Here is a 430,487-nt window from a genome sequence, read left to right as displayed (position 1 = left end):
TTGCGCTTTTATTTGGTTTGTGTGTGGGCAGAGCTCAGTGGTAATTATGTTTGTCCTTTAATTGTGCTCATTATGCGTGTGCTGATTAGGCTATGCCCCAAGTGGCTCAATTAATGTGCATGCCACTATGCAAAAAGTAGTCCACCGAATGCCAGGATTCACGGGTGTGCACTCAGCAAAATCGGTATCCATGTTATGTATCTTAATGCCAAAATATCAGTAATTGGTGAGTCTATTTTAAACATTTTTAGCAATCCCTCAACTTCCTGAAATGTTGTTTGCCCGGAAAATTATTGTTTACCTGCGACTAAACAATACCTCGTCTGCTGCTCACTTTGCCAGCGGGGAAATTCGTTGGGCAAACAGAATAAGACATGGCGAAACCCTTTTGACACACAAAAGTGGCAAAATAATTGGAAATATGCTCAATGGAAATATTTGCCCGACATGAGCTGTCCGAAATGTGAAAAGCAAATGAACAAAATCAACTCAATTATTAACTGAGCAGAGAAAAGGTGAAAAGCATTGGTAAATTGGGGTCAGGGGTCATTATATTTTCCTTTGCCATTGTGAGCAATTGCGTTGTGAAAAGGGTTCCTTTGTCACTGACAATCCTGCTGTTCGAAATAAAAGAAGCAATATTTTATAAAGGTCATGAGGAACTTAATCAGATTTTATATATATTTTATAGTATATCCGCAGCACGTTACATTTGAATTTATTCTCCGAATATGTAGAGTGTATATCCTTGTGAGCTGTCTACTATTTCGTCCAAATAGGCGGCCAATAAAAAATCTGGTCTGCTAATCAAATATTCAGAGTACAACAGTCAGCCAGAAGGAGTATGAATAATGAGGTTATCGGCCTTCCGCCATTTCGGCATTGAACATCATTCTGGCAGACAAAGGCCGACTGCCGGCAGTTAACTTATATATATGAGTAGAAGTAGGAGTATGTATTTTGGGAAATTGCCGGCAAATATGTGTACAACATAAATAAGTTCTGGTCCGACTTTTGGCCAGTCCCGCCGGGTAAGGCAGTTCAAGTGCGCCGGCCAATGTATGCAACAATAAAAATTTGGCTCGATTGTAATGAGCATTTTTATGCGAGTGGCCGGCCATCTCGGGGTCGAAGTTGAGGCCGGCCAACGGGGCGTATGAATAAACGAAACAGGCATTTAGCATGCCAATGACGTCGGACCTTTGGTCTAGCGTGGGTATTAATATTTTGCTCTGAATTTCCGAAGTTTTCCTGGCAGCAGGATAAGGCGATAAGCTGGCCAAAAGATTTCAGTTTTTTACCTTCGCATTTAAAACTCATTCGGGGAAACTTTTAAACGCAAGCCGCCCTTGAAAAGAGGATCAAAAGTCCCATTCAATCGGCTTAATTTGTCACCACCGACCAGGAATATTTCACAAAATATTAAAAGCAAAAATGGAAAGCAGGGGAAAAAAATCAAACGATGGCTTTCTGGCGTCTGCCAATAATGATTAAGTATTTTTAATTGCAACGCCAACGCAGACACAGACGCAGGTCCTAGGATTATGTCAGCTCATTAGCGTCACTTCTCATGGCAGATTGTCTGACATTTTAGTGCCACTGGCATCGGCATGATTAGCTGGCACGGCACATGGGTTTTTCGAGCTACTGGCAATGGTGGGGCATGCAAATTAGCATGTGACTGGCTGCCATTCACGCGTTTTTAAGCACCGCCTAAGTCGCACCACTCCAGGCACAAGACCAAAAAAAAAGGGAAAAATTAAAACGGAGCAGGGAGACGAGTCAGCTGTCATGTCGCATTTGGCTGATGCCCGTTCCAATTTGACTGCTGACACCACCAGCCATGAATGCACTTTCCCAGTCAACCCAGCATTCCGACAGAAAGCCAGACCGCCGTCCATGGCAGGGCGACAGGTCACAGCCAGGACAACCAGGACCAGCTCAGGTCCAGCGACATTTGGATGCTCTTTAGATGACCTTCTGTTTGTACATTAACTGTTGGTAATTCCTGGGACGTTATAACTTCTATTGTTCTACTAAATTTAAACTAATTTTCTCCATTTTATAAAATAAATATAAATGCCATATTAAGCCAGCTTTACAAGTTCGCAGGTTAGTTAACTTAAATTATATAGAAAGGGCATTGAAAGGGGAACCGGATCTTTACCTCTATTTACTTTGCATTTACCTCAATGGCTTTCCCCTTCTGGTTTGGTTTTTTCCCTTTGAGCAGTGTGCCTAACTTAATTTGCTTTTAAACGGAAAAGCGAGAGAAAACCGGTGACATTGCCAAATGTATTTCACCGCTAATTTGTACGAATGCCACAGCTATCGCAGGCGACTTCTTCTCATAAAAAGTAGAATAAATAAATAAAATCGTCCGGCGTTCACCTGTCCTCTCTAATAGCCCTTGTTTATGTAGTTGCCGTCTGACCCATTCCCCTGTGGAATTTTTATGCCTATAATTAAGTATCTTGTCGGTCACCAAATTAGACAGTCGAGCGATTTAATGACTTAAAGCTGAAAGCTTCGATAAATATGGTAATAAAGGGGACTATGGGGTGGTTTTCAATTATTCGAAATTATTTTAATGCAAAAATCGGAGAGAGCTGTATTACAACTGCCGAGGGAAAAAATTAGGTATAATATGGCATATGGAATCTAATGGAGTCTAATGGTTCAGATTGGTTTTTTGTATTACCGGCCAGTAGAAATATTTGAATATTAAACAGTCTACATATCTACAAGTTCTGTTCCTTTTTATACATTCGTTTTCTACACAGATTTTTGCTTGACATTTACTAAAAGCAAAGCAAGTCTCAAAACTCGAATAAGCTTTCGAGGCGTCTTGAAACATAGGTGGCGCCACAAATATTTGCGCGGAAATACAAAGCCCACTTTAGGGAGACTATGTGTATTCTAAGTCTGGCTTAATATATGTAAAATAAAGCCAGCTTAACATGCACAAATCAGAAGCGAGGAATGCTTAAAATATATTTAAAAACGTGGCTTTCTAATCCAAAGAAAAATAATAAACTAATTTGGATTCCTGACTATGATTTTACTGACATAAAACACATGGCGTTTATTATAATTTAAAAGAAAATCTTAGTTTTATGAAGGATGTAAGTTTCGACGAATGGCCAAATTCATAAAGTAATTAAAACCCTTTCTCTTTTCGCGGAATCATAAAGCCATATTAGCCAGCAGCAGAGAAGCAAATAGATTGCCAGCATCTCATTAAAGGCTTACAGCCTTTTCAGCCAACCAGCCGGCAAGGAGAGATCTAATATGCCATCGCAGGCTGTTGCCCCAACCAATTGGCCGTGGAAGGCAGATGCGGCAGGGTGACACGTGTTAAGAAATTCCGCACATGGCAACTGGCCGGCAGTTGAAATGCCACACAGCGGCAGCAAAATGGACACTGGACGGGATGGGGTCTCATGCATATGCACAACATGGGAGATCCTCGGACCAGAGACCCTTTTACTTGTTTCATAACAAATGACTAACAACATGGCCAAGTGACTGGGCAGCGACAATCGCAGCTAGATAAACAGCCACAGCTGCAGATGTGCATGTGAATGTGGAAGCATGAGATGCACTCGAACTCGTATTCGTACATGTATCTGCATCTACATCTGGATCTGCATCTGCATCTGTATCTGGAGCTGAAGCTGGAGCTGGGGATCTGCACAGCGGGCCGATTAGTCGAAATAATGATCAAAGTGCTGAAGCATGGGATCGGGTCCAAGGGGCATCTATATCCCCAACCCCATCCAATCCCTAACCACATCCACATCCACATCCATTGATTGCGTGTGGCAAACAAACGCCACAGCGGGCCACTTTGGTTCGGCAGGAAGCGCCTTCTGCGGCGCTTATCGCGATCAATGTTATCTGCTGGCGAATCGCCCAGTGGTCAGCAGTCCGAATCGAGATTTCCGATTCGCGATCCTCGGATCCACTGGCTTAATATTCAATTTGTGGCAGCGTTTGTTGAGCATGCCCACGCCAAGCAGGATGCCATGTATTTGTATATTGAAAATCTACTATCCCCTCTACTACTCCCTCTGCCGCTGGTGCCTAGATGCTGCATCTCGGTCTGCACTCGTCAGCCGTTGCAGAGAGAAAAATACACAAATTATGGCTTTAATTAGGGAGATTAACTTGCAATCAAGCAGATTTAAATTCAGTCTTTATCATGAGATTTTGTGACTCTCAGTTGGGATTCTTATTCTAGAAACAATTTAAGATATAAAGGAACCCACTATGCAAGCCTTTTTAGAATTCTCGTAGTATTAACTTCCCATACAGCTTTATGAAGTTCCAGTAGCTCCAGTTCGTAGCCCCTTTTTGTGACAGTGTGGCCAAGCAATCAGCGGCCAGAGGCAGGCACGTAGCTCAGCTTCCGCGCCGCGCAACTTGTTGCTGTAACACTTCATTTATTTTGATAACCATAAGATTGCCAATAAAATTGCATGGCCAGCCGATGCTCTAGTCCGCTATCCTCCATCCTCCTCCGCCCTGCATCCCAGCATCCTGCAACCGGGATCCTCTTGCCTCCGGACAACCCTTAGCCTGTAGCTGCTTGATTGAAATTGCAACTGACTGGCGGGGGGCAAGGAGGAGATGCCGCCTGTCTTGCGGCCAGATTTGTAACGCATTTCCATTTTGGCGGTCAGTGTCAGTGGAGGAGCGCTCCTCCGAAGGTGACAACCGATACCATGTGGTTCATGGCCAGTGCCGTGGCATTGAAGCGGGGATTAGGTCGCTCACTTCCACTGGAAGTCCACTTAAGAATAATCAGATTGGTTAAGTAAGTTCATACTCATCTCTAGAGTGCTTGCTGTTAACTATGTATCTACATGAACGTGATGCGTTAAACACATTTTTGGTAATGCTCTTCGACGGCATATGAAGGTGGTCGAAAGTTGGCAATACCACGGACATTTTGGGCCCATTGTCATGGCTTGGGACATGGTCATAAGATAGCCCAGCCTTCGGTTTCGATACCGCTCCCTAAATGGCCAAAAGCTTATCTGGGGGCCTGGCCAAAAGGCAGTACATGGCCTGCAGCTGTGTCAATGCCTTGGCAATGTTTTCTTTCTGATTGTTTTTGTTTTGTTTTTTCGTATTTTGCTGGTTTCTTTGTGGGCATGGACACCCCTTTTACCCAGTGACTTGGGCTGAGATCATCGTCATGCCATCCGCCACATTTTGTTGGCAATTTTTCAGTCACTGATTCGTTGGTCGTTCACTTCGTGTGACTTAGTTTTCCGCACGAGGTCATCATTTTCCCCCGCCTTTGGCCGGAAAAGCGGGTAAGAGGTGAAGTCTCTGCGGTTGGTGGTCCGCCCGCAACTTCAACTCTACGTATCTATCTATCTGACTATCCAACTATCCGACTGTCTCTGAAATGTTTGTCTTGCCTCGTTTTGTGCCTTTTTGTCTCTTTTTTTGTTTTTTTCTATCTTTTTCTTGGCTGGGCATTTTTATCTGTTGCCGCGCACGTCGGGTCACATTAACGGGACTTTCTCAACGCTCGAGTTCTGCGATTTGATTTCCCTAACTCAACTCGCCTTCCAGCTGAAGTACGAGATTCTCGGCCGTGATCCGATCTTCATCGGGTTCTCCGTCATGCCAGGAAGGCAAACAATTAAAGTCATAAAAATTGTGGCCAAAGATTTGCAATTGTTAATGCGGTAAGCACTTGCTCTTCCATCCGCCAGTTGAGCAAAAAAACCCGACTATCCGCGCTTTTGTAATTTCATTGTGCGGTTATACAATCGCGAATCGCGATGGATGGCTGTGACAGCATGCGAAAGAAGATCGGTTCGGGGTTCTATAAATAATGGTTAACAATTGCCGACTGGCTGGGATACAAATTTGGCTGAGCTATGAGAAATGTTATTCATTTATCATGTTTGCGGAGTACCGGGAAATGCCGCCTCAGGCCCTCTGCTTTGGGTAATTTTAAATACCTTCAATAAATTGCACTCTTTTAGATCTCTCTGTAATTATAAAATGACTCGTTTGCGCCCCCTTTTTCGATTTAAGCTGAGCTCTATAATATATGGTAATTAATTTAAGTTGCCTAGTCCATTTCGTGATTAAAGTTTATGGGGTTTAGGGAAAACGCTTCAAATATAATGTACTTTAAAGTACCAATTTTGCGTAAAATGTTGCTGGGTGAACTGAGTAACCCAGTTCCTAGAACGTATTTGTAGTACTCACCTCGTGCCACATTTTGCAATTTCCATTTGGGCAACTGCTGAGCATAATAAACGAATAAAAAATGTAAATCAATGTGAGTTGGCCACAAATTATCGAAATTCCCCCCGGATTTTCGCTTTCGAAACCAGCAGGCTTTTAGTGAAGCTCTTGAGATGGGCAGAATCACCGAGTGTAACTTGTTATTTGCAGTAATTAATTTTGAGCCAAGAGTGCTAATTAATTCCGAGAGCAGAGCGGAGCGGCACAAATGCGCAGATGAAGGCGTTGGAAGTATAGCGCAAATTGTAGGCCAACATCCGTCGGTTTTCAAGTCGGCAATTAAGTGCCAGTTGTGGCCGAAACTGTGGCTAAGGCAATTTCCTACGAATTTAGAAGAAGATCGGGGCTGCAGAAAAAGCTTACATAACTGTTTGCAACGCTGCGGCGGCGGCGAGTCTTTTGTAGATTTCTTCTCGGACTCCAACTGATGCAATGTCCACCTAGACAAGACCATCTGCTTCCAGCTCCAGTTCCAGTTCCTTCAGCCACATAGCTGTCCCTTTCGGTGGACTGAGCCAATAGTAACGCCTACCAATACCTTTAATTATAGTGCCCGGACACGCCAAGAGTCGCGACCAGGGACGTCCAAACATGACGCACGTATAGAAAACATATTTCAAACTAAACAAACTCATCAGAATGGACACAAAATAAGAACGGCCAGAAAACAGAAAAAACAACCAGAGCAGCAAGCAACCTTCCAAAGGAAACCCGCTGGGACGCGTGCAAATTTAAAAGTAAAGCGAGAAAAATGTAGACAACGCGTCAGACCTGGCCAGCCCAGCGAATTCTAGGGCCAAGCTGGCAGATCCGAAGGTGTCTGGACGCACTGATTAGCTCCAGTCGCACACACTCCGCTGCCCCAAGGTCACCGCGGTGACGTCATCGTGGGGCAAGACCATCAATTCGATGGGGAAAACAAAGCTTTCTTAGAATGGCTCGCAGAGAAATTACTGAAGCGTTGTGGGCCTAACAAGCTGTGGCTCCAAAAATATTGTATTAGATGCCAAAAGAGGAAGCAAGTTGTTCTCGACTACACTCAGGAAAATCATTCTTCACTTAGCACTTTTATTTAAAAAACATATTCTTCATTTCCTTAATCTTATTTAAGATGTATACATAACTTGAAATTAAAGTTAAGTATTTTAGACACTTTATTTACAGCTAAGCTGATTTTCTCTGTGTACCGAAACTCATGGCTAATTTGTCAAGATTTTCCTATATGGCTTGGGCCCAAAAGAAGTGACTATCCAGCGAGAAGCTGATACTTCAGAAGCCCACGCTGGCCATTTGTTAATGCATATTCTATTCTGGCTAAGCGCCTCATCAAATTTCTAATTTATGATCCGGAGTTTCTCAGGCTTTGTGGGCAATTGAATGGCCGCCGGCAATTTAGCAATTATAAAATGATTAATTTTTGTGCATTTTCTCAACACCTTCCACTTAGCGGCCGCTAACCAAACCGGAGCCCAGCGGCTTGGCTCCAACCTGGAGCCCAAAATGAGTTGGGATCTGGCAGCTGGGTGCTGGGAGTTGTGAGCTGGGAGCTGCAAGTCGCTATCTGCGGGCTGAGGGCCGGGCGTTAAAGTCCAACTACTGTCGATTAAGGTGCCGCTGCCCCGTTGCCGTGTAGGGTATCATTAGGCCGGACAAAACAATTTAAAATAACTACGGCAACTAGCATAATAATGTTAAGAAGCAGCGGCCATCGCAGCCAAGAAACGGGCGATGGCGATGGCGATGCCATAGACAATTTTCATAATGGACAGAAATAAATCTGCAAAGCAGAAGCTCCAGCTGAAGCTGAAAAAGCAGCAGAAGCAACAGAACCAGCTGCAGCCTGGGAAACTGATCGACGAGCACAACTTAATTAATAAACTAATGAGCAGTTTGCAACCAAGTTCATCCCCTCCCCCGCAGCCAGTGGAGTTCATCTGGGAGATTATCTACATAAAGTAGTCCCCGACGCGGACGTGCATCGTGCTCGGATGTGGCTAAAAAGCCCAGCCTATTTGCTAAGAGATCGGCCAGAAATTAAAATAAATGTGCAACGTGCAAAAATGCCAAAGACCCCAACCGAAAGTAAAACTGGAACGTGTTCAGCGCCAAAATACGGCGAAACGAAACGAAAAGTAAGGCCGGCACAAAAGTGATTTATGCATATGGCAACGGGACGGACTGTACGTGGAAATCCCGATGAGGCGCACTTCTGAAAATTACTTATGCACATTATAATTGTGTTCAAATGATTGCAAAATTGGTTTTTCCCAAAGGTAATAGTTAAGCATCTTAAATAATATCTAAGCCTTGGGAAAGTAAATTAGAAAATTATAAGTGGTTAAGGCACATCATAATTGACTTTCTGCGGAGAAGCGCAGGCATTAAAAAATCAAATTAACATAAAATATTTAGCATCTTCAGCACGTAGTAAAAATTTTATTTTCCACTCAAATGTTTTACAACTGCCGGGTTGCACTTAACTTTTACAAAATAATCTAACGTTTTCAAGGCTCTTCCCTACTTGCTATAAACTGTTTTTCTTTTTTTTTGTTTTAAGAGGCTTTTCACACTTCTTCTTTCGGGTTGTAAAGCGAAAAGCACCCACCAAACATACATCAAAAGGGGTTTCATTTAAGTGAGCGATCTTCTAATGGACTTGGCGAAGGACTTGGCATTGTCGCCATTTCGTCGAAATGAACGCCAACCCATAAAGATCGGCTAATGAAGTTGATTTTTTAATGCACATCTTTGCCACTAAGCTGACTAAACAGCCGTAGTTACGGAGTCATTATTTAGCCAATAATACAAATACAAAGGCCAAAAATAAAAGTGAGCTCTGACACGACTGCAGTGGGAGTAAGTGGGAGTGAAGTGCAAGTAAAGGTCTTCGGGTGCCACCAGTAAATCATTTTGCTTTCACACTGGACGCTGCCGCAGTTTAATTATCACGAGCCAAGATTCGCTCTGTCCTCCAGCTCGTAAATTATGGCCAGAACAAGAGGCGGCTGACGGCCGCTGCTGGCGCAACATATTTCTGCATCGGCGTGTAAATTGAAAAAGCGTTGGAAAACTATTCAAATCAATGAAAACTGATAGCCCCGGGCCGTGGTGGCCCAGTCATGATGAGCATGGGCTTAGCCCGCTCCGTGCTAACCCTATCCTAAGTACCATGAAGGTACTTGCCGCTGCACTGGAAACAATCAATGCTCATCAATTGGAATCTTCGCTGAACAAGCTTCGGAAATCAATAATAAAATATTTTAAATATAAGATATATTAAAGCTCAGAATAAAATAGGTTTATGAACCTTTAAATATCAATAGAATACACCTGTTCAGCTCCCCACTTTTCTCGCTGTGCGCTGCTCCAAAGATGGCACCATGTACCATTTAAGCGACATGCCAACACTTGACCAGGCCCAGGGCCAGCGAGGCTGAAACCCAGAACTGGGCACTGGGCACTGGGAACTTGGAACTAGCAGCCTGGCGAAATGTATCATTAACAAGTCACGACAAATTCGCAGGCCAGTCCCGAGTCGGACCGGACGTTTGAGAGCCAAATTTGGTAAGACCTCGACATCGGTTGGGCATTAGATAAACTGTGATCCCTGTACCCCTCCTCCTGACTCCAGTGACTGCAGTGACTCCCTTGACTGCAGCATCAAGTGCCAGGAACGCGGACAGGTTCAGCATTTCCTTGGTTGTGTCGGTCGCCGGCGGCGGCTGCTTTGAACGAGGACCCACCGCCACGTTCAGGTGTGAAGAAATCTAAAATGCAAACACCAAATGGCCAACAATGTGGCTTCTATCCGCAGTCCATTTGAAGTTGCTCCCCTGGGCGCTGCCAAAAAGCAACTGAAGGCCCAAGATTGAAACGGAAAGCGGATCCGCGGCGCGGCGAGGAGGAGGATGTGCGTCCATGTCCAGCTAACCCAGGCGATACCCACTTCCACACCCATTCTCCCATTCCCATTCGCAATCGCAGTCGCATGAATTATTTATTTCGATTGTCTGTGCGCTGCATTATTTTTAGCGTGGCCATAAAGCCGCGCGATTTATGATCGGCGGTCAGGAGCCGTTCAAATTATCGCAGGGCATGCAAAATTTATTAACAAACATAAAATTGGCCCGAGAATTTATTTCATCTTAATTCAATTTAACAACTTAAACAGCCATAAAGTGTTCACATAGTAAATCAAAGCCAACTCTATGCAGATGGGCTGCTGCCCAGTCCTGTCCACATGCATCATCATCATAATCATAATCGAGGTGCCGGCTAGGGACTCTGTACTCCAAGCTCCAAGCTTCTAGCTCCATGCTCCAAGTTCCATGCTCCATGCTCCGTACTGCATCTCTAGTTCCCCATTCCCTGGCGGAATTTATGAGCTGCGCATGAAAATGAGTCAAAACAAATTATGCCGCTCGCAGGTTTTTAGCCAACTTGCGCCTGATTGACAGCGACTGCAGTTCGACTTTCGACTGGACCAGCAACAGCACCAGCAGTGGGGATCGGTGGATGGGGTTCTGGCTGAGCGATTATGATGTGAACGCTGCCAAAAAGATTTCCATCAGCGGCAACAATTTCGAGGCATTAATCATGGCCGTCAAGTACGAGGGTGGGTCCCATGGAGTTCTACCCAAAAGCTGCCACAAGGTGGAGCAGTGCCGCCGAAGGAATGCTCCTCGATTCCTCGATTCCGCGATTGCGATCTCCGCCGGATGCGACAGGCATTTAAATCGTACGCAGAAAGGATTATGAAGAGGTTATTCTGGGTAGCTCTTCATTCATAAATCAAATGTCTTTGACTCGTCAGCTAAATATTTTACTACTTTCAGTAATATTATATTTTAAGTAAAACAGAAAGATGTAAAGCATTTGATGGTTTTAATTGATGTGAACTTCTTTTCAATAATTTAGAATAACTTAGGAATGAGGCAAGCAAATGAGTTCCATTAGCGAAATGATCTAGCTCTGGCAGTAGCAGCCGTCGACGGTGTTCTTCTGGATCCAGTCCAGGAACTTGCTGACCCTGGCGTAGACACCCGGCGCATTCTTCTGGGCACAGCCGAAGCCGAAGGACACCACGCCGGCCAGCTTGTAGCGACCCTCGTTGACGATCAGTGGGCCACCACTGTCGCCCTGGCAGGCGTCCTTGCCACCCTGCTGCACCAGTCCTGCGCAGAGCATCACCTCGGCGATCTTGTCCTTGTAGCGCGTCTGGCGACACTGCGCGTTGGTGATGACCGGCACATTGACCTCCTGCAGGTAGTTGGAGGTGACACCGCCCTCCTTGATCAGGCCCCAACCAGCGACCACAGCCTGCCAGGGATTTAAAAGTCAGTAACTTGGTTTAAATTTGTACTATATCCTAAGTACTCACGGTCTTGCCATCAAAGTTGTGATTTGCCTCGGGCAGGCAGACGGGACGCATGTTGCCAGTCAGCGGCACAGGAGACTCCAGCTTGAGCAGAGCCACGTCGTTGACAATGCGGTTGGGATCGTAGTTGGGATGCACAGTGGTCTGGACCACCTTGCGCACAATGCCAGGATCCCGGGAGGATCTGTCGATCTGGAGCAGGCGAATGGTGATCTGATCCCTGTTACCGTGCACACAATGGGCGGCGGTCAGCACATAGCGATCGTTGATCAGCGAGCCTCCGCAGAAGAGACGGGGATAATGACGACCCTTGACCAACTGGGCGGTCCAAGGATACTTGTTGGAGCGCACCTGCTGGCCGCCCACAATTCGGTTGACATTCGGAGTGCCGCAGACTGGAAAATGACATATTATTGGGATTAAAAATTATCCAATTTTTTTAATGGAGTTCCTGGTACTCACAGCAGTTCTGCTTGGTGTTGCACTGGTTGCGGCTCTTGGGTGGTCGCACAGCTTTGAGGGATTGCTCTGCAGGATCGACCACGTCCACCACGTCGGCGAACTGCTGGGCCAGGGTTTGGTGGGGATCCTGGTACTGGTACTGGGCCAAGCTGAGGCCGATGCCCAGCAGCAGGAGCGGCAGGGCCAGGTAGATGCGCATCTTGTCCGGAGTTGACTTCTGAGGAAAGTGACAGAGTGGTTTGCCAAACGCCGGCTACTTATAGGGCCCAAACGCTTGAGACGGCGATCATTTCGAATCGGTTTTTTAATAAAACTAAAAATATGAATGTTTCGCTGCTTGTATAAGCCGCGTGCTCATCTTTCTTTCTTCTTTCTCCCCGTGCTTTTCTTTCTTTCTCCGCTTTCTTTGTTTGGCAGCACCTTATTTGCATAACACTTTATAGCGCCGCACACACGCACACCTCGCGGTTCTCGAGTGCGGAGGGTTTTGTATTTTTGGCTCTGTACCAATCATCGTTCTCATCCAGAACAACTTGCCGAATGGCCAAATAAACTTTTAATACCAATTAAGGCTTTCAAGCGAGTGATGATGAACCATATGGGTTATGGGGAAGGGTCAATCGGAAGATCTGAATTGTACGTTTAAAAGCCAAACATTAGGAAATAGCAAGATCATCCAATGACTTGACTCGATTGTATATTTCTAATATTATGTTGTATAGAAAGTATAGGTTTGGCAATTTGTAATAGAAATATATACAAAACACACTTTTTAAAATGTTAAGAAATATTTGAAACTAATAAAATATAATAAAATAATATTATTTTGCTTGCATAGTATAAAGTTATTTTTAATTTTTACAGAGTATATTAAGTTCGCCACACCTGCGTCAGATTTTCCATCACAACTTTGCATATTCATGAAAGTGGAGCAAACTCAAACGCGAGTTCACCACTTCCACCTCCCGTCGGTTTTTTTAATGGACTTTTAATGCGCATCTGGAGCGGCTTAGGCATCGTCATCGACGGCAGCGCCTCTGACCCGCCGGACCTGGCCAAAATAAACTCGGCCGCTGAATTGGCGGATTCCTGCTGGCCCACTCGAGAATCTCTTTCTCCGCGCCACTCGATCGATTCGAATGGTGAATACCGAATACTTAATAACGAATGCGAATGGCAAATTGCCATCTGAGCGATCGGCAGTGCAGCATAAATATCCTTTAAGTGCCGGTTATCCGGTATCATCATTAACCGGAGGCAAACGCCCGCTTTCACGCTGCCGCAGATGGGGAATAATTTATAAGGCTTTGCGATGGGGTTTGCTTTTCGGCATAATTTACAAAACGCAACCAGAACCAGGGACAAGTTATGCCCCCAGCTCCTTCTGCTGGCTCCTCGATCATATTTCTTTGTATGGAATGTCGTCGTCGTCGTCGTCGTCGCCCTCCACTTTATTCCTGGTCTTGGATTGGCATCGAAATTGATTCGCCTGGGGCTCAGTGTCGTCCATCCAAACGCCCAAAAAATATAAATTAATAAATGCAGCGCGTTGAAAAATTGCGTGCAGTTTGAAATTATGCAACATGTGGCACTTACATGCATGCCTTCACCAAATGAATTATGCAAGCACACAAATTGCCAGGGAATATTTAGGGTTACAATTTAGGCTGCTCTGGCTGACCCACTATAAGCATAATAAATCTGCCAAAAACCCATTAAAAATGATATATCTAATACATTTCAAATATAGTGTGTGCTACACAGCATCAACATCGCCAAAAGCGAATAGGCTAATATTTACATTTGGGCTTGTTTGGCTTGGCTTCCCAACATAAATAACTTTTACTCTTATGCAAACCTTAAACGCATGCAAATGTGGAGGCAGCTTTAGAAATTTGTTTCTTTTCGCAAAATTAGCATAATGTATAAGAGCAGATATCAAAATGCCTTAATCTTGGCCCAGACTCATTAGTTAAAGGCACAACTTAATCATGGAAAGCATCAGAGCACAAGAGATATGCAAATTGAACTCACGTCTAATTGTTGCAATTGTAATTGCCAGAAAGAGAACAATGAAAAGATCGCAGATTTCAGCATGGTCATTATGTTTTCAGCATGAATAAATACCACAACCTTCCCCTCCTCTTTGGTGGGCGTGGCTGAGTGACAAACACGCAGCAGGAATCACTTATGACCACATACTCGTATATGGGATGCAGATCATTGAACCAGACTGCCACACGGACTAAGAGACCGAGGATGCCAAACTATAAGCCAAGTTAGAAAGGTTGAATGGCATGCCATTCACTTGCCTCTTGCTCTTTGCTTTTCGCCCGGTGGCAGTTGCCCGTCAGAGTCACTCAGTCAGTCACTCATAAATTTGCATAAGAACACTGAATTGCATTGCATTATCTAAGTTGCAGCTTGCAGTTGCAGTTTCCAGTTGCAGTTGCAGTTGCAGTTCCAGATGCAGTTGCTGCCGCACTTATCTCGGCGGTGGAAACAATCATGGCAAAGGCAAAGATTTTAATTATTGTGTGTGACGGCGACGACGACTCCAGCTGGGAAGAAATCGGAGAAAGATGTCGAGTGAGAACACGAGAGAGAGCCCAGAATTGCCTGTGCACTGCAAGAAAAAGCTTAAGTATTCAAAAAATCAACAATTAGTAGACCAGCTTGCAGCATTATAAATAATTTCTACTAAAGGAACCCGGTATACACGTGTAATGCCTAAGTTGATATATTATAGAATATTTATAGTTTTGTAATTTAAAAGTTATTTGAAAAAATGACAAAATGATGAATATATTAGATATTATTTAATATTTATAATTAAATTATTTATTTATTAACAATTCTTTTAAGTGCAGTCTGGCAGACATCTGTCTTTGAATTCTCAGACTGACTCGGAGTCTGCAGTGTGGCTTCGCCTGATGTGCTGCATTTGATAACTGCCAGCAATGAAGTCTTAGACCCTTAGATAATGAAAAGGAAGCTCGTCTCGAGTCTGGTGCACTGTAATTCAAATTAGTAACAGGCCGGCACGAAGAAAAGCAGAAAAAGTGAGTAGAAGAATGGAAGGGAAGGGAAGAGCGGTCTGGAAGACTCGTCTTCGGCTACCGGAGAATCGTCCCCTGCAGTGCCAACTGGCAACATCTTCTTCCTCAATGACATTAATTCATTTCGTATGCAAAGCAATCAGTGAACTCTTCTCCTCCAGAAACCCGCTCGTCGTCTCGCTCTTGGTCTTGGCAATTAGAAAAGAGTTGGAAAATTGTAATTGTGGCTGCAGATCGGACTGCTGCTCCGACTTTGACTCCAACTCCGACTCCAACTTCGACTTCAACTTGGACTGACTTTTCCGGCTGGCACTGCGCACTGATTTGCATTGCACGATTCTCAACTTAATTTAACATAAAGTAAACAAGCGCAGTTAACAAACCAAATACAAGCCATGAGCGTGCGGGTGCCGGCGCAGCTTCCAGCCATCCAGCCATCTAGCCATCCAGTCATCCAGCCATCCAGCTATCCAAGTTCAGGTTCAGATTGCGACCCTCCATCTACATACATTTCCCAATCCCTCAGCCTGCCAAGGGCCTTCGGTCCGAGACCATCCACGTATGCCCGTCTTCTGCTGGGCCTGCTGTCCTGTCGTGTGACGTGTTGTGAAAATTCTAAAATATTTCGCCCAGCTTTCTCACAAGTCAACGCCAAACGCGAGACACTCTAGGATCGCACTGTGGTCTTGGAACACTCAAAAAACTAAAGAGCACGTGGTTGCACCATTTTTAATATTCCAGAAATGTCCGAAACGAATAAATCTGCTGTAATGTTAATAGCAAACTCTGCTATCAAATAACTAATTATCCTTTAAAATGTTTGATGTCTTTGTTTTAATTGTAAAAATGTATCTTTTTGTAAAGCTAATATTATATTAAGGAAATTTTAGTTTAAGATACTATCTTCTTCGTCTGAGTTAGTTGTGCCTTGTGTGGAAGTAGGATCCACAAAATTCGGACGTATAGTAGTTTTGAGAGTTGAAGGTGTAGTTTTAGGCGAAGTAGTAGTAGATTTGATGGGTTTAGTAGCCGTAGTAGTAGTCGATTTAATGGTAGTAGTAGTAGTAGGCACAGCAGTAGTAGTAGTAGGCATTGTAGTAGTAGGCATTGCAGTAGTAGTAGGAATAGTAGTAGTAGGAGTAGTAGTAGTAGGCATTGCGGTAGTAGGAGTAGGAATAGTAGTAGGCATTGCAGTAGTAGTTGGTGGTGGAGGTGGTGGAGGTGGAGGAGGTGGAGGAGGTGGAGGAGGTGGAGGAGGTGGAGGAGGTGGAGGTGGTGGCGGAGTGGGAGGACGACTAGTAGGATGGCCTAATCCCTGGCAAGGTGGGTTTGTTGGAGGACAACGGTCAAAAGGTCCCTCTTCTGGTATATAGGCAAAATGAACTGGCTTATACTCGTATGGCGAGCGGGCTTTCGAAATATTCCGATGATATTCATTTGGACAGCCAGTTTTAAAGAGTAGTATCAAGGATTCTAACTGCTTTTCTGTGCTCTTCAATAAAGAGGTACCAGTGGCCAGACCATTTACTTCAATTAAGCTGTAAGGTATTGCAAAAATAAATATTTTTATAGGCGAACAAAAAATGTTTAATATTTTACCTGTTGTTACATGACTGCCGATGAATGCGGAGCGCCCTATGGTTTGATTCTATCTCCGATAGTAGACTATCGATTTCATCAAGAAGCATTGAATGTAACTCCTAATCCAGTTAATCCAAGTGTAATATTAAAAACTATACAGTTTTTTATATGACAGTCTTACCAATGATTCCCGTCTTTGAAGTCCCTGTGTGCGTGGCACTAAGTAAAACAATATAAAGATATGCTGCCATTTGCACATTTAGAGAAGTTTCTAACGAGTCATATACGTGAATGGCCCGAATTTCTTTTTGAAAATCTCTTCAGTAATCGAGTTTGTATGGTTTGTACTAAATCGAATCGGCTTGTAAATTTTTATTAAGCTATTTTACGTACAACCAATATGTCAAATATTAACTTTAATTTGTGATTATATATTTTCTTAGTAAATTAAAATTTTTTATATTTTTAAAAACATTTTAATTACAATTTTTACAAAGTATCTTCTGCACTTTTATGCTCGATGCACATTCGACAGAGCTGCGGGATTTTCAGGATATTGGCTCGGAGGATATCTGCGTATGGGATGATAGGGTCTTCTTTGATCTGTACTTCATTTATATTTATGTTGGCCCCAGGTGGAGAATTATCTGGTTTTTTGGGCACCCAATTAGGTTCTTGTGGTCCTGAAGGTCCTTGGGGGGGTAACTTTGAATTGGGAGGCTTCTGAGATCCTGATGGACGTCCACCTTGACTTGGTGGCCCAGGAGGCGGAATCCCACCGGCTGGGGGAAGTGGTAATTTTGGAATAGGAGGCTTCAGTGATCCTGATGGACGTTCACCTTGGCTTGGTGGCCCAGGAGGCGGAATCCCACCGGCTGGGGGAAGGGGTAATTTTGAATTAGGAGGCATCTTTGGTCCTGGTGGATGTCCACCTAGATTTGGTGGCGCAGGAAGCGGATTCCAGCCCGGTAATGAAGGGTTTATTCCTGAACCAGAAGGCATCTTTGATCCTGGTGGCGCAGGAAGCGGATTCCAGCCCGGTAATGAAGGGTTTATTCCTGAACCAGAAGGCATCTTTGATCCTGGTGGCGCAGGAAGCGGATTCCAGCCCGGTAATGAAGGGTTTATTCCTGAACCAGAAGGCATCTTTGATCCTGGTGGCGCAGGAAGCGGATTCCAGCCCGGTAATGAAGGGTTTATTCCTGAACCAGAAGGCATCTTTGATCCTGGTGGCGCAGGAAGCGGATTCCAGCCCGGTAATGAAGGGTTTATTCCTGAACCAGAAGGCATCTTTGATCCTGGTGGCGCAGGAAGCGGAATCCAGCCCGGTAGTGGAGGGTTTATTCCTGAACCAGCAGGCATCTTTGATCCTGGTGGCGCAGGAAGCGGATTCCAGCCCGGTAATGAAGGGTTTATTCCTGTACCAGAAGGCATCTTTGATCCTGGTGGCGCAGGAAGCGGATTCCAGCCCGGTAATGAAGGGTTTATTCCTGAACCAGAAGGCATCTTTGATCCTGGTGGCGCAGGAAGCGGATTCCAGCCCGGTAATGAAGGGTTTATTCCTGAACCAGAAGGCATCTTTGATCCTGGTGGCGCAGGAAGCGGAATCCAGCCCGGTAGTGGAGGGTTTATTCCAGAACCAGCAGGCATCTTCGATCCTGGTGGCGCAGGAAGCGGATTCCAGCCCGGTAATGAAGGGTTTATTCCTGAACCAGAAGGCATCTTTGATCCTGGTGGCGCAGGAAGCGGAATCCAGCCCGGTAGTGGAGGGTTTATTCCTGAACCAGCAGGCATCTTTGATCCTGGTGGCGCAGGAAGCGGATTCCAGCCCGGTAATGAAGGGTTTATTCCTGAACCAGAAGGCATCTTTGATCCTGGTGGCGCAGGAAGCGGAATCCAGCCCGGTAGTGGAGGGTTTATTCCTGAACCAGCAGGCATCTTTGATCCTGGTGGCGCAGGAAGCGGATTCCAGCCCGGTAATGAAGGGTTTATTCCTGAACCAGAAGGCATCTTTGATCCTGGTGGCGCAGGAAGCGGAATCCAGCCCGGTAGTGGAGGGTTTATTCCTGAACCAGGAGGCATCAGTGATCCTGGTGGCGCAGGAAGCGGATTCCAGCCCGGTAGTGGAGGGTTTATTCCTGAACCAGGAGGCATCGGTGATCCTGGTGGATATCTTTGATTTGGTGGCGCAGGAAGCGGATTCCAGCCCGGTAATGAAGGGTTTATTCCTGAACCAGGAGGCATCTTTGATCCTGGTGGCGCAGGAAGCGGATTCCAGCCCGGTAGTGGAGGGTTTATTCCTGAACCAGAAGGCATCAGTGATCCTGGTGGATATCCTTGATTTGGTGGCGCAGGAAGCGGATTCCAGCCCGGTAGTGGAGGGTTTATTCCTGAACCAGGAGGCATCAGTGATCCTGGTGGCGCAGGAAGCGGATTCCAGCCCGGTAGTGGAGGGTTTATTCCTGAACCAGGAGGCATCGGTGATCCTGGTGGATATCTTTGATTTGGTGGCGCAGGAAGCGGATTCCAGCCCGGTAATGAAGGGTTTATTCCTGAACCAGGAGGCATCTTTGATCCTGGTGGCGCAGGAAGCGAAATCCAGCCCGGTAGTGGAGGGTTTATTCCTGAACCAGAAGGCATCAGTGATCCTGGTGGATATCCTTGATTTGGTGGCGCAGGAAGCGGATTCCAGCCCGGTAGTGGAGGGTTTATTCCTGAACCAGAAGGCATCAGTGATCCTGGTGGATATCCTTGATTTGGTGGCGCAGGAAGCGGATTCCAGCCCGGTAGTGGAGGGTTTATTCCTGAACCAGAAGGCATCAGTGATCCTGGTGGATATCCTTGATTTGGTGGCGCAGGAAGCAGCACCCAGCCCGGCCGTGAAGGGTGTGATCCAGAATCTGGAGGCATCTGTGGTCCAGGTGGATATACGCCTCGATTTGGTGGCCCAAGGGGCAGAATCCAGCCCGGTAGTGGAGGGCTTAATCCTGAACTAGGAGGCATCTGTGAATTTGATGGGTGTTCATTTTGATTTGGTGCCACAGGAAGCGGAATCCAGCCTGGTTGTGAAGGGTGTAACCCATAATCAGGAGGTACCTGGTATCCAGGTGGATATCCACCTTGAATTGATGGTTCAAAGGGCGGAATCCATTTCTGTTTTGAGGGGGGTATTCCCGAATCCTCACCAGGAAGTATTGGTACAGAGGGTGGTGGTGGAGGTGTTGTGGGTGTTGGAGTTGGCGGCGGTGGTTTCGGTTTTGGTGGAGGTGGTGGCGGTGGTTTCGGTTTAGGTTTTGGTGCAGGTGCTGGTTTAGGTGGAGGTGGGGGCGGTGGTTTCGGTTTAGGTTCTGGTGCAGGTGCTGGTGGAGGTGGAAGTGGATTGTCAACATAGGCAAAATGGGGAAATGGTGACCCATCGCATCGATTGCATGGCGCCCGGAATTTTAGTCGCTCGACATTGATTTCCTTATCCACCTTAAATTGAATTCAATTAACTTGACTTTCTATAGGAACTGAGTCGGGCTTACCGAGGAATTATTATTTTCAACACTGTGCCTATGTGGCACAAAAAGGAATATAACAAATACCACATAATTCCATTTGGACATTTGGTGTAGTTTCTGATATGGCAAACTTTAAAATGAACCGAAAAATAATAAGTTACTCTGTTTTGATATTAACGTAAAACAATTTCATAAGTGGATTCATTAGCAACGCCTTAAAAAGAAATAAGTAACAGTTACGCTTTAAGTCCTACAAAAAATGACTACGTAGCAAATGAATTTAATAAAAAGATTAAAATGAATTCCGTTTTAGGAATTATATAAATATAAAGTTTCATTCCTATCTAAAAAACGCAAATCTAGTTTTTTTAATTTGCAGGTTTTATTAGTTATAGTTATATATAGTTATTATGAATGACAAAAATACAGCTTGCTGCCAGACTTTTCGAATGTCAATTACATTTTTTACCAAAATGTTATATTGCCATTTGTTTATTTTGGTTTTTCATTGGTGGCATTCTTATGATCCGATTTTGGATTATTTCCATTTACAGGTGCTCGCCAGCCTACATTCCAGCTTGGTTGTGCCGGTAATCTTGGAGGTTGTATGGGCCATCCTGGAGGCTGAAGGGGAGAATTAGGTCCCGATGGACTCCAAGTTTGTTGGGGCGGAAATTCTGGAGGCTGGACAGGAGCACCTAAAGATCCCGACCAATTCCAACTCGGTGGTATGGACTGAAGGGTAGAATTCACAGATACAGATCCTGGACGTTGGCCAAGGAGGGCGGGTCCAAGAGTTCCCAATGGTGTTCCTTGTAATGCTGGATGTTGGCGGGAAGAAATCGAAGATCCAGGTGAACTCCAACCTGGTGGTACGGGATGCGCCGGAGGATGGACGGCACGATTCTCAGACCCCCATGTATTCAAATCCGATGTTCCCGGTTGTCCTGATAGTGGAGAGGGAGGAAAAGGTGATCCGGGTTGAATCCAACCTGGCGTTGCAGATGATCCTGGAGATTGGTTGAGAGGATATGGTGGTCCCAATGGACTGGAGCCAGGTGGTCCTTGAATTCCTGGATGTTGTGCGGAACCCCAACCTTGCGGTGGACTTGAGCCTGGTGGCTGTTGTAGTCCTGGATGTGGATAGGAAGGAATCGAAGCTCCAGGAGAACTCCAACCTGGATATTGGTGGAAAGGAATCGGAAACGTAGGTGGTGCGGGTAGTGTAAGAAGTTGAACTGGCGGAGTTTGAAGTTCAGGATAAGGGACAGGTACCCCATTTCCTGTCGGATATACTTGTGATACCCATTGGCCCCACGGTGGATACCAGAGGTATTTACTAAATTCATTTTGTGGATAACAAAGGAATCCCGGGTTTGGATAATTCTGGGAATGTTGGGGTATGTAGTTTGAAACTGGACTATAACACGGATACGGCAGAAATATTTTTTGGGGTGTGGCTGTCTGTGGATGTTGGTACAGAGTATTAGATATGTCTCCATTACTCGCTGCAAAATTTCTTACCGGTGGTATTTGTCCATCTACTTTTTCGTTGGCCTGCACCACGGATAATAATATAATATTAACCATCCACTTCCACATTTTGTGTGGGTTTTTCGATTGCCAGAACTGAAATGATTTCAGAAAATGTATTTGGGTCTTAAGCTTGGCATTTAAAAGTAGAACAAATGGATTACGGGGAATATATTAACTAATTTGTCATATTTGACGGAAAATTGTTTAGATTACATAGTTACGGTGTCAACTCAGTGGCATTTATCTTGGTAATATTTAAGCTGAGTGATGTACTTAGATTTGAATATTTGTACCACTGTGCGGCGATCTTGGCACCGTGAAGAGTTTATTAAATGCCACGACAACAGCGGCTGTTCTCAGCCGTCCCCTTCACAAAATCCTTTGTAAGGTAATTGCTCATTTGAGTTATAAGCACGCACACAGCCCCGGCTGGAGCTCCAGAACCACCTGGAATCCTCCCAGTTCCCCGGTCCACAGATGGCAATCGGAGCTGCCTGGAAAGGGCTGTGCCGTGGATTGTGGCCAACGTCCCCGCTTTGCATGTCTAACAATTGTTCTTCTAATTGCGTTTATGGCCAGTCGAGAGAGCTGGCCGGACGCAGTCCACCCGAGGCCTCCGAGGCCTCCGATGCCTTGTAAACGCAATCGGACAAGATAATCTCCGCATCGCAGCGTGCGCAATGATTTGCCGGGACCCCAAAAAGGGCTTACCCCATGCTCATGTCCGATCCTCTCCAGCTTCCACTCCCACCCCATCTATGTTCCAATGCATGGCATGGCATAGCATGGCATGGCATGGCATGCCCTGGTGCTTGCATTTGGGTGCAACAAATTGGCACAACGCATCTGCCAGACGCTGAATTGAGTGGAGCTCCTCAAATTGGCACTGGCGTTGGGGGAGAAATGCGTTACATATCGCATTTATGGGCTGCTGATTAAGTGGTGCAACAAATTGACAGCTCCAAGCAGCCTGCAGAGCTCCATCAACATCAATTACCCACGGCGCGATTCGCAGAAGGAACCGCATGGTGACTGCCGACCAACACTTCATTAAAAGTAAATAAGGTGTCCATGAGATATTGAGATAAGTCGGTGAACGTGGGTGTTGTTCTGATTTCCCCACTTTTGCGCTGATCATTGAAAACTGAAATCTTGGAGGATTTCTTGGCAATGATAATAATGTGAGCATATACAAGATGCTATTACATATCAATAACTTTTGTGCTGCGACTATTAAATACTACAGTCTCATGCTCACTTATGAAAGCCCTCGTCCGAGGAAAAAGGCAGCAAATAGTTCGTGCAATTGCCAGTTATGGCCAAAAGTGGAAAAGAAGCGCGCGTCAAATGCTGCAATTCCAGGCGAGTAGCCTGCAGATGTGGACCGCAGGTTACAATAACAATCTGCCAGGAAGGAATAAGGTTTGAAATGGGTATGGGTATGGTACATATGTACATATGTGTTTGTGTGGAAAATTGAAGCCCAGCTCGCTCGCTAATGATAACTGCTGGAACTTTAAAGGCGCGAGATTGCGGAAACTTGGCAGCTGCGGCCCTGCAACTGTGCCTGCTGCAGCAACGACAACGAATACGACGACAAGTGTCAAGTGAAGCTTAGATAAATTTCAAAAAGGCAACAACATGGTCGGGTCCGTGAGGATGGAGCAGGCGACGATTGCCCGCCAGCTGGCGAAGATCAGGTACACGTTAAAAACCGTTTTGAGTATGCAATTGAACTTATATTATATCTCATTTACTATAGAATTGGTTATCCAAACAAAACTGATTAAATATTTAAAAATTAGGTGCCTGTATGAATATAATATTATTCAGTGAAGTTACAGATATTTATGGAATGCTTTTTCGTTGAGTGTTAGCTGAAGTGTCTTGGAATGAAATGAAATGGCTGGAGAGGAAGGCCAGGCCTCACCTTGCCATGCCGCACAAGTAGCCAGCAGGCAGGCAGAGCTGCATCCTCTGGGCCTCATCCTCATCCACTCATCTCCATCTCCATCCCGATCCCGATACCCATCCTCGACCTCATCCTCATCTTCTTCCAAATCGACTGAGTGGCATGCCATGACTGCCTCCGCTTCCTGCTTGTTCTGCTCGTATTTGAACTTCCAGACACGCTTTTGGCCCTTAACATTTTTGACCGTCATTTTGCCGATATAAATTCTTCAGCATCTCTTTGCTGCTGCTGATGCTGATGCAGTTGGCTCTGCTCTGTTCTGGTCTGGTCTTTCTTTCTCTGGTGGAGAGGGAAACCGCTTCGAGTTGCACTTTCTTCGTCGTGCCAGCAAAAGTGTAGATCAGCGCGAAATCTAATTTATGCAACGTACAAGAACATACAACATGTTGCACGATGATGAAAATGCGGCAGCCAGCCAGCAATATTTTTTAATAAAAAAAAAAAAGAAGTGAAGAGACCAAAAGCGAGCGGCAAGACAATCGAGCAACGACAACAACGACGCATGTTTTATGACTCTCATTGTCATTTATGCAAATTAGGAAATACGGCCATGGCTCTCGAGGAGCTGCTGCTGCAGCAGAACCAAAGGCCGTGGAGCCACAAAAGCCGATCATCGATGGCTACTTCTAAGCAGCGGCGCAAATTTCCCACCAGACCAAGAGACCAGCCTCGTTGCCTCGTGGCCTGAACTTTTTGTGTCACGGCCTAGAAGATCCTGCCTCCCCAAGACCCCCCCCTTCTGCCAGCAAACCCTTCAACTCCGATGATTATGAGCAACATGTTTTATGATATCTGGCGGTGATTTATTATCATTTGATTTAAAAAGCAGTGGACAGGACACACATCAATACATGTGGCTGGTCATAGTCTCGCGGAGACATGGCGTTATTTATAGTTTTGGCCGGGACCTTCGCCGGGCACTGGGCGCTGGGCACTTCGATGGGATTGGGGCATGGGTTGGGGTCCCAGGTTCCTTGGGATTCCTTCGGTTCTAGCTCCATTTCATGCTTATTAAAGAAATGTGCGCTTTTATGAGCGCACACAGCATGTTTAAGGAGGAGACAGCCTTTTGGCGATTTTAATTAGCCAACCGAGGCAGCTGGCTGATCTTATTCCGCCATGAGAACCGCCCGTCGGATAATTAGTTTCAAGCTGCGATCGCATTTGGAACAGTTACAGTTGGATAGTGGACTCCTCTAATTAGCTGCAGGGCAGTTCATAAATCTCATGTCTAGTCTAGACTGAAAGCCATTATTCCCAGCCTGCAGCTGGCTCTTAAAGCGGGCTGCTAATGTTTTGGAAAGTGCGCCTTTCAGCCTTTCAGAAAGATTTCAGCTTAATAGCTTGTGTACTGGAAAGGGTACAACAAGTGTCTGACTATATTCCTTCATTTTTGTTACATATTAGTCACAGATTCAGAAACCTACAAAATATTCTGCATACTTTCAGGATTAAGGGGAATAAGGAGAGCTTCGTTAGAACTGCGATTAAAGTAATATCGTATTGCCTGATTAGTTGTTTTACATCACCAACGTAATAAAAGGCGTGTTCAATTAAATATATTTACATTTAACGATGACTCCCTGGTCTTCCTATGTTTAATGCTCTCTAAATGAAGAAATCGTGTAGGAGTAGCTATTCAAATGAGGGTTCTCAAATCGATGAGACAACTAAATCAACTGCGATCTACATTCCAGTCCTCATTTTGTGCCCTTCGTGTTGGCGATTCTCGAATGTAACGATCTGTTCAGTGTTTGTCGGCCTTTTGTTCCGATTTTAATAGCCCTAACATAAAAATTAACGCCAAGGGCGATTAACATTTACAAAGGGGCTGATTAGCCAGGATGCCCATCACAGGAAGTTATGGAGCAGCCGGAGGACGGCACCAGTTAGTAGTATTATCAAGGGTAAAGTTTTTATTATCCAGAGCAGATGCGCTATGTAAATCTGACTTGAATATACATCCGTTTGCATAAATAGACTGTTAGCCGTATTTCACAATTAACGACGTCATCGATTGCCTACGTGCGCCAGGTTATCTATGCATCATCGTTTCACTCCAAAGTTGATGTGCTCATCTGCGTGGCGCTGATACATGCCACTAAAAATAGATTCCCTTGATGTTGTGCCCGCTAAAGTTGCTTTAATAATTTATTACCTACCTGCACACACAAGCTCTAACGATGCACTTGCCACATGTGATATGATACACCAATCTAAGACTTACTAAAATAAATATTTGAAATATTAATTATTTAAATATATATCCCTTAGGATCTCATGATCCGGCTTAAACTGGCACAAACATTTTAAAAAACAAACTACACTTTTCATATTTTTGTTTTCCCAATTGCTGTTGCTTATTTTCGAGCAGTGTGTGGCGGGGGTAAAACTTAATAAGCCAATGTGTTTTCTATTCCTCCAATCAATCTAGCCATTTGCATTTACATGCAATTAAATGCCCATTCACGTGCCAGCGAGGGAACATAAGCAACATCAATTGCCGGCTCGGTATGACATCACCAGTAAATCCTCCTCCCAGCGACCATTGCATCATCGATGCCATGGGCCTGAGCCTTCCCAGACCAGCAACGTTCCCATCTCTATTGCCTTTTGTCCGTTAGCCACCAAAGCGGCTTAACTGCCGCCCACTGCCGGGCCAAGAACCCGAACTGGCATTGCCCGTGGCCGGGCTCTTTTCAATTGCAAATTTAATTCAATCATTGACTATAATTTGGCACACTCAAGGCAGCAACAACAGGAAGGTGGCACTGCAGTCTGGCTGGAGTCTCGGCTCCGGAGTGCGCGTTTAACAGTTAAATGTTGCAGCGGCGTTTGCATTTAACACGCGCAAATTGCTGGTGCAACAACTTCTAGGGCCTGGTAAGGCAATGGTATGGGTAAGTGCAGACCCAAGACATGGCCACCATTAGAAATTCTAATTTTCGCAACAACAACTGCCGCAATCCTGGCCCGGGTAACTGCAATCATCCAAACTTTGGAGTCACCCACAATCGAAGTGGAGGGAGGAAAGCCGATTGCCGCAGAAGAAGATGCAGATGAAGGTGGCAAATATGTAAGTCACGTTGCCCATTCCGAGTTGTTTTGGGTCGGGCTTTGTTTGGTGTTGCTATTGACAACGAAGTAGCAGCAGCCGCAGCCGCAGCAGCAACACCAGCAGCAGCAACAACAACTGCAAGAGCAACAGCAATGCTGTATGTTGCTGATGCCGCCGTAAACAATTGCGATAAAAAAGCGTTCGAATTTCTCACGAACATTTTGTGTATAGACCCGGTGGAGTACCTAGGCTTCTTCATTGGCCCCAACCCAGCCACCTATATCGCCATGGCCAATGCCAAAGACAGAGACTCGTCTCCAATTCCGACTCCGATTCGCATGGCGCATGTTCTGGCGACGGCGGTACTTGTGCTTTGATTGCCCAAATCCAAAACAGCCAAGGCATCAACTGCAGCGATGGGCAACTACAGTCGGGGAAAAATATAAGAAACAAACATTAATTTGTACAAACTATACAAGATACGTAAAACTAGTGATTACATGTGATTGATATTCATTTAAAACAAAGTTATTAACATATGATTTATTGTTGAAGATCTTCAATAGATTCTCGAGATTACTTTGTACTTAAACATTTGTCTCCCAGTGCAGCTACATTCTTTGGCTTTGGCCTCAACAAGTTTTGCCTTAAGTGGGCTGTGGGTCAAGCCATGGCCGGAATTTTTGTGTGGCACTAATGATTTTGGCTTGGTACAATTGATTGATTGCTTGATTGAGTCCATTGAACCGCGTCGTTTCGGGGCAAAGGTCAATTGGTTTGTCAGCGGCAGCGGTGACAACTTGGCCATGTTTCGCCTTCATAACAAACAGAACACAGCAAACGGCAGGGCTCTGTGGCTGTGGCTTTGGCCATTTGGCTGGCTGAGCCTCACGTCTAGGAAATTGTCCAACAGTTGGGTTTATTATTTCGATTGCAGAATCCACATACACATCACATACTACATAGTGGTCTGCGATTCTTGGGCACGTAGCAGCACTTTGGTTTCGCAGACTGCAGACTACAGACTGTAGACTGCTGAAGACTTGCAGCTTCTTCCCAGTGTTGTTGTGTCTGCACCGCAGCACCACTTCTAATGATCCGATCCCAGCGAGGTCGTTCGTTCAGCCAGCCAACTAACAACAGCAACAACTAAGCAACAACAGCAACAACTAAGCAACAGCAACAACGGAGATCTGCTGCTTTTTGCAGACTCTGCCTGACTGCCAGCAATTCTTCTACGTTTTCTTTTCTTTTCTCTGCTGCTTTTTTGCCCCCATGCCTTGTCCATGCTTATTTTCTATTACTGCTTTTTCCACTTAAGGCCATTGCACTTTTTACGTGCATGCCATGGAGGGCCATTGCCGTTGATGTTGCTATTGCTGTTGCTGTTGCCAATGTTGCAGTTGCTGCCGCCACCGATGTTGCAGTTGCTGGCTGTACGTGCAAAGGTTGTGAAAATGCTGAGACTCTGCGGCTGTGTGTGGAAAAGCTGGCAACAAATTTTGCGTCATGCCTGGAAAAAATGAAATGGAGCGAAAAAATGTTGAGCTGGACACAGTCAAAGCCTCCACTTGGACTGTGGATTGCTGCTGATGCTGCTGCTGCTGATGTTGCAGCTTCTGCTGCAGCTTCTGTTGCCGCTGCTGTGCCAGGGAAATATGGGACTTTTTAGGTTCGTTGACTTTGAACATTGTATTGGCATTGTTCTTCTCACTTTATTATTTGCTTTGGCCAGTTCGCGTGCAGTAGCCAACAGAACAGAAGTGCAGAGCACAGCAGAGCAGCCAGAACAAAGCGCATATAATTCATAGCAGCCGGCAGCAGAGGCAAAAGCAGAAGCAAAAGCACCAGGCTGACCCTTTCATTAGACGCAGACTGGCCAACTTTATGCATCCTGCGCGTTGATTTCCATTTAAACGACAGCGTTAGAGAAACAGAAGCCAGGCCAAACTGGCTTCCTTGATGCTATCCACCGATGCTGGATGCTTGCGAGTCGAAGCGAAAAGCGAAAGAACCCATTAAAATAGCTCCAACTGTAGCAAATGCAGTTCCCCGTCTCTTCTCCTCCTCGCCTGCAGCAACGCGGTAGGTTGTTGTCACACGGCTTTGGCCACTTTGATTTGTAGTGCCGACCCAGGCGGACACGACCGGTGACAACTTTGACCACCAGGCCAGGAACCGAGATACTAAGCAGATCGGGACGCGGACTTTGCCTTCGAGTTGGCAATCCTGCTGCGCTTAAGTCGATATGGACTTTCAATTATTTGTAAGTTACCAAGTATTATTTTTAAAATATACGATTTCTCTTTCCCAACGTAGCTATATTTCTTACTTCACACAGAATTTACTATATTAAGCATTTGACTGCCAGCTACAGTCTATAGGATTTTGCAGAAGCCCATAAGGCTTTCCCAGCCGATTCGATGCAGGCAAGCGACCAGAATTGGGACATGAAAGTCTTGGGCCGGGCACGTAATATGGTCACTTGCTTCGTGCTGGGCGCAAGAAGGAAGGCAGATTCGGGCATAAGAAGCTTCCACTTGCAGTACAGGGTTTGCGTGCAGCAATTAGTGGCAAATTGCATGGGAAAATTCTATCGGGAAATATGCAAAGATGTACGCGGGCGGGCCCCCAAGGCCTTCGAAATCAAAAGACTTAGGACACGAACTTGCTCGCCAGCCAACGCATTGGGCCGAATTCTTAACAGTAAACTTTAAGCTGAAACTGAAGCTAAGGCAAAATCCAACTCCACTTGCCAGCTCAGTCAGCGGAAAATTTCAATAACGAATCACTATGATTACCATTTAGGCGGCGATCGCCGAGAAGACGGACAACTTTTTGGTAAATGGCAGATGCAAGACGAAAGGTGATCAACTCAACAGTACTTGCTAATATTTTCTATCGTGAAAATTGATTTTTTTATATACGATCCACATAACATAATAATTAAAATTCCGGCGCATTTACTATACGATTTTAGTGCCATTCCCATGAAATTTGAATTTAGTGTAATGCCTAGACGTTGCACCAAACTGATCCACCTCTGCTTTTCTTTAAAGCAATGGGTGTTTCCAACGGTGGGCGACTAGTTTACTTCCTTGTTTTCGGCTGCTTGGCCAAAACAAAAACAAAAACAAAATCGAAACCTTAACCTTAAACTTGCAATCAGAGGCCGGGCAACCCGCTGATGGCCCCTCAGCTGGCCTGTTGCATTTGTAAATTTGTTGAAAATCAGAGGAGCAGAGGGCGGCAAGGCGGTCAAACAAGAGTTGCATGCATGCAGCGCATTTGACGTAATGGCCAGGAACAACATCGCGAACCAAGAGTTCATTACTCCACTTAGGGGAGTCGCGGCCACAGCTGCACAAAGTTGAACATTTCGCTGGTCGTCGGATGGGCCAACACGAATGCAGAGGTCGCTGAGCCATCATCGTCATCATCATCTTGGACTTGGACTTGGACTTGGACTTGGTCTTTGTTGTCGTCCCTACCCTTCTATTCAGCTCTGCTGTTTTCCGAGGAAGCTCGAAAGTCAGAGTCAGATGAATGTGCCTAGCTGCTTGGTTGGTTGACTGAAGTGGGCGGTCAAGGAAGTTGTCGGTTTTCGTAAATACTAAACATTTGCCAATATGCTAAACGGGTTTATTTTTCTAAAGTTTTTTTGTTTTTCTGTTTTTATTCGGGCTCTTCTGTTTCTATAGTTGGCCTTAAGGTTAAGGGGAAGTCGTTTCGAAGGAAGATGTTCATCGGGCAGCAACGGCAACGGCAACCTGTGCTGCGAAATTGCTGTGCCCGTGGCCATGGTAATTGGTCGGGCTTTTGGGCAATTGTTATGAACATGTCAAAGCTAACGACTTTGACTGTCAGCTGGTCAAAGTGTTAAGTGGCCAGGCAGAAGGAGGTGTTGCTGCCATCAATGACTCTCTCTCTCTCACTCTATCTATCTCTCTGTGTGGAAAGTGGCTGGCATCTGGCATCTGGCGAGCTGCATCTTTGCAGCTTTGTAAATAACAATTTATCTTCTTAATAGCATTAAATTGCAAACATCAAAAGCATGTGGGCACGACGTTGGCTGGCCTCTAGAATAATGCCAGACTTTGATATGCCCTGCGGGCTGTTCCACTTAATCGCTAGATGGGCAGAAAGTCCGGATAATTGAAAGGATTTGATGGGCTGAATTTAGCTAGATGGCTGATTGAAATGTTGCTGCAGCGCCGAGGAGCACAAAGATGTGCAGTATTATAGTTTAAGTTTCCATAGCTTAAGTTTTCTAATGGCAAGTAATCATTAATTTTTTTATGTTCTACGGTACGTCTTCAAGTAATGAACAGCTAATAAACGTTAATGATAAAGATCTTACGAGCGGTAAAGCTGTTTGATTTATTTCACCATCAAAAGCTTAACTTGATTTATCTTTATCCAAATCTAATCAATCTTAAAGTGAAGCTATGCTTTCCATTTTCAGATCCATGCCAAAGTCAAATCCTGTGTACCATTTACAGAAATAACCAATGCAGTTGCATAAAAACCCGTGATTGATACATCATAAAAAGCGTGAGGTCATTCAATTAATGCAAATGCTGATCGACCGATCGGTGGAAACAACCTTAGACGTGTACTTAAGGAGTAAAACGAGTTGATGTTGATCTTTGGCGCCTGGGACGGGTATTTTATGGCATTACAATACATAATTCATTGTTTGGTTTGCATTTATTGCTTTGATTTGCGATTAGATGCTTCATACGATTATGACAATGCCGTCATTATGCACATCATACGATTCTCAGCCAGCAAACGTGACATGCTCTTCGTTTTTGGACTTGCTTGTTTTATTTTCTGGCCAAGTACTCAATTAAATAAAATAGGTAAAGCCACTGAATACTGCAAAAAAAGTTAGTATGCCTTGTGTCGGGCGTTGTGTTTGGCCCGCCCATCCATTTTCATGTGTGCGGAACGAAATGGAAGAGTGGCAAGGGGCGGCACTGGGTCCGCTGCATCATGATGCATGTTCCATGCCACGTTCTACCAATGCCCCATGCCGATTGTGAAGTGTGCAAAACTTTCAAACACCTCTCGCTATTAATAGCCGCAAATATTATTAATGACTGGGCAGCCAACGGCTGCAATGCACTGTGGTGATCAGCTTTATTCAACTAAAAGTATATTGCAAACTTTAAATCTATATAAAATAACGTATGGTTGTAGCTAATATTTTAATTAATATTAACTGCCTAATTAAGGACCTGTATTTTAGAGGATGAATTAATACGAATTTTGAAACTATTTCTTGGATTAGCTCGATTTTGGTACATATAATATAGATGAAGATGCTACATATAATATAGATGAAGATGCTAACTTGATGCATATAATATAGATGAAGATGCTATATTGATACATATAATATAGATGAAAATGTTGGTAAATTTAGAGATTTTCCTATGAACTGAAATGAGTAGCTTTTCCAACTCTGATTCCACAGTGCCTTGGGACAATTGAAATGCAAACTAGCTGGCTGCCAACTGGTAGCTGGCCAAGAGACAGCAGCAGGTGCATCGGCGACCAGGCCATGTGGGCACCATGAGCTCATCATCAGCGGCACGCACCCGGCGAACGGACGACCTTGGAAAGGGGGTGGGAGGAGTAAGCGAGGGAGGGGGCGGTGCATTGCAATAAATGACACGCGTCCCAGCATCAGATCGGCATATTAAATTGCAATTAACAGGTAATTACGATTGAGTGTTATTGCGCAGGCAGAGTGCGGGATCACACTGGCTGGAGTTGATGATGATAGTCCATCTGCGCATTTGTGCATTTTCCACGGCTTTTCCGATGCCACCAAATTAACCCAAATGCATTCGACTCGCTGCCCAAGGTATTGGCTATTGGGGCACATGTCAAATTGATTTGCTGCGGCTTTTTGTCCCAGCAGGCATTCAATGAGCTGTGACGGGAAAACCTTTTCAACTCAACCGAGCTGTGCAAGATTCGTGTACAAATGTCGTATGCAAATCAGCGCAAATTCTCAAATCCGCCTAGGGTTGGCTCCGAAAATTTATGACCAACGCTCAAACCGAAGTCGTAGGTGCATAAAATGCATAGTTATATGTTTTACTTTGTTTCTAAGCAAATACTAGCTATTCAAACATACAAGTACAACAATGTAGAGAATAAGTTCACATTTTAATGAGTTGTATTAAAATAATTAAATACAATTAGTAACATTAAATACATACATATATGTAATTTTGCAAGTTCGTAGCTTCATTGTCGCCCGAAACTTTGCCAAGCACATTTGATGGTCACAGTTTGCTAACTCAACTGCTCTAGTTACACTTGCACCTAAATGCCCTGAAAATGTTTTCGCTTTTTGAGCAATTCCATTAAATATTTCCACCCATCCCCAGCATGCAATGTTAATTTCTCAATTGTCGCGTGCAATGGCAATACCCTGTAACTAAGAGCTTATAGGGCTAAGTCTTTTCAAAAGTAATATTATATAAAAAATGTTTTATAAGTATATGTAAAAACGGTTAATCTATAAAATATAAGATTATTTATCGACTTAAAGCATTAAAAGGTATGTTAGAGTGCCTCACCCTACACATCAATTTCATTTGCAGCTTTTAACTGCACTTGGCTGGGGAAAAACGTGAAAATTATCTACGCTAAATTATCGCAGCTTTTGCCGCTTGCTGTTGTTCTTGCTTTCATTTGTCGGGCTTATTCTGTAAGATCTACAGATCCACAGTTCCCCATTGTTTCTAGACCCGACACTTTTCTCGCCACTTGGCCGTAACATCTCATCGCCTTTTGCCGACACAACGGCGCTTTCTGATGCACCTGAGTGCGTTTAGAGAAATATTTTCGCTATGACAGGAAGTGAGCAGTGAGACAAGCATCAAGCGGCAAGAAAAATGTCGGAAAAAATCATCTTAGGCACCATGACATGTTTGAGGGCGGTGATTTATTCCCAATAAAAGTATTAACAACATTTTTATGGCTGCAGCAATGACCGAAACAACAGCGAGAAATCAGCGAGCATAATAAAAAGTGCAAATAATTATATAAATTGTACAGAGACATGGTCAAGCGAAAATTTCATGCACTGTTGACCGTTGGCTTTTTGTTGGCCCAGCGACCTTGAAAATATTTTGCAAACAAAATATTGTTTTTGGCAAATTAGCAAATGCAAATAGTGGTTAACAACGAGCATTTGTCATTGATATGCGTGTCACTTTAGGTAAGGAGGGTATTAAAATGGGGGAATCCACTTATTTGTAATTCCCAATTTGATATTTTTAAAGTAGTCATTTTGCATAAATCAATACCTAAAAGGTATGCAATATGTATGTCCATTCTAACTTGTTTAATATTCTCCGAATTCGGCAACAATCGAGGTTGCATGATTCTATTTGTCAAACACACTTGTAGTAGGTATCTTCCAGTGCTGGGATTTATGCAAAATAAAACGCACTTACTTAGCTTTAAAAGGCATTTAATTTTCATTTAGCCATGTTAGCATTGTACTCACTGCTGATGGCATTTTTAATTAGACACTTGCCAAACGTTTGCCACCTGTCGCCCGTCGATTAGTAGTCGTAGTTTCGCATAAGCATAGCTATAGAATCTATCACTCCAACTTGCCTGGATGCCCAAGACCAAGACCCCACATTGGGCGGAAGGCTAGCCGGTTGCCTGTGGATGGGCAGTTTCATTGCTTCATTAGCATCGAGATTTGCCTTATGGAATGGCGCTCACATAAACATTGATTGCCCCCAACAAAAGCGACACAGATTGCACATTATATGATGTGGGAATCCAGATATATATGGCCAGATATTTAATGGTTGGCAACAATGTACAAGCCCCTACTAATCTTGCCGACAGCAAAACAGCGGGTGTGGAAACGTAATACATGTTGATCTCATGTCCTTAGTATTTGTTTGTTTTAAACTACAATTACTTACGAGCTTAAAAAAGATGTCAGAAACAAACTTTTAAAATTGTTAACAAATTGATGTTGCTGCCAACTAATAAGCAGATTAATGTGACAGTCAAAGTACACAGATAACTCTAGTTAACTATACCTCTCAGTTGTTCGAGTAGGAAATATTATACCTAATCTAGCAATTAAAATAGGATAATTGAAGAGTACTTTGCCGAAATAACCGTCAATATCCGCTAACAGTAATTTATTTTTATTTTGTTTTAAGGAGTATGTTGAACATATTCCAAAGATACTTTTCCACCTCCGGCTTAAAGTTCATTGTGCCCAATCCGAAGGAAATTTTCGGCTATCCGACGATCACGTGCTGAAAGTCGGCGTTGCGCAATCGAAATGGCAATGTACTATATAAATAAGGCCTACTGATCCGTTGATTGACGGATCTGTGCTACACGATCTCCGATTGTTCAGTCTGGTCCAATCCACGCCCATGTCCAAGTAGCCATGTAAAGCAAAGCTGAGATCACTGGCAAAAGCTCATGTCGAAACGGCCGCTGAGCAAACTCGCTAAACGGTCGTATGTGAGCGGAATATTGAGTCCGCAACTCGGTAGCGGACACTTTTACGATGATTTAATGAGCTGGGACCGGGAGCGGGACTGGGACTGAGACCACGTCCGATCCCCACCAGAAACTCCGACGCGTAACACGGGTTTGGCGAGCGGACCAGAAGCGGCACAGTTTCTACTTAAATGTATTTTATTGGCGCTCGGGGCGCTGCCGAGAGCACAAATCAAAACTAACTGGAGTGCTTGGAGTGCCATAGAGAAACAAACAACATTATTCACCGCTCTGATTTGGCCAAACAAATCCGAACCAATCGATAATCAAGAGACCAATTCAAGTGCCTCCATTGATGGCTTGTGGTTCTTAACGTATTTCCTTGCTCTAAACCCATACCCTTACTGAGGTCAATCGATTTTTGTGAAAAGAGAAAAAGATAAAAATAGATAAGTTGAAATATCTACTAGCTTTGTACCTAATTGTACGTACTGTATTGTATATATACAATTTCTAACTTATTTTAAAAACTTCATATAGTGTATACTACGGTAGACTATTGTGTCTAGCCTTCAGCAGATTGCTTCGTTTTGTTCGATTTTTAACTGGGCAAATGAATAATGATTCATAACTGTGGCCCGTTCTCTGCACCGCTCCCTTTTGGTCTGCTGTTCGATTCTTGAATTCAATGTACATGTCGTTGCTATCTTGTTCTTACAAATCGCGTGCTGATCGAGCACTTGCTACCCTTGCTACCCCGCACTCCTGGCATTTTGTTCCTGCTCTGCCCTGTGTTTGACAAGAGCGCTACACACGATTTTAATGATTCCCCGCGGTCTGTGGCCGTAGCTCCAATAAGAATTATGATTTCTTCAATGTGGTTTCATTAATTCTGCTTGCCCCCCGTACTCCTGCGTGTTCTGAGCCACCGCACTGTTGGTGTTGATGGCGACTTTTACTTGGTGCCCCTCTGGCCATCTCTTTGGGATTTCTAATTCTGACTCTGCTTCGATGGTAAGCGTGTGCCAGTTCCTTGAACTCGCGCCAACAACAGGGCAACTTAATTAACTTTCAATCACTTTTCAAGTTCTGGAAAAGGTATTTCGCTGCTCTTAGTTGAAGGGTCGTTGCATAATGGTGGCTTCAAAGAGACAGGCCTGAGGGAATGAGGTGTTAATTTGGTTTTCACATCAGAACACGAGTAGTGTTTGAAAAATGTATGAAAATATACAAAATAATCTTTGCTAAGCTAATTTAAACTAAGTGATAGTCGTTTTCTTGATGATGGTTAGATCTAGATTAGATCTGAGTCAGATTTGCTGCTTTTGGTTAAGCAAATTCCAGTTGAATCCGACAAAGATCTGTGAGTGGCACTTGAATGCCCGCCCAGTGACTGCCAAACTGTGTCGCCGATTAGGCAGGTGATCTCATTGTTGGCCAAAAGAGTCAGGCGTGCAGAGATCCGCTCAAGACTCGAGTTCTTCGACTTCCCCTTAAAGGAAGCACGCAGATTGGCCTCGCTTTGTTCTAATTGCGCTTGACTGAGTTTTATAGCCGACTTGGTATAGGTTATTAATCAAAGAGGTAACACACATCGTTCCCTTTATTGTATTTTAATTGCCTGGAATCGTGGCCATGTTCGGTATGATGTCACCCCATCCAGCCGGGTAATTTGTCACTCATCACAGCAACCAAGCAAATCAATGCCAATGACCACAATCCGTCTAAACACCTACTCTTCTACTGGCTGCTTGACTCGCGCCATTCTTCATTGCCGCCTTCATCATCAGCATCATCTTCATATCCATCTCCATGTCCATTTCTATCGCAGGCTGGGATGGGAGTACACTCCAGTTGATGCCACGTCCATAAACTGGGCGCTTGTTTGTTGGTTTTTAATTGGCAGCACCATAATCTATCATTAATTTTGCCATAAATTGTTTCCATCAATGCGAGGGCTGCCGATCCGGTTGCCTTGCCCGGATCGTATTATTTATTTTTATTTTTCTATAAAGCGTTCTTTTTATCTGCGTTTGCAAGATTTATGCGAGCGGCTATAAAATAATATGCTGCCATGGCAACGCCATTCGCAGACAATTCGCAGCCGGGGTGCGGATGTGGATAAGGTAAGGTGCTCTCCTCGGATCCTCGCAGCCTCGCATCCTTTGGGCCCATGGCAATGGCAACTATTTAGCCGGCTAAAAATAGCGCCCTCCACACACATACCGCAGCAATTGCAATCACTCAGTTTGTTGCTTAAGTCTTTTGTTTTATTTCTGTTTGCATTTTTCAGTGTCAGCCTGCTGCTGCTGCTGCTGGAAAGGATCGGAAGAGCCCAATCGGCTGGGGATCGCCTCCTCTCCGCCCCGCTGCAAGTGAGTTATGCAGTCAACAGTTCATAGAATATATCTACCCAGTCGACGGATCTGTTCCCAAAGATCGGCCAGAGAAACCCAGTGCGCCTTGTTATATATATTTCATCACAATGCAAACTATTTTCCACAGTGCCGCGTGATTGGGCTTTGATTAATCATATGAAAATAATTCCTACCTTTAATGATCTGCTCTCCAAATAAGGTAAGGAATTCTTTGTTTCAAAATATTTATATATTCTTTTTTTTCCTAGTGTGATATACGACAGGACGCTTCGATCGATTGCAGTTAGAATCCCCAACTCCTGGCTTTCACCGGCACGCCTGGCCATCAAACGCGGAAGACCGGCAGTCTGGCGAAGATTTCAATGAACCAACGCCAATGGGCTAAATGGAGTATTGGGTATTCATGACGGTCCTGGTCGCTGCGCCGCCTGCACCGCCGAACCCACTGGCCGTACCATTCACATACACATTTTGTAATAAAATTAATGACACGTCATTACCTTAATATTGTTGTTACAATGTGAGCCGCAAGTACTCTCGCACTCACATCGTGTTCGGCCATGGACATGGCTATGGACTTGCTGCGGGTATCGCGGACCTGGCGATGGCCACTTGGGTGATGGGTGAACCTGAACCTGGACCTGGACTCGGACCTGAACCGTTACCAGTCGGTCCAGAGCTGGAGGGTGAAAAAATTTCTTCATTCTTTTGGGGCCGAAGCACCCGTCATTAGTTCTAAAGCATTTAGCGTTTAAATTGATAAACAACATTTACATGCAAATTGCGGTAATTTAACGATAACATCTTTCTGAGTGGCCGAGAGGGTAAGAACGGTTCTCAGGCCTGCTAATGAGCCTGCACTTAGTGCCAGCCCTGGGTGGTTAAGACGTGAATGGTAATTGAATATTAACCCACAATCCGAGCGAAGATCAGCGCAATCTCTTGACAAATTTGCGGGTCAATGGGCTGCCATCGTAGGCATTGTAGGATTGTGGGATTTATGCGAGATCGGCACGCCATGTTGTCGCTGTGATGTGGCGGCTTGAATGCCAATAGTCGCTCCTCATTGATGCCCTGGCATTCGTGTAATTGCCCTTTGAGTGGAAGAGGCGGGTCGGCAGGAATCCGCCTTTGTGACAAGGACTGTGACAGCCAGATAAACGTTAATTGATGGTGCGTGATTCCAGTGCGTTTGTGTCTTTGGATCTGTCTATGGAAGTCAATGCCCGGATTCCTTTTGCTAAGATGGCACAAAACTGGCCAAAAGACCACATCAACTCCCACCCACTCGCCAGTCGCCACTCACTACTGTTTGAGAATCAGCGGGGCACTTCCTGGTTGCGCTGTGCTCGCAAAATTGCACAATTGCAATGCGCATTTACTTATGCAAATTGCACATACATGTATTTGCCCGGACGATGCGCAAAATATTAAAATATTTTTATGACTTAATAAAACATTTTTTATTAAATTCGAGCAGCCAGCGCGCATGGGCATTTCGAATGCAAATCGCATGCAGCAACTGCAGCAACTGCAGAGCAATCGCCTGCGGGCCAAGGCTTTGGCTTTAGAATTTGAAATATCTTTGAATTGCAACTGCCAATCGTGCATGAAGTCGGACTGTGAGCCGCAGCCCCGCCCCCTTTGCAGCCCCCTTTTGTGCGGCTGAGGTAGCAAAAGTTAATGTTTTAAACATAGTGCCGTGCACTTTTCTCTCAAGGCAAGCGTATAATTTAAATTTAAAATAAATAATAAGAGTACGATGATGCAACGGGAATCGGCTGCTCAGCACTAGAAATCCCCTATAATTGATTTGTACTGGCAATGGATTATACTGCAACATTTGTTGTGAAAGCATTTATTTTTAATCCTTTTTTTGGGTTTCCCCAACCAACATATCATCATAAATCGTATTCCAATTATTATGTGAATTCAAATTTGGTGTGCTAAAGCGACCTGCTGTTGAGATCATATATCACAAACGGATGTACTGAGCCCCAAGCGCGAGACTTCAATTTCCTCGATGCTCCCTCTTGCCAAGCGAAACCCATATGCCCGAATTTAAAAAATCGCAATGGAGGCCACATAAATTCAGAACGATTGCTCGCTCGCCTGCTGCTGCTTTTATTTCAACAGGAAGAGCGATCCAGAATCGAATGCAATTCGGAGTCAATCCGCGATGATCCCGCTGAGCGATTCGTGGATGCGGTGGGTAGCTCATAAATCTGGCCAACATGTGCGTGTGACGGAACCACCAACAAGGCGATGCTTGCTGTTTGCCTGCCCGCCTATAAGGCGTGGCATCCACCGATCCGAGAATTTCAGCGGGCTTCGAGGTATTTCTATCTAATTAGACGAAATGCCATAGATGCTCAATTGGCGCCTAAGTGTTTGTGACCAAACGGAGCGACTTTTGATCTGATTAGGCGAGATCGAATCCCGATCGATTGCCGTTCTAATGCCTCTCGTCCTACTTGGGCATGGTAAACAAGATTCAACAATTTGTAGCCAGTTCGTTCGCCCATAAATGGCATCTGCTGTAACGGTAACACTTTGCCGGCCTGGCCAAGTGCGATTTTCATTTCGATTGAGTTATCTGCGCAACTGGTCCAACCAGAGCGGCTAATTTGCGGTTGGTGTTAATGAAAACAGTGGAAAAAGCGCAGAACAGCTGGCCACCCACTCGCCGATAAACAACTTACCCTGACACTGGCCGCCAAAAGCGGGCAAGAGCATTTTTTGGCCATGTCGGCAGCAGCTGGCTAATATATATGTACCGGCTAACTGTACTTGAAGCGACAATATATCTATGCCATCATTCAGGTCGCGAAAAAACAAAAAAAAAAAAGAGAATCGAGTTCGTTGGTACCTCTACAAAGAGTAGAATAACAAGTCGGTATCTAAAAGCTTCAAGGAAATGATGAACTTAAAATCTTTTCCAATTTACGTTATATGGAACGTCAGCACTTTAAATGGGAAATGATTCCTTGGAAAGCGGAGGAAAAGCATTCATGCCTGGCCTTCGGGAAGATCACCATTAGATTCCCTGCCGAATCATACACATCAGAGCAATTTTCGAATTCTTCACACTAGTGCCGGGGCGTCCAACTTATCCAAAGTTCATTATACCCAATGTATCCTCCAGATATCGGGCAACGAAGAAGCCGCCGGCCGATTGTGATAGCAGCAGCAGCCGTTGTTTATTTACCTGGATGCCGGGAGTTGGTAGTCGGGAGTTGGAGTCGGGAGTTGGTAGTTGGGAGTCGGGAGTCGGAGGAGGAGGCACCGAGTGCAGCCAGATAAAATCATTGACGACTGGCAGCCGCCGCGTATCCGTATCACGATCGCCCAGAAATGCACTCACAATGCGGATGGTACACAGGAAAAATGGTGGCTACTACAAGATAAGTAACCTGAAAGTTTGGTTAACTAAAAAGAAGAGCTTTGTGCTCGATAACTACCATGAAATCCTAGTAAATCCCGACTAAAAATGTAGCATCAATGATCGATTCTGGCATTTTAGTAAGTTCCCTATTGTTTTCAGTGCAGTGCACTTGACTTGGACTCCAGTTTGCTTGGCGGGATGCGCTGGGAGCGGTGGCCTGTCCACACATTGCACTAATTATGTGCCTGCCGTGGAATCTAGCGGTTCTGCTGTAATTTTTTCGCGTAGTTTTCAACCATTTCCGTGGGCGATCCGCTGGTGAACTGGCGGCATTTTTCGGTGGCGGTGGAGATTCGCAGCTGCGTGATCTCCGCGAGATGGAGATCAGCCGTGGCCATAAATTAGAAGTATGTCATTTGGCGGCTACTGCGACTCCAGAGACTCCAGAGACTCTAAAGATCCAGAATCGGCATTCGGCGGCTGTAATTTCATGCCCAACTCGGGGGACGTCGACGACCCACTCTATGGATATCCAATTTCGTAATAAAGCATAACGAATTATATGCACTCGACTTGCTTTATTTCAACCGACTGGCTCTTTTTCAGTTCTCAGTTAACGGTTTTGGCCGGCTGCCCGTTTGGGAGTCGAGCGCCAAGCCGGTGCTACCAAGAGGTAGAAATTGCATGCCTGCTAACATTGGTTTGTTTCTCTTCTTTGCATTTTATGCATTTCTACAGCGGCAGCGGGCAGCAGCCCAGGAACTCTCATCGAATATGCGATTTATGCGGCAATTTGTAAACGAAAATGGCTCTTGCCAAGAATTATTATTGTCCATCATGAAAGGGGAGAGCCTAAAGAGCTAAGCCGCAAAAAGGCATTCGGCGGTGGGTAGAATGTGAGTTAAGGAGGAGGCACTTTGCGGCATTTAGCGAATATTACGAATTTATACCCATTGCATACCGTAAAAACAAAACTATGTGGTCGTTTTCCCCCCAAACCCATCTGAACAGCGTTCTGTCAATTGATCGAAGAACGACAAGAGATATCAGGTTGACTTGACTTATAGCAAGAGGAAATGCCTAGAACGAGGTATTCAAGATTCTACTGAGCAAATAGTTTATATTATAAATGAAGTATAAAGGGTAGTTCAATTTGCATGTTAAAAGTTCTTTGGAATATTATTAGATAATACACATAAAGCCCGTATCCAAGACACTACTATCATTTTGATTGCCTTGTGATACTCCCCGATTCTTGTCATAACTATTTATCCCTACTGCCAAAGCACACATAACTTAGATTTCTTAACTGAAAATCACCTCACAGCCCAAGGCAGATCCTCGTTTCTGCCGGCTGATAGTCGTGTGCCGAGTCTAGGGCGCTTGTGTATTGCCAGAGCGGCAAAAAACGCATAAAATTCGCAAAATGGGAAGCCTTGAACTTGACCCGGCCCAAAGGCAGAAGCGGCAGCTCCGGCAGCACCGGCGGCAATAACAATAACCAGTGAGAGTTGCCAACGAAATCGAAGCTCTGACATTGACGCCCTGGCCCGTGGATGTGGATGTGGGATCTGAAATCTGGGCTGCCTTTGAGGTCTGTGAGCAGGGCAGTCGGCCGTGTAAGAGGTTCAAGTTGAAGAGCAAAGAGCACTGCTTGAAATGTTATTACATGCGGGAGCGGGGGGGTATCCGAACCCATAACCCGCAAAAATCAAAACAAAAAAAAACACAAAAAAATCCAACACAAAATGAAAAAGGGTAAAAAATTAAACCTTTTGACACAAGCGACGCTCGGATGGGCACAAAGCGAAGTTGGGCTGTGGTTGTTGCGGCCAACATGTGGATGCTGCCAATTACTTGTTGTAAGCCATCAACATCAAGCGATTTTGCCAGGCCATCCCGGCCAGAAGTGAACTGAGCTGAGCTGAAGTGAAGTGAAGTGAACTGAAGCCACCAACTCGTTGGCGGTGTTGGTGGTGTTGATAGCCATCTTCTTCAGCTTAATTTAGCATGTCTGCGCGGCTCAACACTTTTCGCAGCCAGTCGCCCTCGATCGCCCATGCCCATGCCCATGCCCATATTACTAGGGAGTCCAAGTCCAAGTGCAAGTTCCAATCCCAATCCCATTCCCATTCGCGTTCCCATTCCCTCGACGGACGTGCCCATTTGGCAACTTGATAATCTCTTTCTTAAGCGCTGCGGCCAGCGCCAATCACTCAGAGCCCAGCGGAATCCGCAACCCTTGGCGAACACTCTATTCCAGCTCCATGCCTCATCATCAAACGTGAGCGCTGTGTTCCTCTTTTCTGTAATTGTCTTAAATCAATCACAGAAAAGTGTTATTATGACAGCGTTATTAATCGTGACAGCGCACTCTGCAAATTGCCCAGGACCATCACATCAGACCAGTGGACCATTCAACCATTCAACCATTCGACCATCCAGCCCATCAGAGCGCGATGGTCAAGTCGCTGCCGAAAGACACACCATGCCATACCTAATGATTTGAACTTGGACCGACATTAGTGCATAATGCATAGGGATTGAGGATTGGGGTAACCACCTCCTGGGGCCCACCTCCTCCATGGCTCCATGGCCATATGCGGCCCACGCGGCGATCGTCATTAAATGCAAATTATTTCCATTTCTGTGCCAATTGCTGTGCTACTTTTCGGCTTTCATCGTCTCGGGTTGCCACAATATTCCCAGTTCTATTTTGTATTCCTATTTCTCTGCCGAGTTGGTTCTCTTCGACGAACCGTTCCTGTGTTCGTGCGCATCATCAAAAGCAAATCATCGGCCAAAATAGAAATGCCATTCCACGTACACACCGCTACCTCCAGCCAACAGAAATTTCTCCATAGTTTTATTGATTTTTCATGTCTTACAATTGGCCCGAGCAAAGTCACAGTGGTAATGGAATATGAAAAAAGTTTACACTTTTCTTCATTTGAAGTCGAAACTTTAACATTATTTAGAAAAAACGCATATCTCACAGGTACTTTCTTTTCAAATAATTCTGTAAATAAGTTTCCATAATTTATTGCACTTTAAGTTAACAATCCCACTGTACCTTCGCATAGAACGTCCATCATAATTGCGGCGCTGCTCGTTCTGTGCATCTGATTAGAATTACAGAGCCAGGAGAACTGGCTAGGAAATGTGATTGCGGCTGGCAGGAAATTGAGGTCAGTGTTATGATTGTTTTGCGGATGAGTTTTCTGCCTTTGTTTCTTCGGCATATTTCTGCAATTTGCGCTAAATTGGACGAGGCCGACAAACCGAACTCTGCACGGGCATTCTTTCTATGGGGAGATGGCAACTAAGGTAATCCCAGTTGAGGCACTCAACCCGCCTCAATGTCCATTGACACCAGTCGCCACTTGAGTCCAGATCAAACAAACTGGTCCCATTAGAAATGGCATGGCCAAAGAGTTTTTAGCACCACAGCCGTGGTGCGAGCGTAAAAGATGTGTGGGCGTGGCAGATGAGGTAAGACAGGCGCTTAAGCATTCGCGCCTCTGGGCAGTAAAAAAAGAAAAAGTAGAATGGCAGGAAAAATGTTTTCTAACCACCGCCAAGATTCTGCTGCAGACCTGGCCAAAAGCCGCTGCTGATTTATTATTTGCGTGTGTTATTTGGCTCACACACAACAACGCCCCAGCCGTAGATCATGCTTGAGCTGCTCCACCAACTGGGCTCCACCAAGACCATGGCCATGACCGAAAGGTCTTGGCCAACTTGGGGCACACACATTCCAGTTGACAGTTCATTTGCCTATGTGATTTGCTGCCCGGAGCCTGCGCCCTTCCAAAGGGGGAAGCGGAAAAAGAAAGGCTGGCATACGCAATTTATGACTGGCACTGAAACTGCAACTGCAACTGCAACTGCCAATGCAACTCCCAGTGGCAGTGGCAACTTGCATTTCTAATTAGCATTTACAAATGGCTGCCGCCTGGAGAGCCCTTTGCCGGCTTTAGTGGCTCATTAGGAACTCGAGTGCTGACAGTCGGCCAAGTGGAGTTGCTAATTTGTCACCCAAAGGTATTTGCCGAGGCTCAGCAAAATGTTTGCACGTCCCAAGGCCCAGGAATTTATGGTAATAGAGTGCGTAGCTGGCAGGTTTTAAATGCGCTTACTGTCAAACTGTGGGGTAAATGGCCATTTAATTATTTCTAAAAGATGTTAGTATCGGTAAGAAGTAGAACTAAATTAAATATTTCATTGGAAATGCTTACAAATTACTTACAAATCACTTAAGCTATGAAGTAGCACTTAAATTGACTTATAGTTCTGTTTCTTATTGAATCTTTATAAAAGCATGGCTCATTTGAACAAATATAAGCCCTCAACTGTTGACTTATCGTATCACAGTCTAGCTCAAGTACTTAAAGACACCACATTTCTTGGCCCTTTATGCAGCACCATTTAATGGTCTTAGCCACTCAAAGCTGGGCCATCAAGCGCAAATTAACCAATCACTTAACATTCAAATGCCAGTCCAGAGCACACGTGCGCCAAGGACTCTTCACTCGTGGGCAGGGGGACTGAGATCTGAGCTGTCATCCCTGGCGACTCGCAGTCGTCTGCCTAATCAGCATCTCGGGAACGGAGCCGTTCTAGGATGGGTGCGGTTTTTAGCAGCTGCTCCTCCTCTCTGGTCGAGTGTGTGCTTGCAATTTTTAATGGCTCTCAGATCGCTGTGCTCCGTTCTGAGCGGCAAGTCGGCAATTCACTTGCCTTCTTGGCAATCGGCCAAAACTGAGACGACACTTAAGCAGTCAAATGACCGATGAGCAAACAGCGCAACTGGTTCTATGAGTTCTCCAATTTAATATTCGGTCATGAATTTGCAGTTATGTGTGAACGAGCGGTTGCCCGCAGACATCTTCAGCGATTGGTAATTGCTTGGCTGCACTCGGATTGATCTGACAGCAGGAGATGAAAGTGTGTCAATGGCTTAATTGGCCGTCTCTGGTGGGTGTCCGATCAATCATTTCGCTGAGCTACCGTTATCCCAGTCGCAGCTCACCTGACAGATGGACCGATCAAGCTCCATTGTACCGGTCTTAAATCGAAGCTTACTTCGGAGAAGTACCCCAAATAACACACAATCGAAGCTGTAGGCAAAATCAAAATCTTTTTTGGTAATTGGATGTTATTGAACCGGTTCACCACTGTGAATAGCGATAGAAAGTACACTTGCATTAAGTTATTAAAGCAGCAAAGAAGTCTAGGAAACTGTAACATTTAATGCATATTGTTTCAAGTGTAATCCCGATCGAGAGCCAAACAGCAATTTGTCTGTTTCTTTGTTTAGGCCAGAGTGCAATCCTGGCCGAAGGCCTTGCGGCAGCTTAGCCGGTGCAGACCCTTCATTAAAGCTACTTAAACTGCGGCTACCTAGGAATGGGGGGATTTAAGGGACGACTCATCTTTAATTGGCAGTCGACATGCAACAGTTTCATTTTTCAATGTTAACTGTAAAAACAAACACGTTATCCCCCGGCCGTTGTAAACAAATCAATTTGGCATCGCATCGCCGCATCGAAGGGACCACACTGGGCCAGTGGAGTCAGGAACTTGGAGAGCCTAGAAGATGGCAACTTACCTGGAATTCAATTAGGCCGCCCCAAATGGATCCTGCGTGAATCGAACCAGCCCCCAGCTCGGCCACGAACCGATCTCAGTATCGCAGTGTAACTGCGAACCCATAATTAAAAAATTTTAGCTCTGGTTGAAATTAATTTTGAATATATGCTGGCACTTGACTTGGACATGGACGCTTTTGATGCCGAGCCGCCGCGCAAATTGCCTAGCCGAGGCATCAACTCCCGGCCATGGGAACGGGGCTCACAATCCGAATAAGAATCAGAATCAGAACCAGAATCCTAGAGATGGCATGAGATGAGATGAGATGAGTTGGCCTGACGCGCGGATTAAGTTGAGCATTCAAATTGAAACTGACATCCTCGCCAGGGCACAGTGATCTCCACTGCCACGACGCACCACTTCCACATCCACATCCACTTGCACTTCACACCGCCAGTCGCTTGTCAACGCACCACCTCGCACCACCGCTCATCAGCAGCCGGCCAGTGGATTCTTGGCTGGCCACTTGGATGGTCGTAAAGAAGGTTGGGAAAGAAACAGAAACCCTGGAAATTAGTTACATTGTCTTGGCTAATAAAACACAGTGCCAAAGTCATAAAAATGCGTTCTGCAGAACGCGATCTGTTCTCTGCATTTAATTCCATTCCTGCCTGCCCAACTTCAATGCCAAATCCATAATTAAATGCACATAAAAAGGGGGAGACCCCTTGATGGTTGCAAAATATTTGCAAACGGCGCTAATTCAATTAGACAAAGGCACTCAACAGGCGCAAATGAGAGCCAAGTGCTGTGTGTTGTTCAGTGGCTTCTGTTTGGTCGGTGCTTGCGCTTGCATTTGACTAATGCCTACGTGGTGGTGTAGGAGGAAGTGGTCCGGTGGTTATGCAACCAGGTCAACAGTGGCACGATTCGCCAAGCTCTGACTATGATGAACACCTTGTCCGAACGCCCAAACAATCCATCAACTGACTCCGCATAAGAGCTGCGAAAATAGTTACCTTTGGCGTAGCACTTAGTGGGTTGCGAAATGTGTTTCTCAAAGTTCCGAGAAGGATTTCACGTTTCCTCAGCTTGAAATTGGTGCACTCAAATTAGTGCACAATTATATTTAATATTTGAAATAGCGCTGTTCCGCCTTTTGTGCGAATATCTTCTTTTCAGTTCAACAGGTTTCGTTTCCTCACCACTCAGTCTTCTTTTGAGACGATTGCTGACCTCATAGTCGGTTCTAGGTGCTCATTAAAAAAATAACCAACCGTGGGCTTTTTATTTGAATTAATAATAAATAAAGACTTCGTTAATTTTTCATTAGTCTTGGTTAGGTTAAAATGGTGACTCATTCAATACAAGTAAAGTTTAAACAAAATACGAAATACAGCACATTTAACTGGGTGCGTCAAGTTCACGTAGAGTAACCTTCAGAAATGTACTTTTTATACTTACAAGTTTCCCCACCTCAAATTAATCATGTAATGACAAATCACATTTTCCAAAATTATTTATATTTGGTGACCACCCGCTGATGGTTCTTGACAGTCATTAAAACTTCTCCATAAGTAAAAACTACTTACTGAGTCATATTGTGTAGCTCATATAAAAGTAAAACCGCAGCAACTTAACTCGCTGCAGTTTCTTTTACTTGCGAATTTGCACTGTCTAATGCAATTTAATGATCTGCCAGTCAAGTGTGATGTCATGGCATCGATTGTAAATACCACGAATGAAATCGAATGCCGAATTTTGCCACAGACACGGTCCGTAAGCAGATGGTTATTTATGTTGTCGGCATCTCTGTGGCGGTGGATGGACACCCACGTAGGCGTTGATTTTAAGCTGATTTCAAAGCCAGACAAATGTGCGGCTTAACGAAAGAACGGAGTTTTGCACGCCCAGCGACTTAAAGCGAAATTCAATATGATTTTTTGCTAAACATTTTTTTGGTCACTTTTGTTGTGTCAGCGCGCCAGAGTCAAGTTCGTTGCTCAAGTCTTTCGTCTGGGTGGGGTAAAGTGTGTGAAATTCTCGAACCACTGATTTTATTTAAGAGGTTTCTACATTACTTTTTTTGTTAAGCAAATGTTCACTTTTTTTACGTTTTTTAATAAACCGTCCTTTTTTTGCAAATTTCATATTTTTTTTTACAAACACTTATTCGTTGCGTCAGCGCGCACAAGTCAAGTTCGTTGCCTAAGTCTTTCGTTTGAGGCCGGGCAAACTCACCACAAAGGAGAGTGAGAGAGAGAGCGAGAGCGTAACGCCAATTGGAATTGTCAAAACAGTGACGTCACGGCTGTAAACAACACTCGAGAAACCAAAACAAACCGATGCCGGCCACGTGATTATGGCCAAGTGAAACCTGTTTTGGCGAGCGCAGCTTTCCAGCTGGAAGTGTTTGTTTACCTGGGAGAGCGGATCGCTGGCTCTCCGGCGACTCACGTGCTGCGGAGGCCGCCTCTGCAATTTGTGCATTTGGTCAAGTTCAAGTGTGGTGGCTGTGTGGTGTCTGTGTGGTGGGTTTCCTTCGCCGGTTTGGGCCAACTTATAATCTCGGCTTAGAGGCGCGCGCGCTTCAGTTTGGCTGCGAACTTCAACGTGCGAGGAGTGACCGTCGCTAGCGATCTGTGTTCCTTTTGTGGATTCTGTGAGTGGACAGCTCCCCTCGACTTACTCAGGGCATCTCGCTCCCACCCGCTTACGTCGTCCGTCGTTCGTTGACCGCCGCTTACGTCATTTGCTCGCTTACGTTTCGGGCTCTTTGGGGGTTTCGCTGGGTTTGTTGGGTTTGTTGGGGCAGTGCCTGGACAACTTGCCGCATTCCGAGTCGCGCTTAATAACCAGCCAAGTCGTCTGCGCGCATCGTCGCACGGAAAAAAATTCAAAGGAAAATCTCGTCTTGCAAGAAAATAATTTCTCGTGTGCGCGCTTTACTGAAAGTTTTCCAAATACCACAACTGATATTCAATTAAAATAATTAAATCTAAACGTTTTTAAACAACTGAATGTTATAGCCGTCTGTTTAATTGCTTTTAAAAAATTAAAGTTCTGCAGCGCTTTTAACATTCAAATGAATTTTATTTTAAGTAAAGTGAAGATTATTTGGTTGCAAACATTCATGAAATAATAATAATAATATTACATAGTAATTGTGATTTTAAATAATGATAATAATACTTAAGTGGTGAACTGCTACTTTTTTTAAACTTTTTAATTCAATATTAAAGTGATCAAATCAAGGATTGCCCTTTTTCTTAAACGTAAACCTACAAATTTATGTGATTTAATAATCTTTCAAATGTTGTAGAAGTGACGATTTAACACACAATTTAAATATTTTCGCAATAAGCGAGTCCAAAAAATGTATAAACAATAAAATTAGTTTCAAATTACTTAAATAATGAACTTCAGCCAAATCGTTTAAGACAATATTTTGTCGCTACCTATATACAATTAGCCAAATTGGCAGCAATAAAACAAATGTGCAACAGCAAGGGAACATGCAAAACCTGCAGTATCGAAACACAACGCCAACGCAATCAAAAGCCAACAACTCTATAAAAGAAACGAAAACAGAATAAAAACGCGAGCCAGCCAGACAGAGCACGAGCCTTTTGGCATGAGCCTCCTCCAAGTCTGAATCTGAGTCTGAATCTCAGTCTGAGGCTGAGGCTGAGTCAGGGGCTCGAGCTCTGACATGGGTTGTTCTTTGGACTCCCTGCCACCTTGGAATAGGCAAAATTAACTAAATTACAACATCAACATCAACGGCAGCAACTGCAGCAACAGCAGCGAAAACGAAGCTGCAGCAAATTTGTTGGGCATGCAAATTTATGTGTAAGTGAACAGCAGCAAAGAGGGCTCTTTGCTCTTGGCCTGGCCCAGCAAATAATTGTGTTTAAATAAAGTTAAGCGCTGCTGCTGTTGCTGCTGCTGTTGGTGCTGCTGCTGCTGATGCTTATGCTGATGCTGACTACAAAAATCTCGACTGGTGGACAGTGGCCAGATCTTGGATATCGGTGTTCCCTCGGCATTAAGCCATATCCGGTTCGAGGGCTCCGCGAATACTACTCTTCTGCTCGACCTGTCTAAATTTAGCACTTAATGAAGCTGCTGCTGCTGCCGAGCTGAGCTGAGCTGAATTTGCCAATGCAAACAGATCAGCGCAATTCTGGCACTGGCAATAACTCATCACAATTGGCAAATTAAACGCCAACACAACAAATGATCGTGGCAACGGGCCAGTGCAATTTGTAGGGGCTTTAGATCTCTGAGGGCCAGAAAACTCAAATGATAAATGTTCGCCCCTCGCTTATTTATGGCCACTCCAATTGAGTGCAATTGATTTTTGCCTGCGTTGGCGTTGCATAACCACAACCAACAACTCATCCTATTTGCAGATCTCTGACACACAGAGAACGTGAAGTGGAGAAAACTGCCTGAAACCAATATCAGAGTTGCCACAGTACTTGGGTTTTCTCGTGTGTGTGTGTTCTTCCCCAAGTGCCTTGTGCACTCAAAGTACAACGAATAGATATATATATATATCATATATATAGTGCATATCGTGTAGTGACAAATAATACAAAAATAATTGAATAGCTACGAAAACCCCATCTCAACCAGGCCAACACCTTTTGCTTTGCGGAGAAATGAGTAACAACAAATTTTTGGTAAGTAAATCACGGAATCATTAGCCAAAAGTTAACCACAAACAAGTTTCAAATGCCTTGAAATACGTGTACTTTGATTGCCAATATATTTATGGCTTTTCCATTTACCTAATTCAGTTTTGATTGGTTTTGTGGTATTTTCAGCACTGTGGTTTTAGCCAATAAACTTAGCAAACACTTGTAATTAATAATACTCGTAGACAATAATTATTATCGCTCCATTTACGGCTTATTTGGGTTCTTAGAATTAAATGATTTCAGTTACTACCGATTAAGAAGAATTCATATTATTTACAAAAAGAACATTCTAAAGTATTAAGTTGTACATAAGCAATTGCCTGTACAAAAACCAAATCTTATGAAGAATCTGATCTCATTGATTAACAGACTCATTTATTTAATTACCGAGGCAATTATTTTCAATCAAGATATATTCAAGTTTTTTTCTCTGCTCATCAGCTGTGCTGTAGTCTAACAATTTTAGTCAGATTCACATGCTTCCGAAGTCCATATATTTATGGATATATGTATTTTTTGTTTTAGCTTTTGCTGCTCATTGATGTGAGACGGTAATGTCTACCGCCCATCGAAGGTCGCACAGTAACAGCGAAATACTTGAGGGCGGCAAATGAGATACAAAGTTGCATGTTTTTTCAGCACCATTATTATTTATACATTTTCGACAAAACAATTATTTTCGTTGTTGAGTGGGGATTTAATATGAATAGGAAGGGAACAAGCTCCTGGGTCAAGATATTTATCTTTTAACGATTGGTTTCTCAGCAACAGCAAACTTTAATTTATTTTGCTCATGACTGCCTTTGTTTACTATTTAGTTTTATTTAACATAAAATATTTCAAGGCGTGTTGATATTTGTTAAACTCGCTTGGACAGCATTCGAAATTTGCAATCGGTTTTTGCTTTTGACGCTTTACGGTTTTCCACTTATTTGAAAAAAATTATTTCACACAAATTTATTTGTGCCCTGAAGTCATGTCCGCATTCGTTTAATTTTCGGTAAATCTTTTCAAAGAGCTAGCGAAATTCTGCGTCGCAGAAAATTGCAAACAAATGTTTGCCGTGACGCCTGAATGGCCACAGCCTTGAATATAAATCACAAAAAAAAGATATATATAAATATAGCTAATCGGGGCTCGGCACGATACGGCAATAGCCACAGCAGCCGTGTGGAAGGTTCGAACCAATATTAAGTAATTTTATTATGAGAGGCAGAGGCCTCAAAAGTAAGTGTATTAAAATAAATTACAGCGGCTGCCAACTAATTGAATTCAGCGCAGCCTCCTGCTAGGTCACGAAGGAAGAGAGACATCACTTTCAACACCTCGAAGGGCCCAGTCCCAGACCTGGGTACTCTATACATGCACTCGCATATATATATATTGTAAAGTTCGCTGAACATAATCATTAAGCGCAATTTACCTACAAAGTCGCATGCCGCCAACATGGCCCGTGCAAAATTATTATTACCATACGCCCCGGCAGCAACTGCAGCCTGAACCCGAGGCACAGACACAACAAAGGGTATACTATTCCAATCCATTCCATACCATATCGTATCGGTTCGGAATCGGGTTCGGGATCGGGATCGGGGCAACGGGCCACCAGGCAAGCGAAACGAAAGACTCGAGGCACGAACTTGACGTGCTCAAATCCAAAGTGTGGCAAATCAGCTGGCTTAAATCGACCTGCATGCCCGCAAATACAACTAAGCAAATAAATACTTAACATTGGCGCAACAAAGGGGGAGAAAAATACACGGTATTCGAAATATAAATCGTGTGGCTTACATGGAGACAAGCCAAGTGAAAGCTGTTGGGCTGGGCTCTTTACGAAACCGTCTGTAGTCCGGGTTTTTTTACTTCTTCGCCACATTTCTGTTTTCTTGAGCACATAACAGGCAACTGTCAATAAATAATCAAAATAAACCCGCACCGCAACTCGAAATCATTTGCTAATTGACTATTTTTGGTAACTTGTCGCTTGTAAAAATATTTCAAAGGAAGTCCACGCGTTTCACAGCCAAATGCAGTGGGTATCTCAAGTATTTCATGAATTTGTGAAATGGTTCGGTGGCTGAACAGTGATGCAATAATTTGGCTAGGTACCCAGCCCAAAATGCAATTGATATGAGTTTGCCAGCTGTGTACAGTCTGCTCCGAATAATGCCATATTATAAATAGATTAAGGAGATTATAGCTTAATGATCTGCATCTGGTCTTAGGGCTAGCGCGAAAACAAATTAAATTAATTCCCTAGCAATTAAACTCCCTCGACTTAGTTGAGGGTCCAATAAAAAATTTACTGCTGTGGACTACCCTAACATAAAAACTTTGTCCCAGGCTGTAAACATTTTACAGCCAAACTCCCTTTTTCAAGAGCAGTGTTCTTGGGCTCCTCATTTCAATGCGAGTTTGCTTTCTCACAGGAATTTTTATGTCACCTTAAGTGTTTCTACTTCAAAAAAAAGCGACATGAGATCATCAAATTTATTCCGCTCGCATCATGGCAATCGGATCTTAACTGCCCGATCTGAGCCCATTCACGTACTCGAGGAGCTACGAAACATATGTAAAATACGCAATCCTATTAAAAGCTTTCGATAAGTTGGCGATGCGAACAATACGAAAAATAATACGTAGACATTTTGTTAATGGAAAATGAATGACAGGCCTAAGAATCTTTCTTTGTGCGTGTCTTTGAACTTTCGCTTGGATCGATTTCGGCGAAATTCGTGCAATTCATCATGGCCAAAGTAGAAATGCTATTGACAGTAATTGCGTTTAATAACACCAGCAATTTACAGTTATGTGTGAGAGGGTCCACAATGCCGAAAGGGCAACGGGCAATAAGCATTAATCATTGGCCAGCCAAAGCAAACTATTAAAGCAGCTTAAACAGCCACAGCGAACCTCACCGGACCAGCCCGATTCGATCGCATCGTTGCTAGGTAACTTATGCAACAATTAAGTTTTATGCTTTCCATAAATATCCAAGTAGGCAGTCCAGTGACCAGTGTCCAGCTGGAGCCACTGCCTGGCTCACCCGCCGTTTGTGTCTCATCGCATCGATTAAACTAATTAAATTGTCATAAAGTTTTATGCTCCCTGCCGCCCCGAGGAAAGTTCTTTCAACAAGTTTGTGTCTTAAGTCTTTTGTATGTCTGCAAAATCAACCTCGAACTTCGCGCGGCTGGGAGATCTGCCATCTGGGCATAATTAAGGTCACCGAAAGTGTGATTAAATCACTTATGGCCAGCTCAACCTGTTTGCATTTGTTTAATTATCTGGGCAGATGCGTCAGTAACCTGGTCAGCTGTTTCTGAGCTGGCTTCTAATATGCGAACGGATTTCTCGTCGCTCTGTGTGCACTCTCGATTTATAAAATCCACTCAAGGCAAACAACTTTGGGGGTCTGTCTCGGGCCAATGTGTGTGTGCATTGATTTCATTCGTTTCTTATATGCAAATGTTTGTTTTTTGGCCAAAACCAGTTTGGCATTTGGCCAGTTACTCTTGCCCTGCTGTTCTGACATTTGCGAACGGAACAAAGCCTTCATTGGCACCGTTTTAATAGCGATCATTTTTCATGTATACAGTGAATATGGTGCTTATTTTATCCACCCACTTCATATCGGAATCGTAACTGTAAAGTTTTTGCTGGACGTGGGGAATAAGGAATATATACACTTCAATTTCTTGATATTTCCAAATTTGAAATGTAGGTGATGATTTCACAATTCACAATCATTCTAAAGAAATTATAATATATATGTACACACATATAAACGGAAATAAAATCATTTAAAATCTTTATATATAAGAGACTCTGGAAAGCTGTCATTGCTTTTTTAAAGAATAAAATGAAATATTTAAATTATTAAACTCATTAAAGCCTTTTTATACCCTTGTAGTATTTATTAAACCTCTTAACATTTTACACGGCATTCGCATAAACTTATATTGCTATCTGGAAACCTATCGATGTTACTGGAATTTTTATGGGAATTTCCTGCTTTCAATATCAAGATTTCCAAAGCCCATAAAAATATGGCAAAGAGTTTATGGATTTTTCTAGCAGATGCCCGATGCAGTGTTGATCAGCTAAACCAAATCTGACGCCCACGTCAACAGACTGCGACTTGGACCTGTTGGCTTAAAAGCAAAAATGTATTAAAATCCAGGATAGGGCTTTTTATGGAGACATCAGCTGGGGAGCGGAGTCGTGGGAAGGAATCTTACCATAAGCACACCATTATCACGATGATTAAAACTTATTATTGGCCGTGTATTACTATTATTAGTAGACAGACAGTCAGGGCGGTTACACGCACGCCGAGCCTGTGGGATCGCATCGAAATCCTTTCATATTTCCAAGCCAACAGCAGGGCAACCAGCACCACACTGTATGCATATTTTTAAAACAGGCAGCGCGCGATTGCGGCCCGAACATGTTATTAATACGTAGAAACAAATAAGCAAAAACAATAAGAGTGGCGAGTGCCGGGTTCGGCAAATACTTGGCCAAAACGCGTTACAATTCTGCGGGCAGTATTGCGGCTACACCCAGAAGAGGGTGGAGAATGTAGCTGTGGGACGGCGGATGGCGGAGTGCTGTTGGCGGATGGAGGGCAGGAACTGGGTTCAGCCGCACATTCACCTGGAGCTGGGCACGACGTGCCGCTTTGGCCATTGTTTGTTGCAGTCTTACCTTGATGGTCGTTCACTCCTCGGCCTCAGCTGGATGTGCAACAACTTTTACTACTAACACACATGTAGGGGAGATATCGCCTCGACTTTCAGCGCGCCATCAAAAAAAATATGAGCGCAGTGCTGCTGCTGCTGCTGCTGTACGAGAGAGAGAAGCACTAAAAATCGCTCAATAATATGTACACTGGCCATAGCAATTGAGCCAACTAGTTGGCCCGCACTGAGCTGGGGATCTGGGCATCTGGGGATCGGGGAACCCACCAATATACCCAGGCACCCTGGTACCCAGGCCACCCCCCCAGCACCCGGCCTCCTCAATCTGATAAATAGAGTGGTTCACAAAATGCTGCCGCCGTTGTGCCTGCCGTCCTGGGCCATTTGATTGTTGTTGTTGCTGCTCTTGGCCGGGCCAAGCCTGTTTTTGTTGCTGTCGGTTGTTGGCAATGTTTGCCAATAAGTTTTTGCCCCGGCATTGCTTATCACGATTTGTGGCCATATTATTTCAGTACTTTTTCAGATTTTTTGTTGTGGTTTTTTTTTTTTGTGTTTGTAGCCTGCCTACGTTGTCCGTGGTCGTCGTGTTCGATTCAGGCGGCCCTGCATTTTTAACGCATATTTTGTAATTGTTGCCGCCGTCGACTGTTGTCCCGCGTTGACCTTTTTGGCCGATCCATTTGCATACGCACCATCATAGCAAAAGCCGTGGAGCAAATCAAGTTCGTTGGACACCGCAGTTCATTGGCCCATTGCAAAGGATTGCCGCTGGCTGGCTGTCTAATTACAAAATGGGCTTTTCTACGCCTTTTCTGCCTTTCAGCCTTTTGTGCGCCTTCACTCCGCGCTCATAATTACCAGCAAATGAATGTTATAACCATAAAAATTAACTTTGCCCGACGCTCGAGTTATGCTTCAGTTAAATTCCTTTTTGTTTCTAAGCGAAGGCCAGCGAGAAGAACGCACAGTGATGATAGAAGACGAGATACCCAAAGTATTAAGAGGGAAATAAATGCTTCTTTGATGTGCGGTCATTTCATTCCAGGCCTACTTGGGAAAAATGTTAAATAGCTATAAATGGGAAATAATTTTTCCACAAACCATGAAATACTTTATTTAATTGAAAACTACGGCATTAACGTATATATCTTTTTAAGAACAGTAAATTTATGATTATTCTAATATTTCACAATTTATGATCCAATGTCATAGAATATGTGTTATTAACTTTTTTGACCGTCCGAATTTAAGGCGTTTAGGGTTTTGGGAAATCTAGCGTATAATTATCTTTTGTTCGTAGAACATTTGAAGAACATTCTAGTGCCTATTCTCTATTACAACCTCAGCTGAACCACACTGTAAAAACTTCTTAATCATGCTGCGGTTTTTGTCTCTTGGGGAGCTCTTCTGCTTGGCTGGAAGAGCTCGGTTCTAATTATTTACACGCTCTGCGCATGCATATCACTTACCAGTTTCTCGTTACCAGTTTTAGTTTTCCCAAAACCAAGTGGCTCGCTGCCCTCGAGGCAAGTGTTTGAAATGTTGTACAGTTTAGTGGCGTCAAACGCTTCGCTGAAGATGCTTACCAGCAGAAGGCGTGGCCCCGGGGGCGTCGCGGGGCCAGGGCGCAGTTACTGCATTAGTTACATAATTCGTTTACCGTTTCTCTAGCCGTTTGATTAATTGGTTAGAAGCCAAGAATGCTGCACGCTGTCGCCGTCTCTTTCTGATAATTGTGCAGTCGTCTGTAAATTTATTCAAGTTTGTTGCCTAAGTCTTTTGTTCTCTAACTGTTCTGAGAGCAGTTTTGCGCCGAGTCATTTAAGCAATTTAAATCTATTTAATCGGAAGTGGAGAGTATTCTTTTACCAAGGTAATACCTTGTGTGCAGATGGGTTTTATGTTTGCAAAGTTGGAAGGGAACCTATACATACTCCTGTTAAAAATCGTATTTGCTCTTTGATTAACAAACCGTTTTATAGCCCCCGCTCATACTTTTCACATACAACTCTCATTTCACAAGTTCGCTGGCCAAGTCTTTGCATTGTTTTGGCCATAAGGAAATGCGCCGTATTTAGCTGGTAATTACATGATCCACATAATCACTGGCGTGCATTCCCGATCCCACAACAAAGTGGGCATTTATATTCTAATTATGCAGGCACTTCCATCGAAAGTCACGCTACTTTTTCTCACTCTCCGCTTGTTAGAGTCGCCCATCAGTAGCAGGGCCACTATACTCGTAACAATAAAACGCTGATTAGGCATTTTTCAACTGGGAAACAAACCAATTCTAACCGAATTTCTATTGGCAAGAAGTGAATGTAGCGGAGGACTGTGGAAAAACCGGCAATGTCATGCCTTAAGTTGCTACCAGACAAACACGATCCCGAATACCGAATCCCAATCCCGATCCCGATGCCGATCCCAATGATGAGGTTGATGATACCCCGAGGAGCAAGTGTTGTATCTATGCCAGCAAAACGGCCAATTTTCCATGGCCATAGCCAAGTGCCAAAAGCAACAACACTACGGGAGATCCTCATTGTTTGGGCCTTCGTTCCCTCATACTTCCTCACATCCTTTGTTGGCCATGATTTTATGTATATATATCGGTGTGTGCGTGCTTCAAAGGAATTTCCATAACCGCTAGCATTCCCTGCGTGTGTGTGTGTGTGTTTTCCCCTCTAATGGCCAAAACACCACAACATCCAGCTCGTAGATACTTCTTTTAGTATGTTCTTGCCATGCCTTTTGCTTTCCGTACGTAACGAAATTGAGCGCAAACAACAAACAACGAAGGGGGAAAAGCGGCGACAGGAAAATAGACAACACGCGAAACCAGTTTTTCCTTGATTCTCTTAGCTAACCGAACACACAGAGGAAGGTGCGTGCACGGGAAAATCAGTGGAAAATGCAAAGAGTTCTGGCTCTGGCACCACCGCGACGTGACCCGCTCAACCCCTTTCGTCCGGTTGACATCAGGGTCTAACTTACGCATTTTTCAATTATCTCATAGACGGCAACATCATCGGCCGCTGTTGCAGTTGCAGTTGCAATTGCATTCCGCGTCTTTGGAGCGCTGGCATGTGCTGTGTGCTATGTGCCTGCTGCTTGGTGCTTGGTGCCATGTGCTATGTAGGTTGGTGTGGCAAGCAACGGTACTCCGCCTGGCGGCGATCTTTTCGGCCCCAACCGAACCCAGCCAATTTGCAAAAGCTGGCAAGCAACGCGCTCAACAGGCTCATCACTTAGCCATCTAATGTCTAACTGCGCTGTCAGCCGCCAACTTGTTTACGCTCGCTGCTCTCGGCAGTTGGTCCACCCTAACTGCAAGTGGTGCCATCAACTAGGGCATATATCTAAAAAATCAATAAACCTATTAAAAGTTAGTAAATGGAATAGGGTATTTATTATCACTTATCTAACAAGTGGTTTTTACATAACAATAAATTATAAACTAATAACGTATGTTATGTTTCTAAAAGAAGATAAATAATATGTTCTTTCATATGTAGACCAAACCATATGGATAATACACTTAATGATTTCCTCTCACATGCTTAACAAATAAAAAGAGTATAGATCATCCTACTATCTACCAGCTTATGGCTTCATGTTGCAGTTTCAACTTTTGCGTTTCGTACTTTGCATTCTATTTAAGCCAAATGTCGCCTCGTCCGCGTTGGCGTCAAACTACCGTAGTGGCTTTCTGCTTTTTGGGTCAGTTGCCGCAGCACGCGCTTCGCATAACGTCATCGCTCTTGACGTGTGCAACTTATGCAACGCCGGGGCAGCATAAATCATATTTAATACTGAATAGGGCAAATAGAGGCTTATGTATGCGCACCTTGGCCCGGCCAATTGCTTGTACTTTTGTGAATCTCCCCCCGTGGCCCCAAAAACACAGCTTTTTACTGCCAAAAACTGAGTAAAGCGGCTAACAAGGCGGCTGCAACAATATTTTAAGCAGTGCAAAAACATAAATAAACAAGCCAGCAAATAACATAAACATTAAACTGCGACTGTGACTGACTTCGCGACTGTTACTGCGTACGTGGCGTCTATGGGCGCAACGTGACTTTGGTACTGGCCAAAAGTGAACTCTACATAAGACTCGTACATATTCAAAAAGATCATGGACAAAATAAGAAACGTGAGCAGTCACTTAAATTGAGTGAGGCGAATTTGCTGCACATTTTACATTTTGCAGGCGAATACGCTATAAACATTTGAAATTATTGCAAGTAAAAGACAGAAGAAGTAAAGTAAAAAGCTGTATAATAAACTAATTCAAAGTTAAGCGGCAAATGAAACTCGATTTGAAAATAAAATTGTGGGTGACTCATAGTTTTAATAAATAAAAATAAAAGGGAATACTAATTGGGCATTTTATTTTATCATTTATAACCATAAGAAAATAAAGCATAGATGCATGTAGATAAATATGTCTTCTACATCAAGGGCATCATTAATTATCTCGCAGTGCCTGTTTACCACAAGTGGTCTACTTCTTTCATATCACATAAGATAAGATTTTGCCTTCATTTATAAGGGAGCTCATGGCTAATGATTTTCTTTTCAACCGAGGAAGAATAGAAAAAGAACATAAAATAAATGCATAGCAAATAGGCAAAACCCAAATTGAAATATTGTTGAAATCAATTAGATACTCGTAACTTGTTTCAATTTGCAACAATTTGTCTTGCGCTCAGAATTGATGTGTGACTCATTGCAGCTGAAATTAAAAAAAAAACAAGATAAATCGGGTTATCTATATCAATAAAAAATATCTATATTTTATTATGAAAACCTCCCATGACGCATGCTGTGACCTCATTTTTATTATTCAAGTACTATAATTTCATACATATTTTTTGCAAGTACAGATCCGCTTGAATTTTCTGCCAGCTTCGGTGATTGCCTAATCCCACGAAAGCCAACTTCGAGTTGTTCCATTTTTCGAAGATATAATTAATTTATTTTCAATATCAAGTCAATTTATCAGTTGACTTGACAAATACAATAACAATAACAAATTAGACGATGCCAGCCCGCTGTGATTCTCGTTTCGCCCATGCTTCTCTGTAAATCTCTCGGATTCTCTCAGTTTTTCTCTGTTTCTCAGCGGGTAGCACAGTTACGCTGGCCAACTGTTATACGGCCAAACAGATTTTCAAATGCCAGGCCGGGCCACAATTAAACGAAACTAGTTTTGGTCGTTAGACGGAGAGAGAGAGAGCCAGTCCGTCAGCTGTTTGCCAACTAACTTGGCCAACAAATGCAGCGAGGAGCGCCGTAGTTTTTGCCTCTCACATTCAGTCAGCCGGCGCACCGCGTTGTGTGCACTTCGCTCAATAGTTTTATCCGTCGATCGGTTGCGTTTCGATTGTGGCTAAGGTGCGCGATCCTCCCCTAACCCCCTCCAGATCCAGATCTCCCCGCCTATCCAAATCATATTTGTGCAATGCTCCGGCATTTGAACAGCTGTGTGTGGGCGCTGGGTGAAAACTGTGCCGGCAAAAAGTGCAAAAATAAATAAAACTCGCTTTTGAATTAACAGCAATTTCTATCGCTATTTGCTTAATTCGTTGACGCCATGCAACTTTTTTCATTTTTTCATCACGAAAACTGAAGCAGAAATGAGATGTTTAAGCGATTACGTAATGCTTGAATTATTTACGGCGTTTGCAAATTTTTTTCCCTCGTTTTTCGCCATTTTCCTGCAATTATATTTTTGCACATTTTCGCACAAATGAGCAAATAATTTGAGTGTACTTAGTGATTTGACACAGTTTCAGGGGCTATCACGCGGCCAATCGGCCACGTCTGAATTGTTTTCTGGCGCACTGTTGGTCAGGCGTTGGTCAGGTGCAAAGTGCATCACAACGAAAGACTTAGGCAACAAACTTTCGCCCCCTGCTAACCAAATAGGTAAACTCAGCGAAAATCAGATTAGTGGTTGCTAGAGCAATAAAAAACTGAATATAGCCATAAACACTTACATCACTGCAACCTGTTGCATGTCTCTTGCAGTGGCACACTTTTTCAACAGCAACCATAATAATAATCAAAACAGCAAGCCAGCCGAGTTGCATTTAATTAATCACAAAATGAGCTTCGCTTTTCGAGCTTTTTGCCTTAAAGTTTATGAATGAATGAATGGCCGGGCAAGCGAGTGAATGACTTATGAATAAGCCCACGTATGAATGTGGGAGCCGCTGGCTCCAGTTGCCCTTGGTCCAACAGCTTCATCTGCAACTTTTGTCATCCCGCTCGGAGCATCGCAAACAACATAAATTATCAAGTTGCTGCTTCTGTTGCTCCCCGGCTGAACCATATAAAAATATGACTTATTAATAAAAACAGACAACAACAGCAACTTAATAAAGCCACAACCTGCCGCTGGACAGGGCCTCCTGGCGCCTGGCGAGCTGGCCCTAGATCACCCGGCTGCATCATAAATACTGATGTTTTGTTGGTTTTCCATTAAATGTGTTAAATATGCCAAGTGTAGACGACGACGCGTGTGGGTTTTTCGCCGCTGCTGTTGCACTGCTGTTGCTGTTGCTGCTGCCTTTGCTGCATCAAATTAGCCGCACTTGTTGCAGCTGTTGCGGTATTGCTTGTTTTAGCCATTCAGGAATGCACGTCTCTTGAACGGGTAACCCAACTTGAACGCCAAGTTTGTTTAGGCTGCGAAAATAGGTAACAGAATGCACTTTAGAGTTGCACTCGGAATTTTCCTTCACTCAAGTGGCTGTTTAGACAGGGAACTTTACTCATCTTCAAATGGGTATAATTAACATAGCCAAACACTTAAGTCAAAACCACCAGCTTTCCTATTAGCTGTTCAGGTTGTTTAGCGTTGACTTATTATATTTCAGTTACATTGTACTTACAAAATTAAATGCAATTACTCACTTGTTATTAATAAATGCTATTAATATTTATAGTTACTGTTATAGAATGTAGGAAGTTTTACATCTTAGCTTTCAAAACGTAATAAAATTTGTATGTACGCAGCACTTTTAATCTGCAGTAATCCCGTATTTTACATAATATTTCACGACTTATGTTCTTGGTGACTGACTTTATGTCTTTCGTTTTGACCAAATATTTACGTTTTACCATAAAGTTTTTAGTGCACTTTACTCTTCGGATCGTGTATTTTCGGAAACTAAAACGCCCGCAATTTGCGAGCCTAAGGCGAAAAGATTCAGCCTCTGCGGTCCACAGGTCCCATCCTTTTTTTGATATTTTTCCTGTTGCCATTTCCAACGTGTGTGTTTTTAATTATGCTGGTTAATTTTTATTGTTTTCAGTGGCCTGCTTCTTTTTGCTTTAACCTATCTTAGTATGTGGGACACGTTTTTCGTTTATGTTTCTTCATACTTCATTTGCTGCATGAAATAATTGCGGGGCGTAGAAATTAATGTGCAAGCAGGGCGTTTCCAAAAGGTAATGTTGGTAAAAAAAAAAAACGGTTACCGTAAGATGAGAGAACTTTTTTCGATCTCCCCATTACATGCGGAAATTACTTCATTGCAATAAAGATTCCTTAACGATAAGGACCTCATTTCGGAGGTATAACACAAGGTCAGCTGTGTACCACAAAAGTTTTTCAGCGATTTGGGACGAGTTCGTTGCTTAAGTCTTTAGTTTCTGGGGAAACGCTTGAATACCAAAGTTTAAGCAGGTTAATTAACATAAGCAAGCCAGCCAAGCAAATCGAGTGAGTCAAGCACTATATAGCCTATATAGGGTCGGTTCAGCACTCCCACATGTTCCATTCAGTTCCGTGGCGAGCGAAAGTTCACGAAACTCCTGATGAAACAAAACGTATGAAATAAATTTAAATGTTTTCCAGAAATGAAACGCCCACATGGGAGGTGTGTGTACATATGTACATATGTGTGTGTGTGAGTGCGGGTGTGGTGGGCGTGTAATGTGCGCCCGACACCAAAACAGTTAAAGGTGGAAATACAAGAAATTCAAGTGAATATCAAGCGCAGAAATTACGTCAATCAAAAGTCAAAGCACAACTGGCAACTTGGAAGCCACAAATCGAATAGGTTATACCTCTACATCTATTTTTTCTTTTTCACATTTCTGCAAAGGCGTCTTGGTTATAACAAAATAACAAAAAAGACAGAAAAAAAAGGAGAGAAAAAAATTATTGCTGAGCGGTCCAGACCAAAAATGGACCAGCAGAGCGGCGACTTTTGCCGAGCAAAGTGTGGGCAGCAAAGTTGCCTAACAGCCAGTGGTGCCGCACTCACACCAAAATCCGGGCTCATACACACACTCTCTCGGGTTTAGAGCCAGGTAACTCTTGGTAATACAGGTAACCAGCATTGGGGCTCGCGATCGGCGGCTCAAGCTCCGCACATTCAGTTCGTTTTCAGCGCGCGTGCGGTGCGGTTCTCTGCCAAGTGGTCTTCTCTCTGGACAGTGTGTTAAGTGTTAAGTTGCTGAGCTCCAGCACTCCGGATAGATCATCTGAGCGGAGATCGTTGCCTTATTTGAATAGGCGGGGAATCTAACATCCATCGCCTAATTGCAGTGAAAGTTGCCGGGCATTTTTCAGCTATTTTACCCTGTGAAAATTCCGAAAAACCAAACGCGCGCAAAGCAATCCAAAGTGTTTAAAAAGAAAAGCGTTTAATATTGTTAAGTACAACAATACGTTTTAATACAACAAATATTCCAGTGTCTGTGAGTCTGCCAAAGCCGTCGCGCATTGTGTGTGTGTGTGTATTTCTGCGCTTTTGACGGCAAATCGCTTTTGGCAGCTGCTTTGGCAGCAGCCAAGTAAGAAACAAGGCTTTTTTGCTGGCATCGATCTTCGTTGGCAGCTGTTGGCAGTATGAACTGATTTTGGCCGAAAGTTGATGAATAAAATGGTGAGCACATTTTTTTTCACTTCTACTAAGTGCAAATTTTAAGTGGTATATAAAACATTTTTATTATAATAGAAATTTAATGGATTTTCGGGCGGAAAAAGCCAAGTGGTTAAAACAGCAAATAGCGAAATTACATTGCAAATGGCAAGAAACCAAAAAAATTTAAAATATCATAAAATTTATAACCATTAAAAGGAGCAAACTAAAATTGAATACATTTAGAAACATCCATCAAATTGAAATATAAAATTATATAATTTTCGTCGTTTTACTTGAAGAGCTTTTTATGGCTCCTTGATATAATTTATAATTTTGTGTTTTGTCCGTTTGTAGTTCCATTAAAGTTGCAAGCACAAATAAAAGTTACAATTAATCTCCTTTTAAATGGTCTGAAATCAGCGAGCATAAAAACAGTTGGCACACAAAATTTACATGACAAATTTCCGTTTTTTCCACCCAAGTGCAGATATGCAGACATAAGCGTAAAATACCAACTGTTAGTGTGGCAAAGAAATAATAATAACAAACAGTGCCGACACAAAGAAACGTTCACTTTCGTTGGTGCAAAAATCTCAGGCCAAAGTCATTGTGCGATGAGATTTGATGAGTTGGAAGGCGAAGATGATGAGTACGCAGATGGAAACGGGTCCAAAGACGCCTTGTCACTGAGTCTTTGGTCAGGGCCTCTTCGCTAATGCTGTTTATTTTCTCTGCATCTCATTTCGGATATAACGAAACCGAAACGCAAATAGAAAATATGACAAATAATTGCTTCAAATACCCGCTTGACACACTTCGCTTCGTCGGCGCGAAGAAAGAGTTTGTCAAGCAATCACAAGTGTACCAAAGCAAAGATGAGGTCAAAAAAATATCTGCCTGCGATTGTTTGATATTTTGGGAGATTTCGCAGGCGGATTTGGCGAAATTTGTGGGTTCGTTGATGGAGATGGGAAATCTCTGGCTGCATCTTCTCCTCTGGTCAAACGCAAGACACAAGTGAAGCTACCGGCGCCATCTCATTTGTCAGCCAGTTTCGGTTTGAACTAGCTGGCAGTCATTTGTAAACCATTGTTTTTCTGCTCGTCGTGGGTTTTGGTACTTTGGTTGAAGTGGTTTTTTTTTGTCTTTCCCGAACGGTTCGTGGCTCATCTTATCCCATCTCACCGACCGACTGACTGACTGACTATTTTTGTGTTGCTTAGCTGTTTATGCTGATGCGTTCGCCGCTTGTTTGTTGTCTGCGCGGCAAAAGGTGCAAAACTTTCACTTTATGTATTATTGTTTTGCGTGCGAGCTGCTGCGTTTGTCTGCCGGGAGAAATTACAATAATAATGCCTATAAATTATGAGCCAAAGCGCTTGACTCACTCACTGCGTGGGCGAAAGAAATTGCCGCAATTAAATGAGTCAAGGGACCCAAAGTGAATGCTCTGCTTCGCGATTCTTCTGCAAAGATAAATGGCGTAAGTGTAAGGAGACATGTCTTTCACATTTTGCACAAGAGAAATTTCAGTTATTTTTATTGCAAAATTCATGAGCCAAATCTAAAGACTTAAGACACAAACTAGCTGTTTTCGATGTTCCACGGTACATGAGGTTGATTAAAAGTCTTAAGTCACGCACTTGATATTATTTTTAATGTTTGAAAACTCCGTTAAATAAATAGGTTTGTGCAAATTTCTTCAACGGAATCGGAAGACTTAGGAAACAAACTTGTTTCTGCCGATAATGAGATCGACGAACTACTTTTTTTAAAACCTGGCACTGATAAATTGCATGGCAAAAACAAAAGACTGCAGACACAAACCTAACGTCAGCTAATGAAACCTTTATTGAATGCAAATAAAACGCGAGTTTTATTATTGCCTAATGACCAGAGAAACTCGTGGGAAAGAGATGTAGCTACTTTCGTCGAACTTCAAAGCAACTGGCGAAATCGGGAGATTGATTCCATAGATTTTACGGGTAATTCGTAAGTCATGCTGTGCGTCTTCAGTGCCATTTGCCTGCAGACAGATTTATTATGGGCAAATTCCAAAGACTGGTCGCGATTTGGATGCTCTTTTGGAGCTTCAAGATTGTGACTCAGTTGCCTCCACTAGTTTGCAGCCCCCCACACAGACTGTTGAACCGCCGCTCAAGGTCTTTTCCCAGCCACCAACGGCGGTGCTGCCACTCAAAGCCACAAAATTCTAATTAAATTCGCGCTCGCAAAACTTTTTGCATTGATCTCTTCCAACTGCCGTAAAAATCCCAAAAGAGCTACAGTGTGTGGGCAACGCATACAAATCGATACACAGATGAACAGATGAAGACGAAACCGAGACCGAAGCCAAGACCAAAGCGGAGCAGTCTTGGAGCAGTCAGTGCCAACCTGTGCCCGTCGTCTAACATCATTAGTTTCGGCCATTGGAGGCTTTTTTGAGTAGGCCTCGTGGGCGAACGACCCACGCTCCATGACACAATCGATCCGCCAAGGCCCGACCATGTGGTCCACGGATCTCGAGAGCCGTGCACTTGTTATGCGTTTTCGATTTCCATTCGGTGATGGGCAGCCCACTTTCACCAGAACTCGGTTTCATTTTCATTGCCATATACGAGCGTACTTCTTCGGGATGACCCAAAAAATAATGAAGCATCGCTGCCAAAAAAAAACTGAAAACACAGGCCGAAAGGAAATAAGAAATACTTCGGGGAATAAAGCGAAAGTAAAACAGCGACCAGTTTTTGTGTTTTTTTTGTGGCTGCAGGGCTGCTGCAGCTAAAAGAGCGGTTCGAACTCCGATTCGCAGTAACTCAAAATGATGTCATGCTGAGCGTTGCCAAAAAAAACCCGGCCAGACTTTAGTTTTTTTCCGTTTGGTGGACCCGAATTTGCTGTATGTGTATCAATAAAATGGCTTCGTCTCGTGCAGAATGGAGACCGTGCTGCAAATGCAAAAGTAACCGGACGACTTGGGCCCAGCCCAGTTAAGTTCACATTCAGTTCAACTTTCAGCTTCCACGCCGCCAACACTCCGTGGCACAGTTGTTTTTTTTTCCGTTTTTGGTTTTTTTGTCGTCGTGCTTTATGCCGCTCAAGACCCTGATCGCTGCATATAACTAGCCGTAATGCCGTTTATTTATTTCACTTTAAAAGTCCCTGTCAGCGGCACAGCTCCAGGTTCGGTTGCAGTTGCACTCGCCTTAGCCTCGAGTTAAGCCTTTAAATTTATGACTCATATTAGTTGCAGACTCCGACGCCGACGTTGACGCCGGAAAAAAAACCAACACGGAAACTTTTTAAACTGCAATTTGCAACAATTTCTGCCGCAACTGTAAAGCAGACTTAGCCAAAAACAAAATTGCAAAACTGGCATCCAGAAGGCGAGGTTGCTGGGGCGCAACGAAGTTTTATTACACTCTCCGAAAACGGCAGGAAAATGGGTTGAGTTGTGAGCTTCACGGTTTACAAAATCTAGTTCAGGTTTCTTTCGCCTAACTGCCAAGTAGGAAAAGCCAAGTTAAGTGAATTAAGTGACTAGGAAACGAATAAATTAGACATAACACTTGACGCTCTAAGGCTAGGGCAGTAATTCTAGCAAGTAACTAATATTTTACCACACAGCTTTATTAAGCCATTAACATCATCGACTATAGAAAGTTCCAAAAGCTGCTGAACGAAGTATTCGATTAGCCTGAATGTTCTTTTGGTCATTACCAGGCTCCACAAGCAGATAGAGTATGCAAAACCAAAGCGTCAGCTCGATCTCAAGTTGTGCGGCCAATTAACGGAATGTCTGCTCCGATATCGCTACCGTAATTTAACTTTCAAATGCAGCCCGCAAGAGCAGTTAAAACGGAAAACCCGTTGGAGCCTGCTAACTCTCCAGTGGACCATGTAGTGTATCCCCATATCAGGGCACTTGAAGTCAGCAGGAGTGGGAGCTACATGGTCTTTTGTCTTTGGCTGCTTTTCTGCGCCCTGTCAGTGAGCTATCTGGCTGGCTAATAACTTCATTTAAATTAATCTGGCCAACAGGAGCAGCACGTAGAGCACAACACGTAGAGCACACAACCACTACAATTTAAAATTCAATTACCGCTGCATTTGAAGTTGCCACCGCAGGCGAGCACAAAGCCATAAACATTTCCCTGTCGCCGCCATGTGAGAAGTAGTGGCTCTGTGCCGCACATTGATGCATCCTGTCATTGTCATAGTGCCAGCTCATATCCTGCGGATCGCCGCTGGTCGTAAATTGCAAAAACCGCACATGCTAATCAACATGGGCAACCGCAATTATTAAATTACATTTGCGCGGCCTAATCGAATTGGCAAGGGGTCTTGGTAGCCGGTCGATATGACCAGTGTTTCTAGGCAAATGGCTAGGTAATATGGCCAACAGTAGCCACTGCTAATTTGGCTTGACAGTCGGTTCTCGCCAGCTAAAAGGGGCGTAACTATCGGTATTTGATTTGTCTGCGGAACGAGGAGGCAGGATGATTATCGGCGTGCAAAGGAAGCTTTAACCAAGTGTGGACACTTTGATGGCATCAGATTCAGGAAGAAATACACTGATCTAATCACCCATATAATGTTATTCCCATGCTTGTTGAGGATTCTCTAAAAGTTGAGTATCTTAATTGGTTCTCAGAGTGTTAAGGAGTAGAAGTGGTTGTTACTTTATGTAGGACACACTGTATATAAAACTTGGCTTTAACATGAATATAAAGTGCGCTTTGCATCCGGGATATCTTAGCACTCCCAGCATCTCTACACAATTTCACCATCGATTCGCCGTCCACAAAGTTGTCGGTTATGGCCAAAAGCATAAGCCATGACTCAACTCGACAACGCCTCGAAGGTCGACAGCTGGCGACACTTTGGATGCCGAGTGCGAGTCTCGCAGCGCCGACGGGGAACATATTTGGCTTTGATGGTGCGTGGGCTTTACAGCTCAGTTGGCTTGATTAAAATGTAGTATGGCCTGGCCGACGCCAATTGGCTTATTACCCATGATCCGAGCTAAGACAGGCAAACAGACCCGGTTTGCATGCGATTCTAACGAATGCGAGTTGGCAACAAACATCGCGCAGAGGCGTTTTGAAATGACCGTGGGCGGGGACATGGGAGGCCTTCAACTGCGTCGACTTCTGAGTCCCACACACAAAGAGCTTTTGTAATTAAAAGCTGAGCTGTTTTCACACTCAAATGGTGCGTTGATTGATATTCCCGGCTAATTGCCACAGGCTTGGCTCCAAGTTGTTCCGACTCCGACTCCGACCATCCCAAGGCACTTCCTTAATGGTCACTTACACCAAATGTCAAGTTCAAGTGGCGGCCCTTGGTTAAATAAAAAGAAAAAATACATAAGAAGACGGGAACCGTGTACAATGAGGCATTTGATTGATGTGAGCCCCCCTTGCCGGTCATAATCGTCATGAGGAGGATGAGCATGATGTTGATGGTGGTGCGTCAGCAAGAAAATCGAGGTAGTTCTTTGACTTCTTCGAGTTCCCGGTGCCCAGAGCCAAGTTGCAGGCAATAGAAGTGGATTAGGACCGTGGAAAGTACGTGACAAAAGCCCTCGGCGGCAGTAATCTTCCGCACTCAGAACGTACGGCAGTCGAGTCAAGTTCGTGGTCGCAGTCTTTCGTTTGGCCGACTGCAGCTAATTGGTGAGCAAAACAGCGAACAAGAGCAATAATGTACCGCAGACAACAAATAACAACGTGTAATGAACGCAGCTTACAGTTTTTTCCAGCGATTTTTTCTCTTATTTTCCTCTCCACTCCCGCCCGACATACATGAATGAAAACTAAAGTAAATTGGCCCCCAGTCGTTGGAGTCATCGTCGTTGTTGTCGGTTCGGGACATGAACATCAAGGTGGTCGTGGCCGCTGTCGACTTCAGACAAAATGCAACTACAGAAAAAATGAAAATAAAACGAAAAAATGTATATACATAGTATAAATGCGGTTATATGTATACAGACAATAAATTGCTAAATAGCCGCAGACTCCGGAATCCAGAGACGCAGAATGGGTCGGGGCATGGCTTAAAAATTTATGCCATTTTAAAGCGAGAAATGAAACACGCCCCAAGTGCATTACAATAAATTATAGAAATATGAGTACGGCAACAAAAAAGAGTCTCAAAAACAAAAACACCACTCCACTCCACTCAGCAACGGAAACCGAGAAGCGGGCAGCTCTTTTGGGCCATGATCGCCGCCATCTCTATTATAAAGCAATTAATGCCGGCGATGCTGATTTTAATAATTCATAAAAGCGAGGAGAAATGAACGCATAATTAGGACACCCGGGTGGCCCTACGGATTCCTAGCTCTTCTCGGACTCCCCCTGCAGCATGGGCACGACTTTGGACAGGGCTCATTAAAAATTGCCTGCTAAAAATAGCAGCAAACATTTCTGCGCTGCGGAGTGGAGTTGTCCTGCGCCATCCTCACATATTTTCATATTAATTATCGTGGCCACTTGTACAGCTGTCCGAGTGCAACCTGCTGCTGCTCCGCCACTCGAATCCCCAATACCCAATCCCAGCTCCAACTTCGGATGCAGCTCTAAGTATTCTCCAGGGGCAGATGCAAAGCACGATGCGATGCCCCTGCGCAGATTTCGCCGATTGGCCGCCATTGACTTTTAGCGATAATTAACACCTAGGTACTAAACCAAATTGCAACCGCAGCATCGGCGTCTGCCAGATGCGACAAAAGACAAAAACTGGCCAACTCAACTGGTACCCAATACCCAGTACTCCTTGTGGACGTTTTTAATGGCTGGCTTCTTACATTTATTTTATTGCAGGCAGGCAAACTGGACCTTTTGCTTATTGATTTGCATTTTTACAAGACTTCTTGTTTGCGACACTGTTGTCGCTTTTTATGTCTAGATTTAGTTATTTTCGTATATTTAAATCGCTTGTAGTTGCTGTAGATGCTTCAAGGTTCCCTCGTTGTAACCAGCCACTGGATCAGAAGTACAGGCGGCGATAATTTAAACAGGAATGCTGCGGCCAGGATTAGTTGGAAATATCGCTTTGAAGTCGAGTCATAAATTAAAGCAAACTAAATAAATCAAGATGAAGTGGGGATAGGAAAGCCTCGATTGCTACACAAAGTAGCTTTAACTTTTTTAAATATGTTATGGGATAAGAAACCGGAGTTCTGCAAATTCACTCCTAATGACTGGAAAGAAACCACAATTTCTCGGGGAAAAAAGCTTTAAATGGAAACGGAAGCATAAGAAATTGCTGTCTCGAATCCAAGAGTTGATGATTTCATGATGACACTATTTCCTAACATTTTCCACCGACAGCTTCTCGTCCCACTTTATTATTATAAAGATTTTCGACCATTTTCGAAACTTCCACAAGAGTCGGATAAACTAGCAGTTACGAGCCGCTCTTTAAAAAAAAACCTAGTCACATGCCAAATTTGGCTAAATTGGCAACACTGAATGGCAGCTACCGACCTGTCCGGCCATTTACAATTACCAACGACCATCGACTATCCACCATCCACCATCCGCGGCTCATCCGTCGCGACATTCCGATTGCGATTCCAGTCACATAGTCGCACATCTCCGCCTGACTCACGCTGAGCCATTGTGGCTCGACTTTGGCCCTTTTGGCCCAAGAGCTTCGGTTGGGGCCAAATTGTGCTGCGTTAAATTCAATCAATGCATCAAATCCACATGCACATGCACATGCACTCCATCGCCCACGCGTCCTCCGAGGGAAACCAAAAAAAAAGAAAAAAACAAAAAAAAAAAGGCCTCGAGTGGAAATCGCCAATGGACATGGCTTTTCGAGTTGGCCCGCGTTGCAGGAACTGTCGGACGAATCATAAAATTATGCAGAGCACATACCGCACACGCACACACATGGGGCTATTATACAATAGGCAAACACAACCACATCACATCACATTCGGGCCAAAACCAAAGCGGCAATTGCATAAAACTCTTTTTACGATGCGTGGTTGTCGTCTTTGTCAGTGGTAAACCCAAAGAAACCATCCACATTCGATGGCGATGGCTGCACAGAAAGAAACTTGGTGTGCGTTTTGAGGTCATTTTGGGGAATAGAGATTTTTCTTGGATTTTTAGGATATACAGCTTGCCTAGACTGCTCGTTCAATGCTTGAGGTTCTTTGATTTAAATTTATGCTGTAAGGCATATAAGATTATTGAAGATTTCTTGGTTTTATCCCATTAAATGAGTATTTTTTCCGGTGCATGAAAATGGCGACGCCGGGTCCGGGAACGTACGCAATGCCAGAGGCAACTAATGCCCAAGTATATATAGTTGTTGTGGCTGTTGTGGTGTTCCTCCTGTTGTTTATTGAAGTGCACGACTGCGCGTTATGTTTTCCCCGCTTTCGTTGTCGTTGTTGTTGCTGTGGGGCGCATTCGCAATTTACAACACAAATAAACACGGCCAAGAAGTGGCAGCAGCAGTCGAAGTGGCAAGACGGCAACACCGGCTGAGGTTTACTTCCGCCGGATAGCTACGTACAAATCATATAAATTAGAATGGTAAGAACCCGAACTTGGAGTGGTGGTGACTACTCCAAAAAGTAAAATGAAGAACCAGTCACCTTCTTGAATTTACATTATTTCTGGGTATTTCCGTTAGGCACTGCCCTTATATGATTGATTGCCTTTGCAGCGGATCCCATGCACGGGTCTTCATAGTCATTATGTAACCTCAAGAACTTGAGAGCCGAGGGTGTCCGAGGCACTTAGTCAAATCATCGAAGCGTCCAAAAGGTCACCAGCACTTGTAATTAGAGTTGACTGACTGGCTCTCCTGCATTGAATTAAATCGACTGCAATTTACCTTTCTAATGGCCAGCTCCATTTATGGCCACATGGGGTTTTCAACTGCCACAGTCTGTACTGCACTCCCCAGATCGTGTGTGTCCATTTATGGTCTGGCCAGCCCAACTCCTGCTCACTCCTACTCCTACTCCGTGCTCTCCATCTCGGCCAGACTCTTTCACCCGGCGTAGGCGAAATGTGTGCATTTTGGAAAGCCATCAAAGGCGCCACGGACTCTGTCGATTGGAGGTCAGGTCTGCATGCCACGAAAACACACAAAAACCCCAAAAAAAAAACCCACAAAAACGGGCACATGTGGGCCGTGGTCGCCACACTCTACACTCCAAGAAAGTGTGTCAGTTAGGAATCAGTGCAGCAGGCATTGCAATTGGAAATGGGAAATACATAACAGATTATCTGCTATTTTATGACTGCCATTTCTTCAATTTGTTTAATAGCAATGCTTTTATCACGTTGTGCCATTTTATATGATAAAATTACTTCTTGCTAATCTCAAAGGTAATTGCTAATCCTTTTTTATTGTAAGGCATTAAAAAGAAAAATAGGCGTAAATAAAGCTTGATTAAATTACATGCTCATTTCATCGGTGTACTTTATCACCGCTTGGCAAAAGCATTTACAAGTAAGTGGAATGGATGGGTCATCACTTTCAAAAGCCAAAATATTGACTCCTCCTTGGTGTAATAGAAAAACCAGTTTGCAGACCTCTGCTCCCACAACAAAGGGCATGTCCTTGGCATATATACACTTTGTAGCCGATATTCGCCACAGTGTGGGCCAAAATTTACGGCGACCTGGACATTTACGAGGCTCAGCTTAGACACATTGTGCAGCAAATTGTGGCCGCAATCCAGTATCCCCGTCGGAGGCCAGCCTTTTCAATTAAAAACTGGAAATAAATTGCGACCGCAGCAGCGTAAATAAATATTGACATTTATGTTTAGCAAGGGGCCCCCGAAGATTGCTTTGCCAATAATGTGGCACACAGATTCGTAGACTATAAAAAACCTAATTAACACCTCTGTCCCTCCACCGATCTGCGGATCTTCGGAACTTCTTCCGATCAACCTCGTCAGCTCCTTAGCTTTTAGCCTTTGAAGTTGCATGAAAGAGTTGCCACCAGATCGTCGGGTTGGGTTGGGTTAGCGGCTAATTTCTGGGTTAAATGTGGGGGAAAAAACGAAAAGAACACCGTCATGGCCGGCAATGAAAGCGAAATTTTAGAGTCCGCCGAAAGAGGAGCTCTGCAGACTGGGGGGAAATAAGAGAACAAAATGGGAGGAAAATAAGAAAACATGCGTCGCCCGGAGTCGACATTCTTTTTAACAAGTTGCCCGCAGAGACCAGAAAAGGGCCTAGAGCTGCAGTTGGAGCCAGTCAAAGTCAAGTTAAATACGCCCGCCGTGCGTCGTAGTCGTAGTCGTAGTCGGGAATCGGGAATGGGGGACTGGTCATTTTGGCATGTCCGCTGGGCTCACTGGTTCTCTGGGCACCGGGCACCGGGAGACCAGGCCAGGGCCAAGAAATATCAGAAGATCAAAGGCATTTTAACAGCCTGCGTCCAACGCAAACAATCAACACGGCCCAAACAGCCAGAAGACAACCAGAAGACCTAAAAGGCCTAGATGGGGATGAGGATGCGGATGAGGAGGAGATGGAGATGGAGCTGGAGCTGGGGATGGAGGAGGGTCAGCGCGCAGCGGTAACGTGCCGGCTTAAGGCCCAAAACCTGTGCACTTAGTTGGAGGACACGTACAGGATAAATTAGCAAATATTTGTTTCTTCTCCTTTTTTTTTTATTTTTGGTTTGCAACTCTGCAGATGTTTGCCTTGCTGGGGATTTTATTTCTTATTTAAGCAAAAATTGCATTTAAATTGCTTCGTGCTTGGCCAAAGGTCGGCAATGTAACCTTGACATTTCCAGCCGATCATCGCTGGACATTTCTCCCCTTGGCTGGCTGCAAATAGAGTCCGCCAATGAGGCCATCGATAATGTCTCAATTATGTCAATGCAACACCAGTGACCAGTGACCAGTGACCATCGTCTTGGCCGCCGCTTAGGTGCCATCTCTTAACAAATCGAAACGTATCGACTTGATCTCATTGGGTGCATGTGCATAAACAAAACAGTACAGCAGCACACCATAAACAAGGGGACTGAACTACAAAAAAAAAATGTAAAAAAAAAATAAAAAGAGGGGATAAGCCTTATAAAAACAATACATCAGGCATACGGTGCGTAGTGGCTGTGGCTACTACAAATAAGTCGGCGTCTCCAGTTCAGTTCCCCCATTGTGTTGCCACTATGTAGGCAATAAAGAGATTTAGTAGCTCGTACCATCCAGCCATCTAGCCTCCTGCTGCTCCAGCTCCAGCTCCAGCTTCAGCTTCCTCCAGAATTCCTCATCCTTTCCCTGGCCAGCAGTGCATGTCCTTCTGAGCGGTCAATGCTTCCCGCTGGACTACTGCCACCGCCATCGCCATCTCCTGATTTGCATGCTTAACCTTTAAGCTCGTGCGGCATATTAATCTTATCAGAAACTTGTCAACAGTCAGCTAAAGTCAATCCGATCTGGACGCTTCCCTGCTGACAAGATATATACATTGTTCTCGGATATCGCTTGTAATGTCTCACTCGCCTGGTCGCATATATATCAATATACCATTGAAGTGAAGATCTGCGAAATAAGCGGATAATATGGAGATTTTGTTTAAAGGGCTAAGCTATTTTTTTTTCATATTTTAACATGCCCATGCGAAACCTTACCTTCTTAGAAACCACAACGAACATTTTGTTCTACAAATAGTGTCCAACAGCTCTGTTAATATATATATTTATATCTACAAAAACAAGAAACTTTCGCAAGATTAGAACACAGTGGTATGATCTTTTATCATCGCTGGCAGAAGGACACATCATAAATGTGAGGAATTTGTCATGGGTTCTTGTTGCCCAGTCACGCGATGATCTCCGCTTGAAGACTTAGAAACTGACCTTCAGGCAGAGCCAACATCTACAAATAAAATTCCCAAGAAATACACGAACGTATGTATGTATGAGCCAAACCCCTGCGGATTCCTTGGATCGCGCTCTAATGATTTCCTGCTTAGGATACTGGGGCTCACCCAAAGACCCAAATATGCTGCCGCTTCCCGAGAGCTGTCCCCCTGCCAATGATTAATGTGCAGATCCTTGTCCGTTGTCGATGAGGCGGGAATGGGAATTATGTATTTGGGTTAATGTTACACCGCAGCAGCACTGCTGGCATTGCTTTAATTTTGTTTTAACACAAAAATTGCCAAGTACCAACAGTCTCAGTATTTATTTGATGTGCGCAATGCAGCGATCGGAGCTGCCACTTCGCCTCGGACGGCAATTTCCTTCCGTCGCCGTGGAGCGGCGCATCTTGATCGCCGGGTTCTCAGGCCGTGGCCAGAAAACTGGAATCCCAGAGAACCGATACCAATGCCGATGCAGAAGCCAGTGCTGTTGGCTATTTCAAAATCTAACTGTTAACTGCAAAAGTTGAACGTACGGGCAGCATGCAACATTCAACGGCTGCACCCACGGCAGCAGCAGCATGAACGGCAGTACACTTGAAAAATATATTTTACGAGCAGGATAATTATTCTCGATTAACAATAATATATTTTAGTATATATTATAAAATAAATGGGTTACAATTAGCTTTGCAAATATCAATTTCCTTGGATTGAATTTTCTTGTAAAGTTTACAGTTTATTCTCGGTAAACAATAATATATTTTAGTAAATATTATAAAATAAATTGGTTGCAATTAGCTGTGCAAATATCAATTTCCTTGGATTGAATTTTCTTGTAAAGTTTATAAAAAGTGCAGTCTGCTTACTTTAGAAAGATTTTGTTGTATATAGAAGATGCATCTGAAATGAAATGTTTTTCTAGCTTATAAACACACTAAGACTTATTAAGACAAAATGATATCATACACAAAAACTTGATTTAGTTGGAGAACCATCTTCATTTTGCCCAGTGTTTGCAACTGCAACTGAGCGGGCAGCGAAACGAGTTGAAAGCCGTTTTCCCTGTTTGCCAGCCAGCTCTTGAAAGTGGTTTGTTGTCTAACTGCGTTAGTTGCTGCTTTAAATTGTGCGCCCAAGCAGCTCCAGCGGCGTTTAATGGCACCAACTGGCGACCGGAGACCTCGGCTCTAACTGGCCACCCCACCACCGACTTCTGTTTCTGTTTCTGATTCTGTTTCTGATTCCGAATCGGATTCTTTTTGTTGCTGAAGCGGGTTCTCAGGCGGCGTTGGCTAAATGTCATAGCGGCGGATGCACCGAGCAGATTAATCATTAATCACAGGCCCATCCGAGAGTACGAGACTTCTCCAATATGCGGAAATTACTGGCATCTAGCTGTACTCTCAATATGCCCCATTCCCACCGTCACCCGAGATCGCCTGATGGCCGATCATTTCCGCCGACGAGTTGAGTTCCTTTTATTTGCCTTTATTTTGACACTGGGCCAGCAACGGCAATTACTGGTGGTGCCACCGAAAACCCTCCTCCCTTCCGCCCTGATTTATGAGTTTTTAATGAGCGGCCACTTTACACGAATTCCAGTTAACAAGTGGAGCCGCGTAAGGCCAATATCGCAAGTAATATCGCCGGCAATCGCGCCTTGACATTCGAGTCGTGCGAAATGTCAGATGAAGATGCACCAATGATACGCTCAATGGGCGTTGGAATGCACAATACCCTAACTTAATGCTAAAGAATATGGCTAGTCATGTGGAAATGTAACATTTTGTTTGCAATTTCCCCTAAGCCTATTTTAAGGGTTGCCACTCCAACAGGATTTCAAATACAAATCGATCGTAACAGTTATCGAAACTGAAGCATGTTAAGTGTGTACGCACTTACCGAAACGTGACAATTGGCAACTCATCATCAAACATCTAAGCAAGCTGCCTATTCAAGTATATGAAGCTCCGAAGAAAACAAGAATACATTTAAATGGATCCTTCGATGTCTACGGCTGAAAGGAAGTTGCGCAGCTCCAATTCGACGTCCACTACTCTTTCCATGGAGGAGCAACCAGTTGGATTCGAGCGTGGACTCCAGCCATTGCGGATCATTGGAGTCTGCGACTGGTCCGGCGAGCTGACGTTTTTGATGCAGTGGAAGGGTTGCGACCAAGCGGATTTGGTGCCCGCCAAGGTAGCCAACGTTCGATGCCCCCAACTGGTCATCTCGTTCTACGAGGAGCGCATTCAGTTCATGGATGTCAGCGACCACGAAGACTCCATGGACGTGGACTCCGACAATGGGTATGAAACCACTTCGAGCCCCGCGAAGGAACGTTCATCAAATGAATAGGTCATTAAACATATTCACAAATTACTGTTATGTACCGAAGACATTGCGGATCTATGGATGCCGCCTATAAAGAGTATTGAATCTTCTGCCACGAGCTTTTCACTTTTTCTGGTCACCGTTGTCGCTGGTGATTGATTATGCATTTTCATGCGAACTGGTTGCTGCTGATGCTGCAGTTTGTTGGCATGCGGGCAGGTGAATAAGTGACTTTAGCTCGGCCCAGCCACGCCCTCCGCCTCCTGGCCACAGCTTGATGTTGGAGACAGGCCGGCGGCATCAACTGCCGGGCGCGAAATTATACATGTATGTATACACTGAGCGAAAGGACTTGGTGGGATTTTGCAATTTGAAAAAAATATGCAGTTTATCTTGTATATTATCAATCAGTAACAGTTAGCTCAGCCAAACTTTTGCCAGTGCACTTAATGCTGTCAGTGACCTTCACATCGGGGCGTTGGAAAACCTGCAATTAGAAAAGAAGGCTAAGCCGCAGGATCAGACCCAGCTCACAGGCTCCCTTTCGCCGGCGCCTCATCATTCGTGCAGGCAACTAAGTAATACATAAAAAAAAGGATTTAACAGGCGGCGCGCCTTCCTTGCAGCGACATTTTGACATTGAAAAAGTATAATTAATTGATGGGCCCACCAGCAGGTGGGCGTGGCCAGGGGCAGATTAAATCGATTTATGCAGAGATTTATGGCAAGAGGGCACATGGAAAGAGAAATAAAATGGGGCGCCGCCTGCCATTACGAAATCAATCAAAGCCCAATTGCCACTCACATGCAAAACGCACGAATTAACATGAGAAATTCCCAACTACTGTCGATTGCATCGATGACGCGTCAGCATCCGGTCGCAATCTTTTTGGGTGTGTTCACACTAGCCCCCTCCACATTTCAGTCGATGCGCGCTGCACAAAATGTTTGCTTTGCGAGAAACCCATTTTTCAAGCTATCAGCATTTATTTTTAATAAAGATGCCATCATTAATTTTACGTCTGTGTGTTTTGGTGTAGAATGCTGTTGTATTTGTTTTTCGGACGATCGGGCAAAAATGTGTCACTGGCTTCTTTGACTTTGATTTAGTGGCTAGACAGGTTAAAGCAAGATGAGATCATCCCCCGGCGAGGAAAAGAGACGGGGATGGCGGCAGTGACGTTGATAGCGTTGACAGCCGCCGCATCAGAGCGAGATAGCAACCGAGGAGATCGGGGCAAGGGAGCAGCCAGTTTCTCGTTTCGCAGATCAAGAGATTCAACGATTTTTCGGTCTTTACCTACTAGTCTTATAAATCTCAAGTGACCGGTGGCTGTTTGGCCTTCATTCAAAAATGATTTGACATTGTACAAATATTTTGATAAGATCTACGATCTGTGTAGATTTGAAGTCGATGGTGCCGTTAGCTTGAGTAGAATTGAGCTTTGTTTTTTGGGTGAAGAGTTCGTTTTAGTTTGCTTAATAGCTTAAATTACTCGCAATTCTGCTTGCAAAAAACGCTTCCTGTTTCATTCCGCTTGTTCCACGGCTTCACTTGTTGAATGCATCACTCTTGGATTTATCGCACTTTGCTGAGCGTTATCGAGCAATTACCATCACTGCTCAATTAAGCTCTGCTGTGCAACTGTTCAATTGTAAAGCGTAAAAAGCCGACAATTACAATTAACAGCAGAAAGAAAGCCATTAAGAGCATCTGAGATAGGAGTTCCTTCGATTTGCCGTGGCTGCCGATAATTTGGAAATTTGAAATACGTGCTGCAGATGGAGGCGCCGCGTTTCCTTCGCTGCCGCATTGCACTTCGTGATTTGCAATCGGTGGAGAAACAAGAAACCACATTTGCCACATTTATCACGCACATATATCAGCTTGTCAGCCAAAGGGAGCTGCCCAGGAAACCCCAATACCGGCCAGTTAATCCGAACCCAAACCCAAACCCACCAAATTACGCTCATTTCGCGGCCACATAAATTTATCGGACATCAGAGAACACAGTACTTTCCGCAGCCCCAGCCACAATAAACATAAGCCCGAGTTGGAGAACTACCACTGGGGGCCCCAGCTTTAATTAAGTGATCATGAACATGGGCAAACACAAATGGCCAGGGGCCGCGGACTTGGATCTGGAAACGGCCAAAACAAGATTAGAAGACGCCCGACTGCCCGGGCTTCAAATGTCGTTAGAATGGAGCAAATCTCTGCGCCCGGATCCCGGGCCACAATGCCCTTTATGGCCAAGTCAGCAAACAAGACGCAAAACCCCGGCTGCCAGAGTAAGCCACTTCCTTCTGCTAACTTGGCGAACTGCAAAGCGCATGTAATTTGGCTCAGAGTGTGTATTTTATTTAAGCGTTTATTAGCTGATAAACTGAAATAGATAAATCGTGGTCCAAAAGGGAAACACAATCCTTGGCCTGCCTTTTACCTTTAGCCCGTTGAAGGCTTTATGGCCAACCCAAGGCGCTGTTTTCCAGTTTACGCCACTCGCAGATAGTGGCAAATACTTTAACACACGTTAAAGCATTCATGCCGGGCTAAGAAAGTTGTTTTTTCACGCCCGTCTGCAGTTACAGTGGGCTCTCGATAGGGCGGAATGGCTGATGTTCCTCAGGCAATTAGTTAAACATAACAACTGAACTGGAAACAACATCACAATTCTAATACTCTTACAATATTATATTCTGTTTAATAATAGGACATTTCTGTATAATCTTGTACACTGTTTCGTTGAGAAAACTCAATTGTATATTTGTGACCTGCAGACTAACGCCTTCTTCCCACACACTTCCGTCTCCAGCTGTCTCATGTCATAATCACGAAAACTCCCACCTACCATATAAAGATGCTATCGGACTTCGCACAAAAATGATTACGTTATCCCAAAAACCCGGGCGTCGCCAGGGGAAAACAATTTTCTGTCATTCTACCCAATTAACACGCGGAGGGAGTCCATGCCCATTTGACGTTTTTCTCGTTGCAAAGACCAAAGTCTAATGAAAATCAGTCGCCGGACTGAAAACACAAAACTGAAAGTGGAAAACGAATGCGTGAGAAAATCGCCAACAGGTAGCAAACAATGAATATTGCGGCCATTAAACATTTTCTGTTTCGCCAAAGGTGTTCGGGCATTACTATATTTTTTCATGCCGGTCCCGTTGTTGGATAAGTTTTCAGGGAAAGGCGAAGGAAGCGATAAGCCTGGGACTCCAGACCCAGACTCGTGTTTGCGCATAAATTTCAAGTGTCATTTACCCGACTGGGCATTTGTCTTTGGTCCCTCCTTCATTGTTATTTTTTGGCACCTGTTCGAGATGACCAGGCCAATTGTGTTTTGTTTGTGCGTGCTCAACATTTTTAAGTTAATTATTTTTATTTGTTTTACTTTCGGCCAGAGCCGAAAAGCGTCTTATGCCTGAAGTGGTTATTCCCGGGTGGCCTTAATTGTATTTATATTTTGTTACCCAACATGCTATAATTGATTTTTCAATGGTTATTAATGTGCGATTTTTTCTCTTTGATCTCTTTACAGCAAAAATGAAAATATTTTTGCCACTAGTCACGTGGATAGTGCTACTACTCTCGAGTGCAGTAAGTACCCCATAAACAATATTCGTTATTAAGCTAATTAGTGTTAAGTTGACGGGGTTAAACCTGAATATCGATGGGATTAGATCAGAGGCTGCCAGCGGCAGTTAGCGCAGGGGTCATAATTAATTTATGAGTTCTCGAAAGGCTCAGACAAAAGGCTTTACGCCTCGCCGGTCGAGAGGAAAGAAAAATATGATTAAATTTACGAGCTGCCACCTCATTATGAAACAAATGTCTGAACAAATAACCCAAGAGAGAGATCCCAGAAGTGAAAGAACTCCAATGATTAACAAATGTTATTTTGAAGCGATATAATATAGAATCCGAAAGCGAAGTGGAGGAAACAAATTATAACGATGCTGGAACCTTTGATGACCTAACGGTATTCGGACTGGTCTCATGCAAATGAGCCATAAAAAAAAAATTACTGCAAAATGACTTGGGCATAGCGAGAACATATCTATTTATTAAAACTAACAGCTAGCTGTGAACTGTGCAAGAGATTGAGAGGAAGCGATGATGCTGGGCAAACAATTTGGCAGCCAGAGATGAATTTCAAGGTATAACGCAGAAAACCAGGCTAGAAAGACTGACTAGTAATGATAGGGCCAGCGGAAGAGCAGAATCACAGCGTCTGCGGTCAACGACTGGCCGAGGAACCCAACGAACCAAACGGAGCCAATCGATGGAAGAAAGCCGAGAAAACGTAATGAATAAAAATAGCCGCATTAGCTGTAAAAACGCTTTGATAGTCATCGATTTATGCAGTCGGCGAGAGGGGAAAGGGTGTCCGGTGTGAATGAGGGAACTTCGAGGGGCTTTGAGAAATTGGCCAAAGAGAATTCCCTAAGCCGAAAGCCAAGTTCATTGACTCCTCTCTCTGCCGTTTGTGGTTTTCTTTGCGACACTCTGTCAATGGTTCCATGGCGAGATTCTTTTACGGATATTTGCTTTCCTTTGTGCGTTGAAACTTGATTTATGCGAGGCAGTCATAATTCATTTGATTAGCTAGATGGGATCATAATTAATTGTGGATTTCGAGAATGCCTTATTTTTTCTCAAACAAAAGACTCAGGCAACGAACTTGCCGGTTGACGGATACTTTGTTGTTTTGAGGACAATATTTGCAAATGGCTTGTATGAACTTACCACTCCCTACTTACAAATAAAAAGGTTAAGCTGCTAAGTAAACACATTTTTTAAAATTATTTATTTTAGTGGAATGTTAGCCTTAGAGATTTATTATTACTAAATTTCAGTCCAGTTAGGATGTGTTGGATTGAAAAAGAAAAGAATTCTGAAATAAAATATATAGTAGTAGTTTGGTTTTTCCAAATACAGCCGAGTTAATACCCATTGACAGTTATAACGGATGTGCACTTGAGCGTTGACGTGCAACGTCGTCATCTGTCTGCCGTTGTCATTGCGCCTGTTAACAAGCCAGGCAACGAAAAATTGCGCATTGTAGTCGCTGGCATATGCCGCTCAATGTCATGGGAGCTTTTGGCGTTCAGCAGCCGCATCATCATCATCATCGTCATCGTCATTTTCAGTAGAGGAGGCATCAGTTGGATCAGTGTGTAGCATCAGCATCCCCATCGGCTTTGCACATCTTTGCTCGCACGCCTTTAATTGTTGCAGCACACTGCGAGTATTGCTGCCTCAGTTGAGTGCATGTGGTGCTCATTGTGCCGCCTGTCAATTGATAAAAGTCGCAGAGTCGGCGGTATCTATTGTTTAGCAAGGCCGTTAGCGTTGCATGGCGTGAAGTGAAGTGGGTACAAAGCAATTGAAAAGCCACAGCCACAGCCACATAGAGTTCTACAAGAGAGCCCGCCTCCATCGTCTTCCTCCCGATAAGAATCTGCCTAAAACAATTCGCGGCTAAACTTGAACTTGACAGCCAGTGCCTCATGTTCACACCTTCCATGGCGGGGTCGTAGAGCAATTTAAGCTGCCTTTTTATGGCCTCCCTGGGCTCATTAGGCGCCCACAAACAAAGGCAGAGAAAATTGGCCTTAAATAAGGAAACTGGGGAAAAAGGCAGCAGAAAAGAACCTTATACTTAATTGAGACACTGAACTCGGCATTTAATGGCTTAGAAAGGAAAAGATTTTAAGGCAACGGAAAAAAGCCATATTTGTAGTACAAATATTTATAGTGTACTATAAATCAATATAAACGTACAACATCTAAATGAGCAAGCCTTAACCAGAACTCGTTACCAATGGTTAAATCATTAAGATACTCACTTCTAAGAGTAAATCATAAAGTTTTGTTGCTCAATAGTAATCACTAAAAGAGACGTGCATGAACTCTGGTTATTTATTGAAGAAATCTCAACCAATCTTGTTTTACAAATATTTAAGTTGCTTCCAAATCTGATCTAACCACTTAATAACTATATTTGAGCGTAGGAAGTCGAACTGAACAGGCTACAAAAATAGAAGTACGATCACATATGTATCACAACGGCTAATGCGACAATAGGTACATGTATAGAAACTAGTTTTAATTCATTTTTGCTGGAGCACAAAAAGGTCTTAAGTGACAAACTTGTTTTGCAGCCAGCTATCTAATACTGCCAGCAGAAATGCCACAAAAACAAACCAGCCAGTCGCCAGAGTTTCGGCCAAGAAAATATGGCAAGCGGCGAACAACTTTTGTTTTGCTAAAAGTAAAATCAGCCAAGTGTAACAATTAAGTGGCGGCGGAACAACACAGTATAGTGGAGAATGGACCGGTGTATCTACATATAATACCTCGTACCTGTACGATCGGGTCGTGCCCATATGGACCACATCGGGTTGAGAAATCTGAAGAAGCGCTGCCGGTGCTACGCCTGCTAAGCTCGCTGTATCTAATTTGAATCTAAATTAGTTTAGCGAACCAGCGCTGGGGAACCCTAAATACTATCATCAACGAAATGAGGTTGCAGCGAAGGTTGGCATTAGGAAAAGGTTTAACCCTTGGTTGCGCGAGTTGGGGATCGCTACTATGTTTCATTCTAGAAAATCAGTATTATGATCTGTTTGTAGATGTAGATTGTTCTTTGTTATACCGAATATTATCATATATTTCCAGAACTTTTTCATATTAGTTTAAAAGCTGTTTAGAGAAGGTCATTGCGATATATTTTAGCTCAATTAGCTAAATATAAATATTAAAATAAGCATTACGTTTAAATTGGGTTACTAGCAGTGACCGTCCACAACTCTTCGTTTTATTGCCGGCCATTACCTAATTTATTTGTATCCTGTGCTTACAGGTACATTCACAATATTCACAACAACCGCAACCATTCAAGACGAACTTGAGGGCGAATAGTCGGTTTCGCGGCGAGGTCTTCTACCTGAACCTCGAGAATGGCTACTTTGGCTGCCAAGTCAACGAGTCCACCGAATATTTGCAGCTATTCAACCTATCGAAACTATGCGACGGTACCCAAGATTGCTTCCTGGGTGCCGATGAGTTGAGCAAAGAGCTCAAATGCACAAGTGAGTATCTATCTAAGCGGGAATCGCTTGAACGCCTAATGGGTTTGCCTAACCCCGGATCGTGTATTTTCCGCAGATGACTGTGATAAGGATGGCACCAAGTGCACACATGGCGCGTGTTTGAACGGCGTCTGCCATTGCAATGACGGCTACGGCGGTTGCAATTGCGTGGACAAAGGTGAGTCTGATTGTGTCTGTTCTGGTCTTAACTTACACAACCGTTAAAATCCCCTGCTAACTCCCCAATTTCTGCCCCCCCCTCCCCAGATGAGAACGAATGCAAACAGCGGCCGTGCGACGTGTTCGCCCATTGCACAAACACACTGGGCAGCTTCACGTGTACCTGCTTTCCGGGCTATCGCGGCAATGGCTTCCATTGTGAAGGTAAGTTGTACACTGCGATATTTGAATAGTGTATAAATATTATACAACATAAATTAGGCAAGGATCAAAATACCATAAGAACTACCCCTCCATCTGTGTAGATTGCGTTCTGTTTTATCAAATTCAATTTTCTAATTCAATTCAATTTCTATTCATCCCCTTCATCCGAGTATTTTCTTTATATCAAACGAAAGACTCATCTGGTGATTTTCTCCGTGTAACCTTAGTACACAGCCTCAGTCTTAGTTTCATTGTATTTGTTAGCATAATGACTGACCAGCCAACGAAGCATCGTACAGATGATTGTTGTTTGCCGTTTTGTACTTCCGTCAACGTCTCTTTTTAGCCCAGACTAAAGGCTTTTTGTAGTTTGGCCTAACGGTTTGTGCCATTCCCAGCACAAAGTCGTCTCGAGTGCCCAGCCCCCAAAGCTGAAAATGTAACAAAAGACGCGCCAGACAATAATATGAAAGCTTTCTCAGCCAGAATAGAGTAATACTTATCTGCGAGGTAATAATAATGACCGTGTAGCGATTACACTCGAGTGCTTTGTGGCAAGGCTGGAGCGGATTTGAGAGCCACAGGCGGCCAAACTAATCCCAGACTGGAGCAATCTGGATGTTAGTTGGATCTCTTGGCCAAACGAATTCCGAAATATCTCAATCAGTTTCCGTCGATCTGTGCTACAGTTTTAATCCCAGGGTCGGTTCCATTTGCTCGTTAGACTAAGTGCCGCACAGCAGGGGCATAAAAAGCCAGAAGATATAGAACTCTCCGTGGGCTGGCGCACCTGTTGCTCCATGTGAGCGAGTGCGAGTGCGATTACGACTTGGAGAGTATATGACAGTGAGAAACCGGCGTTCGTAATTGGACTTCGGTTAATGTTACGTAATAAAAGCAGATTACGGCATCGCTAAAACCAAAGAAGAACGAATCGAAAACAAGAACAACAGCGAGAGCAGCAATAATAACTAGGAAAGTCCACACCGACCTCCTCCAACTCCTTTTGAACCCATCGCAAGTAGTTCAGTTCCAATAGGAGATGATGATGGCGGTGATAATGATGCGGATGGATCGGAGGAAACCGAACAATAAAAGCCACAGCATTTGTGGCAATGCTTTCGCGCCATGCAGCACACACAGCCACATCGTGGCTGTCTTTTAGACGGGGAATCAGTGTCATGTAATCTGACCCCGTACATGGACACGCCAGAACTTTCAACACTCCCAGTGGAGGAGGATGAAGAGGGGTGCAATGACGCAGGGAGGAGTCCATGCCACGCCCCACCTGCATTCGATGCAATGCGATAACGAGCGCAAATTTCACAGACACTCTGACATTACCCCGCAACGTATGAAGACGTTGCCAAGATTCTAGATTACATGTGACGAGTGATGTGGAGGAGACGGGACGATCCGGGAGGAGAGTTCCAGTCGCAAAATGGCAAGATCCCATCCAGCGGCAGGCATGCATAAATTCTGAGCAGCGGCGTGTAACGCCGGCATCGCATTTCAGTCGCATTATCTAATTCTTTTCTATAGAACTTTTTCTCGCATATTATTCACGATGGCATGATTGCGCTCGCCATGTTGCATTGGGGACAGGGCCCTTCTCGAGAGACCCAGAACCCGAACCCGAACCCGTAGCAACCAGCACTTCCAATTGTCTGTAATCATCTGAATTAGTTTTAAATGCGCTGAGAAAGTTTTACTCGCCATCCGTCCATTTGCGTGGAATAGTTGCATCTTCATCAGGGGCACGCACTCCCTTTCCCAAGGCGAATGCTCTTAAATACACAATTAAATGTAGGCAGCACCAGTAGCTGATTGCATAATTCTACATATGATATAGATTGAGTATCAGATTGCGCCAGCATGTGTTTTGATACTTGACAGGAATATTATAGACCGTATATTGTAGTTTTTAATTTGTTTGCGTATGAAATGCCCAGAAAAGTACACGAAGCGAAAGAATTGTGAAGGCATTATTTACGATCCCATTACCAGTGGTATGATAATGGAAGTCTTAAATCTTCCTGAACAGGAACGTCTTGCCGCCATCCTGCAACGCCCAGATTTGCCATGGGATTCGAGGTGTCCCCTGGCGTTATGTAAATCCAGTTTCAGCATGAAGTTCACCCAATAAACTTAGCAACAAATCACACTGCTCTTGGCCTGACAAACCCACTCTTTGCCGGCTCAGAGACACATTTTGCGTGTTGCAGTGGTGTGCGAGTGTTTGGCTACAGGTGGATCTACCTGTTTTCCTGTTTCGCATTTGGCCATTTCTTTCCTTTTTCATGCATCTAACGGTGGTTTGTGGCAACACCTGTTTTAGACTCTGTGGCGCATTATTTCATGTTCATAACTCAAACGCGTTCGATGGCGATGGCGGTGGCGATGGCTTCGTTAACGCATCGCAAAAGTCCAGTTATGCAATGACTATTGAAAAATGAAATATACACACGCGGCGAGAGAGAGTGGGTCTGGGGGTGCACTGTGCACATATAACCATCGATCCTTCTAATGCATTTGTCTCGCAATAAAAATGGAGTGAACCTCTCGAGCCGAGTGCTAAAATTTATATCCACTTGGCCAGCGCCAAAAGACAACAAGAAGGCGCAAATACAGCAATGACTTGGATCGACTGGTGCTTGTTGGTCCGCTGCAGCTTAGCCAGGCACGTTCACCAGCGGCGGCTGCTCCCTTTCGTTTCGCTAACTGGGGCAGATCATTAAAACGGATAAAATGGATTGTGCCCACGTAGCAACGCCGTCACAGTCTCAGCTCGGGGTTTGGGGTTTGGGATACGAGGCGGTAGCGTTGTCGGCGCTTAATGCCGCCTGTCCTCAAAAGCCCCAAACGGCACTGCCTCCATCTCCAGCTGCAGCTCCGACAACAGCTCCATCTCCATCTCCATGGCCGCCTCCTTGTCCCGCTGCCACTGCCAGGCCGAAACCAAAGCCAAAAACCGACACCAACTTCAATCTGCCGACTTGGGTCGGGCGACGCACCAGTTGGAGATCAGCGTCAGTTGATAAGCGTTGCCAGTTTTTCGTTCCGTTTTTTTTTTAATACTCTTCAAGGAGGGTATTAGAGTTTCAACAAGAATGAGCTTTATACTTTGGACCTAAACAATAATGCTCCAGTTGAAGATCATAAAGTTAGATATCTTAAATCTTTATTTCGATTGAATATGACATAGATTGCCTTTGATATTATATCGGTAATTTGAAATAGTTTTTAGAGTAATCTCAAAATCGGCCTTCACAGTTGACTTGTTCCTTGGTTGTTTTGTTTTGTTGCTGTGGCTCCCTATTTTAGGCCTCTTTGTAGTGCAATTTTTTTTGTTTCGCCAGGTACTTTGCACTTTTTGCATATCAAAATGGCAGCAATTAATTCTCATGTCGAAGCCGGCGCTGATAAGGCATGAAAATGGCTTTAAGCGTCGGCATTGACACGCCTAATTATACGCGCGTGTGTTGCCACATTTACGCACAAATGAGGGGCGGCTCCCTGGAGGAAAGCCACCCATGGCTTTGGATTTCGGATTTACCAGTGGTCCGTATCCGGATCCGGATCCGGGTGACTTCACTTGCGGGCCGACCTTGATCTTAGAGTATACTTAGTGGCACGGAAAAACTTTGGCGCATAATTGTGTAACAAATTGTTAACTAATTTGCGTTTTCTTTATAACTATCTATGTTGGTTTATGTTCATTGTGTTGGTTTTTGCTCGAGTTCAAGTTCAACTGCTGGTCCGACATAGTTGTTTATTTGTTTATTCGGGCTGCTCGTCAACTTTGCCTGGCAGTGGAGCATGAAAGTCATGTCCGCTCGTAAATTTTATCTCTTCTATATGGCACGAATGTCATAACTCAAAATGTTTTGCACACAAATGCAACAAATGCAGCAAATGCTAATTAGTGGCACAATTACACAATTTATTAGATAGACGCCAACCAGACCAGACTGCTGCCCATGTATAGAGATTAGGTTTAGCTTTGTGTCTGATTGATAATTAGTTTTAATTGAAGCAGAGCTGCACTTTGATTGGCCAACAAACAGTTGAGTATTATTCAAATCAGCACAGCATTATATATCATGTTTCTGCAGACAGGAAGTATGAAATCCATCAGGCGAAACTGAAATTAACTTAGAAGCTAGAAGTTTCTTACACATCAAATGGAAAGAAATATATAGATATAATAATGTTCTAAGCATTTCCCTTATTCTGCATTCGTGCGTGTGTGTGGTTTTAATGACCAGATCACCGCCTTTTAAAATGCCACTTGGAACTTGAAGCAAGTCTCGTTCTTACGATTATGGTTAGCAGTTAGAGACGAACAGGAAACCCAAGAAGACGACCCTGCTTAAGGCAGCCAACGAGAATTATGTCAGCATCATTTCAGGCAATCATTCGGCTTAATCACATCGAGTCACGCATATTTGATTGCTTTTAAAGCGGTCAAATCCGATGGCTAGAACATCTACTGAAAAAAGAGCTTTGCCAAAAACTGATTCTATTTTGCAAGAGCTAAAAAAAATTAATCTGAGTGGAAGCAAAATTAGATCCACACATCGCAGCCGAGATTCAAGGTTTAACGGGCTGTGAGAATATCATTCCTGGCAGGAGATGCAATGGGCGTGCTAAGTTCATTAGACAGCCTTTGGTCAATGGCCCGATGGCTGGATGCGAGATGCGAGATGCCTGGCCTGCTGTCGTCTTGCAGTCGGATTGCATAAAGTAATTAAACTGACATTGAAACTTAGAGGAACACAGAATGCTTCCTGCTTCTGGAAGAGAACTCCTGGTTTGGACTGCCATTTGGCAGAGACCAAGAGTGGCATGGGACCAAGTCGACTCGACGAGGATGATGACATTGAGTAATCAGAGTTTGCAATTGCAACACACTGCGCGGCGATGTCGGGCAAACATGGAATGCTGTCATATCAGTCGGTTGTTAAGAGCAAATACCAGTTTCGGCCCCGCCGCAACCGAGTGATGATCCTCTTAATTTATAAGCTAAAAACTAGTAATTATAACTGAACGGCAGACTCGTTCTGCTTGTAATTATAAGGCCCTCGATCGCCCTTTTTCTCCCTTTGTCCCACTCTGGGATCCTTGTCTTTGGCTTTTGCCAACTTTTGTACTTATGTCATATTAGCTATAAATGTACAACTTTTGCCTGTTCGCCGGCCCAATGATTAATGGGCCCAGATTGCGATGGAGCGGCTGCCCATGCCCATGATTCCGCCTGCCCTCTGGTTCTGTTCCCTTCCTACCATTCTACCATCCTACTATCCCATCCAGCCGAATTGCCGCTTCATTGGCTACGACCGTCTGCGATATTGAATTCTCAATGCGCTGCGCGCTATTGGAGCAGAAAGTTTTAATCACCAGCTCATCCTAAGCCAGTCTTCCGACTGAGTTGAGCTTTGGATTCAATTCCAGACTCAGGGAATGCGGCTGAGCTGGGCTTAGCTGAAAGGTTAGATGGCTTGCCGACTGCCGGTTTATGCAATTCGAGAATTCTTGTGAATGTATTAAACTTAATGCCGATATGGCTACTTATACAAAATGGTTAGATTATTCTATAGGAATATTATTACCATAGGAGGAAACCGATATGCTACTACTATTTGCATGGACCTTATTAGTTGCCATCTCTTTTTTTTAAATTTTGATATACTTTGGTTAAAGCTGTGCTGTAGCGCTTATACCTTCTGTTAGAGTATAAAAGAAAGGAACGAATTTAAGAATTCCCCAAACTAGAGATGTATACGGCTTGAACATTCCAAACGAAAATGGCCCGTCCCATTAACATTGACCACACAGCCAATTGGCATGCAAAGCGTATGCAACTGGTGCATCCTGTGCTGTGACATTGCAACCAGTGGCTGCCACGCCGCTGAAACGACACTGAAATGTCATGCGTAACATGCAAATCTCGGATGCATCCACTGGAGTTCCAGCCACAGCAGCGAATCCAACTCCAAGTGCGGCTGCAAAGCGAGCAAAGCGCATTGAAGCGGCAAAATGCGTAGAGCACTAGAATGAGGCTGAGATTGGAGTCTGTCCGACTGTCAGCGGGGGGTAACTACACTTGGAGATGCAATAGAACTCTTGAATATGTTCCTATACTTTGAAATTTAGAATCCTTGTACTGCAAGAATTTTAAATTTGTAGGATAAAGCAAATAAATCCTATACATTTTTATAGATCATAGACTTTTAACTACGTATTTGTAAGATGTTTAAGGTTTAAAAACTAGATTGCTTAATACTAGAAGTTTCTTTACTAACCGATTCACTTTAAAGCCCCTAGTGAGTAAGCTTCCACTTCAGTGTATTCTCGGAGGTGGAGATAAATGGCCTGCGTTCGGATTTTAATTACTTGTCATTTGTTGCGTGGCACATTCGATTAATCAAAGCTCCGCTCTCCGCTCTCTTTCCCCCATAGACATTGACGAATGCCAAGATCCCGCGATAGCAGCGCGATGCGTGGATAACGCCGAGTGCTGCAACCTGCCGGCGCACTTCCTCTGCAAGTGCAAGGATGGATATGAGGGTGACGGCGAGGTTCTGTGCACGGATGTGGACGAGTGCCGCAATCCGGAGAACTGCGGTCCCAACGCCCTGTGCACCAACACGCCGGGCAATTACACATGCTCCTGCCCGGAGGGCTATGTGGGCAACAATCCGTATCGGGAGGGTTGCCAGGATGTGGACGAGTGCTCGTACCCGAATGTCTGCGGACCCGGTGCCATATGTACGAATCTCGAGGGCAGTTATCGCTGCGACTGCCCGCCGGGATACGACGGCGATGGACGCTCGGAGTCCGGTTGCGTGGACCAGGATGAGTGCGCACGGACGCCCTGCGGCCGGAACGCGGATTGTTTGAACACGGACGGCAGCTTCCGCTGCTTGTGTCCGGACGGCTACAGTGGGGATCCCATGCACGGCTGCGAGGGTAAGTAGAGTAGCTATACAGCTATACAGTATGGAAATTAAATTAGCTCATTGTTCCATTTTGGTTGTTTTTTGCACTCTTGTTTTTTGAACTTGAATTGGCGGCACCTTCAACATACGAACAAACACCTACACACACATTATTATTACTATAATCGTACATTAATGCACCGCAACATGCAACATTAATACAACAATTAATGCCTAACGCCGGCAGATGTCGATGAATGCGCCACTAACAATCCATGCGGTTTGGGTGCTGAATGCGTGAACCTGGGCGGTAGCTTCCAGTGCCGCTGTCCCTCCGGTTTTGTGCTGGAGCACGATCCGCATGCGGATCAGTTGCCCCAGCCGCAGAACACCCAACAATTGGGCTACGGGCCGGGGGCGACGGACGTGGTGCCCTATCAGAGGACCTCGGGCGCCGGTCTGGCCTGCCTGGACATCGATGAGTGCAATCAGCCGGACGGAGTGGCCAAGTGCGGCACTAATGCCAAGTGCATTAACTTCCCCGGCTCCTACCGCTGCCTGTGTCCCAGTGGATTCCAAGGACAAGGCTATTTGCACTGCGAGAGTTAGTATCCTGCCTGCTTTTTGCCTTTGCCTGGGTTCTATAAACATTGCTTTGAAAGAAAAGAATTTAGAAAAAAAGTAGGAAGCCATTAAACATATTATATAAAATGTTACATATGTAATGTAAAATATATTCATTTTTAAAATTTGAAGAAAGTAGAAAACCTGCTGTTTATAGAGCCCTTGCATTTTAGTAGCTCACAAAGCTGGCAAATCCCCAAGTTTCTTTAAGTACTTTTGCCAGCCTTGTTTCTTGCTTCCTCCCCTGCTTTCCAACACCTAGCTGTTTTGCAAGCTTCAAGCTTGGCTTATTTGCTTTTCCGGCAGATGCATGCTTTTCAGACAGCTTCCTTTTGTATTTCCGTAGTCCCATCTTCCCGTACTCTTCTCTATATCTGTGTACCCCGCCCGATCCCGCTCCCCCACTTCACGCTGTGCTCCCTCGCCTATCATCCGATTCTGTATTGTTTTGCATACTAATTAAATTAATTATAATATATTTAACTCACCCCAAAACCCGCAAACGAACACGCGCGCCCCTTCTCCAATCAACCATCACCCCTGTCCCTGCACCAACTGGAAATCGCGTAGACATCAACGAGTGTCAGGATAATCCGTGTGGGAAGAATGCGATCTGCACGGACACCGTTGGCAGCTTCGTGTGCACATGCAACCCGGACTATACCGGTGATCCGTTCCGTGGTTGTGTGGATATCGATGAGTGTACCGCGTTGGATAAGCCCTGTGGACAGCATGCGGTATGCGAAAATACTGTTCCTGGCTACAATTGCAAGTGCCCGCAGGGATATGATGGCAAACCCGATCCCAAGGTGGCCTGCGAGCAGGTGGATGTCAATATACTGTGCAGCAGTAACTTCGATTGTACCAATAATGCGGAGTGCATTGAGAATCAGTGCTTCTGCTTGGACGGATTCGAACCCATTGGATCCAGTTGTGTGGACATCGATGAGTGTCGCACCCACGCCGAGGTGTGTGGTCCCCATGCCCAGTGCCTGAATACGCCCGGATCGTACGGCTGTGAATGCGAGGCGGGATATGTGGGCAGTCCGCCAAGAATGGCGTGCAAGCAGCCTTGCGAGGATGTGCGGTGTGGAGCCCATGCCTACTGCAAACCGGATCAGAATGAAGCCTACTGTGTGTGCGAGGATGGATGGACCTACAACCCGAGCGATGTCGCTGCGGGATGTGTGGACATTGATGAGTGCGATGCGATGCATGGACCTTTCGGAAGCTGTGGTCAGAATGCCACGTGTACAAACAGTGCTGGAGGATTTACATGTGCCTGCCCTCCTGGATTCTCGGGAGATCCGCACTCCAAATGCGTCGATGTCGATGAGTGCCGAACAGGAGCCAGCAAGTGTGGCACCGGAGCTGAATGTGTGAACGTACCAGGTGGTGGATACACCTGTCGCTGCCCCGAGAACACCATTGCCGATCCGGATCCTAGTGTAAGGTGTGTACCTATTGTCAGCTGCTCCGCTAACGAAGACTGCCCGGGTAACTCCATCTGTGATGCTACAAAGCGCTGCCTGTGTCCCGAACCAAATATTGGCAATGACTGCCGTCATCCCTGCGAAGCCCTCAATTGTGGAGCACATGCCCAGTGCATGCTGGCCAATGGACAGGCTCAGTGCATGTGTGCTCCAGGATACACAGGAAACTCTGCTCTTGCAGGAGGATGTAATGACATCGATGAATGTCGCGCGAATCCCTGCGCAGAGAAGGCAATCTGTTCGAATACAGCCGGAGGCTATCTGTGCCAGTGTCCAGGTGGATCCAGTGGAGATCCATACCGCGAGGGATGCATTACCTCAAAGACGGTGGGCTGCTCTGATGCCAATCCTTGCGCGACTGGTGAGACCTGCGTTCAAGACTCATACACGGGCAACAGCGTGTGCATTTGTCGACAGGGTTATGAGCGAAATCCCGAGAACGGCCAGTGCCAGGATGTGGATGAGTGCTCGGTGCAAAGAGGAAAACCCGCTTGTGGACTGAATGCTCTCTGTAAGAATTTGCCTGGTAGCTACGAGTGCCGCTGCCCACAGGGCCATAACGGAAATCCCTTCATCATGTGCGAGATCTGCAATACGGCGGAGTGCCAGTGTCAGTCGCCGTACAAGCTTGTTGGAAATAGTTGTGTTCTGTCAGGTTGCTCCAGTGGACAGGCCTGTCCCAGCGGAGCTGAGTGCATCTCCATAGCTGGAGGTGTTAGTTACTGTGCCTGTCCCAAGGGATACCAAACCCAACCGGATGGAAGCTGTGTAGATATCGACGAGTGCGAAGAACGCGGCGCTCAATTGTGTGCCTTTGGAGCTCAGTGCGTAAACAAGCCAGGAAGCTATAGTTGCCACTGCCCCGAGGGCTATCAGGGAGATGCCTACAACGGACTATGTGCCCTTGCACAAAGGAAATGCGCTGCCGATAGGGAGTGCGCTAGCAACGAAAAATGCATCCAGCCAGGAGAGTGTGTTTGCCCTCCTCCTTATTTCCTGGATCCGCAGGACAACAACAAGTGCAAGAGCCCTTGCGAACGCTTCCCATGTGGCATCAATGCCAAGTGTACGCCCTCAGATCCTCCGCAGTGTATGTGTGAGGCTGGATTCAAGGGAGATCCACTGCTGGGATGCACCGACGAAGACGAGTGCTCCCATCTCCCTTGTGCCTATGGAGCCTACTGTGTAAACAAGAAGGGCGGATACCAGTGCGTGTGCCCCAAGGATTATACAGGAGATCCGTACAAGAGTGGCTGCATCTTTGAGAGCGGCACACCAAAGAGCAAGTGTCTGAGCAACGATGATTGCGCCAGTAATCTAGCCTGCTTGGAAGGTAGCTGCGTCAGCCCATGCAGCAGTCTTCTGTGTGGATCGAATGCCTACTGTGAGACGGAGCAACATGCTGGCTGGTGTCGCTGCCGTGTGGGATACGTTAAAAATGGCGATGGAGATTGTGTGTCTCAGTGTCAGGACGTGATCTGCGGCGATGGAGCTCTCTGCATTCCAACCAGCGAGGGACCCACCTGCAAGTGCCCGCAAGGACAGCTCGGCAATCCCTTCCCAGGCGGCAGCTGCAGCACGGATCAGTGCTCAGCCGCCAGACCTTGTGGTGAGCGGCAGATCTGCATCAATGGAAGATGCAAAGAGCGCTGCGAGGGTGTGGTCTGTGGTATTGGAGCCACCTGCGATAGAAACAATGGAAAGTGCATCTGCGAGCCAAACTTTGTGGGTAATCCCGACTTGATCTGTATGCCACCTATCGAGCAGGCCAAGTGCTCTCCAGGATGTGGAGAGAACGCACACTGCGAATACGGTTTAGGTCAGAGCCGATGTGCCTGTAACCCAGGAACCTTTGGTAATCCCTATGAAGGCTGTGGAGCGCAAAGCAAGAACGTATGCCAGCCGAATAGCTGTGGACCCAATGCCGAGTGCCGTGCTGTGGGCAACCACATCTCCTGTGTTTGTCCACAGGGTTTCAGTGGTAATCCCTACATTGGCTGCCAGGATGTGGATGAGTGTGCCAACAAACCATGTGGTCTAAATGCCGCCTGTTTGAATAGAGCCGGAGGATTCGAGTGCTTGTGTCTTTCTGGACATGCCGGAAATCCCTACAGTAGTTGTCAACCCATTGAGAGCAAATTCTGCCAAGATGCGAATAAGTGCCAGTGCAATGACCGAGTGGAATGTCCGGATGGCTACAGTTGCCAGAAAGGACAATGCAAGAACCTCTGCTCCCAGGCTTCATGTGGTCCAAGAGCCATCTGCGATGCCGGAAATTGCATCTGCCCCATGGGTTACATTGGAGATCCCCACGACCAAGTGCAGGGTTGCAGCGTTCGCGGTCAGTGTGGCAACGACGCCGACTGCCTGCACTCTGAGATCTGCTTCCAGTTAGGTAAGGGTCTGCGCAAATGTGTGGACGCGTGCTCCAAGATTCAGTGTGGACCCAATGCCCTCTGCGTGTCCGAGGATCATAGATCTTCTTGTATATGCTCTGACGGATTCTTCGGAAATCCAAGCAACCTACAGGTGGGTTGCCAGCCGGAAAGAACAGTGCCCGAGGAAAAGGATAAATGTAAATCGGATCAGGACTGTACTCGAGGATACGGTTGTCAAGCCAGCGTTCACGGCATCAAGGAGTGCATTAACCTGTGCTCTAATGTCGTCTGCGGACCCAACGAGCTGTGCAAGATTAACCCAGCTGGGCATGCGATTTGCAATTGCGCCGAGAGCTATGTCTGGAACCCAGTGGTCTCTTCCTGCGAAAAGCCTTCACTGCCGGACTGCACCAGTGACGCTAATTGCCCTGATGCATCTGCCTGTCGACCGGATGTCTTGGGAGTCCTTAAGTGCGTCGCCATTTGTGATGCCTTCACGTGCCCAGCCAACTCGGTTTGCCTAGCCCGTCAGCACCAGGGACGCTGTGATTGTCTGAACGGTTTCGTGGGTAACCCCAACGACAGGAATGGCTGCCAGCCGGCCCAGAAACATCACTGCAAAAACCACGCCGAGTGCCAGGAGTCCGAGGCCTGTATTAAGGATGAATCTACCCAAACCCTCGGATGTCGTCCAGCGTGTGATACGGTGAAGTGTGGACCCCGTGCCGTTTGTGTCACCAACAATCATCAGGCGCAGTGTCAGTGCCCACCTGGACCATTCGCCGGAGATCCATACGATCCATTTAATGGCTGCCAGAGTGTTCCTTGTGTTTACAACCATGACTGTCCACCCAGCCAGATGTGCAACCGGATGACACACACATGCTTCGATGTGTGCGACGAGGAGTCGTGCGGTGATAATGCCATTTGCTTAGCTGAGGATCATCGGGCTGTCTGCCAGTGTCCACCTGGATTTAAGGGAGATCCGTTACCGGAAGTGGCCTGCACCAAACAGGGCGGTTGTGCCGCTGGAACTTGCCACCCCTCGGCAATTTGCGAAGTCACTCCGGAAGGACCTTTCTGCAAGTGTCCGCCGCTTTTTGTGGGCGACCCGAAGTCGGGTGGCTGTCGTCCAGATGGTCAGTGCCCGAATGGAGACGCCGACTGCCCAGCCAACACCATCTGCGCCGGAGGAAGATGCCAGAATCCCTGCGACAACGCTTGTGGATCGAATGCTGATTGCAAGGTTGTCAATAGGAAACCCGTCTGCAGTTGTCCCCTGCGATTCCAGCCTATCTCGGATACTGCCAAGGACGGATGTGCCCGCACCATATCTAAATGTCTCACAGACGTCGACTGCGGAGGAGCGCTGTGCTACAATGGACAATGCCGTATTGCATGCAGGAACAGCCAAGATTGCTCCGATGGCGAAAGCTGCTTAAAGAACGTCTGTGTGGTTGCCTGTCTGGATCACAGTCAGTGCGCCAGTGGACTGGCCTGTGTCGAGGGCCACTGCACCATCGGCTGTCGCAGCAACAAGGAGTGCAAGCAGGATCAGTCTTGCATTGAGAACAAGTGCCTGAATCCTTGCCAGTCTGCCAACAGTTGTGGTCCAAATGCCCTGTGCAGCATTGATCAGCACCATAGCCAGTGCAGCTGCCCGGAAGGTTTCGAGGGCAACCCCACACCGGAACAGGGATGCGTTCGTGTTCCAGCTCCCTGCTTAGCCAGTAATCAATGTCCCAGCGGACACATGTGCATTGGAAATCAATGTAATCTTCCCTGCACCAAGACCGCTTCCTGTGCAGTTGGAGAACGTTGCTATCAACAAGTCTGTCGCAAGGTGTGCTATACCAGCAACAACTGTTTGGCTGGAGAAATCTGTAATTCGGACAGGACGTGCCAGCCAGGATGTGATTCAGATGCCGATTGTCCACCCACCGAACTGTGTCTGACCGGAAAGTGCAAGTGCGCCACCGGATTTATAGGCACACCTTTTGGATGCTCGGATATTGATGAGTGCACGGAACAGCCCTGCCATGCCAGTGCTCGATGCGAGAACCTTCCGGGAACCTATCGTTGTGTATGTCCCGAAGGAACAGTCGGCGATGGGTACTCCCAACCGGGTTGCTCGCAGCCCAGGCAATGCCACAAACCAGACGATTGTGCCAATAATCTGGCCTGTATACATGGAATGTGCACGGATCCTTGCCTACATACTGTTTGCGGCATTAATGCCAATTGCCAGTCGGAAGGACACGAAGCTCTATGCAGCTGTCCAGCTGGATTCTTGGGAGACCCCAACGACACTGGAGTCGGATGCTTCAAGGTGGAGTGCATCGACCATGTGGACTGTGCTGAAGATCGTGCCTGCGATGCGGAAACCAATCGATGCATTAAACCATGTGACCTAACTAGTTGCGGAAAGGGCAGTTGCCAGGTGAAGGATCACAAGGCGACATGTGCCTGTCACGAAGGATATCAATTAGTCAACGGAGTATGTGAGGACGTCAACGAGTGTCTATCGCAGCCATGCCATAGCACAGCTTTTTGCAACAATCTTCCAGGAACCTACACTTGCCAGTGCCCGGAGGGATTGATCGGAGATCCCCTGCAGGCCGGTTGTCGGGATCCCAATGAGTGTTTGAGTGATGCGGACTGTCCTGCCTCAGCTAGTTGCCAAAACTCCCGATGCCGTAGTCCTTGTGAGCGGCAGAATGCTTGTGGATTAAATGCTAACTGCCAGGCGCAGTCCCATCAAGCCATTTGCACTTGTCCTCTGAATTCCCGTGGAGATCCCACCATCGAGTGCGTACACATTGAGTGCGCGGACAATGACGATTGCTCCGGAGAGAAAGCATGCCTGGACTCGAAGTGCATAGATCCCTGTTCACTGCCCAATGCCTGTGGAGCTTTGGCTCGCTGCTCGGTGCAGAATCACATCGGAGTCTGCTCCTGCGAAGCGGGCAGCACCGGAGATGCCAAATTGGGCTGTGTGCAGCTGCAATACTGCCAGCAGGACGGACAATGTGCCCAAGGAAGCATATGCTCCCATGGAATTTGCAGTCCGCTGTGCAGCACCAACCGAGATTGTATTTCGGAACAATTGTGTTTGCAGGGCGTCTGTCAGGGAACCTGCAAGTCAAACTCAACCTGTCCCCAGTTCCAGTTCTGTTCGAATAACATTTGCACCAAGGAGCTGGAGTGCCGATCCGATAGCGAGTGTGGCGAAGACGAAACCTGTCTGAGTGATGCCTATGGGCGTGCAAAGTGTGAGTCCGTGTGTCTTGGTCGCGCTGCCTGTGGTAGGAATGCAGAATGCGTTGCCCGTTCCCATGCTCCCGATTGCCTCTGCAAGGAGGGATTCTTCGGGGACGCCAAGTCAGGATGCCGAAAGATCGAGTGCACTACCGACGATGACTGCTCTAATGACAAGAGCTGCGACAACCACATGTGCAAGATTGCCTGCCTTATTGGACAGCCGTGCGGAGAGAATGCCCTCTGCACCACAGAACACCACCAGCAGGTTTGCCACTGCCAGCCAGGATTTTCCGGAGATCCGCGGGTTCGTTGCGATGTTATAGACTTTTGCCGAGATGCTCCGTGCGGTCCCGGAGCCCGTTGCCGAAACGCGAGGGGGTCGTACAAATGCACCTGTCCCCCGGGACTCGTTGGTGATCCGTACAACGAGGGCTGTCGCAGCTCCGTTGAGTGCGAGACCAACGAGGACTGTCCCCCGCATGCCGCATGCACCAAAACCAATGGGGTGGCCAAGTGCCGCGATGTCTGTGCCCAGCTGCAATGTGGCCCCAATGCGGAATGTGTTCCGAAGGGCCATGTGGCGCAGTGTGCATGCCGCAGCGGCTACGATGGCCAACCCGCCGACCGGGTGGCCGGCTGTAAGCCGCTGCCCTCTCCCTGTCAGGTCACCGGCGACTGTCCGACCAACACATACTGCTCGGATAGCGTCTGCAAACGTAAGTATTAACACCCACCCAGCACCGGGCCTAAACCGACTACCAGACAACGTGAATTGGCTAATCAACCTTGTAACAACCTTTTAGTACTACTACTTACTCAAAAACTAGCACTGATGTACTTACCTGAGCTGTTATGGCACTAAACAGGAGCTTATCCTTTAAACAATAATAATTTACAGATCCTGATGATCTGATGAATACACATAATAGTTCGATAAGCGCAATACTTGCTAATTTATAACTTGTGATATTAAATATCAAAAAATCCTTACAATTTATATTTACTGAAGTTCCTTTATAAGGAACTGCAATGTCCTATTTCTACCTAAAAGACTGTATTAGATAGCATTACTACCACTACAACACAACCTTTGACTGGCTTAAAGCCTACGAACTTAACCAAATGCTATTATATAACTAAGACTAACGGCAAACTAAAATGAAAATACAACAAATTACACATTTGACTACACGCCACGAACAAATCGAGACCGTAACGCCAACCGAGATAAATACTCATTCCCTTGAAAGCGAGTTATTAATTTATGATCTTTATCCAAACAGCTGCGTGTGTTCTGGACACCGAATGTGGAGCATTCGAAGTGTGTCAAGGTGGCCAATGCTTCAATCCCTGCCTTCAACCGCAGGCCTGTGGCCAGAATGCCGAGTGCGTGATGCAGAATCATCTGAAACAGTGCCATTGCCCGGAGGGCTTCACCGGCGACTCTGCGAAGGAGTGTGTGCGTGTGCCGGTGGCCTGCGATGGCGAGTGCGCTCCTGGATATACCTGCCGCGACTCCATGTGCCTGCCTGAGTGCCACAACGATCTGGAGTGCGCCTCCAACGAGAAGTGCCTGAAGGGCAGCTGTATGCGTAAGTAGTCTAGCCATATATCATAATGCACCAACGAATATTATGAGCGGGCCCACCAATAAATCGATTCATATTCTGCCAACTTTCCCTAATTCCACTTTACTCTATGCACAACCCAATCTAATCATAATCTTTATTTTCTAGTGACCTGTCGGGTGGACAACGATTGCTTCCTGGGTCACGTTTGCCTGCACAACAAGTGCGTGTATGGCTGCCATGTGGACGATGACTGCAGTGCCTCAGAGTCTTGTCGCAACGATAAGTGCGTAAACCCTTGTCTGGAGAATCCCTGTGGTCCCAATGCTGCCTGTTCGGTGTCCAACCACCGTGCTAGCTGCAGTTGTCTGGAGAGTATGGTGCCCAATCCCACACCCCAGGTGGGCTGCGTCCGTTCTCCCCCCTTGGAATGCCGCGAGAATCGCGACTGTGGAAATGGATTGGCTTGCTTCGAGTCGGTATGCCGACCTCTATGCGCCGACGATGCCGGCTGCTTGACCAACGAGCGTTGTCAGCAGGGAGTTTGCAAACCCCTCTGCCGCCACGACAATGAGTGCGGTCATGGAGAGCTCTGCCTGGGCCTGAATTGCGTACCTGGATGCCGTTCCGATCAGGGTTGCCCCCAGGACTTGTCCTGCGTGGGTCAGCAGTGCGTGGATCCATGTGCAGATCCCACTGCCTGCGGCACTAATGCCCACTGTCAAACGATCGATCATAGGAAACAGTGCTTATGTCCAGAGGGTCTTGATGGCAATGCCAATGTGGCCTGCAAGGTGCCTCGCATTGCTTGTGGCAGGAACGAGGATTGCCAATCGAATCAGCTATGTTACGCTGGCAGCTGCCAAGGAAAGTGCAGGAACGACCAGAACTGCCTGGCGGATGAGCGTTGCATGAGAGGAACTTGTAGAACCGTATGCAACACCGATGAGGCCTGTGCTCAGGGACAGATTTGCGAAAACCGAATGTGCCAGACTGGATGTCGTACCGATTTGAGTTGTGCCACCGACGAGGCCTGCGTGAACAAGAAGTGCCAGAATCCGTGTCGCACACCCGGCCAATGTGGCCAGTGTGCCGACTGCCTTGTAGTCAACCATGGAGTCCAATGCCAGTGCCCCGCCGCCTTCATGGGAGACGGATTGACTGGCTGTCAACTTCCGCCGGAACGCTGCCATCCTGGCTGTGAATGCGACGAAAATGGAGCCTACTGTGCCGCCAAATGCTCAAGAACCGAGGATTGCGCCTGTGGACAACAGTGTGCCAGAGGAAAGTGCCGGAATAAGTGCGGACCCAAGCGCCAGTGTACAGTGGGTCAGCTTTGCGAGAGAGGCGCTTGCATTGCCGGGTGCAAGTCGAAGGGTGATTGTGCCGCCGACCAGAGCTGTGTCAATGGAAAGTGCTCCGATCCTTGTGCGAACGAGAAGGCTTGCGGACGGAATGCTCTTTGCACTGTGTCCGAGCACAGGATGCTCTGCTACTGTCCGGATGGATATGAAGGCGAGCCCAGTAAGGAGTGCGTGCAGTTCGAGTGCCGTGTGGACACCGATTGCGACAGCAATAAGCGCTGCGACCAAGGAAAGTGCCGCAATCCTTGTCTGGAGTATGGAGCTTGTGGCACCAATGCTCAGTGTCGGGTTGTGGGTCGCAAGGCCCAATGTTCATGTCCACCGGACTTTTTCGGCAATCCGGCGAGTGAGTGCCGACCCCTGGAAGGAGGATGCTCAAGCAAACCCTGTGGTGAAAACTCCAAGTGCACTGAGGTGCCCGGAGGCTATGAATGCGCTTGCATGGATGGCTGCATTGGTGACGCCCACCAGGGATGCCTTTGCGGCGGACCTCTAGTGAATGCCTGTCGGGATCAGCCGTGCGGACTAAATGCCGCCTGTCACGTATTGGAAAACAATCAAGCCGAATGCTACTGCCCGGAGGACTTCCCCAATGGTGATGCCTATGTGCAATGTAAGTGTATTAGATATTCGAGAATATTTCAGTTAGATTAAGAATTATCCTTTTAACAAAGGTTACTTGACCACGCCGAAGCAGGATTGTCGTACCCTAGGATGCGAAGTCGGCGGCTGTGTACGCCAGGGCTATGAATACGTTTGCCAACAGGGTAAGTCCCCAGTTTATGTACAGGTTTTGAGTGTTTTAGACCATACCGTACCGTTAATGCTAATCATGTTAACCAGCGTTTTTAAAAGTTATCGTTATTGTAATGAGTAAGCGTTATATCGTTGAAGTTTTTACCCTTACCAATATAACTGGAAGTTTGTTAGTAACTGATTGACATTGACTTTATATTGTTATAATATTCTTGGTTTAATTACATAGTTTTGAGTTGTTTAAACACAAAAACTTAAACCAGCTAATTAGCTAATTCCACTAATTTATCGGCCTTCGCGGCTGATTAGAACATTTGCCAAAAAAAAAAAAAACAAATCTGAATTCAGTGTAGTGTGTGTTTAAAAATACAAATGCTAATACATTTTGAGTTTTTTCTTAACAACTTATACACATGTGCGAAGTTTCAGGTATTAGTCTAATATCGACATTCCCCGCACGTACAAAAAACACGCTAAGAAACCAAAAAACCACCTACACAACCAACTCCTAATAGGCAACTATGTTGCTTTTCAAGCAACAGACATGCCGATGAATATATTCCAGTGCACAGTTCTTATTTGCAATTTTGTTTTATTTTTATTTGAGTTTTATTAGTTTTTAAGCACTTTAGTTTACAATACCATCAACGCATATGGAGATTCGTGAAATGTTGCTGTCGCTATCGCGGTTACCCAATCTGTGCCTACAATTCATTTTTGAAACATACATTACCTAAAGAAATACGCAACAAAATTAAGTTTAGTCATAAGCAAGTTAAAATTACCTTACTAAAATTACATTCACAATCAGTGCATTCCTTAAAAAAATATCAATAATTGTCCTTAGTTCCCATTAAGCTTCAAGCTTGCCATTTCATATCATTCGGCTTTCATGAAGCTAAGTTCTCATAGAAATCCTTTCCTAGTTACCATACAATTGGCTTTGAATAACCATCTGTATTGGCACTTAATAATGCGGCATTCATTATAACTGGGAAACAATTAACGCACAGAACAGTAAACAAGTTAATTCATCCCAATAAACATTTAGTCTAATGACAAATGCCGCGATAGCGATATGTAGTCTATAAAATTTGTAGTGAAACAACTGGTAAATCAGGAAACGTGCAAAGAAGGCACACTATTTAGAACTAAACAAATATTAAAAAAACAAAAAAAGAAAACAACACATAATGCCACGCTTATCATATAGACAACAATCCTCAACACATCCTTGATACTGAAAACAAAAAAAAAGAACGAAATCCCGACCCAAAATAATCCCATCCTTTCTCCGATTCCGCTGTGTCCACCCCCCTTGAACCTGAAATGATATTTTCCTATCGCTCTGTCGTTTCCTTTTGCTAATACCCTTTTGTCACATTTCTTAAATGAACAAAGTCTCAGATTGGGAACTGTGGACGGGACAATTCTCACACATAGTTCACATATGCTTGAAACAATTTCAAACCAATTGAGGAACATAGTTATCAAGTTAAGATCCATTACAACTGTGTACAGAACGATTACCAAAACAAAAGCAACATCAACAGCTACTACTACTTTTCAATGCATCCTTAAAGCAAGTCTACTGAATAACCGAAATTAAACCAACCGTTTATTATGTAAAAAGCTCCTTCTAAAATACGTATTAAGAAAGTTCCTTCCTATCTACCACTCTCTGCATAGATCGTCTATTGGTAAAACTCTATATAAACAACAACCCGAATTGATATAAATTGTAACTAAATTTAACTAACATTTCAATTATATTTTGGTACGTTTGACTAGTGATTAAGTTGTATATACAGCAAGTTGTACATACCTGTACATATATTCGTAAACGAATAGGTCGCACCTTGGTGGCCAATCAAACTAACCTCACCAAATACAATCTGTAAATATAAACCAAATTTGAAAGCTGTGAATTATAAATAACCCGAATAAATTTAGTTTGACACGTATATTTGTAACGAACTTTTCCAAATTGTATTTACCCATCGATTTTCAACTACTACTTATTTTTCACGTTCTTACTAAAGCACCCTTCTACAAAGCTAAACTTGCTATTGCCAGACTTGTACCTACACATCCTCCTCTTCCAATAGATCTTTCTATATCTCTCCTCTGAATCAATCACTCACTCACAAATCCAATCGCCAATAACGTGTCTCTCGTGAGGGCAGAGCGCATGTGTTGGATGTCGTGTAATTTTCGCCATTATTCAAACTGAACAAACAATAAACCAAAATATATATTAGCTCGAACTCGCATTAATCCCGAGATAATTCATTGCTCAACTAAGCCTGCCTTTAGTACAGCATCAAATTAATTGGGCGAATTGGGAAAGTGACAGGCTCTATGCTCGCTCGCAAAATGGTAATACATCAAGAATTGTAACTATGCTCACCCGATTTTACTGCTACCCCACTCGCTCACTTGTACGCTGATCGATAACCTCGGTCGAACTCATACCTACCAATGACAAAAACTAAAAAGCAGCCAATTTTATTGATAAGCATTGTTTTGGCCTGCCTATAGATACAAACAACCCTAGTTATTGTGAGATGTTCCCTTCACAGTTCTACAATTTGATTAAGACAAACCAAATAATAATCAGCCTTCGCTATAGTTGTCTGCCTAAACTAACTGCACCAATTGACTAAAGTTAGCCACTTAAGAGAAACTTTTCAAATTTTTAGTTTCCTCAGTTTTATTTTCTTTTAGTTACCTTATGATTTCTGATCGCACCGTCCCCTTATTTTAACTCGTTAAAAATCCCCGCTGAAATTTTCATTTACTTTAACAAACCCCAAGCACAAAACCCGCAACCCCAAAATCGAGTCCACAACAATCCCACTTACACTTAATTGAACACAGAAGCCGACCCACAGCAACACACACAACCCAACCCAAACACCCAAAAAAAAACACACAACACTCAAGCAATAAAGGCCCAATCCCAAATCAACCATAATACAAAAGAACTGAAAAATACTTTTTATATATTTTGTCGTTTAAGTTTTCGCCTTTTGTTTTTAGAAACGTTTAGCCTTAAGTCTTATCCGAGTCACCTTTACTCCATGTTTCCAAAATTTTGTGTATTACACTGTCTAATGCAATATCCCAACCAGCCCTGAATCTGAATCTTCCGCCAGACTATTGACTATAGACTTTGTCCATCAAGCTCAGTCCAAACTATGACTCGACGTTTTCAATGGCGCACTTTCGTTTCTATGTGTTTCCATACCCACAAAAAGATATATCTATTTAGTAGCGTACTGTACCGTTTATGCCACCGAATAGTTGAATGCACCCACCAACGATTAACATTTAAACAACCAAACAACTCCTGTCTATCTCTCTCTCGTTCTTCCCTGCCCTGGATATAATGTTATAGACACCGAACAATGCTACTCAGATACGGATTGTCCCAGTGAAAAATCATGCCTCCAAGGACACTGCAGCGATCCTTGTACAATGCGTGGCGTGTGTGGTTTGAATGCTCTCTGCAAAACCGTACTGCATCGACCGCGCTGCTCCTGCCCCAGTTGCCACACCGGTCGGCCAGAGATCGAGTGCAAGTCTGATCCGAAGTGCCTGGCCGAGGACACAGACCCAAAACCAAGAGCAGATCCCATGCTCCAGTGACTCCGAGTGCCCAGAGACGTTGCAGTGCGGCCAGTACGGTCAATGCACAGATCCGTGCAACAATCCGCTCTTCATCTGCGAGAGCAACAAGAAGTGCGAGACGAGACGTCACCAGCCCGTTTGTATCTGCAAGTCGGGCTTCATAGTGAATGAGTTCGGAGAACTGACGTGCGCCCCCGACAAGCGGGAGTGCTATCGCGACGATGACTGCGCCTCGAACATGGCCTGCGCCGATGGCAAGTGCCGCAATCCCTGCATCGTGCCCCTGGGCCGAGCCGCAATTTGTGCCGAGAACAAGTCCTGCGAGGTGCAGAACCACAAGCCAGTGTGCATTTGCATGCGCGACTGCCAGCCATCCATATCCATTTGCCTGCGCGACGCCGGTTGTCCGGCTAGCCAGGCTTGCCGGAAGCTCAAGTGCGTCGATCCGTGCGAGTTTGCCACATGCGCACCCAACTCGCCATGCATTGTCGAGGATCACAAGCCGATATGTAAATTCTGCCCAGCTGGATTTATAGCCGATGCCAAGAATGGATGTCAAAAAGGTAAAGCACCAAAAGTACTCTCTGTCACTCAGCTCTCTGTCGAGTGAAAGTGTCTTATGTTTCCGTCTCGAATATCTCTGTTTCCTGCTCTTTCTCACACACGCTCTCACCTTTTGCTAGCTCTGTCTTATTGTCTGTCCCCTTACCAAAAAATATAACAGCGATAAAGCACACAAACCAATTTGCCCGACGAAATGTATTGACCAAAGCCGCGTACTCCTGATTAGTCCTTTGGGCCTTGTCAATCTGTTTCCTTGCAATGTTTGTGGAAGTGTACATAGGTCTGAGAAATTAACAGCCTGTAGCCGTATCAAGCTTTCGCCTATTGATATGGTCAACTTTTCTTCCCAAAGCTTAGTTACAAGCCAAATTCAAGTCCAGCGACTTTAACCTTATGATCAGATGCTTTACGCTACAAGCACAGAGACTGGGCGAAAGCACTTAAATAAAAAGAGTTGTGCAAACATTGATCTGAATGATCGTTTGAAGCCACAAAAATACCAATAACATGAAGACACAATTACAAGAAAACTCTTCTGAACATTCACACACGCTCATGCTCACAGTTATAATAATCAATTTATTAATCAAATGCCTCTTGAATATTTGTACTATGAAATTTTAACCTATGAACCTAAAAAAACGGTAAAAAGATTTAATACTAATTAATACCAATCCAACACCAAAATGTAGCTAACTAATAGTAAGGGCGTTCGTTTCTAATTTGAAATTGATTAACCGTAAAATAGTTTATGAAGCTTCCGATATTTGTTTACAGTTGCAGTCGTACGCAAGAGAGTTAGATCCACACCTCCAAAAGTATATCCCTAGGTACACCCTTCTGTATATATAGTGCACCTTCCTTATTGTTGTAGCTTTACACTTTCTATCCTATTTTTGGTATATATTTGTAAATATTTTAACGTATTTTTTTATTTTTTAAATCTTACACTTTTATTTTGAAATATGTACAAAATACTCCACTCGTATATCCCAAAATTATGTAAAAAAAAAAATCCCAAAACCGTGAAATTTTGAAGCAGCTAAGCCAGGTGGCAACTGTACCTCAAACGAAGATTGCAGTGAAGCGCACCAATGTGGATCGTCGGGTAAATGTATCGACCCCTGCCTCACTTCCTGTGCAGGCGCGGTAAAGTGTGTTGTATCAGCTCATAGGGTTACGATATGTACGTGTCCATCCACCTTAACGAACAACACAGATTCGAACTGCACTTCGACAGATATAACACTAGAGACTACAACTCAAACAATTGAAACGACAACGGACTTTATTAACGTAAAATACACTGTAATGCAATTGGCAAATCAAACTGAAATGAGAACCCGGTTTACCGATATAGAAGCCGAAAACGAAACAACAGTTTCATACACAAGTACAACCGAGTCTTATAAGACGACTAAGCTACTTTCTACTAACCCAGTATCAGAGACTACGACACCTGGTACCGAAGTCAGAACCACATTGACCCTTGAAGAATCCACACTTCCTGCAGGATCAACAGACACTCCCATACCTTCAGACACAACTACTCGACCTTACTCACAACAAACGCCTGAATCTACCAGAGAAGTTCCAACCCTCCGGCCATATGAGGCATCTACTCCCAGTTCAGTATCTTTGGAAACTACTGTTCCACCAATCCCTCCAGTATCTTTGGAAACGACAGTTCCATCAATGACTTCAGAAACCACCACAACGGTTCCGATTGGTACAACACGTGGTCCAGTAACAGAACAGACTACCAGATCTCCGAGCGAAGTCAGAACCACAAAGACCCCTGAAGAATCCACACTTCCCGCAGGGTCAACAGCTAGAACTACTCCATCTGACAATTCTGAGTCGCCCACAACTTTACCTTCAGACTCAACTACTCGACCTTACCCACAACAAACGACTGAATCTACCAGTGAAGTTCCAACCCTCCGGCCATATGAGGCATCTACTCCCAGTTCAGTATCTTTGGAAACTACTGTTCCACCAATCCCTCCAGTATCTTTGGAAACGACAGTTCCATCAATCACTTCAGAAACCACCACAACGGTTCCGATTGGTACAACACGTGGTCCAGTAACAGAACAGACTACAAGATCTCCGAGCGAAGTCAGAACCACAAAGACTCCTGAAGAATCCACACTTCCTGCAGGGTCAACGGAGACACCCACAACATTACCTTCAGACAGAACTACTCGACCTTACCCACAACAAACGACTGAATCTACCAAAGTTCCAACCATCCGGCCCTTTGAGGCATCTACTCCCAGTCCAGTATCTTTGGAAACTACTGTTCCACCAATCCCTCCAGTATCTTTGGAAACGACAGTTCCATCAATGACTTCAGAAACCACCACAACGGTTCCGATTGGTACAACACGTGGTCCAGTAACTGAACAGACTACCAGATCTCCGAGCGAAGTCAGAACCACAAAGACCCCTGAAGAATCCACACTTCCTGCAGGGTCAACGGAGACACCCACAACATTACCTTCAGACAGAACTACTCGACCTTACCCACAACAAACGACTGAATCTACCAGAGAAGTTCCAACCCTCCGGCCATATGAGGCATCTACTTCCAGTTCAGTATCTTTGGAAACTACTGTTCCACCAATCCCTCCCCAATCCCTCCAGTATCTTTGGAAACGACAGTTCCATCAATGACTTCAGAAACCACCACAACGGTTCCGATTGGTACAACACGTGGTCCAGTAACAGAACAGACTACCAGATCTCCGAGCGAAGTCAGAACCACAAAGACCCTGAAGAATCCACACTTCCTGCAGGATCAACGGAGACACCCACAACATTACCTTCAGACAGAACTACTCGACCTTACCCACAACAAACGACTGAATCTACCAAAGTTCCAACCATCCGGCCTTTGAGGCATCTACTCCCAGTCCAGTATCTTTGGAAACTACTGTTCCACCAATCCCTCCAGTATCTTTGGAAACGACAGTTCCATCAATGACTTCAGAAACCACCACAACGGTTCCGATTGGTACAACACGTGGTCCAGTAACAGAACAGACTACAGATTCCGAGCGAAGTCAGAACCACAAAGACCCTGAAGAATCCACACTTCCTGCAGGATCAACGGAGACACCCACTACATTACCTTCAGACAGAACTACTCGACCTTACCCACAACAAACGACTGAATCTACCAGAGAAGTTCCAACCTCCGGCCATTGAGGCATCTACTTCCAGTTCAGTATCTTTGGAAACTACTGTTCCACCAATCCCTCCAGTATCTTTGGAAACGACAGTTCCATCAAAGACTTCAGAAACCACCACAACGGTTCCGATTGGTACAACACGTGGTCCAGTAACTGAACAGACTACCATATCTCCGAGCGAAGTCAGAACCACAAAGACCCCTGAAGAATCCACACTGCCTGCAGGATCAACGGAGACACCCACAACATTACCTTCAGACAGAACTACTCGAACTTACCCACAACAAACGACTGAATCTACCAGAGAAGTTCCAACCTCCGGCCATTGAGGCATCTACTCCAGTTCAGTATCTTTGGAAACTACTGTTCCACCAATCCTCCAGTATCTTTGGAAACTACCACCTCCAGTATCTTTGGAAACGACAGTTCCATCAAGCTTCAGAAACCACCACAACGGTACCGATTGGTACAACACGTGGTCCAGTAACAGAACAGACTACCAGATCTCCGAGCGAAGTCAGAACCACAAAGACTCCTGAAGAATCCACACTTCCTGCAGGATCAACGGAGACACCCACAACATTACCTTCAGACAGAACTACTCGACCTTACCCACAACAAACGACTGAATCTACCAGAGAAGTTCCAACCATCCGGCCATTTGAGGCATCTACTCCCAGTCCAGTATCTTTGAAAACTACTGTTCCACCAATCCCTCCAGTATCTTTGGAAACGACAGTTCCATCAATGACTTCAGAAACCACCACAACGGTTCCGATTGGTACAACACGTGGTCCAGTAACAGAACAGACTACCAGATCTCCGAGCGAAGTCAGAACCACAAAGACTCCTGAAGAATCCACACTTCCTGCAGGATCAACGGAGACACCCACAACATTACCTTCAGAACCAACTACTCGACCTTACTCACAACAAACGACTGAATCTACCAGAGAAGTTCCAACCCTCCGGCCATATGAGGCATCTACTTCCAGTTCAGTATCTTTGGAAACTACTGTTCCACCAATCCCTCCAGTATCTTTGGAAACGACAGTTCCATCAATGACTTCAGAAACCACCACAACGGTTCCGATTGGTACAACACGTGGTCCAGTAACAGAACAGACTACCAGATCTCCGAGCGAAGTCAGAACCACAAAGACCCCTGAAGAATCCACACTTCCTGCAGGATCAACGGAGACACCCACAACATTACCTTCAGACAGAACTACTCGACCTTACCCACAACAAACGACTGAATCTACCAGAGAAGTTCCAACCATCCGGCCATTTGAGGCATCTACTTCCAGTTCAGTATCTTTGGAAACTACTGTTCCACCAATCCCTCCAGTACCTTTGGAAACGACAGTTCCATCAAAGACTTCAGAAACCACCACAACGGTTCCGATTGGTACAACACGTGGTCCAGTAACAGAACAGACTACCAGATTTCCGAACGAAGTTAAAACCACAAAGACCCCTGAAGAATCCACACTTCCTGCAGGATCAACGGAGACACCCACAACATTACCTTCAGACACAACTACTCGACCTTACCCACAACAAACGACTGAATCTACCAGAGAAGTTCCAACCCTCCGGCCATATGAGGCATCTACTCCCAGTTCAGTATCTTTGGAAACTACTGTTCCACCAATCCCTCCAGTATCTTTGGAAACGACAGTTCCATCAATGACTTCAGAAACCACCACAACGGTTCCGATTGGTACAACACGTGGTCCAGTAACAGAACAGACTACCAGATCTCCGAGCGAAGTCAGAACCACAAAGACTCCTGAAGAATCCACACTTCCTGCAGGATCAACGGAGACACCCACAACATTACCTTCAGACACAACTACTCGACCTTACCCACAACAAACGACTGAATCTACCAGAGAAGTTCCAACCATCCGGCCGTTTGAGGCATCTACTCCCAGTTCAGTATCTTTGGAAACTACTGTTCCACCAATCCCTCCAGTATCTTTGGAAACGACAGTTCCATCAATCGCTTCAGAAACCACCACAACGGTTCCGATTGGTACAACACGTGGTCCAGTAACAGAACAGACTACCAGATCTCCGAGCGAAGTCAGAACCACAAAGACCCCTGAAGAATCCACACTTCCTGCAGGATCAACGGAGACACCCACAACATTACCTTCAGACAGAACTACTCGACCTTACCCACAACAAACGACTGAATCTACCAGAGAAGTTCCAACCATCCGGCCGTTTGAGGCATCTACTCCCAGTTCAGTATCTTTGGAAACTACTGTTCCACCAATCCCTCCAGTATCTTTGGAAACGACAGTTCCATCAATCGCTTCAGAAACCACCACAACGGTTCCGATTGGTACAACACGTGGTCCAGTAACAGAACAGACTACCAGATCTCCGAGCGAAGTCAGAACCACAAAGACCCCTGAAGAATCCACACTTCCTGCAGGATCAACGGAGACACCCACAACATTACCTTCAGAACCAACTACTCGACCTTACCCACAACAAACGACTGCATCTACCAGAGAAGTTACAACCATCCGGCCGTTTGAGGCATCTACTCCCAGTTCAGTATCTTTGGAAACTACTGTTCCACCAATCCCTCCAGTATCTTTGGAAACGACAGTTCCATCAAAGACTTCAGAAACCACCACAACGGTTCCGATTGGTACAACACGTGGTCCAGTAACTGAACAGACTACCAGATCTCCGAGCGAAGTCAGAACCACAAAGACCCCTGAAGAATCCACACTTCCTGCAGGATCAACGGAGACACCCACAACATTACCTTCAGACAGAACTACTCGACCTTACCCACAACAAACGACTGAATCTACCAGAGAAGTTCCAACCATCCGGCCGTTTGAGGCATCTACTCCCAGTTCAGTATCTTTGGAAACTACTGTTCCACCAATCCCTCCAGTATCTTTGGAAACGACAGTTCCATCAATGACTTCAGAAACCACCACAACGGTTCCGATTGGTACAACACGTGGTCCAGTAACAGAACAGACTACCAGATCTCCGAGCGAAGTCAGAACCACAAAGACCCTGAAGAATCCACACTTCCTGCAGGATCAACGGAGACACCCACAACATTACCTTCAGACAAACTACTCGACCTTACCCACAACAAACGACTGAATCTACCAGAGAAGTTCCAACCATCCGGCCGTTTGAGGCATCTACTTCCAGTTCAGTATCTTTGGAAACTACTGTTCCACCAATCCCTCCAGTATCTTTAGAAACGACAGTTTCATCAATCGCTTCAGAAACCACCACAACGGTTCCGATTGGTACAACACGTGGTCCAGTAACAGAACAGACTACCAGATCTCCGAGCGAAGTCAGAACCACAAAGACCCCTGAAGAATCCACACTTCCTGCCGGATCAACGGAGACACCCACAACATTACCTTCAGACACAACTACTCGACCTTACCCACAACAAACGACTGAATCTACCAGAGAAGTTCCAACTATTCGGCCGTTTGAGGCATCTACTCCCAGTTCAGTATCTTTGGAAACTACTGTTCCACCAATCCCTCCAGTATCTTTGGAAACGACAGTTCCATCAATCGCTTCAGAAACCACCTCAAATGTTCCGATTGGTACAACACGTGGTCCAGTAACAGAACAGACTACCAGATCTCCGAGCGAAGTCAGAACCACAAAGACCCCTGAAGAATCCACACTTCCTGCCGGATCAACGGAGACACCCACAACATTACCTTTAGACACAACTACTCGACCTTACCCACAACAAACGACGGAATCTACCAGAGAAGTTTCAACCATCCGGCCTTTTGAGGCATCTACTTCCAGTTCAGTATCTTTGGAAACTACTGTTCCACCAATCCCTCCAGTATCTTTGGAAACGACAGTTCCATCAATCGCTTCAGAAACCACCACAACGGTTCCGATTGGTACAACACGTGGTCCAGTAACAGAACAGACTACCAGATCTCCGAGCGAAGTCAGAACCACAAAGACCCCTGAAGAATCCACACTTCCTGCAGGATCAACGGAGACACCCACAACATTACCTTCAGACAGAACTACTCGACCTTACCCACAACAAACGACTGAATCTACCAGAGAAGTTCCAACCATCCGGCCGTTTGAGGCATCTACTCCCAGTTCAGTATCTTTGGAAACTACTGTTCCACCAATCCCTCCAGTATCTTTGGAAACGACAGTTCCATCAATGACTTCAGAAACCACCACAACGGTTCCGATTGGTACAACACGTGGTCCAGTAACAGAACAGACTACCAGATCTCCGAGCGAAGTCAGAACCACAAAGACCCCTGAAGAATCCACACTTCCTGCAGGGTCAACGGAGACACCCACACCATCCCCTTCAGACAAACTACTCGACCTTACCCACAACAAACGACTGAATCTACCAGAGAAGTTCCAACCATCCGGCCTTTTGAGGCATCTACTTCCAGTTCTGTATCTTTGGAAACTACTGTTCCACCAATCCCTCCAGTATCTTTGGAAACGACAGTTTCATCAATCGCTTCAGAAACCACCTCAAATGTTCCGATTGGTACAACACGTGGTCCTGTAACAGAACAGACTGCCACATCTCCGAGCGAAGTCAGAACCACAAAGACCCCTGAAGAATTCACACTTCCTGCCGGATCAACGGAGACACCCACAACATTACCTTCAGACACAACTACTCGACCTTACCCACAACAAACGACTGAATCTACCAGAGAAGTTCCAACTATTCTGCCATTTGAGGCATCTACTCCCAGTTCAGTATCATTGGAAACTACTGTTCCACCAATTCCTCCAGTATCTTTGGAAACGACAGTTCCATCAATGACTTCAGAAACCACCACAACGGTTCCGATTGGTACAACACGTGGTCCAGTAACTGAACAGACTACCAGATCTCCGAGCGAAGTCAGAACCACAAAGACCCCTGAAGAATCCACACTTCCTGCCGAATTAACGGAGACACCCACAACATTACCTTCAGACAGAACTACTCGACCTTACCCACAACAAACGACTGAATCTACCAGAGAAGTTCCAACCATCCGGCCGTTTGAGGCATCTACTCCCAGTTCAGTATCTTTGGAAACTACTGTTCCACCAATCCCTCCAGTATCTTTGGAAACGACAGTTCCATCAATCGCTTCAGAAACCACCACAACGGTTCCGATTGGTACAACACGTGGTCCAGTAACAGAACAGACTACCAGATCTCCGAGCGAAGTCAGAACCACAAAGATCCCTGAAGAATCCACACTTCCTGTGGGATCAACGGAGACACCCACAACATTACCTTCAGACAGAACTACTCGACCTTACCCACAACAAACGACTGAATCTACCAGAGAAGTTCCAACCCTCCGGCCATATGAGGCATCTACTTCCAGTTCAGTATCTTTGGAAACTACTGTTCCACCAATCCCTCCAGTATCTTTGGAAACTACTGTTCCACCAATCCCTCCAGTATCTTTGGAAACGACAGTTCCATCAATCGCTTCAGAAACCACCACAACGGTTCCGATTGGTACAACACGTGGTCCAGTAACAGAACAGACTACCAGATCTCCGAGCGAAGTCAAAACCACAAAGACCCCTGAAGAATCCACACTTCCTGCAGGATCAACGGAGACACCCACAACATTACCTTCAGACAGAACTACTCGACCTTACCCACAACAAACGACTGAATCTACCAGAGAAGTTCCAACCATCCGGCCGTTTGAGGCATCTACTCCCAGTTCAGTATCTTTAGAAACTTCTGTTCCACCAATCCCTCCAGTATCTTTGGAAACGACAGTTCCATCAATCGCTTCAGAAACCACCACAACGGTTCCGATTGGTACAACACGTGGTCCAGTAACAGAACAGACTACCAGATCTCCGAGCGAAGTCAGAACCACAAAGACCCCTGAAGAATCCACACTTCCTGCAGGATCAACGGAGACACCCACAACATTACCTTCAGACAGAACTACTCGACCTTACCCACAACAAACGACTGAATCTACCAGAGAAGTTCCAACCATCCGGCCGTTTGAGGCATCTACTCCCAGTTCAGTATCTTTAGAAACATCTGTTCCACCAATCCCTCCAGTATCTTTGGAAACGACAGTTCCATCAATCGCTTCAGAAACCACCACAACGGTTCCGATTGGTACAACACGTGGTCCAGTAACAAAACAGACTACCAGATCTCCGAGCGAAGTCAGAACCACAAAGACCCCTGAAGAATCCACACTGCCTGCAGGATCAACGGAGACACCCACAACATTTCCTTCAGACAGAACTACTCGACCTTACCCACAACAAACGACTGAATCTACCAGAGAAGTTCCAACTATTCGGCCGTTTGTGGCATCTACTTCCAGTTCAGTATCTTTGGAAACTACTGTTCCACCAATCCCTCCAGTATCTTTAGAAACGACAGTTCCATCAATCGCTTCAGAAACCATCTCAAATGTTCCGATTGGTACAACACGTGGTACAGTGACCGAACAGACTGCCACATCTCCGACCGAAGTCAGTACCACAAAGACCGTCGAAGAGTCAACACTTCCTGCAGAATCAACGGGGACACCCACAACATTACCTTCAGACACAACTACTCGACCTTACCCACAACAAACGACTGAATCTACCAGAGAAGTTCCAACTATTCGGCCATTTGAGGCATCTACTTCCAGTTCAGTATCTTTGGAAACTACTGTTCCACCAATCCCTCCAGTATCTTTAGAAACGACAGTTTCATCAATCGCTTCAGAAACCATCTCAAATGTTCCGATTGGTACAACACGTGGTACAGTGACAGAACAGACTACCACATCTCCGACCGAAGTCAGTACCACAAAGACCGTCGAAGAATCCACACTTCCTGCAGAATCAACGGAGACACCCACAACATTACCTTCAGACAGAACTACTCGACCTTACCCACAACAAACGACTGAATCTACCAGAGAAGTTCCAACTATTCGGCCGTTTGAGGTATCTACTTCCAGTTCAGTATCTTTGGAAACTACTGTTCCACCAATCCCTCCAGTATCTTTGGAAACGACAGTTCCATCAATGACTTCAGAAACCACCACAACGGTTCCGATTGATACAACACGTGGTCCAGTAACAGAACAGACTACCAGATCTCCGAGCGAAGTCAGAACCACAAAGACTCCTGAAGAATTCACACTTCCTGCAGGGCCAACGGAGACACCCACAACATTACCTTCAGACACAACTACTCGACCTTACCCACAACAAACGACTGAATCTACCAGAGAAGTTCCAACTATTCGGCCATTTGAGGCATCTACTTCCAGTTCAGTATCTTTGGAAACTACTGTTCCACCAATCCCTCCAGTATCTTTGGAAACGACAGTTTCATCAAACGCTTCAAAAACCACCTCAAATGTTCCGATTGGTACAACACGTGGTCCAGTGACAGAACAGACTACCAGATCTCCGAGCGAATTTAGAACCACAAAGGCTCCTGAAGAATCCACACTTCCTGCAGGATCAACGGAGACACCCACAACATTACCTTCAGATTCAACTACTCGACCTTACGCTCAACAGACGACTGGATTTACCAGAGAAGTTCCTACCATCCGGCCATTTGAGGCTTCTACTCCCAGTTCAGTATCTTTGGAAACTACTGTTCCACCAATCCCTCCAGTATCTTTGGAAACGACAGTACCATCAATGACATCAGAAACCACCACAACGGTTCCGATTGGTACAACACGTGGTCCAGTAACAAAACAGACTACCAGATCTCCGAGCGAAGTCAGAACCACAGAGACCCCTGAAGAATCCACACTTCCTGCTGAATCAACGGAGACACCCACAACATTACCTTTAGACACAACTACTCGACCTTACCCACAACAAACGACTGAATCTACCAGAGAAGTTCCAACTATTCGGCCATTTGAGGCATCTACTTCCAGTTCAGTATCTTTGGAAACTACTGTTCCACCAATCCCTCCAGTATCTTTGAAAACGACAGTTTCATCAATCGCTTCAGAAACCACCTCAAATGTTCCGATTGATACAACACGTGGTTCAGTAACAGAACAGACTACCACATCTTGGAGCGAAGTCAAAACCACAGAGAGCATTGAAGAATCTACTTCTCCTGCTGGTTCATTCGATACAACTATTCCATTCCCTAGTCCTGATGCAGTCACGACAGAACCTTCAGAGTCAACTACTCGCCTATATACTGAACATAATATTCATCCTGGATCTTCCGAAATACCTTTTGGAAGCACTGCACCTACCAGTGAACGATCAACAGAAACTACAAGGGAAGTGCCAACCCTCAGCCCAGAAACCACTAAAACTACTTCTGCTGGTACCCGACGACAACAAGTGACAGAACGAACTACCAAATCTTTCAGCGAAGTAACGACTGGACGCTCAACTGACGTAGTGACTGAAGTTACTATGCCACGTGAAACATATACGAGCAAACCCATTGATATTAGTACAACTACGCTGTCGGTTGATGAATCAACATTTAAATATGACATGTCTTATAGTAATATTCCGTCAATTACTACTGTTTTACCTGTTTTAAACAATTCGACTACTCTATCGGAACCCGTTTCGGATAAATTGCCAACTGCAACAGACATTACGGTGACAGATAGCCCGACGACAGTACCTGTACAGAGTTGCAAAACAGACTACGACTGCTTAGACGAACAGACCTGCATTGGGGGACAGTGCATATCGCCCTGTAAATACTTCACTAATCTCTGCACGGTGCAGAATCTGACCATTTGTCGTACATTGAACCACACCACAAGGTGCTTCTGTGATACCGCCGATGATGTAAATAGACCCGATTGCTCTATGAAAGCAGGTAACTAAAGTTGTGTATATAAGTTGTAAGTCTTGTTATCGAATCATAATGAATGAATTGCAAGGAACCACAGGGTTGCGGTTATTCCTGGCATCGTGGCATAGCCGACTACTTTCAACGCCAATCACATAGCTGGCCAATCGTAGTGACTACTTCAGTTTGATGTCATGATATCTTTCTCTTCTCTTGGATTTCCAGCCATTCTTCTTCTTGTGGCGCATATATATGTATGACCACCCATTCAAATAGTGCGGGCACCTTGCATGCAATCATTTGGATTATTTCCTGCAATTCCCGTGTGTTTTTCGTTCTCGAATTTCTAAATTTTTGTCTGTTCCCCCACTCCTTATTGCTTCTTCGGCTATATTTCGTCAAAGACCCGCACCATCACCCACCGATCTTCCCACCACGAGCAGCACCAGAGATGTTTGAACTCCGTGTGTCCACCAAAGAAGCTTATGATCGAATGCTTGTCCTTGGGAGTTCAACCTGTACTGCAGTCGTTTGCATGTCGATTTATGTTGCAATGTTGTTCGTTCATGTTAGTTGCCTGCTTTTTGTCTGCCTGATTGCCTGCTGCAAGAATCATCACCAAATCCTCAGCCATTATCCACCCCACTTTGAATGTCTCTCGTTACGTCTTCGAAGGATCTCAACTCGCATGTTTTCTCCATATCTCAGCGCGACACCTTCCAAATGTGTTCAAATCTGTGTTGATTTTGTTGTATTTAGTGCATAATCGTTTTCGTTTTTCATGCATCGTAAGTGTAATAGTTTTTATTGTAATAAGTTGCATGTGGTATATGGGTAACTAAGAATAAAACCCTAGCACTAACTCACTTAACGCTTATGCATGTGTATATGTTGTTTTATGCAACTGCTTAAAACTAAACTATATTTAACCGTAGCTAAAGCCTGCTAAATATTATTTAATAGCTTGACTCTGGAGTTGAAGAATTAGAGTATATATTCTATTTAAAAACAAATATTGTACTAACTGCATTGAAAAATTAATGAAAAAGAAACTACCTACCGAACAGGATTCTTGACCTAAAGTGAATGACTTATATTATAACGACCTTATATCCACGCACGATAGTGCTTAGATAAAAAAAATCTTTTTTACCTTAACTAATGCCTTAATGTCCTTTGCTTTGAACGCATAAACAGAGATCGGATGCGCATCGAGTGATGAGTGCCCGTCCCAGCAGGCGTGCATTAATGCTCTTTGTGTGGATCCTTGCACCTTTAACAATCCCTGCAGCCGTAATGAAGATTGCCGTGTTTTTAACCATCAGCCATTGTGCTCAGCCGGTGGGTATCAATAAAAAAATGTATAACAAGATCAATTTATTAATATTCTAATCCCACAGAGCACGGTCGCACGCCTGGCTGCGAGCATTGTCCACCAGGCGCAAACTGCGATCCAACAACCGGTGCTTGTATAAAGGGTAAGTTTTGCTGTCAGTCCTTTTCGTCAATCAACCTAAAACTCCTAGCTTTAAGTGTAAATACGATGTGTACATATTCTAATTTAAAATTAACCTCCCGTTACACCCGTGTAAATACATCTCTCTCCTTAGCTAATGTAACAATAACAACTATTACTACCAAGAACTCCACATCTACCAAGATACCAACGAAACCAAGAACAACAGCTAACCCAAACACAGGCGTCAAAACGACACCGACAACCACAAGGGTCACCACAAGAAATACCACCACGACCACAACCACTACTACCACTTCCTCCACTAGCACTGAATCGAGCACAATCACAAGCGCTACTAACCAGACCAGTAAGAACCAAAAACCAGACACAGAAAGCACCACCTCCCACACTGATGCCACGAGGCGGTATCGCGATGGTGAGAACAATATCACCGATACTCCAACACCAAGGCCCACGATCCAGACGACCACGCTGCGGGGCGAAGGTATCATAAGTGACAGCCAGAGTCGGTCCACCACGACGCCCAAAATGAAAACCACCCGACTGGATACTTCCAACGAAGTCCCAGATACCACCTCGCCGTGGCCGATAGAGCTGCCCACCACGGAGGGCACCACCACGGAGGTCTACAACACCATGATTGCCCCGGTGGTCAACACCACTGACACCTCATTAATTAACCCATGTACAGTAGATACTAATTGTGCCCCTAACGAGCACTGCAAGCTGGGCCATTGCCGTAAAAAAGGTATATTAAGTTTATATGTGACATGCACGCCACTTTGGGAATCCATCCTATTAATTGGCTAAATAACCAGCCATTTTAATTGGAACAAGTCCTTTTTTTCCCAAAGTGGCACTAATAATATTAAATTGTACATAAATGTGTATTCTGGCATTACAAACTAATTTTGTTGTAAAAAATGTACATATTTAGGATAGTCCTTGTACATATTTGGGGTAAATTGATTTACAAAAAAAATCACCATCACCATTTGATTAACTATTTAACTCACTAAATCCTTTCTAACAAGTAGAACCGCCGGGTTCACCGAAAACGCCCGATCCCTGTCAATCTAACAACGACTGCATTGAGAGCGAGGCCTGTTACATGGGACTGTGCCAGGATCCTTGCGAATTTGCCAAGATTTGTGCCGCGACTGCCAAGTGCACCGCCAAGAGTCATCGACCAGTGTGCACCTGTCCGCAGGGCCATGAGGGCAATCCGATGGTCAAATGTGTAACCACTCAAACCCCAAGTAAGGCACTAATCAATTAATCAACAACTTTCATTTAATGCATAGGGTACACCACCAATAATTGACCATAAAGGCTCCGCTGTTTCTATCTGAATAACATTATTTAACCAACTTACAGTGGAATGCACCGACGATTCGGACTGCGGTGTCACGGAAGCGTGCATCAACCAGCTCTGCCAGCATCCTTGCGATGTCCATGATCCTTGTGCCACGAATGCTGTTTGCATTAATAGCAACCATGCAGCTGACTGCAGCTGTGCGGATGGCTTCCAGGGCAATGGATTTGTTGGCTGTCAGCCAGGTTAGTATACCCTTGATCAACACGATGGCGCACCTCTGTTGTCCTTCAAGAAATCTCCTGCTAATGTGTCACCATGTCTCGTTTCTAAAAATCTCTCTCTTTCATACACTGTACAAATCCCCGTACACCACGACACATGTATAAAACTTGTACCGCCCCGACACCATTCAACTCTAAAAACCAACAACAAAATATAAATACACCCACCGATCCTACCGAATCGCACCGTTATCCTAACCAAAAACCACAGCACGTTCCCATGTCTGCCAATACAACGAGGACTGTCCACCGACGAAGCTCTGCGATCGGCTGAACCGCCGCTGCATCAATCCCTGTCAAGAGGACTCTTGCGGCGAGAATGCCGAGTGCATACCTGTGAACCATGGTACTGACTGCCGCTGCCTGCCCGGATTCCTGGGCAATGCCTACGTGCAGTGTCTTCCTAGTCAGGGATGCCGCTCCGATTCCGAATGTGATTCCAGTCAGGCTTGCATCAACGGAAAGTGTTCATCGCCCTGCCAGTGTGGAGCCTATGCCCTCTGCGATGTGGTTAATCATCGTGGTGTTTGCAAGTGCCCTCCCGGCTACAACGGAAATCCGCAGGTGGGCTGCAGTCCGCCTCAAGATCCATGCGATCCCAATCCATGTGGCTTAAATGCCTTGTGCGAACTGGACAATGGAAACCCCATCTGCTACTGCCCGAAGGGTCTTACCGGAAATCCGTTCAAAAATTGCAGTGAGTATTATCTATATTTATAGATATGCCAAGGTAAAACTTGTTTTAACCATAATTTAGTTCCTGAGGGAGATGAGTGCACACCGAATCCCTGTGGTCCCAACTCCGGATGTCGTCGTGTAGGTGGAAACCCGGTTTGCTTCTGCCTGCCGGAATATGAGGGTCAGCCACCGTCGATTCCTTGTGAGCTGCCTTCGAATCCTTGCGACCCATCGCCATGTGGACCAAATACTCAATGCTCCGTACTCAGCAACGGTTTCTCCAAGTGCACCTGCCTGCCGAACTATGTGGAGAGTCCGAACACCATCCGTGGATGTGTTGAACCAATTAACCCGTGTGACCCGAACCCTTGTGGAACTGGTGCAATCTGCGATTCATCGCGTCAGCCCGTGTGTTACTGTCCGGACAACAAGATTGGCAATCCTTTCAGACTGTGTGATAAACCTGCAGTTACCATTGAACTTTGCCAGCCAGGACCATGTGGCCGAAACGCCGAGTGCTATGTGGCTGGAAATCGTGAGGAGTGCTACTGCCGCTCGGGATACGTGGGAGATGCTTACCAGGGATGCCGTGAACCGAGTCGCACCGTTTGCGACCCCAATCCTTGTGGACCTAATGCCAACTGCGTTGTGGCTGGCGACGGACAAACCGCATGCGTTTGTCCCGACGGTTTGTCAGGAGATCCCACGTCCCCCATTGGATGCCATGGGTATGAATGCCAGGTGGATGCCGATTGTCCAAACAGCAAGGCCTGCATGGGCTATCGCTGCTACGATCCCTGTCCAGGAGCCTGTGGCCAAGGGGCACACTGCCAAGTGGAGGAACATCACCCAGTTTGCTCTTGTAACGCCGGTTTAACTGGCAACCCAGGAATTCGCTGTTATGCTTTGGACCATCCCAAGACGAATCCTTGCGTTCCAAGCCCTTGTGGTCGAAATAGCGAGTGCAAGTTGCTGAATAACCGCGCTGTCTGTTCATGCATCCCAGGTTACCTGGGCGATCCCCAATCGGGATGCCAGCCTGAGTGCGACATCAACTCGGATTGCGGTGATACCTTGTCGTGCATCAACCACAAGTGCGTGGATCCCTGCGCCGGAGCGATCTGTGGAATTAATGCCATCTGTAATGTTCGCCAACATACGCCAGTATGTCTTTGCCTCGACGGCTTTGTCGGCGACGCCTTTTTGCAATGCGTTCCTATTGGAATACTGAAGAACGTTTCTCGGGATCCGTGTGCCCCGTCGCCTTGTGGTCCTCACGACGTTTGTTCGGTATACGGCGATGGAGTGGCCCTTTGTGATCCCTGCTTTGGACCCAATGCCCAGCAGAATCCCCGCTGCAGACCCGAGTGCGTGGCTAATTCGGATTGTCCGTTTGATCGCGCATGCTTGGGCCAGCGTTGTCTGGATCCCTGTCCCGGATCCTGTGGGCGGAATGCTATCTGTAATGTCTACGAGCATAACCCCGTATGCGCTTGTCCCACAGGACTATTTGGAAATCCCTACGAACAGTGCACGACAAAGTCGGTTGTCGAGCCGCCACCACAACCAAGCTGCGCTAAACTCCATTGCGGTGCCAATGCGGAGTGCAAGCGTCAGCACAGCGGTCTTGCCTGCGTCTGCCGTAAGGGTTACTTCGGAGACCCACATATTGGCTGTCGGCCAGAGTGTGTTCTTAACAGTGACTGTCCCGCTGAAAAGGCTTGCTTGAACTCCAAGTGCGTAGAAGCGTGTACCGGAGTGTGTGGCGTTAATGCCGTTTGCCGTGTGGTTAACCATGCGCCTGTTTGCATCTGTGCCGAGGGATACAGTGGAGATGCCTCTATTGCCTGCAATCCATTCTACCTGCCACCTCCAGAGCGACCTCATCCGTGTGAGCCATCGCCATGCGGACCAAACTCTCGATGCAAGGCCACCCCTGATGGCTATGCAGCCTGTTCATGCCTGCCGAACTTCAAAGGAGCTCCACCAGTCTGTCAGCCAGAGTGCGTGGTTAGCTCGGAGTGTGCTCCCAACCAGGCATGTCTGAATCAGAGGTGCGCAGATCCTTGCCCAGGTATTTGCGGTGGTGGAGCTCGCTGCGAAGTGCTAAACCACAACCCCATCTGCTCTTGTGAGGCCAACTTCGAGGGTGATCCGTTTGTGGCGTGCTCACCCATTCAGGATCCAGGTCGCGATATCTCTGTGACAAAGAACCCGTGCGTGCCATCTCCTTGCGGACCCAACTCCATTTGCCAGATTAAACAAAACCGACCAGTCTGCTCCTGTGTGGCCAACTATATAGGCAGCCCGCCGTATTGCCGACCGGAGTGCACGCTGAGCAGCGAATGCCCATCGGACAAGGCCTGCATCAACGAAAAGTGCCAGAATCCATGTGCCAACGTATGTGGACACAATGCCCGTTGTACGGTTATCGCCCACTCCGCCCACTGCAGTTGCGATGAGGACTACGAGGGAGATGCCTTCATTGGTTGCTCTAAGAAAATTACAGAAAGTATGTATTCCTGTCCCTACTAAGGTACACATAATTTATACATTTCTTTATTATACTCCCAATCAGGGCCCGGTGATCACATCGATCCATGCTACCCCAACCCATGTGCCGAGAACGCTGTTTGCACGCCTTACAATAATGCCGCGCGATGCTCCTGCATTGAGCCCTACAATGGCGATCCTTACAGCACCGGATGTCGACCGGAATGTATCTACAGCTCGGAATGCCCCTCATCACTGGCCTGCATCAAGCAGCACTGTCGCGATCCTTGCACGGCTGCTTGTGGAGCGAATGCCGAGTGTGCGGTGGTTAACCACTTGCCCTCTTGCAGTTGCACCAGAGGATTTGAGGGTAATCCGTTTGACGGATGCAAGCGGGTGGCCATTGTGCGACCCGATAGCGTGTGTGAGCCCAATCCTTGTGGACCGAACAGTATTTGTCGCTCTGTAGAGGGACATCCTACGTGCAGTTGCCAAGTTGGTTACTTTGGAGCTCCGCCGCAGTGCAGACCCGAATGTGTGGTCAGCTCGGAGTGTGCGCAGCATTTGTCCTGCATAAATCAGAAGTGTATGGATCCATGTGTGGACACTTGTGGATTCAACGCCAAATGTCAAGTCAACAACCACAATCCCATCTGCTCCTGTCCAGCCAACTATGAGGGAAATCCATTTGAGCAATGTGTGCCCAAATGTAAGTACCCAAATTACTTTAAGTGTGGATAATAAAATATTTATTACATTTGTTTTGAAACTTTTGCAGCTGCAGACCCACATCGCAACGTGGATCCTTGCCTGCCCAGCCCATGCGGTTCCAATTCCATTTGCCGAAATGTGAACAATAGAGCGGAGTGCTCCTGTGCGCCAGGAATGTTTGGAGCACCACCTAACTGTCGACCAGAATGTGTGATTAACCAGGATTGCCCATCAAATCGGGCTTGTATACGGCAGCGGTGCGAGGATCCTTGCATTGGCATTTGCGGCTTCAATGCCGTGTGCTCCACACAGAACCACCAGCCTAAGTGCAGTTGCATTGAAAGCTTTGAGGGTGATCCGTACACCGCCTGCAGAATGCATGAGAGTGAGTACCGAACCCTTGACTATTTGCTATCCTTTCCAAGAGCGCCGATATGGGCTCCAGACTCGCCCTTAATGTTAAATGTTTCTTTCAGTGGTGCTCTAGAAGTATTGGTATTGTGGTGTACATTTTATGCATGTTCCTCGTACTGTGTACATATTATGGTCTTCATCTATGTATCTATCTATCCATTTTATTATTATCTTTATTATTATTACTTAGTCTTAAGCCTATTGTGTTTGTACATTCGTCTGTATGCATCCGCATTGCCTGCTTGCTATTTTCATGACCATGACAGTCGTGGTGCTAGATCCACCCACCGATCCATGCTACCCATCGCCATGTGGTGCAAATGCCATTTGTCGCATGCGCAACGGAGCCGGCTCTTGTTCCTGTATCCAAAATTATTTTGGCGACCCCTATATCAACTGCCGCCCTGAATGCGTCCAGAATAGCGAATGTCCCAGTAACCGTGCCTGTATAAACATGAAGTGTCGCGATCCTTGCGCCAATGCATGTGGATTTAATGCCATTTGCCGGGTGGCTCATCACCAGCCCATCTGTAGTTGTGAACCTCACTTCACTGGCAATCCACTGCGCGCATGCGTCGAGAGGCCCACAAGTATGACTTTGTCCTGGGCTGGGTTGACTTGTTTGGAGAACAAATCATATTATTTTAAACTCGCATTACACAACTAATTTTGCCTAAATATTTGCTTTGGTTCTTATTTTTTGATGACTGATTTGTCATCCAAACAAATCGACCCAACTCGTTATACACCTTATAGATCAGGAGTCTTTACCTAAATGCTACTTCCCCTTATAGACATGTACCTTCCCCTGCCCAAAGACCCTTGTAGACCGTCGCCTTGTGGCCTGTTCAGCACGTGCCATGTAGTTGGGGATCGACCTGTGTGTGCCTGTTTGCCAGACTACATGGGTGCTCCGCCCAACTGCAGGCCCGAGTGTATGACCAGTGCCGAGTGTCCTTCGGATAGGGCCTGTATAAACCAGCGCTGCAAAGATCCTTGTCCCGGAACGTGTGGCTACAATGCCCGCTGTCGTTGCACCAATCATTCGCCAATCTGCAGTTGCTACGATGGCTACACCGGGGATCCGTTCCACCAGTGCGTTCCTGAAAGAAGTAGGTTTCCTGTAGAAAGAATCAACATAAGAGAGTTTTCAACTGAGGTTATCATAATTGTAGAACCACCACCAATAGCTGATCCCATTGTTCCGCCCAATCCTTGTGTGCCATCACCTTGTGGACCCAACTCTCAGTGCCAGGTTTCAAGCAGTGGAGCAGTGTGCTCCTGCGTAACCAATTACATAGGACGACCACCTGGTTGTCGACCAGAGTGCAGCATCAACTCCGAGTGTCCGGCCAGAATGGCCTGTATCAATGCTCGATGTGCCGATCCGTGCATAGGATCGTGTGGAAATAACGCGCTCTGCCATGTCAGCCTGCATGCACCGGTGTGCATGTGTGAGCCCGGATTTTCCGGTGATCCGTTCTCCGGCTGCTACAAGATTATTGAGAGTAGGTTCTTGTTAGGGTTTCGTGATTTGATAGATACTTATTTCCGTGCTTGCCCCGCCCATACAGCCCCCATTGAGGTAATCCAACCGTGCCGCCCCAGCCCATGCGGCTTAAATGCCCTTTGCGAGGAGCGGAATCAAGCCGCCGCCTGCAAGTGTCTTCCGGAATACTTTGGGGATCCCTATGTCGAGTGTCGCCCCGAGTGCGTCATCAACTCGGACTGTCCCAGGTCGCGAGCGTGCGTCAATCAAAAGTGCGTGGATCCCTGTCCGGGAATGTGCGGTCACAACGCCCTGTGCGCCGTCTTCAACCACGCCCCCAACTGCGAATGCCTACCTGGTTACACGGGCAACCCCATCGTTGGTTGTCACACAGTCCCTGAGATTCCACACTGTAAGATCTCAATCAATCGTTTTAGCAGTGATGGATGTACCTAGGTAGATAGAGTCGGTATCAAACGATTGCTTAAAATGTAGCTGCTGGGAATACCCCGTTTTCATTACACTAGTTTTCGAAATGTCCCGCCCAAGAAATCTACTCTACCATGGTATTACTTCCTTCACTGCTCCTTAGGCCCTCAGTTAGGCTTTCTAATAATTGCTGCCTTTACCACGCCTGTAGATCCCGACCCTATAGTGCCCGAAAACCCTTGCCAACCCTCGCCCTGTGGCCTCTACAGCAACTGCCGTCCGGTTAATGGCCACGCAGTCTGCTCCTGTGTGCCCAGCTACATCGGCTCTCCTCCCAACTGCCGGCCCGAGTGCATGAGCAGCTCGGACTGCGCGCAGGACAAGTCGTGCCTTAACGAGCGCTGCAAGGATCCCTGCCCAGGCACCTGCGGCAATAACGCGCTCTGCCGCGTAGTCAACCACAACCCCATCTGCTCCTGCAGTCCCGGCTTCAGCGGTGATCCCTTTGTGCGCTGCTTCCCACAAGAGAGTAAGCATCGGCAAGAAGCCAAAGAAAGCTTAGCTTCGGCCAGCCGGAGATTTAAATTCCCCTGCAGAGTTGTTTCTCTAATTATTTGATGGAAGCGTTTAGATTGTCCTTTAATCCGTATTTCTTCTGCGTTCAACAAGATTCTCAATTACGATTGTACAACCCGACTGCAGGGGTTTTTAAGCCAACTACTCACCGAATCATTTCGCCATCAGAGAGTGCTTTGTTCACTCGATCCATTTCATCACTGCTTGACAACATTATTCACATTCTCTATATATATCTTTACCATTATGTTTATTTCTTTTATATGTACTCTATGTATGGCTTATATTGGTGCATGATGATTATCGTACTTGGTGTAATGTTATGGTTATAAATGGTGAAAGTAGAGCGGCCGCCCATTACCCATGACCGCATCGAACCGTGCGTGCCCTCGCCATGTGGGCCCAACTCAGAGTGCCGGGTGTCAGCCGCCAATGAGCAGGCTGTCTGCTCATGCTTGCAGCATTACGTGGGTAGGGCGCCAAATTGCCGGCCGGAGTGTACATCCGACTCCGAGTGCCCCGGCAATTTGGCCTGCATCAATCTGCGCTGCCGCGATCCGTGTGTCGGTACCTGCGGCATACAGACCACTTGCCTTGTAAATAATCATAGACCCATTTGCCGCTGCATTGACGGCTATGCAGGGGATCCATTCTCAGAGTGTAGTCCGAAGAGTAAGGGTTCCGAAAGCGTCGATATCCAGGCACATATTAAACCGTTGACCTTTCCCCCATTCCTAGTTATTGTCCCGGTGGAAGTGGCACAGCCCTGCAACCCAAGTCCCTGCGGCGCCAATGCTGTGTGCAAGGAGCGCAATGGCGTGGGTTCCTGCTCCTGCCTACCGGAGTATAATGGAGACCCGTACACGGAGTGCCGCCCAGAGTGCGTGCTGAATAGTGACTGCTCGAAGAATCGTGCCTGCCTCAACAACAAGTGTCGCGATCCCTGTCCGGGAGTCTGTGGCGTCTCTGCCGAGTGCCACGTGATTAACCACGCACCCAGCTGCAGTTGTCCTTCCGGTTTCACTGGAAATCCCTCGCAATTTTGTCGGGAGATACCAAGATGTAGGAACATTTTTCACGTTGGGTGGGTCGAGTTTTAAGGGAACTTTTTAATTGTAGTTTCCAAAGAAAGTATCTAACAAGATCAGCTTGATCAGAGCGCATCGTACAAATAGCCCCCGATTTAGTTGAGTTTCCTTAAAAATTGACCCACTCTTTGTGCTGCCCATTGCCCAAGCAGTCTTAATAACGATGACCCTGATTTTAGTGCCCGCTCCCGTCGAACCTTGTCGTCCTTCGCCCTGCGGACCTTACAGCCAGTGCCGTGAGGTTAACGGACATGCGGTCTGCTCCTGCGCTACCAATTACATTGGCACACCTCCCGCCTGTCGTCCGGAGTGCTCGGTTAGCTCCGAATGCGCTCAGGACAGGGCATGTGTGAACCAGCGCTGTGCGGACCCGTGTCCCGGTACCTGTGGCAATGAAGCTATCTGCAAAGTGACCAACCACAACCCGATCTGCTCCTGCCCAGCCGGCTACAGTGGCGATCCTTTCGTTCGCTGTGCGCCGTGGCAGGAGGAACCGGAGCAACCCAAGTCCAATGAAAATCCTTGTGTACCCAGTCCCTGTGGACGCAATTCTCAGTGTCGTGTCGTGGGCGAGACGGGTGTGTGCTCCTGCCTGCCTAATTTCGTGGGCAGGGCGCCAAATTGCCGTCCAGAGTGCACTATCAACACTGAGTGTTCTGCCAACCTGGCCTGCATCAATGAGCGCTGTCAGGATCCCTGTCCGGGATCCTGTGGCTTTAATGCTTACTGCAGTGTGGTAAACCACTCGCCCATGTGCACCTGCGACACTGGTTACACAGGTGATCCCTTCGCCGGCTGTAATCCACAACGTAAGCTTTAGCCCAGTGTCTCTTGGAACTAGTCCTAATCCGCTTTGTGGCCCCCAGCTCCAGCCATATCCGATGAACGTTTGACTCCCTGCCAACCCTCGCCCTGTGGTCCCAATGCCGAGTGCCGTGAGCGCAACGGAGCCGGCTCCTGTACTTGTCTGCCGGAATATTTCGGTGATCCGTACAGTGGCTGCCGCCCCGAATGCGTGGTGAACAGTGATTGTTCGCGCGACAAGTCGTGCGTCAATCAGAAATGTGTGGACCCGTGTCCAGGTGTTTGTGGTTTGAACGCCCAGTGTCGTGTGTCCAATCACCTTCCCAGTTGCTCATGCCTGGCTGGATACACTGGAAATCCGTCGAGCGCGTGCCGTGAAATTCCCCAGTTGCCCCCACCACGTAGGTTGACGAGTACCCCTGTAAAAGAAACACAATCCAACTGATCCCACCTCCTACTTTCCCAGCCGAACGGGATGAGAACCCCTGTAGACCATCTCCCTGTGGTCCCTATAGTCAGTGCCGCGAGGTCGACGGCCATGCCGTGTGCTCCTGCCTTCAGGGCCTCATCGGATCGGCTCCCAACTGCCGGCCCGAGTGCGTCATTAGCTCGGATTGCGCCCAAAATCTTAACTGTCAGAATCAAAAGTGCGTGGACCCGTGCCCGGGTACATGTGGCATCGAGGCCCGCTGCCAGGTTATTAATCACTATCCCGCATGCTCCTGTGCCCCAGGTTTTACCGGAGATCCCTTCAACCGGTGCACCAAGATATTGTGTAAGCATGATTAGCTCAATAGTTGAGGAATGCAAGCCAAATGGGGAAGCTAAGATCTTTACGAATTCGATATAAACCTCCTTGAATATCACTAGAGTTTATTCCACCTTGTAAGAATTGAAGCCCCCCTTAAAATATTAAACCCCAAAAGCACGATCCTTAATCTACTCCCCCACTTGGCCTGCCGTCCCACCCAAGGTTTCTACCTCCTGCATGTATATACACTATTTAATGTTTGATTTTTCCTTTCTTATTATGTTTATTTTATGTACACTTTGTAAAACCACTATCCATCCAACTCTACTATCCTATGAACCTATGTAAATGTTTGTTTGAATGTGCTATGAACCTACTTCAACTATCTGGCACGGCTATATGGCATGTAGTGGAGCCCCCACCCACCGATAAGTCTGGTAATCCCTGCATCCCATCACCATGCGGACCCAACTCGAAATGCCTCGATGTCCGTGGTTCGCCTGCATGCTCCTGTTTGCCCGACTACCTGGGACGTCCGCCAAACTGCCGGCCCGAGTGCCTCAGTAGTGCCGACTGTCCGGCTAATCTGGCCTGTGTGAACCAGCGCTGCTCGAACCCATGCATCGGCGCCTGCGGCCTGCACTCCGTGTGCACGGTCATTAAGCACCGACCAGCATGCGAGTGTGTGCCAGGTTACACCGGAGATCCCTTCTCAGGCTGTGCGATCGTACAGCAAAGTAATATATCCCTGCCTGCTAATAAATCTCAGATTCCCTACTAATTTACATATCAAATTCTCCCATCTTTCCTCTAGTTCCAGTAGATGAACCAAGAAATCCCTGCAATCCTAGCCCCTGCGGAGCAAATGCCATTTGCCGGGAGCGCAATGGAGCTGGCTCTTGCGCCTGTCTGCCCGAGTACTTTGGTGATCCGTACAGTGGATGCCGACCGGAATGTGTCCAGAACGACGATTGTGATCGCTCGCGTGCCTGTATCAACAACAAGTGTCAGGATCCATGTCCCGGAGCCTGCGGCATCAACGCTGAGTGCAGGGTCCTGAATCACGGACCGAACTGCAACTGTTTCGATGGCTACACCGGAGATCCGCATCGCTCGTGCTCGTTGATCGAAGTGGTCACCATTCGACCGGAGCCATGCAAGCCATCACCTTGCGGACCGTACAGCCAGTGCTTGGATACCAACAGTCATGCAGTGTGCAGCTGCTTGGAAGGCTACATTGGAGCACCGCCTAGCTGCAAACCGGAATGTGTGGTCAGTTCGGAGTGCCCCCAAAACAGGGCTTGTATTAACCAGAAGTGCGAGGATCCTTGTCGCGGATCTTGTGGCAATAATGCTAAATGCCAAGTGGTGAACCACAACCCCATCTGTACCTGCCAGCCGGGCATGACAGGTGATCCGATATCGGGCTGTCAGCCCACGCCTGAGGTCAAGAACGTGGAGAATCCGTGTGTGCCGTCACCTTGTGGACCCAACTCTGTTTGCCGAGAGATTGGAAACCAGGCAGCTTGTTCCTGTAACGCGGGCTATATCGGACGCCCCCCCACTTGCCGACCGGAATGTACAAACAATGACGAGTGCCAGAATCATCTCTCCTGTCAGCAGGAGCGCTGCGTGGATCCATGCCCCGGTTCGTGTGGTAGCAACGCCATCTGCCAGGTGGTGCAGCATAATGCTGTATGCTCCTGCGCCGATGGATACGAGGGAGAGCCTCTCTTTGGTTGTCAGCTGATTCCAGCAGTGACGCCCACCGAGTCGCCATCATCGCCCTGCGAACCATCACCATGCGGTCCTCATGCCGAGTGTCGGGAGAGGAATGGAGCTGGAGCTTGCTACTGCCACGATGGATTCGAGGGTAATCCCTACGATGCCCAACGAGGATGCCGACGAGAATGCGAGAATAACGATGATTGTTCCGCTGTCCAAGCCTGTTCTCGATTCAAATGCGTTGATCCATGCAACAATATCTGCGGAGACTATGCCATTTGCACAGTTGACAAACATGTGCCCACTTGTGACTGCCCGCCGGGATACACTGGAGATCCGTTCTTCAGCTGCAAACCCGTGCCGGTCACACCGCGTCCTCCGATTAACCCATGCAATCCATCTCCATGTGGACCCAACAGCAATTGTCGGGCGATGAACAACCAGGCAGTGTGTTCCTGCCAGGCAGGTTTCATCAACCAGCCGCCCAACTGCAAACCGGAATGTGTGGTCAGCGCCGAATGTGCTCCGGAAAGAGCATGTGTAAACAAGAAGTGCGTTGATCCTTGTCAACATACCTGCGGCATCCGGGCCATCTGCACCACCAAGAACCACAGCCCCATCTGCACGTGTCCCAGGTCGATGACTGGAGATCCGTTTGTTGAGTGCACTAGAGTTGGTAAGTAATTCCATATATATTTTAAAATATTAACAGCACTTGATAAAAACCTAACCTAGATTTTAAGAAATCGATGAATTGTAATTTCGCTTACCGAAAACGTCTATAATAATTTCTTTAGCAATCACCAATGACAATACGACACCGTCGCCGGCTCCCGCATCCTGTGTGCCTTCGCCTTGTGGACCCAATGCCAAGTGTCAGATCGTGGGCAATAGTCCGGCATGCTCCTGCCTGCCGAACTTCATCGGAGCTCCGCCTCGTTGTCGCCCGGAGTGCGTGCTGAACTCGGAATGCGGACCCACGGAAGCTTGCATTAACCAAAAGTGTGCCGATCCCTGCTCTGGATCCTGCGGATTCGAGGCCAAGTGCCATGTGCTCAACCACCTGCCCATCTGCAACTGCATTGAGGGCTTCGAGGGAGATCCGTTTGTGCGTTGCACCAAGAAGGAAGAAGATAGATCTCCGCTGCCCAAGAATGATCCGTGCAACCCGAACCCATGCGGGCAAAATGCGGATTGCTTTGCCGGAGAGTGCCGCTGCCAAAATAATTACCAAGGCAATGCCTACGAGGGATGTCGTCCTGAGTGCACGCTCTCCGCGGACTGTCCTAGGGACAAGGCCTGTATGCGAAACCGCTGTGTAGATCCCTGTCCAGGAATCTGCGGTAACAATGCCATGTGCGAGGTGATGAATCACATTCCAGTGTGCTCATGCGTCAAGGGCTACGAGGGTGACCCGTTCGTGAACTGCCGTGTTAAACCCGTCGTGGAGGATCCTATTATTGAGGCCTGCTCTCCATCGCCATGCGGTTCCAACAGTCAGTGTCGAGACGTTAACGGACATGCGGTTTGCTCTTGCCTGGAAGGTTATATCGGAGCACCACCCCAGTGCCGTCCCGAGTGTGTGGTGTCCAGCGAGTGCTCCGCCTTACAAGCTTGTGTCAACAAGAAGTGTGTGGATCCATGCGCTGCAGCTTGTGGTCTGGAGGCCCGTTGTGAGGTCATCAATCATAGTCCGATTTGTGGGTGCCCACCTGGCCGAACTGGAGATCCGTTCAAGCAATGCGTTGTCCTGCAACCGATTCCTGACCCAGATGTAAAGACACCTCCTCGAGATCCTTGCGTGCCATCGCCGTGCGGACCCAACTCGATTTGCAAGAATGATAGGAATGGTCCCGTCTGCCAATGCCAACCGGAGTTCTTTGGCTCTCCGCCCAACTGTCGACCCGAGTGCATCATCAATCCGGATTGTCAATCTACGCAGGCGTGTATCAACAACAAATGCAGCAACCCATGCCCAGAATCATGCGGAACCAATGCCGAGTGTCGTGTCATCGGGCACGCTGTGTCCTGCTCTTGTCCAGCAGGATACGCTGGCAACGCATTTGTTCAGTGTGTGCCACAGCAAGAGGAGCCACCGAAGCCATGCCAGCCATCGCCATGTGGACCAAATGCGGAGTGCATTGAACGGAACGAAGCCGCTGCCTGCAAATGTATTGATGAATACCAGGGTAACCCGTACGAGGGTTGCCGTCCCGAGTGCGTACTGAGCTCAGATTGTCCTACGGACAAGACATGCATCCGCAACAAGTGCCAGGATCCTTGCCCAGGAATTTGTGGATTAAACGCCCAGTGCTATGCTGTAAACCATGTACCCAACTGTGTCTGCGACGATGGTTATACTGGAGATCCGTTCGCCAGTTGTCGTCGAGTGGAGGTCACACCACCACCACCAGTTGGAGATCCTTGCATTCCGTCCCCCTGCGGAGCCAATAGCAAATGCAGGGTCGCCAATGGCTTAGCCGTATGCTCATGCTTGGATACATTTATTGGAGCCCCACCGAATTGCAAACCAGAGTGCACAGTTAATGCCGAGTGTCCTTCGACCAAGGCGTGCCACAAGTTCCGTTGCGCTAATCCTTGCGCCAAGACGTGTGGACTGAATGCGAAGTGTGAAGTGATTAACCATAATCCCATCTGTAGTTGTCCTTTGGACATGACGGGTGATCCATTCGCTCGCTGCTATCCAGCTCCGCCACAGCCGCTTCCAGGACCCAAGGATGAGCCCGTTAGGAGACCATGCCAACCCTCGCCATGTGGATTGAACTCGGAATGCAGAGTGCGTGACGATCAGGCGTCGTGCTCTTGCCTGCCTAACTTTATAGGAGCACCACCCAACTGCCGACCCGAATGTGTCGTAAACACGGATTGTTCGCCGGACCGAGCTTGCATTGCAGAGAAGTGCCGTGATCCTTGCGATGGATCCTGCGGAGTCGACTCCGAATGTCGTGTTCAGAACCACTTGGCCATCTGCACTTGCCGTGGAGGATTCACCGGTGATCCGTTTGTTCGTTGCGTCGAGTTCGTCGAGGAGATCACAAAGTCACCTCCACTCACACAAGATCCTTGCGATCTGCAGCCATGCGGATCGAATGCGGAGTGCCGAAACGGCATTTGTAGCTGCCTCTCGGACTACCAGGGAGATCCCTACACCGGTTGTCGTCCAGAATGTACATTGAGTACTGACTGCGCACCTACCAAGGCTTGCTTGAACAAGAAGTGTGTTGATCCTTGCCCAGGAGTATGTGGGCAGAACTCGCAGTGTGATGTTTCGAACCACATACCGATTTGCAGTTGCCTGCAGGGCTACACGGGCGATCCGTTTGTCCACTGTCGCCACGAGACGCCAGTCGCCAAGGATCCATGCCAACCGAACCCATGCGGCCCCAACAGCTTGTGCCACATATCCGGACAAGGACCTGTCTGCGCCTGCCAACCGGGAATGCTGGGCTCACCGCCCGCCTGCAAACCGGAGTGCATTGTCAGCTCCGAGTGCTCGTTGCACACTGCCTGTGTGAACAGGAAGTGCGTCGATCCTTGCCCCGGAGCCTGTGGGCAATTTGCACGCTGCCAGGTGATCAACCACAACCCGTCGTGCTCATGCAACACGGGCTACACCGGCGATCCGTTTACGCGATGCTACCAGGAGGAACGAAAACCACCATTGACACCAGAAAACCCATGCCAGCCATCTCCTTGCGGACCGAATTCCGAGTGCAAGGTGCTGAATGGAAACGCTGCCTGCTCGTGTGCGGCCACCTTCATTGGAACGCCACCAAGCTGCCGACCCGAGTGCTCCATCAATCCGGAATGTCCGCCAACCAAGGCCTGTATCCGCCAGAAGTGCTCGGATCCGTGTGTGAATGCCTGTGGATTTAATGCCCGCTGCAATGTGGCCAATCATCAACCCATCTGCACATGCGATGTGGGCTATACTGGAGATCCGTTTACTGGCTGTCAGAAGGAGCAAGGTAGGACCCCGTTTTCATTTACTTAGTGGTTAGGTCAAGACGTAAACCAGCTTATAAAACCTAATTTGTGGTTCTGGTTTCTTGCTGGGCGCCCAGTAAAACACTTGCTATTATTAAAAATCAAACAAAAATGCCGCACAGCCAAAACATTTGTTTGCGTCTTGAAAGAATAACAAGAATGTGAAACTGTAGAAGACACCTCAGTATTGGCCAAACAAAAAATATAAAGAAATCTCAGTGAAACTCCCCTGGTACCCTAGATCTAAAAACCTTTTAAAGCTAAGTTTCACATTCGTTAAAAGCGCATTAGAACAAAAGAACAATTATCACTTAAAAGCAATTGCAATCGTTGCACTTGTGTCCTACTTGTTTTTTGCACTTTTTGTTTGCACTTGTGTTTCACTTCAGCCGCGTGACTTGTTCTAATGTGCTCTTAGGCAGCTTTTTTATACCACAATTTACATGCATTAAAATCTATGATTATCGCACGCACAGGCACAATGCATTGCAAATAAATGAGTGTTCCAGTTATGTTTTTATACACAAAATCACAGTGCACTCGAATTGCGAAATGCAAATTTCAATTTGGCACACACTCTGTACGAGTTGTCTGAGTGGATGTGCAATTGGAAGTGTCTGTATGCTGGGAAAGTCAAAGATTTTAATTAGGTTTAGTCAATTATATATTTGCTTTTATTGCCCATAATGCCTTAATTACAATATGCAAACTTGCCACGCCTTATTGCTTCCTTATATACAACCTTTAATGCCTTTACACCAAATCACCCGCCTTGATTTTTGCCTTTAACCCCTGATGAAATCGTTGTTGCCCTAAAATGTATTACCTTAACCCTTGACGTTATCGTTGCTGCCTCAAAATGTATTACCTCACGTCCCTGCTGTATTCGATTTGGGGGATAATTCCCGTGATATGCTTTTACCTAATTTGTTATTTGGCCCTGATACCTCAAATGGCCCTGTCTCTCCAATCGCTTACTACACCAAATTGAATCGAAACCCTAACCCAACTACCCGAAATTGAGTACTGCGTTGTTGTTGTCGACCCTGACCCACCCAAAATTCTGCCTTAGAAACGCCAAAGAAATTAACCAAATACTGGTCGTAGACCAACCAAAAACCAAAACGCGTTAGCAATAAATTAGCAAATTAAAATGATTTAACAAAATTGTAGCGTATTGTTTAACAATGAGCAATAAATGAAATGATATAACCTCGCAAAAGAACACTTGTTTTACTTACGAAACAAAAACATAACTCAATGCCAAGTAACTTGGCACATTGCACTCACAAAACACTGCCAACGCACTAAGCACACAGAGTTTAACAAAACTAAATAATGCGGTTTACGAACCGCTGCACCTGAACCGCAATATCCTTCGATTGGAGCGATTAATGCCAACACCTAACTTGTACTTGTACTCTAATCCGCCACAATAATACCACAACTGCAATCGGATTAATCAGCTGACAATAAACCAACGCCAGGTGTGTTGTATTCTACTAAACCCGTCTCACTCAAGACCAATTAATGAAAATATCTGTCCCTTTCTTTCTGGATGAAATCCGTCTACCCACCCATAGAACGCATTGTCAATGAGCAGGTGACTCCCTGCGAGCCCAATCCCTGTGGCTCGAATGCTGTTTGCCGTGAAAGAAATGGCATCGGTTCCTGCCAGTGCCTGCCCGATCACTTTGGTGACCCGTATCAGTCGTGTCGTCCGGAGTGCGTACGCCACTCGGACTGCGCCTCCAATAAGGCGTGCCAACAGCAGAAGTGTCGCGATCCCTGCCCAGGCACCTGCGGCAGCAATGCGGACTGCAGTGTTACGAACCATCTGCCCACCTGTACATGCCGCATTGGATACACGGGTGATCCGTACCGTTACTGCCACGTGGACCCACCCCAGCGTAAGATACCCCACTTCAAAGCGTCTTGTTTTCGTCCCTCACCTACGACCCTTTCTAGTCCCTGCCCGAGTGACCGAACCATCACAACCTTGCCGCCCCTCACCTTGTGGTCCCAACTCCCAGTGCCGCGAACTCAACGGTCAGGCCGTGTGCTCCTGCCTGGAGCTCCACATCGGCCTGCCACCCAACTGCCGGCCCGAGTGTGTGTTGAGCACAGAATGTCCCACCGATAAGGCTTGCATCAGTCAACGTTGTCAGGATCCGTGTCCAGGCACTTGTGGCATCAATGCCGAGTGCCGGGTGCGTAATCATAGTCCTCTGTGTCAGTGTCGTCAAGGTTTCACCGGTGATTCCTTTACCCGTTGTTATACCCTGCCACGTAAGAGATTGCTTCTTTTTCGCATCGAACATCCTGTAAATGCTTATATCCAACCTAGCCCCGCCGCCTGTAATCGAACGAGTTGAGCGTGATCCTTGCCTGCCATCGCCCTGCGGATTGAATAGTCAATGCCGCAATGTTCAAGGTGTGCCGTCCTGTAGCTGTCTGCCAGAGTTCTTGGGGGCACCACCCAACTGTAGGCCGGAGTGCACAATCAGTGCAGAGTGTCCCTCGAATCTTGCTTGCATACGGGAGAAGTGCATAGATCCCTGTCCCGGTTCCTGTGGCTATGCCGCCGAGTGTAGTGTAGTAAACCATACGCCCATTTGTGTCTGTCCCGCTGGCTTTACGGGTGATCCGTTCTCCAGCTGTCGTCCAGCGCCGCCACCAGAGCCCGTACAAAGTAAGGAATTGGAAAAGTAACCTAACATGTTCCAGCTAAATGAAACAACTCAATTAATAGGCGAATATGTGGATCCCTGCAACCCATCACCTTGTGGCTCGAATGCCCAATGCAACGCAGGAGTCTGTACTTGTCTGGCCGAATTCCATGGCGATCCCTACTCTGGTTGCCGTCCCGAGTGTGTTCTAAACTCCGACTGTCCCAGGGACAAGGCTTGCCATCGCAGCAAGTGCGTAAACCCTTGTCCAGGAACTTGTGGCGAGAATGCCATTTGCGATGTCATCAATCACATACCCATGTGCAGATGTCCCGAACGCACTGCTGGCAGCGCATTTATCCGCTGCTCTCCTGTGCAGAGTACGTCGAATTGGTTCACCTTCTCAAAAGCTCCTCTAACAATTATTCCCCTAGTTACCGTATCTAATCCCTGCCGACCCTCACCTTGTGGTCCAAACTCGCAGTGCCGAGAGACTAATCAGCAAGCAGTGTGTTCGTGCCTGCCAAGCTTCATTGGAACTCCGCCATCCTGCAGACCCGAGTGTACCTCGAATGCGGAGTGTGCACCCACTCAAGCTTGCCTGAACCAACGGTGTGGAGATCCCTGCCCCGGAACATGTGGAGTGGGTGCTAATTGCGCTGTTGTCAGCCATAGCCCCTTCTGCACATGTCCTGAGAGGTTTACGGGTAATCCCTTCATTCGTTGCCAGCCCCAGAGTAAGACCATTATGCCGAAAAAAGAGTCATCTTTACAAGAGTTACCTTTCTCAGTTGAACCTCCCGTTCGTGATGTTGTGCCCGTTGATCCCTGTCGCCCATCTCCCTGTGGACCTTATTCCCAGTGTCGCCCTGTTGGTGAGGCCCCTGCCTGTTCCTGTCTGGAGACCTATATTGGACGTCCTCCAAACTGTCGACCAGAGTGTGTGACCAGCTCTGACTGCACCAGCCAACAGGCCTGTGTGAACCAGAAGTGTGTCGACCCATGTCCAGGACGCTGTGGCCTTAATGCCGAGTGCTTTGTGGTTAGCCACGCCGTGCAATGTATTTGCCAGCAGGGCTTCAGCGGAGACCCGTTCGTGCAGTGCAAGCCGGAGATCACATATGAAAATGAAATCCGTACTCCGTGCAGTCCGAGTCCTTGTGGCCCGAATGCCGTGTGCCGCGATCGCAACGGAGTAGGCTCCTGCCAGTGCCTGCCGGAATACGTTGGAGATCCTTACGCTGGCTGTCGCCCGGAGTGCATGCTCGACTCGGACTGTCCGTCCAACCGGGCTTGCCAACAACTGAGATGCCAGGATCCGTGCCCAGGAACCTGTGGACTGAATGCCAACTGTCAAGTGGTGAACCATCTGCCAACCTGTACTTGCCTGACTGGATATGTGGGTGACCCATACCGTCAATGTAATCGACTGCCAGAACGTAAGCAGGAACCAACGACCAATACTTTCCCCCTACTCAATCGCCCTATTTTAGCTCCGCAAAACGAGTATGTAGACCCATGTCAGCCGACACCTTGTGGTCCCAACTCCCAGTGCCGCGTTTCGAATGAGCAGGCGGTTTGCTCTTGCCTGCCCCTGTTCGTAGGAACTCCACCATCCTGCCGACCCGAGTGTACCATTTCATCGGAGTGTTCTGCTGATAGGGCTTGTGTTAACCAGAAATGTGTGGATCCTTGTGCAGCAGATACATGCGGAAATAATGCCATATGTAGAGTGCGCAACCACAGCCCTATTTGCAGTTGCATTAGCGGCTACACAGGCGACGCCTTTACTCGATGCTTCCCTATTCCACGTAAGCCCAACTCCTATTACCCAGGGGTGCAACATAGTAAACCCTCCCGTATCACAGCGCCAATTATTGAGACCAAGGACGAACCTTTGAGGGATCCCTGTATACCCACACCCTGTGGTCCTAACTCCGAGTGCCGGAACATCAATGGTGTGCCTGCCTGTTCTTGTCTGGCTAATTTCATTGGCCAGGCACCAAATTGTCGCCCTGAGTGCACGATCAACTCCGAATGTCCCAGTCAGCTGGCGTGTATTAACCAAAAGTGCCGCGATCCCTGTCCAGGAGCCTGCGGTCAAAACGCCGTTTGCAGTGTCATCAATCACACACCACTGTGCGCCTGCATCGATGGTTACATAGGAAATCCGTTTACCAGCTGCAACCCCAAACCTCCAGAACGTAGGTGTCGCAGAAAATCTTACAGATCTGCTGATTGTTTACCGACTCCGATCATTTTTCCCCTTGTAGCCCCCGCGCCACCAGTTGCCGACGATCCTTGCAATCCATCGCCTTGCGGAGCTAATGCTCTGTGCCAAAATGGCCAATGCTCTTGTATACCTGAGTACCAAGGGGATCCATACGTCTCGTGTCGTCCTGAGTGTGTGCTTAACACCGATTGCCCACGGAATCGAGCATGTGTGCGCAACAAGTGCATCGATCCCTGTCCTGGAACTTGTGGGGTAAACGCCCTGTGCGAGGTTAACAACCATATCCCTATTTGCCGTTGTCCAGAGCAAATGTCTGGTAATGCCTTCTTCGAGTGCCGACCTGTGCCGCCGGCCAAGATTCAAAATCCCTGCCAGCCGTCACCTTGTGGCCCGAACAGTCAGTGCCGTGTGGTGCAACAAACTGCGGTCTGTTCCTGCCTGGCCAACTACGTGGGCAGCCCGCCGCAATGTCGGCCGGAATGTGTAACCAACTCAGACTGTCCTGCCGATCAGGACTGCCAAAATATGAAGTGTCGCGACCCGTGTCCTGGTACTTGTGGCTTTAATGCTTTGTGCAACGTCGTCAACCACCGTCCCTTCTGCAGCTGCCCCACAGGCATGTCCGGAAATCCTTTCGTGAGCTGTCAGCAGCTAAGTAAGACATCATAGTTTCTAACTCCGGCCTATGCTCAAGTATGAAGTTCTTCCAGTTATACGCGATGAAAGACCTCAAAATCCCTGCCAGCCTTCTCCTTGCGGTCCCAACTCCGAATGTCGTGTATCTGGAGACTCGCCATCTTGTTCATGTCTAGCTGAATTTGTGGGAGCTCCGCCTAACTGCCGACCCGAGTGTATATCCAACTCCGAGTGCCCCTCGAACCAGGCTTGTATAAACCAGAAATGTGTGGATCCCTGCCCTGGGCTGTGTGGTCAGAATGCCATTTGTCGGGTGTTCAGTCATAGTGCCATGTGCTTGTGTGACGGCGGCTTCACCGGAGATCCGTTTAGTCAGTGTAGTCCAATAAGAGATAGTCCTCCTGAAGTTCTGCAGCCCTGCAACCCCAGTCCTTGCGGCGTCAATGCCAAGTGCGAGGAACGTGGTGGTGCAGGATCCTGCCAGTGTCTGCCTGATTACTTTGGAAATCCTTATGATGGCTGCCGTCCCGAGTGCGTTCTGAACTCTGACTGCCCTTCAAATCAGGCATGTGTCAACCAGAAATGCCGTGACCCCTGTCCCGGCACCTGCGGCCAAAACGCCGAGTGCCAGGTGATCAATCACTTGGCCACCTGTAATTGTTTGGTTGGATACAACGGCGACCCGTACAGCATATGCCGCATCACAGTCAATGAGCCGCGTAAGATAGATTTTATTTCGCGTAAGAACACCGTTACCATCGATGGGTTTCTTCCAGCTGAACGCGTCTATGTGAACCCTTGTCAGCCGTCTCCATGCGGTCCAAACTCGCAATGTCGTGAAGTAAACGAGCAAGGAGTTTGTTCCTGCTTGCCAGAGTTCATTGGCAGTCCGCCTGCCTGTCGTCCGGAATGCACCAGCAGCTCGGAGTGCGCCGCCGACAAGGCTTGTGTGAATCGCAAATGTGTGGACCCGTGTCCCAACGTTTGTGGTCAACAGGCCGAGTGTCGCGTGCGTAACCACAATCCCATTTGTACTTGCCTTAGTGGATTCACTGGTGATCCATTCACTCGTTGCTACCGTCAGCCGCGTAAGAAAGCAGTCTCGAATAAAGTGGTCCTTTCGATACCATTAATAGAATCAATTTCAGCACCCCCTCCAGTCATCGAACGTGAACCCCTTGACCCCTGTGTTCCTTCACCCTGCGGTGCAAACTCTCAGTGTCGCGAAATTCACGGCACACCATCCTGCTCCTGCCTCCCGCAATATTTGGGTACCCCCCCTAATTGCCGCCCGGAATGTTCCATCAATGCCGAGTGTCCCAGTCATCAGGCCTGTATTAACCAAAAATGCAGGGACCCCTGCCCTGGCTCTTGTGGTCTTAACACTCAGTGCAATGTCATCAACCATACTCCAATCTGCAGTTGTGTCTCAGGTTATATAGGTGACCCCTTCAGCGTTTGCAATCCACAGCCAATACCCGAGAAAAGTAAGATGCATTATCTAGCAGGGCTGAAGTTCAAAATTCATAACTTACATTTTAATAAATCAGTCCGAGACCCACTGCCACCGGAGGATCCGTGCAACCCATCGCCATGTGGCTCTAACACACAATGCAACAATGGAGTTTGTTCTTGCCTGCCCGAATACCACGGTGACCCGTACAGCGGATGTCGTCCAGAGTGCGTTCTGCACACGGATTGTGACCGTAGTCGAGCTTGTGTCCGTCACAAGTGTGTTGATCCCTGTCCCGGTATTTGTGGCACCAACGCGATATGCGAGGTTCTGAACCACATACCCAACTGCCGCTGTTTAGAAGGAATGCAAGGCAATGCCTTTATCCAGTGCAGCCCAGTTCCACGTAAGACGATTTTGCCCCAAGTCCTCATCCCTAGTTACCATAAACTCGCCCACCTTACAGAGCTCGACGTCGTACAGAATCCGTGCCAACCCTCGCCTTGTGGACCAAACTCACAGTGTCGCGTTATTAATCAGCAAGCAATCTGCTCTTGCATCACCTCCTTCATTGGAAGTCCGCCATTCTGCCGACCTGAATGCACTACAAACTCGGATTGTCCCTTGAACCTGGCGTGTCGCAACCAGAAGTGCAGTGACCCCTGTCCCGGCGTCTGTGGCCGCGGTGCCCAGTGCCATGTGACTAACCACAGTCCATTCTGCCGCTGTCTAGAGCGCTACACGGGAAATCCGTTTGTGAGTTGCCAGCAGATCATAGAACCTCCAGTTCCACCACCACGACAAACCTGCCTGCCATCACCCTGCGGACCCTATTCCCAATGTCGTGAAGTTAACGACTCACCTTCTTGCACTTGCCTGCCAGAGTACATTGGAGCTCCACCTAACTGTCGCCCAGAGTGCGTGACCAGCTCAGAGTGTCCCACGAATCAGGCGTGCATTCAGCAGAAGTGTCGCGATCCTTGCCCAGGATTATGTGGACAATCTGCGGAATGCCGAGTCCTTTCGCACACTCCGAGCTGCGTTTGTCCCGAAGGCATGGAAGGTGATCCGTTCACTTTATGTAAGGAAAAGAGGATTCAGGAGGTAGACCAGCTAGACCCGTGCAGCCCCAGTCCTTGTGGAATCAATGCCCGCTGTACTTCCCGCCAAGATGCCGGCTCATGTCAGTGCCTGCCAGAATACTTTGGAAATCCTTACGAGGGATGTCGCCCTGAGTGCGTTCTTAATTCGGACTGCCCATCGAACAAGGCTTGTCAACAGCAGAAGTGTCAGGATCCCTGTCCAGGAACCTGTGGTCAGAATGCTCTCTGCAATGTCCTGAACCATGTACCCAGTTGTAGCTGTATATCGGGATATTCTGGTGATCCTTACCGCTCGTGTGTGCCAGAACGTAAGACTAATGGTCAGCTTTTATTGAATCCTGTAATCTTCCACGGACTATTTACCCTTATAGCGATCAAGGAATATGTCAATCCCTGCCAGCCATCGCCGTGTGGCCCGAATTCTCAGTGCCGTGAGGCGAATGAACAAGCCATATGCTCTTGTCTTCCGGAATATGTGGGAGCTCCGCCTGTGTGTCGCCCAGAGTGTACGATATCTTCAGAGTGCCCTACTGACAAGGCCTGTGTAAACCAGAAATGTGTTGACCCTTGTCCAAGCACTTGTGGGGATCAAGCGATCTGTCGAGTGGTAAACCACAGTCCGATTTGCTCATGTCGTGCCGGTTACACCGGCGACGCCTTCTTCCGCTGTTTCCCCAAGCCCCGTAAGTCTTCTTGTTCGCAAATGGTAGGTCCCACTCCTAACTGTTCTATTGTTCCAAAAGCTGTACCACCAACACCAGTACAAAAGACTCCGGTTGATCCCTGTGTGCCCTCACCTTGTGGCCCGTACTCCCAGTGCCGGGCCCAGGGAGATGCCCCTGCCTGTTCCTGTTTGGTCGGGTACATAGGAGCCCCTCCAAATTGCCGACCCGAATGTCGCATCAACGCGGAGTGTCCTAGCAGTCAAGCGTGTATTAATGAGAAATGTAGAGATCCGTGTCCCGGCTCTTGCGGCTATGGTGCCATTTGCAATGTGATTAATCACACGCCTAGCTGCACCTGTCCAGCAGGATACTCCGGTGATCCATTTAGTCAGTGTCAGCCTCTGCCACCTCCGCCTCCAACTCGTAAGACTCCGTACAAGCAGAAAAGTGTAAAATGGATTCAAACCATTCCTTCCTCAGCCGTTAAGCTCGACGATCCATGCAACCCCTCACCCTGCGGTCCAAATGCTCAGTGCAATAATGGAGTCTGTACTTGCATTCCCGAATACCATGGCGATCCCTACAGCGGTTGCCGGCCCGAATGCATCACCAGCGCGGATTGTTCACGTGAACTTGCCTGTTCGAGGAACAAGTGCTTCGATCCTTGCCCCGGTACCTGTGCCCCCAATGCCATTTGTACTGTCCTTAACCACGTGCCCATGTGCACTTGTCCGGAGGGATATAATGGCAATGCATTCGTTCAGTGTAAACCTACACCACGTAAATATTTTCCCCCCAGACCGTGTTCAAAGCCCAGCAATACCCAAATCAACGATTTTCTTCCAGCCCCTGTCCTCGTCCAGCCTTGCCAACCCTCTCCGTGTGGACCCAACTCCCAATGCCGCGAAATCAACCAGCAAGCTGTTTGCTCATGTGTGCCAGGATACATCGGAACCCCGCCACTCTGTCGACCAGAGTGCACGTCGAACTCGGAGTGTTTGTCACACCTAGCGTGTGTTAACCAAAAGTGCAGTGATCCCTGTCCCGGTTCATGTGGCCGTAATGCCCAGTGCAGTGTGGTTAACCACAATCCCTTCTGTACGTGCTTGCCAAGGTTCACTGGCAATCCTTTCGTGGGTTGTCAGCAGATTATCGAGCCACCACGTCAAGATATCGTGCCACAGGATCCGTGCCGACCGTCACCTTGTGGACCGAACTCTGAATGTCGCGCCGTTGGTGAGACACCAACTTGTACATGCCTTGCTGATTTTGTAGGCTCACCGCCGTATTGCAAACCTGAATGCGTGGCCAATTCAGAGTGTTCCTCGAACCTGGCGTGTATCAATCAAAAGTGTCGCGATCCCTGTCCTGGATTGTGCGGTTCAAGTGCTACTTGCCGCGTTGTCTCTCACACAGCAATGTGCATTTGTGATGCTGGTTTGACCGGAGATCCGTTCACACAATGTCAACCCATTGTGCAGGATGTTGAGATCATTAATCCTTGTCAGCCATCGCCTTGCGGAGCCAATGCCGAGTGCATCCAACGGAATGGAGCCGGAGCCTGCCAGTGTCTCACAGACTATTTCGGAAATCCCTACGAAGGCTGTCGGCCGGAATGTGTTTTGAACTCGGACTGCCCTTCAAACCGAGCCTGTCAGCAGCAGAAGTGCCGTGATCCTTGTCCCGGAAGCTGCGGACAGAACGCCGAATGCAATGTAGTGAACCACACCCCCATGTGCAACTGCTTCGCTGGATTTATAGGCGATCCGTACCGCTATTGTAGCCAACCGCCAGAACGTAAGCGAGTTCCAATTATTCACGTAGTCGTACTAATGGCCGTAGTAGTGGAAGTAGTTACTAATTCCAAAAATTGTTTTGTATTGTATTCCTAACCATAACTAGCTATTGTCCATGAGTATGTGAATCCCTGTCAACCGTCCCCCTGTGGCCCGAACTCAAATTGTCGCGAGGTTAGTGAACAGGCAGTATGCTCCTGCCGTCCCGAATTTGAGGGTGCCCCACCCAACTGCCGGCCACAATGCACCTCGAGCTCAGAGTGCGCCCCCAACAGGGCGTGCATCAATCAAAAATGCGTTGATCCCTGTCCCGGTGTTTGTGGCCAGCAAGCAATCTGCGAGGTTCGCAACCACAGTCCCATTTGTAGGTGTCCCGCCGCCATGACCGGCGATCCCTTCGTGCGCTGTGTACCCCGGCCAACAAGTAAGAAAAAGGAAGTCTGGTGTGTGTAAGATCAAGCCTAACCCTCTCTACCCGATGCCAGTTACCCCGCCACCCTTGAGGGATGTAGCTCCCTATCGCGATCCCTGCCTCCCCTCACCATGTGGCCTGTATGCGTCGTGCAGGAATCAACAGGACCAAGCGGTTTGCTCTTGCTTGCCAAACTACTTCGGTACTCCGCCCCATTGTCGTCCCGAGTGCACCATCAATGCAGAGTGCCCAAGCCACTTGGCCTGCATTGGCGAGCGCTGCCGTGATCCCTGTCCTGGTGCCTGTGGTCAACAGACCGAGTGCCGTGTTATCAGTCACGTTCCCAGTTGCGTTTGCCTTCGCGGCTACGTGGGCGATGCATTCCTGGCCTGCCACCAGGCACCACGTAAGAGTTTTCAGTGTATAATTCGATTTCTTGGACTAAGACCAGGAACCTTTGCAGCCCCTCCATCCCGTGAAGAGCCCCGTGATCCATGCAACCCCAGTCCATGCGGCAGCAATGCCATCTGTTCCAATCAGGGCGAGTGTACATGTGTGGCCGACTATCAGGGAGACCCCTATGTGGCCTGCAGACCCGAGTGTGTTCTCAGTTCTGAGTGTCCCCGAAATCTGGCCTGTATACAACAGAAGTGTACCGATCCTTGTCCCGGAACCTGTGGTACCAATGCTATCTGCGATGTGGTCAACCACATTGCCATGTGCCATTGTCCCGATCGAATGACAGGAAATGCATTTGTCCAATGTACTCCAGTGCAGCGTAGGTTAACCCCATTTTTTGAAGGAGAATTCCAGTTCATTTCTTACCCGTTCTCTAGTTGATGTATACCGTAACCCGTGCAATCCCTCGCCATGCGGCTCCTATGCCGAATGTCGGGAGCAGAACGGTCAAGCGGTGTGCAGTTGTCTTCCCAACTACTTTGGGGTGCCTCCCTCGTGTCGACCGGAGTGTAGCACCAACTACGATTGTTCCCCAAGTTTGGCGTGTCAGAATCAGCGCTGTGTCGATCCATGTCCTGGAGCTTGTGGCGCCTATGCTGAGTGTCGAACAGTCAACCACAGTCCATTCTGTAGTTGCAGACCCGGCTATACGGGAAATCCCATTGTCCAATGTCATATGATTAGTAAGTTACCATAACCATTTTTAGAGGACATCTTTTATATAATGCCACACCTATAGTTGAGCCCCAGCGGGATATTACGCCCATAGATCCTTGCCAGCCCTCACCCTGTGGTCCAAACAGCGAGTGCCGTCGCGTAGGAGAAACACCCTCCTGCTCATGCCTATCCAACTTCTTTGGCACTCCGCCCAATTGCCGACCTGAATGTGTCTCCAATTCCGAGTGCAGTCAGGTGCACGTTTGCACGAATAACCGCTGCAAGGACCCGTGCCCGGGTCTCTGCGGAACTGATGCCGTGTGCCGCGTGATAAGTCACAGTGCTATGTGCTACTGTCAGCCGGGTTACAGTGGCGATCCCTTCGTCCGTTGTGCACCACACATTCAAAGAGAACCGATTGAGATAGCGCAACCCTGCAACCCCAATCCTTGCGGCACCTTTGCCGAGTGTCGCCAGCAGAATGGAGTCGGATCCTGTCAGTGTCTTCCAGAGTACTTTGGCAATCCTTATGAAGGATGTCGTCCTGAATGTGTACTTGACACTGATTGCTCCTCTCAGCTGGCCTGTGTCAATCAGAAGTGCCGTGATCCCTGTCCCGGAAGCTGCGGACAAAATGCCGAATGCTTTGTACGCAATCACCTGCCCTCTTGCAACTGCCTCAGTGGCTATGTGGGCGAACCATATCGGTATTGTAGCATAGAACCGAAACGTAAGCAGACCTTGCTATTGTACCCCCGACATATGCCTCTACACATCATATACTCTTTTACAGCCATTCGGGAATATGTCAACCCCTGTCAACCCTCTCCTTGTGGTCCTAACTCTCAGTGCCGCGAACAGAATGGTGTGGCCACATGCTCTTGCTTGCCAGAATATGTGGGCACTCCGCCGGGTTGTCGGCCCGAGTGTACGGTATCCTCTGAGTGCAATCTTGACAAGGCTTGCGTTCGTCACAAGTGCATAGATCCTTGTCCTGGTGCTTGCGGCAGCTCTGCCAATTGCCAGGTGGTGAACCACGCTCCACTCTGCTCTTGTCAAGCGGGTTACACAGGAGACCCATTTACTCGATGCTACCCCATTCCCCGTAAGTTGACAAACGTGGAAAACCCTGTTAAGTCTTCCTTTCTAATGATCTGCCATATATGTCCAGCTCCACCTACCCATATTGTCCATGATTACGCGCGCGATCCATGCCAACCATCTCCCTGCGGAGCCAATGCCCAATGTAGACAATCCCAGGGTCAAGCCATCTGCTCCTGCATACCCAACTACTTCGGTGTTCCACCCAATTGTCGACCCGAGTGCACTCAAAGCTCAGAGTGTCTGTCCAGTCTGGCCTGCATCAATCAAAGATGCGCGGATCCCTGTCCTGGCTCCTGTGCCTACAACGCCATTTGCCATGTGCGTAATCACGTGCCCAGTTGTCAGTGCCCAGTTGGCTATGTAGGTGATCCGTTCTCCAACTGCCACCCTGAACCCCAGCCACCACGTAAGAATAATAAGTGTGCGCGTCATTGTTCGAAGTATAACCTTACCCTTAACCCTAGCCAAACCCGTTGCTCTCGATGATCCCTGCAATCCATCGCCCTGTGGCGCCAATGCTCTGTGCCAAAATGGTCAATGTTCGTGTATACCCGAGTACCAAGGAGATCCTTATACCGGCTGTAGACCGGAATGTGTGTTAAATGCGGATTGTGCGCGAAATCGTGCTTGTGTTCGACATAAGTGTGTGGATCCCTGTCCGGGAACGTGTGCACCTAATGCCATCTGCGATGTGCTTAACCACATTGCCATGTGCCGTTGCCCAGAGCGTATGACAGGCAATGCCTTCATCCAATGTGAAACACCGCCAGTGTCGCTGGCACCTGCAGATCCGTGTTACCCATCGCCCTGCGGTCCGAACAGTCGGTGCCGTGAGTTCAACAACAACGCTGTGTGTTCCTGTATTGAGGATTTCATTGGAACCCCACCAAATTGCCGACCGGAGTGTACGCATAACTCAGATTGCCTGCCTAGACTGGCGTGCCAGAGGCAGCATTGTATAGACCCGTGCCCAGGAACTTGTGGCTTTAATGCACTTTGCCACGTTGTGAACCATGCACCAATTTGCAGTTGTCCGCCAAAGCACAATGGAAACCCCTTCTTGGGATGCTTCCCGGAACCCGTGCGACGCGATGAGTTGATTCCCAAGAACCCGTGCCAACCTTCGCCTTGTGGTCCATATGCTAAGTGCACTTCCGTGGGAGATCAGGCGCAGTGCAGTTGTCTGCCGGAGTACATTGGAACTCCGCCGAACTGTCGCCCGGAGTGTATCACCAATTCGGAATGCTCCTTCGACAAGGCCTGTTTAAACCAAAGATGTCGCGATCCCTGCTCGGGAACATGTGGTTCCAACGCCAATTGCCACGTAATTAGTCATAGTGCCATGTGCTACTGTCTGCCAGGATATACTGGGGACCCATTCACTTCCTGTGGCCAAGTACCAGTAATTCAGCAAACCGAGGTCGTTCAACCTTGTTCTCCCAATCCTTGTGGAGCCAATGCTCTGTGTCGCCAGGAGGGCCATGTTGGTTCCTGCCAATGTCTTCCCGAATACTACGGAAATCCGTACGAGATATGTCGGCCGGAATGTGTAACGAACAACGACTGTCCATCGAACAAGGCTTGTCAACAGCAGAAGTGTCGCGATCCTTGTCCAGGAGTCTGTGCCCTCAATGCTTTGTGTCGCGTGATCAATCACTTACCAACTTGTCATTGTCAGAACGGTTTTGTTGGTGACCCATATCGCTATTGCCAAATTCCCGAGAAACGTGAGTTGTGTGTTTGGTTTGCTCTGCGTTCATATGGTAACCAATTCCCTTTCCCATACCTTTAGCTGTCCTTAAAGAATATGTCAATCCCTGCCAGCCCTCCCCGTGTGGCCCCAACTCGGAGTGCCGTGAAAACAACGAGCAGGCCATCTGCCTATGTCTGCCCGAGTACGTCGGTGCGCCACCCAATTGTCGACCTGAGTGCGTGACCAGTTCAGAGTGTCCTCATGACAAGGCGTGCATTAGGCAAAAGTGTAGTGATCCCTGCCCCGGTGTGTGTGGCTCAAATGCCGATTGCCGTGTTATCCAGCATGCACCTATTTGTAGTTGTCGTGCCGGATTCACAGGCGATGCCTTCTCACGCTGCTTACCCCTGCCACGTAAGATATTACCTCTAGGAGGCGCGCAACCATTTAGTTTACCCGTCCTTCCTTTAAATTCCAGCCCCACGACCACCGCAGTTGGATGTATACCGCAATCCTTGTGTACCCTCGCCTTGTGGCCAGAATGCAGAGTGTCGGGATAGCCAGGGAACTGCCACTTGCAGTTGTCTTCCCTCCTATTTTGGCACCCCGCCCAACTGTCGCCCCGAGTGTACGATAAACCCCGACTGCCCCTCTCATTTGTCCTGCCAGCAACAGCGTTGTCGCGATCCCTGTCCTGGAGCCTGTGGATTCAATGCATTGTGCACAGTTATTAATCACAATCCCACGTGTCAGTGTGCTCCCGGATTTATTGGCAATGCCTTTACATCCTGCCATATTCCACCTCCAATTGTTCGGGACCCCCCTCAAATAAGTGATCCATGCGCATTGATCTCTTGCGGGCCCAATGCCGTTTGCAATCAGGGACAATGTACTTGTCTGCCTGAATTTGTGGGTAACCCATTGGTTGGATGTCGTCCGGAATGTGTGTTGAGTACAGAATGCGACTGGAACAAGGCGTGCGTGAGAAACAAGTGCATCGATCCATGTCCAGGAACTTGCGGATCCAATGCCATATGTGAGGTGCACAGACATGTAGCCATGTGTCACTGTCCACCGGGAATGACTGGAAATGCATTCAGCCAATGCCAACCCTTGCCACCAGCTCCGGTACGCGATGTAATAGACCCTTGTCAGCCTTCGCCATGCGGACCAAATGCCCAGTGTCGCAATATCAACGGACAAGCAGTGTGCTCATGTCTTCCGGACTTCATCGGAGTTCCACCTTCATGTCGGCCAGAGTGCGTTAGTAATGCTGAGTGCCCACTTCATCTGGCTTGCCTCCAACGTCATTGCCGAGATCCTTGCCCCGGAGTCTGTGGCCTGAATGCCGAATGCCGGGTCATAAACCACAGCCCGAACTGCCATTGCATTGGTTCCTTTACGGGAAATCCATTCGCGGCTTGTCACCGGCCACCACCGCCACCGATTAAGCATGAACCCATTGATCCTTGTCAACCATCGCCATGTGGAGCTAATGCGGAGTGCCGTGTCCAGGGAAGCAATGCTCAATGCAGTTGTCTAAGTGGTTTCATTGGCACACCACCGAACTGCCGACCCGAGTGTGTGTCCAACTCAGATTGCCCCACGAATCTGGCTTGCCTCAATCAGAAGTGCCGAGACCCATGTCCAGGTGTCTGTGGCTCCAATGCTGAATGTTATGTGATTAACCATACGCCCATGTGCACATGCCTGGCTGGACAAACCGGCAATCCTTTTGTAGGCTGTCAAGTGGTACGAGATGTTCCCGAGCCACTAACTCCCTGTGTGCCCAGTCCATGCGGAGCCAACGCACTTTGTTCTGAGAGAAACGGAGCCGGAGCCTGTCAGTGCCTTCCGGAATTCTTTGGAAATCCCTATGAAGGCTGCCGACCGGAGTGCGTTCTCAATTCGGACTGTCCCAGCAACTTGGCTTGTCTTAACCAACACTGCCGCGATCCCTGTCCCGGAACATGTGGTACCAACGCCGAATGTCAAGTGCGCGAGCACTTGCCCCAATGCAACTGTCATGTTGGATATCAGGGAAATCCCTACGTTTACTGTAGTGTCCTGCGTGAACGTAAGCAGAACCTGGAAAGGAAAATTATTGGACTAGATGCTTATTCTGTATTTATTCCGACAGCCCTGCCTGAACCAGTTCCCACCCACCCTTGCCAGCCGTCACCTTGTGGTCCGAACTCTCAGTGTCGAGAGTCGAACAACCAGGCAATTTGCAAGTGTCTGCCCGACTTTATTGGATCCCCACCTGCATGTAGACCCGAGTGCACCATCTCTAGTGAATGTGATTTGACCCTTGCTTGTGTTCAACAACACTGTGTCGATCCTTGTCCCGGTGTCTGTGGCCCTAGTGCCCAGTGTCGAGTCATAAATCACAGTCCTCACTGTAGTTGCTTGCCTGGTTTCACGGGTGATGCCATTAGTGGCTGCCAACGGATTCGTAAGACTCAGCCTTTAATAAATTCCCTCGATAGTTTACTTAACCCCAAACCCTTCGCAGCTCCCGCCATTAGTTACGATGCCCCCAAAGAGACCCACCGCGATCCATGTGTTCCCTCTCCCTGCGGAGCCTTTGGTCAGTGCCGAGCTCAAGGCAACCAGGCCGTGTGCTCATGCCTTCCTGGCTACTACGGATCACCTCCAAATTGCAGGCCGGAATGCGTAATTAACCCGGACTGCGCGTCCCATTTGGCATGTATCAGTGAAAAGTGTCGCGATCCATGTCCCGGTTCTTGTGGGCTGCAGGCCCAATGCAGCGTCATAAACCACACACCGATCTGTAGTTGTCCATCGGGTTATCAGGGCAACCCATTCATCAGCTGTCAACGAACTCCACCACCGCCGACTCCACCCCTTCGCGATGCCTGCAATCCCTCACCTTGTGGCTCCAATGCAATCTGCAGCCCCGGAGGCCAGTGTTCATGTCTGCCCGACTTTGATGGCAACCCCTACGTGGGCTGCCGCCCTGAGTGCGTCCTCAATACGGATTGCGCAAGAGACAAAGCCTGCCAGCGCAGCAAGTGCACCGATCCCTGTCCAGGAGCCTGTGGTATTGGAGCAGTTTGCGAGGTTCGCAATCACATTCCCACGTGTAATTGCCCAGCCGGAACAACCGGCAATGCTTTCGTCCAGTGTACCCTTGTGCAATGTAGGTTCCAAACTAAGAATCTGCCAACTACAGAGTCTCTATTTAACCACTCCCTGTTTTGTTTAGCTTCACCCGTGGTGCCCTTAAACCCTTGCCAACCATCGCCGTGCGGAAACAATGCCCAATGCCGAGAGGCTAACGATCAAGCCGTTTGCTCTTGTCTACCCGGTTTCTTTGGTGTTCCACCGAGGTGCCGACCCGAGTGTACCATTAACTCAGACTGTGCCCCACATCTGGCCTGCTTGAACCAACAGTGTCGGGATCCTTGTCCAGGAGCCTGCGGCCAGTTCGCTCAATGCCAGGTCATCCGGCATGTGCCGCACTGTAGTTGTCCTTCAGGCTACACAGGCAATGCCTTCTTCCTGTGTCATCGCTTGCCGCCACCACCACCAGTCCAACGGGAACCGCTCAACCCCTGCTATCCATCGCCATGCGGACCCAATGCGGAATGCACAAATCAGAACGAACAGGCCATTTGCAAGTGCCTAAAGGACTACATAGGAACACCACCCAACTGTCGACCAGAGTGCATAACGTCATCGGAGTGTCCGCTTCAGCTGGCTTGCATTGGTCAGAAATGCAAGGATCCTTGTGCTGGACTTTGTGGAAACGCTGCCACCTGTCAAGTTGTCAGCCACGTGCCTTCGTGTATTTGCGTTGCCGACTATATTGGCGACCCTTACACTGGATGCCATGCCCGGCCACCCATTCAGCGAGAGCAAATCAATCCATGCTACCAGAACCCTTGCGGAAGCAATGCGATCTGCAGAGAGCGTGGAGAAGTCGCTTCGTGTCAGTGTCTACCGGAATATTACGGCAACCCGTATGAGGGATGTCGACCCGAATGTGTGCTTAACTCGGACTGCTCTAGCCACTTGGCTTGCCTCAATCAACACTGTCGAGATCCCTGCCCAGGAAGTTGTGCCCCCAATGCCCAATGTCAAGTAGTCAATCACGTGCCTAGCTGTAGTTGTTATCCTGGATATAGCGGCGATCCTTATCACCATTGCCATGTGGTCCAAGCAGAACGTAAGCAGTCTTTACCCAGTCCCTCGTTAAACCCATGTACTAACTCACCAATCTACCAATATACCCAATCTGCACTCTTATGTCCCTCTTTAGCCGTTGAAGTTGTGCACTTTAATCCCTGCCAACCCTCGCCGTGTGGTCCCAACTCACAGTGCACAGAGTCTCAGGGTCAAGCGGTGTGTCGCTGCCTACCCGATTACTATGGTTCCCCACCTGCTTGTCGACCCGAGTGCACCACTAATCCCGAATGTCCCAATGACAAAGCCTGCGTGGCCAGAAGGTGCACCGATCCTTGCGCGGGTGCTTGTGGTCAGAACGCTATTTGTCGAGCGCATCAGCACAGAGCTTATTGCTCGTGTCATCCTGGTTATACAGGTGATGCATTCATGCGTTGCCAACACTTGCCTCCACCCCAACCGGTTAGGGATTCACCAGTAATCTATAGAGACCCCTGTGTGCCCTCGCCCTGTGGACAGTTTGCTCAGTGTCGCGTGGAGTACGAACAAGCGGTATGCTCTTGTCTTAGCTCCTACTATGGTACTCCACCATACTGTCGACCCGAGTGCACACAGAATTCAGACTGCCCCAGCCATAGAGCCTGTGTCAATCAAAGGTGCGTGGATCCCTGCCCCGGGGCATGTGGTCTAAACGCGCGATGCGATGTGCTCAATCACGTGCCTAGCTGTTCATGTCCCAAGGGTTATGTGGGAGATCCCTTCTACCGCTGTTACCCTGCTCCCGCGCCTCCTCCAACACCTGTCACCGTCGTCGCCGATGATCCTTGCCAGCCATCGCCCTGCGGTCCCAATGCCCAGTGCTCTAACGGTGTCTGCAATTGTCTGCCCCTGTACCAGGGTGATCCCTATGTGGGCTGTCGCCCGGAGTGCGTCTTAAGTACAGAGTGTCCGTGGGACAAGGCCTGCATCCGCAATCGTTGCTTGGACCCGTGTCCTGGAACGTGCGGATCAGGAGCCACATGCCAGGTGCATAGTCACGTGGCCATGTGCCAGTGTCCGGCTGGCTATCAGGGCAATCCATTTGTTCTGTGCCAGCAAACGCCCCTTCAAGCTCCCGCGGAACTCCATCCCTGCCAGCCTTCACCTTGTGGACACCATGGAGAGTGTCGGGAAGTTGGTTCGCAAGCCATTTGCACTTGTCTTCCCGGTTATTATGGCAGCCCACCGGCATGTCGACCGGAATGTGTCAGCGATCCGGAGTGCCCACCCAGCTTGGCCTGTGTAAATCAGAAATGCCGCGATCCCTGTCCTGGCGCCTGTGGTCACTTAGCCCAATGTCATGTAATTAACCACAGTCCACAGTGTGTTTGCCCTGCTGGATATACCGGAAGTCCTTATTCCGAGTGCCACTTGATTAGGGCAGATTACTCACCAGTTCAGCGTCAACCCATTGATCCTTGCTTGCCATCTCCCTGTGGTCCTCATGCTCAATGCAGAAATGAGGGAGGCAACGCAGTTTGTCGATGCCTAACGGAATACCTGGGAGTACCACCGTACTGTCGACCGGAATGCATCGCCAACAGCGAGTGTCCCAGTGACAGGGCATGTATTAATCGGAAGTGCCAGGATCCATGTCCCGGCCTATGCGGGTACAATGCCATTTGTCGAACTTACAACCACCAGCCAAACTGCGTCTGTGCTCCTGGTTTGGTGGGTAACCCCTTCAATTCCTGCCTGCCCCCCACGCGACCTGAGATTCCACCAACACCTCCCACAACTGCCATACAAGTGCTTCAGTATGAGGAACCATTCATCAATGGATGTGAACCAAATCCCTGTGGGGCAAACGCGCAATGCAATCAGCGAAGAGGAGTAGTCTCTTGCGTCTGTCTGCCAGACTATTTTGGCAACCCTTACGAAGCCTGCCGACCTGAGTGTATTCTGAACTCCGATTGTCCCTCAAATAGAGCTTGTGTGCAGCAAAAATGTCGCGATCCATGTCCCGGAACTTGTGGCCTGAATGCCGAGTGTCATGTCCTGGATCATCTGCCACAGTGCAGATGTTTCAGTGGGTACACTGGAAATCCCTTGGCGTACTGCTCGCCTGTTCCAATAGTCCAAGAATGTAAGCACAAATTCATTGATAGCCCCGCCACCAGTTTAGATAATCCAAATCATATGTTTGCGTCAACCCTTTTAGCTCCTTTGACCCCCTGTGACCCCTCACCTTGTGGACCCAATGCCCAGTGTCAAACGTCGCTTAATGAAGCCGTGTGCTCCTGTTTACCCGAATTCTATGGAACCCCACCCAATTGTCGACCCGAGTGTACTCTAAACTCGGAGTGTGCTTATGATAAGGCTTGCGTACATCACAAGTGTGTTGATCCCTGTCCTGGAATTTGCGGTATCAATGCCGAATGTCGCGTGCACTATCATAGTCCCATATGCTACTGCATTTCTTCGCATACGGGTGATCCATTCACACGATGCTACGAAACCCCAAAACGTAAGAATATAAATACCAGTTCTTATGAGGTCCAACAATTGGTTAACAAAAATTATTTCAATATTACACTTTCAACAGCCTTGCGACCCCAAATATACGACACGCCTTCTCCTCCATATCCGGTCGCTATACCCGATCTGGTGTACGTGCAACAACAACAACCGGGAATAGTAAATATTCCGTCTGTCCCTCAACCGATATATCCAACGCCCCAGTCACCACAATACAATGTTAACTACCCATCTCCGCAACCGGAGAATCCACAAAATCCGGGAGTTGTGAATATTCCATCTGTGCCACAGCCAGTTTACCCAACACCTCAACCACCGGTTTACGATGTTAACTACCCAACAACGCCAGTTCCACAACATCCTGGGGTGGTGAATATTCCTTCAGCACCTCGACCAGTGCCTCCGACATCACAGAGACCTGTGTTTATTACGTCGCCCGGAAACCCACAGCCCACACCGCAACCTGGAGTTATTAACATTCCTTCAGTGTCACAACCTGGATATCCAACGCCACAAAGCCCCGTTTATGATACAAACTATCCTACTGCTCAAAGTCCTATTCCGCAACAACCTGGCGTAGTTAATATTCCATCGGTGCCAACTCCAGCATATCCTGCTCCAAATCCACCAGTCAACTATCCAACGCCACCATCATCGCAGATACCAGTCCAACCGGGAGTTATCAATATACCGTCTGTGCCGAATCCAACAGCACCACCACAACATCCTCCCGTTTTTATTCCGTCCCCTGAGAGTCCGTCACCAGCTCCAAAGCCTGGCGTAATTAATATTCCGTCCGTACCGCAACCAGAACACCCAACACCGCAGGTTCCTGTTTATGACGTGAATTACTTAACAACGCCGTCTCCTATTCCTCAAAAGCCTGGAGTTATAAATATTCCTTCAGCACCGCAGCCAGTGCATCCTGCACCCAACCCACCAGTCCACGATATTAATTATCCAACGACGCCAACAGTTCCTCAACAACCGGGTGTTCTTAATATACCATCGTACCCAAGGCCAGTGGAAACGACTCCTCAACCGCCTATATATATACCTTCCCAGGAGCAGCCGAGACCAACACCCGGACCGGCAGTTATCAATGTACCTTCAGTTCCACAACCGGTTTATCCTACGCCACAGGCCCCTGTTTACGACGTGAACTATCCAACATCTCCACCTGTAATACCACACCAACCTGGAGTAGTTAACATTCCATCGGTGCCACTCCCAACGCCTCCAGTTACCCAACGTCCCGTGTTTGTACCATCACCTGTATACACGACTCCCGCACCTCAACCAGGTGTTGTTAATATACCTTCAGTGGCACAGCCAGTGCAACCAACGTATCAACCTCCGGTTGTTGAACGCCCTGCTATATATGACGTGTACTACCCGCCGCCGCCATCCAGGCCAGGTGTGATCAATATTCCTTCGCCCCCAAGGCCCGTATACCCAGTGCCACAGCAACCGATCTACGTTCCGGCACCAGTTTTACATATACCAGCTCCAAGACCAGTTATTCATAACATTCCATCAGTACCTCAACCAACATATCCACATCGCAATCCGCCGATTCAGGATGTTAGCTACCCAGCTCCACAACCAAATCCTCCCGTGCCAGGAATAGTAAATATTCCATCACTGCCTCAGCCCGTATCAACACCCACTCCTGGTGTGATAAATATTCCCTCGCAAGCATCACCTCCGATCTCAGTACCAACTCCTGGAATTGTGAACATTCCATCGATCCCGCAACCAACGCCACAGCCAACTCCTTCACCTGGAATTATTAATATTCCTTCAGTGCCTCAACCGTTCCCATCGCCAACTTCTGGTGTGATCAATATTCCGCAACAACCAACTCCACATCCCGCGGTTCAGCAGCCCGGAATTATAAACATTCCGTCGATACCACAACCCACCACTCCAACCACCCAGCATCCGATACAAGATGTTCAATATGAAATCCAGAGACCACAGCCTACACCTGGGGTAATCAACATTCCCTCTGTGCCACAACCTACGTATCCAACTCAAAGGCCATCCTATCCGGATGTCAGTTACCCAACTGTACAGCCAAATTCTCCGGTACCTGGAACTATTAATATTCCCTCGGTGCCTCAGCCAGTGCCATCACCAACGCCTGGAGTGATAAATTTGCCATCACCGCCATCTTATCCGACACCAATTCCGAAACCTGGAATTATAAACATTCCGTCGGTACCACAACCAACCACTCCAACCACCCAGCATCCGATACAGGATGTTCAATATGAAATCCAGAGACCACAGCCTACACCTGGGGTAATCAACATTCCCTCTGTGCCACAACCTACGTATCCAACTCAAAGGCCATCCTATCCGGATGTCAGTTACCCAACTGTACAGCCAAATTCTCCGGTACCTGGAACTATTAATATTCCCTCGGTGCCCCAGCCAGTGCCATCAGCAACGCCTGGAGTGATCAATGTGCCCTCACAACCATCTTATCCGACACCAATTCCAAAACCTGGAATCATCAATGTTCCCTCGATACCGCAGCCTATACCATCAACACCACAACATCCTGTGCAAGAGGTTTATCACGATACTCAGAAGCCACAAGCAATTCCCGGTGTGGTTAATATTCCATCTGTTCCGCAGCCAACGCCTGATCGCCCTAATTATGATGTGGCAAAACCAGATTTCGAGTTCAACCCGTGCTATCCATCGCCTTGTGGTCCATACTCTCATTGTCACAATCGATTTGGAGTGGCTGCCTGTGTTTGCCTACCCAATTACCGAGGAACTCCACCGAATTGCCGACCAGAATGCGTAATTAATTCGGATTGTCCATCAGATTTGGCATGCATCAATGAAAAGTGCAGAGATCCTTGTCCAGGATCTTGTGCATACAATGCCGTGTGCCGTGTGCATAACATGTGCCTAATTGTTACTGCCAGAACGGCTACACCGGAAATCCATTTACTTCCTGTCAACCTACACCTATAGCTCCTGTGCAACGTGAGCCCACTGAGGCGAAGGATCCATGCTATCCATCTATTTGCGGACCAAACGCTGTGTGCAATAATGGAAAGTGCAGCTGCATACCGGAATATCGAGGAGATCCCTATGTGGGCTGTAGGCCCGAATGTATTCTCAATACAGACTGCGCCAGGGATAAGGCTTGCATTCAACAGAAGTGCAAGGATCCGTGTCCAGGCACTTGTGGATTACAGGCCCTGTGTCATGTGTACAACCATGTGGCCACCTGCACTTGTCCGGAAGGAATGCAGGGCGATGCCTTTGTGAGATGTGATCCAAAACCAAAGCCTCAACCCCCAGCGCCAGTACCACCTACGACTTTGCCGGCCATCGTACCGCAACGTGCTCCGATCAATCCCTGCCAGCCCACTCCCTGTGGACCCAACTCCCAGTGCACAGCTTTCCATGAGCAAGCGATTTGCTACTGCCTGCCAAATTTCATTGGCACGCCACCAGGCTGTCGTCCAGAGTGTACCTCCAACTCAGACTGTCCCCTCGACAAATATTGTCTGAATCTCAGGTGTCGCGATCCGTGTCCCGGAGCTTGTGGCATTCGCGCCATTTGTCATGTCCAGAACCACGGTCCCTTGTGCGTGTGTCCCACCCATTTGACCGGTAATCCCCTGCTGGCCTGTCAACCCATAGGTATACCACAAAAATCGCCCAAACCAAAAGACCACTTTTCTAATTCCTCTATTTTAGTTATTCCCCCTGTAGAGCGCGATGAAGTGAATCCCTGCCAGCCCTCGCCCTGTGGCCCGAACTCCGAGTGCCAAGCCACGTCCGGCGGAGCTCGCTGCTCCTGCCTACCCCAGTATCACGGCACCCCGCCCTTCTGTCGGCCGGAGTGCGTGAACAGCGCTGATTGTCCGGCGGACAAGGCGTGCCGAAACTACAAGTGCATTGATCCCTGCCCTGGCAGCTGTGGTCACTCAGCTCTCTGTCGTGTGGTAGCCCACAGTCCTGTGTGCTACTGTCCCGAAGGCTATGTGGGCAATGCCTATAGCCTTTGCACTCGACCCGAGCCGAGTCCACCTGCCGTGGTGATCCTGCCTTGCAATCCCAGTCCCTGTGGCGTAAACGCATTCTGTCAGCCGCACAATGACTTGAGCGTGTGCCAGTGCCTGCCGGGTTACTATGGCAATCCCTCTGAGATTTGCCGACCCGAATGCACCGTCAACTCGGACTGTCCAAGCCACAGAGCTTGTATGAGCGAGAAGTGTCGCGATCCTTGTCCCGGAGCTTGTGGCCTTAATGCCCTCTGTCAGGTTATTAACCACAGCCCAGTTTGCGAGTGCCACGCGGGCTATGTGGGCAATCCCTATCACAGCTGTCGCATTCCGCAGCGTGAACGTAAGAAAAAATCTCCTTATTTTGGCTATCTAAAACCGACCCTAATGCGAACTTTTTCTCTAAACAACAACGCCTTACTCGAATTATTTTCTGCTCCGTCTTACAACATATAAGCCCATTGATAATTTGGGAGAACCTTTCAACGCCGAACTAAATATGACTACTTGCTAATGCTGCAAACAACAACGCTGTACTCAATTCTCTGCCTCAGTTATCTTGTATTTCCTCCTTTTAAGTGCCCTAATTTTATCCGTCCATTACGACTTAATCCTCATACATTTTTGATCTCTACGCTGTGATCTCAACGTTCTGTGATATTTTTGTTAAATCGTAAACAATAATGTTTCAGCAACAACGAAATACTACTGCCGATTATCTTTCAGCTACCTCATTTAAATATAAAATCATCAAGTGCCCTTGGATTCTTCCAACGATTATGCTCAGTGACAATATGCTAGCTTTAGTAATTATTAATCTCGCTTTTGGTTGCCTTTAATAATGCTTCGCTTTTGGTCCGCTGTTACGCAAATTTTAAAAATCCCACCTTTGACTTCCTTTAGCCCCCGCACCGGAATATGTGAACCCCTGTCAGCCATCGCCATGCGGTGCCAATTCCCAGTGTCGCGAGTCACAGGGACAGGCTATCTGCTCCTGCCTGCCGGAGTTTGTGGGCACACCGCCCTCGTGTCGTCCGGAATGTGTGATCAGCGCCGAGTGTCCGGCGGATAGGGCGTGCATTAACCAGAAGTGCCAGGACCCTTGTCCTGGAGCATGTGGCTTGAATGCCCAGTGCCATGTACGCAATCACAGTCCGCTGTGCTCGTGTCAGCCCGGGTTCACCGGAGATGCTCTGACCCGCTGTCTGCCAGTACCGCCTCCACAACCACCGAAGTCCAATGATATCCGCGATCCTTGCGTACCATCACCTTGTGGACCCTACTCTCAGTGCCGCGTGGTTAATGGCGGAGCTAGTTGCAGCTGCCTTCCCAATTATGTGGGAGCGGCTCCTAATTGCCGTCCGGAATGTACCATCAATGCGGAGTGTCCCAGTAATCTGGCCTGCATCAACGAGAAGTGTCGCGATCCATGTCCAGGAGCCTGTGGCTTTGCTGCCCAGTGCAGTGTCATCAACCATACGCCCAGTTGTTCGTGTCCCTCTGGTTACACGGGAGATCCGTTCACCAGCTGCCGAGTTCTGCCGCCACCACTGCCCCCGAAGAGTATGCCCGACCCTTTACCTGAAACCCAAGAAGATTTCCCTAAGCTAGGCCCCATTTCTCTTGCAGCTCCATCCGATCCCTGCCAGCCTTCGCCCTGCGGAGCTAACGCTCTGTGCAACAATGGCCAGTGCTCTTGCCTGCCAGAGTATCATGGTGATCCCTACACTGGATGCCGTCCCGAATGTGTTTTGAACTCGGATTGTCCCAGGAATAGGGCGTGTGTCAACCAGAAGTGCGTTGATCCTTGTCCAGGCCACTGTGGCCTCAATGCTCTCTGCGATGCTGTTAACCACATTGCCATGTGTCACTGCCCCGAACGGATGACGGGCAATGCGTTCGTCTCCTGCCAGCCAATTCGCGATGATCCACCACCAACGACACCCAATCCATGCCAGCCCTCGCCGTGCGGAGCAAATGCGCAGTGCCTAGAGAGGAATGGCAATGCCATCTGCTCTTGCCTAGCCGGATACTTCGGTCAGCCGCCCAACTGCCGATTGGAGTGCTACTCCAGCTCCGATTGCTCCCAAGTGCACACCTGCATTAACAACAAGTGTGTGGACCCGTGCCCGGGCAAATGTGGTCTGAATGCAGTGTGCCAGGCGATCCAGCACAGAGCCCATTGCGAGTGCATCCCGAGATACACAGGAAATGCCTTTGTTCAATGCAACCCCATTCCAGTTCCCGAAAAACCAGAACCAGTGCGCGATCCTTGCCAACCCTCGCCCTGTGGTCCCAACTCGCAGTGCACGAATGTCAACGGCCAAGCGGAGTGTCGCTGTCTCCAGGAGTTCCAGGGTACCCCGCCAAACTGCCGACCGGAGTGTGTAAGCCACGATGAGTGTGCCAACACCCTGGCCTGCATGAACCAGAAGTGCGGAGATCCCTGTCCCGGAAGCTGTGGCCAAAGTGCCCAGTGTACGGTCAGCCTTCACATACCGAACTGTCAGTGCCCCGTGGGCATGACTGGTGATCCATTCCGAATTTGCCTGCCCAAACCACGTGGTAAGATCTCCCAAGTAACGACATCCCAATCCAGTATCTTACCTTACCTTACTTGCCAAACCAGAGTTTCCCAATTTTTGACTCCTTTTAAGCAGGAATATTACCCAAAAGTTATAAACCCCCTGGTCCAATATATAATTATTACAACAACAGTTCTTACAACATTTAAGAACCCCAAACAAGTTTGCATATTGTAATTAGGCAGGGCTCACTGTTAAAAATTACTCCTTTTTATACAGTATCCTAACATATGAATATTACGATTTCAGACGAACCAAAGCCAGCACCAACTCCCAAGAATCCATGCTACCCTTCACCCTGCGGTACCAATGCCGTGTGCCGCGTTCAGGGAGAGAACTACGTCTGCGAGTGCAGCCAACTGGAGTACATCGGCAATCCCTACGAGGGTTGTCGCCCCGAATGTGTGGGCAACTCCGAGTGTCCGGCCAATCAGGCTTGCATCCGCAGCAAGTGCCAGGATCCTTGTCCAGGAGTGTGTGGACTGGAGGCCATTTGCACCATGAACAACCACATACCGATCTGCTCCTGCCCGCCGGGCTACACAGGCAATGCGTTTGCCCAGTGCACCCGTCAGCTGACACCACCTCCTCCCTCGGACCCTTGCTATCCGTCCCCGTGTGGACCCAATTCGATTTGCAGAATTCAGAACGAGAAGTCTGTGTGCGAGTGCCTGCCCGGATTCTTCGGAAATCCGCTGGCCCAGGGATGTCGCCCTGAATGCACCCTCAGTTCGGACTGCGCCAAGGATCGGGCTTGCATCAACTCCAAGTGCGTGGATGCCTGCGTGGGAGAGTGTGGATTCGGAGCTGTTTGCCAAACGATCAACCACAGCCCGGTGTGCAGTTGCCCTGCCAACATGGTGGGCAATCCGTTCGTCCAGTGCGAGGAGCCACGCCAGGCCGAGCCTATCGATCCCTGCCAGCCTTCTCCGTGCCGAAGCAATGGAATTTGTCGTGTATACAATGGAGCTGCCACCTGCAGCTATCCGGAGTGCGTTATCAACGAGGATTGTTCCCGGGATAGGGCGTGCGTTAGCCAAAAGTGCCGTGACCCTTGCCTGAATGCCTGTGGCATCAATGCCATCTGTCGGTCCATTAACCACAAGGCTGTTTGCAGTTGCCCACCAGAGTTCTACGGATCTCCGTACGCTCAGTGTGTCAGGCAGATACCGGAGCCAGAGCCCAAGCCGGAATGCATCAGTGACGGTGATTGCACCAATGACAAGGCCTGCATCAACCAAGTTTGCCGCAATCCATGCGAGCAATCGAACATCTGCGCCCCACAGGCGCGTTGCCATGTCCAGCTCCACCGGCCATTGTGCGTCTGCAATGAGGGATATACTGGAAACGCCTTGCAAAACTGCTACCTTCTGGGATGCCGATCGGATGGTGAATGTGCCGCCAATGAGGCTTGTGTTAACCAGCAGTGCGTGGATCCATGTGGTTTCACGCAGTGCGGAACGGGAGCCATTTGTCGGGCGGACTTTAACCACCGAGCTAGGTGCCATTGCCTGGACGGATACCGCGGCAATCCTCTGGTGCGCTGCGAACGTCCAGAGTGCCGATCCGATGACGAATGTGCCTTCCACCTGGCCTGCCGTAATGAGCGCTGCGAAGACCCGTGCAACTGCGGCATTGGAGCCCAGTGCCGTGTGGAGAACCATCGTGCCCAGTGTCGTTGTCCAGCCGGCTTCAGTGGCAACCCGGCCGTAAGATGTGATCTTGTGCCAACACAACCGGAGGGCTGCACCATGGATGCGGAGTGTCCCAGCAAACTGGCCTGCTTTGGCGGCGAGTGCAAGAACCCGTGCGATGTCACGCATCCGTGTGGCGCCAATGCCATCTGCGAAGTAGTCGACACACTGCCTCTGCGCACCATGATGTGCAGCTGCTTACCTGGCTATGTGGGTGAAGCCGACATTGGATGTCACAAAGGTAAGTTATGGCTGGTGGAAAGATCGCAAGGAGCCCCGGAGTGTGTTGATTTGTTAGACAGCTGTCTATTAACTCAACCCAACCAAGCTTTTGGATCTCCTCATTCCAGCTTATTAAAATACGCTTTACTTTTGAGTTTGCTTTTCTCATTGCAGCAGCAGGTTTTTTATAAAGTGCTTATACAAATATTTATCTTGAATTACAATCCCATTTATAGTGTTGCAAACCCATTATCCTGAGCAGTTGCACCTATATATATTTTGACTGCACTCTATAACTCTTAACTGTTGCACATAAACACTTAGCAATCATACATTTACTTTGGAGAAATCTCTAATCGATGATTCTTTTACGCAGAACCCCCGCGTGATCAGGGCTGTACGTCACATGATCAGTGCCAGGATACGGAAGCCTGCCGTGGCGGAAACTGTGTCAATCCCTGCCTGGATGCCTCGCCTTGTGCTCGAAGCGCCCAGTGTTTGGCCCAACAGCATCGCGCCATTTGCAGCTGTCCTGAAAGGACACAAGGAGATCCATTCACCAACTGCTACGAGCCACGTAAGCTACCAACAATAATTCGGATCAAACTGATTGCTCTAATAATGTGCTATATTTCCAGCTGAAATCAAGACTGGCTGCACCCACGATTCGGAATGCGCACCGACCACGGCCTGCATCAATCAACGCTGCCAGGATCCTTGTGCCGAGGCCAATCCATGTGCCGGAAATGCCGAGTGCCGCGTGCAGAACTCCCGACCAATTTGCTTCTGTCCAGCTGGTTGGGGTGGTGACCCACAAGTTCAATGCTACAAACGTAAGTACTCCATGTGAAACACCCTTAAAGACATAGCATAATGTGATCTTTAATCCTTCAGCTGAATGCAAGATCAACGCCGACTGTCCATATGACAAGACCTGCTTGAACGAAAACTGCGTGGATCCATGCACTCATGGCCAAGTGCGTTGCGGCAACGGGGCCCAGTGCCTGGCTCAGAACCACCAGGCTGTGTGTATCTGTCCGACCGGAACTCAAGGAAATCCCTTCATCTCCTGCATCACTGGCCACTGCCAGTACAACGAGGATTGTGCGGACCATGAAGCTTGCGATCGTTTGAACCGTGTTTGCCGACCCGTTTGCGATCAGGAGACCTGTGCCCTAAACGCCATCTGTGTGGGTCGTCGCCATCAGCCTCAGTGCGAGTGCCGACCCGGATACCAGGGCAATCCACACGTGCAGTGCGATATACCAGTGAAGACGCCCAAGCCTCAGTGTACACAGGATGCCGACTGTCCATCAAAATTGGCTTGCATAAATGAGCGCTGCGCAGATCCTTGCGCTATGCCTCATGTTTGTACTCCGCAGCAGACTTGTACGGTTTTGGATACCCTTCCCAAGCGAGCCATGGCATGCAAGTGCCCCGGCGATACAGTGACGGATATCTCACGCAACTGCGTGCCCATTAATGTACCCAAGGTCATAACCGGCTGCCAGCACAACTCTGAGTGCGCCAATACCGAGATCTGTTCGAATGGAAACTGCCTAGATGCCTGCCGACTGGAGAGATGTGGCGTCAATGCCCAGTGTACAGCTCGGGATCACTATGCTCAGTGCAACTGCCCTAAGGGCTACCAAGGCAATCCACGCATCGAATGCTACACCACGGAAGTTGATAAACCACGAATCCCCAATCCTATCTGCTCCCGCAACGACGACTGTCCCAGGGATGAGATTTGTCGCAACGAGATTTGCGTCAGTCCGTGCGCCGCTGACGACTGTGGAATTGGAGCCTACTGCCATGTGCAGCAGCGAAAGGCCATCTGCCGCTGTCCACCTGGTTACTCCGGTAACCCACAAGACCGCTGCCTGCCACGTAAGTGTTTTGTTATTTGTTTTTGAAATCTATCAAGTTTCTGCAATACTAATAACCATTTCATCTCCGTAGCTTCCGATGTGATCCTGGTGGGCTGCAAGTCTAGCACCGACTGTCCCTCGAACGAGGCCTGCATCAACACCCAGTGCGCCAGCCCTTGCAACTGTGGACCCAATGCCGAGTGCACGGTGAAGAACCACCATCCGATCTGCTACTGCAAGCCTGGATTCTCCGGAAATGCCCAGTTTGGATGTGCACCCATTGGCTGCCAGTCGGATGACGAGTGCAGCGGTGACAAGCAGTGTGTGAACCGCGAGTGCATCAATCCCTGCCTGGCCAGCGATCCGTGTGCCCTTAATGCCGAGTGCTACGGGCGTAACCATCGTGCCAATTGCCGCTGTCCCGTGGGATTGGAGGGTGATCCGTTTGTGCGTTGCTTGCGCTTGGAATGCCACTCAGACTATGACTGCGCATCGAACCTGGCTTGCGTATCAAACGAATGTGTTAGCCCATGTGGCCAACGTAATCCTTGCGCCCAGAATGCCATTTGCCAGGCACTGCAGCATCGCGCTGTTTGCCGTTGTCCGGATCAGTTGCCTTTGGGCAACCCGTATGCTTACTGTGAACCCAGACCTGTGGAGCCCGTCTGCCGCGATGATGGAGATTGCCCAAGTAAGCTGGCCTGCATCGACGACAAGTGTCAAAATCCGTGCGCTGTGCTCTCACCATGCCATCAAACTGCTCAGTGCAGTGTCCTAAACAGCGTTCCAGTGAGAACAATGGTTTGCGAGTGTGCAGAGAATGAGGTGCCCGATGCCAGTGGAGCTTGCCGAAAGATGGTGCCGCCCAGGCAACCAGGCTGCGAGAGCGACCAGGACTGTCCCGACCAAGAGGCCTGCATACACGCGCAGTGCCGCAATCCATGCAACTGTGGAACCAACGCCGTCTGCCAAGTGACCCAACATCGCGCCGTGTGCAGTTGCCAGGATGGATTTGAGGGTAATCCCTATGCCTCCTGTCGCTCCATTGGATGTCGCGTGGACGGTGAGTGCGATTCGGGCAAGGCCTGCGTCAACGGTGACTGCATCAACCCATGCCTGATCAACGATCCATGTGGACCCAACGCCGAGTGCTATGTGCAATCGAACCGTGCCCAGTGCCGCTGCCTGAGTGGCTACAGAGGAAACCCCTACGAGCGTTGTCGTGTCATTGGCTGCAGCAGCAACAACGACTGTCCCACGGACAAGACCTGCCAGAACGAACAGTGCGTGAATCCCTGCGTCTACCACAACCCATGCGCCCCGCGAGCGGAGTGCAGGGCTCAGAACCATCTGGCCGTGTGCCGCTGTCCTGCCGATTTCCTGGGTAATCCATACGTGGACTGCCGACCGCCGCCACAGCCCATCTGCCAGTTGGATACCGATTGTCCAGGTCGCCAGGCCTGCATCAACGAACAGTGCGTGGACCCATGCGTTGTATTGGAACCTTGCCAACGCCCTGCCATCTGCGAGGTAACTCCCACATCACCGGTGCGTACGATGCTCTGTATCTGTCCGGATGGCTATGTCAGCAGAGGAAGTGGAGGCTGCAAGCCCACGCCCGGAATTAAGGAGGTTGGAGGTTGCATCTCGGACTCAGATTGTCCGGCAGATAAGTCCTGCTTGAACAGCGTGTGCCGAGATCCGTGCAACTGTGGCTTGAATGCCGAATGCCGTATTAAGGACCATAAACCCGTTTGCACTTGTCGCCAAGGATTCGAAGGTAACCCAGAGTTTGAGTGCTCTAAGATCGAGTGCAGTATCAACTCAGACTGTCCGGGAACACACGTGTGCCGCAACCAGCTCTGCATCCCTGCCTGCCAGGGTGAGCAGTGTGGAACCAATGCCCAGTGCTTGGCTATCGAACATCGTGCGGTTTGCGAGTGCATCCCAGGACATGGTGGAAACGCCAGGATTGCTTGTACTCCGTTGGGATGTCGCTCAGACGACGAATGTCCAACGGACAAGGCGTGCGTCAACGGCAAATGTAATGATCCTTGTACCACAACTGCTATATGTGCCCAGGACGAGCTCTGCAAGGTGTATCACCACCGACCACAGTGCGCCTGTCCACCAGGAACCGTGCCCGGAAAGAACGGCTGCGAATCGGAGCGACACATTCCCATTTGCATAAGCGATGCGGACTGTCCCAGCCAGAAAGCATGCCTGCGCGGAGAGTGTGTGAATCCGTGCAATGCCACCCAACCATGCGGAGTCAATGCCTTCTGCAGTGTCCGCGATACCTTGCCCGTCAGGACGATGATCTGTGAGTGCCTGGAAGGCTACACTGGCAACCCAGCCGTGCAGTGCGACAAGCGTTCGCTGTGCGTCATCGAGAAGGGCTTCGTTCGGGATGTGGATGGACAATGTGTTTGCCCACCTGGAACCGCTTTGGATATCTACGAATACTGCACCCCATGCCGAGAGGAGCAAGGCTTCCGCATCGACGAGAGTGGACATTGTGTGTGCGCCTTGGAGCGCGGAATGGTGATCGACGAACGCGGCCGTTGCACTTGTCCCATTGATCTGGGCTACCGACTGACTCCACGTGGCGAATGCCAGCCGGAGGAGCCGCCAGAGTGCACGAGCAATGATCAGTGCGCCGACAACCGTTTCTGCAATCTAGACACCAAGACCTGTGAGGATCCTTGCCTGACCAAGGTGTGCGGAGTGAATGCCTTCTGTAACGCCGTGAATCACCGAGCCCAGTGCCAGTGCATCACCGGTTACACGGGCAATCCGGAGCTACACTGCAACCACACTAACTTCCGCACCGACTTCCCACGACCTGATATGGTCGTCAGTTGTCTTGCCGATGGAGTTCAAGTAGAGATCCACATCACGGAGCCAGGATTCAATGGAGTGTTGTACGTTAAGGGACACAGCAAGGACGAGGAGTGCCGACGGGTGGTCAACCTGGCTGGCGAGACTGTTCCTCGTACCGAGATCTTCCGCGTCCACTTCGGTAGCTGCGGCATGCAGGCAGTGAAGGATGTGGCCAGCTTCGTGCTGGTCATTCAGAAACATCCCAAGCTGGTCACCTACAAGGCCCAGGCCTACAACATCAAGTGTGTCTACCAGACTGGCGAGAAGAATGTCACTCTAGGATTCAACGTTTCCATGCTGACGACTGCCGGCACAATTGCCAACACAGGACCGCCGCCGATCTGCCAGATGCGCATCATCACCAACGAAGGTGAAGAGATCAACTCGGCCGAGATCGGCGACAATCTCAAGCTGCAAGTGGATGTGGAGCCAGCCAGTAAGTATCATATATATTTAACACCTTTAAAAATGTATGCTTATCTCTATATTTCACTTCTAGCCATTTATGGAGGCTTTGCCCGCTCTTGTATTGCCAAAACGATGGAGGACAACGTGCAGAACGAGTATCTGGTCACGGATGAGAATGGCTGCGCCACGGATACCAGTATCTTTGGCAACTGGGAGTACAACCCAGACACGAACAGCCTGCTGGCCAGTTTCAATGCCTTCAAGTTCCCATCGAGCGATAACATCCGCTTCCAGTGCAACATACGAGTCTGCTTTGGACGCTGTCAACCCGTCAATTGTGGTGGCTACAACGCCTTCGGGCGACGTCGCCGCTCCATTGCGGACAACTCCACCGATGCGACCGCCATTGCCACGAATTCGGGTGTGGAGGGTCAACTGCGCGAAGAGATCACAATCTCGTCAAATGCCATTTTGACATTCGAGAAGCGCAGCGGTCAAGGTCTCAATGATGCCAACAGTAAGTAGTCCTGCAATGGATCATAGCCCGAACCATAACTAACTTTGATTTCCATTTCCCACAGTAAAACCGGCGGCTCAAAGGGTCGAGGACATCTGCGTGTCTATGGTGGGACTGATCATTGCGCTGGTCATCACGGCTCTGCTGGCTCTTGTGGCCGTTGCCGTGGCTGTTTCCTGCTGGCTGATGGCCTACAGGAGGAGGCCCAAGACCATTGCGCCCCTGCCCCATCCCCCAGAGTTCCCCAACCCGCTGTTCTCCAATCCGGACGCAGTGCCCGAGCCAACGCCGGATTACATCTCCTAAACGTAACGTAACAGTACACTGATACACAACACCTAGCTATATCTTTAGTATGTAAGAATATCGAATGATAATGAAAAAGAAAACTTTGTGAATATTTGAAAGGCAAGTGCAAAAGGTTATGATTAACGCAAAAGAGATCAAATCGCGAAAGATAATCAAGATTGAAGAAAAGAAAAACAAAAGTACAGTTGTGAGCTGAAAGTATAGCCGGCTCTGTTGGCCGTAAAACGAAACTATGAAAGATTGAATTATTGTAAAAAGCAAAAATGACAAAGCGAGAATCGCATGAAGAATGCACGAAAGTAATTTAGTAGCTTAAGAAAATAATTTTATTAATTGTAATAACGATTAGTATTCTCCTTCCTACTAACATGAGAATTCCGCGTAGTGTTTGTACGTTTAGCTGCCACATAGAGAGACCACCAACTGCCAAACAGATGTGAGGGAATTCACCCATAGAGAGTGCAGCTACAAACGAATTCTCGTCCTCTAACGACAACTTCTTCATTAGTCGCGAACCAATATTAATTCTGTTATATATGTATAACTAAAGACTTCCTATAAATATTTAGGGTGTGGGTAGTAGCAACGACACTTTGTATTATAGCACAGACACACGCACACACAACTGCAACTACTTCCTGTAATTTAGATACCAACTCAACTCGCCCGTTAAAATTGAAAACTGCCTTTGATTTCCAACAAGAAAAAACGAACAATGCACCCCAGAATACTCTCTAGCATAATATATGTAGGAGATCGTTGGGCCTCGGTCGATAGGATACTATTCCACGTCTATCATCCATAACCACTGGACAATATATCAACGATTGTCCCAGTTGGATTGTAGGCAAGCTCAAGAGTCCAAAACACACACACACACAAACCTCGAAGAAATCAGACCACTCTAACAGCTTATAGACGTGGGAACAGTTTCATCTGGATCTAGGCAGCAACTCGTTGAGGGAACATAACTATAACTGCCACTGAGGCGTCATCAGCGCACAAAAGATACTTATCTATTGCATAGGAAATACTAGGTTTGTTTTAATTTTAATCGCAACACCGACTAATGGAGGATTTGATTTTGACTACTGTCCCTCGACCACTTACTTGTACTACACTCTACTATGATTAACCATTATTTTTGTAGTTTTATAGTCAATTAATATTAAATTGTTGTGATTGTTTTTAATGCAAAAGAGATACTTCCACTAACTTACTAATATGTAGACACAAAAGTACAGAGCGTACTTAAAAAGGCAACGAACCAGCGCCCCTGCCCCTGCCCCGCCCCCCTTTCCATTCTCCATCGGAAACAGCAGGCCTCTGTTAACGCGCCGGAAACTATGCAGCGAATTTCCGTTTCCGGCGCCCGCTTCACGGAGCATGTCTTGTCCCGATGCGATGATTGCTGGTGGGATTGCGGGTTCGCAGGGCGAGGCCTGGATAATTAAATTATTAAACATGAAGTTTTAAATTAATATTATTAAACGTAAACAAAATGTATAGTCACTACTTTAAGAGGAAAGAGAATTTTCTTTATAGTAAAATACCATACAAAATAAACTCGCACTCAGACACGTACACAAAGAGACAGAATTTGTAAATAATACACAGGCAAACTCTATGGTATTTTTAGTAGCGCATTATTGTGTATAGGTTTCTGCACCTTGACTCCCAAATCCGAACTAAATCACAGGCTAACCCTAACCCATGCCAGGCATAAAATTATTTTCTTAATTCCATAGCCCATAGAATGTACAAGCAAGTGCACAAATTTGCAACAGCCTCGTTCACAATTACCACACACTTTTATTTTTCTTCACAAGAACCGCTTCGAAATCGGAACCTAAATAGAGTTACATTGAACATAGACAAAACTTTTTGCACTGGCAGCAAATATAAAAGAGAAAATAATAAGAAATAAGAATGGCTCTTATTGTAAAAAGAAAGCAATAGTTAAATTGTACTTATAACGAGAAACGAACATAATTGTAATCGCTTATTGTAAACTAATAAATAAATAAATAAATATAAATCAACAATCAAGTCGGTTGCGTACGGTGGGGACTCCAACGATAATTAAATTAAGTATTCCTCCAGCATTCCACTTGCACTCGACTTGAATCTGGCCAGTTAAGCGATCAAGCGGTCACATATGTGGCGAAAATTGTAGCTTCTTCTTGGTGGTCAGATAATCCGAATTAATATTCCAGCATTTTGGGGGAGCGGGAACAAGCCTAACCCGTAGTGCTTCTCAAATCGGCCCGCCACTTATAATACTGGATCCGCTCTCCGGCAGAGTGGTCGGGCCAGATATGGGTAGAGCGGCGAGATATAGCTGGCCATATACACATACTATAGCTACATTTGTATATACACGTGTACATGTGGAGAGCGCGAGCGGATCGGGTTTGTGGTATGCCGCAGCAGCAGTCGCAAGTGCAAACGATATTCGCACATGGGGATTGGATCAGTTGACATTTGACGGCGCGCGTGTTGGCACGTTTTCGGGGCCTCCTCCATGGACTCATGGTTAATCTGTTAAGTCGTCGAAAGTGCGGCACGTAAAGTTGAGCACCTCGCACTACACTCGCACACTGGGCATTAAGTATACGCGGCGTTATCTCGATCCGCTCGATTGCCGTTGTCGGGTAATTTGATGTGCGTTGATTGTTCTATTACGTTTATTATGATTGAAATTGGTCATTGTTCGGCGGCTGAATGAATGGATCTCCATGCCCCACACACGAATCTAAATTGAACTGCAGGAACAAGTGAATCAAAGTGAATAAAATTACCATTATTAGTGTCGATCGCTGGCGCTCTGATTGCCATCATTAAAGTGTGTGTGATTATCCATTTGGCCAAGGTGTTAAATATTTTTGTTTGTTTAATCTTCGAGTGCAGCACAGCATATCGGTTAAAGCAGCACTTAATGGCTGTTTGTTGGGGCAGCAACTGGGCAAACAAACATGTTGTATAATGGGGAATTTAGCACTGGATGGGCACAGCTTTCATTAACAAGTCGGAGTGTTAATTTGGTCTTATAGTTCAGTGCGAGACAAGGGATGTGCCCGGAATAGAACATCTGTTGATGCCGCAGCTTTCTATAGACGTTTTACGACTTACAATGAGGTATAGCTGTCGTATACGGTGTCGCAATGTTTCTCCCACTGTCAAACTCGAAGTAAGCAATTACCAAAACATTTCTCAGGGTTTAGCTTTCTCAGCTTCAGCCGTAAAGCGAATTGAATTCACACATCGCACCATAAGTGATTTATTGCCCGACAAAAGTAATCAATCAGGTTTTTTTTCCTTTTAGTGTGAGGGATTGAACGAAAGCCCCAAAAAGTCAAGCGTTGATATTTTAAGAAGCTTACTCTACTCGTACCGTACACAGTTATGTAAATACAATTGGAATGTTTTCGAGCTCAGTTTAATCGGTTTTTATTCGTGCCTCGCGCTCTGGCTGAAAATTTACATTTTTACTACTTGAGTGCGGCTGATTTTCATATTACAACGAAACCCCCTAGCGTGCCATGATATATGATATGTGTACGGTAAGATGCGTAATTATTAATTACGGCACAGTTGAGCCAGCTCGCTGACCTTTCGTGGTCTGCTGCTGACCGGAGAGTCACTGGAGCAGATCGCGTGCCAATGACGTAGTGCCACTTGTTCCTCCACAAGCGGAAACTTTCAAACTCAAAGAGCCCGATATGGGTAAAAGCGTCACTCTCAGTCATCGAAACGAAAGCAGTCCGAGAAATGCTTTCCAAGAAGGCGACCACGAGAGGTGGGCGACGTGGTCGGGAGCAACCTTTTAGGGCCACATCGCCGATAAGATACAAATTTGTATCTGTAACGTCAAGTGCGAGTTGCCGTTCACCTGTGTGTGGCTGAAGAGCTCGAGTTGGTTTATCTGTGGCGGTGATAAAATGTAAAAAAAAATGGAACAAAACTTCAGTTTGTTTATTTATATAAACAAATACGAGAAAAATATATAAAGTTTAGGTAAAAAGAAAAGGTAAATTCAGTCAGTTTTATGGGTGCGCACTGAGTTGGGAAAGTGAATTCCCCAGAAAGTGATAACAATTTGCAGAGTAGGCATACAATGTTTTACTTTATTAAAGAGCAACATGGTTAAAGAGCAACTTTCATGAAAGTAATCACCTCTATTAAAGCAAATAAAGATAACTCGTGCTGGCTTTCACATGATTTAGTTTATTTTGATTTAAAAGCTCAAACTCACGCGGCCAGCAACAACAACATTGTGCAACTCAAGGTTTAAATGTGATTTAAAATTGTGTCAACCAGTACTCGCAATCGCAATCGCAGATTGCGAGCATTCAAAATGATAGATATGAAAGCGGCCCCAGCATCAGCGAACCAGTGCAAAATCCAACAACAGTCGCCGTTCAAAATGTTTTTATGATAAAGCGACCAGCGAATAGCACGCAGCAAGCAGCAACTAGCAACCTGCAACTAGCAACACATCAACTGGCAACCAGCAACACAGCTACAGCAGCCACACGAATTTCCCACAGAGAGGCCCTCCTCTCTACTCAACCTCAACCTTCCCAATGGCGGACAACAAAGACGCCAGCCAGGTGCTAGGCACCACACCCGACCAGGTGGTGCTCAAACGCGCCCCGCCCACCGGCCTAACGCCCTTGAGGCACAGCCAACTCTCTGACAGCGGCGCGGAGAGCTGCTACGAGGGCGACGAGCAGGCACGGCTCATCCGGTCGTCCTCGTCCCGGGCGCACAAGTTCATCATTATACCGGCCACCCCAGGAACACCGCCGGGAAGCGGTGCGGTAGCCGGACCACTTCCCTTCCGCCAAACCAGCTCCACCACCGCGCTGGCGGCCATGGCGGCGGCTCTGCACAAACAGCCGCCACAGCGCCAGGCATCGGTCCGCACCAGGCCCAATTCGGAGGTATTGCTACCGGGCCAGGTGGTGCAGGCCCATCAGCCGACGGCAGCCGGATCCACCTCCACGGTCACCTTCACCATCGACGATTGCGATGAACAAGCCGCTGCGATTCCTGAGCCATCTGCAGCTCCAGTTCCCGTGACCATGCCCGCCATCTCACCCACGCCCGCCACCCTGACCTGCACCACCACCACCACCATGGCCGGGGATTCGGTGGCCGTCTCGCCGCTCAGCATGGAGCTGAAATCGCGCTTAGGCAGCCACCACAGCAGTATGCGCTCCGTGGTCTCAGGTTGGTGACCCTCAAACCTCACTGCCCATCCCTCACCCGCATATTGAGTTGCAAAGTGCGCGTATGTAATTGCTTGTACTCAATTGCTTTGCTTGAAAACGCCTCCTAATCTTTTAATTGCACGAAATACTTGAACAGGCTTTTGATAATGTTGTCCTACTAATAATTAAATGTCTACCTATAAGTGCCCCAGTGTCATTCAGCGAAAGTTAGTTTGGCTTACCTAATATTCAGCTACTCGAGTTCTACATCATTAAGGCAAATTTGAGGCATATAATGGCACAAATTGTAATTATTGTGTAATTATTAATTCTGTAATTGATTATATACCCTTTATCGCGCTGGAAATGCAGTCATTTGATATGATAACATCATCAGATATTATCTTTTACCTGGAACTATTATAATGCGATTATATTTCATAATCCCTTGCAGGTTATCTTCCGGGCCTGAGCGACAGTAGCGGCAATCTGGTTGGAGCCGTATCGATGGCCACTTCCGGATTACAGGCCCCCAATCCGCTGTACATGCAACCACAGGCCTCGCTGAGCGGCAGTTCCTATCATTTCCACGACCTGGCCGGCAACCAGATCTACTCCGATGTGACCTCCGTTCGCTCGCTGGCCTCCATTGGCATTGGGTCGACGGATGGACGCAAGCTGGTCATCCGGCGAGTGCCCACCACCGCCAACGAGCTCTTCGACATGGTCAATCCGCAGACGCCGCCGTAAGTGTTAATTAAAACCCGAGCTCTTCTGAATCAGTAAAGTAGAGGGGTCGCATAAATTTCCAAATCAAATTTTAATTGAAATTTCTGTTAGCTGTTTCTCTCTGTGTATAGTTAGGGCCATTAGCTTGACAAAGGGGCGCCGATAAAACGATCTAACAGTTGTGGCAAATTTGGCCAGCATTTGGCACCTTAGCATAGAATAACATTGTTGAACATTTGGCAAACAGGGAATTTTAACACCCTTGTGGCATCTTTGGGCGCGGGGTCCACATGATTGCCAACCAAAACGTGCCAATCTCGCATCAGCTATTTTTAAGCAACGTTCCTTAACGAGATCAATAGCTCGGTTCGATCGGTTTTGTGATTTATCTGTTTGTGTTGGCCGGACCAATTACCACGCTCCATTGTGTGCTCCATAAACACCGGGATTGCGGCCGAAACCCGGCTGAAAATTGCCGGATTTGTAGTCAGTAGCGCGTCAACCCACGAGCCGATCAGTTGCCACTCCTAGTGTCCATCCAGTGCCCGCGACTACTGCTCCACATATCCTTGGCATCCATGGATACCTTCACAGTTCAAAGGCTGCATTACAAGTAACTCCTGAATACAAGTAGATTAAACCACAGGAGTAGGCGAGAGTCGAGATGCCAAACCGCCAGGATTACGATGCCCAGTCCTCGAGGCACTCGGAGCAGTCCTTCTTCCGCTTCAACCGGGTGGCCAAAGTGTAAGAGCCCAGGGGAAAAATTCCAGTTGCATAACGTCTCGAATCAGGCCTTTAAACGCTGATCGTCTGCTTTATTTGCCATAAGCATTAGCGATAAAGCGCTGATTAAATTTGAATGAATGCTTGATTGTTAAGTAGACTGTTTATACCCAACTTACCACTAGTCCACAAAGGATAGTAAATATGTGTTTTTTTAATGCCTGCCTATATATAGTGCTGCTTATAAAATGTTGATATATCAAGAGTTTTCGGAGAAATTGCATTTTGGACACAATTTATATACAAATTTTATAATATTTAGTTTTCATTATATCAGGCACTTTGCTAAACAGAAACTAGGATATAGATTTATGTACATAGCATTTAATTTAACAAAGCACTGATTCACAATGACTATAATTCCGTTTGGCAAAACACATAAATATTATTAAAAGCGCCGTGTGGTCGACATGCGACCGCTCAACTGCATATTTTCAATATTTCCCCGATTTAATCAAAACACTCAAATGGGGGAGAAGCCGACACGAACGGCTGCTCAAATCGGTGGCACCTCCACCCACACCACCAATTGCACACAATTCAGCAGCCATCCATGACACGACAATCCCGGATCAGATTCTCGTCACCGGCACAATGCACCGCCAGTTGACACCTCCAATGGAATGGCCAGCCCCCACATGGTGGGTTCGGGTCCATGTGATTACTGCAATTAAGCCATTTGACGCATCAACTAATTTAGTGTGTGTGCTGTGCATGTATGGCTATTTTTGAATCCTCCTCCGCCTTCTCTTTTTAGACCCTTGGGGATTGATGACGACGACAGCTACTTGGACATGTCCGATGAGACGGCGCACCTGAAGCCGCGCCAGCAGCACTGGGCCAACAAGATGCAGTTCGTCCTGGCCTGCATTGGATACTCGGTGGGTCTGGGCAACGTCTGGCGATTTCCCTACATGTGCTACAAGAGTGGCGGTGGTAAGTTCGCATATGCACAGTGCTATAAATTGACTAGCATTTATGTATATTTACGATAAGATTATTTTTTGGCGATTTCTATAGATATGAGATACTTTTCTTTACTCAGTTACTATTTTTACTTGTTATACTTGCACAGAAACTATTTATACCCCTATCTGTGCCTCCGAAAAAGATCTCCGGTTCAATTGGGAATTAAGAAAGGGGTCAGTCGTAGGCAATTCCGAGATTTTCCGGGGAAGGCTTAGCGGAAGTGCCTCGTGAGAGTCCAGCAAGTGACTAAGAGTGCCGCCAAAAAAAAATAAACCTGCACATGCGATAAGACAGATATTGAGATAGTTACTTTGATTTCGTGCGACGGCAATGGGAAGATATGGGGGTTTAGTTGTTTGTTTTAGTTGCTCTAAAACATTTGACAATTTTGCGCTTTAAGCGGCATTTCCGCTGAAACGTTTAAAAGTCATAAATTAAAATTTGTTTAAGCTCAGGGCAGCGGGCATAGATAATAGAGCGGTCACTGTCATCACTTGGCCGGTGTTTCTCGATCACGCGAGCTCGGAGGCCCGCGTCCATCTTCATTTGCACTTGGAGACCCGGAGCTGGGCCCCTGCCTAGCTACCCCATTTCTCGAGGGGATCGGGAATGGAAATGGGGGCGTAATGAGCTGGTGTGACAGTGGAGAAACTGGCACACGACCTCCTGCTAATGACGCGTAGAATGATAGACGGCAGTTTCATGCCATTTGCATTTGCTTATGTCAAATATTTATAATTAATTTAAATTATTTGCTTAGCTGCTCTCGTCCAGGGCTACACGTACATGTGTACATGATTTGCTTTTCGTCGTTACAGGTGTTTTTCTAGTACCTTATTGCATAATACTGTTCATATGCAGCATTCCGCTGCTCTTCATGGAGCTCTCCGTTGGCCAATACACCGGTCGAGGACCCATTGGGGCACTGGGTCAACTGTGTCCTCTGTTCAAGGGTGAGTAAAAGTATAAAACGCAATTTGTTATCTTTAAAGTTTGATATTTATAAGTCTAATACATGAAGTTAATGTATTTGTACTTGCACAGCTGTACAACAATGGCATACGGCTCGTATACGTAATAGTTATCAATAAATATTACACATACGGCCTGTTGTCAAGAGCGACGTTTGTGAATAGAGAATGGTATATTCTTATAGATCATATATGCAATTTAAATTGTTGCCTATAGTATTGCGTCATTTGCAATTTTCAAATGCGTCATGCTTGTCATAACTTTGAAAACCCCCCTTGGAAACAAATGAAAGCCAGGCTTGTCCAACCAGCATGACAAACATAAAAGAGAGCCCGCTGATTTGGCCAAGTATGAACTTGGCCATGGGCCAAGGTCAATCAAATATTTAGCCAGCTTGCCGAGCTCTATTTTGCGTTGTGATTTACACCAGGTAATCACAATCGCAGTGAGCCTTCTCATTCCGTGCGCTGCGATGCTCCACTTGCATACGGGCGGAAGCTAATTAGCTGGGCCATTGTGTTGTGGAGGTGGCGTGAAAACCCGAAGGCAAGCCGGGAAAATTCCCCCCTCCTCACACCACCAGCACAAGCTGTGTGGTAGGCACAGTAGATTTTGCTATTTTTGCCGTTGCCAAACGCTTAATTACTGTCAATATTTTGCAAACAAACCACGCCCACGAAGATGCAAGCTAATAAATATTAATAACGTGTAAAAACTATTTAACCACGATTCGCGAACGACTTCGAACGGATCCAATTGTCGCCGTAAGAGGCAGGCATATGGCCAATTATGCAGATGAGGGCCAGTCTAGACATGTGATTCCATACGAAACCGGTCCGACTGTCATCTGGCCTAATTAAGTCTAATTTTCGTGTATGCTCAACTCAATGCAACTGGCATTGCCATAATGTTGAGCTGCAGCTGGAGATCCCCGACTGATTTGGGTGTGCTGGGTTACTTATCGATGGCCTCTTTTCTGCCTCCTCAGGAGCCGGACTCGCCAGCGTGGTCGTCTCGTTCCTCATGTCCACCTACTATAGTGTCATCATAGCCTACGCCATCTACTACTTCTTCACGTCATTCAAAACGGAGATGCCCTGGATCGACTGCAACAACAGGTGGGTTACCCATATTTCCCATTCATATATGGCTTCTTCTTATGTGGGTTTCCATCAATGACTTCCAGGTGGAACACGCCGGATTGCTGGGTGCCGCAGCGCAAGGGGATAAATGCCAGTGCGCCGGACACATCTCGCACTCCTTCCGAGGAATTCTTCGAGTAATATACAGCATACTTACATAAGAAAAATCATTGTAACCTTATATATGTGATCTCCCTTCGACAGAAACAAGGTCCTGCAGATCAGCGGTGGCCTGGAGTATCCGGGCATGATGCGCTGGGAGCTGTTCGCCTGCTTGATCTGCGCCTGGCTGATGGTCTACTTCGCCACGTGGAAGTCGATCAAGTCGTCGGCGAAGGTGCGCTACTTCACGGCCACCTTTCCCTTCGTGCTGATCATCATCCTGATGGCGCGAGCGGTGACCCTGGACGGAGCTGCGGAGGGTCTGCGCTTCTTCTTCCGTCCCAAGTGGTCGGAGCTGAAGAACGCCAATGTGTGGATCAACGCCGCCTCCCAGAACTTCAACTCGCTGGGCATCACCTTCGGATCCATGATCTCCTTTGCCAGCTACAACAAGTACAACAACAATATCCTGCGGGATACTGTGGCAGTGAGTGCGGTGAATATGATCACCAGTCTCCTGGTGGGCATCTTTGCCTTCTCCACACTGGGCAACCTGGCCCTGGAGCAGAACACCAATGTGAGGGACGTCATCGGTGATGGACCAGGCATGATATTCGTGGTGTATCCCCAGGCGATGGCTAAGATGCCGTACGCCCAGCTCTGGGCGGTCATGTTCTTCTTCATGCTGCTCTGCCTCGGTCTGAACTCGCAGTTTGCCATCGTGGAGGTGGTGGTCACCTCCATACAGGATGGCTTTCCGCGTTGGATCAAGCGACACCTGGGCTATCACGAAATTGTGGTGCTGTTCGTCTGTGTCATCTCGTGTCTGTTCGGGATGCCCAACATCATACAGGGTGGCATCTACTACTTCCAGCTAATGGATCACTACGCCGCCTCCGTGACGATCATGTTCCTGGCCTTCTGCCAAATGATCGCCATTGCCTGGTTCTACGGCACGGGAAGACTGTCGAAGAACGTCAAGCAAATGACCGGAAAGGCGCCTTCCCTCTATTTCAGATCCTGCTGGCTGGTCCTGGGACCCTGCCTCCTCTTTGTAAGTAACCCCGAGTCTTAGCTAAATAGAATTGATCTAAAAGCATGGGATATTTGCGAATGCAGGCCATCTGGGTGTTGAGTCTGATCAACTACCAAGAGCCCACCTACCACAACGGACGCTATACCTATCCGGACTGGGCCTATGGAATAGGCTGGATGTTCGCCTCGTTCTCGCTGATCTGCATACCAGGATATGCGGTTATCAACTTCCTGCGCTCCAGTGGAGATACCTTTTGGGAAGTATGTTTGTTTTGGCATATTCCTATGCCCAATTATTAACCCGATATTCAAATCCTTTTGTAGCGCATTCGCAACACGCTGCGACCAAACATCTACGAGTGCAAAATCTGCGGTGAACATCACTGCGAACACGACTTTCCGGAGCAGGAGCAGTTCATGCTGACACAGGAACTGGCCACCGTGTACAAGCCCGCGAACCCACACTTGCTCCATCTCGGCCAGAAGTACGGCTACAACGCCATGCAAGCCTCAGCCGCACATGCGGAGGGAGGAGCACCAAGTGCCCAGTAACTGGTAGGAACCTCTCCCAACAATAGCCATTTCCGAGTATTTTTAACGAATCACTTTTGTAAGTTAACTGCAGAAATTAAAGTATTTAAATAAATTGTAGAACGAGACTACTGGATTAAGGAGGTTATTTAACTTATTATAATATTGAATATAATATATAATACATTTTGAGACAACAAACTAAAATATCAGATGGCATTACATATCAATGACTACAGCTTTTGCACATATTGATAGAGTACATCGAATTCCTCCAGCTTGGGCACGGCGTTGAAGGTAGTGCGAGTGCGGCAGTACTCAGCATAGACAGTGAGACTCTTGCTAGGAACGACCGGCGGACGCACGCTGAGATAGGAGTCGGTTCCGTAGTCACTGAGTGGACGCAGGGTAATGCCACGCATGATCTTGGCCAGCTCCTGATCGCGCTGAGCAACGGCTGTCTGAGCTGGCCTCGCACCTCCACTGGACAACTTGCCCATCTGGACGTACTTCTTATAAACAGACATGCTCTGCTTGGATGGCGGATTAATGGTGCACCCATAGATTTCCTCCATCGAGGGCAGACCTGTGGCCAGCGTGGCAGCGGCTGGTTCGGTCGATTCCGTCTGGTTTGCCTCCTTCTCCGCAAAACTTGCACTTAAATCCTCGTCACTAGAGCTATCGTCGCCCTCGCTGGAACTGGAGGAATTGCTATTCATAGAACCCGTGGAACTTTGCCCTGTCATTGATGGATTCTGACGCGCTTTTCGCGATGTCTGGATTTGCCTCTGGAACGGACTGAAATTAGTGCGGAATGTGGGCATATATCGCAGTGCCAGCTGGCTGATCTCAAAGGCGATGTGCTCGCTGAAGTCAGTCCACTTGAAGGACTGATGGTAGTTGGAGTAGGCATCGATCATTTCCAGACCGCTGGTGTGCACGCGAAACAGCTCCTTGACCAATTTATTGGAATCCGCACATGAATAGGGTAGGCACTCGCGAACCTTGCGGCGCACCCAATCGGTGATGGCCTTGCTATCCGCTCTTGGCACGAATGCGTTGTGCATATCGTAGTCCGTCTGTAGCTCCCAAATGGGGGGACCCTCTGGTTGAGATTTAGTTTAAATAATGTTTTAAATTCATACGAGTTTATTACTCACGCTTTGCCAAACTGGGTTTGTATATGCCCAAGAATAAGTTGATGCTGTGCTGCTTCTCGGTGTCGCTGAACGTGTTGCTGTAGTACCGACTGAGGGTCTGCATCACATCGCTACCCTGAGATCCCCAGGGAGCCGTCTTCCGGTATGTCTTAATACGGTGCACCAGCTGAGACCCTCCGTATTGCAAGGCCAATGTGTCGCCGTGCTCCTCGTACAGATTTTCCAGCATCGTCACGCAATCCGAGTCGAACTCCAGCTTAGCGGATTTTACAAAACCCAGACGCTCCAGTTGATAACCCAAAGCGCACTTTCCAATGGCAAACTGGGCCGAATTGGTGCGATCCAGGCAGTCCACGCAGTTTGTGCGTACGATTCCAGTCTGCAAGCCAGGCTCACTGCCCGACGCCTTGAAAAACATTCCCGTCATTTGAACAATACTTTCTGCGTGAATGGCTAGTTGCTCCATGACGTTGCCTCCGCTCAAGCGACTTTGTCGCGCCATATCGAAGTGGATGTGCTTCATACGATGCGGTGGCGGCAGAAATTGGTTGAGATAGCGGATACTGTACTCCAACTCCTTGGAAATGATCGACTCATGCTTGCGCCGCTCCCGCTTCTTCACCAGATTAAGCATAATAAGCGGCGCACCATAATGGAAGAGCAGCCGTTCGAAGTGCAGCGATGGAGTCTGCGCATATGGATCGCAAATGTCTAATTGAATCTGCGGCTTGGGCACCATTTTGCTGATATCCTGAGACCAGTGCGACGGTATGGAGCCTCGCATTTGAGTGAAGGCGCAGATTCTCTGGCCATCGCTGACGATTTGTTCGGTCTCCACCTCGTTGGCCACGTCCCCTTGAAAGTTGGCTCCACGTTTAAGGAAACGAGTACCGGCGAAGCGTGAACTCCTGCGTGCTACCAGGCAAACGTTGACGTGCCGCCCAAAAATGCTGATGCAGGATTGGCTGACGAAACCGTGAGTAACCTCTAAAAGCCAGTCCTTTAGCATGATGCCTTCCATGGGCTGCAGAAGATAGGCATTCCAGACAAAGCGCTTGCGGGAATCGGTGCGGAATGCGTAATCCACGCGCTCATGGGCCTGGTCCACGTTGCTGGTCAGCGTGTTCCAATCGGGAAGGGGTTCGTCTTGGTCGAGGTCTACCTTGGCACCAACGTAGCGAGGCGCGGACTCGTTGTACTGCAGCGTGCGCGTCAGATCGTAGGAGTATGAAAAGTAGAAGTTGCTACGGAGATCGATATTCTGAAACATCCGCTTGTAGCGATCCTCGTGCGGATGCGGGGGTCGCTGCGAGGTCACCTCGTTCACACGCACCATCACCGTGTCCTTGATGGTGTAGACCAGATGGCGGCCTATGTGGGCGCAGCATTTGCGCTTTGTCACCAGCAAGAGGTAGTAGCCCTCGAGGAAGCGCACAAATCCGAGGACCCCGTAAGCGGACGTCACCCTGGGCGAGCCCGTGAGGGAGGCGACAAAACGTCGGATTTCCAAGTTGTTGAACTCGTTGGCATTCTCCTCGATACTCAGTCGGTTGTGGGCGAGTCGGTCTATGGTCAGGAGGCGGAACCGAGTCTCACGATTGTTGCTGCCCACCAAATACAGACGCTGATATGATGACGATGTGTGTGATTAGTCAGAAAAAGATTTGATGGTGGTGATTTCTTACCGCACGCGTCTCATAGAGCACTACTTTCTGAATGGAGCTTATCAGGGGATTGAAAACTATATTCGGGTTATCATTGTTCATTTTCCTTTGCTTTTCCGTCACTTTTTGTTGAAATTTCTTAGGCCGCTCCCGTATAAACAGTAAACAGCTGATCAGCTGTTGTTGGAGATGCCCCAAATGACCAGTGATGGCAGCGTGAGAGAACACATTTGTTTTTGTTTTGGTACGATAAAATAAAATATTACATTTTATTTCATTATAGAGAATATCAAAAGTTGTACATTCATTACAAACGTAATTGTATACCCTGTTATTACAATACCAATGAATATGTTATTGTATTTTATCATCTAAGAAAATCACGTTGGTCCTTTTCAAAGAAGTGGTCATTCGTGTACCTCGAGAATATGTCTTCCAAGTGTTCTTCTCTGCTTAAAGGTACTGGTACAGTGAGGACACTTAAAATCCCTTTGATCACTGTGTACGAGCTTGTGCTCCTTAAGGGTGCTGCTCAGCCGGAATGTCTTGGTACAGTGGGAGCAGCGAAATGGACGATCTTGTGTGTGAAGGCGACTGTGTTCCTTGAGGTGCTGCTTCAGGGCAAAGGCCTTGGGGCAGTGGGAACACTGGAATGGACGTTCACCAGTGTGAGAACGGAGATGGTTTTGAAGGTGAAATTTCCTCGTAAATGTTTTCGTGCACTTGGAACACTTGAACGGCCTTTCACCGCCATGTGTGCGGATGTGACGCTGGAGATCTGAGGATTTAATGAAGGTTTTGGAGCACTGTGAACACTTATAGGGCCGCTCGCCAGTGTGTGTTCGTTCATGCGACTGCAAGGTGGACTGCTGCGCAAAGGACTTTGAGCAGTGGGAGCACTCGTAGGGTTTGGCTGAATTGTGGGTTTTCATATGCGCCTTGAGAGTGACCCTAAATTTAAAGTTCTGCATGCAGTAGGGACAGGGAAAGGATTGTCCGTCCGTGTGAGTTCTCATGTGTCTCATCCACGATCCCCTTCGCTTGTATCGCTTGGAGCATTCGCGGCATTCGAATGCTACATCTTTGCTGTCGATTTTCTCATCGTCATCATCATCGGATGCAGATCCAGTCCACGCACTTTCGTCTTCTGAAATCTCCCAGTCCTCTTCTTCGAGTAAGGCGCATAGGGCCTCCTCGATACCTTCATCCCGAACTCGGCAGTAGAACTGATGGCTTTTCTCACAGCTTTGCATTATACCATACGCGTTTTTTGCATCCTCCAAGCACGGTGGACATATCATTTCCGAAAACAAATCGCCACGTTTGACCTCAAACCCAGTGCACTGCGCGATCATCTCGGCAATGGAAACTCTGGTCTTTCGTCTGGCGTCAAATATATTGATAAATTTACTGGAACTATCCAGGCAAACACGACATATTTTCGCCATTATCCCTGTAATTAACAATATGTATAAAGCTGAACATTATTAGACCTAATACTACTCACCGGCTAATACTACTTGAGCACTTTCGGTTAATGATACTTAATAATTATGAGAGCAATCATTCATAATTTAGGAATCCTTTTCGCGTGACCAAATTAATCAAAAGGTAATGAACTTGCCTTATTCCACTATTAAAAATAATAATAAACTAAAAGGTTACATTGTTTACAATGTGCACAGTACACTGGGCACCCTATGCTTGGGAAATCGATTTATTATCGATGTTCGAAATTCAAAATAATTATCAAAATAAGTTAATATTTTTTATACTAACGTTGTATTTTCCTAATTACAAGTTTTATTAATTCGATTTCTGATGCTTAAGAAGGTGTTTACGCAGGGCCTTTTTTTGGTCAAAGGACATTTTGCACTCAGAGCACTTGAATTGATTTTTTCTGGTGTGAGTGCGCATGTGATTCTTAAGCGTAGTACCCAAACTAAAGGACTTTGAGCACTGGGAGCACTTGTACGGTCGTTCGCCTGTGTGGGTGCGGATGTGGTTTTGAAGAGTGAAATTCAAGGCGAAGGTCTTCGAGCAATGAGGACAGGGAAACGGCCTTTCGCCTGTGTGGCAGCGCATGTGATCCCGGAGGTGTGCCTTCCTTGAAAACGACTTTGAGCACTCCAAACACTTGTGGGGCCGTACGTCGTCGTGAGTTCGGATATGCCGCCGAAGATCAGATGATTTTACAAAAGTATTGGAGCACTGGGGGCACTTGTAGGGCCGTTCGCCAGTGTGTGTTCGAATATGGGACTGCAATGTGGAATTCTGGGCAAAGGACTTGGAGCAGTGGGAACAGTCGAATGGTCGCACTCCCGTGTGGGTGTTTATGTGAAACTTCAGCAGATCCTTACGTATAAACTTCTTTGGGCAGTGATCACAAACAAAGGAGGGTTTTTTACCCAAGTGGGAGATTTTGTGTCGCCTAGCAGCTTTTCGCTTGAACATTGTCGGACATTGGCGGCAGTCTAATGAGGCATCTTTTTTGTCATCATCCTCGGATTCAGACGCATCCATATGGTCTTCCGAAAACTCCCAGTCCTCTTCTTCAATCAAGTCGCAAAGAGCCTCCTCGATTCCTTCGTCCCTGACTTGGCAGTAGAACTGGTAGCTCCTTTCGCAGGTCTGCCGAATCGAAAATGCGTTCTTCGCATCCTCCAAACACGGCGGACAAATCAGTTCGGAAAACAGATCACCTCGACTTACTGGAAGCCCAGTGCACAGGGCGATCATCTCTGCAATGGAAACTCTGGTCTTTCGCCTAGCGTCAAAGATGTTTACAAGGTCATTGGGCCTTTCCAGACAAACTCGACATATCTCCTCCATTACATGGAAACTAGAGTATTTTGACCGCAACAATGTTTTTCTGTTGTGTTCTGCACCTTTTATGTTTCGTTAGGCACAGAACGCCCTGTTCTTCTGAAACCTGTTATCGATTACATATAATTTTAAAAACATGTTTAAACTGATTTTATTTTAACAATAGGATAAAGCAAAAAAACAAAGATTATAATTTAAAATGACTGTTTTCTTTATGATGTACTTATAGTTAGTTTAATTGCATGTACTCTTAGGGACTATGAAATTTGAATCGAATATCGATATCCCTCATCTGTTGGAGGATATAAAATTTAAATAACATTTTTTTAGGAACACAAAATCATTTTTTTGTACCAAATATTTTCATTTATTTTCTAGTTGTTTAGACATTTTCGTGTACTTTTTCCAGGTGTTTTGCCAGAGTTGTGCTGGTTGCGAATAATTTTGGGCAGAAGGAGCACTGGACTTTTTCCTGGGAATGAGTGCGCAAGTGTCGCTTAAGATCGTTATTATAGGCAAAGGATTTGGAGCAGAGAGAGCATTCGAAACGTTCTCCGGAGTGGGCTCGCATGTGCAGGCCAAGATTGGACTGTTGCGTGAAGGTCTTGGAGCAAAAGGCACACGTGAAAGGTCGTTCACCCGTGTGACAGCGGATGTGCCTCTGAAGATTGCACTGCTGCGAAAAGGACATCGGACAGTCGGGGCATTTGAAGGGCCGTTCGCCCTTGTGCGTTCTCACGTGCGACGTCAAGGTTGTCTTATCCGAGAAGGTCTTTGGACAGTGGTCACAGGAGTAGGGCCGCTCTCCTGTGTGGATCCGGATATGCCTTCTAAGGTCGTAGGTGGACAGGAAGGACTTGGGGCAGTGGGAGCACTTGTGCGGTCGCTTGTGGGTCGCAATATGGTCCTTGAGGCTGAATTCGTCCCTGAAATACTTTTGGCAATAAGTGCAGTTGTGGGGTCGTTGCTTGTGCGTGAGGAAGTGCGAGTCCAGAGAAGACTGTGAGCCAAAGTACGCATTGCAAGTGTCGCAATGAAACGGCTTCTTACAGGTGCGGGTGGAATGTTTGCAATCGGTTTCGGACAGTAAGGACTTGTGATCTTCTGGATCAACTCCTATCGTGAAAGCTTCATCCTCAACTGGCTCCTTTTTTATCAGGCAATCTATGGGACTAACACTACTTTCCGATTCCTGGCTGCCTTCTTCGTCGAACAATTCATTCTCAATTGGTTCGTTCTTTACTTGGACGTGAGCTTTGTTAAAATGTGATACATCTTCTTCGACTTCCTCCTCCTCCTTTACTCTTGATTCCGCTTTATAACTTGAGTCTTCTCGCTCATAGTCCGGAACCTTGCATACTTCCTCCTCCAGTAAATCCTCTTCCTTTATTCGGCGGTCCGGAGTACCGAAGTCTCGACCTAATGGGTCTTTTTCGGAAAGCTGCTCTTTTTTGTGGAATTCTGAGACTTTAAAGACTTCATTCCGACTTCCTCGGCAGGCCTGCCAGGATTTTCGAGCATTCTCGAGGCACATCATGCAAATGGTTTCAGGAAGTGAGTCTCCGCGTTGAACTTTTTTGCCAGTATAGAAAGACACCACATCCACATATGGGAAATCGTATTCCTGGGTCCCACAGAATATATTTATCCACGATTCCGAGCTTAAATTGCAAATACGGCACAAGGCCACCATTGCCCTGAAATTAAATATGCATTACTTCAAATAAAATATAAACAAAAATATATGCTTACCTTATCTGTTTACAATTTTAACAGCTGATCAGGCAAGTGCTGTTAAGCTTTTATTGATATCGATAAACTGTTTTTGATGTATCGGATTGTTGCTCACTTGCTAAGGATTCTTTAAAATATAAACAAATGGAATACGTGACGACAACTGCGGAGGGAACTATCCTTCGAAACAAGATTCGTGGATATGCCAGGGATCAGCGTGTTGAGTGCCGCATGAAGGCAAAGGACTCCTTGCGCATCGGACTTGGACAGGTTAAGCAGGAAGTGGCGGCTCTTGAGATGGGCACCAAGGACGTGACTGGAATGGCAAGCAGGATCAAGCGGCGCAAGCACGCCACCTCCGAGGATCTTTGCCGCTTGTCACTGGGGTTCCTCCAGGGCAACGACAACATCAACGCATTTGCAGCCATTCCTGGCGCCATTCAGGTTCTGGTTAAGGAACTCACTGGTAACCACCTGCCTCTTCTTCATTTGTATTTTTTTTATAGAAAATGGTTTTGACTTGCAGGACCCCACATTCAGCGACAGACAGATGCCGTGGAGTGCTTGTGTAACCTTTCCCTGGGCGAGGCCCATGTCTCCGAGAAGATTGTCACTTTGGCGGGCAGCTACATGGTCACCTACCTCGATGGCAAGGCCGAACGCCTGAAGCGCAGTTGCCTGTGGACACTGGCCAACATTCTGGCCACGTGCGATAAGGCCGGCAAGGTATTGCTGCAAATGCAACTAATACCCAAGTTGTGGAGGCTCTACAGCGATGCCAGTGGTTGCCAAGAAGATGCGGCCATATGCCTCTCCCTGGTGGCCACCCACTGCCTGCAGCATGTGAGTGACGAGGATCGAAGCTACATTGCCCAGAACCTGCCTGAGAAGATCCCCGAGCAGCCCGCCAGCGACTACTTCATGTACATAGTGCACCAACTGGAAATCGTGAAACAGGAGCACAAGTTAGGTGCCCAACAGGCCGAATACCTGGTGCGTTTCTTTGAGGCCACTTTAAAGCCACCAGCAGACCGGTTTAGCCTTATCTACGGTGTGCGTGTAATGGCCAATCTGGTGGCCATAGGTGACCCAAGTTTAACGGGAGCACTGGCAGACCCGCAGAACCTTGTTAAAAACCTAAACCAGCTCTTCTCCCTGCGGGATCCAGATCTTAGCTTGGACTCAATGCGGCTTCTGAAGAACTATTTGCAATTAAACGTAGCAGATGCCAACCTGGTATTGGATAGCTTGCATATATACGCATAGGCTTTTTGGTAAGGAATAAGTCTTGCGAATCTCTTTATTGGTCTTAGAGTATATATAAATATAAAGCAATGGGCTTTGAGTACATGAGAATGTAAATGAACATGGATTACCGCTAAGCAGAAGTAAATCACCAATGGAAACAGAATAAATTAAATAAATAATAAACAGATACAATACGATAAAAAACAGAGATACAACGTGGCCAACTTGATTACTAGTTTGATTGAGCCACCTGCATTAAAAACATGACTTTGTAAAACCTAAATATCATCCTCAAAGAGGGCGATTATTTGACGCCGTTTGGCTTCGTCTTCGGCATTCAGTTCGTTGCCCCTGTGGACATTGTGATTGTGTACCTCCAGTTCGGAGACAGAGTCAAATACTAAATTGCACTGCCCGCAGCGTGCTGAGAAAACCGGCGCTGGCCCTTTCGAAACTGTGCCAGGAGAGACTGCGGCCCGTTGAAGTTTTTCGAGGAACGTAGCCCTCTCTCTGTGCTTGTCTAGCCCAATTCTCACCGCCGTCTTACCGCGAATGGGAATGGGTTTCTTCACCGTGGGCGTGCCCTGCGAGTGACGGCTCTCAGAACGCTCAATGGCGTACAGCACATTGTTTTCCTCCGTGATCGGAGTCGTTGTTCCGCTGGCAAAGTCGAATAGTGGGGTTCCATCACCGGGCGGGGATCGGGTATTTCTATAGAAATTGGCGGCTCAGCTGTCTTTTCACCGTTGGACACCTTTACCTGATGCAGCTTCTCGGCCAGAAGCGAGTCTATGGAATGTTCCTGAAGCCAGGTGCAGGTCTTGTGCAGTGCGAATATCATGCGGCGGATGAACTCGTGCGGCGAGACCATTTTCTGTCGCCTAATCTCCAGCAACTTGGTCATCTCGGTCACAAACGTGACGAACTGGAACTCGACGCAGTTGTCCAGATGCGACTGCTGCGAGTCCTCGAACATGAAGCGCTTGGAGCATGCCGGACACTTGCGCTCCTTCCACATGGGCTCCGGTATATTCACCTTGATGTCGCGCAGCTGCAACTGGTCCTGCTCCATGGGATCGTCCTCCTCGAAGTTGGTCTCGGTGTAGTTGTAGCAGTTCTTGTGCTTGCGCAGCAGCGCAGCCTCCTCGTTGTCATCGCTGGAGCTGGCCACCGCATAATCGTCATCTTCATCGTCATTCTGACGACTGGTCGTTGGCAGTTCGCTATCTCGCGAGTGCCTGGGCATGCTGTTGTGAGGCTGCTGCTTGTGGAAAAGCACGTTTAAGTACTGGATCCTCTGCTCGTCATTGCCGTCCAGCTGGGGAGCCGCCTGATTGAGCAGTCGCTTGTGCACTTTGTCCTTGGAGGACTCTAGTTTGGTGGTGTTGTTCAGCAGAAGATTGTGCACAGGCCTCTGCTCCACATACCGCAGATCCTCCGCCGTGAACAGGGCGCTCTCCTTGTCTATCTTGTTCGCATCCGAAATGTTGACCCTCTTCTGCTGGTAGAGCTCCGCCAGCTTCAGGCTCAGGGCGTTCTTGATGCACTGCTCCCGGAATGTGACGGCATGCTTGAGATACGAGATGCACGGCGCACATATGTTGCGTGGCAGCCCGTCGTCAGTGGAGTTCTGCGATCAGTCGAAAGAGGCATTCATACACCCGTATATTTTGTTACTGGACAATGGTGTTACTTACTTTGATGCCCGTCGTCTCCTCCAGCAGAATGTTTATGGGCTTTTGCCAGTTGAGAAACTCGTTTGTGGAGCCGTGCAAGTACGTGGGAATCTTGGCGAATATCTCGTAGTCTGCGGGGCTGCTGCAGATGCGGCAGATATTGCCCCACGTCGTCATACTAATGATAAACTTTAAACTTAATGCTAATACCGGAAAAAAAAAACAATTAAAATTTTCAGCAACCGGCAAGTGTTGCTCTACCACAGAAGGTGCTAAACTCCACAGTCCACCCTCTTGCAGCAGTGATGCCCATTTAGCTATTTCAGAATGTTAAAATAGTTGAATATTACCTATCTAAAGTGGCACACATGACAAACAAATTAACAACGAATACTATAGTTTAATTAATACAGCTAAATATAAAACTAATATGCAGCTACTTTTGAAATGTAAATCCATAGCTATATTTTAAGAGCGCCAGTTGGCAACAATGTCCAACAGTATGTTAATGGGCTAAACTCGAGGGGTCACACTGGTCTCCATCTGGAATTGCATAAACAAACCTCGCTACTGGAATAAAATCACAAATATGTCGTTTAATATAATGCAAAAGCTGACAATGCAGTGTCTGAAGGCGGACCAGCCGCTGATGAGTAAGGGCTGCCGTCGAACCTGTTGCAGATTCTAATCAATTCAATCCCCCTTAGCCACCGTGCGCAATGCCAGCAAGAAAACCGGCGGAAGTACGAGGAACAAGAAAGGCCATGCGAGGCCCAAACATCGCGGATGGCGCGTCCAGGATGGACACTACGTCTCCGAGGGCACCATACTGGCCACCCAACTCACCACGCGCTTCCATCCGGGCCTGAATGTAAGTACTGGTTCATTGTGTTTTCCTGGCTCTAATATCCGTATCCTTATTCATACTAAAGGTGGGTTTTGGACGTAACGGAACGCTGTTCGCCATGGAGCACGGCAAGGTTTATGTGACCTGCGAGGCGATCGATCCCAACTGGGACCACACCTGGATTCAGCGGAACTACGCCGGCCGCCAGGACCAGACCATCTATAAGAAGTTCTTTAATGTTGTGCCCGAAAATCAGCACCAGCGATTTCGTCTAGTGGAGGAAATCTAGGTTGTTAAATACAAAATTAAAACCAAATAGAAAAGTAAATATTTGAACTTTTGGCAATTAACAGAAATCGGTGTGCCTAACAGCACCTCTTAGATTAACATAGCAGTCCGATTGTTTTACAGCACTGGTTTTAGCGGTGTTCTAAACCAAATATCGCATACATCTTCCAAATTTAAGGCGACGTCAGTTGATAGGCTGTTTTTAATGCTCATTTTTGTATTATAAATTTCGGTGCCTCAGTTATATCAAGTTTTAAAACCTACCGGTCTTTTCACTTTACCACTAATCAAGCACTATGATTCTAATAAGCAATCCTAGTCATACAACAATTGACATCAAAACTTTATTTTGTTAGCTTTTTTTCACATTGAAAACACTTGGTAAAGTAATATACACCCAACCATACAAAGATTTGCTCCTCGGCATCCGCCTATAAAAAAGTACACGTTTAATAATTGCGATATATAATGCATTTGTAAAGTTATATACTTAAAAATACGTGACAACTATTTCTGATTTAATATATATTAATAAAGTTTGAAGAGAAAAATTAAACTGTGAGCTGTAATAGTGTGCACGTGATATTTTTCGACTCTGCCATTGTAATTAAGGGTATTTGTTTTTAGGCCGGATGGTATTTTTTGTTATCGCCGCCGAGCGGTCACACTCCTACAACCGCAGCCAACTTCGCTTCTTTCTTTCCTTCAATTTTAAAGATGGTGAGTGGACGTCGGTAAATGTGGTGCACCTAAAATGTGGTTTGTGGGCAGGTAAACGATGCGGAATGAAAAGAAAAGTTAACTTTAACTGCCGCAGCTCGCCTGCCCACTGTCTGCAATGTCAAAGTGAGCACAGCGACTGGAGCGTATGCTGCACGTAAACATAACCTACAGCACGTGGGTGAAAATGGTTTAGGAATGGTAAATGAAAACACGTTTCTGTTCTGCTCTCCTTTACAGTCGAATATCAAGCGGAAGAAGACCAGGAAGCTGCGTGGTCATGTGAGCCACGGTCACGGCCGTATCGGCAAGCACCGCAAGCATCCCGGAGGTCGCGGTAACGCTGGTGGTATGCACCACCACCGCATCAACTTCGACAAATACCATCCTGGTTACTTCGGTAAGGTTGGTATGAGGAACTTCCATCTGCGCCGCCAGCACAAGTTCAGGCCCGAGATCAACTTGGACAAACTCTGGTCCCTGGTCGGAGCCGAGAAGTTCGCCGAGCTGGAGAAGGAGAAGAGCACCAAGGCTCCCGTCATCGACTTGGTTAAATTCGTAAGTTTCGCCCGAATTCCGCACCCTGCTATGCGAACTGCTGTTGCTTTCAACATGAAGAGACACCCAAGGCGATGGGCGGACAGAATGCGACCGTACAATTGCTCTCACCGTGTAGAGGACAGCCTTTCAGATCAAAGCCAGCAGTTCCTGCAGACAATGTGCACCCTTCTGCGAACTCTGCGGTAACTCATTGTATTGATTGGTGTTTCCATCTCATCTCTCCACAGGGCTACTACAAGCTGTTGGGCCGTGGTCACCTGCCCGCCCGCCCCGTCATCGTGAAGGCCAAGTACTTCTCCAAGAAGGCTGAGGACAAGATCAAGAAGGCCGGCGGTGTGTGCTTGCTGAGCGCCTAAGTTAAGGTGAGTTTGTGTTCCAGGCCTAGCCATCTTATCTATTCAAAGTCGAAGCTACAAGTGCAGTACCTAATTTCCATTGTTTCCCTTGCAGATTCCTTCTCTACAGAAAAAAGCAAGTGGACTACATTCGACCATCAAAAATGTATTTGTTTTTTAATAAATTTAAAAGAAAAACAAGTATCTGCTATTCCTACAAAACGTGCTGTTTACTGAAAGGTATTGGGGCCTCATTGGCGCAAATTGTTTAGTATTGTTTAGCTTTGAATTCTATTCCTGCCGAAACATTCCCTAACATTTCTATGAAGAATTCGATATACATATGACGTTAGTTTTTTGTGGCAAAGTAAAACAATCTACCAAACATTTTGACTAAGTTATCAAGAAGAAATGGCAATAATTGAATGAGAATGTTCGAAATATTGAAGAACTTTGTATACTTTATGTAACTAATAATAATGGGTGTCAAAAAATTGAAGCTATATTAAGAGTATTACTTCGTCGGTGCAGCTTATCAGTTAGTCTCCATTTTTAGCACTATTCTCGCCTAGGCTTTCTGGGCCTACGTAGCTACGGTCACACAGCGCCGAGCAGAAAGCTCGCGGAAAAATTCGGAAGAGGCGGAAAAGTACGATACGCGCGACATTGCAAAAGGCGGAAGCAGATTACGTGTAGGTCAAGGCCATAGGGATGAGGGCACCCCATCTTTGACCTTGCTGCGGGTTGGGGGGATGCGGCGACCTTGGGTCAAGGACATGACCGAACAAGAGGCATGGAATCCAGGAAGTGTCAAAGTGGGGGACATGCCCAAGTGGGCGGGGGATGTTTGAGTAAATGTAACGAAACTTGATTATGACCTCTGTGTTACAGCCGCGAAACGAACTAGTTGACTTCATAATTACATAATCGGGAGCCCAGTAAGGAGAAGTGCTGCGAGATGGCCAACAAAGTGTTGCGAAAGGTGACGCACTGCGTCTTCGACATGGATGGCCTGCTGCTGGGTGAGTGCTGTCGTGCTTGAGTCTGCTTTCTGTGTTAACTGTTTGCCGAATAGACACCGAACGCCTCTATACGGTGGCCACCGAAATGATTCTCGAGCCCTACGGCAAGGCATATCCCTTTGAGGTCAAGGAACAGGTCATGGGCCTGCAGACGGAGCCGTTGGCCCGGTTTATGGTCGAGCACTACGATCTGCCCATGTCGTGGGAGGAGTACGCCCGCCAGCAGCGCGCCAACACCGAAATCCTGATGCGGAACGCCGAGTTGATGCCAGGTACTAATCCCCGTTCTCGCTTTGCTGTCACGTTTCAGACACGGAGAGGATATACGAGGAGGTCACCCGGCAAATAGCCGCCTCCTTCGGCCGCCCGTATCCGGTGGACGTGCGATTCCGCGTAATGGGCACCACGGAGCAGCGCTCGGCGGAGATAGCCATCACCGAGTGCCAGCTGCCCATCACTACCAACGACTTCCTCAAACGGTACTCGCAAATGTGCCATGAGCGACTCAACAACGTTCCCCTGCTGGAAGGTTAGCACCACGACCAGAACACTAATCGGCTTTTCTCCCTATAAATACCTCTGCTTCCATTACTACCCCACTGTGACCATAGCCGTTTGTTAATCTTGTGATCCCCTCCCTTTTCAAGGTGCTGAGCGCCTTCTGCGTCACCTGCATGCCAACAAGATTCCCTTCTGCTTGGCCACCAGCTCCGGCGCCGACATGGTGGAGCTGAAGACAGCACAGCATCGGGAGCTGTTCGGCCTGTTTAACCACAAGGTCTGCGGCTCCACGGACAAGGAGGTGGTCAACGGCAAGCCTGCGCCCGACATTTTCCTAGTGGCCGCCGCCAGATTCGGTGTGCCGCCCAAAGCGTCCGACTGCCTGGTGTTCGAGGACTCGCCGAACGGAGTGACGGCGGCCAACAGCGCCGGAATGCAGGTGGTGATGGTGCCGGACCCACGACTGTCCCAGGAGAAGACCTCGCACGCCACACAGGTGCTGGGCTCCTTGGCGGACTTCAAGCCGGAGCAGTTCGGACTGCCCGCCTTCACGGATTGAGCTTAATGGCTGATGTACTTTTTGTTGCCGAGCGATGCTATTGCTGTAACTAGAAATTGATGTACCTACCAAGCAAATGAATTTAAGTGTAAAGTGTTATCCCATATACACGTATTTGTGCATATAGCACCTGGCTGCGCCTTTATTTCTGCCTAATCTACATGGTTTTCCAGCGTAGGTTCTATTTTCCAACTGCCTCCAGGTTTTTGTGTATGTCAGGAGCAGCCTGGTTGGCCAGGGAGAGGGACACTTCTTTGCCGTTGCCTGTGGACATGGGAATCGATGTTGGGGAAACTTGTGGCTGTAATCATGCTCATCCACTCACCATAGCGGGCGTAGAGGCGTGGCTGGACGCCAGAGCACTCGCGCACGAGGATCGGCAGGTCGGGATTGCTTTTCTTCAGATTCGGATAGAACCTTTCCACGTATTCCCTGCAGAGGAACACTGCTTGAGCAAATTATATAACTTAATAGCGGCAAGGGTCGACTTCACCTGGCTCCTTTGGAGGTCGCACCCTTGGGATCCAATATGATCCGCAGCTCCTTCAGTTTCGGAGTGAAGCTGGCCAACCGGGACAGAGTGATACGCATTTTGGCACCGCTGTTTCGATTTTGAAATGTTCAAGAAGTAAGTTTATTTAAATGTCGTTACTATACAGAGTTGCCAAACAGCCTTGGATTACATATTGGTATTATTGTTTTAAAAAACAAATTACTTTTTGGCTCAAACTAAAATAACGTCTAACTCACCAGAGACTCGATCCACTAATTAAATCGGTTGAATATCCTGACCTATGACACCCACCGAGGTGGTTGTCTTGGCTGCCATTTGTGTTGCCCGTCTCGATTAATACCGATATCTGCTTGACAAACAGATTATTCATTTACCATCGCTAACTGTGTTTGGTAAACACCATTTATCTCTGGAAAATATTCAATTAAACACGAGTTTGAACAAATATGGCGTCCGTACATTGTCAACTGTGGATGGGAAGCGTAAGTAGCAATTCGAATTTTACCAGTTATACGATCCTCAACGACCGCATGGCCGTTTCAGCTGGAGTCCTACATGACGGAGAACTTCATAATCGCCGCTTTCCGGAAGATGGGAGAGGATCCCACCACGGTGCGCCTCATGCGAAACAAGTACACCGGCGAACCAGCTGGCTACTGCTTCGTCAACTTTATATCCGATGACCATGCGCTGGACGCGATGCACAAGCTGAACGGAAAGCCCATTCCGGGCACCAATCCTATCGTGCGATTCCGGCTCAACTCGGCCAGCAACTCGTACAAGCTGCCCGGGAATGAGCGCGAGTTCAGCGTCTGGGTGGGCGACCTCAGCTCGGACGTGGATGACTATCAGCTGTACAAGGTGTTCTCCAGCAAGTTCACATCGATCAAAACCGCCAAGGTAATCCTGGACAGCCTGGGCTTCTCGAAGGGCTACGGCTTTGTGCGGTTCGGCATCGAGGATGAGCAAAAGTCAGCGCTGTACGACATGAACGGGTATATCGGACTGGGCACCAAGCCCATTAAGATCTGCAATGCTGTACCTAAGCCCAAGTCCGAGTTGGGTAATGCCTTGGGCGAGGGAAGCACCAACTATGGCTATAGTGGTTCTGGAAGCGGTGCGACTGCAGGTGGTGGTACCGACTACTCGCAGTACTATGACCCCACCAGCACCTATTGGCAGGGTTACCAGGCCTGGCAGGGTTACTACGAGCAGGCCGGTGCCTCGATCACAGATGCAGCTGCCTACTACCAGCAGGCCATGTCGCAGTCGCACTCCAATCCACAGACTCTGGCCCAGCATGCTGAGGCCTGGAGCGCACAACGCAGCGCTCAGTACGAGCAGCAGCAGCAGCAGACCGCTTCCGCCGCCAACGGAGCTGAGGATGAGTACGGGCTGGTGGAACACAAGTTCGTCCTGGATGTGGAAAAGATGAATCGGGAGTCCATCGACGCCGACCGCCGTCTGTATGATGCTCTGGAGAGCTCCAAGTGGCTACCCATTGAACAGCTGGAGGTCTTTTAGGATAATTATCTACTATATGTATAGCTTTTTATAATTACAGCTTAGTTATTATCGGAAAATACAAAAACCAGACTTCTACCGTTTATATTTAGTTTGTGATTTTGAGCAAGCTTTCACCTTTAAAGCTCCTGATTATAATAAAATTATTATAATATTCTTTATTAATAATAATTGTCCCAAATTTTTCAAAAAAATATCCATTAGATATACTTTATTTATCGATACAAAGCTGGAATGCCATTCTGCACATGTCATCTCTATGCTGGCCTATCGACTGTCGATAGTTTCCGTCTCGGCCCGAGACTTTCGGGTATTGTACAGAAAATTGCGGATAAATAGGAATAAATAACCGCTGAATCATGAAGCGAGCGCGCCAGCCGAAGATTACCACGCAGGCCTTGCTAGATTTCGACCTGGGCGAGAGTTCCTCGGACAGCGATTTCCTGCCGGACATCGACAACTGCTCGGACGGATCGAAGGACGAGAGCGATGGCGACGGGAGCAGCAGCGACGCCAGTGGGGGTTCTGATTCTGAATCAGATTCGGATGCGGAGAGCGAGGACTCGACGCTGCAGCTCCGGCAGCTGTTGGCGGAAACGGAGCCATCGCCGCTGGAGAACGGGATCAACGGAGTGGACCACGGTGGAACATCTTCTCCGGCCGCACCAGTCCCTCGTCCGCCTCTCCAGCTGTCCAGTGCGCCAGCCAAGCGGATGTGCTGCGTCTGCCTGGGCGAACGCAGCGACGATGTCAACGAGATCGTGGAGTGCGACTCCTGCGGCGTCTCTGTCCACGAAGGATGCTATGGGGTCAGTGACAACGTGAGCATATCCAGTACCAACTCCACCTGCTCGACTGAACCGTGGTTTTGCGAGGCCTGTCGTGCTGGAGTCTCGGAACCGGACTGCGAACTGTGTCCCAATAAGGGTGGCATCTACAAGGAGACCGACGTGGGCAAGTGGGTGCACCTCATCTGCGCTCTGTATGTGCCCGGCGTGGCCTTTGGCGAAGTGGAGCAGCTGTCCTCGGTGACGCTGTTTGAAATGCAGTACAGCAAGTGGGGCGCCAAGGTGTGTTCCCTTTGCGACAACGCGCTATATGCTCGCGTGGGCGTTTGCATTGGTTGTGATGCAGGCATGTGCAAGACCTATTTTCACGTTACTTGCGCGCAAGTGGCCGGCTTTCTTATCGAGGCGCACCATGAGGACGATGCCGCCGATCCGTTCTACGCTCACTGCAAGGTGCACTCTGAGAAGGAAATGATCAAGAAGCGAAGACGCAACTATCACACACTGCGCCTTAATATGATGCAACGGGCAAGAGAAAAAGAGGCGACTGCTGGCGAACAAGAGGGACCTGCTCCACACCCGAATCCAGCCCAAGCACGCATTCAGCGAAAGCTGCTCAAAATTCAGCACAAGTATGCCCGGCACAAGGAGCTTAAGCCCACTCCATGGGTGCCAACCCAGAAAATGTCGCGCCTACTCACTACATCGGCCTCGGCCTGTCGTCGCCTGTTGGCCAAGGCGGAGATTATGTCAGTGGATGTGCAACATCTGGAGCAGCGCGAAGCGCACATCAATGCTTTGACGGACATTCGAAAGAAGTGGCACATAGCGCCGGCATTTAGCGTTGAGTTCACCGCTTACTACATGGATCGCATAGTCCGCATGGATGACTTCCGTCAGCAACAGCGGGCGCTCATTTCCCACAACGCCATCTTGTCCAAGGATCAAGACGTGCTGAGGGCTCAATACGACACCGCGTTGGAGGAGCGCAAGGCGGTGAAGGCCACTAAGGAATCTCTGCTAACGAGCATTAAATCTCTGCACACCTCTTTGGCGCAAATCGCACCCAACATAAATCTACCCAGCGTGGATCTCATAGCTCATCCACTGCCAGAGGCGCCACCGAAGACCAGTACGCCAACTCCTCCCCAGCGACCCATATCGGTGCCCACGGCAGCTGCCCTGAAAATGGGTGTCGGCTTTCCGTTGGGTCACCTAGGCCCACCGGGAAGTAAAATGGACTCTTCACGAATGCTCAGTACTCAAGCCAAACAAGGCAAACACAGCAGTTCCTCGGCAACCGTGGAGGCGGCGCCTTCTGTGTCCTGTGGCATCTGCAAAAGGAGCAAGGATCAGCATCTGTTGGTCAAATGCGACACTTGCAATCTGCACTACCATCTGGGCTGCCTGAATCCGCCGCTCACTCGACCCCCTAAGAAATCCAAGCAATATGGCTGGCAGTGCTCCGAATGCTGCGACAAGTCAGAAGGTTCTGATGCCGTCACGGAGATATCATCGGGCCCGAGAAAATCACGCACTCGCTTCAATAAGGAAGGCCATCTGGTTTATGTGGATCGATATTCGCTGGACGATATTCCAGTGGCCGTGGCTAATGTGCCCAAGGAGTCACCCACCAAGCGAGCGCTTAACAAATCCCAGCCAGCTCCGGCTCCGGAATATATCGAGGATCTGACCAAGTCGCCGAAACGGCCAAAACTTCAATCCCCATGTAAAACACCAACTAATGGTGAGTTTGTTGTGAAGGATTTGACTTTGCTTAACAATACTTGTTTAGAATATAATTTCTGATTTGATATTATTGGTTTGATTTTAGACTATGTATATATGTTCTTTAGTTAAAAGTATTTTGGAAAAATGTATTCGTGAGTTATTAAGTGATTCGCTTGAATGTTACAAAAATAATGTTTGGTTTGTGAACAAATTATTTTCTTTTAAAACAATTGTATCTCTTTGGCCTGTACAAAAAAATGTATATCGAAAGGATCTCAGCCATTGACCTTTGTTTGCTTTTGTTGAATTATAACAAATTGGTATTTATGCAAAAAATTATTTTGTGTTAACTAAAAATTATCATGCGTACCTTCAGGCATGTTTAAGATAAATAAATAATAAAACTAATGTCACGGATCTTCTTCCACCAGTTCCTGCCGACAATGTCACTCCCACAACTGCGCCTGCTCCTGTTGCTGCTTCGTCGGCTACTCCTGTGGCACCTCCTGCTCTGCCCACGCCCAATACCAGCGCAGTGAATCTATCTGGCTGCGAGGACTCAATAGACGACTCTAGTGGAAAATTATCGCGCAAGGGTAAGCGTAAGGATAAGCACAAAAACAAACACAACCTGTCGTCGGACACAGAGAAATCCATCGGCAAGGAGCATAAACGGAAGCGGAAAAAGCGCGCCCACCTTGACGAGTCTTCCTCCCACTTAGATAATGTGGGCAACACCTCAGGCAGCACCATTAAGATTATATTTAAAGCTCTGCGTCTACCTGGCGAGGATGCGCCCGAATCACAATACTTCTACGTGCCGGCCAACGCGGTGCGCTCCGTGGATGAAGCCTCGCGCCCCACCTCAGTTGAAACGGTCGAGGATAGCGTTCAGGGAGCGGAGCAGGCCTTGGCCCCCATCGTGCTGCCGGCAGCGTCGCCGCAAAAAGTTCGAGAGCCCAAGGAGGCTCCAGCCAACGTTTCCGTCACCGCCACTCCATCGCCAAAAAGAAAGGTCAGTCCACGAAAGGCAAGTCCCCGAAAGCCACGTGTGGGTCGGCCGCGAGTGTCCAACGCCAAGCCCAATGTGGAAATCAGCTGCTGCGTGTGCACCCAGACGGGCAAGACCAACCAGGTGGTGACCTGCGACGAGTGCCACCGTCACTACCACTTTGCCTGCCTCGATCCGCCGCTCAAGAAGTCGCCCAAGATTCGCGGCTACTCCTGGCACTGTGCTGACTGCGATCCCACGGACGAGGATGCACTGCCCAAGAAATGAAAGCAAACATGATTTTACGTAGATTTTTTACCATAATATCATAAGGTCCGTGCGATATTTACAAAACTAAAATTGAATACACAATATAAAATAAGCAAGAGATACATACATATTATAAATAAATTATTGACCAAATTGTAATATGTAAGGTGCTGACTTGGGCGGTGCAGTTATTTATTAAAAATATGAATAAGATTTGCATTAGTAAAAACAAAATAAATAATCCATTTAGGAAGCAGGAAGAAATTTCAAATCGCCGATAACATTGTGTTTATCGAATATGTGTGCCAATAACAGCAGAGAGCAACAGAGGTTGGCGGCAAAAGCGACGTTTTATAAAAAAGCTGTTACAAAGGTAAGCTTATTTATTTTAAGTTTGTGTAACATAAGAACAACATTATGTCATGACAATGGAGGAAATATGCCGTTATAAACATTCATAACAGACGACAGCGACGTCTGTGATAGGGTGCTTATATTTCTTAAGATAGGATAATATATAATGTATAAACAATAAAAATTTATTTTACTTACAATAATCTCGACCTTATTTTTGTTTCTCATTTCTGAAAAATATATTGAATAACAAAACCTACAATTTTCAACTTTTAAGCTGCGTATAACAGCCCTCTTAAAGCGTTATCGACATATGATTTGTATTATATCATATTGAACTTCTGCACATGAGTTTCGTATTATATACTAAATTAACCTAGTAAGTTCGATTGCAAACATATATTTCGTTGTATCCACAGATTATTTTTACTATTTAGGGCATGGAAGGCAATTGTCGGGTGTGCTTAGGAGATCCTAAGGATGGACAACTGATTAGCATTTTCGTTAGGATGCCGAAACTGGACATCTGCATAGCAGACATGATTGCAGAAAGCACCGGATTCCGTGTCACGCCAGGTGACTCGTTGCCCAAGACCATATGCCCAAGCTGTCTGGAGCATGCTAAGAATGCCTTCCAGGTACGGAAGACTTGCGAGCGGAGCTACCAATTCTTCTGCCAAGTTCGAGACGAGGGCATCGAAGAAGCCACATGCACGTTGCTCGAGGAGGAGGACTGGGAGTTTTCTGATAAGGAAACCGAGTGTGCTATCCCATGTAATACTCCAAAACCTAATGGGGCTAAGCTGAAAGAGGACATTCGCTTACCTTCGAAATCTCTTCGGGGGAATTGGGTTCAGGGCTATCAGTGCCCATTCTGCTCGCGATCATGTGCCAATGATCAAGTGTTGAAAATACACATCCGATGTCACACGGCTGAAAAACCATTCAGATGTCCACACTGCCCCAATTCCTTTGCAGAGAAATCCACTCTGGATGCACACGTTCGGATCCACGCGCCTGAGCGACCCTACCAGTGCAGCAAGTGCTTCAAGTCCTTTGCTAAAGGTTTCGATCTTCAGCAACATCTGGGAAACCCCTGTGGACTTCGCCCACATCAGTGCCCTCATTGCGGAAAGTTCTTTGCCAGAAAATCACGTTTGCGGGATCACATTCGTGGCCGCAGAAGAAAACGAGCTTCCAGAGTGCCCAGTGTGCGAAGTCGACTACCCTGAAACAACAGTACTAAAGCCAATCCTTAAGTAAATCTATTTAAATTGACTTAAATAATTTGAATGAAATTTCTTTGAAAAGAATCTCTTTGTTCATCAACCTTTTTCACCAAAAGTTGCTAAAGTGCAACTAGAAAGTAAAGCAGTGATATTTTTAAAAGTTGTTATATAGTTATAATAATATATTATGAGAATTAATAAAATTGTTAACAAGCGCAGCTAAATTCGTTTCTAAGACGCATTTGTGACATATAAGAGATCTTTCCTTTGTGTGTACCAACAGTTACTCTGAGAAGTTAGTACAAGTGGACTTTTTTTCACTTTTGTGAATCAGTATGTGCCTTTTAAAAGTTGATATAAAACTAAAGGATTTTGAGCAGTGGGGGCACATTTGCGGCTGCTCAAAATGATTTCGTTGGTGGGCTTTTATATCCTGAGTGCGCTTGCACATCTTTGGACAATGAGGGCATCTTAATTAGTCATCATCGTCTGTGATATTTGGGTAGCCATCCGAATCGTCTTGCTCATCATATTTAAATATATCTACTTTGATATCATTAAGCTGATTACTTTCATTGTTAGACATCTTACAGACTTCTTTTTCAAATAAAGCGTTGTGGGTGTGAATGTGATCTAGCAGAGCATCTTGGTCTTTGAACGAAGAGGAGCAGTGGGTGCACTTAAAAAGTGGTTTCTCTGTTCGGGCTTTGACGCGGGAAATTGAACTCTTACATTGACCCTTGAGGTGCGCTTGGAGATTAGCTGGTTGTCTAAAGCTCTTTAGACACTTGGGGCAACTAAAGGGACGTTCTCCAGTGTGGGTGCGATTGTGATTGACAAGATGCGTTTTCTGTATGAAAGTCTTTGGACATTTGAGGCATTTAAATGGTCGCTCACCAGTGTGAATGCGGAGGTGTGTTTGAAGATTTGAACTACCGATAAATGATTTAAAACATTGCGAACATTTGTGTGTTCGTTCTCCAGTGTGAGTCGCCATGTGACTCCTATGTTGGTATAAAGTGGCAAAAGTCTTGGGACAGTGGATACATGAGTATTTCTGTTCCTTCATGTGAACTTGTTTGTGCAGATCTAGAAAATACCTGCTCCGAAAGGTCTCAGAACAATGAAGACAACTGAAAGGTAGTGCCTTTTCGGCTGAACCTTTCACCTTTTTGATTTTTTCGTAACTTAAATCTTCATTTTGTTCCCCTATTTGGTAAGATGCTGTTAAAGAGATGTCATTATCTAGAAAGTCTTCTTCTAAGGGCTCGTTCTTCACTAGGCAAGCGAATTGCTCTGTTTCCTCTCTATATTGTGATTCTTTAGAGTCATTATAATAAGCTGCCTGAAGTGAATCATCTATGTTTTCCTCCTTTACTTGGCAGGTGAACTCATGGTCCGGCTCGTAAGTTTGTCGAGATGTGTACGCATTTTGCGTATCCTTAAGGCAAAGTAGGCAAATGAACTCGGAAAAGTGGTCTCCCTTTTGAACTGGAAGGCCGGTGGACTGCGAAATCATATCTGCCAGGGAAAGCTCAAACTCCACACTTTGCTTAAAAATGTTGACCGTGTTTTGGAATTTCAGCCAGCAAACTCTGCATTTTTCCTTCATATTCCTGAAAACCAGTAATCAGAGTAATGGACAATATTAAATTCATTATTATTCATACGAGTTTGTTTGGAGATTTTTATTTTGCAGACAGATTGTTTGTTTACTTCATCGGCGATCCGTTAATATTGCATTAAATGTGCTGTTAGGAGCCAAATCACATGTTGTGCTATCGAATGCTAATGGATTCAGGGCATATCGACATAACATAAACAACGAAATCAATGTACGGGCACACTTTTTTGATTGCTCTACACCGGGATTAGTAGAGAACATTAGCATAATACGTAACTTAATTTATTTCATCATAGCCAACAGCAAGTTTAAAAGGAGTACAAACTTTTCTGATGATTTTACATATTTATTTGCCTCCAACTACAAATTATATGTATTTAATCTAAGTCACAATATTGTTAAAAATAATATGCTGTGAAACGAAGTCTATCGCCAAGTCGACCAAGCCGCACTATGCTCCAGTCCAGCGGCTGTTGGAAAAACGGCCACGTAAAAATATAATTTTTAACTGGCGCAGATACTTGGCGTGCAGAGTTTACCAACGTGAATGAAAGTAAACAAAGGACAGTAAAATATGCCACAGCGGCAAGCGACGCAGCAGTTGGAGTTGATATGTGACGTGAAGCAGTGGCAATAGTTCCGGACCCAGTTTGTGACCATGGATGAGAAGCTAAAATATTCGCTGCTGCGCGGGGAGCTGGTGGACACGCAGAGCATTTGGACCAGGTGGGTCTCAGAGCATACAACTCACTTATCCGCCCCAAATACAACTCCGTCGATTCCTTACAGGCATGAGAAGCGCGTCTGGTTCATCACCCTGATAACGGGCACCTGCATGCTTTACTCCACCCGCACCACTATGCCACTTCTTGTGCCGGCAGTGGCATCCGCCCAAAAGTGGAGCAAAACCGACTCGGGCACTGTGCTCAGCTCCTTCTTCTGGGGCTACACACTTACGCAGGTTGTGGGCGGTTACTTCAGCGACCGCTTTGGAGGCCAGCGGGTTATACTGTTCGCCGCCATTGGCTGGTCGCTCATCACATTCCTAATGCCCACTATCATATGGACGGCGGGCTCCATCAAAAGCTACGCAATTCCCTTCATTGTTGCCATTCGAATCCTGAACGGCGCTCTTCAGGGCGTCCACTTTCCCAGCATGATTAGTTTGACCAGTCAGGTGCTTACCCCATTTTTAGTAAATTAACGCAAATAATATAATATAATCTTTTACAGAATTTGTGCCCCAATGAGAGAAGCAGCTTCTTTGGCCTGCTCACAGCAGGATCGGCTTTGGGTACTCTTTTGACTGGGATCATGGGATCGTTTCTGCTAGATTACTTTGGCTGGTCGTATGTATTCCGGGTGATTGGACTGATGGGCGTTGCATGGGCGCTGGTGCTGCGCTACTATGCAATGGCCGGTGAGCGGAATCGAATTATTAATATTGCGACGCCATCCCGATTGTGTGCGAATAAGAGTCCGGCAGAGACGTCAGCCGTGCCTTGGTTGCGCTACTTTAGTCGGCTGTCCTTCTGGGCCTGTGTGCTGACCCACGCCTGCGAGATGAACTGCTTCTTCGTGCTGCTCTCATGGCTGCCAACCTACTTCCACGACGGCTTTCCGCACGCCAAGGGCTGGGTAGTAAACATGATCCCGTGGCTTGCCTTGCCACCGTGCACGCTATTTGCAAAGTATTTGACCACCAGATTACTCGCTCGCGAATGGCAAACGACGACGGTGCGGAAGCTCATCCAAAGTTGCTGCTTCGCCGCTCAGAATCTGGCCCTGTTTGTAATGAGCCGGACTTCGGATTTTCATACGGCCCTTATCTGCATGACCATTATCATTGGCGGCACGGGCTTCCACAACAACGCGGTAACAGTGAATCCCCAAGATCTAGCACCTCTGCATTCGGGCAGCGTCTTTGGTCTAATGAACACAGTGGGCGCGATACCTGGATTTCTCGGAGTTTACTTGGCAGGACACATTCTGGAGCTCACACAAAGCTGGCCGATGGTGTTTAGCGCTGCTGCTGGCATTAATTTGGTTGGCTGGATCATATTTATAGTCTTCGGTTCGGCGGAAGCCATCGTTTAACATTCTTTCGCAGTTTTCCTCAGCAAAAACGAACTTATTTATTTATGTGTGAGTATATTGGAGTGGATCGATTTATGTTCATGCATCTAATATTATTTAGTATACACGCTTAAGTTTGACGATCAATAAGTTTTCTTGTGAGATGTTAAAGCCAAAAATATGTGGTATCATTGATACTTTAACAGACCCTGTGAGTTTTAGCCAATAAATCGATTCATTCTATATATTAATGTATATATTTAAGAGAGTAGTTTTAAGTAGAGAAATCTTCCTGCTCCTAGCGTGATAAAATACAAACGTTTAATTCATCAACATACCACCAGGACAGTTATTTAACGCTAGATTAAGTTATTTTCCTCTATGCTCTTTGACATGTAGGGTCCGTCCAGTTCGTATCCCATTTTGCGGTAGTAGTTCCTGGTGCCCACTCCCGATATGACCGCCAACTTTGTGCTGCCATGCTCCTCTCGGGAAATTCGCTCCGCCTCCTCCATCAGCAACATACCGAAGCCCTGGTGCTGAAACTTGGTGGGATCCCGAGCATTAACCGGCACGACTGAGCCATATACGTGCAGTTCCCTGACAATCGAGCATTTGCCCTTCAATTCCGGGCGGAAGGTGTCCGGAGAACATTTTCGCAGCCGAAGAAGCCCGACGAGGATGTCCTGTTCAGGATCTTCGTATGAGAGGAACGTTTCCCAGCCGCCATTGGCCACATAGTCACGACGAATTAACTCAATTTCGTAAGGGCGCACCTTGTTGTGGATTTCCTGAATGCCAACTTCGCGGGTTCTAACATCGCGACAAGTGGTTCCAAGATCCTTCATGCGGGCCAGCGCCAGTTCGCGCAGATTTCCGTGTTCCACGCCGGAACTAAAAAGAAAAAATATATCAGGTACACTCAATAAATTTCATATCAGTCAAGTCACCTAACAAGCGGCATGGGAATGTCGCGCTGTACGCGGTAAACTCGCGTCCATGGTGGCACAAGGGCCAAAATCTTGGCCACTAGGTCTACAAGCATGGATGGCGGATATGACTTGTACCGACCGGTTTTCCACAACTCATAGAGACCTGTGCCGCGAATTACGAGTGTGGGATAAATCTTTAGGCCGTCAGAGCGGAAGGCAGGGTTCTCAAAGTACTCGATGAACTGCTCAATGTCGCGTTCGAAATCCACATTTGGAAGATCAGGCATCATGTGCGTCACGATCTTGTAGCCAGCATCCTTGCCAAGCTGGAAGCTCTCGCATACCGCTCGCACGGTGTGCCCTCTGTTCGTATCCCTGGCCACGTCTTCGTAAACCGATTGCACACCGATTTCCAGCCGGGTGCAACCATAGCTAAGCATATCTGATATGTGACGCTTGAGGCAGTAATCCGGTCTTGTTTCTATGGTGATGCCAATGCACTTGGTGCGTGACTTCTCCGAGTAGCGCACGGCCTCCGCCACATTGGCGCTGCTGTGACCGGAGAGGGCGTCGTGCAGGTTGCGGATGAAGTAGTCGCGGTACTCCTCCGGCAGGCACATAAACGTACCGCCCATTACGATGAACTCCACCTTGTCCACGCTGTGGCCCAGCTGCTTCAGTTGTTCAACGCGGTGTCGGGTCTGCAGAAAGGGGTCGTACCGCGACCGGATTGCTCGCATCGAGGTCGGCTCATAGCCTGTGTACGACTGTGTCGAGTACTCGAAATCGCTGTCCGGTCCACCGGGACAATATACGCATATATTCCCGGTCATGTTGATATGCGGACACCGATGCGGCTTGCACATGACAGCCACCACGGCGATCTGTATTAAAATGATGATAATGAAAATAGTTCGCCTTGTGGGATCAAATACGACTTACGCCACTTGCTGTGCGAATGGGTTTGGCCCTCAGCTTGGGAAGCAGGATCTTTTTTGCGTCCTGCGGCACGGCTGCAATGATGTCCACCAGGCGCGGAGAACTGTCCAATCCATATTTTGAGGATACCAATGACTTCATCCGGTTTAGGTTTACATCCTTTTTGTCTTCGTGCGCCTTCAGCAGTTCCTGAATGATCTCCCCAATGACGAGCACCTGCCGTTCCTGGCGGCTCAGTCCCACGCCTGAAATAATAAACCGGCTTAATGGGCGTTTGCTTTTGTAGCGTCGATACCTACCTAACTTCTTTTTCGCCTTCATTTTGCTGATGAATTTCACATAAATTGCACGTGTGAAGTTACCAGCAGTTGTTTTGATTCGGTTATCGACCGACCAATAGCTCGATAACCACAACACAGTTTGCAAGTTTTTGAAGCTAACACCACTTGGTAACACTTTCAGATGGTCTATCGGTTGTCGATTATTTATTTGTTTTAGCACCAGTTTCTCGGGTGTTCTGGATAAAATGACTAGCTGCGTGCCAGCGCAGCAGCAAAAGGACCAGGAGCAGTTGCTGAAGGAACTGGCCAGCAGTGGCGATGAGATGGACGACCCGGACGATCCGGACCAGGACCACCACCAGGTGGTAGAGCCGACCTTCTCTTTTTCGGTGTGTATACAACAAGCTAGTTTCTTTCGGACCGATTAATAGCCTTTCCAATTCGCAGAATAGTAACACATGCTGGGTGTGCAACGGCTACTATGGGCCCAACTTTGGGGAGCCGTTGTGCGGTGCCTGCCACGCCTTCCTATACAACGCACAGCGGGCGGAGGAGCTGCTCACGGAGCTCTCCGACGACGAGGATTCTGGAAACGACGAGCCACCGTTCAAGGACAAGCAGGAGGACGAAGAGACCGAAAACGATGTAGACATCATGGGTTTTGAGGATCTGGAAGACCCCCAACCGGCAGCTGTCCAACAGCATCCAAATCCGCAGCCACCAATGGAGCCACAGGATCAACAACCAGCCCAACCAGTTATAGATCTGCCCCAGCCGGTGCCGGAAGCTGCGGGACCACGACGCGAGTCTCCGGAGCGCGACTTTGAGCACGAGAGGGCCATCAATCCCTTCCTGCTGCCCATAAAGCGTCCACGGGCCACGGGTCCCTTGGCTCTGCCCCATTATATGCATGAGCTGGCCGATGGAAGGGCGCGAGTGCATGAATACAATGCCGCCAGCGGAAGTGGCGCAAGTGGCAGCAGCAGAAACATCGTCAACATAATACCCGTCGAGGTTATGCTGAAGATATTCGCCTATCTGGACGATATGTCGCTGTGGATGGCTAGTGAAGTTTGCAAGCAATGGCACGACATTGTTGGGAAAAACACAGCCCAGAGCATGTGGAAGGCGTATATCAAGCAGCGCTGGCCGCTGTTCGACAGTTTGGCGGACAATCCCAACTGGTACCGGCTGTACGGGGCGCTGATGTCTTCCTGCTTCTGTCGCACCTGCCTGATTGAGATGGGCGGACGGGGTCAGGACGCACAGGAGGCAGATCCACAGCTGGGCGACCGGGAGCCGGGCAACGTAATGCGCAACAACTTCCTGCGCGGTGAAGCCAATCTGCTGAACAGCTACGACTCTGAGGGCATATCGGCCATACCGCTGGATCGACAAAACAACTACTGGCAGGCGACAATCCTGGGGCCACCGGGCAGTCCCTACGAAGGCGGCAAGTTCTTCCTGTTTATCTACTTTCCGGAGCGATATCCGATGACGCCGCCCACGGTTCGATTTCTCACCAAAATCCTGCATCCGAATGTGTCGCGGCATGGGGACGTGGGCATCGACATCTTCCAGCAGCACAACTGGTCTCTGGCGTTGAACGTGGCTAAGGTATTGCTTTCGGTGCAGAGCCTGCTAACCGATCCTTATACTGAGGTCTGCATGGAGCCGGAACTTGGATATATCTATGAGCACGAGCGCGAGCGGTTCGAGCAACTGGTGCGCTCGTGGACATGGAAGTACGCCATGTATGAGCTAATTGCAACGCGCTAAAAGATCATAAGCCCTCCAAGGACAATGGACTGAAAGTTGGAAACTACCCCTCTTTACGTTGTAACTACATATGTCTGTGTATTTAGCTTAGTTGTGCCATCTGGATTGTTTATTTTGGCCTCTCTCACTTTTCCTGCGCCCCAGGTTGAAACGTAGTCGAAATTACTTAACCTTATAATAAATGTATGCTTTAAGTTACGAGTGCCGTCGCCTCACTTCGTCCAGGACACCTTGGGGATGTCAAAGTGCTCGGTTAGCGTGTCCAGGTGCTCGTTGAACTTTTCCACGCGCTCCTTGTGGGTGGTTTGTGCCTTGTCCATGATTCGCTTGTTGCGCATCTTTTCCTGCTGCTTCTTACTGGCCAGCTCGGCCTTGGTGAGCTTGCGTTCGTAACCGCTGGTAGTGGAGGATGATGTGGCGCCCGCTTCCGCTAATTGCTGCTCCACGAACGCCTTCTGCAGCTCCTTCTCCTTGTCCTTGCCCTTGTGCTTCTTCTTTTTCTTCTTGAGATCCGAATCGTTCTTTAGCTTAAGCTTGCCCTTGGCTACGCAGGCGTACTCGTCGGACATGTCTTTAATGGTTGTTCTATCTGGAAATGCTCTGAAATGAATCCGATCTGTGTAGGTTTTCCTTGTTTTTGTTTACACCAAAGCAACGTTGTTATCTTAACATATATTCCGATTTTCGATATTTTTATCTAATAAGAAAATAAATATATCGATGTAATATGCCATCGATATATTTCTTTTCTTGTACCTACATTTTAAAATCTTAAAGAATACGTTATTTTTTGATTGTAATTCGCGGTAAGTTTCCTTAACCTAACCCCTTAAAAATGTAAATACATATATAATGCTTAATAATAATATTTTGAAGTAGCTATCTGAAATGTAAACGGTATAACCTATGGTAATTGCGATTAGCGTAAGTAGCGTACCTTGGTTAACACAGGTTTTGCATTATCAAAATGATTGTTAAACTGACTGGATTAACTACCTTTTTAGTAACACTATTCCTGTTTTCGCTTAGTAAAAATTGCAACTAGAAAATTGGTGTTATTTTTGAGAAATACATAGCGAATACATGGTCATTGAAAAGTCATGTTATATAAGACAAAATATTGTCAGCCTGAAGTGCAAATATTGAATTATAGTTTGAGTTACTATCTATACATTTTTTATTTTTCGCTATTATGTGTAAGGTTTTTGGTGTTCCTATTTAAATGCCACGTTGTATGGTCTTTCTCTTAAGCCGTGTGACTCTCTCTTTCGACTCTCTTGCGCCACCCACGCCGAGGAAAAGCTCGGTGGAAATTGTGGCCGTGCTCGCGAATGAACTTGTTAGCATTTCGCTGGCATTCAGGTTCAGTTCTAATCCAACGGGCGACGGAACAACATACCGTGTGTGCTGTGTTCGCTGGAGGCGCGATTGTAAATATTTAAAAATTGAAAAACATATTCATAATCGGCCCAGGCCAAAACACTGCGAGAAATTCCAGCAGCGAAGTGATTTCGAATGAGTGGTTTCAAAGTGACCGGTGTGAGCCAAAGTCGTGTTTTGTGCCCCTACACACAAAAGAAAATCTATTAAATATAATCATAACAAATGCATTTGATATATAAAAGTTTAAAAGTTGAATAAAAAAATAAAGTTGAAAGTGCGAAGGTGAAAATTCTGCTCAATCCGAACCTCGCTCTTTCACTCTCTTTTTGCTGGCGGAAACTAACGGTTTAGGCAAAAGGTGCCGTAAAAGCTCGCTCCTTTCGCACATGCGTGTGCGTGTAAGAGTGTGGGTGCCTGCTTGAGCGTGTGAGTGTGTGTCTGTGTGTGTGTGCCCGTGTTAGCATCCTGTAGCAAGTTCTTCACTCAAGGATAACAGTCGTAAAAGCACAACAATGTAATGAACAATATCAGAAAATATCATCATCATCATCAACATTTTCATGGTGTGTGTGTCTACCAGGTTCTTTTGGCCCACAAACTTTAATGTCCTTCTTTGTCACTTAGTTTTATGCGACAGTCGCCGTCAAACGCGACAATACCAGGGCATTTGCATACGATTTACGATTCCCGTAGCCTCCAAATCGGACAATCCTACGGGTTAAGTCTGCCAAGGAGCCTGCGTCTCCTTTCGCACATCCTCCTCAAAACTACACACACACACACACGCAGTGGTAGCCAAGGGCATGTAACAGGTAACACAACACAATTGACACCTGTCTCGCTTTTGCATTTCCGTCGCTCTCTCGCTCTTCGAGCCTCCTTTGTGGAAGGTCCTGTATTACACGTTCCGTCAATAACAACAGTTGCCACAAAGAGCCATTTCAATGTCATGAAAGGATGTTGAGTTCGCATCAAGTTAAAAATAACTACCAAGTAGATTTCTGATCTGAATTTCGATTAATGTGGAAATGAATTACTCAAAGAATGAATTAGGAAATCGAAAAACTTATTTTAAAAACGTCATCTGTGGTTCACATTAATTTCTTACTAAATTTAACTAGAAACCCTTGGATTCAATATGCATTATTTGAAATAAGAAATCTCTACATTTACTCATGTTTGAGGTCACCGAGAACATGGTTAAATTAGAAATGCACAACTTTTGGCCAGCACATGTTGTTCCAGAGTTTGTCCAGTTTGTACAAATCTCTTTTTGAATGTCCGAAGTTAAATGGCAAAGAAGAGGGCAACGGGTGGCGGAAAAGTCGCCAACTTTTTCATTACTGTTGCACATGAAGTTGAAGTTTGTCGTATACTGGATGACCTTTATGCAAAACAGATCCTGGCACACAACCGCCCACGCTGCCTTTTCCAATGCGGTGCATTATTAAGCGCCAGCTTTTCTATTATTCAGCACACACATGATGACTGTGTTTGGGCGGTGTAATAAAAAAGCATGCATTATTCATGCAAAGGCTTCACTGTGGTCAGCCAGCCGTTTTTCCCGCTGTTCGTATTGAAATGCCATTAGCGAAAATCGTGCGATTGGCATTGCGCCGACGCGGCGTATACGCAATCTGGCATTGAGATAATATTTATTCGCGTGGTGGCCATTATGCCAGCTGGCCCGAGATTTACATTAATATTGGCGGAACAATGCTGGCCATAATCGTTACGAATGCAGATAATGCCAGTTAGTTTGGCCTAATTAAAAGAGAGAGGGCAAAGCGAAACAAAGCCCAAGAAGATTGCCTTCTTCTGATGCGTGAATTTTCGTAACTACAGCGGAAAATAAAACATTGCAACATTTCGTGGTCGTTTTCAGTGAGTTGATACCGTTTCTGTTTGTTTTTGCCTTGCCGGAGCACGCGTGTGTCTGCGTTACCTTGGACAAGAATAAACCATCCAAACATCCTGCAGCATCCGCGCATCCAAACATCCAAGCAGCCCGGGCATCCATCTACTTGGCCATTGTGGTTGTTCTTGGCAGTTCTCCGCGGCGCGGCCCCCCGTTCATCCTCATTCTGAATCCTTGGCGCAGCAGATTCTAGTTGGTGGCCTACTCTGAAGGTGAGTGCAAACATTCGCTTTTTCGTCATTTTCCTCGCTCAATCGATTATTCCCTAACTGAGCTCCAACCTAAATAAGCCATGAAGTCGCATAAAGAGCTACTGGCGAGGCCAGCAAAAATAGCACATAATTAAAGTTTGAATGTTAAACACCCACATCGACAATTTATTCAATTAATTTGTTTTTTTTCCCCCTAGAGATAAATAGTTTGATTTGCTTGCGGAGCGCAAAAAAGCACCTAAATCAATTTGCCAGTCAACGCATCGGTTTTTTATGATTATAATTTTCTATGTTTACAATGAGGCGAGAAACGATAATAATCAACACTGTTCGGTTAACAAAAACTCATTCAGCTTCTGATGCTAAATTTATACACAATTGTCTTAAATAATCGATATCTGCATTTGAGATATACCGATGTTATTTTGGTTTATATTTGGAAATAATTCTCGCCTTACAATAAAAATATTTCCATTGGGCATAAAGAAAATCAGCTCCAAGCGATGACGAAGGCGAGCCACACACATCCAAGTAGCGGAAAATGTCAATAAACTTTTCGATTTGTGTCACGTCGGGTTTTCTACCATATACGTGGATAAACGACTTCTCAGGCTGAGATTGACATAGCTAGCACCCCCCTAAATATAGATACTCTGCGACTGGGCGTGGCATAATGGGCGTGTAATGGAAACAGTTTGTTATAATTAGACAACAGTGACCGGCTATTACAGCTAAACTAGTTACTGGCTAATGGCCACGATGTTGCCTACTTTTGTGCGCTGAACGGGGCGTATACGTAACTTTCTTTCTAAATCCTATCCACTCCACTCCTGTATGACCATGATAAATAGTGTAATTAGACAAATATAATTTTTATAGTTTCTGTTAATATATTTATAAATTAATGTCTAAAACATCATGTGTTGATATTGTCGCAAACTGGAACTTGCGTTGCAGAGCACTTGCTGCGAGAAATGGGCTTCAGGTCTGAAACAAAATGTTAGGCCACTTATAGTTAGCAATCACGTTCGATATTTACCAGATAAGCTTTTCGACTTCCGATAGCAGTTAATGGCCTTCAAAATACATGGATTGCGAATGGTGTAAAAGCATTGGTTGTCCTTGCTGACACATCCAAAGTTATCTTTGATGGGACATATCTTATCACAATGTTGCCCGGCAACAACACCTTTTATTTATAACAATAGTTTTAGGCAACAAATAGTATGTGTGCTGATTATATTCTACCCAATAACATTAGCCAGACTAGCTTCATTTGTTGAACAGGCAAGGTGTGTAAGTCGACTGAGTTATGGCTTTAGAATTGGCATTACTAATTTACAAAAGGAGAATATACAACGCATTCAAGCATGAAATTTATTCAACTATTGCTTTCTGTAACAATACACGCTTTCCAATTGAACGCTAGCCCTTGAGCAAAAAGAAAGCAGATGGGTCAGAAAATGTCTCCTTCATAATTCATGGCAAACATTACATTAGGTTACTACTACAAATCATGGCGAATAAAATTCACCCGACCTCCGGAACATTTTTATGGCAACCATCTTTGCCAACAGCTCGTAAAACAAGAGCAACAGTCTGCAGTGCCTTACTCTCATAATTTATTTTGCATACACACTCGAACTCATTCGAGTAACAAAACAAGAAGGAAACAACAAGGATACACTCCTCTCAGGCACACAAAAAATCCGAGCATTGAAGGGGAAAAAATTCAATTTCAGAGAATATTTTTGGGAGCCACAGCTTCACTCTGTGCAAAAAATAAAATGAGCGAAATGTAATTCTCACTACTTGCAACCAGTGAAAATTAGATGGTAAAGCGATAAAAATGTATAAATTTGTGGAAATAATAGTATTTTATGGCGCAGATCCGTGACAATATGACAACTGTTTTGATGGCAGGAATAGAAGCAAGTTATTTTCCGGGAATAGTATGATTTATGGCCTTAAAATGTAAACGTTGTACTAAAATTGAGTGGCATTCAAATGGAACGTTGTATATTTTATGGCTTTAATACAATATTGTCGTGGATTATCAGTGGTTAAACAAAGCAAATTGTGAATTTGTATAAATATTTAAATAATTTTAGAAAAGCTTTAAATGAATCCAGGAATTTAATAACTTTATTTCGCTTTTGTGAATGGAGGTTCCCTTTTTTAAGGCAGCCAAAGACAGCGCGTGAAACGTAATGAATAAATAAGGTTTGGCTGTAGTTCGCCATTCGAGGAGCTTAAGATTTTCCAGCCCACGTGGATGTGGATATATGGATTGTAAAAAGGTGCGAGTGCTTGTGCGTTTGCATATTTTAGCTGCTCCTTTGCACCTTTTACATTTTATATGCCGTGCGGCGGTTGAATTTCAGTTTTCGAGCCGTCGACTACTGGCCCCCGAAATTTTTCCTCTTCTGCGCCGACTTTTATTTCAGTTTCCGTTTATGTACACATTTGTAGCCTGGCCAACATCCAGATCTACATCCACATCCACATCCACATACACATCCACTTCCACACCCAAGCCAACCTTCACCTTTCGCACACACGGAGAGGTCACCATTCCCTGCCAATTTATAAATGCTGTATGTACATGTGTTTTCACAAGGCTTTAACTTGGCCCTCTACCCAAAATGCGCCACAAAAAGTGGGCAAAAAAATAAAAGTGTAATATTCACTTTTTATGCTGAGGCTGGCGTTTCTCGCATGCGACTAAAAACCAGCTGCGGTCCCCCTACTGTGTAAATTTCTCCAACATTTCTCGAAACTTTTGCGGCCCCATGGTCAAGTTTCGGTTGGGCAAACAAAGAAAGCCCGACTTCTTTGCCCAGTTTAGTCCTTGCAGAATCGGAACTTTTGTGGCGTGTTTTTCGGTCGGATTTTCCACTCGAATTTGGGTTAATGGCCACACACATCCGCACATTACTTGTGGAAATTCCTACACAGTCGAAGGCATTTCTGGCATCTGATTAGCCAGCGCTAATTTTAAGTTGAAACTTGCAAATGGTATGCGTGTAAGTTTAAATTAATTCCGCTGTCAATACATACACCTGCGCAAATTAGTTCTAGTTAAATGCGCTTAACACGGCCACCGTATTAATTTCTGTTGTGCGGATTAGCTAAAGCACCTCTTATCGTCCTGATTTGCGTATTAGATATGAGAAACTGGCTCACTAACTAGACTTAGTCCTAAAATAAATAGTATATGAGTATAAATATTTATCGAACAAAAATAATAAAATAATTAAGGTAAATCTAAACACCTGTGAAACATGTGTGCCACTTTCCTATTGTATCGATTGAATTATTCAGCGATTTAATTCCAAAACCATAATCTGGTACTGCGCATCTCTGTCACTAAATGTTGATTTGATGGTTGTAAATCGAATTGAATAATTAAACAGTTGCCAGCGAACAACAACTGTTCAGCGGCAATCGATCACATAATTGAGATGCGACTTTGATTGCATTCGCAGGCTGTGGAAAATTACACGGCTGTGTAAAAATGCTGGCCTTTTGATGGTGGGCGAGGATGCCGGGGGTCCGGGGTCCGGGGGCAATTGGCCTTAAACCGAGATGGCTGTGAATTGGGAGCAACTGTCGAGGTCGTCACATTTGACCCGCAATGCAGCCGGGGCTTAATCTGCCCCACAGTCGCATTCAAATGTCAATTAGTGTTGTTGCTGTGGTTTCAATTTCTCCACTCTGCCCTCTTATCTTTCCGGCTCTTTCTGGCCCATTCCCATTCCCAATCCAATTCCAATTCCAATCCCCCAGGAAGCCATTGAGCAATTGAAGGTCACGGAAGGCCATAGAAAGACCGCATCCGGATCTGGATCCTTGGCCAGCGTTCCACAAATCTGGGCCATCACGAGTACTCGCCAAGGAGTAAGAAAGAATAAAAGCTCTAAACTTTGCTTAGCTAGCTGGTAATAAAATTGTTACCCGAAGTGCAGCAAATAAAGCTGTTAAATTAGCATAATTTGTGGATAAAATTGATTTATTCATAACTTTGTTAGCTGCTTGCTTAATTTCGAAAACAAGTGGCAAACCACTAAGCTCCAAAAAAACCCACAAATAGTATACGTTTCTGGCACAAACGACATTCTCCACAGATATTGTTAGAGACATAAAATATATCCAATTGAGCACGAGCGATCGGCCTGCCTAGTTGCAAAGCAGGGCTCTGCTGCAGCAGTTTGGATAGGGAAGATCCGGATTGATGTATCCACCGTAGCGGCAAGGAGGCGACAGGATGCTCACTCCGCAGCTGCCAAAGGACTGTTTAGTGTGCATTTCCAGCCATCGAAAAGTAACCAACCCACCTGTGGTAAACGACACGTCCGTTAAGTCCGCACAAGATTTTGCGGCACTCGTGCGTGGGATCCTTGATGCTGACCCCCGGATTCAGGACGAGGCCCGGGTTGATGGTGCACTTACCGGGATGGTCTGCGGATGAAAATTGAAGCTGAAAATGGACCTGTCAGCTGCGGTTGTCTGCACTCACTCGGGTCGTACTGGATGTCCTCCCATTCCGCCGACTGACCCGCGTCGAAAAGGAACCAGAGGAGCATAACTAACAGGACACAATTGCTCGCGGCCATTGATTCTTTAGGAATGTATTCAAAAATTTAAAAGCTACTTTGTTGTATTTAATATCTTCATATAATGAATAAATTTTATAGATTATGTGTATTACATTTGACGTACTTTGCTAAACTTAAACGTACAATTTCAAGCATAGTTGCATTTGAAACTCATTTTGCAGCAATTGGGAAAATGGGCGTCTCTGTTCACATAACCATCAACTACACAGCCCTTCGGGGGATATTTATCATTGCAACTAAGTACAATAATACCATATTTATCAAGTTCAAATAAATATTGTGGAATAAACCATTGTGGTGTCATCCCGACACCACTCAACTTGGGCGCACTTTGTGGGATGAAGAATGGATTTGCCACTCTCGACGATCACCTCACCATGGGGACCATCGAAGACACACTTATTGGAGTGGCCCATGAAGAGATACGATAATTAATTACTTTAGAAATAATTTTAATTGCATAAGTAAACCTCTTAATGGTATGGATATAGCTCATACCCCTTACCATTAACGGCAAAGATTTCCTAATTGATGTTGGAAGTCAAAACGCCATGAATCATTATAATTACTGCCAGGATAGTGGAAATTCTGCACTGCGGCATCCTGATCCTGTTTGTGTGTGCATGTCGCTTGTTGGGTTTGCAGGAAATTTGACTAAAAGATTCGATTTTCCCAGCTGTCTGGCCGTAAAGTGCCAGGCCTGCCCTGCCCATTATGCGCATTTTAATTAAAATGCAGTCAGACAGGCGGCAAGAATGTGCGGGGGATATGCTGATGAAGTTATCGAATATGTTAATGCAGTTATTTGCAGCTGGATTCTCCTTGTGTCATCTGTTGATATAGTTGCATAATTCGATTAAGTGACGCTGTCTCCAGAGCTTCATGCCCTTTGCCCCTTTCTGCCCTTCATGCCCTTCTTAGGGCCAATGTAAATGTTGGTTTATTGGCCTGTCTGTCGTCTTTTGTCTTCCGTAAATTGTGATTGTTGGTGTGCCAGTCGGCGTCCCAGACCAAATCCATTTGAATCCACAAATTTGTGGGCCACCTAATTGATGCAGCTGTGTACTGGTGTACTGTTACTCACATATCTTTGGTCTGCTTTCGGGTCACCCACCATCGAGCCAAGTAGATGCGATTCTAGCTGGTGTGCCGTTTTGATTACCTTCCTCTGGCTGGCTGGCCAATTAGCAAGCGACCTCCATTGTTCGCCAGTTGAAATTAATTGAATCGAGTGGCCTCAGCTGGGCCTGAAATATGCCCTTCAATGAACTCATCTCAACCCCAGTGGTTGGCTAATTAACCGACCCACTCAGAGCTCAAATAAACACAGCTGAATTTCCCGCCGAGGAGTGGATGGCTTAAGCGAAAAGGAAAGCGGTGCGGGCATGCTCTATTAGCAGGTAATCTACGGTATTTCTGTGTTTTGTTAGCCCTTTTAAATTGTAAGTACTATTAAAGACTTTATGCGAAAAGTTAAAAGTAATGACTGACAGCAAAAATCCTTAAAGGTTGGACTAAATTATAGTATAGTGCTTTCTGGCAGTCTAGGTCGTATGAAATTTAATCAATCATATGGAAATATATTCTGGAGGGCGACTAAAATTACATTTGGCAGCATAGGAAAATAGTTCAGAACAATTTCGGCTGTAGTCCACTATATTTTTCCATATCATTCTCTACACCTGAGCCAACGAATTCCTGTTTCCGCTTTCGCATACATAAAGGCCGAAAATTGTTTCGATCGATAGAGCAATAGAACCATGTACACGGCCATTTGCCAAGGTATTTGCATATATAAAGAATCAACACGTATATGTGGCATAAATAACAAATTGGCCAGGTGAACGCATTTGCTGTGAGTTGGAATGGGCTTCGATTGAGGTGTCCAGAATTAAGGGTCAACATTCGGCAGGGCATCCTCTATTTTGTTTTCCTTTTTTTAGGGAATTTGAGGCGACGAAGCGTTCAAATATTCCGTTTTTATTTTAGGCTGTCCTGAGGCTTTCAAAGAGAGATGGTTATCGAGCCTCCGACTTTTGGCTGGAGTTTGGCTTCTTTTTTATGGTCGCACATAAAAACACACATCATTATAATTTCAATGACATTAAAGTCCATATCAAAGTGAATGAGATACAAGCGAAATGCTTTATATTTATTGCTCTACTTTTTCGGCGCTTTTAATTTTTGTGACGCCTGCCCGCTGACCCCAGGTGCTCACCAGTTCACCAGCGCACCAGCTCACCTGTTCGCCACCTCACCTTTCCACCTGCCCAGTTGCCCACCTGGGCACACACTCGCATACAAATTGCTTCCTGTCCCAGTCTCCCAGTGAAATGTCTGCGTTAAAAGGCCAACGGCCATGTGTTTTATTCGGCATTTATTTACGTTTGCAGGCAGCCAGAATCGAAAAAAGGGCGAGAAATATATATGCGCGGTATACGTATATATATGCGATACAAGGAATGCTTTTAGCCAAAGTCATTCATCCAAACACACGTATTTTTTTACGGCTGCATACATATCTATGTGTATTTGTAATTCTAGCTTTTCACGTTTGTATTTTTATAGTTGAGAAAACAGATATGACTTAGGCGTAGGCATGTGTAACCTGAAGGTCAGGCGGATGTTTCGTGTGGAAAAGTTTGCTTTCAGCTTTCACCTGAAAGAAAATCATTTTGTTGAGCCAAACGAGAGCAAAATAATTCTCTACAAAATTATATTTTCCAAGAAATAAATTTGTTTGCTATTCTTACGTCATAGCTAGCACTCCAATCAAATGTATTTCTCAATCAAATTAAATATATATATGTATTTTATGAAGAGCGATTTCATTCATAATAAGTATACGCACTGTTTACCCAGCTCAAATCGAAACAAACAAATTGTAGCAGTAATTTGCAGTACTTCACACTTTGTTAGCCGTATTATATATATTATTGCATTGCAAATATGAAATATTCAATTGCGTTATGCTTGACTGAATAATTCATGGCCCAAAAATAAACCAACGAAAAACAACGAAAATTTCAAACACAATGCACGCACACCAAGTGAATGAAGTGCAGTAAACAAAATTTCTGCTGGAGAACAACTAAATTCGATTCCGTCACTAAAATTGAGCGTTTTCTAGTTCCAACTTATGTACTCAAAGTGAAATCTACGTATTTAATTTGTGATATATTTTTATGTTAAGTTATTCTCTAGAAATACCCAATATAACCCAATATAATACCCAAATAATTTGAATAGAATTTTATTCTTCGTGTGCATTTTTTATAGCTAGCTACAGGCTGCAACAACTGCAGCATCAACTGCAAACGACCTTGAAAATGCGGTTTTCCAGTTTTCCAGCTTGCTTGTTTGTTTGCTCGTCTTGTTGTAGTTGCTGCTATTGTTCCTGACAGCAGCACACTGAGTTATTAAAATTTGCTTTTGCAATTGCAGTCTATAAACCGCTTAGCCTTTGTTTCACTTCGAGCAACGAAATACTCTCGAAAATAGATCTCTGCTTTGTGTCCAAAAAAATATTCAGGGGCATCGACTGTGGGCAACGCAATTATAAACAATTTGAGAGATGTGTAAGGGAAAAAGAAATGCACTTTTCGGCCATAAATTACTGTGTGTTTTTGAAACTCAGAAATACCTTGTAATGGGCTTGCAAAAGTGAAGAAATCAGTATGTCAATAGGTGAAAAATTTCTTTTGATTTTTGTAACTCGTGGTTTGAGACAAGAATTCACAATAGCGTTTCTTTTATTTGCGAGAGTAATTATTTTTTTTAAGACTTTTAAAGACAACTACCCGTAATGGATTCTAATTTTCTGCTGTAGTCACATTTTCACTTAATTAATTAAGCCACATCTATCTCTTAAAATATTAAAATGATTTTCAAAGGGGCTATGCCTTTTCCCTAACATCTGCAATTGTTTTAGGAAATTATTATCTGGGATCAAAGCGATATCAAAACGTTGTAAGTCGCAGGATAATGGACTTGTGGCTGTGTGAGTGTGTGTGAGTGTGACCAAACAGTTCGGATTAACCCAGACCTGCGAATTTATCCTTGGCATTTAACAATGCTTGACTTGCCCTGGCGCTCTGTGGTTTTTGCTGCTGCCGGTGGAAACCGCGAAACTGCGCTTGTTGAATTATTTAAGACACACAAGTGCGCACCGCCCTACCAGCCAACCAGTGAAGCGCCCAACCACCCAACCACCCACCGCCCAACCACCCAGCATCAAGTACAAGGATAATGCCAAGCAGATAAAAGTGGCCGCAATGTAGCATACATTAAGGCGTCGGTGGCGACGCCGCCACTAAAGTCCTCTTTGGCAGCGGCAGCTTGATTATGTCTCAGGACTCAGGACTCGAGACCCGAGTCACTCCGCACAAAAAAGAAATTAATTAATTTTTAAGCGTAATTAAATGCAAAGCAGCACTTGGTGGCACGGCTCACAGCGCCCTTGCCCTTCCACGCCTCACTACACTGAAAAAATGGGTACTCCTAAAGTAATTAGCTGGGCAATCGGATTAGATGTTGAGATAAATATTATATATATTATGATGTTTCGCGGACATATCTCATGACCCAATAATATCATAATTATGATTAATATTATGATATCACCTTAAGTTTCATCACCAACGAATTTGTGAGCAGTGTTGGTCGACCTGGCTTTGTTTTTCCGCCCATGAAGGCGCAAGGCTAACAAGTGGGTGGTCAAGGACGCGAAGGATGCGCGCCAGTAATATTTTTTGGGCCACGAACATTTCTCGAAGGAAGTGATTTCTTTGAAATGAGTTTCGAGCCTCCATCGCCGAACATTTTTCCTTCATGCAATTAAAAATTCCACTCAAAGTCGGGCCCCAAAAAAAAAAAAACAAAAAATAAGAAAAAAGGTTATCCACTCGAGCGCAGTTAATGGGCTTCGAGTTCGGTTTCAGTGGGATTTCATTTAATTTTTTTCGCTCCTTTCGCTTTTTATTTTGTTTGTTCTGACCCTGCGAATGATTGGCAAAGGGCAGAACGCCCCAAGGTGGCCGGAACATTGTCTGCCATTGACTTTTGCATGTGGGCTGGCCAATCAACGCCCCAGAGCCCGAGGAATCCGGGAGGATGCCAGTCAGGAGGTCAGGACCTGGTCCGCATACGAGACCCCTGAGAAAGCCAAGGAGCAACAATGGAGCTCACCAGATTTCGATTCACATTCAATTTTGATGGCTCGTTTGGCTCGGCTTTGCTGCCTTTGGTCAATTTCACGTTTATGTGTGTAGTCAGCTAAATGCCTTCCCAATACGCTGTATAGTATACCAATCTGGCCCGTTTGTTTGGCATGTACACATGTATTCATATAGACAACGTGCTCGTGCCGAATTTTTGGTTATTTTTAGGCGGCTGCACACAAAAAACCAAAACAAAGCCAAAACTAAATGCAAACAAAGCGAAACGAAACAATTACGCGCCATAGGCTCTCAGCAACTGTCAGTAGTCGCCTAATGGACTCGAATCCCAATCGATCCAAAATGCTTTTCATACATACTCAAAATGAAGAAGTGGCTCAGAAATAGCCAAAGCAAACTATAGAATATTAAGTAATAATAACAAATTATGATGAAGTTGATATAATAATCCTTGTATGTTATTTGATAATTAAATTCTATTAGATTTTTAACAACTTGAATGAATTCCCAATCCCATTTGAATTAAATCACTTGAAAATATTTATTAAATGGATTTTTTATTGCCGACCATGAGCATTCCACGACCACATATTGATCGGATAAATATTTGCCGTTTTCTTTAATTGTTTGCTAGTTGCACACGCCGGAGCGAAAGCGTTTTCAATATGAATTAAGGCATGTCACTATAGTCGGGGATGTCCGGAACAATCTATATATATATATCTGGCTGTGCACCTCCTCCAATTCCCACCATATACTCTATGTAGATGGATTCTCGGTCGTGGCCCAGTTCATTAATGGACAGTCGGTGCAACTGCATTGGCACCTCCTCCCTTTCCACCGGCCACACAATTCAATTAAATTTATGCCAATGCCAATGTCCGTGTGCTGCTGCTGGCCTCTGGCTGTGTTTGTTTTTGTCTCACACGTATGTCAATAGCTGTTTTAAGTTAATTAATCAAAGCTGAGCCAATTTTTTGCCAGACGTTTTCCACATTTGTGGTTTGCGAAATGATGCGGTTGCCGCTTTAGATACCTCACCTAAAATGAACTGATCATTTTGGGAAAAATATATTCTTAATTTTAAACCATATATGCATTAAAAATATAAATATTATTTGTTTTAAGTGTGTGTAATTTTTAAACTTAAAATTACACTTATTAAGTCTCTACACTTTCTTTTTGCCTTTAATTTTATTTATTTATTTTTATCTCGCGTTTGACATCTTCTTTCCGCATCGAATTGGAATTTCGTTGGCATTTGCAGCCTTTGGACATAAATCGAACTTTGTAATCTAAACGCCATTAGTTTTCGCAATTCGTAAACAATTTGGCCTATTTTAACATAGTTCTCTGTTGTCTTAGCTGCTAGTCGATGATGATGATATTTACATTGGTTTTTGTTTGGGTCTTCGGATTGGTTACGTTCAAGGTAAACGTCTATACTACTTGATATACACTAATGGTAAAAATGCCATTTTCTCTTGGCATTCAAAACTATAATTATAATTATTAAATTAAAATCAAAGCAATCAGCATTAAGTAGCAAATAAATATATTTCAAGTGTATCCATCAGTATTTTTGGCTGATTTTGCGGCACGTGGCATGGCCCACTAATTGCCACTTGAGAGTGGAATCCCAAAACTGGGACCGGGTCAAAGCCGAGTCCTTTGTCGGGCCTTGGCACCCAAAAGAGAAAAAAAAGAAAGCAGTAAGAAAAAATCAAATTCACACATTCGCAGGACAGAAATGTGGGACAAGGAGGCGGGACGTGGCGACACAATTGTCCTTGCAAGGACACACAGCTGCCACGTCAACGTCTTAGCCAAGGGCTGTGCTGCTGCTGGGGAATATTGATCCGTTTTTAAAAAAACTGCTCAGCAACCTGGCCAGGTGAGCCAGCCAGGCGTGGCATTTATGAATTGTGTGCCGTGTTTGTTCGCAGGCCACGCTGCGTATACGCCATGTTTATTGATTGTGTCTGATGCGAGGCGATAAGAATGGATTCCTTCACGCCACACTGCCACAAATAAGTTGTTGGTCACCAAACACAGTTGGCCCCCCGTGTTACGTTCTATTTTATTGAGATTTTTCCATGGCAAGGCTGCTGCAACTGTTTCCTGCGCTCAATGTCATCGACATTCAATGCAATTATGGCAAATTTCCGATGACCCCATCTCCCAAAGGCGAAAGTTCAATTTCGTATTCAATTTGCGATTTCCACAGCGCACTGTGATAGCAAATTGCCAATGCCAGTACCCAAACAATTTCAATGTGCATGTGTTGTTGTGCCTCTGTGTATGTGTGTGTGTGCTTTTATCGCCATCGACGCTGACTCTGACTTTCCCGCCCGCAGGCTCTCACCTGTAGAGACAGGTAAACGATAACACAAACGCAGGGAAATGCGCACGACCAGGTGAAACTGGCGAACAGGCGAGCTCTTCGATTGCAGCGACAAAAGCCCATCGTCAACGGGCAACGGCAACGGCAACGTGTCGAGCATAAGTAATGTTTATTTTGTATGTACATACAATTTTATACACATATTTCCGCTCGTTTTCGGGGGCCACATGCATGTAAAACGCGCTTCAAAGGAGGCAGAGAAAAGGCTGCTTTGCAAACATGAAAATTGCAAGAAATAAAGCAATGAGAAAATAACCGAAATGTCGATTTAGGTGCTGGAATTTGAAACATTTTATTTCAAACATTTAGAGCATATTGCAAAAGGGAACAAAGGGCAGCATTAAACTTCGTCCTTGTAATTGCGGCTCTGAGTTATTAATTTTCGATGGCCGCTCCTTAACTGCAGCGTCCTTCATTTACATGGTTTTTCTCGAAGATTTCGGAGATGTAATTAATCACCCTCCGCCAGCTCTCAATTATCTTTTCTCGGCAATTGCAATTGTGGGTCAGTGGCCCAAGGCTGCGGACCCAAAGCCATCGCCGTGAAATGGAAACGGGTATGAGTCCATGACCGGATGTGTGCCTGCATGCAGCGGACGGACGGACGGAAGGGCATGTAAATGGGCTATGGACACGTGCCAGAGGACAGCTGGAAACAACAAATGGAAATGCCATTTCAATAATTTATGCCCGGCAATAAGGAGAAATATATTTAAGGGGATCTTAAAAAGCATCTGCCATATCTTATACACGCTTAAAAGCCGAAAATAATTTTCCTCCAGCGAAGCGAATGCGCCAGGTGATGGACGCCCACATCCAACCTGAGGCCCAAACTCACATCACTCATACGCCATGTGCAGCACTCTGCTGCCTGTTCTGCTGACTGCTTGCCAATCTCTTCTGCTCTGTGTTTAATTAAAAAATGTTAATTTAAAGCTGCGAACTGGCATGGTCCCGAGAAAATGGCACGAAATAAATGCATAATAAACTATATACCAACTCTATGTTACTCGAAATTAAGTCTTATTTGGAATTGAATCGATTTCAGAAACTATAAATCTTAATTTATCCAGGTAAACTAGTCCTTGACCATATACAATTAAGTGAACAATGCTAACGGCTATAAGCTATGGCTAAGCTAGTTTGCTGATAAACATGTAAGTAGTTTTAAGTAAGCCCCTGGCAACATGAAGTGTGTATTCAAATGCATTCATTTGCCAATGATTTGCCAGAAAGCAGGTCATTTATCAATTGTAAACACTTGCATGCAAACAAGGGACCGAGTACTTGATACTCCCAAAAGTATGCTATGAAAAATTGCACCGAAAATGCTTGCACGGAGAAATGAAAATGGAAATCAAAGGCAACGCCAATCGAGGGTGGAAACCACACGAAGGAAAAGTGATACAGGGAAAGGAAACGGCATTGTTTGTGTGCAAGTGCAAGTCCTTTTGTGTGCTAGTGAGTATCTGTGAGCAGCAAATCAAATTAAGCTATCAGATAACCGTGTAAACTCTTCGAAGCAAGTGCAGTTGCAGCTCGCAGAGCCAGAAATTTCTGCCTTGATATTCGGCACAAACGCAGGACACACATAGCTCACATATATCAATGAGTGGCAGCATGAAAGGAAATGATGGGAAAAAATAGAGGCAGCCTGAAAAAACAGACCAAAAGCGGCAAAGCAATCAGCGAATCTGTGTGTGTGTGTGTGTGTGTGTGTGTGTGTGTGAGGCTCTATGTATGGGTTACTGCAGCATAACTGACATGGCAAATCGATAGAACTGCGTTAAGCCAACGCCAACAAATGCGGTTTGAAAGTTGGTCTATTTCCACTGCTCGCCATTTGCACCACCACATTTCTGGTTGATTTCTCCAATTGTTGTACTCAAATTGCCTCTGGCTTAACGAAAAGCAGTCTAAATGGCATAGTTCTGCCTAAATATAAAATATTTACTGAGAGCTTACATTAAAAATTAATTAAGCTAGCTGTATAGAAAAAATAATAAATAAATTACCGAGCTGCTAAATGAAATTGTATTAAATTTATAATAATATTTTGATTTATTTGCCTTGTCAATTATTTATAATTCCGTTGAAATTTTGTTCATGTTTTCAAAGGAATTATTCTGCAGCTGTGTTTAACTTAAATATGTCCGCCACAATAATCCCCAACATTTTGGATGCCAGATGGAAATACCATTCTCATTCATAGTGTGAAGTGTGCTGAAGATTATAATATCAAAAAAGTAGAATTATGTCAGTAGCAATCTGGACTCAAAATGATGTTATAAACTTGTACATAATAAGTTTTCTTTTGTCACTGAAGAAGAACTTCTGCTGCAGATGGAGGGGCTCAGCGTAATGCATCTATGCAACCCAAAGCTTAGGTGAGAGTCCTTTTTAGTTTTCGCCTGCCACAATGACACCCACACAGGTGCATTTTCTGGTCGTTTGGCTGCCTTGATTGCAAAAGTGTCAAAGGTTGCGTATGACATTTTTTTTTGTATTTGGCCTACGAAGGCTGCGCGAAATGCGTTTATCCAAAACGGGAAATGTCACAAAATGGCTGGCATAAAGGGAAAATTGCGAGAATTGCAAAAAGCGGCCGTCAAGGTTGAGGGCGGTGGGGAAAATCGCCTTAAAGTGCACAACAAGGGATCGGTGGTGTGGTACAATGTAAAGAGAATTTAAGGACAATGGGGCCAGGCAACTTAATGCCAACAGCAGGCAGTTAATGATACTCATCATTATCGGGCACCCAGACCCAGACCCAAACCCAGACCCCAACCCAGACCCAGACCCAGAGATCCAGAACGGCTTCTTATCGCACATACAGTAGCACATTCATTAAAGCACGCGCACGTATACGCCCCGTTGGCCCCGCCCTCGCAGCCAGATTACGTATACGCCCGAGTGTTTGTCAGCAGGCGGATCGGAGCTGGAGGTCCCAATGCTTAGTGACAAAAATATCGGAGCAGCCTTGGCTGAATGTGAGCGTGTACGTAAATGTGGGTGTGTGTTTGGTTGTGGGTGTGTGTGTGGGTGTGGTAGGGCGTGCACTTAAATCTGTTCTTGTTTCAAGTGCGCACGGAGCACGTTTTAGCAACGGCTTCGGTTCATTTTAAGTGACGCTTACACGGCACGACATCACGGCCCCCATTTTCGCATTTTGCCTCCCCCGTGGCATTGCATAACTTGTTGCTTTAGTTTGCGCTTAACTTTGCTCTCAATGAATTTTATAGTTGCGCCTGCCAACCAGCCAAACAGCCAACCAGCCAACATCCTGGCCACGCTCGTCCTTGCTTATATAAAGTCCTGTCTGTATCCGCCTGCCTGTTGCTGCTCCTGTCTGTTCTCGGGCCGTTGTGTGCATTTGGCTCTTAAATATTTAACAAGCGCAATTATTGAGTTCACTATGCCGAGCGCTCGGTTTGAATTAATTCCGAATGTTATGCAAAAATACTCGTTTCGAAACTTTTCGGGATAAATGGCCGATTGGGATCCGCCTTCAAAGTTTTCTTGCCATTTCGGAGAACCCAAAAAGTAAGACAACTTTGCTGGTTTCGTATTCGCTGAAGCAAATTAAATAATGGCTTTGCAAACTGTTTTTAATGAGTTTTTCGCAGAAACTCTGGGATAGCTGCAAAAACGTCGTACGTATTCTTCGCATAAACCTTTTTATGAGCAGACACCTGGAAACTTGCGGATTCGTTTTAAAATTATTTCCAAAATAAACAATTCAGGCAGACGAAGCGAAAGTTCCGAAAGAATTTACAGATGTCTATAAGCAGATTAAACAGAAAAGAAGGAATTTAAAAATATATTTGAGCACAAGTATATTCTTTATCAAGTTCTTATTCTCTAACTTTTAAAATATAAGTGGCTTATATGTTTATGATTGTTTCCGAAACACTTGTTTAATAATAGGATGCATTTTCATTCCAATCACATACTTACAAATATACTTTGTAATTATACACATGAGTTCATTCATGGTCAAATCACTCAATTAAACAATTAGGCTGTGTTTGAGTTATATATTCTCAATTGATTTTACACCTGCTCTAAAATGGGTGTGAGATATTTGCGATATTCGATATTTTTCTATTCCCGCAGTTGTTGGTCAATTTAACACCCAGTTAAACTGAACGAATGAAATCCCTTTTGGGTGCACACGCTTTTTATCAAATTGGCTCTACACCCGAGTGACCCCTGCCCAACTGACCTCCGACATCAATTTTTACACGTGCTGTCAATCAGTAGCCCCACCTCTGTCCAGTTTGCGTTCGCGCGTAACCTCAAACGCCGCCCCACCTCCCGCCCACTGCCCTTTGACCTCCACCTCCACCTCCAATGGAAAACCCTGCTGTCAGCCAGCTTTTCGTTCTGATTTTGTGAGCTGCGAGCGACGGGTGCTAGGTACGACCCAAGTGCCAGGCTAACTCCCAATGCCAGTGGCCACAATACCAGAGGGGATTCTGTGGGGTATATTAGCTGCTTCGAAATCTCAAATAATTAACACACGTTACTTGAGCAAGAAAGCTTTAAAAAACACTTTTTCAATAGATTAAAAGATGATTACTTACTGGATATGGTAATATAAAGTTGCTAAATTTCAGTTCATAAAAATGGAGGGTACTAAAATGTGTTGCACGGTAATTCGACGCCTAGTCGAAGACCCTAATTTCATTTTCCCCTTTTCGGTGGTTGCCACGCACCAGCAACGTGCCAATTAATCATATTAATTTGTTGCCATTCGCTTGTAAATTTCTCGTATCGATTTTCGGCAGCCGCCGCACCGAAATGAGCCCCAAAAATTATGCAAATTTATGCTGGCTAGGATCCGGCGAGTCCTTGGGCCTCGATGAAATACCAAAAATGCGAAAGAAAAAAATTGAATGGGAACCCGAACCGAACACGGCCCGCAGCCAACTGAGCAAACATAATTGTAACTATTTTATGGACAGCTCGCCAAAAATTATGTTAGGCACGGGGCAGTAAAAACAGGCAGCAACGAGCCACCAACAAAATAACAACATCATCATTTCCATTGGCGGCAGGAACAGAATCGACAACAACAACAACAACAACAGCAACGAGAAGAACAAGCACAATGGTGGCATTTTAAAAATCTAATTAGCTGCTTCAATGGCGAAATTTAATTAAATAAGTTTGTGCAACTGCCGTCGATGCTGTAAAGTTAATTAAAAAAGAACTGTTGACACATCCACACATGCAGAGGATGTGCGGTGTAAACGAGTGAAGGCGAAGGATGAAATTGGAAAAGTGGAAAAGCACCTTGGGAAATATTCCTGCCACTTAACCAAGTTGAACTAAAGTTCTCAGCTTGCCGATGGGCAAAGTTATGAGTGCTTGACTTGGCTGCTGCTAAATTGATTTGGATTATCAAAGACAAATTGGCTAGAAAGCGATGATTTATTTAGACACGAGTGGGTACACATTTCACCATCTATAAAAGACACCTTGTCCCATAGATACTGCGTTTATCTCAATGCGGATATTTGTAGATATTCAAAGCCATATCTTATCTCTAGTTGTGACAACCTTGCTCGCCCATAAGTTGCCATCGGAGCCATTAATTCAGTTTTATTCACCCAAACGTAGTGTTAATTATTTTAAGTATTATAGTTCGTTTTTATTGCATCTTCTCTCAGATATTTATATTTTCTTAAATAAATTATTCTCTATTTTTACGGTTACTCTTAGTGCTTTTCATTTCGCTCCTTTCTTGCCAAGGACATTGCAGTGCCATAAAATCATTCATTTGCATATGGGATAACTAACCAAAAGCTGACTAAATCGTAACTTCATTTAAGTCTTCTTGGTAAAAAGGACTTGGGACAAATGTTTCCTGCTTTGTTGCCCATTCACATTTTCCCATTTTTTTTGTTTGCCACTCTCTGGCAGCCAGGATATGCTAGACAGGATCCGTGCGACTTGGTGTTTGAGATTTTGGTGTGGCAAAACAAAACCTACTTGCGTTGTCCTTAAACGAATTAGGTAGAGCTTATGCAGGAACTCCCAGTAGTGACTACTGAACTAAGCAAAAAACTCGGGCTGCCATTAACTCTCAGATTTTATGTGAGCTGATGTGTTTGTGTGCGTGTGTTTTTGTGTTCTTCCATGATTCCTGCTCCTGTTCGTCCTGTTTTGCGTCTCTCTTTGTGCTGCTCACTTATTAATGAGTGCTCTCTCAGCCATCCCTACTCCCACTCCCACTCCTCGTTTTACTCGCCACATTTGCACATTGCGCCAGGATGGCCTGCTCCACGTGGAGCTGCCAGGACGCCTACGCCGTTATCTGAGCGCCTGGCTGGCAATTCCATGCGCTTCTCACATACAAACAATCAGGATTGCGGAGGGGCACACGAATGGCTCACTCACACACGCGCACACACTGCACCACACAATTACAAACAGCGTTTTGAAAGGACGAAAAGGAAAAGCACGCGCCCGAATTGAAAAAAAACCTAAAAGACTGGGTACAAAATATGGAATCGAAGAGGGAAATATCCTTTAAATAATATAAAATAAATTGTTTATTAAACAAGTTTTGAGGTCAGCAAAGTCATTAGCTTTGCTACCAGAATGTATTGCTGATTTGCAGAAACAATTAAAATTTGTATTACTATTATTAGAGTATTATATTTTAGGATACCAGGGTATTTAAAAACTGACAACTAAGCAACTGAAGGCCAAACGAATATCTCGCTTTTTATTTAGTTTCACTTTTCGCCAGTCTCTTTTTGCCGCTCATTTTCCACAGAAAATTTCAAATGTGCAACTGTTGAGTATTTATTAGTGTGCTCCATAAGCATGAATGGTTTTCTGTGTGTGCGTGAGGGCAGAGGTCGGGGGTCAGTAGGGCTCTTTAGGAGTATGTTTCGGGTCTGTGTGGGTCTGGAGGGGTCTAGTACGACGGACTCGTGTGGCTCCCCAGGGGATTTGCGCTTGAATACCATAATAGCGAATATATTCAAGTGCGCAGCGGAAAGTTCGGGGCGAACTAATCAAGAACCTATAAATAGGAGCCCAGTTCCCATGAATTCAGGTGGTTTCTGGTATTTCATATACTCGGCGTGCTGGAGATCTCAATCAGCTTTTCATGTTTATGCTTTTCGGCAGTTGGCGAGTAAATTAAATATTGAAGAGCTCGAAGTGTGCGGCACGAAAGTGTGGAGTCTTTAAAGAGATGATATTGAATGTGCTTGAACACTGGATGTATATGTATTCTCAGCATGCTTACTCATGGTGATTGGTCAGATGCAAGAAACATTTACCAACTTACCCAAAGCCTACGTTATGAAACTATAGCCTACATAATAATGAATTAGTGCATCTGTTCTATAATTAGGAATATGAATTAATAAATAGCAATTTCATTAGAAGATATTTTGTTCTAATTAATCAGTTGCTAGTATAGTCCAGCAGTTCAATTATCATCAGCTATTTATTTCCTTATGAAATTTGAGGTAAAAGTTATCTCTTAAGATAATGTATATATTAAAACAAATATTATTGTGACTTTACTGTACTTTGATTGAGTCATTGTAGAATTTCGCCAATTGATTTCGGCTAGCTATTGCTTTATTGCTGCTCCAAACAAGTTACCAGTGATCTAACTGCAGTTTTTCACTTAGCAAAACCAGTTTTTATTATGCTAAAAGTTGGCTAAGCTGATAATTCTGCTGCAGTAGCACTGGCAGCGCAGTCGGCGCCATGGCTTATCTAATCTAAGTTAATCGCATTTATATTTATGATTTTCTGTTTATCAATATAGTGAAGTGAAGAAGAAAAAATTATATATTTTTTTAGTAAATGAAACATGTAATAGAGCATCATATGCATTCTATATATATTCTCCCACAATGGTATTATATTGGCTGAAGGCAAACACAAAGCCGAAAGCAACTAATTTAACGAGGCAAACTAATTTGAAGGCGGGCTGCAATTGGGGGGCAGTAAAAGTGAATGGACGCAATGACGTCGACGGCAATACCAACAACAACAACGACGGAAAAGTCGGTACACTTTATTTAGTAGGGTATTATTTTTAGGCACGCGAGTATCAGCAATAGAGCATTATATTCCTGTTTCGGGTAGCGTTTTTCACGTAGACTCCGTGGCGCAACGGTAGCGCGTCCGACTCCAGATCGGAAGGTTGCGTGTTCAAATCACGTCGGGGTCAGTTCAGAACTTTTTTGTTTTCCAAAACGTTATTTATTCCTTTTAAACTGTGTGCAATGGAACATAGGAATAGTATAGTTAACAACATTAAAAGGAAACTGATCCCGATATGATTTTTTTCATTATTGTACCTTATAAATCACTAGAAGATAACTACCCACTGAGCCAATTACAAATTAAACCATTCAAGGACTTTTCTAATTTACCAGGAATTTGTTTCATTAACTTTGTCCGATTACTGGGAATTCGTTTTAGCTTACGCTGCCAGCACACGAACAAATCAAACCAATGTCACCAATTACTCATCTATTTACAACTCACTGGGTCGAAATGATCTCTCTGAATCGGTTAAGAAACCTTTTCATTTAATTTGCAAATAAATCTTTTCAATTCGCCTAAGTGACGCTTTTCAAAGCTAAAATAAGTTGATGCGCCCTTGCTAAGACTAGTTTTGTTTTTTTGTCAATTAACCAGCGAAAAGTCAAAGCAGAAATCACTTAAAGTATTCAATTACAAAACGTAAAACAACTCAGCACGAAATAAAAGAGATGAAACTGCTGGGAAAATAGGGGAAAATGCTAGAAAAATGCTGGGAAAATGGGAAAATCAAGGCGAAGGGTGGTAGGAGAACCAACAAAGCGAATGGAAAAGTGAAATGAAATAAAACTGCGGGACGAAATGAAAGGCAGTGGCAGACAGGGACGGAAATAGTGTGAGAGGGGAGCAGCGATTGCAGGAATAACTACAACAACAGGTGGCCCCCGCATATGTTGCCGTTTCGCTGACACCGTCCGCTAGGTGGCGTCTGCTGGCGTTTACCTCCCTCAATTTATTTCGCCTGTCACTGTTCTTACCTCCCTCTCGCCCCCATCCACGCCCATGCCTTTCGTCCTTGTGAATGGGCGTTGGCGTGGGCGTGGCCTGGTGCCTCTGGCCTTAGAATAAATATACACTACACACTTTCCCCCTTCCCCGTTTAAACAAATAATTGTTTTTTGGCCAGCCAACCAACCACCCACCTTGCTGCTGCACTTTTTTGCAAATAAAGCCAAAGTTGTTGCCGCAGTTTAATCTTTTTTCGTCGTCGTGATTTCAACTGCTGCAGGCTGGCGGATGCAGCTGCTCCAGGAGCGCGGGGCCAATGCAAACAGGTCAGGTGAATGGCATACAGTGGGGAAGTGAAGCTGACCTGGCGGATCCTTGAAAGCATTGCCAGCCGGAGGGGTTTCCTCAGCTTGACTTGTGCAGTATTTGAAGGGATACAATATGTTTTATATTACATTCACCCTGCTTACAATGAATGGAAAGTATAACCAGTTGTTGTCCTTTAACCATTTGTATTTATACACGCTTAACTATTTTAAAAATGGTGGAAGTGTTGCTTGAATACATATTTTTGATATGCTTAAAGTATCTTTTAAATATAATAAGTGGCTATTTTTGGAGACTTTGTAACAACTTGATAACCATACTTTATCTCCTATAAAAGCAGAATTTATCTCTATTTTATTTGGCCCATTGTGCGCAGGGGAACAGGCAGTTGTTAACTCTGATTTAATGGCCACAATGCAATACCTGCTACTGCCTGTGTGTGCGTGAGTGTGTCTGTGTGTGGGTGTGCTCGACCGAACATAACTGCTCTTCTTCCCCTTCAACCCACTTTGAGTCCTGCAACCCCCTGTAGCCCCTGCTCCACCTCAACCCTTTCGAATCTGTCGGGTTGGCCGTGCTCAACAGAAGTGGCTACGTGCTGTGTTTGCGGCGCTCGAGATCCATCCGGATACCTGATGCAGTCTGCTACACTGCGCGAAAAATGGAGGCAATATTCAAATAAAATTTACATTTATTTTCATTTTATGGAACAAACTCCTTTTGCTGTAAGTCAATTGGCCTTATTAACAAGTCAGCACGCATAAATTGTAAAAGTAAAACCTCAGATGGTACAAAACTTCCTTTCGGTGTACGATGCCCGGCAACTACGTGATGCGGTCCTTGTTGTGGGCTTTTAATGGGTTAATGGCGCCAGCTGCAGCCCCCTCCCCATTCATCTTGGCAATGTTGCAGTTTGGAGTGGCGAGAGCCATTGGCATTATGATAAATACACTTTTGGGGGGCGGCCGCTGCAACTTCGGGGGCGAATGGACTTCTAAATTACTTGGTGGGCCAAAAGTTTCGGACGCGTCCTGTGCCTTGTGTCCTGGCCCATGGCTATTGAATCAAAGCACATTTCCGGACAGCAATTTGCTCAATTGTGGCAAAAGTTTGCCGTCGTTTGCATAAAATGCTCGTTGCAGCCTCGTTGTCGTTGGGCTGCAGGACAAAAAGTTGCAGGACCACAGAAAATGTGAGTTGCCTGCTGCAGACAATGCGCAATCTGTGCCAGGCACATGTCACAAGCATACAAACACTGAGCCGGGCACGTAGCAAGTTGTACTGTGTGCACTGTACAGTGACACCCCCGCTAGCACACCCACACACATGCATCGACCCTCAAAGACAAAAGCAAGGCGCAAAAATGAGGCGAGCTGAGGATAATGGAGATGAAGCTGCAAGAAGACTGCACTGCGAGAAAAAGAAGATGATTCAAATAGTTGTAACTATTTTCGGAAACTGAAAAATGTATATAAACGGGATTACTTGGGGATTGAAAATCACATTAAAAAATGTGTCGTTTAAAATCCAAAATGAAGGTAGAGCTATAATAAACATACATAATTTGCTTCCTTTCTTCAGTGCAATCCCATTTTTTGCCAACTACTTTAACGTAATGCAGTATTGCGTTTTTTGTGTATAAACACAGCCGTTGCGAAACAAAAAGCTTGAGGGCGCTGGGCGTTCTTGTGTGGGCGGTGGGCGTGGCAGGCAACTTTAATGGTGTCAGTAATTGTTAACTCAAGCGACGTTTATTTCCCGTGCATGTATGCGTGTTTCTGTTGCATACTTTGTGGCGCTTTCATTATACTTCTTTGCTTGGCACTTTAACGCCGCTGTAAAGGATACAGATGGTACATATGCGAACAAAAACAAACAGGAAGCACAAGTCAAGTGTCAGCTTGCAGGAAAGGAGCACTGAAGAGGGCTTTCCTCTTAATGTCATTTGTTGTGGCGGAATGCGGTGAAGTAAATTACGTATACGCCATGTGGCGGTCGTAGTGGTAGCAAAATAAAGTGTGGCCCACAGGGCATTTAATTGACACTTGACTTCACTGACACAAATGACACACCAAGCGGCATCTGATGGCCCTGGCAGCTGACCCAAAACCCCGCCAGCATTTGTCAATCTTGGTGTCAAAATTAAATGTCCGCTGCGGAATGCTGCCATCGCCGAATGCCGCCAACAGGATAACAACAGTCGTTATAAATTTGTCTAGACATCGCTGTCCACTCGCATGACAGGCGACCAACACCAACAGCACCACCCCCAGCACCACCACCACTACCACCACCCAAAGTGGCACAAAAGTGAGTCCTTGGACAGCCAGTGACATGGCTATTTGTGCGCCGAGCAGCGGAGGAGGCGAGCCATTTGTGCGACTGCCACATAAAAACTGTTTTAAATTAGTTGTTAATTTAACTACTTTGCCGGCTTTTGGCCAAAGCCAGCTGCCAAAGTGGTTTACCATAGAAGACGTCTAATGGCACTTTTTATGGGTTGCCTAGGATAATCATTGGCTTGGCGGACACTAAAAAGGAAAGCTGTTTTATGTCCTTTGGACCATATTAAAAATAGGGCCATTTGAAACTAATCTAACTTAATTTAATAGCTAAAGAGCATTGCACGTACTTTTAAAGTATAAGCCTAAGCTATGTTAATCTTTAGTTTGGGTCTTTAATTTCCAGTAGACTTTAAATAAATTTACACGTACCTTCATTTAAAATGATATTCATTTAGTGAGCGATTATCCGACAAAATGGGCATAAATGTAATTATATGTTGAAATTCCTCTCCCTTTGCTTTCTGGTTCAATTTCTCTGACTTTAATTCGTCCTAATCCCCATTGATTGCAATGGGCGAAATAGGTTTTGTGTGTGCTCAAGAGATATTCTACACGGCCAAAAATTATAATGTAAATATTGATTAATAATAAAAAACACATTTTTGTAACAGGCTTTTAAAGGCATAGGGAATATTCAGAATTAAATTTTAAAATTAAATATTAAATATAGAAATATATAGAGTATAATACTTGCAATATTTTCAATTAGGGACATCACTGCTTTTATTACCTCTGACTTTTGACTACAAATTGACTACATTTGGCGAACAAGTTTGATTTATGGAGAGGCCACCAGCAACCACACACATTTTGCCGCATTATCTGTGGTCTTCCGAGTGATTAAGCAATAAATATACAAGTTGACAGTAAATTATTAACATCGAAAATGGAGCAGTAGATGGGGATACGGGAGCAGCTTAGGGAACCCAACGATCTTATCGCTGGTTTTCAGGCCAGGACATCTTTTGCCAAGGCCAGGCACGTAATCCTGGTAAATATTTGAGCAAATATTAGAAGTAGAACAAACTCAAAACGTGACACATTTAAGGGGAAAAGCAATCGAATTTTTCCTTTTTCCCCAGGACGATTGAGGGCGTGGGTGTCAGAAAAGGACCTTAAGTGCATAATTTGCGCTCGAATGAGTGGCAATAACCGGAATGCAATTCAAAAGTCATTTGTAAGCGCCACATAAGCCCGTGGGCGGGGTCAGGACAGGAATTCAGGGCTCCGTCCGTCTGTCTGTTTTCGGTTTCGGTTTCTGTGTGTCTGGGCCTGAGTTGGGATCATAAACGTAAAACGCTTAGCACTAAAGACAAAGGCAACTCACACACACACACACACCCATATACATTAATGTGGGCGAGGGGGGGTGGCTGGGCCAGGGGTTTGGTAGACGCAACAATGCCGCCAAATGAAACAGCAAACAGAAAAGAGCAGGCGCGGGACTGGGAAAAAAACATGGCCATAACAATAAAAGCACAACAATAAGCAGTAACAACGAGGACAACATCGCCGAGCTCTACTGCATGAGGTAACACACCCACAACACACACACTACACCAGTGCTGCCACCAAAAAAAAAGCCACATCAAACATTTAAAACACCTGGAGGCACCTGAATGTTTGGCTAAAATAGAATTGCATACAAAACACGTTTTTAGCACAACTCATTGTTTTCCAGTTCTACAATATATAAATTTTAAAAGTGTGCTTTCGATTTTATTGAAATTATTATAACAATAGCAGGGAGTGAAATTGGAATTAATTGGATTTTCAGCAACCATTTAAGTAGTTCTGGCATACCTGTATATTTAATACAGTAGTAAATTCGATTATGTCATTGGTGTCCAAGGAATCTTCTTATTTGTAGAGAGATTTTGAACTTTTTTGTCCAAAATTCCCTCCATTCAGCTGCAACTTATTAGAAGTATTTAATAACTTCGATTTCTCGGGCACGAACAAAATATCCTTTAACGATGAGTTTCTTTTGGATAGTTGCAATTTTTATTTAAAGAATTTCAAGTGGTTTACCACACGGTAAATGCAACTGTTTTCGGCTGCGGTGCCTTGCATATATAGCCCCTCGCGACGGTGCAGGGTTTGTCATTCAGTCCCAATCCCACATTGGATTGGAATTCAACGCAGTGCTCATTTCCTCCAGCATTATTTGGCTCCCCTTTAATCCACAAATCCGTGGCCACGGGCTGACCAGTAGAAAACCAAACAAAATAGTCCTGCTTGGCCAAGTCGGTGCCAGCAGTCCAAAAATTTTGTATAATGTTCTTACCAACAAGGTATTGAGATACCAGTTTCTGTTCCTTCAAGTCTTCAAATGCGACCAAGTCAGCGTTCATTTGACGACAAGCCTCGAAGGCATCATACCAGTTTAATTCACGCTTATTTTCAACAACGTAATAACTTTCTCCGATCTTGACGAATGGATTTGTGGGTTTATTCAGAGATACTGCCACACCTAATTCAAACACACAGAAATTAACTCTTTAAAGCAAACAATTGGCAAATAAAGTTTAAAACGCACCATCAATAACACTGGTCGATATTTGGTAGGCCGCAGACAGAGAAATTATTGCCAGGAAGGCACTCATTGTAGTTAACTTTGAAATCATTTTTCAAGACTGTTTAGAGTATTGTGGAACAGTGCCATTTTATAATAATTTCTCGATAGTACTTAAACAGATACTTTCAGTACTATAAAGATAAGGTACATGATAAGGGATTTAACTTTAACACTGCTCGTGTACTAAGTACATTAATATGTTCACACATGAACACGAATATATTTAAAGACTTACAATTTTGGGCCCCGTTCATATCTTATGTAAATGAATCGAGAGCGATAATTTATATTTAGGATTTTGTTATCTAAGGCGACATGGGTGCAGTGCTCAAAAACATGTAAACTACTACTTAGGCCTACTTAGGCCTCTGCGTAGGCCATTTACTCTAAGATGCGATTCTCATGTCACCTATTTAAACCGAAGATATTTCCAAATAAAATTAGTTTCTTACAAAAACTCAACGGGTAAAGTCTTCTCATTTGGGATTTTACAAATATCTAATAAGTAATATTATCGAACGGTAAACGAACAGTGCTGCCACCAAAAAAAAGCCACATCAAACATTTAAAACACCTGGAGGCACCTGAATGTTTGGCTAAAATAGAATTGCATACAAAACACGTTTTTAGCACAACGCATTGTTCTCCATTTCTACAATATATACATTTTAAAAGTGTGCTTTCGATTTAACAATAGCAGGGAGTGAAATTGGAATTAATTGGATTTTCAGCAAACATTTAAGTAGTTCTGACATACCTGTATATTTAATACAGTAGTAAATTCGATTATGTCATTGGTGTCCAAGGAATCTTCTTATTTGTAGAGAGATTTTGAACTTTTTTGTCCAAAATTCCCTCCATTCTTTCTGTCGGCTAAAAAGCCAAGCTGGCCGAACCGGAGGAGGCACAAGTACAGGCGCAGGATCAGGATAAAGGAGCGGATGTGGGAGGCGGGCTCGTGGCCATGGCGCTGCCAAGTGTAGCAGATTAACGGAATGTTTGTTAAATGGCGCACGGCTGCGTTTCAGGGGCAGGAGTTCGGAGGAGGACTGGAGCAGCGGAGGTGGAGGTGGAGGGCAGGACTTTCTGTAGGCGCGGCTGTGGAATGCCATAATTCTCATTATTTGGGGCGACTGTGTGGCATTGTTTGGTGCCTTTGGAAAAGACAAAGCAGACGCTAATAAGGCAGCCAGACTCGCAGAAACCACTTTCCATTTGTTCTTTCTCTATTTTAAAGCCTTCACTCGCAGTTTAAGCTGTGGAAATGTAGAATTCCACAGCTTAGTGTGCATTTTAGCTAATTAAAAAATATATCAAATAGAGGCCAAGTTGAAGGACAGCAAATCGAATCGAAAGAAGGCCACACATTTTTGCCGTTGAGTATTTTCATTTGCCTAATGCTCCTTTAAGCCGCTTAGGTTGTTATATGTGGTCTCTTTTGTATATATATGTGCTCTTGGGTTGCTCAACGAAACTTCCTGATGACAATGATGGACATTTAAGTAGGGACTTATTGGGTGTTAAGAAATCAATGGCACGAAATCAATTTCATCAGTAAATCTCCAGCCATTCCAGTTGAGCAGAGACGAAAAGGGACTTACCCTTGTTTTTTAAGTGAATTATGTTGCTTCGAAAGAAATAAATCCTTAATCGAACTGTTCTATCTATGAAAATGTCGTATTATATTTAGAGTACCCTAAAAGAGTTTAAATATTTGAGCCTTTATATAATCATAACTGGATTTTCACTTCACATGAACAAATTGAGCAATTCTGACTGTTCTTTTCAGCTGATTCTATTTAAACACTGGCTTCTGTATTTATGGCGTACGCCTCAATGCACATGAATGATTTCATTTTTGTCTGAACTGGCGTTGAAGTCAAATCGAGGTGGCCCAAAGTCTGACAAAGGCATTCTTGTATAAGCTTATATATTTGTACACAATTTCAATTGATTTGCCGTCAATTTCATTTGCCAAATGTAAAAATACGAAAGTCCCAAAATAAGGCAGATACACTTCTATACATATGTACATAGCATGTGTATATATGTGTACATATGCATATATAGGGCAGACTTGCCCCGGGCATGATGAATTATTATTTTCCCCTTGTGCTCTCGCCAGCCCACTCCTTTCACGCATTACGCATACGCACCGTGTACTCAAATACAAGCCGAGGCCGCCTGTCAGCATGTTTGTCCGTTGTTCGCTGTCCATTTTGCCAATGGCCCAGCCACAATCATTCATCATGCAGCAACAACAAGGCGCAACAAGCAACACATTGTTCTTGTTGTTGTCTGCCTGGTTGGTCGGCAGCTTGAGCCCCCATTTTCCGCTCATTTTCCATCCTATTCCATATCCATCACTCCCCCCGAAATTCGCCCGCTTTGACATCGATATGGCGTTGATACACACGTTCATCGAACGGATATTGTTAATGTGTTCTACGTATATTGTTTGCCCCTCTCTCATTCCATTCATTTCGGCCCACGCACACCCACCCACAAGGCAATTATCCTTGGCTGGCAGCAGGACCCATCCCCAAGTGTGCTAATCCATCAACAGAACTCCACGGGAACTTCAACACTTTGTCTTCTTTTGGAGCAGCAGGATCTGGAGAGCATTTGTACATGGGCCATTGTGTGGCAAACGGAAGCTGCAACTTATTAGAAGTATTTAATAACTTCGATTTCTCGGGCACGAACACATTATCTTTTAAGGACGAGTTTCTTTTGGATAGTTGCAATTTTTATTTAAAGAATTTCAAGTGGTTTACCACACAATAAATGAAACTGTTTTCGGCTGCGGTGCCTTGCAAATATAGCCGTTCGTGTCGGTGCAGGATCTGTCATTCAGTCCCCTTCCCCCATCGGATTTTAATTCAACGCAGTGCTCAATTCCTCCAAAATTATTTGGCTCTCCTTTCATCCACAAATCCGTAGCCACGGGCTGACCAGTAGAAAACCAAACAAAATAGTCCTGCTTGGCCAAGTCGGTGCCAGCAGTCCAAAAATTTTGTATAATGTTCTTATCATCAAGGTATTGAGATACCAGTTTCTGTTCCTTCAAGTCTTCAAATGCGACCAAGTCAGCGTTTATTTGACGACAAGCCTCGAAGGCATCATACCAGTTTAATTCACGCTTATTTTCAACAACGTAATAACTTTCTCCGATCTTGACGAATGGATTTGTGGGTTTATTCAGAGATACTGCCACACCTAATTGAAACACACAGAAATTAACTCTTTAAAGCAATCAATTGGCAAATAAAGTTTAAGACGCACCATCAATAACACTGGTCGATATTTGGTAGGCCGCAGACAGAGAAATTATTGCCAGGAAGGCACTCAGTGTAGTTAACTTTGAAATCATTTTTCAAGACTGTTTAGAGTATTGTGGAACAGTGCCATTTTATAATAATTTCTCGATAGTACTTAAACAGATACTTTCAGTACTATAAAGATAAGGTACATGATAAGGGATTTAACTTTAACACTGCTCGTGTACTAAGTACATTAATATGTTCACACATGAACACGAATATATTTAAAGACTTACAATTTTGGGCTCCGTTCATATCTTATGCAAATGAATCGAGAGCGATAATTTATATTTAGGATTTTGTTATCTAAGGGTGCAGTGCTCAAAAACATGTAATATACTACTTAGGCCTACTTAGGCCTCTGCGTAGGCCATTTACTCTAAGATGCGATTCTCATGTCACCTATTTAAACCGAAGATATTTCCAAATAAAATTAGTTTCTTACAAAAACTCAACGAGTAAAGTCTTCTCATTTGGGATTTTACAAATATCTAATAAGTAATATTATCGAACGGTAAACAAACAGTGCTGCCACCAAAAAAAAGCCACATCAAACATTTAAAACACCTGGAGGCACCTGAATGTTTGGCTAAAATAGAATTGCATACAAAACACGTTTTTAGCACAACGCATTGTTCTCCATTTCTACAATATATACATTTTAAAAGTGTGCTTTCGATTTTATTGAAATTATTATAACAATAGCAGGGAGTGAAATTGGAATTAATTGGATTTTCAGCAACCATTTAAGTAGTTCTGACATACCTGTATATTTAATACAGTAGTAAATTCGATTATGTCATTGGTGTCCAAGGAATCTTCTTATTTGTAGAGAGATTTTGAACTTTTTTGTCCAAAATTCCCTCCATTCAGCTGCAACTTATTAGAAGTATTTAATAACTTCGATTTCTCGGGCACGAACAAAATATCCTTTAACGATGAGTTTCTTTTGGATAGTTGCAATTTTTATTTAAAGAATTTCAAGTGGTTTACCACACAATAAATGAAACTGTTTTCGGCTGCGGTGCCTTGCAAATATAGCCGTTCGTGTCGGTGCAGGATCTGTCATTCAGTCCCCTTCCCCCATCGGATTTTAATTCAACGCAGTGCTCAATTCCTCCAAAATTATTTGGCTCTCCTTTCATCCACAAATCCGTAGCCACGGGCTGACCAGTAGAAAACCAAACAAAATAGTCCTGCTTGGCCAAGTCGGTGCCAGCAGTCCAATAAAATTTATTATCTTTCTTATCATCAAGGTATTGAGATACCAGTTTCTGTTCCTTCCAGTCTTCAAATGCGACCAAGTCAGCGTTCATTTGACGACAAGCCTCGAAGGCACCATACCAGTTTATATCACGCTTACTTTCAATAAAGTAATAACTATCTCCGATCTTGACGAATGGATCTGTGGGTGTATTCAGATATGCTGCCACACCTAATTGAAACACACACAAATTAACTCTTTAAAGCAATCAATTGGCAAATAAATCTTAAGACGCACCATCAATAACACTGGTCGATATTTGGTAGGCCGCAGACAGAGAAATTATTGCCAGGAAGGCACTGAGTGCAGTTAACTTTGGTAACATTTTACAAGACTGTTCAGAGTATTGTGGAACAGTGCCATTTTATAAAGATTTCCCGGTGGTACTTAAACAGATACTTTCAGTACTATAATGATAAGGTACATGATAAGGGATTCAATTTCAACACTTCTTGTGTACTATATGTACATACAATTTAATCAATGAAATTCTTATTCTAAGAATTTAATAAATAATATTTATTTAATAATATTATCGATCGGTAAACAAACAGGTTCACATTTCAGTTTAATATATACGTTATAATATACAAACTTATTCAAGAAGCTTTTCAAGTGTGCTAAAGTATAGGAGACAAATTTTGCAGCCATTAGGGGAAATCAAATATAATTGCCCGGGAAAAGAATCCGCCAACTGTGGGGCCATTAAAAATCACTCCAAACTGCTTAGACTGCAAATTGTGTTTTACATTTTTTGCCTCATTATTTGCACGGAAGTTGGACACGAATTATGGCCAATGTATAATAGCCATTAAAACTTTCTTATTTGCCCGCCAACTTGGACGATGGAAAGGCGGCAAATGGAAATGGCAATGGCAATGGCAATGGAAAATGAAAAATGGAAAATGAAAAACCAAACCGAAAAATGCCAAGGTGCAGGAGCTTGAGGTGAAACACGAGAGTTAGACGAAAAGTTTTGCAATAATCATTTCGCTCCCTGACTGACTGCCGCTGTCCTTGGCAGGACACAAAAGCGTTGGCAGGACACACATAACGCTGTGTAAAACAAAAATACAAAAAAATCCTGTGGAAGGAAAGAACAGCTTAGATAGAAAAATGTAGCAGAGCGGAGCTCCGCAATTGCGCGACTGTCAATACAAAACGAACAATTGTTGGATGGTGTCTCCAAGGGGAAGGGCAAAGCTGCAGGACCAGGAGCTGACCAACTAGCTGCCAATGACAATGTATAATGGCCATTGGCCATACACCCATACACCCACACACCCACACACCCACACACCCACACACCCACACACCCACACACACCCACATCCCCACACAAAGGCAACAGGCTACAGTGTCCTTCTGAATTATTGAGCGTGCAACTTGTTGAAAATCCAAGGATACCGCCGAAAGGGGAAGCTGCGGGCAAAGGCAACTTCACGGACGAAATAAGTACTAGTGTGTGTTTGTGTGGGTGCGAGGTACCTTAATTTACTCATTTCAACGAAATGTTAAAAATTTACCAAGTTATTTCCCCACGGGAATGCTGCCTAGAGCAGGGCTAGCCGGAAAAGCGCTGAAAACAATTAAAAAGTTTGAGGCGGGGCTCAAGAATGCGCCAAGAAATGTGGATGGATTTATGGCGTCCTAATGGGTTGGGGATGGCATTCCCAGAAGGAAAGAGGTGCTGGCGCGTGATGGAGAATATTTCAAAGGCTGTCCTTGGAAATCAATAATGCCTTGCCATTTATTTTGTTGCACTTTCAATTTCCTTTCATCAATCAGTGAAATTCTATCAACTGAAGAACGAGAAATAGCTGAGTATAAAGCTTTGAAGTTTTATTTCTCATCATATCAATTTAATAGAATTTCAAGAGCAATACATCTTTAAGGCTCTATTTTTATTCGGTTATTTAGCTGCCACAAGTGGAGTCCCGTTCATTTCATTGGCCATTTGCAACATCAGCTCACAGCTGGCTTGAATGGCAGTCACGTCAATGTTGTATGGCCAATTTGTTCGTGACCAACACTTTCATGGGCAGTTAGCCACGTCCAGTGGAGCAGCATAAAGCTGCCGCAGTTTGCTCGTCAAATGCGCGGAGATGTGGCAAGTAGTCGCAAAGAATAGGTCAGTGAGGTTGTGAGCTTAACAGTTGGTTTTATTCTTAAACTAGAAATATGTAACACTTCCTTTTTTATAGCGTTTATTTACCACACAATAAATGAAACGGTTTTCGGCTGCGGTGCCTTGCAAATATAACGCATCGAGTCGGTGCAGCTCCGGTCATTCAGTCCCAATCTCTCATCGGATTTGTATTCAACGCAGCGCTCATTCCCTCCAGCATTATTCGGCTCCCCTTTACGAAACAAATCCGTAGACACGGGCTGACCAGTAGAAAACCAAACAAAATAGTCCTTCTTGTCCAAGTCGGTGCCAGCAGTCCAATAAAACATATCAACTTTCTTATCAACAAGGTATTGATGAACCAGTTTCAGTTCCTTCAAGTCTTCAAATGCGACCAAGTCAGCGTTCATTTGACGACAAGCCTCGAAGGCACCATACAAGTTTGATTTACGCTTACTTTCAACAAAGTAATAACTTTCTCCGATCTTGACAAATGGATCTGTGGGTGTATTCAGAAATGCTGCCACACCTAAATGGAACACACAGAAATTAACTCTTTAAAACAAACAATAGGCAAATAAAGTTTAAGACGCACCATCAATAACACTGGTCGATATTTGGTAGGCCGCAGACAGAGAAATTATTGCCAGGAAGGCACTGAGTGCAGTTAACTTTGAAAACATTTTTCAAGACTGTTTAGAGTATTGTGGAACAGTGACATTTTATAAAGATTTCTCGGTAGCACTTAAGCAAGCATATACAGTCAGTACTAAAAAGATAAGCTCAATGATAAGGGATTAAATGATAAGACGTTGAACCCCGCTTGAGCATTATACATACAATTTTATCACTGAAATTAGTATTTATTTAATAATATCGATCGGTAAACAAACAGGTTCACATTTCAGTTCAATATATATGTTATAATATACAAACTTATTCAAGAAGCTTTTTAAGAGTGCTAAATTTGTCTGCAACACACAAGAATCCGCCAACTGTGGTGCCACGTCCCGTGGAGCAGCGTAAAGCTGCCGCAGTTTGCTCGTCAAATGCGCGAAGATGTGGCAAGTAGTCGCAAAGAATAGGTCAGTGAGGTTGTGAGCTTAACAGTTGATTTTATTCTTAAACTAGAAATATGCAACACTTCCTGCTTTCATAGCGTTTATTTATTAATTGATACCTTCTGCTTGCAGAAAATGTCTTAATAGAGATGGCCAAACTTTCACGACGTGCCTCGTCGTCTGCAGCAACGCCCTCCACAGCAAGAACAGCAACTACTGCAACAACCGGCGCAACATCAGTCAGTCCAAGTCATGCCACGCAGCCGCCAGCAAAGGAGCAACAGGATCATTTGCAACAGGAGCAGCCACAGCAACGGATTGCCCGTCGTGCCGCCAGCAACAGCAACCGAATCCAGGCAGCGGCTCTCATTGACACGAGTCATGATGTCCTGCATGAGAATCCACCGCCATCATCGACACCGGCGACGCTTTCGAACAGCAGCAGCAGCAGTAGCAACAGTAACAGCAGCTACCACAGCAACACTGCCACGCCCACAGCACCCGCCCATGCCCACGTCACGGCCACGCCCTATATGCCGCTACTGCCGCCGGGCGAGCGGAATCTGACGGAGGCGGAAAACGCGGCGGAGCGGGCCAGGATACGGGAGGAGTTCTTTGCCACGTACGACGTGATGACGGGCGTCAGGATCGCCGCCACTTTGGGCGGCTTCTTTGGCCTGATGGTGTTCTTGATCGTCTGGAAGAGTCGCAGCAGCAGCAACGAGACGATGAAGGTGCTCAAGGATCCCAAAATGGCTGCCGTAGCGGCGGTGTGCATGCAGGAGGAGGAAGAACGCGAAATACACGACGCCATCGTGGCCACGGGTATGTCCATTTATCCGGATGAGTACGATGCAATGGTCTACCGCCGACAGCGGATGCTCTCACTGGGCAATGTGAGTGCTCCGCCGCTGCTGAATCGGGGATATCGGTGTGGTTCGATGGGTAAGTCTTTTAAAATGGCTACTAATCATCAGAACATGGATTCCAATAAGTGAAATGCCTCCATTTCAGGTGGCGTTGGTGTGGGTGTTCCAGCGGGCTACAGCTACCTGCTGGAGCCACCACGTCGCTTCTCCTATTCCTCGATGTCCGGCGCAGGAGGTCATGTGGGACGTCGCAAGAGTGGGTCGGAGTCGTCGCGCATCTTCAGCAACTATCCAATGGGCGGCAGCTTTGGCACGGACGACTATTTCGTGGAGACGGAGGACGAACTGGATGCGGAGGAGTATATGCAGCCAGGTGCCGCGGAGGAGCCCGAGCACCAGCACCAGAGAACGGATTCCACGCGCAGCAAGCCGGGATTTCTGTCCGTACCGATGGCGGTGAGTGAAATTGGAGCGGTTCGACCTCTCCGGAATGAAACCACACTGAAATGAATCCGTCTTATAACCCAACAGGGCCAGGACTCTCGGCGTAGTAGTGCCATGACCTGCTGCAGCACCGATAGCTCCTACCTGGAGCGGCGCACGTCTGCCTACATGGGCGGTTGCATGGGCAACCTGCCGCCCACGCTGCAACGGAAGCTATCGACTGCCTCGCGGACATCGAGCATCGATAACTGGGACTACTACTACCCGGACATTCAGGTGATCCAGCCAACGCCCAAGGCCTCGCCCTGTCCCTCGGAGCGCAGTGTCCACGAAGGGTCGGGATCGGGTTCGGCAAGCGGATCGAGGACGTCCAATCTCAGTGCATCCAATGTCAAGCGAAAGCACAGCATCGTGTCCTATGATCCGCACAGTGCTCAGGCAGGCCGGAAACAGCAGATCCACTCCATCAGCGCGGACACTGTGGACGTCTATCCGTACAACCAGGAGAGTAGCGTGGACCTGGCTTTGGCTCTGCCACTTCCCAAGCCTGTGCAGTCTGCCCCGCCCACCAGTGCCCACCAGGCGTTCCACTTCTGCGACTCGCCATCCGAGGAGCTGCGTCTGGGTGTGCGGCGAAAGCTCACGCTGGTGGAGCTGCAGCGCAACGAGAGCAACAACAACAGCTTTCCGTACACGGCCAATGCAGCGGTTCCGGCCGGAGCGGCGGTCACGGCAGCCAGCTCCAGTAGTATCAGCGTGGACAGCACTCCGGTGATTCTGGAGCGGTTAAATGGCGCGGGCAGCTGCGGAAGCGCCAGTCTGGCCACCATTTCCGTGTCCAACAAACTGCCGCCGCTGGGCAATAACAATCCGGAGAAGCGAGCGCCGCTGGCCTCACTAAGTTCCTTCAAGATCTCCTCGCTGGAGTGTCCCGACTCCGAGCTGCGCTCTCTGGATGAGGACTCGATCTTTGGGCTGGAGAGTCCGGCGGACACGGACGATGACATGCAGCAGCTGAGCAGCGACAGCGAGGAACAGGAGGCGGCAGCCCACGCTGCCCAAGTCCAGGCCGCCTCGATCCGGGCTAGTGGCGAAACCAAGCCCAGTGCTGTGCTGCATGCCTTGCCAGTAAAACGGATGAGCCTAAGTGCGGTGCCCTCTGCGGGATTGACGAGTGCTGCCCTGACTAGTGGTGGTGGTGGTGCTCGTCACCGGCGACCGCTGCTCCAACGACATCGCACCATCAGCGTCACTTCCAGCGACCGAGTGGCTCTTATCAATCAGCCTCTGCAACAGTTCCACATGGGCTTGCCCATCCAGTCGGAGGCGCCACCGCTGGAAACCCACTTTGGAGCAGTGGTGAGCCAGAGTCCCCCCCGGCGGGGACCTCTGCTGCAACAGTACAGCGATCCGCAGACGACGACGACGACTACAACGACCACCACCACGGAGGAGGACACCTGCTCCACCCTGAATACCGAGCTGGGGTTGGTGGAGGCGTCGGGAGTAACTCTCGGCGGTGCGGAGTCCGCCACCCACACCCAGTACAGCAGCCTCAACACGGTAATCAGCATGGGCCGGTCCACGCCCAGTCCCGTTCCCGTTTCTGTTCCTGGTCTGGCCATACGGATGGACAATAAAGCCGCCACCCAAGCCACACAGCAGCCAGCTCAACTGCCAACAAACGCCATCCGGCTGGGACACGATCCCTGCCCCTCGTCCGTGTCCGACTCGGTGATAGCGACCCGGCAGCAGAGCATCTGTGTGCCCGCCTCCCTAAAGGATCTCATCCTGCGCAAGGGATCGAGTCCCGCTGCAGTTCCCACCAGCGGTATCAGTCGGAGTGCAGCCAATTTGAGCTGTGAAGGTGGAGTCACTGCATCAAACACAACGACTGCGACGCCCGCCGTCATGCTAGAGCTTCCCCTAATCCGCCTGCCCCACGAGGACGAGGACCAGCAGGAGCATCACTCCCACTTGGAGCGCGAGGGCGGAGGCTTGGACGGCGAAAAGCGCGATCCCAGCCTGCCCGGCACTTCCAGGAAATGGTCCAAGGAGACACTCTTCTAGCCCAGCTGGTTTCCACTGCTCCAACAAAGGCAGTTCCCTGGGCCGGGCCACTAATTAAGAGCTTAGCAACTGACTTTGTACGCATGGTGATGGGATCTACAATGAAAACTTCCCTGAGAAGGAAAAGGACTTATTCTTTTTGAAGTACTTCAATAAAGTTTAGGGAAACTTAAAATCAAATGCAGATTCTAACTTAACACCGAGTTTCAAAAAATGTCCTCTTTCAGGGAAGTTTTCGCTGTTATTCAGGTTGTTGAATAGGTTGGCAACCAGCATCCTGGGTTGCTCGATACCCGGAACCCGGAACTATGAAACGCGAGTATTGATGAGTATTTAGGTATAGATAAGGAGGATTAGATTAAGCGCATTTAGTCAAAATATAAGTTAGTTCGGTCTGGCACAAGAAGTCACAGTACAGTAGTACATGCCTACTAATCATGTATAGACCGATCGGGACGAGGATGTGGGTAATGAACAACAACGTATTCGTACTTAGAGACTGTTGTCTATTATTGTTAATAGAACTCTAAAAGTTAAGTAGTGATACTCGGATTTATTTTTCACACTTTATCTGTAAAACAAATCTGTGCAGGCGTACGAATATATATATTTGTATGCGGCCCCATACTGAGGAGAAAGTTTATACATATATTTCTATAGATATATCGCCAGTCGCCACCATATATCGGTCTTTCTATCTCTATCTATAACTCTCCCTGTTACGGAATGAAAACTCTTCTAGTGTCTTAACCAGCAGCCAAATACTTAAAGTATTGTAATTTAGAAATTTTATAGAGTGCACCACAACGTCGTATCGAATCGAGCGATAACGTGTTATCCTTGCAACAAAAGTACTCTGACAGAAGACCTTAAGGACCTCGAGGGGTCCGCCCGAAGATGCCTAAATGTCTTTAACGCGTAGCTAGACACAAGGTGCAGACTTTCCAGGAACATTTTCGCATTTCCCCGCTCCTGTCTGTTCGAAAACGAATTGTTGTTGGATATATAATAGAGTTGTTGTCAGAATATAAAGTTAGAAAGCGAATATAGAAATTGTAAACAAAAACAAAAGAGCAGAACATGTATGTAAACAATTTCCTAACTCATCCCACCTACGCATCTCTATTTTTCTATGAAAAGCTATAGCCAAGGGAAGGGAAATAAATCAAATAACTCGGATTATTCAAATCAAAATACACAATTAGTGGTCGAGAGGCGAGATAATATGATAGAGCTGCATTTTGAGGTGCCCCTGCCCCCCAGAGACTTTCTCACACGCCTGAGCCTCAGCCTGAGCCTGATTTGTACCTATCCTATGCATAAGTATATATTTATATACACCACACATGTATAAATCGAGCCCTATTTGAATATTTTTTAATACTAGTAAGTATTTTGTACGACGAGATCAACTCGAAAGGCGCCTAGGAAATGGAAATGGTATATCAAAAGGAAACCCCCAGAAACACAAACATTTAATTGTTGGTTATATGCTGAAGAACGTAAGCGTAAATGAAAATTCGTAAATGAAAATATTGTAATTGTAGCGTTGATTTGTTTCAAATGAGCAAACATATACATATAACTAATAACGTAGATAAATATACATACCTATATTTAATGAAACCAATGAGCAAACCTAACTTGTGTAAGTCAAAGAGTAGCGGAACCAATTGTTAAACCTAAGCATAATAAATCTGTAATAAAACTGAGCTGTTGTATTAAATGAACAATAACAATGTTGAAGACAAAGTTTGGATATCAGCGTCAATGCGTAGGCCATTCAATTTGTGAACTTCGAATACGAGTACTTAGAGTTTTTACTAGAAAAGACTTCTTTCCTTTTCCCGCTTTCGTTGCAATGTTTTCTTTTATACTTTTGTACTAACGCCCCCCTTTTCCAGAGTCCGACCTTGTTTCCATAATGTTTATGAACTCGATGTCTATATGTACCTCTAGCTAAACTCAAAGCATAATTGATCAAATTGGTAAATGAAAGCAATTCGAAATTAAAACGAATATGTGTACTACTAACGCGCAAATACAAGAATTATTAATGCAAGTTTACTTTAAAGAACGCATTAAAATTTTTAAAAGTATGAGCTATTAAAGAACAAACTTAGTTAAATGTTATATATAAAAAACCAAGAAATTGATGTACATGTTAGCGATATTAATGAGAAATGTGACAAGTGAAAAATAAACCAGAAGAAAATACATATACACAAGTTGCCAAGAGACAGCCGCTTCTATTTCGGATCATCAATTTGTTACGCCTAAATGGGATACATTAAACTAAGTAGACGGGGTACGCGAGCCACCTTAGTATCTGTACTTGGTGGAGTAGTCCTTGGGCGAGACCACCAGACCCCGGCCCTTACGGGCACCTCGGTACACCGTTTCCACGATGTCGATCATTTCCTGCTTGTCCTCCAGCGGCCAATTTATCTTGTTGTTGTTGCCCGTGCCCAAATCGATCATGATGTGCTTGTTGCGGAAGAAGAACATCACCGTGCAGGGATCGTACAACTCGTACATCTTGTTGAAGTCCGGCACCTCGGTGATGTCCACCAAATAGATGACAGCGAAGTTCTTTACCTTCTCGGCGATGCTGTACATAACCTCATCCATTTTCATGCAGGCGGGGTCCCAATCGTGACCAAAGCGTATTACCTATAAGGGATTCAATGCTGGTTACTTATGTCTGATGGGCGACCAAGTGGTGCTCCACGGAGCAGTATCTTTTTGACCCGGCTCCGATTACTCACAACTACGCGGTCCTCCTCGGAGAGGATGGCCTGGTCCACCTGCCAGCCATTGTGCAAATGTGGGAGCATATACGACATCCTGGCGTGTTTTTTATTTCAAGTTGCCGCAGAAAAGTTAAAACATAAACAAAGTCTCACGAATTAGAGATGGCCTGACAACGATAGCATGTGTTTTATCAAACATCGATTATCTATCGATGACAGCTGCCAGCGGATACGGAACCTCGTTCCCTAACGAAAATTCAAAATTTGTTTCCCAATAAACAACAGAGCAAGATCGTTAATTAAGTTTTTAATAGCCATTAAGTAATTAGTAGCGTCCTTATCAGTTCAAGTATTTCTGCTTAAAGCTATCTATGTGTTCCAGCACCTTAACCGTCATCTCGTTGATATATTCGTCCCGTCCTTGCTCCGTGAATGGATCGGGAGCACTGCGCCGCGAGACGTAGTGATTGGGCAGGTTCACCTTGTGGCGACCGATAGACTTGATGATCAGCCACAGAATGTAGAAACTGAACCACACGGTGAAGTAAAGCGGGATGTACCAGAGCTTCCGGCCAATGTAGAAGTAGCTGTACTTCTTCACACGTGGCTCTGGTGGCGGCGGAGGTGGTGGTGGTTCCGTCGGCGGTGGCGGCGGAGGTGGTGGTGGTGGCGGTGGAGGAGGAGGAGGAGGCGGTGGGTGGTGGACATGGTGGTGGTGGTGCGGATGATCATCGTAAATAACATCCGGATATGAATCATCTGGGTACGAGGGCTGGTAGTCAAAGTGAGTCGGATAATGATCGTGGTGGTGATCGTGCACGTGATCATGATCGGGCGCATGGTCGTGATCGTGATCATCCGGCTTGGGAGCCGCAGATTCTGGGTGAGATTGTAACCAACCGGGCGGTGGTGTGGCATACTCCATATTAGGATCGTATTTGTGATCGTCGTCGGGACCTGAACCATCATTGTGCAACGATGGCAGACCGCCTGTGTCCCCATCTCCGCCGCCACCACCACCGCCACCGCTATCTCCACCATCAGCTGGAGATCCCATATCCATGGCATCTGCAGGAGCAGCCCCGCCTGCACCCATGCCGTCCTGATCCTTGGAAGGAAGGTTGTCCTGGGCACTAGCTGGCAGGGTTCCGATTGTATCATCATTACCGGGGTCATCATCAGCCGCTGGAGAAGCACTCGCCATACTGGCCGCCGCATCCTTGTCGCCATTGCTATTGGGAACTGGACCGGGATACTTGTAACCACTGAAGGAAGGTCCAGGATATGAATATCCAGCATTGCTCAGTCCTCCAGATGCGGGTGGCAAGTAACTTGTCACGGTATCCGAGGGCAATGCAGCCTTGGGATCCTGTGACGGTGATGGATACTTTGTGTTCAACGGTGGAAAGGAGTACGCATCGCCTGGTGAAACATAGGAGTTAACCGAATTGGAGCCGGCGGCCACCTTGCCATCCTGTCCATGGGAATGATCGTGACTATGATCGTGACTGTGGTCGTGGCTGTGGTCGTGGCTGTGATCGTGGTTGTGACCCTTGAACAGGCCTGCAGCGGTCCCCTCACCAGGAGCAAAGCGGTCACTGAATCCTAAGGTGAAAGACATATAAATAATTATACAAATATGTGTTAGAAAATTGCAGTTTTGGTATGATAGCGTATAATTGATGTGATGATGATACCTTTCCTATAGCTGGGCCTTGAAGTTTGAAAGCGGTATGGATTTCGTGTCGATGAAGAGTAGTAGGATGGTATACCTTGCGGATAAATACGTGTTTTCGAGGGTCGGGAGTTATACTGCTGTGGCTTGCCGCCCCGCAGCAACGGAGTTATCAGCTGGCCAAAGGGATACGCTGTCTTGTAGTCCACGGCACGTCCTGTGGAGGCTCCTTCTATGACTGGCTCTGGTTGCTCCTCGGATACAGGAGCAGGTTCAGGATAAGGAGCAGGATCAACGACTTTCTCAGCATCCGTGACAACTAAAGGAGTGACGAATACCGGGGAGCTTGTGGTACCCTCGGGTTGATGGTTGTAGGGAATGGGTGGTGGAGTTGTCGTCGTTGTGGATGTAATCGCTGGAGCTCCAGTGGTGGATACCACATTGTCACTGGAGTTGAAGCTGCGCGGTCAGGAAATGTCAGGCGACTTGATCAGCGATTTGTAAACACTTCAAACTTACGTCCTCGGAAATATCAAATCCGTATTAAGAGCCTTGAAAATGCGTGGTCCCTGATCGTTTGCTGCACCAGTGCCGCTGACCAAAACCTGAGAGTAGGCTTGGACCTGTCCGAATCCCAGGATTAAACTAAGACACACCACCAGCGCCCAGTTGGCGCCTTCTAACCGCATCGTGTGAACTTCTATCTGAATATCGTTTCACCTCGGGACACTTTATAATTATAATTACTTCTGCGCACTATCACTAAGTATCCTTGGGGGCTATACTGTCCTCATATCCGCCGGAGCTCGGAAAAACACCACCGCACCGAGTCGCGAGAAATTTTCGAATACAACGGAGCACTGGGCTGACCATTGGTTTTATTCGAATCCGTTTGGGTAAGTTCGTGATTTCGTTTTTTCATGACCCAGATTCCGTGCAGAAGGTGCTACTAGAAGTGCTCTATATACCAGCGATCTGAACGGGCAGAACAGCACTTTCATTTCGTCGACATCGCAGGTGCTAATTGATTGTTACTCCACATTTCTGATGCCATCTTCCGTTATGTGCCCCCGGCTGCTTGGGATATGTGCATGTGGAGTCTAACTAGAGTTTGAATCCGTGGTTATACATTGAATACCTCATGCGGTACTGGGCGTGTGGCTCCAATTTTGCAACTAATTAGTAACATCGTCGTGACACATGAGAATATACATATATTCACATTCTTCTTGAACAGATTTAATTCAAAAAACCACAGAAATGGTTGGTATAATTTCGTAATATAATAAAAATATTTGATATAGAGATGCCACATGCGTGTTAGTTACCTATGTAAATATTACTCCTACTTAACGACTACAATAGTTAATATTATTATAAATCTAGTATCTTGTTTAAACACGTGAATGAAAAATACAAATAGTTCCAAATCAGGATTCATAGCATGCGTTACTCAAATCAAACAATTTTTTCTGAAATATAAAGACGAATATATTTGTCAACTTCCTAGCCGCGGATGTGGGTCAGTAACTGCGGCACTTGCTGCAGCGTGCCTCTCCGGATTAGCACCTATTCAGGCGTGCTATATACTGTTGCCCCTCGTAGTTATCATCTGAATATTAAGGTATCTGCGGAGAACCAGTTCTAGGCATGCCACTTTCCCAATTGACTTATTGAAAATGCCTGCAACTTTTACTTGTTTAAAGATGGGACTTCAGTTTAACCATACATATATTACATACAATAATTGCAAGTCTTTTACATGTTAGTACACAAAGGTTTTTCTCATTGAAACAAGGAACTCGAAACAAACCGTTTTAGAAACAAGAATAACAAATGTGTGGTCGTTACTCGATTGGGTGTCACAAACTAAAATAAACATGTGTAAGTACTAGTGGCTAAAATAACGATGTTGAACCTAAAACAGTTTAAACAAATGCTGACAGAAACAACTTCGTCTATGGATACCCAGACTGATGGTCAGAATCGGAAAAGTAGTAAGAAGTATGTCGAGTGATGGTGTTATATACAGCCTTGGCGTCTTTTTGCTTGGTAAGTCTTAGCCGTGATTCTTAGAAGGGCGAATTCATGCCCAATTTGGTACCAAAGTCAAGACGCGCCCGACGCTGATAGCGCGCGTTAACCCTAAAATAAACGTGGAATACAATTAGTAGAGAAACACCACAATGGTCAGCTATCACCTACTTGTTCTCCTGGAACTTTGCTAGCTCGCTGACAAGCATACTCAGGAAGCTGCCACCAAATAAGATCAACAGGGCCACCCACTGGTTTGGAAGCTGAACCCAGATATCCTCCAGAAGCAGTTGCACACAGCAAATAATACCGTGGATGAGGACCAACAACAAACATGTAAAAGCCCAGATACGATTGGTAAATGGATTGCGCTGCCAGAGCGCATGGTCGCGATGCACAAAGGTGACAGAAATGAAAACTGAAATGATCGAATTATAGTCAGGTTTATCAATGATATGGTAAGTTAATTTACCAAAGTGTAGGATTATGCCTAGCAAGGCAGAGCATCGGGCGATGTAAAGAAATTGATAAAACTCCGGATCGTCACCATCGTCGGGTTCCTCAGTGGCTGGTTCAGTGGGATTCAATTGGGTGTTTGGCAAAAGCATCCAATAGGAAACAAGCTAAAATAAATATTGATCCACATATTTATTTCATCCTAACGCTTATAGCCAACACAACTTACCAACGACACGACCAGAACGATAAACTTGCAGCCGTAGCACCACATGACAAAGGCAAAGGCGCGAGAATCATAGTCGGTCTGCTTTTTGCTTGTTGCCCGATTCATGATCTTGGGGTCCACGTCGATGTGGGCTAGCGAAATGGCTATTAGCGGCACCGGCACACACATCAGATAAATGCCAAGCAGCGGGGTTACAAGCGGGGGCAGCGAGAGGCACGCGCACAGCACGTTCAGAATGGAGATAGAGCCTGCGCAGCATGCCCAGTACTGGATGCAGTTCCACAGGCCCAGAGAGAAGCGACGTGACAGCTCAATTATGGCCACCAGCGAAAGCGGGTCGTCGCGGCAAACGGCAATGGAACAGGGCAGAGAGTTGAGCAGTCGGCTTAAATACAGTGGGGAGATGGTGTGAGCTGGCGACTGCATGGCGCATCCCTGAAGGCCACCCTCCAGAAGCTCCTCATCATCATGGCCCTTGGACTTGCCAGACTGCCGCTGCCACAACAGTTTGTTGTTTTGGATATTCGCTTCCGTGTACGCGTCCACATCCTGGCACACTTGCGGATACAATGGCTCTACGGCTATACTGCAGTCGGCCTGCAAGAAAATGTCGGCATTGGCATTACTGGCCGAACTTCCAAGGCAGACAACGATCTCGCCGTAGGATTGCATGATGTCCAGCATCTGACGCGTGGCTTCCGCTGAGCAGTCCGTAAAAAGAGAGACTTGCAGTGGGACGTTGTCAACCTGTTCCAAATGCGGCCGAATGTTTTCAATGCCTCTTGGCAGCTTTGCCCTATTGGACATATCAAAGTTGATGGGTGCACTCTGATCTGTGCTTTCAGTGAGAGTACTCAAAGAACGGCAGTTTTCGTCCATGGCGGAGTCCAGAGAATGGCGCTGCTTGTGCTTATTTGTTTCGGGTTCCGCCTCCAACTCGGAATCACCTGGTGGATTATTCTTTGTGCAGCTATCCTGCGAGCTCTCCTTACTGCCCTCGCTATCAGGGGAATGGGAATCCTCACCATTGAGGGCATTAGGTGGATTGCACTCATCCGGGTTGGAAATGGCACCAGGAGCTGAAGAGCTGAGGGTCTTTGACGACTCCAGATTGGTTGGCGGTCCTAAGAGATAACTAATTTCTGGGCCGTCACCTACAATTTCAGTGGTTTTAGCTGCAGATATGGATTCGGATACAGATGCAGTGGCAGGTGCGGGTGCGGGGGGCGATATGTACATGACTTTGGCACTGGGATGATGGTTGTTCTCATGGTCTGTTGTAGTGGTGGTGGCAGTGGTTGAGGTGGTGGCTTGGGGTTTACCAATATTTTCCGGGAACTCCTTGGGCTTCGCACTTGTCCGCTCCTTCTCACTGTCCGGCTCCGGTTCGCTCAGCAGCGAGATGTGGCAGTTCCACCCGGACTCTAGACCCATCTTCTCAGAGAAGACACGCGAGCGCAGTTCGTTTTCTTTGCTAAAGTGGACAAAGCGAATGCAGGCCTGTTCGAGATGCTCAACTAGCCGTACGATATCGTTCTGTGCCTGGTACTGCATTGTCACCATGCCGATAAACACCTGATGGCACTGCATCTCGAAACAGCCCTCCACATCGTTACACTCCTCGTCCTTGCTCTCCGAAAATAACAATGAGTCCGTGCTAATACTGTGGCTCAGCTTGACGTGATGTCCGGCCTGGAAGTCGCAGTGGGTCTTGTCTACGTGCTGCATGCGCAGCTTCGATTCCGGCGGTAGCTCCAGATACAAACAGTCACCTCCACTCCGTTGAGGGCCGCTAAGTGCTCCATGGATGCCGTGCCTCAGAGGGCGATAGGCAAAGGCAGTGCAATAGGAGGTCAACGCGCTGCGCTGATAAAAATCCAATGCACGCTTGCGATCCTGGGCTGACAGGGGTCGCAGATCAATGCCGTCCCAAAAGTCATCGCAACAGTCCAGAATAATGTCAGCTGTTCCCTGGGTGAAAAGTGACAAATAGCCGCCTGGATTCTCGCGCATTACCACAGACAAAGAGTGCGGGAATGGAACCTTCACCTTGGAAGACAGCTGTAGCTGGCGGGCGAAACGAATGTCCCTTCGCACAACATCTGGTTGCTGCAAAGGACAGATCATTTTATAGTAAGTAATTACAGTTTTCTATGTTACAACGTTTCCCAGACTTACCAAATGCCGGTAGCTGGCCAATTGACCCTCCAGCGCGAACCGATCCGTAGCATGATCGGTGAATCCGATCTGCTTGGCCAGCTCGCAGAGGCAGCGTCTGTTTATAGAGAACAACCGATTAGAACTGGTTCCAACTACCGCTGGATGCGTCGGTGGTGCGTGAGCATGCAAGCAAGCGTGGCGGGCGGAGGTCGGCGGATGGGGCGGTGGCGGGAATGGGGTGACTATATTTAAGCGCTCTTGAACGTCTGTTACTTAAAATAGCATGCCAATGGGGATGGGGCGGGTGGCGAAGGAGATCGATTTACAAGTACAAACAAATTAATAGAGGTAGAATAATACATAAATACAAGGTTTATATGTCCACATTGTAATTAGTTTTAAGGCTTGAATGATATGGGAAATTATAGAGCAAAACGATTAGGGAATAGCAAATTACTGGAAATCAAAAATACTTTTTCTTACGCTTGTAATTTTTAAATCTTTACCAATCTCTTGTGTTTGTTTTGTGGGGAAATCGTCCAATTGGATACAAAAATCAAAAATACCCAAAGAAAAGACTAATTTGATCGGGCTGGCTTTGGATGCAATGGTATTCAATACCATTTTGGAGAAAATCATTAGACTATATAAGTAGTAGTTTTGCGGTCGATGCGATCGACCAATATATATGACTGGTTAGACAGAAACTAACGATGAGTATGGCAATGAACTACGTACCCATGCAAAAAGCTTTTACTGGACTCAATGAGTGCATACGCATACCGATTAGTCACAGGTACCAGATCTTTGTCGAGCATAGCCACCGCGGTTACATGACCGCAGAACTGTGCGTAATGTTCGTGGGTAAGTGGAGAACAGGTGTTTAGCAGAATGGCGAGACCTAGAAAAATTGAATTACGTTAGAGAATTTACAAAACTAACTTCAGAGTCAGATGTCACCCAGCCAGTGGTCTATCCACTCCAGTGTGCCTTGTCATGCCACTGTCGTCCTGTGGCATGTGCATGGAGATCAGTACCACATCCGCCTTGGTCCTCATCCACATCCGGTACGTCGTCGCTCTCGCTCTGGGAAGAAGACTGACTGCCTGCTCCATCCTCGCGAGCCTCCTCGTCTGTGTTGTGCAGGAAGAATACCTTTTCGGCGGTGGGATTGGGCCATGACAGGATACCTTTCTTGTCCACGCAGCACAGCGCCGAAATGGAGCCCAGCACCTGTACCAGATTTGCTGAGCGTGGCAAGAGTTCACTGTCACCCCGCCACAGCTGCATCCAGATGCGGAGCACACTGGAACGAAGCATCGACATATTCTGATAGTCGTACGAGGGTGTGTCCAAGTCCTCTTCAAATGATTTGCTTGTACTCTTTTCCAAGGCAGCCTGAGGCGTCTTAAGGAAGCACTGCAGGCGCGCGATTCCCCACAGGTTCATGGATATCCACATGAGCGGAAAGATAAGCGGCAGAAGCGGAACTATTGCCGCCGCCGAGGATTCAACGAGCACAAAGCGCCAGTTGTGCTTCTCGTCGGTAGGCAGGCCGTAGCCATGGAGGCGCAGAAGCCCCGAGATGAGCGTGATAACCAGGGCACTAATGAAGCCCCACTGCTGTATGTACTTGGTGACCAGCTGTTAACGTAGACAGAGATAACAACGGGTTCCAATTTCTTTTAAAGATCTTCTTACCAGATAGCGCTGCTGATTGTAAATAGTTGGCGGTCGCTTCAGAGAGTTCTTGAGGCAGAGGGTAAGGTTGTCCAGGTAGGGTGTGCTTTCCAAACAGCAAACGAGATCGGGCAACGGAGGACGTGCCACAGGTTTTACCGGAGGATCTCCGTGGGGAACAGCTCCATATATTTCATTAGTTGCGAAGAACTTATTTGTCTCCACTTCGTGACAGGGTCCCGGTGAAATGTGTCCCGGTCGTAAGACAATGTAATCGCCGCGCACCAACAAAGCCCAGGGCAAGTTGACAATTTTTCCATCTCGGTAGGTCCACTGCAGGGAAACGCAGGGCGACATGGGATTACTTAGGTGCGGATAGTTGGATTGCTGCCAATCATCGCTGAAGTGCTGCTCCGCTAGTTTTATTTCCGAAAGCGCGTGTCGTGCCTTCCGGAAGATCTCTGTACGACGCAGGTTGTTCTCCCGTACCACCACAAAGAGGTCAAGCGTTAAGATGGCCAGCAGGCACAAGGCGGGCCATAGCATTCCCGTTGCGAGCAGGGCTCCACTGGCCAGCAAACTGCTCCCAATGGAAAGCCAACCCAGTGGGCTATCGTACCGCTTCACAAAGGCTGCGCGCAATTTTCTATAGGAGCTAGAATAGGGATTGGCTGTTATCAGTACATTCCATCGTATATAGATTGACTCACCTCTCTGCTCCGTATTGCCGCTCGTGTTCCTGTTGCACCCGTTTTTCAATCTCCTCATGCAGACGCCGGAGCGCTACCTTTGTGGTAAGGCCACGCTGCGTGTGCTCCGGACTCGTCCGCTTCTTCGGACTTTCCGCCCGCTTCGCTGCCATTTTCCTTGACGTGCTCCTGCGGCTGCAGTTCCAGAATTCGCGTCCACCTACAGCATAGTTTACAAAATTTGCGTCTGTTTAGGTTTGGGTTTGGCGATCAAGTGTTCGCAACAGTCGTCGGCGGCGAGTACGGTCACTCTAGAACAGGGCTGTCCATTCTAAAAGGCAAGAAATCGTCTTTCTCTAATATCCATTGAAATTGTTAGGTGACGTAGGCGTCGCCCATATCCATCTTGTGAATAACTGCATATATTGTTTGGGCATTTCATACTTTAAAAAAATTAAATTTAAAAATTAAAATTAAATGAATGGAAGAATTTGGCGCAGAATGCCTAAAGTTCATAAAAAAAGAAAAATGTATTAATATACAAATACAATTTTATGAATTAATCGGCGTCTCTGGACTAACCATTTTAATCTTTCTTGTATTTTATGAGAAAATTTTAAAAGGACTGACAGCGGCATTGCACGTTATCGATAACCGTTATCGATGGATGAGTAATTAGTGGTTCGCAGGCCACGGTCACACTGAGTACTACGTATTTTTTGTCGATGTAAACGTTTATATATTAAACTCAGCAGATAACACCTATGGATTCCAAACTAGATGTGAGTTAGGAGCTTAATTCAGGAATATGATCTCTAATATGTGTGCCACCCCCACTAGATGTTTGAGGACGTGAACACGTCGCCTTCCCTGGAGGGCGACATGTCGATTCCGGGCAAAAGAACCACAACTGCAACGTCCGCGAGCGGAGTGCCGGATTACAATACCCTGGACGAGCCCATTAGCGAGACAGTGCTGAGAGATATTCGGGCCGTAGGCATTAAGTTCTACCACGTCCTGTACCCCAAGGAGAAGTCCAGCCTGCTACGCGATTGTACGTCATCAACTTATTTCCTCCTGCATTCGTATGCATTTTTATACCCGTTACTCGTAGAGTAAAAGGGTATACTAGATTCGTTGAAAAGTATGTAACAGGCAGAAGGAATCGTTTCCGGCCATATAAAGTATATATATTCTTGATCAGGATCAGTAGCCGAGTCGATCTGGCCATGTCCGTCTGTCCGTCCGTCTGTCTGTCCGTCTGTCCGTCTGTCTGTCCGTCCGTATGAACGTCGAGATCTCAGGAACTACAAGAGCTAGAAAGTTGAGATTAAGCATACAGACTCCAGGGACATAGACGCAGCGCAAGTTTGTCGATTCATGTTGCCACGCCCACTCTAACGCCCACAAACCGCCTAAAACTGCCACGCCCACACTTTTGAAAAATGTGTTGATATTTTTTCATTTTTGTATTAGTCTTGTAAATTTCTATCGATTTGCCAAAAAACTTTTTGCCAGCACTATAACGCCACAAACGCCAAAAACTGCCACGCCACACTTTTGAAAAATGTTTTGATATTTTTTCATTTTTGTATTAGTCTTGTAAATTTTTATCGATTTCCCAAAAAACTTTTTGCCACGCCCACTCTAACGCCCACAAACCGCCAAAAACTCTCCTTCGCACTTCCACTAGCTGAGTAACGGGTATCAGATAGTCGGGGAACTCGACTATAGCGTTCTCTCTTGTTCTTATTGTGTTTACCTGTTGTTCAGGGGACCTTTGGGGACCACTGGTACTTTGCACCTTCATGGCCACCATACTACAAGGATCCTCCTCCGCCGACAGCATGGCCGACAACGGACCCGAGTTCGCTCAGGTCTTCGTTATCGTCTGGATAGGGGCGGCCGTAGTCACACTCAACTCCAAGCTGCTGGGCGGCAATATGTAAGCATATTATTATATTGCTCTATACAAATTTTTTGATCATAATGTACTTAATGTCCTCAACAGCTCATTCTTCCAATCTGTCTGCGTGCTGGGCTACTGCCTTACGCCGGTGGCCATTGCCCTGATTGTGTGCCGGGTAATCCTGCTTGCCCACCAAACGCGGCTACTCTTCTTTCTGCGCTTTGTGACCACCACCATGGGCTTTGCCTGGGCCACTTACGGTAAGAGAATCAAGTGCATTAGAAAGAACACCCACTAATTGCTATCCCTTTAGCTTCCTTCGTTTTTCTGGGTCAGAGCCAGCCGCCCCATAGGAAACCACTGGCCGTGTACCCCATCTTTCTGTTCTTCTTCATCATCTCGTGGTTGGTTCTTTCCCACAATTAGGCCAATTTTTGACGTTTCGTTAGTGATTAGTTCGTAAAGAAAACAGTGCACGTTCCATAGCGTAACCAAAAAAACCCAAATCAATTGTACATTTCTTTAAGCTACAAATCCGTTTTTTTTATTCTTAAAATCTTACAAGTTATCTGAGTTACGAGGTTGCCTATGCATGCAAGGATATCTGGTCTCACACCTCCAGATTGTTCGCCGAGGAGGCCACCTCCAGGGACATTTGCATTTGGACACCGTCGCCTTTCGTGGGCCTGTAGGTCAGCGAATTGGCGCGCGCCTTGCGTCCCATGAAATGCCTTTCCACCCATTTCAGCAGCGTGTACACGGAGTCTGTGGAGGGCAGTCGGTGGTCCGCAGCGGTCTTCACAATATCTGACGATGTCACACGGAACGTTCTCGCCATTCCCTTCAGAGCCTGTGCAGATAAATAATATGGATAATAATCCATGCCAGCTAAAAGGAATCATTCAATGATAACATACCACCATTGCATCCTCGTCTGTTAGATCGTCGCCCACATAGATAATCTTGATGCGTTCGTTCCAGTCCACGCCGAAGGATGTGCGCAGGATGTAGATCGAGGCACGACCCTTATTCCACTGCACCGGCGGACGAGCTTCCAGAGCGCAATGCGCCTCCGTGGCCTTGAAGCCGTACTTCTCGATCAAGGAGCGCGCCTTGTCCACCATAGCACCTCTCAGATGATTGGGTGTCTCTCGGTAGTGGAACGTTAGCAACGCCCCCTTATTTTCTACCCATGCGCCGTCACGGCAAACAGAATCCTGCAGAGCCTTCAGCAGATCACTGACCTTCTTTTCGTACTCCATGGGCATAGGATGGACGAACTTGCTGCCGTCCGGATGAAGGATTTCCAGACCGTGGTTGCCCGCATAGGTGATGCCCTCGATGCCAACCATCTTCTTCACATTGTCCACGTTGCGACCTGAGATGACGGCCACGTAGACGTCAGAGTGGTTGGATAGCTTGTACAGTACATTCTTTATCTCGGGCGAGAGCGTGGCCAGGTCAGGATGAGGGGCAATGGGTGCCAAGGTGCCGTCGTAATCCAGCAGCAGAGCCAATTTGTGGTTATAGCCAATGTATCTATGGGATGGATAACAAAATAATTTAGGTTTTTTCTATAATTTAAATGCATTCACTCACTTCAGTAAGTAGTCATCGAAATCGTCCACAGACACAGGCTGCATAGTGGTGGTGCCCACATCATCCATCTCCAGAGCGCCCACCGCCTTCAGGAAGCAACGCATCCAGTGGCTCACATCGCACTCGGCTTCCCGCCGGCGCAGACGAGCCATACGAAGGACGCGCTCATCCTCGGGCATAGTCAGTGCGCGATGGATCACCTCGGCGGCCTCGTTCACCTCGTACGGATTGCAGAGCAGGGCCTCGTGCATCATCTCTCCGGCTCCTGCGAACGGTGAGATGACCAGCACGCCGGGCACCTCGTTGATCTGGCAGGCCACGAACTCCTTGGCCACCAGGTTCATGCCATCACGAAGCGGAGTTACCAGACAAACAGCGGCATCCCTGTACAAGGCAGCCAGTTCGTCTTGGCTAACATAGTCGTAGATGTAGCGTATGGGCGCCCAGTTGGCGGTGGTAAAGCGTCCGTTGATGCGGCCCACTAGCTGGTCCACTTCCTCCTTCAGCTCCCGGTACTCTTTCACATCGGTTCGCGACGGCACCGAGATCTGCAGCAGGCTCACCTTCTCCTTGTGCTGCGGATACTTCAGCAGCAGCGCCTCGAAGGCCATCAGGCGATGGACGAGGCCCTTGGTGTAGTCCAGTCGGTCCACTCCCAGGATAATTTGCATCTTGGATGTCTTCAGCACCTTGGGTGCGGTCGTGGCCAGATTAACAAAGCGTTCGTAGGGAATACCAATGGGGAGCGGACGAACGCGCACGGTTCGCCCGCCATGTTCCACTAGGAGATTGTTTCTGTCCACACGACAGCCGAGATTCCGCTGACAGCAGTCCACGAAGTTCAGGCAGTAGTCCTGAATATGGAAGCCCACCAGGTCACAACCCAACATACCCTAGAAATAAGTAAAAAAGGAAGAGTTAATGGTCGTGCTTTGCAATATTATGCTTTGCAAGTTATGCTCACCTGTAGGATCTCATCGGACCAGGGCAGCAGGCGGAAGATGTCCCACGGCGGGAATGGGATGTGCAGGAAGAAGGCCAGTCGGCAGGGCAGGTTCTTCTCCTCGGCGTGCTCGCGCACCCAGTTGGCGGCCAGCATGAGATGGTAGTCGTGGATCCAGACAATGGGCGGGCTCTTCTCGCTACCCTGGTTTTTCGCCAGGCACTTCTCCAGAGCCTCGATGGTCCGCACGGCGAAGTGCTTGTTGACAGTCACATAGTCGTGCCAGTGCTCGCCTCCGAAGTTGGCTCTTCCCGGCATCGAGTGGAACAGTGGCCAGAAGATCTTGTTGCAGCATCCGTTGTAGTAGCTGTCGAAGATCTTTGAATCGATGTTCACGGACACCACCTGCTCGGATTTGAGGCCAGCGGTCGGCGTCTGATCGTTGGGATTGGACTCGGGAATGGCCTCGTTGGGATCCTTCAAGTGGATACCCGACCAGCCCACCCAGAGACCACTGCCCTTAATCACCACCGGACACACTGCGGTCACCAGACCACCGGCGCTGAAAGGCAAAGGATATACTATCAATATTGATGTTACTAGGACAGTGCCTTCCTGTAGAGCTTCTTAGTTCGGTTGGATATAAGTTTTCATGACCTATAGTAACGCCTATTACTCCGCGCCATATGGTATGAAGAAAAACCATGTGATGTAACGTTTTAATCTCATACTTCAACCTATAAAATACGTAATCAGGAGCGCCAAAGCTACTGGACTTTTCGGAATGGAGCCCACCAATGTGTTGGTGAGGACCCAGCCCATTTTGTGCAGAGTGCATGACACCCGGGGCCTGATAAGCAGATGCCCATTAAGCATTAAGCGATTGTAAACAAGAGCTGGACCCAGCTCCGGTCCATCCCATTCCGTGCCATCAATCCCGGAGACAAGCTGGAAGAGCGGAGGCCCAAGAGAAAACTCGTTCCTGGCATAGGTCGGGGAGCCAGAGCTCCATCGCGATGCTATCGGATTCACGTGACTCCCGATTTCAGTGTCAGGTTCAGGTTCCATTTGGCGACAACAGCCTCGTTATAACGCCTCTAGTATTGACCCTTTTACCAGACACGCGGAAGGGTCAAAAACGCGTAACAAACCTCGCTGATAAGGCTCGCCATTATTATTGAATTTGTTTTCTAACTCGGAGCCCAGACTCCGCCTGGTCCAGCACATCTTGATTCGCCTCCCTCCCGCTCCGTATGTTTTGCACTGATAAGATTGAGAAGCTAGCGTGGATCAAGATGAACCGACATATAGGTATGTCACATAGTATTGAATCGAGCACAGAGCTGGGGAATTTGGTCGGGCGGCTTATCTTCAATGCAAATTGTGGGTTCGAGGATCGAATTGGGTTACTTGGGTTTTTCTGGAGTGCGAAGAACATGAAAAATTCGGCCTGGTCAAGCTCTGGCTGTCCAATTCCGGAAAATTGATAAGCGCCGAGCTTACGACCCAATCGATTTATTTGAACATGACTATTCAAAACTTTTCTTTGTTTAAAATGTACTTAAATTGCTATTAGCTTAGACTTATTAGATTAAAATTAATTCGGCCACATTTTGTTAATATTTTCTTAAGCCCAGAGATTTGCGCTAATCTATGTTATTTTCTAAGAACTAGGCTTCGAAAAACTTGTATAGTCCAAAATAAGCTCACTATTCTTTTAAATTTTTTTCACTGGGATTTAAGTTCTTTCAAACTTTGTTTTACTTGGAATTTGCTTAACTGGATTAAAAAAGACATATTTTCACCTATTAACTTTACACTTATCTGATATTTTCTCTAATGTACCCACCTGGCCCTGCGTTCCAGTTCATCGGTCTTCGGATTCCGGATCAGCACAAACGGCAACCGATTGGAGACCACGATGAGACTCGCCTTGGTGGAGGGCTCCCCGGCATTGGTAACGATGATTTCCGTGTCGGGCATAGTGATCCTTGGTAAATTAGCTATAGAAGAGTTGTACGAATCTTCTCTTGCTGTCAAGCCTAGCACATAATTTTTGGCCACAACGAATGGGAAATTTCGCGGATGTGGAGGTTAGACAACCGTCTAGTTCAAATCCAGGCTTATCAATGGGACACGTTCTTCCGAAGCGAGAGCGACCGTTGCCGAGTTTAGATCGAGGTGCGCTGACCAAAGACTGAAGACTGCCCGAAGCCAAGTCTATCACTGCCTTCTTATCGATGCTTCTTCCAGATGCAATTCGACGTTAGAAATGGCAAGCACTTTTTCTGACTGATTGGCGATTTGGTTACGTTGGTTTCGATGGTCGCGAGAGCCAGGAGCTCCGTACCCTGCCGAAAATAGACAAGCACTAAGCCAACTAGCCGCTCAAGTCGCACTTTTCTGCTAAAAATTAATGCCACCCAGCCAACCCCCTCCACCCATTCCATCATGGGTTCCACAGTTCACTCTCCGGCTTATCAGAAAATCGTCCGGCATCTCCTCCTCTCGCGCTGATTACGTTTCCCCAGCGGATGTGGATGAAACGAAATCTGACGGAGGAGAATACCTGCCGCTTCTATCCTGCCTGATTGGCCAAGTCGAAGCCCTGTGATCCTTGATGGGGTTAGATGTCATGGTGATCTGATCTGAACTATCGGTGCCACAGTTAACCCACCGCAGATAGTTTTCTAGAATTAACTGGCCGTGCCCGGTATTATCAGCTCGGGAACATTTCACGCCAACGACGACCACAGCCTCATCCTCCTTCTACTCCTCCCCTTGACCACCCATCCCACCCCATCGATGTTGTCTCTCAATGCGATAAGTCAACAAATCGATGCTGTTGTTTACGCTTCAGGCTCCGCCTTATAAAGAACATCCGAATTGTACACAGAAGATTTGTATTTCTATTTTCGTGTCTCTATCGAAGTTGTCTGCAGATTGCAGTTGAAATCTCTTCAGTTAGGATTCCAGCTAATGCAAATCTAACCTTGTGGTGACCGCCATTTCTGGAGTTCATTACCGGGCGTATAGTTTTATTTGCCAGAAAAGATACAAGACCGATAACGCTATCTAGTGCATTTTAGTCTCGGATTTTAGGGCAGAGTGGTGCAAGGGATTACGCCCGGGCAGCATATATATTATAGAACGGAAAACTTGGCTGAACTTGAACGCTTTGATCATGTTTGGCATTCATGCGCTTATCACGACGCCCGGCTGGCGTTTTACGTGATTCTTGATAGTTGTCGTCGCCTTAGCCGGAATCTGCAATAACAGATTCGCACAGGGAGTACAAATTAGTCAGCTCCATTGGTTGCAGCGGTGCAGCAATGCGATGCGATCCGATCCGGTCGGCGATAGTGGTAATGATGGTGAGATAACCCGGCCGAAGGTCGTCTACTTACGGTTGGCATATTTATAGTGGCAAACTACAACTATGTCGCAGGAGTCTATAGTTTGACGTGATTAAATTGACGCAGAATACGCAGGTGATAGCTTCGTGATGCAAGCAAATTGCTTAGAAAGGAACACCGTTATTAACGGTCGATTGCCGAGCTGGGCTGCCAGACTGCTCACTGGGGCGATAGCTCAAGATCGATAGCGGATAGGTGCCATCACTGACCCCTCGAGTGACCGTATGTTCGCGCATTTGTTTATTTTTTGTTTATAGCAACTATGGATCCTTCAATTATTGAATTTATTGGCGAAAAATGCATGATCAGCATTATACCGAACTTCTCCAACGAGCCTCTGCACCTGATATACGGATCTGTGGGGCCTTTCCGAGCCGGTTTTCCCGTGTTCGTGCCCCTGTGGATGGCCACGCATCTGCGCAAACAGCAAAAGTGCCGGATTGTGCCTCCAGAATGGATGGACATGGATATATTGGAGGAAATCAAGGAGGAGGAAAAGCGCTCAAAGTATGTATGATATGAGAAAATCCATTGAACGCACATGTTATTTTCCGGCTGCCCGTAGGTTCTTCACCAAAATGCCCTGCGAGCATTACATGGTAGTGGCCCAGTTGGTCATGAGCACGGCTCCGGATGACGTTCCCCGTTGCGAGGAGCTGCGCACTGTTATCAAGGACATCTTCGACATACGCGAGTCTAAGCTGCGTACTTCAATCGATGCCTTTATTAAGGGAGAGGGCACATACGCGAAATTGGACAACCTCACGCTGTTGGAGATCCACAGCGTACGACCCATCCTGCCCTATTCCCTGGACCACATAGCACGTTACCAGCGCACGGCCACCGCGTCTCAAAGGGACACCTCAATGCTGAGTGCATCCATGGCAGGCTCCAGTTCCGGTCCGAACAGTAACTCGCTGTTTTCTCAGTGATTTTTCCACTCAAGAAACACTGTGGAGCTCATTAAAGATTAATAGATATAGTTATTAGCTGGATGCTTATGTAACCTGTAGCCATTAAACCTCTTAAACGATCACAATTGAAAAGAAAAGCTTACAGAAAATTAAAAAATTATTTTTAATCTATGATAAGGCATTTCGAATTCCGATAAATGTCTATATCGATATGCGCCTCACAGCACGATTGCAATTCGACACAGCTGCTATAAGATAAGATAATACTGCAGCCCTGGTTTTCCACGAAGAAAATAACAATAGCTTTTTATACAAATTAATTAGGATAAAGCGAAATGAGCGAGACTGCGGTAGCTGTGGAGCCGGAGGAGAGGATGGTTGCTAACAACAAGATACACTTCTCCAAGGAGGTGAAGCAGGTCATCGACAAGGTGAGTCAGTGGAACATATGCTCTTTGCAATGACCAACCCACTACGAATCTCCATAAAAGGTTCTCAAAACGGACGATCCCATGGATGCGCCGGACTTCAACACTGTGGACTACATCAACCAGCTCTTCCCCAACGAGCAGTCGCTGGCCGGGATTGATGAGACCATCCAAAAGATGCAGTGCGAGGTGTCCCTAATTGACGACAACATCCGATCCGTGGTTCGTGGCCAGACGAACACCGGTCAAGATGGACAACTTGCACTGTGCGAGGCTCAAAAAGTTATCAGCTCCCTGTTTAGCCACATCATCGACGTGAAGACCCGGGCGGAGCGCACCGAAGAAATGGTCAAGGAGATAACCCGGGATATCAAGCAGCTGGACTGCGCCAAGCGCAATCTAACTGCTGCCATCACCTCGCTGAATCACTTACACATGCTGGTCGGCGGAATCGATAGTCTTAACAAATTGATAGAGCGGCGATCCTACGGTGAAATCCTTAATCCCCTCCAGGCTATTACTGAGGTTAACCAGCACTTCCAGCAGTTCTCCGACATCGAAGAAATCAAGGTTTGTTTGGATTCCATATAAAATCATTTAATCAAATGTCTTGTTTTTCGCTTTCAGAATCTCTCTCAGAGCGTAGATAAGATACAGGTTACACTGGCGCAGCAAATCACCGAGGACTTCAAGGATGCCTTTTCAGCAAAGCCATCGGCACAGAACCAACACCGTTTGGGACTTAACCAGCTGGCCGATGCCTGTAAAGTAATGTCAGTGCTGGATCCCAAAGTGAAGAAGGAGCTGCTCAAGTGGTTTATTGCGCAACAGCTGGAGGAGTACACGCACCTGTTTCACGAGAACCAGGATATTGCCTGGCTGGACAAGATAGATAAACGTTATGCCTGGCTTAAGAGGCATCTGCTCGACTTCGAGGACAAGTATGGACCGGTGTTTCCACTGGACTGGGAGGTCTCTGAACGAATTACAGTGGAGTTTTGCCGGCAGACCCGCGAACAGCTGGCACAAATCATGGCTAAACGCACCAACGAGATCGATGTGAGACTACTTTTGTTCGCCATCAACAAGACGCAGGCATTTGAACAGCTGCTTTCCAAGCGCTTCACGGGAGTTACACTGGGTGCACAGCCCACGGATAAAGCAAGAGTGCTTAATGAGCCAACGGCGACGGACGGTCCTGTGGGCATAACCGTTTTTCACGACCAAATCGGACAATGCTTTAAGTCACATTTGGACATCTACATACGCAGCATCGACCGGAATCTTTCAGAGCTGATGGACAAGTTCGTAGAGATGTCTCGGGAACCATACAAGTTCGCCGAGGCCAAGACCACCGTGTACCCCAGTTCTGGCGATCTTTTCGTCTTTTACAAGAAGTGCATGGTGCAGTGCAACCAGCTGAGCAACGAACAACCAATGTACGATTTGGCTTTAGTGTTTAAGAAATATTTACGGGAATATGCTTCGAAAGTTCTCGAGGGCAGCACACCCAAGCTTGTGCCAGCCACCACGAGCAGCTCCATCGGTAAGAGTGTCTCGTTACTCACACGCGACATGCAGAATCTTTCCACTGCCGCTGGTCAGGTTTTCCACAATTTCCTCAAGGAGGGCGATACGCAGCGATTTGCAAGAGATGACCTGGTGCGCATCTGTTGTGTTTTGACCACGGGTGAGTACTGTTTGGAGACTGTCCAGCAGCTGGAGGACAAACTAAAGGAAAAGGTGACTTCTGCATATGTCAGCAAGATTGACATGAGCGAGGAAAAGGATGTATTTCATCGGTGAGTAAAAAGAACTCCATTTGAATCTAAAAATGTATTAATTCCTTTGAACTTGTATAGTATCATTTCCAACTGCATCCAACTTTTGGTTCAAGATCTGGAGGCTGGTTGCGAAGCTTCGCTGCAGGCGATGTCCAAGGTGCAGTGGCAACACATCAACAACGTGGGCGACCAGAGCGCCTTCATCAGCAGCCTGTGTGGCAACTTTAAGCAGACAGTGCCTACCATCAGGGACACGCTAGCCAGTTCGCGAAAGTATTTCACCCAATTCTGCCACCGCTTCGTCGCCGCATTCATACCTAAGTTCATCAACGTGCTTTATCGCTGCAAGCTAACCCTCTCGGATGGTTCCAACAATGTTCTGGGCTGCGAGCAACTCCTGTTGGACACCCATTCGCTAAAGACGGCTCTATTAGAGCTGCCTTCTGTGGGATCGAGTGTAAACCGCAAGGCGCCCACCAGTTACACCAAAGTTGTGGTCAAAGACATGACTCGGGCCGAGATGATCATCAAAGTGGTGATGACGCCGGTTCAGCCGCCGGCGCACTTCACCCAGCAAGTGCTCAAGCTGCTGCCAGATATTACCATTGCGGAGTATCAAAAGATTCTGGATATGAAGGCGGTCAAACGTGTGGATCAACTGCAACTGATTGATCTTTTCAAGCACACGGCTTCTGCAGCGGCTGTTAGTGGCTTAATAGAACCAAGTACTGGAGAGGAGGAGAGCCAAGGAGCAGAAGCAGTAGTCGCTACTTCGGGAACCACTGACGATACCGAAACCGCGGCAGTGCCAACTGAAACGACAACGGCAGCATCCTCAACACCTAAACGAGCCTTTATCTTCAGCGTGGGTAGCTTTACCGGAAGCGCAGATAAAAATGCCGATGGGAGTTCCCAGACGGGCATTAGAAAGCTGGAAAACCTACTGAAAAAGCGCTTCCCCTAGTTTAAAAATGTCTATATCTTCAGAAATCATTCCACTAAGTTAACTTTAGTTTGACAATATTCGTAAACGCTTAGTTGCTTAATTAATTATGTCTATCTGGTTTATATATTTCTTATGTTCTTAGACAGCAATGGAACATTAGATTTTGTATTATTCGCAATCCATCCGCCTATTTTAAATATTTTAATTAAATATCTGGCTTATGTTAAACAAAATAAAAAATATATCTTTATATTCGGGTGGCATAGAAAGCACCTGTGGATTATTGCCAAAATAACTTAATGGGTATCTAATGGTAAAGATAGTCGATTTTGGTGATCTTGTTGTTTGAAATCGATAACAGCTCGATAACAGAAGACTGGGAACAGGGTGACTCGTGCATAAAAGAAAATTGTAAACAAATGACTAGGTGAGCCACAAAACTTATTTCAATATACGTTTTATACAATTATCTGATTCCAGAGCGATGGAGAACGTGTGTCAGTGTTGCAAGCTGCGTCCGGGCTTGTCCGTCAAACGTGGTGGCTCGTTTACCAAAATCATTTGTCTCCAGTGCCTGCATTTGGACACATTTGGCACCAGGCATAACGCACCAAGCCCCGAAAACTCAATTAAGGACAAGGTTCACGTAGAACACTCCATAGACAGAGAGGACGAAACGCCAGAGCAACCTGTACATCATCAGCAGATCCCAGAAGAGTTTCTTGTGGAGCACATTCTAATTAAGAAAGAGGTTCCCGAGGAAAACCTTCCTGGGGAGCATCCCGCAAATAAAGACGTGATCCTCACACAGGATTCCACAGCTAAGGAGGAGATTCTTGAGGAGAACCCCGTAATTAAGGAGGAGGTTCTTGAAGGGGAAGACATGCAGGGAGAATACTTTATAATAACAGAATGTCTGGCAGAGCCAGCAAACGGAAGCTGTCGGGTTTGCTTGGAACAGTCCGACCATTTAACCAATATATTTGATGACGCGCAGGAGTCCGGCATTCCGATTGCCACTACAATATCTCAGTACACAGGAATGCCAGTTGAGAAAGGCGACTCATTTTCTGAATATATTTGTGTAACTTGCCTGCGTGATATGCAGAATGCATCCGACGCTCTACAGTCTGAAGAAAATACCATCCAGATGAACCGACAAACAAATGAAGAGATCAAGATAGATGAAAAGCCACCTCACAGATGCCCTCAATGTCCAAAGATATTCTTACTCGCCGCCAAACTGCATGCTCACATTCGGACGCATAATGAAAAGCGTATCACAGAGCCTCCACGGTTAAAATGCCCCAAGTGTCCAAGCATTTACTTGAAACGCGGATGTCTTGAAGCTCATATGTGGATTCATAGGCCGTATAATGAAAGAGAATCGGAGTTGGAGCCACCGTACAGGTGCCCGCACTGTCCAAAAGTATTCCTTTATGCCAGCTTTCTTCAAATTCACATCCAGACACATGAGGTTATATCCAAGAGACTCTGTCGTAAATCATCGCACAAGTGCGCGCAGTGTTCAGAGGTATTCTCAGACGTGTCCAGTCTGAAGAATCACGTAAGGAACCACAAGGAACAAATAATGTTTAAATGTCCCCTCTGCATGATGTCGTTTCCAGAAGAAAGCAATCTAAATAATCACGACTGTGCTCACACTCGTTTCAAGTGCCACAAGTGTACCAAGTTTTTTCAAAGTCAGGATTATCTAGATTGTCACTTCAAGAAAAGTCACACGACGAAAGGACCGTTCAAGTGCATAAAGTGCCAGCAAACTTTTGAAAAGAGCAGCGCTCTTAAAGAACACATCAAATCGCAGGTTTGCATACCATTTCGCCGAAGTAAGTCACCGGGACAAATATTCCCTTGTCCCAAATGCCCGAAAAAATTTCGCTTTGAAGATAATTATCAAGCGCACCACGCCACGCACAATAAATTATTGATTGCTGTCGAGAAGTACAACTGTACACAGTGCGAAAAGTCCTACCAACACCAGAAACTCCTCACCAAGCACATTTTGAGTCACAATCGATGTCTCCACTGCCCGTTGTCCTTCACGAGCAAATATCTTCTAAAGCAGCACACACGTACCCACAAAAATCAATTAAGTGGGAGAAGGAAGCGCAGAAATCGAAGTGTGAACTACAAAGAATGCGAGGAGTCAATCGAAGTTGATTAGGATATGCTATATGAAAACACCAAAAACCAAATAAACACAAAAGATTTGAATTTGTATTTTAGTTACTTCATTTTATTGTGTTTGACTTCTTAGCTTTAAACATAAACCATAAACTTATTTGACTATGCTGAAAGTTGGATTCTCATGTTTATGTTCGCGTTCATGGTACTAATGACTTATGCGTTCGCTTAGGCAACTAACTACGTGCTACAACTAAAACTAGGTTTGCGGTCGCTGCGGCTGCTCCGAATTTAACACTATTTACATGCAACTTATGGTCTAAGTGATTTTGAGCGTATGGTCTAGTTTGAAGATCTTTTGAAAGTGATCGCATCGCGCGCAATAATACAAATCTCTAAACAAAAGACTTAAGACACAAACTTAGGCGTACTTTAATGGATGAATTGGATGAGCTCTCAATGTATTTCTATGCGTAATTATGCTTTGGTTTAATTCCAGCACTGCAAAAACCTAAACGAATCGAATATGACTATGACGCAGTGGCCCAGCGGTCGGCATTCCAAGGCCAGTTAGCGCCTGCCGGCTAACATCGCCCGAAGCTGCCGCTGAGACTGAACAGGCTAGACTACGCTAGGCTAGGGGATTTACTCATACATTTAAATACACAGTATTTACACAAGTCGAGTAAATGTCTACGCTACTAATGGTGGTCCTTAGACGGCCACTATCTTGCTGGGATCCACTTTCACGCGCAGGAACACGGTATCCCCCTTGATGAAGGGTCGGCTGTGCAGCAGTTCGTGGGAGATGAAGCGCGGGAAGCCGAATCCAAGCTGATCTGGTTCGTTGGACGGCCGCTGGAAGTTCTCCCAGGTGGGATCCGGCACAAAGGATTCCGCCACGCCTCCCTGGCCACTTTGGGCGCCCTGTTCGAACAGCGTGAAGGTGATGGAGTGCGAGAATGGCCACTTAAGCAGAGCATCGTACTCTCCCGGCAGGACCTTTATGTAGACGGAGACGTGCGTGTTCTCCCCAGGACCATTGCCATTGAGGAACATCGACGCCTGCAGCTTGTAACCATACTGGGAGGTGTAGAAGGGGGGTGAGACCAGCTCCAGGCCATCCTTGCCCCTCGCCTCTGTCATTTTAGCCGACCAGTCGGTGATCTTCCACAACAGAGTACCTGTGTAGTTGATGGACAGCTTGGACACCGCCGACTTAAGCATCTGGATCTGTTGACCCTGCCGCGAGCTGAGGGCCACCATCAGCGACAGATGAACGGCGGCGTTGCTCTCCAGATGGGCCTCCAGCATCTGGCGGGGACCCTTGAAGCGGCATCCCGCCTCCTTGAAGCTGCAGGACACGGCCAGCGACTGGCATTCATCACGCAGATGAGCCTCCAGCTCACCGCGGGGAATCGGACCAGCATCGCATCTTTGGGGGCAGGCCAACGGAGCTCGTGGGCACTGGGCCGCATGCAGGGGCAGTGTGTCTGCCGAGAACTCCCGCTGGCAGTGGGCACAGCGACGGAGCCGCTTGGCGCAGTCCTTGGACTTGTGAAGGGTCATCCTGCCGCGCAGGATCCGCTGACCGCACTTTGCTTCGCAGTAAACCGGCTCCTGGCCGCAGCTTCCGTTGTGCTCCTCCAAACCAGCTCCGGAGAATTCGCTCTGGCAGAACTCGCAGCGGGTACGCCTCATCGTGCAGGTGTACTGGAGGTGATCGGTCATCATGATCCGGGGAATCTGGGCACCGCACTTGTTGGGACACTGGGTGGCGTCGTGCTTACAGGCGTTGAGATGTCCCTTCAGCTTTCGCAGTTCATCGGACCACTTGCAGCCCTGCTTGTGGTGAATGCAGAACACCAGCGAGCCCATGATGTGTTTCGGATCGGGACCGGGATAGATCTGCAAATAAGAGATAAAGGAATTTGTACGTAAGTAACGATCGATGAGGAAATATAAATAGAAATGTACAAAATGATGAACTACGTTGTAATGATAAAACTCTTTGGTGTGAAAAAAGGTTTTCACAAACCCATGAGGGTGAGCTGACTTTACAAGTGCGGAATTTGAACTGCAACTAATGAGGTCCCTGAGAACCCCCTTCCTTTAAAATGGTTTTCCAGATTTACTTTCCCAAGCTGATAGACAGGAGATGGCACCTCTTATCTTCCGATCCCCCTGACCTGTTGTTTATCCAGTGCATCGCAGATATTGATTTTCCAGCTACCTGCCCGCCACCTTTTCGCCGCACATTTTCCCTTGAGGGTTTTCACACATGACTGCTCATGTTCCTAGGCACACCCAGACAGGCACTTCCTGTCCTACCTTCTAACGTTCTTTTTGGGCACTCTCCCAACTTCTCCAGCCATCGCTTGACTGCCTTTGCCCATATACTCGTACTTCGGGTTTCTTTTTTTTTGAAGAACTGCACCCGCTTCTGGTTCTGCTCCCCAGTTTTTGCTTATGCACTTCAGTCGTATGCTTTTAATTGCTGGGGACGGCGAGAGGAGTGCGACTTCACATCCGGTAGATTAAAATAATAAATTGCGCCGTTGTGCGAAAATATTTATGACTGCCTGCGATGCTCTAATCTAATTAAAACGCCCCCATTTCGGATGGCCAGCCAGCCACCCACTCGTGGATATGGTAATTGTTCGATCCGTTGATATTTGACAAACCATTAAAGTGATGAGGAGACAAGTCTAAAAATCGGGAGAAAGAGAGATGTTGTAGGGGAGATGTGGCTCCTAACCGAGCGTCGCGACATTTCCGGTTGACTCTTTTAATTGACCTTATCTGCAGCATGTATGCCTATATGGGGCCAGAGGGGAAGATGAGGGGAAGGTCAGGGGGCTGGGAAGAGCGTGGCTTGACTTTTGATAAATGAACATGTCGCTGCATCTGGTTCTGGTCCCAGAGACAGACTCGTAAAGGCGGCATAAAAACGAAGATATAATAAGCAATTAACACATGAGCAGGGAGCGGGCCGAGTTCGTAATCGGACTTGGACGCGGATTCGGATCCCATGTGCCCGGCAAATGGGCGTAGTGGAAAACATAAAATATTATTTCTATGGAATCGCCTTTTGCTGGTAATTTCATTTAACGTGGAAACGAGTTTGCTGCTCCTCTTCTCCGCTTCGCTGCCAAATGTCACTTGAAAAGTGGTGAACTTCGGTTGAACTCTCGATGGGGCCATGGACCAACCAATTGGGCAATTGGACTTGGAAGTGGAGTCGAAGCCACCCACAGAAGAGTTCGTTCAGGAAGTAGCCGCCACTCAATCGGAGATGCCGTAAACAAACGGGCGGTGTTTACACAAATTCCGCATCACATAGTGGATGGTTTAATGAAGAACATGCAGCAGCATCCGAGGAGATCAGAGATCAAAAGCTGGCCCCGTCCAACTGTTTGTCAACTGACTCCAAATGTTTACGGGGAAACCAAACAATTATGGGCCAAACGGCAGGAGAAAAAACTGAAGAAACTTTTTTTAATGGCAATTACTTGCCGCTCTGCTAAGGTTAATTTACTCTGACTTCCACATTGGGGACCACACAATGATGGCATGGCAATGGAAGTCGTTTGCCACATTTCGGCGGATGATTATATAATTAAGCGAGGTTTGGGCAACTTTTGCTTTTTTCCTCATGCCAAAAAAAAAACGGGAAGAAAAACGCAAGGAAATCGAGAATATTGTTATTCAACTGCTCAGCGTCATTCAGTTTGATTGGTTCTTATGTAAAGCCGCAGACAAAAGCAATTGAAATTCCGATTCAGACACGAAAGCGTGGCCAAATTTCAGGCTTCGGTAATTAAAAAATAACATCAAATCGAATGAATAAGACGGACAGACAACACCAACTCCGACTCCGACTCCAAATCAAATCAAAATCAATGTTCAGGCCAATGAAAGTGGAAACAGCAAACAGAAATGTGAGCGAACAACGCATTATTTATGAGCAACAGCAGTTGGCGCATTTTGTTTTATTTTTATGGGACGCAACCTGGAGCCTCCTGGAGTGGCAACTTGCCCACTCCACTTGGAAGCACTTCCATGGCTTCATGGTGCATCGGGCAGCGGCAGATCATAAAAATGAAGTTAGGAATAGAGGCAGGAAGACAAATTTATAATTTTAGACATCGAATTCGATTCGATTCCCCGTACTACTCGCATACATGTGCCTCCTACTTGGAAGTGCCCCAACCTTAAAGTTCAAGGCGCTCATAGACGAAGAAGTTTGTTTTATTTGATTTTATGGCTCTGCCTGGCTTCAATCAGACAACATCCCATTGTTTATGCTTCTGTTGAAAGTTTGGGGCGGCCAAAACTTTGGGTACGGCCATGTTTCTGGAAGATCTGTTCCTCTTGGGGCTTTATTAATAGACAAATTGATTGGGAGGCACTTTAATCTGAAGGGTTGCAGTCCGTTGGGATACATTGATTTGTTTGCCTGATTATCCAAATGAGTTTGGGAGCCATGCGGGAAGCTAGATGGTCTGGGGGAGTCTATTTAAGCATCGCCCCTCTAAATAATAATATAATTGAGTCTAGGAAAAATATTATTACATGTTCCCACATAAACACAATGGACTTTGCAGGTTGATTAGATGGAAATCGACTTGATTATTTCATATATTTGATAACAAAACATCTGAATGCAGGCATTATGATCTCAGAGTGTTCTATTATTCTTCTGGAGCACGATTTTCCGACCTGCTAACCAAAAGATCATCAAATTCTGGGGCAAGGGGACTTAGCACCTTCCATTATTGGTAAACCATTCCCCGCTGCGAGAACTTCCGTTTGTTCAGTTAACACAAAATATTCCCAACCAAAATATGTTGACGTTCATTTGTATTATGCACAAAAGGCAGAGACATGGAGTGGATGGGGGGAACTTGGCATGGGTCCGCTGCACAAATATCCCCCTGAAAAAACGCCCCTGGCATGCTTTTTATTTGGTACGTGAGCATTGGCATTAGCTTTTTATATTTCGAGACGCGGCGGCCTGTGTTTGCCCAAGAAATTCTCAGCATTCATATGGGGCCACAGTATCAACATTATAAGCTCTATGAAAACTGTGCTAAATGCTTCTGTTATTTACCCGCAGCTGGAACACTAATTAGATCGCTTTTTTTTTTCGGGGATGTGTTTGCCTAAGACCAAAACTTCCCACAGTCGCAGATGTTGCCAAAGTTGTGGCTACACACGGGTGACCTAATAAAGTGCATCGATGCCGGATTTAAAAGTGCATCGCTGGCGAATTTGGGTGCCCAACAAGCTGGCCATAAAGGAAACCGTTGAAACAGCTGATGTGCACTTTTGTCAATTTCAAAAATACTCCACCAGTGTGTAATTTCAGCAATAGCCAGCGAAGCCAGCGGCAACAATGGATGGATGGTGGATGGTGGATGTGAGCTGAGCTCAGACAGCTGCAAAATACAAAACCCAAAACAAGGCAGAGAGCGGAAAAAAATGAAAACAAAACATGGCCAAAGCCAGAAACTGGTTTCACCTGAGAAAATGAGGGGACAAAGCGAAGCAGAGCAGCTGATTTCTAAACAGGTAAAAACACCATGTTGCTGCTGCTGCTGTTGTCGCTGCTTTGTTGCTGCTCCCTCTGCACCTGCAATATATCAATATAGCAACATCGCAATATGGCAATATCGCAATATATCCACTGTACCCATGTTAAATGCTGCCTTTTGCCACTCTTAATCACGGTGATGAATTTGCATGCGTTGGCCCCAAGAAATGGATAAATGACTTCAAACCATGATCCCCAGTGATCGGATGTTCTAGTTTCTGCCACTATTTATTACCAAACCGACTTGGTTGCCAAACCTCAACGCAGGTGAACTTTGCTGCAACTGCTGCCACATTTTGTGGCAGCAAATGCGGGTCTGACCTTTATGTTGGCCTGGTTGGCAGCTGTTTGTCTGGAAAAGCGACAGGAAATGCAGTTGTTTTTGTTTTTTTGGGGTCGTCATACTTTGGGCCACATTCTTGCTGGCATTAGCGAAAATACGTCGCATTGACAAGGTCCCCAAAAGCAAAACGGCGAATGGGAGAAATCCGTTGAGTCAGCCATAGTCGCGGTGCGAAATGTGTCATTACCAGCAATATGTTAATTGATTGCTAATCGAAAGCGAACTGTTTGTGAAAATATACGTTCAGCACGTTCCTCAGAGAGCAAGCAAATATATGGTCTCCAATTTCAACTTGATAATAGCTTGTTATTGACAACATTGGCCTTGGCAAATTGAATCAAATATCTACTAGTTCCTCATCATAAAAGCTCCACTATAATTTAATGACCCCCAATTACCAAAGCAGATACCATAAACCTTGAGTTCCTGTCACACTAATCTGCTGACCATATGCTAATCGGGCATCCCGTGTGGGAAATGCAATTCTGGATTGGTGGGAACCATTCTCGCAGACGGAAGCGCCATTCCGCGACTTAACGGCTTGCACCATAATTGCAAGATTCCAGGAATGCCAGTCCAGGAGGAGGCAACAGAAAACAGGGCAGACGCCCCCGTCAGCAGTTGGTAACTGGAACTGGTTAACTGGTTTACCTTTGGCCAAGGATGTTTGTACTTTGCACCGCAGCAGCTCAGCTCAGAAAAGCGGCTGGGCAACTTTTCCGAGCGATTCGCTGGTCTAAGACCAAAACCAAAACAAGAAACTCGTTTTCTGAATTGTTTCTGTCGGCAAAAATGCGAACCTGCCTTACATAAGCCTAGGTCCACCTGGGCTTCCTTCGCCTAACGGTTGCATTGCACTCACGTATCTTGAGTGCTCTTCAACTTTGGCATTTGCCGCGGATGCGTCGGCGGCGCCTCTGCGGTCGCCACTGGTCACGATTTTCCATTTCCCGGCCGCCGATGAAAACTGTGGCATGCTCGTGGCGTCGTCTTACTTGCTTTTCATTATTTATGTTTTTATTTTTTTGTATAGTTTCTTTTTTTAAGCCAAGCAGCGCCACTTGGTCGTGCCGCGTGGGTGTGGCTCGCAGTGGGTCTGGGTCTGCAAATGAATGCAGCTCTCGTCTGCGGAATCCACTGACCGGGGAGAGAATGTCAGAAGCGGATTGCGAAAAAATGCCAGCGAAATCGAAGTACGGGAATTCTGATTACTCTGCAGACTCGAATCCGCATTGAAATGGGCTTAGGCGGTGGGAAAATTCAACTTGAGAGGCAGCAAAAGTTGATTGCGTTTTAGCTATACACCTGCAGGAAAGTCAAGCTATAAACTAACAGTTTACTTTTAACTTTCAAATAATTTCTAGGTAAATTATATTTTCCCGCAAACTGCAGCTTGTTTATGCCTCGAAATAAACCCTAGTTCCCCATTCGATCCGGCTCTTCTTTCCATTTCTAGAAATCGGTCCACGTTGTGCCCATATGTTGTCGCCCAAGATGGGACTGTCTGTATCCCTAAAACAAAAAAATTCCCATCGCATCCTCAGTCTCGAGCGCGTCTACATCCTGTTTGCTTGTCGGATTTTTATTTCAATCTCTTTCGGAATTTTTTTGTAGTTCCATTTTCCTGCCATGTGTGTTAAGGCCGGGCAATCTGTCGCCCAGCTTTGGCAAATTGCTCTCAACTTGGCCGTCAAAACGGTGGGGGCTTTATTGCCACCGATGCGGTGCGGGAAACCCATACATACTGGTATATTTGATAGTTGTCAGCCCGCCTCGCTTATCGGGTGTGGAAATCCGCTATCAGTGGCCGTCCCCACGCTCCAGATGGGCCTATTTGCTTTACGAAACTGATTGATTGATAATGATAAGTGCTGGCTAAGCCCTACTATCTGGCCGCTGGTCTAGGGCCCCATTCAATTGGGTCAATGAGCTTTATCGGGGAATGGAATGCAATGCACTCGTGTCGGGTGCTCGGCTTTTATGGTTGTGGCAATTATATGCGGGCTTTAGTGTTTAGTGATTAAATGTTTGCACAGCTGGCTCGCCAAAAACAGGAAGTCGCGTCCTCGGGGGTACGGATGTGATCCCAGTTTTAAATGCACTTCTGAGTGTGATGAATAAATTTAACTGAGTTTCTCGACATAATACTTTGCTGCCTGTAGTTCAGAAACAATAAAGGCTTGTGTCCTATGACTAATTGTATTTTATAAAACGCATTACGCCAGAGATATGAAACTTGCAGAATCATCAAGTATTGTACTCTGCAAGACTCTGGTGCATTGCCCCGGATAATTCTAGGGAACACTGACTACATCTTGGTGAACTTACAATCTGTTCCAGTTCCGTGATGGGCATGTTGTTGTTGTTGTTGCCAGGAGTGGGTGAACTGTGTGAGGACGAGTGCGATGAGGACACCGTCGACGAGGAGGAGCGCGATGTGGCGCAGTTTCCACTGCCGTTGGTCGTCTTGTTCCGGGGCGGAGTGGGTGGCGGCACGGGACTGGCCAAAGTGGAGCAGTCCTTGGAGTTGCGATTGGGCGAGAGACGCGAGGGAAAGCTCAGCGTCTTCGTCCACTGGGCCAAACTTCGCACCATATTGTTAGTGTTTGTGTTGTTTATTTGCTTGTCGTGAAACTAATCCAAATGTGTTTCAATTGGCAAGTTTTTTTGGGGGTCTTTGATTGCTTTGTCTGGGCAATTGCACTTAGTTTATAGGCACATCACTCAGAAAATATCTTGGCTATTTCAAAACTTGGCGAAATTCACACGGCGCACGCGCATCGTTTGTCTTGTGTTTGCCGTTCAGACTCAGTTTCAGATACAGATGCGAACTTCACGAATACGAACCGCTTGCGTCGACTACTCGAAAGCAATTGAAGTGACGCAGAAACGGCAGAGACGTCCAAGCCGCTCTGAAACTCCCGCTCTCTCGCGCACACTAGCGCACCGCCGCTCTCACGGATGTGGCGTAGGGGTAGTGCAAGGGAGACGGCAAGCGCCGATCTGCTCTGGCAATGCACTTTAGAGCGAGATGGAGAGTGCTTTGGTGTCTGTGTCTGTGAGCAAGAGTGCACAGTGAGCATTGGTTGAAGTTTCTTGGTTAAAACTCAACGCTAGCAGATATGAGGGTTATTCTATACCATTGTATTTTTAAGATAATATTCTTATAAACTTATACAAACTATTGAATTTATCAATTATGCAGCTAGTTGAAACTGCTTAATTAATCCCACATGGCGTATTAGTAATATTCTTGATTTTATATGAAATTACAGCTTATTTGTTCAGTTTATATTCGATAAGCATAATATTCAAAATTGCAGTATTACAGTTTAGAGTTGTAAAATAAGCATATGTAATAGCTATTATTACTTCTGACCACTGTGCGGTGGTTGAAAAGTGCCAAAAAGTGGTTGATTCGGCAAAATACTGAAACACTCTTCAAAACTGCATTTGCTCTATTTACAAAAGGATCATTAAGCGATCGCAGCTGGGGTACTAATTTTTCCTATGTACATATGTTCATATATGTACATTTGTGCATACATATATGTTGCACTACTTGTGGTACCCAGAATCCTTTGTATTAGAAAAATTGCCAATTTAAAACAACTTAAACTTAAAAGTAGTATTATTTTCCAGTTCATTTTCTCTGCTTGTGCTTGCTGAATACACCATATCCTTAGCTGTTAATTTCGACGCTTGATTCCCTTTGTCATCTTCCATTTTCTATGGGCTTTCCGCTCAATTTGGCAACAGGACATGCCGCGGAAACTGTAATTGCTGTATTTACCCAAACGCAGCTCTAATGACACCAACAAGCCATTGCCAAGTGCAATTATCCAAAGGGCCGCAACATCTGTTGGCCAGGAGTGGACATGTGGAACCAGGGGCAAAGAGATCGGGGAACAGAGGGGCCAGAGCAATAGGGTTGTCGATTATGACCCATTCCCGACTTCCGTTGGCCGCATACCAAAGGAAACCCACGCGAAAACACACAGCCACAGGGGCCCACTCACAGATACTCACTCACACGCACACAGGCAGCATAAAAACCGGCAACAACGGCCTTGCCAAGGTTGACTGAGCATGTTGCCGAAAAAAGAGCCATAAAACCAAGCGGCAGCAAGAAAAGTTGATGCCGTTGATGTTGCTGCTTCTTTTTCTGGCCAAGACGAGTGGCCAGAGCGGAGAAAGAGCCAAGAGTTGGCCCAGAGTTGGCTCTCTCTTCGCTCTGATAATGGCCAGAAAGCCATAAAGCCGCTTAGAAGCTGAGCCAGCATGAGCAATGGGAAATGAGTTCATTCAGCTCCAGCTTCGGTTCCAGCTGAAAGTTTCCCCAGGGTAGCCATTTCTTCAGAAGATTTATATATCGTATTGATTTTTATTATTTTTTTTATATTTTTAAACACTCTTTAGTAGGTTAGTAGTAAATTTGTTTATGACTTTGAGCAAAAGGATAAGAACGAGTTTTTATAATAACAGGAATTTTTGGTCAGTCAAATAACCCATTACTGTTTCGTCCATTTATTTACCAGAAATCCTCTGTTAATTCCATTTTACCGCCAAAAATCATTCGCATCTTGTGGGCACATGTCGGCCATCACAGATGCAGATGGTCTCTGCATCGATTAGTGTTTTCTCTGCCTGGCCAATAAGCTGTCCTCTGGCAGCCACATGTCCTTGCTGACGGATCCTGTTGCCCGGCTTTGTTCTCAGGCCAAGGAAATGATTCGCAGTTCGATGGCGAAAGGCAGCTGCATTTGGCTGAGGTCGAACAATGCCCTCGCTTATTGACAGTTTCCCAAAGGTGTCGCACAAAGGAGGATCAGGCTCGTAGCAAAAGGATCCTCCATGCCCGATGTTTGACAATATGTCCTTTGCTGTGTGCAGATTTCCGGACAAATGTGACATGCAGCCAATGGAATTTGTGTTCTATTATATACATTTGATATATTTTTTATAAAGAAATTCTTCGCTTTCTGGGCTCGCATAGATAAACATATTTTAAGATGCATAATATCATATTCTTCTTTTGTATAAATTGAATTTATAAACACATACAAATGGAAGTTGAACAGTAACACATTGTTTATAAATATAAGTAAGTCAATGTTTATCTTTATCTTTCTGAGTAGTTTTCTACATAGTAATGTTCTAAGCATTCATAAAAAATTGTATTGCTTTCTATATATATGTACTTTCGGATATCTGCATTAGTCATAGAAACCTTATCTTACTCATCTATTAAATATTTGAATTTGCATTTTTCGAACATCTACCAGCAAAGTCAACTTCCACTCTCAGATTTTCAGTCTAAACTCCCAGTTTGATCTCCACTTAGTTACATCCGCTGCTAAGCCAGCCCACAAATCAAAATGAAATTTGCCTAATTAATAGTTCAAGATCAGAGGAAAGTCGGCGATGAGGTAATATGTATATCAACCTTAATTTCAGCGCGGGATGAGGGTATTTTTACGAGGAAGGAAGGCGTGCGCCTGACCCTTAATCTTGCATAAACATTGGCGTTTGTACAAGAAATCATAACAGGCAGATTAAATATTTAGAGACCCTCGCTGATAAGTCAGCTTATCAAGGAGAATGTTGGTAGTGAAAGAGTCGAGTATCTTACTACCGAAGACCCACAATCAGTCTGTCAGTCACTGAAATGGAGACCCACATCAGAGTTTTGGTTGGAATCTGAATTCTTCATAGTTCCCCAAACTAATGGGTCATTGATTTGCATACTGGGTCGGGGCTTGGGATCTTCAATGGCCATTGGGTGTGACCCAACTTTATCTGTTCCCAGTTTCGGATGAAAACATTTTCGCTTCTTATCTGAATTCCCGAAAATTCAGTTGTTGTTCCTACTGCTGCTGATGCTCGTGCACATAACAAGGCCTTTTGTTTGTAAGCAAACAGTTTTTTGTTTTACAAATCAACACCTCGGGTATCAATTACCCAGAGCGAGATGGCTGCCTAGGAAAAGATGCGAATGGAACGAGATGGATCAGCATGAATCACTGGACCCGAATGGACCGCACTCTGTGTACGTTTCCCAGTCCAAGAGATCCGCTTTGGACTCGCTTTATCTACAGCAATTAAAGTGTGACCGACCCTCGACAGACCCGACAAATTCAAATCTCTGCTGCACCGCTATTTATTTATGATCTTTTATGATTTCCCAACAATAAGCAGCCTGGCCAACCGCACACGCCGGGCCTTCCGTCTCTGGAAGATCCTTCAGATGCAGCACCGTGGGCATCTCCTTCTGCCGCATTAGTTGCGGATGGTTAGCAGTGCAAAAAATGACGAAAATCACGAGGTATGCTCTCTGATGTACTCGAAATGCACTTCTGGGAAGAGCAGAGCTCAAGGCAGATCTTGCGATATGGTAGCGAGATTTATGGCCAAGCCATTGTAGCATTATTAGTCAAGGCTTCTTTGAAGATCCATGTTTTCTATTCAAAGAGTGCTGATCGAGTCATTTACCGCAGTTCGTAAAGTAACAAAAATATATTCACTTAAATGTATATAAAATAATGTTGTTTTTAATTATATTAAAACTAAATTTAATCATAATAATAAACTTGAAAGGTATCCAATTCATTTAAAGGTATGTTTTCAGGTAGCTCAAGTTGCATTCTTGACCCAATTAAGGCATTTATTATGCACATTTTCCAGGTCGTTTTATAGTTCCTTTTACCAATTAGCAGCTAAGTTATTAGTTGTGTCTACTGATCCCTCATTAGAGTGTAAACTGGGTCTATTGGGTTACAAATGGCCCGTAAGATCTGGCAGCAGACACCTGCCACACTCCCTCGCAACTTCATTAGAACTAGCGCCTGGGTTTCGTTTACTCACCGAAATGTGTAAATATTTTGGTAACCCAAGAAAGGAACTCGTGTGTTTCTGTGGCCTGGACAACGAAGTTATGCAACGGAAACAGGTGCCACCGCCATCGCCACCGCGATCGATAAACGCGACACTCATTAAATGCGAACACGCTTAGTTTTTCCTCAGCAGCGCGGGAAATGGAAAACTCTGGCGGTTGCAGTGACTCAAAGAGGCCGTTCACTTGTCCAAAAAATTCTTCTGACTAATCGTGCATGACTCAGGGATCGGTTTTCATGCTACCATAGACATGGTAGTCAGCCATTACAGAATGTTACACATTCATTACCCGGCTCCAGAAAACTCAGTGAAAAACTCGGTGGAAATGCGAGCTGCTTAATCAAAGTTCAGACACGTCCACCTGCAAAGTGTGGGAAAACTCCAGGCGAACTGGAGGCGTCTGCACTGGGTGCAATTTCGCGCATTGGAATTTTTCCTTCCTTGTGGAGCGAGGAAAAACAATTTTCACCTTGGGGTAATTTCGCCATTTCGCATCGCTCATTTTGCAACACTTTCACCCGCTGATTTGGCACGTAAATGGGCTGATAAAAGCAGCAGACAAAAAGATACAAAGCAAAGTCTTTGTTTTGTTTTTTCGTTTTTTTGTTTTCGGGGGGAAACTATTCAAAGGCCCAAAGAAACATTAATGGGTTCTGCCTACAGTGCCGGTTGACAACTTGGACCGTGTTCGTTGACCTCAATTGTGATCTGCGTATCTGTATCTTTTTTGCCAGCCGAATTCACTTTCAGTTTGGCTCTGTTTTGATTAAGTTGTGTCATGCAACGCTGATTTAATTATCACCAGTGGAGGAGACAGTGGCAACTTGGACCAACTTCCATTGTGCCACGAACAAAAACTAATGAGGAAATGCTGTGAAAAAAACAGAGGAAAGCCACAATAGAAAGTTGTTTTATCTACCAGAAGTCAGTGGGTAATCAGCTTATGGCGGAGTTTTACAGATTTAGTAAAATACATTTGAAAGTAATGGAAAAGCATGACAACTTATTTACACAAGTAATTTGCCTTTGTGACCGAACTTATCTTTCCATAATTTCTCCAGCTGATAAATCAATCGGTTCTAATACACTTAGTTGAGGGTCATAAAATTATTTCTATACTCTCTAGGATTTCTGCAAACTGCACCCTTCATTCAAGGACCACCTGCAGCTCGGAGGCCACACAGGATTTGCCCGAAATGTGTGCAGAACATGTTCGTGTCCCAGGACTTTCCATTCCCAAACCTGCTGGGCGAAGATAAAGTCAAGTGCTTCCACCGAGACAATCTAATTCCGGCTAAAAAGCTGCTAATGGCCTAGAGATTCGGGGCTTGGAAAAATCCCAGTTAAACAGAGATACGGTGGTATTTTCTCAGTTCATTCACCAGTTCGCGGGCTGAGATTTCTGAGATTCAGGTAGATTCCGTGTATCCGTATTCGTATCTTTAATTTTGCGTCTTCTTTATTTCCGCTGTATACGATTATGATAAAAAAAAAGTGACTTACAGATGCGCCAACATTTTGTGAATGAATCTCCGTTCGCATGTGCATTTTCGCATATAAATTTCAGCAATAAAATGTATACAAATAATCAGCTTGCGGCTGCTTGGTGGTGTGGGTTGGCATCCAAAAATTATTTAAATGCCGCACATTTCCCGCCGCTCGAAAAAAAAGCGTGGGATCTCAGCCGCACGGCCTTTTCATTTCGTTAATTGTTCGCAGCTGAGATACGGATTTCTGGCCCACCGTAAAATGGTAAACAAAATGTCTCAAATGGCTGCGAGTGCGTGCTGTCGTCACTCGGACCAGCAATTTTATTGACAATTGTGCCTTGTCCTAGTCGCTTCACTCCAAAAAAAAAAAAAAACAGAACGGAGAGTTCAAAATTATAAGCTTCTCGTGATCGGCATGCTAATGAGGAGGCCTATAAAACATAAAAACGCATAAAGCAAAGGCAAAGGCAAACAGAATGAATTCACAGGCCCCACGAAGACGAAAAACCCCAAACCCATCCCGATCCCCATGTCACGTTGTTTGCGTTGTGAATTTGCGGCTCTCGAGAAATGGTATATGCATGCGTATAGGTACATATACCTACATATATGTGGAAAAACAAGCAGGCAGCGGACAAAGCTGCTTATTATTGTCAAAATATTTTCAGCTAGAGGAGCTCACGTTTTAATTTTTTTATAATGTCACTAATTTATTGTACGTGCTGCACTACAAAGCACACGGACACACGACGATCCATCCCCACCGCTTGGCGACCCACTTAGGTGTCTTTAATAATAACATGGTCAGATCAGCGGAGGATCGGGGTGATGGCCCGGGCACATCGTGGCTGTTTGCATTTCAATGAGGTCGGGGGGCGGATCTCCTCAAGAAAGCCCTTAGATACCCCCAGCAGACGAGGGGGGGTAGTGGAAGGCACATGACCCAAGTCCAGGCAGACATCGCATGTTTGACTTGTGATATCTCTTCAATTGGAAACCTCTTCAGTTGTTGAAGGTGACATTTATTTGGTCTAGCCAAGTGGGAAATCAGCTGGGGGAAAAGGGTGAAAAATCCGTGGGATCATGTCGGAAAACTTTGAAGAACATTTAAACAGTTATTGATTCAAAGTAATTCGGGAGGTGGGACAAATAAACAGATCTCAGAATATTATTAGGACTACGAGTATGAAATTCTTAACTAACACACTACACTTAAACTTTTAAGACTATATTTAATTCAAATAGAATGTTTTGAAATATTCCCTTTCTCAATCATAAATCAAACAATTAAGCACTGAAATATAAAACATGTCACAGCGGTTCATCACCCCTTTGTGAGCACTTGAAGAAGAATGCAAAGTAGTGTAATTTATGGCACCCATTCGACGGCAAACAGAGCAACTGATTAGAGGCTATCAATCCGGCCAGAGTCCGTCGGATACAGAAGTCGAATGCACTGGGCCTTGTCAAATATTTGAGGGCACCGAATCAGTCCCATTCCAACTCCCATTTCGATCCAGATCCAAAGACGATGAACCGCAACGGAGCGAAACCCTCGAGGCGAACAAAAATATTTGATTTGTGATTAGGGCACTGCAATAAAAGGCAAATGTTTGACTAGAGTGCACTCACTTGCACTTTCCACAGATTAGCCGCAGAGGTTTCACAGTGCAACTTGGTCTGCGTTGGGGTTCACTAACTACAAACTATCAGTGGCCCCAGTTAAATGCAACATGAGACCGGCTGTCAATGATGATGATTATGATGCCATTGCCCATTAGAGATCGTCGTCTGCCTGCCACACGCTCAACTTGAGTTGCGATCGCCTCCATCTTCATCTGCATCTGCATTTGTATCTGCATCGGCATCTGAACTGCGTCTCGGATTCCAGCTCCGCCTGGCTTTGTGGTTTCCAAGTTTCAGATGAAATCGAATCAAAGCTGCAGCTCTGAAATCATCATATGAAATGCATTCGAGCGCGGTAATTTGCAATTTTATGCGTTTTACACGCGTTGCCTCACGCTATTCAAATATGTATCTATGGCAGGCGTATCTGCCAGATACATTTTCAAGCAGCAGAACCTCGAGCTTGTGGTCATTTGGTATCGAATAACTTGTAGAATATACCTTCTGGCCCGACACTTTGATTGTGCAATGTGGAGTTTAAAAACAGAGGCCTAATAAAATGGAGGTATTTATTCTTAAAGAGTTAGGAACGGTAAGCGATGGACCATGGAAATCCTACTTAAGGAAATTGTATGTTGGAATTGTACTGCTTACTCGAATATTATAGTTTTTACATTAGAAATTGGGATCTACTTCCCTTAACTCCTTTTTAATTATCTACTGGATTACAGTAAAACCTCGTTATCTCAGCTAAGATCCTTTTTGAGGGTTCAGATCAGAAGATTTTTGGCTTGGCTATAAAGATACACCCCTAACCGGATACTGTCAACAATCCTTGCAGGATGCCGGCGACTAAACTGGCTTATCACCTTGCCGCCATCATTGGAGTGCAGGGAAATTACTTTCAATTATTCGACTGGCTATCGTAAGGACCCGCTTATGACCCAGGCAGATGTTTTCGATCCTCCAGAGGACAGAGGCGTCAGGCAGCCGAAGAGAAAACCTGTATGGAATGCAGCTCCATCAAGCATCGACCTGATCTTCCCTGGGCTAACGAACTGAGGCGCAGAGCGATGAGCGCGCCAAATCGAGGACGACGCCTGTAATAACATGAAAAGGACACCCAGACGCATAAATATATCTGTATCTACCAAGACGACGACGATCCCTTTTGTGGACGACAGATGTTTTCGCTTGGCATTCCGAAGCAGGTCAATGCCTGCCGTCTTTAAGGATTCGATTCGACTCGATGCGTTGGTCCTGGCTCACAGCTTCTTAGCAAATAGGAAAGGTATCTGGAAGATACAACGATGCCGGGCGGCAGCTGTCACACTTGAGCGCGGCCTGTTTATAAATCGATCTACTGCTCCTGCAGGAGAACCCCATGCCATCCCGAAAGTATCTCGGATTACACACCGCGCACTTATAGATACGTATACACAGTAGGCTGTGGCCGACGCGCTCCCCTAAAATGTTTATATACATATATTATTTTCCCTTGATGGGCTTGCTAAAAGATTTTATTATGAAAAGCAAATCAACTCGGAACGCCTGGAAATTCGAGAGTTTTTCCTAGCGGCAACGGAAACTTTGCAGGAATGCTCTCCCCTTTCACGAAAAAGTACGTCTTGGCATTTTGTTTGATTAATTAGTTGAATTGGAATGGGCATTCACCAAAATACTTTTATGGCAGGTAAAAACGATCAGTTTTCCATCTCTGGGGTTGATTTGAATTCCTTAAAAAAATTAGCCGCTTCCCAATTGAATTCCCAGATATTTCACGCGCAGCACTTCATTAATAATTTCCCGATCTACATTTGTAATTATAATAGTTTCTCATCGTAGTGGCTTATCGAAGGATGATCTTTATTCATATGTATATCGGTCTTACCTCCTCGTAGGTATTTTCCCTGGAACTGGACTGAGTGCTGCTGGCAATCGAACGCCGAAACATTTCGCTGTGGATACAAGACAATTAACCATTGAAACATTTTCCGCATTTATAATTTGGTGTAACAAATGATATGTAAATTATCTTATCCTTATCTTATTCCTTGTCGCAAAGGGTGGAACAGTTGATATTGTTGATTAAAGGATGCAACGAATGTGAATTTTAAATATTATATTTTACAAAAACAAACCTTTCACTCAGCAGTGGCTAACACGGATTAAACAATCCGTTCTGCCATAATTTACACTGACAAATTCCATTTACTAACAGACACATAATTAGCCAAACTCTATAGATGGAACCCAACACACAGTCGACCCACGCGATGGTATAATTTATTAACACTACAATCGGAGGGAACTTTTCCGAACTCATACCCAAAAAACTAGTTCGAGTATCAAAAACCAAGAGCTGCTAAAGTCATAAAGTCATACCTTAGTCGCTGGCAAGTGGTGGGCGTGTTGACAGTGAGATTGGTCCTTGAGTCGCTCAGATGGGCGATGGAGTTGCTCAATGTGTGGTTGATGTTGATGTTGCTGTTGGTGTTGCTGGATTTGCCATTGTTGAGCTTGGTCGTGTGACCAGTGGCAGGCTTCACTGTGGCCGGCGGGGCGGGCATCTTGAGACGACTTCGATCTGGCCAAATATGGGTTTCGCTCATTAACCAACAAAGCTTCAGCAAAGCCGATTGTTAGTGTTATTTAAACTTGTCATTTATTTTCTATTTGTTTGCCTGAACGTTACTTTGTTAGACTTTTGCCCACACGGAATATTGGATTTTGGAATCTTGGGATCACGATAGCTCGGCACACGAGCGACTTGCCCAATTTGGAGTCGCGCAATATTCGAATACCCGCGCCTCGTATCTTATTTATGTGCATTAACTAAATGTCGCTAATTTTTGGTTTATTTATCTAGCGCTGCGCCAGCGACTGCGCCTTTTTTGGCCAAGGAATGGCTGTCCAGCGAGCCAACATAAATCAGCCAAACAATTCGGTGTCCGAGCGCACACGACCCGAACTCTAATTAACTCGTTGTCGGAGTTGTTGGCTTGCCAAAAAAAAAAAGCAGAGTGTCTGCCACCACTGGGGAGGATGCCTTTTAAGGTGTCACACCGCGATCGTTTTCAATTATGACGCAACACACGCGAAAATCTCAAGATCACCATGCTTTTCAGCCGCCGACAGGTGCTCACTTCGACTCCAACTTGGCCTGACTTCGACTTCAACTTCGACTTGGACTTCTTGCTGCGCCGATTACTGAAACAAAACTGATTTATGCCTGTCACAAGGCGAACGGTGCAGCCAATTGCAGTCGCAGTTGCTGCCAAGTCGGTTCCACTCCCGATCCCCTCCTGCTCAATCCTCAGTGCCCCACCAGCTCCTCCTGCACGCCGAGGTTCCCTTGCCGCAGTGGACGACAATTAGTTCTACATGTCGTCACACGTCGCAAGCTGCAGGAAGCCACAAGTGCACTGGGAAAAAGAAGGACAAACTCTAAGAAACTAAAAGTTTAAAGACATTTCCCATTAATTCATATCATGATGAAGCCAAAGGAATCTATTTTAATGCTTTGTACTTTGTACTTATAAATATCTAATAAATAACGTTACTACTACTTTCGCTCAGTGCCAGAGAAATAGTGGAGACAACAACTTTCGGCTTGGGGACTCAGCCAGTGCTTTGTCTGCACTTTCATCTTTAGCTCTTCTTTTGCACTCCCTCCCCAAACTGCTCCACCTCCCCCTGCTCCCTTATCGCCTACCTCCCCCCTCCCCCTACATAACCATCAGATACTTTGCGGTTGTGTAATGCCACGACAAAAAGCGATCAGATGTCCTTCTACGGATGTGCACTTTGCCTCGGCCGCTCCTCTCTGTTGGGCCAACTCATTCTGGTCTGGCGTCTTAATGATCTGCGGGGAACTACACTCCAGAAAAAATAGATGGAAATCTCTGAGGAAGTGGCGAGATTCGGGTAACCGAAAGGGCTTCGCTACTTAAGCTCCGATATCAGATATCTTCCAGTTAGGCTTAAAAGAAATATTTTATTTATGATTTATTATTGATAGTTTATGAAACTGTCATTATTGGGAGTTTGCTCTTAATTTTTCAAGAGATCTTCTTAATGCTTCATCCTGCCCAACTGAGCATCACTGAGTTACAGTTTCCCTTCGAGAGCAGAAGGAGTACTGCCAACCAGTTGGGCTCGAGCCTTGTCCACATCTCATCCCTGTCATAACATGCCTGTATCGAACTCAGTGGCTACTTGCTGATAAACCACATTACTGCCCCTTAAGTATGCCCATGTATGCTACCTCCCAATACGTACGTGATGAGTGCAACTACCTTAGCCCAATGCCCAATCCCCTTCGCCGCCTTCCTAGTGCCAAACCAACTGCTGGCAGCTGGTCATGTAATTGCAGAGAGTGGCCCGCACTGCCATTTACCATTCATAGCTGCCTTTTTGCTGCTAAATGGTCACCAGCCAACAACAGCCATCAGCCAACAGCCAGCAGCTCCATGAAGAAACTGCATTCAGAACTGCGACAAAAAGCGGCATTGGAACTGGTTGCAGACTCGATTTTAGCTGCCTGCAGTGGCATTACTGGGGTTTCTGTGCCAGACAGAGTCCTAAAGGTCACACTTAATAGGGGCATCATCTACCTGTCCGGACGGCGACACTTCCGTTTCCACTTTGCGGTTGTCCAGCCTCAGAGAATCGAAACCCGAGATCGCCATCGGGATCGGGATAGGGATCCCAGGATGAGTCCTCCAAACGGAAGTCAAAAACATTTTCTTCATTTTTTCGTGCATTTTTTTGCAGTATTTTGGTGTATCATGATTATGATTAACAGCTAGCCAGATTCACAAAATCTTAAACTCTATACTCGTGTGCCAATCGGCTGTGCAGATCCGAGATTAAAGCTGCTCACTGGCCCGGCAACAATCGCTGGAACTTTCGGTGCTGGAAACCTGACCACTCGTCAGGTGATTCGAAGCATTCCCAACTGGGACGGGGTGCGGCCCATGTTGTCGATGATTGCCAAATATAGTTGGGCTCAGATTTCAGGTTATTAGAAGGCTGTAATTGCTTTGAGAGTTGATGTTCGGCTAGAATATTAGAGTTGATTTTTATGGATATTACTTTGGAGCAGAGAAGATTATGGTGTCTGAAGTATCTAAATGTTAAATGATTCCTGAGCAAACTGTCGGATAATTGAAAGAGTTGTTTTTATTGTCATGAGATATTTTCTAGTCTTTTACTCTGCAGATTAAGATCATATCTGTTCTACCCCTTTGAGTTTCTAGAGATTAAAATCATATCTGTACTACCCCTTTATGTTTCTGGAGATTAAGATCATATCTGTACTACCCCTTAAAGTTTCTGGAGATTAACATCATGTCTGTACTACCCCTTTAAGTTTCTGGAGATTAAAATCATATCTGTACTATCCCTTTAAGTTTATCCCACTACCAGTAGCACATACATTTTGTAAACGAATCAAATTAGTGACTCGTTTCGTGGGCCCCTTTGATCTTGTTCTGGCGAAACGCCTGGCTGCCTTCATAGGAGGAAGATTACTTCTAAGTACTCGCATCTGCAATCCAAACTAGCCAAGTGCGTCCGCCAGCCAGATAGAGATATGGAAATCAGCTCCCGCCCGGCCATCGACTTGGACACGTGTTGTCCAGTCCCAGCCGGCGGTTCAACCGAGTTCACTCCAACTCCATCAATCGATGGACCCCGCATAGTTGGAGCAACTAGCGCTGGACTGGGGTCTATCATGGCCTAGCCCTATTCCAATCGACTACTCCTCGACTAGTTAAATGCAACTTTGGTTTTTTGCGGGCAGCGGCCACGTCTGCGCACGAACGACGACGCATTTTTGTGCTTGTCATGCCGGTAATGACGCCAACAACAGCAACAAATACTATATAGTATAGGTATAGTATAGTATAGTATAGTATGGGTATAGGTAGAGTAGAGTATATGCCAGAACAAACAGCGAGCAGCAACAAAAACAGAGGAACATGCTATCGCTTTGGAGTTGTGGAGCTGCGCGCTGGCCGCCCCAACTGATCCATGAAAGTCAACCGAGCGCGTCCACATCCTACACTGAGCGAAAAAAGCTACTAACTTAAAAATTAATTTAGAGATTATAAACTATGAAATCTAAACAATTCGAGTGGCGAAACAGAACAGTTAGCTATCTATTGAAAGCTAAATATATTTTCCCAGTGCACATATAGAAGTTCTACTTGGCCGACCAGTGCGACGTCAGCAGCGACGTATTGCTTCGTTGTTGTTATGCTTTTCAAATTCCTTTGTGGCATTAAATGTAATGAAAAGAGCTCCGGAAAATGCCGCAGAGCTGGAGAAAGAAACGGCAGACCCGTCGCCATAATTATAATGGCTGCTCGACATGAAAGCAAGAGTGTGGTGCGACTAAGTGCGGGCGACGGGTCTGGTCCGGACTCCGGAGCTCCATGGCATGGTGGTTGGATTATGGCCCTGGCCAGTGGGTTGCAGCTCCTCGATCAGATTCGCCGAATGCCTCAGAGGGCTGGGCTGCCAGCAATCTGCTGAGGAGCTTATGGGCTTTAACCCCATCTTAATCTGTTGGCAAGCGGCAAAGTGTGCCCTCATAATTGCTAATTAACAGGCAATTTCATTTTATTATGAATGTGAAACAGCTTTTAATTGCTACTTTTATGGTTTTTCATTTACTAAGTGATTTATGGAAATTTCTTTAAAACAATATTCTATGCGGGTGTGATAGAAAGAACTGCTGATAACTTTTCCGTCATTATTACACAATTATTAGTCAGCAACATTCTATTTCCCTTTACTGCAGATCTCACACTGCTAAAAATATCTGTAATTCCTATTTCACGCCCTTTGTAAGCCTTTTTGCCAATGTGTTTTGTGCATTTGCATTTGTAATTGAGGTGTCAAAGGCGCTTCTCTATGCCCTCAATTGATTCGCAAAGGGGTTACCCCAAATCAGCTTAGAAATTACAACCAGATCACGGTATTTAATAAGTCTCTGGGAATCTGGGAATCGGAGGGACACCTTACAGCGAGTTACATAAGGCGTTTCCCACGCTGCTCCCAGAATATCACTCATTCTAGCCGCCCTTTTTGTGTGGATCCCTCGCAGATCTTTGTGTTCTCGAAGCAATCGGCTACTGGTATTTTCATGTGTAAACAAATGTTTTACCTAAACCTCTTCGCGCCCGAAGTTTTTGACCAGAAAATACAATTCATCTTGGCCTGGGCCTGTGGGGCTAACCAAATGAGCTGTGCTTGCCATTGTATTCCTGAATCTCGGCTTCTGTTTCTGCCCCTGATTCTGCTGTTTCATCGTAATTATCAACTTAAAAAAGCGCTCATTACTCCACTCACTACTCGGAGGAAGAAACTGAAATGAAAAGGTTGCCAACCAATCATTGTTAGAAAGTGAAGCTACCTGTTTTTGTGTCTCCTCTCTGTGGAAACGAGTTACACGAGTACCCAATGGTCAGGAAAAAGATAACGTAGAACTGATTGAAGACTTCTTGTTGTCTCATCAATGTGTGGTTTTCCACTTCCAGCTCAAAACTTTGACTGTGGTCAGTGCGTGTGACAAAAAGTGTATCTTCAAATAATATTTAAGCCAACCGAAGTGAACCCTTATAATCCCTGCCGCCCTCAGTTCACACAGTTGCAACCCTTCGCAGGAACTCATAAATTCTAACAAGATCAGTTAGGCACTTGTCTCGCATAAATCAAATCCCATTTAATGCTCGAGTACACAGCCCAAGTAAACAATTCAATTTGGCAAACGCACTTACCACCCTAACCACCGAAAAATATAGATCACAGTTTGATAATCCTTTCTCCCGCTTAAAAAACTCATCAATTGAAACCCGCAGACGCATAAATCAATAGAGTTTAAAGCCAGTGAAATTGATTTCAAAGTCAGAGTGGCTCCCACGCCCTTACTGCTTCTCTTTAGATATTATAATCATCCAGAGGAAGCACAAGGCCATCTAACGAACTCCCAGGGAAATCCCCTGGGACAGGAAGTGCTTGGTCAGCTAAAAAAACGCCCAAGTGAAATGACAAGCAGGCGGCAAAGGATGCAGATGTGGGTAGTAGTTGAACGTCACGTGCGCTTTTAATTGATTTTTGGCCAGGCGATTTGCATGGGAACCATTTGATTCCGTTTCCCAGAAAGGCCTCGCCCGCTAATTAACCGGGGAGCGACAACAAATATTGTGTTAATAACCATAAATTGAGGCCCGCCCGAACCTTAACCCCTTGTCGACCAGCCATTTGATTTGCATAGTGCTCTGAGAAAACCGCCCCATTGTCTGCCGATCTTCGCGACATACCTGATGGGCAGCCGAGCAGAACCCCAAATGTAAATACGAAATTTATTTATTTTCATTTAGTTGCACGCGTTAATTTATGCCAGTCAGAACGAACCGCGTCGTTTTCCCCCACTTTTTCCTTGGCAACCACATCCGAAAATTATACAATAAAATGTAAAATAAGCCTGGAGTTGTTCGTATTGCCAATGGATATTTATACGAGCAGCTGGACAGCCATCGAAACCACAAGAAAATGCAGCACCACCCCCGCTGACCCACTGGCCACCACCGGTGGTTTGAGTCCCCAACGAACCTTGTCAATCTGCCAGGGAGCACCAGCACCACCAGACATCCAAGAAGACATCGGATTTGTATCGGAGGAGTGACGGACTGACTGGCAGACTGGCAGACTGACAGAGTGACAGACACTCCAGTCCAAAACGGAAGCACTTGGGCTTTGAATAATTTATGATTAATCACAAAGGCAAGTGAGGTGCAAAAGTGGCATATCAATTTGGCGGACGAGAATCGCGTATCGAAGAAAGGAAATAACTTGAATTTGACACTTTTTATCTGTCTTTAAAGGGTTTAATAAAGGTTAAGAAATGCAAGCAAGCTGAAACTTGGTAGCAAAAGGAACTTACAAACTATTCTTCGTAGATTGAGATGATAACAATTTAATTAGTTTGTTAAATTCAAGGTAAATATTTCATTAAAACACTAAAAACTTAAGCATTGAAGAAGCCACCATATCAATCATATCGAAATTAATATGCCAACGAACGTTGGTCAGGTACAGTGAGCCCCCGAATATGGTGTTGGGGAACTTTGTGGTGTGGCCACTTCCTAATTTGGTTCCGCTGTTGCTTGTCGCATACTTTTTTCCTTTCGTAAATTTATTATTTAATGTCTCGTAGCTGTTTGGTGTGGAATGCCAAGTGCCAAATGCAGCGGTCAACGCTTTGTATGCCAAATGCAAATCAATGGGCGTGGCAGGCAACACAACAGATGGAGGAGCCAGGTTAGTTAAGAACTGAAAACCAGTAAAAGTAAATGAAATTGAGCCATAACGGATGTTGGATCTAAGCTGTCCATGTTCGGAGGCGCTGGAGTGGGTTACTTCCTTTTGGGAGTGCTGTGACCGCCACTTGACCTTCATGCCAAATAATTTTGGATTGTCCCCCCGCTCGGCAGGCTTTCTATTTCGAAGCTCATCTGCATAAGTCTGCGCAATTAACAAGCCAAACAGGAACCGCACACACAGTTTATGTCGAGCTAAGCACTAAATTAGCTCGCTTAGCTTGGGAATATCGCTGGAGAGTAGAAGACGCTGGAGCAGCACAAGAAGAATGCTCGCATACCAGAGCCTCGACTTCCGCCTGGCGTTGGGAGCTGGGAGATGGGAAACAATGCGACCGGCATGGAATTCAGATTTAACCAGCCTTGTGAATGGATGGGAATGGGATGCCAACGTCCCCAGCGAAGTGGGTTACATGTTCTGCTGCTGTGGGTGATGTCAATGGTTCATGATGAGTCCCGCGGCTCTCGAGGAATGTCGCGTGAACAGGGAAATTGATGTAATGGATCTGGAAAGATGTCACCGGCTACATCAACAAAAATTCCAATCCAATGTTTTCTAAAGTAAATAATATATAACCTTTATTTTATATCCTTCAGTGCTTGGAGTTCCGTGCAAACACTTCCCGTTACATAATTTACTTTAAATTACAAACCCATCAGCCTGTGGCCAATTGCGCATTCCAGCTTTATGCAAATTGCCAGTGGCAGCTTCTCCCCCGTTAATTAACAACCCAGTGCACACTCACGATGGCTGGCCTATCACCTACCGGAGTCCACAAATATGGCTTAATACACAAATGCACTTTGTTTACCTATACAGGCAATGAACTCTGCGGCGCATCGAACAAAAGACTTAGGCAACGAACTCGCTCAACTGCGAGGGGGGGCGGGGGTCGGGGGCGAGTGATGTGGAATGCCAAAACAGGTTTGGCCAAACGATAAACGCAATTCCTTGGAGCCAGCCAATGCAATGGATTTGAAGACTTCTACGCATTGGTAACCCCGCTCCTCTGTGGTACCCACCACATTAACAAAGATCCCAGACGGCAGCAGGTTCCCCATGGCACAGAGATTTCGATATTGCTCCTTTTTCCCAGGCTTTGACAGGCGCAAACGTGTTCACAGACTCGGGTGAGTCATCCGCTCATGGTGGCGGTACCAGGCACAGAGATCTCAGAGCTGAACAGGTAGGGGAATTTCACAAGATTCTGCATGTCTTGGCCCAGACGTTCTTAGGTATCAATTCGATTTGGCGGATTTCATTTAGGTTTGCCTTTGCCAGTAAAGAGGGTAGGGATTGTCAAAATAGTTTTGGATTAAGATAAGTATTGGCATAACAGTCACATTAGTTGGTACTTCATTCGTCCCAATATAAACGTATTTAAGCATAGACCATTTAATATGGCCGTGACTAGTTTGAAGTCACTTCCTCTTACTACCTTGTTGTTGGCGACACCCGGAGGTTAATTAGACTGTTTGTTTTTATTCTGAGATCGCTATTAAAGCACCCATATTGGCGACCTTCTGCTGCCAAACCCCTTGGCTTGTCAAAAATCCCACATACTCGTAATCGGCGACTAAAATATTTCACAACATTGTTCAAGTGCCAGATTCTTAGCCGCTTTTGGCGCAATGTAAATTAAGAACACAGCCACAGACCATTTATGGTCCGGCCGGGCCCCAAGACAGAAGAAACCCAAGCAGGCCGAGCGAAGCCAGCGCAAACAGGTTTGCAATTAAACAACTAAAAAATTATTAAGCAAAATGAGTCTGAAATTAATTATTTATGCGCCCCAAGATAACACAACGCCAGCCAGCGAAGCCCCCAGTTTGTTGGAGATCCAAGCCAAGTGGGCGTCTCTCTCTGTGTTTTCTGGCCGCACTTTCCAAGAACCCAGAAGCAGGCACCATAACTCTGGCCGCGAAAGGCTCACTGGAAAAACTAAAAAACTGAAAAACACCCGAAGTTCACAGTTCAGTGATCACTCCCCCCGGAAAGTAACGCGTGCCAACTGGGCAGCTGCAGGCGCTGTACCACTCAAAGGCACCTACAAAAAATAAAAGAGAAATACCTAAAAACAGACACCCTGATCGTCATACACGAGTTCACAGCTCCACCGGCCCGCATAAATTAGAGCCGCGATCAGGAGCAATAAGGCGCATACTATACATATAGTGGATATATAGTGCCCAGTGCGACCCTGAACAAGTCTGCTGCACTTTTTGAATTATTACCGCCTGCCGTGGACCATGACATTTGTTGAAATTTGCCTAAAACGCCTGTAAACTACCCGAACAAGCAAGCAACTCCACTCTAGCTTGAAATGAGCTCTACTTGCACAACAAATTTCCAATAACAATTAAACATAGGCGGAGTAGTAATCAAGATCAAGCAATTGTTAGGTCGTCCGTGTAGTACAGCCAAATGGAAGGCGGTGGCAGCTCCACGGTGCTGTCCTCCTCATCCGTCAGCCCATTCTCGTCCAGGGTGCCATTCAGGTCCAGGATACTGCAGCTTTTACCCTAGCAATATTTTTGTATTGTTTCAATATATATTTAGCTATTAAATTTCCTAAGAACTTACCCCATTTGCGAACTTCCGCCACTCGTAGCTGCCTGCATGATGATTGTAGCGCTCTTTGTACTTCTGTTGGATGTCATAGATGCTGTCCTCGTTGCAAACGTTCATGTACTGCGTCTGCGCTGTTAGGGTGTTAACAATTCGTATAAGCCGCGCACGATTTGTCACCCTGCCGATGTGATAGAATGGATCCTGGCTCCACATTTCGCCCGGCGTCTTGCAAAACTCGGAGATTGCCACTTCCAAAATGGGCGGGAACAGGACACGAGGTCGTCCAGTGCTGGGAGAGATCTCCGTGCGGGGCTCTCCGTTCTCATGAAAGAAATGGGTGAGATCCTTGCCCGCATGGGCCACCAAATAGTCCAGAGTCTAAGGTGATTATTAAATTGAATAATTCCTTATTAACTCTACCATTTAACCCACGCGATTCCAGTGATCATAGCGATCCTTGAGCATGGGCGTCAGATCGTAGATATTCCTGTGTATGATGACCCAGCAGTCGTCCTTCCTGTTGTGCGACACCACCTCGTCCTTGAGATAGTATCGCATCCTATTAATCGGCCGTTCCATTTCACAGATTTACATAGCAACCCAAACGAATGAAGTGTAATTTGATTTTCTCGACAAAACTGTCGCCTCTTGACTCGGCCCATTAATTCTGAGTTTTCCAGCGCTGCCGACTGCTCATCAGTCGTCATTTTCAGAGGTCTCCGGGAGCGGATCTTATCGCCAGACTTCCATCTATGTATGTGCCTCCGGTTGGCAGACCAATTAATTCCAGCTGCCACCGCGATGCCCAAGTTCCCATTCCTGGCCGGCTTTTCGGGATGCCATTGCATAATTAGCCGCCAATTGTCAAGTCGTCGGCAGTCGAACGTTCTAAGCCCATCAATCGTTTGCCATAAATAGAAAAAATTAGATTAATGACTGATGGCATTTTTGGTCTAACCTCCGAGGTTACTGCACACACTCGAAAGACATTCCAATTGATGGGAACTCTGTCAGCGGTTATTGAGAGAGCACTGCACTTTGAGATATTTGCCTCCAGTTATTCCGAGATCATTCAGCTTTTTCCAGTGAATGGGAGGCACTCTTGAGTGCTTGATTAATTTGGGAGGATTTTTAATCTGTTTAGTTTGACAGTTATTGAAAGCCATTCTCTATTTTAGTTGAGGGAAATTTAAATAGCTTTCTTTGTCATTTGAAAAGCAGAAAAGTGAACTAGCAGCAGCTGCTTGAAAAGGGTTTGTGTGTACAACATTCAAAACTAAGCCAATAAAACCCTTTTCATTCCGTCGAATGGATTCAGTTTCCTTTCTGTTTGAGGCTGAACTTTGAACCCGTCGACCGGACTCCAGGCTACCAAAAGGTAACTAATGGACACACGTGATAGAATCAACTTCCGCAGGATTACAAAGTCGCCGACCTGGAGGTCATTCAGTCAGTCCAAGGCGCACCACTCGCAGCTGCCGCATTTCGTCGCGCATGCGCAGACACAGAATTCTAGGGATTTGCCATGGCAACTCCCAGTTGGCCCAAACACACGGAAAACGGCGGCAAGGGGTAGCGGAGGATGCCTAGGAGGGGATGGATGTTGTCGAGTGGCCTCTCATATTGCAATTATAGGGCATAGTGCTAAAAGGATTTAACGATGCTGTGTGTTTACTTTAATTGCTCGCCACGCGTCGCCCTAAGTGGTTTTTAATATTTGCTTTCTTCGGTTGCAAGTCAACAGACTGCGTGATTGCAGCAGCTGTTGTTGGCTGGCCGCAGACACCATCGGTCGGCAATTATTTTGGGATCGGTATTGGGACTGGCCTTGCCGCGAGAAAGCTGCATCCTTTCTGCCAATGCCACACAAGGCAGACAAATGGCAACAGCAGGACTCGCAATAATAGCCGCAAACATGGCAATTAATCACGCAAGCCACAACATTGTGTGATGTAAGGGAAGATAGGCAGAGGTATTCACTGTATGAGTGATGTGTGAAAAGTAAATGGAACATTTTTGTAGTTTAAAAAGAGCTGCTTTAAAACAATTCAAACTTTACATAAAGTTGACACACCTTAACCATGTTCAACACCCCGTATATTAAGTACGAAACCAAGCAACAAATTAAAAGGGCTACCAAAAGTTAAAAATAGCCATGTCCTGGAAGCCAGCTGCCAGTTCGGTGTAGACCAATAAGGACATAGTGCTCGATAGTGGGTTGAATTGTAATCAACGTTCACTCAGCTCATTTGCATGGGTGAAAACTGGAAAACTAGAAACTGTGAAAAGTGAGAAAGTGAGGGTGCGAGTCCTGCTAATTGCCTCCAAGTGAACTGTGAAGCTGCACATATGTCGACGCAGCAAGGACAATGCCTCTAGGATGGGTTTCCCATTTCCAATTGTTTGCTCGCCGACTGGTTTTGATTTAGTGGGATGGCAACAGCTGGTTGCTTGGCTATTTGACACGCCACTGCTGGCAGCCTTCAGTCCGATCTTCGTTCTTTGGCCAAGGAGTTGCTGGTGCAGCTGCAGCTGCCCCTTTCTGTCTCGGATTTTGGGTCAAGAATGCGTGTGGCAGGCACAAGCGAGGGGCACAATGCAGGCGAGTCCCATTAGCCATCGCAACTGGAAATGCTGCGGGTTAGAATCAACCCCAAGCGAGGTCCCAACCCCTACGCACCACCAAACCACGATGAACCACGTGCGTCACGCGCAGTCGCAACCGCTGACACGGCAAAAAAAAACAAATATTAATATTAAAAAAGTTATGATACGGGACGAAAAAACCAGTAATAATATTATTACATAATTTGTATTAAATGTACAATCATACTTGTTTACTTCATAATGAAGATTTATAAATTGTGTTTTCTTTTTAAGGTATTTTATGTGTCATTTTAATCGTGGAAACATTAGGAAGGCTACAATTTCTTTGAGTGCACTTGCAGGAACCTCGAATGGGACTCGATCTCCGGATCCAGACTCCAACCCCGTTCCGATTGAGAGGCCCCGTTACGAATCGAACAATGGCCATTGAGTGCGTTCTGAAAATAAATAAAAACTAGCAGAAAAAGTACTTTGTTAATGCAAATGACAGGAAGTGTGCACTTGAGTGCCAGCATCGTCGTCGTCCCCCAGAGGCTGCAATTAAATAAATACAAAAAAAAGCTAAAACTCTTTCCACAACGACAAGTTTAGCGGAAAAAGTGCGACAAAAAACGCTGCAGCTGCAGATACATTTGTGATTTGTGTTTTTTTTTTACCCCCCTCCGAATAATCACTCGAATTGGATTTGCATTGGCAATAGTAATCTGGATTGAGCACTGTGCGTAGGCAAACTAGTTGTCCAATTGTGGGTCCAGTTCTTAGATGTGGTTCCGATTGCCTTGACACATAGACAAAGTGCGGCGCCAATTTATTTGCATTCCATGATTAGCTATTTTAAAACTCATTGAGTATTCGCAAAAGTGGGCAGAAAGGTTTTTCTACAACACCTTATGGGGATTAAGCTAATAATAACTTTGTAATAACTTTCAACACTTTCTAATCATGTTTTCTTTGTATTCAGAATATACTTAAATGAAGTCAAAGAATACTTATAAGGACTGTAAAGAAGTCTGAACGCAACAATTATTATTATTATGCTGAAGTGAAGATCTGTTGCAACAATATTCCGAACAATTAAACACCACCACGGGGTAGCCTCATCATGGCCAACACCCTGCACAGACTCGTTCAGAAACTCTTTGGAAACTCAGCAGCTGACGGCTTTTATCTGCTGTTCCATCATGGGGTGTACACTGTACACCGCCGTGAGTTCCCGAGAATCATCAAAATTATTGTATAAACATGCAACTAATTGAAAAGTGTGCCGTAATTCATTAGAAGGCCAGATACCATCGAGCGGATCCCTTCTGTGTATCACTATACTCGTACAATGTGTGGCTGACCAACTGTTATTATCCTTCGAAAGGGGAGGAAAAGGATCTCTACCAGTTGCTTAGGGGGCGTTTTTCCTGTGAGGAAGGATACGAGGGTTGCATCACAGATCGCATCCCACCCAACTGTTCCTATTTTCTGTTTGCTAACCCATTTGAACCGAGACGATGCGCCTGCGCAAATTGATTCATTCAAGTAATCCAATTGCCAGCATATGCGAAAAATACACAGAATCGTTTGGCTTAAGTTTCCTACCATCTGCACCAACATCTGGTGATAGATGACACTGTTTTTCCACATTTCCCACGATGTCAACTAGAATACAGCATACAATTGCAATTTCAAACTTTTAAAATTTAACATATAAATCAAAAAGCTACTTTACACTCACTTTATGCATTTTACATGACTTTAGTGCGCATAAGTAATGCAACAAACTCTTCTCCTTATTTACCCATTTCAGCCTCGTTTGCTAGCATTTTTCCCGTACACAGTTTCCAATTAAGAGCGTGCTAATAAAATCCATTGTTCTGCGCGCTCATCCCAAATTGTCGGCCCTTATAGAAGTACCGGTAATTAGTGCTCGACACATTACCCAAATATTCAGGCAGCAGTCGCCAAAGGCAGTTAGCCCGACTAAAATTGCATTATGATTAGCCATTATCTTGTGACATGCAACGTGCAGTTAGATTCGACTTTCGCATGGCATGTTGGAATGCATGTTGGGGGCGGCCTGGCCCAGGTCTAAGCCCAGTTAACAGTTAGTTGTTGCCAGTTGGCAGTTGCCGCCGAGCTGCCAAGTGACTAAGCTACCATCCCACCAACTGCAGACAAATGGCGGCAAAGTTGACAGACATCCAGCGACTTGGCTCGTCATCGTTGTTGCGACATTGCAAGGTCGCCACGGAAACCGCTGCTGCTGCTGCAGCTCCTCAAACTTCCTGCCATTCATGCCCGGTAATTGCCAGCATTGTCAGTGCACTGGGATAAATATACTTAAAGTAATATAAGTATAATAAGCTTTATTGCTGTTTGTTTGATCTGGTTTTGTAGGCAGATGATAGTGCTCAATTTACTTAAATCGCACCTTAAATGACTTTTGCCCTGAAAATAATTCCTTAAAATATTTTGAATTATTCTCAGTGTAGTTATTGCTACTGCTGAAGTTCCTGTTGTACTTGTCATTAAGCAAAATTCCTTTTTGGCGTTTCCCATTGTCGTCGAGCAGTTCGCATATTTTATAATCATCTCAGTGCATCCGCAACTGGTTCACTCTCGCTGCCCCCCGATTTTGGTCCACCCTTTCGCGTCTTTTTGGGCAATTCAATTAACTTTTCGCTCGCTTAGTTAATATGATTACCGTTAATGCCCCCGTTAATGCCCCACTGGATCCACTGCATCTTGGAACCAGAATTTCGCTGAGGCGGCTCCACTGCTTTTGATGATCTCGCTCTCTGTGTTCTTTGTAAATATTTTTATTGATATTTATTGAATTTCGCTGGGGTGCTTGAAACAAGTGCCAATTTGCGGGGAGTTTATTTCGAGACCAAGTTAAGGATGTTAACAGCTCTCCATTAAAAGTTCCAATTCGGTGAGAAAAGTATAAAAAATGTCGTTTAAGCTGGGTTTATCATTAAGGCTCATAATGAATATATATTTCTGGCACTTCTGTGAAAATATTTTCGACGCCTCGCCGTCTGCGAAGATCAAAAGAAAAACACTGTGATGTGCTAGCCAAAAACAAACAACGATTGCAACATTTGTTTAGATGGCAAAATGGAAGAGGGGGGATCAACACTCGCACATCGCTGACTAAACAATGCAAAATTCAGCCAAATGTTTTCTTTCTGTTTCTTTTTTTCCAACTCGCAGTGTTTGAGCACGCGCCAAATGGTTCAGCGAGCTCACTGATGATGATAGCCCCTCAAATCCCCTATATTTCCCCCTAACACTCTGCACTGCGATCCAGACACGCGTGTGTGCCAAATATAGTAGTATATAGTAAATTGTATAGGTCGGGTTACGCGATGGACCAGCTGTTGATATTGGCATTAACTCACTTTAAAGGCCACAGCGAAAAGTAGAGTTTCGTCATGACTGCAACGAAGTTTTTGTGCCCTTAAAAACCATATATTAATAAGCGGAAATCCCTGTTTTCCCTTGGCACGTGTACCCTCACTCATCTGCCACTTTCAGCATCCCCAGACAACTCTCTCAATCCCAACTTGAACCCATCATTACAAAGCCTGATAATCGATTTCATTGATTCGCTAAATTTATGCGAGGCCCCGCGTTTTTTCCTATCATCAAATTTTATGTTTATGCGCGTGTTTATGTCGCGCCTTTTTTGTTTGCCACAATAATGAGGTTTTTAATGGTCGGCCAAATTTGGTAGCGGCTCGAAGGCGAAGGCTTAGGCTTAGGCTCTTTGTTGGCAGCTCGTCAAGCGGCGTCTATTGCTTTATGACCGGGCCAAAACCATTACCAATCTCGTTGGCGACATCGGGAAAAGCACACGACGGCGGAGAAAAGCTCACAGACTCGTAAATCGCTCGCCAAATGGATCGACGTCAGCCAGCAGTTTCCCGTCGTTGTGTGTGTGTGTTTCTCTGTGTTTGCCAGCCACATATGAAAAGCGAATTTTCTCTGGCCGAGCGCAAAAAAAAAAAGTAAAACGTAAACGAAAATGTCGGAAAATTCGATGGCGGGGTGGAGAGTGTGTGTGGTTGGTTGGTTTTTTCTTTGGTCAAGTTTTCCTGCTGCTGACTGCTGGTTGCCTGCTACAAATATCGGAAAATTCCTTTGAGGATTTGCCACAAAGACGGAAAAGCCGCCGCGGCAAACCTTTGATGATTCTCCACACATCTCGCCATCCCTCTCCGACTCGCTGTCTCTTCCCCTGGCATTTTCCGATAGTGTGACAACCCCCTGAAGAAGCCACCCCTCTTCGTTCGTGGCGGTTGAAAATGTGAAAATGTGTTTTATGGCCCGCTCGCTGGCTCTCTTCCTCTCTGTCGCTCTCTTCCGCCGCCGCTTTTCCGCTTTTCTCGAGTGTGTTGGCTGCTGCTGCTGCTGCTGCTGCTTCTTCACGTACTTAATACTATTTGACTTTTTGGGGGAAAAGCATTTCCCGGGGCAAACGTGTGTGTGTGAGTGTGTGTGTGTGTGGCAGAGTGAGAGTGGCAGAGAATGTGGATGTGAGTGCTCCTAAGCGGTTTTCGCAGCTGCCTCCGTTTTTGCTCCTGCTTCTGCTGCTGCTCGATGGCCATTCCTGTTCGCCTGTTACATAATTCGCGTAATTTATTCAATTTTGAGAATTAATTTAATTTTTCTTTTCACACACGTGAATTTTCCGCTATCTGGATGTATCTGAATATATTCTTTCTTCATTCAGTATAAAGGAACACGGTTTTTTAAGTGGGTTATTTTATTTAAGGCATAAGGATACTATTATTAAGTGCGCAACTGATCAATTAACTTAATTTTGAAAGGAGGATCATTTAATTAACCCACAAATACTTTCAGAAAAGATTAAACTTTTTAGTTTGCACAGCTTAAAAATTTATAATTTATTTAACTTTCCAGAATAAAACTGTTTCACAGTATAAAATATAAACATCTATACATGCTTCAATATAAATTTAAATAAATGTATATTACAATAATTTATTCAAATTTATTTTATTAATGTTAAGTGACTGTAAAAATTTTAAGTTTTTGCGGCGGCGAAAGTGATAACGCTAAATTAATAAAGTTAATAAAGCTTCAAGAAAATAGTTTTTAATATTTCCATATATCCCTATGCCTGCTCAATAAAAATGCTTAAAAATGAATTTGATTTGTTAATTTAATTTACATTTTATTTAAATTTAATAAAATTTAACTCGTTGCGCCTAAGCATATGCTACATATTTCGTTGCCTTCTTTTTATTGGTTCATGAGCCGAAATCGCTCTTACCTTTTGAATTCGCTCCTACATTTAAGTTCGCTAGAACGTTAAGGAATATGTAGAATGTATGTAAAATAATAAACATTCGAAATTCTAAGCATAGACACAAGCCTTTTCGAAACAAATTCGAACGCAGCTCAGCGAATTCTAAAGAAATACGAAAGTTCTTTGCATACTTTTCGGATGTTGGTTTATAGCGCCATCTATCGACTGGGCCTCATTTAAATTTGCTATTAAAATACGACAATTATATTTATAATTTTCTTCTTAAGGTATCGATGATGTTTTGGGTTCTTTATTAAAAATACTCTACCGGATTTTGACAGTAATTATTATGGATTTTGTGTACAGTAATGGCCATTCTTTAACGGTAATGTACAGGGTAACATGGGCTACGAACTACCGAAATATACAACACACCATACTCAACAGATATTTGCAAGAGCGTTTTCAACAGATTGCTTACTAAATAATTACAATGCTTACAATGTCCTTTTGCAAGGAGCCATGAATATGTTGCCACCGATTTCTGCAGTTAAACTTGGTTTGTGTATCACTCCACTGTGTTTTAGATCCAAAGCTAATGCTAAAGAATATTTTGGTAGGAGAGTGTGCGGCTTAAATGAAAATTGCATTTATTTTGGCATGACAAATGTAGACGTATAAAATTAAACTAAACATGTACTAAATTAAAATGTAATAATCACAAATACGCGCAGCTAACACAAATCCGATTGCATCCCACCGTAAAAATAGTAATTGCTTTATATCACCAGTTGGCCAGGTTCCCTTCTCCGCCTTGTTGGTTCTACCTTTCCCGTCCGGGATCTGGATCTTTCCCAGCCCGGACTGCACCGCTTTCTATCACAAGGGAATGATTTCTGTTTCCTCCGCTTTCGTTTCCGTTTCCGCTTTCCACACTCGCCCCAACTTCCGTTTGCTTGCACGCTGCGTCCTTTCCGGGTTCCAAAATCGATTGTCAAAAGAAGAGTATAGAAAGGTGGTGTTTGTTTTTGGGGAGTACAACTGAGGGACGGAGTGAAGAACGTTGGGAGAAGTCGTGTCCTTAACTCTGCACCGATTCGGTTTCCGCTCTAGAGGATCTTGTCTACAATTTGTTATGTTTTCAACCTACTTAAGTTCAGACTCTTTTCTGCTTGGTCACAAGAATTATACCTCGATTGAAGTGTGTGTTGAAGTGGGGCTCTACGTGGGTACTCCTAGTTAATATCTATTCATAGTTCTATGTAAATTCCATTTCGTATTTTGTGGTATGCAGAACAGCTACTGTACGGGTGTATATATATATATATATATCCATGGGTATATATTTAGAATCCTCTTCTGGATACCGATGCGTTGCGTGTGTGTGTCTGTCTGTCTGTATAAACGTACAAAGCGCGACGGGAGAGGTTTCAGCTAGCTACAATCCTGCCTTCCTGGGATCCCAACCGCCACTCGCACTAGGCCCCAAACCCCATTCTATGTACAGGTGATCGATCTCTAACGTATGGTAATAATGATAAGCCTAGACTATGAACAAATCCCACGGGCTGTCCGCTTAGCGGATCATGTGCAGTTTCCATCGCAGCACGAAGTAGGCGATGATGCGCAGGGCAAAGAAGATGCCGATCAGGGCAACGGCGTCCACCCAGAACAGAGCGTTGTCCATGGACATCTCCTCCAGAAACTTCTTGGGCACTCGGTAGTGGCAGTACATTTGATTGCACTGCATCTTGGCCCGATCCATTCCATAGATGGCTACCATGGCTCCTGATTAATACAGATTTATGTAAGTTAAGAAATATGGTCAAGGTAGACAGATTCGAACTCACCTTCGAAGCCATAGCGCACGTAACTGACGTAGGTGACCCACTGCAGGTAGCCGGGAATGGTGTCAAAGTTCACAAAGAACCCGGAGAACAGTATCGTGGGTATGGTGGTCACGGGGCCGAGGAACACGCCCGTCTCGATGTTCATCCCCGCCCCGATCAGCAGGCCCAGCGACTGGGCCACCAGTGAGTTGAGCACGCAGATCAGCACGAACATCGAGACCCGCTCCAATTCCATGGGCTGTGAGGTTAAGTAGTACACCACCAGGACATAGACGCTGGAGAAGACAATCTGCAAGATAGCATATAGAATTAGATAATTCCTCGATTGAATGTGAGTTTAAAATGAATCACCTGAAAGGGCATGTCCGCTATGGTCTTGGCGAAGTAGAAGGCCTTCAGGGAGTACCAGTAGTTGAGATGCTCCCGCACGAACACTGACATTTCGGTGGGAACTGCGAATTAAAGATTCCAGATTATTTTTGGCTGCCAAAACCCCGAAATCGATCAACTCACAGGTCAGAATGGTGGGCATCATGGCCGTGAAGGTGGTGAACAGTGAGACGAAGAAGATGCATCCCGCGTTGCTCATGATCTTGCTGGCCTCGTTGCCCACATCGTAGTAGATCATGCCGATGATGGCACCAACGATCACGTGGGAGAAGAGTCGCATGTGGGTCAGCATCTTGTCGCGCAGGATGGTGCGGAATGAGCGCTTGAGCAGGATCCAGAACTGCGTCCAGCCGCTGGTGGGGAAGCCCGTCTTGTTGGGCAGTGTGACCACGCTCTCGTGCGAGTCCAGCAGCGAGGTCATGCAGCCCACCACGGCACTTGGTCCTGCCGATCCCGAGCCACCCAACGCATTTTGGGTGCCCTTCGAGGAGCTGAAGCTGCAACTGTCGTCCACGGCATTGGTCGGCATGATGACCACGCTGCAGTCGGAGTTCTGCGACTGCTGCGTCTCCAGCTTCGGTGGTTTCAGCTCCGCAGGATCCTCGACGGGTAAGGACGACTCCAGCTGCCTGTCCTCCAGCGGCGGCTTCTCGTCCTCCAGCGTCAAGATGGCCATGGCGTTCTCCGCTCCGCTGCCACTGCCCTTGATAATGTCATTGTGGCAGCCCTTCTCGGCCAGCGTTCGTACATAATCCTTGTGCGCATACTTCTTGCAAGCCCCGCTCTTGACCGCATCCACCAGCTTGGGCACAGCATCGCCGTACTCGCCGGACGCCACCTCCAGGACGTAGTCAGCGGGATTGTGATATGAGGGGCATTCGTAGCCCAGTGATGATAGGTACGGCACCAGACCCTTCACTCGGCCCTCGTAAACGCACTGGCCCTGGGCCAGCAGATACAGATGGTCGAACTTCTCGAAGAGTCGCGCCGACGGCTGATGGATGGTACACACAATGGTGCGGCCTCCCCTGGCCAGCGATCTCAGCAGCGATATGAGCTGGAAGCAGGTGGAGCTGTCCAGGCCGGAGGTGGGCTCGTCGAAGAACATCACGGGTGGATTGTTGACCAGTTCGAGGGCAATGGACAGTCGCTTCCTCTGGCCACCGGACAGATTGCAGGTCAGCGTGTTCACCGACTCCTTCAGGCCGATCGTCTCGAGGATCTCCTCGACCACCACCACCTTGGCGTAGCTGATCATGTTCTTGCCCAGCTTCAGATTGGCGGCCACCATCATGGCCTCGCGCACAGTCAGATTGGCGATCAGCACGTCGTCCTGCATGATGTAGCAGGAGAGCTTGCGGAAGCGCCGCAGATTGCGCTCCTTGCTGTTGATCAGTACTGAGCCGCTCAGCTGGGAGGTTCTGTAAAGTAAAGATAAAGTTTTATCATCAGTCTAAAGTCATTTGACATGGGCACTACGATATGAACTATCATTATCTCTCTTTAAAGCAGTCATCTGTCTTAAAGAAGCTCGCAGTCTTGATGTTCATTTATGTGTGCCCATGTCAAAGTGAAACCAATAAAAGGTTCATGGCTGACTCACTTGTAGCCCGCCAGGATGTTCATCAGCGTGCTCTTTCCGGCTCCCGAGGGTCCCATGATGGCTGTGATCTCCCCATTCCGGAACTTGCCCGACACGCTCTTCAGGATGGTCTTGCATCCGCGCCGATGGCTGTCGGTCACCGAGTAGGATATATCACAGAACTCGATGTCCACCGGCGGCCGTTGCGGCAGATGCGACAGGGCGATGGTGCCCTTCTTCTGGCCATTCGGACTGCCGCCGCTGTTGTTGGCCACCTTGGGGGCCAAGGCATGGTTGTTGCCGCCCAAGCTGCCATTGCACAGGTTGTTCTGTGACCTGAAAGGAAGCAGAGATGAGATTTGCTTAGTTGCGAGCTAGTTGATTGGTATCTCCGGTGCATTGTGGTGATTCCTACTTGGGCCTTCTTTTCAGGGCACTGACACAGCAGCCGTTCTTGGTCAGCTTGGTCTGCACCAAGGACATGGAGCGCCGGTGTCCTGCATCGCGCAGCATTTCCGCATAGGCCGCGGCATAGGCGGCGGACCTCCGGCGACCGACATCCTCCTGGGACTGCGATTGCGAGGCAGCGCTCTCGAAACTGGAGTTCTGAATGCCCCCACTTTCCGCGCTGACGCACCGGCTCAGCGTCAGCTCCATAATTACACTCCAACTCCCAGCACAACACTTGTCAGCGGCTCATGATGCCGCCCCCAAAGCGACCTAAATCGTCAATCAATGGATCAATCAGCAGCGTCAGTCATTTAGATTTGCTCATTGTGTCACAGCCGTCATCCGCCGCCACCCATTCACCCATCCATCCCACGTTGGCGAGACCAAAGTTCACTCTGCTGCTGTTTCATTCATGAAACGCCAGTCATACCTTGGGCCAAAGTGCCGAGTGCGTTTTCATTAGTGATTGGCTCGCATGCCGTCGACCGACTTCGACATCGATTGATAAGTCCGCCGACGCCGCCGATGCAGCGGGCCAATGCCAATTAACATTATATCTTCTTGGGTGCAAATTAGTTGAGCTTGTTGGCCAGAATTGATTGATTGGGAAGCCCCAGTAATAAGTAGCCGCTTGTGGTGTGCAGCACGCGGGGATTAGAGGTCAGTGTATCTAGCTGAACTGCTTATCACTGGCGTGCTGAGCACTCGGGGAAACCTAACAATGTAAGGCGCAACAGTGAAGCCTGCAATGAAGGACTGAATGACCAGCAGAAGTCCTATAAAGCACTCACTGCATTTACAGATAAAGCTGCATGTCAATTCATAAACAAGTACTACATCACAGCGTCTCCTTTGTTTCCACGCTATAGGTAGTAGTTTCGTTTAGCAACTTGGCACACGCAGCATAGACTCCATTTGCTGGAGTCCGCTGCAATATAATTTCTATAATTCGGACCTGCAACTCGAGGCGGTCGCAAATGGCAAGCCATTAAATCGAAATTGGGGGCTAGGCGGCGGGGGGAAAGTCAGCTGTTGGCGGTGGGCCATGCTAAGTGAATTCAGATACAGATACAGATACATATGCAGATACAGATACAATTGCGCGACTAGTACCAACACACTGCGATAAACAACTGCTGCCTTGCTTTGCTTTTGCTTTGCTTTGGCTGTGCTTTTGCTTTTGAATTGCTTTGCTTTGGCCTCTTTCAGCTACAGCTGCGATAAACATGACTCTCAGTATCGGGCAGTGTTGGTGTTGGTGGGCATATTGATGGTATTGCGAATCATTTCATTTCCCGCGAATATCTCGGTGCACGAGCACCCAGAGCGAGTACATTTCAAGTGCGCATGCACCCGGAGTGCAATGCTAACGAACCAACCTGAACCCAACTCAACTCAACTCAACGAAGACTCGACGAAGTCCGAAGCACTTTGTCTTGCGAAATGCACTCTTGATGGCAGGGATATGATGTTGTATGTAGGCATATAAGTACTATATATATTTAGAGAGAGAGAGGGGGACTAGAATAACAATTGTGCGCAACTCCAGGCCAGTTGTCTTCGCGATTCGGGCACTCAATTGGATTCAAATGGAGTCGGTCACGCAATCCCTTCCGGGTTCTTTGATTGCTTATCAATCTTAATGCGTGGTAATTGTTGCCAGGTTCGAAGGCATCGATGGCGGCCCTACTTAATTGATTGATAGCCAGTCATAAAGCAGCAGCTGCTACTGCTGCCGCTGGTAACTCAATCACTTGATATCTGCCGGCTACTACTGCACACTTTAGTTCCAGTTCTAGTTCTAGTTTCTACATTTACTAATTTTGTGAACCTTGGGGCCGCGGGGCCAGCTACATTACATTGTGTTCGCACTGATTAGGCACAACCGGAAATATCAGCTGGCGTTAGATCATCCCCGCTTAACGACAATTAAGCGATTTATAAATGTCTGGAACGGCAGGGGGGAGGGGCGGTGAGTCCACTGCGATTAATAAAAGTATTAATAAGAGCAAGTGTGCCAACGATGGTATCTTGGACAGCAGGAGTGGCGCCTTTGCGAAAAGTGCCAATTAAAGCTGATAAATTCCTACGTATTCATGAGGCATTTCTATATATGTTTAGAGAAAAACCAGTCCAAGATCCTTTACGAGCTCTCAAGGAGAACTCAATTAAACGTGCGTCTATAGCGATTGCCAGGGAAACGTCATAAGTTTTGAGTTATAGCAACGAAAATATGATTAAGCTAGCATTTTTGGAGCAATAAAAATAAACATTTTATGGTCACTTAGACCCGAACTTTGCTAGCAATTATATGGCGTTAACATTGCTGTACAAGTTAATCACAATTTTGTGGAAAATGAAATTACTCAGCACTTGCCATGGACCCATCCATGTATATCTATGCCTCCAAACAACACGTGGTCTCAAAGTCGGAGTCAGTGGAATTATTCAAGCTATGTATATGCATGGGAACAATCATGTGGCTTTAGTTCCCGGACCATTTACGTTATTAGGGAAACGCGGCAAGGCCAATCAAATATGCAAACGGACATGTGGGCGGGCAATGGACGTGGGGGCGGACATTTGGCGAGCGTGGGAGAAGGTCCTGTGGCAGGACCTGCGGGGAGAAGGTCAACCTGCCTCGAGGGTGTGTGTGTTGGCTGGCTGACTTTTGCGGTCGTCCGCGCGGCTCAAGGGTGCACAGGTTGTCAAACGAAAAGCGGGGAAAAACTTTGGGGACGGCGTGGCGCCTCCAAGTCTAACACTGCAAGTCCGGACTTTTATCGTTGCTGAGTTTGCTGTGTTTGCGGCAACTTCACATTACATAACCGGCCGGCGTACACGTCGCGTACTCTTGTTCACTTGCCAAAAAGTCACATTAAAAAATAAAGGAGGATATCACACGTAAAAAGGCAGCCACGTGGTGGTTCAATAGCGGGTGGCAATTGGCTGTTGAAGCCGTTTTTCTAATAAGCACATAAATATTTGAGGCCGAAAACCAAAACTGACGGAGTGCCGCACACAGACGCGACGTTGCCGCAGGACTAAAAGGCTGAAAAGCCGAGCGGAGTCCAACTGCTGACTGCGGCACGACGTTGGACAGCTTGGCGGCTTGTTCGATTTTTCCAGGCATGCGGCGCCGCGAGGTCCTTCTGCTGCCTGCTGTCCTGCTGCCCCACGAAAGAGTACATCGACTGAACTGGCAACTATAAATAGTTTCTAGTTTTACTTTCTTATATTATTAAAATAAACTTGGCACGAATACGTGAAAGCTTTCAAAAATCAGAAACTGTCTTCATTTATATATATAGATGTTGGGAAAGCTTAAAAACACTTTGAAAGCTGCAGGAATTTTGCTTTCTCTTTCACTAAGTATCTGTTGTACCAAAAATATGATGATGGTCCTCAAAACTATGAACATTTTGGGCATTTTGGATGTTGATAAGATAGAAAGCCCAAGGCGAGGGAAGCGCACATTCGGTGCTGCCCTAAGGACCCGCAGGACCTCCTTTGTCTGCCCGCCTTGTATTGTTTTGCTTGGTCTTATGGCTTTTACGGCTCTTTGCCTTTTGGCGGCGTTTCATTCACTGTTACTTGTTTTTTTCCTCCGGCTTCCCCCCTCCGCACATATGTGCGTTTGCTTGTGGCCTATTATTTATGGCAGTGCCGACAGTGGGGGCGGGGGAGAAGGGGGTGTAGGGGGGACCGGGTCGAAAGGACACGTAGGATAGGTTGGCATTTAAGGCGCTCTTTATGGCTGCCTTCCTGTTGGCCTCCACCCCCATCGAATCCTTGGACCTGGGACGCCGCCAAGCAACCTGATTGCTGGAATTGTGCAGCATTCGCAGAGGCTGTCCTTAAAAAGGACACCGGCCCATCTGCCCACTTGTTTAATTACGTTTGGCGTACCTGCACTGATTGGTTCCAATGCCAATAGATTTTCCATTTGCATTTTAATTAAATTGGTTAGGAAAAAAAGAGTCCTAGGCTGATGGGGCAGACAGTGTGCCAGTATTTCAATTCTAATGCAACTTAAGACGCAGGGTTTTTAGTTCCTGAGCGGCAGCTTTAGAATTTCTTTACAACTCTGCATAATTTATGAGGAGGCGTGGCTGGCACCATTTCCCTGCTGACACGCGATTTGTGAGACGGAGTCGAGCCATCGATTTTCCAGGCATTTGCTGCTGCTTCTACTTCCACTTCTTCTCCTCCTCTTCGTCCTCTTCCGGCACACCTCTAATGTCCTGGCAGGTGGCATGTTCGGAGCGGAAGGAAGATATGAACATTACAGATGCGTGCTAATTTTGACTCGACGGTCTTATTAATAGCTCCCTCTCCAAAATCCCACTTCCTCTCTGATTTTTATAATGGTTTTATGCGGTTAGGTGTTAGGTTAAAAATAGAAGTGTCAGCTCAGTGGAAAAATGACTTGTGACAGCGTGATTAGTTGCCTGATACTCGCACCATGGCGCCTCTCCCACCCACCCACTTAGCCACTTGCCCACAGGAAAGCCAGTGTCCTTGGAGCTCGCAGGAGCGGAAATTGCAGTGTGGCCGCTGCAACGAATGCAATACAATACCCAGCTGTTCAGGGTCAGTCCACTACCGCCCACATAATCCCCGCAGCTGGAGTGACAGGTTCCTGGGTAACCCGAAACCAACTCCCATTCGCGCCTAATCCCGGCTAATGCAATTATCTATAGGTACATTTGATGACTTGTAATGGGAAATGTGTGTTACATCATTGCAAGTTTACAAGTTTAAGTTTGACAACTCACCCGTGGTTGTTCTGCTTCAGGTCGTTGGTCAGCTTCAGTTGGCTGAGCAGTGGCACTGGCTCCTGCCTGCAATTGGGAGTCGCATTCGTATTTGGATTAGGATTTGGATTGGTTTTCTCGCTGGCCGTGGAGAGCGTGGATAGGGACATGTTGCCGCTTGTGTAGAGCACGGCATTGGGCGCCGTGGTGGCCGCCGAATCGGAGACTTTGTTGGGACTCTTGGCCGCCGGCAGGATGACGGCGTGGGAGGAGGAGCACTTGTCCACCAGCGGCACACTGGAGGCCTGCAGTTCGTTCATGGCGCTTGTTTGTGTGTGGCTTGCTTTGAGAATGCGTTCTAGTTACTGCTGCAATCGCTATTGGCATATGGCATCAGCATTTGGCTCAATTGATTTATGCTTTACAAATAGTTTTGTGATACGTATTTGCGGATCTCGTATGCGGCTATTTAATTGTTTAATTGAATACACTGGGGATTGGCATCTGCATTGGAAGTACACGTTTAATCCTGTAGGCTGTAACACTCAGCTTTCAGCTCTGCAACGAAAGGGAAATGGGAAAAGCGATGCAAATCGAGCATAATTTAAATGGAGGTGTTGCCTCTATCGATTTGACAAGCTCACACACAGTCATATGCGTACATCAAGCACTCTTAAACACTCGGCATATTACATCACATGCCAGGAAGTGCCACCCACCACCACCACACCCCTCCCCAGTTCTAAAGGTCTTCGGCTCAATAGTTGCTCAATGGCAGCAAGCAGCATGAATTTCTAATTACTGAACAATGCCCAGAGACCCAGGCACAGATACAGCTACATATACGGATACAGATACAGACACAGATACAGATACAGATACAAATACAGACAAAGAGCCAGTTGAGAAACGACGACACCGTGAAGAACAACCGATAAACGCTGAATTCAATGCCAGACACTCGAGGGCTCAGGGCATGGGCTTCACAAACAGCTGTAACACTGACCAGTGCACCAGCACCGGATTCTAGTCTAAGATATAGTAGTTCCCAGAGCTCATAGCGCTTTAATAGCGCTCCCAAAGTCCACTGCATCGGGAGTTGGGAGCTGGGTGTGCCTGCACTGGGAACCCATTTTGCAGGTGGCCGTCTGATAAGATTTCACACTTGTGCCGTTTGGCGATGAGAATTCCGACTTACTCCTACACTGGGGTGAAATGTTATCAGCCGAATCAGCTATAAAAGTCTTTATGGGGAAAGTCTGGAATTCTCCACAAGATTTCAAAACCACTGAATAGATTCAGGATCCATTTACACCTTTATCTATATTTTAAGTGGGTATATAAATGGAATAAGTTACAAGTTTGTTGCTAAGCAAATACTTTCAAAACTTTGTTTATTTATCAACAATTTATTTATTTATCAACAAAAATTTCTGGGGAAAATACCTGTACTGTCTATTATATCCAAAATATCAGCTCATCACAAATAAACTTCTACTTCTTTGTTGCCAAGCCAATTTTAAAATGTTTTTTGTAATGGGAAATAGTTTCCCCACTTTTATAAATTGAGCATGTAAACAAATTGAGAGGATGTTTGGTTTTAAAAACTGATATGTAGTTCATTTTTGGAGCATGATAAATGCGCTTTGTGGTCTCTGCTCAGCCTATGGCAATCACTTAGTACGAGGATGGTGGGTTTCTCTCAGTGTACACGAGTTTTTATTACAGATTTGTTTGCAGTTCGATTCGCGATTAGATGGGCGAACCGATAGGCTTCCTGCTACTGGGCGCGGGCTTCCTTCTCGCGAATCGCCTTCATCGAAGATGTAAGGCGCGTAATCGCACACACTGCGAACTACGGGTATACCCGTAGTTATATGGCTTATCCGTGCGCCTCGAGTTGACTTCACTGGACAGCCAGCTGTTTGACGGCCATCGACTCGTTATCTGCTGTTGGCCTGGAACACCGGCACTCGAAACTGGCCACGCACAGTTGCGGATTTGCTAATCTGCGAATCAGGCCGCCGGACGATAGGGAGTTTTGAGTTTGGGGGTTCTGGGAACTGGGTAATGTTCTCGCAGATTTCGTGGGTGGATGACCCGAGATGAGGTCCTACCCTAACCGTAATCGAAGTAGGTCAGTCTGTACACCCCCTCGCGCGGCACTGACCCCCGAAAAATGTGCTGGCTCGATCTGGTTTTAGGTTTTTTTCTTTCTTCTTTTCGGGTGGCGTGAGCGGCTGAAGACTTGAACCTGCTCAGATGTGTCATCTGCTATTAACAAATGGCGTGGGGCATAAACATTTGAAAACAACAGCCAGCGCCGGGAGCATTTCGCAAATAATTGCTCCTGCAGAGAGAGCGCAGGCGCTCTATTGAGATACAAACGGCAGGAAAACATTAAAGATACATATGGGTCCTACACTAGAGGGCAAGGGGGGGTGGCATGTAACTCCGGCTGCGAAGTTTATTATGGTGGTGGGTTCACAACTGCGACTGCAGATTGCAGAAAGGCCGAGGAAAAAAGACGCAATTACTCCACTCCCGTGCTCACCTTTGGATTTCTATTAAGTTGGGGCCTATTTCCGAGAAGAGCAAAACGTAAATGGCATAAAACGTGTTTTTGGTTTATTAGCATTATATATTTGTTTGGTTTTTTTGGCCACTGCCAAAAGAGACCGACCGTATTCACTGTACCGCTCCCGCGCACATTAGATACTTTTCGGAGCGCTTTCAAATGCTGAGACTGCGAGATACTCGTACTCGTGCTCGTGCATTGCCTTCTTTGTTGTACTCGGTGTTATGGTCGCGGTAGCCAGCCAACAAACAAACAAACAACGCCAGCTATTTAAATGCGCCACAATTCGACGTTTCTACGGATCTACTACAGCACCGAAATACCATTACCAGATGGTAAGCGAAGCACTCCAGGAATACGCCAAAAGTGTATCTTGTGCCCAGGCGAAACGTGTTTCTTTACTCAACGCGATCCGATCCGTTCTGTTCTGTTCCGATTGGACTCGATTCGACTCGACTCGATTCCTGCCCCAAAGAATCCCGCTCGACCGCAGGAGGCAACAACATTCAGGCAGCGCGAACGACGAAGAACTGAACGCAAACTGAAACTGAAACTGCGGCGGCTGCTAAGCTACCAGCAACGAGCTACCAGCTGCCAGCTGAGAGCGCCTTCGCTCGCGAGTATCCGTTCTGGCATGCTGGCACTTTGGTACCCGTAGCTGTATCTGTATCTGTACCTGTATCTGTATCTGTGTGAGCCAGCGCAGCCATCCGGATAGTGTCAGTGCTGGCTGGCTGCTTGTGTACCTCAAGTAGTACATCTACATGCAGATACTTGCAAAGATACAAAATTTATCTACCGCTGTATTTGGTTCGTATATGGGTTCTACGATTTGGTAGTTATAGCATTTATAGCTGCAGATATAAGATACTTTTGTATCTGACGCTATGCTTTACCAGATACACGTAGTATCTACTTGCTTCAAACCAGATACACGTAGAATCTACTTCCTTTAAGCCAGATACACGTAGTACCTACTTGCTTCAAACCAGATACACGTAGAATCTACTTCCTTTAAGCCAGATACACGTAGTACCTACTTCCTTTAAACCAGATACACGTAGTATCTACTTCCTTTAAACCAGATACACGTAGTATCTACTTCCTATAAAGAAGATTCTTTGAATGAGAAAATAGGTACAGGTACGAAGCGAGTGTACCCTTCCCATCACTCGGCTACTACGGCTGTTTCGTCAATGGGGAAGTCGCAGCTCTCTCGCTTTGTCCGCCGTTCAATTCAAATGCTGGCATACACTTGAATTAATCCGCGTGTGCGCGTGTGTGCGTGAGCGGTAGTGCGCATGGCGCATAGGTGTGCGTTGGCGTTCCGCTGCTCCGAAAACAGCTGACTGTAAACACACACAAAGGCGGACGGCCCAGTGGGAAATCCAGTGCGATTTGGGTTCAGCTGCACTTGGATTTGATGGAGCGAAACTCCCCAGGGCAGCAGAGGGGAGAGGGAGCGGGGTACACGGCGAAAAAAGCGGTTATTTTGTAATTAAATTAGGCAATTCCCCCTTTTTTTTAATAGAGGTTAGATCTAGAAAAACCAAATGGCAGTTGGCAGTACGCGCACGTTTTCAAACCATGTTCAGTCTAAAGTCTAGATCAGAAAAGCCCTGATAAACTTTTTATAGTAATCCGCCAGATTTCTCACACTGTAGTTGCTGGATATCCAGCTGAAGAGCTTCAGTGTTTTCGCTTACATTATTAGTCCGAGTGATAGCGAACTTTGAACCGCACGATCGCAGAACAAAGCACTTGGAAGCAAACAAAAACAATTGCGATTTCTTTGAAGAAACGCGAGGAGGGGCAAATGGAGAGGGGAGCTGATAGCAGCATGAGTAATTGTAATCCTCCCCCCAGTTTCCACATTTTCTCCCCCTATTTCATTGCATATCATATCTCAAACAAAGCCAAAACGTGATTCTATATTGCCAGCTCGAAGACTCGGGGAAAATGCGCAGTCGGGGGACCTTTAATCGCATCGACCTTAATAATAGTTTATTTTCATATCAGCCGCCAATTGTTTTTAGCTTCTATGCACATATTTAAATTGAGTGTCAGCTCTGATCGCAGCCTATATAGCACTACTAATATGTGAAACTGTTTGCAAGACTCAATTAGAAATATGTATATACCAAAGTGCCAATGGACGATAGCCAACTCGATTTCGGTTTCGGTTTCAATGGCTTCCATGGCAATGGGAATGCCCTGTTGGTCTGGAGTGTCATCGAGTCTTATCAGTTAATGGAATTGCCTTTCGCTGCGAGCCAAGTGCAGCTGCACTTTGCCGTAATGTAATGCGAATCTGGCAGGTACGTTTGGCCATTAAGCCAAGTTGGGTGCAAACTGCAGTGCATTCGCAGTACTTTCAGGTGTTTCTGCGGACTTAAAATCTGGAATCGCAACTATGGGCACCCAAAACAATTGTCAGTGCATAACCAAGTAATGGATAGCTGGCTATAAACGAATGCAACGTCAGTGGGTGGAAAACGTGCCAGACACACTGCTTTTGGGAGCTGTTAATAAACTCGGTTTCAAAAATGCCGCGGTGACTAATATTCAAATCTAGCCAACCGTAACGGAAAAGCTCACAAGCGCGAAAGCTGCATTTAAAACATAGCTTTCGAGTTAAGTTTTCGATTTCGAAAAAGCTTATTCCGAAAAGTGGTGCCCATAAGGCGGTTTATTTGAAATGAAGCCGAGGAATATTGGTCAGAGTTATAAGTTTAGAAATTCTCAATGATTGGGAATCCCAATATCGAAAGTACCATTCAATATGTTTCTTTTATTTGATTGTTTTATTTGGTTCTCGAATGCGGTTAGTTTGGCGTTACGATTAGTAGAGTTTATGGTACAGATAGCAGCTAGACGTATATTAAAAGTCAGATTTCCACGAACTGGTGGTGCACGTTGAACAACCTCCCACTTCCTTCCCTATCGTCTCCTCGTTTCACTGGCCAACATGGTTGCCGTCAAATCGCCAGCGGATCTGGAGCAATCCTCAGGTGGACTGGTGTACCTTGATGCTGTCCCGATCCCGATCCCGGTGATCCTGTTCGTCGCTGTCGCAGTCGCCGCTCTCGGCGGTGTCCTCATCCTCGCCGGCGGAGCTATCCTTGGCGAACAGGTGCCTTAGGCAGCTCCGCTTCACGTATAAAAAAGCGCACAGGGCGCAGAGCAGGAAGATGACGCCCACCGAACTGCCGATGATCAGGGCACGCATTTTACGCTGCGACGGCACATCGATGAGGAGCTCGTGGCTGGGCACCGATTGCTGGGTATCGGTGCCCACCGCCAGCACCTGCACCTTGAACAGCGTGTCCTCCTTGAGGTGGCGCAGCTGGTAGTAGTTGTCGAAGGTCTCCGCGTGGCCGATGAGGAAGTGCTCCGGCTCCTTCCACCAACGCACGGCGTACAGGCGCAGGCCCTCCAGTCCCTGGACGGGATGCTCCCAGTGGAGCAGCCAGCCCTGCTGGTTGCTAATGGCAGTGAGGTTCCAGGGCGCCCCCAGTCCCCCGGCTGGGGCTGTGACCTGACCCAGATCGTGTTGAAGCTGCTGGGCATCGAAGTCATCCGCTCTAATGGGCGAGGCTGCAAGAAAGGATATGTATCTTACATATTTATATTTTAATCCAGGGAAGGAAACAGAATCTTACGTAGCGTTTGGAAGCGGAACTGCTTGCTGAACATGCCGTCGCCGTATTTGTCCTGGCTGAGCACCATGAACTCGTACTCCTTGCCCGGCTGCAGATGCTGCACGGTCGCCTCCATCACCTTCTTGTCCAGCACGCGAAGGGTTCGCCATTCGGGAGCCTCCATGAGCCGGTACCACACAGTGTACTCCAAGTTGGGGCGCAGGTATCCTAACATAAAACAAACGGAGCTTAGAAACTATATACTTAAAGAGCTAATTGGACTGAGGCCTCAAGTTGACAGCTTGCATATCTGTGATGCAGGTGGCACATGATGGTTGCACACTAAGCCTCCGTTGCAGCCACGCGTACGAGCCCATCAACGAAATCCCCACACACACACACATACACACTCCATATCGAAGCATCTGGCCTGCGTCCATTTCCACACCCAATTACACCCGTTTTCTCACCTGGCTGCCAGCGTATGGTGATGCAGGTCTCCGTGCTGTTGGCCGTGAGATTGTACGGTGCCCGCGGCGCGATGTTCTCAATCATGAGCTCGGCCTCCGCCGTAATGGTGGCCGCCTCGTTGGTCGCCGAGCACTCGTATATTCCACGGTCCCCCTCCACCAGTCCCGCGATAGTCAGATTGCCGCCGCTGAGACTGAACCTGTCCGCCGGCAGCGGCTGCCCGTCTTTCTGCAAATTGGTCGGATGCGGAGTGAGTGAAGCAAGTGGAGTGTCAGGCCACCGGAGGCGAAATCGGAGTTACACCGGAAAATCAAAGGAAATCATATGAAATTAATCAATTGAGGGTTTTTATAGGGTATCAATTGGGAAATGTATGAGCTGAAAGCAGTAGCAGCTATACACCTAAGTTAAGTTTTTAAGGGCAACCAATCTTATGGCATTAATGGAATGGTAGAAAACGTTATTTGGATAGTATGCATATATACCACTTTTTGTACCACTTTTTCTCGCTGTGCACGGGGACAGGTAGTCCGTATGCATAATTAAAAATGCAATCAAGTGAGACTGCACGCTCTCCCCTTTTTTGGCATTACCATTTTTCAGCCGCCTTTCGCCATTCTATGCACTGCAAAATGACAGTGCGGAGAGCACATGGACAATATGAACCATATGGACAATATGGACAATGTGGACAATGTGGACACTATGGACTCACCCTGCTCCAGACAATGGAGGGCCGATTGTTTCCGTCCCGGTCGATGGCTTCGCAGGGCAGCTCGGCGGCCTCGCCCAGCTTCTGGATGTAGATGGCCTTGGGCGTGACGCTGAAGATGGGCGGCCGGAGCACAATCACGCTGATGACCGGCGATGGGCCGTCCGTGCCGAGGTCGTTGTAGGGCGTGCAGGTGTAGCTGCCGGCATGGTTCTCGTCCACCTTGGCGAAGAACAGGCTGCCGTTCATCTTGTAGAACACCCCAGGCACATTGTACGAGTCGAAGAGCAGGCCGTCCTTCTCCCAGCGCAAATTCTTCAGCGGCGGATTCGCCCGGAAGTGGCAGTCGAGCACGGCGGGCTGGCCGTACGGCAGGAAAACCTCCGGCGGGGCGTAAATCACCTTGGCCTTATCTGGGCACATTAAAGGGTATTATCAACATACATGTAATTTACAATTATTCCGAATTCCGACAATACCCACATTGTATGTTGAGAAAGGCCTTGGCCGTCTGCAGTTCGCCCTCGCTGTTGCGCACCTTGCACTCGTACTCGCCCAGGTCGCTCATCATGGTGGGATCGATGCTGAGGCTGCCGTCGGGACCCGTGTAGGATCTGCGCACCAGATCCTGCACCTCCTGCAGCAGCACCCCGTCCTTGTACCACGAGGCCTGCGAGTTCTCCGGATTCTTCTTCACGCAGTGGAAGAAGGCGGTCTGTCCCTCCTGGATGGTCTGGTTCACCGGCGGAATGCGGATGAGGGAGCCACCCTGGACGGCCAGGTGGTAGGCGGTGCCATTGTTGCGCACCGAGGGCGAGCGATTGGGGAAGCTAACCTGGCAGTGGTACCAGCCCTGGTCCGATTCCCGGATGGCGGTCAGATTGACGGAGGCGCGTCCCAATTCCGGATGGTTCTCGACCAGGTGCAGTCGGCCATTAAAGAGCTCATTGGTGGAGGTCTCCTGCTCGTACCAGGTGAAGATCTTCTTGCTCTGCGGGCGAGGCAATGTGCATAGTTTGTGTGAGAACATACCAACCATAAAATTGCAACTGAGAATTGCAACTCTGGCGTGCAACATATACCTAGATACAAAATTGTCCCTGCTTGGCAGTGATTTTGCTGCGCCATCTCGGCTGCAATTGTAGTTATAAATCATGAGCAATGCGGAATCTATATGGAGTGTGCGCCCACGCACACTCGCTCTGTAACCGTTGGTGTGTGCGACGTGTGTGCGATTGTTTATGCCCCCCTCCCCCGATTTCTCCCCCATTTCCCCCCCATGCACCATTATCATTTTCGCAAACTCCCGCTGTGTCCCCACAACAGAGCCACCCATTCTCCCCCAGCCACCCCAGCTACCCATTTTGCCGTAACCATGATGGTGACGTAGCACAGCGGTGGGCCCCCAAAAACCCCACAAGAATATAACAATAACCATGGGCGTGTGGAGTGTGGCGAGGGGGGGCGATGCCGGAAGGGGTGTGGCACCCATGCCGCTACTTTGTTGACAAATTTAAATGGGCTCACGTGGCGCGGTGCACTTGAAGTGCTCAATGCTAGCTCGCCCCTGAAATGGGATTCGAATTTAATTCAGCACATTTTAGTATTCAAGACCAAAAAGAGATGCTAGTTCACCAGCTGCCATATATATAGTGGTCTATATTCGAGTTATAGTGAGCTATCATAATAATTAGGTCGATGACGAACTAATGCATCAAGTTATTATTCAAATACCACTTCATTTTGGATTTGTGAAAAACAAATCAGTTTGATGCGCTGAAAAACCAGTCAGCTATTCAAAGTTAGGGATTTAAAATGCAATAACTCGGTTAAGCATCTAGCTGCAGGGAATATCTTGTGGATGCCACACTCCAAATTATCACACAAAAATGCGCGTAAAGAGTTCTAAGCTGGCCAATAGATTATGGCCTGGTAAATGGATAATAATTCAATTCGAAAGCTGTTTTTTTTTTGTTTAAGCTTTAGCTTCTTTGCCTTTAGCTGTTTTTTTGCCTGGTGGCATATTAAATTATTTTTATTTTAATTAATGCTGAATATATTTGTCAATATTTATTAAATATACGGCCTGGCAATTATGCTCGTGCATAGGCAAAAAAAAGTAGGAAGAACAAAAAAAACGCCTGGCAAAATTATAATAATGGCATGCGAGTAAACAGCATGTGTTTGCGTTGCATCATATGGCAAAGAGTCGGGTAAAAAAAAGCGCGTTAAGCTTAAATTATTTAAATGCAATTGAATCTGCTGCGGTCGCTGGCCGCTCTTCTAATTGCTCTTGCACACACATTTTTATGCTCGCTTTGTTTGCGCACTTGACTTTCGTCTATGTATAGATGCTATAGTATAGTATACCATAGTATATAGATATATGGCATATAGATTGTTGCATTTGTTTGGCTCTAGGACTGTCACACCCCATAAGCCGCATGCTAGGGATTCAGCTTTCCCGGTTATTGATAGCCAGCGACCGCAGAAAGGCAGCTGTGCAATGGGATATGGGCTGCGTTTAATTGTGTGCCGCTCCAGCATCGGATGCAGTGCGGGTGTCAGTTGATCTATTGACATTAGGTTTGTGCTTTAATTGAGATCGGTATGGAAGATGATGATGATGCACCGTGCGGCATCAATGTCACCCAACCACCCACATGGCATCACCCGTAATCGCACTCGTAGGTAGACAGCCGCCTTGAGTAGATTATGATGCACTCAAGATCCGCCCAGTCCGTCCTGCGATTTGCAAACTCATGGTGATGATGATGGTGATGACTATGATTATGTGCAGTACACCCAACTGTGTGGCAAGTGTCGTCTGCCGCCGCACACACATCTATCAGCATTATCTAACCAATTACAAACGTAACTTGATTTATCCGGTGATTTTGCCGTCGTTGTGGCGCGAAAATATGCAGCCCAGCCTCGCAGTGGCCGTGAAAGTCGCTCGGCAATATAGAATACGGAATAAATATATGCATGGTATATATGCATAGTACACTCGTAGTACTAACTTGCCATAAATCAGACAGATTATGCATATTAGCGCGCACTCTAATACCGCGTACCGCGAATATTTGTTTAATTACCCGCCATTCCGTAGAGTGGAGCGAAAACCCCTTCCGAAGCCCATTTTGCAGCGCAATTAAAGTAGTAGTAGTGTATCTATCAAAATGACATCATGACCCGCTGACCGAGTGGACAAAAAGGCAGAGGAGCACAATGGAAAAACGGGGAGTGACCAGTGGCCGCCGAGGAAAGCGGAACAATATCAGAAAAAGAGCAAATTAAGTTAGTCAGCTAAGTAGGCAAAAGCATAAGCGGTGCCAACATGGGGCATCGAGGGTTAAGGGGGTCAGATGTGGACAGTTGATGGCCACTGATGACGGGCGTGTGCGATGAATGGCAATTCACTCGATTTAAACACTAACGCGCGCGCGGAACATATTTGTATCTGAAACTCGCACTGATTGTCTGTGGGAGGGGAAGGGGGCCGATTGCGATGAATTTGCAATTGAATTAAATTGCATTACTCACAGTTGTCAACAAAATGCCAGCCATTCAATTCGATTGAATCCAATTGAAATTGATTTCAACTGGTCCACTTGCCCCGCCGTCTTTGATGTCACACTTCACATTGACACTCTACACTCTACGCTTTTTGCGATTTGTTTTCCTTTTTTTTTGCCTCGTTGCCATCTGTGCTGGTAATTTAAAGTGTTTGACGATACTGAAATCAGCGCTCGGTGCCTCAAATTTAATTTAAATGCAGCACTGCATGGACTGCAGGCGGGCGAGGGCAGGGACTCGACCAGGATGCAACCCGATCGACGGCATGTGGTTGCGCTTTAATTAGTAGCCAAGGGCGGGACCCACCACCAGCTCCCAGCACCCAGCTTCCAGCTCCCAGCTCCCAAGCCCCCCAGCCACCAACACAGCCACCTTGGTCACCCCGTGCTCCGCGGGAATCGAGGATGGGGAGCCACCCCACTGGCACGACGATTGCATTTTCTGCGATGCGATGCACTGCTCAAAAACAATGCACATTGCAGCAGTGAATACCGATGTTAAATGATTAGCAATCAAAGCTAAATAATAATATTTCAAATAATTAGGAATAACCTACTTAAAGTATTATTAAACTTATTGTTAAATTAAAAAAATTTAACATTAAGCGCTTTTATAAAGCCCTGCTTTAATACCAAATAAAAAATGCATTTTTGGAATCCCTGGGAATTATAAAGAATTTCGTTGAATTGAAATTTAAATCGCACAAAAAACGGTATAAAATATTTTGTTAAATTAAACGGATACAAATGCAAGGATATAGGGATTTTGCATTTTTTCCTTTAATTCCTTATTTAAATTCGCACACTTTTTATGCGATTTGGCCACCGGGATTCTCGCAGTGGGGTCGTAAAGTCTGGCCCTTTTAATGAATGTGGGAGCCGCGTTCCATGCTGCGCTCCACCAGCAGCAGCGTCCAGCAGACGCAATTAAGGCTAACCAAGCATTCCGGACGGGCCCTGGTCAGTCAGTCAGTCAGTCACTCCGTCCGTCCGTCCGTGGTTCGTATTCCGGGGGTTCGGAGTCCGGGGATCGGGGTGCGGGGTACGAGCCACCTACGTGTCTGATAAATTAATAATTTCGACAATTTCATTTAAGAACTGCGTGCGCGTCGGCGTGAGCCATAAATAACTGAGTGGGCAGCACAGATAAAAAAAAGAAGAAAAACACTAGTCTTTATTTACATTTCTCGCAGCTTTTTGTGGCGTAAGTAATATTAAATAATAACATTGGCATGTTATGCACTCTTTCTGATAATCACTTCATATCCTTAAACGACACCAAAGAACAAACTTACATCCTTGCTCCAGTGCACCAGGTAGGGAATGGGCGCATCGAAGGGAAAGTCGATGTTGCAGTTGAAGACCACGTGGGAGCCCACCTTGGCCTCCAGGTTGGTGGGTCGCCTGTGATCCCGGACAGCGCTCGTGCAGGATATGCTCATTGAGAAGATGATCGCCAGCAGAGCGAGTAGCGCGGATCCGGATTGCCGGAATGTTCTGCTGCGTTTCGCTGGCATTTCGATGTATGTATGATCTATGTACTCTTGGCGATTCTCACTGGCTGCACTTGTTTCACACACGCGCGGTGTCTTGCATAATGTTTCCGCGTTGCCGGAATGCAGAAAATCAAATTAAAATCCAGCCCCGAAATCAGGTCAATTGGGGGCCCAAACGAAGCGCAGCCTCTCACGCGGAATTCGGAATTTTTCTAAGGCGCACGAAACCCGATCCCTTGTTTACTATATCTTTGTGCGCAGTTCCGTTTTTAGTTCAGGTTTTGTATGACATAGTATAGTATATTGTAGGGTGTGCGGTGCGGTGGCAGCTATGTTGTGGCTCGATTTCGCGGGTCGCGTTCTGAACTGAGCGGCTGGAGAAGCGCTACTGAATGCCGAGTCCGAATCGAGATCAGACTGCAGAACGAGTGACAGATTAGGCCGAGCTTTTGTGCTGATATATATGCTGCACGGAAAGAATGTGGTGGCTCGTTTGATTGAGTGCCAAAATGATGTACTGAACGGGAAGCTGTGAGTACCAGATATTATTCCGGCTCATGTGAGACATACTCGTTATCAGCATGGAAAAGTATATGCTGAACTGAATAATGTCTTATTTCTTTCTGTGTAGCACACTGTAAAGCATTTCTATGCTGCTGAGCAGCGATGATGATGATCCTCTCTCTTCTCTCGCCTGCCAAACGTTTGACTGCAGTTGACATTTGACACACGCCCACGCCAGCTGCCTTGATGGGGTCTCCTTTGTCTGGAGCGCGTCTCCCCCACAATTCGCTTTCGCAGACGTTTATTCACTTAAGTAATTAGCCGATCGCCAAAGTGTTGCAGCTATTGCAATTGGCCTCCAGAGTGAACTATCAACTATCCCAGCGGCAAAAGGCGAAGATTAGGCCATTTTCGCCATTGATTCCCATATATGGGAATTCACACACTGAGAAACGGGGTCAATCGCTCCTACTAGTCGGATATATCCAGTGTGCATCCGAATTGTACGGAATTTGTGTGAATTTCATTACTTTAATTGCCCCAATGCCAGCGACGTCTTCAGGTTGGCCACGCTGGCGTATGAGTGATATTCTTGTGTGCAAGCAAAGGGGCATCAATTAAGCCCAACTTCCGGGATATTTTAGATACATATGTAGTACATAGATGGACGGGGCAATGAAAACACAGGTTTACGCTTTTATTTGATCAATTTCAAGTTTTGTATTTTTATTTGTTTTTGTTTGGTTTTTCGTTTGTTTGTTTGTTTTTTTTTTTGCATTGTTTTGTAAGTTTTATTTGTTTAAAAATTTTGTTCATTTTGCTAATTTCTCTTTATAATTGTGTGTCTGTATTAATTACAATATATTTCGTTCTAAACTGATTTATCCTTGTACGATTTATATATGCTGAATTGGAATTGCAGTGGGAAGAGGTCTAGAAAGTGAAAAGTGAAAGGTGAAAAGTGAAAAGTGTGAGTGTTGGCGGGCAGGGAGAAGTGAGGCGAAAGTTGGTAAGTTGATGTGTTTGGGGAAATGGTTTGCGAAATGGTCGTCGAAGTGGAAGGAGGTGCAAAAGAATATAGATTCCCATTCTTATAATTCTGTATTTTTGTTTTTTTTTCTTTTGATAGTTCCTATGTTTGTTCATTTCATTTGAGTCGAATCGAATCGAGTTGAGTCGAAAAGTTAACTGGCGCACCTTGTCCAAAAATCAAAGTGGCAGACTAAAGCGTTAGATTTACTTAACTTAGTTTTTAATGTATTCCTCTTACTTAATGTACATGCCGTGTAATCCAGTATCTATATCCATATATATACGTACCGCATATACATTATACATTATACTCGTACATGCACTCGTATAAATAATCATATATGTATCTATTTGCCTTAAAGTCCTGCGCCTAACATCGCTCAATTAAAATTCAATTTATGCTGTCATTTCGCAATTTTGCAATTATTCGCTTGCGCTTTTCTCACTTCGTTCGCTTGCCATTAATGCTCAGTTAATTAATTAATTTATTTCGTTCTAGTTAAACGCTTTATGTGTTCGCGTGTATGTGTGTCAGTGTGGGAGTGTTCTCAGTGTGTGTGTGTGAAAGAGTCGGTGTCCTAGGCATTACAAAAAACAACTTATTTACTTGAATACCCTCAACATTTACAAAATACATGCAACACAACTCGAGTTTCCCTCGCATCTCAGAACTGTTATCCTAGTTTATCTCAATTTAAGTGCGATTTTCTCTCTGTGGCTTTGAAGCGCAACAAGCACCGAACTTTAAGTCCAACTCCTGGGGATAATCCCATCTGATCTGGTTAGGACTTAATGGTGGCGCTTGAAGGATTGGACAGACGGACAGGCAGACAGACGGGCTCATATATTTTGTGGGTCGATATTAGAAATGAAAGTGGGGCTGTGCAGTCGAAGGCAAAAAGAAATGCTTGAGATCATTAGTCGGTTGATTCGTAGTTGATTTCTTGATTTGTTTCGCGCTCCAACCGTCCCCTGAATAGTGTTATCGTAATCGTTATTATCGTTACATTATCAGTATCATTATCGTTATCGTTATCTTTATCGCTTTCGGTATCATATTATATCTGTATATGCTCTGTAATTTACACAAGTTATACACACTCGCGGTCTTCTCGCACCTCTCGCTCTGGCAGTGTTTTGGCGTCAAGTTGTGTCAAACCATCAATCCGTACAAGTTGATCTTTAGACATGTTTATCGGTAATCGGTAATCGTTAATCAATTATCGTTAATCGTTTATCGTTAACAAGTACTTAAAAAACAGAAACGCCTCGCCTCCTCAAACTCGTTAAACTAAGCTGCATCCGGGGAGCTGTCTCTTACACAACTGACCTATAACCTAAGACCAAATATCATCGCTCTCGGGAACCCAGGAAACTACCTTTTCTCTTCTTCTCTCTTGGGGATCTCGGTTCGCATCGGGGGATCCTCTGCTCTATCTATCGTTTATATTGACGTAGTCTTGGGCTGTGAGTTAAACCGGAAAGAATAGCCTATCAACGCTTTGTTTTCGGGGTTCCTATCATTTTCATACGTTTTTTTGTTTTTAGTTTTTTGTTTTGTGTTTCTTTTTTTTTTTTTTTGCTTTTGGGTTAATAAATATTTGTTCGAGTTAATTATCGTGTGTAGGTCAACAGTAAACATATATGCAGCAGTTATATTTCATTTAATTTTCGTTAAACTGTATTTGTTTTCATCTCGCTTTTCGCTTTTGCATTTCGCATTTATTTGCTTTGTAGGTTTCTTGTCGTTAAATAATTTAATTATGAAACAATTTCTCTATATGTGGTTTTAATTACTTTTAGCGCATTTATTTTTAAGTCGTCGCCACTTCGATCATCTCTGCTCTAGTTGTTAACAACTAAATGCTTAACAGCTAGCATATTCCGTATTAATTTAGTTTAGTTGTAATGTAACATAATTTAGGCTTACGCTTGTGGATTGTTAATTAATGTTTAATGTTTAATGTTTAATGCTCAATGTTTAACATATCTCGATCTGTGTTTTACGTTAAGTATCAATATCTAATACACTCGTAAATAATAGTTAATTGTAATTGTAATTTGTTCTTTGCATATGTCGTCAAACAATGTTTGCTCCATTTACTTGCGTTAAATGTCAATTTTACGTTTATCGATTTTGTAATAATATGTTGCTATAATTGCTATAGTTGTTAAATATTATACTTAAACTGCTGGGCGCTCTCCTCCCCTCTCCAGCCCCCAAACTATATATGTACACAGCTTTCGTCTCGTTTAAATCTACTAATTGTTTCTGGCTTCTAAGTGTTTTGTTTCGTTTTCTCCTTTCTTTATTTTTATTTTTTGTTTTTTGTGATTTTTCTGGGTGTGAGTTTGCAGGGGGCCAATCTTTTAAAGTTCATCTGTGAATTGGGGGGCCTGATCCAATATCATATCGCGTCTGATTGCCTCTGGGAATCGCTGCTCTCCAACTCTGTCGTCATATATCGATGGATCTGCTTCTCTGTGGGCGTTCCTATGGGCGTGGCTGTGGGCGTGGCTTTAGGCGTGGGTGTGGCTAAATGGCTCAATTAAATGCTCCATTGGCTCAGCAAACGCTCTCCATTTGCTGCATGGCCTGGCGCTTGCGGTAGGCATAGAACTCCTCCCTCATGGCCTGCAGTCGCACCTCGACGTTGTCGTAGCGTGGCAGCTGAGCTGGCAGAGATCGTTGCTTCCTGGCCCCTCCGGCGTAGGGGGCGTGGCTGTGCAGCAGACTGCCACTGAGGGGACCCAGCGTGTGGTGGTGGTAGGGATGGGTGTCTATGTGCAGGTTGAGATCTTCGCGCAGCATGCTGGATGCACTCGGCGTGGGCGTGGCCGGATCGAACTCGTAGTGCCCATCCACACTGCCCACGTCCACGGGACACGGCGCCTTCGGTAGATTGCTGTCCGTGGCCGCGTTCAGTCTTGAGATCATCTCCAGCCAGTGGGCCATCGTGTACGGTGGCGTTGTGGCCCTGGGATACGAGTACGACCCATGTGGCGTCTGTCCCTGGGCCTGCTGTCCGCCAAAGTAGCCCGAATGCTTCGGCGGCGATGGTGGTGCTCTGTACGGCGGCAGCAATCGCCATTCACTGGTGCTGCCCGGGTGATTGGAGGTGTTCTTCGAGCCAAAACCACTCGAACTGGAACGGGATTCGGGCGAGGCCTCGAGACCGCCGGGGTGCATGGAGTTGCGCAGGTTTAGATTGAGTTGCGGCAGAGGAGAGAGCATCTCGTGCTGCTGCTGCCGGTTGCTGAAGAGCCGGGAGTGATGGCGTGGATACCAGCGGGTGCGGGGGCGATAGCTGGCCTGCGACTGGTAGTAGCTCCTCCACGACGGCGGCGACGGCAGCTGGAGCGGCACAAAGTGATCCTCCAGCGGATGCTGCTTCTGCTGCTGCTGCCGGCGCGTCTCCTCCTGAATGGTTCTCAGCGAGGGCAGCTCCTGGGAGTAGTATCTATACCGGCTGCTCAGATTGTGCGCCGAACGTTCCGCGGAGTTCGGGGGATACACGGTGCTCAGGTCGCTGAAGTGGGTGGGATAGGCGCCACTGCCGCCGCTGGAGAGCAAGAGCTGCTGATGATGTGGCTGCAGATGCTGGGGCGAGCTGGAGAATATCCTGGAGATCCTTGAGGGCGTGTAGAGCTGCTGCTGCTGCTGACTCAGGCTGCCACTAATCGTGTTTATGTGCAGTGGCCTACTTCTATCCGCATTGCCGTACAAATTATTGCTGCTGGTGTAGGGACGCAGCACATTCTGGTAGCGGGCACCTGTCACCGCCTCGTCGAAGTAGGATTGCGGATTGGGCGGCACGGCCGATTGCTTGGCCCCGATCTTCAGCAGACCCTGCAGGAAGCCCCTGGCCGAGTCCGCCGCCGACTGCAGGCTCAGCTGACTGGAGGAGGCCACCAGGGGACGACGCCACGAAGCACGAGCTGTGATGAAGTTGCGCCGCGAGAGAAATCCACCATCGTCGCTGGAGGATTTCTGGGATACGTTGCTGTTTCGCCGCTCGAAGAGCCCGCCGTCCACCACATCCACGTTCCCAGACTCCAGGGTCTGCTGCGAGTATCCCAGTTTTGAGACCCCCTCCACATCCAGCACAAAGCGTCCGTCGAGGCTCCGCTGGATGCGGCTTACGGAACGCCTGCGTCCTCCGGCCCCGTCGTCCTCATCGCCATCCTCGAGATTGGGCGAACTGTAGATGGAGTGGCAGTTGGTGCAGCGATCAGGTGGCCAGATCCAGTGGAGTATGGCAATGAGAATGGCGGTTAGACTTGATATTCGGGTTTGTTTGTACCTGTATGGTTAAGGAGAAAGCGGTTTAATGGGTGCATATAAAGGATAAGTATAGAATAAAACTCAATCCAATAAAAGTTGAATAAAATAAGTAAAATGAAAAAGACATGCTTGCATACAGTTTTATATTGGTTTCAATTAACTGAAAACTTTATCATTGCTTCAACATATTTGAAGATGAATTAAAAGAAGCACCTAATTCACACAGAAATAAGGAACTCAAAACTAAACAGAAAGGGAAACGAAGAAAATCACTTAACAGAAGTCAACTGAACTGAAGAGAACTTTGTTTAAGTTTGAGAAAAGTTTGCTTACGATTTTGATTATGACAGGATGGACCTGGAACTATAAAAACGCTTTCATAATCACGGTAATGTTCAGTATTGCTATGGAGCGATAGTAGATCGGTGGAACGTGCACGGCGGTTGCCAATCAGTGTGAAATGGGTAGACAGATAGATGACAACGTTACAGATACGGATACAGATTCAAATTCAGTTTCAGATACAGATACAGTTTCAGATTAGGTTGGCAGTGGGGCGGCGGAGGGAATTTGGAGTTAGATAATGCAGATGCAAAAGGGCATACTTACTTTTTTAAAGGCACTTGACCAGAGGAAATTGAGCCCGTACTGCGATTGTGCAAATGATGATTATTGGCGGCAATGTTACGAGCGTCCGTTATCCTGCAAGCTACCATGTTGAACTCTGCAAACGTATAATTTCTAAAATTAATTTGGCGTGCAGCGTGAGCCGTCCAATCCGGTAAATAAAATACCCGTACACCGTACGTATAGCTACCAAGCACACACACTCTATATACACACACGACGTTCACGGGTTATATCTCTATCTCTATGTCTATGCATATGCATATATATCTACTACGGTGCTCTCTACATATAGACGTATATAAATGCGATTACGCTCTTTTCGAAATTCTGCTCAAATCGAGGACAGACTGGCGCGCATAACGCCGATGTTTATTTGCATTTTGCCGGGGACGTGGCGTAATTAAGGTCCTGCAGAGAGAAAGGTCTTTCACATGGTTGGAACTGTGATTTTGGGTTAATATGTATGAAATGCCATGATTGTAACACGTCGGGTGCCACGGAAATCCCCAGGTTTTCAAAATCACTAATGAGTGCGTCCGAAAGTATGCAGTAAAATGCTGTATCTTTGTATCTTTGTATCTCCGTCATGCCACATACAAAATATAGTACTGTCTGCGTTTAAAAACAGCTGGAGATTTAACTATTTTAATTTGTTTAATTGGTAATTAGCGAGTTTAGTTAGACTCTTTCTCTCTGTGCACCTGGTCACGTTGATTAGGCCAATTTGCATGCCAGCATCGTCAGATTACACACTCTTGTTGTTTCAGTTGTCGTGGCTAATAAGTTTAGATTGTTTAAATTCTAGCAGTTACTGGGCTACTAAACACTCGCCAGTTAGCAGATAACAGTTGCCATTCACCATTTACCAGTTAGCAGTTAGCAGTTAGATGACTACGATTAAACTATGTTGTTGGTTAGTTTCATTCGATTGGGGTTACATTGCAATTACATGTGTGGAGCAGGAGGAGGCGTCAATTAGTGAACCAGTGGGCCAATTTCGCGGAGTTTGGGTAATTGAACGGCGACTACGGGGTCGTGGAATAACAATGCCAGCTAAATCGAAACCTAATGCTCCTTGATGACAAACTAAATCGAATAAGTCGAAGGGGAACCCCCACATACATATATACGGCTATATGCGAAAACTTGGCCTCACAGCAGACAACATATAGCATATAGACACCCAACGAGGTGCACGTATACACAGCCGTGTGCTCTTCGCAGTATTTTATTTAGGATCTGGCTTCGAATGGTTGGGAAAAAAACAATGACACGTGAAATGGCTTTTAAATGGTCAAGTTGCGAATTGTGCCAACGGAAAAGAGATAGAGAGAGCGATACTAGAACTGAACTTGAATGCAAATCGAAAACCAAATATTGCTGATTATATGGGGGAATTATGGGGATGCAAAAACAAACTCAGGATAAGCGACAAAAAAATACTTTTTGCCCAAGTACAAGTGATTCACACAAGAAAAAAACAAAAAGTGTTCGAGAAGTTGTGTTTTTGTTTGGCCTTTTTCTCATGTTTTGCTTGGCAGTGCTTGTGTTTTTTTTTATATTTTGGGTAATTATGAAATCTGTGAGCTCTGGAATGTGTGGGGTGCTTGAGAAATATATATGTATAAATATATATATGCGAGAAAGTGCAGCAGTATCTGAACGATCTGCCCGAGAAGAGAGGCACTGACAACTTGAGACCCGAGCATTGCGGATTGTTAGTGGAATGCAGATGCTTAATCGATGGTTGTGGTGATGTCAGTGTTGGTTAGTTGGTTGTTGGTTCTTGATTGGTTGTTTGGTTGGTTTATTGGTTGGTTAGTTGGTTGGTTGGTTGGTTGGTGGGGTTGGTGGTGGGAACTCGTCTGAAAATAACCTTTAGTTGTCAGTACTCAGGATCTGTGGTACACGACATCGACTTAAAATGATTGCAAAAACTTACCCTTGCTTGCATCGATGTTGGGGTTTTTTTAGGGGGTCTTACTATGCGCATTACTCATATATTTTACTTGGCCCGGTCGCTCCGCCCTTTGACTGCCCAACCCGGACCCCAAAGGATATATACTCGTATAGTTAAAGGCAGGTAATCAGGACCACCTGTTTGAGGTCCCGAAAGTTGGGCGGACAAGGGCGGATTTGAACCGGATATAACCGATCAATTGGCGACGCGATCATTTTATGTTTCGGATTCGGTTTTCTAGTTTCGAATGCTCTATCATCGACTTGGTTTGTGGGCCTTATTTTACCAACTTTGTGCGTGAATTGTTTACAAAAAACGTCTGCCCAGTATTGCGCTATATAAATGGTCGATCGCCATGTATATAGATGATGTAGGTCTATGCTCTGTGCTGAAAATGCCTTTATCTGTCATGAACTCAGCCCTGGGCAGAAACAACGACGATTTGGCCAAGAACATGCTTGTAAATGGTTTGTAGATAAAGGCATTTCTACCATCAGCGTTATCAGCTTGTCACATTTACATATATTATTACCGCATTTACGTTAATCTATCGTAATGTGTTTACCACAGCATGAAAAGCAAAAAAAAATTGAGGATAAAATTGAGAACAATGTGTTCTGTATAGAATACTTCATCATATTTCACAGCTAATGGGCTGCATTGATTTAAAAAATTCGCAATTTCCCTGCTCATTGTATACGTTTCTTCTTCATTATTTTTTTCCGTGTTGTGTAAGTGTGTGGGGGGAACGGGGGGTCTCGGAAAGTATACATAAATAATTGATTTAAACAACGCAACATTAATTAATCCACTTAAAATACAGTTTAAAGCAAAAACCATAACAAAAAGCAGAGACAGAGGTTCGATATGGTCGGTTTTGTTTCGGTTTGGCATGGCTCGGTCATTATTATTCGGTCCGGGTTTGATTCGATTGCATTAAAGCCAGCGGGCGTCAAATAATGGATGTCCTGGTCATACTGGATGTCCTCTGGACCTGGCATTTTCAATTTCCGCTCTCTGGTAACTTTGGCCGGGAGAAACATACTGATTGGCGAAAGGGGTTTTCCCCGGGAAAAAGGCGGGGACAGAGCTTAATCGATGGCGTTTGGCATCTTCGCTTAATGCTTAACTAAAGTGGCAACAACTAGTAATATGTTCATGCGATGAATTCGAAAACAAACAGGCTGCAAAGCGCTATGAAGCCAGATTGAGTTTACAGAAATAATATGGGCATATGGGCCCAATGATACGAACAGAAGGCTTAAGTAATGGAATGCAAACAAAACGGATAATTTCAGGGGGCGAGGTCTGGAGGCCAATTTTCAACCAAGATCTGGGGGAAGTCACTTTTGTCTACGGAAATGGATAGATGGGACCAAGGGGGGGTATTTGGGCCCGGATAAAGAGAAACTCAGAGCTAATGAAATCAAGAATTAGAATACAGAATTGAGAATTCAGAATTCAGAAAATAAGGATAACCAAATCAAGAGAAGCGAACCAAAATCCAATTAGTATGTAAATATATATATACAGAGATTTTTCAGCAACTTTTGCCAAATTGTAACTCAATTTTACTTGCACAACTACAACGAAAACGTACAAATCATACAGATTTCTCAGACAGGCATAATTTATGGAGAATTTCATATCAAATGCCTCAGCGGCTCAGAAATTTTGTCAAATATTTTACTTTGGGCAAACAAACGATTTCGTATGCAAATTCCAATGTGCTGTTGTTGCCGAACAAACCAATCTTTCCAAACTGAACGGGAAACGGAAGTGGCTTTCTTAAAGGGGCTGCCATGGCCCAAGCAAAACTCATAAAGCACAGCAAATAACGATTATCGGTAATCAGTTCAAAGTTATCGATAATTGGATGGCCTCTGCCGTCGGAAACTCGCAATGTAGGTACATACTCAATAATTAATGGCTGTTAGTTAGTTAGTTAGTTAGTAAGTTAGTATTATATATTCGTATCTATAACGATAATGGTTTCGGTTCGGTTTTGGGTTCGGGCTCGCGTTCGCCAACAACAAGAACATCGTCATCGATTATTACGATTACTGTTACGATTATTAAAGATATTAGTATCGCACGGATCGGTATCGGTACATCTATATCGTTAGCATTATCATTAGCATTAGCAAGTTGTGATTGTCATCAAAAACCATTTCAAGTGTGTGTGTTAGCTTTAGCCTCAGTGTTACCTTTTTCCTGTTTTCGTCGTTTACGTTTATTGCAAATTTTTACGGCACAAACCGATAAAATGATCGCAACAATAAAAAACAGGATGCCCCCAACGACGCCGGCGGTAATCGCCTTGTGCTTGACACGTGCCGGCACAGGGAACTTCACCTCGTCGCTGGACTCGTACGACTTCTCCGAGTTGGCCAGCACCCGGAAGTAGTAGGTCCTGCCGCCCACCAGGTTCTTCACCAGATACTGCGTCTCCTCCGGCCGGATTTGTCCCCGGTTGAGTGTCTTCCACTGCGCATCCGTCCGGTACTTGATGGTGTAGAACTTGACGATGTGCGCCCGCTCCAGCGGCGACTGCCACGTGATGAGGAACCCATTGGAGACCTCCGTCACGGACACGTTCCTAGGCGGTCCTGGCTTGGGACCTAGTTTTGTTTAAGGGGTGGTGCGAGAATGGGTGGTAGAGAAAAAAACGATCCATTAGTAGGTACACAGAAAAGAGATTGAAATGGGGTTTGGCCCTGCCTTGTTTTCCAGTCAGCAATTTAAACCATTTTCAATTGCCAACAACGTACAAAGGTGAAATCCGACAACGAAGTATGCGTACATTGAAATCAATTACGGGAGCTATTCACTCATAAATCGTTAAATTCGTTTCGAAAGGCCTCTTGCTTTTATTCGCCCAATTGGCTTCAATCATTTAACCCTTAGCGTTTAACTATTTGTTTTTTCCCCTCTTGAAAGAAGTGTTATTTTCAGTGTACGCTTGTTAAATCGTTTGCATTATTTTTGATTTATTTGCATTTCATTTCATGCCTTGTTTGTTTGCGCCCAGGATTTTCCACTGCCTTTTTGTTACCTTCTGTCGCTACGCTTTTCCAATTGTCTCTCAAAAAAGGAGCCCCCTACTTAAAAGATGATCAAATTAAATATTGCCTGAAAGCGCTAAGCAAATACATTTAATTATAATAATTACTACACTTTGTTACTTTTCGCAATATCTGCGAAAAGTGGCGCAGTGTAAGTGTCGCCCCTTTCTGTGTTAGGCGATTTTATTTATTTCATTTTTGGCTACGCTTAAAAGCTTTATGAAAATTCCATTTGGCTTTTTGCAACTCTTGGCAACCTTTTCCTTTCCTTTTTTGCACCATGCATTTATTCATGACAAAGAGTCCCGGCTGTGAGGGGATTGACAAAAACACATTTTAATTAGCATACACACATAAAACTTTCCATTTTCGTTCTCGCATTTGAATACTTGTGGGTCCCCAACTTCCGTTCGTGTTTGCAAATGGCAAGAGTGGCAAAAAAAATACAAAAAAACAGAAGGATACTACACAAGGATACTGCTGAGTGCATGCAAACGAATTATAGGCATAGGATAACCTGAATTCCCCGTACGCTTGTCAGGACCTCCTGATTGGAGAACTCCTGCTGGATGCAATTAACTGCCAGTCTCGATGGAATTTCGGCGCTCTAGACCGTAGACTCTAGATTCTGGTTTCTGTATTCGGCTTGTCGCACATGCAAATGCAAATTAAAACTGCTTGGAGAAATACACAATATGTCATGTAAATGGCGCTCGATTCGTGGTAGCTCCCAATGGCGCTTATGAAATTTCGAAACAGCATAAAACGATGTGTGTGTTTATGGAAAGTGTGCGTTTGTATCAGATGAGCTGACGGTGCGAATGGGAGGATGTTTCGCCATTTTCGGGGATTTCCCCCAAACAACACACCCCACGTGCGGAAAATAAGTGCAAGCCATTTATTGCGACGATGGTGCTAACGAAAAATGCCACGCTCATTATGTATGTATGTATGTTAATTAAAAATGCTTTTAAAGAGCCCTCGCGGGATTTGAAAGCGCATACTCCTCGCACTCGCATATATCAAAAGTTGATTATGCGAATGGGGCAGAAATGAGCAGCGAGTGTCTGAGGCACTGGCAACCCTTTAATTCTCGGGCCGCATAAAAAATGTGTGCAGATTTGACATAACATAAACGAGACAAGTGACAAACATAAAAAGCAAAATGGCCCGGGAAAAGCGGAAAAGCGGCTGGGAAAAAAGGCCTAAATGAGATGGGTAGACGGTAGCAGACGGACGGACTGTAAAAATGTCAAGGGTAAAGTCGGGGGTACAAAAGGCACAGGGCGTCGTCGCACGGTTAAATGTTATTTATGACTGCAGCTGTGGGGATCGGGGACTCAAATGTTTCAGGGGATTCAGGGGAGGGTTCATGGTGACCCGCAGTAAATCTGCAGTCCGCTTGCAGGAATTACTAGCTGTTTCACAAGACAGAGACATTACTTGAGCGCCACTTGGCAGGGAAAATAAAAATATGGGAGACGTAATGCAGGGCAGCACTGATGTAGGTTGTTCAGTTAAGTTCTAGGTGTTTCGATTTGTAGTGGACAAGTTTTTAAAAAACATTACTAGTTAATACAGATAATAAGAGAAGCTGAAGCTATTTTACACACTGCTCTTTGACACACTAGAGACTTAACTAGAACACTCCAACATCGCTTTAGGTAATGATGTTCAATACGAGTACCTTTGACTCTCAATTTGGGCGGCGAATAAACTAGAGTGCCACGCGAGTCGGTGTGAAAGTAAATGTCAAAATAGGCTAAGAGGTCTGCAAATAAATGAGAAACACAAAACACGAAACACAAAATTCAAATTCAAATTCAAATGCAAATTTAACATGAAATCAAATCAAGTCGAGTAAATAATTAAAGCTAAAGTGTGCAAAAAAGGGTGAAGTGCGTGTTTGGAAAATTGAAAGAAAGTGCAATCCAAGTACCGAAAGTTGTGCTAACTACGGGGTCACAGTTCTCAAAGGTCAGAGGCCGCCTCCTCAGCGAAAGAATCTCAATCGCTCGCCAACGAGTCCTCGATTAGTTTACCTTGATCGAATGCAAATTCGAAATCCCCTTGCCTAGAACAGAGAAAAACTCGCACGGCAACCGGAACCTTGCCGTAATTATGACAGTGAAATGCATTGAATATTCATAAGTGCACATGTGTGTGTACATATGTGTGGGCTTTCGTTTATAATCAGCCTTGACATGCATTTTCTCTGGTTAGATTTGCATCCTGCGCCCGCTGGGTATGCCAAGTGGTTGGGTTCTAGGTTGATTCGCGGGATTAGGCAGTTGACAAAGAGTCAATATTCCGCAGTGCATTGCAAGGAAAACCTTTCGATTAGGAAAACCTTTCGAAGTGAAAGAAATATATATATTTTTACCACTGCTTAATTCTTAGGGTTTATCTATACTCTTCTTGGGCATGTCCTATGTTTATCTATTTAATCTATTATCTATCTACTAACAAATTTTGATTGTTATTACATTAAATATGATGATTATAGCTGCTTAATTCAACAATTCTACAACTTTGCAACTATGTAGTTCTATGCTAAACCTTGCCTTTTTATAGGGTATCCCCCGTTTTATGTATCTGCGACTTAATTCTCCGAATGTCAGGATGTCAGGGCAGAAATGTTGCAAATGCTGAAGCAGTGCGCTGCCTGCTGCTCGCATTGTTGTTATTAATTTTTAAGCGCTGCGCCGTATGGATAAAACAGCAGGCAAAGCAGCACGCACCGCCCTGCACCACCCACTTTAGTTTGGTGGGTGGGGGGAGGTGGTGTATGGCGGGGTGGCAGTGGGTGGTTCAGCGGTGAATGGTGAATGTGAGCAAGTGCCACCGTCAGCGGGTCTACGTGGCGTATGAAAATTTCTCGACATAAACAAATGCGGCACGAACGCACACACACACACGCAGTCACTCACTCTCGCACACACACAGAGTGATGCACTAGTGTTTGTGTGTGTGTGTGAGTGGGCGAATGGTTTACCGTTGATGTTTTATGCAGGATTTAAAATAAAGGAAATATTTTAAGAAAAATAAAGCGGCGACCAAGGAGCACAAACGAAAATAAATGCCAAAGGAAGTACAATTTCTGCGAGGCGTTTGCTTTAGCTGCTGTTCTTGTTTTAGTTGCTGTTACTGTTCTGTTTCTGTTTCTGGTTATTGTTCTTGTGTTTGTTGTTGCTGGAGTTTACTGGGCTGCTGAGGATGAAATGAGGCGGTGGGTGGTGGGTGGGATGGGCGATGTTGGTGGGCGGTCAGATGGGCGGTGGCATTGGATGGTTCTTGTAGTGGGTAGGTGTTTCGTTACAAGCGCCAAAAAAAGGTACACACGTACACGAAATCCAGGGTTGCATTACACAACACGGCGCACATTTGCCGCCAGAGTTGCCGCCTTTTTGTTTTATTTTTTTCGTTTTTGTTTTTCGCTGCCAGTGCTTCGTCCTTGTTGTTATTTGATATTTTGTAGCGTTCTTCCTTATTTTTCAAACCTACGCGTGCGCCAAACACGTATACGCACTGTGATACACGCACACACAAGTAAATTAAATACGCTAAATGGGGGAAAACATTTATTTGTGTGTGTGTGTGTGAGAGCGAGTGGAGGGGGATTACATACACATACATAAATACAGGAGGTGAAACTACATACACAACCAAGGGGGAGCGAGAGGGACAGAGCGAGCCAGGATAAAATTAACTATTATCGCAAAGCGGTTGGAAAAACACGCGGCAACGTCGACAAAGGCATTCAAATTGCCGCACCTACGGCGCCCCGCACAAGGGGCGGCAGGATCTAGCGGGGGGCGTGGCAGGCGTGCTTGTTAAATGTGCCTCGGCATTTGGTAATATGGTTGTTTAAATTACGCTCTCTCGTGGAGCAGGGAGCAGGGGCAGGGGCAGGGGCAGGAAGTGGTGTTCGAAGTGGGACGGAGAGTGGGAGTTGGAGAGTTGGGGAAATGGGCGTTGTCATATCGACCGCACACACAACCTGCAAGACACGGACAACAAACACACACAGCACACAGTTGTAAAAACAGTTCAATTAATTTAAATAATTAAATGCGGGGCCAAACTGTTTTAATTACGCACACACGCGAACGCAGATCAACGCAGATAGTCCTCGCGGTGTGCGTGTGGCCCACAAATGTAATATTCGTATCCAGGCCAAAAGGACGCCCAGGATTCTGGGATCCCGAAACCAGAGACCGAGAATCGAGAACGGAGTCCCCGGCACATGTGCCAAATTATGCCCCATGGGAAGTGGCGCGAATTTGGGGCGTGCTTTGGCAGCCAATAAATGGGGAGCCGTGTATAATTGGTTTGAATATTTAATTGTTGCTTCTTTTTTTGTTCCCAAAAGCCAAAATGAATATTGAATTCATTGGGGATATGGGTGGGATATGGCTCTGCGGTTGCAGAGTAAGTGGAGTAAGTGGAGGCAAAGCCACCAGTCGGCTGGGAAATTGTTTCGGGTGTTAAGAACTCACACTTTTCAAGAACTTTGTGAAATATCGAAAAATAAATTCGGGGTTTTGGGGGTTTCATTCAAGCCTCATGCAATCGGGGAAATGGGTCGGAGAAACTATTCAGCTGGGGTTGCAATGTGCTCTCAAATGGTTTCATCTTACAACGTTTGCTTTCTACAAACTACAGTCTTTACACAACAATTTAAGAAATCATAAAATCAATTAAAACTGATTTATAGAACTGCAGATGATAGTGGGCTATTAGATAAATTCGTTGTCTTCTTGGTTTCTTGACAGCAGAACAATTAGGAGGACAACAAGCTATTCAATCATGCATTAGATTTGGATAAAGGAAACCTTTTAATTTGGAAACCCCCCGTTTGCAAATGCTTAACTTTGGTGTATATACATCATTCAGTCTTAGGTAGTAAGAAGGTTAGAAAATGCTGGCGCAACTACATAAAGAATTCGGATTCAGATTTCAAACAGATTTAATCCTTGTACGTCGATGGCTGCGATTCTTATATACAACTAAGAATTCTAGGGATTTGCGGTGGGATTCTTTTTGTTTGTTTGTTTGTTGGTTTTGTTTGGTTTTTTTTTGGGTATTATTCTCTTACCAGCTTCGTCTGGCATTAGCTGAAAGAATGAGTCGGGCGGTTGTGTTGCAGCCTTGACATTACGTGGCGCTGCCGGAGCGTCTTCTATTTCGAAGACCCGAATTTTCCGTGGTTCCCAGGAAAAATTCGTGGTCGCGGTTTGGCATTTGACAGTTTGCGTTTGCATTTGATTGCGCGCATGATTAGTATGAGAAAGTTAGATCGAGTAGCGGTTTTTTGTATTTCGATGGAGGTCGGTGACGGAAAAAGAGAAGAAAACGAGAGAAAAACAAGAGCGTTATGTTAGAGCCAATCCATTTTCAGTTTTGTGCAGAGGTCTTTTTCTCATGAGATTTATGTGCAGGATATGCCGGGGAGCGACTGCAGCAAGAACCCAAATATCAAAAGAAAAACAGGAAGGAGGCAAGCGAACGAAAGATAGATATGCGAATAGGATCCAGAGGACTTACCCAGTGTGCGCACGGTCATCACCTTGCTCATCATCCCGTCGCCCAGGACATTCCGGCCCACCACCTGGAACTCGTAGGTGGTTCCGGAGGCCAGGCCATTGATGGTCACCTGGGTGCTGCCCGATGGCGTCACGGAGATCGTTTGCCAGTCGTTCACGCCCGCCTCGCGGAACCAGATCGTATAGTCCTGCTTGTACTCCGAGCCACCACTGTATCCTGGCAGCCATTGCAGCGTTATCGAGGACTCGGTGGCCTTGCCCGTGATGTTGTACGGCGCATGCGGCTGGGTGCCCTCGATCACCAGCTGGGTGACGGCCATCAGGGTGGCCACCTCGTTGGAGACCACGCACTGATAGTAGCCAAAGTCCTCCCGCCTCAGGTTCTCAATGGTGATGTTGCCACCGGAGATCTTGATGCGATTGCGCTGCGACTCGGTCAGCTGCTCGCCCTCCTGCCGCTGCCACTTGATGGTGGGTCGCTCCGTGCCCTCCGCCTCCAGGGCGTCGCAGTGCATCTCCACGCTGTCGCCCACCTTGCGCTGGTAGAGCGTCTCCGGCTCCACGGTGAAGGCGGGCGGCTTCCGGACGAGCACGTCCATGATCCCGGAAGCACCGGCCGTGCCCTGTGCATTGTACGGCGTGCAGGAGTACTGGCCCTGGTGCTCCTCGTTCACACGCGTGAACAGCAGCGATCCGTTGGCCATCACCACGATGTCCTTCATCTGGTACGGCTCCAGCAGGCGCTTGTCCTTCGTCCAGGTGACGTACTGCAGCTGCGGGCTCGACTTGATGTAGCACTGGACCACGCCGGCCAGCCGGAACGGCAGGTACTGCACCGTGGGCGTGAAGGTGACCTTGGCGGGATCTGTAAAAGAAGGAGTGGCCCATCAGAAAGAGATAATCGTGATACACATGAATTGATTTAGGTTTTTAAGAGATATGCGTTGAGTTACTCACATTCGACGCTGAGGTAGGCGGAGGCGCTCTGCGGATCGCCGATGCCGTTGGTCACCTCGCAGAGGTACTGGCCCGAGTCGTCCGGCTTGATGGGGTTGATGATGAGCGAGCCGTCCTTGCGGATGGTGACCCTGGTCTCCAGGGCGGCCACCTCCCGGACGGGGGAGCCCTCGCGATACCAGCGCACCGTGACGTTGCCGGGCATGGCCTTAGCCTCGCAGGAGAATATCACTTTTTCGCCCTCGAGCTTCGTTTGGTTGGTCGGAGGCACCTGATATGGGTACGGGAAAATGGATGGATATATTTAGAAAAGAGGGTCCAACAAACGGGTAACGAACTGCAAACTTATGACGGTTGACTGTGGACTGTTGACTAATTCAAATCATGAAAAGTAGGAACCAACCCTGGTCGTTGCCTTTTGGAGCTTTGGAGCCTGGAGCTTGACAGCTAATTTTTGGCTGTCGCCGTCATCGATATCCCTTTGTGTGCACTCGCTGCCGAGAAATAACATTTCTGCTGTCACAGCTATGAAATGTGCCCCGCTTTCCATCTCCTGAGTATCCAAACCCAAACCCCAACCCCAACCCAGTATACCCAAAAATCCCCGCTCCTTGGCTCCCCCGTGCTCGCTGCCATTGACAAGTTGTCAGTCAAATGTCAGGAGGCAAACATTACGACGAACCGAACCCCTTTTCGTCCCTTTTCGTCCTTCCTGGTAATTGCATGAGTGCATTCTGGGCCCGTTGTGTGCGGCTTGGTTTATTTAATGGGCACATTTGCTGCCGCTTTGCTTTCAGGCAATTTGCTGGCAGACTGTTTCATTTGAATTAGTTTTAGTTATGGCCAAAATTGATGTGGGTTGACTCCGACTCCCGACTCCGACTCCGAAATGGGCTCGTAAATTGAATTGGCTGGTTTTGCCTTTCGGTTTGCCTGGCTTCGATTTCCCTTGGGGTCATCTATAAAATGTCCACTTTGCCTGCGGTCAGATAAATGTTATTGCAATATTTATGCGCAGATTGCTGCAAAACGGTTGAGCTGTAATTGAAGCACAAGCTATGTACTATATGCACACTCCCCATCCTGCTGCATGTCGTTCTTGGCTGGCCTGGCAAGCCAGGAAAAGGTCAAAGTTCAAGCGCTCCAAGACGTCAAGCCGCTTGTGCATGTAGGGCGGCAAAACCTAAGCCAGCAAGGATAGACCGAAAAGGCAGGATTGCTTGTGAGTTACAGTGAGAAAGATTTCCGAGGATCAATCTTAGGCACCTCTTCCTTTTGGAAAGAATAAGTTTAATACAATAAGTGATACAACATTTATCACAGAAGATCCAACACTTATTTGTTTTTTTGTGAAACACTTTAATAGTGGCTTTTTCTCACTGTGCAGGCTTTGCCGCTCCCCTAATCCCGCCCTCTTGCAGTTGCAGCTAACTGTAAATAACCGAAATGCAAATGCATTAGCGGGGCGCACAAAAGTATGCTATACAGACGACGACGACGACGACGGCCATGTTTCCACCCACACATGCACGAAGGCTTCCCAGAATGCTCGCAAAAGTGGGCGGGGTGGGTGGTCGCGTGTGTGTGTGTGTGTGGGGCATGTGAGCATGCTTGTATGCAGGTTGTAAATAGGGGGATCTGCCTGAGTCTAGGCGAATGACCATGTCAAGTGTACCGAGCGCTCCTGTGCTCCTTCTGCTGGTTGCGCTGTTCCGTTCTGTTCTGTTCTGTTTAGCTGTTTTTTGGGTGGGGTGGTGGTGTGCCATGCAAAAATACGGGCCGGATGGAGGCCACATGGCGGCACAAAAAGTTTCACGCTTGTTACGGCCTTTTTTCCTCCGTTTTTGGGCCTGCTCTGCTGGCGATGCCCACGGAAACGGGATCGGAATCGGAATCTGGACATGGTTTGGTCTGGTGATTTCTGAAGCCGTTTTTGGCGGCTGCTCTCCGAATCCTAAAGCCCGGAGTTTCAAATTGATTGGGTCTGCTGTGAATGGGACTCGGTAGCCAGCTAGCTACCAGCTTCCAAGGGCTTAGTTAATGATAAAGCGTTGAACAGTTTATGCAGTATGCGGAATATGGAGTCCGGAATGCAAAATGCAAAAGGAGCGATTTTCAGTTGGGACTTACACGTATGGTCAGCCTCTCATTCACAACATTCGACTTGGACTTGGTGCGTGTGTGTTTGTCGGGCGCCGCCTTATCCTACGGGTTTTATTTTCGATTTTTTGTTTGGGAAATTGGTTTGGGTGTATTGAACGTGGGGGTAGAGAACAAAACTGCATATTAGTAACCTGATCGAACACCCTGCTTGTTATCTGCCAATGCTCATCACCTCCTGCCATTGTCCCAGCACAAACTCTTCTCCTAATGCTACTTTTGTATCGGTTGGGTTTTCCATCAGGGGCATCCCAGAAATCTCTGATGGTTTTCGGGGGTGGTTTGGTTTGGTTTGGAGTTCATGCGAATTTATTGAACATTTTAAACATTTCCATTGGGGAAGCCACAGGAGCATGCATCAATTTCTATTTAACTTCAACTGCATACTTTTAGAAGAATTCTGATTTAACCAATTATGTTACAAATTGGCATTGTCTCCTTCTAAGTTGATTTATCTAAAGGAGATAGATTCCTGGGAAACACCGGTTGATGAATAATGTGTGGAAGAGATTTCTGGGACAGCCCCGTATGTATCTCAAAATTAAGTGATTTGTATTTAGGTTTTTACCATGATTACAGCGCCGCCCGCGATTATAACACGGGCCGTATGGGAGACTTGTCCCTCACCATTGCGTGCAATGCAAGTGTACTCTCCGATGTCCTCGTGCCGAATGGTGGAGATCCGCAGCTCGGTGCCGTCGTTGAAGATGCCCACCGTGGGCGAGGGATCGACGGGATTGGCATCCTTGTACCAGAGTATTTCCGGCGTGGGCGTGCCATCTGCCTGGCAATTGAGTATAATTGAATCACCTGCAAGGAAATGTGGTGCCACAACGAAATGGGAATCACAATCAGAATGAGAATAAGAATGAGAATGGGAATGGGAATGGGCACAAGAACGAGAGCGAGGAATTAATAAGGTAAGTGGTGGCAATTGTTACGCTTTTTGGTTTCAAGGAGGGCATGAGCATGAGCCCGCCTCCTTCCGGCTCGGCAGTGCCTTATCTATTGTCCTTCGTCCTGCCACCATTTGCGGCAGACAATGAAACCGGGCTCTTTGTTGCAGTTCCCCTCACTCGCCTCACTGGCCCCGTTGTTTTCTGATTCAGTCGCAGCCCAGCCCGTTGTGTTTGTCTGATTTATGCGCTGCAGCGCCATATTCGCTCAACGCATTTCCGGCGCCTCCAACGAACTGCCTTTTGTTTTGTTTCGCCGCCTGCCACTTGGACTCGTAAACATTTTCACATTGATTAAGCGACGGAAATTTGATTTGATACGATTGCAGGCATAAAGAGCCTATCGATTTTCGTCTACCTCTACCTCTTCCACTTTTTGGCCGCGTCTTCCAACGGAAGATGACAAATGGGCGGCCATAACTCGTTTCGTGGCACTCGGCTGGTGGCACTTTTTACGACTCCTGGGAATACGAGTTCTCAAGGTGACAAACTCATTCGGGCGCTGCAACAAATGGCCGGCCATTTGACACACTCGAAAAGTGGGCCAAAAGCGTACGGGGGTCGCACTCCACTTAATTCTGTGAGATGACAGGCCCCAAATAAGTTGGCCAGCTGAATATGCGCTTATTTATGGCCTTGCTATTTGTCAGCCAGCAAAGCGGCAGGTTTGGAACGCTAGTGATGGCAGGACAAGCCGATAATTGTGTCGAGGGATATCAGTGAAAATAAAGATATTTCTAGTATCGAATTTGATCGATAACATTTCGATATTTGCGATAACTTACATTACTTACATTCGATTATTTCAGTACATTACATTATATTACTAGCTCATACTCACCTAAGTTAACGTATATTATATCCTCTGGCGTAACACTAAAGCGCGGCGGTGCATGTACGTCTAAGTGGAACCATGTACCGTTCTTATGCTGCTTGGGGTCCCGATTGAGGAAGACGACCTTGCACTCGTACCATCCCTGGTCCGATTCCCGGATGTTGGTCAGGTTGAGCGAGGCGGAGCCGAAGGGCGAGTCCTGCGACACGCGGGACACGCGTCCCTTGTAGCCCTCCTCGATGTGTTCCGGATAGCTCTCATACCAGATGTAGATGGGCAGATCGGAGCCCTTGATAGAGGAGGATATGTATAGATGCGCACATTAGTTTGACTCAATGGGCTGGCAAGTGATTAGAGTTGATTCTTGATTGGTCTGTCTGGAATGCGTTTAATGCATGGAATGTGCCATGGCATTTGTACATACGACAAACGACAAACGAGAGTCTGCTTTCTGGTACGCTTCAACTTGGAACAGGTACACATTTACAGGTACAGACAGTATTTAACCTAGGGTTATGATTCGGTTTATGAGTCGCGAGTTTCTTTTTTTTGGGGGTACATATGACATACATAAATCAGTGTGTGCTCTGGGGCGAGGATCATGCAACGTTCTACATTGAAAGACACACAACAAATCTTGGCGGTGGCATGCAGGTGCGGGTGCAGATTAAAGCTAATCGGGAATTCTCAAAAGTTTCCCGCTGAGACGACGCCAACAACTAACAACTGTCGCAAATAAATTGAGCTGCGACATAGGTACATACACATACTAGGCTATGGGGAACATAACTGCGTTCTGTCTGCAAAAGTAAAATCTACAAACAGTCAAAACAAAAACTCATCACGTTAACGTGGAGAAATTGCGCTGCCGCATGGTAAACATGCCAGGCAAACAAGCAAGCGCTCTCGCAGATACACAAACTATATGTATATATGTGTGTATATACAGACATGGTCACACATTTTCACTGTCATCACAAACTCCCCAGATCCTGGGCTCACCACTTGTCCCGCGGCCCCTTCGTCCTTTTTGCATGCTCATCAACGGCCGGAGGGAAAGTGGAAAAGTGCTGGGGCGGTGGAAAGTCCTCCCCCAAACACACGCCCACACACATAGTATTTTTGTAGTGTGCCAGGGACACGCTGGCAACAATAAATCATCTGTCTCAGTGTGTGTGTGTGTGTGGCACAGCAACTAAAACAACGAAAAGGACGAGGGCCAAAGAGATACATTTGAAATTCTAGCTTGTGCAGATAAAAAATGTGCATGTAAAATATACACATATATATGTATATCCAGGCAGGCAACAAAAATTGGGGTTAACCTGCACTCGCCCCCAAAAAAATCTACCAGAATCATGTGCAACTTGGCCTTTTGTTTGTTTTATTTCCAGGACCCCCAGCGAATGCATTGAACCGAGTGCATTTTCGATTCGAATTCTCTCGCATGACCAACAGGAGCTGGGTCCTGGCTCCTGGACCTGGCCAAGCATTAACACTTGGGGACACCAGATTGTGCTCCCTATCTGTGTGCAGAAAGTACTAAATACCGAGATGTGGGCCATAGATAGCGGCATAATTGCGTATACATAAATAATTGGTAAGCAAATTGCTCATACGCCACGTTATCCCAGGCAGAGCTAATCGATTTATTTCCCTAATTAGACGAGAGAGCCTGCCAAGATGGGCTGTACGTCGCTTATTAAAACTTATAGACGTTTTAATAATATTCTCGCCTGACGTATGAAATAATTTGCGTTGGCAGCACAGCAGCAAGGCGAGGCACAAAAAAGGGGGCAGACATTCAGGGACACACAGGACACACGGAGGGGCGAGGAGGTCCTTTGGCCCGGGCCAAAATTAATATTCGCACTCGCAGAAGCGTCATAAGTTGGCTTGGCAAACATTTTTCCGCTTAATTTATTCAGTAGCAATTAATTTAGATTGCAACTAAGGCAACGCCGCCGTCTCACGCCCTTTCGTTTTCGTCCTCCTGGGATTTCTCTCTCTCTTTAAAGAGCGAGATATATATATATAGAAAGAGAGAGAGAGACAGAAAAGTAGGCAACCTTTAATAAATGCCAACTGACAAAAGCGAAATTCTTTCGCATTTATGGGCCAGCAATGTGTGTGTGTTTTTTCCAGGCAAATTGGAAGGGAATGCGGGCAGGAGATATACGAGCGCATAAATTAAAAGCTAAAGCCACGTTAATCCCTTTAATTCGGCCATTTACCGACTCTCCTCCCCTCCTCCTCTGCGGTCGAGGGTATTTTTATCGCGACAAAACATAAACATACTTTTTGCAGTACTTATAACTTTGTTTGGCATTAAAATTGCTTGTAAAACTTTTAAGTTGGCACAAAAAACAGGAGACGTTATCTGCCCAGCACAACACACACACACATAGTCGCATAACTTTGGCTGCATTACGCTAAGCGAAGGACAGTCGTGACTTTGACGCCCACGACGCCTTCGTCCTTATTTTATCCTGGCTGCCATTGCTGGCATTTTCCACTTTATTATCCTTGCGGTTCTCCTTGCTTTTTCCTATCAGCCTGCAGACCAAGCTAAAACTGAAGCAGAAGCTGAAGACGAAGCCGAAGCAGAAACCGAAGCCCCGAAGAAAGTTGGCTTAGGCGTGCTTGAAATTATGGAAAGTAAGTTGTTTGAGGTCGGGGTTTAGTTGGAAGTCGCTTAGCTGAGGTTGCCCACGTTAGTTGGCTTCATCAAACTTTGCTGCACAAAACATACACTGCTATAAAAATATGCGAAGCCTACTCTTTAATTCACAAGACATTTTACCAATAAATAATGTAGGATTCATGCTAATTACTACACTTTACACTGCATATTGATAGGTTATTCAAACACAAAGTAACACTACTTTTGAGCAGTGTAGCTGGGGCACAGGTAAAATAGTTTACTACACACTAAGCATGCAGAAGAAGAGGCTGGGAAAATAATTGGATTACATTACAAAAACGCCAACTGAAAAAGATGAATGGAGAGAAAGACGTGACTGGGTGGCGGTGCTCAATATGTGATGGCAGTTTCGTTGCGCCTTTTTGCGAATTTGCGTATTTGCTTATTTGATTGGAATTAAATTTGCTTATCCTACGGGAATGTGCAGCGGCAGTTGATAGTGCCAAAAATATGCCATCAATCGTTTGGCCGAGTGGCAGAGTTGAAAACTTTGTGCAGCCATCCTGGTGGCAGTGGCATTCGCTTTATCTGCGGCTCAACTTTGCCAAACATTAGCATATTTCTGCAAACTCGAACTGCCACTTTTGGGTGGTTGGGTGGCATGTGGGTGGTTGGTGGTGGCTTGTGGTGGCTTTTGGGTGGTGCAGGCTGGTGGTATGGATGGAGCTTCGAAACACTCGGCAACTAAAGTCTTGGCAATGTGACTAATTTGTTTTCAATATTTTTGCTCGACTATAAATGGCTGTGGCTAATTGTTGGGGATTTGCAATGGTTGAGGAATAAACGAGAGTGGAAATTGTATTCATTTTTGTTTTTGCAGTGAGCAGTGAGCAGCTAAGCTAGATTTTTGTGTGTATGCTGTCGATTGCGAACGAATTTCGATTTGATTTGATTTGCAAATGGAATTTCATTTTCGATTTCTTTCATTTGGTGGATTGTGAATTTTTCGTATTCGACTGCTTTCTTCTCTTTCGCTCTCTTTGGTCCGGGTGCTGTGAAGCCCGTTCCTTCAATTGACAAATAATTTGATTAATTTCATCTTTTTGGTGTTTTCGAATGCCGCAAAAATAATTCGATTCAAAGTGTTCTGAAGTATTCTGAAGTGTGTTCTGTATATGTGTTATTGTGTATGTGTTCTGTGTGGCTTGTGGGCGAACTTAAAGGAGGCGCAAAGAATCCGATCCCAGAACCGATCAGAAATCAGAAGCGGCTGCTGGAAAGCCGGAAGCCGAAAGCCGAAAAGCCTGCCTAAATCAAATGGTGTGTTTTGGCTGGTGATTTTGGGTCCGGGTCGCGGGGTTCAGGATCGGGATGGTCCCCCGATTTCAGGCCGGAGGATAGGGGCTGATGGTTGAATGAGAACCAAGGCAAACTGAAACCAAACTGAGGGAAATCAAGTCGAAAATGTTAATTCAAATTTAAATTCAAATTCAAATTACCAATAGGGAAACACATAAACACATACATCTCAAGCTATATGTTATAGTTATCGGCATCGCATGGACAGCAACAAACAACACGAGCATTGGCAATAGTTCGGTTAGTTCGGATAGTTCGGTTATTATCGGATCAACTTGGTTAATTTGTTTGGGGGCTTTAAGCACGTTTAAGGCACATTAAATCAACATAAAATAATGAAACTCAGGCTGAGTAACTGATTTTTTGAGGGGTGGGGAAACAAGGCATGTACGTATTAGTTGAGAATACACTGAATAGGCTGGTAGTTCTTTATATATTCGTTTACTGCGTGGGTCTGTCTGTTCTGACTGACTGTATCTTACTTTTTCTTGCTTGTTTTTGCGTATCGGAACAACAATGTAAAAAAGAGAGTTTAGAGAAGAAATGTTAACTGTGATATCGTACCGTTTCGCTCACCTTCTTGTCCCACTGCAGGACATATGGCACGGGATGGTCGTTGGGGAACTCCACATGGCAGTTAAAGATGACGCCCTCGCCAAGGATGGCCGTGATGTGCACGGCGTCTTCTGTAATGGATAAAGAAAAGGGATACACGGTTTATATATAGATAGATAGATACACAGCACTTGCAACTTGTGTATGCGGATCGGCAGCCGCAGCAAGGATGCCCCAACGTGATGCGCCCATAATACGGCCAATTCCGCCAGCCGCAGTCCCGTCCTCGTTATTGCTTCCTATTTAGACGTGACATTCAGCACGATTTACGTGGACCGACAAATGTCCTGCGCCTGCCATCTCCCATGCCATCCTTTGCCATTCCATGCAATCCCATTCCCTGCCCATTCCGTGCCCATTCCCTGCCCATTCCGTGCCCATTTCGCGCTGACAGAAAGAATGGCAAAACCAACATGCCAGGGGTTACTTTTAAATGGATTTGTTGATGGCTATGTCGGTCACATGTCAAGTGCTGGTCATTGACTGATGTTTTTGCTCCCGCCCATCTCCCATCTCTCCCAAGGGACCAATAGCTGACCCGGCTTCCATTTTGGTTTTCAAATCAGTTATCCCATTCAAAGTCGGTGAGTGTGTGTGGTTCGGAAACTATGCTTATGCAGAGGAGTGCACTCAGGAGTCACTGAGAGAAATCGCAATGGCCCCACCTTAGATTGACAACATTATCGAGATATTTTCTCAGAAACGTATTTATTAAGTATTTAAATATTCCGACTTTGAATCATTGTGCACATTTAAGTCTTGGTCCATTTTACGTACACTTTTCTCAAAATGCAAGTTGACATCTTGACCAGACACACAGAGTGAGAAATCAGTTTGAGGAAAACCTCGCAACTAGCATTTTAACAGAGTATTTCTGCCTTGGCAACGCAGCGAGTAGTGACATTTCATTAGCGTTTGTCACCTGTCTGCGGCTGGGAGAAAGGAGAAAGGGGGCAGGATTGCAGGATTGCAGGATGGACTGCGGTGGGCACTTGACAGGCGCTGATTAGGCTCCTTGTTCCTGGCTTTGATGGACGCTTTATTTCTGTGCTCTGGTTGGTGGTGACTGCCCCGAGGTGCGAATGTGCTGGGCATTATTTATGTATGCACTGCCCCCCCAAAATGGCAATCCGCCTCCGGGTGAATGTGAGGGGAGTGAACTATTCTGAGCCGTTGACATGGTCAGCCAAGCTGAAAATTTCGTTTACAATTGGAGCAGAGCTCAAAGCCCGGCAAGCGGCAAGCGGCAACGGAAATGCAAATGAATTGTCGGAAACAGCAGGACAACAACAACAGCCAACTGAGAAGCAATCCAATATGGGAGCATATCCTGTTACACACACATGCTGCCGAGGACCCGGAATCTCTGGCCCTGGCAGTCTGACCCTAAACTTGTTAACAAACAACTTCTGACCTGCCATCACCACCCTCCATTGTATCCGAACTCCCGCCCAGATCCAACTGTATCTGTATCTGTAGCTGTAGCTGTAGCTGTATCTGTATCCGTATCTGTGTCGGTAATAGGGTTAAGCAAACTACCAATGTCCGAAGGCAATTGTTCGGGCAGGCAAAGCGCTCTTGATTGGGGCGTTGTCCGGCAAAAAATCAACCTAATGCGTTTTGCATTAATTCCCCTACCAGCTCTCGTCCCCATCATCCATCGGAGATGTGGAAAAAGCCTGTCAAGGACTTGGGCTCCAGCTACATGAGGTCTTTGTTAGCCGCTCTCCACCAGACACTCAACCAGTCAGTCACTCACTCATCCACTGAATCACTCACTCACTCAGTGAATCGCTGGGTCGCTTTATGCACTCTTTGCTTGTTGACTTTGGCATTTGCATAAATTTATGTTAACTTGGCCAGCTTTGGCAGACTATTTGCATCGCCACTCAGCCTCCGCTTTCCGGCTTCCGAAAAAAATGCGGAGCACAACATCGGGAGCGACACAAAAACAATAACGACAACGACTTGATGGGGTTGGCCATGGTGATTATGCCGAGAGGCGTGCACTGCGACAAAAGAGTGATCACTTATCGGGGATTCCCAAGAAAGTCACTGGGATTCTATTGGAAGGATCGTTGAGTATGCAGCAATACTTTGGATCGATGGTAGGCTGACTAACCCTGACTAATGACTAAACAGTTAAAGTTAATTGCAAGCTTTTTCTCTCTGTGCATAGTCAAGGCACTTGTTCGTCTATTGCCCTTTGATAATGTTGCAGACATGTCGCCGAGAGCCAAGTGAAGTACTCGAGGGTAGCAGGAAGTCAGGAAGTCAGGATGCTGGGATGTCAAAGTACCCGCGTGTATTTCGCCTCTGTCGCGCCTTTTGATGGCGTTAACATGCAAAAGTGGTTTCATTATTCCATTTAGAATGTCCTTCAGCCAAAGGCAGACGTTTTCCCCTCCTCCAAACCCCAAGCTCCAAGCCCCCAATCCACTTTACTCAGCCACCCAGTGCCGAGCACTTGACACGAGTCTTGGCCTGAGTTATTCAGCGAGGCGCATTTTGTTTTCATTGATTTGAGCCACGTTGAGTCGCCATCGAGGAACTTATTTTGCTATTTTCCCATCACGCCCCTCCCCCTGGAAAACCGTAGACCGTTGCCGTTGACCTTTCGACCGTTCTGCAAAGTGGCCATTGCGCCATTGCCATGGCAAAGGAATCTCAAGCGGTTTTTCCAATTTTCGGCTAAATTAAATTGAATTAATTCACTCGACGAGCTCGGAACGAAGAGCGAAGAACGTCACGGTACATTGAGCGCAGTGGCAGCCAGTGGCAACTTTTAATGTCCTTCGGCAGCGCAGGAAGGACTATCAGGAAATAGCGCAGAATATTCGCCTGAAGGTCAACTCATCGAAGTTAGTGGGATGCTGTAGTTCACAAAAGGTTCTTTGATGGCCAGTTAACCTAAGGCATTCCAAGGAAATTCTCTAAGTTATGGGTAACCTTCCGTAGATCGCAGTCACGTAACTAAATTTGGCCAAAAATGTGCTACAACATTTAATCGCAGTTTCTAAATTCTCTTTGATTTTATAAGCCAGTTATATGGTTTAAGCCAGTTATTGCTGCATACGCCCATGGAAGCTCACAATCACGAATTACAGCATTTTAGGGGCACCTATTGAGCTGCGAGCGAATAAATCAAGAGGCCTAAACAAAAGCTCCACTCTCTCTTTTCTGGCCAGTGGTCTGCTGGTCGAAACTCGATGGCTGATGGCCGATGGACGATGGTAGATGCTGCGTCCAACTGTCAACTAATTGCCAAATGTAATCAGCTTTGGGCGCACGTAAGCCGCTTATTGTGCGCCATTAAATTTTCCCGAGCGCCGAGCAGTGAACGTGAACACCAGATAAAAATCAAGTTCCACACATGCGCATTTTTTCGCCTCAACTGATGAAAAGAGCAATGAGAACGCATCGTCCAGCCAAATTTTCATATGAAATTTTTGGCCGCAAATGGTCGAGGCTTTCGCGAGATTTAATTAAGCAACTACTCGATGGCGATTTCACTCACCTGGAATATTGTGCGCCTGGGCATGTTTCGCTAGCAGGGCCAGCAACGAGACCAAAACGAACTGGAGCACCTGTATCGTTGGCGTTGACCCCTGACCCCTCCGCGGGATGGGTGCGCAGATGGAGCTGCCTGCTGCCCTTCGTCGGCTGCGTCTTCTCCTCGTCGCTTTCACTGTGAATGCTGCCGTTTTCGCTGGCGATGCCGTCAGCGTTTTGCCAGCGGGAATCGTCGTTGTCGTTGTCCTGTCAATGGCTCCTCGACACCTGGAAGCACGCTCCTCTGGGCTCTCCGGGGATTGGGATTGCTGCTGCTGCTGCTGTAGCTGCTGCTCCTGCTGTAGCTGCTGCTCCTTCGATTTCTCGGTGTTGTGCTGGGTGCTCAATGCCCGACACCATCGATGAGACCCGAGGTCCGCGCACACGCCCATGCCTCTGTTCCCATAGTTCGACGCCGCTCCTAACGTATCCTTCTCACCTTCAGTGGCGTCATCTGCAAGAGGGATTGGAAAAAGGAGAAAAAGGGGTGAGATGCTGTCAAAGGGATTGCATTGTCGCCGCTGGATTGCGGTAAATGTTGCCATCAATGAACGCCTTGCACTCGCACTCGCACCTGGCTGCACTTGATGAAGCTGTCACGTTCCCCAGCCGTCATCCATCACAGGCGTCAGTGTCAGACGTCAAGTGTCAACAGCGATCCTCCCAAGCCGCCCACTAGCCCCCATCCCCTTTTCCTCTTGGGGTGGAAAAGCTGAATCAACTCAGCCATCTAGAAACCCCATTTATCAGATACTTATGTAGAAGTTCTATCCCAAAAACTAGCAAACTATCCTAAAACTCGTTTCATGTTAGCTGTATCAGTTTGCCATATTTATAACGTTCTTACCAAAAACCCCAAAAGTTTTCTTTGCAGACAGGTAGACCTTATCGAGCATCTTGGACAACGTGAAACAGCGTCCTAAGCGCCGTTGACAAATTAATAAACAAAAGTTTTCCATTTCAACACTCCGAGGACGCACACACACGTCCGTGAAATTAAGCAGCTAATATGTTGTAGCTACAACTGATAAGGACACCACTTAGCAGATTGAGATGGGGGTGCTGGTATCCCCAACAAAAGAGCGGCCCAGAAACTTGCAAGGCTCCTATACAAATAGAGCAAACTTTTCCTCGCCTCTTTGGCAATAAAACTTTGCGTTTTAATGTAAAACTCGTGTTGAAAGTCGATGGCAGCATGGGTAGTGGGTAGTAGCTATACATTGGGTTACATATTTCTATGCCTTTGTGCGATAGTTTTCCACCCGCTACTTTTATCTCAGGATCGTGATCGGGGGCCCATTTTCGGTTACCGCTGCAGTTAATTGAAATGGCACCCAAGCGTGTTTTATGAATCGCCCACACAAGTATGCAGTATGGAAAAAACGACTGAGGTTTAAGGAAATTCCCTGTCATGCTCGGTGGGGAAACAAAGCGGGAAACGTGCTTTTAATTAAATTATTCGGAATGCGTTAAACGGAATTCGCTCAATTCGTACAAAATGAAACTCTCTGTCTCCGGTTCTTGCCGCACTCTACGCCATTACATGGCCACATAGAGATATAAGCAGCTGCCGTAAAAGTTCCCCAGTACACAGGAATACAAAAAGCCACAGGAGCCACCCACACAGACATTTTAAATTGCAGGCAAAGCATTTTTGTAGCGATTTTCATTCCTGGAGGGATGCCAGATGCCAGAGGAGAAAACAAGATGAAGGGTGAAAAGCCTTTGCTTTTTCCTTACTCAATGTTGTCACTGCAATTAAGTAACTCGAGCAAAGCTTCCCCCAGGATGTCTGTTTGTGTGTGTGTGTGTGTGTGTGTGGAAAGTTTCGTGGCTGACAGAGCTGTATAAACGTCATTAGTGCCATTTTAATGCATAACTTAATACATCCGGTGAGAGAGTGGCGAACAGAATAGTACACACACAAGCACACATCAGCACACACTAGCACACACCCGCACACATACACGTACGCACGGGGAGTCCATGTGCGTTGAATTTAATCCTTTCTGGCATGACATGTAAAATTTTAATAACGTCAAGGTTTGTGGAGCATTATTAAAACTTTTTGCGCTGCCAGCGCCATTATGACAAGTTTATTAAAACGAAATTTATTTATAGAGCGCACTCGAATCCCTCAGCGCCACTGGGCCCACATCCTGCAGCTGGAGCTGGTCTCCACATCCACCTATATATCCTTCTCCTTCGCAACCACACCCAAAACTCAGAGACCAGGCAACAAGCAAGCAGCAAAAATCGCATTAAGTGTGCGGTGCCCGTTCGTCCTGTTCGCCAAAAAAAAACAAAAAAAAAAGGATGCACAGGCACAGGCACAGCCAAAATAGAACAAAAGCCGGAAAAATGATTTCCCTTATGACTGAATTTTCATTACCGAAATGCCCGCCATGGCGTATGATTTCATTTGTAAATCAGCTCAAGTTGAGCTGTGGGGACAGCCGGCATACCAAACAATGACAAATCAGCAAACGAATTGCATTTGCTGATACCCCAGGACGAAAAAGGACGAGCGTGGGCATGGGCATGGGCAGAAGGACATGGGGGCCAGCTCATCGTGCACTAAATCAGTTGATTGGTTCGCCCCTCTCTCGTCCATTTGCGTTTTTGTGTGCTATGCTGGTTGGTGTGCCATGAGACCCATAACTGAATTGTCGGCCACGTCGATGTCATTAAAATGTGTGTGTTTGTCTGTGTATGTGTGTGAGTGCCCCTTTCCCACGCAGCAGCATTCGTCACGCAGCTCGCTGCACATTTCCATACACTCGGAAAACAATGTAACTTATCCTAACCTAACCTAATCTAGTTATTAAATTCAACCCATTTTTAAGGTAACAAAGTCTGATGGAAATCACTAAAACTGGCATTTCTCTATATAATAAAGACCCATTTGCAAATACTTTTGCGCTCAGTGTAGGTCGGCCATTTTATTTTCGACCCATGCGGTGGCAGCACTTTATGGCATCCGCTTCCGCCGCCGTTTGCTGGTTGCTGCTTTTTGGTTGGCTGCACACACGGCGCAGAATTGAGGATTCGGGATTCCGCCGTAAGCACAGCCACCACATCTCCGATGCGGATCTTCCGTCCACGGACCAAGGACGACGGACCACGGACGACGGCGGGCTACTTGGCGGGCTCATTTGCATTGCGTTCTGGGGATTGCTGATGATGGACGGGAATGGACGGAGACGGGACGGGGCCAGGTTTGGCGGGCAGCAGAGGCACTTTTAATTAAAAACCCTCGCTGCTGGCCAACCGAAACTGGAAGCCGCAAATAATTTTCACTTGACTCACACATGGCCAAGGACTGCCCCGCCCACCGAACAACCGACCAACCCAACGACCGCAGCCCCTTTGCTTTCAGAAACTAATTAAGCATGTTGTGCGCAACAACTTGGCATTAGGACAGGGGCACCAGACTACAGCTCATTGCACTCCAATAAAGGCGAGTGCCTACACTCCGAACCTGCGAGTAAGGACTCCGAACGGAGGACTCCGGACCGAGGACTACGGACCAAGGACTCCGGACTACGGACTGAGGACTACGGACTTCTTCACGGACTTGTCGCTGCCACACCCCAAGAAATTTCGACAGGCCCTCGGCTGCCAGTTTTCGCCCCAAGTGCTGTGTGTGTATCTTGGGTGTGTGCCCCTTGGCGCAAAACAACAAATTTTACAACTTTTGCACACTGCGTTGAAAACTGTTAAGAAGAGGGCCATTTCATGTGCGAGTTTTCTACTCGTGCACAGGAAGAAAGTCATTGAAATTGGATTTTAAATAGGAACTTAAATGAAATATATTTAATTTATATTTTACGCTCGCATATTTAAGTTCTGTGTGGAAACCTTTATATTATTCACTAATTTCCGTGAAAATTGCAAAGCTTCGGCGAGTGTTTTGAATGTATCCCCTTTCCCCATTTAACTGCCGTAGCTTTGTTTTTAGTATCACTCATACGCAGCGTGGCACGCCTTGAAACTTTAATGAAATGAAACCCCCCACCTTACCACTTACATTCTCGGCCTGTTTGGATTACGTTTGGGGAATGAACCCGTAGGCCAGTCGTCCGTAAGCTTGTTAGCGAAGTGGAAGAACCGGAGAGGGCCTGAATAAGTAGGCCAAAGCGAGAGAACAATGCATAGCAGTTGCAATTCCCGAGCTGCATTGACAGTTCTCGGCTATTTGGATGGCAGACATTATGGCGCAGAACCACTTCCATTCGATTATTCTTAAGCGTTATTTTTTTGCTGACCATCCAGTGTCCAGCAGCCAGCAGCCAGCATCCATGGCTATTTTTCAGCTAATTCCTGGCAAGATAGGGCCATAAAGCGAGCTGCTATCACTTAATCTAATGAGTTTTACCTTCCCGCCGCGGGCAATTAGACCAAGAAGAGCCATAAAAGTTTGAAACACAGCGGCGGGCGCAGGCAAAGTCAATATATCATTAGGCACTTGTGCGGCTAAATGATCTAGAATAAAAAAAAAATAAAGAGCGGCCAAATAGACTGCGGCCAAGTTTTTCGGTGGGCCATGCAAAATGGCCCCGGCCATTGTACAATTTTAATTGCTCTAAAATGCTGTAATACAACACGAACCACAAATAAATAAAATTTGCTGACATCAACAGGATGTTTGCGGGTTCCTGCCCCGCCCCCAAAAGACCCAAAGAGGTGGGAGGTTCTTTTGTGGCAGAGGGCAGAGGCAGAGGGACAGACAGGAGCTCTGGACAAAAAAGGAGGCCAGTAATGGGCCGTCTAATGGTCCCGGGCCTTTGAAATTTAATTTCAAACGATGTGCGATGTGCGATGGCAACGGGCAGGAAATGAGTCGAGCATTGGTGTTGTGTATCGTTTGTGCCCACTTTTTACAATTTATTTGTGCTGCCCATTCTCGTAGTTTTCACTTTCTTATCGCTGCCCCATTACGCAACACATTTTTCATTCACATCACAGCGATGCCGTAATGGATTGTTTCACTTGTGACGCTCACTTATTGACCATTGTAGTTGGCCATGTGACTGGGCAATTCTGCTTGGCCACAACGATGGCCCGCTTATGCGCTTTACTTTACTTAGTTTTTCCGAAATTATCCAGGATGGAAACGCCCAACTCGCCAACGGGAAAAAGTTGGCGCTTTGAAGCAATTAAATTCTTAATAATATTTCGGAAAGTGCAGAAAACTTTCGCGCACTGTTTCTGTAGCGAAGAAGCGAAAGAAACCGCCAGTGCCGTCCAACTTTTTCTTAGAAAACATTCGGCGGAGTAAAAGTGCAAAATTATTCCGCGAACTAAAAATGATGGAGCACGGGGGAGGTCAGCTGGGCGTTAAGGCAAAAATGGAGGAGGAGTGGCCGAGGACAAAGAGGGAAAACTTTTACGCTTCATGCTTAATTGCGGCATTTCGATTAAGCAAAATTAATAATAAAAGTTTGTGTTATTATTTATGCAGTCGGAGAATGGACGATGTGAAAGGGAATATCAAAGGCGCAAAAGAAAAGCGGCGGCGGCGGCGGCGGCGGAAGTGAAAATTTAGCAAACTTTTCCATCTCGGCTCGCGCTGGCTTTCGCGTTGTATTCATTTTCTCTGGCGGGTCTGGCGCGTCTGTCTGCTCATAAATCCTGTAAGGATCCCCAGAAATAAAAACTTTTCCACCGCAATTCAAGCGAAGACACGCAGGTCTAATAACTGCAGACATGCGTGCACGGGAATTTTCTTTGACTTTGAGCCGCTCAAAACCTGATTACTGTCCTAGAGCTGGCAGCTCCTTCCCCACTTTACTATTATGTGAAGTCCGTGTGTCTCATTTAACTTTTTTAAAACTTGTTGAAACTAAAGCTCTCGCACTAACTAAAGTGGACTTTAGTCTCCAGCTTCTCTGCTCTGCACAGCTCGGGACTTTTCGGACTCACTGTGATGGGAAGTTGTTGGAGAATGGATGGATGCCTCCTCGTCGCTGTGCCAGTATATCAGACATCCTGCGCACAGCGAAACAGAACGGAATGAAGAAAAATAAATAAATGTAATGGCAACGCTAATGAACGGCCACCCCTGGAAACTCCCACCGCCTCCCGCCACCTACGATTTTCCTCGCTTTTCCGACCCCCGACCCCCGGCCAGCGGACATGACCATAAACTTTGCTGCCGTTGCCTCGCCATAAAGTTGATTTCGAGTTCGGGCGGGTGAAAAAAAAAACAAAAAAAGAAAAAACGCCAAACGGGATTCGGGCAAAAAAGTTTAGCACTCGACGCTCGACTTGGCTAAAGGATCCCTGGGTCCCTGTTCCCAGGATCCCGAGTCCCGGATCCTGGCCACCCTGTTTACGCACGTCTTTTGGTCGCTGCATCAAATGAAATGCTGCGAGTTGAATAGCACAAGATGGAGACATGGAGTGGGACAGTGAGGGGGCAAATCATGACTGAAGTGCAAAACTTTTCCCATTATGCAATAAATAAATTTCCATGCTTTAAAGTGGCAATCGGAGGGGGGTGGATGTGGAGGGGCGGGGGCTGCGATGTGGCAGCGACAAACGTAATTACGTATACGCCATGGAGCACGTCGTTTCCTCGCACTCGATGGCTGGCAGGGCACCTTGTAATGGGCATATCAGCGCAGTTCAAACAGCTCCAAATTGAATAAGTAAACAACAACGCCCCAGAGCCAGGACCTCCACTCCACTCCCGCCGACCAGATGCAAATGTTTGTTTTGTGCAGAGAGAGAAATAACGAGATACAAACTAAGTAAACTTGGTCAACAAAAAAATGTACTTCAATTGAATCATATAATCTTCATTTGAAAGGCACATAATACCTCAATGTCTTCCACAGAAAACTTCTAACAATCAATTAAGTTTTAATTTGCATCAAAAGAATCCGAAATGAAGTCCTAAAAGTGCGCACAAATATTTCAGAAATGAAATGAATGACGCAATTGGAAATGCGTTTTCCTTTGCGAAGATAAATCTTTGGAATTTAAATAAAGTATTTCATAGCTTTTGTGCCGTGCAGAGGCAAAGCGGATGAATGGACACTTATTTTTTGAAAACTCAAACATTTTTCAGCGAGCGCAGGCCAACAAAGGAGCCCAGGACCTTGCCAGGATATTGATTTTGCCGGCTAAGCTGGCGAAAAACACACCAATAGCAAGACGGGAGATTTGACGAGTCCATTGAACTATTTGCCGCTGTGGCCTGAATGGCCTTATTAAAAGCCAGTCCCCTGCTGGTCGTCCTGCTGCTCGTCCTGTTGGCTCTGTTCGTCCTGGTACGTCCTGTCGATATCTCAAAACTAATAAAAAGGGTTCGTGCAGCGGCCGCACTTTGGCAACTTTTTGGTTTCGTTCTGCAAATTGATACTCGAGTATTGGTCAAGAAGTGGAAGCAAGGGAAACAAGATTTCTGATTGCGCTTTAATGGGGCCTAATGGCCGGCGACAAGTGTGGCAAATTACTTTAATGGTCGCAACGAAATAATGAACACCGAAAAGGGGCTTGGGAAAAGTATTTAGGACTCCCCATTCCTACCTCCTTTGCGTGTCCTTCGAATTGGTTAACCAACTTATACAACTTATGGCTGCCCAATCTCGCTACATTTTATTCAAATGAGCAACTTTAAGTTGCAGTATGGAAATATTTTAATTTCCCCGGCTTTGCACTTCAACTTTCGGCTTCTTTCCGCCCGGCAATTCCAGCAGCAAACCCCCTTCTCTGGGCCAGAAGTTTGGGCCCAAGGAAAACAAAAAGCAACCCGCATAGTTATTAAAAGAGAAGTAACAACGAGACAAAAAGAGGGACGGCCAAGTTGTCTCTGCCAGAGTTTTCTTATGTTTTTTATCTGGGAAGAGGGCCTGCTGCCATATAAAGCCAGTACTTATTTTTTATCGCAAGCGCAAAAATGCAAACAATTTTCAACTTCAACTGCAAACTTGCTGCCTCTCAGCCATCTCGACTCCGGAATTTGCAGCCAGCAAATTGAAAATGCATTCGTGCACGGAGCTCCGGACCTTAAAGCGATTCATTCGTTTTGTTTCAACTCAACTCGTTTGGATTCGATTCGATTCAAGTGAAGTCAGATCGTGCTGACTCCTCGAATATTCGGAAATGCGAGTTTCATGCATTTAAATGGGAACGCAAATTTGGATTGTTTTCCCGTTTTTTTCCTGCATTTCAATTTGAATTATTTTTGCCATCATCCAATTGCAGGCGAGAAATGCCACGACTCGCCTTGTGCACTGCCCAGCGCGAAGAGCAGTAAAAATAAATCAACAACTGGGTCAATTTTAACGCTTCACTGCCAATGGAGTGTAAAGTCCCAACAAAAACAGAAAAACAGAAAATCAGAAAAACAGAAAAACAAGAGCCCAGAACAAAGCGTCACCAGGATGTGGGTGAGTGGTGCCGAGAGGTGTGATGAGTGCAGTGCCACTCTGAGTGGTGCACCTACAGGCGAAGCCCTGCATGTGGTGCCATTACTACCAACCACCACCACCAACCACCACCAACCATTCACCGTTCACCATTCCCGCCCAACTCCACCTGAGCGACTTGTGTGGGAATGTTCGGGAGTTGGTTTCCCTGCACTGCGCAAAAATCCAGCCAACAATTACTTGCATATAATCCCCATAACTAGATCGCAAAGCAAAGTAATTGATTCTTCCATTATTCAAAATTGTAAACAGAGGCATGTATTAATTGTATTCCGTATATTTTCCTTGTTCTTTGTTATCATATGGCATTGTAATATTTCTCAGTGTTTCTACCTGTCCTCTGTTGTTGCCATTGCCGTCGTTACCAAGATCGTCGACTGCGAATTGCATTCGGTGTTTCCATCTGACGTCAATACAGGAACAAACGGCTGCTGCAGGAAATTCTGTGTATCTATCGTGGCAAAAGAAAAACAAGTTCGAGTCGAGTCAAGACGTCCGGCTCTCTTATACGTGAAGACCTGAGACCTGAAGTCCAATGATGTAGATGTACATAGCCCGTATGTACCACTCCGCTCCAAGTGTAAGCCGATCTGTGGACCCCATGTCTCCCCTTCATCCAACCGACGACATCCCAAACTTCTACGCCTTCATCTCGAACTTTGTGTTTTGGGCTCGAGTTTCGCTCGGTCCCATTATGTGCGCCAGTTTTTTGTTTTGGGCGCCAACTCTGGAGTTGTCCGATCGAGTTGGCGATCGAGAGAGTGCGGAGTGTGTATACCCAAAACACCAAACAACAAAAGTGGCTGATAAAGTTCTCAGGCTCGCCGTCGCAGCTTTTGGGTCCACTCTAGTTCACATTGTTGGATAATCTGGCTGCGAGACCCCGAAGCCAACAAATTCCAACCAATTTCAGCGAAAACACGAAAAAACGATAAACTCCAAGCAGACTCACTGACTGACTGACCACAGCTTCCGTACCCCGCATGGCTTTTGTTTTGAACGATGTGGGTGCTTTACTTTCGTAGCGAAGTTATAGGTACACTTTCTTTTAAGCGGAATTTGGGGACCCAAGAAAACATGGAAACAGTTTACATAGTAACTGGCAGAATTCTAACTAAAATATTTGGTGACCCAAGAAAACATGGAAACAGTTTATATAGTAACTTTAAGAACTCAAACTCAAATATTAGGTGACCCAAGAAGTTATTGAATCAATTTTTATAGTAACTGAAAGAAACCGAACTTAATTATTTGGTGACCCAAGAAAACACTGAAACAGTTTACATAGCAACTGGAAAAATTCGAACTAAAATATTTGGTGACCCAAGAAAACATTGAAACAATTTATATAGTAACTGAAAGAATTCCAACTATGTCAGGATTCGATTTGCAATAGAAAGTATTCCTTTCTTCTAGAATGTTAAAAAAATCTTTTGAAATATAATCTTTGTGCATTTAATGCAAATTAAGTTAAGGAACTGCAAACATTATGGGAAATCCCCTCAGTAATAAAGCAATGTGTAAATATTTGGATTCGACTTTATAAAATACTTCATGTATACGGCAGGCGGGAAAAGAGTATCCAAATCTCCGATAATCGAAGCTGTGACCCCAATTTCTTGTTTATGTTTACACTTATGGCGCGTTGCTTTTCGACTGCATTCGTGTGCGAGCACAGTTATCGCTATCGTTATCGTTATCGCCTTTAAGCGAGGTCGTAACTCGTTTGAATAGGTTACCCCAAGTGACCTTAGTCGGCAGTCACGCAAGCACCCACTTACAGCCTTTATATACATATAGTTACATGTAAATATCTGGCATGCAGCAAATGTAATGGTAAATCGATCCGCCGATCCGATGATTGCTGGCATTTCAGGGACCTGTCGACAGACAGGCCCAAATTTACTCTATATAGTAATTCTTGGATGGAGGAAGTGGAGTAACCCCATCTTGTGTGGAGCCAAATGGGCAAGCAACTACTTCATTTATCAATATTAGGCATTCGAGCGGGCGAATACGAATATTCGAATAAATGCCTGCCAAGAAATGAAGAGTGTGGCGATTGAAGCGGAGCGCAGAGCCATGGATCCGTATCCGTATGGTGTCCCTCTATGGGAATTGCAATTTCCTGGGCCCCGGCAACCACTAATAACCCAGCCTTTGTCTTTATCATCTGTCCCCGTCTTTGTCGTCGTCATCGGTGGTTACACATGTTTGCTGCTTCGTTATATCAAACTGCAGATGGTCAATCCAGTCAATCCAGCTGTGGCAGCTCTGTGCAAGATGTGGATACAAAAGCCACAAAACCAATCAAGCCCCTCCATCCGTTTTGGAGCCATCGAAACTGCAAACCCATTCCCTGCGATTCCCTTCCCTTCGATTCGATTCCCTTCCCTTTGCCTTGGCATTTGCCGTTTGTTTTTCTGCTTGCTGGCCCAGTTGGATTGTTTGTTTTTCCGGGCCAGAGTGCTTTTTTCTGGCCTTTCGAAAATTTCGTAATTGAATTGCGGCCCCTAATGCTCGCACTCGCACTGGCAATCGCACTTATTTACACTTGCCAATGTAATTGAAATTTCATAAATTTTAATTAAATTCTAGCCTGCGGACATGGGAGCATTCTGATTGTTCTGTTCGATGTGCGATGTGTGTGCAATTTGCGATGTTTTAGTTTTAGTTGTAGCTACAGTTTTCCCCCGAGGATTTCCCATACATTACAATTCAGTATATCGACGTTATGGGTGACTCACCTCACTTGCGCAATCATTATACGACGTGCCCAGATCCGATTCTATAGTTTTGTACCGGCCAATTCCAAGAGTCCTGCACTCCTGCAGTCCTAGGAGTCCTCGAGTTGGTGGAGTGACCAGGCGAGTTGATTGCTCAAGTCGTAAAATCCGGGAGTTGTTTGCTGTTTGCCGTTCGCCTTTCGTTTTCGGCGTTTACTGGGCGCGTTTTACACTTTGTTTACAGGATAATCGCATACTTTATGACACTTTCCACTTCGAGTACACTGGGCGTATGCGTTTGACGAAGGACTTTGAAACCGTTGACTTTTACGTGGGGCTGGCTGCACAAAGGATTTTTTATGTTATTCCAATTCGATTGGGGGGGAAATGGTTGCTTGAGTGCTTCAGAACAAAGGCAAAACTCATAAGACATAAGGCGTAAAATGAATGGCGCCTTTTATGCACAACAAATAAAATCAATACGGCATATAAGCCAGGGATATGAGTATGGGATGTGGCAATTGTGACCACTGCGACTGGTCAACAAATAAAGGTCCTTTGGCATTCGCCAGTTTCACTGCGGCACACACACTCCGAAACACGTGACTCATGGGTCAATGCGATGGCTACGCCTTACACGTCTCATATGCATTATATAATTGTCACTTGACGAGCTGCTTTATTAGCATCCTCCCACTGTTTTTTCTGTTTTCCACTTGGCCGGGCCAAAATCACAGGTCGAAACCATAAACTGAAACTCACAGCTGTGCGTAGCCGCCACACCAATTGCCTGGCGTTTTTTGAAAACTCCGACTGACGGCGCTGTCGAGCAGCTCGCTGGAAAATCGCGGCGGCTGCACAGGCCGAAAAACAGAAACAGAGAGAACCTGTTTTCCAAGGCAGGCGGGGAAAAGCGCTCAGCGCGAAAATATGGGGTTTAATTTTTGGCAATTTTTGGAGCAAGCTATAAGCTTGACAAGTTTTCTAGCTGCCACTCAAATAGTATGATGGGAAACTTGGCAGTTTAACATTTACAACGCTGCCTAAGGATTAAGGATACTGTTATTGAACTTTATCAAAAAAAAAATAAATTGGAATTTTAAATTTTTGGAAATATTAAACTATTTAGCTAGCTTAAGCTGGCATTTCTGCAGTTAAAGGACCTTATATATTTTCCCTTCAACGCAATCAGCTGATGCGTAACGGCCATCCTGTTGGCCAAAATTCCCCAATAACGGGAACTGCTCACTTGCGCAACTGTCCTGGCCCGAAAAACCCCCCCATTGAGAACTTGCAGCCAGCACAAGTTTTCAGCTCTTATAACTCGTATGACTCTCAGTCACTCTCTTTGCGATCCTTTGGGAAACTGGAATTTTTCTTGCAGCGCTGTTTTTCTTGGCTGTTCTGCTGCTGCTTTTTTTTCCCCCACATTTTCAAGTTTTGCACCCGCGCGGGTGTGGTCCTGTTTTTCCGATTCTGGCCAGAAAGGAGCGTGAAAAACGCCGAAAACGCGAGCGAATTTCCACTTTAGCACAGGCACACACACACTCACACACATAGGCACACACGCACAATTGGGAGAGCGTTTTCCCACCCCTTTTTCCGGTGGTGATTTGAATTCGTGACGTTTCGCTTGATTGCCGCCCGCTTTTTGCTTTGTTTTTCTTTTAAACACTCCAACATTTTCCATCAATTTGCGTATCCATAACTTGAACAATTTTCCTAGTCGCACACACTTACACACACACACACTGGGAAATGGCGAGAGCGAGACAGCACTTACGGCCACTGAACGCTGCGATTGAAATGGGATTTCTGATTGCTTTTGACTCTACGGATTGCGTCCGCGTTCACGTACGCCGTGGTGGAACAACAATTGAGTACTGAATCTGCGTCAGTGCTGCTCGATTTGCCACTCGAAAAAGAGACAGCATTTGCTGCACGAACAGAGAGAGAGTGAGAGAGAGAGTACAGGAGAGAGAGAGCGCTGCTTCGGCGAGAAAGAGACGGCCTGTACTCTCTTATACTTTCTGATGCTGGCCAAAGCGAACCTGTCCTAACCCTTTGACATGGCTTTCCGACGACGGACCGGACCGCAGAGAACCCGAGAACTCAGGGGAATGCAGTGCACTCGAAAAAAATCATGATGCAGTTCATGAGACAGTTGTGTTTATGACACCGAAAGAAAACCGCTCATAAAATCAGTTATTTGCAGGATTTTCATGCTTTAGATACTTTTAGTTATTTATATAGCAAATATTTGCTATAGCTGAAGTTACCAACTCTATGGTCAACTACCCATGTTTTTCTTCGTGTGTGGGAAGCCCTTCTGCGCGGCCGCTCGGCTTCATTGAATAATTATCTCGAGTTTACCTGTTCTCGACTGTCGGCGGGCCCTTCGATGTGACTGTGACCCAAAAACCAGTTTCGCCGCCAAACTCCCAACCCGTTTGGCGCTCAGGAAAGGCGAAAAGCGCCTGCGCAGCCCGCTCAAAGTTGATAGAGTGAAGCCATGTGGAAATGTGTTAAGTGCCAAACACCCAAAACATTTCGGTTTGAGTGGCCCAAGAACCGTAACCCCTTGCCATGGGCCATATAATTGGTTAATGCGAGCGAACCCCCCTGCTTAAATGGCTTTTTAATTATGCCCAAGAATGCGGTACATCATCAGCCCTGATGATCTACGTTTTCTACCTGCATTTGGATGCTGCCTATGCAACTCGGCGGTCCATTTGCATCGTCACTTTTGGCCAGTCATAAAGTTCCCACGGCTGGCGGTGAGCCTGACCTACGTTGTAATGCTTCAATTAGCCAACATCTGCTGCCGTGGCCGAGAAAACCCAGTTTCCCCCAAATATTTCCCTTGCAGAGCGCCGTGCGAGAGGAAAACTCCTCTCCGCCACTGGAAGGTGTGGGAAGGCAGTGCGACTGCGCGAAAATCTGCAAAAAGAGAGAATCCTGCCTAGAGAGACGCCCTCAATATACTGGCCATATTGCTCTCCCTTGCTCTCTGAGCACCACCATCCAATTCGGAACCACCCACTCGCCACCACCCACTTTTGCCACCCAACGACTTTGCCCAAATGTTTCGTTTTCGCTGAATTTCACTTGGCTCACAGGCCACTCTGGCGAATCCTTCGCAGGACCTCCTTCTGGTGCACTAGCACACACACACACACTCTTACACACACAGCGAAGTACCTACTACTATACATATACGTTGATTTTGGCACTCTGATTTATGCATTATATTAGCGTTGATTTTTAGCTGCAATAAATCTGCACATAATCGGGGGCTACATGCTATAAAGCCATGCATGTAATCATAATTCACCCGGCCCGTTAATAGGTCCTTCCCCCTCCCAGTCCCCCTTCCCTTCCCTCTCGCCCTATCATCGACCCACAGACGAAGTCACTAATTTGTGACTTCAGACAGGTGAACGCCTCGCCAAGTGGCTCGTTCGTCTAAGAGTCGACGCCTCACGGCTGTCAAGTGCGATTCCCTGAACGCTCTCGAGTGCGCCGAAGAGCCATATGGTGGTCTCGAAGTCAGGTGGACCTACCTACCTGGAATCGAACAGCTGTCACAGGACAGTCAACTAATTGCCAATTTCATAATCGCCCAAATCTCGATTTGTTTCAGCTCAAAGAAAGGCCCAGGAGGTGTCGAGATTATCGTGTATGAGTATGAACAATCCAAGTCCAGGAGCAGTTGCCAACTATTAATGACCGCACGTAGTGAGTGTCCAGTTCTCTAGAGAAACAGGCGCACGTGTTATGGGTGAAAATATGCTTTTCACAAACATTGAGAAAAATGAGTTAGTTTCAAAACTAGATTATTGCTGCTTGTGTTCGTTGCAAACACAAGTTTCACAGTTTCAATCGGGCAAAACCACAGCACATGGAAGTTATATGAAACAAGGCATAATATATACTATATATGGTATTCTAAACTTTATTTCCAAATAGAGCATACATTCTGATTTCCATATAAAAAGTAAGTGATTAAAAAGGCTTATCATGCTTGCTTGTTTTAAGGTAGCAACCCTAATCACCTTCTGGTTGTAGAAGTCGAAATTAATTTTGTACACATCTACAGACCAGGCGATTAGGAAATTGGCATCAAAATGAAACTACGTCCTGTTCCTTGTGGCCTCTTTCTCGACGTGCATAGCCAAGGACGCAGAAATATTGTCTCTGAATCCGGATCCCCAGTGGCTGCTGGGCTGCCCCATAATTTGCCCGGCTCGTGTCGCTGCAAGGTGTTCATGTGGCCATAAAAACAATAAAATATTTAACACAAATTTTAACTTAATGCTCGGGTCGTAAAAATGTATGAGTGTAAAAATGCTTACCTATGGCCTTGCAGGGGCTGTGGGGGCGGATTGTAGAGGTGGGCGCGGCCATCCCAATGCCGCCTCATTAAACCAGAAATTACACAAAGGATAACGCGCAGCTTGACGGCGATGGCCGCAAAGTGCTTGTGTTTGTATTTGTCTCCTGCGTGTATGTGTGTTTGAGTGTGTTTGAGTGTGTCTCTCTGTGTGTGTGTGAGCCACCCACCCCGATCACCCTTTTTGTCCTGCTTTTGGCCTACGGCGGTCATACAAATAAAAAATTATCGCCCAAGTCCAGGACGAGCAAGTCCTGCGTTGCCATTATATTTTATTTTCACAATTTTTCGTCACTTCTGATGCTGGCTTGGGCTTTACTTTCTGCACTTGCCAGCTACCATATTCCTGGCCCGATTTAGGCTCTGCAAAAGACCTATGCACTCTAAAAAATATCATATATATATCTGATGTATAATAAATAACAAGCAAAAATCGAAGGACATTGTGTTCCAAACAAGGTATGCTTCTACTAGGCTGTACTCTCAAAACTAAGGCACACATATTATTCATTCATAATGGTGACTTGACATATATGTTTCTTTCAGTGTACGCATTCCCGGTCCATCCTGCCTCATCATTGTCTTTCGACGCTGCGAGCGTTTATCGTTCGTCCGGGGGAGTGGGTGTGTATCCTCGTCTTCCTGTTCGAGCTCCGGATGCTGCCTGCTTACTTCTCTTATGTGTATTTTTTACCGACGCTGATTTTTATTCCTCTGCAGGATGTGATATTTCATTCAGGGCCGCTAACAGAGCAGCTAAATGCTCTCCCCCCCCACGTTCCCCGTCCACTGTCCCCTGTCCTTTGGATATGGGGCAGATAATAATTTCTCATCTTTATGATGTTTTCACGCTCTGCTGTGCCCTGCTTAAGTCAAGAAACCAGCGATTGTTGCTGCTGAAGGCAAAAGGAAAAAAACGAAATACAAAAATACAAAAAAAAGAATGGAAGAGCATCTTTCGCTTTTCACTTTCTCGGTCCCATTCCCATTCCCCCATCTGCACAATCGAATTGGGAATGCCCGGAAGCAGTGTGACCATAATTGCGAGCCCGACTAGACGAAGACATTGTTTTCCGTGGAGCCGGCGGAGGAGGAGGAGGAGGGATACACGATGACGAAGATGCCGTCTTTGGCGGAGAGTGAATGATATCCCTCGTCCGGTGGCTTCCTCCAGCAAACTTGTTTGCTGCCCCATGCTCGTCATCGTCCTTTTGTTCGGCGGGTGTAGTGGGTCAGCGGAGCTGGCTGGATGTAATAATGAAATTTATGTCTGCATAACGCTGATTTATGTACGCTAATGAGCTTTTTAATTAGTTAATGCACGTGCGGGGCCAGGCGGATGGTAATTTAAAAAATTAATTATGAAAAACTAGCCCTGCCAAATACGAGTAAGCCATTTTGCCCATGCTGCCCTGGAAAAAACGAAATCCTTGACATCAAGACACCTCTGCTTATTCGGTCTGGAATATATTTTGCTAATTTCGCAAAAGCTAGCCCACTACGACTGAAAATGTTAGAGGACCTTGCAACAGACGATTTGAAGATCGATGGAAACTATGGCCATGCCAATCAGAGCATCGAGGATCGCCGAAGACAGGAGGCACATTACTTCAAGCTTTATAGCCGCATCGAGATACACGAATGGCTGTTGAAGGACTCTGTGCAAATTAAAGCCTATCGCGAGGCCATCCTGCACAACGAGTTCTTTAGGCACAAGGTGGGTAGATTGGTATCTGTAGTTTCAAAGATCCCTAAAGAGATCCCTGCCATCCCAAAGATCGTGCTGGATGTGGGCTGCGGCATGGGCGTCCTTTCGATGTTCGCAGCCAAGGCGGCTGCCAAGAAGGTCCTGGCCGTAGACGCGGCCACCATTTCGGACTACGCCCAACAGGTAGCCCAGGATAATGGATTCGGCAGTGTTATAACGGTGATCCGCGGAAAAGTGGAGGACACTGAACTGCCCGATGACATCGACAAGGTGGATATCATAGTGTGCGACTGGATGGGGTAGGTAGACTAGCCAGAGACAGTTCCTAAATAGTTAGCTACTTCTTGCAGTTGTACCACTTTCTGTATTTATTTCATAACTTTATTCTCAGATAACCTTAACCTTAAACCTTAAACCCCCAACCCTTTTGCCACAGCCACTGCCTGTTCTCTGGCAACATGCTGGAGTCGGTGATTTTTGCGCGGGACAAGTGGCTGTCCGCCGAGGGCCACATCTATCCGGACACGGCGCAGCTTTATCTGGCGGCCATCAAGGGACGGGACCAGGATCTTGGCTACTGGCACGATGTGCACGGCTTCGACCTGTCGGCCATCCGGCGCAGATGCGAGTCCAAGGCGGTGGTGGAGCACGTGACCGGTGACCAGCTGATGAGCCGGGTGTGCCTGGTCAAATCGCTGGATCTGTACACGGAGCGGCGGCAATCCGCCAAGTTTCGTTCGCTGTTCGAGCTGAAGGTCATGCGAAATGGCTGGGTTCACGCCCTGGTGGCCTACTTTGATGTCGGATTCAGCAAGAGCACCCACAGGATCAGCTTCAGCACCTCGCCCTGTGCACCGTGGACGCACTGGAACCAGACGGTCTTCTACCTGGAGACGCCACTGCCAGTGAGGGCGGGTGAGTACATCAAGGGCGTGTTCACCATGAGGGCCAGCGCGGAGAGCATCTTCGACATGGAGTTCGACATCTATGTGGACTTCGATGGCAGGGAGAAGTCGGTCACCATCCATCAGTCCTTTGTGCTCTCCAATCCCCTCACGCTGTGTTGAGCCTGCTGCAAAAGTGGAACACAAAATATCGCAGGATCACGATAAAATGAACGACCGGTAAAACAAAGTAAAAGCCAGCCACATTGCCTGTGTGCAATATTTATATAATTTTATTGTGTGTAGGCACACATAAAAACATCTCTATGCCAGAATTCCGTTGCACACATGTGCTGGAGATTCAGGACAGAGCTGCGGACTCAATAACTTTGCAACACCCTGAATCCAGAAAAAAGGTGGTACTTTTTATGCAGCAATCTATTTTCAACTCCAAGAAGGGCTGAGCTCATACAAAAAACGCTTATGCTTTACTTATCCTAAGTAAATAAAACAAAATCATAATCTCGCCTGGTGTAATTTTCGAATTTGATACGTGTGGTAGGGCATCTCGAAGTTACAAATCCCCTGGCAACGGCAGCACACCTATGGCAGTGCACACAGTTGGGCAAATGTGTAAATAAGTGCAGCGCCAGCATTTAATTATTTAAAACAATTTTGCGATGTGTGTGCAACGTTGTGCGATGTGTGTGCGATGTGTGTGTGCGATGTGGGCGGCTCTAGTGCGCGTTGCTTTTAATTTATGCCCCATGTTTTTATTTTCATAGGTATTTATTTTTTGCTGGATGCCATTTGGCATTTTTTCTATCGCCGCTTATTTATGCCGGTCAGTTGACGCCATAAACTAGCGCATTAAGCGCATGCATAATATTGTTTGCCACAACTATTTTCAAACTATTTCACTTAAATGCTGCATATTCTGCGGCGTGATAAATGCGCCAACAGTTCGCAAAATCCTTGGCCCCTCCCTCTTAAAAAAAGATACATTCTGGATCACTCCGCGCGGACTTTTCAATCAAATTATAAGCTGTTTGGCATTTGCTTGTGCTCTGGCCCAGTAGCCCAGTTCCAGCCACATTTCACTCGCAAATTGGCCCACTGAGAAGGGCTCCTGCTGTTATCCTGCGAACCGTTGACGGTTATGCAAATGTTAGGTAAATGCGCATAATAATAATTTCAAATAAATTTAATGTTCTCCACACACACACTCCACAGACACACACACACAGAGACACGCCTAAAGTTTGCTCAAAGCACAAGGTATCCATCCGTGTCTGTGTGCGTCCTCGCCCTCGTCCTTGTGTGCGTGCGTGTGTGTTTGCAAATGGCGAACGAAACCGTTAGACATGCGGCGCCATCGCCAAAGCTGAAATGTGTTTGTGTGCGGATGTGTGTGTGTGTGTGTGTGTGTGCGTGTGGGAGCCACTGTGCATGTGGGTTTGTTTGCATAATGTGCAACATTTTATGTTTTTATTACAGCCCAACGCCAGACAGTGACTGCTAGGCGTGTCTAATGGCTGTGTGGATACACTGAGAGAATCACGAAGGTACATCTTACACATCTTTTTATAGCTACCTAAAATAGTAGTTAATTGAGCGAAACCTTCGATTCAACGAATGACGATAACTGTGCTACATTTTTAAAAGACGTCATTAAGCATGCAGTGGAAATGCATAATGTAGTATTTTGATTAAACCTTTAGAAATTCTTTTTGCAGTGCATGAGCTTAGGCTTTTTTCCCTCATTTCTGTCGCTTTACTCCTTTTGGCATTTACCTGTGCGCTGCATAAATGATGTGCAGACTATTTGCGCCATAAATATAATAGTTCTAATTTCGTACTAATGCATAGTAATCCTAAAGCTCAGGCCACTCGGCTGGGGTCAGCACCAAAAAAAAATGGAGGTTGCCCGTGTTGATTTATCGCGGTGGCCAAGGAAAACAAGCCAACTGCAGGCGGCCAAACAAATCATGGGCCAAAGGATACACTGGCGGACAATGGTCTGTCAGGATGGCCAGGATGCGAGCGCGGACTTGCAAGGCTTGCGATGACAATTGGCAGCTCCAACGGCGTGCAGACTGCGCTCCGATAAAATAACCAACTGAAAGGGGGAATGGGGAATGGGAAGTGCGGAGAACTGGAGGACATGCAAAGCGGCTGCATAAAATTTACGACCGCCGAGCGGAAGTGGGGGGAACCGGAAGTGGCAGTGCATTGACCACACATCCTCCTCGCAGGACTAGCCGAAAAATTCCCAACGACATTGACGTGGTCACACAGCCCCATCGCAGCCCTGATTTAGTGGCATATAATGAGCTGCCTAGAAGGAATGGGGCATAAATCATGCAGCATTAACAGCTGCTTGGCCACATCAAATGCGAGTTAAGTTTTCCGCGCCGCCTGCTGCAGCGGAGTGGAATCCGGGATCCGGAAGTCGATCCGTATCCGCATCCGGATCCGGAGCGCTTAGGTTCTGGCTGCCGACGAAACAATGCTCGAGCATTGGGGGCCATAAAACAAATCGCTTTGGAATTGCAGTTTAAATATTTCTGCACAATTTTTCACTGGCCCTAGACACCCACACAAACTCGCATGCCGTCCTTGCCATCCTTGCCATCCTTGCAGTCCTTGCATTATTTAACTTTTGCCAGCGACGGCAGAAGGATGATGCTGAAATAATTTTCAGTTTGCAAACCGAAAATTTATGACTTTGGCAGTTGATTTCTTAGCCGTTTGAGTGATTGCACAGGGAGTCCTTAAAGTCCTGGGAGTACTGCATGTTCAGGATGTTCAGGGCGACTGGCCACAACGCAAAACCACTGCAAGCACAACCCAATGCTCACACTCGAGCAGAGATATCTGTGTGCTCTGCAATATCTTCGCTTTGTGCAAACGCATTCGGCAGGAAAATTGCTTCCTTTGGCTGTCGATGGCTCGAAGTCTCAATATGAATACGTGTCTCTGAATGTGTGACCCCTGACCTGGCCCAGCAGGTCCTTTTACTTGGGCCTTAGCATACTGAGCATACAGAGCATACTAAGCACTTCCGACTACTACTCTGCTACTCTGCTGATTTCGATTTGCTTTGCACTTCTCGTGCCAATGTGTGCGAAATTAATTATACGAATTGCCATTTAAAGTAACTCGAGTGTTGAAAACTAATTAATTTGTTGGCTCGGGCACACACCGAGTCGTATAGTTGGGCGAAAATGTTTGCAAAATTACGGTCTCCGTTAAAGGAGTGGAGTGTGGAGTGGATACATCCTAAGTGTTTGGGCTTAACATTTCCCAACTTTAAGAACTCGCTTTGAAGCCTGCAAAGGTTTTTCTGCCTGGATAAATCATTCGCAGGAAATGCCTTAATAGATGACAAAGAAAACTTTCACTCCCTTTTGAAGTCGCCACGAAAGGAGGCCCATCTTTACATGCTGCCACAAACAATATATGCAGGAGGCAGCCATGGCATTTAACGAGTTTCCCTTTGGTCCTGGCCCAGGATTCGCCTGCTGCTCCCGTTGTTGCTCGTAAATGCTCTGCAGAAGCCTTTGAATTGAACAATTTAAGGTCCTGTCTCGCCCCTCTATGTGTATGTGTGTGTGTGTGTCAGGGTGTGTGTGTGTGAATGTATATGAGCGCCTGTTATGCGGTGGCCATTATAGCTGCCGCAGTGCCTTTCGAATGGAAAATGTAATGCCCTTTGTTGTTATTTTTTAGCGCTCCGGGTTATGAAAACTAAAACATGCATACATACTATACATACCATACAGGGCAGCACTTTGCGGTAAACTACACACTTGGCACTTGACACCTGCAAAGGCAGCCTAGACAGTAGACACGACACGCATACGCCACGTTGTCCCCAAATTGCCCTAAAAGCGTAAAACAGCTAAAAACATCTAGTAGCGACAGCTCGTTGCGCCCAGGAAGTCTCAGATGCGTCCACCCAGGCACCCAAGCACCCAGCCCCACTTGGACCCATTCTAGCCCATTTTCCCTTGCCGTGGCCCATTGTTTATTAGCACTGCTGGCTTTTCCCGCAGCCAACCAGCCAAGCAGCCAGCCAGCCAAAGGCACAAAGCAAACAATTTCAGTGTGTTGTTTGTGGGCCGCTGCCATTGTGCCGCTGCTGCGGGCACACGGTGAAAAAACTAGATAGATATAGCCAAATAGATTGAAACGGTGCAAAAACCATCGCTTTCCATTTAAGCGCATAAGCAAAGATGTAAGAGAATGGAACAGGATTCATGTTTTGAAGCCTTAAATAATATTTGGAATTTATGATGCTGTTTTTTCTATCCGTGTACCTTTTTGCCAGCTCCATTCTACACGCGGCTGTTGTCGCCTTTAGGTCACCGTGTCAGCTCCGCTGCAGCGAATGGAGAACGGAGCACGGAGCACGGCGAACAGAGCTCCAAGGCTCGGTCCTCTGGCCAAGCGGCTGGCCTTAACCGGCTATCCCACACCCGGATCCCAGATCCTGCCCTGACCTGAGGCGAACTGCACCGAACTGACCTGGCCCAGCTATCTGCAGCGCGATTCCTACTTAGCCATGGGTTTCGTTCGCTCGTGTGCCTCAGATACTTTTTATTATGCTGCTGCAACTGCTGCGAATTTTGGTGCAACGACAACGGGCAATTAAGGCATCTGACAATTAATGTTGGCTGCCTTTTGTGTTTTCTCCGTCGCCTCCAAACAGAAATCGGGCTGACTCACTCAGTTGTGCAATTTAAATGCAATGCAACATACAAATTGTTCTTAGAAATGTAAGAAATGATGTGCCAAATAACCTTACAAGTTCAGAACGAAATTGTTCAGCTGTTCGAGTCCCTGACTATGTGTAGACCAAGGTTTCGTGGTTTGGCTTCCCACTTTTAATTGATCAGAGCGACTCAGTTGGTTGTGGTTCAATACACCATCTTCGGTATGCAAACAAAGTATATTCATAGCGACCTCACGAGCACAACAGGCGAACGCAAATAGTTGGGGTAAACACGCCACGGGGAAGTCAAATAGTTGGAGCAAAAAAAAAACACCTAAAACCAATATGCCATGCTGGCAGCTCCAACTGCGTGGGGCCAGGACCTTGTACCTTGTATGTACCTTGGGCCACCACCCACTGGCCGTTTGTGGCAGCTGGCAGTCCGATGCGCCTTTCTTTGTGGCTCTTTTCACCGATACTGCCCGCTGGATACTTTCTTGCGGTGCGATATGTCCACTGGATGCCTGGGACCCTTTGCCATTCACTTGACTCGCAGGACCGTAACTGAATCGCAACGTCAATTGCTCCTCCAGATGTCTCCTACAAAAATTATCCTGCAAAAAAATGTGCTCTTTAAAATAAACATCTCTGCTCTTTAAAATAAGAAATATACATTTTTTCACAAAACAACAAGTCAGTTGCAAACATTTCTTAAACTAAGTGTAATTTTTAGCTGATCCAAAGACTCCTGCCCGTCTGTAAAATTTTTTAGAGTGTGGTTGGCCTTAAGTCGCTCTGCGATATTGCCTTTGAGAAAAGCTGACAGTTCTTTAAGCTGCTTGCCGGTGCGGTTTTTCAGGCAGTGCTACAATCGCATTAATGGCCACCAAATCCATTCAGTTTATGGAATATTTTGTTGCGAATTTCATCTCAGACGGTGGCCCTTTGGTACTTTGACTTTCAGGCTAGACGTTAAAGTGCTCGAGAAGTGTGAACTCATGGGCCAAATCCTGATTCGCTTGATTCGCAGGCCCATACATTTGGCATTTCGGTTGTTTGACAATTTATGTTATTAGGACATATCAATACAGGGCTCGTAGTCAAAGGATGTTTTGCGGTTGCTGTGGTCCCCATTTCATAGCAGCGCACTCGTAATTTAATGAGTGGTTGAGTTTAATCCACTTACATACTTTTTTGTGGTCCATTCTACATGGCAAAAGCAAATGGCTCTGTGGATGGATGTTGGATGGCTGGGTGGGTGGCTGTCTGGAATGCCCACCCCGTTTGTCTGGGATGCAATTGATTGCGTTGCGGTTGGCAAATCTAAAAACAAATGCTGTCACTACATTTGATCTTTTTGTGCTGGTTCATCGGTCGGGCATTAGAGCAGAATTATGCATTTGATTTGTGTAATTTTGCGGTAAATATAGTTCTGCAACTATACCGAGCGCGGTCAATTTACGTAGCTGTTGTGGATAATGAACTGCCGATGCCGATGCTGCCATTGGAACTGCCATTTCCCGCAGGCGGGGCAATAAAGAGCAGTGAAAATTGGAAAATACGAGGCGCCAGTATTTTGACAAAGACATAAAACCTGCGACCCCCCCACAAAAAGGGAGCATCTGATGGTGGAGAACCACTTAAGAGCCACGCCACCGAAGCCAAAAGCCGCAGGAAAATTAATTAAACTTTGCTTTCGCCGGCGGCTTCGCGTAGGAAATTACCCATAGGCAGACACACCGCCCACACCACCCACTTCACTGCCTACTACTCACTACTCACCTACTCCTTACTGTGGAAGTGGAGCAGCCGAAATGCATTTAGCGCCCGAAACGCTGAAATGCAACACCCGCAACGCTTAGATACACTGTTATAAATGTTCCATATCTATGAAGTTCTTTATAAGTAAGCGCGTATCTATGAAGTTCTTTATAAGTAAGCTGCGTATCTATGAAGTTCTTTATAAGTAAGCTGCGTATCTATAAAGTTCTTTATAAGTAAGCTGCGTATCTATGAAGTTCTTTATAAGTAAGCTGCATATCTATGAAGTTCTTTACTATCATATCTACTAAGTTCTTTATATATAAGCAAGTCAATATTATATACACAATATTTACATTTAAATGGTTCATTCGATGAACTGTTAACTAGCACGAAACACTTGCTTCATAATTGAAAATAGGAAACAGTTTTCTCTGTAGCCATTGAGGAGCGCTGATGAAGTTACGCGGCATCCTTGTGGCGGCGATGAGGAGCGGTGTCCTGGAGAGCGGAAGGTGAAGGGGAGAGGGGGAGGAGAAGCACTTAGCAGCGGCAGGCTCGACTGAAATACGAAACTATTTGGACTCATCGAAGCTCATTTCTGGTTAGCCGTGGCAGGCGGCAGATAGCGGGAATATGTATATTTGGCAGCAAATTAAGCATTGCCAAGTGTGCGGTTCACGGTGGCAAGATACAAGATGCGGTGCGCTCGGTACTTCAATGTGTGTGCGCGTAATAAACATTGCTGTCGGAGGCGAAAGAGGACTCTTTGTGTAGCTATAGTTGAAAAGTTTCGCGGAGCACTAGGCTGCGAAAGTTTCCCGAAAGTACACTACAAGAAAATGAACTGTGCATTTGATCAACTTTATGCATTGTACTTACTCTTCATAGTCGAATCAAATGCTGTCAAATTATGGCAACTCAAATGTTGCTATTGATGGTGCCAATGCCATACTACTTATCTCTTCAAAATTTCTTATCGGTAGCTTAGAGTGAAACTCATAAACTTGTTGCCACTGCACTTTGGCGCCTCTGCATCGCCCAGATATACACAAACATTGTGTCTGAGCCATTGTGGTTAGAGTTTCCCCAGCGAATCAGTCACGTTCCCCAGGAAAATTTCGCTTTTCGCGACGCTGCCGAAGTTTAGCTATTAAAAAATCACGACTTACGCCTGCCAGACTCTGCTGCTTTCATAATCCGCTTAAGTGTTGCAGGCCCGCCGGTTCTGAGGTTCAGAGGTTCTGAGTTTCAGAGGTTCTGAGTTTCAGAGAGGTTGTAAGATTGTGAGGTTCTCGCCTATGTTAATTGAGCAAACATCAAAGGATGCCCAAGTTTTGCCGGCGGCCCCCAAATTGAGATTCATGCCGACAGTGGGCCGGAATTTGCATAACTTCGTTAGTCGTTTCGTTGCGAGACCCCAGAACTGATTAGGAGGCAGGTAGCCGAGAACCGCTCAAACTTATGAATGTTTTAGTGCAATACAAAGTCTTGTTTTAGCCCCTGTTAGCCGATATATATGCGAATCCGCATTTGCAAGGGTTTGCACTATCGGGCCAATAACTCATGTGTACGCTGCCGGCGAACCGACCGAGGATTTCCCAGCATCCAGCATCCAGCAGCCCAGACTCACTGGAAGAAAAGAAAGCCGCCGAGTGGAGTGACAGTAGCGCTTTCATGGCCCCAATATGGCAGAGTGCAAAAAAACTAACGCGCCAGCAGTAAAGGAAATCGTTGGCATTAATCTCTCAATAAATCAATCGAAGAGGAATGGGGGCAAAATGTCGTCTGTGGGTGGGTGGCTCCCACTTTTCTGAACCGCCGAGCTCAAGTGGAATCAGTGCCTAGCAAAAGAAACACCCCCATATTCTGAGATAATTGTGCTATACTGAACTTATTACCAATACAAATCAAACAGATTATAATATTAAATGCTCTACCTTCAATTATTTAGAACAGTGTAGCTAGCGTGCTTTAAAATATTGGTTAAAGATGAATAAATCATTGCACCCGTTTGCCACAATAACCGACTATTAGAATTGAAGCCGCAATGAGACCTACACAAATGGGTTTATGCTGTGCCGGAACCACCTGAAATATTAACCGCAAAAAGGTTAATCAATACACACTCCACTGAAAATCCCGCAGCAAATATATCCAGTGTTCCCAGCTCCTTTTTGCCACGGCAACGATTCCTTTCGCGTTGCTCGTGCGCAGCGCTGGAAAGTATGCAATGCTTATTTTCATTTTTGATTATTCCGCCACTGATTGCGCGAACGTCGCACTTGCCATTCGTCTTTGTCAGCAGCTGGGGGGTGGAACATAAAGAAAAAAAAAGGATATGGAGGACGAAGGAGGACAGCACTCCTGTCAGCAGTTGCTATCTGTGGGCGAAGGAAGGGCCCCCGCGATGCTAACAAATTGCGAGGCGTGGCAGGTGGCTCCCCGGTCCTCGAAAACATATTGATCACAAAAGCTCGTGTCATAACGACAGTGGAGCGGCGAGGGAATGCGGCCAGGTGCTGATTGCATTCGCATGCCAAAATCGAATAGTTATGCTCCAGATATGCTCCAGATTCGCTGCGGGGCTGGTGGTTGCTGTTGGGTGGTTGAGAGTTGGGTTTTGGTGCCTGGTGACCCCGACCCGAGTTCATTTGTCACTGCAGCTGCAGCAACTGCAACTGGGAATCTTTGGACTGAGAATTACTTTCGCCCTGCGCCAGCCAGCCAACCAGCCAGCCAGCCAACCAGCCAGCCAGCCAACTTTCACAGCTCAACACTTTTTGCCAATGAAAGCTAAAAAGGGGAGAAAGCCCAGAATGTTTGCGGCCCAGATAAGCCAGCCAGGCAGCAAAAAAAATGGTAACTTTTAATTCAATTCCGGGCGCTGGTTTCTGGGCATGCTGGGCATAGGCGAATAAAAATGCCTTTGTGCAAGTTTCCAATTGTGTTAGAGTGCGTTGGCGTTGCTCCTGCCTTTCTGCCTTCCTGGCTTCCTTTTGCGGCCTGGCTGCTCTACTTTCGTTTCACTTTTTTTCGGTTGCCACAATTTGATACAAATAATTCTATTATGGAGTCCGAGCGTAAACCCACACGTATCTGCCAAGCAAAAGCCAAGACAGACACCAGAAGCGCAAAACTTAACGAAATTGAAATAGAAAATAAAGGGCAAAAAACGCAGAACTAAGTAAGGAACTTCCGTTGTATATATTAAAGGTATAAAATATATACACTTTCCATCAAAATGTGCATATTTGTGTGTGGGATTATGAAAAGCAGAAGTCTTAACGTTCTTTTTAACATAAAAAGTGCCCAGTAAATCCGAATGAAATATACAAATAACTCTTGAGCTATGTAAATTTAAAATGCTGTGTCAAAATGATTTATGGAACCCAAGGCAGGGTATCAACGGGAGGAAATCAAGCAATGAAATCAGCAAAGTTGCAGACAGTCAGCTGGGCAACAAAGTAGCGCCAGCCAGCGAACAATCAAACGAAATCATAAAGCAGGCGGGTGGATGGGTGGTCAAAAGGACGAAGGTCCTGCCACGGAACACCAAACTGGACAAGTGTGTGGATGGCACAAATATCAAAACGGCGGACAATGGGATGCTGGGCAGCGTTGGTTGCCACGGAGTCGGCAAATCGGCAGGAAACACTCGCTGCGAGTTCTTTAAAGGTTTGTTGTTGAATAATCAAAGGATCAGTGGGCGTCCTTCGATGGCACGATTTACGATTGCTGGCGATGTGGTAGTCCCTCGCACATTTATCAAAAACACTTTCACTTGGCGCAAATTCGCACATTTATCTTATGCAAGCCAGAGGAAAACAGCGAAAGAGAACCAATTCTATTACAGCTGCTGGCATGGATTCCGAATTCTATGGCCATGGCACACAAAGTGTCCACGGACACGGACACGGACTCGGACTCGAACTCGGACTCCTCCAGCGCCGGCGAATGTGGGCAGTTTGCCACTTGCACCCGCCGTGACACTGGGATACACATGACCACCCACCCAATATACTATTTCATTTGCATTTCGTATAAGTCACATGGCTACGTGACCCACATGCACAAGACTCCCAGCAGCGGGCTGTTCGAGTTTTTGCCAATAACGGACTACAAACGAGTTCCGACGAGGCGGCTGGGTGGATGGGTGGTCCTGGTGGTGGGTCTGGGTGGATCCTGGAGTCTGGGCCTTGGGCACGAGGGCTATTGTGCAAAGACAAGCACAAATTTGTATAAATTTTCAATAAATTACATCAAATCAAGCTGCAAGCACTTGAAAACTACCAGACACGTGTTACTCGACGAGGAGGCGACTCTCTGTGTGCGGAACGAGATTAGAGTTACTTACCCTCGGGGTTTAACCCTGAAAGAAAATGCTGGGGGTGCCAAATCATTGGAAATCCATTAATTATAGCTGAACGAGTTCTTCAGCATGAAACAAAAATATATCAAACTAAGCAAATGACAATAAAAATGCTATAGAATCATCTAGGAGTAGCATAAGTTTACTTAAAAGAAAATTTTATTAAAATAGCACAGCACTTGTTTAAGCCTTTAATTTGTGCACTTACATCATTTGTATAAACTTAAAGCGCTTGTATAACAATCCAAAGTCAGAAAACAACATCCTGTACAATTTTTTTGGTGTGCACAATGTCCTTCAGCCCACACAGAAGGGAGTGGAGTGTATTAAAAATGTGCCAATGTGCACGGAGCGAAGCACTTTGGTTGCAAATTTGTTTGCCAGGCCTTTCGGGCAAAGGCGAAATTCGGAGAACGTTATGCATATGAGCCGGCTGGATGGCAGAGTGTATGGCAAAAGGGTTGCTGTTGGCCGTGTAAGAGGCTTAGGCCTGTCCAACTCAACCCGATCGGCAGATAGTGCACGTATCCTGGTCGTGGCATTGGCATCGGTATTGGTATTGGTATTGGTATTGCTACTGGTGCTGGTGCTGGTGGTGGATGGGATTGGATTGAAGTCCTTCGATTTGCCGTCCAGACCCAGTCAATGTATCTCAATTGCCATGTGGCGGGGCCTCTCATCTGGACTCGAAAGCCACGCCGTTTGACAAAGATTAATTCTAGTGTAGCACTCACGAATGATGGCCTGCAGGAGGAGGCTCGCGTCATGGCGATACCCTCTCACGGCACTCCACTGAGCTGAGGAGCGGAGGAGCTGACCCCTGACCCCTGACCCCAGACCCGCAGAAACACATCAGCTCCAGCCAACGACGCCACAAAAGCGTAACGACAAAAACATCATCAGCAGTCAGGAGAAAAGCGAGTCGGAGACTCGGCCAAAAAAAAAGGCGAAAAAAGAAAACGAAAGAAAAAAAAAAGAAGACCGGGGAAAACCGCTCAGTATCTGTGTGTGAAATTTGGCACTGAAACCGTGTTGCACTGGAAAAATTTAAATTAGACCGCCATAAAACGAAATGTACGGGTCACGTTGCTTAAGAATCGGATATGGTGCTGGTAATGCCAATGTTGGAATGTTAAAAAGGAAGCCAAGCGCTTGGGAATGTCTTTGAAGTTATGTAAGAGTATTCACTTTTTTTGTGTCTTGCCTTTAAGTGGCAAAAAACCGCCATAGAATGTTGTGTATTTTGCAATGGTAAATGAAATGAAGGCAGAAACATTTGAAACAGAAAACCAAGCGGAATTTTTTAGGATCCAAAAATCAAATAGCAAAATAATATTCTGCTAGAGAAAATGTATTACATTTCAGATGAATTTTAATATATTTATTTTAAAACAAGACTCTTACCAACTTTTCCTTTTTACCGGGTGAAGTACTCCTGAAATATTTTTTATAATAGATAAATCTGTGGTGTTATAAGTCATATATATCAGTATTTCGCTCAGTGTGGTGTAGCTCGCTCCGGGTCCTGACAGCCATAACAATCTGCACTTTTTTGCCGCTGATTCTTCGCACTGGCCTTCCGAAATGGAGAGAGTGTAAAGGAGGACCGTGTGCGGTCGACATCAGCGAAAGACAAACTCAAAACTTATTTACACTGAGGCAGACATACGGACACGGACATACGGACATACACACTCATTCCATTTACAATGCATTTTGGCATGACCGCAGCATAAAAATTTGTAAAGAGCCCCTCGACGGGGCTCCCAAAAACCTGAAGCTCCATTCCCATCCCCCAAAAACCCCCCAAAAGCAAAACTGGGATCGCAAGCGGGGCTTTGGAATAGATGTTGGCCAACAGAAGCGGCAAAAGCAGCAGAGGCAAATGCGCAAAAAATGCAAAGGGGAAATGAATAAAAGGCCGGAAGCAATATGCATTTCCGCTGCCAGAAAAATGTAAGCACTTTCCACTTGCCAGCAGGACGAAAGCATGAAAGGACGAAAGGACTACGGTAGCTGACTGGGAAACAGTGTGAACTGGGAGCACGGAAAAGTGCAACTGGAAAAACTCAACCGGCTGACTTGGCAGAAGCGGTAGAAGCGTTAGAAACCTGGAGCTACCGCTCCATGTTTATGAATGATTGTGTGCGCTGCTTTCCCTTTTGCTTTCGGCGCTCATCCCATCCTTGGCAAGGATTTCGCCCAAGCCGAGCAGCCAGCCACTCTCTAATATACTAAACCGGTAAATATAACCAAAAAACTGGTTTAAATTTGGGAATCCTGCACTGCAAGGAGCGCCTGGCAGTGCGTCAAGCTACCAAAAGGAACCGGAGACTTGCAGACTAACAGTCTACACAGAAAACTATTTCGGTGTGATATATTTTTCAACGTTTTATATGGCATAAATATGCATTATGAAGGGAAAGTACATGATGGCCACTTGAGCAAGACTCTCTAACGTTTTTTCACATTATAAACTGACCATAAATACATAGATCGTACTTTATTTTCAGTGTAGCTGAGCTGAAGCCATTTTCGGGTGGCTTTTAACTTTATTAAAATAGATGAAAGTGGGCAGAGCCGGTTGAGCTGGCTGGAGGAGCACTTTGCCGGAATTGTTAATACAGAAAGTGGGGGATCTCGTGGAGATGGCGACGCCAGTGCAACAAAAGATTTACAGCGTCCACAATGGGAACAAGCAAATGGTCGAGCATGGTCGAATGTAGTGCAGTTGACACACAAATGAATCAATCGGAATTTGGGATTCCGTTTCGGCCCCAAAATGCGGGTCAAAACCGAAGGAAGAACGCCCAACTAGAAGCAAAGTTACCCAAGCCAACAGCCTTTGGCCTGCTGCTCCACTTTCGGCGACTCGAAATTGAATTATTAATTCTGAAATAATGCTCAAATAAAAGTCGATAAGCCAAGTAGTGAAATGGCAGCTAAGCTACACCAAATGCCGCACCAACTCGGGCGGGGTCCTTTTTCCTTCGTTCTCCAGGCGACGGAGCCCAGCATCCTGGCCAAGGCGATACCTAAAAGCATGTCGATATTAGGCAAGATAAATTGAAAATGAATTGCGAAGTGGGAACTGGGGATTGGGGCGGCTTGGGTGCCGCAGAAGTCAGTCGAAAATTGCCGCATTGAAATAAACATCCAGCCAACATTTAACGCAGGATCTAGACCACGACTGTGGCTGCACGGGTACGGTTACGGTTACCGGGTACGGGTACGGCTACAGTTACGGGTCCAAGTCAATGTCGGAGTCGATGTCGACGGCATTAAGTCAGTGGAATGGCAGCGGCGAAGGCATCGGGAGAATTGAATGAAGCGGAAACGGAAAGCAAGCTAATGAATGAAGCACAACGAGCCAAATGAATGGCAGGGTCCTGGGCTCGAGTCTGGGTTTTGGGGTCTGGGCCACTGGACGGCAGGACTACAGGACCACAGGACGACAGTCAGTCAGGACGTCTGTACGTCAGGACGACACGCTTCGCTGGATTCGGTGGAAATGGCTTGTTGCGGTTTGGCTGCTCTCATAAAACGACCTTCACAGCTTATACACAAATGAATATTTGTATTTTGGCAACGACACCAACAACGAGTCGAAGACAATGGACATTTTCGCCTTAGCCACTGGGGGGGACTACACTGCTAGAAAGAATATATTGCGGATTTTCCAGCATTGAAAGCCGTATTTACATTGATGGTACTATACAACTTCTAGAGCAACTTTTTCTCCAGGTGCACAGTGGAGGGAGGACATGGTTTTGAGATGCTGGGCCGGCACACAATTGCCACGTTTTCCGGCTTTGTGCGGGTTTGTTTTCGACTGGACCGATCCCCATCACCATCAGCAGCACCATGAACCATCGAGAATCCAGCATTGAAAGCATGGCCGCCTACCCACGTCACACTTCAGATAAGAGCCTTTGCATATTAGCCCCGCTTTTGGGGCCGAAAACCAGTTGCCAGCTATCCAACAGCCAGCTATCCAGCAGCCAGCAGCCAGCAGGCAACGGCAAGCGACAGGATATCTGGCAGGATATCGTTCATTAGAGCACTAGAAGTTGGCTCGCAAACGAGACAAATGAACTGTTACCGTCGTCCCATCAGGATGCCGAATCATTTGTTTAACAACGCCACGCCCCCTCTCCCCCCCCTGAAAAGTGGCCCAGAGATCAAACACAAATCACTCGCTGAGTAATCGCCGCGACAGTAATGAAAATGACTTCCATTCCACGCTGAACTCTCAACTCGGCCAGCAAAGTTTTGCACTTAACTTTGATTGTAAGTTTGTTGTGGTTGCTGAAACAAACCCATGCCCATGCCCACATGCCCCTCCATCTTCTATTGTAGAACAAATACCAGGCCCCGGGGCAATTTTTTGATTTTTGGCTTCTGATTTTGCATGATTTTGGCCTCTGTGTGATGATGGAGGAGGGCACCATGCAAATAAATTTCATCCGACTTCTCGGCATGGGCCCAATTAAATTTTCAGCTGCGCCTGCGAATAGAGGGAAAGTTTTCAGCACAACTTTTGCGTAATGAAAACAAATTATGCTTAATAGAAAGTTGCTGGATTGGAAATGGTTTAGGGTTTAGGGTTTAGGTTTTAGGCTTAGGTTAAGTTCACAATAAGGGATGCAGGGAATTAGCAAGGAAGCATTTCCAGCTTATAATTTTGATCAATATAATCGTGTAAGGTTCTTTACGAGTATATCCGAGAGTATGTTCTCCATCGCGGGATGCCTTTAATTTCAACGCCGACGACTTCCTTCTGGAATCTTAAGAAAATTGCAATTTGCCTGCTGCCTGCTGGCTGCTGCTTATCGGATCCGTGGAGGAACATTTGCCTTTATTGACTCCATATTTCTTTATTTTGTGACTGCGTTGCACTTTACGGCTGCCAGCGGGCAGAACGGACGGGTTTTATACGATTTTCTTGTCATTTCGGCCTGGTTTATGTCCTCCTCGTATGCATGCGAGTATTTCCCGGCCGTGTACGTGTGTACGTGTGTTGTGTGTTTGCTTTATGGGGGGAAACACAATCATGCATATTTCCCAGGCCTCCAATGTACATATTTTGGTCGAGTTTACGCACTTTATTAACATATACTCAGCCGGAAAGGACGACTTTGAGTCGGAGTCGACGACGTGGACGTGGACGAGAGATGTGGGCACATAAAAAATGAATCTGCTGGTTTGCTCGCTCCTCCGGAATTTAATATAAAAGGCACAATGATAATATTATAAAATGCTTAAACAGAATATTGAAATGAGCGCCAGGAAACGATTCACTTTATTGCGAAATTCCCAGCTTACGAGCGGGTTGGCAGATGATGTCCCATTCAATCATTTTCCTTCTCCATCTGTGCAAAATACATACACACGAGTATAGTATAGTAGTAAGTCTGTATAATTGACGCATGAAGGTCGGCACAAGTCGAGATCCTGACTTTGAGGCATTGAACCCTACTCAAGTCACCCCCTGACACTCGCATCCATTTCATCTGATTCAAAGGCTTAAAGCGATTTGAAATACTTGTGTCTTGTTGCATTCAGTTGGACTTTAATTAACAGCATGCAACTCATAAAGCGGAGCAACTACATTTTGCAGTTTAATTAAAATTTCAGTGCACAGACCAAGACACTCCCTCAAATGCAAAAAGCAAACAAAGCTTGGTGTAAACAAGCCAAAGCCGAAGCGATGGAGAAATAACTGGGTAACGTTGGCATCGATGATATTTCTGCCGAACAGAGGGCCACGCAAAGTGTCAATAACAATTTACACTTGAGACGATATCTCAATATTGTTGCACGCCAGCAACAGGACAACAAAAGCAATCAACTGGATGCTGGGATGTCGAGAGCAACAGGACAACAGGACGACAGGACAATGGGACAACTGGACAACTGGACAACTGAACAACTGAACATCGGAACAACCGAACAACTAGACACAATGCCGCTGACGGCTGCGATGTGGGGGTCACTACTTGTTTATTTAGCCGGCAACACGCAGCTGCCACCCCAAGTGACCAGGATAGCCAACCACCACGAAGCCATCTGTCGCCAGCAGTCAGCGCCACGTCCTTTTTTTTATCCTGATCCCATTCGCAAGGAAGTGCTCCAAATCAAGGTAAACAACACGCGAAGCAACAGGAACATGGCATCAGCCATCAAACAGCAGAGATTAGCAGCTGTCTAAATAATGCCAACATGCAGAACTTCGCGCAGAGTAAACAGCTGGTCATCTTTGCAGAAGAAATATAAAATATAAAGGGAAAAATGATTAAAATTATTTGCAGCCTTAAATCAAAGAACTACACTTTTCATGTTTGAAACAATCATTACTGTGTGTGCACATTACCTCACCAAAGCGTTTCAGTAGGATTCCACTCAGTGAAAAAAACATATAAGATAATAATTCGGGCGAGAAGTGAACTTTCGGGGCAAGTTAAACAGAACTCAAAAGACAGTACAAGATTTCAGCTCTCAGGCGGCGAAACACGCCCCATATGAAGGACTCGAGCAAATAGCGAGTTTAAGGACGATTGTGGATTGTAAGTCCTGCCCAATGAGCAGTACTCGTTCGCTGGGCAAACACGATTACTTTTGAACACTCCTGCTCAGCTTTAAGTGGACACACATTTGGCCAAAATAAACACACACTTCGAGTGGATGGAAAGCGAATCTCTTGCAGACTCGACCATCCAAACGGGTCATCCAAATCCCAGGCCAAATCCCTGTGGCTGTGGCACTCCAGCTGGAAATGGAGCAACCTCTCGAGAATCCGTTTCCGTGCAGCTCCTTGGGCATTTATGCCAATTAGCTCTTGTAAATGCTAATTAGCAGCCGGAGCAAGAGTCACAGTCGCAGCGCGGAGGACAGCTGATAAATTAGCCATGAATATTCAGCGGCCACGCGCGGCGTTATTTTCCACAAAATTAAATTATACATTTTTAAGTTGCGCAGCGCAAAAGACCGAAATGAACGCGAGCCTATGGTTTGTCCTCTTCTAAAATTAATGTCGACACTGGCAGAAAATATGATTTTCACTAGTAATCCACTTAAGGTGTGTCTAAAGTACATAAGTAATAAGTAGCTTGCAATAGCTACTTCTAAAAATTAGTTATAACTATGGCTACATGTTCCACATTTTCGCCCAGTGTAAGCCCGTCATTATTATCCACTCCAATATTTACCCTTTCGTCTTTGCGACTATGATGGTTCCCCCCGGGCAAGTTGGCCAAGCCTTTGGCATTAGCCAATGACGAGTACATTCGCTCGGGTCAAAAGTCAAAAGTTAGCTGGCAATGTTCCGGCAAATGTATTGCGCAAAACGGCGTGGAATTGCCTTTAAAAACGCATCAAATTATGCCGGAGGAGAGGCAGCCACTCCGCAATGGAGGAGCTGCCCCTTCAAATTAGTGCACACAAAGCTCCGCCGGATGGCGGGAATGGCAAAATGGGTGGTCTAGAGTTGGCTACTTGGCGTATTTACCAGACGCTTAACCGACTTTCCGCACGCACGGGACTTGGGGAAAAAATATATATTGGCAGTGCGGCTGCCCCAGCTCCAGCTCCCAGCTCCAGCTCCACTCCGCTGGCAAAAGTGCTGCTCCACAATGGCACTCGTTCAGACAATGTTAAATGCGCGCTCGTTGCGAGCTGTCTGTCAACTTGGCTCAAGTGGTCCCCCAATCCCGCAATCCCCCAGTTCCACAATACCCCCATTCAGGAAGCCCCCAATCTCTGGCCAATAGCTCCTCCACCGCCAGCCACTCGATCGATTCCCGCCTCTGACAGGGACACAATGCGGATGTGGACGCGGATGCGAACGCGGACGCGGCTGAGGAAGCGGAGTGCACTTGTCGCCATCATTGACATCAATGCATCGCAGCTGGCTTTTTAGCTGTCGCTCCCAATGAGCAGCAATGAGGGGCAAAGGACTAAGGACCAAGGACGAAGTGGGTGGTGTTGGCCAAACACTTTGGCATAATTTCCAGCGAATAACTAATGGGCGTGGCTAGCGCATTTGTTACCACCACTCCCCGCCATCGATACCCTCTTCATCCAGAGCACTGTTCCAAAAAAAATGCAAATCTGAAATGTTGGTCATTTTCCATTAATTACAAGATTGCTGCAAACGTTTAACGCATATTTCGCTCATTTTAATATTGTATATATGCCCTTAATCTCATCATTTTAATGCCACAAAAGTATTTATATTAAGGATTAATCGCTCAGCTCGGCGGCAACAAAAGAAATTACTCGTATTTCCAATTAAACGCACTTTGATTCGAAAACCACTTCGCTGACCTGCAAATAGGCTCGTTTTCCGAGCGAAATGCTAGATTTTTTCTCTCTGTGCAGATGGCAGGCATGCCGTGTCATATTGAAAGCAGCTTTCACTGTCCGAGCAGGCTCAAAAACCCTTTATGCAATCTGCATACAAGCGAACAGATTTCTTTGTGCGAGAATTGATTGCATATTACGTATACGTAATGCCGCAAAAGCGCCATTTCTCCCCATTTCTTTTCTTTCATTTTTTTTATCCAGCACACGCACAGCAGCCTCATCAATAACTAAAGCCGACAGCTTCGCCTTCCATTCCAAATGAAGGTGAAAAGTGGGCAAGATGGTGGAGGTGAAGGCGGTTATGAGAGTGGGCGTGGCAGCCAAGTTGTTAGCACGCTCGACTGATATTATTTTTTGCTCCTTTATGAATTATTCGCAAACGCATTGATTCGCGTTGCCAGCCAAAGGCAACACCACAGCAGTAAGGCAGCAGGATTGGATCCTTGGCGAAGGCGTCTTGCTGTGAAATTTTCATTTGGCTTTTATTTACGTTCAATCGAGTTTTCGCGAAATTAGTTAAGTTTAGCGTGAATTTTATTATGCCCCATGGAGGGTGGCAGCTTTGCCCCGAGCGAGCAAACTTCTTAATTAAAAGATTTGCCCACTGATTGGGTGTTTGCCAAGGTAGCAGGCAAGGTAGGAATTTATATTCAATTTGTTAAATGCATTCGAGTGCCATTGTCTGCGGCGATAATTGCCAGGGTTTGAAACACTGCGGTTGGCTGGCTGGCTGGCTTGCCGGATGAACTGCGGTCACCAGTTGGTGACCCCGACGGATCAGAGCCACCACCACCCACCGAGAATTCCTGGCCATAAATCTCATTTCATTTTTGCACTGTGAGCGCCAAATAAATTCATAGATATGAAGCCGACCGAATGACCCCAACTACTGACCATTCGACATTGCACTTCGAACGAACGAATTTATTTACGGCAGTTGTTAGTTTAACGAGAGCCTCTACACAAAATGTAGCGTGGCTCTACACAAAATCCAGAGCAGTGTTGAACACAGTTTACAAATGCAATTTGGAAATTTAATTTGAGCCACAGCTCTGGAAACTCGATTTAAATCAATGTTGATGTTTGCCTTTGAGGCCATTTAAATGTGCAAGGTGAGGATGAAGCGCTGGAGCGAAGGAGTTTGTTCATTAGACAGCGTTTGCCATTTAAGGACTTAAGTTTCATAACTAGTTTACCCAAACGCACAAACGAGGCTATAGAATTATATTTAACTAAATTTACCTACAGCTAGCACTGAAATGGCAGCAATATCCGATTATTGGATTTATTTTCTCTCCCTCATACAAAAGGAATTTAAGAATTAGTTAGAATAAACTACATTTTATTATCCGAATCACGAGTAATTGTAAAGAATCTCCCTTTAAAAAAGACATAAATATTTATTCGAATTTTACACCTGAATCAATTGAACCTCTTGCAGCTTTTACAGTCCAGCTTTTCATATTAATGACATGGCGTTTTCCAACTCATTTCAAGAGCTCTTGATTCTCAGCTGGTTAAAGTTAAACTTACTCATGTACGTGGGACCAAGTTTGGGTCTGGCGACTCGACAGGGTCCCCGTTTGCTGATAAATAAAATGAAAGGATAAAGGATAAGAGATTACGGCTTACAGGATGTCCCTTTCAACTCACCAAGCGCTATGGAATTGGCTCAAACTCTCGTTCGCCTCGCGCCTCTGCTTCTCTTCCTTGGTGAGCAACTGACTCGACCGGCGGCACTGGCACCTGTTCTTCAGCAAGGAGCACAGTTGCGTGGTGTCCTGGCAACAGTGACCACCCTGTCGCACGACCTCGGCCAGCATTTTGGTCAGCAGTTGCTCCAAAACCTTCTCAGCACTGGGTGGATGGTGCAAGTGGGGATTCACGTAGTGCATCACCTGGTTGACAGTCCTCTCGTAGTCCACGGGAAGTCCTGTATGGCGATCCATGCGAAATAGCTTGGGGATCCTGGTCTTTATCTTCGGCTTGGTCTGCACCACAGTTCTGCGCCAGATCCGCTGGCTACGAGGCACAGTAGATTGTTGTTTTGGACAAGGACGAGTTGCCTTGAATTGGGTCTTCAAGTAAAACTGCTGCCGCGGATCCGTTCTGGGCACTTTAGCGCCAGTTATCCTTTTCTTGGTCACCTTTTTGGCTCGAGCTCTCCTTGTTGGATGCATGATGTTATTTTTTAATAATTTTGTCGTATCACCAAATAATTTTGCTTTATTCTAAATGATTGCTAAAAGAGGTTTAAGAAAGCATACACAAAGCCGGCTGCATACTTGAGAAGTATGACAATTTCTCTCCGTGTTTTTGAGAATTAATAACTGCGTGTTTCTGCGTATTTATTGGAAGGACTACTATTTAACTGCTCACGTTAGCTGGATGTGGGGAACATGATTACAATTGCCGTGCCAGATTTATGATTCCATTGCCCAGCACGCACACGACTGTTTCGGACTTGCATAAGTTGTGAGTCGATGTGGCCACAGCGCAACTTAACTTTTGAAACAATGTCAAATACAATAAACGTGTGAGTGTCGAGTGTTAACCGCATTGTTTGAATGCAGTTGCCGGCGAACAATGTGAATTGCACATGCACAGGAGGCACAGGGATGTAACATGTACACTACATGTACATACTCGTAAGTACGCAGATATGTACGTACATACGTATATAAATTATGCGAGATACGGGCGGGTTGTCACACCCACACGAACGCGTACAATAACAAATGGTGGCACACTCAGTTGGATTGCAAAAGACGCAGCAGAAATAGAACAAAAGCAATATAATTAATCATCGAAGAGCAGGCCAAGCAGAAACAGCATGCTGTTCAAGCAGCAGCCGAGTTGTAGGAACACCACAGACATAGAAACTGAAACAGACACAGAAACAGAAACAGCATCCCGCCATCAGGATCACAGCGAGAATTAGAGCCCTCCCTCGTGGCAAGCTTGGAAGGACACTTGCGGAGCAAATATTGTTGCAACATTGCTAACAACATAATTCACATTAACAGCTTGGCGAGTCGAGTGGCAAATGCTCTGCTGCAACTGCAGTTGCGCATTTATTTCCAAGGAAAGGTAATGCGTTTCAAATGAAATAATGATTACCCATGCCATTGCCATGTCAGCAGTTTATTACTTAGTTCCAAGGAAATATGAATCTTGGTCATGCAAGCGGATTATTTTAATGAACAATAGAAACATTAAAACTATATAAGTAAGCTTAGAAAGTATAGACGCCAAGGCGATCTAATAAGCCCAAAATATATCAGTTAACTGCTAGATCTTGGCCGAAATGAAGAGTGCTAATGACAGACTTGCCTTTGGCACGGGGGCGTGGCCCAGAAAGGGCGTGGCACTCGGCAGGGCACTGTATTTGCTGCAACTATCTGGAACTGCCGATGCAGCCGACTATCTGCAACTGCAACACTGTTTGCAATCAATTATGCCGGATGGGCAATAGCCACTGATGCCAGACGCTCGCCCACATGATGCACTGTGCCATGTGCAGTGTGCAGTGTGCAGCTGTCAGGAGTCGGAAGAGCATCATCGATGGCAGGCGAAACCATAAAGATCGGATTCCATTCGATTTGGAGCACTCACGGTTTTATCCCAGCTCCTAATTTCACATAGGGACGGGTGTACGCAACGTGAAATTGAAAAGCATAAATGTCATTTTCCATAACAGACGTCAAATTTGATTTTTTAAAGCAACGAGCGCAGACAAAAGTCGGGCGGGGAATTTCTATAGCCAAGGAAATGACTTCGCACCTTCAACCCCTCGGCAAAGTTAGAGAGAAAGGAATGGATCAAATATAGATTTATGTGTTTCATGTCAAAATAAATGGATTTTACATGTTGCCACAAAGCGTTCCTCGCCGACTGAATCCTTGCTTGCGTCACAGGACGTGAGGGCGCAGCGTCAGGACGATGATGGCGACAGCAACAACAAGGACAACGGCGACGGCGACACAACAGCAACAACAATGAAAATATAACGTGGCATTAAAATGTCATTTCATACTCATACAAACAAGCTCATATAACGCTCCCTTTTGTTGGAAATGTCGGGGTAGGGGGGCTGCGAAATATTAAGTTAATATGTTTGATCTGTTTTGGGGAGGGAAAGGGGAAAGGGGGAAGGACGCCGCTTTGATCCCCCGAAATTTAGCAAAGTGCAGACAGGATATTGGCAGCTGCTTGCAGCCACACAGGATATTAAAGCCATAAAGATGAAATATTTGCGCGCGTTCCCTGACAGCAATCAGGTGTGATCCATATCCATCCGCACCCGAACTCGAATGCGAATCCGAAGCTAGACAAATTCTGTCAGCAATGGGGATTATTCAAATTATTTCCCACTTCTCGAAGCTGACAGCCCGCCAAAGTCACCTCAGCTCTCGAAGTCGTCGCCTCGAAACCTGGCACGTCTATTTGTGTTTGTTCTCCCGAATCCCGTGCTCCGAATCCTGCGTTCCGAATCCTGTGTCTCGAATCCCATGTCCTGTGTCCCGAATCGCTGCCTACTCCATCGCTTCCACTCCAGTGTGACACATGATGCCATGTCATATAATTTATCAGCGCATTTTTGGCATTCAGCTTGCGTCCTGGCATTGCCCTGAAAGGCCAACAACAGTGCCACCCAAGTGGCACATGGCCTGCCCCAACTCAGTGAAGCGCCACCAACCATATATGGCGAAATGCACAGGCAGCAATCGGAGGATCTATTCCAGATCTTAAAATGATGTGCAGTTAATGTCCCAAACTGTTGCTTTTCCATATAAACTACTAAAACTTCTTGCAATATCCTTTATGGTTCGTGGTCCTTTAAGCCTGCATTTCTCGCAAGCAATATTTGATGGCATAGTTGTATGGTTCCTCAAGCTGGATCCTTAGCCTTCGTATATTCAGTAACCTTTATTTTTCTCAGTGGAGCACTGGCATCGCCAGCTCCCTTGAGCTTTGTTTTCATTTCTCTTCTTTCCTTTCTGCTTTTCATTTTGATAAATATGTGGAGGGCAGAATCTATCATTTCGCGTGTCGCATAAATAAATACATCAAGAGGCACCACCCCCAACACCACCATCACCCCCAAACACCACCCCCTAACTTTTGCTTCGGTTCAGAGGGCAAAGGGGAATTGCACACAAACTGTTAATCAACGGCAAATGGGGAATGCCCCAACCCAACTTCACCCAAGCTCCTCTTGTTGCTGCTTTTACTGGGCGTCGGGGAGTTGGCAATTTGTTTAGTCGTTAAACTTTTTTAGCGTTTCGTTATTTAATGCAAATTGATGATAACGGGCAACGCGCTAATGAGTATACGAGTATGTATACCGGATGAGGGGAGTGACTCAGGGAGGCAGGAGGCTGGGAGGCAGGAGGAGGTCGTAACCCATTCCTTGGCAAGACCCTAAATAGAATGTACCAATTTTGGAGCACAGGCGCAGCATGAATATCCAACATCCTCGAACTCGCTGGCTGTGTATACAAATTTAATGAATGTTCCCGTTTTCGGTGGCCCATAAATAATCAACAAGCGTTCCCCAAACTCGGCACTGCGAAAAAATCTAGTACGCTATTGCTCACTAAAATATTTGTGGTAGGAATTTTTGTAGAGGTGCCTTAGCTCATCCTCGCATTTTTCTCTGTGCTCACACATAAATAACACACACAATTGGCGCATTTGTGGTCGTTGTTTCGTCTTTTCTGCTGCGACACCTTTTATGTGTCCGGGGAGCCGGCAGTTTGTTAAATGAAATTCGTTAAAAGTCCTGCCAAAGGAGTGGAAAAGCCCCGCAGCCAGCTGCTGGCATTGCCGAGAGCACTTTTCCAACGTTTCGGTTACGTGTGCAGTCAATTCCACTCGGCTGCCCATTGAAAAGTTTTGCACTTGGCTGCACAAAGGACATGGAGTGCTGGAGATGCCAGCGGGCAGAGGACACCGCCAACATCAAGGCCACCAAAACGGGTTGAAAGTGCGCCTCAGTCTATACTATATACATATGTATGTAGTCTTCGGGTTGAAACTAAACACTAAACATCATAATACAACATCGGGACAAACCTCGTGCTGCCCTTCGCGCGATAATAATTTATGTGCCATGGTTGGAAAACATTGTGGCACAACTTCATTTCCATTTCCGCACTTTTTCCTTGAACTTTGTCGCTTATTGAACGAAAACACATAAGGAAAGTATGCACAGCGAGCGGAATTACCATGCAACTTTGTCGTATCCTTCGATAACTCGAAAAAGCTGAGGGTCCCCACAGACACAGACACACACGAGCCAGTCCATTTCCTTGACTACCGTAAACACTCGATAGCCAAGACCACGTCCATTACAAGAGCCGATGATGCGGTGGGCGGCTCCCGATTGGATGGGGGATATGTGGGCAGCGAGAAATGGGTGAGATGACCAACGGACGGCGGTGATATGACCGCAAAAACCAATACGAATGCCAGGACGATTCGATTTAATGGAAAATCGACCGCAGAAACAGCAACAACTTAAGCGATTCAGAAATTGCAACACACGCTGCCCCACACCCACTTACCACCACCCACTGCCCCTCGGTGGCCCAACATCTGACACACTTTTGGGACACTTACACACACACACACACACACACTCGACCGAGAATCCGGCGTTACGGGCCACGCAATTAGGGGGCTTAACCACTGGACGACGAGCCTTGAACTGCGCTGCATGCCACATGCCACATGGCATATGCCATATGCTATCTGCTATATGCAGCTGAAGTACGCGGCCGCCCATCGACGATATATTGAAAGTTGAGAGCATTTAGCGAACGCCGGACCAGCGAATGCCAAAGCGAGCCGCGCCGCAATTACGCCGGAATCGGTATTCGTTTGTAATGCGAGGGAGGAGTAAGTCATATTTTTAAGTCATATACAAATCAGAATAAAGCCAATACCACTCAAGACTAGTTAAAGGTAAGACATGAACTATAATGCTCCATGAATACATCCTCTATGGTAGGTAACATGTATTAATTTTACTTCCCTAATCCAAACCACTTCTTTTCGATCCACCCTCGCCATTAAATGCCCCGACAATCGTCTGAGCTAGGCAGCTGTAATAAAGGAGAGGAAACAAAACTGGCTGGTACCCACCAGGGGTCAGGGAGCAGTGTAGTGGACTTGTCGCCGATGCCATCGAAAACAGAAGTTCGGCGATTAAGCCAAACGAAAAGAGCACAAACACAAGTCCTGCGCGCTGCCTTTGCTTTGGCTCCTGTTCCTGCTCCTGTTTCTGTTTCTGCAAACCAATTCAAGTGTTCCGTGAAATGAGTCGAAAATTGACATTCGATTTGCAAGACCATTGCACATAGCACTGCCTGTCGCCAGTCTCGAATCGCGAATTGCGAATGGCAAATGGCGTTGGGCGTATGGCGAGGGTGGGCGTGGTCGCGGTTGTGGTCCTGCGACGATTAAAGCCCAGTTTTTTGCTATTGCGGTTGGGAATCCGGCACGAACGAAGCCTTTAAGTCAGCAGAGCAGCTGAGAGTATGCAATTAATTCTGCAATTGCATGTGAAGTGCACATAAAACGATGGCATTCGAATTCGCAGTAACATTCCATATGCACATGGGAAACAATTAAGCACCTGACCAGGCCCAGTTCCCAGTTCCCATTTCCACGAATGCGGCCGAGGTACACGTGAAACAAATAGGTATGTAGTTTTCTATGCTACAAACTACAGAGGGTCTACAAAAATCTATATCACAGCACATTTATAGGCACATTTTCTAAAGATACCTTATATGACTGATGCAGAAGTTGTAAATAAATCGATACAGTGCATACTGGCCCGGTTAATCAACCTTTGAACCCTCGTCTTTCGGTTTGCATGACGAATGAGAGGGCTGCCCTGCCATAGTTGCTGCTAAAATTGAATTCGAGGTGGATCGATGATAGGGATCGGACCTGCTGCCTTCTAAGTTGGCTAAAAAGCTGAATTACGGCAATTAAAGCGAGCCCAAAATGCAGAACTGCCTCGTTACGCGGCACAATTATTCAGATCTGTAGATTCCGCCGGATTCGCTGGCCTCCTAATGAGAGTGCCGCAATGCTGAGTCTGCTGTCGCCGGGCGCAGCTCATTAAATATTTAATTGCGAAATTAAAAGAATGTGCCAGCGCAGCAGAAAACGTGCGACAGCCAGGACTCCTCTATCTTGTCGCCCCTAAATGTGCAGTTGCAGCTAAAAGCCAGCGACAACGGCAATTACTATCACAAATGCTTATTAAAATTGCTTTTACAACTTGTTAATTGCATAACAACGCCTTTTATTGTTGTGTGGGCATAAGTACGGATTGCCAAGGGGCACGGGATGATGGCGGGATGAACTTTATCGGCGCCAAAGTTCCAGTTTCACCTCATCCCATTCATCCTTGACCTCGGTGAATGGTGAATGGCTGATGGCGAATAGTGAATGGCGAATGGCGCCTAGACCTGTAATACACTCATCCAAGTCCAGGTCCTTATTGATCGCTTGCGCTTGTGCACAATTTAGATCAAGGATACCGATAGGGCCTCGTGTTTATGCCAAAACCGTTTTGTCAATGCTGAAAACATTTATGCCAATTTGCGTTTTGGCGAGCTGACAACTCTCGGCGACGGCGACAACGACGACAACGCGACATCGGAAAAGTCGATAGCGAAAGTGGAAAAATTACGCGGCTGAGGAGGCAAAGTCCTTCGGCTCCTTTGCTCCACCTCCTCATCACCGTCGTCTGCATCGTCGTCGTTGTCGTTGTCGTTGTCTTCGCCGTCGTAACGGCAAAATTACAAAATTAAATTATTTTCAGGCGAATTTATCAACATGGCGGCACAACGCGCACCCGGAAATTGCTAAATATCTTTGTTACCAATTGAGTTTTTTCGCAGGAAGCATTTTCTCTTCTCTGTCGCTCCGTTATGATTCCCCGATATTAATGACATAATTATGCAATAAAATACCGGGCCCATCTCTGTTGATTGCAATCTAAGGGCTAGGAAAGGACTCGGGTTTCCGGCAGCAGGGTTCCCCAAATGTTAGATTAAATTTCAAATGTTGGTACATAACGTATATAATTAGGGGCAAATTGTAAAATTTAAAAAGTACGCAGTCAAACGTAAATAAACTTAGGGGATCCAGAACAAGTAAATTTAAATTTTTTAATGGGATACCTTTCAATATGCGTATTAAATTGGGCTGATGTAAGTATTTGCATTTCAATTTTGCATTACTTTATATGCACGTAGCTTAAAGTCACAGGTTCTTTAGCCCCTTAAAACTGGGAAGTCTGAGCTGCCAAGATGTGGTATCTCGAATCAGGGCCGTAATCGAGATCCTGCTGTCCAGCCAGCGGCGGCTGCATTAAATCAGAAACTTTGCGTATTAGACGAGGCCAGGCACACACAAGCCAACACGCATACGGTGCTCATCAGGAGGTGGGTCGAACTATACCAATTTATTTGCCACACTGATTGGCGTATTGTGCTCCGGCCGCACTCCGGCCGCACACTTCCTTTCACGGTCTCACGTAGTGCCGTGTTCCGAGTTTCGAGTTCCACCTCATGCGCCCGACTTAAGCTACAAACTAAGCCTCATTATACGACCTTCCATCCACAGCCCCATCCCGATTACCATCTCCATCTCCTTTCCCGTAACCGTGTCCATGCCCATGACCAAACCCAATCCGAGAACCGGTAAGACATAGACAAGCTGCGCAACTGATTGCTAAATAGACAGGCAGCCAATACACATCGATAAGGCCGAGATAACGGACAGATTGTCTATGGGTAGTGGGATAGTAGAATGGGCTGGGTGGTGCCGGGTATGGAAACGAGGTTGCTGCCTGATTAATTAGGGCATTAATTTTGCTAAATTACTCCAATACATTAGGGAGATCGAAGCCATTTGTCAAAATTAACCTGAGGACCAATGTAAATGAATTCGCCGTGCACACGGCGCCGTAATGAAGTCCGGGGATATGCCAAAGTCCGGAATCGGAGCTGCCGAACTGGGCGTAGATTGCGGCAATGACAACGATTACGAAGGCGTATCAATGACTGATGAGGGATGGTTCCGTTGGATTCCAAGCACGTGGTCCGTGCTCCGTCGCCTCGACGACTTTCAATGGTCCGTCCCAGAGAGAGGGCATCAATCTTCACCGTTCCCAGTCCACTCCCAGTTCACTGGCCGCGACTTGGACTCTGCCCATCTGCATAATTCAAAGCGCTGCATCCCAAGGCGTTTACCAGTTTTTAGATCGTAAGAAATTACTCAGTTACACTGGGAATGCAAGAGCTATTTTGTTACTTTTTTAGTAACCCAAATACGACGAGCTGTTGCCGTAAAAGCCTGAACCAATGTATAAGTTAGGCGCACTCATTTCAAAAACACTACGTAGTTGTCTATTTCCACAGTGTAGCACTCTTTCTCCCAGTTGGCCACTGCCTCAAATGTCAACGGCAGTCAAGATGGCAGCCGGCTGCGGATTGCTCTGTTTTCTATCTGTCAGCCAGTCACTCTGTCAGTCACTCAGTCACTCAGTCAGCCAGTGAGTCATTCAGTTATGGCCAGAAACCCAGCTTGTTTTCAATCCCAACGGATAAGTTAACAAAGCGCACAGACCACAGAGCTCGGAGCTTGGAGCACACCGTACCCGGGAGACAGGAACAGTGAGTGGGGAGTGGTCTGCGAGAAGCGCGCTTTCCTCCAGCTTTGCGCTAAGCCACTTTTGTGTGGTGGTCCACGGACGCACCGAAGATGCCCCATTCAGGGCCCACTGCATTAATGGGCATGGGCGACATTTCCCACTTACGATTGCAGGCATATTATGAAAAATGCACAATGTGCCATCAACACACCGAGCTTAGAAGGATGAACAGGGCGTTGATGGCGAAGGGGGAGGGGGGGAGGAATCCCAACGACGACTGTAACGACGTCATCAGTGCTCTCGGTTCACTCGAAACGCCCCCGTAGTCATCAGCTTAAAGTTTTCTAGGCAGCCGCCAAAGACGAAGACGCAGCAGGATAAAGGACTCAGGTAGGACTCCTGGCTGCTTTACATTTTTATGTGTGTGTGTGTGTGTGTATTTCGTATTCCGGGTGCCAAAAGGGCGGTGGATGTGAGGCGGCGGCATTAATAATTGAAATATTCACTAACAGGAAGTTGAAGACGTTAATGGCGCCCAACGAGTGGGCCCCTTGTACTATCTTCCCTCGCGCTTGATTGAGGTTTACTTTGCTACTGCTGCTACTGCTGTTTCTACTGCTGCTGCCGTGTTGCTTTTGCTGCTGCCTTGTTGCTTTTGCTGCCGCTTTGCTGCTTTTGCTGCTGCTGCTGCTAATGCATAAACCATGCACAGACATCAGCAGGCAACTCACATCACATCGGTGTCGTCTTGGTGCGGGTTTTCAGTTGCTTCTGCTGTGGTCTAGCCAACTTATTTTTAGCTCATTACGGCCAAACGACTGCGACGGACAGGGAACGCCTCTCAAGAAGTCGGAGCCCTTGTCCTTTTTGGTGCTGCTTCCTGCTTGACACTCTCCTTCGGTATCCTTCTCCTTCGGCCTCCTCGACCCTCGGCGCGGCATCATCTTATGTTTTGAACTTGCCGTATTCCCAAAACGCTGGCATGCGTAATGAGCCTCGGCTCGGGTTTCTCCTCCGCCAGCTCCTTCTGCTTCTTGTGCTTCTTGTTTTGTAATTTCAAAATCATTTCGCCGCGCGCTCTAAATACGAAACTGCGTGTTACACTGAGATAAAAGTCAGCTTCCATTGCAGCATGCTTCATGCTACACGATTTAAAGCAGTTAGTTGCCTACATGCAAAGTACTATTTGCTTAAATTCTGTTTAATTTATTTCTGCACTTCTCCTCTCGCTGTGTACTTGACTTCGGGCTACCGTTGTGGTCCTGTTTCCTCACGCTTTTTCGCCAGGACACCCTTGCCTTTGTTGCTGCCCCCAGCTTCCAGCTCGCAGCTCCCAGTTCTGTTTCCGTTTTCTGTCCAGGGGCAAAAGGCGTCGCTTGTTCCCGAATTCCCGTAGCAGTCATTTGCGTTTATTATCACAACGCGCTGACTTGCCCGTCCCCAACCTCCGATTGCTCGGCACATCAACTTCAATATACCGCCTCGAATCGGGCATAAAGTAAGGTTATTCGATTTCCTGCAGCATGCGCTGCTTTAAAGCCACCCAGAGTGCCTTTAATGGGCGCTCGAGTGGGTGGGGGGGTTATCGGGTATAAGGGATAACTAAATGTTGGGAAGGATGCGCCTGGCGCAAACTGTAACCGCAAAACGCCAAAAGGAAATAAATGTGCGACTTTGCAATGAAACAAGCATTTATGGTGCCATAAAACAAACCAAGCACGAATATTTCTAACTCATCTTAAAACAAATACATGCGAGTGCGCCGCTTTCTCTGTATCTCTGTATCTGTGTATATCTGTGTGTTTGCTCTTACATAAGAGCGGAGCATCCGCGTCCTTTTCGTCCTTCTCATCCTGCTGGTTCTGGTTCTGGTTCTGGTCGTGGTCCTGGTCCGCATGTGTTTGATTACATGGCCAAAATGTTGTGTGTGTTTTGTGAGTTTGACTACGGCTTTTGGAGCTGCCAAAATGAGTCTGAGGACAACAAGGACGAGTGGGTGGTGTGGGTGGTATGGGTGGGGAGTGGAACAAAGTCGAGCATAAACTTGCTCAGATAAAGTTTGATTAGTGCGACAGACTAAAGCCTATCTGCCAGTGCCGCGGTTAGCAGACTTCTCCTCCAGCTGTGGTCGCCTGCTTTTCGCTCAGTGCAGGCAGATACTCGTATATACACAGCTGAATATTTTGGTTGAGCGAATTTCATATTATTTCCAGCAAGGCTCAAATTTTTTGATTAATAAACCGTTGTTAATATGCAATTTTTTGTATAAATATCTTTTATTTTTGAGCAGTGCAGAAACGCACATATGGACTGGCATATGGGCACATGCAGAGCTGGGTAAATTTGTGAAATTGTGATATAAAAAAGCAGCCGAAGGCAGCGCGAAAAAAGGAGCTGCTGAACAGGATCTGAGCACACAAAAACCGCAAAATACAAAACGCAAAATTACTCCCACGGGACAGGGGCAATGGTGGGGGCGTGGCCCCAACCAAATTACCGTCAACTCGGTGGGAAATACTGAAAAGTACGAAATGACATGTCGCATTTTAAAGTTGCGTCAACGTCAACGTCAGCCGCAGGATTCTGAATTTAGGCTTCTGCCTTCAGGCATCGGCATCGGGCTTCTGTAAGGGGAATAAAAAATAATAAAACTGAAGATGGGTGGGTAAATTGTTTTAGAGTGCTTTGTTGGTTTTTTGACTGCCTCGTGCCTCGTGCCTGTTCCTTTTGCGGTGTAATTTGAATATGCGCGCCTTAAAGTGAAAGCATTTGCATGCTGGAATTCCACCGTCTCCTTTGCCCCAACTGGCGCCACCATTTCACCCTGACCACGAGACACATTTACGGGTAAACAGTGTTAATGAAGTCGCATTAATTTGAGTGCGTTACACCAGGACAACGCGGCAGGACACGGCAGCACGGTCGGAACGCAACAAAGCCGTCACAGATGAAGCACAAGGAGCAGCAAGGACCTGCGAAGGCGGCAGTTCCAGAACGACCAACAGCGGCTCCTTTGCACACTTACATAAGAGTACAGTGAAGAAAACTTAAAGAAGTGTTTTAAAGTTTATAATTATAATTAAGATAGTGTTTCTTCCATGACTTAATAGAACACTATAGTACTTATAGCATACCTCTATGCACCTTGCAGTGTGATTGTACTTAATCTCGAACTTAGCTAGTTCTTTGAGTCCTTTTTTCTTGCTGTGCACTTGACAAACTCACACGCGGCGGCTCAGGCGACAGACAATGACAATACAAACATCGAGTAACAGGGAAAAATGGCCAAAGCGGCGCAAGGACAAGCTGGGCAAAGAGTTACGGCTCCTACTCCTTTTGGTCCTGCTCTTGGTCTTGGTCGTGGATCCTGGATCCTGGCTGAGGCGACGGCAACATGAAAATCTTGTCATATTTTTCTTGTTTACTGTCAACATCTTTGTACTTGAAGTCCCATTATGTTAATTATGATGAAGTAAACAGGACACAGTTGTTGTTTATTATAATTACCAACAGTCGAGTCAGCAGACACAGACACAGACACAACAGTCAGGACGAAAGTTGCAAAATGAATTTGTTGCACGTCCGTTCGAAGGAATTCCGCCGGGTAATGTTGATGGTGGTGGTGATGGTGGTACGGATGGGGTTGTCAAGTGAACTAATTCAATTAGCCAATGTCCTGGGCACTGCAAAATTCGCTGGCGGCACGAATTATTCGGAGCGATAATATTTGCGAACTTTTCACGCAATTGAGTATGGGGGCTTTTCATTGTAACTTTGCTGGTTGGTTGTCCTTTGTTTTGCGGCTATAATAGAAATTCCCTGCATACTTTGCTGCATTGTTTGCCACGAAGGGCGGTTCAATACAAACAAAAATAATCAATAGAAATTGTTATGCAAACATCCTTTTAGTCCTTTGTATGCCAGTCGCCGTCGCTTATTTGCCCAGGAAAGTGATGGGATGTGATGTTTGGGCCAGACAAAGCAGCCGAAAGGAAACGAAACCGAACGCAAAGGACACGCATGCTCTCAGGCAATCTCCAAAAGGGTTTCCAAGGAGCCTCCCAAGTGAATCCTCCTCCTTCCCCTCCTCGTTTCCCCCTTCACCATCGCCCACGCATCCCTGCTGCTCGTCGTCCGCTGGCAAATGCATTTTTAATAATGCAACGGACGCTGCGCCGTCAAAAAACAATGACATTAATTAGCCGCTCTTTGTGAGTGCTGAAACAAAAAGTATATTTCTATGCAGCTGCTCTGGGTCCTTGGTCCTTCTCCCCCTCATTTTCTTGCTCTTGTCCTGGCGCTCCTGGCTCCTGCCACTCCTTTGCACTCCTGGCCCCCCCCCCCTTGTTGTCCATTTCTTTTATGTGCACCAACAGCGGAAAAATTCATTACACTTTTGCACATTGTGCGCGTTTTTTGTATTCAGAACAAAAAGACGTGCCCACAGAGCGCAGCGTGAAAAGTTATCTAAGAGTGTAGAAAATGGCCAGTGGGTGGGGGGGTTGGTTACTGTTGGATGTTGTTCTATCTAAGTGGTGCGATGTGTTTTGTGGGTGGAGAGGGGGTGTGTGGGTGGTGCATATGCCTGGCACATGGACCGTGAGATAATGAGTGACGTTTGTAGCAGCAGCTCCACGGGGCGTATACGCAATGCGGCAAGAGGGTGCCAATCAATCACACCTCCTGTGAGAGCAGCACATCCTGTGTGCAGCTGTCAATAAACCTGGCAAAGCTACAGGTCATTCGACATTCGCTTGAAGGATAACGCGGATACTAATAGGTTAAGTCGTTTACTAAGTCGTATTATCTTCTATAAACCAGCTTTTAAATATGTTGCTCCTCAGGCTGAGCTATACAATATTAGTTTTTTTGGTACACTTTATATATAGTTTTATCTACAACTCAACCAATCAGCACTGAGTATCCTTTAGTCGCCACAGCACCATTTCAATGTTATTTCAAGCTGCTTATTGTGCGCTGCTCTCGAGAAGAAATGCCTGTCTGACCGAACTGTTTTCCCTGCTGCGTTCCATGTATTATTGCATTCTTCTGCTCAATGTGTGTGACCTCCTGAACCTCTGAACCCGTAGCGAACCGCCCTCCCCTCACCCATTCCCCTTCCCATCCAGCGACTCAGCGTCCGCCGTCGTTCGACAAGTGGACCGGGCTCAATGCGAACGGCGACTAATGTCCAGCAGGCACGTTTGAAGCGCACAAAGCTGTAAAATGTGTAGCAGACGGGCACGCCCACACACGCCCACACACACACACACACTGGCACTCTGCAACAAAAGCAGGACACCCCCTCACAAACACAAACATAGAGGCAGGGACACAGACACAGATGCATTTGGCACAGCGTGTGTACACACATTTGATAAAAGAAACAAAGCAAAAAATGAAAATAAACAAATCGCGCCATAAATTGCAACTTGGCAATTTTGAGAATGTAAACAGGAAATGTTTTCTTTCTTGCTCGCTAGATTTTTCATTATGCTTGCGATGTGAATAAAATGTCATTACCCAAATGAACGTGAGCTTAAAGGGGGTCCTTGATGCAGGAAAGCACCTTAAAGTGGGCTACACGGATGGAAAAACAGCTCAATGGGTATTGGCAGGTGGAAAGGGGGAAAAAATCATTTGAGTTTTGCTATCGCCTTTAACAGTGCCTAAACTTTTAGGCACTAAAAGTGAAAGGCAGAACATCCTTCTTTGGGCCATTAAATATATGGGTTCTTTAAAAATCGGTGATTTCCCTTTTTGATGAGGGAGAATACACAACTTTTAGTATTTCTCGCTGTGTACGTTTTCATGCATCGACGAAGAAGTTGCCTTGCAAATGTATTTCCCCCCGTGATGTTGCATTAATGGTTACTACCATGTATGCAACGCTCGCTCTCCCTTGCAGCTTTTGTGACTGCAGCTTGAGTTTCCCAGCAAGTTTACTTCAAGTTCCATAATTGCAGTTTGAGTGCTGCTCGGAGATCCCTACCCTAATTTTCCGCGAAGAGCTCATTGAGGAGCCCCATTTGGTGGAGAAAAAAAACACATTCGCACAATGAACAGGCGCGCAATCGGGCTAATTTCTTTTTGGAAACTTTCGGCTTGACTTTGCGACTCGCTGGCGGAAAAGTTAATTTGTAGGCATCGCGACAAGGATTTGACGCATCAAGAACTTTGATTAAAGGCACACACACACTCGGCAAGGCAATGGGACTTACACCTCACCTCCGTGTGTGTGTTCGCCCGAATTGCCATATAAATTTGCACATAAAGTGTTCAACGGCGGGCGGTGTTCGTGGGCGGCGGAGTGTGCTGCTTTGCCAGGGAAAAATATATAAAACAAATTTATAACAAAAACGTGATGTGGTTATTGATGGATGGCCTCGATGCCAGGAATTGTTTTGGCCGGGTCCGGTCAAAGGTAGCGGCGCATCGAGCTAGGTGAACACCTCGGAGCCATCGCACACATGCAGAACATAAACGGAAAAGCACTCGGAAAAACGTATAATCAATGTATAATAATAATAAAATCGTTAAAAAAAGTGAAATCGTTTAAAAAATCAATTCATGCCCTTTATTCGACTTTAAGCCGAAACGATGAATGGGTGGGCAAGTAAGCTCTCTTTTTTCTGCGTGTAACTTAACGCCACTGTGGGTAACTGACCATGGGCTGTGTGTGTGTGTGGATGCGGGCTTGTATCGAAAAAATAATCATTTTCCTTCGGCTGTCGTCTTTAATTATTTTGACAACCCGATGCCGTCGACCAGAAACCAGCAACTGCATGGACGTGTCGGATTCGTTTATTATGTGGGTTGGATTAAAAGCTCCAGGCTCCAGGCTCCAGCTCCATGGACCAGACTAGGTGGACTTCGACGCTATCACGTGCGGTGATGCCCCCGTTCTGTTTGGCTTGGCCACCGACATCCTCATCGGCATCGGGGCCAGATCGATACATAAGCAATGGGAAGCGACCCGGGTCACGCAGCTCCTTTCTGTGTTTCTGTTGCCGTTCCGATTCATTAAAAGTTCACATTTGTTTGGCCAGCCTGGCCTGCTTTGCTAATTACGGAGCGGGAGCGCATAAGTGTCCAGTTTCGTTGCCATCCGCCATACGGTGCTCTCGATGTGGATATCCCGGAGATGCAGCTGCCGCCGGGCAAAGTGAAGTGAAGCGCAGTGCTGCCATCCCATCTGCAATCTAGAAAGTATTAAAGGACTTTAAAGCTAATCAGCAAGACACCTTTAAAGTGATTTTAAAACCTTAGAAATAATGAAACAATAAAGATATTGGCAAATTTTTAATACGATACACACAAAACTATTTCAATCTATCGGAGTAGCTTGTTTCTGTTGACTATTGAAATCGGCAGATGGCAACACTTGTGCAGGACCAAGGATCCTGCTCGCTCGCATGCACATGTCGCCTGTCACCATTTGGGGAGGGGAGGTGATGAACTCTGGGAAGGAGCCAAGGAGCACGGTTATTGTTGCCTCTGGCACTCACGGTGTTTGGTTAATGCGCCGTCTTCCTCCTCGACGGAACCCACTCCGCCGGCAAACGTTTTCTTTTCGCTTACTCGTTTTATTTTTATTGTATTTCGTTTGCGTTTGCCATTACCCGTAGAATGCCATCCAAGCACCACGCCTGTCCCCAATCCTCCTCCATTTCCAATCACTGAGCAGCAACAATCGAACGTACGCTCCCGGCTCTTGGCAGTCGACAGTCTGGATTCTGGATGTTGGAGTCTGGATACTGGAGTTCGGATACTGGAGGCTGGCTGCTGGATACTGGATGCTGAAGTCTGAATTCTGGAGTCTGGGGCCCGAAGCGTCGCGTCGGGAATCTGCAGTTGGCAGTTGCCAGTTGCCAGGCGAAATGCTTTTAACTTTTATGGCTCTAATGGAGTTTTATGCACCATCTCCACCTCGTCCCACTGCCGGATGTGTGCGGACTCTTACGCGCTTTCAAGTCACCGAAACTGCACTTTAACCACGGCACAGACTTCTGAATATTCCCAGCCGCCTATTTGCATGTGTTATCTGCTTTAATACCACGAGTGACCCGAAATTCGACGAGGCACTGAACAAAAAATGTGGTGTGATACAGGAAATGCAATATTTAAATCAAATCATTGAAGGAGTGAAAAAACCACTTTTAGACTCAATCAAAAAAATATTTCAGAAAAAAGGACTAATTCTATGCAGTAAAAGAAGCAGTAACTTCAATGAAAATATCCCCTACTATTCATGACCTTCATAGTGATATTCACACACCAATAAAGTATGCTTAGCTTGCTTCTTTTTTACCAGTGTACTGGTCGGCGCGATGATCTCAACCGCGCTGCTCCTCTGACATTTGACCATTTTGTCCGTGACTTATCGACGTAGCCACGCTCCGCTGCGTCCGCCCCCTTTGTTTGGTGCGGGGCAAACGGGGGCGTGGTCGGCCGGACTGTCGAAATTTTGAATTTTGATTGGCATCAGCGTGCGGTGCAGTGTTCCGTGATTATCGCCCCGTTGAGTGTACAGTGTCCTCCGGACTTTCCGAGTCCAGACTGCGGACTGCGGAGTATGTGTCAGTGACCGGTTTATGGCAATTTGGTCATCAAAATTGCATGGTGCTCATGATGCTAATTGCAGGGCAGCCCTGTTTTGCTCACTAATTTTGTTGTTTGCCACGAACGTTGATATTGCAAAGGGACATGTGCTGTGCAGCTTGGCCAGTCTGTCAGGTGGGTAGATTTCAATGGTTAGTAATTGGCAGCGAGGGGCGTTATTAGTCGATTGATTACTCCCTTTCAGTTCAACTGAATCATCCAGAATAATAGGCAACCTGCTGAGTGAATAAATCCCAATTCTTACTTAAATTCGAATTATTGAATTGGCATTTATTTCTAAACACACTTTTTCGCCATCATAAGCCGAAAAGTAAAGATCCAATTATTGTGGCATCAGGCGAAAGAATCCAGGGAAAACTCTTTCAACAAAAGGAGCAAGTGAAAAGCACTCGCTGAAATCGCGAACGAATTCAAAATACCTAATTTTATTACGGGGCATCAGTGTGCTTTGAGCGAAAAATTTAATTTTCCAAATCACAAATTCTTTATTTGTTTCCACGACCGGCCTTTCTATTCCGGCGCTGCTATTCCACGAGAAAGGACCCATCATCCAAGGATCCCAGCCAAGGATCCCAACCAAGGAGCCCAACCGAAGGAGCCACTCATGCTGGTGCTGCCTGGTTCTGCAGGGCTGCTGTCCTTATTGAATTGCTGCAATTGGACTCCTCAATGTGCACATCTTCTATCTTCTCCCTGGCCTGGATTCATCCGCTTTCGTCTGCTGTTTTTTTGCCCATGGTGAAAAGGGTGGACCAAACGAACGAACGGAAGAACGGAGAGCCAGCGAAAGCCATGAAAAATACAGTAAACCCGCTTTATTTTCACATTTTATAAATTTTTCCTTCTCGTTGCTCCGCATATCCTTGCCTTGCTTGCCTTGGTTGCCTTGTTTGCGGTGTGCCCAGTTTTCTGCAAGGATCCTCTGGTGCATTCCGCCGTTGAAAGGTAAAAGGTAAGAGGTAAAAGCACCGACAGGTGGAGGGGTATGCCACCGACTGAAGCGAAAGACACGCGATGTATTGTAAACTCACCCAGCAGCCAGCATCCAGCAGCCGACAACCGACAAGCAACGAAAATAGATATATATATATTTTTTTGGGGGCATCTCGGGGAAAATAGCACAAGCGGCAGAGCGGAAACGGAAAAGAAAAATATTGTTTCAATTCAATTGAAGCTAAAATTGCATGATTGCAACCAAACCAGACGAAAGAAGAACCGAACCGAACCGAGCCGGATGCCAAGGAGATGGCGCAATGTGCCAGTTTCCAGTTCGGATGCCATCCACCACTTTTCCACTCACATGGGCCACTCTCGAGTTTAAACAATAAACAGCAGAAACTACAAGCGAGGGGACACTGAGTAATCCCGGTTCAAGGGTTAATAGGATTCGCATCCTTGTCCAAAATCGATAGAAAAGGATAAGGGCTGCTGACATTAAGTCTTCTATTAATGATGTTGCACTCGTGGCTGGGAAAGTTCAACATTTCACAGTGATTAATGCAATTGATTTGCATTAAGTATTCATAGCCTGAAAGGGGGACTTAAATAAATTTCGGTTGACAAAAGCCCATCAACTTGCTCAAGCGGAGAAGACTTGATTGATTTGCTGTGATGAGTAATTTAATGATTTCGAGTTAATACAACAGCAGTGCTTGGTTTAATACTTACATAGTGAATAGTTATTAATAATTTAATATTCAAATTGACATGGGCTGTTTTTTGCATCTGTGTGGAAGCATTTGCCAAGTAATCTGCCACTTAGTAAGCCCTGTATCTCTGTAAGCTGCTTAGGCCTGCGGCCTGTCTCCAGAGTCTGGAGTACGGAGTACTGGATTCCTGGACAGAAAGTATTCCAGAGCTGCCACGACGAGGTCCATCAAGTGTCCCTGACCCAAGATGCTGGTGCTGGTGCGACGTCATTTCACGGACCTGGTCAACTCGACTGTGCTGCCATCTCATAAACTCTTCATGAACATTTTGCGGAGTGGAAGGGAAGGCAGGGGGCGGCGCATAATAATGTTTGCATAGCTTTTGGGTTTTATTACTCGACTGTGTAAATGCCAGCACAGCGCCATCGTCCTGGTCGTTACACTTTTGCACCGCCCTTGTTCCTACACCGCAGATAAAATCTTTCGGAAATTCAGGCTGTCGGATAATCGCAGTGCCACTGATATACTTGGCAAATATATGTAGTGCAATGGAAAACGTTTTGTCGCACTGCATGTAAGAGTATTTGGGGAAAGGTA

The 430,487-nt window shown here is 46.2% G+C and overlaps 47 protein-coding genes and 1 non-coding gene across 65 annotated transcripts; 20 read left to right on the top strand and 28 right to left on the bottom strand.

The window, feature by feature from the left end:
* Positions 1–11,241: 11,241 nt before the first annotated feature.
* Positions 11,242–12,323, bottom strand: LOC122613729 (trypsin-1). Its single transcript, XM_043788066.1, has 3 exons — positions 12,116–12,323; positions 11,657–12,048; positions 11,242–11,595 (listed from the first exon to the last, which is right to left on the bottom strand). The coding sequence occupies exons 1-3, from the start codon at positions 12,312–12,314 to the stop codon at positions 11,242–11,244; spliced, it is 945 nt and encodes a 314-aa protein (XP_043644001.1). The 5' UTR covers positions 12,315–12,323.
* A 3,684-nt stretch (positions 12,324–16,007) lies between these two features.
* Positions 16,008–17,037, bottom strand: LOC122611873 (extensin). Its single transcript, XM_043785237.1, has 3 exons — positions 16,937–17,037; positions 16,774–16,874; positions 16,008–16,712 (listed from the first exon to the last, which is right to left on the bottom strand). Exons 1-3 carry the CDS (start codon positions 17,012–17,014, stop codon positions 16,061–16,063), a joined length of 831 nt encoding a protein of 276 aa, XP_043641172.1. The 5' UTR covers positions 17,015–17,037; the 3' UTR covers positions 16,008–16,060.
* Positions 17,038–17,594: 557 nt separating this feature from the next.
* LOC122618451 lies at positions 17,595–19,892 on the top strand. 2 transcript variants are annotated; one of them, XM_043794910.1, is made up of 2 exons: positions 17,595–18,905; positions 18,996–19,890. In XM_043794910.1, the coding sequence occupies exons 1-2, from the start codon at positions 17,727–17,729 to the stop codon at positions 19,749–19,751; spliced, it is 1,935 nt and encodes a 644-aa protein (XP_043650845.1). In that variant the 5' UTR covers positions 17,595–17,726; the 3' UTR covers positions 19,752–19,890. The 2 variants fall into 2 exon arrangements, with proteins under 2 accessions (XP_043650845.1, XP_043650836.1); XM_043794901.1 differs by having other exon boundaries at positions 17,636–17,696; positions 17,769–19,892.
* Positions 19,893–20,618: 726 nt separating this feature from the next.
* Positions 20,619–21,927, bottom strand: LOC122625091 (extensin). The gene is made up of 2 exons (XM_043804984.1): positions 21,783–21,927; positions 20,619–21,722 (listed from the first exon to the last, which is right to left on the bottom strand). Exons 1-2 carry the CDS (start codon positions 21,858–21,860, stop codon positions 20,751–20,753), a joined length of 1,050 nt encoding a protein of 349 aa, XP_043660919.1. The 5' UTR covers positions 21,861–21,927; the 3' UTR covers positions 20,619–20,750.
* Positions 21,928–64,550: 42,623 nt separating this feature from the next.
* On the top strand, positions 64,551–177,666 carry LOC122611518. The gene is given in 81 exon segments (XM_043784654.1): positions 64,551–65,002; positions 82,731–82,789; positions 86,058–86,286; positions 86,363–86,464; positions 86,554–86,670; positions 93,133–93,642; positions 93,859–94,215; positions 94,806–102,083; positions 102,651–102,959; positions 103,104–104,912; positions 104,974–105,066; positions 108,456–108,678; positions 108,680–109,251; positions 122,498–122,641; positions 122,701–122,778; positions 122,911–123,528; positions 123,818–124,039; positions 124,158–124,340; positions 124,591–125,076; positions 125,137–127,569; positions 127,636–128,259; positions 128,329–128,646; positions 128,942–129,265; positions 129,470–129,787; positions 129,851–130,183; positions 130,250–130,576; positions 130,805–131,122; positions 131,515–131,841; positions 131,908–132,231; positions 132,437–133,066; positions 133,124–133,462; positions 133,528–133,836; positions 134,223–134,549; positions 134,627–136,213; positions 136,335–139,526; positions 141,129–141,455; positions 141,514–141,834; positions 141,893–142,237; positions 142,298–142,594; positions 142,649–142,951; positions 143,006–143,653; positions 143,708–144,025; positions 144,083–144,418; positions 144,488–145,102; positions 145,158–145,802; positions 145,860–146,171; positions 146,232–146,570; positions 146,634–146,942; positions 147,003–147,947; positions 148,011–148,322; positions 148,383–148,727; positions 148,785–149,084; positions 149,151–150,101; positions 150,207–150,524; positions 150,586–150,918; positions 150,976–151,290; positions 151,349–151,654; positions 151,711–152,358; positions 152,422–152,733; positions 152,800–153,138; positions 153,197–154,459; positions 154,525–154,839; positions 154,904–156,502; positions 156,566–156,880; positions 156,941–157,588; positions 157,655–158,617; positions 158,711–160,699; positions 160,775–161,080; positions 161,159–162,908; positions 163,155–164,008; positions 164,011–164,763; positions 164,821–165,471; positions 166,032–166,691; positions 166,758–167,693; positions 167,963–169,648; positions 170,006–170,206; positions 170,268–170,462; positions 170,524–171,519; positions 171,592–174,819; positions 174,883–175,308; positions 175,373–177,666. Coding segments are annotated over 80 exon segments (55,929 nt in total). The 5' UTR covers positions 64,551–65,002; positions 82,731–82,735; the 3' UTR covers positions 175,615–177,666.
* LOC122611517 (chromobox protein homolog 1) lies at positions 78,755–79,292 on the top strand. Its single transcript, XM_043784653.1, has one exon. The coding sequence runs from the start codon at positions 78,844–78,846 to the stop codon at positions 79,204–79,206; it is 363 nt and encodes a 120-aa protein (XP_043640588.1). The 5' UTR covers positions 78,755–78,843; the 3' UTR covers positions 79,207–79,292.
* Positions 177,667–178,108: 442 nt separating the features above from the next.
* On the top strand, positions 178,109–187,238 carry LOC122611547 (sodium- and chloride-dependent GABA transporter ine). 3 transcript variants are annotated; one of them, XM_043784715.1, is made up of 10 exons: positions 178,109–178,281; positions 179,862–180,852; positions 181,288–181,579; positions 183,106–183,284; positions 184,136–184,270; positions 185,278–185,407; positions 185,476–185,568; positions 185,636–186,587; positions 186,653–186,829; positions 186,893–187,238. In XM_043784715.1, exons 2-10 carry the CDS (start codon positions 180,204–180,206, stop codon positions 187,118–187,120), a joined length of 2,835 nt encoding a protein of 944 aa, XP_043640650.1. In that variant the 5' UTR covers positions 178,109–178,281; positions 179,862–180,203; the 3' UTR covers positions 187,121–187,238. The 3 variants fall into 3 exon arrangements, with proteins under 3 accessions (XP_043640650.1, XP_043640649.1, XP_043640651.1); XM_043784714.1 differs by having other exon boundaries at positions 178,109–180,852; XM_043784716.1 differs by lacking the exons at positions 178,109–178,281; positions 179,862–180,852; positions 181,288–181,579 and adding an exon at positions 182,065–182,309.
* A 10-nt stretch (positions 187,239–187,248) lies between these two features.
* On the bottom strand, positions 187,249–190,162 carry LOC122611548 (polyphosphoinositide phosphatase). The gene is made up of 3 exons (XM_043784717.1): positions 189,945–190,162; positions 188,260–189,883; positions 187,249–188,204 (listed from the first exon to the last, which is right to left on the bottom strand). The coding sequence occupies exons 1-3, from the start codon at positions 190,023–190,025 to the stop codon at positions 187,333–187,335; spliced, it is 2,577 nt and encodes an 858-aa protein (XP_043640652.1). The 5' UTR covers positions 190,026–190,162; the 3' UTR covers positions 187,249–187,332.
* Positions 190,163–190,208: 46 nt separating this feature from the next.
* Positions 190,209–191,604, bottom strand: LOC122611556 (oocyte zinc finger protein XlCOF6.1-like). The gene is made up of 2 exons (XM_043784725.1): positions 191,431–191,604; positions 190,209–191,376 (listed from the first exon to the last, which is right to left on the bottom strand). Exon 2 carries the CDS (start codon positions 191,369–191,371, stop codon positions 190,331–190,333), a length of 1,041 nt encoding a protein of 346 aa, XP_043640660.1. The 5' UTR covers positions 191,372–191,376; positions 191,431–191,604; the 3' UTR covers positions 190,209–190,330.
* Positions 191,605–191,699: 95 nt separating this feature from the next.
* Positions 191,700–192,833, bottom strand: LOC122611557 (zinc finger protein 525-like). Its single transcript, XM_043784726.1, has one exon. It carries the CDS (start codon positions 192,753–192,755, stop codon positions 191,730–191,732), a length of 1,026 nt encoding a protein of 341 aa, XP_043640661.1. The 5' UTR covers positions 192,756–192,833; the 3' UTR covers positions 191,700–191,729.
* A 298-nt stretch (positions 192,834–193,131) lies between these two features.
* LOC122611872 (zinc finger protein 771-like) lies at positions 193,132–194,543 on the bottom strand. Its single transcript, XM_043785236.1, has 2 exons — positions 194,502–194,543; positions 193,132–194,446 (listed from the first exon to the last, which is right to left on the bottom strand). Exon 2 carries the CDS (start codon positions 194,440–194,442, stop codon positions 193,132–193,134), a length of 1,311 nt encoding a protein of 436 aa, XP_043641171.1. The 5' UTR covers positions 194,443–194,446; positions 194,502–194,543.
* Positions 194,544–194,575: 32 nt separating this feature from the next.
* Positions 194,576–195,937, top strand: LOC122611555. The gene is made up of 2 exons (XM_043784723.1): positions 194,576–194,949; positions 195,010–195,937. Exons 1-2 carry the CDS (start codon positions 194,628–194,630, stop codon positions 195,747–195,749), a joined length of 1,062 nt encoding a protein of 353 aa, XP_043640658.1. The 5' UTR covers positions 194,576–194,627; the 3' UTR covers positions 195,750–195,937.
* A 61-nt stretch (positions 195,938–195,998) lies between these two features.
* LOC122611550 lies at positions 195,999–197,671 on the bottom strand. The gene is given in 3 exon segments (XM_043784719.1): positions 195,999–196,410; positions 196,413–197,361; positions 197,429–197,671. Coding segments are annotated over 3 exon segments (1,506 nt in total). The 5' UTR covers positions 197,585–197,671; the 3' UTR covers positions 195,999–196,009.
* Positions 197,672–197,902: 231 nt separating this feature from the next.
* Positions 197,903–198,577, top strand: LOC122611563 (39S ribosomal protein L27, mitochondrial). Its single transcript, XM_043784733.1, has 3 exons — positions 197,903–198,060; positions 198,115–198,278; positions 198,340–198,577. The coding sequence occupies exons 1-3, from the start codon at positions 197,997–197,999 to the stop codon at positions 198,541–198,543; spliced, it is 432 nt and encodes a 143-aa protein (XP_043640668.1). The 5' UTR covers positions 197,903–197,996; the 3' UTR covers positions 198,544–198,577.
* A 620-nt stretch (positions 198,578–199,197) lies between these two features.
* LOC122611561 (60S ribosomal protein L27a) lies at positions 199,198–200,380 on the top strand. Its single transcript, XM_043784732.1, has 4 exons — positions 199,198–199,262; positions 199,503–199,820; positions 200,051–200,185; positions 200,274–200,380. Exons 1-3 carry the CDS (start codon positions 199,260–199,262, stop codon positions 200,177–200,179), a joined length of 450 nt encoding a protein of 149 aa, XP_043640667.1. The 5' UTR covers positions 199,198–199,259; the 3' UTR covers positions 200,180–200,185; positions 200,274–200,380.
* A 336-nt stretch (positions 200,381–200,716) lies between these two features.
* Positions 200,717–202,369, top strand: LOC122611560 (probable pseudouridine-5'-phosphatase). Of its 3 annotated transcripts, none has more exons than XM_043784729.1 (4): positions 200,717–200,850; positions 201,050–201,180; positions 201,491–201,709; positions 201,828–202,369. In XM_043784729.1, the coding sequence occupies exons 2-4, from the start codon at positions 201,117–201,119 to the stop codon at positions 202,238–202,240; spliced, it is 696 nt and encodes a 231-aa protein (XP_043640664.1). In that variant the 5' UTR covers positions 200,717–200,850; positions 201,050–201,116; the 3' UTR covers positions 202,241–202,369. The 3 variants fall into 3 exon arrangements, with proteins under 3 accessions (XP_043640664.1, XP_043640666.1, XP_043640665.1); XM_043784731.1 differs by lacking the exon at positions 201,491–201,709 and adding an exon at positions 201,234–201,452; XM_043784730.1 differs by having other exon boundaries at positions 200,837–200,854.
* Positions 202,330–202,943, bottom strand: LOC122611565 (NADH dehydrogenase [ubiquinone] 1 alpha subcomplex subunit 2). Its single transcript, XM_043784735.1, has 3 exons — positions 202,734–202,943; positions 202,566–202,672; positions 202,330–202,504 (listed from the first exon to the last, which is right to left on the bottom strand). Exons 1-3 carry the CDS (start codon positions 202,829–202,831, stop codon positions 202,422–202,424), a joined length of 288 nt encoding a protein of 95 aa, XP_043640670.1. The 5' UTR covers positions 202,832–202,943; the 3' UTR covers positions 202,330–202,421.
* Positions 202,944–203,128: 185 nt separating this feature from the next.
* On the top strand, positions 203,129–204,361 carry LOC122611558 (tRNA selenocysteine 1-associated protein 1). The gene is made up of 2 exons (XM_043784727.1): positions 203,129–203,236; positions 203,298–204,361. The coding sequence occupies exons 1-2, from the start codon at positions 203,201–203,203 to the stop codon at positions 204,276–204,278; spliced, it is 1,017 nt and encodes a 338-aa protein (XP_043640662.1). The 5' UTR covers positions 203,129–203,200; the 3' UTR covers positions 204,279–204,361.
* A 183-nt stretch (positions 204,362–204,544) lies between these two features.
* LOC122611546 (PHD finger protein 14) lies at positions 204,545–208,613 on the top strand. The gene is made up of 2 exons (XM_043784713.1): positions 204,545–206,813; positions 207,229–208,613. Exons 1-2 carry the CDS (start codon positions 204,638–204,640, stop codon positions 208,074–208,076), a joined length of 3,024 nt encoding a protein of 1,007 aa, XP_043640648.1. The 5' UTR covers positions 204,545–204,637; the 3' UTR covers positions 208,077–208,613.
* A 43-nt stretch (positions 208,614–208,656) lies between these two features.
* On the top strand, positions 208,657–209,714 carry LOC122611559 (zinc finger protein 358-like). Its single transcript, XM_043784728.1, has 2 exons — positions 208,657–208,791; positions 208,850–209,714. The coding sequence occupies exon 2, from the start codon at positions 208,853–208,855 to the stop codon at positions 209,642–209,644; it is 792 nt and encodes a 263-aa protein (XP_043640663.1). The 5' UTR covers positions 208,657–208,791; positions 208,850–208,852; the 3' UTR covers positions 209,645–209,714.
* A 173-nt stretch (positions 209,715–209,887) lies between these two features.
* On the bottom strand, positions 209,888–211,445 carry LOC122611554 (oocyte zinc finger protein XlCOF28-like). Its single transcript, XM_043784722.1, has 2 exons — positions 211,312–211,445; positions 209,888–211,257 (listed from the first exon to the last, which is right to left on the bottom strand). The coding sequence occupies exon 2, from the start codon at positions 211,251–211,253 to the stop codon at positions 210,117–210,119; it is 1,137 nt and encodes a 378-aa protein (XP_043640657.1). The 5' UTR covers positions 211,254–211,257; positions 211,312–211,445; the 3' UTR covers positions 209,888–210,116.
* A 262-nt stretch (positions 211,446–211,707) lies between these two features.
* Positions 211,708–213,461, top strand: LOC122611553 (solute carrier family 17 member 9). Its single transcript, XM_043784721.1, has 3 exons — positions 211,708–211,991; positions 212,055–212,442; positions 212,499–213,461. Exons 1-3 carry the CDS (start codon positions 211,924–211,926, stop codon positions 213,360–213,362), a joined length of 1,320 nt encoding a protein of 439 aa, XP_043640656.1. The 5' UTR covers positions 211,708–211,923; the 3' UTR covers positions 213,363–213,461.
* A 176-nt stretch (positions 213,462–213,637) lies between these two features.
* Positions 213,638–215,627, bottom strand: LOC122611549 (elongator complex protein 3). Its single transcript, XM_043784718.1, has 4 exons — positions 215,512–215,627; positions 215,216–215,457; positions 214,292–215,157; positions 213,638–214,235 (listed from the first exon to the last, which is right to left on the bottom strand). Exons 1-4 carry the CDS (start codon positions 215,531–215,533, stop codon positions 213,701–213,703), a joined length of 1,665 nt encoding a protein of 554 aa, XP_043640653.1. The 5' UTR covers positions 215,534–215,627; the 3' UTR covers positions 213,638–213,700.
* Positions 215,628–215,663: 36 nt separating this feature from the next.
* On the top strand, positions 215,664–217,471 carry LOC122611551. Its single transcript, XM_043784720.1, has 2 exons — positions 215,664–215,882; positions 215,941–217,471. Exons 1-2 carry the CDS (start codon positions 215,739–215,741, stop codon positions 217,270–217,272), a joined length of 1,476 nt encoding a protein of 491 aa, XP_043640655.1. The 5' UTR covers positions 215,664–215,738; the 3' UTR covers positions 217,273–217,471.
* On the bottom strand, positions 217,354–217,965 carry LOC122611564 (protein FAM32A-like). Its single transcript, XM_043784734.1, has one exon. It carries the CDS (start codon positions 217,839–217,841, stop codon positions 217,485–217,487), a length of 357 nt encoding a protein of 118 aa, XP_043640669.1. The 5' UTR covers positions 217,842–217,965; the 3' UTR covers positions 217,354–217,484.
* Positions 217,966–220,733: 2,768 nt separating this feature from the next.
* Positions 220,734–258,603, top strand: LOC122616590. The gene is made up of 4 exons (XM_043792106.1): positions 220,734–220,785; positions 255,177–255,989; positions 256,059–256,369; positions 256,445–258,603. The coding sequence occupies exons 2-4, from the start codon at positions 255,194–255,196 to the stop codon at positions 258,425–258,427; spliced, it is 3,090 nt and encodes a 1,029-aa protein (XP_043648041.1). The 5' UTR covers positions 220,734–220,785; positions 255,177–255,193; the 3' UTR covers positions 258,428–258,603.
* On the bottom strand, positions 221,652–222,089 carry LOC122616652. The gene is made up of 3 exons (XM_043792190.1): positions 222,034–222,089; positions 221,825–221,974; positions 221,652–221,772 (listed from the first exon to the last, which is right to left on the bottom strand). Exons 1-3 carry the CDS (start codon positions 222,059–222,061, stop codon positions 221,702–221,704), a joined length of 249 nt encoding a protein of 82 aa, XP_043648125.1. The 5' UTR covers positions 222,062–222,089; the 3' UTR covers positions 221,652–221,701.
* On the bottom strand, positions 224,836–225,496 carry LOC122616642. Its single transcript, XM_043792178.1, has 3 exons — positions 225,305–225,496; positions 225,123–225,246; positions 224,836–225,067 (listed from the first exon to the last, which is right to left on the bottom strand). Exons 1-3 carry the CDS (start codon positions 225,399–225,401, stop codon positions 224,965–224,967), a joined length of 324 nt encoding a protein of 107 aa, XP_043648113.1. The 5' UTR covers positions 225,402–225,496; the 3' UTR covers positions 224,836–224,964.
* Trnaw-cca lies at positions 241,123–241,194 on the top strand. The gene has a single exon. It is a non-coding gene; the product is annotated as a tRNA-Trp (tRNA).
* Positions 246,435–247,320, bottom strand: LOC122616623 (C-type lectin 37Da-like). Its single transcript, XM_043792156.1, has 2 exons — positions 247,230–247,320; positions 246,435–247,163 (listed from the first exon to the last, which is right to left on the bottom strand). Exons 1-2 carry the CDS (start codon positions 247,315–247,317, stop codon positions 246,718–246,720), a joined length of 534 nt encoding a protein of 177 aa, XP_043648091.1. The 5' UTR covers positions 247,318–247,320; the 3' UTR covers positions 246,435–246,717.
* LOC122616616 (C-type lectin 37Da-like) lies at positions 249,996–250,644 on the bottom strand. Its single transcript, XM_043792145.1, has 2 exons — positions 250,554–250,644; positions 249,996–250,487 (listed from the first exon to the last, which is right to left on the bottom strand). The coding sequence occupies exons 1-2, from the start codon at positions 250,639–250,641 to the stop codon at positions 250,042–250,044; spliced, it is 534 nt and encodes a 177-aa protein (XP_043648080.1). The 5' UTR covers positions 250,642–250,644; the 3' UTR covers positions 249,996–250,041.
* On the bottom strand, positions 251,535–252,197 carry LOC122616598 (C-type lectin 37Da-like). Its single transcript, XM_043792120.1, has 2 exons — positions 252,093–252,197; positions 251,535–252,026 (listed from the first exon to the last, which is right to left on the bottom strand). Exons 1-2 carry the CDS (start codon positions 252,178–252,180, stop codon positions 251,581–251,583), a joined length of 534 nt encoding a protein of 177 aa, XP_043648055.1. The 5' UTR covers positions 252,181–252,197; the 3' UTR covers positions 251,535–251,580.
* On the bottom strand, positions 253,997–254,685 carry LOC122616606 (C-type lectin 37Da-like). Its single transcript, XM_043792132.1, has 2 exons — positions 254,579–254,685; positions 253,997–254,512 (listed from the first exon to the last, which is right to left on the bottom strand). The coding sequence occupies exons 1-2, from the start codon at positions 254,664–254,666 to the stop codon at positions 254,067–254,069; spliced, it is 534 nt and encodes a 177-aa protein (XP_043648067.1). The 5' UTR covers positions 254,667–254,685; the 3' UTR covers positions 253,997–254,066.
* A 2,039-nt stretch (positions 258,604–260,642) lies between the features above and the next one.
* On the bottom strand, positions 260,643–261,356 carry LOC122616633 (thioredoxin-like protein 4A). The gene is made up of 2 exons (XM_043792167.1): positions 261,196–261,356; positions 260,643–261,100 (listed from the first exon to the last, which is right to left on the bottom strand). The coding sequence occupies exons 1-2, from the start codon at positions 261,271–261,273 to the stop codon at positions 260,750–260,752; spliced, it is 429 nt and encodes a 142-aa protein (XP_043648102.1). The 5' UTR covers positions 261,274–261,356; the 3' UTR covers positions 260,643–260,749.
* A 164-nt stretch (positions 261,357–261,520) lies between these two features.
* LOC122626650 (extensin) lies at positions 261,521–263,544 on the bottom strand. 2 transcript variants are annotated; one of them, XM_043806980.1, is made up of 3 exons: positions 263,375–263,544; positions 262,878–263,314; positions 261,521–262,785 (listed from the first exon to the last, which is right to left on the bottom strand). In XM_043806980.1, exons 1-3 carry the CDS (start codon positions 263,542–263,544, stop codon positions 261,521–261,523), a joined length of 1,872 nt encoding a protein of 623 aa, XP_043662915.1. The 2 variants fall into 2 exon arrangements, with proteins under 2 accessions (XP_043662915.1, XP_043662916.1); XM_043806981.1 differs by having other exon boundaries at positions 262,953–263,314.
* A 1,001-nt stretch (positions 263,545–264,545) lies between these two features.
* On the bottom strand, positions 264,546–270,418 carry LOC122626359 (transmembrane protein 94). Its single transcript, XM_043806594.1, is given in 9 exon segments — positions 264,546–265,000; positions 265,061–265,307; positions 265,362–265,512; positions 265,575–267,683; positions 267,753–267,849; positions 268,473–268,671; positions 268,715–269,378; positions 269,436–270,069; positions 270,125–270,418. Coding segments are annotated over 9 exon segments (4,326 nt in total). The 5' UTR covers positions 270,277–270,418; the 3' UTR covers positions 264,546–264,927.
* A 329-nt stretch (positions 270,419–270,747) lies between these two features.
* On the top strand, positions 270,748–272,546 carry LOC122626357 (protein YIPF6). The gene is made up of 5 exons (XM_043806588.1): positions 270,748–270,885; positions 270,944–271,157; positions 271,877–272,048; positions 272,115–272,272; positions 272,326–272,546. Exons 1-5 carry the CDS (start codon positions 270,868–270,870, stop codon positions 272,436–272,438), a joined length of 675 nt encoding a protein of 224 aa, XP_043662523.1. The 5' UTR covers positions 270,748–270,867; the 3' UTR covers positions 272,439–272,546.
* Positions 272,534–276,929, bottom strand: LOC122626356 (alpha,alpha-trehalose-phosphate synthase [UDP-forming]). The gene is made up of 5 exons (XM_043806587.1): positions 276,404–276,929; positions 274,576–275,116; positions 273,612–274,504; positions 272,930–273,551; positions 272,534–272,862 (listed from the first exon to the last, which is right to left on the bottom strand). The coding sequence occupies exons 1-5, from the start codon at positions 276,535–276,537 to the stop codon at positions 272,623–272,625; spliced, it is 2,430 nt and encodes an 809-aa protein (XP_043662522.1). The 5' UTR covers positions 276,538–276,929; the 3' UTR covers positions 272,534–272,622.
* Positions 276,930–277,411: 482 nt separating this feature from the next.
* LOC122626358 (probable DNA replication complex GINS protein PSF2) lies at positions 277,412–279,194 on the top strand. Of its 4 annotated transcripts, none has more exons than XM_043806593.1 (4): positions 277,414–277,919; positions 277,979–278,192; positions 278,280–278,477; positions 278,536–279,194. In XM_043806593.1, exons 3-4 carry the CDS (start codon positions 278,374–278,376, stop codon positions 278,900–278,902), a joined length of 471 nt encoding a protein of 156 aa, XP_043662528.1. In that variant the 5' UTR covers positions 277,414–277,919; positions 277,979–278,192; positions 278,280–278,373; the 3' UTR covers positions 278,903–279,194. The 4 variants fall into 4 exon arrangements, with proteins under 4 accessions (XP_043662524.1, XP_043662528.1, XP_043662526.1 ...); XM_043806591.1 differs by having other exon boundaries at positions 277,902–277,919; positions 277,979–278,045; positions 278,228–278,477; XM_043806589.1 differs by having other exon boundaries at positions 277,412–277,919; positions 277,979–278,477; positions 278,536–279,192.
* Positions 278,852–282,254, top strand: LOC122626355 (vacuolar protein sorting-associated protein 53 homolog). The gene is made up of 5 exons (XM_043806586.1): positions 278,852–278,870; positions 279,209–279,315; positions 279,376–279,882; positions 279,940–281,114; positions 281,175–282,254. The coding sequence occupies exons 2-5, from the start codon at positions 279,220–279,222 to the stop codon at positions 282,058–282,060; spliced, it is 2,664 nt and encodes an 887-aa protein (XP_043662521.1). The 5' UTR covers positions 278,852–278,870; positions 279,209–279,219; the 3' UTR covers positions 282,061–282,254.
* Positions 282,255–282,452: 198 nt separating this feature from the next.
* On the top strand, positions 282,453–284,277 carry LOC122625299 (zinc finger protein 572). The gene is made up of 2 exons (XM_043805386.1): positions 282,453–282,469; positions 282,523–284,277. The coding sequence occupies exons 1-2, from the start codon at positions 282,462–282,464 to the stop codon at positions 284,225–284,227; spliced, it is 1,713 nt and encodes a 570-aa protein (XP_043661321.1). The 5' UTR covers positions 282,453–282,461; the 3' UTR covers positions 284,228–284,277.
* A 37-nt stretch (positions 284,278–284,314) lies between these two features.
* LOC122625308 (TNF receptor-associated factor 4) lies at positions 284,315–302,829 on the bottom strand. 2 transcript variants are annotated; one of them, XM_043805397.1, is made up of 3 exons: positions 302,522–302,829; positions 302,028–302,094; positions 284,315–286,095 (listed from the first exon to the last, which is right to left on the bottom strand). In XM_043805397.1, the coding sequence occupies exons 1-3, from the start codon at positions 302,746–302,748 to the stop codon at positions 284,902–284,904; spliced, it is 1,488 nt and encodes a 495-aa protein (XP_043661332.1). In that variant the 5' UTR covers positions 302,749–302,829; the 3' UTR covers positions 284,315–284,901. The 2 variants fall into 2 exon arrangements, with proteins under 2 accessions (XP_043661332.1, XP_043661343.1); XM_043805408.1 differs by lacking the exons at positions 302,028–302,094; positions 302,522–302,829 and adding an exon at positions 292,455–292,980.
* Positions 302,830–311,838: 9,009 nt separating this feature from the next.
* Positions 311,839–312,783, bottom strand: LOC122626378 (cytochrome b5 domain-containing protein 1). The gene is made up of 3 exons (XM_043806621.1): positions 312,530–312,783; positions 312,110–312,475; positions 311,839–312,048 (listed from the first exon to the last, which is right to left on the bottom strand). The coding sequence occupies exons 1-3, from the start codon at positions 312,674–312,676 to the stop codon at positions 311,914–311,916; spliced, it is 648 nt and encodes a 215-aa protein (XP_043662556.1). The 5' UTR covers positions 312,677–312,783; the 3' UTR covers positions 311,839–311,913.
* A 7,548-nt stretch (positions 312,784–320,331) lies between these two features.
* On the bottom strand, positions 320,332–332,103 carry LOC122620621 (ATP-binding cassette sub-family G member 1). Of its 2 annotated transcripts, XM_043798185.1 has the most exons (7): positions 331,554–332,103; positions 329,021–329,557; positions 323,814–324,128; positions 322,334–323,631; positions 322,172–322,272; positions 321,821–322,109; positions 320,334–321,758 (listed from the first exon to the last, which is right to left on the bottom strand). In XM_043798185.1, the coding sequence occupies exons 2-7, from the start codon at positions 329,317–329,319 to the stop codon at positions 321,547–321,549; spliced, it is 2,514 nt and encodes an 837-aa protein (XP_043654120.1). In that variant the 5' UTR covers positions 329,320–329,557; positions 331,554–332,103; the 3' UTR covers positions 320,334–321,546. The 2 variants fall into 2 exon arrangements, with proteins under 2 accessions (XP_043654129.1, XP_043654120.1); XM_043798194.1 differs by lacking the exons at positions 329,021–329,557; positions 331,554–332,103 and adding an exon at positions 324,208–324,567 and having other exon boundaries at positions 320,332–321,758.
* A 2,291-nt stretch (positions 332,104–334,394) lies between these two features.
* On the bottom strand, positions 334,395–341,850 carry LOC122622593 (protein borderless). The gene is made up of 6 exons (XM_043801172.1): positions 341,275–341,850; positions 336,885–337,392; positions 336,405–336,814; positions 335,689–335,917; positions 335,240–335,446; positions 334,395–335,174 (listed from the first exon to the last, which is right to left on the bottom strand). Exons 1-6 carry the CDS (start codon positions 341,494–341,496, stop codon positions 334,585–334,587), a joined length of 2,166 nt encoding a protein of 721 aa, XP_043657107.1. The 5' UTR covers positions 341,497–341,850; the 3' UTR covers positions 334,395–334,584.
* An 875-nt stretch (positions 341,851–342,725) lies between these two features.
* On the bottom strand, positions 342,726–384,610 carry LOC122611773 (protein turtle). 6 transcript variants are annotated; one of them, XR_006325553.1, is made up of 14 exons: positions 384,523–384,610; positions 382,761–383,080; positions 371,541–372,029; positions 367,973–368,094; positions 363,412–363,694; positions 362,183–362,424; positions 361,585–361,659; positions 359,455–359,725; positions 358,499–359,362; positions 358,050–358,133; positions 352,094–352,507; positions 347,906–348,037; positions 347,630–347,700; positions 347,176–347,315 (listed from the first exon to the last, which is right to left on the bottom strand). XR_006325553.1 is itself a non-coding variant. In XM_043785077.1 (13 exons), exons 3-13 carry the CDS (start codon positions 371,965–371,967, stop codon positions 345,578–345,580), a joined length of 4,635 nt encoding a protein of 1,544 aa, XP_043641012.1. In that variant the 5' UTR covers positions 371,968–372,029; positions 382,761–383,080; positions 384,523–384,610; the 3' UTR covers positions 342,726–345,577. The 6 variants fall into 6 exon arrangements, 3 of the variants coding, with proteins under 3 accessions (XP_043641012.1, XP_043641011.1, XP_043641010.1); XR_006325552.1 differs by having other exon boundaries at positions 347,630–347,659; XM_043785077.1 differs by lacking the exon at positions 347,630–347,700 and having other exon boundaries at positions 342,726–347,315; positions 347,906–348,020.
* Positions 384,611–388,636: 4,026 nt separating this feature from the next.
* Positions 388,637–390,177, top strand: LOC122626361 (protein arginine N-methyltransferase 8). Of its 2 annotated transcripts, XR_006326699.1 has the most exons (4): positions 388,637–388,849; positions 388,910–389,139; positions 389,277–389,974; positions 390,031–390,177. XR_006326699.1 is itself a non-coding variant. In XM_043806596.1 (3 exons), exons 1-3 carry the CDS (start codon positions 388,643–388,645, stop codon positions 389,905–389,907), a joined length of 1,068 nt encoding a protein of 355 aa, XP_043662531.1. In that variant the 5' UTR covers positions 388,637–388,642; the 3' UTR covers positions 389,908–390,177. The 2 variants fall into 2 exon arrangements, 1 of the variants encoding a protein (XP_043662531.1); XM_043806596.1 differs by having other exon boundaries at positions 389,277–390,177.
* A 20,141-nt stretch (positions 390,178–410,318) lies between these two features.
* LOC122626413 lies at positions 410,319–411,217 on the bottom strand. Its single transcript, XM_043806665.1, has 2 exons — positions 410,592–411,217; positions 410,319–410,524 (listed from the first exon to the last, which is right to left on the bottom strand). The coding sequence occupies exons 1-2, from the start codon at positions 411,116–411,118 to the stop codon at positions 410,431–410,433; spliced, it is 621 nt and encodes a 206-aa protein (XP_043662600.1). The 5' UTR covers positions 411,119–411,217; the 3' UTR covers positions 410,319–410,430.
* Between the last annotated feature and the right edge of the window lie 19,270 nt (positions 411,218–430,487).

This window comes from Drosophila teissieri, chromosome 2L (genome assembly GCF_016746235.2).
Source record: "Drosophila teissieri strain GT53w chromosome 2L, Prin_Dtei_1.1, whole genome shotgun sequence".
Classification (NCBI taxonomy): Eukaryota; Metazoa; Arthropoda; class Insecta; order Diptera; family Drosophilidae; genus Drosophila; species Drosophila teissieri.
The sequence above is the reverse complement of the archived record's forward strand: the minus strand, read 5'-3'. Positions and strand labels throughout refer to the sequence as shown.

Excerpts from the sequence above, each read along its gene's own strand:
- LOC122613729 (XM_043788066.1), bottom strand. The coding sequence starts at position 12,314 with ATGCGCATCTACCTGGCCCTGCCGCTCCTGCTGCTGGGCATCGGCCTC. Across the intron at positions 12,049-12,115 it reads CAACACCAAGCAGAACTGCT|TCTGCGGCACTCCGAATGTC; the intron begins GTGAGTACCAGG and ends GTCATTTTCCAG. Across the intron at positions 11,596-11,656 it reads ACAACTTTGATGGCAAGACC|GCTGTGGTCGCTGGTTGGGG; the intron begins GTGAGTACTTAG and ends AATCCCTGGCAG.
- LOC122611873 (XM_043785237.1), bottom strand. The coding sequence starts at position 17,014 with ATGTGCAAATGGCAGCATATCTTTATATTGTTTTACTTAGTGCCACGC. Across the intron at positions 16,875-16,936 it reads TTCAAAGACGGGAATCATTG|GAGTTACATTCAATGCTTCT; the intron begins GTAAGACTGTCA and ends TAACTGGATTAG. Across the intron at positions 16,713-16,773 it reads CGGCAGTCATGTAACAACAG|CTTAATTGAAGTAAATGGTC; the intron begins GTAAAATATTAA and ends AATACCTTACAG.
- LOC122618451 (XM_043794901.1), top strand. The coding sequence starts at position 17,799 with ATGAAGGGTTTATTCCTGAACCAGAAGGCATCTTTGATCCTGGTGGCG.
- LOC122625091 (XM_043804984.1), bottom strand. The coding sequence starts at position 21,860 with ATGTGGAAGTGGATGGTTAATATTATATTATTATCCGTGGTGCAGGCC. Across the intron at positions 21,723-21,782 it reads TAGATGGACAAATACCACCG|ACAGCCACACCCCAAAAAAT; the intron begins GTAAGAAATTTT and ends CAACATCCACAG.
- LOC122611517 (XM_043784653.1), top strand. The coding sequence starts at position 78,844 with ATGGATCCTTCGATGTCTACGGCTGAAAGGAAGTTGCGCAGCTCCAAT.
- LOC122611547 (XM_043784715.1), top strand. The coding sequence starts at position 180,204 with ATGGCGGACAACAAAGACGCCAGCCAGGTGCTAGGCACCACACCCGAC. Across the intron at positions 181,580-183,105 it reads GTCAATCCGCAGACGCCGCC|ACCCTTGGGGATTGATGACG; the intron begins GTAAGTGTTAAT and ends TTCTCTTTTTAG. Across the intron at positions 183,285-184,135 it reads GTGCTACAAGAGTGGCGGTG|GTGTTTTTCTAGTACCTTAT; the intron begins GTAAGTTCGCAT and ends TCGTCGTTACAG.
- LOC122611548 (XM_043784717.1), bottom strand. The coding sequence starts at position 190,025 with ATGAACAATGATAACCCGAATATAGTTTTCAATCCCCTGATAAGCTCC. Across the intron at positions 189,884-189,944 it reads TGCTCTATGAGACGCGTGCG|CGTCTGTATTTGGTGGGCAG; the intron begins GTAAGAAATCAC and ends TCATCATATCAG. Across the intron at positions 188,205-188,259 it reads CAAACCCAGTTTGGCAAAGC|AGGGTCCCCCCATTTGGGAG; the intron begins GTGAGTAATAAA and ends AATCTCAACCAG.
- LOC122611556 (XM_043784725.1), bottom strand. The coding sequence starts at position 191,371 with ATGGCGAAAATATGTCGTGTTTGCCTGGATAGTTCCAGTAAATTTATC.
- LOC122611557 (XM_043784726.1), bottom strand. The coding sequence starts at position 192,755 with ATGGAGGAGATATGTCGAGTTTGTCTGGAAAGGCCCAATGACCTTGTA.
- LOC122611872 (XM_043785236.1), bottom strand. The coding sequence starts at position 194,442 with ATGGTGGCCTTGTGCCGTATTTGCAATTTAAGCTCGGAATCGTGGATA.
- LOC122611555 (XM_043784723.1), top strand. The coding sequence starts at position 194,628 with ATGGAATACGTGACGACAACTGCGGAGGGAACTATCCTTCGAAACAAG. Across the intron at positions 194,950-195,009 it reads TCTGGTTAAGGAACTCACTG|GACCCCACATTCAGCGACAG; the intron begins GTAACCACCTGC and ends TTTGACTTGCAG.
- LOC122611563 (XM_043784733.1), top strand. The coding sequence starts at position 197,997 with ATGTCGTTTAATATAATGCAAAAGCTGACAATGCAGTGTCTGAAGGCG. Across the intron at positions 198,061-198,114 it reads GGCGGACCAGCCGCTGATGA|CCACCGTGCGCAATGCCAGC; the intron begins GTAAGGGCTGCC and ends AATCCCCCTTAG. Across the intron at positions 198,279-198,339 it reads GCTTCCATCCGGGCCTGAAT|GTGGGTTTTGGACGTAACGG; the intron begins GTAAGTACTGGT and ends TTCATACTAAAG.
- LOC122611561 (XM_043784732.1), top strand. Across the intron at positions 199,821-200,050 it reads TCATCGACTTGGTTAAATTC|GGCTACTACAAGCTGTTGGG; the intron begins GTAAGTTTCGCC and ends ATCTCTCCACAG.
- LOC122611560 (XM_043784729.1), top strand. The coding sequence starts at position 201,117 with ATGGCCAACAAAGTGTTGCGAAAGGTGACGCACTGCGTCTTCGACATG. Across the intron at positions 201,181-201,490 it reads CATGGATGGCCTGCTGCTGG|ACACGGAGAGGATATACGAG; the intron begins GTGAGTGCTGTC and ends GTCACGTTTCAG. Across the intron at positions 201,710-201,827 it reads CAACGTTCCCCTGCTGGAAG|GTGCTGAGCGCCTTCTGCGT; the intron begins GTTAGCACCACG and ends TCCCTTTTCAAG.
- LOC122611565 (XM_043784735.1), bottom strand. The coding sequence starts at position 202,831 with ATGCGTATCACTCTGTCCCGGTTGGCCAGCTTCACTCCGAAACTGAAG. Across the intron at positions 202,673-202,733 it reads GCGACCTCCAAAGGAGCCAG|GGAATACGTGGAAAGGTTCT; the intron begins GTGAAGTCGACC and ends GTTCCTCTGCAG. Across the intron at positions 202,505-202,565 it reads ACGCCTCTACGCCCGCTATG|GCAACGGCAAAGAAGTGTCC; the intron begins GTGAGTGGATGA and ends CCATGTCCACAG.
- LOC122611558 (XM_043784727.1), top strand. The coding sequence starts at position 203,201 with ATGGCGTCCGTACATTGTCAACTGTGGATGGGAAGC. Across the intron at positions 203,237-203,297 it reads GTCAACTGTGGATGGGAAGC|CTGGAGTCCTACATGACGGA; the intron begins GTAAGTAGCAAT and ends TGGCCGTTTCAG.
- LOC122611546 (XM_043784713.1), top strand. The coding sequence starts at position 204,638 with ATGAAGCGAGCGCGCCAGCCGAAGATTACCACGCAGGCCTTGCTAGAT. Across the intron at positions 206,814-207,228 it reads ATGTAAAACACCAACTAATG|TTCCTGCCGACAATGTCACT; the intron begins GTGAGTTTGTTG and ends TTCTTCCACCAG.
- LOC122611559 (XM_043784728.1), top strand. The coding sequence starts at position 208,853 with ATGGAAGGCAATTGTCGGGTGTGCTTAGGAGATCCTAAGGATGGACAA.
- LOC122611554 (XM_043784722.1), bottom strand. The coding sequence starts at position 211,253 with ATGAAGGAAAAATGCAGAGTTTGCTGGCTGAAATTCCAAAACACGGTC.
- LOC122611553 (XM_043784721.1), top strand. The coding sequence starts at position 211,924 with ATGGATGAGAAGCTAAAATATTCGCTGCTGCGCGGGGAGCTGGTGGAC. Across the intron at positions 211,992-212,054 it reads ACGCAGAGCATTTGGACCAG|GCATGAGAAGCGCGTCTGGT; the intron begins GTGGGTCTCAGA and ends GATTCCTTACAG. Across the intron at positions 212,443-212,498 it reads TGATTAGTTTGACCAGTCAG|AATTTGTGCCCCAATGAGAG; the intron begins GTGCTTACCCCA and ends AATCTTTTACAG.
- LOC122611549 (XM_043784718.1), bottom strand. The coding sequence starts at position 215,533 with ATGAAGGCGAAAAAGAAGTTAG. Across the intron at positions 215,458-215,511 it reads GAAGGCGAAAAAGAAGTTAG|GCGTGGGACTGAGCCGCCAG; the intron begins GTAGGTATCGAC and ends TTATTATTTCAG. Across the intron at positions 214,236-214,291 it reads ATTCCCATGCCGCTTGTTAG|TTCCGGCGTGGAACACGGAA; the intron begins GTGACTTGACTG and ends TTTTCTTTTTAG.
- LOC122611551 (XM_043784720.1), top strand. The coding sequence starts at position 215,739 with ATGACTAGCTGCGTGCCAGCGCAGCAGCAAAAGGACCAGGAGCAGTTG. Across the intron at positions 215,883-215,940 it reads AGCCGACCTTCTCTTTTTCG|AATAGTAACACATGCTGGGT; the intron begins GTGTGTATACAA and ends TCCAATTCGCAG.
- LOC122611564 (XM_043784734.1), bottom strand. The coding sequence starts at position 217,841 with ATGTCCGACGAGTACGCCTGCGTAGCCAAGGGCAAGCTTAAGCTAAAG.
- LOC122616652 (XM_043792190.1), bottom strand. The coding sequence starts at position 222,061 with ATGAAGCTAGTCTGGCTAATGTTATTGG. Across the intron at positions 221,975-222,033 it reads AGTCTGGCTAATGTTATTGG|GTGTTGTTGCCGGGCAACAT; the intron begins GTAGAATATAAT and ends TATAAATAAAAG. Across the intron at positions 221,773-221,824 it reads GAAGTCGAAAAGCTTATCTG|ACCTGAAGCCCATTTCTCGC; the intron begins GTAAATATCGAA and ends ATTTTGTTTCAG.
- LOC122616642 (XM_043792178.1), bottom strand. The coding sequence starts at position 225,401 with ATGGCCGCGAGCAATTGTGTCCTGTTAGTTATGCTCCTCTGGTTCCTT. Across the intron at positions 225,247-225,304 it reads GGACATCCAGTACGACCCGA|ACCATCCCGGTAAGTGCACC; the intron begins GTGAGTGCAGAC and ends TTTCATCCGCAG. Across the intron at positions 225,068-225,122 it reads GGACGTGTCGTTTACCACAG|CTGCGGAGTGAGCATCCTGT; the intron begins GTGGGTTGGTTA and ends GTCCTTTGGCAG.
- LOC122616623 (XM_043792156.1), bottom strand. The coding sequence starts at position 247,317 with ATGATTTCAAAGTTAACTACAATGAGTGCCTTCCTGGCAATAATTTCT. Across the intron at positions 247,164-247,229 it reads ATCGACCAGTGTTATTGATG|GTGTGGCAGTATCTCTGAAT; the intron begins GTGCGTTTTAAA and ends TGTTTGAATTAG.
- LOC122616616 (XM_043792145.1), bottom strand. The coding sequence starts at position 250,641 with ATGATTTCAAAGTTAACTACACTGAGTGCCTTCCTGGCAATAATTTCT. Across the intron at positions 250,488-250,553 it reads ATCGACCAGTGTTATTGATG|GTGTGGCAGTATCTCTGAAT; the intron begins GTGCGTCTTAAA and ends TGTTTCAATTAG.
- LOC122616598 (XM_043792120.1), bottom strand. The coding sequence starts at position 252,180 with ATGTTACCAAAGTTAACTGCACTCAGTGCCTTCCTGGCAATAATTTCT. Across the intron at positions 252,027-252,092 it reads ATCGACCAGTGTTATTGATG|GTGTGGCAGCATATCTGAAT; the intron begins GTGCGTCTTAAG and ends TGTTTCAATTAG.
- LOC122616606 (XM_043792132.1), bottom strand. The coding sequence starts at position 254,666 with ATGTTTTCAAAGTTAACTGCACTCAGTGCCTTCCTGGCAATAATTTCT. Across the intron at positions 254,513-254,578 it reads ATCGACCAGTGTTATTGATG|GTGTGGCAGCATTTCTGAAT; the intron begins GTGCGTCTTAAA and ends TGTTCCATTTAG.
- LOC122616590 (XM_043792106.1), top strand. The coding sequence starts at position 255,194 with ATGGCCAAACTTTCACGACGTGCCTCGTCGTCTGCAGCAACGCCCTCC. Across the intron at positions 255,990-256,058 it reads ATATCGGTGTGGTTCGATGG|GTGGCGTTGGTGTGGGTGTT; the intron begins GTAAGTCTTTTA and ends CCTCCATTTCAG. Across the intron at positions 256,370-256,444 it reads TTCTGTCCGTACCGATGGCG|GGCCAGGACTCTCGGCGTAG; the intron begins GTGAGTGAAATT and ends ATAACCCAACAG.
- LOC122616633 (XM_043792167.1), bottom strand. The coding sequence starts at position 261,273 with ATGTCGTATATGCTCCCACATTTGCACAATGGCTGGCAGGTGGACCAG. Across the intron at positions 261,101-261,195 it reads CCGAGGAGGACCGCGTAGTT|GTAATACGCTTTGGTCACGA; the intron begins GTGAGTAATCGG and ends AATCCCTTATAG.
- LOC122626650 (XM_043806980.1), bottom strand. The coding sequence starts at position 263,544 with ATGCGGTTAGAAGGCGCCAACTGGGCGCTGGTGGTGTGTCTTAGTTTA. Across the intron at positions 263,315-263,374 it reads GATTTGATATTTCCGAGGAC|CTTCAACTCCAGTGACAATG; the intron begins GTAAGTTTGAAG and ends CTGACCGCGCAG. Across the intron at positions 262,786-262,877 it reads AAGGCCCAGCTATAGGAAAG|GATTCAGTGACCGCTTTGCT; the intron begins GTATCATCATCA and ends CTTTCACCTTAG.
- LOC122626357 (XM_043806588.1), top strand. Across the intron at positions 272,049-272,114 it reads AAGCTGCTGGGCGGCAATAT|CTCATTCTTCCAATCTGTCT; the intron begins GTAAGCATATTA and ends TGTCCTCAACAG. Across the intron at positions 272,273-272,325 it reads CTTTGCCTGGGCCACTTACG|CTTCCTTCGTTTTTCTGGGT; the intron begins GTAAGAGAATCA and ends CTATCCCTTTAG.
- LOC122626356 (XM_043806587.1), bottom strand. The coding sequence starts at position 276,537 with ATGCCCGACACGGAAATCATCGTTACCAATGCCGGGGAGCCCTCCACC. Across the intron at positions 275,117-276,403 it reads GAACTGGAACGCAGGGCCAG|CGCCGGTGGTCTGGTGACCG; the intron begins GTGGGTACATTA and ends TTTGCCTTTCAG. Across the intron at positions 274,505-274,575 it reads GGTCCGATGAGATCCTACAG|GGTATGTTGGGTTGTGACCT; the intron begins GTGAGCATAACT and ends ACTTATTTCTAG.
- LOC122626358 (XM_043806591.1), top strand. The coding sequence starts at position 278,233 with ATGGATCCTTCAATTATTGAATTTATTGGCGAAAAATGCATGATCAGC. Across the intron at positions 278,478-278,535 it reads GAGGAGGAAAAGCGCTCAAA|GTTCTTCACCAAAATGCCCT; the intron begins GTATGTATGATA and ends GGCTGCCCGTAG.
- LOC122626355 (XM_043806586.1), top strand. The coding sequence starts at position 279,220 with ATGAGCGAGACTGCGGTAGCTGTGGAGCCGGAGGAGAGGATGGTTGCT. Across the intron at positions 279,316-279,375 it reads TGAAGCAGGTCATCGACAAG|GTTCTCAAAACGGACGATCC; the intron begins GTGAGTCAGTGG and ends TCTCCATAAAAG. Across the intron at positions 281,115-281,174 it reads GAAAAGGATGTATTTCATCG|TATCATTTCCAACTGCATCC; the intron begins GTGAGTAAAAAG and ends GAACTTGTATAG.
- LOC122625308 (XM_043805397.1), bottom strand. The coding sequence starts at position 302,748 with ATGAGCGAAACCCATATTTGGCCAGATCGAAGTCGTCTCAAGATGCCC. Across the intron at positions 302,095-302,521 it reads ACCACTTGCCAGCGACTAAG|CGAAATGTTTCGGCGTTCGA; the intron begins GTATGACTTTAT and ends TTGTATCCACAG. Across the intron at positions 286,096-302,027 it reads GGGAAAATACCTACGAGGAG|ATCTATCCCGGTCCCGATCC; the intron begins GTAAGACCGATA and ends TCTTATTTGCAG.
- LOC122626378 (XM_043806621.1), bottom strand. The coding sequence starts at position 312,676 with ATGGAACGGCCGATTAATAGGATGCGATACTATCTCAAGGACGAGGTG. Across the intron at positions 312,476-312,529 it reads GCTATGATCACTGGAATCGC|ACTCTGGACTATTTGGTGGC; the intron begins GTGGGTTAAATG and ends TAATCACCTTAG. Across the intron at positions 312,049-312,109 it reads GGCGGAAGTTCGCAAATGGG|GGTAAAAGCTGCAGTATCCT; the intron begins GTAAGTTCTTAG and ends AAATATTGCTAG.
- LOC122620621 (XM_043798185.1), bottom strand. The coding sequence starts at position 329,319 with ATGAACGAACTGCAGGCCTCCAGTGTGCCGCTGGTGGACAAGTGCTCC. Across the intron at positions 323,632-323,813 it reads AACATCCTGGCGGGCTACAA|AACCTCCCAGCTGAGCGGCT; the intron begins GTGAGTCAGCCA and ends TTTACTTTACAG. Across the intron at positions 322,110-322,171 it reads TAGCGGACATGCCCTTTCAG|ATTGTCTTCTCCAGCGTCTA; the intron begins GTGATTCATTTT and ends GCTATCTTGCAG.
- LOC122622593 (XM_043801172.1), bottom strand. The coding sequence starts at position 341,496 with ATGCCAGCGAAACGCAGCAGAACATTCCGGCAATCCGGATCCGCGCTA. Across the intron at positions 336,815-336,884 it reads GGCCTTTCTCAACATACAAT|ATAAGGCCAAGGTGATTTAC; the intron begins GTGGGTATTGTC and ends TAATGTGCCCAG. Across the intron at positions 335,447-335,688 it reads CACCATACGCTGGCAGCCAG|GATACCTGCGCCCCAACTTG; the intron begins GTGAGAAAACGG and ends GTTTTATGTTAG.
- LOC122611773 (XM_043785077.1), bottom strand. The coding sequence starts at position 371,967 with ATGGGCGTGTGCGCGGACCTCGGGTCTCATCGATGGTGTCGGGCATTG. Across the intron at positions 361,660-362,182 it reads CGGGCGGCGCTGTAATCATG|GATAAGGCGGCGCCCGACAA; the intron begins GTAAAAACCTAA and ends TAAAACCCGTAG. Across the intron at positions 359,726-361,584 it reads ATGAGAGGCTGACCATACGT|GTGCCTCCGACCAACCAAAC; the intron begins GTAAGTCCCAAC and ends TACCCATATCAG.
- LOC122626361 (XM_043806596.1), top strand. The coding sequence starts at position 388,643 with ATGTTAGAGGACCTTGCAACAGACGATTTGAAGATCGATGGAAACTAT. Across the intron at positions 388,850-388,909 it reads ACGAGTTCTTTAGGCACAAG|ATCGTGCTGGATGTGGGCTG; the intron begins GTGGGTAGATTG and ends GCCATCCCAAAG. Across the intron at positions 389,140-389,276 it reads ATAGTGTGCGACTGGATGGG|CCACTGCCTGTTCTCTGGCA; the intron begins GTAGGTAGACTA and ends CTTTTGCCACAG.
- LOC122626413 (XM_043806665.1), bottom strand. The coding sequence starts at position 411,118 with ATGCATCCAACAAGGAGAGCTCGAGCCAAAAAGGTGACCAAGAAAAGG. Across the intron at positions 410,525-410,591 it reads AGCCAATTCCATAGCGCTTG|CAAACGGGGACCCTGTCGAG; the intron begins GTGAGTTGAAAG and ends TTTATTTATCAG.